Source organism: Phyllobates terribilis, unplaced genomic scaffold, assembly GCF_046119375.1.
Source record: "Phyllobates terribilis strain yellow unplaced genomic scaffold, ASM4611937v1 Scaffold_7__3_contigs__length_470593459, whole genome shotgun sequence".
Classification (NCBI taxonomy): domain Eukaryota; kingdom Metazoa; phylum Chordata; class Amphibia; order Anura; family Dendrobatidae; genus Phyllobates; species Phyllobates terribilis.
This window is the reverse complement of record NW_027362767.1, coordinates 361,007,737-361,565,185: the sequence shown is the minus strand read 5'-3', so window position 1 is coordinate 361,565,185 and position 557,449 is coordinate 361,007,737. Positions and strand designations below refer to the sequence as shown.

Here is a 557,449-nt window from a genome sequence, read left to right as displayed (position 1 = left end):
TCGGCGACCATCAAACTTAACTGAACTGGAATTGTTTTGTAAAGAGGAATGGTCAAAAATACCTTCATCCAGGATCCAGGAACTCATTAAAAGCTACAGGAAGCGACTAGAGGCTGTTATTTTTGCAAAAGGAGGATCTACTAAATATTAATGTCACTTTTCTGGTGAGGTGCCCATACTTATGCACCTGTCAAATTTTGTTTGAATGCAGATTGCACATTTTCTGTTAGTACAATAAACCTCATTTCAAGGCAGAAACATTACTGTATCCAACAGTTATTACATATATCAAACTGAAATAGCTGTTGCAAAAACACCAATTTTTATAAAACATTAAGCTTAAGATTAATAGGGGTGCCCAAACTTTTTCATATGACTGTATGTAATGAGGGCCTCTGGTGGAGAAGTCCGTCCATGCACCCTATTGGGTCCTGTGGTACCTGTAATAGCAGGGTGCCACATCGCCCAACATAATTGTTTGTTGCACTGGAAATAAAACAAGATTTTCTTAATCAAGATCCTTGTCTGTGGCACTAATGCAAGTTACATCGATGCACCCTTTATTTTTTGACTATCACCCTAATATATATATACTAGATGGTGGCCCGATTCTAACGCATCGGGTATTCTAGAATAGGTATGCGGCCGACCGGGCTCAAGCAGCAGAGCGGTGTTTACATTTGGCGCCAAAATTGCTGATTGGTCGAGGCCGGCAACCGCGACCAATCAGCAAAGCGGTGTTAAAATTTGGCGCCTATATCGCAGATTGGTCACGGCTGGCGGTCGCGACTAATCAGCAGAGCGGGGTTTAAATTTGGCGCCAATAATGCTGATTGGTCACGGCCAGCGAACGCGACCCATCAGCAGAGCGGGGTTTAAATTTGGCGGCAATAATGCTGATTGTTTGCGGCCGGCGGACGTGACCAATCAGCAGAGCGGTATTTAAATTTGGCGCCAATTATGGTGATTGGTCACGGCCGCGACCAATCAGCAGAGCGGTGTTTAAATTTGTCGCCAATAATGTTGGTTATTCGTGACCGGTAACCGCAACCAATGAGCAGAGCGGTGTTTAAATATGGCGCCAATATCGCTGATTGGTCGCGGCCGGCCACCGCGACCAATCAGCGAAGCGGTGTTTAAATTTGGCGCCAATATCGCTGATTGGTCACGGCCGGTGGTTGCGACTAATCAGCAGAGCGAGGTTTAAATTTGGCGCCAATACTGCTGATTGGTCGCGGTCGGAGACCGCAACTAATCAGCAGAGCGGTGTTTAAATTTGGCGCCAATACTGCTGATTGGTCGCGGCCGGCGACCACGACCAATCAGCAGAGCGTTGTTTAAATTTGGCACCAAAATTGCTGATTGGTCGTGGCCGGCCACCGCGACCAATCAGCAGAGCGGGGTTTACATTTGGCGCCAAAATCGCTGATTGGTCACGCCCGACGGTCGTGACCAATCAGCAGAGCGGGGTTTAAATTTTGCGCCAATACTGCTGATTGTTCGCGTCCGGCGACCGCGACCAATTAGCAGAGCATTGTTTAAATTTGGCGCCAATCTCGCTGATTGGTCGCGTCTGCCGTCCGCGACTAATCAGCAGAGCGCTGTTTAAATTTGGCGCTAATCTCGCTGATTGGACGCGGCTGGCGTCCGTGACCAATCAGCAGAGCGTTGTTTAAATTTTGCGTCAAAATCGCTGATTGGTCGCGGCTGGCGGTAGCGACCAATCAGCAGAGCGGTGTTTCAATTTGCCACCAAAATCGCTGAGTGGTCGGGGCCGGCCACCGCGACCAATCAGCAGAGCGGGGTTTAAATTTGCCGCCCATATCGCTGATTGGTCGCGGCCGGCGGCCGCAACCAATCAGCGTCGTATTAGTGAGGACCGGGGAGCGGCGCTGCCTGTGTGGGTACTTCCGCTGCGAGCAGCTGGGAGATGAGCGGCTGCTCGCAGCAGAAGCATCCCGACCGGCGGCGCCGCTCCTCGGTCCTCCATTCACACTTGCCGTCGGGAGATCATAGCGCTGTTTAAATTAGGCGCCAATATCGCTGATTGGTCACGGCCGGTGGTTGCGACTAATCAGCAGAGCGAGGTTTAAATTTGGCGCCAATACTGCTGATTGGTCGCGGTCGGAGACCGCAACTAATCAGCAGAGCGGTGTTTAAATTTGGCGCCAATACTGCTGATTGGTCGCGGCCGGCGACCACGACCAATCAGCAGAGCGTTGTTTAAATTTGGCACCAAAATTGCTGATTGGTCGTGGCCGGCCACCGCGACCAATCAGCAGAGCGGGGTTTACATTTGGCGCCAAAATCGCTGATTGGTCACGCCCGACGGTCGTGACCAATCAGCAGAGCGGGGTTTAAATTTTGCGCCAATACTGCTGATTGTTCGCGTCCGGCGACCGCGACCAATTAGCAGAGCATTGTTTAAATTTGGCGCCAATCTCGCTGATTGGTCGCGTCTGCCGTCCGCGACTAATCAGCAGAGCGCTGTTTAAATTTGGCGCTAATCTCGCTGATTGGACGCGGCTGGCGTCCGTGACCAATCAGCAGAGCGTTGTTTAAATTTTGCGTCAAAATCGCTGATTGGTCGCGGCTGGCGGTAGCGACCAATCAGCAGAGCGGTGTTTCAATTTGCCACCAAAATCGCTGAGTGGTCGGGGCCGGCCACCGCGACCAATCAGCAGAGCGGGGTTTAAATTTGCCGCCCATATCGCTGATTGGTCGCGGCCGGCGGCCGCAACCAATCAGCGTCGTATTAGTGAGGACCGGGGAGCGGCGCTGCCTGTGTGGGTACTTCCGCTGCGAGCAGCTGGGAGATGAGCGGCTGCTCGCAGCAGAAGCATCCCGACCGGCGGCGCCGCTCCTCGGTCCTCCATTCACACTTGCCGTCGGGAGATCATAGCGCTGTTTAAATTAGGCGCCAATCTCGCTGATTGGTCACGGTCGGCTGGCGGCCGCAACCAATCAGCAGAGGGTTGTTTAAATTTGGCGCCAATCTCGCTGATTGGTCGCGGCTGGCGCCCGCGACCAATCAATAGAGTGTTGTTTAAATTTTGCGCTAATCTCGCTGATTGGTCGCGGTAGGCTGTCATCCGCGACCAATCAGCAGAGCGTTGTTTAAATTTGGCACCAATCTCGCTGATTGGTCGCGTCTGGCGTCCGCGGCCAATCAGCAGAGCGTTGTTTAAATTTTGCGCCAATCTCGCTGATTGGTCGCGGCTGGCAACCGCGACAAATCAGCAGAGCACTGTTTAAATTTGGCGCCAATCTCGCTGATTGGTCGCGGCTGGAGTCCGCGACCAATCAGCAGAGCGTTGTTTAAATTTGGCGCCAATCTCGCTGATTGGTCGCGTCTGGCGTCCGCGACCAATCAGCAGAGCGTTGTTTAAATTTGGCGCCAAGCTCGCTGATTGGTCGCGGCTGGCGTCCGCGACCAATCAGCACAGCAGTGTTTAAATGTGGCGGCAAGATCGGTGATTGGTCGCGGCCGCTATTTAAATGTGGCGCCCAAATCGGTGATTGGTCGCGGGCAGCGGGCAGCGGCCGCGACCAATCAGCAGAGCGGTGTTTAACTTTAGCGCCAAGATCACTGATTGGTCGCGGGCGGAGAGCGCGACCAATCAGTGAATCGTATTGGTGAGGACCGGGGAGCGCCGCTGCCTGTGCGGATACTTCCGCTGCGAGAAGTCGGGACATGAGCGACTGCTCGCAGCAGAAGTATCCCGACCCGCAGCGCCGCTCCCCGGTCCTCCCTTGACACGCTAGCTGCTGATGTCCCCACAGTATCCGCATGGTGTTACAAAGGTCCGGACATTTGTGTTAAAAATCGCTGATTGGTCTCTGGCGCTGCCCGCGACCAATCACCGATTTGGGCGCCAAATTTAAATATTGGCCGCAACCAATCACCGATTTTGGCGCCACATTTAAATAGCGTCCGCGACCAATCAGCACAGCGGTGTTTAAATGTGGAGCCAAGATCGGTGATTGGTCGCGGCCGATATTTAAATGTGGCGCCCAAATCGGTGATTGGTCGCGGGCAGCGTCCGCGACCAATCAGCACAGCGGTGTTTAACTTTTGGGGTAAGATCAGTAATTGGTCGGGTCCGAAGACCGCGACCAATCATCGAATCGTCTTGGTGAGGACCGGGGAGCGGCGCTGCCTGTGCGGGTACTTCCGCTGCGAGAACCCGGGACATGAGCGGGCGCTCGCAGCAGAAGTATCCCGACTCGCAGCGCCGCTCCCCAGTCCTCCCTTCCACAAGGAGGTCAGCGGCGCCGCCGGTCCTTCCGCTGCTACCGGCCGGGAGATGAGCGCCTCGCGCCGCTCATCTCCCGGCTGCATCTCCGTCCCGCAGATGGGTCCGGCGGTCGAGGTCCTTCTGCTGGTACCGGCCGGGAGATGAGCGCCTCGCGCCGGTCATCTCCCGGCTGCATCGCCGCTGAGCTCCGTCCCGCAGATGAGCCGCTAACGGCCGCCATCTTTTTTCAGAAATCCCGCGGCGCTGATTGGCCGCTGCCGGACCAATGAGCGACGCGGGATTTCCAGGACAGACAGACAGACAGACGGGATAAGACGATTATATATATAGATATATATTACTGATATTTAAAATTCTAAAATTCAGATTGGGGTGAATTTAGTTTTTTCATGACTGTATAACCATCCATATGTTCTAGTACAGTATATATAGGGGTGCAGCAGGTAGGACAACTCCATGTAGCTCCATTTTTCAGTACCTTGGTGGAGAAATAAAGCATTTTCCTAACATAAATCTAACTGCAAAATGCTACAATTCTGTGTTGTCAGCTCTTTTGTTCCTGTTAGATCAAGGAGAGACTTGGAACTTGCAGATTATTGTGATCAGCAAATGCAGTATGGAGTCCTGTGTTTTCCTTTAACCCTCCGTCACATACAATATCGGTTCTAACGAGTTCACATACAATGTGACAGTCAGGCGCAGGCTAGAAAAATACCTATAATATCTAATGTTTGCAATTTCAGTGCTCTAAAAGTGATCAGTGACCTTCATAGGGATGTAATAAAAGAAACTACACATAATCAGGTGCAAAAAAAAACCATTTACTTAACATAAAACTAATAACTCTGAAATACAAACATTTCAAAACTCCCGCCAAATAGTCCCCAGTTCGACTCTGTCAAAAAACTCTACAAAGAAAATTTATGGAAACAAACTTAATTTTAAGGTACCTTAAGTACTATTAAACACATATTCAATTAGAATTAGATCCTGAACTTTCCCCAGAAAAATTACACTTGCAGAGCAAAGAGCAAGAATTACACATCATTTTTGCATGTGTCAGGCAGATTGCATTATGACATTTGTGACATTCATAATTAGAAAGCCTTCTGATTCTGCTTTCCGTGGTGCAGGTGGTGCATCTCCTTCTTTTGGGAGGTGGTGCAGGTGGTGAATTTTCACTATCATCTTCTGGGCGGAATCTTTTGAGCTGAACTTGAAGGCGAGAGGGGATACCGATTGTTTTCATACTTCTAAGTTTGTCCCCTTTTATGCCCATAGCAGTCAGAGATGCAGATGTGTTATGTGCAGCATGAGACGGGGCATTATCATGCATGAAAATGATCTTGCTGCGGAATGCACGGTTCTTCTTCTTGAACCATGGAAGGAAGTGCTGTTTGAGAAACTCAACATACATTATGGAGTTCATCTTTACCCCTTCAGGGATCCTAAAAGGGCCGACAATCTCTCTCCCCATGATTCCAGCCCAAAACATTACTCGACCTCCTCCTTGTTGGCGCTATAGCCGTGTTTGCATGGGGTGTCCATCAACCAGCCATCCTCCACTCCATCCATCTGGACCATCGAGATCATTTCATGCATGATAATGCCCCATCTCATGCTGCACATAACACATCTTCATCTCTGGCTGCTATGGGCATAAAAGGGGACAAACTTATGGTGCGGCACCCATGCTCCCCTGACCTCAACCCCATTGAGAACCTCTGGAGCATCATGAAAAGGACTGTCTATGATGGCGGGAGGCAGTTCACATCTAAGCAACAGCTCTGGGAGGGTATTCTGTCCTCATGCAAAACAATTAAAGCAGAAACCATCCAAAACCTGACAAATTCAATGGACGAGAGAGTTCAGAAGCTCCTTTCGAACAAGGGGTCCTATGTGCAAATGTAACATCACCTACAATAAAGTTTTGAGTTGAAAACTGTTTGATTTCAGTTTGTAATAACCTGCTAATGCTTATAATTTAAAAAATGACCATTTTTTTTTTCTTTATTAAAATGAAAAGGTTGAAAACTCTGCTGTGCATAATAATTTGGAACATGCATTTTGAGCGCAGTTTGAGTTTTTTATTTTTTAAAAAATATACTGTTATCATAGGTCGTTTGTACAAAAACCTTTCAATTGTACTCTAATAGTTATTTGACTGGAAAATTACAATGACTGCAATTCATATAGGTAATTTGGGAAAATCTGAGAAAATATTATTTGCATAATAATTTGGAACACAGTGTATTAGGACCTTATAGTGCAGCATATAAAGTAGGTGTGCATGCATGTGCCTGTGTGTGTGAGTGTGTGTGTGTGACCCCAGCAATAAAGGTGTGTGTGTCTGTGACCCCAGCAATAAATGGCTGTGTGTCTGTGTGACCCCAGCAATAAAGGTGTGTGTGTGTCTGTGACCCCAGCAATAAATGTCTGTGTGTGTGTGACCCCAGCAATAAAGGGATGTGCCTGACCTCACCAAAAAGTGTGTGTGTGACCCTAGCAATAAAGGGATGTGTGTGCGTGTGACCCCAGCAATAAAGGTATGTGTGTGACCCCAGCAATAAATGTGTGTGTGTGACCCCAGCAATAAATGTGTGTGTGTGACCCCAGCAATAAAGGGTTGTGTGTGTGTGATCACAGCAATAAAAGGATGTGTGTGTGTATGTGACCCCATCAATAAAGGGATGTGTGTGTGACCCCAGCAATAAAGGTGTGTAACCCCAGCAAAAAAGGGATGTGTGTGTGACCCCAGCAATAAAGTGATGTGTGTGTGTGACCCCATCAATAAAGGGATGTGTGTGTGACCCCAGGAAATAAATGTGTGTGTGTGACCCCAGCAATGAAGGGATGTGGGTGTGTGACCCCAGCAATAAAGGTGTGTGTGTGTGTGTGTGTGTGACGTCTGTAATAAAGGTGTGTGTGACCCCAGCAATAAAGGGATGTGGGTGTGTGTGACCCCAGCAATAAACGTGTGCGTGTGATCCTAGCAATAAAGGTGCGTGTGACCCCAGCAATAAAGGTGTGTGTGTGACCCCAGAAATAAAGGTGTTTGTGTGACCCCATCAATAACGGATGTGTGTGTGTGTGAGTGACAAAAGAAATAAAGGTGTGTGTGTGACCCCAGCAATAAAGGGACGTGTGTGTGCCCGCAGCAATAAATGTGTGTGTGTGTGACCCCAGCAATAAATGTGTGTGTGACCCCAGCAATAAAGTGGTGTATGTGTGTGACCCCAGCAATAAACGTGTGCGTGTGACCCCAGCAATAAAGGTATGTGTGACTCCAGAAATAAAGGTGTTTGTGTGAACCCATCACTAACGGATGTGTGTGTGTAAGTGACCCCAGAAATGAAGGTGTGTGTGTGTGACCCCAGCAATAAAGTGATGTCTGTGTGTGTGACCCCATCAATAAAGGGATGTGTGTGTGACCCCAGCAATAAAGGTGTGTGTGTGACCCCAGCAATGAAGGGATGTGGGTGTGTGACCCCAGCAATAAAGGTGTGTGTGTGTGTGTGACGTCTGTAATAAAGGTGTGTGTGACCCCAGCAATAAAGGGATGTGGGTGTGTGTGACCCCAGCAATAAACGTGTGCGTGTGATCCTAGCAATAAAGGTGTGTGTGACCCCAGCAATAAAGGTGTGTGTGTGACCCCAGAAATAAAGGTGTTTGTGTGACCCCATCAATAACGGATGTGTGTGTGTGTGAGTGACAAAAGAAATAAAGGTGTGTGTGTGTGACCCCAGCAATAAAGGGACGTGTGTGTGCCCGCAGCAATAAATGTGTGTGTGTGTGACCCCAGCAATAAATGTGTGTGTGACCCCAGCAATAAAGTGATGTGTATGTGTCTGAGCCCAGCAATAAACATGTGCGTGTGACCCCAGCAATAAAGGTATGTGTGACCCCAGAAATAAAGGTGTTTGTGTGAACCCATCACTAACGGATGTGTGTGTGTAAGTGACCCCAGAAATGAAGGTGTGTGTGTGTGACCCCAGCAATAAAGGGATGTGTGTGTGTGTGCGTGTCTGTGACCGCAGCAATAAATGTGTGAGTGTTAACCCAGCAATAAAGGTGTGTGTGTGTGCGTGACCCCACCAATAAGTGTGTGTGCGTGTGAACCCAGAAATAAACGTGACACCAGCAGTAAAGTTATTTGTATGTGAACCCCAGCAATAAATGTGTGTGTGGCCCCAGCAATAAATGTTTGTGTGACCCCAGAAATAAAGGTGTTTGTGAGACTCCAGCAATATAGGGATGTGTGTGTGTGAGCCCGGCAATAATTGTGTGTGTATGTGACCCCAGCAATAAAGTGATGTGTGTGTGACCCCAGCAATAAATGTGTGTGTGTGACCCCAGCAATAAAGTGATGTGTGTGTGTGACCCCAGCAATAAATGTGTGTGTGTGACCCCAGCAATAAAGTGATGTGTGTGTGACCCCAGCAATAAAGGTGTGTGTGACCCCAGCAATAAAGGGATGTGTGTATGACCCCAGCAATAAATGTGTGCGTGTTACCCCAGCAATAAAGATGGGTGTGTAACCCCAGAAATAAAGGGATGTGGGTGTGTGTGACCCCAGCAATAAAGGGATGTGTGACCCCAGAAATAAAGGTGTGTGTGTGACCCCAGCAATAAAGGTGTGTGTGTGACCCCAGCAATGAAGACGTGTGTGTGACCCCAGAAATAAAGGGATGTGGGTGTGTGTGACCCCAGCAATAAAGGTGTGTGTGACCCCAGTATTAAAGGAATGTGTGTTACTCCAGCAATAAACGTGTGCGTGTGACCACAACAATAAAGGGATGTGTATGCGTGTGTGTGACCGCAGCAATAAAAGTATGTGTGTGTGACCCCAGCAATGAAGGCGTGTGTGTGACCCCAGAAATAAAGGGATGTGGGTGTGTGTGACCCCAGCAATAAAAGTGTATGTATGTGACCCCTGTAATAAAGGTGTGTGTGACCCCAGCAATAAACGTGTGTGTGTGACCCCATCAATAAGGGATGTGTGTGTGACCCCAGAAATAAAGGTGTGTGTGTGACCCCAGCAATAAAGGGATGTGTTTGTGTGTGACCCCAGCAATAAATGTATGTGTGTGTTTGTGTGTGTGTGACCACAGCAATAGATGTGTGTGTGTTTTACCCCAGCAATAAAGGTGTGTGTGATCCTAGAAATTAAGGGATGTGTGTGTGTATGACCCCAGAAATAAAGGTGTGTGTGTGACTCCAGCAATAAATGTGTGTGTTACCCCAGCAATAAATGTGTGTGTGACCCCAGAAATAAAGGTGTATGTGACCCCTGTAATAAAGGTGTGTGTGATCTCAGCAATAAATGGATGTGGGTCGGTGTGAACTCAGCAATAAAGGTGTGTGTGTGACCCCAGCAATAAACGTGTGTGTGTGTGACGGTGTGACCCCATCAATAACGGATGTGTGTGTGACCCCAGAAATAAAGGTGTGTGTGTGACCCCAGCAATAAAGGGATGTGTTTGTGTGTGACCCCAGCAATAAATGTATGTGTGTGTGTTTGTGTGTGTGTGACCACAGCAATAGATGTGTGTGTTTTACCCCAGCAATAAAGGTGTGTGTGATCCTAGAAATTAAGGGATGTGTGTGTGTATGACCCCAGAAATAAAGGTGTGTGTGTGACTCCAGCAATAAATGTGTGTGTGACCCCAGAAATAAAGGTGTATGTGACCCCAGCAATAAATGTGTGTGTGACCCCAGAAATAAATGACCCCAGCAATAAATGTGTGTGTGACCCCAGCAATGAAGGCGTGTGTGTGACCCCAAAAATAAAGGGATGTGGGTGTGTGTGACCCCAGCAATAGAGGTGTGTGTTTGTGTGACCCCAGCAGTAAAGGTGCGTGTAACTCCAGAAATAAAGATATGTGTGTGACCCCTGTAGAAAAGGTGTGTGTGACCTCAGCAATAAAGGGATGTGGGTGTGTGTAACTCCATCAATAAAGCTGTGTGTGAACCCAGCAATAAAGGTGTGTGTGACCCCAGAAATTAAGAGATGTGGGTGTGTGTGTGTGTGCGTGTGACCCCAGCAATAAACATGTGTGTGACCCCAGAAATAAAGGTGTGTGTGTGACCCCTGCAATAAATGTGTGTGCTACCCCAGAAATAAAGGTGTATGTGACCCCAGCAATAAAAGTGTGTGTGACCCCAGAAATAAAGGTGTGTGTGACCCCAGCAATAAATGTGTGTGTGACCCCAGCAATAAAGGGATGTGTTTGTGTGTGAACCCAGCAATAAATGTATGTGTGTGACCCTAGCAATAAATGTGGGTGTGACCCCAGCAATAAAGGTGTGTGTGTGACCCCAGAAGTAAAGATGTGTGTGACCCCAACAATAAAGGGATGTGTTTGTGTGTGACCCCAGCAATAAAGGGATGCATGTGTGTGCGACCGTAGCAATAAATGTATGTGTGTGTGTGACCCCAGAAGTAAAGGGATGTGTGTGTGTGACCCCAGCAGTAAATGTGTGTGTGACCCCAGCAATAAAGGGATGTGTGTGTGATCCCAGCAGTAAAGGGATGTGTGTGTGACCCCAGCAGTAAATGTGTGTGTGTGACCCCAGCAATAAAGGGATGTGGGTGTGTGTGACCCAGGACCGGACTGGGACTAAAAAAACCAGCCCTGCCACAAAAACCCCACCAGCCCACATACTATAAGGCTATGTGCCCACGATGCAGAAATGAAGCAGAAAACTTCCGCTTCATTTCTGCATGTCCTTGCCCGGAAAAACGCATGCGGAATTTGACGCGCGTTTTTTGCGCGTTTTTGAAGCGTTTTGCACATGCGGAATTGCCTTGCGTTTTCTAATGCATTGTAGAAGGCAATTCCGCATGCGTAAACGCACAAATAATGGACCTGCTGGGGATTTTTCCACACATCAAAAACGCTGCGGAAAATTCTGCAGCATGGGCATTGAAATTGCGGAATTTCATTGGGGACCATGGGGGAAGGATTACCAAGCGTTTACGCAGCAAAAATTCCGCAGCATAAATGCTTGAAAAATGCATCGTGGGCACGGACCCTAACACTCATTACCCCCAATCATTAAATTTGGCTATATTTTGTCGTGCCCCTCATCACTCCATTTAATGGCGCAGCAGTATGTATGATCCACCATAGCCCTACTTACACGGTGCTCTTCAGAGCTCTGGATCTCGGGATCATGGGGGTCCCAGTGGTCGGACCCTCAGTGATTGGATAGTTCTCAGGTGATGGAATTACTTGGGATGATCCATTTAAATGGGTTTTCCAATATTTATTCTTATTTTCCCATAGGAATATTAAAAAAATAAACCAATATTAACCCTCCCAAAGTCTAATGTCGCCTCTCCGACAACAGGACACAAGAAGTGGTACTGTGCAGTGTATATATACCGGATACAAGAAGTGGTACTGTGCAGTGTATATATACAGGACAGGAGAAGTGGTACTATGAAGTGTATATATACAGGACAGGAGAAGTGGTATTGTACAGTGTGTATATACAGGACACAAGAAGTGGTACTGTGCAGTGTATATATACAGGACAGGAGAAGTGGTGTTGTGCAGTGTGTATATACAGGACAAGAGAAGTAGTACTGTGCAGTGTATATATACAGGACAGGAGGAGTGGTACTGTGCAGTGTATATACAGGACACAAGAAGTGGTACTGTGCAGTGTATATATACAGGACAGGAGAAGTGGTGTTGTGCAGTGTGTATATACAGGACAAGAGAAGTAGTACTGTGCAGTGTATATATACAGGACAGGAGAAGTGGTACTGTGCAATATATATACAGTGCATTGTGAAAGTATTTGGCCCCCTTGAACTTTTCTACCTTTTGCCACATTTCTGGCTTCAAACATAAAGATATAAAATTCAAATTTTTGGGGGAAGAATCAACAACAAGTGGAACACAATCGTGAAGTGGAACAAAATTTATTGGATATTTTAAACTTTTTTAACAAATTAAAAACTGAAAAGTGTGGCGTGCAATATTATTCAGCCCCTTTCTTTCAGTGCAGCAGAAGTTCAGTGAGGATCTCTGAATGATCCAATGTTGTCCTAAATGACTGGTAATGATAAATTGAATCCACCTATGTGTAATCAAGTCTCCGTATAAATGCACCTGCTCTGTGATAGTCTCAGGGTTCTGCTTCAAGTGCAGAGAGCATCATGAAGACCAAGGAACACACCAGGCAGGTCCGAGATACTGTTGTGGCAAAGTTTAAAGCCGGATTTGGATACAAAAAGATTTCCCAAGTTTTAAATATCTCAAGGAGCACTGTGCAAGCGATCAAATTGAAATGGAAGGAGTATCAGACCACTGCAAATCTACCAAGACCCTGCCGTCCCTCTAAACTTTCATCTCGAACAAGGAGAAGACTGATCAGAGATGCCGCCAAAAGGCCCATGATCACTCTGGATGAACTGCAGAGATCTACAGCTGAGGTGGGAGAGTCTGTCCATAGGACAACAATCAGTCGTACACTGCACAAATCTGGCCTTTATGGAAGAGTGGCAAGAAGAAAGCTATTTCTCAAAGATATCCATAAAAAGTCTCGTTTGAAGTTTGTCACAAGCCACCTGGGAGACACACCAAACATGTGGAATAAGGTGCTCTGGTCTGGTGAAACCAAAATCGAACTTTTTGGCCACAATGCAAAACGATATGTTTGGCGTAAAAGCAACACAGCTCATCACCCTCAAAACACCATCCCCACTGTCAAACATGGTGGTGGCAGCATCATGGTTTGGGCCTGCTTTTCTTCAGCAGCGACAGGGAAGATGATTAAAATTGATGGGAAGATGGACGGAGCATGGAATGGTTCAAAAATAAACATATCCAGGTGTTAGAATGGCCAAGTCAAAGTCCAGACCTGAATCCAATCGAGAATCTGTGGAAAGAGCTGAAAACTGCTGTTCACAAATGCCCTCCATCCAACCTCAATGAGCTTGAGCTGTTTTGCAAGAAAGAATGGGCAAGAATTTCAGCCTCTCGATGTGCAAAACTGATAGAGACATACCCCAAGCGACTTGCAGCTGTAATCGCAGCAAAAGGTGGCGCTACAAAGTATTAACTCAAGGGGGCCGAATAATATTGCACGTCCCACTTTTCAGTTTTTAATTTGTTAAAAAAGTTTAAAATATCCAATAAATTTCGTTCCACTTCACGATTGTGTCCCACTTGTTGTTGATTCTTCCCCCAAAAATTTTTATTTTATATCTTTATGTTTGAAGCCAGAAATGTGGCAAAAGGTAGAAAAGTTCGAGGGGGTCAAATACTTTCACAATGCACTGTATATACAGGAGGAGTGGTACAGTGCAGTGTATATATACAGGACAGGAGGAGTGGTACCATGCAGTGTATACATACAAGACAGGAGAAGTGGTACCGTGCAGTGTGTATATACAGGACAGGAGAAGTGGTACCGTGCAGTGTGTATATACAGGACCGGAGAAGTGGTACTGTGCAGTGTATGTATACAGGAGAAGTGGTACTGTGCAGTGTATCTATACAGGAGAAGTGGTACTGTGCAGTGTGTTTATACAGGGCAGGAGAAGTGGTACTGTGCTGTGTGTATTGTATATACAGGACAGTAGAAGTGGTGCTGGGCAGTGTGTATATACAGGACAGGAGAAGTGGTGCTGTGCAGTGTGTATATACAGGACAGGAGAAGAGGTGCTGTGCAGTGTATATATACAGGACAGGAGGAGTGGTACTGTGCAGTGTGTATATACAGGACAGAAAAAGTGGTGCTGTGCAGGGTATACACACAGGACAGGAGGAGTGGTACTGACGCGCCCCCAGGGCCGTGGGGTACTCGGCAGCCGGGCCTATGGATGCCGGTCTGGGGGAATATCATGGTGGCTGTTTTGGCAGCAGGGGTGGTGTGGCTCTCCACAGGTAGAGCTTAGCTCCAGGGCAGTATAAGGTAAATGGTGGTTGTGCTGAGCGCTGTGGTGCAGAGAGGGAATGTTGGCGCGGATGAAATAATTGGACAGAGGCGGTGCGGTGCAGTCATCCGTGTCTTTACTCACAGTTCCTTAGTTCCACAGGGTGCACTATCAGCTTACAGCCTCCCGCGTCGCGTTGCGTTCACCCTGCAGGGGTTCAGTTCTTCCTCAGGTGATTTGGGAATGCCTGGCAGAACCCCACTTTCCTGTGTTCCTCACTAGACCGACTTCACACTGGGTCTTTCTCCATCCTGCTCTGCGCTGCCCACTCTCAATCCCACTCGGGTGCTCTGAAGTCCTTCCTGTACGTCGGATCCCGGACCTGCTTGACCCTCCTGGGGATTAGAATGCGGCTTACAATCCCTCTGTCTTCTGACAGATGCGGGGCGTACGGGTGCCGTCCTGCACTCGCCGTACCCCCTAGGATCACTTCTTAGAACAGAGCCTACTCCCTGCTCCCCTCCTGGGCCTCCAGACTTGGCCCTACTTGTGGAGCAGAGCTCCTAGTGAGACTCTGCTCCCAGACTGTTCTTCTGAACTGTCCCGAGCTGTTCTTCTGAACTGCTCTCCTCTACTAACCCTTCTGTTCTGCCACCCTAAGATGACTTCCCTTTTTATATCTCCTACCAAAGTGCTTCCTCTAACTACTTCCTCCACCCACACCCACTACTGGTTCCCCCTACCTTTGGTTCCCCCCACTCCAGCCAGGGTCAGGGAACAGCAGAAAACATACATTGCGTCTTGCCCCTCCAGCCGGCCTGGAGCAGTATAGTGTTGGATGCAGGTGTTTGGGGTTCCGGGTAGCACTCCCTCCTTACCTGAGAGAAGAGAGACACCACACCTCTGGGTGAGGTGCAGTACCTCTGTAGCAACCGAACCCTCAGGGGCGCCACATTCCCCCCTGGTAAAACACAGCACGTTATGGGAGGCACATCACTTTAACGTTACAGGGTTATATGTATCAAAACTTTATAAAACATTTTTCATATTATTCTTGCGACAGGTTACAGTTCATGCTGTAACCGGGTGTCCATTTTACTTTAAACTGGTGGAACAAGTAGCAGCATGAGGGACCCGTCCGCAAACCCTCAACGTAGGCCCTGGGCGTGGCTGCAGGGCATAGGCGATCCTTGAGTTGGATCACGGCTTCCGCCACGCCAAACGGGTTTTTGTTCTGTGATCATGGCTGTTAATATAAAACCAATAGGGTGCACTTTAAGAAGTGCTGAACTATTTACAACATCCATGTCTGGCTGTTCACAGTCCCCAGCCTCTATACCCTGACGGGTAATGCTAGACACACACTGCAAGGCAAACATTATTTTCAAACGTTCAACTACTGCACCCTTACGGGTGACTATGTACACAATCAGTCCCAGTGGCTGGACTAATAGTGGGGACTCCGCCTGGGGTATTTCTGATTCTTCCCTGACCCAGTCGGGTCATGAGGAATGTCCTGCAGGGGTGTGTCCTCACTGACATGATACAAGTGCAGGGCGTACCACCCACGTTCCCTGTGGTGGCGTGTGTACATGACGCGGTCCCCCGGATACAGATTCCGGTCTGGATGGCCCTCCTCCAGCTCGGGCTCCACATCCCGCCGGTTCACAAATATGTCCCTTTCAAAGTCGGGACTGCGGATAAAGCCCCACCCAGCCAGCAGGTTAAACTTTACAACGAGGCCTTCCTCGCGGGGGCTGGGGTGGGCCGACTCCGCCTGACGGACCTGAGCCTTTGCGGCCTTGTTCCTGGCCTCCAGACGTTCACAGCGCGCCTGGCCTGACGCGCGCCGCTCCTTCTCCAGCTGCCGGAGCTCCCGCCTGCGAAACTCCTTCCTTTGCAGGGCTTCGGCCTGGGTCTCCTGCGGGAACCCCATCAGGTCCCCCCCCTGGTTGTCCCAGCAAAACTCCTCTCCTGCTGAGTAGGCAACCAGGGGCGCTGGTGTAGGGAGTAGCGGGCACGGCTGCTGGTCCTCGAACCGGGCTGACCAATCGAAGACCGGGGCGCCGTACACCCACTCAGGTGCCAGAGGTGGGGGCGCCGGGCGGGCATCCAGCAGCAGGCCCGTGGCTTCAGCGCTCGGGAGTGGAGGCTCTGGGAAGGTGCTAGATGGCAGATCCTCGGGGTCAGCGCCCGGGAGTGGAGGCTCCTGGCTGAGTAGCTGCTCCAGGGAGGGCATGGCGGCATACGGGGAGTGCTGGGAAAAGAGGCCCAGGAGCAAGTCGGCGCCGGCAGAGCTCAGGATAGGGGATTCTTTCCTACCTGCTCCTGTACTCCATACGGCCTCCTGGTTCTCCGCGAGCTCCGCCGGGGCTGGGGTGCCGCTGCTGGCATCCGGTGTCGCTTTCCGCCGTGCTGCCAAATTTTCCAGCAGCTCGCTTTTCCACCTTGCGACCGCTGCTTGCTGGGCTTGCTCCACTTGTTGGCCCAGCTCGAGGACCTCGCTCTCGAGGAACTGCACGTCCTCCGGGGACAATTTTTCAATTTTTCCCTCCGGGGTGAGGGGGGTCACTTGACGCTGTGGCAGGCCAGAGGCGAAGGCTGCACTTTTGCTTCCTTCCATTCTGGCTGCCGGGTGCGGTCTGTCTAGACTGGTTAAGACCACACCCTGTCTCCATTCCTTTTCTCCTCCTCCTCTCTTCTTTCGGGGGCGGTCCCATGGCAATCTGCTGTCGGTCACTCCCTGTGACGGCCTCCCTGCCTTGACGGACACATCTATGCAGACAGTCACTGTTGCAAGGGGCAGGGTATGCTTTTGGCGCCATTCTGGGACCCGGCCCACGATGGGAGGTTCTGACGCGCCCCCTGGGCCTGTGCTGTGCAGGGGAATACCCGGAGCCGGATCGCTGGGGGGATGCTGGGGGTTGTAGTCTCCGTGTGGCGGCGACCCGGTCCGTGCCCAGGGTGGTCAAACCAGTGGCAGTCTATTGGTGTTATAATAAGTGTCCGACTACGCCACCCGTGGATTGCGGTCAGTGGGGACCGCCGCTGCGCTGCAGACCGCTAAGGCTGATGTAGTTTGCGCAGCCGAGTATGGGATAACTCCCCACGGGAGAAGTATTGCCTCAGGGCAGCTAGTGTGGATGATGGGAGTGATGGTGTGAGCGTCCCAGTACTAATGGTACTGGTGCGGCGATGAAACACAGAGACGTGTGGTTGCAGTTTCCAATGCTTTACTCACAGCTCTTTACTGGTCCTAGTCACCTTGGTACCGGCGGTGACTGCCCAAGCCGTGCTGCATCCACCAGGCAAGGGGCTCGACCAACTCCCAGGCAATTCCAGAGCGTGGCACAGGGCTCCCTTCTCTTCCTTTCTCTGGCCGTCCCCACCAGTGACTCTACGTTTGTCCGGCTGCCTCGGGCCTTCTCTGGGCACGCTGATCTCTGCGTCCCTGACCCTATATGGTGTGCCTTCCTGGTAGGTGTAGTGAGGGGTCGCACCGAGATATAGTCACGACCGCAGGTCTTTGGCTGAGGATTAGTCGCCTCCACCAATTTGGGATCCGGTACCCTGTTCTGCCAACCCGTCACCCGCAATCTCCTGGGTCCTTAAGGTTCCTTCTGCCTTCGTGTCTCTGGGCCTCTCTTGGTGTTCTGTTCCTTTCTTCCTTTCCTTTCTGTTCCTGTCTTTTCTGCTGGCTCTGGCCTCACAGGCTAGGCCCGCCTCCGGAGCAGAGCTCCACAGAGGCCCTGCTCTGTCACTTCCTCTCTCAGACTGAACACTGTTCTAAGATGGTGCCCACCTTATATACCTCCCTCTATGTGTGAGCCCTGGTGACTAGCAACCAATGGGCTCCTACCTTTGCCCAGAGACCCACCCCTATCTGCTCCTACACCACTGGGTATTCCACAGCCGGCCCACTCCAGCCAGGGACAGATGCTGTCGTGCCTGCACTTCTGTCTAGTGGGAGCACCGTTGACCTGTCCCTCAGAAATGGGGTGTGTGTGGTGCATGCAGCTTACTGAGCCCTAGTCCACACTCCATCCTTACCCGGGAGTGGAATACCACACCTCTGGTTTGAGGTGCAATACCCCTGTAGCAGCCGAGCCCTCGGGGTGCTACAGTTCCATATTGTTGTCCTTTAGTACGCACATAATGGCGCCCGTTCTTCTGGGGTGGGCGCCACATTCAGTAACATAACACAGTTCTTTAGGCACACTACACCCGCTGATAATGGGCTGGTCACGTATCCTGTTCGTGATGCCAAACTTGACACGCCCCCAGGGTCGTGGGGTACTTGGCAGCCGGGCCTATGGATGCCGGTCTGGGGGAATATCAAGGTGGCTGGCCCGGTCCATGACCTAGGGCGGTCAGTGCAAAAAGGGGGATATCTATTTATATGGGGTTTTTGGAAAGTTCGTGACGCTACCTGTGGAATGCGGCAAAAGGGGTGCCGCCGCTGCAGAGCAGTCCTCTGGAGCTGGTGTTATGGCAGCAGGGGTGGTGTGGCTCTCCACAGGTAGAGCTTAGCTCCAGGGCAGTGTAAGGTAAATGGTGGTTGTGCTGAGCGCTGTGGTGCAGAGAGGGAATGTTGGCGCGGATGAAATAATTGGACAGAGGCGATGCGGTGCAGTCATCCGTGTCTTTACTCACAGTTCCTTAGTTCCATAGGGTGCACTATTAGCTTACATCAAGTCAGCAGGGACAAGGAGCAGAATGGCAGATGTGACAACCTACATGGTGAGCTGCAACATGTGCTACATGTTCACAGATCGACCAGAAGCTGAAACCAACTTCACCTGCCAGAAGTGTAGACTACTGGCTCTTTTAGAAGAAAAGGTGCGGGGACTGGAAGAAAGAATTGCGACATTAAAACTCATCAAGGAAAATGAAGACTTCCTGGACAGAACAGAAGCGTCACTACTGGTCACGGAAAGTCAAGGAAGCATCAGAGAACCTCCAGAGGCAGACAAGTGGAGGCAAGTGACCAAAAGAAGCAAGAAGACCATGGAGACACCACCAACCACACAACTGAGAAACAGATTCCAAGGACTTGTGGAGGACGAAGATGGCACACCTAAGGATGAGGAACTACCAGCAAGCAAAAAAGAAAAGAGCACCCAGAAACACCCAGAAGCGACAAGAAAAAGGACAGCCAAGAAGGGAAGAAGAGTGGTGGTGGTGGGAGACTCACTACTGAGAGGAACAGAAGCAGCTATCTGCAGACCGGACATAACCGCAAGAGAAGTATGCTGCCTCCCAGGGGCGAAGATCAAGGATGTTACCGATAGGATACCGAAGCTCATCAGTTCCAAGGATGTCCACCCATTTCTTCTGATACATGTTGGCACCAATGACACGGCAAAGAAGGACCTACCGACAATCTGCAAGGACTTTGAAGCATTGGGGAAGAAAGTAAAAGAACTGGATGCGCAGGTAGTTTTTTCTTCTATCCTTCCAGTAAACGGGCATGGCGTCAGGAGATGGAACAGGATCCTTGATGTGAACAACTGGCTGAGACGATGGTGCAGACAACAAGGATTTGGATTCCTGGACCACGGTGTGAATTACCTCTATGACGGACTCCTTGCCAGAGACGGACTACACCTCAACAAACTCGGGAAACACACATTCGCCAGGAGACTCGCAACACTCATCAGGAGGGCGTTAAACTAGAAGAAGAGGGGATGGGAAGAAAAACGCCGGACACGAACATGCAACCAGAGAACATACTAATGAAAGATATGAAGTGCGACAAAGAAGGTCCAAGACAAGATACTTGGAAGGGAGGTAAGACAATTTCTAATACAATCCACAGGGAGAAGATTGGAACAAAACAAAATCGTGTAAACTGCGTGCTAGCAAATGCCAGGAGCCTGACAAACAAGATGGATGAACTGGAAGCAGAAATATCTACAGGTAACACTGACATAGTGGGAATAACCGAGACATGGTTAGATGAAAGCTATGACTGGGCAGTTAACTTACAGGGTTACAGTCTGTTTAGAAGGGATCGAAGAATTCGGAAAGGGGGTGGAGTCTGTCTATATGTAAAGATGTGTCTAAAGCCTTCAATACGGGAGGATGTATGGGAGGGACATGAGGAGGTCGAGTCCTTATGGGTGGAGATACATGGGGCAAAAAACAATAATAAAATTATCATAGGAGTCTGTTATAAACCACCAAATATAGCAGAAGCCACGGAAAGTCTATTAATGAGACAAATAGATGAAGTAGCAAAAAATAACAAGGTGATTATTATGGGGAACTTCAACTACCCCGATATAGACTGGGAAACCGAAAGCTGTAGATCTCAGAAAGGAAACAGGCTTCTGTCAATTATCAAAGACAATTATTTGTCACAACTTGTGCAGGAACCAACTAGAGGGACGGCCCTTTTAGACTTAATATTAACTAACAGGCCAGATAGAATAACTGAGGTGCAGGTCGGGGGGCACCTGGGAAATAGTGACCACAACATTATACAATTTCACATGTGCTTCAGTAGGGTGCCCAGCAAGGGAGTCACAAAAACACTGAACTTCAGGAGGGCAAAGTTTGATCAGCTAAGAGATGCCCTTCACCTTATAGACTGGGATAGTATCTTCAGTAATAGGAGCACGGATAGAAAATGGGAAATTTTCAAAACAGTCCTACATAGTCACTGTAGAAGGTACGTACCTTATGGGAATAAAAGGGCTAGGAATAGGAGGAAGCCAATGTGGCTAAATAAGGAAGTCAAGAGGGCAATGAAAAACAAAAAAAGGGCTTTCGGTAAACTTAAACAAGAAGGCAGCGAGGAAGCGCTAATATCTTATAGGGAAAAAAACTAAATCTGTAAGAAACAAATAAGAATAGCAAAAGAGGAGACAGAGAGACTAATTGCCAAGGAAAGTAAAACGAATCCCAAACTGTTCTTTAACTATGTAAACAGTAAAAGGATTAAAACTGATGGCGTTGGCCCATTGAAAAATAACCTGGGTAAAATCATAGAGGGCGATGAGGGTAAAGCAAACCTACTCAATAGCTTCTCCTCCACTGTTTTCACAAAAGAAAACAATTTATCGGAGGAAATGCAGAGTGATAAAGTAAACCCTCCGCTAAATATCACCCACCTAACTCAGGAGGAAGTTCAGAAACACCTAAATAATATCAAAATAGACAAGTCACCAGGCCCAGATGGCATACACCCCCGGGTACTAAAAGAATTAAGTAATGTGATAGACAGGCCGCTGTATCTTATATTCAAGCACTCTTTATGGACAGGGACTGTCCCACTAGACTGGCGCCAAGCAAATGTGGTACCAATATTCAAAAAGGGGTCTAAAAGTGACCCTGGGAACTATAGACCAGTCAGCTTAACGTCTGTTGTGGGTAAATTGTTTGAAGGATTTCTTAGAGATGCTATTGTAGAATATCTTAATGATAATAACTGTCTAACTCCATATCAACATGGATTCATGAGGGATCGCTCCTGCCAAACAAACCTGATCGCCTTCTACGAGGAGGTGAGCTCACAGCTGGACCGGGGAGAGTCAGTGGATGTTGTATACCTTGACTTCTCCAAAGCGTTTGATACCGTGCCACACAAAAGGTTGGTATATAAAATGAGAATGCTTGGTCTGGGGGATAATGTGTGCAAGTGGGTAAATAGCTGGCTGAGTGATAGGGGGAGGAGTCCTGAGGAGATAATTTGCATATTCCCACTGCATTTTGGGGTAAGTGAAGAGTCTCCGCGAGCTCAAAGAACACTGGATTTTGGCTGTTGGAGCTGAAAAGAGGACATCGGTAAACCGCGCGCCTGCCGGCACGCGCATTTTGAAGCTTTTTTTTAAGCTTTTTTCATTGTTTTCAGAACATTAACAATAAGAACATGGAAGACTCCAGGAGCCATTTGGTGAACTGCATATCCTGCTACATGTTCACAGACTTGCCAGTGGAAAAGCCAAACTTCACATGCCAGAAATGCAAGCTTGTGTCCCTGTTGGAGGAAAAGTTGCGAAATCTAGAAGAGAGGTTAACTACCTTGAAAATCATTAAGGAAGGTGAAGAGTTCTTAGACAGAGCAGAATTATCTCTTCATGATTCAGAAAGAGAAGAAATTCGAACTGCACCTGAGGAAACAGAGGAATGGAAGCATGTGACCCACAGAAGCAGGAGGATCGAGAGGCAGTCAGCACCCATACTGCTCAGGAACCAGTACCAGGCTCTCACGCAGGAGAACCATGAAGAAATACAGCAAAATAAGACTTTGCCAGCAATGAATAACCTTGTAAGCCCTCAGAATCCTCCTGGATGGAGAAAGAAGAATGTTGTGAAGAAAAAACGGAGAGTGGTGGTCATGGGGGATTCCCTGTTAAGAGGAACAGAGGCCGCTATCTGCAGACCAGACATAACCTCAAGAGAAATGTGCTGTCTTCCAGGAGCAAAAATTAAAGATGTGTCTGACAGGATATCAAGACTCTTCAGACCTACAGATCACTACCCATTCCTGCTAATACATGTGGGGACAAATGACACCGCAAGAAAGGACCTGGAAACCATCTGCAGTGACTTTGAAGACTTAGGCAAGAAAGTGAAAGAATTTGGAGCGCAGGTGGTCTTCTCATCCATCCTCCCAGTGGATGGCCATGGAACAATGAGGTGGAATAAGATTCTACAGGTGAACAACTGGCTACGTCGATGGTGCCGTCAACAAGGATTTGGATTTCTGGATCACGGAATGAATTACCTATACGATGGACTACTTGCTAGAGATGGGGTGCACCTTACGAAGACTGGAAAACATGTATTTGGAAGTCGCCTTGCTACACTCATCAGAAGAGCTTTAAACTAGAACAATGTGGGAAGGGAAGCAAAAGGCCAGAAAAAGCCATACAGCTGACAAATACTATTGAGATCTCTGCTACTGGAAGTGGAAAGGAAGAACAAAGACAAAACAATTTAAATAATAAAAATATGGGAGGAAGAGAAACCAATCACAAACTAAAATGTTTTTATACAAATGCACAAAGCATGGGCAACAAACAAGGAGAATTGGAACTACTAATGCAGGAAAAGGAATATGATGTCATTGGAATCACTGAAACTTGGTGGGACGATACACATGATTGGAATAAAAGGCTAAAAGGATACAACTTATTTGCAAGAAACAGACTTGATAAACGAGGAGGAGGTGTTGCATTGTATGTTAGAAAAGCGTATATCTGCACAGAGATTGAAGCTTCAGAGACTGGGAGTTCTGTGGAAACTGTTTGGGTAAGAATACAAGGAGGGAACAACGGAAAGGACACCAGGCATTAGATTCTCAAAGCACAATCGTTAACAATCCCGAAAAGTAGGAAGAATGGGAAGCATTTAAGGAAACCAGGATGGATGAACACAGAACTTAAGCACATGCTAAAAAGAAAGAAAGAAATGTTTATTAAATGGAAAGAGGGAGGCATATCTAAAGAAGATTATAATGCAGTCTGCAGATCCTGCAGGGCACGTATCAGGTTAGCTAAAGCTGACAATGAATTAAGGCTTGCAAGAGATGTCAAAAGCAATAAAAAAGGATTTTGGGGGTATGTCAAAAGTAAAAGAAAAGTCAAAGATGCTATAGGATTTTTACAGGATGAAAATGGAGAAATGGTAAGAGAGGATGTTGAGAAGGCCGAACTTTTTAATTCCTATTTTGCATCTGTTTTCTCTCAGAAACAAAATGTAACATCAACTGATCTTCACTGTCCTTTTAAAGGAATAGAGGAATCCAAGTTATCTGTAAACAGAAAGATTGTGAGGGAATATTTAGCTAACATAAATGAGTTCAAGTCTCCAGGTCCAGATGAATTACACCCCAGAGTACTGAAGGAGATCGTAGAAGAAATTTTAGAACCACTCTCCATAATCTTTGAAAATTCTTGGAGAACAGGAGAAGTCCCAGAAGACTGGAGAAGAGCAAATGTTGTTCCTATCTTCAAAAAGGGGAAGAAGGTGGACCCAGGGAACTATAGGCCGGTGAGTCTGACTTCTATACCAGGAAAGATCTTTGAACAAATTATTAAACAACATGTATGTAAGTACATGGATAAGAATGAAGTGATTAACCAGAGTCAGCATGGGTTTGTAACTAACAAGTCATGTCAGACTAACTTAATTTCCTTCTATGACAGAATCACTGACTGGGTGGATCAGGGAAATGCTGTAGATATAGTATATCTTGACTTCAGCAAAGCATTTGACAAAGTATCTCACACCATCCTTATTGAAAAAATGACCAAGTATGCAATGGACCAGGCAACTGTTAGGTGGATTCATAACTGGCTTAGTGATCGGACTCAAAGGGTGGTTGTAAATGGCTTCACATCCAGCTGGATGAATGTCTCAAGTGGGGTACCACAGGGCTCCGTCCTGGGACCTGTATTGTTCAACATCTTTATCAATGATTTAGATGAAGGAATTGAGGGTAAACTGATTAAATTTGCTGATGACACAAAGCTAGGAGGGATAGCTAATACTAGAGAAGAGAGAGAGAGGATTCAAAAAGACCTAAATAAACTGGAGCAGTGGGCAGCAACCAACAGAATGGTTTTTAACAGGGAAAAATGCAAAGTACTACATCTGGGCAATAAAAATGAAAAAAGCATATACAGAATGGGAGGAATAGAGCTAAGCAACAGTACATGTGAAAAAGACTTAGGTATACTAATAGATCATAGACTGAACATGAGTCAACAGTGTGATGCAGCAGCAAAAAAGGCAAATACAATTCTGGGATGTATTAACAGAAGCATACAGTCTAGATCACGTGAAGTCATTATCGGTCTTTACTCCTCTTTGGTCAGACCTCATCTGGAATACTGTGTACAGTTTTGGGCACCACATTTTAAAAAAGACATAGACAAACTGGAGCAAGTTCAGAGAAGAGCGACCAGAATGGTGACTGGTCTGCAAACCATGTCCTATGAGGAACGGTTGCAGGATTTGGGAATGTTTAGCTTGCAAAAAAGAAGACTGAGAGGAGACTTAATAGCTGTCTACAAATATGTCAAGGGCTGTCACATTGTAGAAGGATCATCTTTATTCTCATTTGCACAAGGAAAGACTAGAAGCAATGGGATGAAACTAAATGGGAGGAGACACAGATTAGATATTAGAAAAAACTTTTTGACAGTTAGGGTGATTAATGAGTGGAACAGGCTGCCACGAGAGGTGGTGAGTTCCCCTTCAATGGACGTCTTCAAACAGAGGCTGGACAGACATCTGTCTGAGATGATCTAGTGAATCCTGCTTTGAGCAGGGGGTTGGACCAGATGACCCAGGAGGTCCCTTCCAACTCTACCATTCTATGATTCTATGATTCTATAGAAAGCAGAGGGTGGTTATCAATGGAGTAAGCTCAGGGTGTGTCAGGGTTACTAGCGGGGTGCCTCAAGGGTCTGTCTTGGGCCCTATATTATTTAATATATTTATTAATGATCTAGTGGAAGGGTTGCATAGTAAAATAGCAATATTTGGAGATAATACTAAACTTTGTAAAGTAGTTAATACAGATGAGGATAGGGCACAGCTACAGGAGGATTTAGATAAATTGGGGAGTTGGGCCAAAAAATGGCAAATGGGGTTCAATGCCGATAAATGTAAGGTCATGCACATGGGAAAGAAAAACAGCAGTCACCCATACATATTAAATGGGAAACCGTTGGGGAAATCTGACATGGAGAAGGACCTGGGCGTCTTGGTTAATAGCAAATTAAATTGGAGTGCCCAGTGTCAGGCAGCAGCTGCGAAGGCAAATAGAGTCATGGCATGCATCAGAAGAGGAATAGGGGCATATGATGAGAACATTGTTCTTCCTCTGTATAAAGCGCTGGTAAGGCCGCACTTAGAATATTGTGCACAGTTCTGGGCTCCGGTGCTCAGGAAAGACATATTGGAGCTAGAGAGGGTACAAAGGAGGGCGACTAAGGTAATAAAGGGAATGGAGGGACTAGAATACCCAGAGAGGTTGTCAAAATTAGGCCTATTTACATTGGAAAAGAGAAGGCTTAGGGGAGACCTCATAAACATGTATAAATACATCAGGGGGCAGTACAGAGATCTCTCCCATGACCTGTTTATACCAAGGAAGGTGACAAAGACGAGGGGGCACACTATGCGTCTGGAGGAAAGGAGGTTCCTGCACCAGCATAGAAGGGGATTCTTTATGGTCAGAGCCGTGAGACTCTGGAACTCTCTGGGAGAGGAAGTGGTGATGTCCAACTCACTTAAAGAGTTCAAGAGAGGCCTGGACGCCTTTCTTGAGAACAATAAAATTACATCTTATGCTTAGTTAATTAATCCAGGGATTTAATCTGACTGCCAGATTGGTGTCGGGAAGTGAATTTTTCCTCAATGATGTAAATTGGCCTATACCGCATGGTATAGGAATAGCGGAATAGCTGCAGTGCACAAGAAATAGGCTGAACTGGATGGACGCTTGTCTTTTTTCGGCCTTATAAACTATGTAACTATGTAACAGCCTCCCGAGTTGCGTTGCGTTCACGCGGCAGGGGTTCAGTTCTTCCTCAGGTGATTTGGGAATGCCTGGCAGAACCCCACTTCCCTGTGTTCCTCACTAGACCGACTTCACGCTGGGTCTTTCTCCCTCCTGCTCTGCGCTGCCCACTCTCAATCCCGCTCGGGTGCTCTGAAGTCCTTCCTGTACATCGGATCCCGGACCTGCTTGACCCTCCTGGGGATTAGAATGCGGCTTACGATCCCTCTGTCTTCTGACAGATGCGGGGCGTACGGGTGCCGTCCTGCACTCGCCGTACCCCCTAGGATCACTTCTTAGAACGGAGCCTACTCCCTGCTCCCCTCCTAGGCCTCCAGACTTGGCCCTACTTGTGGAGCAGTGCTCCTAGTGAGACTCTTCTCCCGGACTGTTCTTCTGAACTGTCCCGAGCTGTTCTTCTGAACTGCTGTCCTCTACTAACCCTTCTGCTCTGCCACCCTAAGATGGCTTCCCTTTTTATATCACCTACCAAAGTGCTTCCTCTAACTACTTCCTCCACCCACACCCACTACTGGTTCCCCCTACCTTTGGTTCCCCCCACTCCAGCCAGGGTCAGGGCTCAGCAGAAAACATACATTGCGTCTTGCCCCTCCAGCCGGTCTGGAGCAGTGTAGTGTTGGATGCAGGTGTTTGGGGTTCCGGGCAGCACTCCCTCCTTACCTGAGAGAAGAGAGACACCACACCTCTGGGTGAGGTGCAGTACCTCTGTGGCTACCGAACCTTAAGGGGCGCCACAGTACTGTGCAGTGTATATATGCAGGACAAGAGAAGTGATACTGTGCAGTGTAGCTATACAGGACAGGAGAAGTGGTACTGTGCAGTGTGTATATAGAGGACAGGAGAAGTGGTGCTGTGCAGTGTATATATACAGGACAGGAGAAATAGTACCGTGCAGTGTATATATAAATGGCAGGAGGAGTGGTACTGTGCAGTGCATATATACAGGACAGGAGAAGTGGTACCGTGCAGTGTGTATATACAGGACAGGAGAAGTGGTACCGTGCAGTGTGTATATACAGGACAGGAGAAATGGTACTGTGTAGTGTGTATATACTGGACAGGAGAAGTGGTACTGTGCAGTGTATATATACAGGAGAAGTGGTACTGTGCAATGTATATATACAGGACAGGAGGAGTGGTACTGTGCAGTGCCTATATACAGGACAGGAGAAGTGGTACTGTGCAGTGTGTATATACAGGGCAGGACAAGTGGTACTGTGCAGTGTGTATATCCAGGACAGGAGAAGTGGTACTGTGCAGTGTACATATACAGGACTGGAGAAGTGGTACCGCACAGTGTATATATACAGGACAGGAGGAGTGGTACTGTGCAGTGTATATATACAGGACAGGAGAAGTGGTGCTGGGCAGTGTATATACAGGACAGGAGAAGTGGTACTGTGCAGTGTGTATATACAGGACAGGAGAAGTGATGCTGTGCAGTGTATATATACAGGACAGGTGGAGTGGTACTGTGCAGTGTATATATACAGGACAGGAGAAGTGGTACTGTGCAGTGTATATATACAGGACAGGAGAAGTGGTCCTGTGCAGTGTATCTATACAGGACAGGAGAAGTGGTACTGTGCAGTGTGTATATACAGGACAGGAGAAGTGGTGCTGTGCAGTGTATATATACAGGACAGGAGAAGTGGTGCTGTGCAGTGTGTATATACAGGACAGGAGACGTGATACTGTGCAGTGTAGCTATACAGGACAGGAGAAGTGGTACTGTGCAGTGTGTATATACAGGACAGGAGAGGTGGTGCTGTGCAGTGTGTATATACAGGACAGGAGAAGTGGTACTGTGCAGTGTATATATACAGGACAGGAGAAGTGGTGCTGTGCAGTGTATATATACAGGACAGGAGAAGTGGTGCTGTGCAGTGTGTATATACAGGACAGGAGAAGTGGTGCTATGCAGTGTATATACACAGGACAGGAGGAGTGGTACTGTGCTGTGTATATATACAGGACAGGAGAAGTGATAATGTGCAGTGTATTGTAAGGCAGCGCTAGTCATCATGCTGGGGGACACTCGCTGCACCGGGTCAATTAAAGCACACCAGCCACATTTTCCAATATTTCACAATCCAGCAGTTTATTACACTTCATAACTGCTTATCTCACAGTCCATCTCAGTGGCTCACCAGCATGTTTATACACATAACAACCAAGACCCTTTCAAGTGGCAGACAGGCCCACTTGGCTCCAGTTACAGCCTTCAGCAAAGTAACTCTATCAATGTCCATCTAACGCAGCGGTTTTTACCTTTGCCGGGTCGTAGCTGCTTACATCAGATTTGTTCTGCCACAGCTGTGTCTTTACGGCTTCCCAGGTGGGGGTCTCCAGCCCTTGTACCTTCAAAGGCTACTGGTATGTTTTCACACCTAACATCCAGCCTCGGCCTTCCAGGACTCTTGTCTTTCAAGCCTCTTGCCCTCCAAGGCTACTGGCATCGCTTACACATAAGGATCCAGCCTCTGCCTTTCAGGCTTCACCAGGCTTCACTAGGCCTCACTAGGCCTCACAATCTAACGGTGTCCCACACGGGGAACAAGCCTCATGCCTTTCACACCCTGTCTCAAAACTACCAGGGTTTATATATCTTCCAGTGCACACAGGACCTGTGCTAATGTCACAGTCATGTGATCAGATCTTCTGTGTGCACGGGACCTATGCTGATGTCACAGTCATGTGATCAGTCACCTGAGGGGGAGGTACATGGTCAGCCAAAACACACCCTGGACCATTACAGTAATGCCACAAGCCGCTGCATTACATATCTGTTCAAACTTGTGGGGTTGAACACATAATATACACAATCACATTATAACCCCCAGTTCACACAGAGACCATGTACTTGACAATTGCGCTGCTCAACCCCTGGAACATTAGCCCATTCCTTAGGGACCTACCATTTGTCATTGTCACTGACTTCGTCAAGTCACATTTCCAGGTCGTAACCTTGTCAGACCTCCCCCGCTCCCAGCGGTCAGTCGTAACCTTGTCAGACCTCCCCCGCTCCCAGCGGTCAGTCGTAACCTTGTCAGTCCTCCCCCGCTCCCAGCGGTCAATACAGCAGTGTGACTCACATGCCCTGGTATCTAAGGTCCGGTTCGACTCTGTACTGTCCCGTACTCTATTGTGTCATTTGTATGGGCCACTCAGACCTGAGTTACTGGAGGTCTCACTACCTCTAAACCCACGCCCACTACTCTCAGGACATTTTGAAAGGTCCCTAACTTCAGCTGTAGCTGTTCTGTTATTTGAAGGGCCCTTTCTCTGTCTGGTCTCACAATTTCTAGACGGCTGCCATCTTCTGCTGCTCAGACGATGCTGTCTTTCCACTCGCAGTCTAGTGAGATTCAACTGTTCTACCTCTCGCAGGTCGGTCACTCGGTACTCCATCAGCATGCGTATATATGCAAGACTTTCTTCCGTTCCTACAGCGGAGAATGAAACCATGCCGTCTTCATCTGGTATCCAGTCCTGACGATCACGTGGACTGCTTACTTTCATCACACCAGACTTCTTTACCATCATCTGCATGGCTCGGCCATTTCTCCCAATAAGCTTTCTTACCAGAGCCTGAGGCACCCGGATGACCTCTTCCTGCAGACTTTGAGCTTTTCTCTTAAGCTCCAGTTGTCTAACGGCTTGTTCCGTCTTCAACCGGAGAAACCGCTTCGTACGAATACATCGCCAGTGCATGTCACTTAGGATAGCCACCCTCTTTACTGTGACTTCGGTTGTGGACAGGACCAGCAGCTGTTTAGCTTCTGAGGTCGAGTACACCTTACAGGCTCCCACGGCCTTCTTAAACTCTTCATGCACGGACTAACTGGTGCATTCTTCTCTCAAATCCTCGGGTACATCTATGAGGCACTTGTACCGAGAGGTTTCTGTCTCACCAGTGGTCTCCAAACGATCATCTAGCTCAGGTTTCAGGGGCAACTGACTTTCAGCTTCTTCACCCTGTATGCTTCCCCTGGGCTGACTCACAGCTACAAATTCAAGACTTTTCATCTTGACCACTTCCATTTCATATTTATCTTCTGTTAACACTCTCTTAGCTCTCTTCAGGTCCATCTTCTCATGGTATAAAGGAGTAAGTGTAAGGTGCCCCAGCGAGGTAGTCGTGGGCGAGCTGTAGCCCCCTCTCGCTATGGCACCCTACAGACAATACATGTCCTCCCTCTAAAGTGTGGCTGTGTATGTAGTGCTCTTCACTTACTTCAAGCCATCCGATCGCGGCTGTCTCCTGGCATTTCTCTTCTGGGACCAGGGCAGCATTAAGTTCAGAGGACACGAGGTTCTTAACCAGAACTTGGACTTTAATTGGGGAACAGGAATATGTACAATATTTACAGGCAGATATAATGGATAAGGCCCGACAGGTTATCATCTCTCTCACAGGCGCTGGTAACTCCTTCAGCCCTGGTTCCCTCTTTAAGTGAAGCATCTCTGTGACTCTAATCTCTGGCCCAAGAGACTCTTCTGTAACACTGACAGTGACCTGGATCCGATCTCTCCCCCACGTCTTAGCTTGGAGTCCTATTTGTCTTCCTCTGCTTCCTGCAGACTAGAAGTGCCCCGGGTTCTCACTACCTTTGATGAGTTTCTCCGGCCGGCTAACAGGACTCGTGCTTTTGCGTAAGGAGACTGTAGCACTAGTGATCCCACTGTCTGAGGGTATGGAGCTCCCGTCTACCCTAGCAGCCACTATAGTCAGGCTGCCTGAACGATTTACTGTCCAATCTCTTACTGAGTGACTCCTCCTGCTTTCTGGAAACTTAAGCAGGAATCTTCCTAAAGTGCTCACCCTCGGTGAGCTGTCATCACATAGTATTAACTCCTCACTGTCTGTAACCCTGCTAGCAGACTCAACCTGACATCTGCACCCAGAACAGTGGCATCTTGTGGCTGTTTACTGGCACTGCAGCCCACAAGGAATTATGCCAGGAACAAGCTCTATGTTACTCAAGGCTTGATCAGGCACTAAGTTCCCCCTCTACTCTACTAACTGGACCACTAAAGCTAACCCCCTTAGCTTGGTCTACCACAGTTAGAGAGGTCTGACTTCAGGAACACTTCCTTTAACTATCTCAGTACCAAGGGAAGGCTACGCCCTTCCCCACTATTACATAAGTGCAACTTGTTTTCCCTTTTCCTTCTCCAAGGAGGCCTCGTTCACTGAGTGATAATTTGCCAGCCGACCTTTGAGCACGAAAACTTCTTCCTCTACCTCAGCTACCCGCCTCTCAGCAGCCCATCTCTGAAGCTCTTCCTGCTTCAACTGCTCCTTTAACAGTAGAGTTCTCTCAGACCTCTCTGTCTCCAATGTGCCCACTCGGCTCTCAACAGCCAGTCTCTCAAGCTTCTCTTGCTTCAAATGGGCTTGTAGCAGCTCCTTGAGCTCCTTGATCTCGGCTTTTACATCCACCAAGTCACCCAAGCTCGCATTATTCAGAGGCATTTGCTTCATACCTCCCTTCTCCGATAGACTCCTTCATCCTGCAGAAACTTTTCTGAAGGCACGTCTCTGCCCTCTGAAGATCATCACAGAACATCTGCAGCTCCTTCACCTGAGCTTCCAGACCTAGGGTCATTCTGCGGAGATCATCATTTTCATCACGGGTGTCCTGCAGAGTGGTCTCAACCACTTGGCGCATGGGCTCTGCATCCGCCTTATCATCCTCTAGTTTTTCTTTAACCCTGAGGAGATCCTCATAGTCTCTCTTAATTTGTTGCAGTTCCCCACTGCGTTCACCATATTCCTTCTTGGATTCACACAGCTTCCGGCTGAACTGTTCGCGCAGTCGATCTAGGTTTTGTTCACGCCCAGAAACTTCATCCTGCAGCGCCTCCTTCTCAAGCTTCAACTGCAAAACCTCCTCCTTGGTTTTGCGGCGGTCCTCCTTAATTTCCTGGAACATTTCCTTCCATTGGTTAATTTCCTCGTTGCTTCCCTCCAGGTCTCGCTGTAAGTTCCTCACAAACTGGTATATTTTCTGCCATTCAGACTCCAGGCTCCGCTGGTCTGAGGACACGTTCTCCAGGTTTTCCCATAGTTGCTGCACGTCACTCTGACACTGCTGCCTGGTAGGCTCCAGCTCTTGGTCATGACTGGCCACCTTCTCTTTCAGGGCTGTCAGATCCTGATCCTTCTGTCTCAGTACTGTACCGGAGGTTGCTACTGGCAACGTCACCTCCTCTTCTGCCTTTAAAGGAGGATCCACACTTGAAACAAAGGGACACAGTACTACATTTTCTTTATTTTCACTTGCAGCAAAGACTACAGGAGCAACCTTTTTGTGGCCCTTGCGCCGTCGACGACGAGAGGGGGACTCTCTCCCCTAGTCTAGCCCCTCCTGACTGAACTCTCTTTCTACTTTCATAGTGTCACCGTCAGCTACGGGGTCTGTGTCACTCCCCATGGTTTTGTGGACTAATAGGTCACCTCCCACTTTTACGTCAACCCCTTCTACTGGAGCTACCCAGTTATCAACGGTCAAATTGTCGTTCTTAGGCGGTACCAACCCACAACCAGTAACAAATTTTGGTTTTCTATACTCCATGTTCTTTTGAAAATCCGCCCCCTTTTGAGACTCCACCCCCTTTTGGACACCCACACCTGTAGGGGGAATTTTACAAAAAAAATCAACAATAGTCTTAGGACCCAGTTCACAACATCTCTTACCACTTCCCCGGGCACTCTGGGACAATACTGGTGCCCCCGGAGAGTTCACAGAATGGTCCACTGCCGCCATTCTATACTGTGCCCACAGCTCCTGCCGTTCCTGCACCATGTCCTCTAGATGTTTCTCAAATACCTGCTGCGGTTTTAACCGGCACTTTAATCGCTCAATAGCTTCATTTTCTTTTGCTGCTCCGTTCACAGCCATCGCGGTACACTATTCACACTAGACCCTTCATACCGCTCTCCCCGGAAAATTTTTGTGGCCCCACCGAGCCACAGCAAACCAGGTTTGAGTGCGAGGACAATTTTCGTAACCCCGCCGAGTTACAGCAAACCAGGTTTGAGTGCGAGGACAATTTTCGTAAACCCGCCGAATTACAGCCAAATGCTTTAATTTTCGTGACCCCGCCGAGCCACAACAAACCAGGTTTGAGTGCGAAGACAATTTTCGTAACCCCGCCGGGTTACAGCAAGATGCTTTAATCTTTGTGACCTCGCCGAGCCACAGCAGATGCTTGCATCCACACTCGTCGTCCTGTGCCGTTACCCCTAGCAACCAGGCTGCAGTTGCCCCTAGCAACCGGGCTGTAGTTGCCCCTAGCAACCGGGCTGCAGTTGCCCACATTCTCCAACCACATGTAAGGCAGCGCTAGTCATCATGCTGGGGGACAATCGCTGCACCGGGTCAATTAAAGCACACCAGCCACGTTTTCCAATATTTCACAATCCAGCAGTTTATTACACTTCATAACTGCTTATCTCACAGTCCATCTCAGTGGCTCACCAGCATGTTTATACACATAACAACCAAGAGCCTTTCAAGTGGCAGACAGGCCCACTTGGCTCCAGTTACAGCCTTCAGCAAAGTAACTCTATCAATATTCATCTAACGCAGCGGTTTTTACCTTTGCCGGGTCGTAGCTGCTTACATCAGATTTGTTCTGCCATAGCTGTGGCTTTACGGCTTCCCAGGTGGGGGTCTCCAGCCCTCGTACCTTCAAAGGCTACTGGTATGTTTTCACACCTAACATCCAGCCTCGGCCGTCCAGGACTCCTGTCTTTCAAGCCTATTGCCCTCCAAGGCTACTGGCATTGTTTACACATAAGGATCCAGCCTCTGCCTTCCAGGCTTCACCAGGCTTCACTAGGCCTCACTAGGCCTCACTAGGCCTCACACTCTAACGGTGTCCCACACGGGGAACAGGCCTCACGCCTTTCACACCCTGTCTCAAAACTACCAGGGTTTATATATCTTCCAGTGCACACAGGACCTGTGCTGATGTCACAGTGATCAGTCACCTGAGGGGGAGGTACATGGTCAGCCAAAACACACCCTGGACCATTACAGTAATGCCGCAAGCCGCTGCATTACAGTATCTATACAGGACAGGAGAAGTGGTCTGTGCAGTGTGTATATACAGTACAGGAGAAGTGGTGCTGTGCAGTGTATATATACAGGACAGGAAAAGTGGTGCTGTGCAGTGTATATATACAGGACAGGAGAAGTGGTGCTGTGCAGTGTATATACACAGGACAGGAGAAGTGGTGCTGTGCAGTGTATATACACAGGACAGGAGGAGTGGTACTGTGCAGTGTAAATACAGGACAGGAGACGTGATACTGTGCAGTGTATCTATACAGGACAGGAGAAGTGGTATTGTGCAGTGTGTATATACAGGACAGGAGAAGTGGTGCTGTGCAGTGTATATATACAGGACAGGAGAAGTGGTGCTGTGCAGTGTATATATACAGGACAGGAGAAGTGGTGCTGTGCAGTGTATATACACAGGACAGGAGGAGTGGTACTGTGCAGTGTATATATATAGAGGACAGGAGGAGTGGTGCTTTGCAGTGTGCAAGTGATACTGTGCAGTGTATCTATACAGGACAGGAGAAGTGGTATTGTGCAGTGTGTATATACAGGACAGGAGAAGTGGTGCTGTGCAGTGTATATACACAGGACAGGAGAAGTGGTGCTGTGCAGTGTGTATATACAGGACAGGAGAAGTGGTGCTGTGCAGTGTGAATTTACATTTGTACCCCACAGAAGCCAGCCCATGTGACGACATTTCGGTTTCATATCAGAAATGTTCTGTTATGAATTTGAAACATTACCATATGCCATATGGGCAATAAAGACTCCTCCACTTTTTTGACAATTAATCGGAGTGCTGAGATACATATATTATGCATATATATAGATTTATATACACTGTGTTCCAAATTATTATGCAAATAATATTTTCTCAGATTTTCCCAAATTACCTATATGAATTGCAGTCATTGTAATTTTCCAGTCAGATAACTATTAGAGTACAATTGAAAGGTTTTTGTACAAACTGCCTATGCTAACAGTATATTTTTAAAAAAATGAAAAACTCAAACTGCACTCAAAATGCATGTTCCAAATTATTATGCACAGCAGAGTTTTCAACCTTTTCATTTTAATAAAGAACAAAAAATGGTCATTTTTGAAATTATAAGCATTAGCAGGTTATTACAAACTGAAATCAAACAGTTTTCAACTCAAAACTTTATTCTAGGTGATGTTACATTTGCACATAGGACCGCTTGTTCGAAAGGAGCTTCTGAACTCTCTCGTCCATTGAATTTGTCAGGTTTTGGATGGTTTCTGCTTCAATTGTTTTGCATGAGGACAGAATACCCTCCCAGAGCTGTTGCTTAGATGTGAACTGCCTCCCGCCATCATAGACACTCCTTTTGATGATGCTCCAGAGGTTCTCAATGGGGTTGAGGTCAGGGGAGCATGGGGGTCACACCATAAGTTTGTCCCCTTTTATGCCCATAGCAGCCAGAGATGCAGATGTGTTATGTGCAGCATGAGACGGTGCATTATCATGCATGAAAATGATCTTGCTGCAGAATACACGGTTCTTCTTCTTGAACCATGGCAGGAAGTGCTGTTTGAGAAACTCAACATACATTATGGAGTTCAGCTTTACCCCTTCAGGGATCCTAAAGGGGCCGACCATCTCTCTCCCCATGATTCCAGCCCAAAACATTACTCCACCTCCTCCTTGTTGGCGCTGTAGCCGTGTTTGCATGGGGTGTCCATCAAACAGCCATCCTCCACTCCATCCATCTGGACCATCGAGAGTTGCACGGCACTCATCGGTGAACAAAACAGTTTTGAAGTCAGTCTTCATGTATTGTTTGGCCCACTGGAGCCGTTTCTGCTTGTGTACAGTGGATAGAGGAGGTTGACAGGATGGCTTACGCACAGCTGCAAACCTCTGAAGGACCCTGCATCTTGTTGTTCGGGGGACGTTGGAGGCACCAGCAGCTTCAAAAACTTGTCTGCTGCTATGACAAGGCTTTTTTGCCGCTGTTCTTTTAACCTGACGTAATTACCTGTAGGAAAGAGTCCTCAATTTTCCCTTATCAGCACGCACACGTGTGTACTGTGAATCAGCTACATACTTCTTGATTGTGCGATGATCAGGATGAAGTGTCTTGGCAATGTTGATTGTAGTCATGCCTTGACCTAAACACTCCACAATTTGTTGCTTCTCAGCAGCCGACACATCCTTTTTCTTTCCCATTTTGGCAGAAAATGTAGGCTGCTTAATAATGTGGGACAACCTTCTTAAGTAGTCTTGCCTTTCATTGGACACACCTGCCAAACTAATTAGCACAGGTGTCTGCAATTGCTTACAGTGATATAAAGAGCCCTGACACACATCACCATCAATGAGTTTAACTGACAAACAAAAAAATTCTTACGTTATCACTCCAAAACACTTTTTGCATAATAATTTGGAACACAGTGTACATGTGCTTTTCCACAAAACACCAGTGGTTCACGTAGTGAATCTTACAGTTCTAACTTGCCAACCGTGGTCTGTATGGAGTTGTTCAATAAAGGGCTCAAAATTAAGATAACATAGACGGGAGAGGTCTCTATGAATACGAATTCCTAAGTATTTGATACCCTGTGAGGGCCAGGCAAAGGGAAAGTTGGACTGGATGGAATCCTGTATGGATTTGGGGAGGGAGACATCGAGGGCCTCAGACTTCTCTGCATTGATTTTAAAATTTGACCATGTAACAAAGTGATCTATTTCAGCCAGGGGTGGGCACAGACTGTAGTGGGCCCCTGTGCAAGAATTTTTTGGGGCGCCCCCCCCGTGCATCTCTCACCCCCCCATGCATCTCTTATTCCCCCCACTCCTAGTTAATTAATTGTATTTAAAAAAAATAAAACTTGTTATACTTATCTCCAGGGCCGGCTCCAGGCTTTTGTGGGCCCTGGGCGACAGAGTTTCAGTGGGCCCCTTTAACACATACTATGACACATACCATGATTCATGATGCACAGATACCACAGAGAAATATATACATATAGTACAAGGCCAAGAATTTCACTTACTACATTACATGAGCGATATCCTCAGCGCACAGTGCAGACCGGACAGTATAGTCCTCCATACAGTATTATGGGCACCATATATTGCTCCATACAGGATACTGGTCCCCATATAACGCTCCATACAGGATACTGGTCCCCATATAACACTGTATACAGAATACTGTCCCCCATATAACGCTCCATACAGAATACTGACCCCCATATAACGCTCCATACAGAATATTGGCCCCCATATAACGCTCCATGCAGGCTGTTCCCCCCTTATAATGCCCCATTACACAATCGATATCTATTGTAAATTCTACAATAGCTCAGAAACCGGCGAATCCTCACAGCGCACAGTGCAGACCGGACAGTATAGTCCTCCATACAGTATTATGGGCACCTTATAATGCTCCATACAGGATACTAACCCCCTTATAATGCTCCATACAGGATACTGACCCCCTTATAATGCTCCATACAGGATATTGGTCCCCATATAATGCTCCATACAGGATACTGGTCCCCATATAATGCTCCATACAGGATACTGGTCCCCATATAACACTGCATACCGGATACTGGGTCCCATAAAATGCTCCATACAGAATACTGACCCCCATATAATGCTCCATACAGAATACTGACCCCCATATAACGCTCCATACAGAATACTGGCCCCCATATAACGCTCCATACAGAATACTGGCCCCCATATAACGCTCCATACAGAATACTGGCCCCCATATAACGCTCCATACAGAATACTGACCCCCATATAACGCTCCATACAGAATATTGGCCCCCATGTAACGCTCCATGCAGGCTGTTCCCCCCTTATAATGCCCCATGCAGTATGTCAGACCACCCCCGCCCTTATAATGCCCTATGCCGTAGGTCACACACCCCCCCTCCTTATAATGCCCCATGCAGTATGTCAATTCCCCCCTCCCCCTCTTATAATGCCCCATGCAGGATGTCACTCCCCCCCCTTATAATGCCCCATGCAGGATGTCACCCCCCCTCCCTTGTAATGCCCCATGCAGGATGTCACTTCCCCCCTTCCCCTCTTATAATGCCCCATGCAGGATGTCACTTACCCCCTTCCCCTCTTATAATGCCCCATGCAGGAAGTCACACTCCCCCCACCCCGATATAATGCCCCATGCAGGATGTCACACTCCCCACCACCCCCATATAATGCCCCATGCAGGATGTCAATTCCCCCCTCCCCCTCTTATAATGCCCCATGCAGGATGTCACACCCCCCTCCCTTATAATGCCCCATGCAGGATGTCACTTCCCCCCTTCCCCTCTTATAATGCCCCATGCAGGATGTCACAACCCCCCACCCCCATATAATGCCCCCATGCAGGATGTCAATTTCCCCCTCCCCCTCCCCAATATAATACCCCAGGCAGGATGTCAATTCCCCCCTCCCCCATTTAGTGCCCCATGCAGGATGTCAATTCCCCCCTCCCCCTCTTATAATGCCCCATGCAGGATGTCACACCCCCTCCCTTATAATGCCCCATGCAGGATGTCACTTCCCCCCTTCCCCTCTCATAATGCCCCATGCAGGATGTCACCCCCCTCATATAATGCCCCATGCAGGATGTCACACCCCCCTCCCTTATAATGCCCCATGCAGGATGTCGCACCCACTCTCCCCCCACCATATAATGCCCCATGCCCCCATACATGAAAAAAATAAAAAAATCCAATACTCACCTCACTTCTTACCTGCTGCTGTCGCTGCTCCGGACTCCAGCGTCTTCCTGCTCTGCACTGTGACAGGTCAGGAGAGAGCGCGCACGGTGTAAAGACATCACCGCGCCCTCTGACCTGAGACGTCACAGTCAGAGGACGCGGAAGACGCTGCGGAGGCAAGGGGAGGGGTAAGTATTGTGCCGGCACCGTCACATGACCGGAGATGTCCCTGTGCTCAGCATGGGGCCGGGGGCCCATGCTGAGCGCAGGGACATCTCCGGTCATGTGACGGCGCGGGGTCCTGCGGGGGGGGCCATGAGGAGACGCACAAGAGGGGGGCCCCTCGGGGGCCCCGACCGGCCGGGCCCCATGCTGGAGTCAGGGCAGTCATGCCCTGATGGCGGCCCTGCTGGAGGCGGGAGGGGCACCCTCTCCCTCGGGGTCCCCCGTTCATGAACCGGCTGCACGGGCAGTAGGTCCGCCCCTGATTTCAGCCATAACAGCAGGGATGGATATATGTGATTGAGTGATATATACTAAGACATCATTAGCAAATGCAGAGCACTTGTACTCGGTGCCTCCCACCTCAATCCACCTAATATTGGCGAATTGATGAGAGCAGGTGCTCCGTCACTAGGATGTATAAGAGAGGGGACAGAGGACATCCCTGCCTTGTCCCATTGGTGATTATGAAAGGTGATGAAAATGTTCCATTTATCTTCAGCCTAGGTGACGTATTGCGATACAGGGTCGTGATTTTGCCTATAAAAGGGTCCCCTAGACTCCTACCCCAAGCTTTTTAAGAGAATAAATTATGGCGTGCCAGGAGACTCTATGGAATGCTTTCTCAGCATCCAACGAGAGTATCTAATTACAAATTTTTAACTGTATCTAGCCCAGGAAATACTTTGTGCCTAGTAGCAGTGTCTGCTAGTCAGCAGATTATCCCAGCTGTTAAGCAAGCTACACCACCTGTAGTTTGGACACTTAATTTTTTCAAAGGAAATGGTTTCGGCCCCCGGGACACTCAGTGAAGAGCATCGGAGAGGCACCCCAAGGCACAGGGGCTGGGACTGGCGGTAGGACGCCTTGCGGTTGACCGCCAAGCTCGATCCTTATAAAAGCTTTTTAACTGCAGCAGCTTTAGTGGACGCTACTGGAGCTAGAATTACCGCGGCTGCTGGCATGAGACTTGCCCTTCAATAGATCCTTGTAAAAGGATTTAAAGTGTATTCATTCAAATTAGAGGGACAATTTAAATTAAAAAGATTAGACCTGCCTCCACCGCAGGGGGGCTCGCTCGACCCACCAGCGGACAGGCACCAGTATTGGGAGAGGGGGGCTGGCCGTCAGGGTCCACCGTGGCTCTCGCACAAACCTGGCGACACGGAGGTCGCACGGGCAGGAACGGACTGGCCGTGTCGGCTTCGCACTTTTTTGGTTTTAGAAGGGCATGACATGCCTATAGCTGTGTCTCCCCCTCCTTTTACTCCTCCACCTCTTTTCTTTTCGCATGACTATATGTACTTGTCACTTTTCCATGTGTTAGTTGTGTCTTCTGAGCAGTTTGTCATCTTTTGGACACCTTTGAAGTGTTTTCTATGTGTTTTCTACGTGTTTCTATGTGTTTTTGTTTGCCTGCCATTGGTTTTAACGATGTTCGACGGTGTTCGACGAACAGTTCGACGAACAGTTTGGCGAACATACGGGTGTTCGACGAACCGAACCGAACTCGAACACTACGGGGGTGGCTCAACACTAGGTGCCATGCATACCAGGATGAGGGGTACCATACATACCAGGATAGGGATGAGGGGTACCATACATACCAGGATGAGGGATGGGGTGCCATGCATACCAGGATTGGGGGATGAGTGGTGCCATGCATACAGGATGAGGGATTGGGTACCATACATACCAGGATTGGGGGATGAAGGGTGCCATACATACCAAGTTGGGATGAGGGGTGCCATGTATACCAAATTTGTGATGAGGGGGCCATGCATACCAGGATGAGTGATGGGGTGCCATGCATACCAGGATGGGGATGAGGGGTGCCATGCATACCAGATTTGGAATGAGGGGTGCCATGCCTACCAGGATTGGGGATGAGGGGTGCCATGCATACCAGCATTGGGTATGAGGGGTGCCATGCATACCAGGATTAAGCCCCCAGCCCCAGAGGTCAGCCCCCAGCCCCATAAATAAGCCCCCAGCCACAGAGGTCAGCCCCCAGACCCATAAGTAAGCCCCCAGACCCAAAGGTCAGCCCCATAAGTAAGCCCCCAGCCCCATAAGTAAGCCCCCAGCCCCAGAGGTCAGCCCCAGAGGTCAGCCCCCAGCCCCATAAGTAAGCCCCCAGCCCCATAAGTAAGCCCCCAGCCCCAAAGGTCAGCCCCATAAGTAAGCCCCCAGCCCCATAAGTAAGGCACCAGCCCTAGAGGTCAGCACCCAGCCTCAGAGGTCAGCCCCCAGCCCCATAAGTAAGCCCCCAGACCCATAAGTAAGCCCCCAGCTCCATACTAAGCCCCCTACCCCACCCCCCCAAGCCAGTTCTGCACTAGGGAAGGCTTAGGGAATCATTAAATATTTAAAAAGAAACAAGTTTTTCACATTAGCCAGCAGCACTGAACTCAGCACTTACCGGGCCTGGCGGGCAGTTAGGAGCAGAGCGGAGAACTCCGACTCCGCTCCCTGATTCATTAGGTCACCACGCTGCACCAACAGCTGCACCCGCCGGCGTTGCAAAGGCGGGAGAGAGGAGTGTGCTCTCTCCTCTGACAGAGAACGCTGACGTGAAAACATCAGTATTCTGTTATGTGCAACGCACGCAGCAGTTCAAATATTGAAACCTGCGTGCGTGCGAAGCTCGTCCCTAATCCCGGCTGTACCTCTAGAATTAAGGGGCCAACGGACGGAAAAATGGTCCAGCAGCCGTATGAGTGGGCCCCGCAGCCCACTATACAGCACACATCCGGGGCCCAGCGGGAAAATACCCGGTGGGGCATATTATCAGTCCGGGCCTGGTGTGACTCCAACAATAAAGGACTGTGTGTGTGTGACCCCAGCAATATAGGGGTGGCTGTGTGATGGATTGTGTGTCCCTGCACTAATGGGGTGTGTGTTTGTGTGCATAGCACTGCAGCACTGAAGGAGTGTATGCGCATGTGACGCACCCCTGGGCCTTCGTCGCGCGGCATCGCACGCACGGGAGCTTACCCGGAGCCGGATCTGTTGAGGGTTGTAGTCTCGTGGCGGTGACCCGGTCCGTGCCCAGGGAGTCAAACTAAGTGGCGAGTCTATTAGCAGTAGATGTTGGATGACTACGCCACCCGTTGAATGCAGCTTTGGAGCTGCCACTGCAGGGCAGACCGCTGAGGCCGGTGGAAGGATGGTGCAGCGGGGATGGTATAACCCCCAACGGGAGGGGTATGGCCTCAGGGCAGCCGAAGTGGATGATGGGGGTAGCAGGAACCACTCAGAGACGATGCGTGTAGTTCAGGGTCTTTACTGGTGACAAAGATAGACCCTCCCGGAGTACTTGCTAGAGATCGGGGCCTGGTCAGTCCTTGAGCAGATGGGATCTCCCCTGGCCAGGCGGAGTTGTAGGCCTTCCCAGCTAACTGTACTCTTCTGGCTACCTTGCTAGAGGCGGGTAAAAGTAGCCCACGTCCCTGAGTGTACCGTGTGGTGCTCACCCGTATGGCCGGTGACTCGGGGCCTTCTAATGGCTTCCGCTCCACGATGGCGGTGCTGGTCCCACGCGTGTGACCGTGCCTTCGGGTTTCTGGGCCAGAGGACCTGCAATCCCCTGCCGGTCGGTTTCTGCTGCTGGGTAAGGATTAGTCCCCACAGCCTCGGACTCCGGGTCCGGTGATAACTTCTCAGTCAGGGCGAGCTCTGCAGCTGCCAGCCCCTGACTCCTTGTAGCACTGCTCCCACAGAGCTCCTGTTGTTTCTTCCTATGCTGCTTCTCTTCTCTACTCCTGGCATGGCCCAGGAGCTGGGCCCAGCCGGAGCCACAGCTCCCTGTCAGCCCTCCTAGCTGAACTCTCCCTCTGAACTCTCTAACCCTGCCTCAGCCCCAGGTTTATATAGGGGAAGTTCTTCCTCTCCCAGGACTGGGCAGGAGGTGTGGCATGCATAGGATTCCTGACCAAGAGACCTCCCACCTGCTCTCAGACATAACACTGCCGTTACTGTGGAAACCAGACCCCTGGGGTGCCACATTCCCCCCTAGTGAAATTTAGTACTCCGGGACGAAACATATTTTTTTAGAAAGACATAACAGGGTATAACAATAATAATACAATAAGAAAAACACATAAAGGTGGTCACGGCATGTCTGCAACCGGGTGCAGTCTTTGAAGGAAACAAAGGTGTCCATTTCACCAAAACAGGGAGACGTAACCAGGTAGGGGTCTGTCCTGCCCCGAGTCCTTAACAGTCTTTTAGTCCATCCTGGGTTACGCTCCACTAACTGTACAAAGGATTCCCGGTAAATCCACCAAGGACTCCTATAAATTACTAGAAACACATAATTATTTACAGGATATGGCCGCTCTCAGTCCTCAGCCTGGTAAGGGATAGGGGATGGCTGCTCACAGTCCTCAGCCTGGTAAGGGATAGGGACACACGGGGAACAATTCACTAATCCCAACGGGGACCATATTTTAATTAGCAGCAGTCCTTGTACCCTAACGGGTAACTATGTACAGCTCTTTATTCACGCTACTTCCCTTCAGTAGCTATGTCCTCTTTGTGCTCCCTCCTGAGGGTAGTCCTCAGACCCGTCCGGGTCCTCTTGGCTTTCCTCGTATTGGTAGTACTGCAGCTCCTCCTCGGTTAGCTGGGTTAGTATCTCTGCGACAGTCATCCTCCCAGGTGGCCAGGACTTTACCTCCCTTTGGGCTGCCCCGGTTAATTGGGCCACCAGGATGCTCACTTTTTGCTCCTCTGTGAGGGGGTACACCTGGAAGAGGCTATCCAGCTTTTCTCTAAAGTCATGCAGGGTAGGTGACTCCCCTGAGTACTGGGGTAGCCAGGCTGCCCCCGGGATATAGGGCATGGTGAAAGGCATGACCGCAACAGCGGTGGCGCTGGCGGGGGTTGAAGCGGTGAAGCTCTCCTCCGTATCCGACATCCTTCTCCCCCCTAGTGGACCGTGGCCTACCTTGCGGTGATCCTCTTCCGTAGGCCGCGGCTCCGCAGTGGATCGTCAGGGTTGAGGACCTTCCGTCGCGCTCCTGTGACGTCGGCGTCTGCTGGGCTCCTTCCAGGACCTTACGCAACGTCCGGACGTGAGGCGGGGCTTCAGTTCTCGCGCGCTTTCGGAGTCCACGCCCCTCTTCTTCCCGCGCGGCGTCCTCAAGATGGCGTCCAACGGCGGGAAAACTCCACGGAAGGCGGGAAGAAGGCTGAAAATGGCGCTGGATGGCGGGAATCTTCACCGATGGCGGGAAGAAGGCTGAAGATGGCGTCGGATGGCGGGAATCTTCACCACTGGTAAGTTTGAACAGTCTTTTTCAGGCACGCAGTACCCGGTGGTTGCGGGCACGAAATCCTGCCGACTACGCCAAAAGTTGACGCACCCCTGGGCCTTCGTCGCGCGGCATCGCGCGCACGGGAGCTTACCCGGAGCCGGATCTGTTGAGGGTTGTAGTCTCGTGGCGGTGACCCGGTCCGTGCCCAGGGAGTCAAACTAAGTGGCGAGTCTATTAGCAGTAGATGTTGGATGACTACGCCACCCGTTGAATGCAGCTTTGGAGCTGCCGCTGCAGGGCAGACCGCTGAGGCCGGTGGAAGGATGGTGCAGCGGGGATGGTATAACCCCCAACGGGAGGGGTATGGCCTCAGGGCAGCCGAAGTGGATGATGGGGGTAGCAGGAACCACTCAGAGACGATGCGTGTAGTTCAGGGTCTTTACTGGTGACAAAGATAGACCCTCCCGGAGTACTTGCTAGCGATCGGGGCCTGGTCAGTCCTTGAGCAGATGGGATCTCCCCTGGCCAGGCGGAGTTGTAGGCCTTCCCAGCTAACTGTACTCTTCTGGCTACCTTGCTAGAGGCGGGTAAAAGTAGCCCACGTCCCTGAGTGTACCGTGTGGTGCTCACCCGTATGGCCGGTGACTCGGGGCCTTCTAATGGCTTCCGCTCCACGATGGCGGTGCTGGTCCCACGCGTGTGACCGTGCCTTCGGGTTTCTGGGCCAGAGGACCTGCAATCCCCTGCCGGTCGGTTTCTGCTGCTGGGTAAGGATTAGTCCCCACAGCCTCGGACTCCGGGTCCGGTGATAACTTCTCAGTCAGGGCGAGCTCTGCAGCTGCCAGCCCCTGACTCCTTGTAGCACTGCTCCCACAGAGCTCCTGTTGTTTCTTCCTATGCTGCTTCTCTTCTCTACTCCTGGCATGGCCCAGGAGCTGGGCCCAGCCGGAGCCACAGCTCCCTGTCAGCCCTCCTAGCTGAACTCTCCCTCTGAACTCTCTAACCCTGCCTCAGCCCCAGGTTTATATATGGGAAGTTCTTCCCCTCCCAGGACTGGGCAGGAGGTGTGGCATGCATAGGATTCCTGACCAAGAGACCTCCCACCTGCTCTCAGACATAACACTGCCGTTACTGTGGAAACCAGACCCCTGGGGTGCCACACATGTGTTTATGTGTGTGTGTGTGTGTTGAGGTGAGTGTGCATGAGTGAGAGTTTGTGTACATGTGTGTGAGCGTTTATGTGGGTGTGTGTCTGTGTGTGTGGTGAGGTGAGGTATGTATGTGTGTGTTTAGATGAGTGTGTATGTATGTGTGTACGTGTGTGTTCATGTATGTATTAAAGGTAACCTGTCACTTTATTTCAGGCCCCTAACCTACCACCATTATGGAATAATGCATCTTAATTCCCTAATGACTTATGAAGGACTATGTCCGTCATAAGTCAACTTCCTGCCCTTTATGTGTGCTCGCACGCCGAGCCCGTAACCTTCTCGACAGATGATGGCTGTGTTATTCAGCCATCATCTATCTCTAACAGCCGCGGGTGGAGCTGAGCCCACGGCTGTTAACCTGTTAAATACCACTGTCAATCTGTGACAGCGGCATTTAAGCAGCTCTAGCAGGGGCGGGGGGCGCCGTTCTATCCCCTCATCAGCGCTCCGGCTACTCAGTCACTGAAGACCCCTGTGTCTGTCATCACTGTACTCCTGTGAAAGTGGCTATCATTCACAGGAAAACATTATTTCTGCTATATACAGCAATGCCACAGCACAAGTGATCAGATGATCGCAGGTTCAAATCCACTAAAGGGACTAGCTAATACAGTGAAAAGTAAAAAAAAAAGTTTTAAAAATTCTGAAAATAAAAAAAATATATAAAGTTTTAAATCACCTGTTTTCCCTTATTAAAAATTAAGAAATAAAAAATACATATATATTTGGTATCACTGCACTCATAAAGAGAAAAAATTCCAAATACCAGAATTGCAGTTTTTCAGCCATTGCAACAACAGAAAAAAAAATGTTATAACAGGCGATCAAACCATATATATTCTCAAAAATTATATCGATAGAATCATTGGTTCAGGGTGAAAAAAGCAAGCCCTCACACAGCCCCACATCTCAAAAAATTTAACACGTTATGGCTCTCGTAAAGTGGCAATACAAGCAAAAAAAATTTTGCCAAATTTTTTTATTGAATTTTTTTTCACTTTTTAAATAAAACAAAAGCTATGAATGTGTGGAGTCTGTGTAATCATATTGACCTGGAGAATCATTTTGCCAGGTCAGTTTTACCGTAAAATCAATACTGTAAATACATTTAAAAAAAAAAACAATTGCAAAATTGCCCTTTTTTCCTATTTTGCCACACTTTGAATTTTTTTCAAGCTTTCCAGTACATCATATGGTAAAATAAATGGTGTCTTTCAAAAGAACAACTCATCCCGACCGAAAATTATAAAAGTTATGGCCTTTGGAATACGGGGAGGAAAAAAACGAAAACGCGAAAACGGAAAATCGCCCGGTCCTTAAAGAAACACTCCCACTATTTATGCAGTACATGGGTGTACATGCATGTTATGTAATGTGAGTGAGTGTATTAATATACTCACCTACCGCCACTTTCTCCGGTGTCCAGCACCGTTCTGTTGACTTCTCCGTGACGTCTCCCGCCAATGTTAGTGGGAGTTCTTCTTTAAGGAGTTAAAGGGGTTTTCCTGTAATATGTGAACATAACAAGTGAAGCTTTACTACATCCTGGGGCTCCCGTTCCGGCTCTTCACTGCTCCCTCTGATCTTTAATCATTGGCTTCAGGGGTGACATCATGACTGCTGTTCTGCAGCCAATCACTTGCTGGCAAAGCTTCTAAGCTCAGTGATTGGCTGCAGCAATGGTGTGTGCTGTAGTTGAGCCTACACCGCTGCAGCTTGTCAAAAAGATCCAGTGCTGGAGCGGCAGAGAGAAAGTAAAGCTCTGGGTGTTTATTTTCAACCAATGGTAACCCCATTTACAGTTAAAAAAACATTCCGGTAAAACACTTAACCTGACTCTATAGAAAATGTCAACATCTGAGTACTGTCCTCCCCTGATGAATCGCAACATATGCCAAGTGTGAAGCTCGCCCCACAAGGGTTCACCAATCTGGACAACTCCTTTCCCCAAATGAGGACTTCCTGGCAATCAGTCGATAGTCGTGGGTCTGGCAGTGAACAGTGCACCCTTAGCAATCAGCTGGGGGTTTCTTGCCGGAGGAAATAGCGGCCTCTCCAGGACACATGTGGTATTACATGGTGCTCTTTCAATAGAATGGATTGCCATACCAGCCATTGTTTCCTTTATGGAAAACAAAAACAGTAGGAGCACCAACAGTGAAAAGCCTGAGGTTTGGGGGGGGGGGGGGGAATGAAAGGGGAGATGTAGTGACCACTCACCTGGTCCTGTTGTGCAAAGGAGCCCCGCACAACAAGGGAAAACGCTTCCAGGTGGGAGTCTGTAAGATGATCACAACTTGGCAGGAACTGTTGTAGGGAGCTTCTGTCTGCTTCAGCGGTCACATGACCAGGACCGTGTGACCGAAGTGGGCATTCCACAATGACATCATGGCAGGTCCTGTAGTAGGCTAGTTGTAAACAGAGCAGCTTCCACCGCTCTCCACAGGGGAGATTAGCAATCAAGAAAGAAGGAATTCTGCAGTGTTAGTGAAGCGCTAGAACAACTAGACAGTGGATTAGGTTATAACACACAAACCTTTTATTGTTTAGTACGCTCTCTAACGCGATAACGAGATACAGGGAAATATCCGATCGCCAGCAATGGGGTCAGGAAGGAATTTTTTTCCCCTTGAAGCAGAACTCTCCAAGGGGTTTCTTCATCTTCCTCTGGATCTTTGGGTCTCAGTAGCTCTTAGATGGTCCTCAATGACCGCTGCTCATTCTGTGGTCTCCACTGGGGCCAATCTTAGGGTCACTGTGACTATAGTTAAATTTTTTAAAGGGCCAGTAATATTTTCATTACAATGTTGCTTGCTGCTATTCAAATAAAAAATATATATCTATATATTGTGTTGTGTGGTTTTTGCCTGGACATCACCTTACACTTTGACAATGATGGGAGTGAATATTCCACAACTAGACCTGGAAGTCTATGGGGCTTCATACCCAGAGAGCAGATGTCATGATGTCAACTCTGGTACCAAATTACATTACAATTGTTATAGGATTCAGTCTGTGGTGGGGGCACTAACATTGTGCACAGTACGTCCTACACAACATATCATCAGAAAGAAGACTGAAGACCGGGACACAAAGCTGCAGAACACAGGAGACATAGGGTCTTGTATAAAAGTAAAAAAAAACAGAGTAAAGGTGTTCATCAAGTAATCGGGGGGCTCCAGGACACAACCTGGAGAGAGGTCTCACTCATCAATCGTCACTATTCATACGAAAAGGCCCACATTTACAAAGTAGCAAACCTTACCTTATGCATCATATGTCAATCTGGAGTGATTTGTGCCAAATGTATTAAAACTTGAAGGCCTCGCAACAAAAAGTTAAAAACTTAAAAATTGTACCATCCATGTCTGAACTGCACCACACTGATGTCGTCTTATGAGCTGATGGTCTTCTACTGATAGTCCTACATTTATAGTCTATGGGATCAATTGGCCACAAGTAACTCTGCACTTATACAGTTGAAACCAGAAGTTTACATCCACTATATAAAAAGACACATCTGCATATTTTTCTCAATATCTGACATGAAATCAGAATAAACCTTTCCCATTTTAGGTCAATTAGGATTACCATCATTTTTAATATTTGCCTAATGGCAGAATAATGAGAGAGAGAGAGAATGTTTTAAGGCATTTTTATTACTTACTGCAAAGTCAAAAGTTTACATACAATTCATTAGTATTTGGTACCATTGCCCTTAAGCTGAATGACTTGGGTCAAACGTTTGGGATATCCTTCCACAAGCTTCTCACAATAGTTGATTGGAAGTTGGTCCCATTCCTCCTGACAAAACTGGTGTAACTGATCCAGGTTTGAGGTCGCCTTGCTTGCACCTGCCTTTTCAGCTTTGCCCATAAATTTTCAATAGGATTGAGATCAGGGCTTTGTGATGGCCACTCCAAAACATTGACTTTGTTATCCTTAAGCCACTTCGTTACCATTTTGGCAGTATGCTTTGGGTCATTGTCCTTTGGAAGACCCATTTCCGCCCAAGCTTTAACTTGCTAGCTGATGTCTTGAGATGTTGCTTCAGTATTGCCACATAATCTTCCTTTCTCATGATGTCATCTATTTTGTAAAGTGCACCAGTCCCTCCTGCAGTGAAACAACCCCACAACATGATTCTGCCACCCCCGTGTTTCATAGTTGGGATGGTGTTTTCAGGCTTCCAAGCTTCTCCCTTTTTCCTCCATACGTAACGATGGTCATTATGGCCAAAAAGTTACATTTTAGTTTCATGAGACCACAGGACATGTCTCCAAAAATAAAGGTCTTTGTTCCTGTGTGCATTTTCAAACACAACAGGCGCAAAGAGAGAGACAAAGATAGACACACATAGACATATGCTGCTGTTCTCTAGTAAGTGTTTTATCTTACTATAGAGCTTAACTCACAGCTACAATGCTTTGTACTACTGTATAATGTCCTCCATTCTGTTGCAGCTTTTAAACATGTGCTAAATAGAGTCAGGAGAGCAGAAATCCATTATGTCCTTGTGTGATGTGACATCAAAGCAACTATTCTGACTCCATAACTAGGCTGCAAGTGTGGAGCACTTGAGACACCGTTTCTAGGCTGTTTCTATGTACCATTACTCACATGAAGAGACTTCATCAGATAGCTTGACTTGACTGCAGAGGCCCGTATGAAGATTCCAAAACAAGGTTTATTTTTAAGCTGAATTCTTGTAGTTATGCACAATTACAGGAGCAGAAGGTGTAACAGCTGCAGTAGGTAAAAAAGAATATTCTGAACCAGAGCTGATAGACATATGATGGCTGACACAGAATGAGGATGAAAAAGAGGGGGGGGGGGGTTTGTTGACATCAGATCTAGGGAGGCAGACAGAGAGCGAGGGAGGACAAACTTCTGAAAGGCAAACCTTATTGCATAACAACATAGCAGCAGCAATACAATACAACCCAAGTCGTGGGACATAACAGCAACAGGTCTCCACCCACTAGCTCAGAGACAATTAAAAATTGAAGATAGTGTATGCAGAGGGGAAAAGTTTGTGAAAAAGTAAGATATTGTTCAGAAATAGTGTTATTCCTCATGCACACACATGTGACAACTTATTATGAGCAGTCAGATAAAATGATAGATATGCTTTATGACTATAATAGGGTCCTTCAAGTTTCCGTCATGGTGTCTGCTGTTTTGCCATGATTGTACGCTGCGCTCTCCCATCCAGTTGTATGACAGCGTCTCCAGCGCAGATGTAACAAAGCTTTACAATGCTTATCACACCATTCACCAAAGACATAGAACATATTAACGTTAATTATATGTTATTGTATATTTTTATCATATTTATAAAGTAACGACTAGTCACCTCCGCGGAGAGATTCACATGTTAATTTAATTAGAAATACAAGGTAGTAATGAATACAGAAGAGACTAGTGTTATGCTGCTAGTCTGTGATAGATAACAACAATTCAGATGGAAGAAAAACACGGAGTAGGCGGGATGATTTGCCCGTTACTCTAAAATACAGAAAGCGACATTTGCAGTCAGCAGAGACATCGACCGGCTAATGAATGTTTGATTCAGAGATACAAAGCATTGTGCTAAAGGTCGTGTTTATACCAAAAATGATTAATATGTTTGTTGTATTGATTTCTGTAAATGTCATTATTAAATAGCGCAAAAAGAATTCTGCCATCCTCAAAATAAAAGCTTGTGTGACGTCTGCTCATTCCACAGATTATTCCTTACATTCATTTTAGAGACTCGAACACCATTGAAAATCATTATGAGGCTCATAAAACAGTAAAAAAAATGAAAGATCTGCTCCATTAGCAAATATGGAGTAAGAGATTATCTGACAATGATTATACAAAAGGGTTGACTGGAATAGGAGCCTTGTGTTATCATCTCTTCTACAACAGGCACATGTATGGAGTATAAGGGGCTGCCATGCGCCATTGGACTTGAGGAGAAGACGATTGCATCTTACAGAGTTATTAAACTTTCATTTTTTTAAATAATTTTGCCCAGCATGGAAAGTTATGAAACTTTGCAAATCACTTTATTAAGGGATTTGTCTTTATTCCTGTAAAAAAAAATTTAGTTAAGTGGACTCCAATCTCCTGGTTTTCCTCAGTCTACAGGTGCATCTCACTAAATTAGAATATCATCAAAAAGTTAATTTATTTCAGTTCTTCACTACAAAAAGTGAAACGCATATATTGTATAGAGTCATTACAAACAGAGTGATATATTTCAAGTGTTTATTTCTGTTAATGTTGATGATTATGGCTTACAGCCAATGAAAACACAAAAGTCATCTCAGTAAATTAAAATGATTAACAAAAAACACCTGCAAAGGCTTCCTAAGCATTTAAAAAGGTCCCTCTGACTGTTTCAGTAGGCTCCACAATCATGGGGAAGACTGTGGACTTGACAGATGTCCAGAAAGCAGTCACTGACACACTCCACAAGGTCCCAGAGTCTGGAGGAAGAGTGGAGAGGTCACAATCCAAGCTGCCTGAGGTCTAGTGTGAAGTTTCCACAATCAGTGATGGTTTGGGAAGCCATGTCATCTGCTGGTGTAGGTCCACTGTGTTTTATCAAGACCAAAGTCAGTGCAGCCGTCTACCAGGAAATTTTAGGGCACTTCATGCTTCCCTCTGCCGACAAGTTTTTTGGAGATGGAAATGTCATTCTCCAGCAGGACTTGGCACCTGTCCACACTGCCACAAGTACCAATACCTGGTTTACAAACAACATTATCACTGTGCTTGATTGGCAGCAAACTCAACTGACCTTAACCCCATAGAGAATCTATGGGGTATTGTCAAGAGGAGGATGAGAGACACCAGACCCAACAATGCAGATGAGCTGAAGGCTGCTATCAAAGCAACCTGGGCTTCCATAACACCTCAGCAGTGCCACAGGCTGATCGCCTCCATGCCACGCCGCATTGATGCAGTAATTGATACAAGAGGAGCCTCGACCAAGTATTGAGGGCATTTACTGAGCATACATTTCAGTAGGACAACATTTCGGATTTTAAAAACATTTTTCAAGCTGTTGTTATAAAGTATTCTAATTTACTGAGATAATGACTTTTGTGTTTTCATTGGCTGTAAGCCATAATAATCAACATTAACAGAAATAAACCCTTGATATAGATCACTCTATATAATACACTGCTCAAAAAATAAAGGGAACACTCAAATAACACATCCTAGATCTGAATGAATGAAACATTCTCATTGAATACTTTGTTCTGTACAAAGTTGAATGTGCTGACAACAAAATCACACAAAAATCATGAATGAAAATCAATTTTATTAACCAATGGAGGCCTGGATTTGGAGTCACCCCCAAAATTAAAGTGGAAAAACACACTACAGGCTGATCCAACTTTGATGTAATGTCCTTAAAACAAGTCAAAATGAGGCTCAGTATTGTGTGTGGCCTCCACGTGCCTGTATGACCTCCCTACAACGCCTGGGCATGCTCCTGATGAGGTTGCGGATGGTCTCCTGTGGGATCTCCTCCCAGACCTGGACTAAAGCATCTGCCAACTCCTGGACAGTGTGTGGTGCAACGTGACGTTGGTGGATGGAGCGAGACATGATGTCTCAGATGTGCTCAATCGGATTCAGGTCTGGGGAACGGGCGGGACAGTCCATAGCTTCAATGCCTTTATCTTGCAGGAACTGCTGACACACTCCAGCCACATGAGGTCTGGCATTGTCCTGCATTAGGAGGAACCCAGGCCCAACCGCACCAGCATATGGTCTCACTAGGGGTCTGAGGATCTCATCTCGGTACCTAATGGCAGTCAGGCTACCTCTGGCGAGCACATGGAGGGCTGTGCGGCCCTCCAAAGAAATGCCACCCCACACCATTACTGACCCACTGCCAAACCGGTCATGCTGAAGGATGTTGCAGGCAGCAGATCGCTCTCCACGGCGTCTCCAGACTCTGTCACGTCTGTCACATGTGCTCAGTGTGAACCTGCTTTCATCTGTGAAGAGCACAGGGCGTCAGTGGTGACTTTGCCAATCCTGGTGTTCTGTGGCAAATGCCAAGCGTCCTGCACGGTGTTGAGCTGTGAGCACAACCCCCATCTGTGGACCTCAGGCCCTCATACCACCCTCATGGAGTCGGTTTCTAACCGTTTGTGCAGACATATGCACATTTGTGGCCTGCTGGAGGTCATTTTGCAGGGCTCTGGCAGTGCGCCTCCTGTTCCTCCTTGCACAAAGGCTCAGGTAGCGGTCCTGCTGCTGGGTTGTTGCCCTCCTACGGCCCCCTCCACGTCTCCTGGTGTACTGGCCGGTCTCCTGGTAGCGCCTCCAGCCTCTGGACACTACGCTGACAGACACAGCAAACCTTCTTGCCACAGCTCGCATTGATGTGCCATCCTGGATGAGCTGCACTACCTGAGCAACTTCTGTGGGTTGTAGAGTCCGCCTCATGCTACCACGAGTGTGAAAGCACAACCAACATTCAAAAGTGACCAAAACATCAGCCAGAAAGCATTGGTACTGAGATGTGGTCTGTGGTCCCCACCTGCAGAACCACTCCTTTATTGAGGGTGTCTTGATAATTGCCAATAATTTCCATCTATTGTCTATTCCATTTGCACAACAGCATGTGAAATTGATTGTTAATCATTGTTGCTTCCTAAGTGGACAGTTTGATTTCACAGAAGTTTGATTTACTTGGAGTTATATTCTGCTGTTTAAGTGTTCCCTTTATTTTTTTGAGCAGTGTATATGAGTTTCACTTTTTGTATTGAGGAACTGAAATAAATTAACTTTTTGATGATATTCTAATTTATTGAGATGCATCTGTTTGTTTAAAAAAGTACATTAAAATTATAAAGAAGAATGTTATTAGGTTTTAAGGCTGAGAAAATTCCCTCATACCAGTAATTGAACCCTAAGGCTCAGTACTAGTGTACCTAGCTTTCAATAGGTCCTAGATTTGAGTCCCGGCTTTGTTAAGTCTGGGAATGTTATTTTCTTTTTTCTTTTTTGGTCTCTTTCATTTTTGAATTTAGGAGCTTCATTGGTAATCTCTTCCACTGATACATCACTGACAAAGTCTTCAATATCTTTTCCAATACTTGTACTTTGGCAGTCCGTTAGAGGATATTTAGACTGGACCATCTAAAAGTGCACTAAATTTATCAACAGCATGAGCCAGTTTAATAAATTTTGCACTGTCTAAAAGTTAAAAACTTTTAGTAAATCTCCCCCAAGGCCTGACTATATAAATTGCCTTTGCCCTGAAAAGCTTTGCACCGCTGCTGTCATGGGTTTACTGTGACAGAAAGGGCCCAGAAGATCGCGGTGTCTGGTTTCACGTACTCCTGCACTGATTAGAAGCACTTCACCATCATACTAAACAGTGCAGGTTTCTGCTAGCAGTGCAGGAGTTAATATGTACATTTGAGAGCTCCTTGCGCTTTCCTGCTTTAATGGTCTTAGCTGTTCAGTGTTGGCCACTCCCCTCTTCTATATATACTCACCTCTAGGATTGCTAGTGTTAGTTCATACTGCCTTCCTTAACTCCCTGGCATTTCACTCTGTTGCTTGTGAGTGCATTTTTGTCTGATTGGTATTTTCATTTATCCCTTCTACTCCCCACTTCCCTGGAAGGGGGAGGGGAAAGATAAAGGTTGATACAGGAGCACTGCAAGGCATGTGGCCCCGGCATCTTCACCATCAGAAGTAATCCAGAGAGCAGGGATTGTCTAGGGTGCCCTCTAGCCTGAGGGAAAGGGAAGGAGCCCCTGGTCCCAGGATACCCTGCAACAGTGCCGTGACATGTGCCTAAAGTTTTATTGCCAAAATGAAATTACCAGTACTAGAAGTTCCGGAGAATATTACCATGTCTCAAAGCCTGCAAAATCAGTGAGAAGATGATGAGAAAGAGTCTAAAAGGCACTGTTAAAAATTGAAAAGGTGAATAGGCGCTGCGCTCTGTAAATATTTATCTTCTTCAACATCCAATATGGATGTCGATCTAGTGCTTAGAAAAGATAATTGCAGAGTGCTCTGTCCCCCTGTGATATAATACATGCTTAGTGTACAGCAAATGTTTAAAGGAGGGGAAAGCACTATGGGATATAAAGAAATGTATTTCTTCTCACCTGGTTCTTTCAAAAGCTACATAACAGAAGTGGAAAAACTAAGAAATTAAAGGTGCATCCCAGCCAAAAGTTCAGAAATAGATATCTTCTAAATAAAATACTTGCTCTTGGGAAATGTATTAAATATAAATGTCAACATCCTATTCCTGCATTAACGTCAATCAGTGGGAAAGAACAAATGTGATTCCCTAGGACATCCCCTCCAGGTATTGTCTCCATGAATGAAAAATGAACGTCAATGTAAATATTCTCTTCCACGTCCTACTGTAATAAGACATAGATGATCATCATGTCAAGTAGTAACCGTTCTCATTATCCCAATATGTCAAAACCCATCTGATTATAAAATATTGACTAGTGTTTCCAGCGTCTATGCTCTATAGTGGATATCACCACAGGCATTGCGGATAGGGGATCCTGGAGGAATGATGAGTGGCATGTAACTGTGTCTATACTATATACTGTTTTTTAAATCCTCTTGAAATATAACTCAACTTAAATGGTCACTTTTGTTTCATCAAAGGTTGCATAAATTAATAGTACAAGTGAATCTAAGAAGCTTTGTAATAAATCTTATCAAATAAATATGCTCCTTTCTCCACTTCTTCTTTTCCCTGGTTCTATGAACTCATCACTTACTGACCAAAACAGGACTCAGTGTCAGCTTACTAAGGTAACAAATAACTGCTGTCAGTTGAAGTGTATAGAGAGGGGACAGGAAGGAGAAAAGAGGTGCAAAGTAAAAGAGAGAGGTAGACACATACACAGACAGTGCTGCTGCATTCTATTAAGTGTTTTTTTCTCAGTGTAGTGCTGGATTCACAGCCACACTGTTCAGTAGTTCTGTATACTTTCCTCTATGCTTCTGCATATGTGCTACGTAGAGAGAGGTGGAGCAGGAGCCTGTAACTCCTGTGTATAAATGGGAGGCCTGGTTCAAATCAGTGGGCTCAGCCAACTTTCTCTCTTGTATGTGACTATGATCTTTGTGAGAAAGGGCCAGTTTACACAGTTACATAGTTATATAGGTTGAAAAAATATATAGGTCAAGATCAACCTTTCTCCACCAGTTATACATTCTCTATTGCTAGATTATTTATAATCCACATTTTTTGTGAGAAAATTATCCAGCCCTTTTTAATTGCTGTTATAGTGTGTGAAATTAACACCTCTTGTGGTCGGCATTCCACAGTCTGACTGCTCTAACTGTAAAGAACCCTTTCTTATTTAGCTACTGGAATATCCTTCCCTCCATATGTAACGAGTGCCCCGCAGTCCTTCGTAAAATATTTGGAATGTATAAGTCATGTGATAGTCCTTTGTACTCACCACAAATGTATTTATACATAGAAAGAAGATGCTTCAGAGGTGATCTCAAGTTATTACCTAAATAAACCAAATTTTTCCAGCCTCTCATCATATGAGAGGCCTTCCATCTCTTTTCATAATCTAGTTGTCGCCTTTGCTTTGACTCTAAGCCTATGTTCACACACGTCATGTTTTGCAGCGTATTTTGCTGCAGATTTTTATGCAAATTTGCAACTGCGTTTTGCAGTACCAGCAAAGTCTGTGAGAAACCAGAATTCTCTGTTCACACATCTTGCAGTTTTTTTTGCTGGGTATTTTGTGCCTTGGTTGTGTTCTTGGAAAATAGAGCATGTCACTTCTTTCAATGTTTTTGCAGCGTTTTTTCAGTAATGGGTGGTGAAAAAAACGCTGAAAAAAATGCACCAAAAAACGCAGGTAAATTTTTTCAGTGTTTTTGATGGCAAAATAGAATGGGGTTCTTTTTTTTCCCAGAACTTTATGTACATGCATAAAAAGACAAAGAAGGACAGTGAAAAAAACGCATCAAAAAACGCAGCAATACCTGCAGATTTGACTCAGCTGTTTTCCTGCCAGAAATCAGTTTTGCTGCAGATTTCTGACTGAAAAAAAAAACACAACGTGTGGGAACATAGCTAGCTTACGAATATCCTTTTTAAAATGTGGAGCCCAAAGCTGGATCCCATATTCCAGATGTGGCCTCACTAGTGATTTATAAAGGGTTAATAATACGTTGTGATCACGGGATTTTATTTCTCTTTTTATACATCCTACAATCTTGTTTGCTTTCGCGGCTGCTGCTTGACATTGAGTACTGCTGCTCAGCTTACTTGTAACCAGAATCCCCCATCCTTCTCCTGTTCTGTAGTCCCGAGTATACTCCCATTTAATGTGTATGCAGAAATAAGATTACTCCGTCCTAGGTGCATTACTCTACATTTATCTACGTTAAACCTCATCTGCCAAGTGTTTGCTCATTCAGACATCTTATCCAGATCATTCTGTAATATTATAGTATCAAGCTCAGATTTTACTATCCTACATAGTTTTGTGCCATAAGCAAAGACTGACTCTTATTAATGTCCTTGTGGATGGGATTGAGAGTAAAGAGATTAAAAAGAATTGGTCTTAACACAGCTCCTTATGGTCTTAGTGCTCCCAGGACGGATCCTTGTGGTCCCCACTGCTAACTTTATCCAATTTAGAGACTGTTCCATTTACAACAACTCTTTGTTTTCTGTCCCGTATCCAGTTTTTTACCCATCTGCATGTGGCGCCCCCTAGTTTCTGAAGCTTCAGTACAAGGCTGTTTGCAAAGTCCATGATGTGATAGATCACATCAGTCGCATGTCCAGTATCCGGATTTGCACTTAACCTCCTCATAAAAACCCAGCAATTAACTTTTTTTTTCTTATATGAAATGGACCAACTTACTTGAGTAAACTGGTATTACCAGTACATGAAAATGATTATTGAGACAATTACCTATAGATTGCTTCTCATTGCAGACTTACCCTGCAGGTCCTCCTTAAATGAAGTGTTTCATTAAACAGGATTGATAGTGATTTGCTGGTGGCCTGACTTCAGGAATTGTAATGTGATTCTTTAGTTCTGTCATTTTTTTTGTATTAATGTGGAAAATGAAATATTACAGAGATTTTTGTAACGGGCACGGCTAATTCACCTGGGGTGTGGATGGAATAGGACTCCGTGCTGTTAGTATAATGAGCGGGATAGTTTAACGATCTATCAGCATGAAGTACAATTAGGTTTCGTAGATGGGGGATAACCGATAATTGCCTTTTGATGCATTTTTCCAAAGCCTTTTGAGTTAAATGTGAAGAAATGCAAAAGTAATCCTGAGACTCAGGGCTCATTCAGACTTCAGTTTTTCTTGCGTGTTTTTCATAGGTGGCCCATGTAGATATGATAAGCGAATGTCCGATTTTTCCTTTGAACTGAGTGAGCCGCACAATAGACAAAGGCACCGGCGTCCTTCCCACAATGTTAGCACTTCCACTACAAAAACTAGGTGTGAACAGGTGCTTACTAAGAGCAGCTACCTCCATATATAATGAACAAATAAAGTAGCACACTGTAACACTGAGTATATAGATGTGAAATATGAAATATGAATAGCATAGCTATTTTACAGCAGTTATGCTATTCATATTTCATATTTCACATCTATATACTCAGTGTTACAGTGTGCTACTTTATTTGTTCTTCCCACAATGTTGGCACCATGCAATATATTTTTTCTTCATTACAATGCAAGACAATTGGCAACGTATTGTATACCAGTGTATGGCTATTCAGTGCTATATGATCCAGTTTTATATCAAAAGAATACAGGAAAACATTGGAAAAATGTAATGTGAATATAGAATTTCCCTAATGTTTGTAATCCTCTGTAAGAATAAGTTCTGCCTTTGGTGTTTTTGCTGAGGGAATATCTATAAAAATGGGGAAAGTGTTCATGGAAATGTGTTGGGAATGTAGCACATCCCCCAGGCATGGTAATCATTGGTCACAATCCACCTTTACTAGCCATGTGTCACGCTAGGTATGAGGAGAATCCAGTGTATAATGACAGGAAAAGCGAATGGTGCCCTACAAGTGGGGAAAGGGGGAGTGGAAACGACAAACCTTGACTCCCCTATGGACCCTATATAGGTTCTGCACCTATCGCCGAGTAGGAAACCTGGTCCTAGCTGACCCTAAAGCTATGTCCTAGGTAGGGAGGGGAAGGGGTGAGCACTAGTCAGCCCCACTGCAAACCAAAGTACACACAAGGGAAACAAACATGGGAATACACTTTGCGTAAAGATTACACCAGGGAAACCAAGGCATCAATCCACAAAGGACCTCCAAGAAAATTTTAGCCGACTAATAGAATTCCAAGCCTGAATAGATAAGAACACTCTATCATCAGCAACTCTCTGGAGAAACTGAGTGTATATAAGGATAGAGCAAGGGTGTGGTAATTAGCAGCAGAAGGTGAGGATCACCGCTGGGTCCTAAAGGTATAATCCCCAAGCAAGGTGAGGATCACCGCTGGGTCCTAGAGAGAGGGATCATGAAAGGATCAGGAAGATGTTTGCAAGGCCAAACATAGTGACCTTCTACAGCCGGATCCTGTCTGTCAAACCTGACACACCCATGACACCATGGCACAGAAATTCTTATACTACCATTGAAATCAACCACCCAGTTTGCAGGGATTGATTAAAGTATACCTTTAAAGTGGCCACTTTTTGTCCTTATTTTATTCCCGCTGATCCCCTGAGTGTGCCATTTTTTATTTTTCTTAAATCCACCTTGCGGCTCCAGAGATGTGGGCCTATCTATTTGTATGGTCTTTACAAAGGGACGTGGTGCACAGGATTTTCTGAAGGCGTCTCTGCATTATTACCCTGTGAGCCATGTCTGCTGATTGGTAGCAGTAGATAGAGGGAAGAATAAACTTGTTATCAGATTTCCGGACGTCGGTTGGTCCTGGCAGAACAGCTCCTGATCTTAATGGTTCTGGGTGCAGGTTACTGATGGGCTAACCATTACCCATCTGAGCATACACTATATGGACAAAGTATTAGGTAACCCACATATTACACCTACACGAGCTTTTATGGCATCCCATTCTAAATCCATAGGCATTAACATGGGCTTGGTTCACTCAATGCTTACTCTCTCATTCTTAGTTAAAAAAGGACAAGTAAGTCTGGTCCACAAACTCCATTCTATTTCATCCCAAAGGTGTTGGATGGGGTTGGGTTCGGGGCTCTTGAGTGCAGTCAGGCAGGCTCTTCCACACCAAACTCCCCCAACCACGTCTTTTTGGACCGTGTTTTGTACACTGAGACACAGTCATGCTGGAACAGAAAAGGACGTTCCTCAAACTGTTTGCCCAAAGCTGGAAGCTACAATTGTCCAAAATGTCTTGTATGCTAAAGCATTAAGATTTCTCTTCACTGAAATTGAGGGACTTAGGCTGACCCCCGATAAACAGCCCCATAGCATTAACCCTCCTCCACTTTATCCGATGCTTGGCATTGTGCTTGGTGATGCAAGATTTGCATGCAGCTGCTTGATCATGGAAACCCATGTTATGAAGCTCCTTGTGTACATCTATTGTGCTGGCGTTAATACCAGAGGAGGTCTGGACTCTGCAGTTTTGGACTCAGAAGAGCTTTGGTGACTCTGCTCCTCAGCACTCGGCCCCCCGCTCTGTAACTTTACGTGGTCTCCACTTCATGGCTGAGTTGCTGCGGTTCCTTCTACTTCTCAATAATATCACTCACAGGTGATGGAGGAAGATTCAGGAGGAAGAAATGTCATGGACGGACTTGTTACCCCGGTGGCTCCTCTATATGACCGCACTGGTATCAGTGAGCTCTGCACCATCAGCCATTCTGCCACATGTTAGTAAAGGCAGATGGCATGGCGGGGGCCCGGAGGTTATACACAAGGGGCCAAAGCCGGATGCTATACAGTAGGGGCAATGGGACTAATGAAAAACCCAAATTCAATAATTTAGACGAGTGTCCCAAGACTTTTGCCCATAAAGTGTAAATGCTAATCAAGAACAATGGAACAGCATGTCAATACTGCTTGAAATGACTTTATTCAGATGCACAAACACACTGCCAGTGAATTATTGCACAAGTCAAGCAATCTCTGAGGTCCTTTACACCCTTCGTCAAGAAATAGTTGTGATTTCCTGGTGAATCTCTAGAATCTTGATGACTCGGTCAAACTTCCCTGTGATCAGCTTTCTTTTCTAGAAACATATACCACGTAGCCAAGCCACAATAACGCTGATGATCTCATTCATCAGGACAACGTTCCTAACTGGAACATGATTGTGAACAAGCCACAGAGCATAATTTACTTCCCGGAATGTGTGACTGTGTGATCGCACCGCTAGAAATCTCCCAGACTTTACATTCATTGTTAATCACTGGCGAGTGGTTGTCACAATTCATAGGTGAAATAGCTATTACTGCATTGGGACTGGTGTCCACAGACAGGGAATTTTATAGACTTCTCAAGCTTATTTTAAGAGCCGATCCAAAGACATAGTCAGGGGTTGAAGTCAATCAAATGAAAGTTACAAGCTGGACGAGGAATCAGAATCATAGACCAAGGAAAGCGATAAATATCAGGATACAGAGAGTAACCCATCAAAGGACTCTAGTCAGAACATATACCACGACTCAGGGTAGAAATGCCAGATTTGAGTGAACCCAGCGTTGGTAATCTTGGCAATAAGGAGGGCACAGAGGTAACGCAAGAGCAGGGAGAAGTGATTGCCAGGCTCGCCAATTACTTATCAAAAGTGATGAAAAGTAACACCCAACTGCCCTATCCAACAAGTGTCATTAGATAGATGGGTAGTTTAGCAAGTTCTATACCTAAATACCAATGTAGCAAAGGTTATCATGACTCACAATGCACCATCTTAAAAACTTGTCACAGATGAGCAAGATAAACTCATAAAAGATAGGTCGTGTCACTGTCTAACCAACATGTTGGGATTCTATGAGGAGGGAAGTGCAAATCTGGATGTTGGCAATGTGGCGGATGTGATTTATCTGGACTTTGCAGAGGCATTTGATACTGTACCATATAACAACCTTATACTGAAGCTACAAAAGCAGGGACTAGGGGAAACTATATGTAGATGGGTAAGGAATTGTCTAAATGATAGGAAACAAAGGGTCGTCATAAATGGTGCGTTCTCTAAATGGGACATAGTCAGCAGTGGGGGCCACAGGGATCTGTGCTAGGACCAATTCTCTTTAACCTCTTTATTAATGACCTGGGGGATGGGATTGAGAGTAAAGTGTCAGTTTTTGCTGACGACACCAAAATTTGTAGGATATTAAAATCTGATCTTGACATTACGATATTGTAGAATTATCTGGATAAGATGACTGAATGGGCAAACACTTGGCAGATGAGGTTTAACGTAGATAAATGTAGAGTAATGCACCTAGGACGGAGTGATCCTATTGCTGCATATACATGGGAGTATACTCGGGACTATAAAGCAGGAGAAGGACTTGGGTATTCTGGTTACAAGTAAGCTGAGCTGCAGTACTCAATGTCAAGCAGCAACCGCAAAAGCAAACAAGATTTTAGGATGTATAAAATGAGAAATAAAATCTAGTGATCCCAACATCTTGTTATCCCTTTGTAAATCACTTGTGAGGCCACATCTGGAATATGGGATCCAGTTTTGAGCCCCACATTTTAAAAAGGATATTCAGAAGTTAGAGTCAGTACAAAGGTGGCAACTAGATTATTACAAGGGATTGAGGCCTCTCATATAGTGACAGGTTGAAAAAGTGGAGCTTGTTTAGCTTAGAAAAAAGACGTCTCAGGGATCTCATTTACATGTATAAATATATGTGTGGTCAGTACAAAGGTCTAGCACATAACTTATTCCTTCCAAAGACGACACTAAGGACCAGGGGGCACTCATTACGAGAGGAAGATTGGAGATTCCGGCACCTAAACAGAAAAGGGTTCTTTACAGTCAGAGCAGTCAGACTGTGGAATGCCGACCACAAGAGATAGTAATGGCCAACACTATAACAGCTTTTATACAAGGGCTGGATGATTTCCTTAGTACATATAACATTGTGGGTTATAGATAATTTAGTGACAAAATGTACAATTGGGAGAGAAAGGTTGAACTTGATGGATCTGCGTCTTTATTCAACCTATGTAACTAATATTGCACGATAATTTGACTGATGTCAGGTCCGGTGTTGAATTACACTTTTTTGCTCTGTGATATCCCAGTGTTGTGTTATTTGAATCAAGGTAAAATTTGCTAAATCTGTAATGTCTTCATATATTGACTTCATGTTTTAAAGGGAATGTCCAAGCTTGGGATAAAAGTCTGAAGTCCCTGTATGTGATGGCAGCCCTCTGAATACTGACAGCATGCAGTGCGCACACTGTCAGGATTGTTGCCGGTGAGAGCGAGCAGTCATGTGACCGCATGTATGCGATTTTCACACTTTCGGCCACAATCTGACTACACATGCTCGGCCTTGTCAATGCACCTCTATTGAGAGAGGACAAGCACCTCTAGCTGGCATGTGACCGCAAGTATGCAAATCGTATACATGCAGTCATGTGACTGCTCCTCTCACCGGCAACACTGGAGAATCCTGACAGCATGCACACCGCACACTGTCAGGATCCAGAAGTCTACAGTCACAGTGACTGCAAACTTCTGAGAGCTTAACCCTGTACTCAATTATATCAGTCCTACAGTCAGTGTGTGGAGCAGTGGTGCACTTGCTTGACCACCAAATGTGGAACATCTGACCCCATTCTTGTGATCAATGGGGTGCTCAACAGTCATACATTAAAGTGGTTTTCCAGTTTTGGAAAACCCGTCCCCCGGACGCAGTTTGTTTTATTAAAGCAAAGTGAGCTTTACTCACCCTTTCCCGGTCCAGCGCTGAGTCTCCACCACTGCTCCCAGTATCAGTTATGATCTACAGGGCTGACGTCAAGTCAACAGCAATGCAACCTACCACTGAGCTCAGGGGGTCTGAGCAATTTGTGCCGTCAACTCGGGCAGAGCGGCTGACCTCAGTTACTGCAATGCTGTCAATGCAACATCAGCGCTGCAGACAATAATAGACACCACAGCAGCGGCAGACACTCAGTGCTGGACCTGGGGAGGGCAAGTAAAGCACTGCGTGTGGGGGATACGTTTTTTCCAAAGTTGGAAAACCCCTTTAATTACCTATCCTGTTGACATGAGATAATTATTGTCCATAGGTCAACTTCTTTAATCTATTCCCCAATTTAATGCAGGTTAAAATACAGCACAGAAATGTTGTCTTTGTACATGCCGTGGAAAGTGGAAAAAGTGGAAAATATAATCAAGACATGAAAACGAGTTTGTGCACCAGGGTGTGGTGGTTAATACTGTTAAGTAGAACTTCAGGTCTTCCATCCTCATGTCCCCTCCTGGCTAAGCCCCGGACATGGACAACATCAGAGGAATTAAGGTTAGACACCTCCATCCCAATATCTAAAGCTGGCTCCATACTATGGCCACATTTTGTACATCTTTAATAAAATGCATGGATTTTTTGTAAATTAATGTGTGTGTATATCCCTATAAAGGAGACTTGTCATCAGGTCAAAGGTGGCGAGTTTTTGCTGTTACAGGTGCATCTCACTAAATTAGAATATCATCAAAAAGTTAATTTATTTCAGTTCTTCAATACAAAAAGTGAAACTCATATTATATAGGAGTCATTACAAACAGAGTGATCTATTTCAAGTGTTTATTTCTGTTAATGTTGATGATTATGGCTTACAGCCAATGAAAACACAGAAGTCATTATCTCAGTAAATTAGAATACTTTATAACAGCTTGAAAAATGTTTTTAAATTCTGAAATGTTGTCCTACTGAAATGTATGTTCAGTAAATGCCCTCAATACTTGGTCGGGGCTCCTTTTGCATCAATTACTGCATCAATGCGGCAATGTGGCATGGAGGCGATCAGCCTGTGGCACTGCTGAGGTGTTATGGAAGCCCAGGTTGCTTTGATAGCAGCCTTCAGCTCGTCTGCATTGTTGGGTCTGGTGTCTCTCATCTTCCTCTTGACAATATCCCATAGATTCTCTATGGGGTTAAGGTCAGGCGAGTTTGCTGCCAATCAAGCACAGTGATACTGTTGTGTGTAAACCAGGTATTGGTACTTGTGGCAGTGTGGACAGGGGCCAAGTCCTGCTGGAGATTGACATTTCCATCTCCAAAAAGCTTGTCGGCAGAGGGAAGCATGAAGTGCTCTAAAATGTCCTGGTAGACGGCTGCGCTGACTTTGGTCTTGATAAAACACAGTGGACCTACACTAGCAGATGACAAGGCCCCCAAACCATCACTGATTGTGGAAACTTCACACTAGACCTCAAGCAGCTTGGATTGTGGCCTCTACACTCTTCCTCCAGACTCTGAGACCTTGTGGAGTGTGTCAGTGACTGCTTTCTGGACATCTGTCAAGTCCACAGTCTTCCCCATGATTGTGGAGCCTACTGAAACAGACTAAGGGGCCTTTTTAAACCCTTAGGAAGCCTTTGCACGTGTTTTTTGTAAATTATTCTAATTTACTGAGATGACTTTTGTGTTTTCATTGGCTGTAAGCCATAATCATCAACATTAACAGAAATAAACACTTGAAATAGATCACTCTGTTTGTAATGACTCTATATAATATAGGAGTTTCACTTTTTGTATTGAAGAACTGAAGTAAATTAACTTTTTGATGATATTCTAATTTAGTGAGATGCACCTGTATTTTATCTTCACTGCTCCCCTGAGTGTTCCGCTTTTTTCATTTTTTTAGACTCACCATAAAGTAGCAGAGATATGGGTATATGTTCATTTAGTAACAGAATAATACAGAACAGCCTAAAGTCACGCCCCGAGGATCCTGCGAGCCACACCCTTTTGGAAAAGATCATAAAGATGAGCCTATTTCTCTGAAACCATATGGTGGATTTAAAAAATAAATAAGTAAATAAAAAAACTGATTTCAGAAGGGGAACCGCAGGAATAAAACAGGAGCAAAACTATCTGTTTGACAACTCCATAATTCTTCTTGTAAGACGTAACTCGGCCCGCCTGTAGCATTATATCAGATTTCTGCTTTTGTCACTGTAACAAAACCTTTGGAGACATTTAAAAAAATAAATAAATCTTAAAAGGCAAAAATACATCATAAGAAACAAATGAAGAATTTTTTTTTTTTTTATTTCAATGCACATTATTGACAATTCCAGTCCAGCAGTAGAGAACATAATTGTATGGAGTTTCACTGTATTGTTGCTGTCCGCTTGCTCCTTTGTGTGTCTGTGATTCGGTCTGACACTCACAGCTTCTTTGACACGTCCTTCAGTAAGACGCATTTACCGCGCACCATAAATTCCTATTTACATTATGGCCCTGTTGATAAGTAATTTACAATGTACACATTCTTCCGTAGCAATTACTTCCACTATATCTTACACAGTAAAGCATAAACGTCAACCTCAACCGTGCAGGCAGAAGTAGACAGAACAAGTTTTTACAAGAATTCAGAAACTGACGAGATTCCTGAGACACGAGGCACCCTGTGTCTTATGCCTCAGAAGTTTCATTCTTTTATTACATTCTCTGGTAGAAAAAAAATTACCATAAAATGGCTTTCATCATGTCATCGGTGGATGCTACTTATCATTTTTAGTCTGAATTTGATGATTATTGTCGGGAGACTGAATTACAAGCACAAAATGCATTATGACGAAGTGTAATTGTTTAAAGGATATGGACACTTTTCGGGACATTTGTTTTCTCTTAAATGCATCTATTTTGGGTTAACAATCATTTTTTTTGTTCTGTATTGCACTGACTAATACTACAGAGCGAGTTTTCTGAGAATTAGTAAGTGAGCTTGTTGTCCTTGAGAGATTCTAACTCTTTTATCTGTCCTTTTCGGAACTCCTCTCAGCTAATTTACGGAATTTAGCTCAACTTTGATGTGGTCTGTGATCATCAAGCAGCTGAGAGAAGCTCAGAAACACAGATAAAAGAGTTACAAACTCTCCCACCAGAAAGGACTTACTGATGGATTCTCAGTTATCTCATTTTGCAGCCATCAATTGATTGCTTTCTATAGCCTTTGTGTTGCACAAACAGTGCAAACGTTTCAATGAAACACAAATGCAAAAATACATTTTACCACCCAAAAATATGAATTTAAGTAAAAGTGTCATTTTATTCATCTTGAAAGTAAATTTTCTTCCTTGGACACTTATTTTTTATCTAAATAGGTTCACAATTCTGTGCTGGTTAATTTCTTGATATATCTTTATAGCAATCTAAGCTTTATTTTTCTGATATGGGCTGCATGGACTTAGATTTAGAACATATTTTATCTACCTGAAGTCACCACTAGAGGGAGATCACTGCATACTGTTTATACCTTGGATTCAATACTAACACAGTATACAGTAAACTCCTGAGCTCCCTCTAGTCAGACCCCCCATATTGATTGGTGGGGGTCTGATTGCTGGGACCTGTACCGATCGTCAGAACAGGGAACTTTTAACCCCGCAATGCGTATGCTCGACCGCTGCTGCATTCATTCCCTATGGGGATTCGCTCTTCCCATTAGCCCCATAGAGAATGACTGGAGCAGCAGTTGTGCATCCGATCAGTTGCTCCATATAGGGTGAAAGTGCTACTGTTAGGGCTAGAAGTGCCCTGTTCTGCCGCTCAATGCGCGTCCCAGCAGACAGCCCTCCACCAATCAGTAAGTTATCACCTAACCTATGGATACAGTGTCGGACTGGATTGGCCAAGGCCCACTAGTAATATTGATTTTTGAAGCCCACCGTTCAGCTACATGTAAAATTAACCTGACCCTAGTACACAAATTTACTTTTGCCTTTGTGTAATATTAAAGGGGTTGTCCCGTCCAAACCGATAAGTCGGCAGTCACTCTGTGTTACTGCAGACTTATGAATCCCCCCAGCGCATGCACTGTGTGCTGCGGGGATTCGCTAGGACCGGAGGGTATGTATGAGTTATACATACTCCCGGCCAGAGCCGTCCAGTGGGCACAGCTTCACTCCCATACACTTGTATGGAGCAAGGCCGTGCCCTATAGTCGGCCACACCCACTGGATGGCCTCATCACCAGTCGGGGCGTGGCCTCACTCCATACAAGTGTATGGAGCGAGGCCACGCCCACCGGACAGGCTCTGGCCAGGAGTATGTATAACTCATACTTACCCTCCGGTCCCGGCTCAGAAACTGTCAAATCACCGCAGCGCACAGTGCGTGTGCTGGGGGGATTCATAAGTCTGCAGTTACACAGTGTGACTGCAGACTTATTGATTTGGACTGGACAACCCCTTTAACTTGGCTAGCTTATTTAATGAATGATTAGATTATATCTTTTTCTGCAAATTGTGAATCAAGTGTAATAGCACTACTCATTAGTACTCCTTCAAAGGGGCGGCCTACCGGAGGATTCTCCTGTGGGCCAGTCTGAGCCTGTATTGATAGGTGATACCTGTTTTCATCGGAAAACCCCTTTAAGTGTACTGCCAAGCACAAAGGAATCATCAAGGCCTTTATACTAATAGTAGACTCTCAATACCCATTTTTTGTGGGACATAAAGAGTCAATTACTCAACCAACTATCCACAATTTATTACCCTTATCCTTCAATCGTTACATCTCTGGACGACATTCTACATCCCATTATTTATCTGGAAAAATAAAAATCTTCCTTAGGAAAAAAAAAGAACATATTTGGAAATAAAAAAGTAATCTAATATAGAAACCACTGATCTAACCAGATCCGTGATAAAATAATTCTACTATCATTACTTATAGAAGTAGAATATAATCATCAGGAACCCATTCCTTACTAGAACAATGAACTGGATATAGTCCTTTAAAATCCATTGTCTATTTAGTCATAGAATTTCACATCCAGAACCCATCACTTATCTGGATGTATCATAATCGGTCAACTAGAATTTGCCATGCAGTCTTCTAGAAACACCCACCTCTCTGGATGCTCCATAGATGGCCATGTAGAACTAATCATTCAGTCAACCAGAATTTCTGGCCACATCATAAATATCTTTGTACTATGTTAGCCAGTAGATAAAAAATATTTAGATTTGAGCATCCTCAGTGGTTTGTTTATACCTTTCAATGGCTAACTAAAAAGATGTTAACAAATTGCAAGCTTTCGAGACTATTCAGGTCTCTTCATCAGGCAAATATACACAACAAGACACAGAAATAATGCAGTAGATGAGACAAGTGAAGTGAAGTAGAGCTATCATTATGGGAGAGGGATAAACATTTGTGGCCATAAATATTGGAGCAGTTCATAGATAAGGAGTGTGAAAATTTTATTGTTCTGTGATTGAAGTCTGGTCCATGGTTGTGATGCCCCCCACAAGGTCTAAGGAGCACATTCCTCCTTTGACACACTCAGTGCAGGAAAGAATGTGTCGCATGGATTTATGACTTTCTATATCAACTAAGGAATGGGCTCCTCAGACCTTGTGGGGGCATCACAACCATGGACCAGACTTCAATAACAGGACAATAAAACTTTCACACTCCTTATCTATGAACTGCTCCAATATTTATGGCCACAAATGTTTATCCCTCTCCCATAATGATAGTTCTGCTTCATGTCACTTGTCTCATCTATTGCATTATTTCTGTGTCTTGCTGTGTATAAATATGTGGCTCTTTAGATTTTGTGTTATACTAGCCTGATGAAGAGAGCTGAGTAGTCTCGAAAGCTTGCAATTTGTTACCATCTTTTCAGTTAGCCATTAAAAGGTATCAACCACTGAGGACTCCCAAATCCAATTATTTTTCTGGCTACATCATATTGAGCCATCCTTAAACCTGTGCCTATATACTGTATACACAAGATAATCTGGAATATGGCACCCGCTGCTTATCTGGGCACAGCACTACCAGCCTTCAAGGAATCTTTATTTTCTTTAACACATAGTTGCCATACTGCTATTAAATTATGAATTACTTTGTAGAATCGCACAAGTCCTGTATATTATCCTACTGATGATGAATTTCTTATGATTAAACAAAAAGAGAAAAGATTTCCCAAACTTCGAGGCATTGTAGGTCATTATGGTTGGGTTTGTAGATAATCCTGTACATCATGAAAACATAAATTACAACATATTGTACATTATTTGTCTCAAAATGTTTGCAACAAGTCTTATAAACAAAATTCCCTTCTGAGGCCGGACAGATATAAAGTTTTGATAGATACAGTACACATACAATGCTGGAAATAGGTACTGAATTTCTACCCCAGGATAGTTTTCGGCATTCTAAATACCAACTGGATTCTTTATTACTAGTCTAGAAAAAGTTGGCGCCTCAACTAGTACACATCAAGGTTAATCTATCCCCATGTACAATAATTACAATGAATACAAAGGCATCTGCAAAGGCAACTAATAAACTTTGTTGGCTTCAAGTGTATACGAAGCTTGAAATCTTTTGGAATAAATTTTCCCCTAATTTTTTTTTTATGTTTTTTTTTTTTTTTTTTACATTTTTCATGATATTATATTGTACAGTTCTGCTAGTTTTCTACGACTGTAAAACCTACTACCGCCATTTTTCCACATTTCCTATGTAATCGGAGGATGAGTTGTCCATCTCCATTTTATGATTAGCGTGTTTGGCCCGTAAGATTTTACGTTGCTCCTGGCGCTTCCGTCGCGCTTCCTGGTGTTCTTTCTGTCTCATAAATTGGTATCTTTGTAAGAAAAGGTCTTTTGCATATTCGTATAATTCCATATCTAGAAAATTCAAGGTCTCTATGCGTTTTTGTGTCTGATCGTCTATTTCGACACTTGAAGCTCTCGTGCTGTTGAACTGAGTGAAGGGAGAAATGAAATTCATGTTGAAAGTCTTTTCAAACAGATACTGCGTCTTCCTCTGGAACTCCGTCAGACCAAAGAAAGCCATGCGCTTAAGGTTTTCCTTGGCGCTGTCGAGGAGAACTTTGTTCCGTTGATCCTCAGGCATCACAGATAGGTTATAACATCCAACCAAGCTCAGATCTGCCAACATGCGGACTTGTCTGTTATTGGCCAAGTTGTAAGGGCAATCCATGAACTCCTTCAAAGAGCAGCCTGACCAGTCGTCACCAGTGTAGCAGCTGGGCAGCTCATCGGTTGTTGGAGATCGTCCATCGCACACATGTAGAGAGGCTTTCCAGGTAGCTCCTCTCTGGACATGTCTCCATTCACTTAGGTATCGGGAAACAGGATCGCGCAGGATAGTTATGTAGTAGAAGTTCCTGAAAAAAAAACATAGAAGAAAAAACACATTTTTAGAGAAAAAAAATAAACTAGATGTTATAATAATACTCATCAATGAGGAAATCAAATTAATAGATATTTAAAGGGAATCTGTCAGCAAGTTTTTTCTATGTAATTTCACAGCAGCATGATGTAGGGGCAGAGACTGATTCCAGTGATGCATCACTTACTTTACTGGGTGTAGAAGTTGTGAAAAAAATCACAGTTTTCTCTGCTGCACATCTAGCAGAGCTCTGAATGCTGAACCCTGTATAACCCCGCCCACACCACTGATTGGCAGCTTTCTGTGTACACTGTATATTGCCAGAAAGCTGCTAATCAGTGGTGGTAGCAGTGTTGGACCAAGAAGCACAAGACACCTAGTCCTCTTGTGATAATCTCTGATTCTGTTTAAATAGCAAAACACAGCCCAGTAAGTGACACATCACTGGAATCAGGATCTCTTCCCTTACGTCATGGTGCTCTCAAATAATATAGCAAAAACCTGGTGACAGATTCCCTTTAAGGAACGGATAGTACAATTATTTTATTAATAGGGTTAGTTATTGTTGCCTTCTCGTGATTCTGGAACTCCAGCTTCTGCCATGGGTAAAGGAGGACGTCTGAAGTTTCAAAAATCAGAAATATTTTTCACCTAAATATGTGTAAAGTCAGATTAGTTGTAAAGATACTACCTGGAATCAGATCAAAATATTTGATCGTATCCCTGTCCACCTCGTGTCCCATACGTCCTGAAGCCTACCAGTACCCAACAAGATTGCCTTCAGCTGTCCGAATGACCGGGTTTCTAGATTCTGGCTTCAATTGTTGTCTGTAGCAGAAACTAGTCGGGGCAGTCCATACTTTTTGCACTGCTTAAAGATGATCATCTCCCATCATTACATAAGCTTGATATGATTCATTCCAAAAATGTGATTTTTCTGTGCTAGTTTTATAGCAAAAAAAACATATATTTATATTAGTGTGATCATCACTACAATGTGATCGAGCGTTATTTTGCAGTTTGTGTTTAGATGCTAGCATGTTTAGGCGTTTTAGTAGCAGTTCTACTGTGTTCACATTGGGCAGAATAACACATCAGCACTGCATGTACATACAATCAATCACATGTTGTGCTGCTTGGAACACATGTATAGTTTATAAGTATACAAAAGAAAAAAGAAAAAAGCGCAGCGGCACTCAATAAGGGTAAAAATATATGAAAACACTGGAAACATTAAATTTAGACTCTATGGTCACTCAATGAAATATACTTACAAAAATGAAGGTTCTTAGGGCATAAATTGGCCAATTCATGCATGCCCATCAACCACGGCAAGGTGACCTCCTTCTGATGAGTCCTATCTTACCTATCCTCCCATTAACCTGTAGGTGACTTTAATCAGTTCTACTTGCCCTCAAGTTATAGGCTCATAGCCCAGGAGAGATATGTTTGCCCATTTAACTGTAGGCTCATAGTCCAAGAGTGGCATATATAGTAGGATAGGACCAATCAGAGAGAGGTCACTTTGCTGTGGTTGATGGGCATACATGAATTGGCCAATTTATGTGCTAAGAACCTTTATTTTTGTAAGTACATTTCATTGAATGACAATACAGTCTAGATTTAATGTTTCCAATGTTTTCATATATTTTTACCCTTATTGAGTGCTGCAGCGCTTTTTTCTTTTGTATACTACGTAGTCAATGAAGCTGGCATATGTTCACACTAAAGATGTTCTGGTCAGATTTTTGCTATGGTTTATAAGTAGGGATGAGTGGACTCGTGGAAGTTCAGGTTCTGGTACATGACCCGAACTTTATTCCAAAGTTTGGTTTCGTTACTAGAACTGTACTTGAACTTGAACCAGAACCTGAACCCCATTGAAAACAATAAGGACCTGAATTTTTGAACTGGAAAGTTTTTCTCTCTCTCCTCCCCCTGGAACTCCGAACATTACAACGGACTTCTGGGAGAAGTTCGTGTTCGGCATTTAGCACCGGACACTAACTGTCCGGTACGCACCCTGAATGTTTAAGTTCAGGTTCGCTTATCTCTATTTATAAGCTGTTGCCATCTGAGGTCAATCTGTCATCAGATCAGAGATCAGAGATGATTGAATCGATTTACTGGACCCTGGTCCAGCATCCATGTCAGTCCCAAAGGACTGATGACCGGAAATGAGTGATTCAACACCGGGCCCTGGTCCAGCAACCCCATCAGTCTCAAAGGACTTAGGACCCAAGATTCAATTCACCGGACCCTGGTCCAGCAACCACATCAGTCTCAAAGGACTTAGGACCAGAGATTCAATTCACCGGACCCTGGTCCAGCAACCACATCAGTCTCAAAGGACTTAGGACCAGAGATTCAATTCACCGGACCCTGGTCCAGCAACCACATCAGTGTTCCTGGGCTGCCAAATGTGAGCCCTGCAAACTGTCTCTACCTCCTGAAATCCCCAGCATCTCTTCTGATTATCAGCCCACAAATCAGCAGAGGCTCCAGGGATTCCTGAAGGTAGGAGACGGTTTGCAGGGTTTCCATCAAGCCTCCACGGACCACTGATATGGTTGCTGGACCGGGGTGTGGTGAATTGATTCACTCATCTGTAGTCATCAGTCCTTTGGTTGTTCCATTTTTCGTTTTGGCAGGAATGGCATGGCATACTGCACAATTCTTGCCATCAGAAAGAAAAAAACAAGAAAGCTTGAAGTGTAAACAGAGTCTTAGCCATTTTCACAACTGGTTTCTTCCTCCTAATAAGCTCATCTTTCATTATAGCAAGCTAAGCAGAAAGCACTCTGGTGTTTCCTAATGATTATTTTGTGGCGTCTACAAACCGCATTTCCCTGTTCATATCTTGGAAGCACTTACTTCTAATCAGGGTGTTTATACATGCCCATAACAATAATTAGCTATATTAGAATTTATGTCCACGCTGCCAAAATATCCTTTAGCATAATTCAGCATACGTCTCAGCCTATACCACAGTCGGAGCAATGAATAATTAAAAGTGACAGCACAAATAGACAAGGTGGCTAAACGGCACAGTATTCATGTCTCATAATCTATTTTTATAGATTGCTAGACTGACGTGATTTCAAAGCAAATTAAAATTCATGGCCTTATTTTCAGAGCTTATTATAGATTTAGGTAGCAATGGGGTTTAATAATCAGTGTAATATAGTTATCTGCAGAACATACAGAGAAAATCAATTTTTTTTTCCCTAAAGAAAAATGTAATATTGTGACTGGAGTTTAATTATAGTAATGTCCTGTATATTACAGCATGTGTTGTCAGAAGTGAATTTCATCTAACAAAGGGAGATAATTGGGTTTGCCAGGAAAAAAAAAAAAAATGGGAGAACGCATTTCACATTTTTGACCACTAGATGTCCCCAGTCTACTCTGAATTAATTTCCCATTTTCCAGCCGTTCACCTATGCAGCACAATATTGAGTGGCGCTTTGTGCACAATAAGCACATTCAGTTTTTATTAGGAATGCTAGATAGGTTTAGCAAGATATAACTGGAACACCACACCATGCAATGTCTAACAGCATTAGTGAGATTCCTCGCATCATTAATCTTTAACAACGCAACCCTACCCCAAAGCATCCAACCTACACATACCATAAAAAGGCATTATCTATTAGAAGGGATACTAAGGGGGTATAAATCTCTGACCGAAACAACCCTTGTACAATCTTAATTGCAGCATTATCAAACCAAGGGAGATTCCATGCCAAATGGTTATCTGATGCTTTTATGACCATTAATGGACATTTATCTGCATTAACCAAGTTACATTTAAACCCCCCCTACTATCCCCGCGCCCACCGCCTTGATTATTCTGTAGTGTGTACAGTTTAAATGAAAATGCAATAGCAACTCAAAATGCAATGATTCTGCATCATGTCACTATGATTCAACCTTAGTATTCATTAGGCACTTCTTGCTCCACCTGGCATTTGCCACAGAACACCAGGATTGGCAAAGTCGCTACTGGCGCCCTGTGCTCTTCACAGATGAAAGCAGGTTCACACTGAGCTCATGTGACAGACGTGACAGAGTATGGAGACGCCATGGACAGCGATCTGCTGCCTGCAACATCCTTCAGCATGACCAGTTTGGCAGTGGGTCAGTAATGGTGTGGGGTGGCATTTCTTTGGAGGGCCGCACAGCCCTCCATGTGCTCGCCAGAGATAGCCTGACTGCCATTAGGCACCGAGATGAGATCCTCAGACCCCTTGTAAGACCATATGCTGGTGCAGTTGGCCCTGGGTTCCTCCTAATGCAGGACAATGCCTGACCTCATGTGGCTGGAGTGTGTCAGCAGTTCCTGCAAGATGAAGGCATTGAAGCTATGGACTGGCCCGCCCGTTCCCCAGACCTGAATCCGACTGAGCACATATGGGACATCATGTCTCGCTCCATCCACCAACGTCATGTTGCACCACAGACTGTCCAGGAGTTGGCGGATGCTTTAGTCCAGGTCTGGGAGGAGATCCCACAGGAGACCATCCACAACCTCATCAGGAGCATGCCCAGGCGATGTAGGGAGGTCATACAGGCACGTGGAGGCCACACACAATACTGAGCCTCATTTTGACTTGTTTTACGGACATTACATCAAAGTTGGATCAGCCTGTAGTGTGTTTTTCCACTTTAATTTTGGGGGTGACTCCAAATCCAGGCCTCCATTGGTTAATAAATTTGATTTCCATTGATGATTTTTGTGTGATTTTGTTGTGAGCACATTCAACTTTGTACAGAACAAAGTATTCAATGAGAATATTTCATTCATTCAGATCTAGGATGTGTTATTTGAGTGTTCCCTTTATTTTGTTGAGCAGTGTATATATATAAAAAAAAAAAAAATAATAATAATAATAAATATATATATATATATATATATATATATATATATATATATATATATATATATACAGTGCTGGCCAAAAGTATTGGCACCCCTGCAATTCTGTCAGATAATACTCAGTTTCTTCCTGAAAATGATTGCAATCACAAATTCTTTGGTATTATTCTCTTCATTTAATTTGTCTTCAATGAAAAAAAACACAAAAAGAATTGTCCTAAAGCCAAATTGGATATAATTCCACACCAAACCTTAAAAAGGGGGTGGACAAAAGTATTGGCACCGTTTGATGTGATGCTTCTCTAATTCGTATAATTAACAGCACCTGTAACTTACCTGTGGCACCTAACAGGTGTTGGCAATAACTAAATCACACTTGCAGCCAGTTAACATGGATTAAAGTTGACTCAACCTCTGTCCTGTGTCCTTGTGTGTACCACATTGAGCATGGAGAAAAGAAAGAAGACCAAAGAACTGTCTGAGGACTTGAGAAACCAATTGTGAGGAAGCATGAGCAATCTCAAGGCTACAAGTCCATCTCCAAAGACCTGAATGTTCCTGTGTCTTCCGTGCGCAGTGTCATCAAGAAGTTTAAAGCCCATGGCACTGTGGCTAACCTCCCTAGATGTGGACGGAAAAGAAAAATTGACGAGAGATTTCAACGCAAGATTGTGCGGATGGTGGATAAAGAACCTCGACTAACATCCAAACAAGTTCAAGCTGCCCCGCAGTCCGAGGGTACAACAATGTCAACCCGTACTATCCGTCGGCGTCTGAATGAAAAGGGACTGTATGGTAGGATACCCAGGAAGACCCCACTTCTTACCCCGAGACATAAAAAAGCCAGGCTGGAGTTTGCCAAAACTTACCTGAGAAAGCCTAAAACGTTTTGGAAGAATGTTCTCTGGTCAGATGAGACAAAAGTAGAGCTTTTTGGGAAAAAACATCAACATAGAGTGTACAGGAAAAAAATGAGGCATTCAAAGAAAAGAACACGGTCCCTACAGTCAAACATGGCGGAGGTTCCCTGATGTTTTGGGGTTGCTTTGCTGCCTCTGGCACTGGACTGCTTGACCGTGTGCATGGCATTATGAAGTCTGAAGACTACCAACAAATTTTGCAGCATAATGTAGGGCCCAGTGTGAGAAAGCTGGGTTTCCCTCAGAGGTCATGGGTCTTCCAGTATGACAATGACTCAAAACACACTTCCAAAAGCACTATAAAATGGTTTGAGAGAAAGCACTGGAGACTTCTAAGGTGGCCAGCAATGAATCCAGACCTGAATCCCATAGAACACCTGTGGAGAGATCTCAAAATGGCAGTTTGGAGAAGGCACCCTTCAAATATCAGGGACGTGGAGCAGTTTGCCAAAGAAGAATAGTCTACAATTCCAGCAGAGCATTGTAAGAAACTCATTGATGGTTACCGGAAGCGGTTGTTCGCAGTTATTTTGGCTAAAGGCTGTGCAACCAAGTATTAGGCTGAGGGTGCCAATACTTTTGTCCGGCCCTTTTTTGGAGTTTTGTGTGAAATGATCAATGATTTGATTTTTGCTTCATTCTCTTTTGTGTTTTTTCCTTGCAAGCAAATTAAATGAAGAGAATAATACCAAAGAATTTGTGATTGCAATCATTTTCAGGAAGAAACTGAGTATTATCTGACAGAATTGCAGGGGTGGCAATACTTTTGGCCAGCACTGTATATATATATGTACAGTACAGACCAAAAGTTTGGACACACCTTCTCATTTAAAGATTTTTCTGTATTTTCATGACTATGAAAATTGTACATTCACACTGAAGGCATCAAAACTATGAATTAACACATGTGGAATTATATACTTAACAAAAAAGTGTGAAACAACTGAAAATATGTCTTATATTCTAGGTTCTTCAAAGTAGCCACCTTTTGCTTTGATGACTGCTTTGCACACTCTTGGCATTCTCTTGATGAGCTTCAAGAGCTAGTCACCGGAAATGGTCTTCCAACAATCTTGAAAGAGTTCCCAGAGATGCTTAGCACTTGTTGGCCCTTTTGCCTTCACTCTGCGGTCCAGCTCACCCCAAACCATCTCGATTGGGTTCAGGTCTGGTGACTGTGGAGGCCAGGTCATCTGGCGTAGCACCCCATCATCTCCTTCTTCGTCAAATAGTCCTTACACAGCCTGGAGGTGTGTTTGGGGTCATTGTCCTTTTGAAAAATAAATGATGGTCCAACTAAACGCAAACCGGATGGAATAGCATGCCCCTGCAAGATGCTGTGGTAGCCATGCTGGTTCAGTATGCCTTCAATTTTGAATAAGTCCCCAACAGTGTCACCAGCAAAGCACCCCCACACCATCACACCTCCTCCTCCATGCTTCACGGTGGGAGCCAGGAATGTTGAGTCCATCCGTTCACCTTTTCTGCGTCGCACAAAGACACGGTGGTTGGAACCAAAGATGTCAAATTTGGACTCATCAGACCAAAGCAAAGATTTCCACTGGTCTAATGTCCATTCCTTGTGTTCTTTAGCCCAAACAGGCTTGTTGCCTGTCCTTAGCAGTGGTTTCCTAGCAGCTATTTTACCATGAAGGCCTGCTGCACAAAGTCTCCTCTTAACAGTTGTTGAAGAGATGTGTCTGCTGCTAGAACTCTGTGTGGCATTGACCTGGTCTCTAATCTGAGCTGCTGTTAACCTGCGATTTCTGAGGCTGGTGACTCGGTTAAACTTATACTCAGAAGCGGAGGTAAATCTTGGTCTTCCTTTCCTGGGGCGGTCCTCATGTGAGCCAGTTTCTTTGTAGCGCTTGATGGTTTTTATAACTGCACTTGGGGACACTTTCAAAGTTTTCCCAATTTTTCGCACTGACTGACCTTCATTTCTTAAAGTAATGATGGCCACTCGTTTTTCTTTACTTGCTTTTTTCTTGCCATAATACAAATTCTAACAGTCTATTCAGTAGGACTATCAGCTGTGTATCCACCTGTCTTCTGCACAACACAACTGATGATCCCAACCCCATTTATAAGGCAAGAAATCCCACTTATTAAACCTGACAGGGCACACCTGTGAAGTGAAAACCACTTCCGGTGACTACCTCTTGAAGCTCATCAAGAGAATGCCAAGAGTGTGCAAAGCAGTCATCAAAGCAAAAGGTGGCTACTTTGAAGAACCTAGAATATAAGACATATTTTCAGTTGTTTCACACTTTTTTGTTAAGTATATAATTTCACATGTGTTAATTCATAGTTTTGATGCCTTCAGTGTGAATGTACAATTTTCATAGTCATGAAAATACAGAAAAATCTTAAAATGAGAAGGTGTGTCCAAACTTCTGGTCTGTACTGTATATATATATATATATATATATATATATATATATATATATATATTGGCTGCAGTGAAGGAGGTTATATTGAGCTATTCTTGATTCAAATACCTTAGGTGGGAGTTATCCCATATATATGGGTGGGGAGCATGTAAAGGAATTTTGTAAAACACATTTAGCATTATATAAACAGATATTCCAGAGAATGTCATAGATATAGGTGTTATGACTGAGCCTTAACACTTGCATGGGGATGAACAAACCTGAGGAGATGTTAAACCTGCACACCATAGGTTCCTAAACAGACTAGGCAATACCTAACCCGACCCTGATTTGTCCCTGCCTGACCGCAGAGGTTGGCACCCTAAAATTACACAATGATGCCCCCACTCAAAGTCAGCAAAGTCCTTAACTTCACCCTCAACTATACACAGAGTGTAACCCAAAATAACAACAGAACGTAGTGCACACAGACGAAGGGTGAGACATAGGGCTAAGGACATGTTCACACGGTCATACATGAAAGACAGCCGAAAAACAAAGGAACCCAAAAAGACCTTCAGTATACAGACCCTAAATGTAATAAAATGGGAAGAGCGCTGGGAAGGAGAACATACAAACAAACAGCAGGAGGAGCAATAGAGAAAACCTTAGCAAGGTAATCCTTGACTGGGGAGCTGGGACTCCAAACATCCATTTGACTTGGAATATAGCCAGCAATGACTGCATGCGCCAGGAGAGTATAAATAGTCCCTCCCAATATGTGATAGGACAAACCAAACAAAGGAGTGAAAACACCTGCACAGAAGCAACACAGCAAAGCAAAGACAGAAGTATTATCAGCAGTTGGACAGAGACAACACAAACTGTGGTCCAACAGAGAGGGAAACTGACCACACAGCCAGAGGTCACCGGATCAAGCCCCAGAGTCAAGCCATAGGGAAACCTGATAGAAAGTGGTACCATTTTTATTTTGGATATTGTAACTTCCCTTCACACAGGAGAGCTGAATCATCGTCCAGGCTGTAGTGCCTTACAGATTGCCGTGCATTATAAAACTTACAGATCCATATAATGTTTCACACTGTAGGATCATAATTATATTTCTCCATTAAAAAATACAAGAGTTTTCCTCATGTGATCTAAAGCCTATCATCCCTTCTGTAATTGCGGAAACTAATACTAATAATTCTTAACCCATTGGGCTTGAAACCCTAGAGATCTGCTGCATTCTGCAATAATAATGATTTCTTAGTGCTCAAATCCCATCTATCTTCCTAAAATCCCCACTAGATGTCACATCACCGCTGTGAATCAAGTACAAATGAACCCATTATATTAATTTTTTGCAATATAATGTTTGCTCGTCAGCCTTCCCGGCACTGCTGCTCGCACAGTATATGATCTATTATCCTAAGGCACAAACACATTATAGCAAGGGCAGTGAGAATATGGAGTCTCATTATGGCAGATGATATAATACTTTTCATACCCAACGTTGATTTGTGCACATGTATACAGCGCAGAACGAGTCATGTGAATTGATAGGTACAGAATATATGATCCCATAGAGTCTATAATCAATAGGAAAATAGAAAAAAAAATCTGAACTGGCCATGAGCAGGGACCTTGACTATACACAATGGGTCTGGTTGTTGTGTTCACTTCTATAATTTTGTGTGAATCATATTATTGTTTCTGTGCTTCCATTGTATGTGGGAATGAATGTCTTCATTGTGATTCCTAAAGGAGAATAAAAAAATAACATTTGATATTCTCTCACAGACTGATATCCTCATCTTGTATGATTCAGATGGAACAGTCAGGACCGTTACACTGTTATATAGTCGGGATCTGTACATATGGTGCAGGCTTGGTAATAACACTTCATCGAAAAGTCCAGTTATACAGTTAAAATTGGCTATATTCATGTTTAATTAAACTTTATGAATACTCTTCCTCACTCTGGTAGGTCACATGGAGAGGATGAATAGAGGACTTAAAGGAGTATTCCCATCTCCAAAATCCTATCCCAATATGTAATAGATGTAATAATAATATTATTATCAAATACCTCCAATTAGAAACATAGTATAGTTCTTCTGATTCACATTGCAGTAGCTTAGGTATACATGGTTACAACCACTAACAGCTAACTGACTGTCCCTTTATGAGTAGTGGTAACCATGGATACCTAATATACTGCAATGCCCTGCACATGGGGTAAGCGGCATAGCGAATCAAAAGAACTACACTAAATTTCTAAATGGAGATATTTGCTGATTTTATTATTATTACACCTACTACATATTGAGATAGGATCTTGGAGTTGATAATACCCCTTTAAAGTGGACTTATCAATTTTGAGAAAAACATAAAAAGTGACAGTAGATGACATTCTGAGACTTTTGTAAAATAAATGTCATTAGAAAATCATATAATTTCCCTCAGTATTACATGTAGTGTTACTTTCACTGAGCTCAAAATCTGGTGAGGTTGTCTTCTCTGAGAGGGGTGGGGAGGTGTATCAATACAGAATCTGAATGGCAAATGATGATATGTTCTCAGTTATGTCAGGATTTAGCCTGTTTGGCCTTGGTCCATAGAATACAATGGAAGAGTCAATTGACCTATTTTTCTAATAGATTTACCAAAAGAATATCACAAATATGGTGACTTAATAGACCAGTTCATCCCAATGAGCATTGAGTTATTTAAATGCAAATCAGGTGAAAATTTACCTACCCTCCATCCAGAAGCCTGGATTTTACTATATACCAAATATTACTGATCAGCCATACAATAAGATGTAGTTGTGTATTATACAGCCCTGATAAAGATGGACATAGCTGCCTCTAAATAATGAATATGTATGAGGACACTGCTGCTTGTAAAGGGTTAATCGGGGAAAAAAAGGAATCAACTACCTATAAAGGGTTAATCAAAGGCTCTCACTACATACTGTACACAGACAGAAAGCCAAAACCAAAACACACTGAGGAGAAAGAAGTGTCAAGATTAGTGTTGAGCGAGTATGTTCTGTTAACCCTTTCGCCGAGTATGCTCGGGCCGAGCTCCGAGTATTTATAGCTGCTCGGTGATATGGTTGAATCGCTCCCGTGTGCATGATTTGCAACTGTTTGACAGCTTTATTACATGTGAGGAATGTGTAAGAAATAGACATGCGAAAGGGTTAATAGAACATACTCGCTCAACACTAGTCAAGATATATCTTAGCTGCTGTTTCTTGCCTCTTATATCTCTTCTTTCATAACTACATCCAGCATGAAGAAATCAGCATAGATCTCCCCTGTACATCTATAATAGTCACTACCAGTCTCCCCCTCATATGTGGGATTCCAGAAGCAGGAAGTCTCACACAACTGTCAAAATAGTGATACAACAGAGAGCCCCAGCTTCAACCAACATGTGCCCTTCTTTATTAAAGGATCAGAGCTTTTATCACTAAATTAGACAAGTCTTCTGTAGTTTTCCTAATAATTCATTACGTTTTCCAGAAGGTTATAGGTCCTATTTAAGACTTTAGTTTTAGTAATCAGTGGGGTTATATATGTGTGATAAATATTTATTTTATGGAAAATCTCAATTACATTTATTAGATGAAGTCCCTGATATGCTGACAATAGCATTAAGAAGCAGAGTACGGATTCAACAGAAAGTCTATGCTCCGCTCTATGCGCACTCAGGCAGGATATGTGCACACCTCTCTCCTGTTCTGCGCACTTCTCAGGGGTCTTTTGAGTGATCGGGGAGGATCTTTGGACCCAGACCCCCACCAATCTGCAGACAATTAAAGGGACAAAAAATATAAAAAATGTTGTTGCAAATGATCAGTTACTCTTTAAAAAAAGTAACTTATCCAACAAAAATCAAGCTTTCAAATGATGACATTGAAGCAAAAATAATGAATGGCTTTTGAAATCTAAAATGAAAAACATTTCTGTAAGATTCAGCGCAAAACGAGGTTATGTTCTTTTGAACGTCAGATGCTAATAGCAGCCATATAGAAAGCCCTATCACCACAAATTATAATGTTAGTGGTCTCCGTGTCCCCATTGACTATTATCACTAAGAATCATCATTTTTTCTTTTCTTTCTGCTGTTGGTTAACAATATCTCTGTCTCTATGGCTTCGACTGTTGAAATCCATAAAAACAAGAAGACGTTTATTGAAAAGGACTGGAAAGAATATACCAGCTTCCTAAAATAAAAATGACTTCAGTTACCAATATAGGAACAGGGTGACATGATCCCTTCAGTAATCGATCTTCTGTAAAGCAGCATTGAGTGCTTTGGAATATAGATATTTAAACCTGAAATAGCAATTTGGATTAGAAATGCTCTCAGTGAAGAAGAAGCACACAGGCCTCGCAGAATATTTACTTACAACCTCATAGAATATAACTATCAGTTGCATTTCAGGAATCAATAAGGGGAGTTTCTGTGCAGAGCGAAGCATCACTTACTGCACTCCGATAAATGAAAAGTCACACTAAACACATGATTCTCCACGAGCAGCAGTAATAGTAATGTCAAATATTTAACAGGTGTCCATATGTACTGCACTGCCTGCTGGGACAAATCTCTCACATTGAAATCACAGAAAATTTCTCAAATTCAAATAATGCAAAAATTGGCCTTTAAAAGGCAAGTGTCACGCAAGTTGTGGGAAAGACTTAGTGCAACACAAAGGGAAGAGGGAAAGGGAGCCCAGACTCTAGGGAAAGGGGGGGAAGTGGAGACCTCCTAGGTTGATCTAGCATCAACCAGTCTCCCCTAACGTCCCAGTATTGGCTTTTCACCAATCGCCGCACGCATACCTATCCCTGTCTTTCCCTGGCGTTTGGCTCAGGTTAGGGAACGGAGGAGATGAGCACCACTAAACACTATAGACAACAAGGAAGGACAAACAGGGGGACATAGCTTAACTTTAGACGGCTGCAGACAAATGAGCATGCGTCCTCAAGCTCCAGAGAGGAGAAAGTACTGCTCTTGCTAAAGCCTTCACAGGTAGTAATGAATATCACCGGCACCTCCCTCTAGAACACACCAGGAATTTATACACCCAGGCCAGGGAGTTAATTAGCCAGAGGGAAGTAGCCGCTGGGTCTTAGAGACAGTCAGCCTCTAAGAAGATGTCTGTAATGCCAAACGTAGAGATCTCCTGCAACCAACTGCAGGGCGACTTCTGTCACTTCTGACACACCCGTGACAGAAAGTTTCAACTATAAGCAACCTGTCATTCAAGTCATACTGCCCAAACCAAGGCGATCATAAATCAGATTATGGCTGTACAATAGCAGCAAGGTATGTTTTCTCTGAAATGTTCCAGCCAGCGAAAACAGTTTGAACATCCGAATGAGGACCATAGATAGAGACAAGACCAATGGCCCACTCTAGGTGACTGACAGGTGTTTTCCATAGAAAGCAGAGAAGCTGGCCGGGGACGGCGCCAGGCTAGTCTCATCTCTGCCTCTGGTCACAGTTCGACTCTTCAAAACTTTTTTCTCTGAAACAGTGGTATGTATCATTGAAAAACATACCTGGTCTTACAACCAGGAACCTCACTTATCAAGAATCTGAAATGTGGACTACAATATGTCAGCATTCTTTTAAAGTTTAGGTACACTTCAAATAACTGGATGTAAATTGTAAAGAGGTGAAGATTCTTGGTACATAGAGAGATCAAAAAGACAAGGAAATCCAGCATAGAAAAAAATTCATAAAAGTTTTAATTTTAATGGCAAATGTTAAAATCTTGAACATTGAGAGACAAAGGATAAATATAAGAGCCGGTCAGGCTAATAGAGAGATCAAGGTTGATGCCACCAATTGAGCAAAACACTGTGTGCGGGCTTTTATTATATTTTTAGCTGGGAAATTTCCACAATTATGTATGAACCCACAAAATTCATTAATGTGATGAAGATTGTGCATACAGTAATTACATATTATTTCTCATGCTATACATAATGGCGTATGATGACTAAAGTTGTAGCCTTCATAATGAAGACAGAAAGTGATCAAGCCAAGAATAAACCTTTGTCAAAGAACCTGCAGCTTCATCCCCCTCCTCCCTCTCTTTCCTATTCTCAATTTTCAATTTTACACTAAATTGGTTATTTTTCTGTTACAGAGGAGGTTTGTGAATATTACAGAGAGGCTGAGGGCAGGAAAAAGCGAGATATGTGCTATTACTGGAAGGTCCAAAAAGATTAATACTTTCCCCTAATAAGATATAACACAAAAGTTTCATACATGCAAATCAAATATCTTATTAAGGGAGGAAGAAGACTGGAACTCTAGTGCCACCAACTGAATGTAGCAATCCTAAAAGTCAATAATGACCCTTTAACGAGCTTTATCACATGACTTAGGATAAGAAGCCAAACCAGAAACTCCAGACACGTTTCACGGTTTTTGCCCTCATCAGCGCATTGCTCATGATAGGTTTTACTAGACTTCCAGTCTTTTTCCTCTCTGAAAGAGCTATTTTTATATTTAAATAACCAGAGTAGAATTACATGACCTATAAGTCTCCCTACGCCAACTTAGCACTCTACACATTGAGAAACTATGCCCCCTAAAGATTTGGAGGTCCAATAAAGAATGAATACAGGGACGGCACGTCTGCCATTCCTATACTCTCAGGAGTCACTGAGGTGGATAGGTGATAACATTAATGTCGGGAATGACCCTTTAATATACCGAGGAAATGTAATCTTTCTTCTTCTTAGGTTCCACACCTCCTCACATTGGAAAGAAATATTAGACCAGTACATGGTAGCAACCAACTTCAGCCATTACTACATTCATCTTATTCATAATTCAAGTACGTTTCTTTTGTCTTTCACAATGTTGCCATCGCATGAAATTAATTACGATGCTATTGTTATTGCTTGAGGATATATAATGGGTCAGAAAAGGAAAAAAAACACATTAATGGCGCTGATCACGGCATTGTTAATGGAAGTCGCCTTCCTACATTACTTTGTCAAGGAAAATATTCCACGTCCTTGACCTCGGCTTTCCCATTCTTTTAATTGATTTTGCTTTGCTTGTTTGTATTGCCTGATTAGCATTTATTAAGCTACCTGCTCGCTATTATTAGAGATTTGTGAAAAGCAATTTGTGCCCTTCTTGCAACATAACGGAAGTGATAGGGGTATTTGCTTGTTTCTTGCGCTTCTGTCTACATGTAGGTTTTTTTTTTATGCCTCAATTTTCAGGTTGTAGATGTGTTAATTACCCACAGCCATCTACTTGTAAACTGCTGACGCTTTTCTAGCGAGGATTATAATCATTCAGCTGAAAAGAACTAATGACTTCTAGGTTAATAATTACTTACTTGATGCCATTTATTCCACCGAATGGCAGATAAATCAATCAGGTACCGGTGCTGAAGATTAATATGCAAGCACATTGTGGTCACAGGACCAGTGACATTAAGACTTATAATGTTATATGATAGTGACATTGACGTATGAAATAAGCGGTAAACGGTTTACGTCCCACATTATTTGGCAAGCATAATAGTAGACACAGGAACAGAATAATAGTCATGTTATTAATGTAAGCAATAGGTTACAATCAGAATATACTATGGATATGTATTAATTGTGGAACAAAAAAGAAAATTAGACCTCCTTCTACTGGAGTTATCCTCGCCGTGGGGGTCCGGCGGCTGCTCAGTGTGAGCGCAGCACTGAAGGTCACAGGTTTAATCTACTTGTATAGTATGTTTTATTTATTCGCTTGCCTGAATGGGCGATGGACTGAGCTCACAACAGCTATTCTGACAACCACTAATGACCTTACAAACAGAAATGACCAACGAGCAATGGAGAACCATCAGCACTGACAGCACTGAACCACCTGTGGTGCTACTACTATTCCAGATAAGAGGTTGGAGGTTAAAAGGATTGGCACTATTGTTAAGGAACTATGGTTGAAACTGTTATGGGGCATTAGGCTTGGCATTGATAAAGGGGTTGTCCACTTCTCTGACAGCCCCTCTCAATCCTCATGTTTCCACCTTGTAAAATAACACTTATAATCACCTCCAGTGCAGGAGTCGTTCCAGCAGTGTTGGCTCTCCCAGGGTTTGAGTGACATTTTTGTGTCATGCGATCTCTGCGGCCAGTCAGTGTTGGCTTCACTCTCCCCGCCTTTGGACAAATCACATACACCTGGAGGAAGTGAGAGCTCATTTTCTCCTTATTTTACAAGAATGCATACCTGAATTGAATATATTTTTAACGAGAGCAATTTTTTTATTAGTAGTAATGATACTAATACTATTATTAGTACTTTTATTCAATGTTAAAAAAAAAAAAAAAAACAGCGCTTCATGAATTTCACTTAAATATATTTATTATAGACTCATTTAAAGGGAAGCTATTATCAGAAAATGATCCACTGGTTAAATCAGGTTTTTGAGTTAAATGTATATTTTTTTGGTCATTTATTTATATACAGTACAGACCAAAAGTTTGGACACACCTTCTCATTTAAAGATTTTTCTGTATTTTCATAACTATGAAAATTGTACATTCACTCTGAAGGCATCAAAACTATGAATTAACACATGTGGAATTATATACATAACAAAAAAGTGTGAAACAACTGAAAATATGTCTTATATTCTAGGTTCTTCAAAGTAGCCACCTTTTGCTTTGATGACTGCTTTGCACACTCTTGGCATTCTCTTGATGAGCTTCAAGAGGTAGTCACCGGAAATGGTCTTCCAACAATCTTAAAGGAGTTCCCAGAGATGCTTAGCACTTGTTGGCCCTTTTGCCTTCACTCTGCGGTCCAGCTCACCCCAAACCATCTCGATTGGGTTCAGGTCTGGTGACTGTGGAGGCCAGGTCATCTGGCGTAGCACCCCATCACTCTCCTTCTTCGTCAAATAGCCCTTACACAGCCTGGAGGTGTGTTTGGGGTCATTGTCCTGTTGAAAAATAAATGATGGTCCAACTAAACGCAAACCGGATGGAATAGCATGCCGCTGCAAGATGCTGTGGTAGCCATGCTGGTTCAGTATGCCTTCAATTTTGAATAAATCCCCAACAGTGTCACCAGCAAAGCACCACCACACCATCACACCTCCTCCTCCATGCTTCACGGTGGGAACCAGGCATGTAGAGTCCATCCGTTCACCTTTTCTGCGTCGCACAAAGACACGGTGATTGGAACCAAAGATCTCAAATTTGGACTCATCAGACCAAAGCACAGATTTCCACTGGTCTAATGTCCATTCCTTGTGTTCTTTAGCCCAAACAAGTCTCTTCTGCTTGTTGCCTGTCCTTAGCAGTGGTTTCCTAGCAGCTATTTTACCATGAAGGCCTGCTGCACAAAGTCTCCTCTTAACAGTTGTTGAAGAGATGTGTCTGCTGCTAGAACTCTGTGTGGCATTGACCTGGTCTCTAATCTGAGCTGCTGTTAACCTGTGATTTCTGAGGTTGGTGACTCGGATAAAGTTATCCTCAGAAGCAGAGGTGACTCTTGGTCTTCCTTTCCTGGGGCGATCCTCATGTGAGCCAGTTTCTTTGTAGCGCTTGATGGTTTTTGCAACTGCACTTGGGGACACTTTCAAAGTTTTCCCAATTTTTCGGACTGACTGACCTTCATTTCTTAAAGTAATGATGGCCACTCGTTTTTCTTTACTTAGCTGCTTTTTTCTTGCCATAATACAAATTCTAACAGTCCAGTTAGTAGGACAATGAGCTGTGTATCCACCAGACTTCTGCACAACACAACTGATGGTCCCAACCCCATTTATAAGGCAAGAAATCCCACTTATTAAACCTGACAGGGCACACCTGTGAAGTGAAAACCATTTCGGGTGACTACCTCTTGAAGCTCATCAAGAGAATGCCAAGAGTGTGCAAAGCAGTCATCAAAGCAAAAGGTGGCTACTTTGAAGAACCTAGAATATAAGACATATTTTCAGTTGTTTCACACTTTTTTGTTAAGTATATAATTCCACATGTGTTAATTCATAGTTTTGATGCCTTCAGTGTGAATGTACAATTTTAACACTAGAACTACTGATGGAGTCATTTTGACTCCTTTCGTTTTTTATTTCTCTTCTGTGACTACATTTTTCAGAATTCCGGCTTGAAACTCGGTGACTTTTCCTCAAATATGATGTGAAAAAAGATTTTGTGAGAATAAATAATTTTGGTGAAAAATTTGCGTGTTTTTTTCAAAATTTACCAAGAACTACTGAAGGGAGTCATTTTGACTCCCTACTATATTTTGAGGTCCTTTTGTCACTAAATGTTGCTATAAAGTTTTGTGCATAATTTTTTCACTCTGTCTTATTTACCCTGATGTTCATATAGATGTAGTTCAATTTACATGTCAACTTTTCACATTTTCCTTGTGTTTTACCTGCTTGTATTACTGTGTAATGCTGAACAAAATAGCTTGTTTACTCTAGGCTCTTATCTTATGCTAATGAAGGGTGGTGTTTTTCTAAGGTCCTAGCAGGAGACAGTATTCTGGATAGTAACTTTACTTTCAGTTCAGCTGAAGAGACAAAGAGAACAGACGCAGACATACGAGCTCTGAAGACTCATACAGGTATGAATTGTTATGAAATAGTTTAGCTGTCTGTCAACTGATTCAGCCCACCTACTTTTGAAGGTGGCAGAACAGTTATTATTTCTTTTAGTTTTCATTTCATTTCTATTTTTCAGCAGGGAACTATATAGAATTATGGAATTTGTGAGGAATATGGAGAGAAGACGTTTGATAAAGCCTCAGGATATTCTGGCTACTTTGCAATCCATACCGGAGGATGAATCGGAATCCGAATTGCAGGAACATGTATTTGATTCTGACAGTGATGAAGATTTCATTCCTCAGAACATATCAAGTGAATCTGAAGACTCAGAAGGAACAAATCCAGAAGGTAAGTAGTTATGTGTATTTATTTGTTCTTCCACACACTGAGTTAGGGCCTATGCACACTAGCAGAATTCTGGCTGAATAGCCATCTGGATATTCTTGCCGCAATACAGGCCGTACCTGCCCGCTCATGCCTGAAGCTCCGCTCCGAACCCCGGGCTGGAGCCGCTGTCAGGGACAGAGCAGCGCTTGCTTACGCGCGAGCACGGCTCCGTCCCAGACAGCGGCTCCAGCCCGGGGTTCGGAGCGGAGCTTCAGGTATGAAACTCCGCTCTGTACCTGAGCGGGCAGGTACGGGCCGGATTGTGGTGAGAATATCCGGTCGGATATTCCGCTGCTAATCCAGCCAGTGTGCACGGACCCTTACAAAACAAAAATTCTAAATATTCATCAACTTTTTTACAGATATTCCAAGCACATCAACTGGGGATCGGGCTCATGCAGTTATGTTGCCTCGTGACCATCCTCCTGGTCGTGGACAGAAAAAATCAGCAAAACGTCCCAGAAATGAAAGAACAACAGATAACGATGGCGGCGAAGGTAATGCAACAACAAACACCAGAGAAGGCGAATCTGAAGGAATACTAGTTTCAGCGGATGGTATTCAATGGAAACCTGTTGAAATTGGAGAACACTTGCCTGGTAGGCGTGACAGCCAAAATATTCTTCGAGAAGCACCTGGCCCTACACGATACGCCAGAAGAAATATCATTATCGATAGTCCTTTGAGCGCATGGCGTTTATTTTTTGATTCATATATATTGACACATATAAAGAACTGTACGCTTGCAGAAGCATGCAGGAACAATAATTTACAGTTTACTCTATCTGATGAGGAGCTAGATGCATTCATTGCGATATTCTATGCTCGTGGAATATCTGGCACGAACCGTCACTCGATTAGCAGTATTTGGTGTAATGACTGGGGAATACCGTTTTGCAAAGCGACAATGTTTAGGGACCGCTTTGTTGAAATTATGAGGTTTCTCAGATTTGATGAGAAATCTACTCGATCGGAGAGACTGCAAACGGACAAGTTTGCTCTATTTTCTATTGTGTGGGACAGGTTTATTGAAAATTGTATTGCGTGTTACAAACCTGGCCCATACATAACGGTGGATGAGCAACTTTTCCCAAGCAAAACTAGGTGTCCATTCACGCAGTACATGCCTTCCAAACCAGATAAATATGGCCACAAATATTGGCTAGCTGTTGATAAGAGGAGCAAATATCTGGCAAATGGCTTCCCTTATCTAGGCAAAGATGACACACGCCGTGCTGAGGACCGTTTAGCTGACCATGTGGTAATGAAGTTATTGGACCCGTTTTTGAAAAAAGGTCGCAATGTTACAACCGATAATTATTTTACTTCAGTAAAATTAGCTAAACAGCTAAAAAGCAAAGGAACAACCATTGTGGGAACACTGAACAAGATAAGGCGAGAAGTGCCTAAAGAAATAAAATCCATGAAAGAGGAATTGTACAACACTAAAGTGTTTAGAAATGAAGACAATTTTACACTTACAGTATATCAAGGAAAGCCCAACAAAAATGTTGTCATTTTGAGTTCCGTCCATCCAGATGTTGTTGTTGCGTCTGATTCCGCTAAAAAAACTCCAGAAACGGTAAAGTTTTACAATGAAACAAAATATGGAGTAGATGTAGTGGATCAGATGGCACGAAAATATACCACACGAACATGCACAAGGGGATGGCCTGTTCATGCATTTGAAAATGCCTTAGACTTTGCGGGTATAAATGCATGGATAATATTCAAGGAGATTACCCACCAAAAAATGTCACGCAAGGCATTTTTGCAAACGCTTGTGAGAGAGTTGAGTGGTCCTTATGTCACAGATAGGGAAAAGGGTTCCACGTCCCAAGTTTCTACATGCTCAGAAGTGATGGTTCAAACAAAATTTTGCCAGATCAAAGAAAAGTGCAAGAAAAATAGATCTGTCGGAAATTGTAAGACTTGTGGTAAGTCTTTGTGTGGGCAATGTACTGCCATAAATCAAAGGCAATGCCTAAAATGCGAAACACCAAATGTTTAGAAGGTGAATTCTGCGCCATATTTTCATTTTTATGCTCCTCCACCTACATTTTCTCTGCTTTTTGTTCTTCAGTTGTTGTTTATATGTGTGCACTTGAATAAAAAAAAATGTTTGAAAAACGTCTATTATAATTATTGTTATTTTCTGTAGAAAAATAAGAAAAGCAGAAAAAAAACAATCAAAAGCATTACTGTTGGATCTCACAATAATACATTACAAAAAATATAATTATTAATAAATAACCACAAATGAAACTCTAAAAATAAACGAAAACAAGCAAGGAGTAAAAATGACTCCTTTCAGTAGTTCTAGGCGGGGTCACGAGTCCAGTAGTCCTAGTGTTAATAGTCATGAAAATACATAAAAATCTTTAAATGAGAAGGTGTGTCCAAACTTTTGGGCTGTACTGTATATGTTTCAATCTATGAAAAATAAAATATGGTAATTTTGCAATTTTCACACTGACCACTGGGGCTTTTTAGATAGAAACTCCCAATTGTGTCAAGAAACAACACATGTACATAGCCCCGATGGTCAGACCCTGACCTAATTTTTTGTATTAAAGCATCTAATGGTGATGTGAGGGGGAGGAGTAGGGGCAGCTGTGACATCATCGATTGTGATTGGTGGATCCTGTGTTACCAGCACTATACTCCTGATAAAAAAAAAACTGTTGTAAACTCTTCCTGAAAGGACAGGAACTTAGAGTGTAAAAAAAGCTCCAGTGGCCAGTGTGAAAATTGCAAGATTACTAATTTTATTTTTTAATAAAGATCACGATATGAAAAAAAAGAACATTGCCATTTTTTTGTCTAAAATATATATAACACAAAATCCTGATTTAAACAGTCATTTTCTGATTAAAACTTCCCTTTACAATACTGCTGTATATTAACAGATGTGTAGATGTAAAAAAATATCTACCATTTACTGTATTAGAATACAAATATACAACACAATAGACTTTTAAAAGCTCCCTTCTTTATCAGTATCCCTATAACGAGCCACGTATGTTCTAAATATGTAATGTACATAAAAGTAGAAATACACATAAATTGCTTGTGGCGGCATGTTTCCAATGTCTCTGTATTTGTGTGGGACCTGCAATTAATGTAATTAAAGAAGCAATATATTCTATTATTTTTTCTACTCAGATCAGTTAACTTGGATGTTTATCCTTTACCTTTTTAATCACTTGATATACAATATTAGTAAAATGTAATAAATAGATTTTCATCACAGCCTCAAGGATTTAAGGGTATAACAATGTCAGCTTAAAGTGGGCTTCCACAGTCAGATTTAGGAGGGTATATAACCCCTATAATGGATTCTGGATTTTAGAGCAGGATCTCTTAGGTTGCATCTGCAGAGAAGCTGCTGACTAGTAGGGCGAGGTGAGGAAAAAAACATTAAGCAAGCTGAGGCAGGACAAGAAACAAGTCAGGGACAAGGACCAAGCTAGATCCAAATGTGTAGTCAGAGGTGTCTGGCTCAGAGTCCAGTGGGGTAAGCAGAAATAAAGGTACAGAGGAGTCAGTCCACAGGTCAAACCAGAGAGGGCATTCAGAAGAATCAGAAGAATGGTCAGAATAACAATACAAAAGTGGACCAGGTCAGGTAACAGGGCTCAGGAGATAGAGCGCTAGGAGAGCTATATGGCCACCAAACCTGAGAATTGATAGGTCCGCTAACCAGTTTCTGTGATTGTCTGGATAGCCAGATAACATGATTGGCCCCTAGAAAATTGTAATCGTTCTGTCTGTGGGGCTCTTGCACCTCCCAACGACTATCAGCAAGAGACAGAGTAGATCATAACTTGGGACGGGGTCAGGTAGGTTCTTGACACAGAGCATTAGATTCTGCTGTTCTGGGGGTATAAACTATATTTTAGGAGGCAGGGCATACATCATAATATTTTTTATCTAAAAGTATAACAATGATGTGGACATTGGTGAAGATTTTCGACAAATAGAAAACAATGCTGAGACACTGGCGCAAACATATGGAAGAGCTGTCATCGGGAGACGGTCTAAAGCCGGCCAAACGCATTAGATAGCTGTCGAATGAATAATGCTTTGCACTCTCTCCTATACACAGGAAAACAATGCAAGCATTCTCTACGAGAAAGCTGCCCACAGACATCTCTGCCGGAGTCTGGTCTCAGTGATCAGCAGTCCGAAATCAGACATGCACAATTGGCACATAACCCAAAGATCAATGGTTGAACCTGTCGATATTGGTGGGTTCGGCTGACATTAGTCTAATGGGTATGGGGTCCCTTAAATAGGTAGGTGCCACTTTTTTCACTTATAACATGTGATGAAAAACTTCAGGAAAGCATTATGCAAGTTTTAGTTATTGCTTTCAGATTCCCATAGCCAATGTTTAGTTATTTCATGAAATCTTGTCTATTATGACACAATGACACTTTTGTTATTTTCTGCAAGGTATCTATCAAATTCCAGCCTAACCATACTCCGCTGCCTCCATAATCCTGACTCCTGGCTGTCTTCACCATTATAGAGCCAAACAACCTTTAACACAATTGATCTTAGCATTCATAGACATTAGAAAGACGACAAAACTGAATGCTGCATTATTATTTATAAAGAAAGCCAACAAGTAGCCCACAAGTGATATTTATGGACTACGGGTTACAAGAGACATCTGAGCAGAAAGAAACATGATCTGACCAGGACGTGCCCTTTACCCTCCTACCCATTACTAAATGTCAAACAGGAGTCTTTGCTTTTAGCCAAAATTTATGGCGTTCTCAATAAAAATGATCTCAGTGTCAGACACCAAATGTTATGCAGACGATAGAGCAGGTGGAATATGGCTTTTAACGTGATTGCAAGGAGACTTGTGGTGTAGAGATAAGAAATCATTTTCTGTGCAGACTGATCTCTATGGCCACTATAAAACCTTGTCAATAACCATGGAGCACTTCAATTCTATTCTGATTGTTTTTTGTATCTGTTGAACCAAGATGTAAAGTTTTTTTTAATGTATTTATGTCAATAATTGAAAAGTTCTACAATTTGCTAATTCAATTGGTCTTATGTATGTTCTCACCATTTACTTGCCAAATCCTGCACTCAGATGAGAAATTACAATGAGATTGTATCCAGTGTAGACAAAGGGGGCAATCCATCAAAGCTTTATTGCCAGATTTCTGCTGAAAAAAAACTGTGAAAAGATGCAGGTTGTGCAAAAAAATGCAACTTCTGGTGTTTTCACGCCATTTTCACCCCAGCTGCAACAAAGATGGCACAGCTGGATGACGATGGTTTGCTCCACCATAACTCCTACTCCAACAGAGGCTTTTAATGAATCAGTAGTGTCCTCTCCAAGAAAATCACCAGTCTCAATGAATTGTCCCCAATGTTCTTTATGTTCCAGACTGATGCATTACAGCAAATTAATAGGCCGGTTTCACATATCCAACATTGGTGGTTCAAATATAGACCCCAATGTCTGGACCACCCATTGGTCTCCTGACCCAATCGCAACTTACTGAGAGGCGTATATGAGGCTATTTTGAGTCAGGAGGCCAGTAGCCGGTCTGAACATTGTGGTTCGTAATTAGACCATGAATGTTGGAAGTGTGAAATTGGCCTTAGCACACGTTCAGAAGAGCGCATAAATGGGTCTGTATGCTATCTGAGTGCTCCACAGACCACGCATGGCTGAATGACCAATTTTATATGCAGATCGGTGGTCTAAAAACCCACAGCATGCACTACTTTGGTCCATTTTACAGACTCTTATAATGCATTCAATATAAAGGCAGCTCCGACACCATGGAGCTGTACATGGAGCCTTGAGATATGTGCAGCTGCTCCTGATGGTGTAGCTTACAGTGCATTTCCGAGGCTATACACAATTGTACCCGTGTCTCGGCTGGACATGGGTACAATCATGCTAGTTTGCATAATTTAGACACAAAAGGGCACTTACTATTCAAAAGGAGACAAAATTCTTACCCCGATGCCGAGTACCAATAGAGATTGTGACTTGGACAATTTTTCTGCCTCTCTCCAAAAAGGGTGAGGTTTAATGGAAAAGGAGGGGGTGTCTTTACATGCGTCAAAATGCACCATTTTGTAAAAAAAAGTGGCCTACGGTAAGTCAAATAGGTGGTGGAAAGTTAAACGAGACGGCCTTAAAATGCGGCAAATTCATCATCTAGCATGAACCCTTGTAATGAATTTGGTGCATTCAGTCTAATTCCAAGTTGTCAAAATTCAAAGTATAATTAATAAATCTGCTCTAAAATATATAGAAAACTTTTAATTTATGATTTTCGTCGCCACAAAATAGGTAATTAATGTATGATCACTGTGGTGCCCCATTAATCCTGAGAACGGGGAGGGGGGGTTCAAAGTCCCCTGTGTGAATGGAGAGGTGTCAGTTAAGCTCAACCACAGCTCAATTCACTTTGATAGGCATATCAGAACTGCTGTTTTAGTCAGTCCTATAGGGATGAATGGAGCAGTGGTTGAGCATTCAAAAAATTGGCACAGTGAACAGTGAGGGTCCCAGACATCATATATTTTTCACTAGTTAGGAGCAAGTCCGCCAAAATTTGAATTCTCTTGTTCACTCCAATTTGCCTAGGAAATTCGATTTGCATCAAAGTTATTCGATGTGAAGCCAATGTGCCTTATTATGCTCCAGAACCCCAAGTATAATAAACGTAGGGTGAAAAAAATGAAAGAAATAACATCACCACTTCGCCGCCCACCTGTCCCGCTGCCATAGCCCCCTGTCTGGTTCTCTGGGCAGCTCCCTCCGGACTCTACTTTACTTGCCCATCACAAGCAGCGTTCTCTTCCACCAACCTTCTGGCACAGAGTAGGCCTCTGATGTCCCGACTAGTGATGAGCGAACCTGAACTGTAAAGTCCGGGGTTTGTACCAGATACCTAGTGTCTCCGAATACGGACTTTACCCGGAAGTCCGTATTGGAGTTTGGATGCAGAGAAAAACACTTTTGCAGCCCCCTAGCCCTTACTGCAATCATTTTACAGCACCAAAGTTAGAGTCCCCATTGACTTCAATGTGGTTCGGGTTCAAGTTTGGGTAGGGCTCTGGTACCTGAACCGAACTTTGGACTAAAGATCGCTTGAACCCAACAAACTCAAACATCCACGGATCCGCTCTTCCCAAGTCACGATACAGATCATGGTGTCACCACGTCCAGACGTGACAATTTTACAATTTCCTGACGTGCACCACCCAACTAGGCCTCAGGATTTTGTGGAGAAACAGGACATTGCATGACAAGGAAAAGAAGCCAGAAAAGGCTGCGCAGAGCACTGGAAAGGGGGCTGAAATGGCAAAACAGAAGAGCGGTGAGATGTGCGTAATTTTTTTCTTTCCACCCCGGCCGGCCATCATTTTGTTGAATTCTCATGAATCAAATCACAAAAAAATATATATTCAGAATACAAAAAAAATTGTTAAATTCAAGCTGAGTTCCATTCGCTTCGAACAGATCCGCTCATCTCTATTTATTACTTATTCCGTTGATAAATGCTGTTTATTGGAAAGCCCCTGAACTGTTTTTTTATGATTTAACTTAATTTGAGTAAAACAGGGACGTCCCATTAAGCCTTTTCCTCTCAAAGACAAGTATAGTCTGTTGATATAAATATATGCAATTTCCACAAAGAGCATTAGAATCCGCATATATATATAGATATGCTAATGCACTTTAAGAACTGTCCTTGTTTCCTCCTAAGAAATGATAGATTTTATATGTAAATTATTCTTGCAATCCAAGAAATTATTCGGCTTTCAAATAGGAACATATTTCCTAGTTCAGATACTATAATTACAGGTTTTCTCCCCTTTTCAGTATGAATCTATTTCTGATATATAATATAAAATACAATGAAGTCAGTATAGACGACACTTCCACCAAGAACACAAACAAGCTCACAGGAATCCCTAATTTCTTTCCCATAGTTGTAGTTAGGATTGATTTTACCCCCGGGCAAAGAGTTAGTTTGCTGCCCAAGTCTTATACTGAATCAACCATGGCCAATCTTTTTACATTCTTAGAGCTAATGGTTCTCATTAAAGGGAATCTGTCACTAGATTTTTGCTGTCCCATCTAAAAGCAGCATGATGTAGAGGCAGAGACCCTGATTCCAGTGATGTGTCATTTACTAGGCTGCTTGCTGCAGTTTTGATAAAATCCCTGTTTTCTCTGCTGCAGGTCTGCCAGTTCTCTGAATGCTGAGCTGTGTATAACCCCGCCCACATCACTGATTGGCAGCTTAATGTGTACACTGTGCATTGTCAGCAAGCTGCCAACCAGTGGTAAGGGGCGGGGTTACACAGATTAGCTGGACTGTCTGGCAAGGAACACCTAGTCCTGCAGTGATAATCTCCTGCTAATAAAACACTGATTGTATTGAAACTACAATACACAGCCTAACAAGTGACACATTACAGGAATCAAGGTCTCTGCCCCTACAGTATGCTGATCTCAGATGAAATAGCAAAAAGCTGCTGACATATTCCATTTAAGGGGATTGTCGCATGAACACATCCCTAATGGGTATTGATAGTTCTTAAAGGGCTACTCTCTAGTTAGTTTGGAAGTTAGCCCCTATCAATGGGATAGGGGATAACTTCCCGATCGCTGGTGGTCTAACCTTTGGGACACCCACCCATCTCAAGAACCAGAGCTCTTAAGAGCCTCATGTGAATGGACCTAAGGTCGATCATGTACACTGTTGCCCTATTTATTCTTAATGGAATTGCTGGAGATAAAATGAATGTAGCGGCAGTGCACATGATCGACCAATGGTCCATTCACACCCCGCTCTTCAAAGCCCTGGTTCTCAGGATCTGTGGTGGAAGGGGGGCGCAGCAGTAGCCTCCCAGCAATCGGGATGTTTTCTCCTATCCTAATGATAGGAGACAAATTTCAAACTTGAAAATCGCCCTTTAAGACTTCTCTGCCTTGATGATATCCTTAAAGGGATCCTGTCATATAAAAAATGCTATTAACCTGCAGATATGGGGTCAATCTGGAGGTAAATAGCATTCTGTAGCTGCCCAGTGCTGGCACTGAGAGCCCCACTGCCAGAAAGAAATTAACTTTATTCCTCCCAGCAGCCTCAGGCTTTCAGTCATAGAGGTGGGCCGGCGCTTCAGTCACTGCTCATTGTATAATGAACAGCAGCTGTAACCGAACCCCCGGCAACGACTGACAGCCGACTCAGCATTAGCACCCCTATGGCTGGGAGCCCGAGGCTGCCGGGAGGAATAAAGTTCATTTTCTCCCGGCAGTGGGGCTCTCAGTGCGAGCGCCGGACAGCTTCAGAATGCTATTAACCCCATATCTGCATCGTAATAGCATTTTTTACATTACAGGTTCCCTTTAAGGGATGTTGATGAGATAATCCCTTTAAAGAAAACCTTCTAAATTTGAGAATACCCCTTTAATGCTCTTGATACTGATGTAGAGGGTATGGGTTTATTGTTTTCATAGAAAATTGATACTTATACAGTGAGGGTAGACACTACACATCGCAAAAAATTAGATCCTACAAAGCTATGACATGTCTGCTGAAAACTGAAAAAGTCATTTATTTCAGCACATCCATTAGGAAGAATATACTTCACCTCTTCAAGCCCATTACATATAATCTGCTTCGCAGAGTTTCCAGTAGTTCATTAAATGCCACAGAAAGGATACTACATAGGGAGCCATGCCAAATCCCCCCCGCTGCATGGTCAAGGCCAACAAAACCGTACATTCTAAGGTCAAAACACCAATCAATATAGAGTTAATGTAAAAAGGGAAACAAACCCTTTGCCAAAATCAATACCGCATATATTTTATCACAGGCTGCCGGAGTATTTAAACTTTTTCACTGCTGATGATAAAGGAAATCGGATAAATGGAGTTCAGAGCTGCTCTGCCCACTCAGGACTGGAATCAGTCAAAGAACTCACAGACGGGAATTAACTGCAGCAATATCCTTCATTGAGATTCATCTGCTCAGAAGTACGAGGTCCATGATGAAACGGAAAATACATTCATGTGGTCTAGAATGCCAGATTGTATTATTTGGGGGAATATATATTATAGTACTGAAAGTTAGGCCATCTCTTATAGTGCTCCCTGGGCAATGTTAAGCACTATGTGAACACTAAATGCAAAGTCGTGGGCGGCCTGTATTAAGCACTCGGCCAGGTACCGTATGTTTGGCTCTGAAACGCTGTGGTGTTTCCGAGAAATACATACTTTAAAAGCCGCCATGGACCGAGACCGCACTATAAACTAATCGGACAGGTGGGTCTCCGGCGGCCTCTCCCCGCCCGCTGGCCAGGATTGCCTATAAGCCCACGTAAGAGAAGGAGGTAGGGAAGAGGGGGAAGGTTAGGCCACGGCCCCACTATCAGTATTCGGTCAGTATTTTTTCTCAGGAGTGGGAGCCAAAACCAGGAGTGGGTGATAAATGCAGAAATGATGCACTTGTTTCTATTATACCTTTTCTCTGATTATAATCAGAGAAAAGGTATAATAGAAACAAGTCACCAATTCTGCATTTATCACCCACTCCTGGTTTTCGCTCCCACTCCTGAGAAAAAAATACTGACCAAATACTGATAGCGGGGCCACTGGTTTCTAAATGCTGTAATTAGAAACGAGTGGGTGCCATACCTGCTGGTGACTGCAGCTGACAGACAGAAAAACGACAGTAGTTTCCGGCACAACCGACTGGATAAAATATGAAAATTTATTGAATCAAGTTAAAAGTCTTTTAAAAGTTAAAATTCTCAACACAGCTGTTAATGCTTTTAACTTTTAATGGACTTTTAACTTGATTCAATAAACTTACATTTTTTATCCAGTCGGTTGTGCCGGAATCTACCGTCGTTTTTCTCTCTATAAGCACACGTAGTCAAAGAGCTGTCAATCCAGGGCAAGGAGAAGCCACAGAGAAACCGCCTGTCCGACTAGTCTACAGCGAGGTCTCGGTCCCCGGCAGCTTTTAGGGTATGTTTTTCTCTGACACCGCAGCATTTCACAATCAAACATACCCGGCTGAGCTCGTACGGCCACTGCCTGATACATACGGCGCATGGATTGGGCAGCATGTTTCAGTTTTCCAGCTCATTTTAAGTATTATCTAATTTGTATATGATTAAATCCTAAAAATATTAAATCCTAAAAATATTTAACGTTCCATTCAATTCAGTGATTCCCGAAGGAAGAACACCAAAAGGCTTTCAAGGACAAAGTTGGGTGTTAGTCGTCATTTTTTCCTTTTATTTTTAAATTATTTTTATTTGACTTTTTAAAAGGATCAAAAATAAAGCAATGGAAGATTTTTATATTTAATTCTATCCAAGTAGATTATACTTTCATTGCATTTCCTTCCAAAACTTATATAACCATTTTGTAGCAAAAGTTGAGTGCTAGCTTAAGTAGGTTGCTGCCTTAGGAAACAACCGAGAGTATAATTCTGGGCCCAAGGTTATTACTGAATATCATTATCTTTCAATTCTTAATGTAAGAGTAACTGAAATATCCATTCAATATGATATTTGTAAAGTATATACTGCTTATCCATAACGTTATTAATTGAATTAATTTAAGGGGAACTTCTCCTGCTGATAATGGTACTTGATTTGCAGGCAGGATGTTTTGAGCAGGATCAGTTGATCAGGATGATAAACTTTTTTTATTGGAACAGATTCAGTAAACTTGCATTTTATTCATTGATTTCCCTGGGGTTTATATGCATGTGAGTCCAGTGGGCGGTACTATTCATTGACTGACAGTCGTCTCTGTATGACTGTGAATGCAGAGAGAGCTGTCAATCACTATTGGGATCAACTACTGAACTCATCTTCAAACACCAGGGATTTCAACGAATAAAATATAAATTTTACATAATCTTTTCCAATAAAACTATATATCATTCTGCTCAGCTTCTCTTCCTCTAAACCATACTGTCCAAAGTACTGCCCCTGATCCGGCTTCGTATTTTGAACCTGAGCTGCCCGCCCCGATCTCGGACTTTCTGACCACATCTCTGTCTTCACCATCTCTACCTTGTGTTCTTCTGCAGTTCCGGGGACTGCCCTAGAGTGGCACCTAGTGACTACCCTAACGGCCCAAGCCTATCCTCACCATCGGAGGGACTAGTGAAGATCAGGTAGTCACTTAGTTACACCCCTCTAGGGTAAGCCCGGCCAGTAGCACAGTGGGTCCACACCCATTGCAGTCACACCATATATAGTGCCAAATCTACTTGGCATGTGCAAGTAATGAAAAGCGCAGTCCTATGAATATGCCATAAATGTATGAGATGAGACAACTCCTTTAAAAGGAATCATTCAATAATGTTTTGCTATGCAATCTGAGAACTCTATGAGTTAGGGGCTGAGACACAGATTTCAGTGATGTGTCACTTATTAGGCTGTGTGCTTTTGTTTCACTACAAACAATGTTTTATCAGCAGGAGATTGTCACTGCCAGACTAGCGGCCCATGTGCCTCCTGTTCCAACAACGCCCCCACCACTGATTTGCAGCTGTCAATATACAATGTACACAGAAAACTGCTAATCAGTGGTGTGGGTGGGGTTAGCTTTCTGAGCTCTGCTACATCTAAAAACTCTGATTGTATCACAACTACTTAACCCAGTAAACTAAGTGAGACATCTCTGAAATCAGGATCTCTTTCCCTACATTATGCAGCTCTCAGATGAGGGCGCAAAAATCTGGTGGCAGATTCCCTTTAAACATACACATTATAAAGAAACACAGTGTTGCCTTTGTCATTGTTATTTTTTATATTCTTTGAACCCATATTGCTGAGGTTCCATCTACTTGATCATTTGCCAAAACTTGTCTGTTAATCTAGCAAAAAAAGCAAATACAAGCCTAAAGGCAAAGTTTGTCAATTTATCTGGCACAAAGAAATGTACTAATGGTGTAAACTTACAGGTTTTGCTAAGTGTTAATTAAATACGAAATATATTTTTAAATCTTTCCCAAACTGTTGAAACTTGATTACTGGATAAATGCTTCTTTCTTCACTCCTCTCCATCCCTCCTCCTGCCTCATGCCCTGATTATGCTCTCTCAAGTCAATGGAAAAGTCCATAAACAGAAGAAAAGGGAAAAACATTTATAGCTTTGCTACGAAATCAGATTACACCTGCAACCTGTAGAAGTGTAAAGAAGGGGGAAGGAGGTGAAGGAAGGAGCAGCTGTAGAGACAGGGGAGCCGGATCACATATTTTCTCTGGATGCAATGTATCAGCAGCATCAGCAGGTCCACAGAAAGTTGAAGCATAATTCAGCAGTACTGAGCAGTTTTGCGATAAATCCAGCACTGGAGTGAGAGAGAACACTTCCAAGAACATGCAGCAGTGTCTTGTGTGTCTCTCTGCCTCTCTTTCTCTCCCTGTAGCTACTCCTCCCTCTTCCTGCCTTTTTTGTAAACTTCTATGAGAAGCCTGATCCATCAGTGAGGCCAAAAATCTGTCTTCGCCGAGGCTCCTGTGTACAGAAATCACAAATGAATTAGTAGCAAGAGTCAGGGAATAGGATGAGTGGTGAAAGACGCAATTTTTTGCAAAGTTTGTTATTATTTTCCCTTTTACTATTGAATTGTTGAAAAGTTCAGCAACTTTCTGATACGCTTTTTATTTCATAGGCATGACTTCTCTTTTGCTTGCTGTCAATGAATGATAATATCCTTATTCACAAACAAGGGGCTGAAAATCGTTAGTCTTAAAAAATATGTTGAGAATGAGGAAAACGTGTCTGTACGCTTTTTATTGGTATGACCATGCTGCATCATTTATGCATTAAGGCTTGATATTGATGGAGTTAGTCTAGGACCAAGAGTTAGCTTATAAATTTCTACATCTGTACAATTGTATCCACGCTAGATAATTCTCTGACTTGAACTACAGAATAATATGCAAAACTGATAGTACACAGAACGTTCTTACTCACGGATCAACTGCTTGGATCCATATTCTCACCCATTATAAGTTAATGGGTGTTTTTAAAAAACATCATCTATGGGTTGCCATCCATACATCATGCATTTTTCTCTGATATATTACAATTTAAAGATAGGAAACTGGATTTGTCCTTTATTTTTTTTAATTATTCATGTAAAAATGGATGTCATACGGACTTAAAAAACTGACACACAGATAATATCACAACGATGTTGGGACTACCGGCGCTAACCAGGTCCCTAGAACTAGGGGCACCCTAGTCTATCCCCGTTCCCCGGATTACTCCTGAAGGTGGAGACACCAGGTTCACGTTCCTTGCTATGCTCCTATATCAACCCTTATCAGTCCCCTCCCTCACCCAGGGTAGTGTTATGCTGAAGTCTATAGGAACACACTAACCAGACAAACAAGGGAAGACAGAGAGGGATAAATGAAAATACCAACCATACAAAATTCACACAGCAAACAACAGAGTGGGACAAAGGGGAGTTTCAGGAAAGAGAAACCAAATAGGAGATGATGAGGATGTACACGCAGACAAAACTCCAAGCAACAATCTCCTGTATAATTTCCAAATGCCAACTTCAACCAAGAACTACATCTCCAACTCCAGAACCAGGCAGTAATAACTAATACTGGCAAACCCTAAGTGCCAGAGGTGAGCATATATATGGGAGAGGGGAGTGGCCAACACTGAACAGCTGAGACAATCCAGGTAGGAAAGCTCAAGGAGCTTCAACTGAGCAGACTAACCGTTGTACTGCTAGTAAGTAAAAAAACTGCACTGTTTAATAAGATGGTGACATACTTCTAACCAGTGCAGGAGTTCGTGAAACCAGACACCGCGGTCTTCCGGCCCCTCTCTGTCAGAGTATCCATGTGACAGATAGCATATGGATATATAGTGATTTTAGACGTAAAATGGATGATTTTACATGCGTTTGTGTGAACCCAGCTATAAGCTGCCTCTAGAGGAGCTTGACAGCAGCTTTCTCATAGAAAACACAGGAAAGCTTGTCCGCGCAGACTGTCCCTGTGTGTAGATAGCTGTCATCCAAAAGATAGTTTGGCCAGCCGCTATCTAATGTGTATGGAGGGGTGGGGGTTAAGTGTAACAAAAAAAAATACTATATACACCACGGCTGGAGCTTCCATGGCTTCATTGCCTGATCCCCTGCTGGTCTCTGCTGCGTCATCCCTGACATCTCATCCCAAGTGTCGTAGCCACTCACAGGTGGGGGATTTTTAATTTTTTAATTTTACACATTCCATTGATTTCCTCAGATTAGTGATTATCTGCACTATTTGTTGTGGATTTACAACAGCAGATTTCTCTGTGAATATTTGCAGATTTGTTATCAAAATCTACTGTATGTGGATGAATCTTTAGGCTAAATTCACACGTGTATTTGGGTAGGATAAGCCACATGAATTTGCGTGAAGTAAATCTACAGAATAATACAATACCAGCTAAGTAGACGAGATTTCATTAAATTTCATCTACGCGTTGCGGGTATTTTCTGTTCGTAAATTGACCTGCGTTGCGGATCTCTAAATCGAAAGTATGTGAATCCTTTTTTGTGGATTTGATGTGGATTTCACCCTTTGCAATGGAATGAGTGAGATCTGCAACAAATCTGCAGGAAAATCAACACAGAGATGTTCTGCAGTTACGCTGCGGAATAATCTGCACAAATTATGCAATGTGTGAATTTAGATAAGTGTATTTTTGATTTGCGTGCTGGCCGTGTGCCTATTCACGTGGTTAATTTCGGGAAAAAATATGGCAATTTGCAGTATTTTGGACTATTTTACAGACTAGAATAATGTATGCAATAGAAGGCAGCACTGGCCCCCTGCCAACAATGGAAATTAGAACACAATACAGCTGTCTGAACCCAACCTAAAAATGCAGTAAATCTCCCATACATAGTGGATAGCTGTTGCTCGAATGATCATTCTGACGCGCCCCCTGGGACATATTCCTTTTTGAGGGGAATACCCGGCACCGGATCAGATGGGGGGTTGTAGTCTCCGAGCGGCTGTGACCCGGCCCCGTGCCCAGGGCGTCAAGCTCAGTGTTATGTGGCAGTCCTACAGATGTTGTTAAGAGTTCTTTTGTGTCGACTACGCCACCCGTTGTGATGCGGTCACTGTGGCCGCCGCTGCAGCAGGGTCCGCTGAGGCTGATGGTGGGTGCGCAGCTTGGTGGGATAACCCCCAACGGGAGGGGTATAGCCTCAGGGGGGACAGGTGCAGAGGATAGGGGTTGTGGTGGTGCAGTGCAGACGGCAATGAAGACAGAGTCGGGTAGTGCAGTTAAGGGTGTTTACTTACTGCAGATGTTGTACTGGTCACTCCAGCTGCTAGTGACCACCCGAGCCGTGCTGCGTCCACCAGGTCCTGGATCCAGCCAACCCCCAAACAAGTCCGGAGCGTGGCCCTGAGCTCTCCTTCTGTCCCGTTCTCTGGCCGTCCCCACCAGTGATCCACCTAGGTCCAGCTCCCTCGGGCCTTCTGTTGGGACACCCTTGGCCTTGGGTTCCCTGACCCTTCATGTGGTGTGCCTTCGGGGTGGATGTGATGGGTGACCGTGACAAACGCTGCCCACGGTCTCCGGTCTCTGGCTGGGGTGTGTTTTCTGCCCCCACCAGCTTGGGTTCCGGTACCCTGTGCCGACTCCTCACCCGGTGCTTTAATTTGGGTTCTTGGGTCCTCTCTGTTTTCCCCTCTGGGTACTCCTTCTTTGCTCCTCTCTCACTCAGGGTCTCTCTCTTGCTGCAGGCTGACTTCCTCTCTGCTTGCTGTCTGCTCCTCTGCAGCTGTCTTGCTGTCTGCTCCTCTGCAGCTGTCTTGTGCTCTGCATCTGACTTGTTCTCTGCATCTGACCCTGATCTTAGTTGGTGCCCACCTTATATACACCCTCTATGTGTGAGCTCAGGTGACCAGCACCCAATGAGCTCCTATCTTTACCCAGGCTGCTCCCCCTATCTGCCCCTACACTACATGGGATGTACCACCCCCTCCCACTCCAGCCAGGAACAGACTCGGTCGTACCTGCACATTTCTAAGTGGGAGTACCGTCGGCCTGTTCCTCGGAAATGGGATGTGTGTAGTGCATGCAGCCTACCGAGCTCAGTTCCACACTCCATCCTTACCCGCGAGTGGAATATCACACCTCTGGGTTGAGGTGCAATACCCCTGTAGCAGCCGAATCCTCAGGGTGCTACATTCCCCCCTGGTAAATCACAGCACGTCCTCGGGCTGTAAGACATAAGACACCAAACATACATTTTTTTTTTTTTTCATAAACATAAACATATAAAACATCATATAAAACTTTTCATATAAACATTCTCGTAGTCGTTTCTTGTTTCAGGTTCCTCCTCCGGACACTGTGCAACGTGTGTCCGGGAAAAGTACGACAGTCTCTTAGAAAAACTGGTTTTCCTATAAAACCGGTAGGGGGCGCTTTAGGAAGCGCAACTATATACAGGGGAAGTTGGCCGCTCTCAGTCCTCGGCCAGGTAGAGGGAAGGGAATGGCTGCTCACAGTCCTCAGCCTGTGGGATTAAGGGGTTAACGGGTAAACAGTTCACACTTGCTGGTCCCAACGGGGACTATATATATATGTATCAACAGTTTCTTTGGTACCCGGTCGGGTAACTATTTACATCACTTGCTCTGCCGCACTCAACGGCGTCTTCCTCCTGCTCTTTGAACTTCAGACCCGTCCGGGTCCTCTTGCTCCTCCTCCTCGCACCGCAACTCCTCCTCCGTCAGGCGGTGTACGTGGAGGGCGTAAGGCCCTTTGGCACACTTGTGCCGGGTGAAGGTGACCTCGTCTCCGATGTAGAGGTCACGACCTCTGTGCCCCTCCGGCAGATGGGACTCCACGTCTCTGCGCGTGACAAAGACGTCGCCGAGGGTGTTGTTGTCTCTGATAAAGCCCCACCCGTGCTGCTGGTTAAACTTGATTACAGTCCCGGTGGTACGGGGACTGTGCGCTGCACGGGGGTCCCTCCTGGTCCGGCTCTTTTGCTCGGCGCTCCTTATTTGGGCCTGTTGTTCCCGGACCCGCCTCTCTCTCCGCTCCCTCGCGAACTCTTCGAGCTGCTGTCGGCAACACTCAGCGCGCTCTGCTGCAGCTGCCCTAGTTTCCTGAGTGAACCCCATTAGATCTTCTCCGGTGGGGTCCCACTCAAACTGTGCTTCCGCTAGCGGGGGCGAGATCCGTGCCACGGGCTTCGGAGCCGGAATCAGGGGTTCATCCAGGGGTCTTAGTTTCTGCTGCCGTTCCAGCTCATGGTATCCTTCGGGCCAGATGAAGGGCCGCCCGTCCGGCCATGTGAGCTGGCTGAACAAGTCCTTCCCCAGGTGTGGCACCCTTGGTTTTACGGGCGCGGGCGCGGTGGTGGTGGCGCCCGGGTTGCCCAGGCCTTGCGGCCAGGCCTGGGGCACCTGGAAGGTGAAGGGCACCGTTAGGACGGCGGCACCCTGGGCTACCTGGCCTTGCGGCCAGGCCGGAGGCTCCGCGGAGGTAGGGGGCGCTGTTGGTGATGCGGCGCCCGGGGGTACTAGGCCTTGCGACCAGGCTGGTGGTATTTCCTGCTTTGTCACGCTCCGGGTCGAGGCGCGTGACGTCACAGGGGTCGCTGCGGCGGCTTCCGGTCGGGGCCTAGTCCATAGCGGTGACATGGCGGCTACGGGCACAGCAGGGGGACTTTCGGGCTCTGCGACGGGGAGCTGGGGCAGGTGGGCGGTTTCTCGGCTTGGGGTATAGGCGTCCCCTTTACCTGCCTCCATGCGTTCGGCTCCCTTCTCGGCGCCGTCTCCGGCCTTGGGTCCTCCCGCGCCATCCTCAGAGGCGGTCTGCTTCCTCTTCCAGGGTAGCGTGCTCCGTTGACTGGTCTCTGCTTGCTGGGTCATCTCCCGGCTCCACTCCGCCAGTATCTCGCGCTGTACCCGGGCCATCCTCCGTGCGAGGCCCTCCAGGGCAGTCTGTGCACACTCCCGGTCTCGGGGGAGCTGTGCAAGGACCTCCACTAGGCCTAGTGGGGTCGTGGTGTCCAGCAGGCTCCTGACCAACGGGTCGGTGCTGCTCTGCTCTTCTTCCAGCAGGCTCCTGGCCAGCGGGCCGGTACTGCTCTGCTCTCCTTCCAGCAGGCTCCTGGCCAGCGGGCCGGTGCTGCTCTGCTTTCTCTCCATATCCGGGTAAGCTTCTCCGCTACTCCTCGTTAGACTTCTTGCCTCCGGGTGCGCTCGCTCCAGACTGCTCCAGGCGGCACCCATCTTCGTTCTTTTCTTTCGTCTCCTCCCACTTCGAGGGCGGTCCCGGGGCAACTCGGTGACTGTCAGCTCCAGGGGTAGTTCTTTCACGCTGACCGACACCTCCAGCATCACAGTCTCTGTTGGTGGGGGCGGTTTCCACTTTTGGCGCCATTTTCTGTCCTGGCCCACGATGGGAGGTGGCCTCTTGCCCTCCTTTGGCACGCCCATAATGGCGTCCGCTGCTCTTCCAAGGCGGGAAATCTGCGGTTTTGGCGGGAAGCGTCGCCCAGTGGCGGGAAACTCTGCAGATGGCGGGAACAAGTTGGAAATGGCGGACAATCGGCGGGAAACGACTGGTGATGGAGTCCGATGGCGTGGACCCTCCGGAACCGGCGGGAGACTTCTTTCTGAGGTAAACTTGCACTTTTCTTCAGGCACGCAGTACCCGGGTGTTGCGGGCACGTGATCCTGCCGACTACGCCAAAGTTGACGCGCCCCCTGGGACATATTCCTTTTTGAGGGGAATACCCGGCACCGGATCAGATGGGGGGTTGTAGTCTCCGAGCGGCTGTGACCCGGCCCCGTGCCCAGGGCGTCAAGCTCAGTGTTATGTGGCAGTCCTACAGATGTTGTTAAGAGTTCTTTTGTGTCGACTACGCCACCCGTTGTGATGCGGTCACTGTGGCCGCCGCTGCAGCAGGGTCCGCTGAGGCTGATGGTGGGTGCGCAGCTTGGTGGGATAACCCCCAACGGGAGGGGTATAGCCTCAGGGGGGACAGGTGCAGAGGATGGGGGTTGTGGTGGTGCAGTGCAGACGGCAATGAAGACAGAGTCGGGTAGTGCAGTTAAGGGTGTTTACTTACTGCAGATGTTGTACTGGTCACTCCAGCTGCTAGTGACCACCCGAGCCGTGCTGCGTCCACCAGGTCCTGGATCCAGCCAACCCCCAAACAAGTCCGGAGCGTGGCCCTGAGCTCTCCTTCTGTCCCGTTCTCTGGCCGTCCCCACCAGTGATCCACCTAGGTCCAGCTCCCTCGGGCCTTCTGTTGGGACACCCTTGGCCTTGGGTTCCCTGACCCTTCATGTGGTGTGCCTTCGGGGTGGATGTGATGGGTGACCGTGACAAACGCTGCCCACGGTCTCCGGTCTCTGGCTGGGGTGTGTTTTCTGCCCCCACCAGCTTGGGTTCCGGTACCCTGTGCCGACTCCTCACCCGGTGCTTTAATTTGGGTTCTTGGGTCCTCTCTGTTTTCCCCTCTGGGTACTCCTTCTTTGCTCCTCTCTCACTCAGGGTCTCTCTCTTGCTGCAGGCTGACTTCCTCTCTGCTTGCTGTCTGCTCCTCTGCAGCTGTCTTGCTGTCTGCTCCTCTGCAGCTGTCTTGTTCTCTGCATCTGACCCTGATCTTAGTTGGTGCCCACCTTATATACACCCTCTATGTGTGAGCTCAGGTGACCAGCACCCAATGAGCTCCTATCTTTACCCAGGCTGCTCCCCCTATCTGCCCCTACACTACATGGGATGTACCACCCCCCTCCCACTCCAGCCAGGAACAGACTCGGTCGTACCTGCACATTTCTAAGTGGGAGTACCGTCGGCCTGTTCCTCGGAAATGGGATGTGTGTAGTGCATGCAGCCTACCGAGCTCAGTTCCACACTCCATCCTTACCCGGGAGTGGAATATCACACCTCTGGGTTGAGGTGCAATACCCCTGTAGCAGCCGAATCCTCAGGGTGCTACAATTCCACTGGCAGCTATCCCTTCTGACTCTGCCCTACACAGCAGTGCTTGCTTGGCAGAGAGCTCCTTTGTTCTCCATGAAGCAGTCGCTGCCAGACATCTCTGGCGGTGGCTTAAAGGGGTGGTCCGACATTCAAAGTAATTTTGCTACTCAATCCCTTTCTATTTAGTGCCATAATATAAACTATTTTCTAATATATTTGAATTAAAAATTCCCTATCCTTCCCTCACTACACTATCTAACTGCTTTTTTATTTTTTTCCCTACCTTTTTTTTTTTATGAGGTTTTCGTTTGAGAATCTCAGTGCATGCTGGGATACTCAACCAAAGCGTTATCAGGTAGTAACCGCAGCCTTTGCCCCCTTCCTCAAACTAAGCGCCATCTGTGATGCTCGTTTCAGGGGCTGGGCTAGTCCCTGTGTGATGTGCACAATGACAGCGTGCTCTCTGTTGCTGGCTCACATCAGCAGTAACGAGCCGACAACAAAGCGCGTTGTCAGAATACACAGCATGAAGATACCAGCGCTGCCTCCGCAAGTGACGTCACTGGTCTCTGGACGCTGAGTATTCTGACAACGTGCTCAGTTGCTGGCTCGTTACTGCTGACCTGAGTCGGCAACAGAGAGCGCTCTGTCATTGTGCACATCATGCAGGGACTAGCACGACCACTGAAATGAGTGTCACTGATGATGCTCAGGGAGGAACAGACGCTGTAGCAGTGACCCAGCCTCTGCCCCCTAATGACACTTCGTTTGAGTATCCCAGCATGCTCTGGGATTCTCAAATGAAGCGTCATCAAAAAAGAAGTACAGTGGGTACAGAAAGTATTCAGATCCCTTTAAACTTTTCACTCTGTTTCATTGCAGCCATTTTCATTTTTTTTCTCATTAATGTACACTCTGCACCCCATCTTGACTGAAAAAAACAGAAATGTAGAAATTTTTGCAAATTTATTAAAAAAGAAAAATTTAAATATCACATGGTCATAAGTATTCAGACCCTTTGCTCAGTATTGAGTAGAATCACCCTTTGGAGCTAGTACAGCCATAAGTCTTCTTGGGAATGATGCAACAAGTTTTTCACACCTGGATTTGGGGATCCTCTGCCATTCTTCCTTGCAGATCCTCTCCGTCCGTCAGGTTGGAATGTGAATGTTGGTGGACAGCCATTTTCAGGTCTCTCCAGAGATGCTCAATTGGGTTTAGGTCAGGGATCTGGCTGGGCCAGTCAAGAATGGTCACAGAGTTGTTCTGAAACCACTCCTTTGTTATTTTAGCTGTGTGCTTAGGGTCATTGTCTTGTTGGAAGGTGAAACTTCGGCCAAGTCTGAGGTCCAGAGCACTCTGGAAGAGGTTTTCATCCAGGTTATCTCTGTACTTGGCCGCATTCATGTTTCCTTCAATTGCAACCAGTCATCCTGTCCCTGCAGCTGAAAAACACCCCCATAGCATGATGCTGCCACACCAACTTTCACTGTTGGGATTGTATTGGGCAGGTGATGAGCAGTGACTAGTTTTCTCCATACATACTGCTTAGAATTATCACCAAAAAGTTCTATCTTCGTCTCATCAGACCAGAGAATCTTATTTCTCATAGTCTGGGAGTCCTTCATGTGTTTTTGAGCAAACTCTATGCGAGCTTTCATATGTCTTGCGCTGAGGAGAGGCTTCCGTCGGACCACTCTGCCATAAAGGCCCGACTTGTGGAGGGCTGCAGTGATAGTTGACTGTGGAACTTTCTCCCATCTCCCTAGTGCATCTCTGGAGCTTAGCCACAGTGATCTTGGGGTTCTTCTTTACCTCTCTCATCAAGGCTCTTCTCCCACGATTGCTCAGTTTGGCTGGACGGCCAGGTCTAGGAAGACTTCTGGTGGCCCCAAACTTCTTCCATTTAAGGATTATGGAGGCCACCGTGCTCTTAGGAACCTTGAATAATTCAGAAATTCTTTTATAACCTTGGCCAGATCTATGCCTTGACACAATTCTGTCTCTGAGCTCCTTGGGCAGTTCCTCTGAGCTCATGATTCTCATTTGGTCTGACATTTGCTGTGAGCTGTGGGGTCTGATATAGACAGGTGTGTGCCTTTCCAAATCAAGTCCTATCAGTTTAATTAAACACAGCTGGACTCCAATGAAGGAGTAGAACCAACTCAAGGAGGATCACAAGGAAATGGACAGCATGTGACTTAAATATAAGTGTCTGAGCAAAGGGTCTGAATACTTATGAGCATGTGATATTTCGGTTTTTCTTTTTTAATAAATTTGAAAAAAATTCTACATTTCTGTTTTTTTCAGTCAAGATGGGGTGTAGAGTGTGCTTTAATGAGAATTTACCAAATGGCTGCAAAGAAACAAGGAGTGAAAAATTTAAAGGGGTCTGAATACTTTCCGTACCCACTGTAGGTGAAAAAAATAGAATAGCGGTGAGATAGTGTAGTTAGGGAACGATGGGGAATTTTTAATTCAAGTATACTAGAAAATAGTTTACATTATGGGACTAAATAGATAGGTGTTTAGGAGGAAAATTACTTTGGACATCGAATCACCGCTTTAATAATAGGATTTGCAGTCCAAAAACATACACGTCAGATCCTTATATCCCCCAACAATCATCCCTTACACATTAAGACTCGGCTGAAACCTTTCATATCGGCCGGTTTGGCTGACGATTGTTTAATGTGTATGGGAACCTTAAGACACTGTAATTCTGCAATTTTACATGGGCTCATAGGTGACTGTGTGAAAACCATCTAAAGTAGGATCTACATTCAAGGGGATTGAATGGCATATGTGACAACCAGTCTAGTCCATTCTTTCTACAATATTGCAGCTTGGGTTTGTCTTTGTTGCTCACAGTACATTAAATACATAGGAAATTATATGTTGCTGTAGTTGCACAAGTGTTAAAAACCCTTGCCAACACCATTAAATACACAGTATAGCAAACTTAAATTAACCATAAAATCCAGGATATAAATGGCACCACAAAGCTAATAATACACAAAAAATACAGTTCCAGGATGGCAGCAGATTCCGTGTAATGAAGACCGGTATTAATAAATTCAATATTTATCTCCAAGCTTGTGAGCCGCCTAGGACTCTATGAGCTGTCCTTGGTTCTAGGTGATATCAGCCTTCATTATTTCAGCAGTATACAGTCGTGCCATTCTGCAAACCTAACACAGTAATTCATCCAGAAAGTGCTGAGTGGATATTGTATTCTGTCTTCTAAACTTGTGTTAAAATAAACCCTGGAGTTATGTTAAGGCAATGTAAAACTGCTTTGCTGTTTAGTAACAAGTTATGAAAAATATCACATTTCCAAAGGTGTTACCATTGTAATTTAATTGTGATCTGTGCGCAAAGAGCCATAAGCTGTGAAAAGTTTGTAATTAGTAGTTATTAGTAAGAATAGGTAAACAGATTATTTTATTATCTGTTATTAATTTATTATCTAAAATCTCCTTTTTTTTCTTCTAAAAACAGCGCCACAACTGTCCACAGGTTGTAAGCGGTATTGCAGCTCAGTCCTATTCATTTAAGGGAAGTTGACCTACAATCTTAGACATGACCCATGACATGGACTAATTTGTGGGAAAAAAAAGTAGCCATGTTTTATTGTGAATTGACCATTTTTATTTTTTTTTTCTAAAGGGGTGTAAAATACCAAAAGAACGCCAAGTTTGGATTGTTTCAAAATACAATTGGAACAGAAAAAAAGGAATATTTATGTCCTGAGGATGGGAATTGTTTAACAAATCACAGCTTAGATATTAAAGGGAATCTGCTTGATGTTATGTAATCTGAGAGCAGCAGAATGTAGGGGCAGAGACCTTGATTCTATCGATGTGTCACTTACTGGGCTGCTTGTTCAGTTTCAATATAATCAGCGTTTAACCAGCAGGAGATTATCACTACAGGACTAGGTGTCACGTGCCTTGTAGTCCTCTTGCTCAGGGTAACCCCACCCCCATCACTGATTGGCAGGTTTCTGCCAATGTACAGTGTACACAGAAAGCTGGGAATCAGGGGTGTGGGGGGGGGGGTTAAACAGGACTTATCATTCAGAGAACTGCTAGATCTGCAGCAGATAAAACAGGGATTTTATCAAAAGGCACCAAGTAGGGATTTTATCACTTGATGTCCAAAGGAAATGGAACAAGTTGATCCCTTTAATTACAACCAAATAGGAAGAAATATCGTGATAAGTGCTGGTCCTTTCATCCAAATATAGAAGAGTCCTTCTTAAAGGGAATTCATTATGTATTTAATATTTGTTTTTGTAATTAGAAGCAAATATGTCAATGAGAATTAATGGGGCAGATTTATTAATAATGTCTTAATTATAGACAGCGGAACAATATTCGAGAGGCAGAAGATTCACCAACGTTATCACTGTGTTACATGCTGTATGATAGACACTTTACTCTTTCTTATGCCATCTATTGGTTGGTTTACTTTATACCATTATTTTCTGTTATAGGAATTGCACACGGGATTAATAAATCGGACACATCCTATGAACCCACTTAGACAAATCCTATTTTTATAAAAATTTACAAAACTGTCTATTGTCATGTGTCACGTAATAATTGTGGCGCATGGCAGCATGTGTACCAGTTTTTTTTGTTCAGCTTGCGCCAGAATTCTGCTGCATTTTAATTATTTTTAAATCTCCAAAAGAGTGCTCACTATTATTTAAATTGTGTAGCTATTAATTTTTCATTTTCAGAACTTTCCTGGCTTGGCCATAGAGAAGGCACCCACTTACAGGTGCGTCTCACTAAATTAGAATGTCCTCAAAAATTTAATTTATTTTAGTTCTTCAATACAAAAAGTGAAGCTCGTATATTATATAGAGTCATTATAAGCAGAGTGATCTATTTCATGTGTTTATTTCTGTTAATGTTGATGATTACGGCTTACAGCCAATGAAAACACAAAAGTCATTATCTCAGTAAATTAGAATACTTTATAACAGCTTGAAAAATGATTTTAAAATCCGAAATGTTCCCCTACTGAAATGTATGTTCAGTAAATGCCCTCAATACTTGGTCGGGGCTCCTTTTGCATCAATTGCTGCATCAATGCGGCGTGGCATGGAGGCGATCAGCCTGTGGCACTGCTGAGGTGTTATGGAAGCCCAGGTTGCTTTGATAGCAGCCTTCAGCTCGTCTGCATTGTTGGGTCTGGTGTCTCTCATCTTCCTCTTGACAATACCCCATAGATTCTCTATGGGGTTAAGGTCAGATGAGTTTGCTGCCAATCAAGCACAGTGATACTGTTGTTTGTAAACCAGGTATTGGTACTTTTGGCAGTGTAGACAGGTGCCAAGTCCTGCTGGAGAATGACATTTCCATCTCCAAAAAGCTTGTCGGCAGAGGGAAGCATGAAGTGCTCTAAAATTTCCTGGTAGACGGCTGCGCTGACTTTGGTCTTGATAAAACACAGTGGACCTACACCAGCAGATGACATGGCCCCCCAAACCATCACTGATTGTGGAAACTTCACACTAGACCTCCAGCAGCTTGGATTGTGGCCTCTCCACTCTTCCTCCAGACTCTGGGACCTTCATTTCCAAATGAAATGCAAAATTTACTTTCATTACATAGCAAAAATCTGCTGACAGATTCCCTTTAAATATGGGCTAACCCCTTCATATTCCACATGAAACCACAGGAACTGCCACTTTGGATGCCACCATAAAATTTGTGAAACAAACACATCCTTAAAGGGGTTGTCTCAATTTCCTAAAGGGGTAAAATATCAAATGGATTTGACTCGCCCCCTGGGCCATGGGGCACTCGGGACCGGGCTTCAGGGCAATGCTGGGAGTAGTAGTGGCGACCCGGTCCCGTGGCTCAGGGTGGTCAGACCAATGGCAGCCTTTTATATGTTTTAGGTAATGTCCGACTACGCCACCCGTGGATTGCGGTCAGGGAGGACCGCCGCTGCAAGGCAGACCGCTGAGGCTGGTGTTGGGGACGCAGCAGGGAATAGTACAACTCCCCACGGGAGGAGTGTAGCCTCAGGGCAGTGTAATAGGATACTGGGGGTGATGGTGCAGGCGCAGCAGTAACCACACAGAGTCCAATAATGCAGTCCAGGGTCTTTTACTGCAGATCTTATCACAGACCCACCAGGAGTACAGGGTAGGAATGGACCTGGGTGTCCGAGGGCATTCGGGCGAGCTCCGCTGGTCAGGGTGAGTGGGTAGGCCTACCGTTCTCTCTCTGCCCTTGCTGACTATCTCCCCCTTTAGTGGTATGATAGCCCACGTCCCTGAGCTTGCCGTGTACTACGCCTGTATGGCTTGCGACTCGGGCCTTAGGTACCTGTAGCTTCTCCGTGCTGTACCGGTCCCTCTGTGTGGCGGAGCATCCAGGCTTCTTGGCCAAGGGACCTGAAATCCCTTGCGGGTTGGTTATCTGCTGCAGGGCTTGCAACCCTGACAGCCTCGGACCCCAGTGTCCGGTTGTGTGGTCTCTCTCTGCCAGGACCGGCTCTCGTCGCCTCTGTCCCTGGCTTTCTGTTCCTCCTTTGCCTCCTTGACTCCTCAGCTGCGGCTGACCTGTCCCTCTCTTCTGTTAACCCTTCTGGATGCTTCAGAAGTGGGTCCTGGTCTCTCTAACCCTGCCCTCAGTACCAGTTTTTAGAGGGGCAGCCTGCTCCCCCTACTGGCCTGGGACAGGAGGTGCTGCATGCAAATGGTCCATGACCAGAGAACCTCCCTCCTGCTCTCAGACACAGCCTTACAAGTTTGTGGCATCCAGGCCTGGGGTGACACAGATTATAAAAACAAGCAACTCTACAATCTGCCGCATATTAAAAATCATCTTCATTTTTGGGAGGGATTTTTAGTTTTATAGTGTGCAACCTGCTGCCCAGTTTACTAGCCACCCTGCAGTCCCACCGTGGCCAGTCATGGCATGAGCAAGTTCTAGGCTTTACAGGATGCTCTTGCCATTGTGAAGACGGCTGAAACGCTGGATCCGAGCAGCCTCAGTTCCCCTGAGCTTCTCTCATGCTGCAGAGGCAAAGCTACCTGTGCTAGTAGCTTGAGAGAGAGCACAGTTCAGACCAGCAGTAGGACCATGACTCCGGTCTGTGCTGTCAATCTTTAGGAGGAAGCCGGGAGGCAGAGGAGCGGCGCGCTCCTGAAGATTCATCTCTGGACAAACCCTGAAATAATATTTTGTGAAATATAATGCATTTAACCTGAAAAGAGCATCTGGCTGAAATTGCCTGCTGAAATTTCCAAAACACTCTGCGGCTGCTGTTCGACAGACTATGGCTGTAGCGATGTTTTCCGCAGCTACTTACATTGTTGTAGAAGGTAATTTATTCACAACGTGTCATGCGGCAATAACAGTGTGTTTCTTGTTTTCCAAAGGTGGTAGTTTTGCACTATTTTGACAGCGGCTAATGCACAGCTATGGTTCCTATGACAGTTGCATCTTTCGGGCGGCTCTGAAGCAGAATACCTGCAGTGAATGCACCATGGGTAGGCTGGATAAAATACATCCAACTTGACATGATTTTAGATAAGTCTACAGGGCGGTTAAAGCAGTTCATTTAGATATCAGCATCAATTAGAGCTATGACCGATTCGTGATGATCTTTGCCAACGTGTAAGGGGAGAAGACTCGATGGGTCCCGTCTGTAAATTAGACAATCTCCATTCTCATAAGCCATTTCTTTTTTTTCCAGTTTAGCTGCTAAAGGATTCGGTCATATACTCTGAGCACTTGCGGCATTCTCACAACATACCTGCTCTAGTGTGACAGGACCCCGGTGTTTGCAGTTTCAGCGATGTTCATGCATGCTGAGAGTATAATTGCATCCATACTCGAGGTTCAAAAAGCAATGACATAGAAACGAAGCTCAAAACTATCTGGAAATGTTTATTGTAAAGAGTAATAAAATGTCAGGTCTTGACTATTGCCTCTTTTGGATGTATCCATCATTTTTTTTTCTCTCTAAGTCAGCAAGACAGAACATAAGGGAACACAGATGGCTTTTTCAAAATATGGGGGAGTCATGGTCTGTAAGGACAGAATCGAGTTTACCTAGACCTCATTTAATCTTCTATTTTAATGGTATATAGAAGAAGTGTCTGTGTATGGCCCTCCATGCTGAGGTCTATGGGAGTTAAATGACTTATCCAGGACCATAATGTTATTACCCTGCATTCCCACCAATGAGCTGTTTTCAGCTGTGGCAGCAGGATGTAAACTATGTATGTAGCTGGAACAGCAGAGCTCTGTATACTGTGTAGTAGCCTGGATTTAGCAGCTCAGCTCTTGTAGAAGATAATGGGATCCGAGCTACAGTACCTAGGAATGGTCACTATATAATGTACAGAAGAATACTGGCAGTCTGGCTCCGTAGGAGCTAATTACAGCTGACCAGATGTGGTACCAGGTGTCGGAAAGCATACACCTGATATTGATGACGAATTAATGGATAGCTCAATAACAGAGATGAGCGAACCTGAACTTAAAAGTTTGGGGTTCATACCAGACAGTTAGTGTCCGGTCCTAAACGCTGAACACGGAATTCTCCCGGAAGTCCGTTGCAATGTTCAGAGTTTCCAGGAAAGTCTGTTGCAGAGAGAGAGACAAATTTTCCAGCTCAAAAGTTCAGGTCCCCATTGTTTTCAATGGGGTTCGAGTTCTGGTTCAACTTCCATGGGTCCGCTCATCCCTACTCATTAACAGAGGTGATTCAAATTATTCCAAACTGATCGATTTTGCTATGAATTTCATAAAAAAATCAAATTGTGCCAAATTAGAGATTTTGGGGATTTGGGTCAGGAAACGGTTGACATAATAAAAATACCTTTGTATTCACATTTCATCACCAGTTGCTTCTGTTCTTCAACCTTCAGTTCTTCTGGCCTTCAGATTTTTCTCCATTTTGGTGCATGAGATCAATTTGAGGCCTACGATTGCCTTCACGCGCCAGCATAGAGAAAGGAGAAAAGGTCATAAGAAAAGAAGACCGGTGGAGAGAACCAGCAAGCTTTGGAGATGGTATATGAACAGGTGAGAAAAGGTTAGTATATTTTTCTTTAATTTATTTTAAGCCCCCATCATAACCTCCTTCAATTTGGACCAAATTTATTCGGACTGAGTCAAATCTGACGGCTGAATTATCTTGTTATCAATATACATGTCATGAGCAACCCCTTTAAAAGAAAACAGTTGATTTAGTGACTCCTTAACTCCAAATGAAAAAGCCACATGCATCTCCATTTTCTCAAAGATAGGGTTTCCAAATGACCATCAGATTAGCCTCGTTACCTGTCAGGTGGAAGTCCCAGAGGTGAGCATGGTATATACTACTGTTAGGACCATAACTACAACATGCTGCCCTCATACACAACTTTTCAAAAAGGTGAGCCTCTTTAAATTTTGCAAACGCCATTCATTCCTCAGTTTGGACACCCCTGGTCAAAATTACTGTTATTGTGAACAGTAAAGCAAGATGAAGATGAAATGTTCTCTAAAAAGGGCTAAAGTTAAAAATGGCCTTTGTATTTTAGGCAAAAAAAAAATATTGTCATTTTTTAAATTTTAAAAATTACAAAAAGGAAAATGGGCTGATGCAAAAGTTTTAGCACCCTTGGAGATCCGTGGGCTCAGATAACTTTGACCAAGGTTTCAGACCTTAATTCGTCTATTAGAGTTATGGCTTGTTCACTATCATCGTTAGGAAAGGCCAGGTGATGCAAATTTCCCAGTTTTATTAAAACCCAACCTCCTCTAACTTTGTGCCAAAAAACAGCAGCCATGGGTTCTTCTAAGCAGCTGCCTAGCACTCTGAAAATGAAGGCGCACAAAGCAGGAGAAGGCCATAAGAAGATAGAAAAGCGTTTTCAAGTTGCCTTTTCCTCAATTTGAAATGTAATTAAGAAATGGCAGTTAACAGGAACAGTGGAGATCAAGAAAAGGTCTGGAAGACCAAGCAAAATTTCAGTGAGAGTAGCTTGTAGGATTGCTAGAGAGGCAAATCAGAGGCCCCGCTTGACTGCAAAAGACCTTCAGAAAGATTTAGCAGACTCTGGAGCTGTGGTACATTGTTCTACTGTTCAGAGACACCTGCACAAATATGGCCTTCATGGAAGAGTCATCAAAAGAAAACCTTTCCTGCATCCTCACCATAAAATTCAGCGTCAGAAGTATGCAAAAGAACATCTAAACAATCCTGATGCATTTTGGAAACAAGTCCTGTGGACCGATGAGGTTAAAATAGAACTCTATGGCCACAATGATCAAAGATATGTGTGGAGAAAAAAGGACACAGAATTTCAGGAGAGAACATCTTGCCAACCATTAAGCTTGGGGGTGGATCAATCATGCTTTGGGGTTGTGTTGCAGCCAATGACACGGGAACATTTCATGAGTAGAGGGAAGAATGGAGTCAATGAAATTTCAACAAATTCTTGATGCAAACATAACACAATCTGTAAAATAGCTGAAGTTGAAAAGAGGATGGCGTCTACAAATGGATAATGATCCTAAACACAAGTCAAAATCCACAATAGATGACCTCAAAAGGCACAAGATTTTATAATGACCCTCACAGTCCCCTGATCTGAACATCATTGAAAATCTGTGGCTTGACCTCAAAATATCACTGCATGCAAGACGACCCAGGAATCTCACAGAACTGGAAGAATTTTCCAAGGAAGAATGGATGAAAATCCCTCAAACAAGAATCGAAAGACTCTTGGCAGGCTGCAAAAAGCGTTTACAAGCTGTGATACTTGCAAAAGGGAGTGCTACTTGGTACTAACCATGCAGGATGCCCAAACTTTTACACCGGCCCATTTTCCTTTTTGTAATTTTTAAAATGTTAAAAATGACAATATATTTTTTTTCCCTAAAATACAAAGAAAATGTGTCATCTTTAACTTTAGGCCTTTTATAGATAATTTCATCTTTGATTTGCTTAACTGTTCACAATAACAGTCATTTTGAACTGGGGTGCCGAAACTTTTACATGCCACTGTAGGTCCCTAGAACAAATATGGATATTATGGATCTGGAAAATGAATGACAGAAATGATAGATATGAGATAGATATACAAGTACAGTGGATGGTGGAGACCCCAGGGTAGACCCCTGGGTAGAGCATCCTTCCCTTTATTTCAGCCCTGGTGTTATCACTACCAAGTAGAATTGGAGTCATAAACTGAACTATGAGCAAGTAGCTTGGAAGTTCTTACTGTGTGTACATATGCTGCTTATGTATACTGCAGTTTTATCACATTAAAGGTACTAATTCTACTTGGTTCTTCACTTTTCCATGTCAAACATAGGTAGCTGCTTGGTAAATCAATGTCCAATATTTTAAAGAGCCTTGAAACTTGACTTAAAGCATCAGCCACATCTGAGACAACACTTTTTTGTAACTGTGGGTTTGATTGCTTCACTAATACATCAATTCACCAGCCCCACCACTAATTCTATTTGACTCTTGACTTTTTCATGTCACACATAGGTAGTTACTAATTATGGTAAAACTGCAACATCTGCAAAACTACAGGTGGGGTTCACCTCTACTTTAGGTCAGACTGAATAAAATATGCAAAACAGCTCTCCTCCAGAATCAAGAAACCAGGGTCAGAGGTTGTCAGTTCGTCAATTTTTCCTCCTCAGATCCACCACATAGCTTGGCTTTCCTTCACAAGGGGCAAAGCTTAAATTCTTCAACCCATAATTCGAAGTGTGGCCAAGGCAGAGTGACTTGTTACCTCTCCATAAAAAAAGGATCTACATTACATACTGGGTAACAATTTCCCATATCATCTCTTGGTTGCACTGATATGAGAAACCTAAACAGCAATTTGTGAACCCCAAAGCAATATGTGAAACAAGGTCCCATCATAATGTTCCATTTATCCTACTTGTGTCTTACTCTGTGGTAGATGGGTGGACTACCACATATGCATTCCCTAGAGTTACGTCCATGACCCTCAAAAATTCTTCCCAGCGATTATAGACCAATGTATCCAGTTGGCTCCATCATTTTGGCTTTATTGATTCTACAGTACAAGGTACCTTTGACCAAAAAAAAAGCAATGGTATTGTAATGAGATTGCCCAAATTGTGTGCCTCGGATAAAGGAAAGTTTTCTTTAACAAAATAAAAAACGGTTCCTTTCCATGGTAGAAAGCTGATTCTGTGTGACTCAGCCATAACAATAGCAATAGGGAGCTATAAATACCTTTGTCCTTTCAGAACGGACTCGCTAAGCATTTTTGGATCACTTTAACAAAGGATCTAGCTTTCCATGAACTAATACTGTGAACAACAGGGGCTCGCTCTACAAGAACCCGCAATGTAGGACGTATTTTATGGACTGGCGAAGATTTTTGAGCCATCCAGCTCCATAAACAATTCCAACCCACCATGTTACCCACCCAAGGAATTTCTGAAGAGCTGTTTGGATTTTCACGGGGAGGCAGACGACAATCTTTAAATGTTTGTATGAGTAAAAGTCTTGGCAGTGAACTGCTGGCAGCAGATGAAGGGGATAGCGGAGGCATTGGTAGCGTGAAGCAAATGGACCTTTTAAGATGGACAGCTGTTTCATTAAAGACCAAATTAATTATTTTGTGGTGTTCTCCATCAGTGACTTGTGGAAGTAAAGGAGAGGAAAAAAAAACATTTTAACCTCTTCTTCTCAATCAAACAGATGATCGGAGATTGCAGCCATGGGATTTTAGTGTGCAATGTGTAGCTAAAATAAGTGATGATGCTGCAGGGACAGAGTAAGAGAGCTGGGTCACCATCTGGCTGTCTCAAAAAATGGGGGATTTTGGCTAGAAATCCCTGAGCAAATTGCAACTGATACAGACGATCTATCACTATGTTTTAAAAGTTTGGTAGCGATGCAAATTTCTGACTCACAAACAAGCAAAGAACAAGAACTTTAATTAGCGATATCAAAGGAATAATATTTTAATTGCTGATTATCTCATGTTAGTAATGTCAGGGTTCCCTAAAATTTTCCTTATAATTTTTTTTCTTAAGACTTCATCTAGTTTTCGTCATGGTACATATCGGCGAGCAGGTTTCTCAATTTAGTACAGCTGCCATTTTGCTCCATTCCCTCCTCCCTAATCCCCTTATCTCTTGAGAGAATACGCCTGTTAGTCTATGGTCATTTTTATAATCCTCTCATACTATAATAGTTTAGGGTGAGATAGTATGTAATATCATTTAGGACTGGTTATGACACCACTGGGCATATGTCCAACTTAAAAAATACACAGTGTGAGCAATAAAAATACAGTCAACTGAAATAATCTCTAAAATTGTGATGGAAGTCAACAAACCTGTTACTTAACTTGGAGCCACTAATCCACCAGCATTTCATAATGCAATGGGGATTAGACTTCCATATAGTGTTGAGGAAAACAAGGAATCAAAGAACTGAGGGATCACTTTAGGAAAATATAATAATTTTATTACAAAATATACATATACAAACAAAAAATCCTAACGGGAGAGGTGAGGAGGACTACCAGTGGAACTATGGGAGAAGATGGAAAACTTTACCATAGTTAAAAGAGTGACACAAGGTCCCAGGCAGTAGCAAATAATCTCGAATCCCAAACGACAGCACATACATATAGATCTCAGATATAGCAAGGCTTAAGTCCTATCAAGGCAAAAGTAGGAACCATAGTTCAATCTTAAATGGATAGTATAAATTGATGCATAGCTAGCAGGTATTAGAAGAGATATATATACATCAAATATATCGTTACAAAGAGATATTATGAAATAACCGCATATCGCTATGCATCAAAATCTAGTGCTCAGAACAGTGTGGAACACTGAGATTACCTTGCGACATGCTGTCTGTGGTGAGGGATACGCTCGGGGACCATGCGGTGGCCTCGACGCGCGTTTCACCTACGGGCTTCGTCAGGAGGCGTCCAAACGTGTCCATGTTCCAGCAATTGGTGATTAAAGGAATTATATTATCCCCCGAGATAAGTCTATATGCAGCAATTTCATGCAGATGAAGCTGGGGACAATAAACTTTGCTTCAACTTGGTCTACTGTCCTCAACTTAATTTTGGTAATAACCATGAAGCCTCTCTAGACTTGTTCTTTCCTATGTATAACATAAACAAGTGGTTATGACCTGGGCAGGTTTTCTTTAATAAATAGTTAATCGGGCACCAAAAAAATCTCTTAGACCTTTGTTTTACCCACCAAGGAGCTTTACTTTAGGGGCTAAAGAACTTGCAGATGTACCTGTGCCCAGGTGATTCTGAGTAGTAGCAAATTATTGGTTAAAGTACCTTGCAATGGAAAATGAATATCATTAAGTTGTATTTTCAACAAAGATAGATTATATTCCAGAAGTTAGCGCAACAATATATCAAGTTTGTATATGGAACCTCCTTAATCCATGGTCATGTTAGAGAATCTTTCTAAGGGTCCAGGTTCTGACATGATAAGTGGCTAAAATACCCTAGAAGAAGACAACCTATTTTGAGCTGACTTTTGAACCAATCACTTACAACAGGGGTCTATTTCACATGGGTTGATTGCAAAATTATCCATTACAACTAGAGAAGAGTGAATGGATTTGATGTGAATTGAATTTGTGTCAAATTCTGCGGTATTTGTTGAACCTGGCGTATTTGAACAAATTGGCGTTTTGATTGATGCAAAATGCTGTTGCCATTTTACACATTGCAGAATATTACACCATTCAAAGACAGCTCACATGAACCCATGTGCCTTGATAATACCTTGCAGCTATCACATCACATAGTTTAGAACAGCAAACAAGAATTTACTCTCATAGTCAGTATGAAAGTAGAGGCAGGAAATACAGCTGCCACTTCATGGTGAAGCTGAATAGTGAGGGGACGTCACAGCTCACAGCTTAGTGATATAGATAGGGATAGAAAGCCATAAAACACTAAAGAAACTGTAGAGATTGTGTGACATGCTCTGTATAAAATGTAGTCACCTACTGTATATTTTATAGTTCTAGAAGAAGCTCGTATATCTGATCTTGTGATCAGAAGATGGAAAAGGTTAAGAGATCTTATCAGATATATTCACCCACTAAATAGGTAAATGTCTAGATATGTTGGCACCATATGGTTGATTTAGTACATCCAATATAAACGTACACATATCAACCTTGAAGACTATGACTTTCAGGCAAAGGTTAATAAGGCTGGACAACCTCAATAATAAAGGTTACGTTTTTATAACTTTATTATATTAAAGTTCTCAATTGTACGAACATGACGAAGACAAATGGAAATCACTTGCTTTGTTCCCCTGCGTTATTTTTTCTGAGTTCAACCTTAAATAAAATATTGCCTTGGAAACTTGACCCACTTCAATTAAACCCTTCAGACTCCCTTCGGAGAACACACTTTCTGTAAGGTTATAAATCAAGATTCTAAGATGTGCACCTCGAGACATTAAACTTGTGATGATCATGTTGTGTGCCCAGAGATTTCTGCACAGAAACTCCTTACCTTTCCATTTTTCTCTTTCATCATGCTCCTGCATGGCGCACATCCTCATGCGGTGGGCAGAGAGATGCAGCCATTTTTTTTTTTTGTACAAAAGCATAATTTTACTGTTGCATTAATTTCAGCTTAGTAAAATGACTCTGTCCAGCTTAAACTGTTTGAAGCTTAATGTGAATCTACAGAGAATACATGAAGAAACAGATCTGGAAACATCAGCTAAGGCTGTTCTCTACAGAGCTTCAGTATCTCATAATTAATACACTCCTGCCTAATAACACCATTTGTTAATATGCCCAGAGGAAATTTTCAGTGTCAGGATGATCTTCATCACTTCACAAATGTTTTTGCAAGGTCAAGCAGCCATTAAAGCAAGAACGAGATGTGCACAAACATAACTACATTGTATTCGCTGTGCCAGTTATACATTTCTACAGAATACACAACTCAAGAATGTGTGATATCATGAAAGGGCGGAGTCTATTCACTAAGTATATGTATGTGCACAGCTCAGAAATGTGTGATGTCATGTAAGGGCGGAGTCTATTTACTAAGTATATGTATGTGCACAGCTCAGAAATGTGTGATGTCATGTAAGGGGTGGGGCCTATTTACTAAGTATATGTATATGCACTGCTCAGAAATGTGTGATGTCATGTAAGGGCGGAGTCTATTCACTAAGTATATGTATGTGCACAGCTCAGAAATGTGTGATGTCATGTAAGGGCGGAGTCTATTCACTAAGTATATGTATGTGCACAGCTCAGAAATGTGTGATGTCATGTAAGGGCGGAGTCTATTCACTAAGTATATGTATGTGCACAGCTCAGAAATGTGTGATGTCATGTAAGGGCGGAGTCTATTTACTAAGTATATGTATGTGCACAGCTCAGAAATGTGTGATGTCATGTAAGGGGTGGGGCCTATTTACTAAGTATATGTATATGCACTGCTCAGAAATGTGTGATGTCATGTAAGGGCGGAGTTTATTTACTAAGTATATGTATATACACAGCTCAGAGATGGGTGATGTCATGTAAGTCGCGGAGTCTATTTACAAAGTATATGTATGGGCACAGCTCAGAAATGTGTGATGTCATGTAAGGGCGGAGTCTATTTACTAAGTATATGTATGTGCACAGCTCAGAAACGTGTGATGTCATGTAAGGGCGGAGTTTATTTACTAAGTATATGTATGTGCACAGCTCAGAAACGTGTGATGTCATGTAAGGGCGGAGTTTATTTACTAAGTATATGTATGTGCACTGCTCAGAAACGTGTGATGTCATGTAAGGGCGGAGTTTATTTACTTAGTATATGTATGTGCACAGCTCAGAAATGTGTGATGTCATGTAAGGGCGGAGTCTATTTACTAAGTATATGTATATACACAGCTCAGAAATGTGTGATGTCATGTAAGGGGTGGGGCGTATTTACTAAGTATATGTATATACACAGCTCAGAGATGTGTGATGTCATGTAAGGGCGGCGTCTATTTACTAAGTATATGTATATACTCAGCTCACAAATGTGTGATGTCATGTAAGGGGTGGGGCCTATTTACTAAGTATATGTATATACACAGCTCAGAGATGGGTGATGTCATGTAAGGGGCGGAGTCTATTTACTAAGTATATATATATATATACACAGCTCAGAGATGGGTAATGTCATGTAAGGGGCGGAGTCTATTTACAAAGTATATGTATGTGCACAGCTCAGAAATGTGTGATGTCATGTAAGGGCGGAGTCTATTTACTAAGTATATGTATGTGCACAGCTAAGAAATGTGTGATGTCATGTAAGGGGTGGGGCCTATTTACTAAGTATATGTATATGCACTGCTCAGAAATGTGTGATGTCATGTAAGGGCGGCGTCTATTTACTAAGTATATGTATGTGTACAGCTCAGAAATGTGTGATGTCATGTAAGGGGTGGAGCCTATTTACTAAGTATATGTATATACACAGCTCAGAAATGGGTGATGTCATGTAAGGGCGGAGTCTATTTACTAAGTATATGTATGTGCACAGCTCAGAAATGTGTGATGTCATGTAAGGGGTGGAGCCTATTTACTAAGTATATGTAGATACACAGCTCAGAAATGTGTGATGTCATGTAAGGGCGGAGTCTATTTACTAAGCATAGGTATGTGCACAGCTCAGAAATGTGTGATGTCATGTAAGGGCGGAGTCTATTTACTAAGTATATGTATGTGCACAGCTCAGAAATGTGTGATGTCATGTAAGGGCGGAGTTTATTTACTAAGTATATGTATGTGCACAGCTCAGAAATGTGTGATGTCATGTAAGGGCGGAGTCTATTTACTAAGTATATGTATATACACAGCTCAGAAATGTGTGATGTCATGTAAGGGGTGGGGCCTATTTACTAAGTATATGTATATACACAGCTCAGAGATGTGTGATGTCATGTAAGGGCGGCGTCTATTTACTAAGTATATGTATATACTCAGCTCACAAATGTGTGATGTCATGTAAGGGGTGGGGCCTATTTACTAAGTATATGTATATACACAGCTCAGAGATGGGTGATGTCATGTAAGGGGCGGAGTCTATTTACTAAGTATATGTATATACACTGCTCAGAGTTGGGTGATATCATGTAAGGGGCGGAGTCCATTTACAAAGTATATGTATGTGCACAGCTCAGAAATGTGTGATGTCATGTAAGGGCGGAGTCTATTTACTAAGTATATGTATGTGCACAGCTCAGAAATGTGTGATGTCATGTAAGGGCGGAGTCTATTTACTAAGTATATGTATGTGCACAGCTCAGAAATGTGTGATGTCATGTAAGGGTGGAGTCTATTTACTAAGTATAACAGCTCAGAATTGGATGATGTCATGTAAGGGGTGGAGTCTATTCGTTAAGTATTTGTTTGTATTGCTGAACCATATTGTTTCCATATATGCAGTCAAATGTGCCCTTAAAAGTCAACTGCAAATAAACACTTATGTAACTCTTTCATCCAACTGGATACAAGGCTGAAAATATTGTTACTAGGAGAGAACAGCCCAAATATGGACTCTTTCCTCAGTGGAAGATAAAAGCTTCCTAAAAAACATTGCACTAATAAAACACAGCCAATACTGTAAAACTAATCACAACCAATACAAGAGTGAATCTCCTACTACCTGTCAGCATAAGCGACGCCTCTTCTGATAAGCAAGTCTTGTAACGTTATTACATTGTAGTGTGATGCACACATGATGTCATTCTGAACTACTTAAATAAACACTCCTCCTCCTCCTCCTCCTCCCATCAAAGTTTGTATTCTCTTAATATATTGCAGTCATCATACTATATAGCGCTGTGTACTTACAATTGCTCATTTTGCCTTTCAACCCAGCTAATTCTTCTCTTTTCCATTAGGCCTATGACATCAAGCAATTAAACATGGAGTAGCTGAATCCTTCTAAGCTCTATGTAGAAACAGGAGGTCAATTTTCCCTGCATGAATCATCACTACAGGAGTAGCTGGCAGGGGGAGGAGGGAGCAGCTGGGTTGGGAGAAGAAGAGGGGGATGACTCATGCAGGGACAAGAGACTTTGTGTTTCTACATAGAACAGAGAAAAGAGAGAAGAATTAGCTGGGTAGAAAAGGCAAGATGAGCAATTGTAAGTACACCGTGCTATATAATAGGATAACTGAAATATATTAAGAGGATAAAAAACTTTGATGAGAGGAGGGGGAGTGCTTCTTTAACAGAAGAGGTGCCAGCAGGCAGTTCACAGAACTCTGGTTCAGATTCTATGGACTACCAATATGGACCTGGACTAAGATTCTGAAAATCTTTTTGCTCAACGCTAATTGATACCATATAACATGTTTTGGCTTAATCAATGCTAAATCTAGAATATACAGTATATAGTGTAAACTGTAGTACTGCAATTTCAGTCTAAAAAGAGATCAAGCAGAACTTGGACCTCAATGCAAAATCTGTAACAAGACCGCTCATCTACTATGCCAGGTGCTTTTCAAGTAAAGCATCTTCAATATGATTATTTTAAAAAAAAAGTCCATAAAAATATGTGCCCCCCGATGAGTATTTTATCTTCCATCTTACACATTTTTTAAACTTTTTCTAGTACTAAGACCCTCAGAACATATTCCGATATACAGGTGTGAATGGTATTGGTGACTTTTTAGAAGACACACTTTTATGAGCTTTTTACTATAAGTTCATTGCCTCTTTAACAGCACGTAAAATTTGTATGTATGTTGTTCAAGAATGGCACGAGCGGTGATTAAAGAAAAAGCAAGAGAGTAAATGAATGCAAAATGCAGACACTATCTCCCTCATTATTGTCACATCCACTAAACCAATTCTCTAAATAACTGAATTTCAGCTTCTAGTGTAATGCAGTAAGAAACATCTGCATTATTCATTTCCATAAACATCCCTCAGTTACTACGATCAAGACAGTGAACAGCAGTGACGTTCCCGGCTGATTTATGTAGATACTTATATCACTGCAGCATGTTATAGCAAGCTTGGCGCCTCCATGTCACAGACAAGCTGCGCATTCAGAGACCGTCCTCTATAAGGGTCTACAGAGGTGGAACTATGGCAGTTTTTCATTTTCTAAAGTCCACTCACCCTGTTCTAGAAATCTTAATGCCTCATTGACTCATAATACAGTACATGAGATTTCATTTTTCTGCACACTGTGATAGATTATGCGGACAATGCATTTTGTCACAGAAGAAAAAAACTTTGCCAAGCAAAAAATAAATAAGTAAAAGTCTTGACGTTTTGACATTTAGAGAACTAAAACCATCTGTAAAGAACATGGAATATGCCAAGACAAACATTTTTATGTTACAGTTCCGGGTTTATGCCAAAAGAACAAGTGTTCCTTAAGAAAGAGCAACATTTTCAGCAGGTATTTCTATCTTTGAGTAGATATGTGGGTTATGAAGAACATATCTGAACTTATAAGTTACTCACTTGGATCTCTCCTCATTTTTTTCTGCAGCTATATGTAGGAAAAATGTAAACAACTGGAAGAACAAATTAGTTGACAATGTATAGAATACAAACTTTCCAATTTCTAGGCACCTTAGCCATGCCCTCTTTTTCAAGAAATGCCCCTCGGTGCTTCTTCAAAGCCCACTCATAATGTCTTCTATGCCTCCCCCAAAGGAGAAACCTTTTGGAGAAACAGTTTCTTGGGAAACTCGACATGCGGCGGGAGATTTGCCAACTCTTCCTCAAGTCCATCACGTCTATCCATTCTGTTAGCTAGAATGAATATAACTCATACTACAATGGTATAGAGATGAGCAAAAAAATTCAAGGCACCGAATTCCCACCTTTGGTTCAATCCGGATACAACAGAAGACCGGACCATAGGTTGGAAACGAGTACTGGAATTTTTTTAGTCATCTTCAAAATGTATAGAACATTTAACGTTTCAGATACATTTTAAGAAAACCGATTTCTCCCAAGCAGTCAAGCTGACAGGGCCTCTATTGGCTTGACTTGATGTCCTAAAAGGCAGGTAAACCATGACAAACCAACTCCAGTGCTTGTACAGTGCCCAGATAAGGCAAATAAAGGAGCACCACTCTCCAATGTGCACTGGACGCCATTGAAGATGGCTTGTGGTGGTGTTTCCAGCCTGTGGGACGCCAATCAAGCCAGAAAGCTCATGGCCAAATTGACTGCGACAGCTTCTCCATCCTTGTTTTCTTAGCATGCATTCAGTTATCAGTGAATTATCTAGTATGCAAAAAACAATGTATGTGTCATCCAGTTTTTTGACCAGATTGTCATCAAATTTTTTGATCAGATAGTCATCAGAGTTTGGTCAGTGTCAGTTTTTATTATCAGAGCTTCACCAATATTTCTCATATAAAGAAAATGTTGGAAATTTCTCAGGTTTCTCCTATCAAACAGTCTGTGAAAAAACAGAAAACACACAAATGGCTTTATTTTGCTTTCTAATTTTTTCACGGACCCATAGACTTGCATTGGAGAGATTGATCCGAAAATCGGAGCAAAATTGGACATGTGTGTGGACTACTCTGTCTGCAAAAAATACAGACATATGGACAGCTCCATAGATTATAACTGGCAGACATTTTATCCATGAAAAAAACGAATAGAACTCTTATGCGAATAAATGATGTCTGAATGTACCCTTACTGTTTCATTACAGCGATCAAAGTTAATATAGTCCTTCTGAGTCTTCCAGAAGAAAGAAGATCATCATTATAAACCTGTTATTGTCCTGGGTAACTGGTTGGTAGCTGTTGGGTTATTATATAGCATTCTGTTGTGAAGATAATAGGTGAACAAATAAATTCAAGTGGAACTGAATTTGACTCAAATTTTTCAAACATCCACATTTGCCAAATTGTGGATTTTTTTGTAATTCACTTCTGTTTAGCTATACAAAAATGGCGGCCAATGGACACTATTTTTCTGAACTATAAAGGGCCATCAAAGGTTAAACATTAAAAAAATCCTTATACTCACCGCTCACTTTTACATACTATGTTTACTATGCTCTGGGGTAAATTTGTCTAGAATAATTTCTCTGCAAATTGAATTTCCTGGGAAAATATGCATAAACAGGTAAATCTGAATTTTGTCTGATCTGCTCATCTCTACTGAAGATCAGTCTTAGATCCCACATACCATACACCACAAAGTCCCAGACTACATTTTTTATTAGGGCTATTTTTTGTCCATGCCAAAGTGTTGGAATATCCAGACAAAAGAGTGGAATAGCAAGACAAGAAAGTAAAGAGAGAAGCTTAAAGTCAAGACCACCATTTCCACCTTGACTCATTCATGGACAAACCAAAGATGAGATACTTTCTGAGCTTTCAATGTTCATACATTTCCTATAATTGAAGAAGTCAAAGATTTATGAAACTACTTGTGAATAGGTAAGAAGTTGTATGTGCCTGAAGTGTGGGTCCCATGGCATATCTTTCCATTTGTATTTTTGTTGGTTGTCATGGTTCCAAATTCCCACAAATCCAGGTTTTTAATAACCTTTTTATGTATTTTCCATCATATCTTAAACAAAAGTAGCGTAAAATAAATATGTTCCTATCAGATACTCTTAGAATAAATCTTATTGCACTCTTCTTCCTGTCTCACGTATTATAATAGAATTTTCTAGACATCTCTGGACACACAATACTCCATTGATCTTTCCCCTCAGATCTGGGACCCAGTCTGTAATAATTAACATTAGTCACACGTGTCCTTTACTGAATTAGTCTATCACAAGGCGATATCTATTGCTTCTTCACAGGATCGGCTCCAGAGACATGTACCGTAATGCTTTGGAAAATAATTCATCAAGAAAGTCCACTTGTTCCTAAACTAGCGAATAGTCAATTAGATTTTAATAATAAATGAATGCAGACACTTCAGCGCCACTTAAAAAGAGAAACAACTGGGTCTGATGGCTTTTATTAAAAATATAGGAATATGCCACACAGGTCACTTATGGATGCAACCTTTTGACCAAGAAAATATTATTTTACACATTGCAATATGAGAATTATTATTATAGTAGAGTAGGAATAACACAAATATAACGCGAAGGAAGAGTCTGAAAGCAAAGAAAAGCCAAATAACCTTTTCTCCGGGCACCTCCTGGGCAGGAATCTATCACCTAATTATGTGCCCCAAAATCAGACTGTAAAGGCCCCCATACAGATTAGACAAAGTCTGATGAACCCGACAATTTCTGCCGCAACCCGCTAACAATCTAATGTGCATGGGCAGCTTAAAAGCACAACTTATAGGAAACATTATTAAACTTTGCATCTCTCTTTTTGCTGTACTTTATGGCAATGCTCAACTCACTCTTTATAGAAAGAGACAGATAGATAGACGATTACAGGGGTTGTTCCTTGTTTCAATTCAGCAAATTATCAACCACCTCGTGGCTGGCTCTTAATTTGCTAATTGATGGGGTTAAATGCTGGGATTCCAACCAACATAGAAAATGGGGCTCCAAAATGCCATTGGATTTTGCCACTCAATTTATTATTTATGGGGCTGCTGGAGATAGCCAAATGCTCTACTTGGCATCAGTGGGGGGCTCTTGGGTCAGACCTAGAGATGAGCAAACCTGAACTTAAAAGTTCGGGGTTCATACCATACTGTTAGTGTCCAGTGCTAAATGCCGAGCACGGACTTCTCCCGGAAGTCCGTTGCAATGTTCGAAGTTCCAGGGAGAGAGAGAGATTTTCTGGCTCCAAAGTTCGGGCAGTTATTGTTTTCAATGGGATTCAGGTTTTGGAGCAAGTTTGGGTACAGTTCTGGTAACTGAACCAAACTTTAAACTAAAGTTTGGGTCAGGTACCATAACCTGAACTTCCACGGATCCGCTCATCCCTAGTCAGACCCCAGCAATGAGCAAGTTATCACTTATCCTGTGGATCAATGATCCAAGACCTTTAAGAAATATAGATACATAGATATGAGATTGATAGCTAGATAGAGAGTATAATTTGGAAGACAAGGGCACATCTATGGAAGTAAGGAGCAACTGGGTCTTGTGCCCTGAGTCCTGAGTGTCTGGACATGTGGAGAGTCAACAAGCCACTCTAAGGCTATGTGCCCACGATGCAGAAATGCTCTGGATTTTTCCTGAGTGTTTCTGCATCTCCCTGGCAGAAAAAACGCATGCGGATAGTACATGCGGATTGTACATGCGGATTTTACATGCGTTTTTCCTGCCAGGGACAAGCGTAAGTGAAGTGTTCTTCACATGCATTTCCACATGCGGGTTGTCAAGTGCTTTTAGCATCACTTGGAAAGTGCTTGACAACTTGGTCACAATATATAAATCCATGCAACCAGCATATATAGTGTGACCAAGTATAGTTGAAAAAAAGATTAAAAATGGTAAAAAAAAAACAAAACAAAACATTATACTTACCTTCTGATGGCCCCCGGTCTTTTCTCTGCTGTGTCTGGTCTTCCCGGTGTCTCGCGGTGGTGTGAAAGGACCTTCCATGAAGTCATTTAGCCGACATCAGCAGTCGCGTGACCCGTCACATGACTAAATGACATCATGGCAGGTCCTTTTAGACCATCGCGAGCCGTACAAGAGACCGGACGCAGCGGAAAAAAGATTGGGGGCCATCAGAAGGTAAGCATAATGTATTTTTTTATTTTAATTCTTTTTTTTTTACAGCTACCATGGTACCCGGGTCTGGAGGAGAGTCATGCAGATATTAAGCAATTCAATGCAAGTCAATGGCGGCGAAAACGCCGCCATTATGCAAAATAATTGGTAGTGTTGCGGATTTTTCCGCAATGATAATCCGCAGTGGAAATTTCCGCAGCATGTGCACAGCACATGCGGATTATCATTGGGGAACATAGCAGACCTTCTATCAAGCGTTTTTTAAGCGTTTCTGCAGCGGAATTGCCGCTGCGGAAACGCTTTAAAAATGCATAGTGGGCACACAGCCTAACCCGGACTATGATATTCAGGGAAAAAACTCGGGGCAGTAAATTGAACTTTTGCCTAGATGTAAGAAAGCCTGACTGTGTGGAAGTAAACTATTATCTAATATTTATTTCATATCGTATCTAGTCTATCTATTATCCAAAAAATGCCAGGACTTCTCCAATAGGTAAAAAAAATATTAAGGAGCCTTTATCAGTGTATATCCTATAGCAACATTTAATTTCCTCCACCTTGAAAAAGGTCCCAAGAGGAAATGAAACGTTGGTAGATAGATAAATATAGATAGATAGATAGATAGATAGATAGATAGATAGATAGATATGAAGTAGCTATGCACAATTTACAGTAGCTGTAATAGCTAATAGTAGGTAAAAAACACTATTCTGAACCAGAGCTGCAAGACATGTAGCGTCATAAGATGGCTACCAAACTCACAAAGAGGAAGAAGGGGGCAGCTGACATCAGAGCTAGGGAGGCAGACGGAGAGAGAGGGAAGACAAACTTCTAAAAAGCAAATTTGCTGTATTGCAACATAATAGCAACAATACAATACAACACTGTATGATTCTCAAATCATGGGACATGACAGATTAATACCTCAATTTTAATTGTATAGTCTATATGGCAGTAATGCAGTTTACTAGTATTATACTTACCAGCCGTCGTCTTCTACTCTTCCCGGCCCCGCTCCGCAATCTTGTAACCGCAACTTCTAACTGATAAGAAGTCAGAGGTAATGGTCACAAGCTCTCAATGCAAGTCTATCACCTTGTCTTGGCTCTCATAGACTTACAGCTTCTACCTGTTCACATTTGATTCATTCCATTAGTAGGTCCTAGTCAGATGTGTTTTTTTCTTGAAGTATCTACTTATCTACCTATCTATCCACTGTATCTATCATCTATCTATCTATCTATCCATCTACTGTATCTATCATCTATCTATCTATCTACTGTATCTATCTATCCATCTACTGTATCTATCTATCTATCTACTGTATCTATCCATCTACTGTATCTATCTATCTATCTACTGTATCTATCTATCTATATCTATCTATCTATATATCTATCTATCTCTCTATCTATCTACTGTATCTATCAATATATCTATCTATCTATCTATCTATCTATCCATCTATCTAAGCAATTTCCATTATTATAATAAAACTGTATATTTGCCTTTTGGGTTTTCAGTAGAGGAGATAATAGTGTGCCGCACATAGCCTTCCTAATCTCACATCTCTTTTCATGTGTACCCATGACAAATGTGCACTTCTCTAGAGCAAACACAGTTACTGGAAGCACAATGTAGGATTTAATGAATGGTAATAAAGTTTAGTAATAGAAATTCTAAAATGTTGACTTTCTACTCTCAATTGACTCAGTTAAAGGAAAAAAAAAAGATAATCATCTATGCGGAATAACAGAGACCTGCACCTCATGTAAATGGAGGAGCGGGGAAAAAAGAAAAATACTTGTTTCATTTTCTTTCGCCGCTTTTCTGCCAAAACTAAATCTTAACTTCACATTTCTGTGGATGCTCTCGTCTCCATAACACCAAGAAATAATTATTTTTCTGAAAACAAATGTTATTTAATGAAGAAATTTCCATAACAATATGCGGCAGAAATCACATCTACATAAGAGGCTTTTTGCAGAAGAATATATGTTCTGCCTGTTTCCTGGCCTCGGCCGCTGACTTTTCTTGTTCACATTTCTGCCTGTTTCCTGGCCTTGGCCGCTGACTTGTCTTGTTCACATTTCTACTTATTAATTCTTTATTGAATAAAAGATGGACATCTGGTTGGAGAATGAACACTATATTGTCTTCATGCTGGGCACAGGATGCTGACAGTACGACGGGCACAGTCCTTACGTACAAGCATGTGATAACAGGAGGCACTTAAAAGCTACAATATGTTCTCCTACTGCCGGCACGCACAATCATTCTTCACCCAATCATTCTTTGTATCATGGGTGGTCCATGAAAAATAAAGTCATTAAGGTCTCGTCTCTGTAACCTGTAGGAAAGTCCATAAGGTGTTCAATTTTTTATCGACGAGATGAGCAGGCATCCCTGGATAGTTTATCAAAAACTCACGGACAGACAATATTTTTTACAGACACATAGGAAAACCATAATAAACTATTTTGATTATAAGTGATCCATGTCTACAGCCCATAATTCTAATATGAGACATCAGCAGCGTTCACTGTAAAATTATGATAATTATCGTCAAAATAATCTGTATAAGTTTCTTCAATTTAAAAAAAAATCACAGACAGCTCAAATTTTCTTATGTATAGGGCAAAGAGGTGCCCTATTTTTACGGACTGTCCTGGAATTTCTGGACAGTTGACAACCCAGATTCCTAGGGCTGTCCGAGAATTGATGTAGCTGCTCAGTTTTGAGTATGTATTATACTTTCTAAATTAATATATCCAGCAATGAATATGAGATTTGGAATTAAAGGGGTATTCCAATCTCCAAGATCCTATCCCAATATGTAGTAGGTGTAATAATAATAATACTAGCAAATACTTCCAATTAGAAATGTAGTATAGTTTTTCAGATTAGCTATGTCTTTCCTCATGTACAGGTATTGCAGGAGCTTAGATATCCATGGTTACGACTACTGATATAGTGACAGTTAGCTAGTTGCTAGTGGTCGTAACCATGTAAACCTAAGGTCCTGCAATATCTGCACATGAGGAAAGAGACATAGCGAATCAGAAAAAGTATACCACATTTCTATTTGGAGGTATTTGCTAATATTATTATTATTACACCTACTACATATTGGGACAGGATCTTGGAGATGGGAATACACCTTTAAGGTATCTGAGCATAGTCATAGAGGGTTACACTTGGACCCTAAGGGCCAGGACCCTGTTACAGATTTTGCAGTGGGGCCTTAGAGGTTCAAGATACGTTATTGAGAGTAAGGCCTCCTTCACATGTCCATGTTACCAGTACGTGTGGTATCCGTTTTTTTCACAGATACATGTACCCATTATAACCTATGGTGCTATGCACCTGTATGTTTTTTTACAAGTACTGTGTGTTCGTGAAAAACACACAAAGACATGTCCTTTTTTTTCCGGCAGCACGAATGACAAAGGCCAATACAACTCTATGGATCCGTGAAAAACACGTACGTGTTTAATACTGCAGAGTATAGGAGAAGCTTTATATTTTCTTTCTCTCTTTATCCATACTGGAAAAACACTGGTAACACTGATGGTAAAAACGGACACAAGGATAACGCATGGATAACGCACTGATGACACCGGTACTGGTTTTTCACATACGTTTGTTATATACAGGGTCGGACTGGGGTGCCTAGGGCCCACCAGGGGAACTGACTCTAGGGGCCCACACTACAGCCCACCATAAACGGTTTTATTACTTGTTATGCTTTTCTATAATGTACTATAATTACATGATTGGCAGCGCTGTGGAGCACCAAGCGGCAGGACTTTGTTCGAACAGTCATTCCGTACTGCCAGAGTCCCTTTAATGGTAACTTGTCACCTTGAAAAACGCTATTTATCTGCAGATATAGGGGTAATCTGCAGGTAAATAGGGTTTAAAGCCTGGTTAGACGGCTTAATGGAAAAGCGTTGGCTACACGGAGAAAATTACGTTTTATTCTCCCTGCTGCCACTCGCTTCCTGTTATAAGGTCGGTGCAAGGAGGGAGACATTACAGTCACCGCGAACTACAAAGTGAGCGTGCTGCAATAACGTCCGGCACCTTGATTGTGACACTTCCATGGAGCCCAACCTCAGGCTGAGCTTCATTGAACGACTAACATGGCAGCCGTACCTGGCAACTAGTGCTGAGCAAGAGTGGTCGGATAAGGTGTGATCCCAGCATGCTCGGGTGTTATCTGAGTATCTTGTAGTGCTCTGCTAATATGCTCGAGTCCCCAGGGTAGCATGTTTTGTGGCGGTAGACAGACGCAACACATGCAGGAATTGCCTGTTTGTTAGGTAATCCCTGCATGTGTTGCTTCTGTCTACCGCCGCAAAACATGTTACCGCAGGGACTCGAGCATATTAGCAGAGCACTACAAGATACCTGGATAACACCCGAGCATGCTGGGATCACACCTTGTCCGACCACGCTCACTCAGCACTACTGGCAACCCATCAGCAACCTGCACCTGCGTCACAGGGGGCTGAAGGGAGCAGGTGACTGCATGCACTGGCCATCGTGCTATCTAAATGCCGCTGTCAGTGATTGACAAGGGCACTTAAATACTCAAAACAGCAGCAATCAAGGCGAGCTCTGATCACTGCTGTTACTGGCAGACGCCGGCTATGTAACACAGCCGACATCTGCCTGGTATGGAGCAGGCTCAGCTCCTGAACCTGCTCCATACAAGTACAACCCTATGGTTATGACAAGGTTAGCAAATTTCACTTGTCTGTTCCTAAATGTGGAAAGACAAATGGAATTCCCTAACAGATGTGAGCAAGTCCTAATAGATTTAGTAAAGGTGCGCCGAGCATATGAATGTTATTACACACCACAATGGACTCTTACATACACGCATCTTACAAAATACATATTATTCCAGATACGTAGACGCGCACAAACACATCAGTACATGGAAACATCATCTGAACCACCATCATTTGTAATGTCAGGTCAGCCCCATATATCTTTCTATCACATAAACCTACAACTCCCAGTATGTAATTAACAATAGAGATACTGGGAGTTGTTATCAGTCATCATCAGACTGCGGACCACACAGGAACCACAGTACTGATGAGACACAGGCAGGATCACAAATGAACATTTACATCCAGGTATCTTACCTGAGAAGGCTTCTCTGATTAGAGTCGTTCTTTCTTTTCTTCCTCTTGTCCAGACTCCATGATGAGTTTTCTCATCCACAGCTCGTCTCTGCAGACTTCCATCTTCTCCGGTATTCTGCAGCTCATCCCCACACGATGCCCTTAAAGATAGCAGTGTCATTATAATGCTCCTGAATAAAAATATCTACACTGAGCCCCTGAATAAACCTAACTCTTACAATGCTCCCTGCACAAAATATGACATACACTCTACCCCTCTTATGGTACCTGCTCTCCACACTGTCCTCTCCTTACCATACTGGGCCCCCTGTTCACATTGTCCTCTCACACTGTGTCCCCCCTATACTGCCCAGTCTCATACTGTGCCCCTTCATCACACTCCCCCCCTCCTCGGCATACTGTTCCCTCCTTGCTGTGCCCTCACACTGTTCCCCCCATACTACCGCATCTCTATACCGTCCCCCACACTACCTAGTCTCTGTGCTGTGTCACCTCACACTTTTCTCCCTCCATACTGTCTCCTCACACTATTCCCCCACTCTCCATACTGTTTCCTCATACATCTCCCTTCCCCATTCTGCTCCTGCACCCATTCCCACCCCTCCCCTAGTTCACCATACTGTTTCTACACACATCTCCCCATTATGTCTCCTAAAATTTCTCTCCCATCTCTCTCCAAATATAATAAATCTTCGGAAGAGCACACAGACATGCAGAAGCGCTCTTACACACACGAACACAAGCGCACACAGACACATACTAAGGGCTCTTTCACACGTCAGTACATGCGGTGACCGTTTCCACACGTACCAGAGACACTGACACACGTAGACCCATTCACATGAATGCGTATGTGCACATGTCAGTGTGTTTCCACTTTCAACAGACCATGTGATGTCCGTGGGCAAAACACGCTGACATGTCTGTTTTTTACCTGCTGTCCAGACCGCAAAAAGTCCCGCACACTGATGACAGTTAGCACCCAGTGCTTGGGAAGAGCGCTGAGCGCTGCCCTCATCATAGATCCCTGCAGGCGCTGCGATCAGCACCAGCAGGGTCAATGATGAGAGTAATAGTCTATACAAGCTGTGTCCAACTGTAAAAAGAATAAAATAAAAAAATCCTTATACTAACCTCTACTAAGTGTCACCCGCTGTAATCCGTGCGAGCGCTCACGCCGAGGAGAATGTCTCCTGCAGCGAGTGGGCTCCGGAGCTGCGCTCAACAAGCGGTGCCCTGTCATTCACTAAGCACAGCTCTGGAGCAAGCTCGCTGCAGAAGTCATTCTCCTCGGCGTGAGTGCTCGCACGGATTACAGAGGTGAGTATAAGGATTTTTTTATTTTATTCTTATTTTTACAGTTGGACACGGACACGGTGGGAGTAGACTACTACTCTCATCATTGACCCCGCTGCTGCTGATCACAGCGCCTGCAGGGATCTATGATGAGGGCAGCGCTCAGCACCCGGCTCTTGGGAACAGCGCTAACTGTATACTGATTCCCAAGCGCCAGTATGTGTCACTTGGATGACACACAGGTGGACACGGATACCTCCAGTCCCGTAAATATCAGGACATGTGAAAGAGCCCTAATATACACACGCAGATACACATACTCACAGAAATGGGGACACGTACACACACAGGCAAGCACACACAGAAATGCACAGACACACTCAGACAATCACACACACAAAAATGCAGACACGCAGGGAAGCGCACAGACACACACACACGTGTGAAGACACATAAACACACAGGCATACACAATGGACACACACAGGCATTTACACACACACACACACACACACACACAGGCATTTACACACACACATATAGGCATATACACACACAGGCATATACACACACACACATATAGGCATATACACACATACAGGCATATACACACACACACACAGGCATATATACACACACAGGCATATAAACACACACACAAGCATATAAACACACTGTACACACACACACGCTGGCATATACACACACACAGTCATACACACACAGGCATATACACACACACTGTACACACACACACACAGGCACATACACACACTGTATACACACACACAGGCATATACACACACTGTACACACATAGGCATACACACACACAGGCATACACACAGGCATACACACACACAGGCATACACACACACACACACAGGCACATACACACACAGGCATATACACACACTGTACACACACAGGCATACACACACAGGCATACACACACACAGGCATACACACACTGTACACACAGACATATACACACACTGTACACACAGGCATATACACACACACAGGCACATACACAGGCATATACACACACTGTACACACACAGGCATATACACACACTGTACACACACACAGGCATATACACACACTGTACACACACAGGCATATACACACACTGTACACACACACTGTACACACAGGCATATACACACACTGTACACACAGGCATATACACACACTGTACACACAGGCATATTCACACACTGTACACACACAGGCATATACACACACTGTACACACACAGGCATATACACACACACTGTACACACACACACACACACACAGGCACATACACAAACTGTATACACACACACACAGGCATATACACACACTGTACACACACAGGCATATACACACACTGTACACACACACACACTGTACACACACAGGCATACACACACACAGGCACATACACACACTGTATACACACACAGGCATATAGACACACTGTACACACACAGGCATATACACACACTGTACACACACAGGCATACACACACAGGCATACACACACTGTACACACAGACATATACACACACTGTACACACAGGCATATACACACACACAGGCACATACACACACTGTACACACACACAGGCATATACACACAGGCATATACACACACTGTACACACAGGCATATACACACTGTACACACAGGCATATACACACACTGTACACACACACAGGCATATACACACACTGTACACACACAGGCATATACACACACACTGTACACACACAGGCATATACACACACTGTACACACAGGCATATACACACACTGTACACACAGGCATATTCACACACTGTACACACACAGGCATATACACACACTGTACACACACAGGCATATACACACACATGCAGGCAGCATATACATAAAAATCCATACAAACACACAAATATTACAGTACCTTGGCTTGTCTCCAGCCCATACAGTGTACAGACACGCTCCTAATGTGGGAGACTGCAGTGCAGGGCGCGCTGTGACGTCACTTTTAGCAGACGTGCGGCCCTGTCTGCTGAGTGTGACGCTGCAGTGAATCCCCTTGCTCTCCTGCTCCCAGGCCCCTCCCGCTACTGTCCTGGGCATCGCGTCGGTAAAAGTGCGTGCGCGCGCCCTTAAAGGGCCCACAACCACTTTTTTTTTTTTTTTAAATTCTCCTGTTCCCTCTGCAAGGGGCGCGGGGCCCACCGGGAAATTTCCCGGAGCCCCGCCAGGCCAGACCGAGCCTGGTTATATAGACGTATGAAGGAGGCCTAAGAAAAAGTTTTGGAACATGTATGCAAATCTACATTCATACACAGTGTATGTGTAAGTACATACTGATCCTGTGTATACAGCAGAGACAAAGTAACCCCAGCCACTATCACCGAACCATCAATGAACCCAGAGTAAGGCTTCATTCAGACATCAGTTATTTTTCTTGTATGAAAAAAAATGGTTTTACTTTTATCCTTTTAAGGGCTCACTCACACTGGGGTATAACATGTATAACAAAGACTATAATGGGTATGTAAGGGGCCCCAGCGAGGTAGTCATGGGCAAGTTGTGGCCCCTGCTCGCTTTGGCACCTTACAGACAATTCATGTCCTTCCTCTGATGTGTGGCTGTGCATGTGACATTCTTCACTTACTTCACACCATCCGGTTGCGGCTGTCTCCAGACATTTCTCTTCTGGGACCAGGGCAGTAATAATTTCAGATGACACAAAGTTATTAACCATAACGGGGGTTTTACTTGGGGAAAAAGGAGTAATTACAATATTTACAGTCTGGTAGATTGGATAAGGCCCAACAGGTTCTCGTCTCCCATACAGGTGCTAAAATCATCTGCAGCCCTGGTGCCCTCTTTAGGTGAAGCATTTCTCCGTTTCTATTCCTTAGCCTAAGAGATGATTCCTCACCAGCGGCAGTGTGCACAGATCCTTTATCTCCCTCACGGCTTATCCTGGAGTCCTATTTTCCTCTGCTACCTGCAGACTAGAAGTGCCCCGGGTCCTCAATACCTCCGTTGAGTTTCTCCGGCCGGCTAATGGGACTCCTGCATGAGGAGATATTCACACTACGGATTCACTGTCTGAGGGTAGAGAGCCCCCGTTTACCCTAGCAGTCAATTTCCCTGACTGTCCGTACGTAAGAGTTCCTGTCACGTCCCTGACAGGGCTTCAACTCACTCAAAAATAACGGCTGCAGCTATTTTTAGCACACCCAGAGGCTCCACCCACTAAGCCATCTGCTTAGCAACCGCCTTGCCTCTCACAGACAACTGTGCCCAGCAGTGGCATCTTGTGGCTGATAAAAAGTACTGCAGCCCCACAAGGAATTATATCTAACCTCTAGACATGCCCAATGTCTATCCCTGTCACTACGTTTCCCCCTTACTCCACTGACTGCGCCACTGAAATTAACCCTGTAACTTGACCTAATAGCAGTTCAGAGAGTGCCTAACTATGGGGATATGTAATTCTAACTGCTTCAGGCCCAGGGGAAGGTTACACCCTTCCTCACTATTACAGGTATGTGTTCTATCTGTGAAAAACCGACATCTGAATGAGGTTCTAAGGCTGTGGTCATATGTTTAGCATTTGGAGCAGATTTTTCAGCTGCAAAAACCAGAGTGTCGGCAGGAAAATCACTGCGTAAAATACGCACATTTTTGAGTGTGTTTCTGGTGCATTTTTTACTTGTGTTCTGAAGGTTCAAATCTGCAAGGAAATAATAAGCAACTAGTTAATGAGATTTCAGAAATCTCTTTGCTGGTACTGTAAATGCTGCAATTTTTCCGCAGCAAAAACGCAATGTGTGAACACGCCCTAATACAGGGAAAAAAATCTTACTTCTGCAGGATCTCACAAGTTCTTGCCATGTTTTTGCCGTCTCCCTGCCAATCTAAGACAGTGGGCATGTATGCCACGACATTTCAGTTAATTTCAAAAGAGTTCACCAGAAAAGACTCACAAAATTACAGTTCCCTCATCTAAGGTCCGTGGTCCTTTCCTTGATATGACTATATATACAGTAAGGCACAATGGTCAAAACCATTGAGCCAGAACAATGGAGTCGTTTCTTGAATCAAATTGTAGCTTGCACTAAACCTAGGTATGAAAGATACAAATAAAAAGATAATTTTACCCTCACTGACTGTCAGTCTGTCGTTAACAATGACTTTTTTTGTATTTTTTTTATATAATATTCAATTTGCGCCTTTTTTAAGTTAACTTTACTTGGTTTTCTCTGTGTTTTTTGCTTTGTTGTCCAGCATGATTTTGGCCATCCAGATGTTGTAAACTAATTCAACATTTGCAACTTTTCAAAATTCTACAGAATTTTTGCATAATTGCACTCGTGTACCCTAGCAGACTACAAAGTCTTATTTTCTTTTTTTTGAGCAGTTGACTAACGTGCGAGATTTCAAAATTTTGTGAAAAAAAATTGCAACTCTTTACTTTAAAAAGGCTAACAAATCAAGAGACAAAAAAAGGCATTGACCAATGTTACTCAATAGGGCTGTTCAGATGACAGTCTTTTTCACACAGAATGAGTGTGCATGTAAAAAAAATATACTAGCATGCACTATTATCAAATATCATTTAAGACTGACACACTCAAGGCTGTGACTATGCAAAAAAATTGGATCTCATATGGACCATCTGTATAGCATACAATTTTTACAGATACAGTAAAACCATTATTACCAAGAAAACTGTCTTTGATCATGTAGATTTTAAAATGTTGATGTATAAATACGGACGTCACACAGATGCAAAATACTGACAGATGACAAAATGGATAAAAATCATCTACAGTTTCCAAGATAAAAATCGGACAATTTTTCATACTGTTGTCTGACTCCAGCATTAGCACCAATTAATCAAATGTAGTCTGTCCACTTAGATGAATTTCGTGCAAAATTACGCCAGCGGAAAAATAACGACAGGTCATTATATGACTTAAAGGTGTTGTCCAGCCTTAGGGACAAAGGGACAAGTCTACAGTCAATCTATGTGACTGCAGACTTATAAATCCTCACAGCGCACACACTGCTTGTTGCCAGGATTCTCCGATGCTGGAGCCAGGAGCGGGCAGTCACGTGACCACAAGTATGCAATTTGCATACTTCCGGGCACATACCAACTAGACGTGTCCAGCCTAGATCAATGAATCTGCATTTACCAAAGCTGCGCATGTCTAGTTGGCAAGTGACTGCATGTATGCAAACTGCATACTTGTGGTCACGTGCCCACCGCTCCTGGCATTAGCACTAAAGAATCTTCAGAGCTTGCAGTGCCCGCAATGTTAGGATTCACAGGTCTGCAGTCACATAAATTGACTGTAGACTTGTCCATAAGACCGAACTACCCCTTTTAAAGTGCACCTGTCAGTAGGATTGTGCTCAGTAAATCACATACACTATCAGTTGGGCGACATTACACTGATTAAAATGATACCTTCGTTGATGAAATCTGTCCTGTGTTTCTTGTGTAATCTTTACTTTCAGTTTCGAGCTAATGATATGCTCGTGCTCCGGTGTGGCCTGTAGGGGTGCTCTATCTGGTGCTCTGCTTACATATTCATCTATATGCTCTTATGACAGCTCACTGTGCCTTCACTGACCAGCCTCCTATTTTACATAACGCATCTAGTCGTGCGGGGCTAGGTAAAATAGGAGGCAGGTCAGTGAACGATCAGTGAGCTGTAATAAGAGTAAACAGATGAATATGTAAGCAGAGCACCAGATAGAGCGCCCTCCACAGGCCGCCCCGGAGCACGAGCATATCATAATCTCCAAATTGAAAATAAAGATTACACAAGAACCACAGGACGGATTTCATCAACCAAGGTATCATTTTAATCAGTGTAATGTTGTCCACCTGACAGTATATGTGGTTTACTCAGCACAATCCTGCTGACAGGTGCGCTTTAAGTGCAAATGATGAATTACGCCATAATATTTTTCTTTATCAGAGTAGAGGGGGGAGGCCCCTACTGCAGACAGTAATGTTATAGTCACCCACTGAATAGAGAGAAAGAAAAATGTTTGATTCACATTAAGATTTCTTTACAAATTTCTCACTTTTAATTGTAATATGAGACAAATTAAGATCAAAGAAAAAGAGTAGATGAAGGAAGGAGTTTCTGGGATTTAGTGTACCTTTACAAAAGGACTCCAGGAAAATGAGGTGTGAATCCTACCGAGGGCAGAGTCTCAAAGGAAATTGAATGGTTCCCCCTGTTTGCGTTGGTTTCCTACTTATCAGCAATGGGAAATAAATTCTCTCCTTGTTTTGTACTTTTAGCCATTAAAAACATGCTTCTGATTCATTAGGAAAAAAAGACTATGGAAATCACATTTTCTCACCTCAGGCAGAATAATAATTTCAGCTCAGGCTTATTGTATTTAATTTGGTAGGATAATATAATCACAGAAGCGGTCTCCAATGAACATTGTACCGCACGTCTTGCTCAGTGGAGCACACAGATCCTAACTAAATAATGAAAAGGGGATTCCAATTTAATTGAACTGGATATGCAACATATATTAGCAAAAGAAAGTTAATCAGGACAATAAAATTGAAATGGAGCACTTTGACATATCAAATTAATTTAGACACATGGAAGTATTCAATAATTGTCAGAAGATTTACAGGCTTACTTCAAGTGTAACTCTCACCTGTGCACACAGTAAGTAGTCATTTTATGGGCAGAACCAATAAGCAATGAATAAAGTAAAACTTATTAAATTTACTAAGAAAATATTTGCCCATGGGGTTCATAATGTTCATGAGCCATCATAGCTGAATAGTGATATGCTCTTCTTTAATAACTTCCTAACCATTTGTTATATTAAGATTATGTAGGTCCAAAGTTTTGAGCCATGTAGGAAAATAATAAAATTCTCTTTTGGCTAAGGGCACCACTAGAGGGAGCACAAAACACATTAGAGACCACTTATAATAAATCAGTGTACTCCCCAAGTGGTGGCTGCAGGTAAATCTATTAGATTGCTCTTCTATTTGCCTCTGCATAATCTAGGGAATTAGGGAGTCTAATCAATAAGCCATACATAACAAATAAACTTGTTAGGACCAACCAATATTTCTATAACCAAAAGTATCTGCCTGAATTAGAAAGATGCACCTTAATATCACAAGATAAACCAAAAGAAAAAGAAAAATTGTGCTACAAAATATATTACACAAATATATCAACTTTATTATATCTAAAATATAATAACTGATTTTGTTAAAAAACAGAGTAGCTCAATGGAGAGCTAACAACAAACCTACCAAGGCTATAAGCAGTATATACTTAGTATGCCCACATATCTATTGTTGTACATTCCTTAGTGATCAACATTATACTGTATGTCAAGTAGAAGAGTATAGGAGGTAAACTGTACATGAATAAGCCAAAATCCTTCTGGGAAAGCATCTTGTGGGCAGATGAGACCAAGATAGAGCTTTTTGGTAAAGCACTTCATTCTACTGTTTACCAAAAACGGAATGAGACCTACAAAGAAAAAAACACAGTACATACAGTCAAATATAGTGGAGGTTCAAATATATTTTGGAGTTGTTTTGCTGTCTCTGGTACTGGGTGCCTTTACTGTGTGCAAGGTATCATGAAATCTGAAGATTAGCAAAGGATTTAGGGTCACAATGTAGTGCAGTGTGAGAAAGCTGGTTTTGCCACCTAGGTTCATGGGTTTTCCAGCAGGAAAATGACCCCAAACATATTTCAAGAAGCCCCCAGAAATGGATGGAAACAAAGCGCTGGAGAGTTCTGAAGTGGCAGCAATGAGTCAGGATCTAAATCCCATTGATCACCTGTGGAGAGATCTTAAAATTGCTGTTGGGAGAAGCCACCTTTTAAATATGACAGACCTGGAGCAGTATGCAAAAGAAGACTGGTCCAAAATTCCAGTTGAGAGGTGTAAGAAGCTTCTTGATGGTTATAGGAAGAGACTGATTGCAGTTTTTTATTCCAAAGGGTGTGCAACTAAATATTAAGTTGAGGGTGCCAACAATTTTGTCCGGACCATTTTAGGGGTTTTGTGTGAAATTATGTCCAATTTGACTTTTTTCTCAGTTTTTTCGTCTTGTTCCAATACACAAAGGAAATAAACGTGTATAACAAAACATGTCTAATGGCAATAATTTTCTGGAAGAAATACTTCATTTTCTGGAACAATTTCAAGGGTGCCAACACTTTCGGTCTTGACTGTAGACCCAAAATAGTGCACACTGTCTCTGTTCCAACAACATAGAGGTCTATAGACAAGCAGATCTTTAGGGACACTTATGATACATTCATTTCTTCCCTTTAAAAAATCTATTCTATGCAGAATTATGAGGCCCAAAGAGACACTGGGTAAGAGGACGTCGCCCAAAGCTTTTATATATTCAATATTAATAATAATGTTCGTAAAAAAAAAAAAAGTATTTTCATTGTGGGCACTGCTAAGCCCAGCGCAGTACAAAGAAGAAAAACTGCTTATCTACTTTCTAAAGAAAGGGTAATAATGCAGAGCAGTCTTAAGCCAAGCCCCCAGACAATCCACGCCCCCTTGGCAAAGACCATGAAAATGAGCACTTAACAAAAATGGCCAAATCTCTGGAACTGTATGGTGGATTTAAAAAAAAAAAATCTATATACTCAGGGGAGCAGCAGGAATAGACTAAAATAAAATAAAACTGTTCACTTCTGACCTGACAACAGGTCCTCTTTTCAGCGACTATATATATCATATATCAATATACATATATAATTAACTTTGTGAAACTAAAGGAGGCTGACATTTGAAATATCATTACATTTATCTTTTGATATCTAGATATTTGGAAAGATGATGTCAGTAGGAGGTCAATAATGCTCAATGAGTGTAAAAAAAAATTGTTGAAAGGGTTCCAGCACTCGAATATATGCGAAAAATTGAAGTTGAATTCCCCCTTAAGGAACCATAATGGATGCTTCCAGTTGCATGTGGACCCTGGGGGTCCTAAAAGTTTTTTAGCCCACATGAGAAAACTAATACCGTTATAGTTGAGGGTCCTCTTGGAAATTTTACATTGGGGTCCATGTCATGTCACTGAAATAACCAGTAAGTATTGTACCGGGTGGCTCAGTGGTTAGCACTGATTAAAGACAATGAGGATTGTATGTTCACCCTGCATTTATATCAGTTTCCCCCAATTCCTTCTTCATTCCAAAAAAACATACTGAGAGTTGCATTGACTTTCTATAAAAACGTTCATAAGGTATCTGTATCTTAGATCGGAACATTAGATTGTGAGCTCCATAGGTGCAAGGGATATTATGTACTTCCATGTCATACACAGAACATCATATAATATGGAGTCATAATAACTTACAAATGGGTGAACAGCCTGGGACTTGTAGTTCATACACATTCTAATCCTCTACTGGGAAACAGATTTAGCTCCGGTCTCCGCTGCTCTGCTAAATTAAAAAAAATCTCTCGCCCTCTCCTGTGACCTTGAATGGGATTTTCACAATATAATACAATGCTGACTGTAAGCGCGATGGGGATATAAGCAATATCTCACAGACACTGAGGTCCCGGCATAAAAACTAATAAGTGCATCTCCAATACATGAGGGCAATAAAGGAAGCGACATAATTTGCTCATGTCTGATTATCTTTAGAATGTAAACAACTCTGATCCAATCTTTACTAGGAAGGATTATTCCGGTTAAAAATGTGCATGACATTTTAATTATCACATAGAAGTCTTGCTGCAAGCGTCGAGACAGATGGTGTCCTGAATTTTATAGCCTTGCCAGCATTTCCCAGGCTAAATTTACTGTTTACTCATCAGTAGGCTTTCAGGTCTCACTTTTTAATCCCCCCCTTTACCCCCCTCCCCGGCACATACACAGATATTTACCTCTGATATAAGACCAAATCTATTAAATAACATTACTTATGTTCTGCAGGAAAGCATCTGATTCTGCCGGAACCGTTAAGTATACATCTTGATGCGCTAAATGACACGTTATAAAAAGTGACAGCGTTAAGATTTAAACCATCTTTCACAGATCAGCACCATGGCTCATATCACTGCGAATGGAACTATTGCTACATGGCTGCTCAATCCAAACCATGATAACATTCTCCGGGTTCCATATCTACCAAGTGACATATTTAATGAGATTGTCAAGATACAGCCCGTCAGTCAGAGTTCTCCACATTCTGCTTCTGCAATGAGCAACATATGCTTTAAAGGGGGCGCTCGCTCTTCAATATTCAATAGGCACTCTTACAAAAAAAAAATAGATCAATATTGAAAGTTGAGGAACTTTCTAAATACATTACTCACATCGAGCATTACCTCCTGTATTAGTGCACATCCATGCCGTATTGACACAATACAGACTTTCCATCAGGGACTTTTCTTTGGGTGTCTGTTTGGTGACTATGCCCACTTGGATAACAAGACTACATTTTATATACAGGGAAGAGGGGGCCATATCTCAGGAATAGGGAGGCGCAGTAAAAAATAGAGAAAAAAACACCGGATTCAGGAGAACAGCGGCAAGCAGACCAGATTTTAAAAAATGCATTTATGGCAAGTAATAGGTCCTATTTAAATTCCTAAAATTAAGATATTTGGGCCTTAACCTCGGGAATTATTATGAATGTGATGTGCTGCATCCTGCTGGGACTTATGGTGCGTCGGAGATCAGAAGATCACAGAGATTAGCTGATCACAAGTCCTCTTTGGAGTCTATGTGGCCATTCACATGTGTGGTGCAGGTTTATTGATTTTTTATGGTACAGAAGGGGTTAAGAGTTCCTGGTTTAAATCTGCTGAAATTCCCTTTTGGCGTTTGTCTCAGCTGCTGATCATTGGGACCACTCCTCCATTATTTAAACCCATTCATGGCTTCCTCTCTTGGCAGCAATAGAGTTTCTATCCTGAGCCTGACTTCTCGGGAGAATGTGTACCTTGGAGAATCTGGTGTGTCTTCCATTAAAGCCATGGAGTTCCATTTGGTTGTGTGTTTCCCCTGCTTTTCTCCTTCCCTGTGTTGTCTTGTGGTACTAGTAAGACCAACATCTTGCTGCCCATCTCATTAGCCAGGGCAATGCCCAGGGTCAGCCAGGGCTTAGGCACGTGATGGCGCAAGGGGGAAAGGACCAGTCTAGGGCGATAGGGAGCAAAGAATTCAGCATTAGGTGAGTGTTGAGGGGTCACCATCGCCCCCTCTCCCTATCGTCAGGGCCTTCCATTTCCTGTTTCCCCCTCTCCCTTTGCTCTGCTTGCCAGGCATCTCCCTGCTATGGCGTGACGGGAATGCCCCAAAACAACCATTTTTTTCAGGAATTTGCATTATCCCTGATTAACTCCATAAAACCAGAAATTCACAACTAAGGTGCAATAAACTTTATTTATTTTACTTGCTAATATAGCACCACAGCACTTTTTACAGACATCATCACTGTCCCCATTGGAGCTCACAATCTGATCCCCTATGTATACATTTTTGGAATGTGGGAGGAAACCGGGGTAGCCACGCAACCACGGAGAAAACATACAAACACTTTTCAGATGATGTCATTGGTAGGATTTGAGCCCAGGACTCTGAGGCTACCATGCTGCTCATATAGATCCAGTATTGCTTTGGATCCTAGATATAAAAAATTCTTGAGTAAAAAAGCAAAATAGTTATGGCAAATGACCATTTTAAAGAGTACCTATCTCCAGGGTTGCCCTATTTATTTAAGAAAACAGTTTTGTGACCTTTCTAAATTTAATTTATTGTTGAAAGTGATCATAAGGGTCAAAACACAACACCACAACAACTGCAGATCTCGATTCGGTCACCCCCTTCACACATACCAAAGCTCACACAATCAATAGGCAACCCTGGCACACCAACCTGACTAAAGAACTGAGACGGGTTTCCAGGGTTGCTGAGCGGAGATGGAAAAGGTCCTACTCCAACGAACACTTCATCACATTCAAACAGTCCCTCACTATTTTCAAGTCCACACTTACTGCAGCAAAACAAACCTACTTCTCATCTCCTCTGTCTCACAACCCTAAACAGCTATTCAACACCTTCAATTCTCTCCTCCGTCAGCCAGCGCCTCCTCCCTCTCCTCTAATCTCAGCTGAAGACTTTGCCTCATTCTTCAGGCAGAAGATTGACACCATCACAGAAAGCTTGTGCCTACAGTCCCCACAGCCCCTCCTCATATCTACTCAACCTTCCTCCTCCAAAACCAGCTTCTCCATCATAACAGAAGATCAAATTTCCTCTTTACTCTCCAAATCACACCTCACCACCTGTGAACTTGACCAAATCCCATCCCATCTCATCCCTAACCTTATCACAGTCTTCATTCCAACCCTAAGCCACCTCTTCAACCTGTCCCTAACAACTGGTGTCTTCCCCTCATGTTTCAAACATGCCTCAATCACACCCATCCTCAAAAAGCCCTTCCTCGACCCATCCTCTGTGTCCAGCTATCATCCCATATCACTTCTCCCATATGCCTCAAAACTACTGGAACAACATGTTCACTTTGAACTGTCCTCCCACCTCTCCTCCTGCTCCATCTTTGACTGCTTAGAATCTGGCTTCACTCCACTGAAACTGCCCCGACTAAAGTCACCAACGACCTACTAACTGCCAAATCCAAGCGACACTACTTTGTCCTCTTCCTCCTGGACCTGTCATCTGCCTTCGACACAGTAGACCATTCCTCTTACTACAGACTCTCTCATCTCTTGGAATCTCAGACTTGGCCCTATCTTGGATCTCTTCATACCTACAGACCAGACATTCAGTGTCTCCCACTCTCACACCACCTCCTCTTCTCGCCTCCTATCTGTCGGTGTCCTGCAAGGTTCAGTTCTCGGACCCATGCTTTTCTCCATCTATACCTTCGACCTGGAACAGTTCTTCAAAGAGTCTCACGGCTTTCAGCATCACCTCTATGCTGATGACATACAGATCTACCTCTCTGGACCTGATATTACCTCCTTACTAGCTAGAATCCCACAATGTGTCTGCCATTTCATTCTTTTCACTGCTAGATTTCTAAAACTTAACATGGACAAAACAGAATTCATCATCTTTCCCCCATCTCACTCAAACCCCCATCTGACCTATCCATCAATTTCAATGGCTGCCCACTCTCTCCAATCCCACAAGCTCGCTGCTTTGGGGTAACCCTGGACTCTGATCTCTTCTTCAAACCACATATCCAAGCCCTTTCCACTTCCTGCCGACTCCAACTCAAAAATATCTCCCGGATCTGTATATTCCTCAACTTAGAATCTGCAAAAACATTAATGCACGCCCTCATCATCTCCTGCCTTGACTACTGCAACCTCTGTTCTGCGGCCTCCCCTCTAACACTCTTGCACCCCTCCAATCTATCTTAAACTCTGCTGCCCAACTAATCCACCTGTACCCCTGCTATTCCCCAGCATCTCCTCTCTGTCAATCCCTTCACTGGCTCCCCATCGCCCAGAGACTCCAGTTGAAAACCTTAAACTTGGCATACAAAGCCATCCACAACCTGTCTCCTCCATATATCTGTGACCTAGTCTCCCGGTACTTACCTGCATGCAACCTCCGATCCTCACAAGATCTCCTTCTCTAATCTCCTCTTATTTCCTCTTCCCACAGTCGCATACAAGATTTCTTCCGTACATCCCCCTTACTCTGGAACTCTCTACCCCAACATATCAGACTCTTGCCTACCGTGGAAATCTTCAAAAGGAACTTGAAGAACCACCGCTTCCAACAAGCCTACAACCTGCAGTAACCCTCGGTCCACCACCGCTGCACGAACCACTCTACCCTCACCTACTGTGTATCCTCACCCATCCCTTGTAGATTGTGAGCCCTCGTGGTAAGGGTCCTCTCTCCTCCTATACCAGTCGCTGACTTGTATTGTTCTAGATTATTGTATGTATACCCCATTTTTCACATGTAAAGCTCCATGGAATAAATGGCGCTATTATAATAAATTATAATAATAATAATAAGAGTCCCTAATGCGCCTCTCCACTCCATTCTAGCGGAAGGTGGGTCTGAACTTCTGGATTGTGGGATTCCGGCATGAGGAGGAGGATCCCACATCCCCTCTGCAGCCCCTCTCGTTGTGAATTTATGAAATGCTGCATGTTTTAATGCGATTTTGAACTTTGAGCTAACTCAGCGTTGCCACATCCTTCACAAATCTGTTACTGAATGGCACCCGCTCTAAGGATAGTACCGTTCCGTAACCACTTAGGTATGGATGCAGCAGGTCTGGCTTAGTGCAAAAAGTGAGATTTCACAAATTCACTGTGAGACAGGTCACAGAGGGTTGTGTGATTCTGCTCTGAATGACGGGATCCCATAACTCGGAAATTTGCCACTAAGTCATACCTTTTAGGGTTAGGGGTACACTGGGGTGCCTTCTGTGCACTTTTAACTATCACTTATATTTAATAAAATCACAAGTCTGAGGTTATCAAATAAAAAGGGTAGCCCCAGATTGATGACTCTTTAATTATCCAATACCAATTGTAGACGAGGACGTTAAGCGTCACCCACCAGCTATAGTAAAGTTATTGGATTATTGTGATCACCCTGAAAATTTAGTATTATTCTAAGGGCTTGCTTACATGAGCGTATTACCCGATGTTTTATCGGATAGCACCCAGAACAATGTTATACTGTGGGGCAGTGCAGATCTGCGATTTTTTTCAACAGACCAAATCGGTATGTGAAAAAAATTTCAACATGCGAGTGGCTCCGGAATTCAAGTCTGTGGGTTCGTGTGAAACATCGGAATGCACTCAGATGACATCTGAGTGCAGTCCGACATCTGCAGACAATGGAGAAGATGGAGAAATTAAGTTCTCCATCTTCTCCACCCCTGTGTTCCGATTCTAGCATGCGAGAGAATCGGATCACAGTAAGATGACACTCAGCTCAAACTCTGATAAGAGTTTGAGCCGAGTGTCATCTTACTTTGATCCGATTGTCATTAGCATAATTGATCCAATTCTCTCGCATGAGAGTATCTACGATTGTGTGAGTGAGCCCTAAGGCATAAAAAGTGACAGGTGCTCTGCGACCCACCATTGCGATTTTAATGTCGTTTGCATGCAAAGTCTTGCTGCACCCAGTTTTGGCATTATTTTTGCGAAAGTGCATATAACAGCCCTATCAATGGTACACATGCATGACGACAGCAGTGTACGCTCACAATCACATCTGACAAATGCACGTTCTCTGTTCGGCTCGTTTTCCTACAATACAACCAGAATAACTGCAATGCAGCTGCACAGACATGGAAGAGCTAATAAAAAAAGTAATAGTCAGGTAGCGCTAAATTACAGAACATAGCAGGAAATCCAGTTAACTCTCTCACTACATCTGTACCAATTTACACCTCATCTTGCCACAAAGCGTCTCCTAAATAGATGTTTATGCAAATTTCAGTGCAACAATTAAGCTCCGAGTTTGTGTAATAGTTAACGAGTATTGTCATGTTATGACATTCCCGAGCCTGGTAGGTGCTAATATTTCATATTCATCGGCTTGTTTCATCACAGGCGTGTCTATAAAACCATTTATGTGGGTCAGGGAAGTGCCTTTTATCAAATTATGTAGCTCCAATGTTTCAAGGATGGCATTAAAGGTGATGATGGGTACGGTAATGTTGGAGGGGGTGGGGGAATCGCGTGTACCGGTGCTTCGCGCACAGAAACAAATTATACAATGAAGACATTTAAGTTGAACAGAACATTGAACTGTATGAAAACCCGTCCTTCACTCTCTCGGAAAGATTTCGCATGAATACAAATGGCCTTCATAAGGTATTGTGCACGAAAATAAAAGACTCCGTGATTGTATGAGGTTGATTTACAATGAAACAAAAGCTAATGGAGGAATTAACCTCTTCTGTGCCAAAAGGTAGCCAAGTCGTTTTTACAGTGTTACCAAATTTCGTCATTCTGCCTATGTAGTAAAAAAAACAAAACAAACTAAAGATAGTACTGAGCAAACAGATTTGCAGGACCTTGGTCGGCTATCTATGGCCGAACCAAGGTCTCGCAAATCTTTTTGCTCAACTTTACCTATAATCTACAGGACATACAGTATACTATGACTCCAGATGCCCATAAATCTTTGATATTTGTCATATTCCTCCCAATCTCCCCCATACATGCCCATCCTGCCGCAATCAACGTTTTTAATAGGGAGTGGGGAACAGGGGTCTTGAAGCAACTCATCGCCCTTAATACCTTAGCGCAAAATAATGTACATGTACATCAGCACTAGGGTCACCATGTGTAAAGGGGGCTCAGGTTCTAAGCTCTTCAACAAGCATTAGTGGAGGATTCTGCCTCGAAGGCCACGTGCACACGTTCAGTATTTGGTCAGTATTTTACATCAGTAGTCGTGAGCCAAAACCAGGAGTGGGTGATAAATACAGAAGTGGTGACGTTTTTCTATTATACTTTTCCTCTGATTGTTCCACTCCTGGTTTTGAGTTACACATACTGATGTAAAATACTGACCAAATACTGATAGTGTGATAGTGGCCTAACAGCAGTGGCCAGAGGTGAGCTCAAATTGAGGCTGTTAACCGCTTAGATGCCTCTGTCAATCTCTGAGAGTGGCATTTAAAGGGGATAACCGGGACTAAAAATGTGCCTAAGAACTAATAGGAAGGTAGTTGCTACCTACCTATCTACCTGTCTGTTGTGCCCGGCTCTGTTCTCTGCCGGCACAGACTTCCGCTGATGTCACGTCAACAGAGCAGCGGTTTCTCTTGCTGTTGATGACGCACCCCTGGGCCTGTGTCGCACAGCGTTGCGCATGCAGGAGCTTACCCGGAGCCGGATCTGTTGAGGGTTGTAGTCTCGTGGCGGTGACCCGGTCCGTGCCCAGGGAGTCAGACTAAGTGGCGCTGTATTAGCGGTAGATGTTGTACGACTACGCCACCCGTTGAATGCAGCTATGGAGCTGCTGCTGCAGGACAGTCCGCTGAGGCCGGTGGATGGATGGTGCAGCGTAGATGGTATAACCCCCAACGGGAGGGGTATGGCCTCAGGGCAGCAGATGTGGATGATGGGGGTAGCAGGAACCACTCAGAGACGATGCGGTGTAGTTCAGGGTCTTTACTGGTGACAAAGATAGACCCTCCCGGAGTACTGGCTAGCGGTTGGGGCCTGGTCAGTCCTGGAGCAGATGGGATCTCCCCTGGCCAGGCGGAGTTGTAGGCCTCCCAAACTGACTGTACTCTTCTGGCTACCTTGCTAGAAGCGAGTATAAGTAGCCCATGTCCCTGAGTGTACCGTGTGGTGCTCACCCGTATGGCCGGTGACTCGGGGCCTTCTAGTAGCTTCCGCTCCACGACGGCGGTGCTGGTCCCATGCGTGTGACCGTGCCTTCGGGTTTCTTGGCCAGAGGACCTGAAATCCCCTGCCTGACGGATTCTGCTGCTGGGTAGGAGTTAGTCCCCACAGCCTCGGACTCCGGGTCCGGTAAGAAATCTTCTCAGTCAGGGCGAGCTCTGCAGCTGCCAGCCCCTGACTCTTTGTAGCACTGCTCCCACAGAGCTCCTGATGTTCTTTTCCTATATCTGCTTCTCTGTCTCTACTTCTTCTCTACTCCTGGCATGGCCCAGGAGCTGGGCCCAGCCGGAGCCACAGCTCCCTGTCAGCCCTCCTGGCTGAACTCTCCCTCTCAACTCTCTAACCCTGCCTCAGCCCCAGGTTTATATAGGGGAAGTCCTTCCCCTCCCAGGACTGGGCAGGAGGTGTGGCATGCATAGGATTCCTGACCAAGAGACCTCCCACCTGCTCTCAGACATAACATTGCTGTTACTGTGGAAACCAGATCCCTGGTGGGACTACTGGTGTCATGCTAATTGACAGCCGGCTCTCTGCTGCCTAATTGGGGGAATCTGGCTGTCAATCAGCATGACACCAGCAGTCCCACCCTGTCAACAGGAAGAGAAACCACTGCTCTGTTGACAGGAAGCAGCTGAATCTCTGGCAGGAGTGGTCAATGACTGGTCCGGGTACAACAGGCAGGCAGTTACCTCTATTAGCAACTACATGCCTATTAGTGCTTAAGTCCCGAATATCCCCTTAGAATGGAGTAGTCACTGGCTTCCATCGACCCCCAAATTGAGGCTGTTAACCCCTTAGATGCCTCTGTCAATCTGTGAGAGTGGCATTTCAAGGTGATAACCGGGACTAAAAATGTGCCTAAGAACTAATAGGCAGGTAGTTGCTACCTACCTATCTACCTGCCTGTTGTGCCTGGCTCTGTTCTCTGCCGGCACAGACTTCCGCTGATGTCACGTCAACAGAGCAACTATTAGCAACTACATGCCTGTTAGTGCTTAAGTCCCGAATATCCCCTTTAAATGGAGTAGTCACTGGCTTCCATCGGCCCTCAAATTGAGGCTGTTAACCGCTTAGATGCTCCCGATGCTGTTCACATGTAGTTTCTCTTTCATAGAGAAGAGGTGTGGTGTGTAACATCAGAGCAGGGACAGGCCACTAAAAGCATGCTAGGTAACTATTTTTGGGTGTCTTAGATATTATAAGAATGAGGTGCCGTGACCCCTGTTTGGCACTGCAGAAAGAGCTATATAAGTTAAAGATGGCCGTCTAGGCCTCAGCACAACACCCATATGAGGCTTCATTTATCAAAAAGGCCTAAAACAAGAACTGTTTTTGTTGCCCATAGTAACCAATCAGTGCTCTGCTTTCATTTTTTAAACTACTCTGGAAAACGGTGCATTAATTGGTTGCTAGGGGCAACAAAGACAGTTTTTTTTCACACATTTGGTAACCAGACCTCCTGCCTGAGGTGCTGGTTGGGGGAGAAGGGGACTCCATTTCCCCTTGTTAGACCTTTATGGCAAATAATTTTGACAAAGTAATGCCCTGTTTAGAATTATTTGTGTTTTATTTTTCTTTCAACATAACAATATGAGTAGGGATGAGCGGATCCGTGGAAGTTGGAATTCTGGTACCCGATGCCAACCTTATTCAAAATTTCGGTTCGAGGACCAGAACTGTACCCGAATTTGAACCAGAACCCAAACCGCATTAAAAACAATAGGGACCCGGACTTTTGAACAGGAACATTCTCTTTCTCTTCCCCCAGAACTCCGAACATTGCAACGGACTTCCGGGCAAAGTCTGTGTTCAGAGTTTAGCACCAGACAGTTACTGTCCAGTATGAATGTCAAACTTTAAAGTTTGGATCCGCTTGTCCCTACATATGAGGCCTTGTTATTTTCTGGTAAACTTTTGAATGACACCATTTATTTTTCCATATGATGAATTGGAAAACATGAAAAAAACAAACATACTAAGTAGGGTGATTATGAAAGAAAAAAATCTTTGTCTTTTAGGTTTCGTTTTTACAAAGTAGTTCACTTTGTGATAAAAAATAACCTGGTAACTTTGTCCTAAGGGTCAGTATGGTTATAGTGATACCCAATTTTATAGATATTTTTCTACTATTTAAAAAAAAAAATAAAACTTGTAAAAAGAAATTGGCTTCAGTCATCATTAGTGATGATCGCGCATACTCGCAAGTACTCGGTACTCGCCCGGGCATCTCAGTACTCAAGATGCTCGGAGCTCGCCGAGTACTTGCGAGATGCTCGGGCAGATGCTCGGGTCCCCTCCCTGCATGTTTGGCACTCTTTAGAGCCCCAATCAACATGCAGGGATTGCCTGCCACTCACTGCAATGCCGCAGCCAGGTTGTGGCATTACAGTGACTGACTGGCCGCACAGCGTCATCAGGTCTATATCAGACCTGGCACCGCTGTGCTCGTCAGTCTACTCCGCAATCAGGCAGTGTAGGGAGAGGTGCTGCTGAGCTAGGGAGAGATTTGGTTGTGTATTAGGTAGTGTAGGGAGAAAACAAGAAAATTACACATATCCATCTCAACAAACAGTCCTTCTGAGGACTAATCCATCTGCACAGATATCAGGCAGGCAGTGTATATAGCAGACTGCAGTGCATATAGCACAAGAGGCTCCATTCCAGTTCTGCCTTCTGCTGCTGTTAGATATTTCTAGACAAAGGCTCAGGTCTCAGGGGCCAGGAATAATTTTTTGGGATCTTAATCCTCATTATTTGCTTAAAAAGTAATCCAGAGAACACCGTTTTTCTGCGCCATTTTCTTGTTGGCACTGCAGAATACAGTCAGGTCCTTTCCATATTACAGAGCTAAATATCCAGCTGTTTAAAACTGTGATTTGTCCGTCACACGGATCACATATAATTGCGCTGAAAATACTGCCATTTTTGGCCTCCATTCAAATTTTTTTTCAGTGTGTCAGCAAAGTTTTTGGCACTGGTTTGCTGTTCAAAATAGTTACTTACAGGCCAGGTATTTAAAATTGTGGTTTGTCCGTCACACGGATCATATATATGTTTTCTGAAAATTCTGCCCTTTCTGGCCTCCATTCTAATTTTTTTTCAGTGTGTCAGCAAAGTTTTTGGCACCGGTTTGCTGTTCAAATTAGTTACCTATAAGGCCAGGTATTTAAAACTGTGGTTTCTCCATCACACGGATTACATATAACTTCGCTCCAAATTCAGCCATTTGTAGTGAGCGTGGAAGATATTGTCCTCCATTTAAAATGGGCAAGGCGCGTGGCAAGGGACGAGTAACTGGACGTGATGGTGCATGCAGAGGGCAAGGCCGAGGCCGTGGGCAAGCTGAAATTGTGCCACAACAAACACCCACATCTTCTCGCCCGACCTTCCTTTCCCAATTCCTAGGGAACCGCAGCACACCACGATTGAACCCAGAGCAGTGTCAAAAGGCTGTTGGTTGGATAGCGGATAATGCTTCCAGTCACTTAGCCACCACCACCACCACCCTGTCTTCCACACGGTTAAGTCTCAGTAGCTGTGAGTCTGGACAGCATATTCCTCACCTTTATCCTCCTTCCTCCCACCATGCCGAGTACCCAGAGACAACTGATCCCACACTTGGACATTTTGAAGAGCTGTTCACTTTTCCATTTATAGATTCGGGCCTCTCACCCGGTCCACTTGAAGCGGGGCAAGAGTACATCGCATGTAGCGATGCCCAAGTATTTGAGCAGCCACGGTCACGCAAAGGCGACGGTGGGAAAGTGGCACAAGAGGTGAATGAAGATGAGACACAATTGCCAGAAAGTCAGGAGGAGGACCCGAGTGCGGAAGTGGAAGACGAGGTGGTGGATGATATAGTAACTGACCCAATTTGGCAGGAGGACATGCAGAGCGAGGACAGCAGCACACAGGGGGAGGGAGTCAGAGCACCCCAACAGGCAGGAAGAAGCAGTGTGGTGGCCGCAGACAGAAGGCAGGCAACCATTCCCCATAACATCAACATGAAGGAAGTTGCCAGTACAACTCTTAGGTCTTCCCGAGTCTGGTTGTTTGTTAAAGATTCTGCTGATAACCCCAAAAAGGCCATTTGCACCACTTGCCAGGCCAGCATCAGCAGAGGTGGCAAAACGACCAGCCTGACCACCACCAACATGGTAAGGCACATGGCAGCAAAGCACCCGACTTTGTGGGCTGAACCCCAGGGTCCAGGAACAGTGTCTGCGGGTGGCACCATTGCTTCTTCAGCTGTTGTGCATGCAAGCCAATCTCCTGTCCATGGTGCATGCGAAGATGCCTCCTGCCTTGTACCTGTCGTTGCACACTCTCAAGTAGAAGCATCAGGAAGCACGTCCACGTCCTTCTCCCAGCGCAGCGTTCAGTTGTCCATACCCCAGTCCTTAGAACGCAAGCGCAAATACGCAGCCAACGCCCCACAGGCTACACTACTAAATTCACACATTTCACGACTGCTTGCGCTCGATATGTTGCCTTTTAGGCTCGTGGAGACGGAAGCATTTCGCAACCTGATAGCGGCGGCCATCCCTCGGTACTCGGGCCCCAGCCGCCACTATTTCTCCCGGTGTGCCGTCCCGGCATTACATAAGCACATGTCCCAAAACATTAGCCGTGCCCTCAACAACGCAGTTACCGGGAAATTCCGTGGACAAGTGCTTGTGGGCAAGGACGGTACATCTCGCTGACGGCACACTAGGTTAACATAGTGGAAGGCGGGACCCAGTCGGACCTAGGGACGGAACACGTCCTTCCGACGCCAAGGATTGCGGGCCCTAGGTCAATCAGGGTTGCCCCCACAGTCTACAGCTCCTGCACCTCATCCTCCTCCTCTTCAGCCTCCATCTCTGAAATTACCACATCAGTAACCAGCTGGAAGCACTGCAGCACTGCCTCGGCCAAGCGGCAACAGGCTGTGCTGAAGCTAATATGCTTAGGTGAAAAACCACACAATGCTGAAGAGTTGTGGACAGCTCTGAAAGAGCAGGCAGATCTGTGGCTCACACCGCTGAACCTACCAGCCAGGCATGGTCGTATGTGACAATGGCCGGAACCTGGTGGCGGCTCTGAGGCGAGCTCATGCATGTACCGTACCTGGCCCATGTGCTTAACCTCGAGGTTCAGTGGTTTCTCAAATCCTACCCGGAGCTGCCGGATCTGCTTGTTAAAGTATGCCGCCTGTGTGCCCATTTTAGAAAGTCACCTACAGGTACTGCCGCCCTTGCCGTGTTTCAGCAGCGTTTGCAGCTTCCAGCTCACAGACTGGTGTGTGATGTCCCCACGCGTTGGAACTCTACACTGCAGATGTTGGGAAGGATTTGTGAGCAGAAGAGGGCAGTTGTTGAGTACCAGCATCAACAAGGCCGTCGGTATTCAGTTCAGACTCCACACATAAGACCTCAGGAGTGGACATGGATGTCAAACATATGTACCATCCTACAAAAGTTTGAGGACTCCTCCAAGATGGTGAGCGGCGATGACGCCATAATTAGCGTCACCATCCCGCTTCTCCGTCTTCTGAAATGCTCTCTGCTCACAATCAAAGAGGATGCATTGCAGGCAGAGCACAATGAGATGGAGCAAGGAACCACACAGGGTGATTACACACAGCCCAGCCTCATCTCATCCCAACGTGGATTGGGTGATAATGAGGAAGAAGAGGAGGAGGAAGAACAGGAGCTAGTTTCATGCGCTATAGACGGTACTACCTGCACAGCTGTCATACCGTCTATTCAGCGTGGATGGCCAGAGGACAGAGAGGAGGAGAGCATGGTCAGTCATCCTCTTGGTGAGGACACGGAAGTCTTGCCTGTTAGTAGTCTGGCAAGCATGGCTGAGTTTATGTTACGCTGCCTTTCCCATGACCCTCGCATTCTCAAAATTTTGGGTGACAGTCATTACTGGTTGGTGACACTTCTAGACCCACGCTACAAGGAGAACTTTATATCTCTTATTCCTGAGGTGGACAGGTCTACAAAAATGGGACTGTACCAGAAGGCCCTTGCTGCGGAACTATCAAAAAAATTCCCATCTGAAAACGCTGGCGGCAGAGGTCACAGTTCGTTGGACAACCAAGGAGTACAGGCGAGAGAGACACAACTTCAATCCAGCAGAGGCAGGGGAACACTGTCAAAGTTCTGGGAGAATTTTCTTAGCCCCTCCCATCGCACAAGCCCTGAGGTGTAGGGTACTCTCACAAGGAGTGCAAAGTTTGGGAACATGCTGAGGAAGTACCTTGCCAACCGTACCAACATCCTCCATGATTCCTCAGTGCCTTATTATTGGGTATCCAAGCTGGATACGTGGAATGAACTGGCTCTCTATGTCTTGGAGGTCCTGGCCTGCCCTGCCGCCAGCGTTTTATCAGAGCGGGTTTTTAGTGCCGCTGGTGGAATTATAACTGATAAGCGCACCCGCCTGTCAACTGAAAATGCTGACAGGCTGACTCTTATAAAAATGAATAAGGGCTGGATTGGGCCAGACTTCTCAACACTACCGAATGATAGCAGCGTAAGAAACTCAAATCCAGTGTCTTTTTTTGGGAGGTGTATTCCCATGCACCTCTTCATACCCACACATGGGTATAGGCTTCTTGATTTTGGCTATTTGCTCTTGTCCTCCTCCTCCTCCTCATCCTCCACCACCATATCACCAGGGTGACCGTGGTCCGTGATGCAACACCCACATATTTTTTTTTAAAGGGTGTTTATGATGCCCGTAAAAAATTTTTTTCATACAGTATGTTCATGTATACCCCCCAGGGGTAAATGTTTGTCAGCCCATACACTTAGAGTATGGACATTACAAGTATAGGAGACACACTCCTTTCTAATGGGAACATTTTTTTATGAGGCCCTCCTCCATGTCTTTTCCAAGAGTCATTGGAGTGCCTCCCAATTTTTGGCAGCCCTTGCATTCACTGCATAGGCAAACACAATAGGAGACCCACTTCCTAATAATGGGAACATTGTTTTCAGGAGGCCCTCTGACCTCCACGTCTCATCCAAGGGGCATTGGAGTGCCTCCAAATTTTTGGCAACCCTTGCATTCACTGTATAGGCAAACATAATGGGAATCCCACTTCCTAATAATGGGAACATTGTTTTCAGGAGGCCCTCTGACCTCCATGTCTCTTCCAAGGGGCATTGGAGTGCCTCCAAATTTTTGGCAACCCTTGCATTCACTGCATAGACAAACACAATGGGAGACCCACTTCCTAATATTTTGAACATTGTTTTCATGATGCCCTCTGACCTCCACATCTCTTCCAAGGGGCATTAGAGTGCCTCCAAATTTTTGGCAACCCTTGCAATCACTGCATAGGCAAACACAATGGGAGACCTACTTCCTAATAAGAGGAACATTGTTTTCAGGAGGCCCTCCTCTAAGTCTCTTCAAAAGGGTATTGGGGTGCATCCAAATTTTGGGCTGCCCTGCCACTCACTGCATACGCAATAACAGTATAGGAGACACACTCTTTAGTAATGGGAACAAAAAAACATAGCCGGCTGATGGCTCTTTAAGAATAGTGAGGGCCGACTGCTGACCCTTTAAGAATAGTAAAGACCACCTGATGGCCCTATAAAAATAGGCTTTGTAACTTTCAGAGTCTCTCCTTCATAAATGAAACACGATGTGTCTGATGATATCTCACACACCACATGGCCAGATAAGGTTGTAAGGTTGTAAAATGTTAAAATGACATTTCCTGGTGAATGCATTTGTCACGGTTGAAAGCAATGGAAAAGTGAAAAAACACATCAAAAACGCTACATGTGAACATAGCACAAGGTGTGGAGGAGCATTTTTGTTTTTGGTTATTTATTTTGCTTTATATATAAGTCATTACCCTGGAAAGGATGTCCTTAATATATTTCCCAAGAAAATCCATTTTGGTTTCGTTTTTGTATGTTTTATTGTGAGTCCGTAAAAGTGGCGTAATACTCTGACATCGTTGTTGACAGAAGTGACGTGGAAGTCAGAAATGCTTCCAGGGGTCTTCCCCATGCTGTCCCCATGTCATTTGAGCACAGTTCCCATCGATTTGGGCAATTTTTAGGCCCTCTGCAGACCACCAGGGGGAGCCGCCTGAAAAATGCTCGAGTTTCCCATAGACTTACATTGGGCTCGTTGTCGAGAACCCGAGTATTCCAATGTGCTCGACCTGAGTATCGAGCTCCCGGGCATTTTAGTGCTCGCCCATCACTAGTCACCATATGGGCTTAATTTCATTTTTCTTTATTTTTTTTGCAGTGCCCCGAAATTCCTAACTTATAAAATCTCACTGTTATATTTGATTGCATCTAAGAAATTGATCGGTTGCAGTCGGAACAAGCAGAAGTTATTCTTGGGTTACCGGGCAGTGTGGCCTATAATCGCAATGGCGTGTGGTGGGTATAGGGCTTCTTGCACTTATGCAAACTATAGAGAGCGCTATTGCAGGGGGGGGGGTTGCCCCTTATTTGAGGTCAGGTTAGATTTTTTATAATACTCAGCACTGGTGGACACAGACAGAAAAGAACCCCGTACAAGAACAACATATGGACCCTTTACAGTCCAAAAGGTCATAATAATGCACAATTCCATCTACTTTGGAGGTAGAAATGGACTCCATACCTCTTGAACCCCTGTGTGGCCACACAGGTTGCACCATTGATATATCCGCCTCTGATTCTTAAGTCTTTGCGACGGATGTCAAATTATGTGGTTGTTGTAACCCACTATATTGATTTACTGATTGATTTTCATTGGCTTAATGTCATTTACAATTGACCACACTGCCTGCTCTTTTTATTTGGGTTTTATGGATGTTTTTAATTATCTTTTTCTTCATTGTTAGTGTATTTATTAATAAATAAAATGTGTATATATTTATGGATATTGTTTTTTTTGGCATTTATTTGTACTGTTTTTTTTGGGGTGAGGTACTGTAATTGTATGTTTAATTCAATGTTTTTTTTGTACCTCCAAAACGAAGCTTTATTAATGGAAGTTATTTTGAGTATGGGTCTGGTTTTCTAGTTTTGGTTATTAGCAGTTACTCTTGGGGGTAGGCTCTTGAGCCTGCTCTATATCATGGTGGATCACTTCTACTGTACATGTCGCCACACAACTACATAAAAAGAAAAGATCAAGTCAAGACAGAATCATGGGTCATGACTAGTGTTGAGCGATACCTTCTGATATCGGGAAATATCGGATCGGATTGGATCGGACGGATACCCAAAAAATATCGGATATCGCCGATTCTGATACAGGAAACCAATGCAAGTCAATGAGACACAAATATCGGAATAAAAATAAATCCTTTCTTTCCTTGTAGGTTAATTCTACATGAAGGAAAACAACTAAGAATAATGTAGAATGTATTACATGAAAAGCCGGCAATTCAGCAGCGGCATACACCGGTACCCGACAATTTAGAATAGAAAGAATAGAGCATCACACACAGATTAGATAAATAGAAACATGTCAGTAACATATATAAGAAGAACAGTGACAGTGTTGCTTACTGTACTTGTCATTTAGTGTTAAAGGATTTATTTAAAAAAATAATAGTGTTTTCATGCACCGTCTCTTTAAAAAAGCCGGCCGGCAATTCAGCAGCGGCATACACCGGTACCCGACAATTTAGAATAGAAAGAATAGAGAATCACACATAGATTAGATAGATAGAAACATCTCAGTCATATATATAAGAAGTACAGTGATAGTGTTGATTACTGTACTTGTCATTTAGTGTTAAAATAAAGGATTTATTAAAAAAAAAATTGGCGTGGGGTTCTCTGTAATTTTAGTCTCTAGTGGAGGTTAAGCAGATGGCTGGGGCAGATGTTTGAAGCCTGGGAAGGGGGTAATACACACGGAGCTTCCTAGGCTACTAATATCAGCCCCCAGCTGAATACCTAGCCTTTACTAGCTATTAAAATGGGGGACCCCCCAAAAAATGATGTGGGGTCCCCCCTATTTTAATAGCTAGTAAAGGCTAGGCAGGCAGCTGGGGGCTGATATTAATAGCCCAGGAAGGGTGCCATGAATATTGGCCCCCTCCCAGGCTAGAAACACCAGCCGTCAGCCGCCCCAGAAATGGTGCATCCATAGGATGCGCCAATTCTGGCACTTAGCCTCGCTCTTCCCACTGCCCTGTAGCGGTGGCAGTGTGGTAATAGGGCTGGGGTTGATGTCAGCTTATATTGCCAGCTGACATCAAGCCCAGGTTAGTAATGGAGAGGCGTCTATAAGACACCCCCATTACTAACCCCATAGTCAAAGTTAAAAAAACAACAACACAAACACCCAGAATAAAGTCCTTTAATTGAAATAAACACACAATTCTTTATTGTTCTAAATTAAACCATACTTACCATCACGCCCATTCCAGCTGAAGCCAACGATCTCCTGCAATAAATGGAAAATAATAAAGCAACCTCATCCTTACCTTTCCATGGTTCCCACGACGGCTCCAGCTCTGCTACATTCACATGACAGGCTGGATCGCAGCTGAAAGCTGCCATCCAGCTTGCCATGCCGCAGACACTGAGAAGCGCAGGCATGCTTGCGCTCCTCAGTGTCTGGCTGTGACGGCATAAAGATGAGCCGAGGTCATGTCCAATGAACTCAGCTCACCTCATGCACGTCACTGACAGCGTAGGAGAATTCTCCTGCGCTCAGCGCTTCAGCAGGAGAATTCTCCCACGCTAGGATGGCATTGAGATGACAGGCTGGATCGCAGCTGAGCGCTGGCATGCTTGCGCTCTGGAGTGTCTCTGAAGGATGGCATGCTGGATGGCAGTACTCAGCTGTGATCCAGCCTGTCATCTCAATGCCATCCCAGCATGGGAGAATTCTCCTGCTGAAGCGCTGAGCGCAGGAGAATTGTCCCACGCTGTCAGTGACGTGCATGAGGTGAGCTGAGTTCATTGGACATGACCTCGGCCCATCTTTATGCCGTCACAGCGAGACACTGAGGAGCGCAAGGATGCCTGCGCTTCTCAGTGTCTGCGGCATGGCAAGCTGGATGGCAGCTTTCGGCTGCGATCCAGCCTGTCATGTGAATGTAGCAGAGCTGGAGCCGTCGTGGGAACCATGGAAAGGTAAGGATGAGGTTGCTTTATTATTTTACTTTTATTGCAGGAGATCGTTGGCTTCAGCTGGAATGGGCGTGACGGTAAGTATGGTTTAATTTAGAGCATTAAAGAATTGTGTGTTTATTTCAATTAAAGGACTTTATTCTGGGTGTTTGTGGGTTTTTTTTAATTTTACCTAGGGGTTTAGTAATGGGGGTGTCTTATAGACGCCTCTCCATTACTAACCTGGGCTTGATGTCAGCTGGCATTATAAGCTGACATCAACCCCAGCCCTATTACCCCACTGCCACCACTACAGGGCAGTGGGAAGAGCGAGGCTAAGTGCCAGAATTGGCACATCCTAAGGATGCGCCATTTCTGGGGCAGCTGACGGCTGGTGTTTCTAGCCTGGGAGGGGGCCAATATTCATGGCACCCTTACTGGGCTATTAATATCAGCTTCCAGCTGTCTGCCTAGCCTTTGCTAGCTATTAAAATAGGGGGGACCCCACGTCATGTTTTTGGGGGTTCCCCATTTTAATAGCTAGTAAAGGCTAGGTATTCAGCTGGGGGCTGATATTAGTAGCCTGGGAAGCTCCGTGGGTATTACCCCCTTCCCAGGCTTCAAACATCTGCCCCAGCCGTCTGCTTAACCTCCGCTAGAGACTAAAATTACGGGGAACCCCACGACAATTTTTTTTTTAATAAATCCTTTATTTTAACACTAAATGACAAGTACAGTAATCAACACTATCACTGTACTTCATATATATGTGACTGAGATGTGTCTATATATCTAATCTATGTGTGATGCTCTATTCTTTCTGTTATAAATTGTCGGGTACCAATGCTGAATTGCCGGCAGGCTTTTTTAGAGAGACGGTGCATGAAAACACTATTATTTTTTTTAATAAATCCTTTAACACTAAATGACAAGTACAGTAAGCTGAGCGCTGCCATCCAGCTTGTCATCCTTCAGAGACACTGCAGAGCGCAGGCATTATGGGAACTTCCGATTCCGGTATTCGATATTCTAAAAGTATCGGAACTCAGTATCGGAACTCCGATACCGCGAATATCGGTCGATACCCGATATTTCAGTATCGGAATGCTCAACACTAGTCATGACGGCTCCTTATACTCGAAACTTATCACAGCATACAGTAGTAAATCACTTTTGCCCAAAGTATTTCTTTCGAGTAGACTGATATAATAGTCACACACAGCCTTAGGTTAAATAACCATGATGAGTTTTTGATTCTGTGCACAAAAAAACGCAGCAAATTACCGTTCCGGCTAAGTGGATGGGATTTATAGGAATCTCATGCCCACTGTCTTTTTTTACGCAACGTAAATTGACCTCCAGTGCGTATATGAAATTCGCAACATGACATACCAAAAAAAAGACAAAAACTGCGATAAAACACATGTGAAAAACGCATGTAACCTAATTTAGCTAATTGGTGCAGAGAATTGCAACTTGAAAAACCCACCAAAAACTCATCTTGGGAACGCAGGTTTGGAGCACCGGCTTTTCGGGCAGATGTTGTAAGCCACAGTTGAGGGTCTCTGCTTGGTGCTTGCAGACTGAATGTGACTGTTCTGTAGGTCACAGCTTTCTTTAGCCCAAGTTACTCGTCTTCATGACTTGTGATATCAAATTTACCCTAATAACAAAATTCAGCATTCATGTACATTCTATGGAGTAGCACATTTAATAGAATTATCACAACCTGTTACAAATTCCCACTTCACACGACTAGCAATGCACTAATTGCTAATTGTGTTAAAAATGCTGAAACAGCCAACATCATTAAATCCTTCTTCTATCTTTACATTGTCGTTTTGCATCTCGGTATATATTGTGTATCCACCACATTCCCCTTCTCCTCTTACCTCTAGAATGTGAATTATTAGAGTCGATGTAAAAGTTTAATCATCTAAACCAGTTACAATCGGCGATAAGCCATAATCTGCAGCGATCATCACACTTTTATATTGCCATAAATATCTGAAACCACGCAGTAAATGAAGGCTGATAACAGCGGTTGAGAAAAGCATATACATGTCATTTATGGAAATATATAACGGAACATACTTTAATGGCCACATTTTCAGTGATATTCCGAGCACATAAAATGAAGATGAAAAAAAAAAAAGGGCAAGCAAATACAGTTATGAAGCAATATACTGTACATTTCATTGTTTGGTTTCCATCTGTTTACAACAGCAGCTAAAAAATACTAACGAGAGCAATCCTTAAGGCTGTGTTCTCACGATGAGTATTTGGTGAGTTTTTGATGTTGCAGATTTTCTGCACCTATTAACTGAAATGGATTACTTGCTGGTTTTTTTTTCATTGCTTTTTTGAGTGCGCTTTTTACATGCGTATTTATTGCATTTTTGATACAGCTATTTTTACTTTTTTAGTATGTCGTGCTATAAATAAAGCAGCTTTGTTTTTGATACTTTCTGATATTTAGCTTTGACAAAAAATTATTGATGTAGTCATATGCGGATAACATGCATTTTTTTTTTTTACCTGCGGATTTGGTGCATCTAATGCAATTCTATGGGGAAAAACTCAGCGTACCCGCAAGAAAGATTGACATGTCGCAGATTTCAAAAATGCACTGTAGCTCAGTTGAGGAAGCGTTAGAAAAAAATAAAGTGGCCATGAGATTTCTATAAGTCCCGTCCACCTTGCTGGAACTGTAAGAGGCTGCATTTTTTTGTGCAGTGAAAAATATGCAGCGTTAAAAACTCATCGAGGGAACTTAATTTTAGAGCTCATATGGACGAGCGCATAAGTTGGTACTATCAAATTTTTCATCGGATAGCACACTGATTCATAGCATTCAATAGTGCTGTTCAGATGAATGATTTTTTTCTGAGTCCGAGTGTCCAGGTTTCATCCAGAATACAAAAAAAAACCCAAAATAGTGTCTACTGCATAGCATCCATAAGCAAACCAGTCCACGTCAATAGGTGCATGGAAATTCCCTAGCTTGCAGAATAGGAAATACAATTATGCATTTCCTCTGCCAGAATATGTGCACCAGTAAATCAATCAGGTGAGATTTTGGATGTTTTTACACCTTATTATTTGCATACAGTATGCGGAAAAAAAAATGAACCTTTTTCCATTAGTGCTTTGAATCCCATTTTCATAAATTTTTGGTCTTTGTGTCTATGTTTACCATCAGCATTGTAAGAATTCCAAAACTATTCCATAAAAGTTCCAAGCTTTAAAAAGATATAACAGACAGCAGCCATGCATTATCCATGTTTCTCATGAACTGAATAGGAAATTTTGATCTGTGCCTCAGTTCAAAAATGCACATGTGAACAGACACATAGACTATAATGGGTACAAGTTTTTTTTTCCAGAAAAAACACAAAAGGATATCTGAATGAGGCCTTACTATGAACTAAAAGCTAAGTTTTAGCTTTTGCCCAAAATATCACTTAAAGGGAAGCTGTCACCAGGTTTTTGCTACCTCATCTGAGAGCAGCATAATGTAAGAAAAGAGACCATGAATCCATGACTTAGTTTACTGGGTGCAGCAGTTGTGACACAATCAGAGCTGTTAGATGTAGGATGAAGAAGACCTGAAAAGCTGCACACCAGGCTCACTAAGTACATTGTCTATTGACAGTGAGCTGCTTATCACGGGAGGGGGGGGGGGCGGAGTTGGTCTAGCAAGCGAGTGAGACCTAGTCCGGGCAGTGAGTGATAATCTCCTGGTGATAAAACAAACCTTTATTGTAAGTAAACTAGAGCACAAAGCCTAATAAGTGACACATCGCTGAAATCTGTGTTTCACTCCCTATCTCCTGCTGTCTTCAGATTACATAGCAAAAACCTGCTGACAGATTCCCTTTACAAGAGGATGTTATTTGCATAATTATATGCCCGAATCTATTGGAAAATAATTATAAAGCCAAATAGATGACGTGGATATATACTTTATGAATATTAGTAGGAATTAATTAAATCAAATGGGCATGATGAAAGCCATAATGTAAATGATTCTTGGGCTTTAGAAAGGCTGTATAAGAGCAATCAACGTTATAAGCATTCTGGGGGTAAATTGAAATCAAGTGATTGGCCATAAACATGCATAGCTGGTTGTGTTAATGGTAGCATGCCAAACTGCAAAGTCAGTGTCCAACTTGGCCTCCATTCAGCTTATTGCGCTTGCTGAACACTGAAGAAAATCTAAGTCTAGGAATTCATCCATAGGACATGACTGGAGTTCTACAGATCTCTGCTATTTATTGAAAAAAAACGCTGAGAATTTGGCCTTTTTTGTGTCTGGTGTCATTCATTTGACTGATAGAACAATAGACACCCTAATCTCAACGTTTCCATTTAAGGCTAAAAGTGGCTTAAAACAATGGTCTCCAACTTGTGGGTCCAAAGGTGCTGAAAAAATTGGAAACATACAACTTCCAACAAGTCAGGTAGGAGACCACTGCGTTAGGTGCCATAGGTACAATGAATATGCCGAGATGAGAGTTATACTTTGGATACCACTGCCTAGGACTTACGTGTTAAGAAATGAAACCAAAGATTTTCAAGCTAACGATTTGAAAGACTTTCCCCATGAAAGTTTTTGTTTTGACCTCAATTGTCTTATCATCAAACTTCTGTTGACTGTCTTTAATCAGTTGGTCATACATGGTAGACTAAAGGTAATCAAAATGGATTAAATCAACTATAACAAACATTCATCGAGTGACATTTAATAATTGACAGATATCTTAGCCAACTGATGGCATACTGTGATCATCTGGAATAAAGTTGCCCATGTTTGAAATGTTCAGACACTACAGTAGACGGATGATAGGCTTTCATTCATGAACAATCTTTCATGGAAAGAAAATTCCCGGAAAGATTGCCTATTCCAGAACATATATTGGCTGGTTTGAACGACTGTACCGGCCAATATGGACTAAAATGTTTATGGCTGATTCAGAGAAAGAATTAAGTTGATGGTTAAACAATTCTATCTAATATGTATGGCCACATTGAGTTTTGATTACCCTGGGATTATTGACTTTCTATACCCAAAGCTTTGACAGAATCTCAATGGATCCTATTATTACTCACGACTATATTCTGTTATAAATGATTGGAGTCCATTTGAAGATGGAATGAACAAAAGGCACAATGCTTGTGTGACCAAAGCCTAACCTGCCAATATGAGGTGCAATGTCAAGATGTAGCTCTCTTCCTCACCTCAGGAAATATGTAGGGGGCTTTCCTTTGAGAAGACTTGTCTTAAAGAAGGTCTCATAAATACCCAAGTGAACAAAACCTCCTCGATGTTTTGTATCAGCACAAGACAAATTCATGTCACATATTGCAAAAACTATTCTTCTTAAACAATTCTTCAGTAAAATATTCTGACAATACGCTATCATTTGTATTGTTGAAGAATAAATCCCCTACAATTCCTTCCTACGACAGCATATGAAACCCTGATTGTGGCCTCTGCAGGAGATGAAACCAGCCAATTCCGCTCCTTTCAGCTTGCAGAATCACAGTTCTGAGACAGGTCATGCTCTCTATCAGAATTGTGCAACCACACAGTAATACTGCCACATGTCCTATTACGGTTTTGTCTTCGGAGATTGGCTACGTGGTCTGTGCTGCAAGCACCTCCTAATGGAATTACATAATAGCAGGTATGTCATCTAAATCTGAACAAATTGGATTCACTTGTCAAATGCCATGGAGTCAAAATGAACAGAATATCAAATGTGTTATCAATGGTAAACTACAAAATGGCCTTGTAAGCGTTTTCTGAGATGGGCCACGTTCTCCTACTGTTCGGGACAAGTTGCCGGAAAAATTTCACATTCACTGGTAACGTTGTTGAATTGTGTTTGAAGCTACTGAAGACATAATCTGTATATTCTGAAAGCCAGTCGATAATGTCCTCATGACTTTCCGTTTCAGGCCAATAAGCCGAGTTCCTGTTCACAGCACACACTGGAATATAGTACATATTTTTGAAGATATTCTGCTTCTTCAACTCCAGCAGTAATATATAGGAGACTATTCTCTTTTCCTCACATACTAAGCTCATCACTGCTGTACTGTACGCACACTTTGTAGGAGAACCCCAAAGCTTTTGCTCCAACTTTCAAAAATTGCAGCAAAATAATGCATGTATGCTGCAATTGTGGCAACAAAACAGTAGTACAGCCAAAACATATGAACATAGTTTTACAGTTTCAAAGTTCAATGTTCTATGGCTTTCTCTCCTTATCTCTATGGCTCAGTTGTAAGCTGTGACGTCCTCTCACTATCCAGATTCATCTTAAAATGGCTGCTGCATTCCCTGCCTCTGTTTTTAAACATGATATAATAGTTTCTTCAGATTAGCTGTCCTATCCCATGAAATGTGATAGTTACAAGGCATTGTGGGGAAGACGAGGTCATGTCAGCCTTCTCTAGATGATGCAATCTTCTCCATGTAAAATGGTCAGTTTGGTGAGTTGCTTGAAGCAAATCAAAGATTTTTTTTTTATATACTTTTTTCTCTACTGTATCAATGAAACCCACATTTTTTAATACCACTGGATGCCTTAACAAAATTTATGCAGCTCCATCTAGGTTCTTTCCTGTTTGGCTTTGGTCTTTATGATTGGAATTTACTTGGGAGAGTTAGAGAACTTGCGGGAACATGGACCGCCTTCACGGAACTTGCCAGCTCATGTAGTTGAACAAATTTGAAATTTTTTTTACAAGACAATTTGGAGCTACACAAGTATATTTGAACATGTATTAAAGGGAACCTGTCACATCCAAAAACTCTATTTAACTGCAAATATAGATGCAATTTGCAGGTAAATAGTGTTTAAATTATATCTGGCAAGCTTACTGGAGCAGCGGCTACAGGAAAAAAATGGAGTTATATTCTACCTGCAGCCGCTCACTTCTAGTCATCAGATGGTGCAGACAGCTTCTACAGTAACCATTCACTAGACTATGGACAAGCTTTAACCATTCCTGCCATAGTGATTGACAGCCTGGTCTGCAGTTTATGTGTGTGTAAAGCAGACTGTCAGTGTGCAAGGAGAGTTATTACAACACATTCAATGAACAGAGATCGATGGCTGTAACTGCTCCCTGCAACGCTCCAATGACTGTAAGTGAGTGATTGTAGTGAGGATATAACTTCCTTCTCCCCCTGTAGCCGCTGATCCAGTAAGGGAGGCAGGCATGATTTAAACATTATGTATCTGCAAATTACCACGATATCTGCAAGTAAATATCGTTTCTGCAGCGGACAGATTCCCTTTAACCCCTTTACGACCTTGGATAGGTACATCCAATGTTGCCTCCCTCCCTTTCCCGGCACATGACAGATCAGCTGCCATGTGCCGGGAAAGATGCAGGCTCAGCACCGGAGCCAGCATGTTTCCGGAACATGACAGCTGATCTGATCATCAGTGGGTGGAATGCGATCCAACCATGGCTGTTAACATGTTAAATGCTGCTGTCAAACTCCAACAGTGGCATTTAAAATGGCTGCGCCAGAAGTGCGTCATAAGACCCACCCATCGGTGAGCCTGTCACATGATCGCAGGCCGCCGATGGGTTGGCATGACAACCCGGGGCTGCAGACCCCTGTGGTTGTCATAGCCGATCTGCTATGAGCGCCGCCCAGTGGCCGGCGTTCATAGCAGATGAGTATTTTTGTTACATGTAGTCCGTAAAGAAAAAATCCGGCACTCATTGAGTTGCAGAAAAAAATATGATTTATTAGTAAAGCAATCCAAACACAGTGATTTTTTGAAAGGATCCAGTGCAAATCCTATGGGCATTAAACCCCTATTCTCCACAGTGCTTTTTCATGAAGTGAACCATATGCAATCTGTCTGAAGAAGGTCCTTTAAACCAAAACGTCACTGTTTTTGGATTGCTTTACTAATAAATCAGATTTTTTTCTGCAACTCTATGAGTGGCGGATTTTTTCTTCATGGAGTATATGGAGTGGTATCCTATCCTGGCACCATATTTTTATAGAGCGTGATGTACATCCTAACTACACTTTGTTACATATAGCAGGGCTTTAGCCCTGGTATGTGTAGCACATGTGATCAGAAGATCGCAGCTTCTAGTGTCCCATGGAATCTATTGAAGTAAGTAAAAAGTAAAAAAAATAATGTAAAAAAATATAAAAGTTCAAATCACCCCCCTTTTGCCCCATTCAAAATAAAACAATAAAAAAAAAATAAAAAGTACACATATTTGGTATCACCACATTCAAAATTGTCCGATCTAGCAAAACATAAAAGAATTAATCCGATTGGTAAATAACGTAACGAGAAAACGCTGCGGAATAGCTGCAGTGCACAAGAAATAGGCTGAACTGGATGGACGCTTGTCTTTTTTCGGCCTTATAAACTATGTAACTATGTAACTATGTAAAACAAATCTAAACGCTAGAAATACGTTTTTTTTAGTCACCTCAGCATTGCAATAAAATGCAATAATGAGTGATCAAAACATTATATCTTGGCGTGCAAAAAACATAAGTCCTCACCCGGTCCCAAATACCGAAAAATGGAGACGCTTCAGGTCTCAGAAAATGACGCCTTTTTTTTTACAAACAACCTATACATTTTTGGTATCTACAAACTCGTAATGACCTGGAGAATCATATTGGAACGTCAGTTTTAGCATTTAGTGAACACATGGTAAAAAAAAAAAAAAAAATTGTGGAATTGCACTTTTTTTTGCAATTTCACCGCACTTGGATTTTTTTTCCCATTTTCCAGTACATGATATGGTAAAACCAATGGTGTCGCTGAAAAGTACATCTCATCCAGCAAAAAACAGACCCTCACACGGCCATATTGACAGAAAAATAAAAAAGTTATGGCTCTGGGAAGAAGAGGAGCAAAAAAAGAAAATGTAAAAACCCAAAGTGGTAAAGGTGTTAAACTCACCTGTTTAAATTGTTTCGTAAGCATGAGCCATCTAATAGATTCCCTTTAAAATGATAAAAATCTTTATTGCATGCGTCACCTGAAACAACGTCATACCGGCAGAGTCTTTCAATGTCAAAATGAACACTATTGTTCTGCAACCTACAACACCATGGTGTGGACAATTCAATGATGTGGAAAAAATGAACTGAAAATCCTTTAAGCCGTAATGAGTGAGTGTGTGAGCAGAACAATAAAGACGTATCAGATCCCTATCTAAGAGGAAATCATCAGTCTTCAGATGGACAAAGTGTCTAGTACTTACCAGAGGAGACGTGCAGGGATGGATGAGATTCTCTAACATAAAAATGGCCAGGTCACTTCTAATAAGGCATGGTGACGCTGATTGTTCTATCTGCCTCAGTAGTTGGTCCAGATGTTCCTATTACCGGGACCAGGTAGACTTCTCACTATTTAGCCTTCTCTGATCTATGGTGAGTGTACATAGATCACTGGCCCCATACTGAACTTGCTTGTTTTTATGGATAATAAACATACCGTAATGTGTGCTTAGCACTTGTTGGCCCTTTTGCCTTCACTCTGCGGTCCAGCTCACCCCAAACCATCTCGATTGGGTTCAGGTCTGGTGACTGTGGAGGCCAGGTCATCTGGCGTAGCACCCCATCACTCTCCCTCTTGGTCAAATAGCCCTTACACAGCCTGAGGTGTGTTTGGGGTCATTGTCCTGTTGAAAAATAAATGATGGTCCAACTAAACGCAAACCGGATGGAATAGCATGCCGCTGCAAGATGCTGTGGTAGCCATGCTGGTTCAGTAAGCCTTCAATTTTGAATAAATCCCTAACAGTGTCACCAGCAAAGCACCCCCACACCATCACACTTCCTCCTCCATGCTTCACGGTGGGAACCAGGCATGTAGAGTCCATTCGTTCACCTTTTCTGCGTCGCGCAAAGACACGGTGGTTGGAACCAAAGATCTCAAATTTGGACTCATCAGACCAAAGCACAGATTTCCACTGGTCTAATGTCCATTCCTTGTGTTATTTAGCCCAAACAAGTCTCTTCTGCTTGTTGCCTGTCCTTAGCAGTGGTTTCCTAGGAGCTATTTTACCATGAAGGCCTGCTGCACAAAGTCTCTTCTTAACAGTTGTTGAAGAGATGTGTCTGCTGCTAGAACTCTGTGTGTCATTGACCTGGTCTCTAATCTGAGCTGCTGTTAACCTGTGATTTCTGAGGCTGGTGACTTGGATAAGTTTATCCTCAGAAGCAGAGGTGACTCTTGGTCTTCCTTTCCTGGAGCGGTCCTCATGTGAGCCAGTTTCTTTGTAGCGCTTGATAGTTTTTGCAACTGCACTTGGGGACACTTTCAAAGTTTTCCAAATTTTTTGCACTGACTGACCTTCATTTCTTAAAGTAATGATGGCCACTCATTTTTCTTTATTTAGAATTTGTATTATGGCAAGAAAAAAGCAGCTAACAGTCTATTCAGTAGGACTATCAGCTGTGTATCCACCTGACTTCTGCACAACACAACTGATGGTCCCAACCTCATTTATAAGGCAAGAAATCCCACTTATTAAACCTGACAGGGCACACCTGTGAAGTGAAAACCATTTCCGGTGACTACCTCTTGAAGCTCATCAAGAGAATGCCAAGAGTGTGCAAAGCAGTCATCAAAGCAAAAGGTGGCTACTTTGAAGAACCTAGAATATAAGACATATTTTCAGTTGTTTCACACTTTTTTGTTAAGTATATAATTCCACATGTGTTAATTCATAGTTTTGATGCCTTCAGTGTGAATGTACAATTTTCATAGTCATGAAAATACAGAAAAATCTTTAAATGAGAAGGGGTGTCCAAACTTTTGGTCTGTACTGTATATATATATATATATATATATATATATATACACTGCTCAAAAAAATAAAGGGAACACTTTAACAACACAATGTAACTCCAAATCAATAACATTTCTGTGAAATCTACATGTCCAGTTATGAAGCAACACTGATTGTGAATCCATTTCTCCTGCTGTTGTGCAAATGGAACAGACAACTGGTAGAAATGATCGGCAATTAGCAAGATACCCCCTATAAAGGAGTGATTCTGCAGGTGGTGACCACAGACCATTTCTCTGTTCTCATCCATTTTGGCTTTTGTTTTGGTCACTTTTTCATTTTGCCATTGCTCTCACCCCTAGAGCTACAGTAGCATGAGACGGACTCTACAACCCACAGATGTTGCTCAGGTAGTGCAGTTCATCCAGGATGGCACATTAATGCGAGCTGTGGCAAGAAGGGTAGCTGTTTCTGTCAGCACAGTGTCCTGAGCATGAAGCAGATACCAGGAGATGTGGAGGGAGCCATAGGAGGGCAACAACCCATCAGCAGGACCATTACCTCCTCCTTTGTGCAAGGAGGAACAGGAGGAGCACTGCCAGAGCCCTGCAAAATGACCTCCAGCAGGCCACAAATGTGCATGTGTCTTCACAAACGGTTAGAAACCGACTCCATGAGGGTGGCATGAGGGCCCGACGTCCACAGATGGGGGTTGTGCTCACAGCCCAACACCGTGCAGGACGCTTGGCATTTGCCACAGAACACCAGGATTGGCAAAGTCGCCACTGGTGCCCTGTGCTCTTCACAGATGAAAGCAGGTTCACACTGAGCACATGTGACAGACGTGACAGAGTCTGGAGACACCATGGAGAGCGATCTGCTGCCTGCAACATCCTTCAGCATGACCGGTTTGGCAGTGGGTCAGTAATGGTGTGGGGTGGCATTTCTTTGGAGGGCCGCACAGCCCTCCATGTGCTCATCAGAGGTAGCCTGACTGCCATTAGGTACCGAGATGAGATCCTCAGACCCCTTGTGAGACCATATGCTGGTGCTGTTGGCCCTGGGTTCCTCCTAATGCAGGACAATGCCAGACCTCATGTGGCTGGAGTGTGTCAGCAGTTCCTGCAAGATGAAGGCATTGAAGCTATGGACTGGCCCGCCCGTTCCCCAGACCTGAATCCGACTGAGCACATCTGGGACATCATGTCTCGCTCCATCCACCAACGTCACGTTGCACCACAGACTGTCCACGAGTTGGCGGATGCTTTAGTCCAGGTCGGGGAGGAGATCCCACAGGAGACCATCCGCAACCTCATCAGGAGCATGCCCAGGCATTGTAGGGAGGTCATACAGGCATGTGGAGGCCACACACAATACTGAGACTCATTTTGACTTGTTTTAAGAACATTACATCAAAGTTGGATCAGCCTGTAGTGTGTTTTTCCACTTTAATTTTGACGGTGACTCCAAATCCAGGCCTCCATTGGTTAATAAATGTGATTTCCATTGATGATTTTTGTGTGATTTTGTTGTCAGCACATTCAACTTTGTACAGAACAAAGTATTCAATGAGAATATTTCCTTCATTCAGATCTAGGATATTTATTTCAGTGTTCCCTTTATTTTTTTGAGCAGTGTATATACTGTACATATACAGTACAGACCAAAAGTTTGGACACACCTTCTCATTTAAAGATTTTTCTGTATTTTCATGACTTTGAAAATTGTACATTCACACTGAAGGCATCACAACTATGAATTAACACATGTGGAATTATATACTTAACAAAAAAATGTGAAACAACTGAAAATATGTCTTATATTCTAGGTTCTTCAAAGTAGCCACCTTTTGCTTTGATGACTGCTTTGCACACTCTTGGCATTCTCTTGATGAGCTTCAATAGGGAGTCACCGGAAATGGTTTTCACTTCACAGGTGTGCCTTGTCAGGTTTAATAAGTGGGATTTCTTGCCTTATAAATGGGGTTGGGTCCATCAGTTGTGTTGTGCAGAAGTCAGGTGGATACACAGCTGATAGTCCTACTGAATAGACTGTTAGAATTTGTATTATGGCAAGAAAAAAGCAGCTAAGTAAAGAAAAACGAGTGGCCATCATTACTTTAAGAAATGAAGGTCAGTCAGTCCGAAAAATTGGGCAAACTTTGAAAGTGTCCCCAAGTGCAGTTGCAAAAACCATCAAGCACTACAAAGAAACTGGCTCACATGAGGACCGCTCCAGGAAAGGAAGACCAAGAGTCACCTCTACTTCTGAGGATGTTTATCCTAGTCACCAGCCTCAGAAATCGCAGGTTAACAGCAGCTCAGATTAGAGACCAGGTCAATGCCACACAGAGTTCTAGCAGCAGACACATCTCTACAACAACTGTTAAGAGGAGACATTGTGCAGCAGGCCTTCATGGTAAAATAGCAGCTAGGAAACCACTGCTAAGGATAGGCAACAAGCAGTAGAGACTTGTTTGGGCTAAAGAACACAAGGAAAGGACATTAGACCAGTGGAAATCTGTGCTTTGGTCTGATGAGTCCAAATTTGAGATCTTTGGTTCCAACCACCGTGTCTTTGTGCGACGCAGAAAAGGTGAACGGATGGACTCTACATGCCTGGTTCCCACCGTGAAGCATGGAGGAGCAGGCATGATGGTGTGGGAGTGCTTTGCTGGTGACACTGTTGGGGATTTATTCAAAATTGAAGGCATACTGAACCAGCATGGCTACCACAGCATCTTGCAGCGGCATGCTATTCCATCCGGTTTGCGTTTAGTTGGACCATCATTTATTTTTCAACAGGACAATGACCCCAAACACACCTCCTGGCTGTGTAAGGGCTATTTGACCAAGAAGGAGAGTGATGGGGTGTTACACCAGATGACCTGGCCTCCACAGTCACCAGACCTGAACCCAATCAAGATGGTTTGGGGTGAGCTGTACCGCAGAGTGAAGGCAAAATGGCCAACAAGTGCTAAGCATCTCTGGGAACTCCTTCAAGATTGTTGGAAGACCATTTCCAGTGACTACCTCTTGAAGCTCATCAAGAGAATGCCAAGAGTGTGCAAAGCAGTCATCAAAGCAAAAGGTGGCTACTTTGAAGAACCTAGAATATAAGACATATTTTCAGTTGTTTCACACTTTTTTGTTAAGTATATAATTCCACATGTGTTAATTCATAGTTTTGATGCCTTCAGTGTGAATGTACAATTTTCATAGTCATGAAAATACAGAAAAATCTTAAAATGAGAAGGTGTGTCCAAACTTTTGGTCCGTTCTGTGCACACACATGTATACTGTATATGCACATTTATATACAAACTGGAGATATATTCCTTGATTCATATTTCTTGATTTACTTGATACAACTTTCTAGAGTGAATTACAGTACCCTGTCATAAAAGAAAAGCTAAGCCCCTGGGTATAAGCAGTCTCTTACAGTAGACGGTGCACAATGTCACTGTTTTCCACTAGAAAATGCTGTTAATTATAGTCGGAGAGACGTGGCACCCCTATCTCCAGTTCACTGGCATTTCTCTTGAAATCCATTGTCCTCCATCCATCTGCCCCTTTCAATTACAGCGACAGCTGACTTTTTCTAAATAGTGACAATGCCAAGTGACCTTTAAAAGCCTTTGGGAGATATCATCAGCATTATTATTGTTTTGTACGCATATGATTAGCACGGGAAGGCCACACTTCCAAAAGAGACTTTCTGTGACAGCACAAAAGCTCCTTATGTAATTTAATGTCATCTCTGTGAAAGTCAGCAAGCCAGCAACATCTTAATTCACAATGCACAGCAAGTCTCTCCGCTGTCTCTTGGAATGTCATCTCCACGGACTTTAACGGGAGAAGACTGTTCCAGCACTTAGTTATTATACCTGACAAGTCACTCCATTCTCCAACTTTTTATTAAACACATTCAATGGCTGGCTGCAATTATGCTCATACCAATTTATACTAAAAAAAGGCAACTTATTTTAGTATTGGCAATAACAAAAAATAAAATAATCCTTCTTTCGACAGAGATGGGACCACTGTTGTGAAATAAAAAAAAAGATGTTTTCATGGGATTGATTGTGGACCTGGTGCTAGGGGCATGGCTGCAGGGGAAATATGGAGGTCTGGCAGAAGCCAACAAATCATCCTCCCATGCATAGATATTTAGAGACAGGACTTGGTCACACATTGTTTTTGGTGAAGAACATTCTAGCTACAACAACCAATCAATTGTTTTTGGTGAAGAACATTCTAGCTACAACAACCAATCAATTTTTAACTTTCTTTCTTATGAGGCTTAGTTTAAAATGAAAAGTGATCTGACCAACCATTTTTAAAACAGTTTTCATACATACAGTGTTATTTATTTAAAAATGGCCATGTGTGGGTGCTGTATGTGCAGCCGATGTAGTTGAATAAGGGTCTTGCAGTCAATGGAGCCCACTGCTTGTTAAAAAGAACAATGGTCCCTACATATAAGATGCTTTGATCCTTCTCATCCATGTCACAATTATTGGTACATTGTTATTAGTAATATGCAAATTGCCTCTTCAGCTAGAGTGAGGACTTGAACTCTATAGCGCCACCTATTAGAGGCAGAAATCCTACAAGTCACAATCTATCCTTTAATGAGTCTTGCAATATGACAGGATAAAAGCCAAGTCAGAATCTCAATTTGCAGATACGGTGTTTCGGGCTGTTGGCCCTCATCAGTGCAAAGTATGAGAACTGGTTTGGCTAGATGAAAGGCTCTGGACTGAGGTCTAAGGGGTAATGTTTCGCCTTGTGGATAGTGACATAGACCTCAGTCCAGAGCCTCTCATCTAGCCAAACCAGTTCTCATACTTTGCACTGATGACTGCCAATAGCTTGAAACACCGTGTCTGCAAATTGAGATTCTGATTTGGCTTTTATCCTTAGTCATATTGCACGACTCGTTAAAGGGTCGATTGTGACTTGTAGGATTGCTGCTTCCAATATGTGGCACTATAGATTACAAGTCCTCTGTCTAGCTGAAGAGGCAATTTGCATATTAAATTTCCCAGAGGAGCATTGCAAGGGGAATAAGCCTCCTTAACTTGGCATGCCAGACTTGGTATTACTAAGTGATTTTTCCTGAAAACCATAAAAGAGGTGGAGTTGGAAACCAAGAAGTCCACATACAGTCCATCAAAGTAGCCTTCATTGATTGTGACTGATCTTATGGCTTGGGCTACAATAAGATTTCCAAAAGCACAGCCTCAATGTTTCCCTTCTGAAATATAGTTGCAATTGACCTTGTAACAATTGTAAAGGAATGCAATAGTTGTTGTAAAATTGTCGGACGACTGTTACCATCCTGAGACTTTTCTGACTTCCTATAGAAAAGTTAATAGTTGGAAATGACTGGTGGTTGTAAGATTGCTTGAGACTTTTCTACAAAGAAATATTGCAGTAGCCTTGAAGTTTTCTTCCAATTTTTTTACCAATTGTAGACGGCATAAATATGTCAAGGAGCCTTAAGGTCAGTTTTTCTTAGTTACACCAGTACCGTCCATTCTGTACAGTGGGAAACATTATAAGCCTATAGGTCAATGAAAATACTTTTATGCCCAAAAATAACAAAAGTATTCTAGAGTGACACCTTTAGCCTATAGGTCCAAATACATAACAGTGCAGGGCTATGGTAAATCCCAGCTTTTGTAAATGCAGCATTGGATCACAGAAGTATATTTCCTCTGTCCTGGGAACTAATTTAACGATATACGGCCACGTTCACAGTATTTGGTCAGTATTTTACATCAGTATTTTTAAGTCAAAACCAGGAGTGGAAAAAATCTGAGGAAAAGTATAATAGAAACACGTCACCACTTCTGTATTTATCACCCACTCCTGGTTTTGGTTTACAAATACTGATGTAAAATACTGACCAAATACTGAACGTGTGAACGTGGCCTAACCTTGAGTCTACAGCATGGTATACAAAATTACATATGCAAAGCAAAGCTGGTTTGATAGTAAAACTTCAAACTGTTTTGGAAGGCATAAATCTTAGGGTCATAATTTATGAAAGGTTTCCTTTCTGCCTAGAATATTGTCTCCTGGTGAGGAGTAAAAAGGCAATATATCATCACAGGTTCCAAAACAAGAAACATCAATATATTTTGCTATGATCTGAGTGTCATTTTACTTTTATTTTTTTTACAGATCAAACCACGAGTATTACAGTACTGTGCTCTGCCCTCGGCAAGGCAGACAGAGGTACGACTGTGCAGAATTTGGTGAACGGTGTGGTTGACATAGGACGCGTCATCCACAGGAAGCAAGGAAGAAGGACGGCGATTGAAGGAAGAGAGGAGGCGCTGGATCAAGACCAGAGATGCCCATCGGACCAGACCACACCGTTTGTGAGAATAATAAAAAGGTTTTTTTTATGATCTGCAGAGGGGATTGGGGACTTTTTTACAGCATTCTAGTATGCTTTAAAAGAGGCCCTAATAGTGGTGGCTGTACTTTATATGGGGAAAAAATGGTGACAGGCTCCCTTTAATAATTGATTTGCAATCCTAGAGTTTGGTAACAACCACTATAAAAGATTGCCTAACAAATGCAAATTTGAATAAAAATACTCTGAGCATGTTTCTCTGTGCTGGGAAAAAAAGCCTGTGGCTTTAGATTCTCAGCATTAGTGTAAGTCCTAGCGGTCACAATCCTGCCAATCATTTTCTTAATGATATGAGATTACTTAATGGGATTGGAATAGCCCTTTAAGACTGTATTAACTTTGACAAAATATTTACACAACCAGTGGGATTACTGGAAGTTAATGGGCCCTCATGCAAAATTTCCAACAGGATTCCTCGACTATCATGGGTCTTTAATGGCTTTGGTTTCTTAAATGTGTCAAAGGCACCTTTCAGGGCCCCATGGATTCCAGGACCTGGGTGTGACTGCAACCAAAGCACCCACTGCAGTTACACCCATGTATCCAAATTGCCTCTTCAGGGAGGAACAGGACTTGTACTCTAGTGCCACCTATTGGAAACAGCAATCCTACAAGTCAATATCGACCCTTTAATGAGTATTGCAATACGACTTAGGATAAATCATATAGCAAGGCTCATTAAAGGGTCAATATTGACTTGTAAAATTGCTACTTCCAATAGGTGGCACAAGAGTTCAAGTCCTCTTCCTCTCTGAAGAGACAATTTGTATATTTAATTTCCCAGAGGAGCACGCAAGGCATTTAATTCTCCTCATACTGGCGTGCCAGAACTGGCATGTCACTCTCCATAAGGTGAAAATGTACCCCTTAAAACCATGTAACCAACACAGAGAAATCCCTGGCTCTACTATTTACGACTATATTTGCAAATGGCTGTGATAAACTGGCTGTGATGGATCCTGTACATGTTATGGCTGAGCCATGGTGGCCACATATGGACTACCACAAATTGCTACACTGTCTCTGTATTTTTGGTTACAAGTTCAGATGCAGCAGTAATCCCAGGGCTCATTCACACAGTGTACGAACATCCAATAACGTAAGTGTGTTCTTTTTTAAGAAATACTTTGTGTACGAGTCTTCCGATACAACTGTCTGAATCTATAGACCCCTGAAGAGGGTTTATGCAGCATGTTTGGCTAACTCAAGTTAAACAACTGAACACAGAAAGTCGTCCCTTGATAAGTCACTACTTTCCATCAAACGATCTGAACAATGTCTGATTGCTGTCAATTACTTCCCTGACTGAGCTTTTGATTCATTAGGTGTAATTACTGTAAAGCATAACAATCGTTAATCTTTCAGCTGTCAGTAATTGAGCAGAACAATATGATATATTTTCTGGCAAACTTGAGAAATGCATTTTTGAGAAAAAATACAAATTCTTCAAATGATATTGGTATTTTTGCAAAATTGAAAAGTTATTTCAGTCATTGAAAATCTACAAATAAATTGTCTAATACAATAGCGGATAATCTCTAGAGCAATAGTGCTTGACCAGCAACTACCAGTTTACTGGCCTGTACAGATGAGCTTGTAGCTTCCAGGCGAATTAAATTAGCCTCAAATTTCACAAAACATTTAGATTTGCCAGAATTTGATTTTTTTTTAAGATTCACGAGAATCTGGTAAGATTCCAAAATGGCAATGAACTGATAAAAAATGTCTTCTTCAGTCTGGGCACAACATGTGGTCTTCATTGGGCTTTCTTTGAGGTCTTTTGGAGCTTGGCATCTCCAGTGCTATCAAGGCCATGATGTGATGACATAATGTTGATGCCTAATCAGCGCAAAATACGGCAAAAACACCAAGGATGGCTCAGTAAAGACTGCACTGGCGATGGGACTCAAGCAGATGAATGTTCTGAAACGGGGACACGTGAGGGTCGGTGAGTGCAATTTTTTTTATATTTGTATATTGTGCTCTGGGAGTTTGGAGAGACCTCAGAAAACAATAATGTGTGTTCGATTTGCATCACATGAATTAAATCCAAGTAGAATTTCCTCCACAAATTCTATCGATCTGACGAATTTGGATTTCGGCAGATTCTCTCAACCCTACTGGCCCCACATGCACAGCTATTCCAGATGCACAGAGACATATGGTTGTGCATAAATTGCACTATATGCCTACAATACGGAATCGTAACACCTCAAGAAGCAATGTTCCACAGAAGAAGAGTATTCCCATAATTTGAGAGTCCAGAGGAAACTTTTGTACAAACTCTGGGCAAAAGACATGAGCCCTAAATCTGGATTAATCGGATGTCTCCAAAGGTTAGAATCAACATTCACAAAATGAAAATTCTTGATGATTATCTATTACTATTGTGTGATTAATATAATCATTCTTCACGTGGCAAAACATGTTTTCATTTACCGTATCAGTGAATTCTAATAGAAGAGAGAAGATAAGATCCGGCTTGTTAAAATGCATCTTCTGTAGATGAGTAAAACAACTCGGAATAATAAGGCTGTGTGCCCACGATGCGTTTTTGGTGCGTAAACGCTTCAGAAACGCATTGCATACCTTATCCCATGACTTCCTATGACATTCTGCAAGTTCTGTGCACATGGTCAGGATTTTTTCTGCGCAGATTTTACTCGCAGAAAAAATACGGACATGACCAATTCTTGTGCGTTTCTGCATGCGTATTTGCCTATACAATGCATTGGAAAAACGCATGGCAAATACGCATGCAAAAACGCGTCAAAAACGCATGTAAAAACCGCATGCGTTTTTCTGCCAAGGAGATGCAGAAATGCTCAGGAAAATTTCTGCTTCATTTCTGCATCGTGGGCACATAGCCTAAATCAAACAAGTGTTAAAAGTTGCAACGCATTCCAGAGCCAGGTCCTTAATAATTGCAATCATTAAGGGCCTGGCTCTGAAACACATTTGCAACTTTTAACTGTTGTATAAATTATTTTGAGTTGTTTTACTGCCAAAGTGGGAGGGACGTGGCATGCCAAGGAAATTTTTTCAAAATTGACATTACTTCAGTGGTGTAAATTGCTCATAAATGTATTCTATAGTAACATTTGTGGCGGAGGTGCAAACCACTTGTAAGATGTACCTAATTCATTAAGACTGATGTTGTACATGTTTCTTAAAGGCAATCTGTCAACAGGTTTATTCTATGTAAACCAAGAGCAGCCTAATATAGGGCAAGAAAGACTGATTCCAGTAATGTGTCACTTACCGGGCTGCTTGGTGCAGTTTAGACAGAATCCCTGTTTTCTCTGTTGTAGATATTGCAGTGGTCAGAATGCTGAGCTCTTTATAACCCCGTCCTCACCCCTGATTGACTGCTTCCTGTGCAAAGTGTACAGTGTCAGCAAGCTGCCAATCAGTGATGGGGACGGGGTTACACAGATTAGGTGGACTGCTGTGCATGTGAAACCTAGTCCTGCAGCAAACATCTCTTGCTGATAAAACACTGATTGTATTGAAACTACAACACACAGCCTAGTAAATGACACATCACCGTAATCAGGTTCTCTTGCTCTATATTATGCTGCTCTCAGATTAAATAGCAAAAACCTGCTGGCAGATTTCCTTTAATGAATCTGTCTTTTGTGTTTGCCAAGTAGAGATTGCGCAAAGCAGAAAGCCACCAGTTTCAGCTCTGAAGGACATACTGCTGCCCTAACAGGATAATTACTGTGCAGAATAAAATATAAGTAATATGTAAATTTTTAGTATTTGGGCACCCAGGATGGTTTTATACAAATTGCTGCATTTTTTTTTCTTTTTGAAAGGAGATTGTAAGTATTGTAATCACATCAAAAAGACATGTCCTTCCATCAGACACAGGAGCGGGTTTATAAAGCTACTAAAGTATTCTGTAAAGTATTAGGCAGGTCATTCAGTGTTTGCCTTAGCTGTGAGCCGCATAGATGTTTCCTTTTTATTCCTGGTCCCGGTTTGTGATGCGGGAAAACCCTACTGTGAACTGTTCATTCCTCCTAATGCTGCCTTTTCATACCTTTATATTCCCATTTCAAGGTCACTTATAAAAGCCTCTGTGAAGGTGGCTATTTGATCAGTTAGAAGCATGGGTGTTCCCTTAGGATGGCTACAAATTGGCGAGCCATTTACAACCTTTCAACTTGCATGAATTCCTGTTCAAGCTCTGTAAACAAGAGAATATGGGGACATGGGTACCGAGTGAGGAATTCAGCGCCAATAGCCAATGAATTCATTTCGAGCTACAAAATTGCTTTCATTTTTAACTCTTCGCAATCCTGAGAAATGGATCTCGGGGGCTTTCGTTGATTTTTTTTGTTTCTTAAAGCATTTGTAATTGGAGATCCACAAAGAATTGGAAATTAAGCCCGAGCCTTGTGCTATTTACAGTATGTGAATGAAATCACTAGAAGGACACGATAGGTACGGGAGACTCTTCTAAGAGGTATTTACATTTGATCTTGCAGATGTCCTTTCAGATGTGCAGCACCGACAGGATTTGCAATTAAAGTATAATGCTTGTTTTGCTCTTTTGGTCAAATATACATTTGTTCCTATACATGCCAAGAGATTTTTTATTTTGTAACCTTTTCCATCCTTAAATGTTCTCCAGGGGCTATCGAAATCAACCTTTCGTATAAAGAATTTTTTGATTGACGAGTGATAAATAAATGTGGAGATCCACTTTTTTGGCTTCTAGACACCTAGTACCACTTGGCTTCTAGACACCCTATGACCAAATGAAGTAACTACTTATCATCATGAGTGCATATGTACACAAAATCCTTTATTCCAACACCCAATAAACCAATATCCAGGTCAAACTGCAAAATAATTCCTTTCATCCACAATTCTACAGGAGTAGAAACATAAGATTTTGGTTGCATAAGGTAGAATTTTTCAAGCAAGGTGCAGTGGTTTGCAATTTTCCTGAGTCCAGGACTGCCAAAAGGCCAGGACAGGTGGCAGTGCTGTAAATTTCCCATGAAAATTAGGCGACAAGCCCACCTGTGGACAGCCACCCACAAGCCACTGGACTTATACAATGAATGAGCTCGACTAGAATGAGCAATCCTGGTTCTTAATATGGTGGCCTTTTTGAGAGACTCAATGGTGTTTCCTGGAGGGGGGTGGCTGGAGTGGAGGACTACCTGGGCGCAATATTCCTTAAGGGTGCAACATTTAAAAAAAGGTTTTAAAAAAAGTAGCAGTGGTATTGCTAGCACTAAAGATCCACATGCCTTGGACTTCTGGTGTATATCTCCAGTCAAGCTATTAGGCTGATATTCTTGGATCCTGGGGTAAAGTAATGCTCCCTTGTCCACCATTCTCCATCCTGTAGGCCACAGGCTGCTTAAGACCTGCAACCTAGAAGATGTCAGTGCCAAGGCACAGACAGTACAGAAGGGTCACTAGACTGCTCTGTATGTGTTGACACGTTCTGTGTTTAGGGGAGAAGAGCAGAGATGAGCGAACCCAATCTGTAAAGTTCGGGGTTCGTACCCTGGATTTCTCCAGGAAGTCCGTTTTACAGTTCGGGAGTCCGATGAGGAGAGAGAGAGATATTTTCAAGCTCCAAAGTTCGGGGTCCCCATTGTTTTCAATAGAGTTTGGGTTGAGGTTCAAGTTCGGGTAGAGTTCTGGTACCCGAACTGAACTTTGGACTAAAGTTTGGTCGGGTACCAGAACCCGAACTTCCATGGGTCCGCTCATCTCTAGAAAAGATAACTTGGATTAGGTGAATATAAACTAAATTTTGTTGTGGGGGGTTGAAACAAAGATTGTTTGGGACTGGTCATCATTGATTTATGTGGGCACTAAAGGGACATTAATATTTTCCAAAGGGGGTACCCAAGGTGTATTATTTGTTTAAAGGAGACAATTCAGAGAGGCATTACTTGGTTCAAGGAGGCACTTAGACTGACAGGGCACACCTGTGAAGTGAAAACCATTTCCGGTGACTACCTCTTGAAGCTCATCAAGAGAATGCCAAGAGTGTGCAAAGCAGTCATCAAAGCAAAAGGTGTCTACTTTGAAGAACCTAGAATATAAGACATATTTTCAGTTGTTTCACACTTTTTTGTTAAGTATATGATTCCACATGTGTTAATTCATAGTTTTGATGCCTTCAGTGTGAATGTACAATTTTCATAGTCATGAAAATACAGAAAAATCTTTAAATGAGAAGGTGTGTCCAAACTTTTGGTCTGTACTGTATATAATACACAAAGTTTAAAAATAATAATAACACATTTTGCATTGTCAAAAGTATTTTTTTTGCTGCTTAAAATCTACCTGGTTCCTCACATTAACGATTGAATTGAAATTTATATAAATATAACCCAAGGAATGGAATAATCAATCTGCCAAGTGACTGAAATTTCTTTCGCTCCTCTCCATCCCTACACACATTCATCATCACAATTTTCTTGCGAAAATACTTTTGGACAGTCGTATGTTTCATTTTTTTCCTCCACGTCCTAATTTCAGAAGGATTAAGTATTCCTATTACTCTGCAAGAGACAGGCCAGGAGAAAGGGAAATGTGGCAGCCATTCATCTTTCACAAGACTCATCATCCTGTGGATTTGGCAATTACTGCAAACAACACAGAATGGAGCTCAATAGCAGGTGAGTGAAAAATTGGATCTGACAGCACTAATTGAGCCCAGAGTCCCATTTACTGAAAATGATCTGGCATAATTAAAAATTCACAACTGGGGACTAGTTGTGGTGAACACTATACGTTATGGGTTCCCTGAAATACTCCGGCAAGAGACTTTCTGAATTTCGAGCTTGCAGACAAAACATCTCGCTCTTGAATGACAGTCTGACTCCTCTTTTAGTCGCTCAGGCCGAGAAGCTTTTCTCCAGCTCGTATTGACTTTTACACCGTTTGGATAACTGAATGCATCTATTCTATTTTAAAACACGCAGAGTCTACAACAATGGGACCTTTCATCCTTCAATAGACTTGTAAGAGGTGACCTATAATTAACTAGCCTACAACACGTCACATTTTAATATAAGTCTTGGCATCCATTACACTTCTATTTACATGTGCAATCATCTGCATGTGAAAACTATATGGTGATGAACGATCATTACTATGATCATTGGTCTCCGTATAGTTTACATATTCTCGTCCACACAGCTCCTGTTTACGTAAGGGAATGCGTTGCTGTCCAGTGATAATTTTTAGACCCGCACTAAAGATGGTTCATTTGCCATCTGATTGTTGTCACAAGGGGTCATGATTGGGAATGACTATAGTCACAGCTTTACTTAGTATGGCTATGTGAACTGGGTCATACTATGTCTTCTTTAGTCCTAATCATGCATAATTAAAATGGCTTACTAATGATTGGATTAATTGGTTATCTGTATAACCCAGTACTGACGAAAGGACCTTCCATGATCTTGGAAACCAGGGATCTTTACATCATGGTTATAGGTGGAAGGAGATGAACATCTGGGGTTACGAAGATGAGAAATAGGCTGTAGTAAATGATGAACAAAGATGAGAATTGTATTGGTACAATAAATAATTAAATGGCTAGGGATAAATTAGGAGTTGCATGGGGTCTGATACACATAATTTGCAATGTCAAAAAGTTGCTTGCATCTCATGACTTATTTTAGGCAAGAATGTCTCTCAATGTAAATGGTGTCAATATTAGCTTGCAGGGATATTTTATCCGCTAAGACATCCATGAGTCAATTAAAAAGATAGCACTAGTTGTGTCACAAAGTATAATTAACCTGACAGCTGATACATGCTGCCCAATTAGTGGGCAATATGTATCAGGCGCTGGCTGTATGAACTCAGCTAGTTAGGCGTTTCAAAGAAAAACGTACTCTAAAAGCTGAAGGTGACTGAGAGGCGCTGTAGACTAGTTGGACAGGCGGGCCCCTGGCGGCTTCTCCCTGTCCTGGATTGACAGGTCTCTGCCTAATAGTGTATGTTGGTTGAAACCTGTCAGCCTAAGGCAGCGTGCAAGGAGAAACCACCGGTGACCCGCCTGTCCAACTAGTCTACAGCACAGCTTGGTCCCCATGAGCTTTTTTTCTCTGAAACCCCGCAGTGTTTCAGAGTCAAACGTGCCTGGCTGAGTACATACAGCCAGTGTCCGATACATACTGCCCACAGATTGAGCTGCATGTATCAGTAGAGAGGTTCACTTTACGCCATCTGTTTTGTGACATGGATGAACCGAGTATTCGACTAAGTCTTAAGACTACCGAATTTGATCTGAGGACTCCCTCTCTTTCCACAATCAATGCATACTAACCAACAATTAAAGTGCCAAATCAGAACAATTAAAGGATATGGACAACTTTATGGGAATTTTTTTTTGTTTTAATTGCATGTATTTTTTTGACTGAAAGTAATTTCTACAATCGAGTTTCAGTAAAAATTTTGCACCATGTCTACAGCTTTTGTGTTGCTTCTATTGCAGAATGATTTTACTAAAAATCCAACAGTGAGATGATTCTGGTAGAAATGTTTATTACTCGTATATTCCTTCCTCTGAGCTCCTCTCACAGGACAGTTGAGCTGAACTTTGTGGTCATAAATTAGAGAAGCTCAGAAGAACAAGTTAGGAGCTATAAAATCTCTCATAAGAATAAATTCACTAACAAATTCTCAATTAACTCATTCTGCAATCAACAATAGTGTGACACAGAGGTTGTAGAAAGCAAACTTTGCAAAATTTTAAAGGGAAAAAGTAATACGATTCATGCTAAACAAACCATGGGCAACATAAACCGCTGCTTGGCTGCACAATTGCAACCAGGTATATTATTCTCTAAAATGCTCGAGGGTTTCAGAGAGAGTATACTTTGAAGACCCGGCTGGGTACCATAACTAGAGAGGAGACTAGCCCAGTTCTGATCATAGGTTACAGGTCTCTCCCTACATTCAAGGGATAGACCTGTCAATCACTTCCAGCAGCTCCTAGAAGAGCCGCCTTTTCATATTATGGTCCTCATCTGGATCTTCAAAGTGTATTTTCTCTGAAACTACAAACTGCTTTGGGAAGCATGAATCACCTGACAGATTCCCTTTGATGAAATCCAATTTTAAGAATTGTTTTCTTTTACAACAACTCAAGAATTTGTCTAACAGAAAAAACTTGCCCTCTGAAGGTTTCGATATCTTTTAATCCCTTATCCTGGAACTCTAAAGAAAACTTTTCACAAAACTTTCCCTGCAAATTCAAACTTTTAACAAGTATGTGAACATGTGCATGTCCTCTTCTAATTTTCGTTATAGGTCTGCTGTTCTTTGGGGTCCATTATTGTGTCACAGCCAGAGCCTGATCTTCAGGCAGTCTAGAGGGCTGGATAGACTGTGTCTGATCCACTTCAGTTTTTACTGAAATTTTTCCCATTAAAGTAATTTTTATGCCATTGAACAATCTTCTCTTCAAGTGTAGGTGGTTGTACATTACCAGATAGACAGATCAGGTATGTGGATGGATTGGACTATTACACTAACAACGATACTTAAAATAAGATGTGTGAATATCACCTCTACCAGACAAGCCAAAATATCAAGGTACATATAAAATTGTTATGTGCATTGGAGGTCTTGGGAACAAAAGGTTAAAAGGAAATAGAGAATTCCGTCTTTGATCTGTTCAGGAAGCTTTGTGCTATTTCTATATTGGAAAGATTCAGCTTTTGCATAGTGGCAGATTTACTAGGCTGAGTTGTTTTCATGCGTGTCGGAGCTATAATTCTCATCTGAAGGATGCTGCTCTGCTCTACAGCTCTGCCGAGTTAGCGTTCTGGCGATTTAATGCACCATCGACATTGAGCGGTCCGCCATGTTCCAGTTCACACAGAACACAGTCTTTGAGGGGCAAAGATAAGATTCTGGTCTGTTACTATCTCTTGACTATTGAACCAGTGTACTTGATATGTGTGGATGAGACTAGTGAGGCACTTACTGTAGAACAACCAAGATGTGGTTTCATAGATAAATGCTGCAAAGAACATTCTGCGGTTTGGTCTTGAGGCTATAGGCATGCAGTAAAATGCTTCTAAGCCGCTCACGGGATCCATATTCTGCAGTGCAGGCATTCAAGCTTTCTATGCTTAAGCTCCTACATATCTGGACCCAAATGATTCAATATAATGATAGAAATACTCGTTCCAAGACATTTAGCACTGTTGGGGCTGGATGACTTCTGAAAAGAGATACTGTTTTCTTTTATCACTATTGGTCAGTTTACTTTAACTTGGTTGTTGTCCATAATCTGATGCTTTCCATTCTGCGAACACATATCTGTATATGTTTATATCTTACCTGACAAGTTTTGAAGGCACGTATCCAGGAAGACTCATGAAGGGCAGGAGAAGCATAGCCACCCCATATTCTGTAGTCACACCTATCTCTACACCCATTACTCTTCTTTTCAAGACTGACTAAATGAAAAAATCCCCCTAGAATTACTGGCTTCAGGGAGGTTTCGGGGAGAATCGGTGGGGTCGTCTGACTGTTCCAGGAGTCTGGAAGCATCCTGGACGTTCCAGAAGAGATGACAAGTATGGTTCATGTGCTATTTGTTACATACTTATAACATTCTACAGATAATGCACCACACTTCTCCCTACACCTACTAGGTCTAATTTCCATACCTAATATTCGCTCACTCTTATGTATTGTGTAGAACTCAAGAGTGAAGTCGGGAGGACAACATACACATTAGATGGTCAGCCAGTCTTTCCAAATTTACAAAGTTCTAATATGTATGGGGGCCAATAAAACTTCGCAAAATTCAATAGTACAAACGAATAAAAGAAACTTTTAATATGTCTTATCAGAGAATTTTTTTTTTCTCCATTCATGACTCCATGCATGAGCCACTTCTTCCCCAACCCCAGCTTCCTGAATTCATTCTTTACTGTGAAAAAAAACCCCAGCTCAAATCCATCTTGCTCAAGACAAGAAGGACTGCTGGCACAGTGAGGTTTAAGGACTTATTGAAGTCTAAGGATAAGAAAGGAGGAAGGAAGAAAGAAGAGCATACTTAAAGGCAAAGAAACAGATTGTGCAGATTTTACCTAACTTATTCCAGTGCTGGATTCACATCTACACTGCTCAGTATTGCTGTATAACATGCCTCATCTGATTCTTTCTTTATAATATAATACAAGGGGGAGAACACCAAGGATACCTCTTTCTGTGTGTTTACAGTATAAATATATCTTTTCATTGTGTTAGCCAGTAGAAAGAAAAAATAATAAAAATTCAGAGTCCTCCACTGCGGATACCTTTTAATGTCTAACTGAAGAGATGATTACAAATAACAAGCTTTTGAGAATATTTGGGTTACTTCACTACTCATTGTGCCTGATGAGGAGACCTATGTAGTTTTGAAAGCTTGTTATTTGTAATCACTAGTGATGATCGAGCACTGAAATGCTTGAGCGCTTGGTACTCGAATCGAGCAGGTCGGACGCTTGGATGTGCACGACTCGAGAGGCGAGTATAATGGAAGTGAATGGGAAACGAGCATTTTTCCAGAGGACCCTAGCTGCAGAATGGGAATCAATCTCTCTTTCACTCCCTCTGACTCCCTCTTTCTCTCTCGTCCGCGAGCTACGGTTCTCCGGAGTTCTATAGCTCACAAAGAGTATGGCTGACAGATGAGTCCCTGCACTTCCAGCAGGGGAATACCCGGCTTCCATGTGGCTCGCAGCTCTGATGATTCAAATGAGCTTTATACTGGGTCCCGAGCACTCGAGCACCATGCAAAACTCAGCACTGCTCGATACTCGATTGAGCACCCCGATGCTCGATTGAGTATTAAGCAGTGCCGAGGACACTCGCCCGTTGCTAGTAATCTTCTTTTCAGTTAGCCATTAACCCCTTACTGACATCTGACGTACTAATACGCGTCTGTGCCCTGGGACTTAATACCCAGACCCGTATTAGTACGTCATGGCGATCGCGCGCGCACACAGGCTGTGCGGGCGCGATCGCCGCCGGGTGTCAGCTGATTGTCACAGCTGACACCCGGTACTATGTGCAGGGAGCGGTCCTGCACCGCTCCCAGCACATTAACCCCCGCGATGCTGCGATCGAAGTCGATCGAAGTCGATCGCGGCATTGCGGGGGCAAGGAGAGGTGATCGGCGATACTCACCTCCTCTTCCGGCTTCCAGCGCAGTCTGCAAAGGCTTCCCGGGTGTTGCCATGACGACCCGATGTCGTCATGACAACATCCGGGTCACCAGAGAGCAGGAAGATTGCTTGGACATGCGCAGTGCATCTCCAAGCAATCTTCACACTGTGCACTTCTGACAGCCTTCATGGCATAGGGATGGTGCTCCATTCCTGTGCCATGCAGGCGATCAGAAAAAAAAAAGTGAAAGTCCCAGAGTGGGACAAAGTAATAAAGTGTATAAACTGTGTGAAAGTGGAAAAAAAAAAAAAAAAATGTGCAAAAATATTATAAAAAAATAAAAAAAATAATACACCAAAAATAAAAATATAATGTACCCATCAATAAATATTATTATAAAAAAAATTAAAAAAAAACAATAAAAGTACACATATTTGGTATCGCCGCGTCCGGAACAACCTGACCTATAAAACTGTCCCACTAGTTAACCCCTTCAGTGAACACGGTAAAAAAAAAAAAAAAAACGAAGCAAAAAACAATGCTTTATCACCATACCGCCAAACAAAAAGTGGAATAACACGCGATCAAAATGACGCATATAAATAAAAATGCTACCGCTGAAAACGTCATCTCGTCCCGCAAAAAACAAGCCATGATACAGCTCCATCAGCCGAAAAATAAAAAAGTTATAGCTCTCAGAATAAAGCGATACTAAAAAATATTTTTTTCTATAAAATAGCTTTTATTGTGTATAAGCGCCAAAACATAGAAAAATGATACAAATGTGGTACCGCTGTAAATGTACTGACCTGAAGAATAAAGCTACCTCATCAATTTTACCACACGCGGAACAGAATAAAAAAAAAAAAAAAAACAATTCCTGAATTGTTGGTTTTTGTTTATTCTGCCTCCCAAAAATCGGAATAGAAAGCGATCAAAAAATGTCACGTGCCTGAAAATGGCACCAATAACAACGTCAAGTCATCCCACAAAAAACGAGCCATCACATGACTGTCTGCCAAAATCTTGAAAAATTATAGCTCTCAAAATATGGCGATGCAAAAATTAGATTTTACAAAAAATGCGTCTTTTAGTGTGTGACAGCTGTCAGTCATAAAAACCCCATATGATTCTGGCATTGCTGTAATCACACCGACCCGAAGAATAAAGTCGTCTAATCACTTATACCAAACAAGGAACGGCGTCAAAAATAAACTCTTGGGTTAGGATTGGGCTAGGGTTAGGGCTGGGTTTGGGGCTAGGGTTGTGCTGGGGCTAGGGTTGTGCTGGGGCTAGGGTTGTGCTGGGGCTAGGGTTGTGCTAGGGTTAGGGCTGGGGTTGGGATTTTTTTCAAAAGTAAGAAAAAAAGATGACGATATGGCGATATGGTGTTTTTTTTTTCACTTTTTCATTATTACGAATCAATTTGTGAAGCACCTGGGGGTTCCAAGTGCTCACTATGCATCTAGAAAGGTGCCTTGGGGGGTCTAGTTTCCAAAATGGGGTCACTTGTGGGGGAGCTCCAAAGTTTGGGCACAGAGGGGCTCTCCAAATGCAATGTGGTGTCCGCTAACAATTTGAGCCGATTTTTCATTCAATTTGTTAGCGGATACCATGTTGCATTTAGAGAGTCCCTGTGTGCCCAAACATTGGAGCTCCCCCACAAGTGACCCCATTTTGGAAACTAGACCCCCCAAGGCACCTATCTAGATGCATAGTGAGCAGTTGGAACCCCCAGGTGCTTCACAAATTGATTCATAAAAATGAAAAAGTGTTTTTTTTTCACTTTTTCATTGTTACGAATCAATTTGTGAAGCACCTGGGGGTTCCAAGTGCTCACGATGCATCTAGATAGGTGCCTTGGGGGGTCTAGTTTCCAAAATGGGGTCACTTGTGGGGGAGCTCCAATGTTTGGGCACACAGCGGCTCTCCAAACGCAACATGGTGTCGCTAACAATTTGAGCCAATTTTGCGTTAAATTTGTTAGCGGACACCATGTTGCATTTAGAGAGCCGCTGTGTGCCCAAATATTGGAGCTCCCCCACAAGTGACCCTATTTTGGAAACTAGACCACCCAAAGCACCTATCTAGATGCATAGTGAGCACTTGGAACCCTCAGGTGCTTCACAAATTGATTCATAAAAATGAAAAAGTGTTTTTTTTTTCACTTTTTCATTGTTACGAATCAATTTGTGAAGCACCTGGGGGTTCCAAGTGCTCACTATGCATCTAGATAGGTGCCTTGGGGGGTCTAGTTTCCAAAATGGGGTCACTTGTGGGGGAGCTCCAATGTTTGGGCACACAGGGACTCTCTAAATGCAACATGGTGTCCTCTAACAAATTTAACGGAAAATCGGCTCAAATTGTTAGTGACACCATGTTGCGTTTGGAGAGCCGCTGTGTGCCCAAACATTGGAGCTCCCCCACAAGTGACCCCATTTTGGAAACTAGACCCCCCAAGGCACCTATCTAAATGCATTGTGAGCACTTGGAACCCTCAGGTGCTTCACAAATTGATTCATAAAAATGAAAAAGTGTTGTTTTTTTTTTTCACTTTTTCATTGTTACAAATCAATTTGTGAAGCACCTGGGGGTTCCAAGTGCTCACTATGCATCTAGAAAGGTGCCTTGGGGGGTCTAGTTTCCAAAATGGGGTCACTTGTGGGGGAGCTCCAAAGTTTGGGCACACATGGGCTCTCCAAACACAACATGGCGTCCGCTAATTATTCAAGCAAATTTTACAATCAAAAAGTCAAATGGCGCTCCTTCCCTTCCGAGCCCTGCCGTGCGCCTAAACAGTGTTTTTTCCCCAAATATTGGGTATCTGCGTGCCCAGGGGAAATTGCTCAACAAATTTTGGGGTCCATTTTTTCTTGTTACCCCTGTGAAAATAAAAAAAATTGGGTCTAAAGTAACATTTTTGTGAAAAAAGTTAAATGTTCATTTTTTTCTTCCACATTCAAAAAATTCCTGTGAAGCACCTGAAGGGTTAATAAAGTTCTTGAATGTGATTTTGAGCACCTTGAGGGGTGCAGTTTTTAGAATGGTGTCACTTTTGGGTATTTTCTGTCATACAGACCTCTCAAAGTGACTTCAAATGTGATGTGGTCCCTAAAAAAATGGTTTTGTAAATTTTGTTGGAAAAATGAGAAATCGCTGGTCAACTTTTAACCCTTATAGCTCCCTAACAAAAAAAAATTTTGGTTCCAAAATTGTGCTGATGTAAAGTAGACATGTGGGAAATGTTATTTATTAACACTTTTGTGTGATATATCGCTCTGATTTCAGGGCTTAAAAATTCAAATTCTGAAAATTGCAAAATTTTCAAAATTTTCGCCAAATTTCCGTTTTTTTCACAAATAAACGCAAGTGATATCAAATAAATTTTTCCACAATCATGAAGTACAATATGTCACGAAAAAACAATCTCAGAATCAGGGGGATCCGTTGAAGCGTTCCAGAGTAATTACCTCATAAAGTGACAGTGGTCAGAATTGTAAAAATTGGCCCGGTCATTAACGTGCAAACCACCCGCGGGGCTTAAGGGGTTAAAAAGAAATCAACTATTGAGGACTCTCAATTATTATTTTCTTTTCCTTTTACAGTATGGGTGACATTATAACAGCAGGGTTTTTCTTTGCAAATAAGACAGAGTCTGCAGAGGGGAAACCTGCAGGATGCAAGTTATATCATAGCCAGAAATAGAGCTAATCCTCATGTTGACACACATGACTGCATATTCAGAAAGTATCCCTCCAGCATGATGCTGCCACCACCATGTTTGACAATGGGTATGGTGTTTTCAGAGTAATGTACAGTGTTAGTTTTCTGCCACACATAGCGTTTTGCATTTAGCCCAAAAAGTTCTACTTTGGTCTTATCTGACCAGAGCACCATCTTCCACATGCTAGCTGTGTCATCTACAATGCATGTGAAGAAGGTGCTTTGGTCAGATGAGATCAGAGTAGAACTTTTTGGGCTAAATGCAAAACGCTATGTGTAGCAGAAACCTAACACTGCACATGACCCTAACAACACCATCCCCACCGTCAAACATAGTGGTGGCAGCATCATGCTGTGGTGATACTTTTCTTCAACTGGGAAATGGAAGATGGTCACAGTTGATGGGAAGATGGATGGAGGTAAATCCAGAGTAATGTTAGAGACTGCAAAAGACTTGAGATTGGGGCATAGGTTCACATTCTAGCAGGATAAGACTTGCAGCAGTTATTGCACTGAAAGGTGTTCCTACAAAGTACTGACTCAAGGGTGCTGAATACAAATGCACATCACAATTTTCAAATTTATATTTTTTAAATATTTAGAAAACCATGTATCATTTCTGTTACACTTCACAAATACTTGCTATTTTGTGTTGATATATTACATAAAATCCCAATAAACTACATTTAAGTATGTGGGTGTAACATTAAAAAACGTGGAAAAGTTCATGAGGCATGAATGCTTTTTTCAAGGCACTGTATGTACATTGTTTACTGGCCGCTGCCAAGTATTGCACTTTATCTGCCTTTCACTTGAAACTGCTTATATCTGACCACCACCCCTAACTATCTTACTGGACCCTTAACTATCTTACATTGATGACCTATCCCGTGACCTTTAGGCATGCATTATAGAAGGTATACACGTTAAACCTTGATTAAATAAGGCCTGTTCTTACTGACTACAGACATAAATGGAGCTAATTACAATAAACCACATGAAGATATTTCTTATAACTTTGATTGTTAGAGAAAACACTGCATCTATTGAACTGCATACAATGAAAATCAATGCTGCTATTAACCCTTTTATCTCAGTTAATTTCTGTAGCCCCTTTTCAGTAGCAGGCAAGGTTGTAATGTAATGATTGTATCTATAACCTTCCGGCAATTAATATCTTTACGCAACTCTTTACGCAACCTTGCAATGTTGAGTCCTTCAAAATATTCATATTTCAATATTTACTAATAGAGAAATGGCAGTGACAGAAAGAAAAGCAGCTTCAGCCTCTCGAATTGTGAAAATGAGGAGAACCTCGCATCCGTCGTGAGGGTTAAACAGCATAAAATTAGCAAAAAGCAACATCATTAATTGGTGTACAAGTGTGTACATATGCAAAATACGAATCACACCACTTATCAGATACAAAGAATTTCCCTTTTGTGCTGCGAGTACAACTTCCAAATTGATCAAGTACATAATAATTCTTGAGTTGGCTATCTCCCAACATTTTCCTAGACTTTTTTTGTGTTAATTAACGACTTATCAGAGGCACAGGATAAAAGCTTTGCGAATAACAACACCAGGGATAACAGCTAATGAGTTCTAAAGATGAAATATGAAGGTAAAATTGCCTGCCAAACTTCAAACCAACAGGAGATCTAAGCTTAACTCTCACATCACCATGAGGGACAGCAAAGGTGACCATCTGAAGTAACTAGCGGCATGCAGTGTCATCAGTAGGGGGCTCACTATTTACTACTTGTTATATAGTAGGTGATGGACGGTAAGATACCCGACAAACAGATACACTGTGGTAGACACATCTGCTAGGCAGGCAGAGCAGCAAAACAAGGGCGCATCACCGAGAGAGATGATACAGTCATATGCTACTTGTTGCACAAAATGGATAAGTAATTTCCCACTTTAGCAAAAACATTACATAATTATTGAAAAGCAATAGAGAAAATTTGTGTAAATTTTAGCTCCTCGGGGCCCAATGTCAAATCTGTAACAGGACTCTGGCTTATCATGAAAATCCCCTTACTGCCACGTTCACAATTTCAGTATTTGGTCAGTATTTACCCTACAGTTCAAATGTTTGGGGTCATTTAGAAATGTCATTATCTTTGAAAGAAAAGCACATTTTTTTTCAATGAAGCTAACATTAAATGAATCAGAAATACACTCTATACATTGTTAATGTGGTAAATGACTATTCTAGCTGCAAACGTCTTGTTTTTATTGCAATATCTACATAGGTGTATAGAGGCCCATTTCCAACAACCACCACTCCAGTGTTTTAATGGTACATTGTGTTTGCTAACTGTGTAAGAAGGCTAATGGATGTTTAGAAAACCCTAGAAAACCCTTGCACAAGTATGTTTGCCCAGCTGAAAACGGTTTGGCTGATTTGAGAAGCTATAAAATTGACCTTCCTTTGAGCTAGTTGAGAATCTGGAGCATTACATTTGTTTGTTGTATGAAAATCTCAAAATGGCCAGAAAAAGAGAACTTTCATGTGAAACTCGACAGTCTATTCTTGTTCTTAGAAATGAAGGCTATTCTATGCGAGAAATTGCCAAGAAACTGAAGATTTCCTACAACGGTGTGTACTACTCCCTCCAGAGGAGAGCACAAACAGGCTCTAACCAGAGTAGAAAGAGAAGAGGGAGGCCCCACTGCACAACTGAGCAACCAGACAAGTACATTAGAGTCTCTAGTGTGAGAAATCGATGCCTCACAGATCCTCAACTGGCAGCTTCATTAAATAGTACACGCAAAACGCCAATGTCAACATCTACAATGAAGAGGCAACTCCAGGATGCTGACCTTCAGGGCAAAGTGGCAAATAAAAAGCCATATCTGAGACTGGATAATAAAAGGAAAACATTAACATGGGCAAAAGAACACAGACATTGGACAGAGGAAGATTGGAAAAAAGTTTTATGGACAGACGAATCAAAGTTTGAGGTGTTTCGATCACACAGAAGAACATTTGTGAGATGCAGAACAACTGAAAAAATGCTGGAAGAGTGCCTGACGCCATCTGTCAAGCATGGTGGAGGTAATGTGATGGTCTGGGGTTGCTTTGGCGCTGGTAATGTCGGAGATTTGTACAAGGTAAATGGGATTTTGAATAAGGAAGGCTACCACTCCATTTTGCAACGCCATGCCATACCCTGTGGACAGCGCTTGATTGGAGCCAATTTCATCCTACAACAGGACAATGACCCAAAGCACACCTCCAAATTATGCATGAACTATTTAGGGAAGAAGCAGGCAGCTGGTATTCTATCTGTAATGGAGTGACCAGCGCAGTCACCAGATCTCAACCCCATTGAGCTGTTGTGGGAGCAGCTTGACCGTATGGTACGCAAAAAGTGCCCATCAAGCCACTCCAACTTATGGGAGGGGCTTCAGGAAGCATGGGGGAAATCTCTCAAGATTACCTCAGCAAATTAACAGCTAGAATGCCAAAGGTCTGCAATACTGGAATTGCTGCAAAGGGAGCATTCACTGAGGAAAGCAAAGTTTGAAGGAGAAAATTATTCTTTCTAATAAAAAACATTATTTCTAACCTTGTCAATGTCTGGACTATATTTTCTATTCATTTTGCAACTCATTTGATAAATAAAAGTATGAGTTTTCATGGAAAACACAAAATTGTCTGGGTGACCCCAAACTTTTGAACAGTAGTGTACATCACTTATTTGTAATCCAAAACCAGGAGTGGAAGAATCAGAGGAAAAGTACAATAGAAACATATCACCACTTCTGCACTTCTCACCCACTCCTGATTTTGGCATTGAAATACTGATGAAAATTACAGACCGAATACTGAACGTGTGAACATGGTCTACCCGTTATAATAATGGTGTCTCCATACATGGTGCAAATGCTACCCCCTTATCTTTGCCCTTGAACCTCCTATAAAAGTTTAATCATAAAGTGGCTCAGGTTGTAGCTCAGATTGTGTTAGGACTGTACACATTTACTAATGTACAATATCTACATCAAAGTAGTTTTCACAAAGAGTTTTGAAGAAAATATGGATGAATTCTAAGGAAATTCGCACAATTACTAAACAAAAAGATTCAGAAGCACATTGGAATTTCCATTTTGTCTGTAGTGTTAAATACTTGCTGTCATTTGATCAAACTTTGCATAAATCAAGAGAACTTTGTAATGTATCTTATCAAATACATACAGTACAGACCAAAAGTTTGGACACACCTTCTCATTTAAAGATTTTTCTGTATTTTCATGACTATGAAAATTGTACATTCACACTGAAGGCATCAAAACTATGAATTAACACATGTGGAATTATATACTTAACAAAAAAGTGTGAAACAACTGAAAATATGTCTTATATTCTAGGTTCTTCAAAGTAGCCACCTTTTGCTTTGATGACTGCTTTGCACACTCTTGGCATTCTCTTGATGAGCTTCAAGAGGTAGTCACCGGAAATGGTTTTCACTTCACAGGTGTGCCCTGTCAGGTTTAATAAGTGGGATTTCTTGCCTTATAAATGGGGTTGGGACCATCAGTTGTGTTGTGCAGAAGTCAGGTGGATACACAGCTGACAGTTCTACTGAATAGACTGTTAGAATTTGTATTATGGCAAGAAAAAAGCAGCTAAGTAAAGAAAAACGAGTGGCCATCATTACTTTAAGAAAAATTGGGCAAACTTTCAAAGTGTCCCCAAGTGCAGTTGCAAAAACCATCAAGCGCTACAAAGAAACTGGCTCACATGAGGACCACCCCAGGAAAGGAAGACCAAGAGTCACCTCTGCTTCTGAGGATAAGTTTATCCAAGTCACCAGCCTCAGAAATTGCAGGTTAACAGCAGCTCAGATTAGAGACCAGGTCAATGCCACACAGAGTTCTAGCAGCAGACACATCTCTACAACAACTGTTAAGAGGAGACTTTGTGCAGCAGGCCTTCATGGTAAAATAGCTGCTAAGAAACCACTGCTAAGGACAGGCAAGAAGCAGAAGAGACTTGTTTGGACTAAAGAACACAAGGAATGGACATTAGACCAGTGACAATCGGTGCTTTGGTCTGATGAGTCCAAATTTGAGATCTTTGGTTCTAACCGACGCAGAAAAGGTGAACGGATGGACTCTATATGCCTGGTTCCCACCGTGAAGCATGAAGGAGGAGGTGTAATGGTGTGGGGGTGCTTTGCTGGTGACACTGTTGGGGATTTATTCAAAATTGAAGGCATACTGAACCAGCATGGCTACCACAGCATCTTGCAGCGGCATGCTATTCAATCCGGTTTGCGTTTAGTTGGACCATCATTTATTTTCAACAGGACAATGACCCCAAACACACCTCCAGGCTGTGTAAGGGTTATTTGACCAAGAAGGAGAGTGATGGGGTGCTATGCCAGATGACCTGGCCTCCACAGTCACCAGACCTGAACCCAATCGAGATGGTTTGGGGTGAGCTGGACCGCAGAATGAAGGCAAAAGGGCCAACAAGTGCTAAGCATCTCTGGGAACTCCTTCAAGATTGTTGGAAGACCATTTCCGGTGACTACCTCTTGAAGCTCATCAAGAGAATGCCAAGAGTGTGCAAAGCAGTCATCAAAGCAAAAGGTGGCTACTTTGAAGAACCTAGAATATAAGACATATTTTCTATTGTTTCACACTTTTTTGTAAAGTATATAATTCCACATGTGTTAATTCATAGTTTTGATGCCTTCAGTGTGAATGTACAATTTTCATAGTCATGAAAATACAGAAAAATCTTTAAATGAGAAGGTGTGTCCAAACTTTTGGTCTGTACTGTGTACTTCTTTCTCCACTTATGAGCCCCTTCTTTCTTCACCCCTGCTTCCCGAATTCATCATTCACACTGAAAAACAGTTAAAATCCATCTTGGTCAAAGAAACTGATAGCCAGCTCAGTGAGGTGTCGGGTTATAGAGCATAGTAAAAGCTATAGAGAGGGGAGGATGGAGGAAGTGTGAGGAGCACTCAGCAAACTTAGAGACCAGGCAGACACAATCATATCAAGCTTCAGTTTCTAGTAAATGTATTTCACTCCAGTGCTGGATTCGCAGCCACACAGCTCAGTACCGAAGTACATTGTCCTCTAATGTCTCCTATGTGATGCATATACACTAGTCCCAGTGTCTCCTATGTGATGTATATGCTCCAGCCCAGTGTCTCCTATATGATGTATATTCATTGGCCCCAGTGTCTCATATGTAACATATGCAGCAGTCGTGGTGTCTCCTATATGATGTATATACACCAGTCCCAGTGTGTCCTATGTGATGTATATACACTAGTCCCATGGTCTCCTATGTGATGTATATACACCAGCCCCAGTGTCTCCTACGTTACATATACAGCAGTCGTGGTTTCTTCTATGTGATGTATTTACACCAGCCACAGTGTCTCCTATATGATGTATATACACCAGTCCCAGTGTGTCCTATGTGATGTATATACGCTAGTCCCAAGGTCTCCTATGTGATGTATATACACCAGCCCCAGTGTCTCCTACGTGACATATACAGCAGTTGTGGTTTCTTCTATGTGATGTATTTACACCAGCCACAGTGTCTCCTATATGATGTATATACACCAGCCCCAGTGTCTCCTACGTGACATATGCAGCAGTCGTGGTGTCTCCTGTGTGATGTATATACACCAGTCCCAGTGACTCCTATATGATGTATATACACCAGTCCCAGTGTGTCCTATGTGATGTATATACACTAGTCCCATAGTCTCCTATGTTGTGTATAATCTGCAGATCTCCCACTGCTTGAGTTCTATAAACATTTTATGAGCAGTGATGAGTTTCCCACTGTGAGGAGACCTTCAGAGTAACATACATCTGTGTTCGGCACGACTTACTGCTGCAATCAGTTCTTTACAAAACTTATCACAAAGAGTCAACGGCACTCCAGACCAATGCAAATCTGGAAAAGCAATATCATCCATACCACCTAACATCACACGTCAAACCAAAAAGAAGCAATGCCAGATATTGCATTAGGGGTGAGTAAATAAAAAGTTTGACCAAATATCGCAAGATAATTTCTAAGTTGATACGATAATTCTGCACGGCCCACGAATGGGGGTGTAATATTCAAATGGCCCACGGCAAAAAAAAAAAAAAGGTTCCCCACTTCCGATCTACAGTCATAGACCCCTGTTTAGTTTTTTCAGAGGTCATATGAAGACAGAAAATACTGTCAGTCTATTGAAATTCCTGTATAATTTCATTAGTGCCAGTGATGACAGGGACAGTAACTTTCCTGAAAGAAAACTGGATATGGAAATGGAAGAAAATCTGTAATCCTTTCAACTAAAATATCAAACACTGACAGCGGTGTTTCTAAAAGCTCAATTTCTTAGCTACAGAAGAGCAAATAATTATGGCACTTCACCAATGTTGCTAAGAAAGGAAGAAAAATAAGGAAGGTTGTATCCACTTATATTTCATGGAAATTTCTATTTATAAACCTTTTCATCTTCTCCGGGTCGAGTATCTACATTTGCTGTAATGGAAGGGGAACACGGTGTGAGGAAGAAAAGAAGAAATGTTCTCGTTAGCAACTTTATGGCATTGTGAGGTGGAGAGCATACTGGTGGCATTAACCCTCAGAGAGCGTGCCCCCCACGCCCCGCTCCGCTGAAGTCACCCGCAGCCGGGGAATGCTCCCCCGGTGTGCTAGTTAGGAGATTCCCATACTTGCATTGTTCAAATGCCTGAATGACAATGTAACACACTGATAGACTAAGATAACAATCATACGCTTATTATTCGTAACCATTCTTATTTCTTGACCTTCCCAACGCAAGGGAGATTTCTTGACATTTTGGAAAAAGACATCAAAGTCTTATTATAATTAATGTCATAATGATCAATTTATTGTGTAGCTATAATACAATGAAAAGTCATTGTGAAACAGTAAAGTCAGCTTTCTGGGATCTGTAATTATTTTTTGTCCAATATGATCAATAACGAGCCATTCTGATGGTGATCAATGTGTCCATGGTAACCAATCGATATAAGACCATTTTATTTCTATCCGTTATATGACTTGTATCCTGCATTTTTCAACAGTTTTCCCCTCTGCTTGATCTATGTCTAATTTTCAGTTCTCTCTGATTAAGTGGGTGGAGAGTACTTGCTATGATGCCTCCTATACAGAGCTTAGGACACACAGATAGATGGATTACTACATCTTTGACTGTTTATCAGAAGTAGAAACATCTGCATTGAAATTATCATACATCAGTACTGAGCAGAGTGGATGTGAATCCAGCTCTGACATAAGCTAAATCGCTCACTAACTTCTGCATGATCATCCTGTTTTGTCTGCCTCTGCTAATATTCTAACCCTGCTCCTCACCCTTTCCTATCCATAGAGTATAAAGAAGGTGTAACCTGACACCTCACTGTGCTGGCAGTCAGTCTTGCTTTGACCAAGACAGATTTCAGCAGTTTTTCAGAGTGAACAATGGCAGGGGGAATGGGAAGACGTGGCTCATATGTGAAGAAAGAAGCATATTTCTCCAATCCAAAGTTTCTTATACATTGGTCCTTAAAAGTTTATAAACTCTTCAGAATCGTCTGTATAATGCGTGATTTTAATCCGTGACTTGGATCAAAATTGGACATGTCTCCAGGATTTTTATGTGGACACAAAAAAACTTACAGATTTGTGAACAGCTGCATAGACTATAATAGTTATGTGTTATATCGATGAAAAACAAGATAGAAAACACCCGTGCAAAACAGAAGTCTGAATGAGGCCTTATACTACATACAGGTTCAAGGCCAGCAAACTATAGGACAATGGTTTTAGTGCAAAGCATGCAAAGATGATCCAGGACATAAGGTGCTGGCAGAATGCTGGTAAAGACGAACCACCCACTTGAAAAGAATGATTGGCAAATTACAAAACATGAAAATCAAGACAGTTTTTGGACAGTTTTTGGTATGTATAGCTTTTAACTTGTGGGGTGGGGGGGGGGCAGCAAGACCATACTTTTCTAAAGGTTTTGCGTTAAAAGACTGGTAGTCAATAATTTTGATTCTGGCTCCCTTTATTAGTAGTTCTTATAGTTGTAGTGTGTACATGTGACATCATTTCCACCATGGACATGTCTTTAAAATCAATGTTCAGATAACAGAGTATCTGAAACCCCCTATAATTTCCCTGCAGCAGCCTGATAAATGGTACTCACTAAAAAGGGGCTTTCCTTTCTTAGGCTGTGTTCACACATTGCTTTTTTTTTCTGGAGGCAAAACCTGCTCTCTTGGCAGTAAAGAAGCTGCTTACAAAAAGCAGGTTTTGCTGTGTATTTGCTGCGTTTTTGTCAGGTACATTTGTCTCTTGTACATGCTGATAAAGTTTAGTGCATAAAAAAAAACCCTGATTCAACTTCTTCAGGTTTTTGCAGCAAAACCTGATACCTGCGTTTTTTGCTGCATTTTTGCACTTACCCATTGCTTTTTACGGGTGCAAAAATTTGATTTGCATAAAGAAAAAAACGCAAAAAAAAGGAGCAAAAACGCATTGTGTGAACATAGACTTATTGGTTCCCACTCCTTAAAGATAAAGTAAGATCCTGCATACAGAACCCTAATTGATAATTTTCATTTGTCCTAATTGAATTTATGAACTAGATCTGCCATTATTAACACCCTCCAACATCAACTTAAAAAATTGCAATGACATTCCAATGCATTTATTTCATATGAACACAAACAAAGAGAACATGAACCTAGTTATATGCAGACAAAGTCCATATTTTGTGGCCTCAAAGCTGTAATTTATCAGGACTATGTCCAGCAAGGCGCCTACAATTTAGCATGTCAGAGTCCATGGATCCGGCAGAAGCTGCTTGATTTAAATATGAAGGTTGGAGCTCACAATCTTCATCTGTAGGAAGCGTTATCACTGCAGAGCACCCCTGACTCAATAAAGCGCTCGGGCCGTACAGATAGGACTCACATTTCTTTAATCATTCCTATTTTTGATGATTGTTATCTCCAGGATTGGATGCAGATTACTATTTTTTTTTATCTAAGCGTTAGCGAATCTATTTCTTTTCCAAAACAGTTTTTTTTCTTTAAATAGTGTAATGGTGCTCATACGCCTCTCTACTTGATAAAAATCCAATTAGTAATTAGCATAATTAATACGCAAAGCTTTCCTACCCCCACTATTAATTTCACATCAGATCTAAAACATCACATAGTTTTTCATTTTTCCTTTTTTCGTATATTGTTGTGTACAGTAGGTCAAACGGGAGAGCTCTGAACATTATTCTCGGAAGATGGGAAATTAAGAAATATTGGAAAACAAGGGGAGAACAATTGTCAGATCTTCAGGGTTATTTTAGGTAAAAAGCGTTCATCTGTTGCATTTTTGGATCTAGAGTTTAGATAACTTTACAGGAAGGAAAACTCAAGTTATAAGATTTTATTATTATACTAGGTACAAATGCCCTTACATAAGACAATGCCCTAAACCGAGGTTCTCCCACATAAATTATTTATTTATGACTTTATTGTTACTTATGAATTATTTAAATAAAAATATCATTAATGTATATAATCATTCTGTCCCTCTGTTTTTCAGTCCTTTCTGGCAGATCCATGACTTATAGTGTTTGGCCATTTGGTTATTGATTAAGCTCCAATCAGTGGCATAACTTGAAGCTTGTGGGCCCCAATACAAAATCTCCAATGGGCCCCCCAACTAACAGTGGTCTTTAATAGCTATATTATTTTTATATGGCGCAAAGAGATTTTTGGGGCCTCCCTAGTCTCCAGGGTGTGTTTTCAACCCTTGCACCCATTATAGTTACGCCGCTGGCTCTAATAATTGAGGGGCCTTATAATAATACTGTATGTACAGGAGGCATTTTTTTAGGTTCATACAGTATACATTATAGAGGACCTTTCGCCAGTTTAACCATGTGTGCACGGTGCTGCTTTATTTTAATTGTTTGTGTTGTAAGTTTTTAAATTGTGTATTTGGTGTTCTGATTCAATAATAAAATTTATATCTTTTCATCTAACATTTGATTATGGTTCTTGAACAGTTTTTTGGTTCTATCCTGAATCAGCGACCCTGCTGAGAGGATGGGGGCCGCAGCATCGCCCAACTCCTGCCGCAGTCGCCGCCAACCTCCTGTATCTGTGACCCCTCTCCATCAACACCGCCCCCAGGTAAAATACCATACCTTTGCATTATAAGATGTACCCCCTTTTCCTACCAAATTTGGGGGAAAAAAGTGCGTCTTTTAATCGAAAAAATACGGTAAGTATTTGATACAATAGAAAAACAAAATTTAATATTTGGTACAGAAACCTTTGTTTGTAATTACAGAGGTCAGATGTTTCCTGTAGTTCTTGACCACGTTTGTGTAAGGAGCCCCGGCGAGGTAGTCATGGGCGAGCTGCAGCCCCTGCTCGCTCTGGCCCCCTACAGACAATACGTGTCCTCCCTCTGATGTGTGGCTGTGTATGTGGTGCTCTCCACTTACTTCCAACCATCCGATCACGGCTGTCTCCAGGCATTTCTCTTCTGGGACCAGGGCAGCAATATATTCAGAAGACATGAGGTTCTTAACCAGAACTTGGACTTTACTTGGGGAAGAGGAATATGTACAATATTTACAGGCAGATATAATGGATAAGGCCCGACAGGTTATTATCTCCCTCACAGGCGCTGGTAACATCTTCAGCCTTGGTTCCCTCTTTAGGTGAAGCATCTCTGTGACTCTAATCTCTAGCCCAAGAGACTCTTCTGCAATACCAGCAGTGTTCCGGATCCAATATCTCCCCCATGTCTTAGCCTGGAGTCCTATTTATCTTCCTCTGCTACCTGCAGACTAGAAGTGCCCTGGGTTCTCAATACCTCCATTGAGCTTCTCCGGCCGGCTAACAGAACTCTTGCGCAGGGATATCTTTACACTGATGATCCCACTATCTGAGGGTATGGAGCTCCCGTCTAGCCTAGCAGCCACAATATACTCAGGCTGCCCATATGGTTCACTGTCCTAACTCTTATTATCATCACTTCCTGCTTCTGGAAACTAAGCAGAGATTTTCCTAATGTGCCCAGCCTCTGTGGGCTGTCATCACACAGCATTAACCCCATCACTGTCTGTAACGCTGCTGGCAGACTCAACCTGACATCTGCACCCGGGACAGTGGCATCTTGTGGCTGGTTACAAGTACTGCAGCCCACAAGGAATTATGCCAGGAACAAACTCTATAAACACTCAAGGCTTGATCAGGGCACTAAGTTCCCCCTCTACTCTACTGACTGGACCACTGAAGCTAACCCCTCAGCTTGGCCTTCTGACAGTCCAGAGAGGTTTAACTATGGGAGCACTTTTTTTAACTACTTCAGTGCCAAAGGAAGGCTACGTCCTTCCCCACTATTACATTCCCCCACACTTTAATATTGGTCGTCCCCGACCACACTAAACAATCAATACAGATCAGCATTTATGACATCATATCACATTACTACATCACTTAAACATTTTAGTACAAGACTGGTCCTGAAGTCTTTTCCTTCAGTAGGAGACCGGCCCTTCTCGGTTAAGGGCCCCGGAACTGCAATTCAGGACAGTCCATTGCCATAACATTTGACTCTGCTCAACAATACCGGTCCTTCTTGGTAAAGACCCTGGAAACACAATGTCCATGTCCATATTTTTAAGACAGGTCACACACCAATAGCCCTCAATCTCCTTTGAAGGCTGCATTCTGAGGCACGCGGTCACAGGGAACACCCCGTGAGTCTCTTTCTTCTTGGCCCTAGCGGGGGTCACCGGTTCTTCCCGCTAGGCTGCAAGTCTCTTAGGTTTAGAGGACAGTCATCCTCACAGTGTGCCTCAGTGTTACAAATTCCAGCAGAAAAAGGCGCAACAGGCGCAACAAAAATAAAAATAAAAGTAAAAAATAAAAAGAGCAGCTCACATGAGCATTCAACTTGGTGCTGCTTGAGGCCTCCTTGGCCTGGGAGGTAGGGGAAACAGTCCTCCGATTCTCTCTTCTTTCAACTCTTCTTAACCGAAATCAACATGGGGCACTCCGCCCCCATTGGGAAACAGTCCCAGAAACAGACTCACAGCTGGTGGACCCTAATGCAGGAAGAAATGACAAGGTCAACGGACCTTTTAACAGACCAGCTCACTTCTTCCGGGCCTCCCTCCGCTCCTTCATGAAGGTGGCCCATGCTGCAGATGAAGGTGGCTTCTTACACCTCCAAGGCTGATCAGGGTACCTGCTGGGCCCAGGGTCCTCATCCGAGGATGTAGCACTGCCGCAGCAAACCTGGGTAGGGCCGTAGCTGGTAACCGTGAAGTTGTGGACTATATTGCTGGCACCAGCCTGTGATTCTCCAACAGTTCCTTAACCAGCTGCTTCAGCCCCTCCTGGGTGTTTTGCCGGTGAGTCGACATCATGCGCCTCACTAGGAGAATCAGCTTCCCCCCAGCTTGCGAAGCCTTCCTCCTCTTCGCTCTTGATTTCTCCCCATTGCCTTTTTCTTTGTTCCTCCTCTTGAGTGACACCGGCCTTAGGGGGGGGCAGAAATCCCTTAGGGGCTTCCCTAGCCCAACGCTGCAGAGCCTCTCTCTTGGCCCTCTGCCTGAAGACCTCCTCATCCTTCTCAAGGACATTTTCCCACTCATAGTGTCGGGTGAGTGCAGCCGCGTACCACCCTCTGGAACACTCGCACTTCACGAAGTGCACTACGTCTTCCACACGTAAATTATGGAGACGATCGGGCAGATAGTCTCGCTTAATCACCTCGCGAGTAACGAACACCTCGTGCAAGGTCCACTCTTCTTCAAGGAATCCGTACCCCTCTCGGATGTGGAATTCTATGACCCGCCTCCGGGTCTGGGAAGCCTCCACCAACCCCCTCCGCGCCGCGTCAGACCCTTCCAGCCAGCCTCTTAAGAAGGTATCGGTCCACAGCCGCTGCTCCCGTGGCTTCATTGGGGGGTTGCGTGTAGTCAGCCTCAGGCTACCAAGCTCAGAGTAGCGCTTTGCTGAGGGAGTATTTAGGGCCTCCATCGCCATCTGCCACCAATTTATTCGGGTGGCCTTTCTTCTTGGAGGCCTCGCCTCCGTGACAACTTCTCCAGGCCTAGGAGCCTCTGCCGCAACCCCGGGAGTTATCACTATGGCCTCCGCGAGCGGAACCAGCCACCAGGGTATAGGCCACTCACCTTCATCAGGCCGTGCTGTAGTTGCTGCTTCGGCCCCACCGGGATGTTCTTCGCCCTCCGCCGAAGAGGAAGCATCTTCTGGCATCCGGCTCCAGCACCACACACGTAGCTCGTGAACGAGCAGACCCACCTCAGGTTCAGGCCTAGTAGGCCACTGGACGGCCACTGGTGGTAATGGCGAAGGCTCACGGGCAGCGCCCGCAGGTGAGTGGCTTCCGGCTGCGGCCCCTGGGGTGGTGATCTTCAGGATTTCCTCCTCACTGCTCATTTCCATCGCGTCGTCGGATCCTCCGGCTGCCATCCTTCTGGAGCATCCACTGAGACACCTCCTTCTCCTCGTGCGACGGACAGAAAATGGCGCTGGTCGCTTACCGATGACGCGCGTCCTGCGCGTCCAACTCCTCCTCTTTCTGGGCCGGTCTTCTGACGCGACCGTCGCATCCCACATCACTCTCGGCAGCCCCGCCTTCAGCCGCGCCCCTTCTCTGGTCGCGCTGGTACTCACTGAGCCGGACTTCGCTTTGCGCCGCGCCCTCCTCTGCACTGGACGTCCCATCCTGGGACGCATCTTCACTGCTGGGCCCATCCCTCTCTGGGCCGGAACTCGTAAGGGCTGGAAATCTTTTTGCGCTCTCCAGCACCGCCCACTCCCACGATAGGCGGTTCTTCTCCTATACTTTACCGCCGTTTTCGCCATCTTGGAATCCATGCTTTGGGCCGCCATCTTCGGCCGCATGCCTTCCAACACTTTCTTTTCAGTGTTCTGCGTCGGCTCTTCCTCGTTTTCTTCATGCGAGGAGCTCGCATTCTGCCGACTACGCCAAATGTAAGGTGCCTCAGCGAGGTAGTCGTGGGCGAGCTGCAGTCCCTGCTCGCTCTGGCACCCTACAGACAATACGTGTCCTCCCTCTGATGTGTGGCTGTGTATGTGGTGCTCTCCACTTACTTCCAACCATCCGATCACAGCTGTCTCCAGGCATTTCTCTTCTGGGACGAGGGCAGCAATAAATTCAGAGGACACGAGGTTCTTAACCAGAACTTGGACTTTACTTGGGGAAGAGGAATATGTACAATATTTACAGGCAGATATAATGGATAAGGCCCGACAGGTTATTATCTCCCTCATAGGCGCTGGCAACATCTTCAGCCCTGGTTCCCTCTTTAGGTGAAGCATCTCTGTGACTCTAATCTCTAGCCCAAGAGACTCCTCTGCAATACCAGCAGTGTTCCGGATCCAATATCTCCCCCACGTCTTAGCCTGGAGTCCTATTTATCTTCCTCTGCTACCTGCAGACTAGAAGTACCCCGGGTTCTCAATACCTCCGTTGAGCTTCTCCGGCCGGCTAACAGGACTCTTGCGCAGGGAGATCTTTACATTGATGATCCCACTATCTGAGGGTACGGAGCTCCAGTCTACTCAGCAGCCGCCATATACTCAGGCTGCCCGTATGGTTCACTGTCTTAACTCTTATTATCATCACTTCCTGCTTCTGGAAACTAAGCAAAGATTTTCCTAATGTGCCCACCCTCTGTGGGCTGTCATCACACTGCATTAACCCCATCACTGTTTGTAACACTGCTGGCAGTCTCAACCTGACATCTGCACCCGGGACAGTGGCATCTTGTGGCTGGTTACAAGTACTGCAGCCCACAAGGAATTATGCCAGGAACAAGCTCTATAAACACTCAAGGCTTGATCAGGGCACTAAGTTCCCCCTCTACTCTACTGACTGGACCACTGAAGCTAACCCCTTAGCTTGCCTTCCGACAGTCCAGAGAGGTTTAACTACGGGAACACTTTCTTTAACTACTTCAGTGCCAAAGGAAGGCTACATCCTTCCCCACTATTACATTTGCACACACTGCAGCAGGGATTTTGGCCCACTCCTCCATACAGATCTTTTCCAGATCTTTCAGGTTTCGGGGCTGTCGCTGGGCAACATTGAGTTTCAGCTCCCTCCCAAGATTTTCTATTGTGTTCAGTTCTGGAGTCTGACTAGGCCACTCCAGGACCTTAAAATGCTTCTTACTGAGCCAGTCCTTAAGTTGCCCTAGCTGTGTGTTTGGGTCATTGTCATGCTGGAAGACCCAGCCCGACCCATCTTCAATGCTCTTACTGAGGGAAGGAGCTTGTTGGCCAAAATCTCTCGATACATGACCTCATCCATCCTCCCTTAAATACGGTGCAGTCATCCTGTCCCCTTTGCAGAAAAGCACCCCAAAGTATGATGTTTCCCCCATCATGCTTCACGGTTAGGATAGTGTTCTTGGGGTTGTATTCATTCTTCTTAATCCAAACACGGTGAATGGAGTTGATACCGAAAAGTTCTACTTTGGTCTCATCTGACCACATGACCTTCTCCCATGCCTCCTCTAGATTATCCAGATGGTCACTGGAAAAACTTCAAACGGGCCTGGACATGTGTTGGCATGAGCAGGGGGACCTTGCGTGCCCTGCATGATTTTAATCCAAGACGACATAGTGTGTTACGATCGGTAATGTTTGAGGCTGTGGTCCTAGCTCTCTTCAGGTCTTTGACCAGATCATCCCATGTAGTTTTGGGCTGATTCTTGACCTTTCGCAGAATCATCCTTACCCCACACGGTGAGATCTTGAATGGAGCCCCAGATCGAGGAAGATTGACAGTTATCTTGTGTTTCTTCCATTTTCTAATAATTGTGCCAACAGTTGTTGCCTTCTCACCAACCTGCTTGTCTGTTGTCCTGTAGCCCATCCCAGCCTTGTGCAGGTCTATAATTTTTTCCCTGGTGTCCTTAGACAGCTCTTTGGTCTTGGCCATGGTGGAGAGGTTGGAGTGTGATTCATTGAGTCTGTGGACAGGTGTCTTTTATACATGTAACAAGTTCAAACAGGTGCAATAAATACAGGTAATGAGTGCAGAGTAGGAGGAATTCTTAACAAAAACTAACAGGTCTGTGAGAGCCAGAATTCTTGCTGGTTGGTAGATGATCAAATACTTATTTCATGCAATAAAATGCAATTTAATTATTTAAGAATCATACAATGTGATTTCCTGGTTTTTATTTTTAGATTTTGTCTCTCACAGGTGAAGTGTACCTACGATAAAAATTACAGACCTCTCCATTCTTTGTAGGTGGGAAAACTTGCAAAATTGGCAGTGTATCAAATACTTATTTCCCCCACTGTATATGCTTTAATATGACACAAATCTGTGTCACTGTACAGACAAAAAGTGTAATTGCATATTCTGAACATATTCAGATACTACAAGGTTGCTATAATTACAAAAGCAGCCGCACCATTTAAATTATAATCAAGAATACTGCATCTGATCATTTTTCCGGTTACTCAGAATGTCCCTTCAATCATGATGTAGAAGAGTTCCTTTAACAAAAGCTTTTCTCAAGCAGAGTTCATAAATCTGTTTTTTTTTCCCAGTGTGCAATTATGTGGTAAAAGACAAGCTTAATCAAGAACTTGTATCAACTCCGATGGAAAATAATTAAAACTAAAAATATCAAAGTGTGGGCGTCTGAATGTATTTTTCAAAGGAAATTGTTAAAAAAGTTACATTTCAAGAAGAATGGGTCTTCAACTTAAGTGCAACAATCAAAGGGGGTATATACTGTAAGCTATACGCTGCTACTTTATTGGGTAATGCAAGAAAGCTGTTTTGGAGCCCATTGATTCAATGTGACAATTCATTTAGATACCCAAATACTGTATATCTATCAGGGCTATCTTCCCTCCAACATATACAGCGGTGCTCACCTCTAAAAATGTCCAGGCAATACAGTTTCTCCTTGTGGAAACTGACAGCTCCATGAGAAAAAGTGTAGAAATCAGCTTTCCTCCAGTAGTAAGAAAGCTGGGTGACTATTGCCACCTAGTAGATCTAAGGTCTATGACCTCACATGATTAAAAACAGACTAGCTGAATCCTTCTAAGCTCTATGTAGAAACAGGAGGTCAATTTTCCCTGTACGAGTCATAAATCACTGCAAAAGTCCATGGCTGGAGGCGTGGTGGAAGAGTGGGTGGCGCATGTGCAAATTAGGAACTTAAGCGATAACTTGGAGATGCGACTGCGCATGCGCCCCCGCCGCTATTTTGTTGGACACAATTTTTTTTTAGAGACCACAGCAATTGCTGTGGCAGCACCGATATTTAAAATATGAGGCAGATCACTGATGGATCAAACAGGAGGATAAGGGACCAGAGCACCGAAAAGAAACCCTGCCCCTAGTGCCGCCTCGGATTTCTTCACCGCAGATATCGTTTTAATAAGCATCACAGCGCCAATATGGCTATATGTGTACTTTGCAAAATCTTGCTCACAGGTTCTCTTTAAGGTTATAGATTAGGTTAGACTTAGAGGAAGAGTTAGGTTTAGTGACATATTTAGGGTTAAAGAGGTTGTCCACTACGTTTACATTGATGGCCTATCCTGAGGATAGGTCATCAATGTCTGATCGGCTGGGGTCCGACGCCCGGCACCCCCACTGATCAGCTGTTATCAATTTCAGAATTACTCACTCACGGAGCTGCTCCACCTACTTGTAGTGGCCGGGGCTTGGTACTGCACACCCGTCTCCTATACAAATCAATAGGAGGCAGAAGAGGCGGATGTGTAGTACCCTGCGGCGGCCACTACAAGTATTTGGCAGCTCCACAAGTGAGTACTTCCGGCCTGAGGCCGCAGCTTCCGATAGCAGCTGGTTGGTTGGTGTCGGACCCCGGCTGATTAGACATTGATGACCTGTCATAAGGATAGGTCATCAATGTAAACGTAGTGGTTAACCTCTTTAAGAGTAGAGCTAGAGGAATAAAACTCTTACATAAAAAAGTGTTAGCAAAAAAAAATGACAATCTATAACTTTATTTTTAAAACTTTAGAAAAAAAAAAGCAGAAAAAACTAGGAGGTGAAAGCATAAACTATAATAATTAGATCAGTATTTTCCTCAGATTACAATACGTGTGATTGGGGTATAAGGGATTTAATGCTAGACTAATGAAAGGGACTCTTAAGAGTTGATATTTCATAGAGAATACGAATATTTGCTAAAACAATCCGCCGAGTCACATCACAGTGACACAATCCATCTTGATGCTAAAATGTTTGATCCAAATAAACATAATCCAAATGGACATTTTAGCTCCTCTGCTCTCTGTATCTTCAATGTGTAAACCGTACAGTCTGTGATTCACATTGCAATGAAATTAGCAAACTGCTAATACCGGATCATATTTCCATCAGTAAAATCATTAATCCATAAAAATCCTGCAGAAAGTTGATTATTTATGAGTAATTAAGACGTGAACTTTTGACCGGCTTGGAAACTTAATTTGTTAATATGTTCTACATATTTTTTTTTTTTACTTACTAGATTGCTGACTAATTCATAAAGGCTTTGCCTTCAGCAAATCAATACCAACTGGGTTATTAAACAGCATGCAAAGCGAAAATTGCTCGCTCCTCCACTGAAGCCTGGGTGTACTCCAGGTCACTCCAAAGGGCACATAATTGAATCCTGCACCTAATTACATTTAAATCTATAGCGCTATATCTGAAATTATGACTGGCTTCTGACAGCCTCATGCTGTGATAATGCATGGTGAACACCGCATATTATTGTGAACCTGCTGGAATATCTTCGTTTTATAATCCATTGCCACAACTGAGACTCACAATGATTTGATTTTGTAAATGAAATTACGTATTATGTGTATTATGTGTAATATATGTGGAACACATTTTGTAAAGCTAGAATGATCATAAAGCAACAATCCTTGGCATAGAAAAAAACTGAATGATAAAAAAATATGGCTGCTTACAACTGCCACTAGAGGGAGCTCATTACATATTGTTTTAGTATTGAGCCTAATGTATGAACAGTAGACAATAAGCTATAAAAGTATAAAAACACAGGAACCACTTCTGCATTTTTTACCCACTCCTGGCTTTGGTTTTCAAATACTAAGGTTAAAGGGAATCTGTCAGTAGGATTGTCCCTCCTAAGCCATCTATATGGGCATGCAGGTCATAGGCAGCTGAATAAAATGATAACAGGATATTTGTGATCCGATGGTTTATTCCAGAGAAATCCATGTTTTTCTTATATGTAAATGAGCTGTTAAGATCTATGGGTGGGACATAGATCTCCCTGAGAATCTGCCTCCAGAGATTATTTTACATGAAGCGGGAGTTACCAGTGTGATGTGTAATGGCTGCTCTCTTTTTTCCTGATCTCCCTGCAGAGCTGTGTGTGATTATACCTGACACATCTGCAGGCTCCTCTCACTGCAGAGCTGTGTGTGATTATACCTGACATCTGCAGGCTCCTCTCCCTGCAGAGCTGTGTGTGATTATACCTGACACATCTGCAGGCTCCTCTCAGCTTCCATATCACAGGCAGAGAAGGCGGCAATATTATTGCAACACAACAGAGCTCAGAGAGCTGCAAAAAATGTGTTTGTTGTGATACAAGGTTCAGTTCTCCTGTTCTGTGTTAGTTACTTGTCTCACACTGGTAACTCTCCCTTCTATTTACAAGATCTCTGGAGGCAGATTCTCAGGGAGGTCTATGTCCGGCCCATAGATCTTAACAACTCATTTACATATGAAGAAAAACATAGAATTCTCTGGAATAAGACATCAGATCGCAAATATTAAGTTATCATTTCATTCAGCTTCCTCTGACCTACATGCCCATATAGACAGCTAAGGAGGGGTGATCTTACTGACAGATTCCCTTTAAAAACAAATAAAATACTCAACATGTGCAAGTGGCCTAAGGCAAATTTTAAAAGAAAACAATAAAAAAATCAATACTCAGGGAAACAACAGGAATAGAGCAAAAACTGAAAACTTTTGACCTGATGACAAGGCTTCTTTAACTACTTCAAACTTTTATGCTGAAAAAATTAGATTTGTAAGAAAATCTGCTAAAGAATCAGAAGACTTGGATTTCTTCTGCAGATTTGTACAGCCTCAAATTTGCACGCTGATTGGCCCCAGTTAATGCTACCTAGTGATGTTTGTATATTTTTTACTAAATACTAGTCAATCAGTCAAGAAGTCAGAGGAGAGCATACCATTTGTAAAAAACTGTGCAGCTGCATAGGGGACCAATAGATAAGGGGGTCCTAATTCCACCATAAAAGCAGCAGATTCCTATTGTCTCTGTGATTGTTTGTACGGATTAACCCCTTAAAGCAGTGTTCTCAATTTGTCTCTTGAGCAGCTCAGAGCTACGCTGTCTGCTTACAATCACCAAAATTTACAAACTTTCTGCTGTTTATAGTACTCCAATTAAAACAATTAAACAAAAGCAATGTAAAGGGAGTCTGTCACCCCCAAAGTGCATTTTAAATGATATATAAAGTTATATAGAGTACTTAGCCCGCATAAAAATCATACTAGCCCTGTACCTGTTAGTTGTACAGCGCCTGAAAATAACTTAATTTGTTGAAAATGAGGAGGCTTGTATGCACCCTTGGCGTGGCCAAGACTTTGGTGCATCGTTATGTCTCCTCATTTGCATATTGGGGACCTTCCCCTGCTTATGATTAATACTGCTCACTTCCCAGAGCCAGCAATGTGTGAATGCTGCCACATGTGTGAACTTTTCTGCCTGTGCTCAGCCGTGTGCGCACAAAGTGTGTCAGGACTCGAACCCAGCAGGTCTAGTACACCAGGCGGCAGCTCTTCCCTCTGAGCTATTCTGCTTGCTGGACAGTTCCTGGCTAACTAGACTCTAGTACCTATGTTGTTACTGAGTGGCTCCACCCTATGTTGCTCCTGATTGGCTTAATTCTGTGAGTTCCTGATTGTGTAAGGTGTGACAGGGGCTGTCAAATGCCTCTCCCTCTTTAAACAGTCTTTGTGCCAAGTATATGTTTTTTTTTGTATTTTTGTGACTGTATTGGTGTGTGAGTCTGCATATAGTTTCAAAGGTACAAATGTATGCGGTTAATGCAATGTATTGTGATTAATGTTTAATGATGTTCATGTATAGTGTATAGGGAAAGCATAGGATATAGTTTAGTATTTAGTTAGTGATAGATAGGAACATTAGGGCAAATAGGCAGTAGTGGGCCTATTAGTGTATAAGATTTAAGGCATAGTTTAGGACTTGGGGATTGGGTTGGAAGGAGGGAAGATTTAGTTGGGAGAAGCTTAGATATAGAAGATTTAGTGACTGCAGTAGGGTGGCAACGGGGAAGTTTTGCCCAGCAACTGAAGAAGAGTTGGTGATTGATCCAGTCAAAAGAGGGAGGAGTTTTGGCCAGAGAAGAGCAACGTTTTTTCTTTTTTCAGTTAGACAGTCAGTCAGAGATTTAGTTTTTGGTTGAAACGTTGAAGTATGTGCAGGAGGGAAAACTGAGAGGAGTGGAGAAGTTCGGGGCCAGTGGGCTGAAGGTCGACAGTGATGCAGCAAGAGACAGAGGAAGAGAGGAGCAGCACTATGGAAAAAGGAGTGCTAAACTGCAAGGAAACTTTCCTAAACGTCCGGGGTCTATGGCCCGGAGAAGACGTGAAGGAGCCAGCCTTACTCACTTCCCAAGAGGGTGAAATGGATGGGGACCTCCCTATAGAAAGCAGAACCGGGTTGCAGTATCGGGTGGATCAAACCTGGGGAACAAAGAGTTAGGAGTGAAAGGGGTATTGAAGAAAGCTGAAACTGTGTCTGTTGTACCCCAATGTGCTGTAACTGAGACCAAAACTGAACTGAACTTTGACAGTAAAATGATTTAGTTAAAAAAGAAACAAGAGACTGTGATTGATTATTTGTTTAGGTTAGATTAGGTTTGATTATTTGCTTAGGTTGGAGTCCCGGAGCAGATGGAACCCTCAAGGAAAACTGTGAGTGTTATCCAATACACACAAACTGCACGAAAATCAGGACTTTATTTTTTATTTGTGGGGAGCCAGGGTGTGAGAGAAGAACAGCAACCCCTCGCCATGACTACCATCCTGTGCCCCTCACAATTGCACACCCTATTTAAACCTGGCCTGGCATATCCTCCTTGCGAGATTGTTGAGCTCCTAGCCTCTAGTCAAGCTCTCCCTCCTCCTGCTGCTTCATACAAACATTAGATTGCTTTCCTGGGTACTGATTCCTGGCTTCTCCTGACTACGCTACCTGTCAGTGCTGCCTCTAGTGGTTGCAATACCACTACTCGAACCAGGTCAGTTCCTAACACAGTTTCTCACCACATGCAGCGCATTCTCCTCCCTGTCTTCTTACTGCTGATGCCGATGGCTGCACTATTGTACCCGGAAGTGTAGCGAGCAGCTCCTGGGGGGAGGAGCGTTTACTGCATCACAGAATAGATGAATATTCCCACTACCACCAATGATAACACACTACTAGGGATGAGTAGATCAATTTGCGGAGGATTGAGTTCATGTCAAATTTAATGAAATTCATGGCTTCATACATTTGGAGATTCGATTCACGGTTCACAAAAAATGAAAAACTTCCCCGACACCATTTCCCAAACTTCTAAAGCATCAGCGAGCTGGCAAACATCATTTTGTGTGGTCGTGCGGACTTCCCCATAATGCCCTGCAGCTATGACATCTAGGGAATTAGAAAAAATCCAATGGGCATAATTAGTTATTCAAAATTAGATCATTATAGATTATTAGTGGATATAACAGGTATTCAAATACTCCTTAAGAAATGTATATTGACAGGAGGAACAGCAGGAGTAGTTGAAAAATATCAACTTTATTAAATGCAGTTTAAAACCAGAAAAAAATGGACAGGAGATAGACTACATGGTAACATGAAAAATCCCAGGTACAGACCAAAAATCCCAATCAATATAATTAAATGGTAATCACTCAAAATTATATAATTATGGGGCGGGTAAAAGAGCGCAAGCATAAATATTTCATCAATTTTGCCCTGTATTCCCAGGATAGTAATTACACCCAAATTTACCACAACAAGTTTCAATAGGAGTGTTACTTACTAGTGTTGAGTGAGTATGTTCTGTTAACCCTTTCGCCGAGTATGCTCGGGCTGAGCTCCGAGTATTTACAGCTGCTCGGTGATATGCTTGAATCGCTCATGGGTGCATGATTTGCGACTGTTTGACAGCTTTATTACATGGGAGGAATGTCTATTTCTTACACATTCCTCACATGTAATAAAGCTGTCAAACAGTTGCAAATCATGCACACGGGAGCGATTCAACCATATCACCGAGCAGCTATAAATACTCGGAGCTCGGCCAGAGCATACTCGGAACAGAACATGCTCGCTCAACACTATTCCTTACCCATAGTGGCAGGGAGAGTCTGACCCAAGATGTGGAGGCTGAAACTGCTGCGCCCCTACGCATGTTTTGCGTGCCAATTGCACACTTTCTCAAGGGGAAGGTAGGGAGGAATGCTACCTGCAGGACCTTAATACCATGTGATCAAATCACATGGTTACTGACTCACCAATGAGAGCGGCTGAGTGGCGCATGCGCCGATCACCGCACCCGTGGCACACCCACCCCCGTCCATCAAGCCAATCACGGCAGGCTGGAAGTACTGATGACACCCACATATGCCGGGACCAACATAGAGACGCCGTGGAGCGGCGCACTCATGAAGCAGGGAAAGGGGCACATGCACACCGATCCCATTGTGAGTTTAGGTGAATATAACATTTAGAAAAAGATTGGTTGTCACTCAATGAAATATTAGGAGATCAAGACATTACTCACTATCAAAAATAAAAAATAATGAAAAACGAGAGAGGATGACAAAAAGCAGAATGATAACAACAACAATTAATGGAGCATCAACCTCCTGTGGCTATAAATAATAAAAAATAAATAAATAATTAAATATGCCCATTTACACAATGGAAAAATACATAGTCAATATAAAATGCCATCCGATGTCCGTCCCAGAAATCATCTGTGTATCTTCCATATAGATGTCAAATTATATGTCTATGAATCCTCAATTCAATATAGATGTCAATTGTATATATATGATTCCTCAATTCACCAGAAAATTTGCATACGGAGACCAGGCACAGATTATGAACATGAGATAATGGAACAAGCTGCAGATAGATTCACAAGAAAAAAGTGATGAGTAATTAAAACAAAAATAAAACCAAAATGTTAAAAACAAAAATGAAATAGCATGCAAGCAACAAAACCAGATGGTAGTGGTGGCTAGTGTATCAATCATAGAAAGGATGACAAACTAATTACTTTGTTTAAACCTGATGGAGTCATTGTCCCCAGGGTGACGATCCAACTGGTCTCATGTTGGCCAAGACGCTTACCCATATCTCCTCTTCGTATACCAGTGTGAACAAGGTAGATTCCTCGCACCTGGAAGCATTTGGGGTTACAGTCATGGTGCATCTTTAAGTGACGGGGGATAGTTTTTAATTCTGTGGTGTCAGTCGCCGTCCGGGCAGCAGCAATGTCCCTCACACGCTCCCGCACACGCACTCGTAATTCCCGGGTCGTAAGTCCAAGGTAAATTTTAGAACATCCGCAAGTTGCGTAATAAACAACCTTTGTACTAGTGCAAGTGATATGATGTTTAATAATAAAATGGCGGAGTCCATCGGCCGAGGAGAATGAGGAGCTGCGGAGTACATTGCTGCAGGCCAGACACCGATCGCATGGAAAGAACTCCAAAATAGGACCTCTGCTGCCAAATAGATTTGTCATGGGAGGTGTGTAGTGGCTTTTGACTTTCAGATTTTTACACCGTCTTGATGTCATCAGAGGTGTAATGGGAAGACTCGACTGTAAAGATGACTCTGTTTTGAGAATGGACCAATGTTTTTCTAATATTTTTCTCATATTATGCCATTCATGATTACAAGTCGAGATAAACCGAATCCTCCCATCACACTCCTGCCGTCTTATAGATGGATAGAGAAGCAAATTACGTGTGGCATTCTTGGCCCGCCTGTAACCCGCCTTGATGCACCTCTGACTGTAACCCCGGTCCTCAAAACGAGATCTCAGGTGCCTCACCTGCTCCTCGAACTTTGCATTGGACGAGCAAATCCACCTCACCCTGAGGAACTGGCCTACCGGGACAGCACGAATCGTCACCGCACAATATGCAGATGACGCATGTATTAGCGCGTTGACAGAGGTAGAAGATGAGTAGATCAATCAGCGGAGGATCGAGTTCATGTCGAATTTAATGAAATTCATGGCTTCATACATTTGGAGATTCGATTCACGGTTCACAAAAAATGAAAAAACTTCCCCGACACCATTTCCCGTACTTCTGAAGCATCAGAGAGCTGGCAAACATCATTTTGTGTGGTCGTACGGACTTCCCCATAATGCCTTGCAGCTATGACATGTAGCAGATTTGTACAGTGGTGGTCGGTATCTGGGCTATCACAGATCAGCGGTTTCAAGTTGAGCACAGTTTATACGACAGAGTTTTTTTCATCTCCAGAGTCACAGGTTAAGTCTCTCTCTCCTGTAGATTGTAAGCTCTGTCAGCAGTGTCCTCTCTATTTTGCCGTAAAATGGAGGTTTTTATGGACAGTGAGGTCTCTCTCTCCTCTACCCCATGTGTAATTTTTTACAAGCAATTACCAGCTTTTAAGTATTGAAATTCATGCAAATTTATTCGTCATGAATCATATTTTTGGGGAAAATTTGGCAAAGTCAGTGAATTTTAATTTAAAAAAAATTTGCTCATCTCTATACTATACCCTATACACTGTATTCATTGCCGACAGTGGGGATAATCTCCTATTCATTGATGGAGCAAACTCAGCATTTGCTCTCAACCTTCTCCTCTTCTCTGAAGCCGCTTGCCAAACTTTCGAGTGTAATAGTGTAGTGAGTGGCGTTAGCAGAAATGAGACAGGGAGGAGAACCTGCGTAGCCAGGCACCTGCATTGTCAGTGCACACACGCTGGCAGTTCAGACAGTGCTCGCTCCGGGAATCAAACACTGTGAATCAGAAGTGCAAATGAGGAGGTGTCTCACGGAACTCTTAGCTATGGCAAGGTGCACCGAAGCCTCCTCATTTGCATATTAAATAAAATGTACTTTTTCAGCAAAAGATACAATGCTAGAGTGAAGCATGGTGGTGGATAGGTGATGACTAGAGTGAGTCATGGCTGTAGCTCAGTGATGCCTATAGTAAAGCATGAAGGTGGCTCAGTGATGCCTAGAGTGAAGCATGGTGGTGGTTATCTGCATGACAGCGTGGCAAATCAGGGACGTTCGTGGGCGGAGCCGATTTTTTGGCGCAAACAAGCCGGAACCCCGAACATAAATTTGAAATGCCGAACAAATTCATTCATCTCTAGTCATAAGAGCGAAAGGTGCGCTACTACATACTAAAGAATTATTAACAGAAATCCCAGATACATAATGGCTGGAGGCACATCAACACCCATAAGCAAGAGTGTGCCACAGCAGCAACATCACTCCAAAAAGCATGTAAAAACAAGAGACATTTGGAGTTTTTGGATGTAATTAGAATGGAAAAATCTTTATTAAATACATATTTTACATATAAAAAACATGTGAAATGCACTAAAATACAATATGCGAAGGACAGAACAAACACCCAAAGGAGTAACCAGCCAAGGATAGTAAGGATATAAACCTATTAAGGTACAAAGCAGTATTTAAATTCATGAATACACAAGCCCAAATATATAAAAGACAGGCACAGGGAAAACCTTTCAATTATATAGTCTGTTAAAAGGGGCAGACAGTGCTGCTATAATACCCAACAGTTGGCCAGAAGAAAAAGAGCAGGACTAGTGGCTTTAATGGAATATTGTACCAGGGGAAGGTTCCCGTGAAAAAGCAACGCACGGTCAACGCAAAACGCGCGTTGGGAAGCTGCAACAGCACCTTTTCTATCCTCAAACTGCAGGGACGTTATGAAGGCTTACCAAACCGCAGGGAGACTATAAAGGCCTAACAGACCGCGGGGCACTGTAAAGACCTACCAAACCGCAGGGGGTCTCCAACCTCTGGGTAAGTGATTTCTCATATGGCCATACTTGATACCCCTATTGATACCGCTATTATTGTGCGGAGCTATTTACATTGTTCTTGTTTGATTGTTTTTATGGCAAAAAGCAGAAAGTTTGAAAATGTTGCCAATAAACCTAATTTGCAATGCGGGATGAATAATTTTGATTGCATCTGTTTGTGTGTAATGGAAGGTAAATACAGTATATAGACTGGTTTGGGGTCTGAATTCCGTTGTTATTTAGGGGTCTTTTATATAAGACACACACACATCAAAAAAGCCACTTTTGGCCATGCCCCGCTGCTCTGGTATTACCCTGCGAAGAGCTCTGCCAGGTTGACATTGGTGCCTCTTCTCTGAGTGCTGCATTATACCACAAATCATCATCTAGATCACATAATGAAAAAGTATAGTATGTGTAGCCCTCTGTAACAAGAGCAGCTGTGAACATGGCTTACATAAGGATCTGTATCCTCGCTATGCAATGATAATGAAGTTCTTCAGCCGTGCTTCTTGGTAAAGGATTGCATTACATTAGAATGCTAACATGGGCTGTTCTGTAAGAATCATTTATTTAAAGCTTTCAGTGATGGCTATCAGAGGAAGATTTATAATCCTGCTGCTTCTTTGCATGCTCGACTGCGCTGTGAGAGCTGAGACAGCAGATATGTGTCTTGGTGCAGGTGAGTTCTGACTCATCTTTGTACGGATCTCTTTCCCAGCAGGCTCTACAGCAGAGGCAAAAAGCGGGATGGAAAAAGGATCCAAGATAAGACAGGCTTACTTCACTGAGCAATAACACTGTAAAGGCCTAACAAACAGCAGGGAAGCTGTAAAGACCTACCAACCCGCAGGGAAACTATAAAGACCTACAAAACGCAGGGACGCTAAAAAGGCCCACCAAACCGCAGGGAAGCTGTAAAGACCTACCAAACCGCAGAGACACTATAAAGACCTACCAAACCGCAGGGACACTATAAAGACCTACCAAACCGCAGGGACACTATAAAGACCGACCAAACCGCAGGGACACTGTAAAGACCTACCAAACCGCAGGGAAGCTGTAAAGACCTACCAAACCGCAGGGAAACTATAAAGACCTACAAAACGCAGGGACGCTAAAAAGGCCCACCAAACCGCAGGGAAGCTGTAAAGACCTACCAAACCGCAGAGACACTATAAAGACCTACCAAACCGCAGGGACACTATAAAGACCTACCAAACCGCAGGGACACTATAAAGACCGACCAAACCGCAGGGACACTGTAAAGACCTACCAAACCGCAGGGAAGCTGTAAAGACCTACCAAACCGCAGGGAAGCTGTAAAGACCTACCAAACCGCAGGGAAACTATAAAGACCTACAAAACGCAGGGACGCTATAAAGGCCCACCAAACCGCAGGGAAGCTGTAAAGACCTACCAAACCGCAGAGACACTATAAAGACCTACCAAACCGCAGGGACACTGTAAAGATCTACCAAACTGCAGGGACACTATAAAGACCTACCAAACCGCAGAGACGCTATAAAGACCTACCAAACCGCAGGGACAGTATAAAGACCTACCAAACCGCAGAGACACTATAAAGACCTATCAAACCGCAGGGACACTATAAAGACCTACCAAACCGCAGGGACACTATAAAGACCTACCAAACCGCAGGGACACTGTAAAGACCTACCAAACCGCAGGGACACTATAAAGGCCTACCAAACCACAGAGACACTATAAAGGCCTACAAAATCACAGGGACACTATAAAGACCTACCAAACCGCAGGGACACTGTAAAGACCTACCAAAAGGAAGGGACACTATAAAGGCCTACCAAACCACAGGGACACTATAAAGACGTACCAAACCGCAGGGACACTGTAAATGTGTCACCCTGGCCTGGATGCCACAAAATGTAATAAAGCTGTGTCTGAGAGCAAGGGGGAGGTTCTCTAGTCAGGGGAACATTAGCATGCAGTACCTCCTGTCTCAGGCCAGTAGGGGGAGCAGGCTGCCCCTATAAAAGCTGGTGCTGGGGGCAGGGTTAGAGAGAACTGGATGGCCTGACTCAGCACTGAGACTTGTTCCGGAGCAGAGCAGGGACAGAAAGTTGTATTGCACCTAAGAGGAAGTGTGGCAGGAGGAGAGCCACAAGCCAGAGACAAGAGGCGAAGTGAGCCTGTCTTGGCAGATAGAGGACTTAATCTACCAGACTTTGGTGTCTGAGGCTGAGAGGATTCCACATCCTACAGCAGATAACCAGTCCGCAGGGGACTGTATATTCCTTGGCCTAAGAAGCCTGGAGGCCCTGCCACAACAGAAGGGACCAGCAAAGCCGTACAAGGCTGGGAGCAGAAAGGAACCCACGTCGCAGGCCATACAGGCGAGAATACACGGAAAGCTCGTAACGAGGAGATAGCCAGAAGGAGCGCAGAAAGCATGGTAGGCCTACACCCTCACCCTGACCAGGGCCAATTTCCCCGTTGCTCTCAGACATCCAGGTCCCCTCCTAGCTGGGACTGTTTGTGGGTCAATTTACCTGTTTTAGTAAAGACCCTGGACTGCAACCTGTTGTCTGCGTGCTCCTTGCTCCTCCAGCACTATCAGCACTGGGACTCTCACTACCATCACTCCCAACATCCACTACACTGCCCTGGGGCCGCACTCTTCCCGTGGGGAGTCACACCATCCCATACATCATTAGCCCCAGCGGTCTGCCTTGCAGCGGCGGGTCCTAATGACCGCAAATCTACGGGTGGCGTAGTCGGACATAATCATCAGTATATAACGGACTACCACTGGCCTGACCACCCTGAGCCACGGAACCGGGTTGCCACTACTACTCCCACCGTTTCCCTATTGCCCGGATCCGAGTGCCCCACGGCCCAGGGGGCGAGTCATAAAGACCTACCAAACCGCAGGGACACTATAAAGACCTACCAACCGCGGGGACATTATAAAGGCCTACCAAACCGAAGGGACACTGTAAAGACCTACCAAACCGCAAGGACACTATAAAGGCCTACCAAACTGAGGGACACTATGAAGGCCTACCAAACCACAGGGAAACTATAAAGACCTACCAAACCAGAGGGACATTATAAAGACCTACCAAACAACAGAGACAGTATAAAGATCTACCAAACCACAGGGACACTATAAAGACCTACCAAATCGCAGGGAATCTGTAAAGACCTACCAAACTGCAGGGACATTATGAAGGCTTACCAAACCGCAGGGACACTATAAAGGCCTACCAAACTGAGGACACTATGAAGGCCTACCAAACCACAGGGAAACTATAAAGACCTACCAAACCAGAGGGACATTATAAAGACCTACCAAACCACAGAGAAATTATAAAGATCTACCAAACCACAGGGACACTATAAAGACCTACCAAACTGCAGAGACACTATAAAGATCTACCAAACCACGGGGACACTATAAAGACCTACCAAACCACAGGGAAGCTGTAAAGACCTACCAAACTGCAGGCACACTATGAAGGCCTACCAAACCGCAGGGAAACTATAAAGGCCTAACAGACTGCAGGGGCACTGTAAAGACCTACCAAACCGCAGGGATACTATAAAGACTTACCAAACTGCAGAGACACTATAAAGATCTACCAAACCACGGGGACACTATAAAGACTTACCAAACCGCAGGGACACTGTAAAGATCTACCAAACCGCAGGGACACTATAAAGATCTACCAAACCACAGGGACACTATAAAGACCTACCAAACCGCAGGGATACTATAAAGACCTACCAAACCGCAGGGACACTGTAAAGATCTACCAAACCGCAGGGACACTATAAAGATCTACCAAACCACAGGGACACTATAAAGGCCTACCAAACCGAAGAGACACTATAAAGGCCTACCAAACCGCAGGGAAACTATAAAGGCCTACCAAACCGCAGGGACACTATAAAAACCTACCAAACCACAGGGACACTATAAAGAACTACCAAACTGCAGAGACACTATAAAGACCTACCTAACCACAGGGACACTATGAAGACCTATCAAACCGGAGACATTATAAATGCTAACTAAACCGCAGAGACACTATGAAGGCCTACCAAACCAGTAGATCACTAAAAAGGCCTACCAAACCACAGAGACACTATAGAAGCCTTCCAAACAGAAGGGGTAATGGAAAGACCTTCAAAACCATTGTGACAATAAAATGGCCTTTAAAACAATTGGGACAATATAAAGACCTATCAAACTACAGGGGCACTATAAAGACCTACTATTCCTAGGGACGCTATAAAGGCCTACCAAATAATAAGGACACTGTTAAAACCTACCAAACCACTAGGATATTGTAAAGTCCTACCTAACCACAAGGACACTATAACGATCTACCAAACCACTAGGACATTATGAAGGCCTACCTAACCACAAGGACACTATAAAACCTACCAAACCACAAGATACTATAAATGCCTACTAAACTACTAGGTCAGTGGCTCTAACTGTGTAGATGGAATGTCCCACAGAGCCACTGAGCTCAGTCGTGTTGTCGACATGATGCAAATACTACAGTTAATATTAGATACTGAGAGCAGTAGGGGGGACTCAGTGGTGGACCTGGGGGTGGTGAGAAAAGCTCACTTTGTTTATTTTACAATGGTGACAACCTCTTTAAGTCCTTTTTCTTATTGCTTATGTCCATAATCTGCTCTGTAGTAAGTCAGGAGAGTCTATAGAAGTCATATGCAGAAAATTGAAAAACAGATTTATTTATATTTCCTATTATTATATTACCTTACTTCATACCTGATGAGGCTGGTTTACTTACTTTAAAAATCCACATCAGAATGGCCGTATATTACTTTTTTTTTAAACTTTACCTCTCAGTTATTAATTTTCAGGATTATACAACCATTCTAATAGGGATTTTCAAAGAAAGTACACCAGCTTCATCTGGTCAATTTAATGATGTATTCAATTTGTATTATAAAATCAAGGAAAAATAGGATTTACTAACACATATTTATGTAGCGCCCCGAGGGTTCGGCCGCTACAGGGGTATTGCACCTCTGCCAGAGGTGTGATATTCCACTCACGGGTAAGGATGGAGTATGGACCAGGGCTCAGTTAACTGCATGCATCACACACACCCCATTTCCGGGGGACAGCTCAACGGTGCTCCCATTTATATAGTAATGCAGGCACGACAGACTATGTCCCTGGCTGGAGTGGGGAGGGGGGAGGAAAACCCAGTGATGCAGGAGCAGAAGGGGACGGTTTCTGAGCATAGGTAGGAGCTCATTGGTTGCTGGTCACCTGAGCTCACACACTAGGGAAGGGTATATAAGGTAGGCACCATCTTAGTTCTGGGTTGAGTTCAGTGAGAGAAGGAGTTCAGCCAGAGAGGGCTGACAGGGAGCTGTGGCTCAGCCTGGGCCCAGCTCCACTTGGCAGGCCTAGGGTGAAGGCCGGAGCCAGAGAGGAGAGGAGAACAGGAACAGAAAGGAACAGAAACAGAAAGGAACAGGAAAGGAAGAGAAGTACCCAAAGTGTAGAAGGGCTCAGGAACAAGAAGGCAAAAGGGACCCTAAGGACCCAGGAAATTACGGGTGACTGGTCAGGCGAGAAAAGGGTACCGGATCCCAAATTGGTGGAGGAGATACTATCCTCAGCCAAGAACCGGAGGTCATGATCATTACTTGGTGCGAACCCCTACTAAACCTTGCTAGGAAGGCACCATATAGGATAGCGGGAAACGGGGCCCAGGTTTACCCGCATAGATCCGCGGCAGCTGGACAAAAGCTTGGTCACTGGTGGGGCAAGAGCCAGAGGAAGGATAGAAGGGAGTCCTGTGCCATACTCCGGAATTGCCTGGGGGTTGACCGAGCCCCTCACCTGGTGGACACGGCACGGCTCGGGCAATCACTACCTGTGCAGAAGTGGCTTGGAGTATGCGAACTGTGAGTAAAAGACCCTGGACTGCAACATGTTGTCTTGGTGCTTCTTACTTCGCCAGCACTAACGGTACTGGGACTCCCTGCACCATCACCCCCACCATCTACTACATTGCCCCGAGGCTACACTCCTCCCGTGGGGAGTTATACTAACTCAGCTGCACACACCATCAGCCTCAGGGGACCGCCTTGCAGCGGCGGTTCATGATAGCCGCAATCCACGGGTGGCGTAGTCGGACATTACCTAAAGCACATAGTAGACTACCACTGGTCTGACGACCCTGAGCCACGGGACCGGGTCGCCACTACTACTCCCAGCATTGCCCTGAAGCCCGGTCCCAAGTGCCCCACGGCCCAGGGGGCGAGTCAGTTTTGGCGTAGTCGGCAGGATCGTGACCAACCCGCCACAGACGGGTATTGCGTGCCTGAAAAGAGACTGTTTTACTGTGTTAAAGATGGCGCCCACCCCAGAAGAACGAGCGCCATAATGATCGCGCCAAAAGACCACAAGAAGCCACCTCCCATCGTGGGCCAGGTACCAGAATGGCGCCAAAGAAGGGGCCCACCCCCAACAGCCATGAGTGCGGCTGTGGAGATGTCCATCAAGGTGGGGGGCTGCCCCTGAAGGTGATTGTCAGCAGATTGCCCCAAGACCACCCCCAATGGGGGCGGAAAGAGAAGAAAACTGTGGGGCAGGGTGCGGTCTGGATCAGTCTGTACGGACCGCACCCGGGAATGGAAGTAGAGAGCAGCACCAGTACCCTGGCGCGTGGCCTGCTGCAGGCCGAGCCACACTGCAGCTTCGCAGAGCTGCTAGCACAGCTCCCCAAGGACCCGGAGCGTGCGCAAGCTACGCTAGAAGAACTGGACCGGAGGATGGTACGGGCGCAGCGGGATGTGATCGCCGGGTGGAAGGAGGAGTTGGCCCGGCAAGCCGTGGCCCGACCGCAGGAGGCGCTACCACCGCCCAGCAGCACGCCTGCCCCCGAGGACGGTGAAGGAGGATCGGAGTCCGGGGACGACGCCGCGGAGGAGGCTGCAACGACCGAGGCAGGTAACGGGGACGTCACCACCCCCAGCCCTGAAGCCGCGAGCCTGCCTCAGCCTCCCGTCGCGAGGCCCGAAGCCCCGGGAACCGTGCATGTCAACACGCCTCCGCCGCTACCAGCTAGGCCTCAGGCTGCAAGCGCTGCGGTTATGCCCCGCCCCGCGCCGTGCCCTTTAACCCCGGGAGCGATTAAGAAACAGATGCCACAGGCCGGGACGCAAGGCCTAACACTTCTGGGCGCCGCTACCTCGCCAGCGCCCCTGGCCTCGGCTGTGCCACTCACGGGCATGACCGGCAGACGACCATCGGCCTGGTCGCAAGACCGAGTGCCCCTGGGCACCGCTCCCCCACTGGTGCCCCCTGCCATACAGCCCCTGGGCGCGGACTTGTTCGCCCAGCACACCGGTCCGGACGGGCAGCCCTTCACCTGGCCGCCCGAGTATGTCAACCCCCGCCTCCAGAGAAGCCTGTCTGCGGAGGCTGGAGCCGCACCTGAACCCCTAATACCGGTTCCAGAGCCCATGGACGTTGCCCAGCCCCTGCTCGAAGACGCTCAGTTCGAATGGGACCCCACTGGAGAAAATCTGATGGGGTTCACCCAAGAAACCCGGGCGGACGCAGCCCGTCGACGAAAGTCCTGCCGTCAGCAGTTGGCGATGTTTGAGAGAGAGCAGCGGGAGAGGCGTGCCCGGCAAGAGCGGCTCCAGGTGCAAAGTGCGGAGCAGAAAAGGCGAGCCCGACAGAACCCCTGAGCCGCCAGCGGTCCCAGAGTCACCGGGACCGTGGTGAAATTTCAAATGGAGCACGGCTGGGGCTTCATCAAAGATCCTGGGACCATCAGCGATGTCTTTGTGACCTGGAGGGACGTCGAGAGTCACCTGCCAGAGGGACATCGAGGACGAGGCCTGTACCCGGGTGACGTGGTGACCTACACCCGGCATAAAGGTGTAAAAGGCTGGTACGCCCTCCACGTCCACCGGCTAACAGAGGAAGAGCTGCAGTACCACTCGGACCCCGAGTACCAAGAGGGCCCGGACGGGCCTAAAGACGACCAGGAGGAGCAAGGAGCATCAGGAGGACACCGCTACCAGTAAACGGTAGAGTGTGACTTTATATAGTTACCCGTCAGGGTAAAAGGAACTGTTATGGGACTGTTTCCACTGAGAGTGTGGTCCCCGTTGGGACTGATATAGAACTGATAAAAAGTTGCCCCACCCCCTAAGTTACCTGGCTGAGGACTGAGAACAGCCATCCCTTTTCCCTAACCTGGCTGAGGACTGAGAGCAGCCATTCCCCTTCCCAAAACTGGCCGAGGACTGAGAGCAGCCATCCTTGTACATAGTTGCGCTTTCTAAAGCGCCCCCTACTGGATTTATAAAAAGACTGCAACGTCTACCTCAGGACAAATTTGCTGGACTGTTGCATCTTTAAGAAGAATGAACACCAGGTCGCAAGTTGCACCGCGGCCAGTACCCAAGAATATGTTTTACTTAAAAATGTTTTATATGAAGAATTTTATATGCTGCTATATGATAATGAGAATGTTTTATGTGACAAAAGAGCTCCGGTAGCATTAACAATGACAAAGAAAAGTGTCTCCAATAAAGGGAATTGAACAATGTCGTCCGTTTTCTAATGTAGAGAGTTTTGAAAAAGTTGTGCATGTCTTATAATCAAATGTCTTTGCTCTTTTCCAGCTCGAGGACGTGCTGTGATTTACCAGGGGGGAATGTAGCGCCCCGAGGGTTCGGCTGCTATAGGGGTATTGCACCTCTGCCAGAGGTGTGATATTCCACTCCCGGGTAAGGATGGAGTATGGACCAGGGCTCAGTTAGCTGCATGCAGCACACACACCCCATTTCCGGGGGACAGCTCAACGGTGCTCCCATTTATATAGTAATGCAGGCACGACAGACTATGTCCCTGGCTGGAGTGGGGAGGGGGGAGGAAAACCCAGTGATGTAGGAGCAGAAGGGGACGGTTTCGGAGCATAGGTAGGAGCTCATTGGTTGCTGGTCACCTGAGCTCACATACTAGGGCAGGATATATAAGGTGGGCACCATCTAAGTTCTGGGTTGAGTTCAGTGAGAGAAGGAGTTCAGCCAGAGAGGGCTGACAGGGAGCTGTGGCTCAGTCTGGGCCCAGCTCCACTTGGCAGGCCTAGGGTGAAGGCCGGAGCCAGAGAGGAGAGGAGAACAGGAACAGAAAGGAACAGAAACAGAAAGGAACAGGAAAGGAAGAGAAGTACCCAAAGTGTAGAAGGGCTCAGGAACAAGAAGGCAGAAGGGACCATAAGGACCCAGGAAATTACAGGTGACGGGTCAGGCGAGAAAAGGGTACCGGATCCCCAATTGGTGGAGGAGAAACTACCCTCAGCCAAGAACCGGAGGTCGTGATCATTACTTGGTGCGACCCCCTACTAAACCTTGCTAGGAAGGCACCATATAGGATAGCGGGAAACGGGGCCCACGTTTACCCGCATAGATCCGCGGCAGCTGGACAAAGCTTGGTCACTGGTGGGGCACGAGCCAGAGGAAGGATAGAAGGGAGTCCTGTGCCATACTCCGGAATTGCCTGGGGGTTGACCGAGCCCCTCACCTGGTGGACACGGCACGGCTCAGGCAGTCACTACCTGTGCAGAAGTGGCTTGGAGTATACGAACTGTGAGTAAAAGACCCTGGACTGCAACATGTTGTCTTGGTGCTTCTTACTTCGCCAGCACTAACGGTACTGGGACTCCCTGCACCATCACCCCCACCATCTACTACATTGCCCCGAGGCTACACTCCTCCCGTGGGGAGTTATACTAACTCAGCTGCACACACCATCAGCCTCAGGGGACTGCCTTGCAGCGGCGGTTCATGATAGCCGCAATCCACGGGTGGCGTAGTCGGACATTACCTAAAGCACATAGTAGACTACCACTGGTCTGACCACCCTGAGCCATGGGACTAGGTCGCCACTACTACTCCCAGCATTGCCCTGAAGCCCGGTCCCGAGTGCCCCACGGCCCAGGGGGGCGAGTCATTTACATTTTGTAACTATATACTCACTGATTGCTAAAACTAAATGGTCGCAGGATCCCTTAGTTTCCTCTAATATCTATTGAGAAGCAAAGAACCAAAATATCCTACATCCTTCAAAGATATCAATATCTAGCTTCAACTTTAAAAAGATGTCCAAAGTGGACAATATTTGTGGCATTGGAAGTTTCTCTACATGCAATGGTCAATTCAATTTATGGATTTATTTGGCCATTCTGGTCAGTTGGATATAATTTTGTTGCATTTGTGACTCTTTGTCATTTTTCAGCACAACATATATTCCTTAATGAATAATCTCAATGGCACATAAAGGGTTACAGAAATGCCTTTAGATTCATATAAATGGAGATGGGTTTATAAATGGCTCTCAGCACTGAGACATTATAATTGCCAACAATTATTCACTGAGTGAAGTATTAAAATGGATGATGTTACTGTCAGTTTTCGGCTTGAGTCTGCCATAAAGAATGAGCTCATACCTTTAATTTATTTGTATTAATCATCTTAATTCTGCTGCAGTGTTGCAGCAGTCACCCAGTGTTATAAATGTGTTAAAAATGAACTTTTATGCTACTCTTTACTGCTTGGAGATTATTTTTTTTTCATGTTGCCCCCGTAAAACCTGATTTATTGAATGTTCAACAACATTAAACAAACTTAGAAACCAAATGTCTCTAGGGAGCAAATCAGTCTAGCTTCAGATCGATGCAATTTTTCACTGGCAAGTAAAAAATAGTTTTCTAATGATTGTTTCAAGTCTATAGGAAGAGTGGTTTTTAGTCCATCTTTAAAGAAAGAATAGAACATAAACTTTATAATGCTTGTTACTTGAATATAACATATGATGCAAATATTAATGGGGTTGTCAAGTTGCAAAAACTTATCTAATAGAAAAAAAATGAAAAAAAACCCCATAAATTACCAATGTGTTAAAGGTGTTCCCAACTTCAGATGTTAGTGTGGACTCTGCAGCTCCACTCAGGTTGGTGCTCAACATAGAAGAATATTTCCTGCAGTGGTCATGCCATCATAAAATTATATGAAGGGGTTGGCTGATTGTTCATTTCAATAGTAAAGCCAGCCCCCTTCTCTTTTTAAGCCAATGCATAGAAAAAGTAGGTATTGAAATGAGCCAGTCCGTTAGCACCCTTCATACACTGCACTGATAACGTGCTCCTGGTCCAAATTCCAAATTAATTGTCACACTAAATCTGTATCTATCTAGTGCCATAATCTAAACTATTTTCTAATATACTTGAATTAAAAATTCCCTGTCCTTCTCTAATTACACTGTCTAACTGCTTTTCTTTTTTTTTCCACTTCCTTTTTGGTGACGCTCATTTCAGGGGCGGTGCTGGTCCCTGCTCTGACCCTATTTGCTGTGTACTGTGGGATGCGCACAATGACAGCGCGCTCTGTTACCGGCTCTTATCAGTAGCAATGAAACAGCATCAGAGCGCGTTGTCAGAATACCAGACATGCAGAGATCAGTGACGTCACTTGTGGGGGCAGCGCTGGTCTCTGCATGCCGGGTATTCTGACACTGCTCTGTTGCCGGTTCATTACTACTGATCTGAGCAGGAAACAGAGAGCGCGCTGTCATTGTGCACATCTCATAGTGCACATCAAGCAGGAACCAGTCCAGGCCCTGAAACAAGAGTCACTGATGACTCTTCATTTCGGGAGGGGGCAGAGCCTGTGGCAGTGATCGCAGTCTCTGCCCCCTGATGCTTCTTGCACTGGGATTCTCAAATGAAACGTCACCAAAATGGAAGTGCAAAAAAAAAGAAAAGAAAAGCAGATAGTGTGGATAGGGAACGGTAGAGAATTTTAATTCAGGTATGGTATATTAGAAAATATTTTAGATTATGGCATTAAGTAGATAGGGATTTAGGAGAAAAATTACTTTGGACCACCCCTTTAAGCTACCACTGACTGCACTGACATGGGAAGATCAGGGCGCCTTTGATAATGCAAGTTCTAATTTTTCTTCTATGATGAACACACTCAACCATATTTTTTTTCACTTGATCAACCCCTTTAACTTCTGCAGCCACATATCACTAGTCCGGAAAACTAAAAACTAGAGTTCCAATTCATCATTCGTGTTTTTTAAGTCATCTTTTCACTTGCCTTTCTCTTTGTGCTGGCATACTTTGCACTAAAATCATCAAAATAATGCACAATTTAAGATGATTTTGGTGCAAATTGAAAAATGCTTTTTTTCTTTTTGCTCTTTTGCTTTGCTTGCGCCCTTTTGATTAAAATGTTTAGTGACTGTTTCAATAAGCTTCAAAATGTCGCATGGTAGTCATCAACTGAGCAAATAACAGTAGACAGATTTTACACTCCACCAGAGGACTGGAGTGGAGCACCTACATTGTCAAGCAATACCACAAAAGATTACAAGGAATGAAAAAAACTGGCATAAATATGGCACAAATCCATAATTTAGAGCAAAGAAACACTTAAAAATGCAGCTGATCCCAGACTTCCTCTTCATGTTCATTTCGACAGGAGGAGGGGACAGTGATGCTAGTGTAGCGCCCCGAGGGCTCGGTCGCTACAGAGGTATTGCACCTCTGCCAGAGGTGTGATATTCCACTCCCGGGTAAGGATGGAGTATGGACCAGGGCTCAGGTAGCTGCATGCAGCACACACACCCCATTTCCGGGGGACAGCTCAACGGTGCTCCCATTTAAATAGTAATGCAGGCACGACAGACTATGTCCCTGGCTGGAGTGGGGAGGGGGGAGGAAAACCCTGTGATGTAGGAGCAGAAGGGGACATTTCCTGAGCGTAGGTAGGAGCCCATTGGTTGCTGGTCACCTGGGCTCAAGTTCTAGAGGGAAGTATAAAAGGTGGGCACCATCTTAGATCGGGGTGAAGTACAGAGAGAATAGAAGACAGGGAGCAGAGGCTCTGTAGGAGCTCTGCTCAGAGGCAGGCCTAGAGAAAAGGCCGGGGCCAGAGAAGAGAAGGAACAGAGGAGAAGAGAAGGAACAGGAGAAGGGAAAGAAGTGGCCAAGAAACAGAAGGGCTCAGGAACAAGAAGGTGGAAGGGACCCTAAGGACCAACGTGAATCGGGTGACGGGTCAGGCAAGAAGAGGGTACCGGATCCCAATTTGGTGGAAGCTAATAATCTTCAGCCAAGAACCGGAGGTCGCGACCATCACTTGGTGCGACCCCTTGCTAAACCTTGCTAGAAAGGCATACCATATAGGGTAGCGTGAAACGGGGCCCACGTTTGCTCGCATAGACCCGCGGGAGCTGGACAAAAGCTTGGTCACTGGCGGGGCATGAGCCGAAGGAAGGATAGGAAGGAGCTCTGAACCATACTCCTGAAGTGCCTGGGGGTTGACCGAGTCCCTTACCTGGTGGACACCGCACGGCTTGGGTGGTCACTGCTTGCGCTGAAGTGACCCGGAGCATATGAACTGTGAGTAAAAGCCATTGGACTGCAGTAAGTTGTCTGTGTACTCCTTGCTCCTCCAGCACTAACGGCACTGGGACTCTCTGCACCATCACCCCCACCATCCTCTACACTGCCCTGGGGCTGCACTCTTCCCGTGGGGAGTTACACTATCTCAGCTGCACACACCATCAGCCTCAGTGGACTGCCTTGCAGCGGCGGTTCATAATAGCCGCAATCCACGGGTGGCGTAGTCGGACATTACCTACAGCACATCATAGACTACCACTGGTCTGACCACCCTGAGCCACGGGACCGGGTCGCCACTGCTACCCCCATCGTCTCCCTATTGCCCGGCTCCGAGTGCCCTACGGCCCAGGGGGCGAGTCACTAGCGCTGATTGGGCGCTGGGCACCACGTGTCATTCCACCGCATCACAGCCCTGGGACCGCGAGTGCCGACACTGCTAGAAAGGCACCAGCACCCGAGGTGAGTATAGTTTTGTTTATTTATCGGGGACGAACATTTAGTTTAAGATGGGTTTGTCTTAGTAGCGGATAAACCCTTTAACCTACTTATGACAGCAGTAGTCATTGATATCTCAGCTTTTGGGCTCATTCACACGTCAGCTTTTCTCATACAAGTGATATCCGAGGTTTTCATGGATAGCACTCATACCTGGGATGTGCTATGGGGCTGTACACATGTTCGGTATTTTCCTCAGACCGAGTGGTCCGCGTAAAATATCAGAGGCATATCCAATTTTGATTCACCAGTCTGATCAAAATCGGCAATGCAGGGCTTATGGGTCTGTGAAAAAGAAATGGACCACTCTAGGATGACATCCGAGTGTGGTCCAATTTTCATGGACTGTCAGAAAAGAGATGATGGAGAAACTTTTTTTTCTCTCCACATACGAAGAAAAACTGATGACACTTGGACCACACTCTGATCAAACTCTGTTCAAAGTCTGTTCAGAATAATTGGTCTGTTTTTCTCATACATGGAAAATACTAATGTCTGAATGAGCCCTTACTGCATTTTTGAAGGACAGCTCAACAACGTGATGAGAGAACCCTTCCTATGAGTTGTAGGCTCCTATTAGGATGAGAGAGTAGAAGTCCAAAGAGCCTACACCTAGACATGACCAGAAGACAAAGCTGACTGCCAATGACCCAATTTTCCAAAACTATATATCAACTGTCATGAACTAATGTTGGATTTTGATGTCTATTGCCACAATGGGTGCATGACTATGTCTTGTCAATCTATCCTTGGCTCAGAAGATGATGAACTACAAAAAAAAAAAAACTAACAATGAAAGATCTTTCAGATCCTTGATCCTCAAGAAGAGAGTCAGATCACTCTGTGGTTATAGCATTAAATCAGAGACTTACACATAATAGATGAGCTGGCATCACTAATCGTGAAAATTTATACCACTCACCCTAGAGCAGGGGTCCCCAATCTGTGGCTTTGGAGCCACATGTGGCTCGCAGGTCTGAGATGTGTGGCTCGCGGCTGTCTGCTAGCTTGGCGCTTTAGCTCCTGATCTAGCATCTAGATATGAAAATACGGTCTTCAGATGGTGACATTTATGAGTAGCCCAAAAAAGAAGAGCAGATCTGGATGTGCATATACTTGAAGGGGGAGAGAAATAAATATAGTGAACTGAAGACAGGATGATACTGTTAGATAGATAGGGGGGCTTGAAGTTGGATGTGACAGTGTGGAGGGTGTGCTTGATAAAAGAATACCACATGAGGTTGAAGCTACGTAGAACCCTTGGATGTAATGACTCTGCCTATATGGGTACATAGTTTACATAGTTTACATAGTTTATAAGGCCGAAAAAAGACAAGCGTCCATCCAGTTCAGCCTATTTCTTCTGCACTGCAGCTATTCCGCTATTCCTATACCATGCGGTATAGGCCAATTTACATCATTGAGGAAAAATTCACTTCCCGACACCAATCTGGCAGTCAGATTAAATCCCTGGATTAATTAACTAAGCATAAGATGTAATTTTATTGTTCTCAAGAAAGGCGTCCAGGCCTCTCTTGAACTCTTTAAGTGAGTTGGACATCACCACTTCCTCTCCCAGAGAGTTCCAGAGTCTCACGGCTCTGACCGTAAAGAATCCCCTTCTATGCTGGTGCAGGAACCTCCTTTCCTCCAGACGCATAGTGTGCCCCCTCGTCTTTGTCACCATCCTTGGTATAAACAGGTCATGGGAGAGATCTCTGTACTGCCCCCTGATGTATTTATACATGTTTATGAGGTCTCCCCTAAGCCTTCTCTTTTCCAACGTAAATAGGCCTAATTTTGACAACCTCTCTGGGTATTCTAGTCCCTCCATTCCCTTTATTACCTTAGTCGCCCTCCTTTGTACCGTCTCTAGCTCCAATATGTCTTTCCTGAGCACCGGAGCCCAGAACTGTGCACAATATTCTAAGTGCGGCCTTACCAGTGCTTTATACAGAGGAAGAACAATGTTCTCATCATATGCCCCTATTCCTCTTCTGATGCATGCCATGACTCTATTTGCCTTCGCAGCTGCTGCCTGATACTGGGCACTCCAATTTAATTGGTTATTAACCAAGACGCCCAGGTCCTTCTCCATGTCAGATTTCCCCAACGGTTTCCCATTTAATATGTATGGGTGACTGCTGTTTTTCTTTCCCATGTGCATGACCTTACATTTATCGGCATTGAACCCCATTTGCCATTTTTTGGCCCAACTCCCCAATTTATCTAAATCCTCCTGTAGCTGTGCCCTATCCTCATCTGTATTAACTACTTTACAAAGTTTAGTATCATCTGCAAATATTGCTATTTTACTATGCAACCCTTCCACTAGATCATTAATAAATATATTAAATAATATAGGGCCCAAGACAGACCCTTGAGGCACCCCGCTAGTAACCCTGACACACCCTGAGCTTACTCCATTGATTACCACCCTCTGCTTTCTATCACTCAGCCAGCTATTTACCCACTTGCACACATTATCCCCCAAACCAAGCATTCTCATTTTATATACCAACCTTTTGTGTGGCACGGTATCAAACGCTTTGGAGAAGTCAAGGTATACAACATCCACTGACTCTCCCCGGTCCAGCTGTGAGCTCACCTCCTCGTAGAAGGCCATCAGGTTTGTTTGGCAGGAGCGATCCCTCATGAATCCATGTTGATATTGAGTTAGACAGTTATTATCATTAAGATATTCTACAATAGCATCTCTAAGAAATCCTTCAAACAATTTACCCACAACAGACGTTAAGCTGACTGGTCTATAGTTCCCAGGGTCACTTTTAGACCCCTTTTTGAATATTGGTACCACATTTGCTTGGCGCCAGTCTAGTGGGACAGTCCCTGTCCATAAAGAGTGCTTGAATATAAGATACAGCGGCCTGTCTATCACATTACTTAATTCTTTTAGTACCCGGGGGTGTATGTCATCTGGGCCTGGTGACTTGTCTATTTTGATATTATTTAGGCGTTTCTGAACTTCCTCCTGGGTTAGGTGGGTGATATTTAGCGGAGGGTTTACTTTATCACTCTGCATTTCCTCCGATAAATTGTTTTCTTTTGTGAAAACAGTGGAGAAGAAGCTATTGAGTAGGTTTGCTTTACCCTCATCGCCCTCTATGATTTTACCCAGGTTATTTTTCAATGGGCCAACGCCATCAGTTTTAATCCTTTTACTGTTTATATAGTTAAAGAACAGTTTGGGATTCATTTTACTTTCCTTGGCAATTAGTCTCTCTGTCTCCTCTTTTGCTATTCTTATTTGTTTCTTACAGATTTTGTTTTTTTCCCTATAAGATATTAGCGCTTCCTCGCTGCCTTCTTGTTTAAGTTTACCGAAAGCCCTTTTTTTGTTTTTCATTGCCCTCTTGACTTCCTTATTTAGCCACATTGGCTTCCTCCTATTCCTAGCCCTTTTATTCCCATAAGGTATGTACCTTCTACAGTGACTATGTAGGACTGTTTTGAAAATTTCCCATTTTCTATCCGTGCTCCTATTACTGAAGATACTATCCCAGTCTATAAGGTGAAGGGCATCTCTTAGCTGATCAAACTTTGCCCTCCTGAAGTTCAGTGTTTTTGTGACTCCCTTGCTGGGCACCCTAGTGAAGCACATGTGAAATTGTATAATGTTGTGGTCACTATTTCCCAGGTGCCCCCCGACCTGCACCTCAGTTATTCTGTCTGGCCTGTTAGTTAATATTAAGTCTAAAAGGGCCGTCCCTCTAGTTGGTTCCTGCACAAGTTGTGACAAATAACTGTCTTTGATAATTGACAGAAACCTGTTTCCTTTCTGAGATCTACAGCTTTTGGTTTCCCAGTCTATATCGGGGTAGTTGAAGTCCCCCATAATAATCACCTCGTTATTTTTTGCTACTTCGTCTATTTGTCTCATTAATAGACTTTCCGTGGCTTCTGCTATATTTGGTGGTTTATAACAGACTCCTATGATAATTTTATTATTGTTTTTTGCCCCATGTATCTCCACCCATAAGGACTCGACCTCCTCATTTCCCTCCCATACATCCTCCCGTATTGTAGGCTTTAGACACGTCTTTACATATAGACAGACTCCACCCCCTTTCCGACTTCTTCGATCCCTTCTAAACAGACTGTAACCCTGTAAGTTAACTGCCCAGTCATAGCTTTCATCTAACCATGTCTCGGTTATTCCCACTATGTCAGTGTTACCTGTAGATATTTCTGCTTCCAGTTCATCCATCTTGTTTGTCAGGCTCCTGGCATTTGCTAGCATGCAGTTTACACGATTTTGTTTTGTCCCAATCTTCTCCCTGTGGATTGTATTAGAATTTTTTTTACCTCCCTTCCAAGCATCTTGTCTTGGACCTTCTTTGTCGCACTTCATATCTTTCATTAGTATGTTCTCTGGTTGCATGTTCGTGTCCGGCGTTTTTCTTCCCATCCTCTCTTCTTCTAGTTTAACGCCCTCCTGATGAGTGTTGCGAGTCTCCTGGCGAATGTGTGTTTCCCGGGTTTGTTGAGGTGTAGTCCGTCTCTGGCAAGGAGTCCGTCATAGAGGTAATTCACACCGTGGTCCAGGAATCCAAATCCTTGTTGTCTGCACCATCGTCTCAGCCAGCTGTTCACATCAAGGATCCTGTTCCATCTCCGGACGCCATGCCCGTCTACTGGAAGGATAGAAGAAAAAACTACCTGCGCATCCAGTTCTTTTACTTTGTTCCCCAATGCTTCAAAGTCCTTGCAGATTGTCGGTAGGTCCTTCTTTGCCGTGTCATTGGTGCCAACATGTATCAGAAGAAATGGGTGGACATCCTTGGAACTGATGAGCTTCGGTATCCTATCGGTAACATCCTTGATCTTTGCCCCTGGGAGGCAGCATGCTTCTCTTGCGGTTATGTCCGGTCTGCAGATAGCTGCTTCTGTTCCTCTCAGTAGTGAGTCTCCCACCACCACCACTCTTCTTTCCTTCTTGGCTGTCCTTTTTCTTGTCGCTTCTGGGTGTTTCTGGGTGCTCTTTTCTTTTTTGCTTGCTGGTAGTTCCTCATCCTTAGGTGTGCCATCTTCGTCCTCCACAAGTCCTTGGAATCTGTTTCTCAGTTGTGTGGTTGGTGGTGTCTCCATGGTCTTCTTGCTTCTTTTGGTCACTTGCCTCCACTTGTCTGCCTCTGGAGGTTCTCTGATGCTTCCTTGACTTTCCGTGACCAGTAGTGACGCTTCTGTTCTGTCCAGGAAGTCTTCATTTTCCTTGATGAGTTTTAATGTCGCAATTCTTTCTTCCAGTCCCCGCACCTTTTCTTCTAAAAGAGCCAGTAGTCTACACTTCTGGCAGGTGAAGTTGGTCTCAGCTTCTGGTCGATCTGTGAACATGTAGCACATGTTGCAGCTCACCATGTAGGTTGTCACATCTGCCATGCTGCTCCTTGTCCCTGCTGACTTGATGTCTGTCTTCTTTCTTTTGAAACCCTAGGATAAACAAATTAAACAAATTCATTGTTTCCAAGCAGCTGGTCCCGGCTGTACCCAACGATCTTGTAGCTGAAGGAGACTCTTCGCTTTTCCCAGAAGGCACCTGGAATATGCAAATTGTCCTCTTCAAGCTTCAATCCCTGGTTTGGCGATGCTTTCCAAGCAGCTGGTCCCGGCTGTACCCAACGATCTTCTAGCTGAAGGAGACTCTTCGCTTTTCCCAGAAGGCACCTAGAATATGCAAATTGTCCTCTTCAAGCTTCAATCCCTGGTTTGGAGATGCTTTCCAAGCAGCTGGTCCCGGCTGTACCCAACGATCTTGTAGCTGAAGGAGACTCTTCGCTTTTCCCAGAAGGCACCTGGAATATGCAAATTGTCCTCTTCAAGCTTCAATCCCTGGTTTGGCGATGCTTTCCAAGCAGCTGGTCCCGGCTGTACCCAACGATCTTCTAGCTGAAGGAGACTCTTCGCTTTTCCCAGAAGGCACCTGGAATATGCAAATTGTCCTCTTCAAGCTTCAATCCCTGGTTTGGCGATGCTTTCCAAGCAGCTGGTCCCGGCTGTACCCAACGATCTTCTAGCTGAAGGAGACTCTTCGCTTTTCCCAGAAGGCACCTGGAATATGCAAATTGTCCTCTTCAAGCTTCAATCCCTGGTTTGGCGATGCTTTCCAAACAGCTGGTCCCGGCTGTACCCAACGATCTTCTAGCTGAAGGAGACTCCGCTTTTCCCAGAAATCACCTGGAATATGCAAATTGTCCTCTTCGAGCTTCAATCCCTGGTACAAGGTCTCTATGTGCTTTATGTGGGGAAGCTTTCACTGTCGTCATATCGGTAATGGTGGCTCTGAGTGTCTACTGTGAGGGGGCCTGAACGTGGCTCTGACCTTCTCTCAGAGTTGAATGCAGCTCTCAAAGTTAGAAAGGCTGGGAACCGCTGCCCTAGAACAAAAGGAAATAGGAGAACTCACGAGAGGTGGTGAGTTCTCCTTCAATGGAAGTCTTCAAACAGAGGCTGGACAGACATCTGTCTGAGATGGTTTAGTGAATCCTGCATTGATCAGGGGGTTGGACCAGATAACCCTGGAGGTCCCTTCCAACTCTACCCTTCTATGTTTCTATGAAATAATGCTTGTTGCCAATGTGGCACCCCAGGGGTCTGGTTTCCACAGTAATGTAATGTTATGTCTGAGAGCAGGTGGGAGGTCCTTTGGTCAGGGATCCTGTGCATGCCACACCTCCTGCCCAGTCTTGGGAGGGGAAGAACTTCCCCTATATAAACCCGGGGCTGAGGCAGGGTTAGTCAGTCAAGGAGAGTAGAGACGAGAAACAGTCATAGGAGGAAACAGCAGAAGCTCAGTGGGAGCAATACTACTACGAGTCAGGGGCTGGCAGCTGCAGAGCTCGCCCTGACTGAGAAGATTTCTTACCGGACCCGGGGTCCGAGGCTGTGGGGACTAACTCCTATCCAACAGCAGAAACCGACCGGCAGGGGATTGCAGGTCCTCTGGCCCAGAAACCCGAAGGCATGGTCACACGCGGGGGACCAGCACCGCCATCGTGGAGCGGAAGCCATTAGAAGGCCCCGAGTCACCGGCCATACGGGTGAGCACCACACGGTACACTCAGGGACGTGGGCTACTTTTACCCGCCGCTAGCAAGGTAGCCAGAAGAGTACAGTTAGTTGGGAAGGCCTACAACTCCGCCTGGCCAGGGGAGATCCCATCTGCTCAAGGACTGACCAGGCCCCGATTGCTAGCAAGTACTCCGGGAGGGTCTATCTTTGTCACCAGTAAAGACCCTGAACTACACCGCATCGTCTCTGAGTGGTTCCTGCTACCCCCATCATCCACGTCGGCTGCCCTGAGGCCATACCCCTCCCGTTGGGGGTTATACCATCCCCGCTGCACCATCCTTCCACCGGCCTCAGCGGCCTGCCCCGCAGCGGCAGCTCCATAGCTGTATTCAACGGGTGGCGTAGTCATCCCACCATCTACCGTTAACAGACTGCCAGTGAGTTTGACACCCTGGGCACGGACCGGGTCGCCGCCACTCGGAGACTACGACCCCCATCTGATCCGGTTCCGGGTATCCCCAAACAGCACTGGCCCAGGGGGCGCGTCAACTTTGGCGTAGTCGGCAGGATCTCGTGCCCGCAACCACCGGGTACTGCGTGCCTGAAAAAGAGACTTTTCAAACTTACCTGTGGTGAAGATTCCCGCCATCCGGCGCCATCTTCAGCCTTCTTCCCGCCATCGGTGAAGTTTCCCGCCATCCGGCGCCATCTTCTGCCTTCTTCCCGCCATCCGTGGAGTTTTCCCGCCATTGGACGCCATCTTGAGGACGCCGCGCGGGAAGAAGAGGGGCGTGGACTCCGAAAGCGCGCGAGAACTGAAGCCCCGCCTCACGTCCGGACGTTGCGTAAGGTCCTGGAAGGAGCCCAGCAGACGCCGACGTCACAGGAGCGTGACGGAAGGTCCTCAACCATCCACTGCGGAGCCGCGGCCTACGGAAGAGGATCATCGCAAGGTAGGCCACGGTCCACTAGGGGGGAGGAAGATGTCGGATACGGAGGAGAGCTTCACTGCCTCAACCCCCGCCAGCGCTACCGCTGCTGCAGTTATGCCCTTCACCATGCCCTATATCCCGGGAGCAGCTTGGCTACCCCAGTACTCAGGGGAGTCACATACCCTGCATGACTTTAGAGAAAAGCTGGATAGCCTCTTCCAGGTGTACCCCCTCACAGAAGAGCAAAAAGTGAGCATCCTGGTGGCCCAACTAACCGGGGCAGCCAAAAGGGAAGTAAAATCCTGGCCACCTGGGAGGAAGACTGTCGCAGGGATACTAACCCGGCTGAAGGACACCTTTGATACCCGCACCTCAGCCGAGATTAAGCTTAGGTTCTACGGGTGCAAGCAGCGAGCGCATGAGAGTATAAGGGACTATGCACTAAACCTACAAGAGGCCCTGAGGGCCATTAAGCAGACCGACCCTGATGGAGTGGGAAACGAGGACAGGCTGTTGACCGAACAGTTTATAGAGGGACTATATTGTAATACCCACCGAACCCAGTTGCGGGCAATGGCCTTACAGGATCCCCATCTGGGCTTTGCACAGTTCAAGGACAGAGCCATCCGGGTGCTCCGAGAACCGGCACCGGGTGGCGTTGTGACCCACAGGCGCCCTGCTATCACTTACCACCAGGAGGCGGCGCCTTTGTCGGCAGGGCCTGTGGGAGCTGATGCGCAGGCTTTGGACAATGACCCGGCTCCAGACCTACACCATCAGGTCCAAGAGCTAGCTAAGAGCGTTGCTGCGCTAACCCGAACTGTGCAGTCTTTACAGGCTTCCACCCCAGGGAAGATCCAGCTGGCATCCGGACCGGAGGACATCCCGTGGCATCGACCAAGGAGGACCCCACCGGCCAGAGGAAGACCCAGTGACCGATACAGCGAGGACGGACGACCCATCTGCCGCCGCTGCAATCAACCCGAACATATGGCAAGGTACTGCTCTTTAAACGGGCACAACCTGGGGTAGAGGGCCAACCCCCAGGAAAAAGATCACCAGGCCCATCGAACTGGCGCGACAGATATGTGGGAGGACGTCCAGTCTTGCCTGTGGTACTGGATGGCATTCCCATGAGTGCCCTACTGGACACCGGGTCACAGGTCACCACCATCCCGTACGTGCTCTTTAAGCAGTACTGGAATGACTCGGATATTACCCGCTACCCTGACGACGACTTGAGTATCATCGCCAGCAATGGCCAGCCCGTGCCACAGATTGGATTTAAAGAGGTGACCATCAAAATCGGTAGAGTCGAACTGGCAGCACAGGGACTGATCATTGTAGATATTGACAAACATGAGAGTCACCCAAAAATAACTCTAGGAACTAATGTAATTGAAAATTGTCTTGCAGAGGTGATTTTCCTTCTACAGCAGGTTGCCAAGAACGCCAGCTCCGGCGAGCAGCGGGTGCTCCAGAAAGAGATCCGGGCACTGATGCGACGGCAACAGGTGGAACTCTCCGGCGGTGAGATTGGTAGCGTAAGAATGTGTGACCCTTTTCGTATTGCCATGCCCCCAAAAAGTGAAATGATGATTTGGTGCCGAGCAGATATTGGTCTGAGAGGTAGGGATTACCAGGCAATGGTAGAACCAGTTTACTCAGACAGTAGGCCCACCATTTTGACAGCACGGGGGGTGGTTGATGTACGCCATGGGAGGGTGCCCGTTCGCATAATAAATATCGGGGAGAGGGAAGTGTACCTGCCCCGGTATGCCACGCTAGCCAAATTATATTCCATTAACCAAAATTCTATACAATCTGTGGAACCCTTGCCTCCATCTCACCCGGAGGAAGGTAACGGCTCTAAGAAAAACATGGAGGACTGGTGTCAGCAACTACATCTAGGTACTGACTCCACTCCCTCACACCAGAAACAAGGAGTCTATCGGGTGGTTCAAGAGTACGAGAGAGTGTTCAGTAAACACCCGTTAGACTTCGGGCGAGTCAAGGGGGTAGAACACCACATCCCCACGGGAGACCATCCTCCTATAAAAGAGAGGTATCGGCCCGTACCCCCTGCCCACTACCAACACGCTAAGGGGATGCTTAGAGACATGAAGGAGGCTGGGGTGATCAGGGATAGCTGTAGCCCCTGGGCAGCTCCACTAGTCTTAGTCCGAAAGAAAGACAACACCATGAGGATGTGTGTAGATTACCGGAAAATCAACCGTATCACACACAAGGATGCGTACCCCTTACCAAGGATAGAGGAGTCATTGGCTGCTTTAAGATCTGCTAACTTCTTCTCTACCTTGGATCTCACTAGCGGGTACTGGCAGGTTCCTGTAGCAGAGGCGGACCGGGAGAAGACTGCATTCACCACCCCGATGGGACTTAGCGAGTTCACCTGCATGCCGTTCGGACTCTGCAACGCACCAGGAACCTTCCAACGATTAATGGAGTGCTGTCTGGGCCACAGAAACTTCGAGACGGTCCTGTTGTACCTGGACGATGTCATCGTATATTCCAAGACTTATGAGGACCACTTGAAACACCTGGCGGAGGTGTTCGAAGCTCTGGCGAGTTACGGCCTAAAGGTGAAACCCTCCAAGTGTCACCTCCTGAAACCAAAGGTGCAGAACCTGGGACACGTGGTGAGCGCTGACGGAGTGGCTCCCGACCCTGATAAGATCACCGCAATTAAGGAATGGCCAAGCCCCTCCAGCGTAAAAGAAGTGCGGCAGTTCCTCGGGTTGGTAGGCTACTACCGAAGGTTTATTCCCGGTTTCACCAGAAAGGCAGCACCTATGCAGGACCTCCTGAAAGGCCAGTCCCGGAAGGCCAAGAACCAGAAGCCGCCCTTCAAATGGGAGGAGCTGGAAGAAGAGTCCTTCCGCCAGCTGAAGATGGCCCTCACGGGGGATGAAATCCTGGCGTACCCGGATTATAGCCAGCCCTTTATCCTCTACACCGACGCCAGTAACATCGGGCTAGGAGCCGTACTGTCCCAGATTCAGCAAGGGAAAGAACGAGTAATCGCCTACGCCAGTCGAAAACTGCGACCCACCGAAAGGAACCCCGAGAATTACAGCTCATTTAAGCTAGAGTTCCTGGCCGTGGTATGGGCAGTCACCGAGCGCTTTAAGCATTACCTCGCTTCTTCCCGGTTCACCGTGTACACGGATAACAACCCGTTGACACACCTGGACACGGCAAGACTCGGTGCCCTGGAGCAGAGGTGGATGGCCCGTCTGTCCAACTACGAGTTCACAATCAAATACCGGGCAGGACGCTCCAATACCAACGCGGACGCCCTGTCCAGGATGCCCAACCTGCCGGACGGAGGAGAAGATCCGGAGGGACTGGAAGAAGTTGAACTCCCTGCGTTCCACTGTCATGGGACTATCCAGTATTCCCACCGGGTAAGGAGTAAGCAGGCTGCTACGTTGAACCCCTTACCCCACTACAACTGGGCGGAAACGCAAGACAGCGACCCTGCCGTCCGACTGGTGAAGGAGATGCTGACTCGGCCGGAGGCTCGCCTTGACCCAGACGCTCCGGAGGAAGCCAAGCAACTGTGGGCTGAGAAGAGTCGACTGTTCCCTTACAAAGGGAAGTTGTGCCGCAGAATGGTTAACTCCCGGACGCATGAATTACTCTGGCAAGTAGTGGTGCCACGAAGGGACGCAGCCATGGTGATGGAGGCATACCACGACGGAGCTGGACACTTCGGGTGGAAGAAGCTGGAGCTCCTGCTGCGCGAGCGGTTCCACTGGGTAGGCATGAGGGGAACCATCGAGAAGTGGTGCAGAGACTGTGGCCCGTGCAACCTGAGAAGGAAGGACCGTGCCAGCCAGAAGACTCCCCTGCAGTCCATCGTCACCCGGCAACCGTTGGAACTGGTAGCCTTGGATCATGTAAAACTGACCCCAAGCAGAAGTGGCTACGTCTACGCGTTAACCATCGTGGATCATTACTCCCGGTTCTTGGTTGTCGTCCCCGTCAAGGACTTAATGGCTCAAACGGCAGCTAGAGCCTTCCAGCAGCACTTCTGCCGTCCACACGGGTACCCGGACCAAGTGCTGACGGACCAGGGACCTGCCTTTGAAGCGGAGGTCTTCCAAGAATTTTGCAATCTGTATGGCTGCCGGAAGATAAGGACGACACCCTACCATCCGCAAACTAATGGACTTTGTGAAAAAATGAACCAGGTGGTAATGGATCTTCTAAAAACGTTGCCCCTGGAAGAACGCAGTCTGTGGCCTGAGAAGTTGCCCGATCTGGTGGACCTATACAATCACATCCCGGTAGGTTCCACCAACTGTACCCCGGCTTACCTAATGAGGGCGAGACCTGGTAAGTTACCTGTTGACCTGGAAATGGGAGTCCTGACACCCGAGGACACTTCACCAGAAGCAGACTGGGACACAGAGAGGCAGCAACAGTACCGGAAAGTACAGGAGAGCGTGGAGCGAAGTCTCTGTCAGGCTAGGGAAAGACAAGAGAAAACTTACAACCAGTACGCTCCCGCCGTTCCCCTGGTACCCGGAGAGCAGGTCTTAAAGAGGAAAAGACGGCTCCACAAGTTGGACGACCAGTGGGAGAAGGACCCGTACACCGTACTGCCCTCAAGCCACGAGAACCCGAAGGTCTGCACCATCAGTAAGGACGGAGGGGAAACCACAGCCATTGTATCCCGGGACCACCTGAAGAAGTGTCCCGAACAACTGAGGAACCCTGAAGAGGAACAAGAAGACCATCGACCCGTAGAGGAAAGGGAAGATATGGTTAGTACTGTGCTCGGGGACTTCCCTCGGTCTTGGACTCAAGTCAATGGTGCAGTTGTGGTGCCCGTACTCACCTTCCTCCAACCATCATCCCAAGCACCTACGGAGCAACGGGTAGAGCTGGAAGAACAGCCGGTCCAGGAGGCAGAAGACCCCACACCCGCAGACCAGGAGGATCAATCCTCTGCTTGCAGTGAGCCTGCCATATCCCTAGTGAGCCAGGGAACTCGTAGACAGCTGCCCAGTTTACCCTTGACAGCTCCTACACCCTGTAGTTCGGGGCCAGACAGTCAGCTCCGTAGGTCCACTAGAGCCACTAGAGGCCAGTTACCCGCACGCTGGAGGATTTAAAGTGTATAAATTGTTTTATTTATGTTTACCTGTGTATTGTTGCTTGTGTATAATTTTGTGTTTCTAGTTATTTTTAGGAATCCTTGGTGGATCTACCGGGAATCCTTGTACAATTAGTAGGAGCGTAACCCAGGATGGACTAGAGACTGTTAAGGACTCGGGGTAGGACAGACCCCTACCTGGTTACGTCTCCCTGTTTTGGTGAAATGGACACCTTGCTTCCCCTCAAAGACTGCACCCGGTTGCGGACACGCCGTGACCATTGTTATGTGTCTCTTTATTATAATGTTTTGGTTGTACTCTGTTATGTTTACAAAAATGTGTTTAGTCCCGGAGTACTAAATTTTACTAGGGGGGAATGTGGCACCCCAGGGGTCTGGTTTCCACAGTAATGTAATGTTATGTCTGAGAGCAGGTGGGAGGTCCTTTGGTCAGGGATCCTGTGCATGCCACACCTCCTGCCCAGTCTTGGGAGGGGAAGAACTTCCCCTATATAAACCCGGGGCTGAGGCAGGGTTAGTCAGTCAAGGAGAGTAGAGACGAGAAACAGTCATAGGAGGAAACAGCAGAAGCTCAGTGGGAGCAATACTACTACGAGTCAGGGGCTGGCAGCTGCAGAGCTCGCCCTGACTGAGAAGATTTCTTACCGGACCCGGGGTCCGAGGCTGTGGGGACTAACTCCTATCCAACAGCAGAAACCGACCGGCAGGGGATTGCAGGTCCTCTGGCCCAGAAACCCGAAGGCACGGTCACACGCGTGGGACCAGCACCGCCATCGTGGAGCGGAAGCCATTAGAAGGCCCCGAGTCACCGGCCATACGGGTGAGCACCACACGGTACACTCAGGGACGTGGGCTACTTTTACCCGCCGCTAGCAAGGTAGCCAGAAGAGTACAGTTAGTTGGGAAGGCCTACAACTCCGCCTGGCCAGGGGAGATCCCATCTGCTCAAGGACTGACCAGGCCCCGATTGCTAGCAAGTACTCCGGGAGGGTCTATCTTTGTCACCAGTAAAGACCCTGAACTACACCGCATCGTCTCTGAGTGGTTCCTGCTACCCCCATCATCCACGTCGGCTGCCCTGAGGCCATACCCCTCCCGTTGGGGGTTATACCATCCCCGCTGCACCATCCTTCCACCGGCCTCAGCGGCCTGCCCCGCAGCGGCAGCTCCATAGCTGTATTCAACGGGTGGCGTAGTCATCCCACCATCTACCGTTAACAGACTGCCACTGAGTTTGACACCCTGGGCACGGACCGGGTCGCCGCCACTCGGAGACTACGACCCCCATCTGATCCGGTTCCGGGTATCCCCAAACAGCACTGGCCCAGGGGGCGCGTCACCAACCCATCCTCTATCAATTGCTCATAGGCGAGAGGTGCGCTGTTCCTTTTTAGATGTTTCCCCTTTATGTGTTTGCTAACGTGCATTAGAGAATCAAAGCTAACTGGTTGGGAAGGGGCATAATACCAACCTAAGCAGTGCCCCTTTTATTGGTACCTACAGCAGCCTCAGTTATTGCCTCAATAGTAAAGCTGGATTACTAGAAGAATAGAAAATATAACACATTTTAATTGTGATTTTAATATATCTATTTGTGAAAATTCCAAATATCAAACATGTGACAAATATAAGTCTTCTACGATTCTATCCTATTCCTATCCGCACCGTCCTCACTCACCAACGATGTACTCTGCAATGAAGATGTAGAATTCCTCCTATTTTGTAAGTTCTTGGTTGTGTTAATTAATTATACAGCATGTGCTTAAATTACAAGATAATGAATGTTTGCCATACAGCTTCTCCAGGATGTCAAATCACTTTTAGACAGACATCAAACAAGCATATTGTCTGGGATTCCCATGACATCAGGGCAGAAATGCAACACATGAGCATAGCCGCTCAAGCTTGAAATTATTATTTTAATGGGTTGTGAATGTACAGGAGTTCATGCACAAACAAATGGGTGGAAAAGGATTTGTAGGCTGTTGTTTGCCTCTCTTCTCAGAAAGTCCTTGAAAGATAACCCACAATTACTCTAAATAATTGTCTTTCTCTTCTTCTTCTTGGCGTTATTGGTTCAAATGACCTTTACTTTATTAGAATCTCATTTCTATATAAGACAGACTTGAATTACTAATAATGAATGCATCACAATATATGCACACGTTTACTTCTTTTTATTTACACCACAAAAATGTAACTTTGTAATAAATCTACATAAAATTTACTGAACTGAGTGTGTATAAGACTTTAATGCTATGTTTCATTTTCGGTATATTGGTCACTAACGGGCTGGATCCAGGTGAAGTACACTAGTCCTTCTCTGGGTGTCACAATCAGTATTTAGCTGCTATATAGCCCCTCATAGTGTATTTTAATCCTTATAAACATATTCTGTATCACTGAATATATATGGTATGTAGATGACCAACTTAGGCTAGGTTCACATTGTCGTTTTAAGTTTAGTTTTTCTCTTCCGTTGTAGGAACTTCTGCAAAAAAATAATCCGGACCATGACAGGTGCAAATGGCACCGGATGGACCACAATGCACATCATTATTATAATTAGCTAACATAGCGCCATTAATTCCACAGCACTTTACAGACGTTATCATCTCTGTCCCCATTGGGGCTCACAATCTAGATTCCCTATCAGTATGTCTTTGGAGTGTGGGAGGAAACCCATGCAAACACAGGGAGAACATACAAACTCTTCGCAGATGTTGTCCTTGGTGGGATTTGAACCCAGGACCCCAGTGCTGTAAAGCAACAGTGCCAACCAGTGAGCCACCGTGCTGCATAACTTGGGCTGTGGAAATTGAAACTATGTATCTGCCAATATTTCTAATATAATTAATCCATTTAAGAATTTAGAGCAGTATATACTGTATTTGCAGCTCTTTTAGCTACATTTGTATAAAACTATACAAAAGTTGAAAGGAACCCGTTGGCACTCCTGACATTTACATTTTAGCAAATATTCATGTTCTGAATAATATAATTCTGAAGCATCTTTCCTTAAAAAGTTGTGTTGTTCCTTTCCTCTTATTCCTTCTAGAACTTATGACAAAATTGACAACTGGGTGTTACCTGTAGGGGGTGTGTCCTTATACAGTCTGACACTGTCCAATCAGTGTTGACAGTTCCAAAATGAATAGGGACACGTCCCCTATGATAAGGGGAATAGGGCAGTTCAGGTGACAATTTTTTCATAACTATTCAAGAGGCAAAACAGAAGCCGCACAGTGCAGAGTTGTGAAAAAATGTTCCAGAATTGTGATGGGAAATACTAAGGCACATACTTGCAACATGTCTAAGAATTGCTGTCTTGTACCCAAAGTTCTGGTGGATCCTCAGCCCAAGGGAAGAGTCAGACGGCCACATAACTCGGACGGGAATCACAACACAATGCTTGGACTTGTCGGTGGCTCTCCCGACTCAAGCGTGACAACTGCACAGAAATATATGCTGTCACGCTCGGGTCGGTAGAGCCGACAACCAGTTTGAGCATTGCGTTGCGATCCTCGTCTGAGTTATACGGCCGTCTAACTCTTCCCTTCAGGAGCGATATGTCCTATTTAAAGAGAACTCAATACCTTGGAAATAGCTATTTACCTGCAGATATAAGATTAATCTGGAGGTAAATACTGGTACACTACTGTCCTGCAGCCTTACAGAAAGCACAGCTACCGGGAGAATATAAACTTGTTTACTTCTGGAAGCCGCCGGTTTTCAGTCAAGGGGCATGCACAACGTGGGTGCAGTCATCACTCACAGCACAGCTCACTGTACTGTAAGCACGTCCTAGCACTTTGAGCTACAGTGGGCTCTGCACAGATGTGCTGTACCACAAGCTGTCAATCAAAGTGTCTGAGGATACTTACAGCCGCCTCCCACAGTATACTAAGCGGTGCTGTGAGTGGTGACTTTATCCGCTCCGTGCACCGCCCCTATGACTGAAAGCCATGGCTCCTGGGAGGAAATAAGGTCATTTTCTCTAGTAACCGCACTTTCAGTAGGGCAGGCAGGCAGCATTGTACTGCTATATCACCTGCAGATTAACCCTATATCTGGAGATAAATAGCATTTTATGAGGTGCCAGGATCCCTATGAAATATCAACTAAAGGAAAAGAGGATATATATGCATGTCAAACCAGCATTTAGTGGTAGATACCATACCCACAGCAATGGTCAATGAGACAACTGCTGAACCACCATGTAGAGGGATGATTCCTTTCCATTCATATTGCAATATTGGGAAATGCTAAAAGTGCTTCATTTTACCCCATTGAGTGAATTACAGTATGAAAACATCACAAATAACAATGCATAAAACATATCATGTCCAACGACTTGGGAATCATACAATATTGTATTTTTGCTGTTGCATTGCTAATGCTTTGCAATAAGGTTTGTCCTCCCTCTCCCCCTGTCTGCCTCCCTAGCTCTGATGTCCGTGACCTCTCTCTTCTTCCTGATTCTGTGTAGGTCAGCCAAGTTAAGAAGCTCATGTCTTTGCATCTCTAGTTCAGAATAGTATTTTTCTACCTACAGTAACTGTGCATAACTACAAGAATTCAACTTGAAAATAAACCTTCTTCAGGAATCTTCATACGTGCCTCTGCAGTCGAGTCAAGCTATCTGATGAAATCTCTTTGTGTGAGTAATGGTACATAGAAACAGCCTAGAAACAGTGTCTCAAGAGCTCCCACACTCGCAGCCTAGTCATGATGTCAGAATAAAACATATAAAGCATATATTGTAATTTGGTAATAAATGTTGACTTAGGAGGAAGTTACTTTATATAGTACTGAATCCGTAGACTTAAATGAGGTCTAATACATCATAACATGCTCTACAGACCCCCCTGGAAGCATTGCATGGGGCCTGAAGCAGGACACTGGTGACCTCATATGCTTTCATATACTACCTACATGTAAAGACATATAGAATAATATCAGCTTTCTGATTGATTTTACTGATAAAACAGACTTCCCAATTATCTCATCTTTTCTTATCCTAAGGTGCTGGCTATTCCCAAAGTCTATTAGAAATCTAGTCTATCTGCTTATTATGTTTGGAAAAGTAGCCCAGTAGTCCCTTTTAGATAACAGCTTCTAAGCCCAAAAGATGCATTCAGCTCTTGTAAACTAATAAGGTTAAGAAATGAATGGTATTTTTTGGCAATGTGTTGAACGTCATGCTGAGATGAGACACTAGCTTATGAGGCTCATTATGATCAGACTGCAGTAGTGACCTTCAGCGTGCTGTAAAAGAAATGCACAATTTAGAGCTCCCGTCAACAGTGTAATGAAACAACTCAGGGGAAGGCCAATCTTATCTGCAACTTTTACCCAGTTTTTGGAAGCTCACAGACCAAGACTAAAGAAGTAGCTGGAAGCTTAGACTCCAGGCTTGTAATGTCTCATTAGCGAGAACTAAGGGTATAAACTAGAAACAATCCGGAAAGCCAGCGGACGACACATAAGGCAAAGAGATGGGTTTCTTGATCTAATGATGTGGATAAACCTCTTGCAGCAATATCGTCCCTTAGATCAGTTTACCGAAATGTCAAATCCAAAAAAAACTAGACTGATACTTTGATTGAAGCTATGTATGAAAGAAATTAACTCCACATGTTAAGTAAAAATTGGGTATATAATATATAAATATTTTTTTATTTTTTGGACAATCCTATTTTGATCATGATGTGTCCAAGTAATCAATTGTGACCTTCTAATAAGCTTGAAGGCAAGTATACAATTTCCCTGCAGTGCCACCGAAAGGAGTAATGAAGGATTACACAGTTCCCTTTGGAATCAATGGAACTTTGGTTTTACATGGACATATTTGGTCCTCCAAAGGAAGGGAAACTCTTTATAGCTGCTATCCATGGAGGAGGGGCTGTTCAAATTTCTCTAAAAGGCTATTTTAACTTTGATTTTGACACAGAACATCCATTCTGAGTAAAATATAATGTTTGGTCCCTGAATGTAGGTTATCAAGGTAGATAGTTTTGGAAAAGACCTAATAGTAGCCAATTCACATCAATTTTGAATTGCACGACTATGAACTAAATAAAAACCACCTTGTTGGGAATGAATAGATCGTAAAGAGAAAAGAGAGTGTACTGCCTGTATATACTACAGGGGACATTCACTCTAAATAAAGACCCAACCGGTCTCCTATTCTACAAAATATTACTAGGAATCAACTGACATATGGATTCCAGGTAATCTCCTGCTCTTATCACTATGGACTTGTTCAACTGTATAAAAACAAACTTCTACTACTGGGACATCACAAGATGTAGAAGAGAGAGCACATCTCTATACATACAACTGGGCAGGTCATGAGAATTGCATTCAGGTCAGGAGAACATGTGAAGCACAAAACCCCAGATTAGATTTTTAGGGTTGAATATCAACCCCAATTGGTGAAATAAATGACTAATTTTTGCCAATGCATCAAAAATTAATTCTCATTTCACTATTCAGAAAACCGGTGATCGAAGATGAGGGGGATGTGTAGAACAAAGATAAAAATTGGCCTTGCCTTTAGTTTCCCCCTCGATTCCCTTCCCGTGACACTAAGGCCTCGTTCAGACGTCAATGATTTTTTTCACAAACGCAAAAAACGGTTCGATTTTCATTAGTGTTTTGGGTCAGAGTTTCTTCAATTTTTGGTCAGTGTGTCAGTTTTCCTATTAGTACTTCATCAGTGGAAAAATAAATTGTTTATGAAACTTCTATTTACTACAATGTTAATCACGGGCAGCACTGAGATTGCACACAGATGCCATCCCTATGCTGTCTGTGATTTTGACAAACCCATAGACTTGAATGGGTAATTTTGATCTGGGACATGGTTCAAAATCGAAAAAATTTTTCATGATTTTTCTGCGGACACTCAGACTGAAAAAAAACATGGCTATGTGAAAAGATTCATAGACAGAACATATAAGTGAAAAATGGACCTCTATATGAGGACTTAGGACAATTTCTTACCTCTCGTTTGCTATTAGAGAAATTATTCGGGAAGGGACTGGACTCACTGCCACTTCGCAAACAAAATTAGATTCAGCAGGTCTGGGCACCCTTTTTAAAAGACCCTATATTATGTACACCAAACCTCAGCCTAAATGGATTTTGCCATATTTCTGCAAGGCTTTATTCTATTAAAATATTCTCATCTAAAAGCTGTAGAGCAATGTTGTGTTCTTACTGCAGGTATCTGCAAAAACATAGCTCTTGGCATTTTTACTTATTGGAAAATTCTACTGCTCAGGAGTTAAACGGGTCAGCACATTAGTTTATGCTTCTATAGTTCACCATGTGACACAGCAAACAGAACACGTTATTAATCTATAGACGTGGAAAACATGAAACGTAAGAGCTTGGTTTAAATAATTTGTGTTGTTTGTGTTAGTTACAAAATGGATGAAATAAAAACACTACAATCTGTTTATCAACAGATGGCCGCTTCCCCGAGGTATCCACAGCCCAATATCACCGCAAAAGAAAAAAGGTCGGCAATTATGACAATTATTGTTTTAATATAAACAAAAAAAATAAAAAAAAATAATCACAATGGATAATTCTAACCTTTTTACTAATCATAAATCTAATTGCGACAACATTAACGAGCACTTACTGAAAGCTCCATTAACTATGTGCAGGTCCCATGTGAATGGTAGAATGGATAACAAAGAAATGGTATCCTGAGTATCTTCCGCAGGATTTCTACATTCTAATCACTTCTATCTACAATTATATTATAATGTTCAGTGTACATTATAAATACAGTGGATATAAAAAGTCTACATACCCCTGTTAAAATGCCAGATTTTTGTCATGTAATAAAATCATACCAAGAAGAATCATTTCAGAACTTTTTCCAAACTTTTAATGTCACCCATAAACGGTACAAATCCATTGAGAAAAAAAAATCATTTTGAGGGGGAATATAAAAATAACAAAACTAAAATAATGTGGCTGCATAAGTGTAAGCACCGTCTCATAACAGGGGATGTTGTGTTAAGAATTAGTCAATCACATGTACAATTGTGTTAAATAGTAATCAGCACACAGCTGCCATCATTTACAGTGATTCTGATTAACCCCATATAAAGGTTAGCTGCTTTAGTAGGATTTTCTTGACATTTTCTTAGGCCATGGCCTCACCATCAGTATTTGGTCAGTATTCGGCCAGTATTTTTTCTCAAGAGGCTGTCAAGAGGCCTACAGCAACATTAAAGTGGCTGCAGAAATTTCTGACAAGTACAAGTTGTGTACTTCATGTGACAACAATCTCCCATACTCGTCATATTCCTTGCCTGTTGGGTGGGGTGGCAAGATGAAAGCCTTTTCTTACAAAGAAAAACAACAAGCTTGGCTATGTTTTACCAAAACCTACATCAAGTTTGCCAAGATTAAAGAGACCAAGATTGAACTTTTTAGCCATAATTCCAATAGGTATGTTTACCACAAAGTAACAGTGAAGCATGGTGGAAGCAACATTATGCTTTGGGGATGTTTTCTAGCAGCTGGAACTGGGGCTTCAGCCAAGCTGGAGAGAATTACAAACAGTTCCAAATATCAGTCAATTTTACAAGAAAACTCTAAGCCTCTGCTAAAAAGCTGAAGACGAATTTCACCTTTCAGCATGATAACAACCCTAAGCACACCCCAAATCAACAAAAGAATGGCTATGCCATGTACAATCCAAACAGTTCATTAACATATAAGAAAAATGTGGATTTCTCAGAAATAGGACATCAGATCACAGATGTCAAGGTTAGTGTTGAGCGAATTTGTTCAGCGAATGTTCGAAAGTTTCAAATTCGACACGAATATGGCACATTCGGATTCGTGATCACAAAGGCGAGCAAATTTTCTTAAAATCGGTAAAGTTTGATGAATTTGCATGGGACCGCGAATACAGGGCAACCACAGCGTTTTGAACAGTTTTGTTAGCATAGTGCAAGTGTATGATGAGCGATGACATGTGCCAGGTGAGTGTGAGGGCTGTGGAGAGCTTAGAACAGGTCAGATCAGCGGTGTACTGTTTTTTTTCCGGTGGGCGGTAACTTTAACTGAGGAAAGCACGGCCAGCCAATCATAGCGCAGGAAGCATCTACACTGTCCAAGTACTGAGACTCTGACAGAAACAGAGGGCCCATGCCATACAATAGTGCTGTGCACCGCTGGTATAGAGCTCCATGTCTCTATACCTTGAATCTTTTTTTGCACTTGCTAATGTGAACAAGCAAGCGCAGTGCACCTTTTCATTTAGTGGGCTTGAAATTGTGCTGTGCACAGTCTGCAGAGCTTCTTATTGCAGAGCACAAAATGTGTTGTTATTTTTTTTCTGTTGCTATTGTGATATTGAAAGCTGTGTGCACTAAAGTCTTTTTTACTGTCAGATACTATTTTAGTGGAGTTGAGCTTCATGTGATTTTAGAGTAAAAAAATAAATTTTTTCTCTTGCTATGCCCAGTCCAAAAAATATTTTTTCCTGTGCCAAAAGTCATACAGTGCTATAAGCCAGCTACTACGTCAGTGGCGGTCAAAGTCAACTGGACGCAGAGCTTATGCAGAGTAACCCAAAAATGTTTTTTGCTCTGAGTAACGTGATACAGCTGGCTAGATCCGAGTTTGAAATATTTTGGAGCATATATTCTATGTCATACTGGCCTCATCCACATTCAAAAAAAATAATTTCTTCTGTTCCTAAAGTAATACAGCAGGGGACATCTCAGTTTGAAATTGTTTGGAGAATATCTCGTAGGTTTTATCGGCCTCATGCACACTAACAAATTTCTTTTGTCTGTTAGTAAAGTTATACGGCAGGCCATATCTTACCTTGTCATTTAGTGTCTCTGAAATTCAGGTGTGTGCTGAGCTTGAGCTATTGCACAGGAAAAAAACATATTTTTCTTTAGTTAATTGCATGCTCCTACCACTGTATCTGACCAACATGAGTGGGAAAAAGAGAGGTCGTGGTGGAAGGGGGAATAGGCTTGGTGTTCAAGGTGTACGTGGGGTATGTGGTATTGTTAGTGAAAGCACTAGTGAACCAACACAACTTATGTTACTGGACAGCCTACTGCACTCCCTTCCTTTGGCAGCCGCACAGTGGTACGCCTTGTTGATAAGGCCCAGAAAGAGCAGGTGCTCCAGTGGATGGCAAGCTCTGCTTCCAGTGGCCTCTCCTCTTCTTCCTCCACCTCAACATCACACGCAGTGCAGTCCACAGAGGTGGCACCCCAATTACCCATGCTTCTCCCCGCGTCACAACTGGCCAACTGCCGAACTGACTGTAGCTAACCACAGATGGGTGAGTCTACACCATGGGCATCAGAAGTGTACTCCAAACAGTCACAGAGTCAAGGGGAGGAAATCATCTGCACCGATGCCCAAATTTTTTTAGCTTGGATTCAGGGCAGGACGAAGTAGGGTCCGAGCAGGTTCCTGACCCTCGTCACCAGATGTTAACCGCAGGGGAGGGAGGTGATCCCAATGAGACTCAGATACCTGAGGCTCATGCGGACAGTACTGTGTTGTCAGGGCAACAAGAGGAGAGGGGTCACTCTGAGGGCAAGGAATGGGATAACACATTGGATGATGACGAGGTTGAAGATCCTACTTGGTGTGAACCCAGAGTCACGCAGCCGAGTAGGTCATCTGAGGAGGTGGAGGAGGAAGACGAGGAGGTTACATTTCACCCTACGGCGCAGACATGGGGTGATGCAAGTGTAGCACCCCAAGGGCTCGGCTGCTACAGGGGTATTGCACCTCAAACCAGAGGTGTGATATTCCACTCCCGGGTAAGGATGGAGTGTGGACCAGGACTCGTTTAGCTGCATGCACCACACACACCCCATTTCCGAGGGACAGGTCAACGGTGCTCCCACTAGACAGAAGTGCAGGCACGACAGCATCTGTCCCTGGCTGGAGTGGGGCGGGGGGTGGAATACCCAATGGTGTAGGAGCAGATAGGGGTGGGTCTCTGGGCATAGGTAGGAGCCCATTGGTTGCTAGTCACCTGGGCTCACACATAGAGGGAGGTATATAAGGTGGGCACCATCTTAGAGTGAGAGAGAGTCCAGTTCAGTTCAGAGAGGAGTTCAGCCCGAGAGGGCTGGCAGGGAGCTGTGGCTCAGTCTGGGCCCAGCTCCAGAGGCAGGCCTGGAGTGGAGGCCAGAAACAGCAGAAAGAGAGAGAGGAGAAGGAACGGAAAGGAAAGTAAGAAAGGAACTGGAACAGAGGAGAAAGGAAGCAAGGAACACAGAGAAAGGCCCAGAGACGCGAGTAAAGAAGGAACCCCATATGCCCAGGAGATACAGGGTGAAGGGTTGGCAGAGCAGGGTACCGGAACCCAAATTGGTGGAGGCAACAGATTCCTCAGCCAAAGACCGGAGGTCGTCACCACATCTTGGTGCGACCCCCCACTACATCCACCAGGAAAGCATACCGCATAGGGTCAGGGAAACCGGAGATAGGTTTCGCCAACAGAAGGCCCGAGGGAGCTGCACAAAGGTGGGTCACTGGTGGGGACGGCCAGAGAAAGGAAGAGAAGGGAGCCCTGTGCCACGCTCTGGAATTGCCTGGGAGTTGGTCAAGCCCCTTGCCTGGTGAACGCAGCACGGCTCAGGCGGTCCTTCATGTGCACAAGTGACCTGGATGAAAACTGTGAGTAAAGCATTGGAAACTGCACCACAAGTCTCTGTTTCATCGCCGCACCAGCACCATCAGTACTTGGACGCTCACACCATCACTCCCAGCATCCACACTAGCTGCCCTGAGGCAATACTTCTCCCGTGGGGAGTTATTCCATACTCGGCTGCGCAAACTACATCAGCCTCAGCGGTCTGCAGCGCAGCGGCGGTCCCCACTGACCGCAATCAACGGGTGGCGTAGTCGGACATTGTTATTACCTAAGACTGCCACTGGTTTGACCACCCTGGGCACGGACCGGGTCGCCGCCATACGGAGACTACAACCCCCAGCATCTTACAGAAGGCCCGGCCCCGGGTATCCCCTGCACAGCACAGGCCCAGGGGGCGCGTCACAAGCACGAGGAGCACTGCATCCTTAGCCACAACCATGGCTATGGCCAGCAGCTGTCATGGGTCTGCAGCTCGCAGACGCAGCAAGGGTTACCTAGCATGGGTCTTTTTTGTCACTGCAAAGGATGAGCCACCTCACGTTATCTGCAATCTTTGCGATAGAAAACTCAGTAGAGGGAAAAACTGCAATAATTTGACTACTACATGCATGAACGTTCACATGATCAAACAACATTCTTTACGCTGGGAATCTTACCGCACTGAAATGCGGACCAGCGCACCTGGACAACCATCAGCTGCCCCATCAAACGCATCCACTGCTTCTTCCTCCTCCTCTGTTACCGTGCCAAGTATTGTCATGCAGGTCTCCCATCGCAGAAACTCCGGTTCTTTACCCGCTCCAGTCAAGCTGAGTGAAAGCCCGTAAGCTGTAACGGAAGCGGACACGCCTGCTGTGTTTGTTTCATCGAGCACACGGCATGTTTCTCAATCCACCGTAACATATGCACCTCACTCACGCTCCACCAGTTTTTCCGGTTCACCATACTCTGCCCTCTCTCAGCACCTTAGCCAGCCCTCGGTCCTGCAGTTGTGGTCACGTAAAAGATTGTTTCATCCTACGCATGACAAACCTAAGAGGTTGAACTCCACCATCTCCAATCTGTCAGCCACGGAAATGGTGGTCTTAGGCCCTATTTTTTTAAATGTAAACACTTCTGATTGAGTCTGCAACTCCTGGGTTGGCTGTAGTGGGACAGGTAAGGGTCTGCGTTAAACTACTTTTAGTCTGATGACATTGATGCCACTTTCGGTGGTGTTAGGCCCTCATTTAGGGCAATGTGAACACTCCTGGTTAGGTCTCCATCTCCTGGGTTGGCTGTACTGGAAGAGGTGTGGGTCTTATTTACACTATTTGTACAGTAGTGAAATTGATGCCACTTTGCTGGTGTCTGCCACTAATTACTTTAAATGTGGGGAATCCTGATTGGGTCTCCATCTATTGGGTTAGCTGTAGTGGAACCTTCCTGTTCTGCAGTCTAAGTTGTGTAAGGTTGCATATCAGTCCTTGCTGCACTCTGATACAGACTCTGCCTGCTGCACTCCTGATACAGACTCAGCCTGCTGCACTCCTGATACAGACTCAGCCTGCTGCACTCCTGATACAGACTCAGCCTGCTGCACTCTGATACAGACTGTGCCTGCTGCACTCCTGATACAGACTCTGCCTGCTGCACTCTGATACAGACTCTGCCTGCTACACTCCTGATTCAAACTCTGCCTGCTGCACTCTGATACAGACTCTGCCTGCTGCACTCTGATACAGACTCTGCCTGCTGCACTCCTGATACAGATTCTGCCTGCTGCACTCCTGATACAGACTCGGCCTGCTGTACTCCTGATACAGACTCGGCCTGCTGTACTCTGATACAGACTCTGCCTGCTGCACTCCTGATACAGACTATGCCAGCTTCACTCTGATACAGACTCTGCCTGCTGCACTCTGATACAGACTCTGCCTGCTGCACTCTGATACAGACTCTGCCTGCTGCACTCTGATACAGACTCTGCCTGCTGCACTCTGATACAGACTCTGCCTGCTGCACTCTGATACAGACTCTGCCTGCTGCACTCTGATACAGACTCTGCCTGCTGCACTCCTGATACAGACTATGCCAGCTTCACTCTGATACAGACTCTGCCTGCTGCACTCTGATACAGACTCTGCCTGCTGCACTCTGATACAGACTCTGCCTGCTGCACTCTGATACAGACTCTTGCTGCTGCACCATCTAGTCTGTCCTACTGGGTCCAGCTGCTGCGTGTCCGTTGGTCTGTCCTGGAGTGGCACCTGGCGTTCATCAGGAGCCAAGTCTAACCTCACCATCAGAGGCTCTAGTGAACAGTCCGGTGCTCGCTTAGTCACGCCCCTTCAGGCTCTCCGGGGTCCGTGGCACAGTGGTTCGACAAACCACGTCCGTGACAGTGCGCCCTCGCAGGCAGGGTCCTCTCTCCTGTTGTACAAGTCGGTGACCCCTTTTGACATGTAAAAAGCGCAACTGAATAAATGTCGCTGTCACAGTAATAATAATTATAGTACTTGTACTCTGGGTCAATTGATGGCACTTCCCTGGTGTCTACACCTAATTTGATGTGTTTTGGCAGCTTTTGGTCCCGTTTCTAGGTGTTGTATATGCATTTTTTTGGTCCCCCCATTGACTCCTATGGGATTCGGAAAAGTTCGACGAACATTCGGCGAATAAATTTGGCGAATATCAATTGAACTTTTCCGAATCGAATACTGAAATGTTCGCTCATGCCTAGTCAAGGTATCATTTTATTTAACTTTCTAGTACCTGCATGTCCATATAGGCAGTTTAGAAGGGTTGATCCTACTGACAGATTCCATTCAAAGATAAAAAAGTTCTAAAATAATTCTTCTTTGTATGATTTTTTACATGGCAAAAACCTGTCATTTTAGCAAGGGTGTTTAGCATAGAAACTGGATTTTCATGAAGACAGCTATATAATAATAAGACTCTCTGCCAAGAATGTGCTAATGGTTAATCCTGTAACTGAACTGAAATGAGCCTGGCCGCTTTTATAGAAAAAATAATTCCAATGACAGATCGCTCTGAAACAAGTAATTGATTCAAGTCTGAATGAATATTTTCCCTTAATTCGTCACTGCCTCACACGCTTTTGTTTTGGCTTCTAATTGATCAATACATCAGAAAAACAGTACATTGACTTTGATTGACGTATATTTCTTTCAACCATCAGCTGTATGGAGTCGATAGTCTTTGAGACCACAGAATTGCATGGAGGCCCCATACTGCGGTGCCTGGAGTGTCTATGGCTCCATAATACATGATGTGTGACTTTCTGCAATAAAAAAGAAAAATACTTACTTTTCTTACTTATATAGCTCCATCATATTCCACAGCCCTTTACAGATATCATCATCACTGTCACCATTGGGCTTCACAATCTAAATTCCCTATCACTATGTCTTTGGAGTGTGGAAAGAAACCAGAGTCCCCCGAGAAAATCCATGAAAAAACACAGGGAGAACAAACTCCTTGCAGATGTTTTTGGTGAGATTTGAACCCAGGGCCCCAGTGCTGCAAAGTAACAGTGCTAACCACAGAGCCACCGTGTTGTTTGTGACTCCACCTTGGAGAGAATGTATCACTTACAGTAATTTTAAAGAATCAAAACCATTTTTTTAATCTATTTTTATTTTGTGATTGGATATTTTTTTGTATTTTACTTTCTATACACGATTAAGAGGACTATCATTTTGCCTAAACTTCTGCTAACAACATTCAGAGATATGCTTTACAGCCGCCAACCAGACTGCGATAGAAAGGACTTAATTCATTGACTTCTATAAGTCTCTCATCTGTGTGTAGGTCACAGTGCAGGGAGGGGGAGGAAGTGACCTGTGACAATTACTTAATGAGACTGATGGATCCTGTATTATCTGCTGTATACACATGTTTTTTTTGTCATTGTACAAGAGAGTGAGGTGGGGATATGGGACATCAGCTACTGCGAATAATGGATCCTGTGCTATCTACTGTACATAGATGAGTCATCTTTCATTGTCATAATGTCTGTGATGATAATGAGACTGGTGAAAAGTCTTCTGTACGGAACGGTAAATATAAATATATTACAAAGCCCCCTTACCCATTAAATAAAAATATATCACACTACCTGAGCTCCTCAGTCTCAGGTAGAAGAAACAAATGCCTTATTAAAATTTAAAATATAGAATTTATATTTGGGCATTAATTAAAAATCATAAAATATGCAGGGATTACCCAAATGGAGTAAGCATTAATGGTGCAGACCAATGCACAGATAAATTGTGGAAATTTTGTACAAACATAAGCATAGATGATAAAGTGCTAATGCAAATTTAAATCAGGACTGTTTGCACAGTCAGTCTAAAGCCCCCGTCTCACATAGCGAGATCGCTAGCGAGATCGCTGCTGTGTCACGGTTTTGATGACGCAACAGCGACCTCACCAGCGATGTCGCTATGTGTGACACTTTGCAGCGATCAGGCCCCTGCTGTGAGGTCGCTGATCGCTGCAAAGTGTCCTGGACCATTTTTTGGTCGTTGTCCTCCTGCTGGTCAGCACACATCGCTGTGTGTGACCAGCGGGAGCAGCGATCAGGCTGGTAACCATGGTAAACATCGGGTTACTAGGGGCACAAGCGCACCTAGTAACCCGTTGTTTATCATGGTTACGAGCCTGCTAAAGTGAGCGGTAACCTCCCGCTCACTGTAGCAGAGTGGTAACCATGATAAACAACAGGTTACTAGGTGCGCGTGTGCCCCTAGTAACCCGATGTTTACCATGGTTACCAGCCTGCTCCTGCTTCAGCAGCAGGCTGGTAACCAGGAGCAGGACATCGTGGAATGATTCTTTCCACGACGTCGCTGCTCCCCTGATCGTTGGTGATCCTGCCTGTTTGACAGCTCACCAGCGACCACATAGCGACGCAGCAACGATCCCTGACTGGTCGTATCGCTGTTGGGATCGTTGCAACGTCGCTAAGTGTGACAGGGCCTTAAACCTAATCCTGCATATACATGGATAAGATCAATTAGGTTAAAGTGCTAGTGCTGGGGTTATTTTCACCTAAAGCTAAGTGTGCTTAGAGATCACCATGTACATGATTAAGCTTAGGAATTGAAGGCTTTGAGTGGATGTTTACTTACAGCTATAGAGGAAAGGGATCTGCACCACCAGTTGCTCCCACCCTGACGACGCAGTTTCGCCACACTTCTTCCAGGGGGCATTAAATATAAATCTGACAGAACAAGCAGTTGATCTAATGTGCATGGGGGACTCTAACTTAACGGATGACATAGAAGAAGGATCAAGTGGTTTGAAATTATTTACCAGCCAAGCCTAACAATGGCTTAGTCCACTCTCCCGTTCGGCTGAACCGAGCATCCATATGTATGGGGAAGGCAGGAGAGTTAATGTTCAGCTAACAGTTATCTAAGCCGTATGGATGCCTTAGATTTTTTAATATAAAGAGAAATATGTAAAATAAAAAATGGCAAAAATCTATAAATAAAATAAAATACTTCAAACATAAAATAGATATAAAAAACAAGATATAAATAAGATATAAACAATAGGTCATTTTCGGATGTCGCATTTCCTTCAATATCAATTCAACCTTCGAACAAACTTATAAGGAGATTTCTCTCAATACTATATTGTCAATGCAATTAATTTATGGGGTTATATGTTCACGCTGGCTCTGTAAAATATGTAAACCTAGGAGCATCCATACTGCAGTCTTACAGCTCGGCAAACGTGATTTTTACTATAAGCAGTTCAACTATTTTTACTTTTCACACTAATGGAGTTTATTAATAACAATGGACGCTTGATGTTTGAACCATAAGATTTTTCATCATTTTAATTAGCATTCTTCTTTTTTTTCTTACACCCAGGATCTTTATGCTGAACCCTATTTAAAGCTCTATGGATACTTTCCATATAATATTTTTCCAATTCCAAAAATAATTACGCTTTCACAATGAAATGTTTATTCATTGCTAATTAGAGCTGCAAAACAAGAGAAGCAGGAGAGAAGAATTTTAACAAAACGCACCTCCTGTGGCTAAAACCAATCCGAGTATGAAGGAAAGGGAAGAAAGAGAGGCATTAAATAATGCACTGGCTTAGTTATCCTGAATGGGGACTGCGGCAACAGAAGCTTATCAAACACAAGCACTTTGATGTACACCCAGAAATTAATTTTGTAGCCAAAATTTTTACAGGATAGCAATGCTTTTCTTTTTTCCTGCAAGGTGCTTTTTAGTAGAATTTGCCTGAAGCTGTAAAGCAAAAATACATGAATATTTTTTATAGCAGAAGGATTTTCTGTGAGTGCACATTTTACAAGCCTTCCCTGCAGTGACTTACACCCGGCATCCCATCGAAGCGGACAATTTATCGTTTGCACTCAACTCGTAATAAATGGGAATTGGATTTTAAAAAAAGCCTTAATAGTTCATGTTTTATAAGGACTGTGGCAATGTCTTTTTAATACTACCATAAAATACGTAAATTATGTTTATGCAGCTCTGGTTTCTGACCATTAAAAATGAGATTTTGTGTTTGCTAAACTTTAAAATGATCTTATCCATTTGGACTAATTTTTTTAAATGTACTAGACTAATAAGATCGACATATATAAGACGTCTTAGGCTGTAATAGGGCTATGACAGATGCTTTCTGCAAGTTGTGTATAAAGGGAACCTTTATAAAAGGCAATGTGTGAACAGAAAATTACCTATCGTTTAAATCAGGTGTTAATGTTAAATGTATTAAAAAACTGATACAGTGGGTACGGAAAGTATTCAGACCCCTTTAAATTTTTCACTCTGTTTCATTGCAGCCATTTGGTAAATTCTAAAAAGTTCATTTTTTTTCTCATTAAAGTACACTCTGCACCCCATCTTGACTGAAAAAAACAGAAATGTAGAAATTTTTGCAAATTTATTAAAAGAGAAAAACTGAAATATCACATGGTCATAAGTATTCAGACCCTTTGCCCAGTATTGAGTAGAAGCCCCCTTTTGAGCTAGTGCAGCCATGAGTCTTCTTGGGAATGATGCAACAAGTTTTTCACACCTGGATTTGGGGATCCTCTGCCATTCTTCCTTGCTGATCCTCTTCAGTTCCATCAGGTTGGATGGTGAACGTTGGTGGACAGCCATGTTTAGGTCTCTCCAGAGATGCTCAATTTGGTTTAGTTCAGGGCTCTGGCTGGGCCAGTCAAGAATGGTCACAGAGTTGTTCTGAAGCCACTCCTTTGCTATTTTAGCTGTGTGCTTAGGGTCATTGTCTTGTTGGAAGGTGAACCTTTAGCCAAGTCTGAGGTCCAGAGCACTCTGAAAGAGGTTTTCATCCAGGATATCTCTGCACTTGGCCGCATTCATGTTTCCTTCAATTGCAACCAGTTGTCCTGTCCCTGCAGCTGAAAACACCCCCATAGCATGATGCTGCCACCACCATGTTTCATTGTTGGGATTGTATTGGGCAGGTGATGAGCAGTGCCTGGTTTTCTCCACACATACTGCTTAGAATTATCACCAAAAAGTTCTATCTTCGTCTCATCAGACCAGAGAATCTTATTTCTCATAGTCTGGGAGTCCTTCATGTGTTTTTGAGCAAACTATGTGTTCTTGTGCTGAGGAGAGGCTGCCGTGGGGCCACTCTGCCATAAAGGCCCGACTGGTGGAGGGCTGCAGTGATAGTTGCCTTTGTGGAACTTCCTCCCATCTCCCTACTGCATCTCTGGAGCTCAGTCACAGCGATCTGGGGATTATTGGTTACCTCTCTCACCAAGGCTTTTCTCCCAGGTCAAGGAAGACTTCTGGTGGTCCCAAACTTCTTCCATTTAAGGATTATGGAGGCCACTGTGCTCTTAGGAACCTTGAATAATGCAGAAATTCTTTTATAACCTTGGCCAGATCTGTGCCTTGCCACAATTCTGTCTCTGAGCTCCTTGGGCAGTTCCTTTGAGCTCATGATTCTCATTTGGTCTGACATGCACTGTGAGCTGTGAGGTCTTATATAGACAGGTGTGTGCCTTTCCAAATCAAGTCCTATCAGTTTAATTAAACACAGCTGGACTCCAATGAAGGAGTAGAACCATCTCAAGGAGGATCACAAGGAAATGGACAGCATGTGACTTAAATATGAGTGCAAAGGGTCTGAATACTTATGACCATGTGATATTTCAGTTTTTTTTTAATAAATTTGCAAAAATTTCTACATTTCTGTTTTTTTTCAGTCAAGATGGGGAGCAGAGTGTACTTTAATGAGAAAAAAAATTAACTTTTTAGAATTTACCAAATGGCTGCAATGAACCAAAGAGTGAAAAATTTAAAGGGGTCTGAATACTTTCCGTATTATATAATATATATATATATATACACAGTACAGACCAAAAGTTTGGACACACCTTCTCATTTAAAGATGTTTTCTGTATTTTCTTGACTATGAAAATTGTACATTCACACTGAAGGCATCAAAACTATGAATTAACACATGTGGAATTATATACTTAACAAAAAAGTGTGAAACAACTAAAAATATGTCTTATATTCTAGGTAGTAGCCACCTTTTGCTTTGATGACTGCTTTGCACACTCTTGGCATTCTCTTGATGAGCTTCAAGAGGTAGTCACCGGGAATGGTCTTCCAACAATCTTGAAGGAGTTCCCAGAGATGCTTAGCACTTGTTGGCCCTTTTGCCTTCACTCTGCGGTCCAGCTCATCCCAAACCATCTCGATTGGGTTCAGGTCTGGTAACTGTGGAGGCCAGGTCATCTGGCGTAGCACCCCATCACTCTCCTTCTTGGTCAATAGCCCTTACACAGCCTGGAGGTGTGTTTGGGGTCATTGTACTGTTGAAAAATAAATGATGGTCCAACAAAACGCAAACCGGATGGAATAGCATGCCGCTGCAAGATGCTGTGGTAGCCATGCTGGTTCAGTATGCCTTCAATTTTGAATAAATCCCCAACAGTGCCACAAGCAAAGCACCCCCACACCATCACACCTCCTCCTCCATGCTTCACGGTGGGAACCAGGCATGTAGAGTCCATCCGTTCACCTTTTCTGCGTCGCACAAAGACACGGTGGTTGGAACCAATGATCTCAAATTTGGACTCATCAGACCAAAGCACAGATTTCCACTGGTTTAATGTCCATTGCTTGTGTTCTTTAGCCCAAACTAGTCTCTTCTGCTTGTTGCCTGTCCTTAGCAGTGGTTTCCTAGCAGCTATTTTACCATGAAGGCCTGCTGCACAAAGTCTCCTCTTAACAGTTGTTGTAGAGATGTGTCTGCTGCTAGAACTCTGTGTGGCATTGACCTGGTCTCTAATCTGAGCCGCTGTTAACCTGCGATTTCTGAGGCTGGTGACTCAGATAAACTTATCCTCAGAAGCAGAGGTGACTCTTGGTCTTCCTTTCCTGGGGCGGTCCTCATGTGAGCCAGTTTCTTTGTAGCGCTTCATGGTTTTTACAACTGCACTTGGGGACACTTTCAAAGTTTTCCCAATTTTTCGGACTGACTGACCTTCATTTCTTAAAGTAATGATGGCCACTCATTTTTCTTTACTTAGCTGCTTTTTTCTTGCCATAATACAAATTCTAACAGTCTATTCAGTGGGACTATCAGCTGTGTATCCACCAGACTTCTGCACAACACAACTGATGGTCCCAAAAGGGCCAACAAGTGCTAAGCATCTCTTGGAACTCCTTCAAGATTGTTGGAAAACCATTTCCGGTGACTACCTCTTGAAGCTCATCAAGAGAATGCCAAGAGTGTGCAAAGCAGTCATCAAAGCAAAAGGTGGCTACTTTGAAGAACCTAGAATATAAGACATATTTTCAGTTGTTTCACACTTTTTTGTTGAGTATATAATTCCACATGTGTTAATTCATAGTTTTGATGCCTTCAGAGTGAATGTACAATTTTCATAGTCATGAAAATACAGAAAAATCTTTAAATGAGAAGGTGTATCCACATACATAGTGCATGTATCAGAAATCTTGAAATTTTCTCACTGCCTGGTAAGCCTACTACCAGGATTGTAGTTGCTGTGCTTTTCAGGCAGCAAATAACTGGCTCTTAGTGTCCATCTGTCTCATTGACTTGTACAGAAGTATTTTCTAGGTATGCTTTAATGGTCAGTATGATGGGATGGGGAGGAAGGGAACTGCAATATCACCTACTGTGAATGATGGGTCCTTTCATTATATTTCTGTCAGTGATGATAATGTGACTGCTGGAAAGTGATCTCCACATAACAGGATGCATGAGTCCAGTATTAGGCTTAGTGGCTAATGTGATTTTTTTAAAATACATATATACAGTGGGGGAAATAAGTATTTGATCCCTTGCTGTTTTTGTAAGTTTGCCCACTGACAAAGACATGAACAGTCTATAATTTAAAGGGTATCAAATTGTATAAATAAGATATCTTTTTACATTTTGCAGTGAGAAATAAGTATTGATCCCTCTGGCAAACAACATTTAATACTTGGTGGTAAAACACTTTGTAACATACCTGGCGGCGTCCTTGCATAGTGGTCCATCTCCCACTGTGCAAGAGCGCGCACTTGATCTCCTGTCCAGAATGTCTCTCTGGCTTCCCTCCATGCTGTCTGTTTGTGTCTGTTTCTGCTGCTTAAGGGCGGCGCCCGATCACTTCCTGCTTTTTGTACCTGCTGTGGGTCACACCTCTTGTGCGTCCTCAGCCTATTGCTGTCTGTCACCTGGTATATAGCTCAGCTGCTCCCATCTATTCCTGCCTGAGCATAGTGTTTCTTTCAGTGTGTGCTTGCACTCTGAAGGTGCCAGGTCCCGTTCTGTGTTCTCTTGTCTGCCTATCCTGGAGGCTGTATTTCCAGGCCTGTCTGAACACGCTCCTAGCCTGTTCCTCCTGCCTTCTAGGGGCCGATTACCTAGACCTGTTCCTGTATCTTGTCTGACCTGTCTGAACACGCTCCTAGCCTGTTCCTCTCGCCTTCTAGGGGCTGATTACCTAGACCTGCTCCTGTATCTTGTCTGTCCTGTCTGAACACGCTCCTTGCCTGTTCGTCCTGCCTCTCTGGGGGCCGTATTCCCAGACCCGCTCCTGTATCCCGCTGCAGTGTCGGTCTCCTCCGTACACTCAGTTCCAGTCTGAACTCTCTCCTATCCTTTACCTGTTTTGCCTCTATGTCCGTTCCCTTCCTTTTTCTGCAGAGTCTGAACTCGTACCTAACTCCTGCTTGTTGTCTCTGTACTCCCGTTTGTGAGTTTGTGGTCCACTCGCTACTTCACTGCAAGTACCCTGTGGGTGTCTGGCTCTGCCTTTCCCTTCCTGTCTGTTCTGTGTGAACAGAGCCCTGTCCCCCCTACTCAGCCTAGCCTGCTCTGACTCCTTTGCTCACCGCTCCGGCGGTTCTAGCCTGCTCTGACTCCTTTGCTCACCGCTCCGGCGGTTCTAGTCTGCTCTGACTCCTTTGCTTACCGCTCCGGCGGTTCTAGCCTGCTCCGACTCCTTGCCCACTGCTCCGGCAGTCCTGTCCTGCCCTGCTTCTGCCCGCTGCTCCGGCAGTCCTGTCCTGCCCTGCTTCTGCCCGCTGCTCCGGCAGTCCTGTCCTGCCCTGCTTCTGCCCGCTGCTCCGGCAGTCCTGTCCTGCCCTGCTTCTGCCCGCTGCTCCGGCAGTCCTGTCCTGCCCTGCTTCTGCCCGCTGCTCCGGCAGTCCTGTCCTGCCCTGCTTCTGCCCGCTGCTCCGGCAGTCCTGTCCTGCCCTGCTTCTGCCCGCTGCTCCGGCAGTCCTGTCCTGCCCTGCTTCTGCCCGCTGCTCCGGCAGTCCTGTCCTGCCCTGCTTCTGCCCGCTGCTCCGGCAGTCCTGTCCTGCCCTGCTTCTGCCCGCTGCTCCGGCAGTCCTGTCCTGCCCTGCTTCTGCCCGCTGCTCCGGCAGTCCTGTCCTGCCCTGCTTCTGCCCGCTGCTCCGGCAGTCCTGTCCTGCCCTGCTTCTGCCCGCTGCTCCGGCAGTCCTGTCCTGCCCTGCTTCTGCCCGCTGCTCCGGCAGTCCTGTCCTGCCCTGCTTGTGCTCGCTGCTCCTGCAGCCCCGTCCTGCTCTGTTCTTGCCCACCGCTTCGGGCGTTCCCTCTCTGCTGTGGTTGTCTACCGCATCTGCGGTTCTGTGACCCAGTCTGTACTGGGTCTTAACCTTTCTGTGCTCCAGCCCGTCCTTTCGGCCAGTACCTCCCTGCCTGCATACTCGCCTGTATCCACCCATCTGCATACCTGCCGTGTTTGCCTATACCCTCCAGTCTGTGCGCCAGCCTAACCAGCCTGATCCAGTAATCCCTGTGTGGGTCAACCCCCGTGTCCGGAGTTTGACCTGGAGTAGCACCTGGTCCCTCTGCCCGGTTTCTCCCTGGTGCACTGGCGTCGTATGCCGTCGTGCCATCTTGGTCGGATCGGCCAGATACTTAGTCACGCCCCTCCAGGCACTCTCCGGTTCATGGTCCAGTGGAATCACTACAATCACACGCACACGCCGCTCAGCCCGGGCGTGTGCATAACAGCATGCTCAGGCCATGGTTCCCGTTGAGCCCCACGGCCTTCGCTCTCTGAGAAGTTTTCCAGCGAATACATGCATTAAAATAAATAAATAAATATTTTTTTTTTCCTTTAGCTGAGTTCCAGGCGAATTACGCACCCGTCCAGATGGATCTATCTGCTCTCGTTCCCGCGGATCCGCTACGTTATTATGGGGATCCTAGACAAAGTCGTGCATTTGTGGAGCAATGCATGCTACACTTCAAGTTCTACCCTCTATGTTTTCTCACCGATCGGGTTAAGGTGGCATTCATTATGTCTTACCTGGCGGGTGATGCCTTGGAATGGATCAACCCCCTATATGAAACACAGGATCCGATCCTCCTGGACCTAATGGCCTTCCTGGTGGCCTTTCTAATGGTCTTCGATGATCCTAACCCGGAGGCTCCTGCTGAAGCTTCACTTCCCAATATCCCGGAGCAGCCCCAATGGGTAATGTGTGTGGGTAGCGCAATAGTCCTCCAGCCCAATGAGACTACTGCCCACCCAGAATCCTCACAGGGTGACTACGCTTTCCGGAATACTTCTCCCAACCTCAAGAGGCAGTCCAGACGTGCTAGACGTAGAGGCAAGCCGTCACGCCAGGGTCTGTCCTCCCTGAGACCTCCTGACCCCAACCTTGAAGTCCCTACTGAAGCTTCATCTCCCTGTATCCCGGAGAAGCCCCAACGGGTAATGTGCGTGGGTAGTGCACCAGTTCTCCTGCCCGAAGAGACTTCTGCCCATCCAGACTCCACACAGGAGAACTTCCTGCACCCGGCATCAGATGCTTCACCCACTTTAACCGGTGTGCATGTCCAAGGATGCTCCAAAGCTGTGGTTACCTCAGAGTCTGTGCACCTCTACTACCTGGCGGAGGACCCCCTGTTGCCTCCTGAATCCTCCGGGATACCACTCGATGACAAATGGAGAGAGAATTCTCTACACCCGGTACTCGATACTTTGTCCGCTTCGTCCTGTGAGCCTGACAATGGGTACCCCAAAGTGGTAGTTACCCCCGAGTCTCTACACCCCTCCGACCAGGCGGAGGACCTCCAGTTGTCTCCTGAACCCTTCGGGGTGCTACCTGGTAGCGAAAGGACAGAGACTCTCCTATACTCTGTACCTGATACCTCGCTTGCTTCGTCCAGTGAGTCCAACCTAGTGTACTCCGAAGCAGAGGTTACTCCCGAGTCTCTACACCCCTCCGACCAGGCGGAGGACCTCCAGTTGTCTCCTGAACCCTTCGGGGTGCTACCTGGTAGCGAAAGGACAGAGACTCTCCTATACTCTGTACCTGATACCTCGCTCGCTTCGTCCAGTGAGTCCAACCTAGTGTACTCTGAAGCAGTGGTTACTCCCGAGTCTCTACACTCCTCTGACCAGGCGGAGGACCTCCAGTTGTCTCCAGAACCCTTCGGGGTGCCACCTGGTGGTAAATGGACAGAGACTTTCCTATATCCTGGATCTGATACCTCGCTTGCTTCGTCCAGTGAGTCCGACCTAGTGTACTCTGAAGCAGAGGTTACCCGTGAGTCTCTACACCCCTCTGACCAGGCGGAGGACTGCCAGTTGTCTCCAGAACCCTTCGGGGTGCCACCTGGTGGAGAATGGACAGAGACTTTCCTATACTCGGTACCCGATACCTCGCCTGCTTCGTCCAGTGAGTCCGACCTAGTGTACTCTGAAGCAGATGTTTTCTCTGAGCCTCTGCACTCTTCTGACCCGGCGGAGGACCTCCAGTTGTTTCCTGAATCCTCCGGGGTACCACCAGAAAACAAAGAGACAGTGACTTTTCCTCATTATGTACCTGATAACCCGTCTATTTCTTCCTGTGAGCTTGACAAGATGTACCTCGAAGCAGAGATTACCCCCAAGTCTCTGTCCCCCTCCAACCCGGTGGAGGACTTCCAGTTGTCTCCTGTACCCTCTGGGGTGCCACCTGAAAATATGTGGAGAGAGACTTCCTTGTGTGCTGTTCCTGGTACTCCACCCGTTTCGTCTGTTGCTAAGGGTGGCTGGATGGGAGGTAGCATCCTAGCTACCCAGAGGAGACCAGTTTTTCCGGTGGACAGTGGAAGTGATCTCTTCGAAGTGAAGAATTGGCCCTCGAATTCCCTGCGGAAGATTCTGGCAGGCCTGAAGAAGAGGGGGCGTAAGGGGGGGGGTACTGTAACATACCTGGCGGCGTCCTTGCATAGTGGTCCATCTCCCACTGTGCAAGAGCGCGCACTTGATCTCCTGTCCAGAATGTCTCTCTGGCTTCCCTCCATGCTGTCTGTTTGTGTCTGTTTCTGCTGCTTAAGGGCGGCGCCCGATCACTTCCTGCTTTTTGTACCTGCTGTGGGTCACACCTCTTGTGCGTCCTCAGCCTATTGCTGTCTGTCACCTGGTATATAGCTCAGCTGCTCCCATCTATTCCTGCCTGAGCATAGTGTTTCTTTCAGTGTGTGCTTGCACTCTGAAGGTGCCAGGTCCCGTTCTGTGTTCTCTTGTCTGCCTATCCTGGAGGCTGTATTTCCAGGCCTGTCTGAACACGCTCCTAGCCTGTTCCTCCTGCCTTCTAGGGGCCGATTACCTAGACCTGTTCCTGTATCTTGTCTGACCTGTCTGAACACGCTCCTAGCCTGTTCCTCTCGCCTTCTAGGGGCTGATTACCTAGACCCGCTCCTGTATCTTGTCTGTCCTGTCTGAACACGCTCCTTGCCTGTTCGTCCTGCCTCTCTGGGGGCCGTATTCCCAGACCCGCTCCTGTATCCCGCTGCAGTGTCGGTCTCCTCCGTACACTCAGTTCCAGTCTGAACTCTCTCCTATCCTTTACCTGTTTTGCCTCTATGTCCGTTCCCTTCCTTTTTCTGCAGAGTCTGAACTCGTACCTAACTCCTGCTTGTTGTCTCTGTACTCCCGTTTGTGAGTTTGTGGTCCACTCGCTACTTCACTGCAAGTACCCTGTGGGTGTCTGGCTCTGCCTTTCCCTTCCTGTCTGTTCTGTGTGAACAGAGCCCTGTCCCCCCTACTCAGCCTAGCCTGCTCTGACTCCTTTGCTCACCGCTCCGGCGGTTCTAGCCTGCTCTGACTCCTTTGCTCACCGCTCCGGCGGTTCTAGTCTGCTCTGACTCCTTTGCTTACCGCTCCGGCGGTTCTAGCCTGCTCCGACTCCTTGCCCACTGCTCCGGCAGTCCTGTCCTGCCCTGCTTCTGCCCGCTGCTCCGGCAGTCCTGTCCTGCCCTGCTTCTGCCCGCTGCTCCGGCAGTCCTGTCCTGCCCTGCTTCTGCCCGCTGCTCCGGCAGTCCTGTCCTGCCCTGCTTCTGCCCGCTGCTCCGGCAGTCCTGTCCTGCCCTGCTTCTGCCCGCTGCTCCGGCAGTCCTGTCCTGCCCTGCTTCTGCCCGCTGCTCCGGCAGTCCTGTCCTGCCCTGCTTCTGCCCGCTGCTCCGGCAGTCCTGTCCTGCCCTGCTTCTGCCCGCTGCTCCGGCAGTCCTGTCCTGCCCTGCTTCTGCCCGCTGCTCCGGCAGTCCTGTCCTGCCCTGCTTCTGCCCGCTGCTCCGGCAGTCCTGTCCTGCCCTGCTTCTGCCCGCTGCTCCGGCAGTCCTGTCCTGCCCTGCTTCTGCCCGCTGCTCCGGCAGTCCTGTCCTGCCCTGCTTCTGCCCGCTGCTCCGGCAGTCCTGTCCTGCCCTGCTTCTGCCCGCTGCTCCGGCAGTCCTGTCCTGCCCTGCTTGTGCTCGCTGCTCCTGCAGCCCCGTCCTGCTCTGTTCTTGCCCACCGCTTCGGGCGTTCCCTCTCTGCTGTGGTTGTCTACCGCATCTGCGGTTCTGTGACCCAGTCTGTACTGGGTCTTAACCTTTCTGTGCTCCAGCCCGTCCTTTCGGCCAGTACCTCCCTGCCTGCATACTCGCCTGTATCCACCCATCTGCATACCTGCCGTGTTTGCCTATACCCTCCAGTCTGTGCGCCAGCCTAACCAGCCTGATCCAGTAATCCCTGTGTGGGTCAACCCCCGTGTCCGGAGTTTGACCTGGAGTAGCACCTGGTCCCTCTGCCCGGTTTCTCCCTGGTGCACTGGCGTCGTATGCCGTCGTGCCATCTTGGTCGGATCGGCCAGATACTTAGTCACGCCCCTCCAGGCACTCTCCGGTTCATGGTCCAGTGGAATCACTACAATCACACTCACACGCCGCTCAGCCCGGGCGTGTGCATAACACACTTGTTGGCAAGCACAGCAGTCAGGTTTTTGTAGTTGATGGTGAGGGTTGTGCACATGTCAGGAGGAATTTCGGTCCACTCTTCTTTGCAGATCATCTCTAAATCATTAAGATTTTGAACCTGTCGCTTGGCAACTAGGAGCAACTCCCTTCATAAGTTTTCTATGGATTAAGGTCTGGAGACTGGCTAGGCCACTCCATGACCTTACTGTGCTTCTTTTTGAGCCACTCTTTTGTTGCCTTGGCTGTATGTTTTGGGTCACTGTCTTGCTGGAAGACCCAGCCACGACCCATCTTCAATGCTCTTACTAAGGGAAGGAGGTTGTTGGCCAAAATCTCGCAATACATGACCCCATCCATCTTCCCTTCAGTACGGTGCAGTCGTCATGTCCCTTTTGCAGAAGAGCACACACAAAGTATAATGTTTCCCCCACCATGCTTCACGGTTGGGAGGTTGTTCTTAGGATTGTACTCATCCTTCTTCTTCCTCCAAACACGGCGAGTTGAGTTAATGCCAAAGAGCTCAATTTTTGTCTCATCTGACCACAGCACCTTCTCCCAATAACTCACAGAATCATCCAAGTGTTCATCATTGGCAAACTTCAGAGGGGCATGCACAAGTGCCTTCTTGAGCAAGGAGACCTTGTGGGCACTGCAGGATTTTAAACCTTTAAGGCGTAATGTGTTACCAATGGTTTTCTTGGTGACTGTGGTCCCAGCTGCCTTGAGATCATTAACAAGTTCCCCCTGTGTAGTTATAGGCTGATCTCTCACCTTCCTCATGATCAAGGATACCCCACGAGGTGAGATTTTGCATGGTGCCCCAGATCAATGTCAATTGACTATCATTTTGTATTTCTTCCATTTTCTTACTATTGCACCAACAGTTGTCTCCTTCTCACCCAGCGTCTTGGTTATGGTTTTGTAGCCAATTCCAGCTTTTTGCAGGTCTATGATCTTGTCTCTGACATCCTTAGAAAGCTCTTTGGTCTTGCCCATGTTGTAGAGGTTAGAGCCTGACTGATTGAGTCTGTGGACAGGAGTCTTTTATACAGGTGACTATGTAAGACAGCTGTCTTTAATGCGTTTAACAAGTTGATTAGGAGCATCTAACTGGTCTGTAGGAGCCAGAACTCATAATGGCTTGTAGGAGATGATCAAATACTTATTACTCTTACAAAAACAGCAAGGGATCAAATACTTATCTCCTTCACTGTATATATGTATATATATCTATACACACATTATATATATATATTTATATGTATATATATATATATATATATATATATATATATATATATATATATATATAAATATATAAGTAAACATCAAAAATAGGTCATTTTATGATGCCTCTTTGCCATTAAGGGTATTGTTACGAGGCAGATTAGTTGCAGAAATCAGTTCTGTTTATGTAAGTGGAGTCATTTCTGCACATAGATTCAGATAAATTGTAGAACTGCAGAAATTTCTGCAACAAATGTTCCACTGGATGCACATGAAATCATTCTCTCTTAAAAATGCTGACCCTTAAGGAGTAAAATATAGTTACATTTGGTTCTATTGAAGGAACCATACAGGTGCAAAAAAGTGCCTGTGGCCCAAAAGTACAAGAACAAAACCTAAGGGTTCTCAACAATAACCTGGTTATATCTGCACAAAAACATGATAATTTTTAGTAAAAAAATACATATTTGCAAAAAATAAAGCTGTAGACCATATTCATCCACATGCACTCCAAGACTGCAGGAGAGGAGACCATTACAACTAGATAAATTATTCTGCAGCAAAACATGCAAATTCTTGTAAATTTTAGGACAACAGCTGTCTTTGCAGACCCAGGAGCTCTTCTGTCTGCACAGACACATGCTCGGCGTTTAGGCACTACAGATTTAGGACCGAATGCCATCTGCCGTTTAAATCCACTGAATGGACAGTCACTCATTAATGGATTAGTCAGCTAGTTGTAGTAAAACTACCTTTTCATAGTAATATCAGTAATATCGCTTTCAGGATAAAAGAAGGGGCAAAATTCCAATTTTTTTGTTCCTTTAAATATAGAATATCACACAAAATCCCTCACATAATTGGCTCGAACGGAATTGTCAAAATTAATGTAAGAACTCAACAAAAATCATGTTTACGAACAAGCCTACAAGCTATAACAAGCAAACCAACACAGTGCCTACAGAAGTATAGGCAACATATTCTCATCACTTCTGGGGAGAACAGCAAAATATTGTGTCTAAAGAGACCGGGTATAGTGTACGTTGTGAGTATGAAGCCTAATAAACAGTAGAAGGGGCTGTACAATTCAATAAATATTTTATTGTGTGTGCGTTCATCTTCTCAAGTGCACAATAGAAATAGATCAGAAATGTAATTCTATGGTATCTATTCTTCAAAGTCACCACCATCCTTTATCTGACCATCCATCTGTCTCATTCACAGGTATGTAGTTTCCTGAATTGAATATTCCTCACACTCAATGATCACAATTCACACCTGTCTGTCTATTTTTGGTATGTCTGCTGCTTCCCTGCTGTGTATTTAGCAAAGTTTGTATTGATCACCACTCCATTTGCACGAACCCTTGTCTGGATCTGTTTGGGTCTCAGCGGACCCAGAGATCACATGGATAGAGGTTTACTTCCAAACTTGAGCATACCCCTATAATGCATAATTTACCACATTATTATGTACATATTAATGGAAGACAGAAATCTTTAGAAAAGACAAGCAACAAGATGTTTGAAAGAGTAAAATGACAATCAACAATAATATTTCCGGACGCCACATGACACTGTGAAGACTGAATATACAAACAGAAGAAGGAACAATCTGGACGAACAATAGTCACATGTTCATCAGTTGTTAAAGGGCTTGTCCAGGGCTATTACATTTTTTTTTACTATAGGCCTAAAAGCTAACAGGCAGGTAGTTGCTGACGAAGGCAACTATCTGCATGTTCTTCCCAGCGCCAGCTCAGAGTGGTCACCAATAGTGTTGAGCCACCCCCGTAGTGTTCGAGTTCGGTTCGGTTCGTCGAACACCCGTGTGTTCGCCGAACTGTTCGTCGAACTGTTCGTCGAACACCTTCGAACACCGTTAAAACCAATGGCAGGCAAACAAAAACACATAGAAACACATAGACAACACCTTCAAAGGTGTCCAAAAGCTGACAAACTGCTCAGAAGACACAACTAACACATGGAAAAGTGACAAGTACATATAGTCATGCGAAAAGAAAAGAGGTGGAGGAGTAAAAGGAGGGGGAGACACAGATATAGGCATGTCATGCCCTTCTAAAATCCAAAAAGTGAGAAGCCGAGACGGCCAGTCCGCTCCTGCCCGTGCCACCTCCGTGTCGCCGGGTTTGTGCCAGAGCCGCGGTGAACCCTGACGGCCAGCCCCCCTCTCCCAATACTGGTGCCTGACCGCTGGTGGGTCGAGAGAGCCCCCCTGTGGTGGAGGCAGCTCTAAGCTTTTTAATTTAAATTGTCCCTCTAATTTGAATGAATACACTTTAAATCCATTTACAAGGATCTATTGGAGGGCAAGTCTCATGCCAGCAGCCGCGTAATTCCAGCTCCAGTAGCGTCCACTAAAGCTGCTGCAGTTAAAAAGCTTTTATAAGGATCGAGCTCGGCTGTCCACCGCAAGGCATCCTAGTGCCAGTCCCAGCCCCTATGCCTTGGGGTGCCTCCTGATGCTCTTCACTAAGTATCCCGTGGTCCCGAAGCATTTCCTTTGAACAAATTAAGTGTCCAAACTACAGGTGGTGTAGCTTGCTTAACAGCCGGGATAATCCGCTGACTAGCAGACACTGCTACTAGGCACAAAGTATTTCCTGGGCTAGATGCAGTTAAAAATTTGTAAGTAGATACTCTCGTTGGATGCTGAGAAAGCATTCCATAGAGTCTCCTGGCACGCCATATATGATTCTCTTAAAAAGCTTGGGGTAGGGGTCTAGGGGACCCTTTTATAGCCAAAATCACGGCCCTGTATCACAATACGTCACCTAGGCTGAAGATAAATGGAACTGTAGCACCGAGGGCTCGGTTGCTACAGACGTATTGCACCTCACCCAGAGGTGTGATATCTCACTCTCAGATAAGGATGGAGTGTGGATCAGGACCCGACACCTGCATGCATTACACCACATTGCCGTGGGGCAGGGCGACCAATATGCCCCTGAGATGGGCACGACAGTCCCTGTCCCTGGCTGGAGTGGGGGGAGGGAACACTGAGGAAGGGGAACCCTGCAGTGCAGGAGCAGGGAGGAAGCAGTTCCTGGGTGCATTGAGAAGGGAGTATAAAAGGTGGGCACCATCTTAGTTCAGTGCAGAGAAGTCTGAGCAGAAGTGGCAGGGAGCAGGGGCTCTGCATGAGCTCTGCTCCGGAGGCGGGCCTAGTAACAGAGGCCCAGGCCTGCAAGAGGGAGAAGGAAGGAAGAGGAGCGGAGAAGGCTCCAGGAACGAGGAATGAAGGGATCCCAGGGGTGCGGACGGGCGAGTCGCCACCGCACGCCCGAATCCACCTGCGTGGAGGGGTCAGGCCAAAGGGGGAGACCGGTCCCCGAACTAGTGGAGGCAGGAAACGACCCTCAGCTAGAAACCGGAGGCTCTGACATTTTATGTGGCGCAGCCCCTTGCTCCACCCGCTAGGAAGGCACCACATAGGGTCAGGGAAACTGGCGCCAAGTTTACCAAGAGGAGGCCCGAGGCAGCCGGACAGAAGTGTTGGTAAGAAAGGCCAGACAAAGGACACACAAAGGGGGTCCTGTGAAGCGCTCCAAAGTTATCTGGGAGTTGTCTGAGCCCCTCACCTGGTGAGCACAGTACGACGTGGGCAGCCGTTACCTGCAGACGTGGTCTGGATAATAAGAACTGTGAGTAAAGGCCCTGAACTACATCACTGACTCCGTGTCGTTACTGCTGCTGCCCTGCACCATCACCCCCATCCTCCGCATACACTGCCCTGAGGCTATACTCCTCCCGTGGGGAGTTATGCTACGCTCTGCTGCACCCACAACACCAGCCTCAGCGGTCTGCCCTGTAGCGGCGGTTCACTCTGACCGCAATCCACGGGTGGCGTAGTCGGACATTTAAACATCAAAACCACATAAATAGTTCCGCCACTGGTTTGACCGCCCTGAGCCACGGAACCGGATCGCCGCCACGAAGACTACAACCACCAGCATCCACCAAAAAGGGTCCGGCTCCGGGTGTCCCAAGGCCCAGGGGGTGCGTCAGAACATTTTCATCACCTTTCACAATCACCAATGGGACAAGGCAGGGATGTCCTCTGTCCCCTCTCTTATACATCCTAGTGACGGAGCACCTGCTCTCATCAATTCGCCATAACCCCAATATTAGGTGGATTGAGGTGGGAGGCACCGAGTACAAGTGCTCTCTATTTGCTGATGATGTCCTAGTATATATCACTCAATCACATATATCCATCCCTGCTGTTATGGCTGAAATAGATCACTTTGTTACATGGTAAAATTTTAAAATCAATGCAGCGAAGTCTGAGGCCCTCGATGTCTCCCTCCCCAAATCCATATAGGATTCCATCCAGTCCAACTTTCCCTTTGCCTGGCCCTCACAGGGTATCAAATACTTAGGAATTCCTATTCATAGAGACCTCTCCCATCTATGTTATCTTAATTTTGGGCCCTTTATTGAACAATTCCATACAGACCACGGTTGGCAAGTTAGAACTGTAAGATTCACTACGTGAACCACTGGTGTTTTGTGGAAAAGCACATGTACACCGCGTTCCAAATTATTATGCAAAAAGTGTTTAGGAGTGATAAGGGAAGAATTTGTTTGTTTGTCAGTTAAACTCATTGATGGTGATGTGTGTCAGGGCTCTTTATATCACTGTAAGCAATTGCAGACACCTGTGCTAATTAGTTTGGCAGGTGTGTCCAATGAAAGGCAAGACTACTTAAGAAGGCTCTCTCACATTATTAAGCAGCCTACATTTTCTGCCAAAATGGGAAAGAAAAAGGATGTGTCGGCTGCTGAGAAGCAACAAATTGTGGAGTGTTTAGGTCAAGGCATGACTACAATCAACATTGTGCGATGATCAGGATGAAGTGTCTTGGCAATCAAGAAGTATGTAGCTGATTCACAGTACACACGTGTGCGTGCTGATAAGGGCAAATTGAGGACTCTTTCCTACAGGCAATTACGTCAGGTTGAAAGAGCAGCGGCAAAAAAGCCTTGTCATAGCAGCAGACAAGTTTTTGAAGCTGCTTGTGCCTCCAACGTCCCCCGAACAACAAGATGCAGGGTCCTTCAGAGGTTTGCAGCTGTGCATACGCCATCCTGTCGACCTCCTCTATCCACTTCACACAAGCAGAAACGGCTCCAGTGGGCCAAACATTACATGAAGACTGATTTCAAAACTGTTTTGTTCACGGATGAGTGCCGTGCAGCGCTCGATGGTCCAGATGAATGGAGTGGAGGATGGCTGGTTGATGGACACCCCACGCAAACACGGCTACAGCGCCAACAAGGAGGAGGTGGAGTAATGTTTTGGGCTGGAATCATGGGGAGAGAGATTGTCGGCCCCTTTAGGATCCCTGAAGGCGCTAAAGATGAACTCCATAATGTATGTGGATTTTCTCAAACAGCACTTCCTGCCATGGTTCAAGAAGAAGAACCGTGTATTTCACAGCAAGATCATTTTTCTGCATGATAATGCACCATCTCATGCTGCACATAAAACATCTGCATCTCTGGCTGATATGGGCATAAAAGGGGACAAACTTATGGTGTGACCCCCATGCTCCCCTGACCTCTACCCCATTCAGAACCTTTGGAGCATCATTAAAAGGAGTGTCTATGATGGCGGGAGGCAGTTCACATCTAAGCAACAGCTCTGGGAGGGTATTCTGTCCTCATGCAAAACAATTGAAGCAGAAACCATCCAAAACCTGACAAATTCAATGGACGAGAGAGTTCAGAAGCTCCTTTCGAACAAGGGGTCCTATGTGAAAATGTAACATCACCTAGAATAAAGTTTTGAGTTGAAAACTGTTTGATTTCAGTTTCTAACAACCTGCTAATGCTTATAATTTCAAAAATGACCATTTTTTTGGTCTTTATTAAAATGAAAAGGTTGATCGAAAAGTTTGGGGGATCTAAGAGTGTGGCAACCCAGTAGTCATGATTACTTCGAATTCTGACAATATGAGGGTCATGCTGCAGGTAGTGCAGCAAGAAGGCACTTATGTGTCTTGCGCATCTCGGAGCCCCAAAATTATTTTCCGGGCTAGATGCAGCTAAAAATTATTTTTAATTTTAAATCTGGTGAAGCTTATTATAGATGGCCTAATAGGATCAGTGCTGCACACTGCTACAAAGCCCAAATTATTTTCCAGTCAAGATACAGATAAACATGATTAGTAATTTGAAAGCTTAAAACGGTTGGTAGGGTGATTTTAACCAATCATCAAGCTTTTACTCTCCCCAGGATGACACAGGGGTAGAAAAGTCGTTTCGGATCCATGATTTGTTCATCTTTATGAACGTGAGTCTGTCTACATTATCAGTGGAGAGCCGCGTGCGCTTATCTGTCAGCACACCACCAGCAGCGCTGAACACACGTTCAGACAGAACGCTGGCTGCGGGGCATGACAAGATCTCCAAGGCGTAAGTGGCTAGCTCCGGCCATTTATCCAGATTGGAAGCCCAAAAAGAGCAAGGGTCCAGTGACACAGTCGTGGCTTCAATGTTTACTTGGAGATACTCCTGTACCATCGTCTCTAGGCGTTGACTATGTGTCAGACTTCTTGTCTCCTGTGGCCTTGCAAAGGATGGGCTAAAAAAGTGGTGAAATGATTCCGCAAAATTGATGTTACCAGCAGATACTGTGGTTCTGTTACGGTTTGAGTGCTGAACACTTGACGGTCCCACGGTTGGCAAGTTGGAACTGTGAGATTCACTACGTGCACCACTGGTATTTTGTGGAAAAGCACATGTAAGATTCTGCAACAGTCTCTGCTGATACTCCTGCATGCGTGCATCCCTTTCTATGGCAGGAATAATTTCTGCAAATTTACTTTTGTACCGGGGATCTAACAGTGTGGCAACCCAGTAGTCAGGATTATTTCTAATTCTCACAATTCGAGGGTCATGTTGCAGGTAGTGCAGCAAGAAGGCACTCATGTGTGTTGCGCATCCAGGAGCACCAAGTCCCTGTTGTGTTGGTGGCGAGGTAACAATCATGCTTCCTTCCTCTGTCCTCTCCCCCCAACCTCGCACAACAGAAATGTGATCAAGGTCTCCCTCATCTGATGAGTCTTCCATCAGTTCGTCCTCCACTTCTTCCTGGGCTCCTGCACCTTCCTCACTAGTTTGGCTGCTACCATGCGCCCTGGTAAAATCATCTCCCCCACCCTCACATGCCTGCCGCCCTGGTGCTGCCGACCGTCTGGACCTTGCAGATGTTAGCCCTTCCGCATACAACTCCTCCTCCTCTACTTCCTCCACCTCCTCTTGTGCAACCACCTGACTCCGAATTCTGTTTAACATGTGCTCCAGCATGTAAATCACCGGAATAGTCATGCTGATAATGGCATCGTCAGCACTAAACATCTTCGTCGCCATTTCAAAACTGTGCAGAAGGGTGCATAAGTCCCTGATCTGAGACCACTCCTCCAGCGTGATTTGCCCCACCTCTGAATCTCGTTGGCCCAGGCTATACGTCAGAACGTATTGCACCAGGGCTTGTCGGTGCTGCCACAGTCGCTGCAACATGTGCAGAGTTGAATTCCACCGGGTAGGCACATCGCATTTTAGCCGGTGAAGTGGCAGGCCCAACGACTTCTGTAGAGATGTAAGTCGCTGAGCTGCGGGATGCGAACGGTGGAAGTGAGCACACAGCGACCGTGCCCTCTGCAGAAGGCCATCTAGTCTGGGATAGTGGGCTAAAAATTGCTGGACAACCAGGTTCAACACGTGAGCCATACAAGGCACGTGTGTGACATTGCCCCGGCGAAGGGCCGCACCCAGGTTTGCAGCATTGTCGCACACGGCCTTCCCTGGTTTCAGGTCCAGTGGAGACAACCATTCATGAAATTGGTTCTCCAGAGCTGACCACAACTCCTCAGCTGTGTGACTCACATTTCCCAGACATTTCAATGTAAAAACCGCCTGATGACGTTGAGCCCTACTGCCAGCATAGTAAGGAGGTGTGCAGGATCCCTTCTGCGCAGTTAGAAAGCTTGTGGCATGACCAGACAGGCTTTGGGTGCAGGTGGAAGACCGAGAGAAGGTTGAGGAGGCAGAAGCAGTGGAGGAAAAATTACATAAAGAGGATTGACGCACAACTCGTGGGGACGGCAAGACTTGGACAGCAGCCCCTTGTCCTGCTGTCACCATAGTTACCCAGTGCCCAGTCAGCGACATGTAACGCCCCTGTCCATGCCTACTCGTCCAAGTGTCTGTGGTGAAATGCACCCTGTCACACACAGAGTTTCTCAAAGAAGCGGTGATGTTGTGTGCGACATGCTGGTGGAGCGCAGGCACACCTTTCTTTGAGAAGTAGTGCCGACTGGGCATCTGGTACTGGGGCACTGCGACGGACATAAGGTCTCGAAAATCCTCTGTGTCCACCAGGCGGAAAGGCAGCATTTCTGTAGCCAAGAGCTTGCAGATGGTGAAATTCAACCTCTTAGCTTTCTCATGGCTAGGAGGAAATGGTCTTTTACTTGTCCACATCTGAGGGACCGAGGGCTGGCTATTGTGCTTAGACGGGGTTGATAAGGGTGTCCCCGGCAAACTGCCGGTCTGTGAGGAAGATGCAGGCGGACATGTTAGGTTGCCTTGATCCAAAGGTGGTGCTATCGATGTCGGACAGCGCTCAAGACCAGCTGGTGTTACCACCTCCAAAGAAAATGATGACCTGCCAATCACGCTGGCTGTTGCGGGTAAAGAGGTGGCAGGTCTGCGCCCCAAAACAGGTGTGACTGCTGTCCCCCCAGTCACAGAGGATGAAGAGGCCGCGGATGCACAAGATATGGCAGACGGTGGTTGGCCCGGCCGGCTAGACCGCATTGTAGCACACTGAGCTTCCCACTGCAACTTATGCTTCATGTCCATGTGCCGGTTCATGCATGAAGTACTCAAACTATGTATTTTTTGGCCTCTACTTAGCTTTTGCTGACAAATGTTACAGATAACACGAGTTGGGTCATCTTTATCGATCTGAAAAAATGCCCAGGCTATGCAAGGCTTAGCACCCATGCGACCTGAAGAGCCACCACGACTTGTGGTGAGAGGCAGAGTTGTGTTTGAGGATGCAGTTGTTGACGTGCTTCCAGTACTACGTCTCTGTCCAGGAAGGCGCAACCTGACCTCGTCGTCACTAGCATCTTCCTCCACCTCCTCTGCTGACCTCATCTCTTGGCTGACTGTGGGTTGACAGTAAGTGGGATCTCCGACCTCATCATCATCACCCTGTGCGTTATCACACCCGTCGTCCTCAGAGCCAACCTGTTCCTGCCCTGACAAAAAACTAAAGTTGTCGCTCCAATCAGGTATTTGAGTCTTATCATCGTCTTCCTCATTGTCTCCACCAACAGGAGTTACAGTTTGGGAATGAGGGTCTACATTATGGTCAGAACCTTCTGCGTCTGGTCCTGGATCCGACTCATAAAGATTCTGGGCATCAGTGCAGATCATTTCCTCGTCTGGATTCACAGAAGCGCTGGAGTCGACCTCTGATTCCCAGGCTATAGTATGAGTAAACAGCTCTGCAGACTCAACCATCTGTTCTACCTCATACTCAGACGGGCAGCTGGAGATTTGGGAGCTGTGAGGAAGCAAGTGCGATTTGGGTGACACCTTTGAGGACTGGAGTATTTGTGATGTTGAAGTTGATGTGGAGGAGAGCCCACTTAAAGGAGCACTTGATATCCGTTGAAGCACCTGCTGTTTTTGTGCCTCATCTGGAATTTGTAGCGATTGGCGTGGCCGTAAGAAAGGGATCTTATCACATTGTCCGCTAAAAGAAGTAGACATTTTAGTTTGGCTGGAAGATGGTCTTTCTTCTGCACCTACCCCACGGACACAACCTTTTTTCCCCTTCCCAACACGCCTATTCCCCTTTCCACCAGCAGCAGGCCTTTTTCCACTCATTTTGGTGGTTAACTAATTCACAACTCTGGAGTTGTTTGCACAAAAAAACAATGGATGGTAACCGAGCAGAGCTGAGTGGCCAAACTGTGGTATTAGGCCAAAACTATTGGCTGGGTTAGATGCAGAAAAAAATTATTTTTAATTTGCAACCTGATGGAGGTCAGTATAGATGGACTAATAGACCAAGTCCCACACACCGCTAGAAGCCCAAATATTTTTTCAGAGCTAGATGCAGAAAAAAAATATTTTTAATTTGCAACCTGATGGAGGTCAGTATAGATGGACTAATAGACCAAGTCCCACACACCGCTAGAAGCCCAAATATTTTTTCAGAGCTAGATGCAGAAAAAAATTATATTCAATTTGCAACCTGCTGGACGTCAGTATAGAAGGACTAATAGAACAAGTCCCACACACTGCTAGAAGCCCAAATATTTTTTCAGAGCTAAATGAAGAAAAAAATTATTTTTAATTTGCAACCTGATGGAGGTCAGTATAGATGGACTAATAGACCAAGTCCCACACACTGCTAGAAGCCCAAATATTTTTTCAGAGCTAGATGCAGAAAAAAATTATTTTTAATTTGCAACCTGATGGAGGTCAGTATAGATGGACTAATAGACCAAGTCCCACACACCGCTAGAAGCCCAAATATTTTTTCAGAGCTAGATGCAGAAAATTTTTTTATTCAATTTGCAACCTGATGGAGGTCAGTATAGATGGACTAATAGACCAAGTCCCACACACTGCTAGAAGCCCAAATTTTTTTTCAGAGCTAGATGCAGAAAAAAATTATTTTTAATTTGCAACCTGATGGAGGTCAGTATAGATGGACTAATAGAACAAGTCCCACACGCTGCTAGAAGCCCAAATATTTTTTCAGAGATAAATGAAGAAAAAAATTATTTTTAATTTGCAACCTGATGGAGGTCAGTATAGATGGACTAATAGACCAAGTCCCACACACTGCTAGAAGCCCAAATATTTTTTCAGAGCTAGATGCAGAAAAAAATTATTTTTAATTTGCAACCTGATGGAGGTCAGTATAGATGGACTAATAGACCAAGTCCCACACACCGCTAGAAGCCCAAATATTTTTTCAGAGCTAGATGCAGAAAAAAATTATATTCAATTTGCAACCTGCTGGAGGTCAGTATAGAAGGACTAATAGAACAAGTCCCACACACTGCTAGAAGCCCAAATATTTTTTCAGAGCTAAATGAAGAAAAAAATTATTTTTAATTTGCAACCTGATGGAGGTCAGTATAGATGGACTAATAGACCAAGTCCCACACACTGCTAGAAGCCCAAATATTTTTTCAGAGCTAGATGCAGAAAAAAATTATATTCAGTTTGCAACCTGATGGAGGTCAGTATAGATGGACTAATAGAATGATGCTATGCCCAAAAGATTTTACTTCACTAGGTGCAGTAAAAAAATTGGTATTCTATACACAGGTGGTATATCTTGCAACACAGATAGGCTACTCCACTGACTAACACACTCTGCAATAGGCCAAAAAGGATTAGCTTTGCTAGATTCAGCCAAATGCTGTGAAAAAAACTTGCACAGCACTGGCACAGACCTGCCTGGCAAAAACTGATAGGAACTGATGTAACCTAGTCCTGAAAAGGACTCCAATTACAATTAGTCTTTACTCCCACAATCTATCTATTTAAGAGCACAGACCTGCCTGATAAAAGTCGTAGGAAATGCTGTAACCTAGTCCTTAAAAGGACTGCAATCACAACTATTCCCTACTCCCAAGCTATCTGTATATTTGTGCGAAAATTGGCTTGAAATTAACAAGGTACAGCGCACACAGCAACAGCGGTGCCGTCTAACACGCAGCTGCAGCAGTGAGAAAATGGTGGCAACGGGGAAAATGGCTTGGTCTTATAGGGCAAGGACATGTGACATACACTGCCAATCACACATGCCCTTGCTTGTGTGAAAAAAAGCACTTCGCTCCGTGTGTGCGCTGCTGATAGGCTGACAGATTGCACCTCCCCACTGCAAATGCGGGAAAGAGAAAAAAAAATGGAGATCTTCATTGTTCCTGCAGAGATCCATCCCCTGCCCCTCCCCCCGCCCCGCTGTACACTCAAACTGCGTATTAACATTAATTTTCATCATTACTGAGAAAAAATCCAGTTATGATTTTGGTGCACGAACAGTTATCGAACATAACCTCGAACAGCCGAATTTTTCTCAAATTGTTCGTGTTCGCCGACCGGCTCGAACACCGCCCAAAACAGCTCGAATTTGAGATTGGCGAACAGTTCGAGTAGAACAACGCTCATCTCTAGTCACCAATCACTCCTGAAAGCAATTCAGCTGCTTTGTTGACTACCTGCCTGTTATGCCAGACTCTGACGTCACAGAGCAAGTCACAGATCGCTCGAGCCGGTGATTCAACGGCTTCCGGCAATAGAGCAGCTCTTCTTCTTCTGGGCTGCTCTGTAGTTGAGGCATGACTGCCGAAGTCATGCGAACTGACAGCTGTCTCCCTGCAGTTAGGTAGCAGGGAGCTGGTTGTCAATCAGCATGACGGCAGCAGTCACACCCTGTCAATAGAGCAAAGCGGATGAGAAGCCGTTGCTCTGTCTACAAGACGCTAGATCGCCGGCAGGAGTGGCCTGTGACGTCTTTATTTTGTCTTCTTGATTGAAAAATATATAAAGTAAAATATAAAAATATAATTAAATAATTTTTTTAAGTAACCTCATATTGGTAAATATTATAACTTCAAATGGGAATAATCTCATCTAATAGCAAAGTGTGCACAGGTCATACTCTAGAGTATGCATCTGCAACACATCGATGTCCCATGTTATCAGTTATGAACTGGGACCTACACCATTTCTCAGGTCAACAGTTATGAACTGGGACCTACACCATTTCTCAGGTCAACAGTTATGAACTGGGACCTACACCATTTCTCAGGTCAACAGTTATGAACTGGGACTTACACCATTTCTCAGGTCAACAGTTATGAACTGGGACCTACACCATTTCTTAGGTCAACAGTTATGAACTGGGACCTACACCATTTCTCAGGTCAACAGTTATGAACTGGGACCTACACCATTTCTCAGGTCAACAGTTATGAACTGTGACCTATACCATTTCTCAGGTCAACAGTTATGAACTGGGACCTACACCATTTCTCAGATCAACAGTTATGAACTGGGACCTACATTATGTCTCAGGTAAACAGTTATGAACTGGGACCTACACCATTTCTTAGGTCAACAGTTATGAACTGGGACCTACACCATTTCTCAGGTCAACAATTATGAACTGGGACCTACACCATTTCTCAGGTCAACAGTTATGAACTGGGACCTACACCATTTGTCAGGTCAACAGCTATGAACTGGGACCTACATCATTTCTCAGGTCAACAGTTATGAACTGGGACCTATACCATTTCTTAGGTCAACAGTTATGAACTGGGACCTACACCATTTCTCAGGTCAACAGTTATGAACTGGGACCAACATTATTTCTCAGGTCAACAGTTATGAACTGGGACCTACACCATTTCTCAGGTCAAGAGTTATGAACTGGGAGCTACACCATTTCTCAGGTCAACAGTTATGAACTGGGACCTACATTATTTCTCAGGTCAACAGTTATGAACTGGGACCTACACCATTTCTCAGGTCAACAGTTATGAACAGGGAGCTACACCATTTCTCAGGTCAACAGTTATGAACTGGGACCTACAACATTTCTCAGGTCAACAGTTATGAACTGGGACCAACATTATTTCTCAGGTCAACAGTTATGAACTGGGACCTACACCATTTCTCAGGTCAACAGTTATGAACTGGGAGCTACACCATTTCTCAGGTCAACAGTTATGAACTGGGACCTACATTATTTCTCAGGTCAACAGTTATGAACTGGGACCTACACCATTTCTCAGGTCAACAGTTATGAACTAGGACTTACACCATTTCTCAGGTCAACAGTTATGAACTGGGATCTACGCCAGATTTAGAAAATATACCACTCTTCAGTTTTCCAGCTCTATTTGTATACATGTCAATTCAACTGATGATAAAAAAATGGCAGCCCTACTGCGAATGTTAGGAAAGCTATTCTGTCTTCATTGGGTACAATCAATATTAACCTCAAGGAATCACTCCTATTTCTCTCCTGCTGTTTGACTGTGTTAATGGCCATTTGAAGAAGTCAATTAGGCTTAGCCACTGTAATTATTCACTAGAGCCGATAACTTTACAGATCTCCAGCTTTTCAGTGGGTCAATGACATACTGTTACTTTATTAAGATATCTGCAGGTAAGAGACCAAAAAGTACTTAATATATCAGTTTACTTACTAGAAGGTATCAAAATGCACTTATCAACTAACCACAAAGGAAGCAGCCATTTAGTGGGATTAGCAAACACTCAAGAAAATATGACCTATCAATATACGAGGATCCAATGAAATTATTCAGACATTATGTCAATATAAAGGAAATCCTATAGGATCAATGATATCTGAAGAAGAGCTAACTGGGCACTTATTAATTTTTCCACTTTAAAGGATTAGTCCAAATTTCTTACCCAGCAGAAACAATGTGGTTAGAATATAATCCCCTTTCAATCTTACAGAATTCCTGCAATCAGAGACTAAAACTGGAAATGCACCAAAGAAATATTGTTTAGCGACCTCTAGGTGTCCATATACCAAAACATTTGTAAAACTTCGAAGTCCATGTAGAGAAATCTATTTTTTGAATGGTCAGACATTGGATCGTCAAAAGGAAAAAACTCAAAAAAGAATGCAGACAACAAGTAAAGTTTATGCAGATGTAGCCATGGTTAGTGCTATGAAAGGAACATTTCTGTAAAAAAAATGTACTACATATCTTCAACTGCAGGGCTTGTAGGAGCAGTGCATGAAAAACAATGTGAGGCATTATTCACTAACCCTTCGGGAGCTGCCCAACAGTATATCAGTTTTGCCTAAAGTGTTCCTTTATCCTCTAGTTATTGCAAAGTTATACATTTTTGTAATATACTTTATTATCTTATTTTTCTCCTTATCTCCCAAAAAACATGCTGCAGTTTATGCTCCTTTAGAATCTCCTTTCATCTGCTGCTCAACAAGATCTTTACACAGCAGTCAAATGGTCTTTTCACAGGACTTTTCTTCTCTGAGCCTCTTTGTGCCGTTCCCCTCGGAAAGGGGAATTTTCATACTCTGAATGAATATAATGTACCGATCTTGCTGAGCAGCACTTAAAAGAGCTTCTAAAGGAGCATAAACTGGGCACTGAAGCAGCACTGCAGCATAGTGTTTGGGATATAACAAATCCAAATAAGGATTGAGCTACATGGCAACATGTGTCACGAGACAGCAGTTCTCAGACAAGTTGCACTACCATAAACGTGTGAAACTTGTTTGCAACTTGGTGTCTTGCGACTATTTTAGAGCTGTAATTTTGTTGTAAAAAATGGACATATTGCAGACAAGTCACATGAAAGTTACACTGAAGTCTATGGCGTACAACATGTGACCAACAACACAAAATTCAACACTCTTATAAAAATTTATAGTAGGTTGCAGGTTGCAGTGCAACACCATAAGGAATCATTAGATGCGATGTTGCAATGTGATACCATGATAAAAAGTCGCATGACATGTCGCCTTGTAGCTGTAGCCTATGGTAATGAAGTTTATTAAAAAAAAAATCATAACTTTGCAATTCCTGGAGATTCATTAAATTAAAGCACCACTGCACATTTTTTTTAAATTATTTCATACGCATTATTCATGTCCCTATTATCACCTTCATGGCTCGCCGATTCACTTTATTTTTCCAAATTGCACTGAATGATATAGTTATATAGTTGATTCGGTTTAAAAAGACACAGGTCCATCAACTCCAGCCTATAACGCTACTGTGTTGATCCACAGAAAGGCAAAAAACGCTATTATCGAGGTTCCATATTAGGGTAAAAACTCCTTCCTGACAGCAAATGTTATAACAATAATTCCCTTATAAACGTCCCATAACAAGAAATCTAGTATCCATAACTTATCATTTTTTATTTTTTTAAGAAAGATATCAACAACCTTATGGGACTTCAATGAATCAAGCATCACAAGGTCGAGTGTATTACCTTTTGGGGTGCGGTGATTTCCCTTGCGTTGGTCTCTAAAGTTCTATTATAATTGTCTACAGATCCATACAGCAATGCAGATCAGGTCTCCATCAATTGTGATTTTGATACACTTAACAATTAATAATTAACTAAAGTAAAGGAAAGTCCAGCATCACATTTTGCAATGTGGAAGAATCTTGATTGATTACAAAAGTGCAACGGATATACGAACATTTTCAATTGCATTCCAAAAGGCCATAAATTTATTTTTCCAAGACATAATGACTAATTAGCTAAGAACATTTTATTTGGTTGACCACATTTTCAGCAGTAAGTTAAAATGAATGAAACCTTCCCAAGAACATACAATTAATAGATGTTGCTAAGGAATTAGAAAGCGATGGCCAACAATGAGAAACAAATGCTTCAACGAAAGCCCTTTAACATATTACACAAAGGTAGATTCATTTATATCTCGAAGCGTAGACTCACAATACTCCTTTAAATCATCACTTGACACAGATCTGTCGTTAAGGAGACTAAAAAAATGCATGCTGCTTGAAATTGGCACATCCAAGTCCATTACTGAATTCCTGCCCTTGATGGCAAGGTTACAGCTACAGGTGCCCGGTTCGTTCTGCTGACATTTTCTTCTTTTCTAAAGTTGGCCTTTTTTTTCTATTTAGACTTCAGCTGACTCTAATCAGATATGAACTCTGTAAAAGATAAAAGCCTCCGACGTCTTTCATATCTAGTGTTCGGTAATGACTAGTACAACGCAGTGAAACATGCGGTAACGTGCAAACAAAAGCGTTCCTATTTGTGCAATGAGTCATGTCACTCACTGGACCTTTTCCTTATTTTATTTTTTTTATTTCTTCCAGACCTTAAGATGATCAAACTATTTTTAGAAGCCTACGGGGAAAATTTTCTCACTGTTGAATCCCTTGCTCGACAAAAGCAGCAAATTGTCCAGTAACCTTTTTCTGTGTTGAAATGAGAATATGAAAGTGGGTCATTTAAAGATCATTGTGTTGTCAAAGGACTAAGCGGAATAAAGCATTGCAGGTACTCATGGTTCACTAAACTGTTTAATAGCAGGTCGATGGAGCAACTCTGGCTTGAACTTTCTCTCGGAAAAGGGTCTTGACGTGAACCTAAAATGTTGACCTGTCATTTAATATTTTTCAGGAGAATGAGCCCTGGTAATACTTTTTTTTACCTTGAGCTATCTTGGCTAGCAGCCATCCTACGGAGCAGCTTAAATGATCATTCTCTGAAGTGTCTTCTGAAAACAGTGCCAGAAGGGAAAGAAAAGGCTGATAGTTGAAGGAAACTAATAGAAGTTGGTGAGAACATTGCCTATCAAACCAATCATCGGGCAGGACTTACAGAAATCTCCGACTCTAACATAGGAAAGTCAATCAGAGTGACGGCATCAAATTATCTTGCCGATTAATGGTACCCTGGGGATTGATTGAAGAGCTAGAGTATTAGGAAATGCTGCGGTAACTGAAGACTGTAGCAGTGGGGAATCCTAATAAATGTGGCTGTTTAATGCCAAAATGTATCACTATCTTATTGTGTAAGTGTCACATATTCATTAGGATGTCCTTTTGTTTTCAGTGGTTGACGCTGTCCTACGGGGTTTCTCCACCCAATGGCTAATCTGCTCCTAGTTCAGTATAAGTCAAGATGCTTTAAATATTGCACAAAATAGGAACAATATCAATCTCCGCAGGCTATACTTCCAACAAAACAATCCAGTTACAGATGAGTTCACATCTCAGCCATTTATAGCCTATCCATAGATACACATCTGCCTTCTAGAGCCTCCTCCAGTCAAGAGAAAAGTGGTCCTGGGATCCCTATTTTGTGACATGGAAGGGTAAGGCTGCAGCTACAGACTGAATGGAAAGGAGGCTACTCAAAATATCTCTTTGTTAAGTCTATTGGAGTTATTAAAAAAGATGAGTAAGCTTGTCAGGAGATCCCCATTCTCGCAATCCTACTGTGGTTATGCCATAAATGTCTAAGAAGAGAATCCCCCTTTAAGTCAAGGCTGCCAAGTCTGTGTGTACTTTTACCTGTCAATAAATTTCTTTTAAGGGGTTGTCCGGTCTTAAACTACAAGTTTGCAGTCATTCTACATGACTACAGACCTGTGAATCCTCACATTGAGTGCACTTTATTATGTGAGGATTCTTCGATGCTGGGAACACCGGTCATGTGACCGCAAGTAAATACGATATGCATACTCCCGGCCACATTCCGACTAGAAGGGCATTTGCACAGTGCGAAGCTGGAAACAGTCTAGTTGTAATGTGGCCGGGAGTATGCCTGTCGCATACTTGCGATAACATGACCGTCGTTCTCGGCACTGAAGAACCCTCACAGAGTACTGTTATCAGCTGTAAATAGAGGTGTTACCTATCATTTTAATCCCGCCGCTGCCGATGAGGAGCCCCCTGAAAACTCTTTCTGAAAGGACAGGAAGAATGAGTCTTAGAAAGCCTAAGTGGCCAATGTGAAAATGTCAAGTTTATTAATTTTGTTTTTTAATAAAATTTGTGATATGACAAGAAAAAAAGGGCCTGGGTCAAAATAATACTAGGAAATAGCTCATACAGTAGCTGACGTATTATTTTTATTTTAGGTGTAAATTACTTTCAGTAGTATACCAAGAAGACCTCATACCCACCGGTAAAAAAGGTTATAATGGAAATGCTCCTGCAGCTAATGTGAGCATTTTATGTAATAATATTACATGAGGAAATTGCTATAGATGCAATTTCCCAATATAACCAAACCTGGCTCAAAAAACACAACCTGACTGCAATATCCCTCGTCTTATCTCTAAGTACTGTTACAGCCTGCGAAAAAAAGTCCAATAAAAAAAGACTTCGGATGTAATGTGACACTGTCTCCTAAGTAATGGGAAGGGCTCTAGATGGGCCACGGACTGGAAATGATGGATGCTGCTCACTCGAACTGTAATTAAATCTCCTTTCACAAGAAGGACGACAATCTGTGTTCAGATGAAAAAAATGCTGTATCATGGAAATAGAAAAAAAGGCTGATTGAAAGAAGAAAGGAGGATGCAGAGGAATTTCTCAGCTGCAAAACTAGGCTGAGAAAACTATGCAGAACCAGCTACTTCTAATAATGGCAAGGTGACACCAAGAACAATTATTGTTCTCGTAGTATTATCAGCCCAGCTTTTGCATTGTGAAGAATAACTTTATGGATGTCCTTTACCTTCACTTCTTAGAAATCTCTGGAACTTTTCAAGACAGAAACGCATATTATGGTCCCACAGGTCCTAAAAGAGTCACACCTTAAAAGAGTGGTATATGGGACATATTTCCACATATCATAACTATAACGATTTCCATTCCGATTCTGGGATGTAGCCAAGTAGAAGGGAAATTCAGTAGAAAGGAGCCAAAATTCATGATTAGAGATGAGCGAACCCTGAACTTAAAAGTTCAGGGTTCGCACCGGACAGTCAGTGTCCAGTGCTAAACGCCGAAGACAGACTTCTCCCAGACGTCCGTTGCAAAGTTCAGAGTTCCGGTGGAAGGAGAGAGAAAAAAAAATTTCCAGCTCAAACATTCAGGTTCCGATTGTTTCCAATGGGTTTCTGGATCAAGTTGGGGTACAGTTCTGGTCCCCGAACCGAACTTTGGAATAAAGTTCGGGTTGAGTACCAGAACCCAAACTTCCACAGGTCCGCTCATCCCTATTCTTAAATAATTATTCCAAAGTTCAGTTTGGGTACCAGAACTGTAGATGAGCTTGAACCAGAACCCGAACCCCAAGGAAAATATTCTCTCTCTCTGCAACGGACTTCCACCAGAACTCCGAACATTGCAACGGACTTCCGGGGAAAGTCCGTGTTCGGGGTTTGGCAACAGACAGCAACTATCCAGTACGAACACCAAACTTTCAACTTCAGGTCCGCTCATCCCTATTCATGACCAAACCACACTGGCAAACTGTATGAACAGCTAACACAGAAATCCTAAAAATTGCAACAAAATAATTTTGAGAACCAAATTTCTAAAATGGTAACGTTATTAAGGACTGTAATTATAATTCTTCAAACAGTTGTATTCAGTATATCAGCAGAAAGATCAGATTGTGCTACAGTTGTATGGAGCGGCAGCGCGTATGTTTGGTTTTCTTTTTACTCCATACTCTCTTCCTCAAAGACTGCAGTCCAAATATGGAGAGGTAAAAGATTACGGGTCTACGACTTAGTTTATCAGTGGCATCCAAACAGTTGGATCCTTACCAATCGAACATTTATCACCCCTGTCCCATGTATACATGATACATGGTGACAATTGCTCTACTCCTTTAACATGGCAACATCATCAATGAAACTTTTCATTTAGCTAGGGCACAAAAGGATGGCAAATTCAGTAGCTTGTTCTCCACATATTCAATGCCTTGTGACCTCTGCAGCCAATCACTGTGCTCAGTATTCACATGCCATATTTGCAAGCATTATCATTGAGGTCAATGATTGGCTGCAGTAGTCACAATGACATAATGTCACCTCTCCATGACCAGAAGGAGACGCTGAGGCGGTGGCGACTGGATAAGTGTGGAATGGCTATTTTGACATTTTAACACATTTTGCTTTTAGTTCAATCTGTAAAAATTTTGGACAACTTTTTTTTTTTGAATCCCCATTTAAGGGCTAATCTTCACTTAAATCCAGTATGTATTCAATTTCCAACCCCCACATCGTTAACTATCAGTGAATATTGCAGAGTTGGTAATTAATTTCGGCACAGACACAGGAAGAAATCACAAAAATCATTTTCACATTCTAGCTGCAGTGGAGAATACCAGAGGATACGGCAACTTTGACTTTTTCTGCATTAGAAGACCCACCATTAAGGAAATATTGGGGACTGTGGAATCACTAAAAACTCTAAAAAAAACAATTATTTTACATCAATATTTATAAGCTAAAAGCAGAAGAGAAAAATGAACAGAGAAATCAATAATTGTAACATTTTCACCCCCTTCAGATTTTGGACCCACTCCTGGTTAGGGTTTACTGATGCAAAATCCTGTTGGAAATGCAGCCATGTGGAAGCGGCTTAAGGTTAGTCTTTTTGAGAAATTTTACTGAAATTTTATATAATAATTAAAGGGAACCTGTCCTATCCCCAAACTTAATCTGGAGGTTAATAGCGTTCTAAAGCCATACAGCCACCACATTGAAACTCTGGCAGCTGCGAGGAAATCACCTTTATTCCTTCCAGGGGCCACCATCTTTCATTCATAGAAGAACGGCTATGGCGGCTCTAGTCACTGCTCAGTATATAGTGAGCGGCAGCTGTAAGCACGCCCTGGCACTGAGTGACAGCCGGCTCAGTAGTGCATCAGTGCAGATCTGGCTGTCAGTCAGTGCCGGGGTGTGGCTAGAGCCACCGCTCACTATGTACTGGGCAGTAACTGGAGCCATGCCGGCCGTGCCGCTATAACTGAAAGCCAGAGGCTGCCAGGAGGAGTAAAGTTAATTTTCTCCAGGTAACTGCACTTACAGTACAGCAGCCGAACAGTTTTTAGCCTGTAGAATAACCCCATATTTGCAAGTTATTGGCATTCAGGGACAAGACAGGTTCTTTTTAATTTAGAGAAGCCGAGCCACCAAAACCACAGGTTCTTGATAAATACTTGATCTTTATTCCATATTTGTTAAAACAGGAAGACAAAGCAGGCAACGTTTCGGCCATAACTGGAGAGCTGTATTTTTTTAGACATGAGAAAGGCCAATTATGGCCGGAACGTTGCCCGCTTTGTCTTCCTGTTTTAACTAATATGGAATAAAGATCAAGTATTTATCAAGAACTAATATGGAATAAAGATCAAGTATTTATCAAGAACTAATATGGAATAAAGATCAAGTTTTTATCAAGAACGTACATTTTGGTGCCTTGGCTTCTCTGAATTTTCTACGCTGTTTTTGATCCTGGTTGGAGGCCTTGCTGAGCTAAGCACAAGTTTGGTCAATGGTGCATAGGAATCTACTATTGGACTGAGTAGGTTCTCTTTAAATGTTATTTTTTTGCATTGATCATAATGGAAATACAATTCTTACAACAGCATACTGTATACCTAAAAAAAAATAACAAAAGGCATTTACCTTTATCGCCAAAAATGTTGTTATTGGTATAAGGAGGGATCCAATTTGTTGATGAGTCAAGATGTTGACATGGAAAGAAAAATAAACATCCGTTAGTTACTAAATTAGACATTTTTCTACCGTACCATACACTACACAATATGGACATTATATACTCTACTGCCCCTCACTAAAACCTATATATTTAAAAATATTTGTTAAATACGACTAACAACAACCCCATGGTCTCTGTATTTATGGCAGGATTTATTTCCAGGAATATTTGCCTATAGGATATTGTTTGCTGATATACTGTATATACTTTTTCCTTTTTTGGCGGGCATACCATCACCCGAACTGTGGTGAAAAGAAACTTGGCTCCAGTTTCTAGCATAGGGTACAATTCATACATAGGAAACATTTACCCAATTGTTCCATAGATCTGCATGAGGTTGTTTCTGTACATGGATTTCTTCAAGCACCATTTTAGATAAATGTAACAAATCTATTTACCCTAAAGAGGTTTTGTAAGATTTTCTACATATGGGTCTTTCATCTCATCTATGAAATTGCATTATGGAGCGGATATGTCATTATAGATTTAGACTATGTGCATATAGAGCAGATATATTGCTAGATAGGGATAAAAGGATATGAAAATGAACAATATTTTATCAGCTCATCTTTGTCATCACTTATATTACAGTAACAACACCAATTGCTACATTTACTTCTTCTAAACACATACATAAACATACAATTATCCCTTGTGAATGACTCGTTCATTACATATATGCAGCTAAATATACATCCCAGGCTTGACACAGTGACAGAACGGGATGAGGTGATATGTTGTAAGCACAATCTTGAGAAAAGTGACAGAATTACTCTGCTGTGATTTTTCTCAAGAAGTTGTCTGCAATAAATCACCCAACACGTTTATAGTAACAAAAAATCTGAGCAGCCGAAAGCCTTTCCTTCAAGCACAACAAAGAAAAGTGGAAATTAATTCCATACTTATCTGTGCAAAAATGATTTTGTATCCTCAGCCACATTTAGGCTTGTTTGGGTACGGATCATTACTGCGAAAAAACCTTGGTTTCCAAAAAAACTAGCAAAATCTATAGCAGCCAAACTGGGACACCTAGGTGCCATGGGGCAAAAAGCTACAATTTATGGATGTTTATAGATCAGAGAACCAAAGGATTGGCCCGGGACTAGAGCTGGTGCAAAGTGGCCATTGGCCCGGGACTAGAGCTGGTGCAAAGAAGTGGCCAACGTTCCTGCAATGAAGAGACAAGGTAAGGGAATAAGGACAATGGGGAGTAAGTATTATAAATAAATAATTTTAAAATTATTAAATTGTTTTAGTTAGTTAGACATCATGAAAATAAACTAGTTTGTAACTGACCTGCTTTTTCTATCGGCTATCATTTTCCTGCAATTAGAGAATATTATCTTCCATAGTGTATAGCTGGTTTCTGTTGAGCTTGGCTACTGGTGCTTGCTCTGACTGTTGTTCAGAGTGTGAAGCAGCTACATTTGAGGAAAGGTTTTAGATCCTAATATCTTGGCCACTAGTGATGAGCGAGCGTGCTCGTTTAACCCTTTCGCTGATTACGTTCGGGTGCTTTCCGAGTATCTTCGGCGTGCTCGTATATTAAGTTCCAGTCCCTGCATCTGCATGATTTATAACTGTTAGTCAGCCTCCACACATGTGAGGATTCCCTAACAAACAGGCAATCCCTGCATGTGTTGAGGCTGACTAACAGCCATAAATCATGCAGATGCAGGGACTCGACCTTAATATACGATCACGCCAAAGATACTCGGAAAGCACACGAGAGTGCTCGGCGAAAGGGTTAAGCAAGCATGCTCGCTCATCACTATTAGCCGCTTCTTTCTTGCCCATTTATATCAGTATAGCAGTTAGCTGATAACTTCCCTTCTCTTCCCTCTCAGCTCCTGACAAGCTGCTGTTATGAATCTTGCAAAATCACAAAACCTCACCATCGGCTGCTTTAAGAGTAGGTCTCCCAATCACAACCCTTACTGTCTGTAGATGTGTGCTTATTTAACTGCCCTGTTATCTCTATGTAAAAATACAGTGATAGCTGTGACACCTTAGTAGGTGCCTGCCCATCCTGTCTCTGCTTCTATCGCCAGGTGCCGATGCTCTTTTGTAGTTCTGTCCGTACTGGCAGATCAGGATTTAATTTTTCAGTGTTTGTTTCTTCTTTGTGGCCTGGGCTGGCTGCAGACTGTTTGGCTATGTGCCCACGATGCAGAAATGCTCCGGATTTTTCCTGAGCGTTTCTGCATCTCTCCTGGCAGAAAAAAATGCATGCGGATTGTACATGTGGATTGTACATGCGGATTGTACATGCGTTTTTCCTGCCAGGGACATGCGGATGTGAAGCTTTCTTCACATGCATTTCTGCATGCGGGTTGACAAGCGCTTTCCAAGCGATTTTAGCATCACTTGGAAAGTGCTTGTCAACTTGGTCACACTATATAAATCCATGCAAAAGGCATGGATTTATATAGTGTGACCCCAAATAAATGTTAAAAATAAAAAAAATAAATCTATACTTACCTTCCGATGGCCCCAGGTGTCTTGCTTCACCGTCCTGGCTGCCGGCAGATCGCGGTACACTGAAGGACCTGCCGACGTCAGCATCGCGTGACCCGTCACATGACTATGACGTCAGCGCAGGTCCTTCAGAGCTGCTGGCAAGGGAGGACGAGCGCACCGGGGGCCATCAGAAGGTAAATATAACATTTATTTTTTATTTTATTCTTTTTTTTACAGGTACTATGGTACCCGGGTCCGGAGGAGAGTCTCCTCTCCTCCACACCCGGGTACCATCCGCACATTGGAATGCATGGAATGCGCATCTACATATGCAGTGATGCGGATTCCATGCAAGTCAATGGCGGCGAAAACGCAGCGCTTCCGCAAAATAATTGGTAGTGCTGCATTTTTTTCCGCAATGATAATCCGCAGCGGAAATTTCCGCAGCATGTGCACAGCACATGCGGATTATCATTGGGGAACATAGCAGACCTTCTACCATGCGTTTTTTAAGCGTTTCTGCAGCGTTTTTGCCGCTGTGGAAACGCTTAAAAAAACGCATCGTGGGCACACAGCCTAAAGGTCACTTGCATGCATTCAGTATTTGGTGAGTTTTTTCCTCAGTATTTGTAAGCCTAAACCAGGAGTGCAACAATCAGAAGAAAAGTATAATAGAAACACGTCACCACTTCTGCATTTTTTCCCCACTTCTGGTTTTCGCTTACAAATATTGAGGTAAAAAACTGACCAAATACTCAATGTGTGCATGTGGCCTTAAGTTCTTCTGCAAGTTATAATTTGACTTTGTCCTAGAGAACTTCTCAGGATCCTACTTTACTCCCCGTAGACATTCCTGATTTTTGACCGCGGCTCATTTTTTGACTACTCTCCTGCCTTGTGATTTTGTCCCTGTACTGACCTCCTAGTTTTGACCCTGCTACCATACTGTCCTGCTTACCAGCTGGCACCACCGATCGGCAGCTAACTCCCTGGCCCCAGCCTAGGGGTCCTGTTAAGTCCAGATCCCTGTATAGGGGTTAAAGGGTAAAAGTCAGGGCAACCCCAGGGATCTGGAAAATGGAGTTGCTAGTGATAAGTCTGTTTGTGGTAGCCCTCTTTAGTGACCACGTACAGTACTCCCTTTATAACAGCAGTGTACACTCTAGAAAAAACATTGATAGCTGAATGTGTTACAGCAGAACTTGTGCTGAGCTTTAAACTTCCACTAATTATAATACATCTCTGCTACTCACCAGAACTGCCACAAAAAGAGGAAAGCTCCCCCTGCTAGAAACCAAGAAGCTAAGGAGACTGGAAAGCTATGTGCTGCTCAAGAGACAACTGAAGAGTAACCCTTTAAGGATTGGTGGGGAAGGGGGTAAAAAGAGCAAAAATAAATTTCAGGTAGCAATGATGGAAAACATATGGGGGTATTTTGGCCTGAAAAACATAAGCAATTCAACCGCATTTCCTCTGCTTTACTTTGGATGCAAATTTTCAGCAGGAAGTAATTATAATGGTCATTCATGCGCTCTTATGCCTAATTCTACATGTACAGCATTAAAGATATGAAGTCGAGAACAGCACCTGAGCAACCGTTCCTTGTGATTTTCTTGTGGCCATGAAAGGGGAGTACGGGACACAAGTCCCATATTTTGGCTATCAGTGGGAGTCCAAGTTTGTGGAAATATAAAAATTTATGTAGATGGGAACAACTGTTTCTTGGCATGGCTCTATATATACTGTGAAGGGGACGTGCGCTTTTGATACTGACCATTATGTGAGTTAGTAGGTGAACAGGAAATGGCTACTTAACAGCTTTGTATAAGTTTCTTATAAGAAGTAATACTGTAAATGGCTTATTAAGTGTTTGGTGCATGATACATGGAATATTTTTAGAAGCGAAGATAATATTTTAATTTATTAGCGAGAAATGGAATTATTCTTCACTCACACTATACTGTTACAGATGTGGATCTTTCAGAAGAACAGTTTATGAACATTGCACACTTTATGAATGCCTCTTAAAATCTAACACATTCACACAAGGGTTAACATTTACACAAATTATAGATTAGCAGACAATGGAAGGGCTGGTCTACCAGTCTTATTATCCCCGTAGGGTTACTTCACCTGTAAATCTAATAGTAAGGAGAATCTGATATACAGTAATATCAATAACTTAACATCTTCCTAAATGAGAAACCAAGTATCCCTTCTATGTCCCATCGGACATAGATAATTAACAAGTGTAACGATGGCTGACAGAGAGGCACCGAGCTCCAATATCTCATCCATTTCACACCTCATACACAACATTGAACATGGTGAGGACAAACAAGACGAGAGCAACATGAAAGTGGAAATATCGAATAATTTCCTGTGCTATATTCGCCGTATTATTTCACCGATGGGAAAACAGACATTTGTGTTCTATGTGGGATCCAATCCTGGACATGAAGTTAATTCCTATTTACTGCATCAGAGGATGGTGAAGCCTCCCTATGTACAGGTATTTGGATTATTAATGCATTTTCTGATTATGACTACAAATGAGTCATTCTTTGGAGTCAATGTTGCATAATTATTCCTGAAGAAAATCACTAATTTCCTAGGATCTGCTACTTGTGCCTTATAAGGACCCTGTCAACAGGTTTTTCCTCCCCCATCTGAGAGCAGCATGATATAGGGGCAGAGACCCTGATTCCAGCAATGTGTCACTTATTGGGCTGCTTGCTGTAGTTTTGTTAAAGTCACTGTTCTATCTGCTGCAGATCTTACCAGTTCTCTGAATGCTGAGCTCTGTATAACCCCGCCCACATCACTGATTGGCAGCTTTCTGTGTACACTGTGCATAGGCAGAAAGCTGCCAAGCCATGGTGGGGACGGGTAATACAGAGCTCATGAATGTGGAGGACTACATGGCAGCAGGTTTACTAGTCCTCTACTGATAATCTCCTGCTGATAAAACAGTGATTTTATCAAAACTACACTAAGCAGCTCAGTAAGTAATACATTACTGGAATCATGGTCTCTGTCTGAACTGGTCACATAATTTTTTTTCTTTTTTTAACAGCCTCGATCAAGGGCCATGGCGACTAGATGGATAAACGCTCTGTAGGAAGATCGATCTTGTGCAAGCCTAGATAGGTCCACCAGGGTCTTCTCTGCCGTTATCTTGATATTGTCAAGCCATCGGGTTGCTGGTCTTCCTCTTCGCTTAGTTCCTTTTATTCTTCCGACCATGATGTCCTTCTCCAGTGATTGCTCTCTTCATATGACAGTCATAGCTTGGTGATCCTTGCTTTGATAGACATGTCTGGCTTGAACTGTTACAAAATTGATTTATTTGTTCTTCTTGCCACCATGGTATTGATAACATCCTTCTCCAGCACAACATTTTTGAGGCCGTTGATTCTTCTGTCTTTTTTCTTTACCGCCCAGGTTTCGCATCCACATGTTACCACAGAAAAGACCAGACTATGTACGACATCAAGAAATAATACATTTGGGTACTAAACTAAAAGCTATATTAACACAGTGAGTTATCACTGCACTCTATGAACAGAACAGGTCAATCACAAATTCACCATTGCACTGTTGTGGGTTCACAACCAATCAGACAAAGGTGACGATAACTAAAAATCTTTCCAAAGGGAATCTTATAAATTTGGGTGCTAAACTAAAAGCTATCTATGCACCGCCTGATCTATATTAACCCAGTGAGTTATCACTGCACTCTATGAACAGGCCAATCACAAATTCACCATTGCACCGTTGTGGGTTCACAACCAATTAGACAAAGGTGACGATAACTAAAAATCTTTCCAACAGGAATCTTAAAATACATTTCTTGCATTGTTCCCCTCAATGACCAGCTGATTGGTGGAATTTGACCTAAGATGTAAAGATAAACTTGCCTCCTCTACACTGTAATGCAGGGGTGAGGAGCCTCAGTCCAGAGGGCCATTTATGGCCCAAGATGACTTCTTTTCTCGTCCTCTGGCAGATTCCTGGGGACCACAGTGCTTGGGCAGGCAGCTGTATTTTGATGGCCACTGGCATTTTAATATCTTCTTGCTCCGTGAGCACGGGCACACAGCGTTCACTACTGAATGCTGAGGTACGTGCAATGAAAGATTATGTCCTGACACCAGTGCCAGAGTCAGGACGTACTTTGTAGTTGGACAATTTGTCAGACCCCAAAGAATTGTTTAAATATCCAAATGGCCCGTCACAGAAAAGATGTTCCCCACCCCTGCTGTAAGGAAAAGTAGTGGAAGTGCTTACTGCCGCAGAGAGCTACCTCCCAGATACAGAAAAGAAAGTCTAATCTCTTCTTGAAAACTCACAGAAAGGAGGGAAGAAAATGTTGATGCCTCTTGGGCAACGTCCTATATAGATATTGTTTTTTCTATACTTTTTTTTATTGTTTTTTTTGCTTGCTTTCTGAGATGCTTGCTGCCATTGAAAGCTACCTCTCAGCTAAGGAAAATTCAGTTTAATCTATTCTTGAACAATCACGGAAGGAAGGAAGTGTTGATGCCTTCTGAAGGACATTCAGATATTCTTCTTTTTTTACTTCTTTTTTGGTTGTTTGTTTGCTTTCTGTGATGGGTAATACATCTTAAATTCCAAGTGATGTTACACAATTGGTTTGTGCTTATCATCTCAGATAAATAAATGAAGGTGCATTTTCCAGGTAATGCAATGAAATCCAAACTGTGCTATTCTCATAGTCTCCAGACACCAATAAAATCCTGCAGTCATTTTAGTTAAATGAGGAAAGGCTGGAATTATTATATTTGTTCTCATAAAACATTAGAAATGAATAAATGGCATTACCCTACTCATATTATTTTCTTTTAAATTTATTAAAATGAACCCACAGAGATTAAACAACTCCGATCTCTGATTTGATTAAAACCAAAGAATATACCTACATACAGATATAGCTGAGGAGACGAAAAAAAATGTTTAAACTTTTAAAGCCACATATATCAAATAGAGAAATAGATAAATCATTATAGATGGGATAGGCAGCTCGGTAAATTGGTGGTCTCCGCTGGTCTTTGTTCACTTCCCCCGCAGCGATGAAGACGCTAATATCAACATGATGGCCAATCACTGGCCTCAAGGGGTCTCTTGCTGTAAATTTTAGCCTCACCAAGGCCTGTGATTGGCTGCAACTATCATATGAATGTACAGTATGATATCGCTGCAGGGAAGGAAAAAAAGACCAGCGGGGACAGCCGCAGCCTATGTAGTGCCCCAAAGTTGTATGTGTATGCCCCTTTAAGATGTAGCAGAGTCAGCAGCTACCTCATTATGTCTGCACAATGGTCATATTCCCTTTGCAGATAATATACAGGATAGTTTATATATGCAGAAAGTATTGGGTTCTGCTACCAGATTACCAAGAGTTAATGATTTAGCCCTGCTTTCCATATATGGCAACAAGGTCACATGGTTAGAGACATGACAAGTGCTGAGCTTAGGTCAGTGTAAGCTCAGGGAGAAGAAGAGAGGAGGAGACATTGTGTGGTGTCTGGTCTGGCCTGTCATGAGCTGAGGAGCAGGTATGGAAGCTCAGATCTCTGGTGTATGAGCGACCACAGTCCCAGCTGCAATCAGCTCTGTGATAAGGACTGTACAGATAAGCAGAAGCTAGGACTCAGGAATCACTGCACCATTAGTTGTGTGATAAGGACTGTACAGATAAGCAGAAGCTAGGACTCAGGAATCACTGCACCATTAGGTGTGTGATAAGGACTGTACAGATAAGCAGAAGCTAGGACTCAGGAATCACTGCACCATTAGTTGTGTGATAAGGACTGTACAGATAAGCAGAAGCTAGGACTCAGGAATCACTGCATCATTAGTTGTGTGATAAGGACTGTACAGATAAGCAGAAGCTAGGACTCAGGAATCACTGCACCATTAGGTGTGTGATAAGGACTGTACAGATAAGCAGAAGCTAGGACTCAGGAATCTCTGCACCATTAGTTGTGTGATAAGGACTGTACAGATAAGCAGAAGCTAGGACTCAGGAATCACTGCACCATTAGTTGTGTGATAAGGACTGTACAGATAAGCAGAAGCTAGGACTCAGGAATCACTGCACCATTAGCTGTGTGATAAGGACTGTACAGATAAGCAGAAGCTAGGACTCAGGAATCACTGCATCATTAGCTGTGTGATAAGGACTGTACAGATAAGCAGAAGCTAGGACTCAGGAATCACTGCACCATTAGCTGTGTGATAAGGACTGTACAGATAAGCAGAAGCTAGGACTCAGGAATCTCTGCACCATTAGTTGTGTGATAAGGACTGTACAGATAAGCAGAAGCTAGGACTCAGGAATCACTGCACCATTAGCTGTGTGATAAGGACTGTACAGATAAGCAGAAGCTAGGACTCAGGAATCACTGCACCATTAGCTGTGTGATAAGGACTGTACAGATAAGCAGAAGCTAGGACTCAGGAATCTCTGCACCATTAGCTGTGTGATAAGGACTGTACAGATAAGCAGAAGCTAGGACTCAGGAATCACTGCACCATTAGCTGTGTGATAAGGACTGTACAGATAAGCAGAAGCTAGGACTCAGGAATCTCTGCACCATTAGTTGTGTGATAAGGACTGTACAGATAAGCAGAAGCTAGGACTCAGGAATCACTGCACCATTAGTTGTGTGATAAGGACTGTACAGATAAGCAGAAGCTAGGACTCAGGAATCACTGCACCATTAGCTGTGTGATAAGGACTGTACAGATAAGCAGAAGCTAGGACTCAGGAATCTCTGCACCATTAGTTGTGTGATAAGGACTGTACAGATAAGCAGAAGCTAGGACTCAGGAATCACTGCACCATTAGCTGTGTGATAAGGACTGTACAGATAAGCAGAAGCTAGGACTCAGGAATCACTGCACCATTAGCTGTGTGATAAGGACTGTACAGATAAGCAGAAGCTAGGACTCAGGAATCTCTGCACCATTAGCTGTGTGATAAGGACTGTACAGATAAGCAGAAGCTAGGACTCAGGAATCACTGCACCATTAGCTGTGTGATAAGGACTGTACAGATAAGCAGAAGCTAGGACTCAGGAATCACTGCACCATTAGCTGTGTGATAAGGACTGTACAGATAAGCAGAAGCTAGGACTCAGGAATCACTGCACCATTAGTTGTGTGATAAGGACTGTACAGATAAGCAGAAGCTAGGACTCAGGAATCACTGCACCATTAGCTGTGTGATAAGGACTGTACAGATAAGCAGAAGCTAGGACTCAGGAATCTCTGCACCATTAGCTGTGTGATAAGGACTGTACAGATAAGCAGAAGCTAGGACTCAGGAATCACTGCACCATTAGTTGTGTGATAAGGACTGTACAGATAAGCAGAAGCTAGGACTCAGGAATCACTGCACCATTAGCTGTGTGATAAGGACTGTACAGATAAGCAGAAGCTAGGACTCAGGAATCTCTGCACCATTAGTTGTGTGATAAGGACTGTACAGATAAGCAGAAGCTAGGACTCAGGAATCACTGCACCATTAGCTGTGTGATAAGGACTGTACAGATAAGCAGAAGCTAGGACTCAGGAATCACTGCACCATTAGCTGTGTGATAAGGACTGTACAGATAAGCAGAAGCTAGGACTCAGGAATCTCTGCACCATTAGCTGTGTGATAAGGACTGTACAGATAAGCAGAAGCTAGGACTCAGGAATCACTGCACCATTAGTTGTGTGATAAGGACTGTACAGATAAGCAGAAGCTAGGACTCAGGAATCACTGCACCATTAGCTGTGTGATAAGGACTGTACAGATAAGCAGAAGCTAGGACTCAGGAATCACTGCATCATTAGCTGTGTGATAAGGACTGTACAGATAAGCAGAAGCTAGGACTCAGGAATCACTGCACCATTAGCTGTGTGATAAGGACTGTACAGATAAGCAGAAGCTAGGACTCAGGAATCTCTGCACCATTAGTTGTGTGATAAGGACTGTACAGATAAGCAGAAGCTAGGACTCAGGAATCACTGCATCATTAGTTGTGTGATAAGGACTGTACAGATAAGCAGAAGCTAGGACTCAGGAATCACTGCACCATTAGCTGTGTGATAAGGACTGTACAGATAAGCAGAAGCTAGGACTCAGGAATCTCTGCACCATTAGTTGTGTGATAAGGACTGTACAGATAAGCAGAAGCTAGGACTCAGGAATCACTGCACCATTAGTTGTGTGATAAGGACTGTACAGATAAGCAGAAGCTAGGACTCAGGAATCACTGCACCATTAGCTGTGTGATAAGGACTGTACAGATAAGCAGAAGCTAGGACTCAGGAATCTCTGCACCATTAGTTGTGTGATAAGGACTGTACAGATAAGCAGAAGCTAGGACTCAGGAATCACTGCACCATTAGCTGTGTGATAAGGACTGTACAGATAAGCAGAAGCTAGGACTCAGGAATCACTGCACCATTAGCTGTGTGATAAGGACTGTACAGATAAGCAGAAGCTAGGACTCAGGAATCTCTGCACCATTAGCTGTGTGATAAGGACTGTACAGATAAGCAGAAGCTAGGACTTAGGAATCACTGCACCATTAGCTGTGTGATAAGGACTGTACAGATAAGCAGAAGCTAGGACTCAGGAATCTCTGCACCATTAGTTGTGTGATAAGGACTGTACAGATAAGCAGAAGCTAGGACTCAGGTATCACTGCATCATTAGCTGTGTGATAAGGACTGTACAGATAAGCAGAAGCTAGGACTCAGGAATCACTGCACCATTAGTTGTGTGATAAGGACTGTACAGATAAGCAGAAGCTAGGACTCAGGAATCACTGCACCATTAGCTGTGTGATAAGGACTGTACAGATAAGCAGAAGCTAGGACTCAGGAATCACTGCACCATTAGTTGTGTGATAAGGACTGTACAGATAAGCAGAAGCTAGGACTCCGGAATCTCTGCACCATTAGTTGTGTGATAAGGACTGTACAGATAAGCAGAAGCTAGGACTCAGGAATCACTGCACCATTAGCTGTGTGATAAGGACTGTACAGATAAGTAGAAGCTAGGACTCAGGAATCACTGCACCATTAGTTGTGTGATAAGGACTGTACAGATAAGCAGAAGCTAGGACTCAGGAATCACTGCACCATTAGTTGTGTGATAAGGACTGTACAGATAAGCAGAAGCTAGGACTCAGGAATCACTGCACCATTAGCTGTGTGATAAGGACTGTACAGATAAGCAGAAGCTAGGACTCAGGAATCTCTGCACCATTAGTTGTGTGATACGGACTGTACAGATAAGCAGAAGCTAGGACTCAGGAATCACTGCACCATTAGCTGTGTGATAAGGACTGTACAGATAAGCAGAAGCTAGGACTCAGGAATCACTGCACCATTAGCTGTGTGATAAGGACTGTACAGATAAGCAGAAGCTAGGACTCAGGAATCACTGCACCATTAGTTGTGTGATAAGGACTGTACAGATAAGCAGAAGCTAGGACTCAGGAATCACTGCATCATTAGTTGTGTGATAAGGACTGTACAGATAAGCAGAAGCTAGGACTCAGGAATCTCTGCACCATTAGTTGTGTGATACGGACTGTACAGATAAGCAGAAGCTAGGACTCAGGAATCTCTGCACCATTAGTTGTGTGATAAGGACTGTACAGATAAGCAGAAGCTAGGACTCAGGAATCACTGCACCATTAGCTGTGTGATAAGGACTGTACAGATAAGTAGAAGCTAGGACTCAGGAATCACTGCACCATTAGTTGTGTGATAAGGACTGTACAGATAAGCAGAAGCTAGGACTCAGGAATCACTGCACCATTAGCTGTGTGATAAGGACTGTACAGATAAGCAGAAGCTAGGACTCAGGAATCACTGCACCATTAGTTGTGTGATAAGGACTGTACAGATAAGCAGAAGCTAGGACTCAGGAATCACTGCACCATTAGTTGTGTGATAAGGACTGTACAGATAAGCAGAAGCTAGGACTCAGGAATCACTGCACCATTAGTTGTGTGATAAGGACTGTACAGATAAGCAGAAGCTAGGACTCAGGAATCTCTGCATCATTAGTTGTGTGATAAGGACTGTACAGATAAGCAGAAGCTAGGACTCAGGAATCACTGCACCATTAGTTGTGTGATAAGGACTGTACAGATAAGCAGAAGCTAGGACTCAGGAATCTCTGCACCATTAGTTGTGTGATAAGGACTGTACAGATAAGCAGAAGCTAGGACTCAGGAATCACTGCACCATTAGTTGTGTGATAAGGACTGTACAGATAAGCAGAAGCTAGGACTCAGGAATCACTGCACCATTAGTTGTGTGATAAGGACTGTACAGATAAGCAGAAGCTAGGACTCAGGAATCTCTGCACCATTAGTTGTGTGATAAGGACTGTACAGATAAGCAGAAGCTAGGACTCAGGAATCACTGCACCATTAGTTGTGTGATAAGGACTGTACAGATAAGCAGAAGCTAGGACTCAGGAATCACTGCACCATTAGCTGTGTGATAAGGACTGTACAGATAAGCAGAAGCTAGGACTCAGGAATCACTGCACCATTAGTTGTGTGATAAGGACTGTACAGATAAGCAGAAGCTAGGACTCAGGAATCACTGCACCATTAGTTGTGTGATAAGGACTGTACAGATAAGCAGAAGCTAGGACTCAGGAATCACTGCACCATTAGCTGTGTGATAAGGACTGTACAGATAAGCAGAAGCTAGGACTCAGGAATCACTGCACCATTAGTTGTGTGATAAGGACTGTACAGATAAGCAGAAGCTAGGACTCAGGAATCACTGCACCATTAGCTGTGTGATAAGGACTGTACAGATAAGCAGAAGCTAGGACTCAGGAATCACTGCACCATTAGTTGTGTGATAAGGACTGTACAGATAAGCAGAAGCTAGGACTCAGGAATCACTGCACCATTAGCTGTGTGATAAGGACTGTACAGATAAGCAGAAGCTAGGACTCAGGAATCACTGCATCATTAGCTGTGTGATAAGGACTGTACAGATAAGCAGAAGCTAGGACTCAGGAATCACTGCACCATTAGTTGTGTGATAAGGACTGTACAGATAAGCAGAAGCTAGGACTCAGGAATCACTGCACCATTAGCTGTGTGATAAGGACTGTACAGATAAGCAGAAGCTAGGACTCAGGAATCTCTGCACCATTAGTTGTGTGATAAGGACTGTACAGATAAGCAGAAGCTAGGACTCAGGAATCACTGCACCATTAGTTGTGTGATAAGGACTGTACAGATAAGCAGAAGCTAGGACTCAGGAATCACTGCACCATTAGCTGTGTGATAAGGACTGTACAGATAAGCAGAAGCTAGGACTCAGGAATCACTGCACCATTAGCTGTGTGATAAGGACTGTACAGATAAGCAGAAGCTAGGACTCAGGAATCTCTGCATCATTAGTTGTGTGATAAGGACTGTACAGATAAGCAGAAGCTAGGACTCAGGAATCACTGCATCATTAGTTGTGTGATAAGGACTGTACAGATAAGCAGAAGCTAGGACTCAGGAATCTCTGCACCATTAGTTGTGTGATAAGGACTGTACAGATAAGCAGAAGCTAGGACTCAGGAATCACTGCATCATTAGCTGTGTGATAAGGACTGTACAGATAAGCAGAAGCTAGGACTCAGGAATCTCTGCACCATTAGTTGTGTGATAAGGACTGTACAGATAAGCAGAAGCTAGGACTCAGGAATCACTGCACCATTAGTTGTGTGATAAGGACTGTACAGATAAGCAGAAGCTAGGACTCAGGAATCTCTGCACCATTAGTTGTGTGATAAGGACTGTACAGATAAGCAGAAGCTAGGACTCAGGAATCTCTGCACCATTAGTTGTGTGATAAGGACTGTACAGATAAGCAGAAGCTAGGACTCAGGAATCACTGCACCATTAGCTGTGTGATAAGGACTGTACAGATAAGCAGAAGCTAGGACTCAGGAATCACTGCACCATTAGTTGTGTGATAAGGACTGTACAGATAAGCAGAAGCTAGGACTCAGGAATCACTGCACCATTAGCTGTGTGATAAGGACTGTACAGATAAGCAGAAGCTAGGACTCAGGAATCACTGCACCATTAGCTGTGTGATAAGGACTGTACAGATAAGCAGAAGCTAGGACTCAGGAATCACTGCACCATTAGTTGTGTGATAAGGACTGTACAGATAAGCAGAAGCTAGGACTCAGGAATCACTGCACCATTAGCTGTGTGATAAGGACTGTACAGATAAGCAGAAGCTAGGACTCAGGAATCACTGCACCATTAGTTGTGTGATAAGGACTGTACAGATAAGCAGAAGCTAGGACTCAGGAATCACTGCACCATTAGCTGTGTGATAAGGACTGTACAGATAAGCAGAAGCTAGGACTCAGGAATCACTGCACCATTAGTTGTGTGATAAGGACTGTACAGATAAGCAGAAGCTAGGACTCAGGAATCTCTGCACCATTAGTTGTGTGATAAGGACTGTACAGATAAGCAGAAGCTAGGACTCAGGAATCACTGCACCATTAGTTGTGTGATAAGGACTGTACAGATAAGCAGAAGCTAGGACTCAGGAATCACTGCACCATTAGTTGTGTGATAAGGACTGTACAGATAAGCAGAAGCTAGGACTCAGGAATCTCTGCACCATTAGTTGTGTGATAAGGACTGTACAGATAAGCAGAAGCTAGGACTCAGGAATCACTGCACCATTAGCTGTGTGATAAGGACTGTACAGATAAGCAGAAGCTAGGACTCAGGAATCACTGCATCATTAGCTGTGTGATAAGGACTGCACAGATCAGCAGAAGCTAGGACTCAGGAATCACTGCACCATTAGCTGTGTGATAAGGACTGTACAGATAAGCAGAAGCTAGGACTCAGGAATCACTGCACCATTAGTTGTGTGATAAGGACTGTACAGATAAGCAGAAGCTAGGACTCAGGAATCACTGCACCATTAGCTGTGTGATAAGGACTGTACAGATAAGCAGAAGCTAGGACTCAGGAATCACTGCACCATTAGTTGTGTGATAAGGACTGTACAGATAAGCAGAAGCTAGGACTCAGGAATCACTGCACCATTAGTTGTGTGATAAGGACTGTACAGATAAGCAGAAGCTAGGACTCAGGAATCACTGCACCATTAGCTGTGTGATAAGGACTGTACAGATAAGCAGAAGCTAGGACTCAGGAATCACTGCATCATTAGCTGTGTGATAAGGACTGTACAGATAAGCAGAAGCTAGGACTCAGGAATCACTGCACCATTAGTTGTGTGATAAGGACTGTACAGATAAGCAGAAGCTAGGACTCAGGAATCTCTGCACCATTAGTTGTGTGATAAGGACTGTACAGATAAGCAGAACCTAGGACTCAGGAATCACTGCACCATTAGTTGTGTGATAAGGACTGTACAGATAAGCAGAAGCTAGGACTCAGGAATCACTGCACCATTAGTTGTGTGATAAGGACTGTACAGATAAGCAGAAGCTAGGACTCAGGAATCACTGCACCATTAGCTGTGTGATAAGGACTGTACAGATAAGCAGAAGCTAGGACTCAGGAATCACTGCACCATTAGCTGTGTGATAAGGACTGTACAGATAAGCAGAAGCTAGGACTCAGGAATCACTGCACCATTAGTTGTGTGATAAGGACTGTACAGATAAGCAGAAGCTAGGACTCAGGAATCACTGCACCATTAGCTGTGTGATAAGGACTGTACAGATAAGCAGAAGCTAGGACTCAGGAATCACTGCACCATTAGCAGTGTGATAAGGACTGTACAGATAAGCAGAAGCTAGGACTCAGGAATCACTGCACCATTAGTTGTGTGATAAGGACTGTACAGATAAGCAGAAGCTAGGACTCAGGAATCACTGCACCATTAGCTGTGTGATAAGGACTGTACAGATAAGCAGAAGCTAGGACTCAGGAATCTCTGCACCATTAGTTGTGTGATAAGGACTGTACAGATAAGCAGAAGCTAGGACTCAGGAATCACTGCACCATTAGTTGTGTGATAAGGACTGTACAGATAAGCAGAATCTAGGACTCAGGAATCACTGCACCATTAGCTGTGTGATAAGGACTGTACAGATAAGCAGAAGCTAGGACTCAGGAATCACTGCACCATTAGCTGTGTGATAAGGACTGTACAGATAAGCAGAAGCTAGGACTCAGGAATCACTGCACCATTAGCTGTGTGATAAGGACTGTACAGATAAGCAGAAGCTAGGACTCAGGAATCACTGCACCATTAGCTGTGTGATAAGGACTGTACAGATAAGCAGAAGCTAGGACTCAGGAATCTCTGCACCATTAGTTGTGTGATAAGGACTGTACAGATAAGCAGAAGCTAGGACTCAGGAATCACTGCACCATTAGCTGTGTGATAAGGACTGTACAGATAAGCAGAAGCTAGGACTCAGGAATCACTGCATCATTAGCTGTGTGATAAGGACTGTACAGATAAGCAGAAGCTAGGACTCAGGAATCACTGCATCATTAGCTGTGTGATAAGGACTGTACAGATAAGCAGAAGCTAGGACTCAGGAATCACTGCACCATTAGCTGTGTGATAAGGACTGTACAGATAAGCAGAAGCTAGGACTCAGGAATCACTGCACCATTAGTAGTGTGATAAGGACTGTACAGATAAGCAGAAGCTAGGACTCAGGAATCACTGCACCATTAGCTGTGTGATAAGGACTGTACAGATAAGCAGAAGCTAGGACTCAGGAATCACTGCACCATTAGCTGTGTGATAAGGACTGTACAGATAAGCAGAAGCTAGGACTCAGGAATCACTGCACCATTAGCTGTGTGATAAGGACTGTACAGATAAGCAGAAGCTAGGACTCAGGAATCACTGCACCATTAGTTGTGTGATAAGGACTGTACAGATAAGCAGAAGCTAGGACTCAGGAATCACTGCACCATTAGCTGTGTGATAAGGACTGTACAGATAAGCAGAAGCTAGGACTCAGGAATCACTGCACCATTAGCAGTGTGATAAGGACTGTACAGATAAGCAGAAGCTAGGACTCAGGAATCACTGCACCATTAGTTGTGTGATAAGGACTGTACAGATAAGCAGAAGCTAGGACTCAGGAATCACTGCACCATTAGCTGTGTGATAAGGACTGTACAGATAAGCAGAAGCTAGGACTCAGGAATCTCTGCACCATTAGTTGTGTGATAAGGACTGTACAGATAAGCAGAAGCTAGGACTCAGGAATCACTGCACCATTAGTTGTGTGATAAGGACTGTACAGATAAGCAGAATCTAGGACTCAGGAATCACTGCACCATTAGCTGTGTGATAAGGACTGTACAGATAAGCAGAAGGTAGGACTCAGGAATCACTGCACCATTAGCTGTGTGATAAGGACTGTACAGATAAGCAGAAGCTAGGACTCAGGAATCACTGCATCATTAGCTGTGTGATAAGGACTGTACAGATAAGCAGAAGCTAGGACTCAGGAATCACTGCACCATTAGCTGTGTGATAAGGACTGTACAGATAAGCAGAAGCTAGGACTCAGGAATCACTGCACCATTAGTTGTGTGATAAGGACTGTACAGATAAGCAGAAGCTAGGACTCAGGAATCACTGCACCATTAGCTGTGTGATAAGGACTGTACAGATAAGCAGAAGCTAGGACTCAGGAATCACTGCACCATTAGCTGTGTGATAAGGACTGTACAGATAAGCAGAAGCTAGGACTCAGGAATCACTGCACCATTAGCTGTGTGCTAAGGAGTGTACAGATAAGCAGAAGCTAGGACTCAGGAATCACTGCATCATTAGCTGTGTGATAAGGACTGTACAGATAAGCAGAAGCTAGGACTCAGGAATCACTGCACCATTAGTTGTGTGATAAGGACTGTACAGATAAGCAGAAGCTAGGACTCAGGAATCACTGCACCATTAGCTGTGTGATAAGGACTGTACAGATAAGCAGAAGCTAGGACTCAGGAATCACTGCACCATTAGCTGTGTGATAAGGACTGTACAGATAAGCAGAAGCTAGGACTCAGGAATCACTGCATCATTAGCTGTGTGATAAGGACTGTACAGATAAGCAGAAGCTAGGACTCAGGAATCTCTGCACCATTAGTTGTGTGAAAAGGACTGTACAGATAAGCAGAAGCTAGGACTCAGGAATCACTGCACCATTAGCTGTGTGATAAGGACTGTACAGATAAGCAGAAGCTAGGACTCAGGAATCACTGCACCATTAGTTGTGTGATAAGGACTGTACAGATAAGCAGAAGCTAGGACTCAGGAATCACTGCACCATTAGCTGTGTGATAAGGACTGTACAGATAAGCAGAAGCTAGGACTCAGGAATCTCTGCACCATTAGTTGTGTGATAAGGACTGTACAGATAAGCAGAAGCTAGGACTCAGGAATCACTGCACCATTAGCTGTGTGATAAGGACTGTACAGATAAGCAGAAGCTAGGACTCAGGAATCACTGCATCATTAGCTGTGTGAAAAGGACTGTACAGATAAGCAGAAGCTAGGACTCAGGAATCACTGCACCATTAGTTGTGTGATAAGGACTGTACAGATAAGCAGAAGCTAGGACTCAGGAATCACTGCATCATTAGCTGTGTGAAAAGGACTGTACAGATAAGCAGAAGCTAGGACTCAGGAATCACTGCATCATTAGTTGTGTGATAAGGACTGTACAGATAAGCAGAAGCTAGGACTCAGGAATCACTGCACCATTAGCTGTGTGATAAGGACTGTACAGATAAGCAGAAGCTAGGACTCAGGAATCACTGCATCATTAGCTGTTTGAAAAGGACTGTACAGATAAGCAGAAGCTAGGACTCAGGAATCACTGCATCATTAGTTGTGTGATAAGGACTGTACAGACAAGCAGAAGCTAGGACTCAGGAATCACTGCACCATTAGTTGTGTGATAAGGACTGTACAGATAAGCAGAAGCTAGGACTCAGGAATCACTGCACCATTAGCTGTGTGATAAGGACTGTACAGATAAGTAGAAGCTAGGACTCAGGAATCACTGCATCATTAGTTGTGTGATAAGGACTGTACAGATAAGCAGAAGCTAGGACTCAGGAATCACTGCACCATTAGTTGTGTGATAAGGACTGTACAGATAAGCAGAAGCTAGGACTCAGGAATCACTGCACCATTAGCTGTGTGATAAGGACTGTACAGATAAGCAGAAGCTAGGACTCAGGAATCACTGCATCATTAGCTGTGTGATAAGGACTGTACAGATAAGCAGAAGCTAGGACTCAGGAATCACTGCACCATTAGTTGTGTTATAAGGACTGTACAGATAAGCAGAAGCTAGGACTCAGGAATCACTGCATCATTAGCTGTGTGATAAGGACTGTACAGATAAGCAGAAGCTAGGACTCAGGAATCACTGCACCATTAGCTGTGTGATAAGGACTGTACAGATAAGCAGAAGCTAGGACTCAGGAATCACTGCACCATTAGTTGTGTTATAAGGACTGTACAGATAAGCAGAAGCTAGGACTCAAGAATCACTGCACCATTAGCTGTGTGATAAGGACTGTACAGATAAGCAGAAGCTAGGACTCAGGAATCACTGCACCATTAGCTGTGTGATAAGGACTGTACAGATAAGCAGAAGCTAGGACTCAGGAATCACTGCATCATTAGCTGTGTGATAAGGACTGTACAGATAAGCAGAAGCTAGGACTCAGGAATCACTGCACCATTAGTTGTGTGATAAGGACTGTACAGATAAGCAGAAGCTAGGACTCAGGAATCACTGCATCATTAGTTGTGTGATAAGGACTGTACAGATAAGCAGAAGCTAGGACTCAGGAATCACTGCATCATTAGCTGTGTGATAAGGACTGTACAGATAAGCAGAAGCTAGGACTCAGGAATCACTGCATCATTAGCTGTGTGATAAGGACTGTACAGATAAGCAGAAGCTAGGACTCAGGAATCACTGCACCATTAGCTGTGTGATAAGGACTGTACAGATAAGCAGAAGCTAGGACTCAGGAATCTCTGCACCATTTATATATCTGCATTATCATACTGGAAAGTAGCTGTGCTTGCTGCATTGAAATAGAAACTCTGCTGAATCGTCTGGATTTATCTGTATTTGTTTGCAAGAAGTAAAGTTTACCAATAGCCTATCTATGTCTCTGTTTTTCTGGACTATCGGGTGTACAACATACCATCACACCAGGAAACAAAAGTTAATACAGTGCACACTGGCATCACCAACTACATTTTCTTTTAATTGTATTCCTGCCTTAGTGAAGTGATAATACTAGAACACCACCTGTGTGTGACCTATGGCAGAGTAATGCATCACTGGCATTACACCTAGACAGCAGAGATACTCTATGATTGTGTTCACTATTGGTATGGATGATGAAAAGAGAACTATGTTTTCAAGGAAACATTATGTTGCCATTTGCCATCTATTAAGAATGGGTATTGCTCTGTTCTGCATTTTAAGGTAGTCAGAGGCATCGGAAACAATTTTCAGATAAAGGAAATAAAGGAGAAAAAGGTTTATTTTTTTGATTAACAAATCCTAGTAGTCAATGTCGGTGAGGATGCTAAATCTCAAAATAATTAGGATATAACAAGACAACTCTGAGCTGATTAGAGAAATTAAGAAGTAAATGGATTTTCCTGGAAATAAAATGTCTTCCCTTTTTTTCCTCACTGCACAACAGCAGTGAAGAAGAGTTAAAGGGAATCTGTCACCCCCTGGGAGATAGACCTCTAATATGGGCATACAGGTTATAGAAAAGTCGCAGGTGCCGGGGAGTCACTGTGACTTCTGCTCCAGTGACTCCCAGCACATAACAAGAAGGTTTTCTGCGGCACTGTGTTCATACCAACCCGGCTGGGAGGAAACAATATAAGAGCCGCGCTTTGTGCATGCGCCGGGAGGTGAGGAAAGAAAGCACACATCACAGCGCTCTATGACGTGCAAGGGAGGGAGGGAAAATGGTAAGTAGGCTGATAGGTGGCGATTTAGGGGAATAATAATCAGATAAGCGGCCATTGCTTGGGGTCCCCTGGATGCCAAGCCTGTTGAAAACCGAAAAGATAAAACTACTTTTCTCTGCATTCATACCTCTACTATGGGCCATACAGGTATGTATAGGCTTACTTTTCTATAACCTGTATGCCCATAGTAGAGGTCTGATAACTCCCAGGGGGGGGGGGGGTGACAGATTCCCTTTAAAATGGAGTCTGTCAGCACAAAATGACTGTTCAAACCAAGCACAGGTACTCGGTGCACCCTTGATGTGGTAGAGCAGTCCAGTGCACCTTTCCACCTACTTGTTTTCCATCACTGAGCTGCTCAGTCACGCCAAGGGTGCACCAAGCACCTGTGCTTGGTTTGAACAGTCATTTTGTGCTGACAGATTCCGTGTTCCATGTCAGTGCTGATCAACCATGCACACTGCTGCATTATTTAAATGTAAAGAGCTGATGGAAAATACACAAGTCCCTCTGTTAGTCACCAGTGGTGGCCTCCATCATACCTTTATCACCTATCTTGTCAATAGGTGATAAATATTATTTCTGGGCAAAAACATACAAGCAAGATTCACAGTCTATTGCAGCACATTTGGCTGTTAAGAGTATTTTTTTAGAACACTGCTGGATGTCGCTTTAAATTCTATGGCACATCATAGACAAGTTTACAAGTAAAGCATTTCTGTTTTTCACCTTTTTTTTCCATAACCGAGCACAGCGTTTTCCTGTCATTTCTTCCCTTAGAAATCTTTGTAGGAAAGAAAAAGGAACGTTACAAATGTAATATTTTTAAAGGGAACCTGAAAGCAATCCGACAAATGCAATCCGATCCACGGGCATCATGTATCAAACGCAGGCTGCACAACTTCAGCCATGTAAGACTGATTCTGAAACGCTGCGGCGTTGCAGAGAGAGATATATTTTAAAAGCTGCCGGGGACTGAGCTGCAGGGGAGATTAGTTAGATAAAAGGGTCCTCAGCAGCTTCTCCCCACCTGCTCACCTGGAGTGACAGGTCTCTCCCTCCATGTGTGTATAGAGACACATCTGTCAGTCACTGTCAGTGGGAGGGAAGAAGTGGAGGTCTGAGACCGCGCAATAGACTAGTCAGACAGGCTGGTCCACGGCGGCTTCTTCCTGCTACTTTTAAAGTATGCCATGTGGCTTTTAAAGTATTTTATTCTCTGAAACACCATCTGTGTTTTATAGTCCGATGAGTCGGTCAAGTTCTGGTCAGGAGACCCGCAGCAGGTCTGACCACAAAACATGGATGTGTAAAACCAGTCTTAAATAATATTAAAAATCTGTGCGTAGATGCCCAAAATGCTGTGAAAGCAAGCTTTGGAGTAAGGATTTGTAAACTTTTGCACATGATACATTTTATATTTCATTTTTCAACTGTGACAACAGAGCTTTTCTTCTTAATTATGCCAGACATCAATTCTGTAGGCCCAGAATGATTGAGTATTGAATTTATATGTTTCTTTCTAAGGTTGGTCAAGACACTTGGACTTTTGTCATCGGTCTGAATGTTGACCCTTCTTGTAGGTTGAGTTGATGTTTGTTAATTGATGAATAGCTGTTATTTACATCTTATCTTACATCAACTCCTACAGTTTATTGTACTCTTATCTTCGCAAGCCAGGGATACAGGGTCACTGAACAATGGTGTTTGCTAATATGTTAATTATGCATTATACCAGGCTATGCAGTTTGTTGACTTGCAATGTTGGGGAATTTATAGTTTGCAAGTCAACATTGGGGGATGAGCTGTGGATACTCGGGCACTGTGAGTTAATATCATCATCCCTGACACTTGACCTGTGGATGATGGCTTGAAAGGACAATTTTGAACTATAAAAAGGGGTCTTCGCCTCTGTTCTGTCTGACTCTACATTATGTCAGCTTAGGGGACCACAGCTCCAGCTGGAGGAATACAGATCTGCTCCACTGACCATTGCTTAACTCTCAGAGACGTTTTGAAGAACCCAGGTTTGGACAATGAGGTCACCTGACCACGTACCTCCATGGAGTGTTAGCTTCTTAAGCTTGTCGTTACCTCCTCTCTAAAGTGGGGTGCCACTGGTGGGAGTAGTCGGCCCTGGAAGCCCCAGAGTCATAGCGGCTTTAATCCCGGCGAGCCAGGGGAAGGGTGAGACTCTGTAATTTGCATCATCTTGTGTATTTGCTGGGACTGTTCTATATGTTTATTGTCTGTTTGGTGGATTCAATTAAGTATTGCCACACTGTTTTACCATCACCCTGTGTTGTCTGCGTAGTGTTCTGCCCACAGGAGACCCCGTGTCTCCACATCAACTTTTATTTAAATTGGTTTTGTTTATTTTAATTTATTCTTAATTACAAAAACACCCTGTAAGGTGAAAGGCTGCTACTAGTTTTGCGAAGCACTATACATATATAAATATATATATATATATATATATATATATACAGACACACACGCTGTACATATATATGTACAGTATGTATATACTGTATACAGATATATATATATATGTATATCTATATAAACATATATAATTTTATATATATATAAATATGTACATACCTCTATTTAATTTGCTTGCGAGTATGACAGATGCTAAAGACGTTAGGCGGAATAGAAATGTCGCAAGCTATTACATGTAATGAGCACAACACAATGATCCCACGCTAGCTCCAGGCTAAAAGTGCGTATTTTAGGAAAAATAATGGAATATTTAACAATGCTTAGCTCTCAGAATATTCTGTAAAAAAAAGACAAATAATGCCATATAGTGCGCGTTTTCTTTGCAAGCACAGCAATTAAAATATGCACACGCACCCTCATCCACAATCCGGTAGACTTTCTATGGTTCCCTCTGCTAACATTCAGCACAGGAATCTGTCTCTTGTACAATTACAAAGACAAAACACAAGCCGCTCCTTTGTCATTGTGAAGAACTGCAAGCCTTAAATATGCTCCGAGGATTGCGCTACGTCTTGGATAACTGCATAATTTGTGCACGGTTCTTATAGGCCTATTAAAACCCTGCGTACGGATATGTTTATTGCACGCTTGTCTCCATGCATTGCTTTGGGAAAGAATTACTATAATTGCAAGCTACTAATATTACGACATGGCGTAAGACAGAGAAACGTATTTCAGCATTAATAAATGATGCTATATGGAACGTAGACCTAAAGTGTAAATCTAAGGCTTGAGGAGACTAAGTATAGGTAATACTTTATATACGAGGCGGCAGAGGAGAGAGAGCGAGAATAACTCTTCCAGGGAGAAATCTAATATAAATTGTAGAAGAAAAGCAGAAATTAGCATTTCAGACAGGTGCAAACATCTGTCACAGATAGGAAAGCACTTGGTGGGTTATTTATGAAAATGACATTGTGTTTGAGGCAAAGCCTTGGATTTGGCTTCTTAATCTTAATTGATTGTGCATCATTAAAATGTATAATATAAACACAAAAACCTTGTGCATTAATAATATCACATAATGCTGAGTTATGCTCCAGTTACTTTCCTCCGAAACCTGACGGGGAGATCTCCAGCCCTGTTTTCCTGGATCATGACCATCTATGAGCCTGTTTGCTGGATCGGTAAATCTGTACCGGTTCTTAGTTATTCATCATTTAGTGGAAGCAGAAGTGTAAAAATCCCTGCACATTCCTCATAAATAGAAGTCATATCTATTATAGTCCATGGGGCTGCTCACATGTCCATGGACCGAGTGATCTGCAGAAAAAATAGAGACATGTCCAACTTTGACCCAAGTCTCGTACCAGTCTCACCAATGCAAGACTATGGGTATGAGAAAAAATTGGATGTGTGTCGACTGTTTGATAAAAGAATTTTTAGAAACCTTGGTCAGTTTTTTTTGTCTTCGGGAAATACTGATATAACTCGGACCAAATTCGGATGGTAAAACTGACAAATAGACGAAACTCTGATGATACTATAATCAAAACCAGTGATAGAACTCTGACTGATTTTCTCGTAGAACGAAATCACTAACATCTCAATGAGCCCTAAGGAGGACATTTTGCACTTTGATGGTACGTGCTCCCTTGTCTCCTCTACAGTCGTTGAGAGGAGACAAAGATGAACAACCATAAAGACAGTCCATGCAGGAGCTTTAAGTCCCCTGGAGAGAGGGGACCAGACCAGGTTGGCTATATGCCTTATCAGAATATTTTGTGAGTACCTGGGTAGGGATACTTCTCCACAGGCAAAAGCAGGTATGGGGAATAAACCTGAGGATCCTGGAGAGAAGATGAAGCAAATGAAGGCAACGTCCATCCTGCCCACAAGTATGGTGCGTCTCCAATTTAAGCTTTGTTGTGCAAACCGGATAAACGTTTAGCTGACGAGACAACTCCGTTTACCTTAACCAATAAAAAGATTTATATAACTGGCCTTGTAAACCAGTACATTCCCATTTACAGATAACGGAGACGAACATCACAAGGGGATTTCAACACGGGAGAACGAGCCTTATAAATTGTCAGCAGTTTTGTATTGCCTATCCCTTCTCCTTATTATAAATAACTTTGGTATATATTGTCATACCCAGTAAGCATCATTTATGGCAGGAATTCCCACAACACATAATATAACAAAGATTTTGAGGACAAAGTGATGTCAAACTCTTCTTTAAAGGCATAAATCACCTAGGCTTAAATGGCTTCATTATGTTATTGCCGCCAGTTCGGTTTGTGCCTATGTGGCACTATGCCTTTAATGGTGACAAGCACAATTTAAGAAGATTAATGGGCTTTTTAATAGAAGATGTGCCTTATTTGGTGGGAATGCTAGTCAGCTTCTGCAAATTTACCCTGGTCTCTGAGGGACATAATATGATTAGTGCAGGAATATAGCAAAGATGAAGCACGGAGGAGGAAACAAAAGATAGGAAAATCAAGCTCCTCTTCTGTAAATTGTCACCACATTACACTGACACAAAGACAATCAAAATGTAAATATTCTAGATATTAAAATGCTGTATTTTCTAGACTAACATTTATCTTTTAATTTGAATGTGTCTCTGTGGTAAATCAGATGACAGACCGTTCCTATAGTCACGTACTTCACTTTCCAATCTAGTAATTTTCTAAATCTAGATATATTTATGTACGACAGGCTGAAAGTCATAGTCGCGCTGAATAACGTCCTCAACTATATAATACTTAGAAAAAGTTACACGTTTCCTACACCCAACACGTATCAGGGGCCACTAAAACTTTCATGCATTTGAAAATCTTTTCTTTGTCTCTTATACAATATAAATAAGCAGATCAGGCAAAATTTGAATTTTCAAGGGAAATTCGATGTCCCTTAGTATGCTCTGGGGTCTCTACAGACCCCAGAGCATAGTAAACCTGATATGCAAAAAAACATAAGGAATCCTTATACTCACCTCATTGCTCATCTCTCCTGCCCCTTTGCGGCTCATCGTCACCAGGCCAGTTCTCATTGCATCTTCTGATCCCAGCTGTTTCCTCTGGAATCCCTGGAAGTCCCGACTTTGCTGAGGTCCGGGTGAGTTCTGTGCAAATGTCATGTCATGAAATCACAATATGTGTGGTAACATGGCACATGTATAAGTGTCCTGGGCCTCAACAGAGCCGGAAGACCCAGTTCAGTGTGAGACGTCCTGGGAATTTGAGCACAAGTGGCAGGATTACAAGATGTGACTAGAACCGGACGGGTGGTGGTGAGCAATGGAGGGCCTGGAGAGGTGAGCAGGAAGGTGAGTACAAGCATTTTTAAAATCTTTTTTAACCTCTTTATAACCCTTTATAGTTCAGAAAAATGGTGGCCTAAGTAAGCGAATGGCAGAAAATCTGCAGTTTGAAGAATGCGGATTTTTGTAAAATTTGAGTAGAAACGGAATCAATTAAACTTATTCGCTTGTCTCTACCCAACACAAATCAAGGACCACTAAAAGCTTCATGCATTTGAAAAACTTTTCTTTGCCTTATATACATCCAAGATTGAGGATTGATGGAAATATCTCAAAATAGAAAGACTGAATATGTGATAGACGCATCGCCAACCTAAAAGTGATGTAAAACTTGTGGATTCCTTTTGGGACAATATCTTTCTATCTATCTATTGAAGACAAGCAGCTGGCAGAGTCCTGAATAAGAGGCGTTCAGAGGATTACTAAAACCAATATATGGATCCAGGATTGTTAGGAATGATTAGATGAGATTAGATGAGGTGGGCACAACTAGTAATTCCCACCCTCCAATGCAGGAGGTGCAGCTGAGCTGTTCATTCCTTGTCTGTGTGTAGAGGTGGAAACATCTCAGAGACCTGGTCTCTGTGGGAGCTGAAGAGACCTCCTACTTCTGGTCAGACTGTGCGGTGAGAATCTGGACAATATTATGGAGGGGTGAGCCTTGTACAACTACTGTATGGACTATTTTGTTTTGCCTTATGCCAAATGGCCATTTATCTGTTTTGCTGGAAAAGATTTATGAACTTTCTATTTTGATCAGGGTCTAAAAATAATTTTTGGAATTTAATTGAATTAAAAATTTTCACCATTTGGCTTTTCCATCCTCTTTGTTACTCTGCACATTGATGGCTGCTGAATGAGTTAAAAGGAACCTGTCATCAGAATAATGCTGCCTGAACCACGGGAGCATGAATCAGAGCCTGGCGAATGTACTGTAGAAGGATAAGTGTGGCGCCCCTGCGGGTTCAGTTGCCACAGAGGTACTGCATCTCACCCAGAGGTGTGGTATCTCACTCTCAGGTAAGAAGGGAGTACTACCCGTGACCCACCCACCTTCATCCAACACTACACCATTCCAGACCAGCAGGAGGGGCAAGATGCACTGATCCACTGCTGAGCCCTGTCCCTGGTTGGAAGGGGGGGAACCAAGAGAGGGGGAACCATGTAGTGGGTGTGGGTGGAGGAAGTAGATCAGGGGAGCACCGTCAGGAAGAGGATAAGAAGAAAGGGAACCGTCTTGAAGCAGGCAGTTGCGAGGAGATAGTACAGAGGAGAGAGAGAGAGGAGTGGGGCCTAGTCTAGAGGTCCAGGAGAGAGATTGAGAGAGGACGGGAGCAGAAGGAAGGCTCTAGAGATAGAGGGGATCCCAGGGGCACGGTGAGTGCAGGAAGCCACCCGTGCGCCCGAATCTACACGGACGTGGACGGATCAGGCCGCAGAGGGGACTGGCCCCTAAACTAGTGGAGAACAATCAGGCTCAGCTAGATAACCGGAGGCTGCTGTACTTGCAAGGTGCAGCTGCCAACCACCACAATTACATCACCGAAAAGGTGGCCGCATAGGGTCCAGGGGATTGCAAGTCGCCCGACAAGACCCGAGGCTACCTGCTTGGAACACTGATTGTGAGGCGAAGGGCAGGAGGGCGAGAGCCCGAGCAGGGAAGACAACCGAGAAAGGAACACCAAAACAGGGTCCCGTTTAAGTACTCCTGAGAGACTTGAGAGTTGCTGAACCCCTTCCCTGGTGAACACAGGACGACGTGGGAGGTTACACACTGGCCTTAGTAACCTGGAGTCTTGAACAACTGTGAGTAAACCTTGAAGACTGCACCCCACTGTTTCCTGGAATTATTGCTGCGCCATCACCAGCCCTGCACTACACAGCACCAGCAACATCTACCTCATAGCATCACTATTTCCTGCCCTGGAGCTAAGCTCTGCCTGTGGAGAGCTGAACCAACTCTGCTGCGTCACCATCAGCTCCAGGCTCCATATAGCCGCATACCACAGGTGGTGTCACGAACATTATCTCTAAAAACTTTATTCCCCTTTTACTTTTCCCCTTTAATTGACCGCCCTGGGTCAAGAACTGGGTGACTGCCACCGTGACATCCCCCAGCACCGACCAGCCCGGCTACCGAGTACCCCACGGCCCAGGGGGCGCATCATACTTATGACTGCAGCATTTCAGAGAAACATTGGACCTGATTTATGAAGACCGGCATTGCATTGCGCACTCCAACCTTAATGAACGAGACAGCTGGAGTAAGATGCTCCTTAATTAAGAGGGGCACGTCACTTTCATGAATTAGACCTATCTTACAGCTGCTGTGCACCAGAAATGTTATTCCAATCACCAAGGACTGGAGTACATTTCTGGCAAAATTTATACCACCAAGGTGTCGTAAATTTTGATGAATTGGATGACCTGGCTTAGACTTGGACCTTTGTTGGTGATATATTACACTTTTACCTGTGACCCCACAGGACTTGTCGCCGTGTCAAAATTGGCCACGTTTTGCCCTTTTTTTTTCTTCCCGCTGTTCCCTGAGTATTTAGCTTTTTCTTTGTATGTTTTATAAAATCTGCCATAAGGTTCCCCAGTTATGAGTCTTTTTAATAAGTGCTAACTTTTATGGTCTTTACCAAGGGGTGTTTTTTATAGTGTAATTATGCAAAGCAGTCTAAAGACACGCCCCAGAGGATCCTGTGAAAACCGCCCCCTAAAGATCATAAAAATCTCCATGAAATAAAAATGTTTATATGGTATATTTTGAACCATATGGCAAATTAATAAAAAAATAAAATGGAAAACTAAGGAGAACTGCCAGAATAAAGTAAGTGCACGAACTGGACACTTTTTGCCTGGTGACAGGTCCTCTAGGGTTTGTGCTGTGCACTGATTGTCACAGGGGGGAGAAGTTAGACCTGCAGCAATCAGCTGTTATCTCTGGGAGAAGCAGAAGTGTTAATTAAGGCACAAAAAGTCAGTTAAAATTAATTTAAAAAAAATAAAAATGAAATACAACAATAAAGAAAGAAACAAAAACCATACAAAAGTAACACAATAAATGGCTCCTTTCTCAACCACCTTGATCTTTGGGGATCTTTGAGGATTTGGGATAGTATTGAAGATATTGCAATTTTTGCAACAAGGGAAAAATCTGATAGAAAACTAGCAGACTAGTTTCCCTTCACTTGAAATATACTTGTTCCTCTATCACTTCCAGTGGCTAATTTTCCTATAGTCTACCGGCCAATGGGGGACATTCTCACTTTCATTTGTGTCAATATGTTCTGCTTTAGTTAACTAATCAGTTTAATTTCTTAGATGTCCTCCTGAAGTGCTATTTATCTTTATTCTCTCCACACTGTACCTCCAGGTCATTTCAGATACAGCAGCTGTAATTCAATTAAAAGTGCATTTAAGTAAATTAAATTAAATACACGTGCCACTGCAAAATCAAGATAGTGTTGTGTTATCAGTGCATCTGCAGCCCAGGGATCTGGTGGCACTGACTACTCACAATGCATGCTTAATGGTCACGATGCGGAGACATTTCACATTCATAGTTATTATGCTTGCTTTTAAAGGTGGTCCGAAACTAATACTGATTTTAATCTCAAATGTCTCTCTATTTATTGTAATAATCTAATTGCTTTTCTAATATATTTTAATTAAAAAGCCCCTACTATTCCCTCGCTACTTTATCTAACTGCTTTTTTTTCACTTATTTCCATTTTGATGACATTTTGTTTGAGAATCCCTAGTGCATGCTGGGATACTCAGTTGGGACGTCACTGCCACAGCCTCTGCCCCCACCCTGAATTAAAGCTTCATCAGTGACACCCATTTCAGGGGCTGGGCTAGTCCCTGCTCTACTGTGCAACATCAGTTGTCAATGCTCAGTATGAGCTCCTTGCTCACTCTGCAATAGTCTTTTCAATATACAGTGACAGTGCTCTCCCTCGCTAGCTCTAATGTGGAGTGACAAGCCGACAACAGAGCGCACTGTCAGAATTGTATGGAGAACAGTGACCGGCCCTGCCACCCGGAAAAGAGGACACCCTGTAGTAGATAGACACAGACTGGTGACGTCATTCACTGGAGTTTGTTCACCCACGCCAAACCACAATGTTCTAAACATCTACAAATTAAATCATCAGCTACTTCTATAAACCAGTTTTTTTTATAATTTGGAACTGTTTGTTGCAAAGTTATATATAACTCTTTAAAAGTCCCATTGTACTACTTTTAAGGACATTTCAGAAAGTCTCATGTTTAATAGAGATGAGCAAATAAATTTGAGTGGAATTTACTATTTAGTTTTGCTCGAATTTTACAAAAACTTGCATTCACCAAATGTGTTTTTTTTGTAACTAGCTTCCACGTGGATTCAGCAAAAAGATGGTTGACATTTTTTCTGAATCGTAAAGGGCCTTCAAAAGGCAAAATATTTTACCGCTCACCTCTCCAGCCCCTCCACTCCTTTCCATCACCCATCCATCATATCTCTTATTTCCTGCCACTCTCAATGAAATCTCTAGGCCTCTTACATTGAACTAGGACTGCTAGCTCTGATTAGGCCCAGGGTGGTTCTGTAAATGCACGTGCAAGGTCACGGTGCGCACACATCATGATCTTTCGAATGCTTGCACAGATTCCTCCCAGGCCTCATCAGAGATGTATATCCCGGCTCAGTGTGAATTTAGCCAGAGTGGCGGGATCAGAAGTTGCGACGAGGATGGATGGGTGACAGTAAAGAACAGAGGGGCTGGAGAGGTGGGACGGAGGGTGAGCATAAGGATTTTTTTTTATTCTTCACATATATTTATTATGCTTTGGTGTCTGTAGAGACCCAGAGCATAATAAATGACATTAAATTTGTGGAGAATAACTTGACTAATCTACTTATCTCTAATGTTCATTATTGGTCAGCAGGCTATTTAAAGTCATGTCATGAGTCAATAATTAGGCAGTATGTGGAGGAAACTGGGCAGGGGCAGGACCTTAATGAATATTCATAAGCAGCTATTCTGAGTTAAACAAAAAGGGTGTTGATCCGCTGAGCTTACTACTAGGACAGAGTGTGGGGCATTGGAGTGATGCACATTCTGTGGTGGTGACCCACCCATCCTATGGCCACCCATCTCATGTAGTCACCCATCATATGGTCACCCCAGTATCCCCGGTCTGTGCTAATACTGACACCTCATGTTATCTGTTAGTTGAAAACCTGTCTAACGGCCATGGCAATAGGCATGGCAGGACCAACTAGCACTGTGGCTCGCTAGTCCAGCAACACAGGACCAAAAGTGTGCACTCAACACATAATACAGCCTCATATGTACACAGTATACCAAACACCTTATATTCACACAGCATATACGAGGCAAAAACAAATAAACAGTTTAATAGTATTTTTGAAACAGCTGAACAATCACTGAGACAATGAAATAGTGTTCCATAAATGAACATGTAGTGTCTTTACTTTAAAGGAGGTAATGTATATTTATCCCCTATACAAATATGATTTTCATTCTAGAAAGAAATTTGATGTGCAAATCTCTGGGGAGAAAGTCGTATTGGTATATATAATAATTGGATAAATTCTAATTTAAAAAAATGGCAACACCTTAACTATGAAACACACCGGGGGGTCTCGAATTCATGTGTATTCATGCACGGCAAAGGCTAAGTCACCTTTTCCTAAGAAGACTGCTTTTATTAACCTTATTTTAATAGACTGGAGACCAATTGGGAATACATACCTTTGGTTAGGCTATATTTCAGCTGGGTGACTTGTTAAAGAACAGAGATACTATACAAAGGAATTATTCCTTTCGCTCTAAAATTCCTCTAGTTGGCGCTATGACATTTCTAGGTAGTACAGTAATTCTATTTAATGGAAGCAATACTTACAAGTGACATGTTGAAAACTTAAGCTAAATCGGAAAAAAACTAAATCTGCATGCAAAAAAAGAAAGTGGTGTTTTCCTTCTAAAAATACATTGAAATCACATAATATAATTAGAGCTTATGCTTTGATGCCAATTCCACTTTAACACTTTATTAAGAGTGCAAGTTACAGCCCTGACTTAGAAGAAAAATAATTACTAAAATTAAAAATAAAATTCATACGGTACTCCATTTACCATTCATTTATATGACTTGTGTTTAGCAAATCTTACATGGGACTTGATATTTTTCGAATTTTTTTTGTAACATACATTTATACGTATTTGTTGTGGTTGGTGTATTCCAGGTTACATCCTATTTGTACAAACTGAGTAATTTGCCACCATGCACTTTGTAGCTGCTTAGAATATTCTATAAAACCTCATGCAAGTGACCATATTCAACTATTGTGATCATATTTAAATATGGTGTCCATAAAATTCCCCTACTGTTGCATAAGAACACAGAGAGGATTTATTTTCTTAAATGGGTTCTGTGGTGGAGTTTCCTTCCACATTGGGAGATGGGAAAAATCGATGATGTCACATCTACAGATACCTACCGAGACGTATGCACAATCAGCAGGTATTGTGCACCTGTCCTAGATACCTGCCAGGATCCATGTATGATCGAACGGTATTAATAGAATAATAGGACTGGTACACGACACCTGCCAACTGTGCATGCTTCTTGGTAGGTTTATGTAGTTGTGATGTCCCTTCAAACTCTACCTTTCTATATTCTATAGATATTAGAGAAAAACTTTTTGACAGTGAGAGTGATCAATGAGTGGAACAGGCTGTCACGAGAGGTGGTGAGTTCTCCTTCAATGGAAGTATTCAAACAGAGGCTGGACAATCATCTGTCTGAGATGGTTTAGTGAATCCTGCATTGAGCTGGGCGTTGGACACAATGACTCTGGAGGTCCCTTCCAACTCTAAGTTTTTATGATTCTATAGATATTAGAGAAAAATATTTTGACAGTGAGGGTGATCAATGAGTGGAACAGGCGGTCACAAGAGGTGGTGAGTTCTCCTTCAATGGAAGTCTTCAAACAGAGGCTGGACAGACATCTGTCTGAGATGGTTTAGTGAATCCTGCATTGAGCAGGGGGTTGGACATGATGACCCTGGAGGTCCTTTCCAACTCTACCTTTCTATGATTCATTGGCACTGCTCACTTCCATAACATTTTTATTATGATTCATTGCATACTGCATTACAGAAGTATTTTCCCACAACACTTCTGTATTGCTATAGTGCCTCACATAGACAGCAGTGCCACATGAAGGGGTCCAAACAGAATGCTGTCTAGTGCCATTTCACATGATGGGAATACAACTGCACTTTAGGGTCTGTTTTCAATTAATCTAAGTTTGGCTCAGTAAAACCATTCAGTGTTGTATTCGCAATTTGGACCCTAACAGTTGACCTTCGTTGGACTGGAGGAAACCAGTTCAAGTCAGCAAATAAGACTCTTAAAAATTGTGACGGTAGCACAAATTGTCCCAACATTTATTAGGATGGGAAACAGCCTGGTAAACTCGTCACAACTTGCTAGACATGTTACCTGCCATAAAGAAGGAACTCATTTTTAATAAATATGGTCCATTTATGACTCCTTTTATCACACCATTTTTAGACACTTTAAAACCATTGAGCTAGATGTTAAAAGAGTCTAAAAATAAGTTTTGGTGTATGACGGAGAATAGAGGAGCTGTGCTTTTTAAATAAACCTGATACACCTCATTAAAGTCAGTGGAGTCTTTCAAGATTCATCGGTAGCTCTCCGGAAATAGATACGACGTAGCTGTCATGGGTCCGTTATAAATAAAAGGCCATCATGCTAGTGTGAACAGAGCTGTGGAGCAGTAGCCAAAGTGGCTGACAATATAAAATTACACCTTTTTCTGTTCTTTCATCTGAAGATTGATTTTTTTTTAAGGCAATTTTCCTTACTGTACAGCTTGTACATATAAAGATCAGCGCTGGAGCTTGATTTGGCACGTTCCACAATGTGATCCTGTTTTATCAAATACACATGTCCAATAAAAATGACATCTGAGGTTGCAGTAATTCACCGGGCTCAATAAACAGCGCTGAGAACAGGAAGCTTTGAGCTTTTTCCAGGGCAGTATAAAACACACACTCAGAACTGGTCTGAGATTACAGCGTCCCTAAAGAAAGCTGCTGTGGATTTCAGATTGACCATAATGTTTGATTCATGTTCTCCCAGCTTTAATAGTGGCTTAGCGGAACATCACAATGCATATCTAGACAGCCTCTCCTCGCTGCCATAAATAAGACCATTTACACTGAGGTCCATAGACTTGGTTGATATAGGTATACACATCGCTACTAAACCAAGTATGCCAGATTAACCATGCCCCACAGGAAAAACTAATAAGGCCCTGGGTCAGGCTGTTAGATACTAACTAAGGCAACCATGCAGTTAGTAGGTTTACATGACGGCAACTTTTATCTCTGTAAACCCGTCTATTTTGATACTTCAAGTTGAATATGGTGAGCCAAAGATAGCAATAATAGGGCAGTTTAATAAATGAAGATAGTACATAATAGTAGCTTCTTTTTCAATCCCATACCTCTCAACCTTGAAAGATACTGTGGCTCGTGTAGCATGGCAGTGTAATTTTTATTTTATCTTAAAACAGTATCTTAACTTCACCCAGTTCTAATCTTTATATGTGCACACATAAAAATATTCTCCCAGTGAAGCCCATTAGTGTTCCCACATTCCAACTAGACATGCTCGGCCTCGCTCAATTCACTTGTATTGAGCAAGGCTGAGCACGTCTAGTCGAAATGTGCCTGGTAATGCGGGAGAATTCTGACAGATTGCACTACACATGCTTTAAGTATTCAGAAGTCTGCAGAGTGTGTTAGGAGGGCGGTTGCAAACAACTTTATTATAATGGAACGCAACCGACCCCGGGGTCCGCGATGCAGCCTGATGGACTGCTGCCGAACACTTTCCGGGTGAAAAGGAAAGCAACCAACTTAAATGATAAACCCTTCCGTGTTACTGCACACGGGAACGGGTATAGCAATTCGCACAATCTCCGATAGCAGGACGAGAGATGTGCGGTGAAAAACTATTTGTAGACCTGTTACTGCACAGGGACTACACTGGCGGCGCAAGGATGCGTGTGTGACTACGCCGACGGGTACACGTGCCTCCAGCCGGCGTGCTACTGGACTGAAGGGTACTACTCCATGTGGCTGACAGGCGATAGCCGTGGATAGGACGTCTGCAGGCTGCTCGGGGTGTTAGGCGACACCTTTGGCAGAGCCAGACTGCAAGACGAAGCTACCTGCCTATTTCCACTAGCCAGCCTATTTCCACTACACCGGCCTATGGAAACTACACGTGGAACAGAGTCGTCCACACAACAGCATCACATGCTCTATGATCAGAGAGCACCGCCATGTTTGTGGACGGGCCTTTTAAAGACTAAGCCCTGCCCACCGTCGCACCATTGGTGACGCCACCCGTGGACCAATCAGGCGGTGCCAGTTCATCGGGTCAGGTGGTTGCCAAACCACCAATCACGGTCCGCCAGGTCACGGGCATGCTCAGTGCGGCGAATCCTTGACTTAGACTCCAAGTGCCCTGTCTCTCTCCGCAACCTATGCTTAACATTGCTAGGCACAAATACCTGAGAGACAATCTGTGCATCTTGTGGACCAGGTAGACGTTGAGGCCGCTGACAATGCTGAGCAGCATCATCCCTGGCTGGACTGGAATGGGAGACCACAGAAGGCTCTGGACCCATTTTGAATCCAGCAACAGCCCGACGCCTAATAGAGTGACTGCAGACTTTTATCAGAAGAACAGACAACAGATAACATTAACGTTTTCAAGGACATGTTTCAGTAGAGAAGACGACCTTATGGCTAAAAGCATACTGCTATGCTCAGCTGGGTGTACTGACATTTAAAAAAAAGGAACTGACAATACTTTTCTATCAAGTTGGGGTTGCAGGACCATAAAGTATAATGGTCAAACATTAGCTACAATGACAGTTGCTTGGCATAAATGTGCTTATTAACCTATATTGGCTAGAGATAAGCTAAATAATTGGAGGATCCTGATCCATTGGGCAGATCAGTATACTGCTAGATGGAGCCCTGTCACCTGCTGCCTATCTGCAGGCTTCCCAGACTCCTCTTTTGATTAGCTGGCCTTGTGGGACATTGCGTATACATCATGCCACAATAATGAGGTCTTGCCGGGTCGGCTAATAAAAAGAAGAGCCACGGATGATGGTAGGTAGGATGTGAATCACAGAGCTCAATCTTACTGACCTGGCCAGGGTCCTACAAATTGATTTACTCATCTCTACTAGGACATGGTTATATATATATATATATATATATATATATATATATATATATATATATATATATATATATATATATACATATACACACAAATATATACATATATATATACGCATTATATATGATATGCTATAAAGCTAACAAGTTAGGCCCTATAGCGACAATGAACTACAATAAAAACACTATGAGAAGTCCACCCCCTTATCCAGGCCAGGTTTTTCATGTCAGATTTTCAGTTTCACTATATATTATAAATTCTTTAGGCAGGTGCAGACTACCGTAGATTCTGTCGTCCAAGAGAATAAGGTTTGATTGAACTTATGACACTGATCAAATCTTGATCAGAGTTTGATCAGAGTATGATCATAGTGTTCTCCGATTCTGTCGGATGAGGAGAAGGTGGAGAAAAAAATTCTCCAACTTCTCCATTCTGTGAGGCCACATAAATCAGACTGCACTCAGATGTCATCCGAGTCCAGTCCGATGTTTCCCATGGACTTATTAACTTGCATGGCAAAGTGCGATCCAAATATTAGATCAAACTTGAGCATGCAGCGATTTTTTTCCTCGGACAGCCACCGTCTGAGGAAAAAACTGAACAATTGCCCAGCCCCATAGAATAACATTGGTCCGAGTGCAATCCGATGTTTTGCTGGATTGCACTCAAACCAAAAATACACTCGTCTGCACCTGCCCTTTAAGAGACCATTTACCAGAAATATCACTTTTCAAAGCAATTATCAGTTGTCATCTCAATATGATTTTTGTTGATTATAATGGAGATTTTTGACAACAGTTTTGAGTTTGAAAAAATATAAAAATGTTTAAAATTTACCAGACATCTGAAATCCTTACAACAAGCAAGCTTACTAAATTCTACAAGGCCACACTAAATACAACTTTTCTAACGAGTACCGCTCTATCCTGACAGAACAGGACCTATAGTCATTTTTGGGGCACAAGCACTATTCGTTTTTCCATATAAGAGACGGGTCACACAAAGCCAGAGAACAGTACGGCTATACGCTTGCACCACTCTTGGCTCCATAAAACATAATTGGAAAACATCACTTGCCTCCTCCCTGCACCGATAAGTGTTCAATGTAATTGCACAGTAATTGTAATGATTTAATTTGATCCGTTTTTCTTCCTGGTGCTTTAACTCTTTTAACCCTTCGCAGCACAAAAGCAATACTGTATCCAATGTGTTATCCTCAGCGTCTTCTACTGCAGTTACAGGAAGGTTAAGGGATTCCAATCAGTAAAAAAAAAATCAATTCTAAAACCTATACCCACTTACATATACCTCATTGTGGTTAAAGTGTTCTTTGATTTTTTTTTTCGCTGGCTTGATTGCTTTCTAAAGTCAATTGTAAGCACTTTTACAGCATCTGGAACTGAAATGATTTTTAGTTCTTAAAGAGAGGCGCTTTGTTCGGTGAATACTTCTCTGAGTAAAGCGCGTTATTAAATTGTTAAGCTTCTACACATTAGATTTAAACACTTGCATGGAGGGGGAAAAAGTAGCACACACACAGCTTAAATAATATCTCCAGAAGAGATCTGTCCTTCTTCTTCACTGCATCTCGCTAACTTGCATAAGTGTAAGACGTTCAGGTTTTTATGAAGGCTATTGTTATCTTGTCTTACCTGCAGAAATTGATGACCCACTCTCTTCTTTTGGCTAACATTAATATTCAAGCTCAACCCTCTCTGGGTTTTCAGCAGTTTTAAGCTTGATGTCAAATATAGTTAAAGCAGAAGATCCTCCTTTTAAAGATTTTATAGCACATGTTATAGATAGTAATGATGAGCGACTGCAGAAGTTCGAAAACTGGCAATTCTCTCGAATTTGGCTATGAAATTCAATTGGCATCAAATTTTTCCAAGTGTGAATCGAATGTGCCTTAATAACCTCTGGTGTGACTCCAGACCCAATAAACATAGGGGTTAAAAAATAAAAAAAATGTATATTAACCACGTCATTAAAAAAATAAAAAAATGTATATTAACCACGTCATTAACCTGTTTCGCAGCCCCAGTTCCCGTCCCTTGCTCCCTCCGGCTCAGGTATCTTCTGGTCTTTTTACAGTCATGGCTGAAAGTGTTGGCACTCTTGAAATTGTTCCATAAAATGAAGTATTTCTCCCAAAAAATTATTGCAATCACACATATTTTGTTATACACGTGTTTATTTCCTTTGTGGTATTGGAACAACACAAAAAAAACAGAGAAATAGATGCATCGATCAGCTGTTATCGGTGGCAATGGTTGCCAGTCAGAAGTACTCATTTGCGGAGCTGGCCTTTTTCTGATAGTGGCCGCAGCAGCAAACTACACATCCACCTCCTATTCAAATCAGTAGGAGGCGGATGTGCAGTACCCTGCGGAGTCCACTATCAGAAGACTGCTAACTCCGCAAGTGAGTACTTCTGGCCGGCAGCCGCTGCTGCAGGCATCAATATGAGAGGGGGTGCTGGGTGTTGGACCCTGACCGATCAGACATTGATGACCTATCCTCAGTAGAGATCATCAAGGAAACAGTAGTGGACAACCTCTTTAAAATCCCTATTGGAAGAAGACGCCTTCAAATATGAGAGACCTGGAGCAGTTAGCAAAACTAGAGTGGTCCAAAATTCCTGTTGAGGTGTAAGAAGCTCGTTGATGGTTATAGGAAGCGATCGCAGTTATTTATTCCAAAGGGTGAGCAATCAAATATTAAGTTGAGGGTGCCATTGCAATAATTTTCTGGGAGAAATACTTCACTTTCTAGAATAATTTCAAATGTGTCAACACTTTCGGTCATGACTGTGGTAGGTGACTTCCTCTTATGCGTCTTCCTTCATCCTGCGCTGGCACATCTTGCTCTTGGTGGGGCTCGGTTGATGCACACTGTGACATCCTGACGTGGGGAAGTCACGATGACCAGAAGAGATCGAAGCTAGAAGGATCCGGAGGATCAGGCAGGGAGCTGCAGAAGCACGGGTGAATGGCAAGTAGAGTACAATACCTTTATTAACCCCTTTTCCGACTCTACAATCAAGGGAAATCGAGGCTGGCTCTAGTTTTGCATGAATCAGAAAATATTAGGATTCAGTAAATCTATTTTTTATATAATTTGAGACTAATTGAATTTGCACCAAAAAAAACAGCATAAAATGCACCAAAAATATGTATTTTTTATGAGATTTTCTGGCCATAGCCTGCAAACAAAACGCATAGAAAGCTATGTGTGAACATATTTTAATTTTAGTCCTGCCTATGGTCACAGTGAGATGACTGCTGAGATAAGAGTATCTTTTGAAATTCAAATTTGTCGAATGTTCCCCAAAAATTTGATTTGCAGAAAATAAATCTGTGCAGATATCAATACTGGAAAGATTGTAATTGCTCATAAAATACACGTGGAAGAGAGGGGACCTTACTGACCATCAGAACTTCTACTTTACAGGCAAGAAAGAGACAATTATCCAGTGACTCTGCAAATGGAAAAAGACTCTGTCGTACAAATTGTGTTCCGATGAGAACAGTTTATCTGTGATGGCCCAGGTACTGACCACCACGGTGCAAGGCATGAGCCGTACGATGTCATGGCTGCAGGGCACTATGGGGAAGCCTATATGGCAATGCAAAATTACTTTAGCCTGGTCTCTGATGTTTCAACAGTGTGGGAGATGGTGCTGGGCAAGTTTTTCCATTTTTTTAGCTAACCGCAAATCAAACTTCAAACAGTTTGCATTGTCATGAATTTGCGAATTTCAGGAAATCCGACTCAAACTTAATCTTCTGCAAATCAATTTGCGGGTCTCTATTGCTGAGAAGAGATCTCTACATTACAGTGTAGTAGTGCCAGCCGATTATGAAGCTCAGTTGTCACAGTGAAAACTGAAAGATTTAAAAAAAAAATTAAAGGTCTAAACAAAAAAAAAAAGAACATCACCAAAACAATATAGTAAAAGTAATTTATTATAAAATCTTAATCAAAATAACAAGTAACTTCCTGACAGTTCATTCCCTTTACATCTATTTCTATGTAATGTATTTGTTGATCTCTACCACAAAAATTGATTAATTTGGAAATGAACAAAAACATAATTTTTGATCTTAAAAAACGTAATAAAAAAAGGAGAAAGTACAACACAAAAAAAAACAAAATCCTTCAGGTGGAATAAAATAACAAATCTGAAGGTGGAATAAAATAACAAATCTGAATGCTCTAGACTTGTCCTAATTCAAAAAGATAGAAATTATCTAAAAATCTAAAAATAAAACGAAAGATAATGTAAAATTACAAACATAAATGTACCATTTATCATCTCTCCCACGAGCAGCATATGGTCTGAAATAAATAAATAACACAACAAAACACCTGTCAAGTCCTAATGTTGAGATAAATCGAGAAATCCACACTGCCTCCTCCGATATTCATAGGAGAATATTAAGATGGATTTCTGGCTAGATTTTCATTTACCATTCAAGACTAAATAAAGTCTACCAAGGAGATCAAACTGTCTGTTCAATGGATATGAGAGCAGCTCTCTCTCCGAGCCCTATTGACACCTGAGGAACCCACAGAGCCATTATCACTCTTGTCTCTCATCAGCGAGCCTTTCATGTCCTCAAGTCTATTATTGATGTTCATTTATTTCTAGAACCTTCCCTTAGCCATTTGTTTTAACTGGACAGTTTTTGAGATAAAAAAAAGAAGAAGAAGAAAGTGAACTTTGAAGAATACGGCAATCAGGAAAGCTTTTTGTGGTTAAATGTTCTAATTAGATAATTATTGACCTTCACATTGACATTCTCATTTGTACACTACCAGTGATAATTGCAATGCTAGTAATAGGAAATGGCTTTTTTTTAATCTTTCTCAGCATTACCTGCACTACATAATGATAAATTATATCCATGGCTACAATTTATGTATAGAAAATTGACCTATTGTATTGTGATTGTACAAACGAAGTTGTATGTAGAAAAAAAAAAGACGTAACGTGGAAACCTCATTATAACATCTATCCTCTGTAAGATGCATTACATGTGTTCTGCTAACAGCTTCGGGTAATTAAATTCTTAAAAGTTTTCTCAATATTATACTTCTGTAAATATGTGCAGCTAGGGTATGTAGGCATCATTGATGGAGGTTGTCCTCACAGGACCACCTAATCCCAAGCAGAGCAAAGAGATGCCCACAAGGAGTGGCTCCTACTTTTTCTTATTCAGTCCAGCTATCAGATCTGCAGACATGGCTACAAGGAAAGTATTTAGATATCTCTAAAGCTAGCGGTGATCAGGCAGAATCACATCACTGACAATACAGATGTATCTACCCCTTCTTATCTAAAATTTCTACTAAAACCTTCCATGGCTCAGGATCACAGATGAGCAATTTAGTTTGAGGCGAATTTGAGAAAAAATGTGGATGTTCTTGAATCACAATTTTTGTGTGATTTTCTTCAAGCAAAATCCAGCAAAATGGTGACCAGGACATTTGGAGAATACTGGGAAAGTGGAAAACTACTCACCTTGCCAGTCACCTCTCCTGCCACTGCAACCACAGTATGGTCCTCCATACAGCTCTATCCAACCTGTTCTTTCCTTTTAGGCGTCATGCGCAACATTTATTTTTACTCCTCCAGCATCTTCACTCTGCCCTGGGACTTCCGACACCAAATAGGCATTTTAGGACATAATGGATGTTGCGACCTTCCGAGGTGCTGACTGACTAGACTTTGGGCGACACACTGTAAGATGTCCAATGTGCATCATGACACCAGAAGCCACAGCGTAGAGTGAAGATGTCGGAAAAGCCGAAGAGATTATTGCTCACAATGTTAAAGGAAAGAAGAGGCCAGAGGGAGCCAGCTGAGGATCGGGTGGAGAGATGCGTTATCTAATTGTTAAAAAAAAAAATTAGCTGAAGCTGACGGAATTGAATTTCAAAAAAATGTGCATATCTCTGGTGAACAAACATGATTTCCACCGCTTTTAGTGCTGCCTCAGTTTCCATATCTGTTATACTGAGGGACCCAGAGGTCTTAAAAGGAATCTGTCACCAGGTTATTTCTATCCCATTTGAGACCTGCATGATCTAGGGACATAGACCCTGCCTCCACCAATGTTTCACTTACTGGACTGCTTGCTGCAGTTTTGATAAAATCACTGTATTATGTGAAGCAGATTATTTCTCTGAATGCTGAGCTCTGTATAACCCCAACCACACCACTGATTGGCAGCTTTCTGTGTACACTGGGCATAGGCAGAAAACTGCCAATCAGTGGTGTGGTTGGGGTTGGACTTACTAGTGTTTACTATTCCTCTAGTGACAATCTCCTGCTGATAAAACTGTGATATTATCAAAACCATAGCAAGCAGTCCAGTTTTTGACCCAGCACTGGAAAGTATTTGCCCCTACATTATGCTGCTCTCAGATGAGGTGGCAAAAACCTACTGACAGATTCCCTTTAAGAGGTGTTCACCATACCCCAGCACTGCTGACTTTTCTTCATTGGACTTTTACAGAACAAGTAGTGTTTTGACGGAGTATGTTCTAACTTATCTGACCCAATGAAGGTCTTTGCCAGTGACTGTTGCATTACATTATTTTAGAAACCAAAAGTAGAACAATACACCGTGAACGGAAAACATGGTAGAAAACGCATATCCTACATGAAAACACAATCATTCATTGGACAGAATCATTTACATAAGCTAGTTAAAGAAGCACTCCCATCAAAGTTTTTTCCTCTTAATATCCTCTTAATACCGTGTTTCCCAATCTCCAGTCTTCACGGCGCCTAACACGTCATGTTTTCAGGATCTCCTTAGTATTGCATAGGTGATGGTAGTATCATCAAGGCATCAGGAATTCTCTCACCTGTGCGACATTATAGAAATCCTGAAAATATGGCCTGTGGCGGCGTGAGGACTGGAGTTTGGTAAACACTGTCTTAATATATTGCAGTCATCATATTATATAGCACTGTGTACTTACAATTGCTCATTTTGCATTTCTACCCAGCTAATTCTTCTCTTTTCTCTGTTCTATGTGGAAACACAAAGTCTCTTTTCCCTGCATGAGTCATCCCCCTCCTCACCTCCTGACCCAGCTGCTCCCTCCTCCCCCTGCCAGGGATTTTGAAGTAATGACTCATGCAGGTAAAATTGACCTCCTGTTTCTACATAGAGCTTAGAAGGATCCAGCAGGTCAGTTTTTAATCATGTGATGTCATAGACCTAATGGAAAAGAGAAGAATTAGCTATGTAGAAAGGCAAAATGTGCAATTGTAAGTACAAAGTGCTATATAGTATGATAACTGCAATATATTAAGAGGATAAAAATTTTGTTGGGAGGAGGAGGAGGAGGAGTGCTTCTTTAACAAGTTTAGTGTTAATAACTATATGTGAACACCACCTGTCTTCTTCTAAGTAATATCAGAGGAGTAAAAGGTAAAAAACTGTCTCCGAGCTTTGCCCAGGTTCTCTAACAGCTCTGATTTCTGAAGCACGAAGAAAGCAGCTCAGGGAGTGCAAGAATGTGAAAAGCGATCTGGTTTGATGCCAAGACACCGCTTTTTACACAAGGTTATCTCAGGTATAATAGCAAGCACAGAATTATACCTATTGGCAGGAGTCTCCTGTATAATGCATAGCCGTCTCTTTCTTATTCATGGCTAGAGGAGCTTGTGATGCTCTAAGGGAAATATATTCCTGACTCAACCAGGTGCAAGAAAAGATATGAAAAACTTGACCACAACAATCATATCCAATGACAATATGTTCAAAACCAAGGAGAACAAAAAGGTATACTGCCCTGCGTCAAGTCGAGTTCACAATATTACACAATACCCCGGAGCATGCTGTCCTCTGAAATACGTGATACCATTAATCAATGTCCTCTTCAGATAACAGGTGTATAACAAAAGGTTACAATGCTGTGTAACTAAAGAATGGTGGCACTGCTGGGAACCTGGAGCGAATCCGAGAACAGTGGAACAAGATACCCAGGTTCACTCCTCCACACATGAACATTGTATTTTTACTAGCTCTAAACTTTCCCTTTTACCTTGTCATACAATACATTGCATCTACTTTCACATTGACTTAATATTTAAAACGTTTTGTTTTTTACTCTAAACTTAAATCCATTTAATAGAAATGAACAAAAAAAAAATGTATATTGAAGAATTTTTACAGCATACTTCTTATAAATCAATTACATTTGCAATGATTTTTTTTCTCCAAAATTTTAATAATCATATTATCACCAAGTAATAAGTTGGTTTTGGAAATCATTCAACTAGATATTAAATGGATAAATGTGCAATAATTACTTTTATAATGTATTTTCTTTAATATAAATTTATTTTAGGTTTATTTTGAAAGTACATTTTGCATAAGAGAGTGTTGTTCAGAATTTGATTATTGCTTGGTAGGGCCCAAAATAGCTGGTACTTTGTGTCAAAGGGCTCCTAAGGGATAAAATCTGATACCAAATATCAATTAAAATATTACGATTTAAAAATGTAATTTACCTTTGCTGATTTTGTTTACTGAATTAAAATTCTGAATATTTATATGTAAAAACTAAATAAATCTATACATGAAAAAGAGAGGTAACCATTTTAATTCTCGTTTTAATTAAAATGCAAATATCTAATATACGACCATAACATTAAATATTCTAAGATTTATATTTTATATTACATACATTAATAAAATAATCTAAATTATTTGTTGATTTTCTTTTATTAGAAATTGTAAAATAAACTAATTTGACTACGCTAAATTTTATTTTCTTTGTTAATTACAATTTCACTTTTTCTCATTTCTATTTTATTTATTTTTATAACATATCATTTTATCAACAACCATTTCAGGTTGATAATGTTTATTATTTTTGCTTAGATTTTGTATTATTGTTATTATTATTATTTTAGTTACAGTATGTTATTTCAAATGTTAAAGCTGTGTACATGGAGTATGAATGGTGACATATAAGATTCTGTATTACAGATCTGTAAGTGGTCAATGTGCCGTCATATACAACTCCGGTATGGCTCATTATTTTCCCCAACATTGCTTCCATGGAAGAACACCTCCATTGTAAAGTTATGTCTACAGATGATTGAATCTACCAAGATTTAAATTTGCCAAATTTTGCTGATTTTACCAATAAAGTAGCAGCAAATGTATTTTCTGCTAATTGAATTCCCCATACTAGGTTTGAGAGAAAATGTGGGTGCATCTTATAATCTGAATGTAGCTTACCGGGGGGCTTCTGCAGTGGAGCGGGGTCATAGGAGGTAGGGTCTTTGCTGCAGGAGGCCGACAGTGGCAGGAGTGGGGTGATGTTGCGGGCCCTGGGCTGTCAGAAAATGTCGGTGTTGAGCAGAGTCCCCGCACTTTCCCACTGATTTCCCTACGGTGGGCTTTGGGGAAATGGCCGTTGGAGGCGGCGCTTGTGCAGATTGAGATCTTGGCTCCCGATCTCGAAGCAGAAATCTCAATGTGCACATGCGCTGACTCTGGCGGCCATTTTCCCAAAGCCCACTGAAGGGAGATCAATGGGAAAGTGCAGGGACACCGCTCAATGCCTTTATTTTCTAACAGCCCAAGACCCGCAGCCTTGCAGCGCCAGGACACCTCCTCCTAGCCCAGGGCCTGAAGCATTGCCCCACTCTAGCCGCCATCGGCCTCCTGCAGCAGCGACCCTGCCTCCTGCAACCCTGCTCCACCGCAGCCGCCCCCACGGTAAGTTACCATAAAATCGGACTATAAGACACATCAACATTTTATTTAACAACATGTATTTTTCCTATTGTGCTTCCCAAAATATGGGGTGCATCTATGGTCTGGTGAGTCTTATAGTCCGCAAAATATGGCAATACTCATTGCTCTCTGGCCGCGCAACTGGTCCTCCATTTCTTAACACCACCAGGCGTTGAAGCTTTGGACTTCTTTACACTAGGCTGGGACCTAGATGGGGAACATCTAGCAGTGGGGATGGCCAGAGAATTGAACAGTGAGAAATAATTTATTTTTGGCCTTTTTGCTAAATTTGCATGGAACGAATTACAAAGAATCAGCTTTCTGTAGAATACGTATTTTTGTAAAAGTTTAGTAGAATTTAATTCTACTCGAATAAATGTTCCCATCTCTAGTCATGACTAACTAATCCAGGTGGTCATTGCTCAGGCGCCACCGCCAATGTCTTTGTGCATGTACTGTTGGATGATTATAGTTGATCTACACATCTTGAGTCATGAAGATATCAGCAATGCATTGCACACTGTTTTACACCACACAAGCTGAAAGGATAACTATTAGCCTGTTACTGCTAATTGCTGGGAAGAGAGGAGAAGAGTGGGTTCGGTACAGAAAGCTGCTGCACCTGAGTGTAATTTCCACACAAATGGGAGATTATGTTACACTGCAAATTGTCATCCATCAGAAACAAGAAAGAGAGCTCACCCAAAGGATTAAAATCAATATCTATTCACTTTAATAGCAGCAGATACATTTTCTCCCAAACAGGTCTTAATCGGGATGTACACTGCAGTATTGTGTTTATATGCAATGGGAATCTTAGCGAGGCTTTGTGTTATCTGAAATGTCAAATTTAATTTTGCAGAGGAAAAAAAAATATCCAAAGATAAAAAACGTATTAAAGCTGTTTATATAGCACACGGAATTAAATTACTTTCACGTTCCACCATAATATTTAATAAGTAAGAGTAAAACACCAGAAAGCAGGAAGCTGCGGTGTTAATTGATCTTTGGCCAAACCCTGAACTCAATCCTTAGCACCTAAAGAAAAATCCAGAAAAAAATTGTGATTAATGTAGAGATGAAAAAAAAATAGATAATAAAGGTTAAATATATAATATTCTTTTATTAAATAAGCAGCTAAAATGTCATACATTATAGATGGAATTTTAGATCTACCTTTTAGATAATCTATGAATCATATATTTTACACAACAGTGGAATTAGATATTTCCATTTCAGAACAAATATATATATTTTTTAAGTACAGAATTAATTTTTATTTCATTCCAACAGCTACATTTTAAAGAACATTTCAAGCATGGTATTTTAAAAAAAATTCGATCAGAGATTAATATCAACAAAGTAAACTTTAAATTAGAAAAGCAGTGTACATTCAATTTACCTCACTTTTAATTACATTTTAGTTTATCATTTTGAGATTAGTCATCTGAATTAAAAAAAAAAGCAACTCAGCAATAGTATATAATCAACAATAATATATGGCACTCCAAAAAATATGAGAAGGTGCCCAAGTAGGGTTCCAATCCTTAATGGTAGGTAGAAGTAAATCACAGTACTCAAGGAGGCTATGAAGAACAGAAGAATTTTATACAAATAACCCAAAACATCCAGAATAATTATTAACGTTTCAGCCTTATATCTGGACCTTCATCAGAGGAAATTGGATTGTATATGAATGGTAGTAGTGCTGTAGCGGTTGCGATGTCCATCTCTGTTGTAGTGCACTCCTCATATTCTTCTTCGCATCCTCCTTGAGTGCCGAGTTTTACATCTACCTATCAGGAATAGTATAATCATAAGGCATAAACCCATATAAACACCCTGAAAAATTGATTTAATGTATAAATGCAAATATAAAGGAATTTCCCTAACACAGATAACAGCATGAAAAAGTGTTACCTGCCTTACAAAAAACATTATGATGGGGAATTTAGATTGTGAGCCCTAATGGTGACAGCGATGATCATGTCTATAAAAGCGCTATGGAAATTAATGGCGCTATATAAGTGAGTAAATAAAATAAATAAATTGAACCTAATTATTTTAGGAATTTTCAATGCTATATCTAAAGTAGAATTTACATTTATTGAGTTATATTCCGTGCGCCACTCCACAGTTCGTGCTAACTTGGTACAACCTTCCACAAGGTTGTAAAACTGCAGTCAATTCCAAAAATCCAAGGCACCGAAGATCCTGCTTGACAAAAAATGTTATTGACCCCAGTGTACACATAAGAGAAAAATCATGCAGAAAAAACATGCGAAGTTTCGGCCACACAGGGCCTTTATCAAGCTATGTACACCTTTTTAATGGCTTGATAAAGGCCCTGCGTGGCCAAAACGTTGCATATTTTTTCTACATGATTTTTTTCTCTTATGTGTACACTGGGGTCAATAATGTTTTTTTGTCGAGGAGTATCTTTGGAATTGACTAAACTAAAATTTATTTCTTACTATTTCTTACTATTGATTCCAAAGTTTGGTCAAATAAATTAAACACACAGAAATAAAATAAATAATAATAATTATTACTACTATTTTTATTTTAAAACATGAGTTACATCAATGCAAACTTTAGGATTTCAGATTTAAACACAATGTGAAATATTGAAATCTAAACTTTTATTGAAGCAATGTATTTTTAATAGAAAAAAATGTTAACATGATATAAAAAGGGGCTACCATGTTGCTCCTGCAAGACTTAGTCTTAGAAATCCAACAGAATAATAGACTTCCCATGGAAGTCTCTTAGGTCTACAATACACAATTAGTAATAGCTTGATGAGGGTGACAGCTAGAGACAATATACTCACTGAATTTTTTAATTTTCTGTTTATTTTTCACAATTTTTGAAAAATAAACTACAAAGAGTAAAATCAGTACAATATATATATATATTTTTTTTCTTTAAGAAAGACATAATGAGACATACATTTTACATTTAGAATCTAATTCTTAACGATTTTCTTCAGAAGGAGTACATGGTATTTACCGAGTTAATAAATGGGAATAATTTACACAGAAGACATGAACAGGTGCACCTGAAACTCCATCTGATCCCCTTAAGACCTTATGTACGTCACTTGGCACGTAACTCAGGGATTAAGAGGTGAATAAACAGAAAATGAAATCAAGGAGAGCTAGTGCAACAGCGGTTTTGATTTACATCTAAATATCGACCTCCTCTGTCAGATTACTTCTACTCAAGTGCTTCAGGACCAAAAATCCCAACAGCAGTAGGTTGGACCAAAGAGAACTTTCATGTCTATGGCTAAGATGGAAAAATCTAAGTTTGCTCTCCCAATTTCTTCTGATCTATTGCTGCGGCATCCTAAACCCAATGGGATTCTTCATTCTTAGAAAGATCTTAGTGTAATCTTCATATATCACTACATATATTTTTGCTTATGGCTGTCTCTTGTGCTATTTTAGTAATGATATGAAGTAAGCTTGACTAATCAATACAATAATAAATCCACCCAATATGGAAAGCGTCCTTAAAAATGTTTTATATACCTTGAAATCTTTTTTGGAGATTTATCTGAGATGAGGTACTCTCAAAGAAGAGAAATGATTAACTTTTAATATAAGGGAATTGAAAATCTTTAAAAAAAGAAAACGACCTGATCTGGGTATTGGGTGGTCCTCTCTACGAGTTATTTGGAGAAGTTTTACTATTCTTTGCTAACAAAGTAGACTGCCAGTCTTCATAAAGGTGCCTGTGTCCCCTCCATGACATTATTTTGAATTAAGTAGTAAAAAGGTTCCACTTTTTAGGACAAATTATCTACCATGCTGTATTCTTTCATAAGCTTAGCATTGGTAAGAAATAATTCAAAATGTACATGTCAATTCAGGAATCTCTTAGTTAGGAATAGGGTGTTGTCATGCAAAGTAGTGCAACATGAAGGGATGAGGGGAAGGGAGCCCAGACACTAGGGAAAGGTGGAGTTGAGACCTCTAGGCTGATCTAATATTTCCCTGTCTCCCCTACCGTCCCTATATTGGTTTCTCATCAATAGCCAAACAGGAAACCTAAGCCCTGTAAATCCCTAGAGCTAGGCCCTGGATAGGGTAGGGGGGGGGGGGTGAGCACTGGTCAGTCGCCACTATAAACTAAAGACAACAAGGGAGACAAACACAGGGGGAAGAAATTTGGTTTGAACAGACTTCAGAGAGTTTTCACCAAACGTCCTCCAAAACACAAGAGAGGAAGTAAGCCGACTGCAATTGCTCCAAGCCTTCACAAGGGAACATGTGAATATCACCAGCCCCTCCCTGCAACAAACTGAAAGTATTTAAATACCCAGGCAAGGGTGTCAATCAGAGCAGGAGGGAGGTAGTCGCTGGGTCCTAAATTAAGACAGATTTAATGAGGCGTCTGTAATGCCAAACAAAGTGATCTTCTGCAGCCAGCTGCAGAGCTACTGTCTGTTACATCTGACACACCCATGACAGCTGTTTGTGTGTATATAAGGAATAAAACAGTTTCTGACCATTATATATACTGGTAGACTGCGTTTTCACCCATTTTTACCTCTGCAGGCCCCATCCCTAATTTTAGTGATCTCTGAGCTGGTGGGTAAAGATTGTTGCTATGATGTCTACTATACACAGTACACATACATTCTTGTTATTTCTTTGTAGCATATGAGAAAAACGCAGAAGCATGCAAGTCATTATCCAGCAGTACTGAGCTGTGTGACTGTGAATCCAGTACTGGAGTTATCTAAAACAGTTGCTTGAAGCTGCATCTCGAAATGCATGTTTCTGCTAGTCTCTGATTGTGCTGAGCGCTCCTCACTCCTCCTCTCCCTCACTTCTCCATAGAGCAGCTGTAACCTGTAACTTCACTGTGCTGCCAGACCATCGTGCTTTGACCATTTTCACACAAGCAGGTCTTTTTTTTTCAGAGTGGATAGCGAGCTCAGGAGGCAAGTGGCTCATAAATGGAGAAAAAAAGCATAATTCTTCGACTAGAGATATTGCAAAGTTTCTTATATTTGCTTGTACAAATGATTTACCCAAAGGACTATTTTTTTTTTATTTTTTACTATGGGCCTAAAAGCTAACAGACCACTCATCCCGGAAATTCAGTTGCTCCTGCTGCTCTGTTGACCGGGCGAGACTGCCGACATCATGCTGTTTGACATCTGGCTTCCAGCTGCCTAACCGTGGAAAGCTGGCTATCAATCAGCATGACGTCAGCAATCATGCCCCATCAATAGAGCAGCCTGCAAGAAAAAGAGCTGCTCGATTGACGTTGAGTATCTGAATTACTGGCAGGAGCAGTCAATGACCGCTCTGTGCCGGCGCCAGGTAGGATGGACAGGTAGTTAACAGCTGCACCATTTAAGAATAAACATGTGAGAGAGTTGATGTATCCTCTAAGTGTCTTCAACAGGTTCCTGGTCTACTTAATGAGATTGTCATGCCAAGTGCCTTACAAAAATCCAGTGATAGTGTGTTTTACATCAGATTAAGGGCACATAGACCATAGAAGCAACTATATGGCTGCTATACAGTCTGATGACTGCAAGCTCAGCTAAGGTTGGTCCCATAAGTCTTTGCAGGCGAATAAGCCTCCTTACCTTGACATGCCAGAGCTGGTGTGTCACTCTCCATAAGGAGAAACGCTACCCCTTAGACCTCTGTCCAGAGCCTCTCATCTAGCCAAATCAGATCTCATACTTTGCCCTGATGAGGGCCAGCAGCCTGAAACACCGTGTCTGCAAATTGAGATTCTGATTTGGCTTTTATCCTAAGTCATATTGCACGACTGGTTAAAGGATCTATTGTGACTTGTAGGATCGCTACTTCCAATAGGTGGCGATATAGAGTACAAGTCCTCTTTTTCTCCGAAGAGGCAATTTGCATAGGACATCAGAAGAACTTCAGAATTAGGGGAAGGGTATTGGTTCCAGGGTCACAGTAAAGTTGGGAAGAGGAAAAAGCAAACACCTAGTCTTGGGTGGCACAACCCAAAAATAGGCTTAGGAAATCATGTGATTGATAAAATGTATAACAATAAGTAATGAGCATATTTCGATGTAGTAGTTGATCTGTTTGTTCTAGAAACTATCAGTCTTTTCCTCACATTAATAAAAATAAAAGTTGTCTGAGCTCTGTCCTCAGGCACTTTATCAGACTGAATAAGTAAACAATGGGGGATATTATAGCAACTATCAACAGAAATGTAAAAGCAAGATGTGGTAATATTAAAATGTAACTTTTATTTGATATGCATTAAAATAGATCAAAGTGAGTATCTACTCAAATCACAAATTAAACACACAAGGTTCTCATGACCCCAAATCCAGAGACAAGTGCATGTACTGATATAAAATTCTACAGCAGAAAATTTTACTAAGTTTATATATCAACCACTAAAATGAGTATAACTTTAGCCAAAGTTTATACCCATACAGATTCAATGTATACCCAGAAGATATAGCAGTAAGTTAGGTTAAATATAATAGAGTTATACACCTACCTAAGAAACTAGGCAAATGGTGACCAGGTGTACGCAAATTGCACTTAGGAACACTGATAATTTAGAGTCCGACATAAGTATAATAAAAGGTGCTACTGTGCTGCACACCTATCCTTTAGATAACAAACATACAGGACAAACATCTAAATACACAAATCACCACAGAAAACACATAGTGCAATAACACAAACTATCCAGGACTTGGTAAGACTGTTTCAGTTTTTTCTACAGTAGGAGTCCTTTGCACTCTTTGAGAGGTTTGTTCTGACTTATGACAGACAGAGTTTGTCTTATTGCACTATGTGTTTTCTGTGGTGACTTGTGTATTTAGATGTTTGTCCTGTATGTTTGTTATCTAAAGGATAGGTGTGCAGCACAGTAGCAGCTTTTATTATACTTATGTCGGACTCTAAATTATCAGTGTTCCTAAGTGCAATTTGCATACACCTGGTCACCATTTGCCTAGTTTCTTAGGTAGGTGTATAACTCTATTATCTTTAACCTACCTTACTGCAATATCTTCTGGGTATGCATTGAATCTGTATGGGTATAGACTTTGGCTAAAGTTATACTCATTTTAGTGGTTGATATATAAACTTAGTAAAATTTTCTGCTGTAGAATTTTATATCCGTACATGCACTTGTCTCTGGATTTGGGGTCATGAGGACCTTGTGTGTTTAATTTGTGATTTGAGTAGATACTCACTTTCATCTATTTTATTGCATATTAAATAAAAGTTACATTTTAATATTACCACATCTTGCTTTTACTTTATCAGACTGGCATACAAATCCTAAAGGGTTTACACAGTCAGTATAGAATGCTTAATGGGGACAATGGTAATGGCAGGTTCACTGTCACATCCAGGATACATCCTGTGAACACTTTAAATAAGAACTGACCTATTATTAGGAGGTCAGATTATGATATGCAACATATCGACAATTTGCAAAGTGTTGGTGAATCTCTATGTGCCGTCCTAATGAATGCACTTGATCTCATCACTCTAAATTATTACAATTACAAAGTGTTTGTAAAAATAAGGACAGAGGGAGATGTCATTTGTGGACTGCTTGTTGCATTGGTTACCGGCTAACGCTGCAGCGTATCAGCTGTAGCTGATCTCTTTATGCAAGCTTACAAGCTCTTTGCTATACAGTTGGTAAGCGCTGCTCTGAGGCAGTCTGGATAGCTACTCTGGTGCTCCAGAGGCAAAGCTTCTGGCTAGTGGTGCAACAATCTTGTAAGGAGGGCACTGCCCACCAGCAAAGCAGGAAGCAAGCCAGGAGGCAGCAAAATAGTGTACTCTTCAAAAAAAATCATGCAAACTACCCTCTTATAGGTTTTGTCTTTTCGACTGCATCTTTTCATCTATATACCATTTTATGGGTATCTATAAAACACCCAATTGGACTGGAGTAAAGAAGAGTATGATTGGCAATGATACAGGTGCATCTTACAAAATTAGAATATAATCAAAAAGTTAATTTATTTCAGTTCTTCAATACAAAAAGTGAAACTCATATATTATACAGAGTCATTACAAACAGAGTGATCTATTTCAAGCGTTTATTTCTGTTAATGTTGATGATAATGGCTTACAGCCAATGAAAACACAAAAGTAATTATCTCAGTAAATTAGAATACTTTAGAACAACAGCTTGAAAAATGTTTTTAAAATCCGAAATGTTGGCCTACTGAAATGTATGTTCAGTAAATTCACTCAATACTTGGTCGGGGCTCTTTTTGCATCAATTACTGCAGCAATGCGGCGTGGCATGGAGGCGATCAGCCTGTGGCACTGCTGAGGTGTTATGTAAGCCCAGGTGGCTTTGATAGCAGCCTTCAGCTCGTCTGCATTGTTGGGTCTGGTGTCTCTCATCTTCCTCTTGACAATACCCCATAGATTCTCTATGGGGTTAAGGTCAGGCGAGTTTGCCGGCCAATCAAGCACAGTGATACTGTTGTTTGTAAACCAGGTATTGGTACTTTTGGCAGTGTGGACAGGTGCCAAGTCCTGCTGGAGAATGAAATTTCCATATCTAAAAAGCTTGTCGGGAGAGGGAAGCATGAAATGCTCTAAAATTTCCAGGTAGACGGCTGCACTGACTTTGGTCTTGATAAAACACAGTGGACCTACAGCAGCAGATGACATGGCTCCCAAACCATCACTGATTATGGAAACTTCACACTAGACCTCAAACAGCTTGGATTGTGGCCTCTCCACTCTTCCTCCAGACTCTGGGACCTTGATTTCCAAATTAAAATTGGAACTCTGGGACCTTGTGGAGTGTGTCAATGACTGCCTTCTGGACATCTGTCAAGTCAGCAGTCTTCCCCATGATTGTGGAGCCTACTGAAACAGACTAAGGGACCTTTTTAACAGCTTAGGAAGCCTTTGCAGGTGTTTTTTGTTAATCATTTTAATTTACTGAGATAATGACTTTTGTATTTTAATTGGCTGTAAGCCATAATCATCAACATTAACTGAAATAATCACTTGAAGTAGATCACTCTGTGTGTAATGACTCTATATAATATATGAGTTTGAGTTTTTGTATTGAAGAACTGACATAAATTAACTTTTTGATGATATTCTAATTTAGTGAGATGCACCTGTATGTGCTACCCTCATACAGATGCATCAATGCTGACATACCCTATATGCAATTTTGCTATAAAATGCCAAATGTCTATTAATATTTCCAAACTTACATCAATGTCCATGTTCTATTACATGAGAGGTATAAGAAAAGAACTTGTCCATCATTCAGCAGTGGTGTACAGCTACAGGAACCATACAAAAACCTCACAAACTGAAATTGTTTGCCGTATCTGATGTTCATTGACAATAGTGTGCACCTGCAACAAAGGTTTTGCTTTTGAGAAAAGATATTACTTTGTGTATTGAACCTCAGAAAAAATGTTGTTATTGCAAGCTAGATCAGATCGTCCACACCTCTCTTCTTTGTGTTCCGACAAACAGAAGACTGTATAGGATGTATTTTCTAGCTGCACGTTGAAGTTCAACCTTTGACTAATATTGGTTATATTGTCATTAAATGTAAACTATGAACTCTTTGAAATACAGCTCTATTATTATTGGTTGTCTTAACTTTCTCTTTGGCAAATTAAGAAACGAGAAAAAAATGGGTTGTTAACTGGAAACCAGCAACTATTTTTAGAAATGAATGTAGATGGAAGTCTGTACTGCTAGTTGGACTAAAAAAATATTCATCCATCAATCTGTTGTGTTGATATATAACTTTACATACAGACTGGAAATTGCATCACACATCTTTCTCCAGTCGATATACATGGTCTGATGCTCATGGTGTGATAACCTTCACTTTGAAAACAATAGTATTGTGCTGCTGGCTAATTAGGTCCCTGTAGAACTTATGGTGTGTTTTCTACAGGGACCCTGCACTCAACTTTACGGACTCAAAAAACATCCTGTAAACATCCGCAGTGACAAAACCACCAGGGACTAAATGACTGCAATGTGAAATTTGATACAAACATTGTAAGGGCCAAAACAGCTGGTAGTGATGATAACCCTTTGGGGTAACACCTTGGTCATACATCATTATAGGGCACTTATTAAGTCTCTAACCTGGAATGAGGCAATCTAGACTCTATCTTTAGATTTGAATAACTTAAAAAGTATTACACTTAACAACTTTTGCATTGACAATCGGAAAAATGTAAATGTAAGATGGAAAAATGTAATGAATGTCTAAAAGTATAATTCAGGCAATGTTCCCTCAACCTGACGTTGAAATCCCAGCCAGTTTACGAAATCTGTGAGAATCTATTCTCCAACCGTTCCCGCTTTAACCGCTGCGAGCAAGGTCCTGCCTAAATACTGTGGCTGAAAATGCATGCTGCTGGTTCATTCCACAACCCTCACTGCTGTTCCACCAATTTAGCGAGGAAAGGAGAAAGCAAAGTGTGCAACTAGGCTGTGTTCTCTTCCTCCTAATCTGTGGTCGCCAATTGAAAAACCAGTCAGTAGAAATTTAGATCTAAATCCTACTCTTTTTTAAAGTTTATTTCAATGATTAAAGGGCTTGTTCTGTCCATGATGTCGTCTTCATTGGACAAGAACTGCTCCTTATTCATCACAGTCTTCTTTACTGCCCATACAGCACTATCTGAAACATGGCTGCTGATGGAGAAGCACATGACAAGATCTGTCCATCAGCAGTCTACATTTACAGTTTATTACAGTGCACAATGCACCGAGCATGTGCTATTTTTCAAAAGTGCATTCAATGGCAGTGAAATGGACAGATCGAGGCACATTTTTACATTTTTTTCAAGTAAAATATCTACGGCAGACTTGGTCTGGTGATTTATTACATGGTGCCCATTTAAATATATGAATCAACCATATATTATTACATGTCACAACATTTGTTTTTACAGTAAAAGATTTGGTTTGCCACAACTGCCACCAGCAATGGCAGCCTATGCCTTGGTTTTCAAGAAGCTGGTAGGGCAACAATCGGCTGAGCTGATCAGCTTCACCCGGTGTTTTGAGCTTGATGAGATAATCCATTCACGGTAACATTCGTACAATTGGAGGCTCATAAAGAAAGCAGACAGACACCATGAGTAGAGCACAGGATAAATACTTGGATATTAGCATGTTCTAACTATTAAATTTTATTTTGTAAATGGTTATCAGTATTCATACAGTCAAAATATATCATGCAACTAATGCAACATTATTATAACATTGTTTAGAAAATATCACTACCCTGCTATACACCAAAAATACAGATTATCTCCCTTTCATCGAAATTATAATCTGCACGTGTTTGTGTGTAATTTGCACAAAGAAAAATTATTGAGACGGGTTCTGTGAATTAATCTATAGTTTCATATTACATAAATGACTAAAATGTTAATAGCAAATAATTATATAGAAGAAAAGGAGAAAATATAAGATGTAAAAGTGGAAATAAAAGAAAAAATAGTACATAAATGTGCACTATAAAACAAATGTAAAAGTGGATGTGAAAGTGAAAAGTATGGAAATGTGAAAAGTAAACATATTAATATAAATTTGGATGTAAACGTAAAAAGCATGTAAATGTCAAAAAGGACGTGAATGTGAAAAGTATGTATATGTTAAAAGTTAAACTTATAAATGTAAAAGTGGATGTGAAAGTGAAAAGTACCGAAATGTGAAAAGCAAAACATAAATGTCAATTTAGACGTAAAAGTAAAAAGTATGTAAATGGTACAGTATTAATGTAAAACTGGATGTGAAAATGAAAAGCATGTAAATATAAAAAATAAATACATTTAAAAGTGAATATGAAAGGGAAATGTAAATGTGAAAAATAAACAAATGATAAAACTGGATGTAAATACGAAAATTCTATCAATGTGAAAAGTAAAACCCAAATGTAAAAGTGGATGTAAAACTGAAAAGAATGTATAGTAAATGTAAAAATTAAATCAAATAAATGTAAAGTTAGAAGTGAAAGTGAAAAGCGTTTAAAAGTAAATAGTAAAACATATAAATGTAAAAGGGGATGTGAAAGTATGTAAATGTGAAACTAAAACATAAATGTAAAAGTTTATTTGAAAGTGAAAAGTATGTAAATGTAAAAAAATCATATAAATGTAAACGTGCATGTGAAAGTGAAAAGTTTATAAGTGTGAAAAACAAAACTTAAATTTATAATGATGAATTATAGTCTATAAACAGGATAGAACATAAAATACTAATTAGTACACAAGAATAGAATGCTTGTGCTTCTTACTTAACTTTCAGTAATTTCAAATTTGCGAGATGCCATATTTGCGTCCTTTTTTTTTTTTTAACGAATAGGACATAATTCATCTCATTATAAAGACTGTTAAGAGTCACAGAGATCTGACCCTCTGATCAACTTTAATGACGCATTCAAGTCTTAGGCCACAAAATATGGTGGTGTATATTGATATTTTCAATTAATATTCAGAACAGCTTATCTTAACATATTTTTTAGTGGATGACAGCATATGATCAAGTTCTCTTAATATCTTTTGATTTTGATTAATTATTAAAGGGAAACTGTCAATTGATTCATGCTGCCCAAAATCATGAGCAGCTTGAATCAAAGACTGCCCGCACGATTTCAGCTAGGTATATTGTAGTCTGAAACACTCAGGTGTCTAAGAGAAAATATAGCTGAGAGATATGGCCAGGGACCAAAGAAAGAGATGAGACTGGTCTGGTGCCACCCTGAGTTGGCTTCTCCCCGTGCTGTCTAGGTTATTGATAGATGTCTCTCTACCTGATGCAGTGCTGGAAGTAGCCGACCGGGGCAGAGCCGGTCTAGTCTTGTGTCTGGCAACAGTCCCTGGCCAGACCTTCTAACTATATTTTCTCTAAAACACCGGAGCATTTTAGAGAAAAATATACCTAGCTACAATTGTTGAACACATACTGTATTTTTATATACATGATATATAGATAAAAAACATCTCTGAATGTATTTAGAATACTCTTAGACAACCAAAGGAAGTGTAATATATTTATATTGTTCTTTAGATCTCTGTCATGGCTCTACGTGAAACCCCCACATTTCCCTCTGAGCTTCAATATCAAATCTTGGCTAAAGGTACATAGACAATAATAATGTCACAGGCTCTGGCCGTGCAAATGCCTCAGAAGTATAGTTGTTGCACACCAAGGGACTGAGAGGTGTTTTATAAACACAAGTTATTATTATGGTCCCTTGCTGGACCTCTGGTGTTTAGATGATGAAACTGGAAAGAGGCGATGAAGCATGAAATTGGTTGGAAATGATGAAGTGAAGATCTGCTTTTTTGCAAGATTGAATCTATTCAGAAAACTCTGACAGCAGGTCTATAAAATGTCTATGAAAGCTGATAGTATTGTAATTTCAATGTTGCCTTATATAACACTAGTTAACATCAGAGATGCACACCCCTATTCTTGTTATACCGGCACTGCAGCTCTCATCTGATAATAAACTCTATGATCTACAGATTTCTTTCACAAAAAAACAATTTTCACATTGCCAGGATCAGAGGACGAGAATCGTTCAGTTATAGCCAAGGCGGGAATGACTATCGGAAATGCAAAGTCAAAGTTTCCTAACTGGCAGACTAGACTTGTCTATCTATGGAGTTTATAATAAAGAACATACATCCATAAACAGGAATCATCATCACCATAGGGAATGGAATAGCAATGCAAGAGACCGTAAATGATTGAAACCTCACACTACAGCTATTACTCTGAAAAAAACATCATGATCATATTACTAAATGTTGTTGCTTCAAACTTTAGATCCATCGAAAACAATCTACTATGAAACTGAATGCACTGGTCTCTGTCATAGAGAAAAACCATATAATCCATAAAGACATCTCCGGAGAGGGGACACATCACCCTCACATTGAACATATGGTATTAGTTATATCTGGGGAAGTGGAAAAAGCTGACACTTTCACCTCCACTGAAGTAGGACCTTCTGTCGTGAACAGGCAATTACAGCAGAGATCTAATGAGAGCCAGTCACCAAGGGTAGGATTCATATACTCAGAGGCGGAGCAATACACTTCCAAGGCAAGAGCTTCCTCTGTTCAAAGGAATTATCTCAGACACACTGGAGCCAGTGGTCAGTGATGAATATTCGGGTTTGCATTGATCCGATATATATGGGAGATATATTTTCGGCAGCATAGCGAAGTGACAAACATAAAACATTCACTCACATCACCATAAGGCTGGCCTAACACCTCCAACTTGAAATCGGCCAGATAAATGATGCTATCCATGCCATGTTTCATCTCTATAGAAAAGTAAAATCGTGATAGGAAACATGAAAACAATATCTCCCACCTGGGAACTCCAGGGGCAAAGATTTCCCAAGAGTTGGGGATCTCATAACCTTTTAAAGACCTATCACATCCCATGACCAGCCCCCCATATGAGTGCACAAAGGGGAGGTATGTGCATATAACCTTGATCTAATAAAAATCAGAGTTTGGGTTTTTGTCATTCGTCAGTTCTGGAAGACACAGTGTTCTGTGGTCTTGTCTGTTGCTCTAAGTACTGCTTGCCTCTGCTAAGTTCTGAGCAATTTCCGTGACACAGGCTTAGTACTTTTCTTTTGTTATCCCTTTTATTCCACATGATTGTACATAAAGTATTGCTTTTTCACATTTTGTAATATATTTGTATATTTTTTAGAAACACTGCCTACTTTTCCAGATTAAATATATAAAATGTAATAGTTCTGTTCCTCTTGCTCTGTAAACTGCACCCATGAAGCCATACACTACCTGTAATCGGTTCCAAATTGGGCTATGTAAATGATTGGTGGTGGCAGCTACTTCCTTTTGCAATTGTGGAGTTGGCAGTGACCATACTGGGCTATATATATATATATATGCCATGCATTTGAATCAGAGGTACAGTTGTGCTCAAAAGTTTACATACCCCGGCAAAATTTTTGCTTTCTTGGCCTTGTTTCAGAGAATATGAATGATAACAAAAAAACTTTTTCTCCACTCATGGTTATTGGTTGGATGAAGCCATTTATTTGTCAAACTACTGTGTTTTCTCTTTTTAAATCTTAATGACAACCAAAAACATCCAAATGATCCCGATCAAAAGTTCACATACCCTGGTGATTTTAGCCTGATAACCTGCACAGAATTTGACACAAATGGGTTTGAATGTCTACTAAAGGTAACATCCTCACCTGTGACCTGTTTGCTTGTAATCAGTGTGTGTGCATAAAAGCTGAGTGAGTTTCTGGGATCCAGACAGACTCTTGCATCTTTCATCCAGCCACTGATGTTTCTGGATTGTGAGTCGTGAGGAAAGCAAAAGAATTGTCAACGGATCTACGGGAAAAGGTAGTTGAACTGTAAAACACAGGAAAGGGATACAAAAAATATCCAAGGAATTGATAATGCCAGTCAGCAGTGTTCAAACTGTGATTAACAAATGGAAAATCAGGGGAACCAAACCAACATCAGGTAGGCCAACAGAAATTTCGGCCACAACTGCCAGGAAAATTTTTCGAGATGCAAAGAAAAACCCACAAATAACATCAGCTGAAATTCAGGACTCTCTGAAAACTAGCGGTGTGGCTGTTTCAAGATGCACAATAAGGAGGCACTTGAAGAAAAATGGGCTGCATGGTCAAGTCGCCAGAAGAAAGCCATTACTGCGCAAATGCCACTAAGTATCTCGCCTATAATACGCCAAACAGCACAGAGACAAGCCTCAAAACTTCAGGAACAAGGTAATTTGGAGTGATGAGACCAAATTGGCCACAACCATAAACGTTACATTTGGAGAGAGGTCAACAAGGCCTATGATGAAAGGAACACCATTCCTACAGTAAAGCACGGAAGTGTATCGCTGATGTTTTGGGGATGTGTGAGCTACAAAGGCACAGGAAACTTGGTAAGGGTTAAAGGAAAGATGAACGCAGCACGTCATCAGCAAATACTGGAAGCAAATTTGCACTCATCAGCCCAGAAGCTGCGCATGGGACATACTTGGACGTTCCAACGTGACAACGATCCAAAACACAAAGCCAAATTGACCTGTCATTGGCTACTGCAGAACAAAGTGAAGGTTCTGGAGTGGCCATCTCAGTCTCATGACCTCAATATCATTGAGCCACTCTGGGGAGATCTCAAGCGTGCATTTCATGCTAGACAGCCCAGGAATTTACAGGAACTGGAGGCTTTTTGCCAAGAAGAATGAGCAGCTTTACCATCTGAGAAAATAAAGAACCTCATCCACAACTACCACAAAAGACTTCAAGCTGTCACTGATGTTAGAGGGGGCAATATATGGTATTAAGAACTGGGGTATGTGAACTTTTGATCAGGGTCATTTGGATGTTTTTGGTTGTCATTAAGATTTAAAAAGAGAAAACACAGTGGTTTGACAATAAATGGCTTCACCCAACCAATAACCATGATAGGAGAAAGTTTTTTTATCATTCATATTCTCTGAAACAAGGCCAAGAAAGGAAAAATTCTGCCGGGGTATGTCAACTTTTGAGCACAACTGTATATATACTGTGACGCCTCATTCTCGAAAGAGCCCCTTTTTTGAGTTTACCCTGGGTGATGGGGGACTCGGTGTCGGGTCCTGAGACGAAGAGATGGAGTGCAGTCGTGGCCCGGACCCGACCCGTGCTCAGGGCCGTCACATGAAAAGGAAGATGTTGTGGGCTCATCCGGGTTGAGTGGCTTATTTAACGACTACGCCACCTGTGATGCCTGGTGAAGGGTCACCAGCGCCGCTGGAGTCCACCGAAGCCTGGTGTCATGTCAGCCTAAGTTCTCACTGCTCCCCACAGGCGGAGCAAGGCCTCAGGGCAGAGGGACAGGAGGATGGGGGAAGCAGTAGAGGAAGAACGGATGCCGCGTCGTGCAGTGTGGCGCAGAAATAACAGTCCGGAGGCCATAGGGGTGAACGTCCAAGGCTTTACTCACATAGCTGGCAAAGGAAGGCGACTCCCTGCTCCCCGCGGAAAGTCCTGCGGTCACCAGGGACGGGGGTCAGACAACATCCGCGTAAGTCCAGCATTCAGTCGGGACCCTACCCCAGAGTGTTCCTGAACTACAGACCGAATCCTTTCCTGTCCGTGTGTGTGTGAATAGGCCGGGTCTCCCTCTGAGCTCCTCTCAGAACAAGGGCACGGGTGGCAGCTCTGCTCCGTCCGATACCCGGTGGGATCCTCAGGGCCTACCAGGCTTTCCCGTCCAGGACGTAGAGTAGCAAGGTCGGGTGTCGGGGGCCGGTACCCCTCTTGCAGCCGGAGTCCCTCTGAATATATCAGCATGGCGAGGACAGGTGGCGTACACCGCTCCGTCTGCATCCTGCCTGGGATCCACTTGCTATGAAGCCACACTCTTAAGCTCCGGGCCTTCTTGGTCCTGGTCCTTGGCCGGCTTGAGACATTCCTGGTCTACAACCTGCCCTTCGTCCCAAGGCCAGGGTACGAGGGCTCTGTCCCTTTGCCGGTGCAGGCCCACACAGGATCTGCGCTCCCGGAGGGAGGTCACATTACACACAGTATCTGACAGCAAAGAAGAACCAAGACCAAAGATGGCTTTTTATTAAATATGAAATCTAAAGTGTAACTAACTTGTAAGTCCTCCACCCTCACCCACTAACAGGTTCCTACCACTTTGTGTTCCCCAGTCTCCCTGTAACCAGGGGAGCAGCACCTAGTGCATACTAGCTCCCTCTGGTGGAGAAATGTGGTGTTGGATGCAAAAGGTTGGGTCCCGACTATCACACTGTCCTTACCTCAGAGGAGGAACACCACACTCCATTAGAGAAGTGCAGCATCCCTGTGGCGATCGAACCCTCAGGGGCGCCACAATACCATATGCTCACAGTGAGTTCCTCAGTAACTGACCTAGTAGGGAAAACAGCCGCAGCCTTGTCCATCACACACCAGTCAACTGCATCATTGTCTTGACGATTGGAGGCAGTAGAGAAGGGTCACCTGACAATCTCCTTCTGTGCCATTAGGTAAATTGGTACTTAGGACTTATTTTCACATCAGATTCTAGACTATGAGATGATCCTGTATTAAAATTGCATATACAATTTCCTATATTGGAGACCCTATTTGAAAATGCAATTGGAGCAGATTACTATCCGTTTCAAGGAAAGCCTTTGATGTTCAGCCATGCAAAATGGTTTGTCATGTCACCTTAAGATAGTTGCAAAAATAAACCATAATTTTATTTAGCTCAGCTTATTTCAATGCTAAGGAAAGTAAAAACTCTCATTATGAAAAAGCAAATTGTCCTCATCCTAGAGAAAAAAATGGAGAATAAATGTCCTGAACAATAACCCATCGCTGATGATCCAGTAACTTTAACCTGTAATATTATGAGACTCAACAAAGTCATCCAGGCCTCTTTTGAAGTATTTTTGTAAATTCCCCAAGACAAGTTTCTCTGGCACAGACTTCGATAGTCTCAGTGCTCTTACAGTAAAGAATTCTCATCTATGTTGAAGGTACAGTAGGCCACCTAATCTATTTATTACTTTACCTGCCCACCATTGAAGCCACTTTGAGTTATTCTTTGTCTTTCTTGAGTAGAGGGTAACCCCAAACTGTTCACAATTTACAATGTTCAGTCTGGTAAAGAAAAAGGTCTAAAAATATTTAAGAATAATAAAAACTGGAAAACAAATAACAGTAAAAAACATTTTTCTCTTTGTGATACAGCTGAGATGTCTTCAATGTCCTGAAAAAAGGTAAGGAAGAAAACCTAGGTATCAAAGTTACTTGATTTTGTTTGAATGTCTGGTTTGTTAAAGAAACTGGGGTCTATTGTTCTGAAGAGTTGAAGAAAGGGAAAAGGAGGAAGATATAAAATGGGTGAGCTCTGTAAAATATACGAAAAAAAACCCATATAGGACTTCATTTACAACCATGACTTCATTTCTAACCTCATACCATCAGTCCACCAGACCATTCATATTACCTACTAAACCTGAAAGCGAAACATACTATGGCAGTAAAAAAGACACCAGTATGTCAAAAGATATTTAGTCACTCGAAAACAAGTTCTGTGTAATTAATTTAGATCTTGTTAATATTTATATTTTGTTTAATGAAAAACAAAAAAATATCAAAAGACATAAGACGATAAGAAAAAAAAAAATAGCTCTTTTTAATTAATTGTCATGTCAAGAGAAACTAATTGAGAGTCTCCTAGTATGGAGCCTGAAGCGTAATACTGTCATATTAAAGTCTATTGGTTTTGCAATTATCTTATTAATCTAAACGAAGGCCTTCCTTATTTATACTGTAAATGTAAAAATCTTATAGGAAAATTAAATTTCATTTACAGATCTTCACATGATTCGTACATTATACAGAACAGCTACAATACAAGTCCCGATAGTATAATTGACTGAAAAACAAAACAAACACTATATCATGGAATTCTGTTTATAATACTTGAACTGATCAGATATTTTTTTCAAAATTAAGCAAAAATGTGTAAGGTAGGTTGACACATAGATTTTATTAATTTTCATGTGCTACCAAGCTTAGTTGTCATTTGGTACCATGAAACAAAGTATTTTTCAGTAGAAGGAATGCTTTAATGGGATATCAGAGTAATGTGGCATAAAATGAAACATACCATGATGTATTCACACTATGGAAAAAAAATGTCAGACACATACATACAGCATGGACACACACCATGGTATGGGACAGCACAGATCAGTATATGGCCATATACATAAGACATTGCGTCGACGGATGGCAAACCGAGATTGGGTGCAAAATTGGGAAAATTAATCTGCACTTTCAAAGATTTTCATAACAATATTCACATAGCTTCTATGATCTATTACTTCAGATATATCCTTCATTAACAGCGTTGTTCAGACATCTAATACTAACCTATCCCAAGGGTAAGTGATCAATATAAGATGAGGAATATTCAGTTTTTTTCCAAGACTGTTTTTGTTTGTTCAAGACTTTTCAAAAATCTATTATTACAGATGTTATAGATAACTGTTTATTTTCATTTTTATTATTACCGTATTCTTAGACTTTATATGGAATATTGTGTACAGTATAGGGCACTAGGGCACAAGTAAGGATGGGAAGTTAATATTAGATGCCTGGAAAATCCTTTTAAAGAAGCACTCCTCCTCCTCCCATCAAAGTTTTTATAGTCCTAATATATTGCAATCATCATATTGTGTAGCACTGCCTACTTACAATTGCTCATCTTGCCTTTCTACCCAGCTAATTCTTCTCTTTTTTCTGCTCCATGTAGACACAGGAAGTCTCTTGTCCCTTCATTTATCATTCCCTTTAACTCCTGACCCAGCTGCTCCTTCCTCCCCCTGTCATTAACTCATGACTCATACAGGGAAAATTGACCTCCTGTTTCTATATAGAGCTTAGAAGAATTCAGATAGTCAGTTTTTAATCATGTGATGTCATAGAACTGATGGAAAAAAGAATTAGCTGTGTAGAAGGGCAAAATGAGCAATTGTAAGTACACAGTGCTATATAATATGATGACTGCAATACATTAAGAGGAGAAAAACTTTGATGGGAGGAGGAGGAGTGCTTCTTTAACGTAATGGAAAACCAAACATATACCAGGATGTATGTTGCAAAACGATGAACAAAGAAGTTAAAAATGAATTTCTCCAATGGATGCCATCCATAGAATCATTAGGCATACCATTTTTCCACTGAATGGTTGTGATGGATTCCACTGATAGACGCTTTCATGTTAAAATGTATATTTTGAAACTATAACTTTTTTACTGGACAATTATGAAAAGATGAGTTTGATCGAAGCTATCCATTGGCTTTCCATCCGACTTTCATGGTAAACAACCCTATACTTTTAATGTATGTGTTTTTTTTATTGTTTGTAGCATGATATTATGGAGTTTGTATCATTACAAATGTGTAACTTAAAGGGGTTATCCGGAATTAGTATATTAATGACCCATCCATAAGTACCGAATATCAATATGGGATCAGTGGGAATCAGCCGACTCCCCCACTAATCAGCTTATATCTGTTTCGCAGACAGAAGAGGCCCCTGTGCAAGAACAATATATGGGCCCTTTGAAGTCCAATAGCTTATTACAATGTACAATTCCACCTGCTTTGGAGGTGGATGTGGCCCCCTTACCTCTTGGGCACCAGGTTGCACCAATGGTAAGTACTTCATGCTTAGCGTATATCAAGGGGGTCATCAGACTAATATGTTCAGATCATAAAAACTATACAGTAGTGCAGGGATGGTGACAAATGAGCTACAAATCATGGCACATTTTTCCATTTTGCTGCCGAATTGTAGTCATTTTACCACTTTCACGTTAGGATCGGTTTATGTTACCATCATGACTTCTATAGATTTAAATATATCTCCTCTGATCTGAATGCAACCTAATGATGTGAGTGCGTCAGTGTTTCAATTTTTGATACCAGAAAAGGAATACAAATTCATGTAATTTATACCCTATGCTATTTCGAGTCACTATAGTGCTGGCAAAAGCTTTTCAATTCAACCATTGTTTAGATGCTAAAGACACAAGGTGACATAATCCATGTTGTTGTCTTGATGCCAAGATATCAAGCACACTCCTATATACAATTCTTATTCCTTTTGGTTATTATTATCCCCTTTTATTAGCTCTTTGGAACAAACAGTTAAAAAAATTCAAAAAATGACACATTTGCCTTGTGATTATTTTTATTTAATTTTTTTAACTTTATGAGAGCAAATCGTGTTTCTGCCGAGATCTGCATATTTGTTTTCCTTGGCAATGCAGCATGTGTTCCTTTTGTTAATTCCTATTTTAGTTTAGCTTTCACATTGATCGCCCTCCGGAGGTAGGCACAAAAGCAAAGCAGAATTTCTGCCTGGCTGCTCCATGCAGGATTGAAATATATTTGTATGGTTGCCTTGTTACCTTTCATCAGCCTGCTATTAAATGCCATTAAATGAGTCTATTTTCTCAGTGCTATATATACAAACACTTTAATTAGATACGTGTAGGTGTAATTGACACAATAAACCTGATTCTGTTATGTTGAAACCTAAGATGTGATTTGCTGTGGGGGCAGTAGATGTCTACCTCTTCTAATGTGACACCTAGTGAAGACCATTTACAGGTGGTAATAGAAAACAGGCAGTGAAATTAGTTACGTACTTTGATGAAGCATTTTATAGGTCAACATTTATAGGAGTAGACTTTCGATTTTGGGGCAGAGATGAACAAATTCATTCAAGACAGTTCCAAAAAATAACCCTTGAATTGAGGTTCTCTTTACTCTTCAGACTTCTTCACTCTTTGGGGCCTCAAGATTTGTTATGACGTCATGGAACAATCTACGTCATGACGCCGCATGAGGACTAGTGAGGACCGATGGTGCCAAGGAGTTAATTAGACTGGAGACAGAAGAGAGGACTAGAAACGAAGGGAGTAAGCGAGACAAAGGAGGATCGAGAGCTTTGGTACCTGTCTTCACGGAATACAGATTTTACCTATGAATTGAGAGTAAAAGTTCAATCCAAGGGGTGTAAGAAGTAATTTTCACTGATAATATATACTGCAAAGTTGCTTATTTTAATGTGCACTATTGATTTCTGAAATAAAAAGTAAAATGACTGTTACACTTTAACTGATTACTGACCAGTCTGATATCGGAATGTTTTTCTTTAGGTATTTCTTCTCATTATACATGATAGATCCAAATCAATAGGTCATCATCACCTGAGGGCTAAAGTATCCCTATTTAATGTACTATACATTGGACATAAAATAAACTTTTACACAACTGTATACAGTAATTTCTAAGGCTGATCATGGTAAAAAGGAGCAAATATTTTTATAGATGGTCAAAGCCATCCACAACCTGTCTCCTCCATACATCTGTGACCTAGTCTCCCAGTACATACCTGTACGCAACCTCAGATCCTCACAAGATCTCCTGCTCTACTGCCCTCTTATCTCCTCCTTCCACTATCGTATACAAGATTTCTCCCGTACACCACCCCCCTACTCGGAACTCTCTACCCCAACATATCGGACTCTCACCTACCGTGGAAATCTTCAAAAGGAACCTGAAGACCCACCTCTTCCGACAAGCCTACAGCCTGCAGTAACCCTCACTCCACCATACCGCAGCACGACCAGCTCTGCCCTCACCTACTGTGTCCTCACCCATCCCCTGTGGACTGTGAGCCCTTGTGGGCAGGGTACTCTCTCCTCCTGTACCAGTCGCTGACTTGTATTGTTGATGATTACTGTACTTGTTTGTTTTTTTCCCTTTCACACGCAAAGCGCCATGGAATAAATAGCGCTATAATAACAAATAATAATAATAACAACTCTCAAAGCCATTGAGCCTATTTCATTTCTCAAGCAGCAGCTTCTACAGGAGAAATGTGGTATTGCATTGCGCCTATTAAAATAAATAAATGACCTGATGATTAATAATTATTACTTTTCATGTAGAGTAAATGATACTCAAATATTTCAATGTATAATAAATAAAAAAGCCCTTCCAGAAACACCATTATTTCATCTAAGTCATGTAAGACATTAAATATTCTATGCAACAAATTCATTAGCATTTCACATATGTCTTCTGCTGCGAAATCCAAGAAGTAGAAAAAGCTATAACATGTCTATGGTAACACATCTCATATCATAAATTATTCTTATTTATTTTACATGACGAGATGTTGCAGGGTTCCTGAGAAGCGGCTGATTAACAATGAGAAGGAATTGCCATCATTCACACACAAGTTTTCGCACTGAATTACAATTAGCTAACATTAAACTTCCATGTATGTTATATCTATGCAAAGACTTTTAATTGAATCCATAATTCAGAATATTTCTGGATTAACAGAGAGATGATAATTACAATGAGAGATTATGAAGGCACCCATAGGATTTAATGGACTATGGCATTAGACAGTAAGGTATGGATTTAATAATGGATCACAGGAGTAGTTAATTAACTGGCCTGGAGCAATGTCAAAATCATGGGGGATATACCGGGGAGGGGGAGCCAATTTGGAGTAAATTGTGTCGTAAAACAGAAAACATTTGCATTAAATATTTTAGTAAAAAATCATCATTACATAACGACTGTTCAAATGAATTATGCTACCTCCATCAAAGTCCATAATATTCTATAAATATATTTATTCTTCATTAAAGGGGTTTTCTGGCAATAGAAAAAAAACTAAATAACTAAAGGAAATGTCATTATAAATAAATTCCTGAATACATTTAATTAGCAAATCACAATCGTTTTGTGTAGAGAGGTAATTACAGTATAATTAAAATACCCGCCTTGTTTCACTGATAGAAAACTGCCCTAGAATGTAAGGGCAGGTGATTGTGAGCATGTGCAGTGGGAAGCCCCGCCCTTCTTCTTCTGCAGGAAGATGTCTTCCCCTATTACTACTTGAGATGCCAGAGGTGCTGAGGTAAGAAGAGGCCGCTCACACTTCTTTGTGTCCTGTCGGTCTGAATAGCTCCTGTCCTACTGAACGTGCTCACAGACTCCTGTCCTACTGCACATGCTCACAGGCTCCTTGTCCTACTGCACGTGCTCACAGGCTCCTTGTCCTACTGCACATGCTCACAGGCTCCTTGTCCTACTGCACATGCTCACAGGCTCCTTGTCCTACTGCACATGCTCACAGGCTCCTTGTCCTACTGCATGTGCTCACAGGCTCCTATCTTACTGCACGTGCTCACAGGCTCCTGTCTTACTGCACGTGCTCACAGGCTCCTTGTCCTACTGCACGTGCTCACAGGCTCCTTGTCCTACTGCACGTGCTCACAGGCTCCTTGTCCTAATGCACGTGCTCACAGGCTCCTTGTCCTACTGCACGTGCTCACAGGCTCCTGTCTTACTGCACGTGCTCACAGGCTCCAGTCTTATTGCACATGCTCACAGGCTCCTGTCTTACTGCACGTGCTCACAGGCTCCTGTCTTATTGCACGTTCTCACAGGCTCCTGTCTTACTGCACGTGCTCACAGGCTCCTGTCTTATTGCACATGCTCACGGGCTCCTGTCTTACTGCACGTGCTCACAGGCTCCTATCTTACTGCACATGCTCACAGGCTCCTGTCTTGCTGCACGTGCTCATAGGCTCCTGTCTTACTGCATGTGCTCACAGGCTCCTGTCTTACTGCACATGCTCACAGGCTCCTGTCTTATTGCACATGCTCACAGGCTCCTGTCTTATTGCACATGCTCACAGGCTCCTGTCTTATTGCACATGCTCACAGGCTCCTGTCTTACTGCACATGCTCACAGGCTCCTGTCTTATTGCACATGCTCACAGGGTCCTGTCTTAATGCACATGCTCACAGGCTCCTGTCTTATTGCACATGCTCACAGGCTCCTGTCTTACTGCACATGCTCACGGGCTCCTATCTTACAGCACGTGCTCACAGGCTCCTGTCTTACTGCACATGCTCACAGGCTCCCGTCTTACTGCACATGCTCACAGGCTCCTGTCTTACTGCATGTGCTCACAGGCTCCTTGTCTTACTGCACATGCTCACAGGCTCCTGTCTTATTGCACATGCTCACAGGCTCCTGTCTTACTGCACATGCTCACAGGCTCCTGTCTTATTGCACATGCTCACAGGGTCCTGTCTTAATGCACATGCTCATAGGCTCCTGTCCTACTGCACGTGTTCACAGGCCCCTGTCTTACTGCACATGCTCACAGGCCCCTGTCTTACTGCACATGCTCACAGGCTCCTGTCTTAATGCACATGCTCATAGGCATCCATCCTAACATTCTAGGACCGGCTCCTGTCAGTGTTACAAGGTGGAAGCCATTTTAGTTCCACAGTGATTACCTCCCTAGACAAAACAATTGTGATTTGCTAATTAAATGTATTTCGTAATTTATTTATAACATGGCACTGAAAGGGTTAATATATATGCAATATACACTATTAGGACAAAATAATTGGCACACACCTCTTAAGCATTGAATTCAGGTTTTTCATTCAGCTCCATTGCCTCAGGTATATAACACTCGGTCCCCCGCCATGTTGTCTGCCTTTACTAACATTAGTAAAAGAATGACTGGTGGTGCAGAGCTCACTGATACCAGAGTGGTCCTGTAATAGGAGCCACTGGTGTAGCAAGTCAGTTCATGAATGTGAAAGCACAATAACTGCAGAATCCAAACCTCCTCTAGCATTAACATCAGCACAAACACTGTGCGCTGAGAGCTTCATGACATGGGTGTCCATGGCCAAGCAGCTATGGGAGCGGTATAGTCACTTTCATTTCCACCATGTAAGCATAAGAAGACACTCACTTGCTATGGGGGAAAGAGATCCAATGTTTCCCCCACCTCACGGTCAGCTTTATCCCAATAGGCTCATTGATCCTGTCTAAAGGTTTGTGTCACCAACACCAGTCATCTTTAATGTCATAACAAATGAAATAGCCCAGCCGTTTGGATATAAAAAATCACCATTATATTAATACAGCTTAAAAGGTTCCAGACACATTAAAAATATTGCATCAAGGCAAAAACCGACACGTTTTGGATATATCATGGTAGCCATTATACTATCCATGATTAAGGACCGCTCTTTGTCCGAAACACATCATTTTTTGTCTAAATGCAGGATTTTTAATGTACCTGTAACCTTTTAAACTGTACTAATAATTTTTTGAATTTTATATTTATATGGCTGAACACCTTCATTTGCTTCGTCTGCATCTCAAGCCAAGAAGGGGCTTTCACTTTCCTTGCTAAGGGTCTTCGCAGCCATTCTACGGGAGCTGGAGAACTTTGTACTTTGTGCTTATCTTTGATCTCATACAATCATTTACTAATAATGCTCAAGTATAAATATATAAAAAACACTATATAAATTGAAGCATTTTGGGGACAACCTCCCCTGCATCAGGACTAAACATGAGACATAACTGTCCATACCTATATTCCAAGATTTAAAATCAATGCCCTATCAACCAGAAGAACATTGGCAATACTGGAAGTGAGATTTTTTGGTGGAGTTCTTCTTTTCAAAATATCTTTGTCCGTTTATTTCAACACTACATCAGTTGCACGCAAGGTGTGAATGACTACCTGCTGCAACTTATTAAGTATTTTGCTGGGCAGCGACAGAAGTTCAATTAATGAGAAATAGGTATGATTGACTGATGAAACACCAGTAAGCAGGCTGTGTATACGCCACAGAGTGCGGAAAGGAATGAACGGCTCTATTAAAATACAGGCTCTAATGCTCGGCTGCACAGGCGGTGAAAAGACATCGCTCGTTCTGCATAAATATTGATGGGCATGGAATGATTCACCGAGAAATTAAGCCAGCTCCCATGGATGGAGCTACATCACCACAGACAGCTCGAGAACAAGTACGTAATATGTCCTTCTTTTAAGAATAATAATACATATTAGCAATTTAGATAAAATACAAGTTAGAAGTAATAAAAGAAAATCTCATTACTAAATTGAAATAGGTAGCGGTTGTCTTAGGAATTTATATCTTGAGGAGGGCAATTACTCACTCACGGGTCTTCAGCAAGCCCCGACAAGGTTGCCAGATGTCATAAAATGTTCTTAGCTTTCTTCAAACTTTACACATTAACTATTCCTCCCGGAATCAAGATACTAAATCAGACTGCTAACCTCGTGCAATCAGAAGACTATCGTCTTACCAAAGTACAAGAAAAGAGGCTGAGCACTTAAAACTTATATTAACTAAGTAAAACATCTTTATAATGATCCATCATCCTCAGTAATAGAGGTTTCATTTTTCTGGCTACTCCACTTTTGTGGATTTAATAGCAATCCGGACAGCCAGAAGAGAAAGGAAGGAAAAGAAAAGGAGACTTTGTCGTAACCACATGGAGACAGTAATGGGTGGAACAAGAGGATATGTAAAAAAAAAAATAGGACTCATATTGCCAAGTGGAAGGGGGAAGATTCATTGATGGACCAAGGTGTATCCTTCAAAAGTCATTGATGGATGCAGTGATACTCAATGGGTGCTACATATATTTATACATATATCACAATGATTTACGGAAATCAGAATTTAGCTAAAGACATAAGGAGAATAAAAAAGAAAAGACAGGTGCAATGATCAACCTCTAAATGGAAAGTATTTAGGCTTTGTGTAAAATTGGTGCCAATTTGTTTCTGAAGCTGAGAAATTACATAAAAGTTTTTTCAATTTTCTCACTTTTTTGTATGTTGACATTACTGAAAATGATTTAGCTGTTACACTTTGTACATCTACAATGCAGTTTTGATCTTAAACACGACAAATAAAGACGAGTGAATATCCCCAACCAGATTAGTTGCGGGCAGATTTGCTTGATGTGGCCAACAGGTTTGACACAATTCTAATCAAATTGTTCTCAATTAATAAGCGACCCGATGGCCATCAAAAAATGTTTATTATGCTCTGAGGTCTCTCCATACCCAAAAAGCATGATTAACAGTGGGGAGAGAAGGGGTTATGAAATAAAAATAAAACGACATTATACTAACCTGTTGTAGGCACACACTTGACACCTTAAAGAGGTTGTTCACTACTTTAACATTGATGACCTATCCTTACGATAGGCCATCAATGTCTGATCGCTGGGGCTGCGACACCCGGCACCCCCACCGATAGGCTGTTCTCAATGTTGGCAGAGGATGGAACTGCTCAGTTATGGACCTGCACAGTTCGGGCTGGGCAGTTCCGGCTGCCGCCGGCGCCAAGAATAGCTTATCTTCCGGGTTCCGAATGTTGCACCCCCATGATCACATATTGAACCAATCCTAAGGATTAGCAAACAAGGTTAAAATAGTGGAGAATCGCTTTAGGCAATTCCACCATCCTCCACATGGTTCTTTTGTCATGTATTGGGTGAAATACGTCATTGACATCAACGATGTGCTTCATCAACCACCTCATCGGCAGAAGAACTGGAGACCCACACCAAAAACTAGAGTGCTGCGACAGAGATTTTATAATGAGTGAAATGAGGAACAGTGTAATATGTTTATTTTTAACCCTTTCCCGCTCTTGAAAAGAATCCAGCAAAATGTCTACTGTGTGTTGAATCCCCAAAAATGTTGGATACAACATAAAAACTGAATTTAGGGACCATTCATAATATATTCATAATAAATTCATTAGTTGTTCATCTCTAATGACAAAACTATAATTCCCAGCATATATACAGCTGGAGGAGGTTGAAGATCAAAACAGACCAATTACCTCATTGGGCAACAAACTGTACATTAAAGAACTTTTTTTCTTTCCTGAACCTTTGCATCGTGTTCATGTCATTCGTTTTAGGTCACTTTATGTATTATATGCCAAATAAGTATGCTAGGTGAATTTTGCTCTGACAGGTACGCATGATGTGTGTAAATCCACACTTGTTAAACTTAATAGAACATTTGATAGCTTTGCATGTCAGAGCTGCCAAATTGCGAATATGGCGCATGAATGATAAAACCTGCAACACATTTGCCGACACGAATCTGGCAGCAAAGCAATACTTTCTACAAATGTGTCTCAATAAAAATCAGCCCAAGATAAATGAAATACGGCATAGCTACTGAACAATTTATGTAAATTTTAATGTAAATTACTCTCAAAGGAAGTGGAATATTATTTAAGTAAGGTTTTATATGACTATCTATATAAAAATGAAATAGCTCAGGCCATTCCACAAAACATACTGCAGCTATATTTCCTGCTTTCTCTTTCTCACTTTTCAGCTTTTCTGTGTAGACTTTGACAGAGTCATCAGAGTCATCTCGTTAGCTGTAGAGGACAGAGGATTTAACAATAGGAGTCAGCTCTATTGTCTCTGCTTCTGCCATGTCACTCCCTGGTCTCTGGGTGAGGGGTTGTGTTCTATTACTTTTTTTTCTTGTCTATTGATACTTTTCAGACCATTAAATCCCATTCATCACATCTGCCTCACAGCACATCTCATGCTGTCTACACATACAATACAAGAAGGTCATGGTCACCTTATGCAAGTTTAATAAAAAATAAAATAAAATCTAGAAAATTACAAAAAATGAGCACACTGTTTCTAAGCTGTATAATTTTAAATAGTCAAAAATTATCTATATATACAGTATAATATGGGATGTTCCCTTTAAACAGTTTGTTCTGCTAACTACAGCCAACAAACACTTGACTTCCAAAAATAAAAAAAACAAATTCTTCCAGGTAAACAACCTCATAATACCTCCAGTAAATGAAGCCTCAGAGTATTAGACATTCATGCGGCTGGTGTGAAAAATAAATTGGGTAAACACGGGTTTCAAGGCTGCAGTGCAAATTGATCATGAATTTCAGTAATGCAAAGCCAGCATGTGCGGCACACCTTCATTTTAGCGATTAGAGTGTAAAATGAAATCTGAAGTAATTCCCCAAATATCAAATTAGAGCTCAGAGAATTCACAATGATAGCAGAACATATAACAATTCAGACAATTAATACAAAAATAAACCATCTTAAATAGTTATGAATGTAGTAAATGAAATTTAAAGCTCATCAAAAGTGCAAATAATTTAATGTATATGCCGATAAATATTCCTGAAGATTTTACTTGCAAGAAAACCCAAGGAGCAGTAAGCTTCTATTTTTTTCTGTGAAAAGTTGAAACCACAGACTGTTGTTTAGAATGATATATAGCCCTGCATTTGGGTGTCTCAACACATGTTGTAATTATACAAAAACACTTTAAAGGGCTTATCCAGGAATTTTATCGATTTATTTTTTTTAAAAACGCTCAGAATGAGATAAAGTAATAGAAGAATTCATATTCACCTTTATGATTCCTCAATGCTCCTGTTCAAACACTTCCTGGCTACTTTGTGAATCGTACTATTCCTGCTGCGCCAACATGAACATGTGACTGTTATGGCCATTCAACTGTCAGTCAGCAGGACAATCCCCTTAACGCTTTCTTCTTCTTTCCAACAACCTTTCCTCTTCACATCTATAAATCTTGTGAGATATATACAGTACAGACCAAAAGTTTGGACACACCTTCTCATTTAAAGATTTTTCTGTATTTTCATTACTATAAAAATTGTACATTCACACTGAAGGCATCAAAACTATGAATTAACACATGTGGAATTATATACTTAACAAAAAAGTGTGAAACAACTGAAAATATGTCTTATATTCTAGGTTCTTCAAAGTAGCCACCTTTTGCTTTGATGACTTCTTTGCACACTCTTGGCATTCTCTTGATGAGCTTCAAGAGGTAGTCACCGGAAATGGTTTTCACTTCACAGGTGTACCCTGTCAGGTTTAATAAGTGGGATTTCTTGCCTTATAAATGGGGTTGGGACCATCAGTTGTGTTCTGCAGAAGTCTGGTGGATACACAGCTGATAGTCCTACTGAAAAGACTGTTGTTATGATCTGCTACAGGGACTAAGGAAAGACAGGAGAACTGTCCCTACAATAGAACTAAACTAGATCCCTACGATGTAACGGGGAACCTGATCCTGCGATCAGACCCGCTAAAGTCCTCGGCTAGTCTGTACGAAGACCTATAGATGTGAGGGAGGGATCCCTACAAGAACTAGGGACTGGGATAAGTTGGACACCTCCTAGCAGAAATAGTAGCAGTCAAAGACAAACACACAACGAAAAGCATAGAGGTCAGAAGACCTAGCAAAACTAACAGAGAACGGCAACAGAGCACCAAGCTAGCTCAAGAGTAGTAAATACAATGAAGTCCAGCAAGACCAGGAGGGCGGAGCCGGATTAAATAGGCAAAAATGGTCATGTGACCAGCAAACTAAAAAAAACCTAACAGGAGAGTTCTAACAGTACCCCCTCTTCTAAGAGGATCCTCCGGATCCCCTAGGCCCAGGCTTACCAGGAAACCTCCTGTGAAACGCTCTGACAAGTCTGGAAGCAGAAACATCATCCGCCCTCACCCATGAGTTATCCTCAGGTCCGAAACCCTTCCAAGCGAAGAGATACTGCAAACTCCCTCTATACCGTCTAGAATTTAGGATGCGGGAAATTTCATATTCCCCGTCCTCCACCACCGGAGGAACAGTGGCAGAGGCGTCACCATCCGACACATCAGCTTTTTTCAACAGAGAAACATGAAACACCGGGTTAATCTTCCAGGACGTAGGAACCTCCAACCTAACAGCAGATTGGTTAACTATCTGAAGCACCTTAAAGGGCCCTACGAACTTGGGACCCAATTTTTTAGAAGGAATCCTCAATCGCAGATTCTTAGAAGACAACCAAACCATGTCACCAACAGCAAACAAAACCTCTTGCCGTTTCCTATCAAAGTACCTCTTAGATTTTTTGTTAGCCTCCTGAAGATTACCACGCACATCCGTCCAAACTCTCTCCAAATCACCGGAAAAACTCTCCTCCTCAGGCACAGCCGAAACCAATTTGGAGAATGACCCAAAAGACGGATGTCTCCCAGAACAACAAAAAAAAGGCGAACACCCAGCAGAAGAGGATGTATGGTTGTTAAGAGCAAATTCACCAAGTGGCAGAAACTCAGACCACCCCTCTTGATTGTCTGCCACAAAACAACACAAGAACTGCTCAACATCCTGGTTCTTCCTTTCTGTCTGGCCATTAGACTCAGGATGATATCCAGATGAAAACGACAAATGAACTCCCAACCTGTCACAAAAGGCACGCCAAAAACGAGCCACGAACTGAGGTCCCCTATCAGAAACAATGTCAGTAGGAACACCATGTAGTCTGACAATTTCCTTGACAAAGGCCTTAGCGAGTGTCTTAGCGCAAGGCAGTTTGATGAAGGGAACCAAGTGACACATCTTGCTAAAACGGTCCACGACCACCCAGATGACCGTGAAACCTTCAGAGGGGGGAAGGTCAGTAATAAAGTCCATAGCCAGATGTGTCCAAGGTGCACTAGGAACCTCCAGAGGGCAAAGCAACCCCGCAGCAGGAGCATGCGAAGACTTGGATCTAGCACACACAGTACATTGGCGCACCCACTTAATGACTTCCTTCTGCCATCCAGGCCACCAAAAACTGCGACCCACAAGTCTCTTGGTCTCAGAAATTCCTGGATGACCTGCCAACCGAGACTCATGACACTCAACAAACAAATCTCTCCTAAAGGTCCTAGGCACAAACAACCTCCCATGGGGAGTGTTAGATGGGGCATTCTCCTGAGCTTTAAGAATCTCATCCTCCAAAACGGAGTCCAAAGCAGCAATCACAACACCTTCTTGTAAAATGCTCTCCTCTTACTCCACAACACCGACCATGGGAGAAAAGCTGCGAGACAAAGCATCCGCTTTAACATTCTTGGTACCCGGGATGTAAGTAACGGAAAAATTAAACCGCGAGAAAAAAAGTGCCCACCTAGCCTGACGGGCATTCAAGCGCTTGGCAGCATCAAGATAGATCAGATTTTTATGATCAGTGAAAACCTGAATGGGAAATTCAGTACCTTCCAAGAGGTGACGCCAGTGTTCAAATGCGAGTTTAATCGCCAGCAATTCCCGATTACCAATACCGTAATTAAGTTCAGTCTCAGAAAATTTTTTTGAAAAAAAGGCACAGGGATGTACTCCATCCTTGTTTTCCTGAGACAACACCGCACCGACCCCCACCGAAGAAGCATCAACCTCAACTAAAAACGGCTTAGTCACATCAGGCTGCATAAGGATGGGAGCAGAGGTGAACCTCTCCTTTAGAAACACAAAAGCTTCAATGGCCTCAGAAGTCCACTGAATCGCATTAGCACCTTTCCTGGTGAGATCGGTCAGCGGTTTGACAATAATAGAAATTTTTTTTATGAATTTTCTGTAATAATTGGCGAAACCCAAAAACCTCTGTATCGATTTCAAACCAATAGGCCTAGTCCATTCCTGCACAGCTTGAACTTTAACCGGGTCCATCTCAAAGCCCTCGCTGGAGATAATGTAGCCCAAAAAACTAATTCTCTGTACAGCGAACTCACATTTCTCCAGTTTAGCAAAAAGCAAATTGTCCATTAATAACTGTAATACCTCACGTACGCTCCGCCAATGAGACTCCAGATCAGGCGAATAAATCAGAATGTCATCCAAATACACAACCACATTTTTTGCCGATTAAAGGTCTAAGGATGTCATTAATAAGATTCTGAAAAAATGCTGGAGCATTGGTAAGACCAAAAGGCATAACCAGATTCTCAAAATGACCCACAGGAGTGTTAAAAGCAGTCTTCCATTCATCACCCTCCTTCATGCGCAACAAATTGTATGCCCCCCGGAGATCAATTTTAGAGAACCACTTGGCCCCCACTAACTGGTTAAATAAATCAGGAATCAATGGCAGTGGGTAAGGATTGCGTACAGTAATTTTATTAATCTCACGAAAGTCCAGACAAGGACGTAAACCGCCATCTTTTTTTTTTACAAAAAAAAATCCAACAGCCACAGGAGACTTGGAAGGCCTAATGTGACCGGCGGCCAAGCTTGTCTGTATGTATTCCTCCAAAGCCTTTCTCTCAGGAATAGTAAGATTAAATAAACGACTTTTAGGAAGAGTCGCTCCAGGGACAAATTCAATGGTACAATCATAGTCTCTATGGGGAGGCAAAATTTGTGACTCCTCCTCAGAAAAAACTCTCCAAAAATCCTGAATAGGTACAGGCAATTCCCCTTTATCCACAGCAGCAATACGTCCGTTACAACACTTGTCATAACACTTAGGGCTCCAGGACTTAATTTCATTGGTAGACCAATCCAGTACAGGATTGTGCAATTTTAACCAGGGTAACCCCAATATTACTGGAGAAGGCAAATTATCCAATACCACCAAATCCAAATTTTCTTGGTGAATACCATTAATAGTGAGGGGAAATTCACAGACCTTATGAGTAACACTCTTCAAGGGAGAGCCATCAACAGAAACCACAGCAATAGGGGATGACAAAGTTTTAGGTTCTAATCTAAGTTTTTCCAAGAATCCCCCATCAATCACATTCAGAGTAGAACCACAATCCACAAATACCCGAAATTCAATTAATTCATCCTGAGCAGCAGTAGTGGCAGATAGGAATACTCCCTTAGAATTTAAACAGGCAATACGGGCATAACTGACCATTTTTTTTTCTTTCTTCATACGAAGCACACAGTTCTTAATAAAATGACCAGAATTTCCGCAATAGAAGCACAAGCCTTCAGAAAGCCTGCGGTCTTTTTCCTGAGAGCGGGGTGCCATCGCCCCAATCTCCATCGGCTCTCCATTGTCAGCACAGACCCTCTCAGGACTCGGAGCTGACATAGCAGAGGATTTGCTCTCATTAACCCTTGCACGCAGTCTCCTGTCCACCCGTATAGCTAATTGCATTGCCTCCTGCAAGTTTCCAGGTGTGGGATAAGCAATCAGCAAATCCTTAACCCTTTCACCTAGCCCCGCAAGAAACAAGCTTTTCAAAGCTGAATCGTTCCACCCCACCTGGGCAGACCACCGACGCAAGTGAGAACAATATTTTTCCACATTACCTGATCCCTGCCTCAAACGTCTCAATTCAGTCTCAGCTGATGAGACACGATCAGGATCATCATACAACAAACCCAAAGCAGAAAGTGACATTATGAACCCTATGCGCTGTGATTCATCACCAGAGGATCCGGGTCTCAAACGAAAATACAATAAACAAGCATTTTTAAAAGAAAAAAAATCTTGTTGTTCGCCAAAAAATAGATCAGGCAGAGACGTACCTTTGGTTCCACAAAATGCGCTCCAGAACAGCTACTCACGTGTTGTTGGAGCTCGGCCACCTCCAGAGAGAGTCCCTGCAAGCGTTGAGCCAAATCTTGAACCGAGACCATGATGGAAAACTGGAGGTCTTTCCTTAGAGAAAATTTTTTTTTTCTTTTAGGGCTGGACTTACTGTTATGATCTGCTACAGGGACTAAGGAAAGACAGGAGAACTGTCCCTACAATAGAACTAAACTAGATCCCTACGATGTAACGGGGAACCTGATCCTGTGATCAGACCCGCTAAAGTCCTCGGCTAGTCTGTATGAAGACCTATAGATGTGAGGGAGGGATCCCTACAAGAACTAGGGACTGGGATAAGTTGGACACATCCTAGCAGAAATAGTAGCAGTCAAAGACAAACACACAACAAAAAGCATAGAGGTCAGAAGACCTAGCAAAACTAACAGAGAACGGCAACAGAGCACCAAGCTAGCTCAAGAGTAGTAAATACAATGAAGTCCAGCAAGACCAGGAGGGCGGAGCCGGATTAAATAGGCAAAAATGGTCATGTGACCAGCAAACTAAAAAAAAACTAACAGGAGAGTTCTAACAACTGTTAGAATTTAGAATTTGTATTATGGCAAGAAAAAAGCAGCTAAGTAAAGAAAAACGAGTGGCCATCATTACTTTAAGAAATGAAGGTCAGTCAGTCTGAAAAATTGGGAAAACTTTGAAAGTGTCCCCAAGTGCAGTTACAAAAACCATCAAGCGCTACAAAGAAACTGGCTCACATGAGGACCGCCCCAGGAAAGGAAGACCAAGAGTCACCTCTGCTTCTGAGGATAAGTTTATCCGAGTCACCAGCCTCAGAAATCGCAGGTTAACAGCAGCTCAGATTAGAGACCAGGTCAATGCCACACAGAGTTCTAGCAGCAGACACATCTCTACAACAACTGTTAAGAGGAGACTTTGTGCAGCAAGCCTTCATGGTAAAATAGCTCCTAGGAAACCACTGCTAAGGACAGGCAACAAGCAGAAGAGACTTGTTTGGGCTAAAGAACACAAGGAATGGACATTGGACCAGTGGAAATATGTGCTTTGGTCTGATGAGTCCAAATTTGAGATCTTTGGTTCCAACCACCGTGTCGTTGTGCGACGCAGAAAAGGTTAACGGATGGACTCTACATGCCTGGTTCCCACCGTGAAGCATGGAGGAGGAGGTGTGATGGTGTGGGGGTGCTTTGCTGGTGACACTGTTGGGGATTTATTCAAAATTGAAGGCATACTGAACCAGCATGGCTACCACAGCATCTTGCAGCGGCATGCTATTCCATGCGGTTTGCATTTAGTTGAACTATCATTTATTTTTCAACAGGACAATGACCCCAAACACACCTCCAGGCTGTGTAAGGGCTATTTGACCAAGAGGGAGAGTGATGGGGTGCTACGCCAGATAACCTGGCCTCCACAGTCACCAGACCTGAACCCAATCGAGTTGGTTTGGGGTGAGCTGGACCGCAGAGTGAAGGCAAAAGGGCCAACAAGTGCTAAGCATCTCTGGGAACTCCTTCAAGATTGTTGGAAGACCATTTCCGGTGACTACCTCTTGAAGCTCATCAAGAGAATGCCAAGAGTGTGCAAAGAAGTCATCAAAGCAAAAGGTGGCTACTTTGAAGAACCTAGAATATAAGACATATTTTCAGTTGTTTCACACTTTTTTCTTAAGTATATAATTCCACATATGTTAATTCATAGTTTGAATGCCTTCAGTGTGAATGTACAATTTTCATAGTCATGAAAATACAGAAAAATCTTTAAATGAGAAGGTGTGTCCAAACTTTTGGTCTGTACTGTATATTACAGTTGTGCTGAAAATTTTACATACCCTGGCAGAATTTTTCCTTTCTTGGTCTTTTTTCAGGGAATATGAATGATAACAAAAAAACCTTTTTCTCCACTCATGGTTATTGGTTGGGTGAAGCCATTTATTGTCAAACTACTGTGTTTTCTCTTAATGACAACCAAAAACATCCAAATGACCCTGATCAAAAGTTCACATACCCTGGTGATTTGGGCCTCATAACATGCACAGAATTTGACACAAATGGGTTTTAATGGCTACTAAAGGTAACATCCTCACCTGTGATCTGCTTGCTTGTAATCAGTGTGTGTGCATAAAAGCTGAGTGAGTTTCTGGGATCCAGACAGACTCTTGCATCTTGTACAGTGATGATCAGTACCTTGGTCATCACAGATCAGCAGTTCCCAGTGGAGCATAGTTTGTATGGCAGAGTCTTTTTACATCTACAGAATCACTGGGTAAGTCTCTCTCTCTTGTAAAGTGTAAGCTCTTATGGTAAGCATGGTTCTATCTCTCTCCTGTAGAGGGTAAGTGTCACAACCGTCTCAGGCCACGGGCTCAAAAAGGCTGCTTCTGACAGGCTAGGCACAAGCCACTCTGACAGATTCCAGAGGTACCCCAACCTTCACCCTTTAGCCCCTGTACAGGGATATGATCTTACAACAGGGTTCATGGAAAGGCTGCTGTCCAAAGGTGCAAACCAGAGGCAGGAGGGGTCAGAGCCAAGATGTGACATCAGTAACAGAATCGTAACACAAGAGGAATTCATGCCGAAGTTAGAAAATGGGAGGAATCAGTAAACTAGCAGAAGCAAGGACTATAGTACAAGTCAAGTAGCAAAACTAATTAACTGGCAGAGGAAGTCAGAGACCGAGGGGTTTAAATAGCAGGCAGCCCCATCCAGGGCTCTTAGAAAGGAGCAATCAAAACCAGACAACCACATAGTTCTCTGATATAGCAGCACCAAAATGCCCCAGGACATATGCTGACATGCATCACCCGCAACGAAGGCGCGGCAACGTGTAGTGGCAGAAGCAGGCTCAAAATGGACAGGAACCGGCATAGATGTTACAGTAAGCACTTATGGTCATCATGATTCTCTTTTTCTCTCTCCTCTTTCTCATGTGTGTTTTCTGAGTATTTACAAGCTTTCCAGTATTGAGAATCATGTGAATTTATTCGCCACAAATCAAATTTTAGGGGAGAATTCAGCGAACTCATCAAATTTGAATTTCAAAAGATCCACTCATAAATAACTGACTAATGTGTCAAATCAATGGGAGCTTTGCTGTCTATAATGCTGGTGCATGTTCTATCCACAGAAGTACTAAATATAAAGTGCCTAGAGCCCCATAACAATAAGGAGGTTACTACATCCTCTTACACCAAAAGAAACACAAACATCCACCCATCGTACCCAGGAGCAATAAGTAGATAATATATTACAGTTATTCATTATATCGCGGTTCCTGCCTCAATGGATACCACCCATGAGGAAACCATCTATCCAATGAAAAAACAGATGTCATTACTATCTATCATTTTAATTATTCCACCTTCTTTCAATCATATTCTGGCCAGCAGAGGTCTCAGCTAACAGCAGCTAGCCTGTCTATGTAGTCATACATCAATTATTACACATGTAGGGCAAGCGTTTCACAGTGTTCATTACAGTGAGGAGTGGATATGCTGTACCACAGCTTCCTATTAAGAAAAAAAAATTAGACCATTACAGCCATTATGCCCTTCATCTCCTTCACCTGCCGGAATGATTCCCACAAAACCGTCCTCTCTCCCTTAACAGCAGGTACAGACAAACAAAGTGTCAGAGCTCACAGATTTTTGCAGACCTCAAACTTTGAGCGGCTCTTGCTAAGAGCTGTACTTTTCCATTACAAAGCTATTTTGCGGTTAGTAACTGGCAATTATCACCAATTCAGGTCCTTTGAATTTGACACAGGACTGCCGTTCGCTCTACAAAGCAGACACGCCGTGTCCCTGGGACGTGAGCTCACAATCTTATATTTAATAACTCAGGCACAAAAGGGACCAGCTGTCTCACCCAAGGTCACATCTTTGTGATCCCCGGATGAGCTTGCACTGAATTATAGAATTGAAGCCGCCATCCCATCTACCTATGTCGTGTTATGTGCGACATATGAAAAATACAGTATTACTATTTGAGAGAAATTATAGGATGCAAAATTGCTCGGAAAGTCCATCAAATCCATCCATCAAAGTAAATTCGTTCATTATGGATGATGAAAATAAACATAGAATAGAAGAATTTATCCGAGATGAGTTTGATAAAGTATGTCACTTTTTTAACTCACTGCATAGTAACAATGAAACTATTGTTAAAGATGAATTCTCAAGTTCTATAATGGTTAAAATGTAAAATTTTTGTAAAAACAAGCAACTTTGCAAATGACTTGTTTTTAAGACTTCTCTCCGTTCTCAAGAACGGATTAATTTTTTAATTTTATTTTTTACTGCTCATTCCTAAGATTACCAGCAGCTGCTGCAGTCCATTAGAGGTGGCCAGTCTTCTAGCAAGGAGCGCAGTGCTTACAATCTTTTTTTTAATAGAATTTGTAAGCGCCGCTCTGAATCATTGGCGCGCACTGTTATCTCCTCATTTTTGTATTTGTTTGCAACATTGCAAAGAGCACAGCTCGGGCCAACAACACGACCATGCAGCATGTCCTAAATGTCAAAAAATCAGGAGCACACTACTCCCCAGCAAACTGGAGACTGAGAGGCAGGGGAGCAGTGCGCTACTGAGTGAGAGCAAGAGACAGCTCTCCCCCTTTCCACAGATTTTAAAGTAATTGACACTAAAGTCCAAAAAAGATACGGTTAAACATGTAAAGTTCCATAACCAAGGAGCCAAATGACTTTGTGAAGCATGGTGGCTTACAGTTAGGGTCGGAATATAGGAAGGACAACCGTACATAATATGGGACGTCCAGCCACTTAGAGCCTTCAACACCCTCCTAAGAATGATTCTCAGCACTGTCTTCTGAGCAGTTTGTGATGGTAAGCACTGTGTACTCAGTGAGTTAAGCAGTCTTATTTGGGCACTATATTGCATTACTATTTATACGTTATAAGGCCGGTATTTAGGCACGGCTGTTACGCTATTTGCTGATATAATTGTGCATGTGCCATTGATTTGGAGTGGTGTACAGTAGTTGAATCATTTTTTTTCTTGTTTCTTTCTGAATTAGTCTAACCCAAAAAAGGAGGGGACCCCACAAAGTTTTGCTCAGTAGCCCCACAGACCTTGATGAAGCCCTGCGTACAACACCAGTGTCCTTAGCTCAAATCTGGCCATACGAACAGTCTGTATGGATGGAGTTTTTTTTGTGGTCTCCCCAATTTTACCAGGGTTCCCTCCCTAACCTGACATAATGATGGGTTGATTGGCTTTCCTATAAAATGTCCTTACCTAATGACACTTTGTACAATAAACTCGAAATATAAATAAATAAATATATATAGAGAGAGACAAAAAATGTAACATATATAGGGGTTATAGAGGCATGATGTTATGATCTGCTACAAGCACTAAGGAAAGAAAGGAGATCTGTCCCTACAATAGAACTAAGCTAGATCCCTACGATGTAACGGGGAACCTGATCCTGCGATCAGACCCGCTAAAGTCCTCGGCTAGTCTGTACGAAGACCTATAGATGCAAGGGAGGAATCCCTACAAGAACTAGGGACTGGGATAAAGTTGGACACCTCCTAGCAGAAATTGTAGCAGTAAAAGACAAACACACAACATAGAACATAAAGGTCCGAAGACCTAGCTAAACTGACTGAGAAAGGTAACTAAGCACCAGGCTAGCTTAAGAGTAGAAATTACAATGAAGTCCAGCAAGGCCAGGAGGGCGGAGCAGGATTAAATAGGCAAAAAAGGTCATGTGACCAGCAAGATAGAAAAAACCTAACAGGAGAGTTCTAACAGTACCCCCTCTTCTATAAGGATTCTCCGGATCCCCTAGGCCCAGGCTTATCAGGAAACCTCTTGTGAAACGCTCTGACAAGTCTGGAAGCAGAAACATCATCCACCCTCACCCATGAGTTATCCTCGGGTCCAAAACCCTTCCAAGCGGCGAGATACTGCAAACTCCCTCTATACCATCTAGAATTTAGGATGCGGGAAATTTCATATTCCCCGTCCTCCACCACCGGAGGAACAGTGGCAGAGGCGTCACCATCCGACACATCAGCTTTTTTCAACAGAGAAACATGAAACACCGGGTTAATCAGATTGGTTAACTACCTGAAGCACCTTAAAGGGCCCTACAAACTTGGGACCCAATTTTTTAGAAGGAATCCTCAACCGCAGATTCTTAGAGGACAACCAAACCATGTTACCAATAGCAAACAAAACCTCTTGCCGTTTCCTATCAAAGTACCTCTTAGATTTTTTGTTAGCCTCCTGAAGATTACCACGCACATCCGTCCAAACTCTCTCCAAATCACCGGAAAAACTCTCCTCCTCAGGCACAGCCGATACTAATTTGGAGAATGACCCAAAAGACGGATGTCTCCCAGAACAACAAAAAAAAGGCGAACAACCAGCAGAAGAGGATGTATGGTTGTTAAGAGCAAACTCAGCAAGTGGCAGAAACTCAGACCACCCCTCCTGATTGTCTGCCACAAAACAACGCAAGAACTGCTCAACATCCTGATTCTTCCTTTCTGTCTGGCCATTAGACTCAGGATGATATCCGGATGAAAACGACAAATGAACTCCCAACCTGTCACAAAAAGCACGCCAAAAACGAGCCACGAACTGAGGTCCCCTATCCGAAACAATGTCAGTAGGAACGCCATGTAGTCTGACAATTTCCTTGACAAAGGCCTTAGCGAGTGTTTTAGCGCAGGGCAGTTTGATGAAAGGAACCAAGTGACACATCTTGCTAAAACAGTCCACGACCACCCAGATGACTGTGAAACCCTCAGAGGGGGGAAGGTCAGTAATAAAGTCCATAGCCAGATGTGTCCAAGGTGCACTAGGAACCTCCAGAGGGCAAAGCAACCCCGCTGCAGGAGTATGTGAAGACTTAGATCTAGCACACACCGTACATTGACGCACCCACTTAATGACTTCCTTTTGCCATCCAGGCCACCAAAAACTGCGACCCACAAGTCTCTTGGTCTCAGAAATTCCTGGATGACCTGCCAACCGAGACTCATGACACTCAACAAACAAATCTCTCCTAAAGGTCCCAGGCACAAACAACCTCCCATGGGGAGTGTTAGATGGGGCATTCTCCTGTGCTTTAAGAATCTCATCTTCCAAAACGGAGTCCAATGCAGCAATCACAACACCTTCTTGTAAAATGCTCCCCTCCTCCTCATCACCGACCATGGGAGAAAAGCTGCGGGACAAAGCATCAGCTTTAACATTCTTGGTACCCGGGATGTAAGTAACGGAAAAATTAAACCGCGAGAAAAAAAGTGCCCACCTAGCCTGACGGGCATTCAAGCGCTTGGCAGCATCAAGATAGAACAGATTTTTATGATCAGTGAAAACCTGAATGGGAAATTCAGCACGTTCCAAGAGATGACGCCGGTGTTCAAATGCGAGTTTAATAGCCAGCAATTCCCGATTACCAATATCGTAATTAAGTTCAGTCTCAGAAAATTTTTTTGAAAAAAAAGCACAGGGATGTACTCCATCCTTGTTTTTCTGAGACAACACCGCACCGACCTCCACCGAAGAAGCATCAACCTCAACCAAAAACGGCTTAGTCACATCAGGCTGCATAAGGATGGGAGCAGAGCTGAACCTCTCCTTTAGAAACACAAAAGCTTCAATGGCCTCAGTAGTCCACTGAACCGCATTAGCACCTTTCCTGGTGAGATCGGTCAGCGGTTTGACAATAATAGAAAATTTTTTAATGAATTTTCTGTAATAATTGGCGAAACCCAAAAACCTCTGTATCGATTTCAAACCAATAGGCCTAGGCCATTCCTGCACAGCTTGAACTTTCACCGGGTCCATCTCAAAGCCCTCGCTGGAGATAATGTAGCCCAAAAAACTAATTCTCTGTACAGCGAACTCACATTTCTCCAGCTTAGCAAAAAGTGAATTGTCAATTAATAACTGTAATACCTCACGTACGCTCCGCCAATGAGACTCCAGATCCGGTGAATAAATCAAAATGTCATCCAAATACACAACCACATTTTTGCCGATCAAAGGTCTAAGGATGTCATTAATAAGATTCTGAAAAAATGCTGGAGCATTGGTAAGACCAAAAGGCATAACCAGATTCTCAAAATGATCCACAGGAGTGTTAAAAGCAGTCTTCCATTCATCACCCTCCTTCATGCGCAACAAATTGTATGCCCCCCGGAGATCAATTTTAGAGAACCACTTGGCCCCCACTAACTGGTTAAACAAATCAGGAATCAATGGAAGTGGGTAAGGATTGCGTACAGTAATTTTATTAATCTCACGAAAATCCAGACAAGGACGTAAACCGCCGTCCTTTTTTTTAACAAAAAAAAATCCAACAGCCACAGGAGACTTGGAAGGCCTAATGTGACCGGCGGCCAAGCTTGTCTGTATGTATTCCTCCAAAGCCTTTCTCTCAGGAATAGTAAGATTAAATAAACGACTTTTAGGAAGAGTCGCTCCAGGGACAAATTCAATGGTACAATCATAGTCTCTATGGGGAGGCAAAATTTATGACTCCTCCTCAGAAAAAACTCTCCAAAAATCCTGAATAGGTACAGGTAATTCCCCTTTTTCCACCGCAGCAATACGTCCGTTACAACACTTGTCATAACACTTAGGGCTCCAGGACTTAATTTCATTGGTAGACCAATCCAGTACAGGATTGTGCAATTTTAACCAGGGTAACCCCAAAACTACTGGAGAAGGCAAATTATTTAATACTACCAAATCCAAATTTTCTTGGTGAATACCATTAATAGTGAGGGGAAATTCACAGACCTTGTGAGTAACACTCTTCAAGGGGGAGCCATCGACAGAAACCACAGCAATAGGGGATGACAAAGTTTTGGGTTTTAATTTAAGTTTTTCCAAGAATCCCCCCATCAATCACATTCAGAGTAGAACCACAATCCACAAATACCCGAAATTCAATTAATTCTTCCTGAGCAGCAGTAGTAGCAGAAAGAAATACCCCCTTAGTATTTAAACAGGCTATACGGGCGTAACTGACCTTTTTTTTTCTTTGTTCATACGAAGCACACAGTTCTTAATAAAATGGTCAGATTTCCTGCAATAAAAGCACAAACCTTCAGAAGACCTGCGGTCTTTTTCCTGAGAGTGGGGTGCCATCGCCCCAATCTCCATCGGCTCTCCAATGTCAGTACAGACCCTCTCAAGACTCGGAGCTGACATGGCAGAGGATTTACTCTCATTAACCCTTGCACGCAGTCTCCTGTCCACCCGTATAGCTAATTGCATTGCCTCCTGCAAGTTTCCAGGTGTGGGATAAGCAATCAGCAAATCCTTAACCCTTTCACCTAGCCCCACAAGAAACAAACTTTTCAAAGCTGAATCATTCCACCCCACCTGGGCAGACCACCGACGGAAGTGAGAACAATATTTTTCCACATTACCTGATCCCTGCCTCAAACGTCTCAATTCAGTCTCAGCTGATGAGACACGATCAGGATCATCATACAACAAACCCAAAGCAGAAAAAAAACTATCCACTGATCTAAAGCATGGATCACTAGGTTGGAGAGAAAAGGCCCATCCCTGAGGTTCTTTGCGCAAAAGTGACATTATGAACCCTATGCGCTGTGATTCATCACCAAAGGATCTGGGTCTCAAACGAAAATACAACAAATAAGCATTTTTAAAGGAAAAAAATTCTTGTTGATCACCAAAAAATAAATCAGGCAAAAGTACCTTTGGCTCCACAAAATGTGCTCCAGAACAGCTACTCACGTGTTGTTGGAGCTCGGCCACCTCCAGAGAGAGTCCCTGCAGGCGTTGAGCCAAATCCTGAACCGACACCATGATGGAAACTGGAGGTCTTTCCTTAGAGATATTTGTGGGCTGGACTTACTGTTATGATCTGCTACAAGCACTAAGGAAAGAAAGGAGATCTGTCCCTACAATAGAACTAAGCTAGATCCCTACGATGTAACGGGGAACCTGATCCTGCGATCAGACCCGCTAAAGTCCTCGGCTAGTCTGTACGAAGACCTATAGATGCAAGGGAGGGATCCCTACAAGAACTAGGGACTGGGATAAAGTTGGACACCTCCTAGCAGAAATTGTAGCAGTAAAAGACAAACACACAACATAGAACATAAAGGTCCAAAGACCTAGCTAAACTGACTGAGATAGGTAACTAAGCACCAAGCTAGCTTAAGAGTAGAAATTACAATGAAGTCCAGCAAGGCCAGGAGGGCGGAGCAGGATTAAATAGGCAAAAAAGGTCATGTGACCAGCAAGATAGAAAAAAACTAACAGGAGAGTTCTAACACATGAATGTCTGGAATTAATCATAATAAGTAGCGATGGGAGCATACGCATTATTCTATGTGCTTGTTTTGTCAACTAGAGCTGTCCTGTTCTGTCCCTCCTTCTCCCGCTTGTGGTTCTTTGTCACCTCCATTACAGATGGTAAGATCACAGTCTGATTGCACACACAAATCTGAATGGTTAAATCACTAAATAAAATACACATTGCATAGTAGGATCTTGATTGACACGAAAACGCAAAGCAGGAGTAATTTTTTCACTTCCCATTTTAAAATTGTTCTCATTGACTCTGAAAGTAAAATTCCTCCCAGGTGGCCGAGACATTTCAAAAATATATAAAATTGACATGGCATTTATAACGTAGCATTTTACACAGTGTTTCCATCATCCATCTGTCAGAAACTGACAAGTGTGAACAACTATTTTTGAAAGACTCTTGAGGCAGCCCGCTGGACTCAACGAGATCGAGGAAACAAGCCAGAGACGTATCCATACAGCGCCAGAAATGTATGGGGTTCTCTACAGATCATGAATAAGACAGATGAGACTGGGTATATTACATACAGCAGAGTTCAAGACTTAGCTAGAAAGAGTCAAAAAATTAGAAAATGATCTTTTCACTTGGACTTGAGTAAAAAAAATACTTTAACTAGAGGAAACAATATACAAAGTATAAGCACATAAGGATATACTAAAAGAGAGTTAAAAATCCTGGCCCTTCAGGGTCCGGTTAAGGACTGAACATTTGTAAAGAAATGGCAACAATGGTCTCCAAGATCAGTACTTGGATATTAAACATTTAGAAGGGTTGTCCTCTCAGGTCCAAACTTTTTCAGATCAAAGCCTCCCTGGCAGGAAATGAGTTCTGTTAAATTATGTCCGTACACCATAGCCAAATGCTTGTTTGACCATCCTCCTGACTTCCCCATATACATGTATACAAAGTATCAGGCATCTTGAAATTCAACTCAACCATTCCCTCCCCAGATGTCTTTTGTAGAAACGTGAAAGCACCACTCCAGCATTTTTTCTTATTGCACGGCTGGAGTGGTGCTTTAAATGTAATTCTCCAGCCCCGTCTCATACTCACCTGCCGCCGCCTTCATCCGTTTCCAGCGTCGCCCCGGTCGGTCTCTAGCGACAAGTGACCTGCCGGCATCTCCAGTGTTTCATGGAGCGGCGCGGAGGTCACCTTTTAATACAAGTCTATGAGAACCTCGTTCTGGCCTCCTTCTGTCTCTCAAAGACTAATATTGAAAGCTTGTGATGTAACTTCTGACTTCCAGACAGTCAGAAGCTACTGTCACAAGATGGTGCATGGGGACCAGAGCGGCACCGAAAAAACTGTAAACACCAGAGGGTGACAGGGGGCTTCGATTTAAAGAGCCACTCCAACACTGAAAAAAACAAAACAAAACACTGGAGTGGTGCTTTAATAGACTCCCATATACATAGGATAATGTGAAATTGAACCAAACCCTTCCTTGCCCAGACATGATTTGTTGGAAAGTTAAAAGACTACCAAATATATAGGATAATCTGCCTGTCATGATGACCTCGGCAGGTTTGGACACCTTTTCTTTTCTGTACATGGGGTTCTTAAGACCACTACTAATTAATAAAATGAAACATTTTATTAGGGCAAAATTTTCCATAACTATTTTTGGGCAAGTCCACCAAGAACAACTTCTCATGATGTGCAGCAGGACTAGGCAGGGATGTAATTTCCTGAAGGGCCTGTCCAAAGTAAGTGTTCACTTCTCAGGGCCGTCCTGAATTTTATGCAGAAGAGAACTCTTTGAAAGTGCCGCTTCTGTTTTGTCAGAATTGCCACAGTCCTTTGTCACCACGCCCATCAAGGTTTTAGCCCATGAACCGAAAAGGAATCACCAGCATATTGGACAAGCAATGTAACTAAAGTAGGAGTGTGGAAGTAATAAATTTGGCTGAACTGGGATAAACGGCATGAAGAAGCCAAAAGTCAAAACTATTGATGCACAAAAAATGTTCCAACCTTTGACATTTCCATGCTAGTTTCTCTACGATCGACCAAATTGGGTAGTGCTGGGGATGGCGGCATGGAGGGTGGTGAAGCCACAGTTTGTCCAATTCATGTTGAGCTATGGCGCTACTTAAGCCAGAAATCTTACTCCAGTCCAGTCAACCACTGGAATAGAATTTCTGGCATGGCACTTCTTATTGAATCAGGAGTGTCTGACTCCTACATGTCCCCTCATCAAGACCTGTGAAAAAATTGCCGGTCTTGATGAATCGAGACCTTGTGCTCCATTTTGAAGAACCTTTGGAAGCAGTTAGTTTGCTTTCTGCGCATAGAAGTTTACGGTGAAGCAAAACTGCTCGAGCATGGAGCGATTGAATTACACATTTTGCTCATTTTGAGCATGAGAGGAGCATTTAGGGGTGATTTTTAACTCACCTCTAATGTTTTGTTTCTACAGGGATGCTGCCTTCATCCATGTATAAATCTATTTCCCATGGAAATACTCTATAAGGTGTTTCCCTGAGTCCCAGTTGCAGATAATCAGACAAGATAAAGCACATAATTATGCAATTTTGTCAAGTAGAACCCTAATGAATCCGCTGACGCCATGGCTGCTGCTAAAAGATTCTTTTGTGCCATATGGGTAAAAACAAAGTGACTTAGTACACGCAACAATAACTGCAAGCAAAGCAAGTCCAAAAGTGATCCGCATCTACAAATATGACTTTGAAGAATAGATCACTGGTACTTATGCTAAAGAAAAAAAAAATTTTCCCTATCCCGATTCTCAAGGTGTTAACGGTAACTCAAGATGATCTAGAAGCCATAAATCATAGATATAAATATTTCAGAAGGATTGCGCTCCACAGAGCCTCCAGAAACATTTCTTTTTCCAGGGAAAATATTTTCTGCAATTTAGAACCAAGCACTTCTTGTCATTTACTGTAGAAAGCCTTAATATACAATGCCTTCGTAGAATCATCGGTTTGATCAGAGGATTATTGTCATTTATTTTGTTCCTTAGCAACAGATTTTTTTGTTATATTTATTTACATCCCCAATGGAAACATTTTTTTTTTCTAGAGAAAACTCCGTTAAGCATCTCCCAGTCCCTTCTCTGACAATGCCTGCTCACAATAAGTAATTAAGATAGAAAGAACCTTCCAACCGCGGGCCACAGAATTGAGAACCGGCAGGGGGTAACTCCTCCTTTTACTTGCAGGCTGTGAATCAAAGTCCCTGCCCTGCAACACTCCGAGAATAAGAATGCCAAGAAGAGTCTTAAAAGAAAAGCAAAATGCATTATTTATTGACTGGAGCTTTAGAAATGCTTAAGAGTGGGGTTTTTTTTTTAGGCTTTCATTATTTTTGCTATCATCTTCATACCTCCAAGTCATAACAACTCTATACTTTGTTGACTATTCGGGTGGAACATAATGAGATGGCCTTTGTTTTCTTAACCCTTTGGAGACATGGGTTTTTTTTTTACTTGATTTCTAAGAGCCATAACTAACCAAACTGGTGCAAGGTTCATAAAAAGGTGGAACAAAAAAACAGATCTTTTTGTCCTAGGTGGCAAAATCCAGCAGCAAAAGCATGGCCCATTTTGATCTTTTTCTATAAGGCCCCATCTCTCTTGTGTAGGCCACTGTGGAGAAGATACCGGGCATAGTTTCGAACTCCCTAGGGACATTGTGCCAACATCAGCTGAGAAATGTTAGAAATGAGGATAGCTCAACTACTGCTGGTACTTATAGGTGCTATATGGGTATTTCTTTATATATATTGCACTGCACAGCTCCATCCAATGTGTGGTAGCCACTGCTGGATACTACTGAACAGCTCCTATTCAAGAGAACATCTCATTCACGAAAATAAGGGCCATTCTGCAGTACCTGGTAGCAACCATGACACAATAAATGGAGCTTCGCTTTGTAGCTCCGTTCAATGTATGTACATGCTGCCGTCAGAGCTTGTAACTACTGATCAGTATGGGGGAGGTTTCAGATATTCACCAATCTGACATGCCAAGGTAAGGACAATAGTTGGAGACAAAGGGGTGCTAATGGGTGAAACCTGGTGATTCAGTGGGGTAGGTAAAATTTTATAGTGTCTGCTCATCTTACCGGGTTGTGCAACCCTGCACAACCTCAGGAGAAGCCTGGATGTCCAGATGGACCGGAGGTCGCCGGGAGAAGGAGCTAAACGGTCACGTGTCCAACATGTGACGTATCCATAAGTCCTCAAAGAAGCTTAAGCTTCCGATTACTAGGCTGCTCCTGCTGCAGACTAGTGTTGAGCCACCCCCGTAGTGTTCGAGTTCGGTTCGGTTCGTCGAACACCCGTGTGTTCGCCGAACTGTTCGTCGAACTGTTCGTCGAACACCTTCGAACACCGTTAAAACCAATGGCAGGCAAACAAAAACACATAGAAACACATAGAAAACACCTTCAAAGGTGTCCAAAAGCTGACAAACTGCTCAGAAGACACAACTAACACATGGAAAAGTGACAAGTACATATAGTCATGCGAAAAGAAAAGAGGTGGAGGAGTAAAAGGAGGGGGAGACACAGATATAGGCATGTCATGCCCTTCTAAAATCCAAAAAGTGAGAAGCCGAGACGGCCAGTCCGCTCCTGCCCGTGCCACCTCCGTGTCGCCGGGTTTGTGCCAGAGCCGCGGTGAACCCTGACGGCCAGCCCCCCTCTCCCAATACTGGTGCCTGTCCGCTGGTGGGTCGAGAGAGCCCCCCTGTGGTGGAGGCAGCTCTAAGCTTTTTAATTTAAATTGTCCCTCTAATTTGAATGAATACACTTTAAATCCATTTACAAGGATCTATTGGAGGGCAAGTCTCATGCCAGCAGCCGCGTAATTCCAGCTCCAGTAGCGTCCACTAAAGCTGCTGCAGTTAAAAAGCTTTTATAAGGATCGAGCTCGGCTGTCCACCGCAAGGCATCCTAGTGCCAGTCCCAGCCCCTATGCCTTGGGGTGCCTCCTGATGCTCTTCACTAAGTATCCCGTGGTCCCGAAGCATTTCCTTTGAAAAAATTAAGTGTCCAAACTACAGGTGGTGTAGCTTGCTTAACAGCCGGGATAATCCGCTGACTAGCAGACACTGCTACTAGGCACAAAGTATTTCCTGGGCTAGATGCAGTTAAAAATTTGTAAGTAGATACTCTCGTTGGATGCTGAGAAAGCATTCCATAGAGTCTCCTGGCACGCCATATATGATTCTCTTAAAAAGCTTGGGGTAGGGGTCTAGGGGACCCTTTTATAGCCAAAATCACGGCCCTGTATCACAATACGTCACCTAGGCTGAAGATAAATGGAACTGTAGCACCGAGGGCTCGGTTGCTACAGACGTATTGCACCTCACCCAGAGGTGTGATATCTCACTCTCAGATAAGGATGGAGTGTGGATCAGGACCCGACACCTGCATGCATTACACCACATTGCCGTGGGGCAGGGCGACCAATATGCCCCTGAGATGGGCACGACAGTCCCTGTCCCTGGCTGGAGTGGGGGGAGGGAACACTGAGGAAGGGGAACCCTGCAGTGCAGGAGCAGGGAGGAAGCAGTTCCTGGGTGCATTGAGAAGGGAGTATAAAAGGTGGGCACCATCTTAGTTCAGTGCAGAGAAGTCTGAGCAGAAGTGGCAGGGAGCAGGGGCTCTGCATGAGCTCTGCTCCGGAGGCGGGCCTAGTAACAGAGGCCCAGTCCTGCAAGAGGGAGAAGGAAGGAAGAGGAGCGGAGAAGGCTCCAGGAACGAGGAATGAAGGGATCCCAGGGGTGCGGACGGGCGAGTCGCCACCGCACGCCCGAATCCACCTGCGTGGAGGGGTCAGGCCAAAGGGGGAGACCGGTCCCCGAACTAGTGGAGGCAGGAAACGACCCTCAGCTAGAAACCGGAGGCTCTGACATTTTATGTGGCGCAGCCCCTTGCTCCACCCGCTAGGAAGGCACCACATAGGGTCAGGGAAACTGGCGCCAAGTTTACCAAGAGGAGGCCCGAGGCAGCCGGACAGAAGTGTTGGTAAGAAAGGCCAGACAAAGGACACACAAAGGGGGTCCTGTGAAGCGCTCCAAAGTTATCTGGGAGTTGTCTGAGCCCCTCACCTGGTGAGCACAGTACGACGTGGGCAGCCGTTACCTGCAGACGTGGTCTGGATAATAAGAACTGTGAGTAAAGGCCCTGAACTGCATCACTGACTCCGTGTCGTTACTGCTGCTGCCCTGCACCATCACCCCCATCCTCCGCATACACTGCCCTGAGGCTATACTCCTCCCGTGGGGAGTTATGCTACGCTCTGCTGCACCCACAACACCAGCCTTAGCGGTCTGCCCTGTAGCGGCGGTTCACTCTGACCGCAATCCACGGGTGGCGTAGTCGGACATTTAAACATCAAAACCACATAAATAGTTCCGCCACTGGTTTGACCGCCCTGAGCCACGGAACCGGATCGCCGCCACGAAGACTACAACCACCAGCATCCACCAAAAAGGGTCCGGCTCCGGGTGTCCCAAGGCCCAGGGGGTGCGTCAGAACATTTTCATCACCTTTCACAATCACCAATGGGACAAGGCAGGGATGTCCTCTGTCCCCTCTCTTATACATCCTAGTGACGGAGCACCTGCTCTCATCAATTCGCCATAACCCCAATATTAGGTGGATTGAGGTGGGAGGCACCGAGTACAAGTGCTCTCTATTTGCTGATGATGTCCTAGTATAAATCACTCAATCACATATATCCATCCCTGCTGTTATGGCTGAAATAGATCACTTTGTTACATGGTAAAATTTTAAAATCAATGCAGCGAAGTCTGAGGCCCTCGATGTCTCCCTCCCTAAATCCATATAGGATTCCATCCAGTCCAACTTTCCCTTTGCCTGGCCCTCACAGGGTATCAAATACTTAGGAATTCCTATTCATAGAGACCTCTCCCATCTATGTTATCTTAATTTTGGGCCCTTTATTGAACAATTCCATACAGACCACGGTTGGCAAGTTAGAACTGTAAGATTCACTACGTGAACCACTGGTGTTTTGTGGAAAAGCACATGTACACCGCGTTCCAAATTATTATGCAAAAAGTGTTTAGGAGTGATAAGGGAAGAATTTGTTTGTTTGTCAGTTAAACTCATTGATGGTGATGTGTGTCAGGGCTCTTTATATCACTGTAAGCAATTGCAGACACCTGTGCTAATTAGTTTGGCAGGTGTGTCCAATGAAAGGCAAGACTACTTAAGAAGGCTCTCTCACATTATTAAGCAGCCTACATTTTCTGCCAAAATGGGAAAGAAAAAGGATGTGTCGGCTGCTGAGAAGCAACAAATTGTGGAGTGTTTAGGTCAAGGCATGACTACAATCAACATTGTGCGATGATCAGGATGAAGTGTCTTGGCAATCAAGAAGTATGTAGCTGATTCACAGTACACACGTGTGCGTGCTGATAAGGGCAAATTGAGGACTCTTTCCTACAGGCAATTACGTCAGGTTGAAACAGCAGCGGCAAAAAAGCCTTGTCATAGCAGCAGACAAGTTTTTGAAGCTGCTTGTGCCTCCAACGTCCCCCGAACAACAAGATGCAGGGTCCTTCAGAGGTTTGCAGCTGTGCATATGCCGTCCTGTCGACCTCCTCTATCCACTTCACACAAGCAGAAACGGCTCCAGTGGGCCAAACATTACATGAAGACTGATTTCAAAACTGTTTTGTTCACGGATGAGTGCCGTGCAGCGCTCGATGGTCCAGATGAATGGAGTGGAGGATGGCTGGTTGATGGACACCCCACGCAAACACGGCTACAGCGCCAACAAGGAGGAGGTGGAGTAATGTTTTGGGCTGGAATCATGGGGAGAGAGATTGTCGGCCCCTTTAGGATCCCTGAAGGCGCTAAAGATGAACTCCATAATGTATGTGGATTTTCTCAAACAGCACTTCTTGCCATGGTTCAAGAAGAAGAACCGTGTATTTCACAGCAAGATCATTTTTCTGCATGATAATGCACCATCTCATGCTGCACATAAAACATCTGCATCTCTGGCTGATATGGGCATAAAAGGGGACAAACTTATGGTGTGACCCCCATGCTCCCCTGACCTCTACCCCATTCAGAACCTTTGGAGCATCATTAAAAGGAGTGTCTATGATGGCGGGAGGCAGTTCACATCTAAGCAACAGCTCTGGGAGGGTATTCTGTCCTCATGCAAAACAATTGAAGCAGAAACCATCCAAAACCTGACAAATTCAATGGACGAGAGAGTTCAGAAGCTCCTTTCGAACAAGGGGTCCTATGTGAAAATGTAACATCACCTAGAATAAAGTTTTGAGTTGAAAACTGTTTGATTTCAGTTTCTAACAACCTGCTAATGCTTATAATTTCAAAAATGACCATTTTTTTGGTCTTTATTAAAATGAAAAGGTTGATCGAAAAGTTTGGGGGATCTAAGAGTGTGGCAACCCAGTAGTCATGATTACTTCGAATTCTGACAATATGAGGGTCATGCTGCAGGTAGTGCAGCAAGAAGGCACTTATGTGTCTTGCGCATCTCGGAGCCCCAAAATTATTTTCCGGGCTAGATGCAGCTAAAAATTATTTTTAATTTTAAATCTGGTGAAGCTTATTATAGATGGCCTAATAGGATCAGTGCTGCACACTGCTACAAAGCCCAAATTATTTTCCAGTCAAGATACAGATAAACATGATTAGTAATTTGAAAGCTTAAAATGGTTGGTAGGGTGATTTTAACCAATCATCAAGCTTTTACTCTCCCCAGGATGACACAGGGGTAGAAAAGTCGTTTCGGATCCATGATTTGTTCATCTTTATGAACGTGAGTCTGTCTACATTATCAGTGGAGAGCCACGTGCGCTTATCTGTCAGCACACCACCAGCAGCGCTGAACACACGTTCAGACAGAACGCTGGCTGCGGGGCATGACAAGATCTCCAAGGCGTAAGTGGCTAGCTCCGGCCATTTATCCAGATTGGAAGCCCAAAAAGAGCAAGGGTCCAGTGACACAGTCGTGGCTTCAATGTTTACTTGGAGATACTCCTGTACCATCGTCTCTAGGCGTTGACTATGTGTCAGACTTCTTGTCTCCTGTGGCCTTGCAAAGGATGGGCTAAAAAAGTGGTGAAATGATTCCGCAAAATTGATGTTACCAGCAGATACTGTGGTTCTGTTACGGTTTGAGTGCTGAACACTTGACGGTCCCACGGTTGGCAAGTTGGAACTGTGAGATTCACTACGTGCACCACTGGTATTTTGTGGAAAAGCACATGTAAGATTCTGCAACAGTCTCTGCTGATACTCCTGCATGCGTGCATCCCTTTCTATGGCAGGAATAATTTCTGCAAATTTACTTTTGTACCGGGGATCTAACAGTGTGGCAACCCAGTAGTCAGGATTATTTCTAATTCTCACAATTCGAGGGTCATGTTGCAGGTAGTGCAGCAAGAAGGCACTCATGTGTGTTGCGCATCCAGGAGCACCAAGTCCCTGTTGTGTTGGTGGCGAGGTAGCAATCATGCTTCCTTCCTCTGTCCTCTCCCCCCAACCTCGCACAACAGAAATGTGATCAAGGTCTCCCTCATCTGATGAGTCTTCCATCAGTTCGTCCTCCACTTCTTCCTGGGCTCCTGCACCTTCCTCACTAGTTTGGCTGCTACCATGCGCCCTGGTAAAATCATCTCCCCCACCCTCACATGCCTGCCGCCTTGGTGCTGCCGACCGTCTGGACCTTGCAGATGTTAGCCCTTCCGCATACAACTCCTCCTCCTCTACTTCCTCCACCTCCTCTTGTGCCACCACCTGACTCCGAATTCTGTTTAACATGTGCTCCAGCATGTAAATCACCGGAATAGTCATGCTGATAATGGCATCGTCAGCACTAAACATCTTCGTCGCCATTTCAAAACTGTGCAGAAGGGTGCATAGGTCCCTGATCTGAGACCACTCCTCCAGCGTGATTTGCCCCACCTCTGAATCTCGTTGGCCCAGGCTATACGTCAGAACGTATTGCACCAGGGCTTGTCGGTGCTGCCACAGTCGCTGCAACATGTGCAGAGTTGAATTCCACCGGGTAGGCACATCGCATTTTAGCCGGTGAAGTGGCAGGCCCAATGACTTCTGTAGAGATGTAAGTCGCTGAGCTGCGGGATGCGAACGGCGGAAGTGAGCACACAGCGACCGTGTCCTCTGCAGAAGGCCATCTAGTCTGGGATAGTGGGCTAAAAATTGCTGGACAACCAGGTTCAACACGTGAGCCATACAAGGCACGTGTGTGACATTGCCCCGGCGAAGGGCCGCACCCAGGTTTGCAGCATTGTCGCACACGGCCTTCCCTGGTTTCAGGTCCAGTGGAGACAACCATTCATGAAATTGGTTCTCCAGAGCTGACCACAACTCCTCAGCTGTGTGACTCACATTTCCCAGACATTTCAATGTAAAAACCGCCTGATGACGTTGAGCCCTACTGCCAGCATAGTAAGGAGGTGTGCAGGATCCCTTCTGCGCAGTTAGAAAGCTTGTGGCATGACCAGACAGCCTTTGGGTGCAGGTGGAAGACCGAGAGGAGGTTGAGGAGGCAGAAGCAGTGGAGGAAAAATGACATAAAGAGGATTGACGCACAACTCGTGGGGACGGCAAGACTTGGACAGCAGCCCCTTGTCCTGCTGTCACCATAGTTACCCAGTGCCCAGTCAGCGACATGTAACGCCCCTGTCCATGCCTACTCGTCCAAGTGTCTGTGGTGAAATGCACCCTGTCACACACAGAGTTTCTCAAAGAAGCGGTGATGTTGTGTGCGACATGCTGGTGGAGCGCAGGCACACCTTTCTTTGAGAAGTAGTGCCGACTGGGCATCTGGTACTGGGGCACTGCGACGGACATAAGGTCTCGAAAATCCTCTGTGTCCACCAGGCGGAAAGGCAGCATTTCTGTAGCCAAGAGCTTGCAGATGGTGAAATTCAACCTCTTAGCTTTCTCATGGCTAGGAGGAAATGGTCTTTTACTTGTCCACATCTTAGGGACCGAGGGCTGGCTATTGTGCTTAGACGGGGTTGATAAGGGTGTCCCCGGCAAACTGCCGGTCTGTGAGGAAGATGCAGGCGGACATGTTAGGTTGCCTTGATCCAAAGGTGGTGCTATCGATGTCGGACAGCGCTCAAGACCAGCTGGTGCTACCACCTCCAAAGAAAATGATGACCTGCCAATCACGCTGGCTGTTGCGGGTAAAGAGGTGGCAGGTCTGCGCCCCAAAACAGGTGTGACTGCTGTCCCCCCAGTCACAGAGGATGAAGAGGCCGCGGATGCACAAGATATGGCAGACGGTGGTTGGCCCGGCCGGCTAGGCCGCATTGTAGCACACTGAGCTTCCCACTGCAACTTATGCTTCATGTCCATGTGCCGGTTCATGCATGAAGTACTCAAACTATGTATTTTTTGGCCTCTACTTAGCTTTTGCTGACAAATGTTACAGATAACACGAGTTGGGTCATCTTTATCGATCTGAAAAAATGCCCAGGCTATGCAAGGCTTAGCACCCATGCGACCTGAAGACCCACCACGACTTGTGGTGAGAGGCAGAGTTGTGTTTGAGGATGCAGTTGTTGACGTGCTTCCAGTACTACGTCTCTGTCCAGGAAGGCGCAACCTGACCTCGTCGTCACTAGCATCTTCCTCCACCTCCTCTGCTGACCTCATCTCTTGGCTGACTGTGGGTTGACAGTAAGTGGGATCTCCGACCTCATCATCATCACCCTGTGCGTTATCACACCCGTCATCCTCAGAGCCAACCTGTTCCTGCCCTGACAAAAAACTAAAGTTGTCGCTCCAATCAGGTATTTGAGTCTTATCATCGTCTTCCTCATTGTCTCCACCAACAGGAGTTACAGTTTGGGAATGAGGGTCTACATTATGGTCAGAACCTTCTGCGTCTGGTCCTGGATCCGACTCAAAGATTCTGGGCATCAGTGCAGATCATTTCCTCGTCTGGATTCACAGAAGCGCTGGAGTCGACCTCTGATTCCCAGGCTATAGTATGAGTAAACAGCTCTGCAGACTCAACCATCTGTTCTACCTCATACTCAGACGGGCAGCTGGAGATTTGGGAGCTGTGAGGAAGCAAGTGCGATTTGGGTGACACCTTTGAGGACTGGAGTATTTGTGATGTTGAAGTTGATGTGGAGGAGAGCCCACTTAAAGGAGCACTTGATATCCGTTGAAGCACCTGCTGTTTTTGTGCCTCATCTGGAATTTGTAGCGATTGGCGTGGCCGTAAGAAAGGGATCTTATCACATTGTCCGCTAAAAGAAGTAGACATTTTAGTTTGGCTGGAAGATGGTCCCACACACTGCTAGAAGCCCAAATATTTTTTCAGAGCTAAATGAAGAAAAAAATTATTTTTAATTTGCAACCTGATGGAGGTCAGTATAGATGGACTAATAGACCAAGTCCCACACACTGCTAGAAGCCCAAATATTTTTTCTGAGCTAGATGCAGAAAAAAATTATTTTTAATTTGCAACCTGATGGAGGTCAGTATAGATGGACTAATAGACCAAGTCCCACACACTGCTAGAAGCCCAAATATTTTTTCAGAGCTAGATGCAGAAAAAAATTATATTCAGTTTGCAACCTGATGGAGGTCAGTATAGATGGACTAATAGAATGATGCTATGCCCAAAAGATTTTACTTCACTAGGTGCAGTAAAAAAATTGGTATTCTATACACAGGTGGTATATCTTGCAACACAGATAGGCTACTCCACTGACTAACACACTCTGCAATAGGCCAAAAAGGATTAGCTTTGCTAGATTCAGCCAAATGCTGTGAAAAAAACTTGCACAGCACTGGCACAGACCTGCCTGGCAAAAACTGATAGGAACTGATGTAACCTAGTCCTGAAAAGGACTCCAATTACAATTAGTCTTTACTCCCACAATCTATCTATTTAAGAGCACAGACCTGCCTGATAAAAGTCGTAGGAAATGCTGTAACCTAGTCCTTAAAAGGACTGCAATCACAACTATTCCCTACTCCCAAGCTATCTGTATATTTGTACGAAAATTGGCTTGAAATTAACAAGGTATAGCGCACACAGCAACAGCGGTGCCGTCTAACACGCAGCTGCAGCAGTGGGAAAATGGTGGCGACGGGGAAAATGGCTTGGTCTTATAGGGCAAGGACATGTGACATACACTGCCAATCACACATGCCCTTGCTTGTGTGAAAAAAAGCACTTCGCTCCGTGTGTGCGCTGCTGATAGGCTGACAGATTGCACCTCCCCACTGCAAATGCGGGAAAGAGAAAAAAAAATGGAGATCTTCATTGTTCCTGCAGAGATCCATCCCCTGCCCCTCCCCCCGCCCCGCTGTACACTCAAACTGCGTATTAACATTAATTTTCATCATTACTGAGAAAAAATCCAGTTATGATTTTGGTGCACGAACAGTTATCGAACATAACCTCGAACAGCCGAATTTTTCTCAAATTGTTCGTGTTCGCTGACCGGCTCGAACACCGCCCAAAACAGCTCGAATTTGAGATTGGCGAACAGTTCGAGTAGAACAACGCTCATCTCTACTGCAGACCCTCAAAGAGGGATAAAGGCAAGGAGACAGGGAATAGTGCGGTCTATGGAGTGCCGGGCGATCAGAATAGAGGCATTTAGATCTTTAGATTTTGATCACCTGAAGAAGGCAGTAATCCACTGCCGAAACGCAGTGTGACTAATATTCCTAATAAAGGTTCTGTCTAGAAGGATACCTCTTTCCTAAATTCCTCTATTCTGATCACCCGACGCTCCATAGACTGCACTATCCCCAGTCTCCATGCCAGAGTAAGGAAGGCTATAAGCCTCTTTACCCTGGGATGTCAGCTATGTCACTCTACATAAAGAGAAACGTTACCCCTTAGACCCCAGTCAGAGGCCTCTCATACAGCCAAATCAGATCTAATGCTTTGCACTGAGGAACGGCAACACACTGAAACATGTGTCTGCAAATTGAGATTCTGGTTTGGCTTTTATCCTAGGTCATGTGGCAAGTCCTTTTCCTTTGTCCCCGTAGACTACGGCAAATATTTTTTTTAATATATACTATTTTTCATTTACCTGAATTCATGGCAGCCCTTCTAAAACAGGAATTTACTGAACTCCACCCTAAACTGAATGAGACAATTTCCCATTTATTATAGCTGTTACGATATTCCCTTCCAGAGGTTATCTCACGTCCAACATTTATCCATCCCCAAGGTAGGTGATAAATTTCTGATTTCTAGGGGGTCTGCCACTGTGTCCCCTCTACCTGATTACAATATTCATGTGATGTGAATATCATGAGTGCACGAGCAACCGCTTCCCCTTTTACTTTTTATGGGAGTGAAGGGCATGCATGCGCACTACCATTGTTCTAATGGGTGGACCTCTTGCAAAAATTTCCACAATAATTTTCCCAACAATAAACAATTTTTCCAAAGGACGCAGGACCAAACATCTTATACTGCTTAGTTTTCTAGGAGTACTACAGCTATATTCCTGACGTTTGGGGGTTAAACCAACCTCAAGACACCCACTGAGACTATCTCCTAATAGTATCTTCTCTTATATGGAATCTCGTCAGATGAAAAATTTTGCAAAAAGGACACATTAAATATCTAAAAAAAACTATACATTTATCAGTGGATAAAGAAAATGTATTTTTATTAAAAATGAAATAAAATAATATTTCGACTGTCAAAAATTTGAGAAACAGCCATAGGGAAACATTAGGATTTATGATAAAGTTGCATCTCACAAATAATGCTAAATATTTAATGCATCTATAGCGCAGCAGAAGACCCATAAAACATTTTTTGTCCGATTTTTTTTTCTTCTATCATGATTTATTCATCAACTTTCAGAATTCAGGATTCTCTTTCACGTCATTTGCAATTTTTAATTGGTGCCAAGAAAAATTAATGTTGATGAATTTGTGAGCAGTCCACTGTTCTGTGCAAAAAGAAGAAGGACAGATAAATCCTACATCTGAAAAGCAAATGCAGAATTTTGTTGACTGAAATTACTTCTCTGGCAGTTGGGTTAATTCATAATTCAGGAGATCTGTTATTTACAATGCAATATAGATTGGTAAATAATTCACTGTCTACGCACGCAACATTCTCTACTTGTAGAGAGAATATCTAATCAGACGTGTAAGGGGCGATAGTCAATGTAGTACGGTGGAAAGTAGTGTGCGAAATATTGTCCATTGGATCCAAACATTATCTGATGTACTGTACATAAAAGTTTTCCCAGATCAAACACTATAAAAATCACAATTTATCTAAACCCCAATAAAGTTAATTGATGATAAACAACAGGTAGCGCTCCAAGGTTTAAGGCCATGTTCACACTTGCAAAAATGCTGCATTTCCTCTACTGATTTTTTTTCTGCAGGTGTCTCCACCAAAATGCAGAAAAGCAATTTACTCGATTATTGTGTTTTTGACGCTTTTTCACCTTTATAAAGGGAACTTTTCACCATGAAAATGCAGTCCAATCTACATGCACCATGTTATAGAGCAGGGGGAGTTGAGTAGGTTGATATACAGTGTTGTGCAGTGGCTTAACTTGAAGCTCATGGGCCCCAATGCAAAAGCTCCAAAGGGGGCCCCAATTATTGCAAGTCTTTAATAGTATTGGTCTTTTCGGATAGGCCAAATGGACTTTTTGGGCCTCTTAGGTTGCAGGGTCCGGGTACGATTGAGACCCCTGCACCTATTGTAATTATGCCTCTGAATTTGTGAAAAAAGAGCCAGTATAACTTGTGTTTTATGATTTAAGCTTCTGCTTTTTCTGGGATTTTGGGTCCAGTGGGCAGTCTGATCAGTGACTGACAGGTTTTTTTTAATATAAGTCTGGCACCCCAGGGGTCTGGTTTCCACAGTAACAGCAATGTTATGTCTGAGAGCAGGTGGGAGGTCTCTTGGTCAGGAATCCTATGCATGCCACACCTCCTGCCCAGTCCTGGGAGGGGAAGAACTTCCCCTATATAAACCTGGGGCTGAGGCAGGGTTAGGAAGTTCAGAGGGAGAGTTCAGCCAGGAGGGCTGACAGGGAGCTGTGGCTCCGGCTGGGCCAAGCTCCTGGGCCATGCCAGAAGTAGAGACAGAGAAGAGAAGCAGCATAGGAAGAAACAGCAGAAGCTCAGTGGGAGCAATACTACTACGAGTCAGGGGCTGGCAGCTGCAGAGCTCGCCCTGACTGAGAAGCTTTCTTACCGGACCCGGCGTCCGAGGCTGTGGGGACTAACTCTTACCCAGCAGCAGAAGCCGACCGGCAGGGGATTTCAGGTCCTCAGGCCCAGAAACCCGAAGGCACGGTCACACGCGTGGGACCAGCACCGCCATCGTGGAGCGGAAGCCATAGAAGGCCCCGAGTCACCGGCCATACGGGTGAGCACCACACGGTACCTCAGGGACGTGGGCTACTTATATCCGCTTCTAGCAAGGTAGCCAGAGAGTACAGTCAGTTTGGGAGGCCTACAACTCCGCCTGGCCAGGGGAGATCCCATCTGCTCAAGGACTGACCAGGCCCCGTTCGCTAGCAAGTACTCCGGGAGGGTCTATCGTTGTTACCAGTAAAGACCCTGAATTACACCGCACCGTCTCTGAGTGGTTCCTGCTACCCCCATCTTCCATGTCGGCTGCCCTGAGGCCATACCCCTCCCGTTGGGGGTTATACTATCACGCTGCACAATTCTACACCGGCCTCAGCGGTCTGCCCTGCAGCGGCAGCTCCATAGCTGCAAATCAACGGGTGGCGTAGTCGACACTCAAATAACATCTATCAAGACTGCCACACACTGAGTTTGACTCCCTGGGCACGGACCGGGTCCCCGCCACTCGGAGACTACAACCCTCATCTGGTCCGGTTCCGGGTAAGCCCCGTGCGCGAGGCGCTGCGCGACACAGCAGGCCCAGGGGCGCGTCATAAGTGTGTATACAGAGGTAGTCACTGGATGTACATTGGGATTCCGCTCCCTTTTCACTAGTACCTCAAAGAAACTTTGTGTGTGCCCCCCGAATATACTCTACAGGCACGGTGAGTGCCAGCCTGCCTGCAGCATGTGTGTACAGAGTGAGCTGTCACTTAAAGTGCCTGGGCGTGATTACAGCCCCGCTCACAGTATACTGACGTACTCACTCCCCTGCACCACCCAGTGACTCCGAGAGAGACGTTACATGGAGATTACACAGTGATTGATGCCACGTTCACACGTTCAGTATTTGGTCAGTATTTTACCTCAGTATTTGTAAGCCAAAACCAGGAGTGGAAGAATCAGAGGAAAAGTATAATAGAAACACGTCACCACTTCTGTATTTATCACCCACTCCTGGTTTTGGCTTACAAATACTGATGTAAAATACTGACCAAATACTGACACTTCATTTTCTCTGCGTAGCCGCACTTCAACTCATCCAGCTACATTGGCTTTTAAAACTATTTACCTGCAAAATGATTCTATATCTGCAGGTAAAAAGCATTTGAAGGTGAAACAATTTGAGTCTTTCTTCACTCAAGATGTATGCCTTTACTTTTTTTTTTTTTTTTGGAGGACTTTTTGCACGTGCATTTTCTGACTGTGAAAAAAGAAAGACAGAAAAAAGGAAGGATAGATAGATAGATAGATAGATAGATAAGATGAAATCAAAGAAAGAAAATCAGAAAGAAAACTAGAAAAGAAGGAAGGAAGGACAGAATGAGGGAAGGAAGGTAAAAAGGAAAAAGGAAGGAAGAAAGGACAGAATGGGGGAAGGAAGGCAGAAAGGAAAAAAAGGAAGGAAGAAAGGACAGAAGGAGGGAAGGAAGGAAGGAAGGAAGAAAGGACAGAATGAGGGAAGGAAGGCAAAAGGTAAGGAAGAAAGGACAGAATGAGGGAAGAAAGGCAAAAAGGAAGGAAGAAAGGATAGAAGGAGGGAAGGAAGGAAAAAAGGACAGAATGAGGGCAGGAAGGACGGAAGGAAGGAGAGAATGAAGGTAGGACAGAAGGAAGGAAGAAAGGACAGAAGGAAGGAAGGAATGGGAGTAAGATTAAATAAAAAGCAAGCAATAAAGAAAGACAGATGATAGAGAGAAAAAAAGGAAGGAAGGAAAAACGGATGGAAGGAATAGGAGAAAGATTCTATAAAATAGCAAAAAAGATAGATGATAGAAAGAAGGAAGGAAATAAGGAAAGAAGGGGGGAATGATTTGATTAAAAAGCAAGAAAGAAAGACAGGAGGGAGGGAAGGAAAAGAGTGGAGAATGATTACATAGATTGAGACAGATGAGCAGACTTGTGTTGGCAGCTTGTAAGGAGATACGCTTTAGTATAAATTCTAATGTAATTTTGTATATATTGCACTATTATCTCAGCAGATATCTCACTTACGAGGTAAATTCAACAAAATGTGTGTTTGATGTGAGTAAATAAATGCTGTCATACAACTGCTTGGTCACCAGAGATCAGGCCCTTTCTTAAACTTGCTAGACGCCATTGTTATTACATTGATCTCCTGGCCCACAGCTGAGTAATGAATAAAGACAAGTAGTGACTGAAGCCACAGCGGCCATGTGTAAGCCACTGGTAATGGGGCTGTATGAGGAACCAGGAACTGGGATCTCTGTGCTCATGGTCAAAGGGAACCTGTAACCAGGATTGTCCCATGTTTGGTAGGACCATCACCTTTCAGCCCTGATATCCAGCATTCTATAATGTAGTATATAAGCCCCCGATCTGACCTGCAGCAAAAGGAAAACATATTTTATAATGCTCGCCTGCAGGGCGGTCGGGTCTGAGGGGCGTCACTGTCTGGGTCCGGCGCCTCCCTTCTTCTTGCTTCATGTGAATGACGCGTCCTACGTCATCCACAGTCTCCTCGACATCGCTCTCCTGCGCAGGTGTACTTTTCTCTTCTAACCAGGGCAAAGTACTGCGGTGCGCATGCGCTGGGGCTCTTTGACCTTTCCCGGTGCATGCGCACTACAGTACTTTGTTCTGCAGGAGCACAATGCCGTGAACACTGTGTGGATGACGTAGGACGCCTCATCCACACGAAGCAAGAAGGAGGACGGCATCGCAAGAAGAGGGGAGGCGCCGGACCAAGACAGCGATGCCCATCAGATCGGACCCCCGTGTAGGTGAGTATAATAAAAGCTCTTCTTCTTGTCTTGCGGGCCTGATCAGGGGCTTATATAATATACAGCACTATAGAATGCTGTATATCAGGGCTGAAGGGTGGTGGTCTTTAGAGATGAGCGGTGTTCGACTAGAACTGTTCGCCAATCTCAAATTCGAGCTGTTTTGGGCGGTGTTCGAGTTGTTCGACGAACCCGAACGATTTGCAAAAAATTCGGCTGTTCGAGGTTATGTTCGATAACTGTTCGTGCACCAAAAGCGTGTCCTGCATGTCTGGCGCTATTTAGAGCACCAATCATGCAGGGATTGTCTGCCACTCACTGTAATGCCACAGCCATGGTGGTTGTGGCATTACAGTGATTGCCCAAATCGATGGGAACAGTGCCAACAGTGAAACATGAAAAGCCGGCAATTCAGCAGCGGCATACACCTGTACCCGACAATTTAGAACCGAAAGAATAGAGCTTCACACATAGATTAGATAGATATAAACATGTCAGCCACATATATACGAAGTACAGTGAAAGTGCTGCTTACTGTACTTGTCATTTAGCGTAAAGGATTTATCAAAAAAAATAATAGTGTTTTCATGCACCGTCTCTTTAAAAAAGCCGGCCGGCAATTCAGCAGCGGTACCCGACAATTTAGAATAGAAAGAATAGAGAATCACACATAGATTAGATAGATAGAAACATGTCAGTCACATATATATGAAGTACAGTGACAGTGCTGCTTACTGTACTTGTCATTTAGCGTAAAGGATTTATCAAAAAAAATAATAGTGTTTTCATGCACCGTCTCTTTAAAAAAGCCGGCCGGCAATTCAGCAGCGGTACCCGACAATTTATAACAGACAGAATAGAGCTTCACACATAGATTAGATAGATAGAAACATGTCAGTCACATATATATGAAGTACAGTGATAGTGTTGGTTACTGTACTTGTCATTTAGTATTAAAATAAAGGATTTATTATTAAAAAAATTGGCGTGGGGTTCCCCTTAATTTTAGGCTCTAGCGGAGGTTAAGCAGACGGCTGGGGCAGATGTTTGAAGCCTGGGAAGGGGGTAATACCCACGGAGCTTCCCAGGCTACTAATATCAGCCCCCAGCTGAATACATAGCCTTTACTAGCTATTAAAATGGGGGACCCCCCAAAAAAAATGACGTGGGGTCCCCCCTAATTTAATAGCTAGCAAAGGCTAGGCAGACAGCTGGGGGCTGATATTAATAGCCCAGGAAGGGAGCCATGAATATTGGCCCCCTCCCAGGCTAGAAACACCAGCCGTCAGCCGCCCCAGAAATGGCGCATTCATAGGATGCGCCAATTCTGGCACTTAGCCTCGCTCTTCCACGCTGCCCTGGTGCGGTGGAGGGGGTAATAGGGTTGGGGTTGATGTCAGCTTATAATGCCAGCTGACATCAAGCCCAGGTTAGTAATGGAGAGGCGTCTATAAGACACCCCCATTACTAACCCCATAGTCAAAGTTAAAAAAAACACAAACACCCAGAATAAAGTCCTTTAATTGAAATAAAGACACAATCCTTTATTGTTCTAAATTAAACCATACTTACCGTCACGCCCATTCCAGCTGAAGCCAACGATCTCCTGCAATAAAAGAAAAATAATAAACCAACCTCATCCTTACCTTTCCATGGTTCCCACGACAGCTTCAGCTCTGCTACATCGAGATGACTGGCTGGACCGCAGCAGAACGCTGCCATCCAGTCTGTCATCCCGCAGACACTGAGAAGCGCAGGCATGCTTGCGCTCATCACTGTCTCGCTGTGACGGCATCCAGATGAGCCGAGGTCATGTCCAATGAACTCGGCTCACCTCATGCACGTCACTGACAGCGTGGGAAAATTCTCACGCTGAAGTGCTGAGTGCAGGAGAATTCTCCCACGCTGTCAGTGATGTGCATGAGGTGAGCTCATGTCCAATGAACTCAGCTCACCTCCTGCACGTCACTGACAGCGTGGGAAAATTCTCCTGCACTCAGCGCTTCAGCGTGGGAGAATTCTCACGCTGAAGCGCTGAGTGCAGGAGAATTCTCCCACGCTGTCAGTGACGTGCAGGAGGTGAGCTGAGTTCATTGGACATGAGCTCACCTTATGCACGTCACTGACAGCGTGGGAGAATTCTCCTGCACTCACCGCTTCAGCGTGAGAATTTTCCCACGCTGTCAGTGACGTGCATGAGGTGAGCCGAGTTCATTGGACATGAACTCGGCTCATCTGGATGTCGTCACAGAGAGACGCTGAGCAGCGCAAGCAAGCCTGCGCTTCTCAGTGTCTGCGGGATGAGAGGCTAGATGGCAGCGTTCTGCTGCGGTCCAGCCTGTCATCTCGATGTAGCAGAGCTGAAGCTGTCGTGGGAACCATGGAAAGGTAAGGATGAGGTTGCTTTATTATTTTTCTTTTATTGCAGGAGATCGTTGGCTTCAGCTGGAATGGGCGTGATGGTAAGTATGGTTTAATTTAGAACAATAAAGGATTGTGTCTTTATTTCAATTAAAGGACTTTATTCTGGGTGTTTGTGTTTTTTTTAACTTTGACTATGGGGTTAGTAATGGGGGTGTCTTATAGACGCCTCTCCATTACTAACCTGGGCTTGATGTCAGCTGGCATTATAAGCTGACATCAACCCCAACCCTATTACCCCCTGCCACCGCACCAGGGCAGCGTGGAAGAGCGAGGCTAAGTGCCAGAATTGGCGCATCCTATGAATGCGCCATTTCTGGGGCGGCTGACGGCTGGTGTTTCTGGCCTGGGAGGGGGCCAATATTCATGGCTCCCTTCCTGGGCTATTAATATCAGCCCCCAGCTGTCTGCCTAGCCTTTGCTAGCTATTAAATTAGGGGGGACCCCACGTCATTTTTTTTGGGGGGTCCCCCATTTTAATAGCTAGTAAAGGCTATGTATTCAGCTGGGGGCTGATATTAGTAGCCTGGGAAGCTCCGTGGGTATTACCCCCTTCCCAGGCTTCAAACATCTGCCCCAGCCGTCTGCTTAACCTCCGCTAGAGCCTAAAATTAAGGGGAACCCCACGCCAATTTTTTTAATAATAAATCCTTTATTTTAATACTAAATGACAAGTACAGTAACCAACACTATCACTATACTTCATATATATGTGACTGACATGTTTCTATCTATCTAATCTATGTGTGATGCTCTATCTTTCTGTTCTAAATTGTCGGGTACCGCTGCTGAATTGCCGGCCGGCTTTTTTAAAGAGACAGTGCATGAAAACACTATTATTTTTTTAAATAAATCCTTTACACTAAATGACAAGTACAGTAAGCAACACTATCACTGTACTTATTATATATGTGACTGACATGTTTCTATCTATCTAATCTATGTGTGAAGCTCTATTCTTTCTGTTCTAAATTGTCGGGTACAGATGCTGAATTGCCGGCCGGCTTTTTTAAAGAGACGGTGCATGAAAACACTAATATTTTTTTTAATAAATCCTTTACACTAAATGACAAGTGCAGTAACCAACACTGTCACTGTGCTTCTTATATGTGTGACTGACATGTTTCTATCTATCTAATCTATGTGTGATGCTCTATTCCTTCTTGTCTAAATTGTCGGGTACCGGTGTATGCCGCTGCTGAATTTGCCGGCCGGCTTTTTTAAAGAGAGTGTCTTCTGAGCAGTTTGTCAGCTTTTGGACACCTTTGCAGGTGTTTTCTATGTGTTTCTATGTGTTTTTGTTTGCCTGCCATTGGTTTTAACGGTGTTCGACGGTGTTCTAAGGTGTTCGACGAACAGTTCGACGAACAGTTCCTCGAACATCCCGGTGTTCGACGAACCGAACCGAACCCGAACACTACGGGGGTGGCTCAACACTAGTGGTCTTATCTCATATGGAACAAACCTGGTGACAGGTTCCCTTTAATTGGGTCAGAACTCTAACATTTCGCACCTATCATAAATGTATAATATATATATATTTTTTCTATTGACTATCACCTTTGTGTTTATGGATTTCCTTTCCTGATTATAACAATGCTTTGTGAGCATCGGTACGTAAGGCTCCATGGTACTGGAGTATTCACCAGCCTCCTCCGTCTGTATTGATTCTTGTCATGAATGGCTGTCAATGTAACATAACATATTATAGAGAGTCTATAGCTGAGAGCTAAGCTGTCACCGACATAAAAGCCAGCCGTTACCTAAGGTAGGATGTGTCTCGTCACAATGAGATCACCCACCTGCCATGCAACGCCTAAAGAAACCTAATGAATGTGAAACATCCACACCAGGCACCAAAGAAAACTAGGCCAGCTGCTGGCGGATCTAGAGCTGCCCACGGAGAAGAGTCTGAGTGACGATAAATACCTGGAAATGGAAGAGAACAATCAGCTCGTCCCTGATGTTATTGTAGAACTTTCTGAAACAGATGGCGAATTCAAATCCACAGACGTAAGAAAACAATTCTGTGTGTATACATATATACTCACGTAGCAGAGCTCATTTCTTGATGCCACTAACCCGCAATATAAATCGTGGGCAGAAGTCTTTCCATAAGGCCACGACCACATGTTCAGTATTTGGTCAGTTTTTTTACATGAGTATTTGTAAGCCAAAACCAGGAGTGGGTGATAAATGCAGAAGTGTTGATGTGTTTCTATTATACTTTTCCTCTGATTGTTCCACTCCTGGTTTTGGATTTCAAATACTGATGTGAAATACTGACCAAATACTGAACGTGTGAACGTGGCCTATGTAGGAATGGTTTTCTTATTTTATTTTCTTATCCCATAAGCTATCAGCGCGCAAAAACTGGTAGAACAAATCCAGCTCCGCTACACGTGCACCAAAAATTATTAACACAAACAACTGTGACATCTTAACTCCTTAGGGCTTGTTCACACATTGAGTATTTGCAGCATTTTTCCCGTGAGCAGCGTTTTACAATCTCAACATAATGAATGTAATTTCCAAAATGTTATCCACGTGCTGCGTGGTTATTCCTCGTGATTTTAAACCATCAATACGTTTTTCAAACCTGCAGCAATTCTTTCAGTATTCTTGCAGCGTTTCCACTATTTCAAATGAAGGCCTAAAAAAAGGCAACTAAAAATGCATAAGAAAGCCTTAAACGTGCGTCATATACAAAGCGTTTTTCATGTCAACACCTGCATTTTTTCATGCGGGGAAAAAAGAAAACACCATAGTGTGAACATACCTTTAACACTTGTCAACATTTAAAGTTCTCATCTATCCACAAAATAGGTAATCTATCCGAATATTCGGAGATAGCCGAGTATATCGCTCTGCCATCTCCAGAAGTCTCAAAGTGGATGAAACTTCTCTAGAGCCCTATGGGGCATTTCAAAGCCCAATTATTGGGCTCAATGAGGGTAGAGGCGGACATATCAATGGTGCAATCTGTGCAGCTGCACAGGTGCTCCATGAGGTAAGGGGGCCACTATCACTTCTAAAACAGGGGGCCATTATCACTTCTAAAACAGCTGGAATTGTGCATTATGATGAGCTATTGGGCTGCAAAAGGTCCATATATTGTTCTTGCACAGGAGCCCTATGCTGTCTGTGTCCATCAGTGGGTGAGGGTCTCAGTGGTAGACCCCCACCAATCCACAAGTTATAATAGAACTCATAGGCAATATAGGGGGTAGAAGATTGGGCGATTGCCCTGCTTCCCAATGTTAGAATCGGTAGAGATCTCGCCAGTCAGACCCCCACTAACCCATAAGTTATAATAGAACTCATTCGCATTTTAGGAGCCAGAAGATTGGGCAATGGCCATGCGTCCCATAATTAGAATCAGTAAAGATCTCACCAGTCAGACCCCCTTCCCAATCAACAAGTTATAATAAAACTCATTGGCATTTTAAGCGGTAGAAGACTGGGCAACTTCCATGTGTCCCATTATTAGAATTGGTAAAGATCTCACCAGTCAGACCCCCACCAGTCCACAAGTTATTACAAGCTTTAAACAGAAGATATAGACATTTTAGGGGTTGAGACACTAGGAAATGGCCCACTGCCCCCATTTGATAGGGAAGTTTGCATAATGGGACCTTTAGCAGATAGCTTAGTTAAGTGGTCAAAAATTCCACATAGGATGGCGCACTTGTGGGCAATAACTGGCAGTGGTATGTAAGCACTATTAGCAGCAGTAGAAGCAGTATTATTTGGGAAGCATTATTCTAGGTTCTGTGGCTGTGCTCAGGTGCTGTGCACTTCTGGCTAGTTTTGATTTCGAGCATTTCTGTACCAGGAAAAGAAATAGAAAACAAAAAGAAGAAAGCACGTAACTAAAAAAAACACAAAACAGGCAGCTCCAGCTTCAGGTTAAACACATACAAGAGGCACTAAGAAGAGCAGAAAATGATGCGCCATTCTGTGCTGAGAGGGAGGCTTCCAGTAGATATAATATCGCTAAAGCAGATCGAGTACTCTCAGGGAATGCAAATGGAGGAGATGCTGATTGACAAACCTTTCCTCCAGATGCTCCACTTGTACATCCTTTATAGAAGGACTTAAGAAGCGGTATAAAGCACTGAACTGCGGATCAGGGGTTAGCAAAGTTTAACCCTGTATGTGCAACATTTAGAGCATCACTGCTTAACAACAGCTTTAAAGAGGTCCTATCATTTGCCATAAATATGTTTTGTTTGTTTTTTTAACCTGGTGTAAATGACGCCATTTTCATGAAACCAATGTTGTTTTTCTTTTGTTCCTGCGCCTTTCTGTTCCTGAGATATGGCCCCCTCTTCCCTGCATGTAAATCTAGTCTTGTTATCTAAGTGGGCGTGGTCATCAACTTTTCTCTTTGGGAGTCTCTTTGAGTATCATGCCCAGTTGGCTAAAAAGATTAGCTTTATAATGATGAGGAGGCAACATCTCAGGAACGCAGAGGTGCAGGAATAAAATAAAAACAGCGCCTGATTCAGGAGAACAGTGGCAATTACACCAGGTAATATACATACATATATATATATACAGTGCCTACAAGTAGTATTCAACCCCCTGCAGATTTTGCTGGTTGACACATGCGGAATTAACTTGGCATTGTGACATTTGTACTGTAGATCAGCCTGGAAGTGGGAAATGCACTGCAGCAACTTTTTTTTTTTTTTTAAAACGTTAAAAGTTAATTCAGAGTGTCATTTATTATTCAACCCCTCAAACCACAAGAATTCTGTTTGGTCCCCCTAAAGTATTAAGAAGTAGTTCAGGCACCAAGAATAATGAGCTTCACATGTGTGGATTAAAGATCTCTTTTGCCAGCCTTTTCTGACTATTTAAGACCCTCCCCAAACTTGTGAACAGCACTCAGACATGGTCAACATGGGAAAGACAAAGGAGCATTCCAAGGCCATCAGAGACAAGATCGTGGAGGGTCACAGGCTGGCAAGGGGTACAAAACCCTTTCCAAGGAGTTGGGCCTACCTGTCTCCACTGTTGGGAGCATCATCCGTAAGTGGAAGGCTTATGGAACTACTGTTAGCCTTCCACGGCCTGGACAGCCTTTGAAAGTGTCCTCCCGTGCCGAGGCCAGGCTTGTCCGAAGAGTCAAGGCTAACCCAAGGACAACAAGGAAGGAGCTCCGGGAAGATCTCATGGCAGTGGGGACATTGGTTTCAGTCAATACCATAAGTAATGTACTCCACCGCAATGGTCTCCGTTCCAGACGAGCCCGTAAGGTACCTTTACTTTCAAAGCATCATGTCAAGGCTCGTCTACAGTTTGCTCATGATCACTTGGAGGACTCTGAGACAGACTGGTTCAAGGTTCTATGGTCTAATGAGACCAAGATCGAGATCCTTGGTGCCAATCACACACGTGACGTTTGGAGACTGGATGGCACTGCATACGACCCCAAGAATACCATCCCTACAGTCAAGCATGGTGGTGGCAGCATCATGCTGTGGGGCTGTTTCTCAGCCAAGGGGCCTGGCCATCTGGTCCGCATCCATGGGAAGATGGATAGCACGGCCTACCTGGAGATTTTGGCCAAGAACCTCCGCTCCTCCATCAAGGATCTTAAGATGGGTCGTAATTTCATCTTCCAACAAGACAATGACCCAAAGCACACAGCCAAGAAAACTAAGGCCTGGTTCAAGAGGGAAAAAGTCAAGGTGTTGGAGTGGCCTAGTCAGTCTCCTGACCTTAACCCAATTGAAAACTTGTGGAAGGAGCTCAAGAATAAAGTCCACATGAGACACCCAAAGAACCTAGATAACTTGGAGAAGATCTGCATGGAGGAGTGGGCCAAGATAACTCCACAGACCTGTGCTGGCCTGATCAGGTCTTATAAAAGACGATTATTAGCTGTAATTGCAAACAAGGGTTATTCCACAAAATATTAAACATAGGGGTTGAATAATAATTGACCCACACTTTTATGTTTAAAATTTAATAAAATTCAACTGAGCAACATAACTTTTTGGTTTGTAAGATTTATGCTTCTGTTCATAAAACCTACTCTCGTTTGCAGTTTGAAGGCTCTAACTTATTTGCATCTTATCAAACCAGCTAAATCTGCAGGGGGTTGAATACTACTTGTAGGCACTGTACATTGGCAAGTGACAGGTCCCCTTTCAAGCTTAATCACTTTATGGTGTAAAGTTTCACAACTTTCTCGGTTAATTTTTCACCATTTTCAATTTTTTTTTGTTGCTCCCAGTGAATGGTATTTTTGAGGTGTGAGGAGCACATTTTCAGGACTTGTATTCATACTATCATTCACTGATTTCTTTAAACAATCATTTTATCTATAAGAATATTCTGGATCAATAAATATGGCATGTAAAATGGTTATTAACGCATCAGATGTCACAAGGATATCTCTGATGACGATCTCTGTCCTAGAACCTCATTATACACCATCGTTCTTCCATGACTACTTGCATGGTGCAGAGATGGGCGATCTTTGTCACCTAGCCTGGGATTACTATGGTGATGGGAATCAGTCATTTTCCAGGCTTGTATTATATGAAAATTGCAATTTACACCCTCTGCGGTACGCTGTATGAAAATAGAGAATAGGTGGATATTACATGTGACTAAAAAGCAGACATAATAATATATAATTTATGGGTTATCATAGAAAACAATATTACCCTTACGACCTTTTATGCTAGTTAGCTCTTATAGTGGATGGTAAGATGAAGCTGTCTTATCACAGGTATAATATATTATAGTCTCTGTACTTTTCGTAACCTCCCAAGTTTCTGAAGAGAAAGGAGAAGAAATAGCAATAATTTGCACATTTTTACGACTTTGGTTCTACTCCAGGTAAATCACATTTGTGGTCCCAAAACTATTTGCAACCGGCAAATTAAACAATTTGTAACTGGTGTAAAACAGTTTGAATTATAGCAACATTTTTGCCACAATTTGTAGATGTGCAAACATTTTTCCACTTTTAGTTTTTGGAGCATATTTTTAACGCCAGCCCACGGCAGCAGAATGCTGCACCAGATTTATTAAGAGGTCCATATAATTTGGCACATCTTACTCAGGCAGACCCATTATCAAGACCTGGTTTTTGATTATCTCTGACCTATATGAACAGCCTATTGACCACAATGTGGTACCCAAACAAGACAAAGTGTAAAAACTGCTGGGTGAGTTCAAATGCAGAGCCACTGAAAAAAGTAATATGCACATATTGTCAAAAATTTACTAATGCTGTCTGTTAAGAAGACAACACAAACTTGGATCTGGCTTGTACATGCGCCAAATTTGTCAAGGTGATAAAAACTTGTATAAAGTTTTGCACTTTCATTTCCTTACTCTAACTCTTTGTTGAGTTTTATTGGGTATCCTCATCTCTAAGATCCTATTTCAATATACAGTAGGTGTAATAATAATATTAGCAAATACCTCCAATTAGAAATGTAGTATAGTTCTTCTGATTCGCTGTCACTTACCCCATGTGCAGGGCATTGCAATAGCTTAAAAGGGTATTCCCATCGCCAAGATCCTATCCTAATATGTAGTAGGTGTAATAATAATATTAGCAAATACCTCCAAATAGAAATGTAGTATAGTATTTTTGATTCGCCACTTACCTCATGTGCAGGCATTGCAGGACCTTAGGTATCCACGGTTACGGCCACTAGCAGCTAGCTAACTAACTGTCACTTTATCAGTGGACATAACCATGGATACCTAAGGTCCTGCGATGTTTGCACATGAGGAAAGAGACATGGCGAATCAAAAATACTATACTACATTTCTAATTGTAGGTATTTGCTAATATTACTAGTATTACACCGGCTACATATTAGGATAGGATCATGGAGATAGGAATACCCCTTTAAGTATCCATGGTTACGACCATTAACATCAAACTGTCAACATAGGAGTGGTTGTTACCATGGATACCTAAGCAACTGCAATGTTCTGCAAATGGAGAAAGTGACATAGTGAATCTGAAGAACTATACTACATTTCTAATTGGACGTGTTTATTAATATTATTACATCTACTACATATTGGGATAGGATCTTCGAGATGGGAACACACCTTTAAGGCATACTTTAAGCCAATAATTTGGTGTATGCCAATAATAAATCTGATGAATTATGTGCAGCATTTTTAGATTCTTAATAGCCACACACTCTTTTGATACTTAAAAAATATTTAATTAAGAGCAAAACAATAATTAATTTGTCGAAATCTGTTTTTGCCTTGTAAGGTGCAACTTACTCCAGATTAGAAATTGTGTATGGATTTCCCTGTCAGCCCCATAAAATTACTCAAACTCCCATGCTAAGCTCAGAAAAAGTGCTACCAGAAAACCAAATATTACCCACAAGACACCCAAACAGAACTAAACATCATCATACTTTGTCAATGACATTACATATTGTGTCCAGAAAGACTGCCAACTAAGCACAGGGCTCTGGATCGGAGTCGGAGTCGTGGAGTCGGTGTCCATTTTGGTGGAGTCGGAATCGTGGAGAATTTGGGAAAGTTATGAAATGTCCTATAAATGTCTGTTCTGTCCCTGATCTAAGGATTTAGTTGAGATGAATCTGTGCTGCACTTTATGTACACGCTCAGTAGTGAGGCAGGGCTGTGGAGACAGAGTCGGTGGTTTGGCTTACCGACTCCACAGCCCTGCTAAGCAGAAAGCATATTGGGGGGGTCTACCTACCAGGTAGTGGAGACACAGCGAAGCAGCTTATTACTCATGCAGCAACTCAAACATTGTAATGTTAACTAAATCCAGATTGTGTTGGATCCACTCGTCCAGAAGGACAACGCTTTGACCTTGTCATACATCAAGTGTCAACGTGCCTACAGGGGCTTAATCTCCTATGACTCCATGTATCCAGAACAACAACATGACAAACAGTGTTCCGCAATGCGGTTGACAGGTAGGGTAACTTGTGCACGGGTTATATGGTCTTTGCGGCCAAAACACACCACAAAACCTTTAAGAAACAGTGACATCACGTAGGATCAGAGATGAAATCCACTTACTAAAATATACCTCTAGAAAGTTGACCCGCAAAAGGTCAGAAGAACGCCATATGCCAGACGTCATCAAACAAAATCTGTGATATTTAAAAATGACCCCAGAGTTCCTGAGCTTGTCCATCTCTCCGGAGTAAAGGAGAAAGGGCTGCTACTCGCTATGGAGGACAGATTTAACTCTTAAGCGTGAATGTTCCCGTATCCTTGTCAGTCACCGGCTAACCTTGTCACGAGGAAAAGAATACAGGAAAGTGATCGTTTTGACGTCCTGTCGGATGCCCGGTGCTCAGCCTCCCTCTCATCTGATTACTATCAAACACTAAACCCCTGTTTCTCCACACAGGACTGTAACTGGACGCCAACCAACCTCAGCCAGAAGAGACAGCAAATTAGTTTTAATGTCAAGCAGCTTGTTCACTTTCTCCCATGCACGTTATAGAATCATTTTAACCCCTGCGGCAATTTTATCTGATGTTAAGAAATGACTGCGTGTGGTGAACGCTCAAGGTAAAAAAACAGACGCAACACAAATAAATATTTAGGTGACGTAGACAACGAACAAAGACTATGCTCAAAATATGGCGCGTAACTATAGAGGGTGCAAAGGTAACAATCCTAACCGGGCACCAGAAAAGGACAAAAAGCCCTTCTGCTACGTAAGAAGACGCCAGTATTATAAATGGCACAAGGAAGGTTGGCGCTTTTACTAGATATCGTATTTTGGCCCAGGATCACTAAACTCAAAGTTTATTAGTAGTATTTTTTTAATTCATAACCAGCAGCTCTTTTATGATCGATAGTACTGATACTTCCTCTGTTATACACACATTTATGATAAAAGAGATTGTCCAGCCCAAAAAAAAATAACCAGGGTCTTAGATCTGTAGAAAATGACAAACTACTTGATACGCACTTACTGGCAGCTACTTGGCTCTGTGCAGCGATGGCACAGAAATTAAAGGATATGTCTGATCACCATCATCTGTACCGCTGCAGCCTGTGATTGGCTGCAAACATCAGGTGACAAAGCAGTTTTGTCAGTCTACTGCTGGTGGAATAGTAAAGTCTCCTCTACCTTTGCCGGCACATACCGAACCAAATTTTGGATTAAACTTTGGGTTGGGTACCAGAACCCGAACTTTCACGGGTCCGCTCATCCCTAGTAGTAATGGCTGCAGAGCGGAATAAAATGTTCTTTTGTTTTTTTTTAGAATTTCGCATCTCCGTTTAGGAGTTATTGGCAATCAAAGTATTTGGCACCTAATAAGTTAAAGAGGTTGCCCACTATTTTAACATTGATGGACTAGCCTTAGGATAGGTCATCAATGTCTGATAGTTGGTGGTGCGACACCTGATGCCTCCGCTGATCAACTGTTCCCAGTGTCGTTGGTGGCCGGAACTGCTCAGTATTGGAGCTGCACAGCACAGCTCCGTCTACTGTATAGTGCCGAGTACTGAATATCCACCTCCTATTAATTTGAGTTCAAATGTGCAGTACCCGGCAGGGCTGTGGAGTCGGTAAGCCAAACCTCCGACTCCGACTCCTCAATTTCCATGACACCGACTCCAACTCCGGCTCCCTCATACATGGCTCATGTTTAAGTGATAAATTTACTGTAGCACAGATTCATCTCAGCTAAAAGTCTAGACCCTTAGATCAGGACTAGGACAGACATTTATAGGACATTTCATAACTTTCCCAAATTCTCATGAAAAAATATTCCTCACAAACTACATCGAACTACTGTACCCAATTTATAATATATTTTAGGAGTTGGAATCGGTCCATTTTATACCGATTCCGACTCCACCAAAATGGACACCGACTCCACGACTCCAACTCCACAGCCCTGGTACCTGTCCGCGGCCACTATACAGTAGACGGAGCTGTGCTGTGCAGCTTCAATACTGAGCAGTACTGGCCACCAACGACACTGGGAACAGCTGATCAGCGGTGGCGTCAGGTGTCACACCCCCAACAATCAGACATTGATGACCTATCCTAAGGATAGACCATCATTGTTAAAGTAGCGGACAACTTCTTTAAGTCCAAATGGGTGTTATTAGATACTTTTCCCTTGGCACTTGCACGTCTTCTCCCTGTATGACTTGCTATCTGATAACACCCACTTGGACTTCACAAAAGTTAACTTATTAGGTGCCAAATACTTTGATTGCTAATATCTCAATATTTCCACAACGGAAAGGCAAAATAATAAAAGAAAAAAAAAAGTTTTATTCTGCTCTGTAGCCACTATTGCATCATGAGTCTAGCTCATCAAGAAAAATTTGGTGAAAGGTCCATTTATAACAACATGTGTAGCACTTGGAATTTCACTTCAGTTTCTTATTATATATCTCCAGGCTTATATTTGCAACATTTCACAGACTAATCCAATTGGAGTAAATACTAAAAATTAACCTTTATTAATTATTCATAAAATAAAAATAGTATACAAAACTATAAAACGACCATTAATTCAATGTTCTCAAATCCAATGTTCAGCTAGAGCGTAGATCTTTGGGAGTATATATCTTTCGAAATATCGATACTGGAAAACCAATGGATTGATCCTTGATGATTTTATCATGGTTGTCCTGATGAAGCTATATGCTTTGAAACGCATTGACGATTAAACCATTTACAATTAGATTGGCAGTAGTGATGAGCGAGCATGCTTGCTACTCGAGATTTACGAGCATGCTCGGGTGTTTCCAGAGTATCTTCAGCGTGCTCGGGTGTTATGTTTGAGTCATGCCATGCCCATGATTTGCGACTGTTTGACAACTTTAATACATGTGAGGAATGCCTGTTTCTTAGGCATTCCTCACATGTATTGAAGCTGTCAAAAAGTTGCAAATCATGGACACAGCGCGACTCAAACATAACACCCGAGCACGCTGAAGATACTTGGCGAGCACCCGAGCATGCTCGCCAAAAGGGTTAACAGAACATACTCGCTTATCACTAATTGGATCTGTCATTCTTTTTCCTGCGGCAGCGCAGGATCAACCCATTTATTTTCCAGTATCGATGATTTTATCTCCTCGTGGGTCTGCAGCAGCCTTAAGCGTTTTTCAGTGGTTGTGTGTACACAACCCAAACCAGGTGCGCGCAATTGTGCTATCTCTTCCATAACTATTTCCCAGATAAGTCCCTATTTGCGCTTTGTCTCCTTCCAGTTTCTTTTCTCTTGGATCTTTCGAAATATGGGACTCTAAATTCCTAGGATATCGATCTCAAGATATTCAGGTGGGTAGATAGTTAGTCTCACATCTATATCTAACTACGGCACAAAAAATTTATGAGAGCGTCACTTGGAATTTCACTTGGATTTGGTAAATAGTCCAATATTAGGAGATGAATGTGCTGGGAGGAAGCAAACAATTCACTGCAGTGTGTGCTCCATGTAAAGTAGAGATTAATATATGCCCATTCCTGGTTTTGAATGAGTTAATGATATTAAGACAGAAAGCTTAAAATACACATGTATTATTCAGAATATTCTAAATGCTACAGGTGAAAAGGTTTTTTTTTAAATTAAAGGTTAACTAAGCTGTTAAGCATTTTTCATACGGGAGCATGAGTGGGGGAGTGTATGGACCGGCATTGAGTATTCTTCATACTTACCAGTATTAATGCTGTAATCACTCCAGCTGCATCTTGATACAGCCTCCTCTATAGCATGTGTGGATGTCATGGAGCTATTTCAGAAATCTCTGTTTATAGTGCAACTGAGCGTCACAGTGTGCTCTCACCTCTCCCTTCCAGATGCTGCTAATCACAGCTCAGCAGCTAGTCTAGAAGTCTTGGCTGCCCAGCTGTGATTGGCAGTGTCTTGGAAGGAGGGGTGAGAGCACACACCCCAGTGAAGACTGAAGAAACACCCAGTTGAACTACAAGCAGAGATTTCACATAATGAGCGCTTCTTGAAAAAGAACGCCGAAACGCGCGTCGGGGGCGCACTGCTAGGGACTCCCCGTTGGGGTCGTGGGCTTCTCCTATATCGTTGGTTTGTGGTGAGTTCATATGCGGATGTGCCATAGGGACGACTTACCTGACTAATACTCCCTTCTCTCAGTGCTAGGATATCTATATATAGAGAGAGCATCATGTTTAGGCGTCCCTGTATATTATGCTGCATCAATTCTGTTTTATATTGGACATTACTTGCTTTATGCCATATGTATTAATCATGAGTCACCGCAACTCATATTGGTTATATAGATAAATTGACCATCCTATACTGCCCATTTCCCCACGGTACTCCCCAGCTTTGGGCACCTTGCACCTTACCCCCCCCCCTGCTATTTAAACTTTTATATGTTTTTTACATACTTGGAATGTTGAATTTAATTAAAATTGTACTCATTGTCTGCCACAATACTCAAGCGTCCTCCTATCTTTACATGAAGTTATCTGAGTAAGGCATTACGGACTTGGAGCCTGACACTAGGTCTTGGTACCATGGTCTGTTTAGCATGTATCATTTGGCCTGTTTTCTTCTCACATGTGTGGATGTCATGGAGCTATTTCAGAAATCTCTGTTTATAGTGCAACTGAGCGTCACAGTGCGCTCTCACCTCTCCCTTCCAGACGCTACCAATCACAGCTCAGCAGCTAGTTTAGAAGTCTTGGCTGCCCAGCTATGATTGGCAGCGTCTTGGAAGGAGGGGTGAGAGCACACACCCCAGTGAAGACTGAAGAAACACCCAGTTGAACTACAAGCAGAGATTTCACATAATGAGCTCCAAAATCAACAAAGGTGAATATCTCTGAAATAGAGTAACATAGCACAAAACAGAAAAAAAGCACCAGAATCCGAGCAGCTCAGAGATTTTTACTAGGTATTTAACACATTTTTATTAACATGTGACAGGTCCTTTTTTAAAGAAGCACTCCTCCTCCTCCTCCCATCATTTTTTTTCCTCTTAATATATTGCAGTCATCATATTATATGGCACTGTGTACTTACAATTGCTCATTTTGCCATTCTACCCAGTAAATTCTTTTTTTTTTATTAGGTCTATGACATCAAGTGATTAAAACCTGACTAGCTGAATCCTTCTAAGCTCTATGTAGAAACAGGAAATCTCTTTTTCATGCATGAGTCATCATTAGAGCTACAAATATACATCACTGAAAAGTCCCAGGTAGGAGGAGAAGCAGAGCAGCTGTTTCAGGAGTTGAGAAAGAGTTGGAGCTGGGCTAGCTACCAGGGACTTTTCAGTTATGTAGAATTGTACATCTGATGATGACTCATGCAGTGAAAAGACACTTTCTGTTTCTTCATAGAGATTAGAAGGATTCAGCTATTCTGCTTTTAATCACGTGATGTCATAGACCTAATGGAAAAGAGAGGAATTAACTGGGTAGAAGGGTAAAATGAGCAATTGTAAGTACACAGTGCTATATAATATGATGACTGCAATATATTAAGAGGATAAAACCTTTGATGGGAGGAGGAGGAGTGCTTCTTTAACTAATGCAAAAGCCTTACTCTAAAGGAAAATACCCATAAAGCGTACCCTCACTCCTTGCTAAATCTCTACACAGTGATCACGACGTACAAACATATGAATCAATGTCTTTGCCACCTGGATGTGTCTGTCATTAGCGGAGTCTGGTAGATCTATAAAACATTACCTGCCGCTTATCCTTATCCTGTTGAGGCCGCTGTACTTAGTTTGAATATCCATATCAGAATAGCTGCATAATTCTTGATACCATCCATGAGCATTTTATCAAGCCAGCTAGAACTGCACTTATAACTTGCTCGTTTTGAAATCAAGCAGGAAAACTTTCAAAAAAGATTACATAACCCTTGTTGCATGACTTTTCAAAGTAAGCACACTAGCCTCATCAGGTCTAAGAAATCTATGTTAAAAGGTATGACGTCTGTATTGTGAAACTCTGGTTGTATAAAACGTTCCCTTTTTGCAGTGAGTTTGTAGGATTGTTCCGCCACAATTGGGACTGATGGGGAGTATGCTACAGTATAGCCTTATTGTAAAGAACAGACCACTTAATGGGCTAGGCTTTAAAAGTAGCTGCATTGCAGTAATTGCACACATTTTTCCACCTAGACAATAAAAGAAGAATCTTGCATTGGTGAAGAAGAGCGATACTCCCACAATGGCCGACAACTCCTTGGTTTCCTGATTATTTAGGCTGTAAATTTGTTGGTGACAAAAGCAATCATTTTGGTTTTGGTGGATTGTTACATAATATAATGTGGCAGATTTTATAGAACTGTGTAAGATCTAGACAACACAAACTTTGGGGGGTCGATTTATCAAAGCTTTTATGCCACACCAGCTTTACAAAGTTGCAAAATTTTTGCAAATTGCAAAGTTGAACAAAAATTTTAGGACTTTTAGCATTTTTGCACCACGTTGCATCAGCTCTGCCAAAATGGGCAGGACAAAGGAGGAGCTGGGTGGGACTGGCCGCGATCACACCCACTCTTCCGATTCATGAAAAGTGTCAGCATTTTTTACGCCAGAAATGCTACTCCAGCCCCCGGCATTTTTACTGAGCTAAAGGACATGAGGCGCTCCCTGTGTAACACCGTGGGCAACAGATGGAGGCGAGATGGAGAGTTAGTCGCTCACCTGAACAGGTTGTGCACTGGACAACTCCGCGTAAGACTGATACATAATCCAAACGTGGCTGCTGTTCCGGCCACTGTACTCGCACTGATTGGAAAGGGGACATGGAACATGAAGGAGAAAAAAAGTGTGGTGGCTCCAGGGTGCTGCCGGTATAAAAAGTATAAAAAACTTCCAATTTATTGCAAGGCAGTTTGGAGTAGCATTCTTGGCCCGGTGCACAGAGGTGCACACTATTCAGAAGATTTGCCAAATTCATTAAGTATGAATTTGACGCCTCTTCTACTCCATCAAGACTGGTGCTGCCGAAGCAATCTTAAAATTTGCCAAATGTAGTGCCTCATGTTACTTGATAAATTAGGTTTACAGTTTACACCAATTATTATTCGACTTACTTTATATCAAAATTCTAATTTTTGCCTAATAAATGTGTCAAAAACAATACCAGTACACAAATAAAATCAATATAGCCGCTACCACTTTTGAACAGGAAAAGCAAAAGTGTTGAGGTTGTCAAATTTATCCACTCATTTTACCACATATCAATATTAAGGTGATGCAAAGTTTGTGTTCCGAAAATGTGGTGCAATTTACAGTTAGAATCTGACGCAAATGCAATGGTGCAAGCCCCCAAATCTTGCACCCAGTTAGATTGGTAGATTGGGCCTCTTACAATGTTGCCTTAACATCACGAGAGGCTACACAAGTTCCTTCTTGCCCTAACAACGAAAAGGAACAAAAACTAAGATAATGTTTATAAAAGAGGAGATAATAAGCTATTACAAGTGACTCATTATCTCACATTGCTGCTGTAAGTACAAAGATGCCCTTTTGTTGCAGAAAAAGAGAATTCCCTCTTCTGTCATACGTGCTGAAATTTTAAATGCTTGGGATGAACCTGTACTTGAGAAAGACTTTTTATACTGATAATAAATACAGACTGAAATGGCCACCTAAGGACAGTGCAAATTATATAGTAAACCGCTCCGCTATGTTAGATCACAGTTTCCATGCAAACCCAGGTATGACTGTATTAGGAAATCACTTTATTTCACATAGGCGTCCAATTAGACAGTCAAAGCTGGAGCTGTCAAAATAAAACGATTAACCGAGCCAATGTAGCCAAACTACTGGACATCTCACCGTCTGTTGTGCCTTTTACGTGTGCCCAGTAATTGTGATTTATTATTTCAATTAGCGAAGTCCGTCTTAGCTCAACCTACTGTCCTATGTGCATAACCTTTTCATTTACTCAGACAAGAAGCTTTTAGGATCAGCGGAGGCTTTAAGTGGGTGTTGGACGCAGACATATCAACACATATATTGGATTTTTGCAATGAAGTATCGTCTCGCGATGAACAAATAAGGAGTCAGTGGCTGAGTTGAAGGCCACGAAGAGGAAGGTCTTTCTTGGAGGCTATCCCTCATCTTACCTGAATGTGCAACTGAGCCCCCAACTTAAGCAAGGTAACAAACGTAAGGAATGTAAGGGTCCGCATTGTTATGGATCCGGGTGGTGGAACCTCTGTGCTGTGATACAAGGAGGGACCAGAGGTGCGTAACTAAGTGCCTACCAGGAACTACTCTGGCCACACGGCGGCTTAGTCGACTCCGTGAACCTAGGAGGGACCAGGAATGTGAACCAGGTGCCACTGTGGGACCGACCTTGTGTGAGAGCAGGCGACTCCCACGGGACTGATGGCCGAGGCCGACAGGCACAGCAGATGAGCATGGCTGGCAGACAGGCAGGTGATGCGGGTAGGCAAGCAGTCGGGCAAAGCAGGTAGACAGGTAGGCGGGCACCGCTGATAGACAGGCAGGCGGGCACGGCTGATAGACAGGCAGGCGGGCACGGCTGATAGGCAGGCGGGCACGGCTGATAGGCAGGCGGGGACTGGAACCTGAGGGCTGAGGAGAGTGTTAGCACACAAACAACAACCTTGCACAGGCACCTCCATTTTGGAGGAGGTGCTTTATATAGGAGCAGTCCTCCGTCCATTAGCCGGGGACTCTTTAGGACGGTGCGCGCAGCCCCTTTAAGAGGGAGGAAGCGCACGCATGCGCGCCCTAAGTACAGTGCCTGGGGAACTGCACGTGGTGCACACACCCCGGGCAGATGCAGCAGGGGAGCCGGAGGACGCCGGACAGGGACCGTAGCGGTGAGGGGATCGGCGTCTCTGCCCGGCAGGAGGCAGAGACGCCGACGCTACACGCATACATATTAGAAAGCTGTAAGCTGAACCATCATTGGTTTGGTCGAAATAGAAATGCTGGGCCGAGCGCTCCGGTGCTCCCTTGTCTGGCTGCGGTTTATCTCAATGTGAAATAAAATGATCGGCTGGTAAAATTCAACAGGGCAGATCCTTCTCTCCCCCAGCATTATCTATCAAAGAGCCAGGAAGCCTCCAACCTCATTATAGTAGATGGTTGGTCGACATCTCCAAAATAGACGGGTTGGGTTTCTCTTATCTAATGTGTATGGAGTCTCAAGGACTGGCTAAAGAGTTACTCTGCTCTTCTCTCCAGGCATATATGCTACATGGACCTTCTGCCTCGTCTACAATCCACATGCCAACCACTCTGAATTTGGATGTGGCAAGAAAACTTAGATGCATCAAACTTTAAAGCAATTTTCCAGAACTTTAATGATGATGGCCTATCCTTGTGACAAGTCATCAATATTGGATTGGTATTGAGACCCATCTCCAATCAGTATTTACAGCTCCTGCAGCCGTAAGTGTATACACTATAAAGAGCTAGAAAAGCAGAGATCTGTACACTATCTAGTGTCTGTTTTTGTATTCTCCAGCTCGGATCCTATTAAAATTAATGGGTGCCAAGTATCGGACCTTCACCAAACTGATCTGATATCAAAGTCTTGGACAACCCCTTTAATTACTTTCTGATAATTATATAATGAGCGTTATTCCCTATCAGACTCAATGATTTTATTAGTGGGAACACTCTACTACTTGTAGGGCAGTGGACAAATGTCTAACTTCATTATACGTCAGCCATTGGAAAGTGAAATGCCCTGCAGGGTTAGGCCAGTAGATTGGTCAGTAGATACTTAAATATACTATTCAACCATGGAATAACAGCATGAGAAAGGGAGCAAAAGGGTCACTTTCCCCAAGTTGTGGATAAAATCTCGTGCATATGTGGCACCCCAGGGGTCAGGTTACCACAGTAATAGAAATATTATGTCTGGGAGCAAGTGGGAGGTTCTCTGGTCAGGAGCCCTTAAGCATGCAACACCTCCTGCCCAGTCCTGGGAGGGGAGGAATCTGCCCTTATAAACTGGGTCTGGGCGGGGTTAGGTTAGAAAGTCAGAGCCTGGAGTTAGTTCCAGACACAGGGAGATTAACAGCTAGGAGCACTGTAGGAGCAGGAGCTGAAGACCAGGGGCTGGAGCTGAGCAGAGCTCGCCCTGGCAAAAGAATCTAAGAACCGGACACCGGAGTCCGAGGCTGCAAGGATCTTTAAGTCCAGCAGCAGAAACCAGCCGGCAGGGGATTCCAGGCCCTCTGGCTATAGAAGCCTGGAGGCTCAGTCACAAGCAAGGGACCAGCACCGCCATCAAGGAGCGGAGGCTATCAGAAGGCCCCAAGTCACCAGCCATACGGGTGAGCACTACACGGTACACTCAGCGATGTGGGCTACTTCCACTCGCTTACAGAAAGATAGCCAGGAAGAGTGCAGAGAGACGGGGAGGCCTACAACTCCACCAGGCCAGGGGAACTCCTATCTGCTAACAGACTGACCAGGCCTCTTATGCTAGCCAGTACTCCCGGGAGGGTCAGCCTTATTATCATCAGTAAAGACCCTGAACTGCACTGCAAAGACTCTGAGTCATTCCTGCTGCGCTCGTGCACCATCACTCCCATCATCCACACTCACTGCCCTGAGGCTATACTCCTCCCGTGGGGAGTCATCCCATTCTCTGCTGCGCATACAACACCAGCCTCAGCGGTCTGCCTCGCAGCGGCGGTACACCCTGATCGCAATCCACGGGTGGCGTAGTCGGACAATTAACCTAAAACCTATAAAAGACTTCCACTGGTTTGACCACCCTGAGCCACGGGACCGGGTCGCCGCCACGGAGACTACAACCCCCAGAGACCCGGCTCCGGGTATCCCACACACGTGCACACACGGCCCAGGAGGCGCGTCATATACAGGTAGGACAAGGGCACAAGGAGACCATGCTTGTCCACAGTCAGGATCTGTGGCTTTTCCTTGTGCCACCATGAGATGCATGGAGACTTCTGCACTTGTCTACATGGTTGTATAAATGTAAGTAATTTATAGGAGTTTGTCAAGTGATTTAATTAAAGTGACAGTTTAATTGCCATAAATACAGAGATTATGAATTAAATATTTAAAATAGACTTAAACGGATATCGATCTATTTCCTTTACACGCTGTGGTGGTAATAAATTCAGTAGAACATTCTCCAGGTTTGAAAAGGTTACAATGGCCTTTAAAAATACCAGACTTGGTGAAATGTAGAGCGGTGTTAATATCTTTTAGGATACACTAAGGTTTCCCACTACAGCTTAACCTTTAAAAAAATAGAAGAGATTTTGCCCTTCTTTGTCTTGCTGTAATAAGCAGTTTGTTCACCTTCTGTAATTTGTGTCTTACAAAGGGCATTCTGCTGGTAAACATATAGCGCCCATAACCCCTTGTTTAATCCTAGTGTTTATGGGTCAAGGGTTTGGGAAAGTAATATTTCTTTCTCATACTTAAACTTGAGGGGTTTATTATAAGATACAAGGTGTGGATAGTGTAGGATATATTTATTTTGCTTTGGTTGGTGGCGTCAACTCCATTTATACAGAAGAGTTGGTGCCAATTGATTTGCACCACCTGGTCTATCAGCGAGGTCACTGGATGGGATCCTTGAGAACCGTCTGTTATCTAACGACATCAGCAGCTCGTTAGACAGACTGGCACAATGTTATCATTGCAGAATGGACCACAAGTAATGTCTCACCAGGCTGACTAATAAAAAAAAAGAGCCATGGACATCATCAGGTAAGAGGCGGCTCTCATCAACTCCCGTCTGGTAGCCAGAGATTACGGTCATTGCAGATGGATCGTGTCCGTCAAATTTATTCACATCAAATCTATTATATAGTAATTAGAACCAGCGAGGTGCAACCATTTCAGCTTTAAGCCAGTTACCTGCAGAGCACTTAAAGGTTTTTGTCTGAGTTCCCTATGTAGGTAGCACATACAAGCTTTATTCTACAGTATAGAGCTTGCAAGTGCTGCTTTGCAGCTAGCTGGATCTGGTGTTTGGTTCACTTGAGTGCATCTACAGGTCTCCGATGTTGTAGAGGCAAAACTGCCTCTGCTTCCAGCATCAGAGAGTGCACAGTCCAGGCTAGCGGTTTACCCATGCCGTTGGTATGAAGAATATGGTTGAGTTTATCTTCTATTATTGTCCTCTTCTTTATGCAGGCAGGTGGCTGCAGCCTACAATGCGAATCTCACGCATGCTATGGTATGAAATGTCATTAGAAAGGATATCATCGACTGGCCATACACATTATAATTATAGAAGGATCAATGGCAAATTGATTTTAATAGGTTCTGTCTGCTTCCCCTGGTAGCAACAGCTGATTGTGGTGGGATAATGATTATCTTATTATTCTGTGATGAGATCTGTGAAGTGGTAAGGGTTATTCACAATGATAACACTTTAAAAATACTTGGGTCAATAAACAACAAAACCGCTGATATCGACAGTTTATAATGTATATGGAGGCATCTAACAGATGAGCCAAGTGAGATAAGGATCTGGCATGTCTAATTTCGGACTGCTGATCTTGTTGTCCTCTAAGAGATAATCCACCGCCAGAGAAGTCTGGTAGTGGCTTTATAATAGAGTAATTGGCGGAGTGAGAGCGCCTGTGGATGGGAGACGAGCTGCTGGTTGAGCCATCTTTTTCCCGACAGCTATCTAAAGTACAGTACAGACCAAAAGTTTGGACACACCTTATCATTTAAAGATTTTTCTGTATTTTCATGACTATGAAAATTGTACATTCACACCGAAGGCATCAAAACTATGAATTAACACATGTGGAATCATATACTTAACAAAAAAGTGTGAAACAACTGAAAATATGTCTTATATTCTAGGTTCTTTAAAGTAGCCACCTTTTGCTTTGATGACTGCTTTGCACACTCTTGGCATTCTCTTGATGAGCTTCAAGAAGTAGTCACCGGAAATGGTCTTCCAACAATCTTGAAGGAGTTCCCAGAGATGCTTAGCACTTGTTGGCCCTTTTGCCTTCACTCTGCGGTCCAGCTCACCCCAAACCATCTCGATTGGGTTCAGGTCTGGTGACTGTGGAGGCCAGGTTATCTGGCGTAGCACACCATCACTCTCCCTCTTGGTCAAATAGCCCTTACACAGCCTGGAGGTGTGTTTGGGGTCATTGTCCTTTTGAAAAATAAATGATGGTCCAACTAAACGCAAACCGGATGGAATAGCATGCCGCTGCAAGATGCTGTGGTAGCCATGCTGGTTCAGTATGCCTTCAATTTTGAATAAATCCCCAACAGTGTCACCAGCAAAGCACCCCCACACCATCACACGTCCTCCATGCTTCAGGGTGGGTACCAGGCATGTAGAGTCCATCCGTTCACCTTTTCTGCGTCGCACAAAGACACGGTGGTTGAAACCAAAGATCTCAAATTTGGACTCATCAGACCAAAGCACAGATTTCCACTGGTCTAATGTCCATTCCTTGTGTTCTTTAGCCCAAACAAGTCTCTTCTGCTTGTTGCCTGTCCTTAGCAGTGGTTTCCTAGCAGCTATTTTACCATGAAGGTCTGCTGCACAAAGTCTCCTCTTAACAGTTGTTGTAGAGATGTGTCTGCTGCTAGAACTCTTTGTGGCATTGACCTGGTCTCTAATCTGAGCTGCTGTTAACCTGCAATTTCTGAGGCTGGTGACTTGGATAAACTTATCCTCAGAAGCAGAGGTGACCCTTGGTCTTCCTTTCCTGGGGCGCTCCTCATGTGAGACAGTTTCTTTGTAGTGCTTGATGGTTTTTGCAACTGCACTTGGGGACACTTTCAAATTTTTCCCAATTTTTCGGACTGACTGACCTTCATTTCTTAAAGTAATGATGGCCACTCGTTTTTCTTTACTTAGCTGCTTTTTTCTTGCCATAATACAAATTCTAACAGTCTATTCAGTAGGACTATCAGCTGTGTATCCACCAGACTTCTGCACAACACAACTGATGGTCCCAACCCCATTTATAAGGCAAGAAATCCCACTTATTAAACCTGACAGGACACACCTGTGAAGTGAAAACCATTTCCGGTGACTACCTCTTGAAGCTCATCAAGAGAATGCCAAGAGTGTGAAAAGCAGTCATCAAAGCAAAAGGTGGCTACTTTGAAGAACCTAGAATATAAGACATATTTTCAGTTGTTTCACACTTTTTTGTTAAGTATATAATTCCACATGTGTTAATTCATAGTTTTGATGCCTTCAGTGTGAATGTACAATTTTCATAGTCATGAAAATACAAAAAAAATCTTTAAATGAGGGGTGTCCAAACTTTTGGTCTGTACTGTATATGGGGGGCTTTAGGCTTGACTGAAGATCTTATCTACTTTAGCAAGTCTGACACTGTAGAGTTGCCCTCAAGACCATACATTATATGCAGGTTAGCCATTGGTTCCAAAAGATACAAAAAATAGGAAAAGCGTCAATTCAGCTCACCACTCCTGCATTAAAGATTATTATCTTAGGAAACTTCCAGAGTAGACAGTCTGTCGTCTGGGTGTGGTGCACAGAGTATGCACTTGTGTGGTTTCCAGGTCAAATAGCTCTTAATATTATAACGTTGGTAGGTTTTGACCCACTGTGACACAGCAGCGCTTACCCTGGAGAGGCGTAACTAAGTGACTACTAGAGCCTCTGATAGTGAGGATACGCTTTGCCACCGGTAGTCACCAGGTACCACTCCAGGGCAGTCACCGCGTCTGCAGCAGCTGACGATAGGTTCAGAGACACCGGTACGAGGTACAAGAGGACAGAGGCAAAGACGTGGTCAGACAATCAGGGGTCAGAGCAGGTAGCACAGGTTCAGTAAACGTAGCCGAGGTCAAAAGCAGAGAGGTCAGGATATACGGAAAACAAGCCGGGTCAACAGCAGGAGAGTCAAATCAAACATGCACCAAAGCGGAAACCTAGAGATTGACTGCAACTAGGAACCTATGATCGAAAAGGAATGGTGGGAGGAGCTGCCTAATAAACCCACTACTGTCTAAGGATAGGCTGGGGAAGGCAAACCCTGGAGGACACATCAGGGTTAAATTCCTGTAGGATGTGGCCGCGCCTCCCTATAGCCAGGTGGGGAGATACTGTAAGAGCAGAGCTGGCAGTTAGCACAAGGTAGCACAGGAAGTTGGTCTGATGCTGGGGAAGCAAAGTGGTGAATGCAGTGAGTAGGGCGGCGCTGTGAAGGTGTGTGAGACGCCGCTGTGACAAATGTCAAGGATTAAGGGTTTTTCTACCCAAAACGCGTAAGCATTATGTTTTTTTTTAATATGTGCACATTATGCCATTTTTTTTTATCTTATATGATTAAAACCTAAGTTTTAACTGTTTTTTTGGGGTGCTGGAGAGCATCCCCATTGGACCATTGGTTCCAATGCTAGTAATCAAACTTACTAAAAAGGTTGTCCACTGTTAGAAAAACATATCCACAGACACAATCCACACTTGTTGTCTAGCAGCATTATTGCTCAGGCCTCATTCACTGAGCTGAGCACCGCTATGAGATGAACAATCTAGAGACATTTAGTGCTGTCCAAGACCTGCGCAAGCTCAGAGACAAGCGCATGCACGGTTAGTTTTATTGGAGTTTTGCAAACAGAAATCTATTATCATATGTCTGTTCGATCTGTGGCCATATGTCACGGACTAATGGAGAAGTAGGCTATGCAAATCAGGGGTCATAGTTACATAGAGAGCAAGAACAATACTGAACTTCAAAGAAGAATTTATTAGTAAATTGCTTTAATATTTAAAACACATTTAGAAACGTGGTTGACTGCTCCATGCTGGGCACTACAGTAATCAACCTTTTGTTCAAGGTATATAAAGTACTTCTTTATTTTTTTATGACTCTTGCAACACTGTAAAATAAATCTTTGCCATATATAATTCCTATGTCTTACAGAATGTTTTAATATGTTTTCTTATTCGGGGAACGAGATCTTAATGCTCCTTTGTTTCTATTCTTTAAGCTTTTGTGTTCTTCGACCATCATCTTCAATGCTACAAAAGGTATTAGTTCCTTATAAATCAACGGCGAGTAAAGAATAATTATAAGTTTCGATAAACCTATGAAAGGGGATTTTTCAAATGCAAATATTGTTTTCAGTTTACCAATTCTTCCATTTTTGGTTTTGTTACAAAGTAAACAGTGGATTCTCAGTATGGAGAAATCGATAGGAAACCTACTGTGATTAATGTGGTTTGACAATTTTTAGATTAATCACATTTCCATGCGCTCAACAATGCAAACTGCTAAATCTATACTCATAAATGCAAAACAGGTAACATTCTTTTAGTTTAACACAGGACTTGAATGCTGCACAGCATGGGCACAATTTTAGCACAAAACGCTATTAATGCTATTATATAACATAATCTCTAAAGATACATTTACATCCGCTTAAAGTAAAAGTTCACCTTTAAAGGTTATATTGTTTACTAAACAGTTTATAAATTATATTTTCATTTATTAATATAACTTTAAGCTATCGGAGCATTGTCTTTCTCCTGCACAACTCCAAATCACCTGCACAGTCCTAGGCTTAATTGGTCACCATACCTTCAGACAACCTGATAAAGTGATTTGTAGATTTCCTATTTAGTACTTTATTAACCAAAGCATGTACACCCCCCCCCACTTCAAAAAATAATAAATTCCAAGTACGCTGCCAGTAGGTGGCTACCTTCTGTCTAAATTGCTGTCCACTGCCTGTTGTCAAGTGCAATCCATCTCTAGAAGCAGATACACCAAGGATTACAGAACGTGAGGGCATGTTCTCTGCTCCTGCTCTCCTGTCTGACTGCATACAGACATATCAGCGTGGTTGGTTTCAGTTCAGGACAGGCATGCCATTGGATTATGGTAAGAGCAAAGCATGCTGGGAAGTGAGGGAAAAAAAACAGTTTCAGCTCATACAGTGCTGACAGAATGCTGATGAAGAAGAAGCTCCTACTCAAAAAGAGTGGGTGGCAAATTTCAGAGCATGAAAATCAGGACAGATCCTGATCCTACAGAACTGATATGTGCATCAAAAGCAGTTCTGACAAGTATTGGGGCATGAGGAAACAGGATTTAAGATCTATTCAGTGTAAAAAGGTGAACATTTACCTTAAAATCGCCTACTAAAAAATGTTTCTTGTGTAAGAAAAACATATTCACAAACTGCATACAGGCATAACAAAGGGGTGGGCTTTCAGCTCAGGGCAGGAAAGCCAATGGACAATGGAAGGACAAATACTTGCTGGAAAGTGAGGGAAAGAAAGTTCTAGTTCATACATTGCTCGCAGAATGCTGATGAAGAGGAAGCTTCTACTCAAAAAGAGTGGGTGGCAAGTTACAGAACGTGAGAATTGGGACACTTCCTGGTCATGTAAGACCGGTATGTGCCCCAAAGGAATTATATTTTATTGTGGGGGATAAGGGTTCAAAATTTAGGGTCAGTTTCACATGTGAACATTTACTTGAAAAACACATTTTTATATGATATGTAGACAAAAAACAGCAGTCATATAACACATGACACAAGTAAACACTGCACACCTTCTAGAGAATACAGCTCACCAGCAGCGAAACCCACCCCCAAAATGCCAATACCCTCCAAGTATGTGACCATGCATTAACAGTGAAAATATAAGAGACCGTCCTTCCACTCTATACAATACACAAATGTAAAAATGATGCTTATTCCATGTGTGCTTGTTATTTTCTGGCAGAATTTTCAATGCGCCTTTACTTGGCGTCACCAGGTCTAATAACCGGCCTATTGTACGTTTCTAAACTATTGTCAGGCTGTGATGCTGAATCGGAGACCTGTCTGAAGTCCCTATAACGCTCTTTCACCAATCAGCAGCAGCAGCAGATGAGTATTGTTTGGGGCCAATTTATTATTTATAAGGGTGCATCTGATAAATTCGCTGGGAATCGGTGAGAGCTGACACCCTCATTTATTCTTCATATCAATGCATTTAATATTCTTTCTTTCCATGTCCAAAATGGAATTCTGCTTCAACGACCAAAGATGACAAAAAGTCGATATGTCCTCTAGTACGGACAACAGTGAGTGATTTATTAGGACAAGGGGAAGGGGGTCTTCAGAAGACCTTACAAAAACATCAATCATAAATTAGAATGATATGATGGTGCCAGCACATTAGATCCTACATTTACATAAAAGTGCAAACAAAAAGGAACTTTAGAATTATAAAAGATGGTTACAGTGTACAGTTTTGCTAGAAACAAATAAACAGACTAATGTCAACGGGTTTTGTTGAGACTCTATAATGTGTATGGGGGCCCTAGAGAATTGATTGTCGGAGGAGATTAGGATCCGTCATGTCCAGTTTTGGATTTCCAATCCATGTGGCCCCTTGGAGATAAGCCACTGCAGCCGATCACAGGGCCAAAGCTGGTAAACCCAGTGATTGGGAGCATACATTAGTCATGTGCGCTTTACTCATGACCGCCAATGCATCATATAAAAATTCACAGAAAAATGGTGACGTCACAGCACTGGACCTGGGAAGGGTGAATAACACCTAAGTTTATTATTTTAACCTAACGGAAAGCTATGGGAAGGGAAAAACGTTTCAGAGTCAACCATTCATGGCTCATGCAGCCAGTGTCTGATACATGCTGTCTGCTGATCGGGCAGAGTTTAACAGCTGCCAGGTTCCCTTTAAACTCAATAACAACAATGTATGCAGTAAGCTCCCTCTAGTGGTGACTTTAGATAGAATTTATTATTTCATTCTACATCAATTATATAAATGGGAACCTATAAGATTGTACATCAAGCATTTTGCTGTGGCCACATGTTGTACAGAGGGATTAACTATTCAGATTGAGTTATTTTGGGTGGAAATTATTCAGCATCAACCCTTGTTTTGTTTTTATTAAATTCCTGTTTTAAATTACAATTGAAGCCAAATTCAGATGTCATTATACTGTATCATGGAATGATCGCCATGATTTCTGAACTGATAGTGGGTCTCCCGACCCAAACTCAACAGGCTCATAAATATAAATAAGGCTGCTGAGTTTAATCCAGGAGACCCGCGGTCAATGTTGAAGTGGCTGATGATTTAGGGACGAATAAATTGTAATACATTTTTTTCTATAAAACTATTTTATAATTCACTCAGCACCGCCTGCTCAATAACATATTGTGATCAGATCAGACTACCGTACATATTCAATAGTACAGGTCCCCTTTACTTATGCAGAATATTAAGAGATGTTTTTAAGAAAAAAATAAAGCACCAACCACATATAAGGAAATTAATCAGCACGGTTTAAAGGGAATCTGTCAGCATGTTTTTGTTATGTAATTTGAGGACAGCATGAGGTAGGGGTTAAAACACTGAATTCAATGATGTGCTACATGTCAGGCTGTGTGGTGTTATTTAATTTCACTAAAGGTTTTATCACCTGCTGATAATCATAGTCAGGACTACAGCAGCACCGGCGTGCTAGTCTGACTCCGCCCCCTCCTCTGATAAGCAGCTCACTGTCTATAGACAATGTACACACAGAGCCTGGTGTGGCCGGGGTTAGATTTCTCAGCTCTGCTACATGCTGCTTCTAAAAACTCTGATTGTGTCACATCTGCTGCACCCAGTAAACTAAGTGATACATCGTTGGATTCAGTGTCTCTTTGCCTACATTATGCTGCTCTCAGATGAGGTAGCAAAAACCTGCTGACAGATTCCCTTTAACAACCTACTAAGGTAACAGCAATCAATATCATGTTAAAAGTGGACAATCCCTTTAAGTCACTATTAGCATTGTTTTACTGCAATTCTGGACCATTTCACAAGAAGTCCATTCCAGACATCTACAACCACAGATGTTAAATGATTTATGAATATTTTCCGATGAGAAAAATTTGATGTATTATTTTTTACCCTGATAAGAAACTTAAGATGAGATTAGTATTGGATAACAGCAAAACAAATTGATTGTGATAAGTTATTTTCCATTTTCATTTTTTCGCTTTCTTCTTCATTAAAAACCTGCTGGTAAGACACAGCAAGGCACCACATCAAACGAGGAAACAAAAGGAACTCAGAGAAATCTCCTCTACATGCATTCCTTTCAAACCGTAATGTGTAGTACATTTCATATAGAGATTTATGATTGCGAAAGAAGAAAGAAGGAAAAAAGATTTGAATTATATTCCCTTAGGCAAAGAAGCGTATCAGTCCTTCTCTAAATGCATTAGCTATGAAAGGACATTATAGAAATCCTGCTTACAAAGAAAACAAAGAATTTTTTTTACTACAAAAGCTCTTCTCTGAGAGAGAATCCAAGAGCTACATGAATGAATTTATGTTATTCTGCATAATTTCCGCAGTCACTATGATTTGCAAATGTCGGTATGGCAATACTGGCAAATTAAGCGCATTTAGAGAATAATTGCTGCTTGCTTTTAGTTGCTTTTAATGTCCAGACAGTTCGGTATCTTACATTTTGCCAACTGCTCTGTCTATATCTCTTTGTATCCTTTTGTGCCCCCCATTGTACGTAGCCATCGCTTTGTGCCAATGTCTTTCCGACGGTGGATGCATTGATGGGCAGCTTTCTGTCAACTTTTTCTTTTTCTAGCATTTTTTTTTTTGCCTTTTAATATTTGTTCTTTTTCTATTATCTTTTAGGGTTGGAATTTTTATTTAAAACCAAATTTGCAAATGAATAGATGTTTTCTTTTTTTTATCTTTCCTTTCTTCTTGGCTTGACTTATTCCAAGATGCGGCGGTGTGCTATGACCATTCTTGGAAAAGAAAAAAAGGATTGTGGAATACTCAGTTGGGAATTGTTTGTGCTAAATGTGTCTATATGTGGCCATTCAGTCGTTGTGTTGTGAATTGCAAACTATCAAGAATGTTGCTCGCATGTCACCATAATTTATTTAATTTGTATCGTAAGTAATTAGGTGTCCTTAGCCAACCCGTCAGAAAGTGAGGGTGGACGTATCTGTACGACGGTAAAACCAATGAAAATCATATTGATCACACCCAATTGTTCTGAAATGTCTTTTTTCAGAATAAACAAAATGATACATGGTTTTAAAAAGAACTTGTCATGTTGAAAATAGTATCTGATCTGCAGGCAAGATATAGAAGATCTGATCAGATTGTTATATATCTTTGGGGAAAAGTTTTAATAAAACTTGCATTCTATTCATTGAAATCCCTGGTGTTTGTATGTGCGAGTCCAGTGGGCGGTCCTACAAAGTGATTGACAGTCTTCCCTGTATCACTGCAATGAAAATATAACTGTCAATCACTAGTAGGATCACCCACTGGATGCCTATACATTCAAATACCAGGAATTTTATTGAACATAATGCAAGTTTTGCAAAAAACTTTTCCAACAAACCAGTAAATCATTCTGCTCATTTTCTCCTTATCTGTGTGTGTAACACTCGGAGGTCTCCTAAGACTCTCTTGAACACTTTTCAATCACTGTAATACAAAGATAGCCTTAATAATGTCCAAGTAACCTCAACACATATGGCTATGTATCACCAGATGGCAGCTGTTCTTCTTTGCTGTGCTTTCACACACTATAATATATATTTAGTGTTTTAAAGGTTTCTCTGCCTATCTCTATTGTTAAACTGTGAGATGTAACGTTCTCTCACTATCCAGATTCATCACAAAGTGGCTGCTGCATTCCCTGTCTCTGCTTTTATACAGGCTGTGACATTTCCTCCTGATTGACTGTGCTATATCATATAATATGAAAGCTGCAAGACATTATGTGAAAGCTCAAGAGGCCATGCTTGAGGTCAAGTGAGTCTTCTCTTGCTTATGCAATCTTCTACTTTGTGTAAAATAGGCATTGTTTTGGTGATTCACACAGAATCAAATTGTTAAAATTTGCCGGGTGCAGCTAATTTCCTAAAATTGGACACAAACACACTTGTCAAATTGATTCACTCATCTGTAGCGTATACCTCTCATTGTTAAAATGTTTTTTTTTGTCTCTTTTATTCAATATTAATTTGCCAAAATCCATTCTGGCATGAAGTTAGATAAAGGTGGAGGCTACTTTATCATTGAATAAGCACTCCTCCTCCCACCAATATTTTTATCCTCTTAATATATTGCAGTTATCATATATACTTACAATTGATTGTTTTGCCTTTCTACCCAGTTAATTCTTCCACATCTTGTCACCTGCATCTTAAAAACAACTCCAGAATCCGACCTTTTCTCACCTTTGAAACAGCTAAAACTCTTACTGTCGCTCTTACTCACTCTCATCTGGACTACTGCAACTCTCTTCTGATTGGTCTCCCTCTTACTAAGGTTTCTCCTCTCCTATCCTTCCCGAATGTGGCAGCCAGGGTCGTATTTCTGTCCAGCTGTTTCACCGATGCCTCAATCTTGTGCCTATCATTACACTGGTTACCCATTCGCGACAAGGTCCAATATAAATGAATTGCTCTCATCCACAAAGCTCTGCACCGCCTTATATCTCCTCTTTGCCTATCGCCCTACACGTGCCCTCCGTTCTTCAAATGACCTAAAACTAACATCCCCCATAATCCGAACCTCACACTTCCATCTCCAAGACTTCTCTCGTGCTGCACCAGTTCTCTGGAATGCTCTACCCCAGACGATCCGACTGATGCCTAGCCCCCACATCTTCATGCGCGCTTTAAAAACCCATCTCTTTAAACAAGCCTACCACCTCAACTCAGTGAACTAGCTTTCCCCTGTTCCTCCTAAATATTATTCAGAATCTGCTCCCTACTGTCCATCTGTCTCCACACCCTCCATGCACACGATAACTGCACTCGATACTTGATTATTGCACTTAAGCATACGGGCTGATGACCGGATCATGCAGCCTTATATGAAAATCCCTACTTATTATAATTGCCAGACCTGAAATAACAAGCACTTTTCACCTATTGTGTCCCCCCATTTCCTTGTAGAATGTAAGCTTGCGAGCAGGGACCTCACTCCTAATGTAACTGTTTAAACTGTCCTTAAATTGTATTGAATTTATTGTCTGTACATATCTCCGCTTAATTGTAAAGAGCTGCGGAATTTGTTGGCGCTATATAAATAAAAATAATTATTATTTATTTTTTTCCATTAGGTCTATGACATGTGATTAACAACGGACTAGCTGATTCCTTCTAAGCTCTATGTAGTCTCTTTTTCCTGAATGAGTCATCATTGCAAAATTCCTTGCAGGGGGAGGAGGGAGCAGATCAGGAGGTGAAGAGGGGAATGACTCATGCAGGGACAAGAGACTTCCTGTTTCTACATAGAGCAGAGAAAAGAGAAGAATTAGCTGGGTAGAAAGGCAAAATGAGCAATTGTAAGTACACAGCGCTATATAATATGATGACTGCAATATATTAAGAGGATAAAAACTTTGATAGGAGGAGGAGGAGGAGAAGTGCTTCTTTAACTGGTGTTACACTACAAAGAATTATACTTAATTTGCATTATTTTCTTAATACTATTGTTTTCTCTCCTTAAAACGCCATGAAACAGATGCATAGAATGGATGTATTGCTTTTTTTCTTTAATGCGATTTAAAACCCAGTCAGCAATTAAAACTACTTTCGTCCTAAGGCCACAAATCTAGTTAACCTTGTCTCTGCTGAAAGGTTTCATCCACCCTCAAGCCCGGGTTCTCTCTGATGTGAATTAAGTTAATGACAAGTCAGCAATTGACATCACACCTTTGCCAGCAATGACCTTGTCCTTAGTACCCTGTTTATTACTTATTGACCATTTTAGAAAATTAGAGCACTTAATTATATGACCACAGAAAGCAGCGACACCTTTGAAAATGAAGCCAGTGTAGCATTGTAATTTGCAGTTGACATCAATAACATAGCCCATGCAGTAAATTGATAATATATAGTACTCTAGATTAATAAATTGGCTAGGACATTAGCAATGGTCTGAAATATACATGTCACCAGACAGACTAACAAATTTAATTATGAGGCAGGATAACAGCAGAACTACATACTGAGCTTTTCTAATCAGCAATTTGCTCCAATCTCTATTATTTAACTCATGTCGTCGCTTCTTTCACAGTGTGAGACAATAAAATACATACTGTAAATGTGATGGGTGTAGGAATTAGCATCTTTATTAAAGAGAACGTGTCACTTGTTCAAAAAAATTGAATTAAATACAGTTATATGAAAAAGTTTGGGCACCCCTATTAATCTTAAGCTTAATGTTTTATAAAAATTGGTGTTTTTGCAACAGCTATTTCAGTTTGATATATGTAATAACTGTTGGACACAGTAATGTTTCTGCCTTGAAATGAGGTTTATTGTACTAACAGAAAATGTGCAATCTGCATTCAAACAAAATTTGACAGGTGCATAAGTATGGGCACCTCACCAGAAAAGTGACATTAATATTTAGTAGATCCTCCTTTTGCAAAAATAACAGCCTCTAGTCGCTTCCTGTAGCTTTTAATGAGTTCCTGGATCCTGGATGAAGGTATTTTTGACCATTCCTCTTTTACAAAACAATTCCAGTTCAGTTAAGTTTGATGGTCGCCGAGCATGGACAGCCCTCTTCAAATGATCCCACAGATGTTCAATGATATTCAGGTCTGGGGACTGGGATGGCCATTCCAGAACATTGTAATTGTTCCTCTGCATGAATGCTTGAGTAGATTTGGTAGCGGTGTTTTGGATCATTGTCTTGCTGAAAGATCCATCCCCTGCGTAACTTCAACTTTGTCACTGATTCTTGAACATTATTGTCAAGAATCTGCTGATACTGAGTGGAATCCATGCGTCCCTCAACTTTAACAAGATTCCCGGTGCCGGTATTGGCCACACAGCCCCAAAGCAGGATGGAACCTCCACCAAATTTTACTGTGGGTAGCAAGTGTTTTTCTTGGAATGCTGTGTTTTTTTCCCGCCATGCATAACGCCTTTTTGTATGACCAAACAACTCAATCTTGGTTTCATCAGTCCACAGGACCTTCTTCCAAAAAGAAATTGGCTTCTCCAAATGTGCTTTTGCATACCTCAGCCGACTCTGTTTGTGGCGTGCTTGCAGAAACGGCTTCTTTCGCATCACTCTCCCATACAGCTTCTCCTTGTGCAAAGTGCGTTGTATAGTTGACCGATGCACAGTGACACCATCTGCAGCAAGTTGATGCTGCAGCTCTCTGGAGGTGGTCTGATGATTGTCCTTGACTGATCTCACCATTCTTCTTCTCTGCCTTTCTGATGTTTTTCTTGGCCTGCCACTTCTGGCCTTAACAAGAACTGTCCCTGTGTTCTTCCATTTCCTTACTATGTTCCTCACAGTGGAAACTGACAGGTTAAATCTCTGAGACAGCTTTTTGTATCCTTCCCCTGAACAACTATGTTGAATAATCTTTGTTTTCAGATCATTTGACAGTTGTTTTGAGGAACCCATGATGCCACTCTTCAGAGGAGATTCAAACAGGAGAACAACTTGCAAGTGGCCACTTTAAGTAGCTTTTCTCATGATTGCATACACCTCGCTATGAAGTTCAAAGCTCAATGAGGTTACAAAACCAAAAAAAGGGCTTTAGTAAGTCAGTAAAAAGTAGGTAGGAGTATTTAAAACAAGAAAATGATAAGGGTGCCCATACTTATGCACCTGTCAAATTTTGTTTGAATGCAGATTGCACATTTTCTGTTAGTACAATAAACCTCACTTCAAGGCAGAAACATTACTGTGTCCAACAGTTATTACATATATCAAACTGAAATAGCTGTTGCAAAAACACTAATTTTTATAAAACATTAAGCTTAAGATTAATAGGGGTGCCCAAACTTTTTCATACAACTGTACCTTGTAATACTCCCTTGGTATCCCTGACTCTGCCACTCTTTTCCTTTTTTTGCTGCATCGCTCCATTGCAGAGATATTCACATTTGTTTCTTTTGGAGCGCAGTATGTGAAATCTATGCTTGCAGTCCTTGTGGGCGTTTCTTCAGAGTCTTCTCTGGGGGGCGTGCGCTTTCACAACTCCCTCTCAGATGCTGCCAATCATAGCTCAGCATCTGAAATACTAGATCAGCTGCTGAGCTATGATTGGCATGGTCTGTGAGGGAGGAGTGAAAGCGCACGCCCCCCAGAGAAGACTCTGAAGAAACGCCCCGTTGAACTACAAGCAGAGATTTCACATACATAAAGCAACAAATGTGAATATCTCAGCAATGGAGCGACGCAGCACAAAAAGGAAAAGAGCAGTAGAATCAGGGGACCGTGGAGATTTTTACAAGGTATCTAACTATTTTTTTTAGCACATGACAGATCCTAAGTGGATTACAGTAGAAAACACCATGAAACTTCTTTTGAGATGACAAATCTAAACAGCATTGAAACCAATTTCCTAATACAATTGTCTTCTCTGAGAAGATAATTTGTATGCATTACATATGGTAGTACTGAAAATCTGCCATAGAAAATCTGGTCTGGATAAGAAAGTAATCTTTTCAAAAAATGTTTTACTGTAAATAAATCCCAAAAACCTACGTGTGAAATAAGTCTTCAAGGAATATGGACACTTTGGGGGTAATTTTCTTACTTCAATGCATATATTTTGTCTCTAAAGCATTTAGGGTTTCTGTTTAGCTTCTATAGCCTCTATGCGTTACAGTATGTAGCAGGCTGAGGAATGAGTTAACAGTGAATCTATCAGTGAGCATGTCTGATGGGGAGGGCGTTTCTGGTATTATGGCAAATACCTTAATAAAGCACTTTAAAAAATGCCTATGTTGTTTGCATATGAATATTCAGGTGTCCGCTGGATGTATCCAGACCAAAAAGCTGGGTTATATTTTTCAGGTAACTGTCTATCTGGTCTTAGGGGGGCTGGTATAAGTTAACCCTACAGTGGAGGGTTCAGACTCCAGTTTTCCATGTGACTTTCCATGTGGCCTTTTTCCAGTTTTGTTTTGTTCATATGTCACATCTGGCAGAGCTATTGATCTTCAATGCATAACTTAGTTTATAGTACCACTGGCAACGGCATACAGTGTTTCTTGGAAAATATTTAACAAAAATGATAATGCTTAAAAAAAATTATTTTAATTGTATTTTTTACAGTTTTTTAAAAAATATATATATTTTTTTTATAATAAATGTTTTTTTTAATAATGATTACTAAAATCTATGGTTGAGAATGTCACTTTAACAAAAAGGTCCCAGTATTACGACAAACTGTCTTAAAAATTCCCAAGTAATATTAATCTGAGAACTGGGACTAAATTAAGAATTTAAATTATGGGATTGCTGAAAAATATAGATCATCAGAGGTGGAAATATCATTGGTAGAACGTGTGAAGCTCCACGGGGGCCCAAGAGGGTAAGGGTGACCACATCCACCTCCAAAGCAGCAAGCAGGTCCTGTTACAGACACAAAAAGGAGCCCAAATGCTGTTCTTGCACAAAGGCCCTCTTCGATCCATGTCTGCCACTGTCCAGCATTGTGGGTCCACAGTCTCTTTGATGGACCAAAAATGAGGGTAAATGGTTACAGGAGCTCAAAAAAATACTAAATATGGGGATTTGACCCTGGAACCTTCTTGATTACCAGATCAATGTTTTTGTTTTTCAAGCACAAGGAGACATTTGGCTGTGTCTGGTACAGCAGCTGAACCTCATATAATGAACACATTGATGGACCATCCTATGATGAATCCACCAAATTACATTCCTGGAAAAACCTTGTTTGCAGGGTTGGACTGGCCCACAAGAGAACCGGAGAATCCTCTGGTGGGCCCTGGCTTCTCCTTCAGGAGAGTTTATAGTGCAAACCTTGCAGCTGCTATATGGGTCTTGAGTGGGGGAGAAAGGTGGGCCCTCAGAATCAAATCCTCTGGGGGTCCCAATGTTCTTCAGTCTGACACTGCTTGCCTACACCAGAGGTTTCTCGCAGTTAATAGCTACAAAGGAAGACATTACTAGAACATAGGTTTGGTATGATATCACCCCAATGCAAGTATAAACCGAGCTTTAGGACTGGTTCACATTTTACAACTGCTGGAAATATTTACAGATACAAAACGCATTTGTAAGGTTTACCTGCCATTTTTAATTTGGAGAAAAAACATCATGAACAGGAATATCACTGGGACAAGTGCACGTTAGACGCCTTAAGGAAAAGTTATCATCAGAACATTACCTATTGTTTAAATCAGGTTTTTCTGTTATAGGTATTTATAAAAAAATGCACTTTTTTCTTTCTTTTTTTTTTATCACAATTTGCATTAAAAATAAAAAATAGAAATCTTGCAATTTTCACACTGGCGACTGGGGCATTTTTAGACTCATACTTCCTGTTGTTTCAGGAAACAACACATGTATATGGTCAAGTCCCGACCCTATCTTTTGTATTTAGGCATCAAATGAGCGTGTGCAATACTCGTCGTGAAGGAAGGGGGAGCAGGGTCAGCTGTGACATCATCAACTGTGATTGGGGGATCCTGTGTTATCGACATGTTTCCTGTCATTGTAATCCTGCCTCTGCTGATAATGTGACTCCTGAAAACTCTTCCTGAAAAGACAGAAAGCATGAGACTGAAAAAAAAGCCCCAGTGGCCAGTGTGAAAAGTGCAATTTTTTTATTTATTAATATCATTATATAAAAATAAATAAAAATTGTCATTTTTTTCTAAAAATACATGTAACATTAAAGCATGTTTTAAACAATAGGTCGTATTCCGATGATATATTTCCTTTAAGTATTTATCAAAATGGGATCCAGATTCTTCTTATGTTGGTTCTGACTTTACTACTGATGACTTAGCTGATTATATGGAAATGTTTTGTTCCACACATTGGGAATTTAGCTCCACTTAAATTAGCTGTCAAAGTTTATTTCAATAAATGCATGAATGTTACATTAGTGCTACGACAATTACCAAAGTGTATCTTCTATTCCTCAGAACAACTACCTTCCATCCTCAGTAATAAACATGGACAACATCCAGCTGCAGAATTACTTTTCCAGTCATCGTCTGGTATCTAATGCACCTTGAGAGCAGCTGCAAAATTAGCCCTTTTAATTTCGCTAGAATAATTATTGACCTATGTAGGCTGAAAACCCAGAAAATGAGCCCTTGTTTGTTCAGCCAAAGTGCCTCTTCTAATTAGTTTTTAAAAATGAATAAATAGAAAATTAGTTAAATTATAATCATATCAGCAACCATGTTTACATCAAGACTCCGAAATGTGCAGCGATTCTGACGGAGCCGACAAGGAAAGTGCGGTCACCGGGTCAGGCCTGAAATAACTGACAATAAGAAAAATTTCATTTGCTGTTTTGAACATAAAAGACGCTCCACAAAGAATCTGTCATAAAATTGTAATTTGTAATAAAAAAAAATGTAACATTGTACAATAATTTATTGTTTTATTGTTTGTCCATTACAAAATCAAAATGGGCCAGCATCTAAATTCTGTACTGCAATTTTTAGAAACTCAGAAAGCATAAATGTGTACAGTCTAGTGATTGTAACTATAAATAAAATACATAAATATTACTCTCATTTTTGGAGGGAATTTGATTTAATCTTAGAAAATTGCTCAGATCTGAATTTTTTTTTTAGCAGGAGCATGATACAAAACTAGCTAGGGAAATTCAAGTTCTCCCCAGTTACAGTACCTTCAATCTGTAACACATATCATATATACTATAAATATTGCACTATGTGCACTAAAGAGCAACTTACAGTATCACAAGGAAGAAAGTTTAAGAAATTGACGTCCCTAAGGACTATGCCAAGGATATAGCAAAGCAAAGACTATGTCTAAAACAAATTTCTCAAATCTCTGCGAAGTGGAAGATACTTTTTTATACTTACTCCTGATTAAAAAACACAAAGGAGTTCATACCAACATCTAAATGGGATCCTGTTCTTCTACACCAGTGTTCCTCAACTCCAGTCCTGAAGAGCCACCAATCACGTTTTTAGGATTTTCTTAGTATTACCCAGGTGATGGAATTATCAGCTGTACAATACTAAGGAAATTCTGAAAACATGATCGGTTGGTGGCTCTTATGCACTAAAGGTGGAGATTGGAGAACACTGCTTGACAAATAAGTGCAAAGTGTGGAGTGACCCTGGGGCCAGTTCCCTTCTACGTTCTTAGCTTTTATTGCAGTAATAGTGAAGTATAAAGCCATATGTAGTTAAAAATTACCCTAAAAGGATGATGGCTAAAGAAAGTAGAAAGGCAGGAAGAAAGCAAAAAGGAAGGAATGCAAAATAAAAGGAGGAAGGAAAGAAAGGAAAGTAGCTAAGAAAGAAATAAGGAAGGGAGAAGGAGGGAGGAATAAGAAATAAAGGGACTTAAAAAAAAAAGAGAGGAAGGAAATTAGGAAGGGAGGGAGACAATGGAAGGAAGTCAAAGCGAGGAATTAAAGAGGAAAGAAGAAATGAGTAAAGAAAGAAAAGGGAGAAAGAAATAGAAAAAAGTAAGGAGTGAGAGAAAAAAATGAGGAAAAGGTGAAGCGAGAAGGAAGAATGGACAAAAGAAAGTAAAAGAGGCAGGAAAATAAAAAAGAAAGTAAAAGTGGAAGAAAAGAAAAGAAAGAAAGAAAGAAGAAAGATAGAAGTAACCAAAGAGAAAAAATAAGAAAGAAAAAAAAAAGAAAGAAAAAAAAGAAAGAAAAAAAGAGAAAAATAAAAATAGAGGATGAAACAAAGGAAAAATGGTGGAAAAATGTAAAAAGCAAGGAAGGAATCAAGAAAGGAATGGAGGGAAGAAAAGAACCAAGGGAAGAAGAAAGGGAAGGAAGACTGAAAGAAAATGAGGGAGGGAAAGAAGACATTTTATGGTATTTTTAAATATTTGATTTTTCATATACCCATCAAACCTAAAAAAAGAATCAGTATTCATGATATAACTACAAAGTAACAAGTGGAATACTAATTTAGAAAAAAGAAAAAACAGTCTGTAAACCAATTCTATGGAATTGATAAGTGATCTGGGGACAGCCTTGGCTTAGTACAGTGGTTCCTACTGACATCTGTAACTTTTTGAACAAATAGCAGAAGTGCTGAGCAGCGGCCCCGCAGAGCTTACCGCTTACCCACATTGATATTTGTTAACAATAAACAACAACAAGAGGAGTCTCCTGTTGCTCAGCACCAAGTCAATAAAAGATTAGCATGTTCTTCAAGAACATCAATGAGAAAGGTTTTAATATCAGAGAGCAGCCAAGCTTCCTCTGGCTGAATACTAACAGCGCACACGTGCAAACCTCACCGCCACCTTAGGGAAATCAAATGTTGAAAATAGCATTAAGTTTTACAAGGTAGAAGAGAGCATCTGTTTGAAATGTCATCCAAAGGATAACGTACTGAGCTTGTCACATACTGGGCAGGTAAAGATGGAAACTGTCCATTTATCCTGACGTGAAACGCAAACTGCTGGACTCGTAACAGATAGGTAATGTCTTTCATGTACTCAGGCATCTACAACTGTGCAGCTAAGCATTAAAACAGGCAAATGGTGGATTGTCTTTGTCACAATAGGGCTATCAATATAATAAAATATACAGCATTATGCCAAGTAATGATGATGCAAACAAAAAGTAGCCTTTGTAATTTTTAGGCAAAACTGATAATGCTCAACTAAGGTAAAAGTTAATTATGGGATGGGACTATAGCTATAGCTATAGTCATCTTTCTAGCTATAGTCCCATCCCCTGATGACACCGCATCTGCGGTGAAACATTTTGGGGGGACATGTGCTCCAGTAATAACGGTCCTATATACCTTATAATGTTGACACCCCAGGGTGTCACTAAGTGATATTTTGGCAATCTACACTATATTAATATCGTTTTGGCAACATAAGGACATAATATTTCACGTTTAGTATCACCCGACTAGTTTAATTCACAATAAAAGTTAAGTTTTGAGGACTTGTTAGTGAGGGTCCTTGTTGAGTTATCCCAAATTGTAAATAATTGTTATGTAGAACCCTCCCAAGCCCTTACAAGATCTCCACATGGAATAACAGTATTTCTGGCTATTCTATGACATGTATCCTGAAATTTCTCCTCTGCATGCTCCATCTCTATGAACTAGTGGGTGGAGACTAGAAAAAACACACATAAACATGAGAAATTCCTACTCTACTGTCTGTAGCACATATTAAGAAGGAGCAGCAACATGGAGAACATTATATAGCAGTACTAAGCAGGGTAGATGTGAATCCAGCTTTGGGGTGAGATAAAGACTAGAAAGTAGCAGTATGATCTTTGTGTCTGTGCCTCTCTGTGCCTTATTTCCCATTGTGCTCCTCCTCCTTATTCTCCAGAGACAGTCCATCTTGTCTTGAGCAGGTTGGATTTTAGCTGGTTTTCTGAGTGAATTATGATTTTAGTAGGAAGGGCATAAGGAATAAGAAATGGCTTACAAGTGCAGAAAGAAGCTGTCACGTCTGTAAAAGGCCAAAGACTCAAAAACGCTACCTCGGACAGACTTGGCACAAGCCACTCCATCTGGCAGATTCCAGAGGAACCCTAAAATTCACCCTTTAACCCCTATACAGGGATCTGGTCTTACAACTGCGTTCAGTGGATTGCATCCATGAAAGGAGGAGCGAACTAGAGGCAGAAAGGGTCGCTAAGAAGGGTCAGAGCCAAGAGGTCACATCAGGAACAGAATCATAAGACAAGAGGATGGTCAAAACTCAGGAAACCAGCAAAAGCAAGAACTACAGCACAAGTAAGGTAGCAAAATGAATTGAATGGCAGTGGAAGTCAGAGACCCAGGGGTTTAAATAGCAGGCAGCCCCGTCCAGGGCTCTCAGAAAGGAGTAATAAAAAGAAACACACAATAGCTCCCTGATCTAGCAGCACCAAGAGTCCCAGGAATTAACAGGACCAATGTTGTCGCGTTTCACTCGCAACAAAGGTGCGGCGCCACCTAGCGACCGAAGCAGGAACAAAAGGGGCAGGAACAAAAGGGACAGGAACTGGCACAGATGTTATAGAAGCATATTTATGTTATAAGATATTGCAAAGTTTCTTATATTGGCTTGTTCTATTAATTTTTTTTATAAAGCTTGTTGAAAAAACAGTGATCAAGTGGATAAATAGCCTGGAGAAACAACTGTAGCCACAATACTGGTTAATTTTGACAGTCAAAGCCCACGGAAGATTTCAAACCGTGCCACCTCAGTATAAAAAAAAGACTTTACATGGTGCCAATTGAAGTCTAACCAAGCTGAGTCCTCTAGAACAAGATAAGTTTCTTTGCAGCCAAATAGATGGTCTCTGAAAAAGCGAGATCTGAAAACACATTCCCAAAAAGTCTACAAATAAATATTATGAAAAAAACAATTTTCATAAGAAGTGGTTCACTCATCTAAGGTAAAGGAGATGGATCAATTTATTTATTTCCAGCCCTGCTTTAGAGAAATGAATGTACTGCCAGGCGACCGGGTTCTTCACTTTTACGAAGAGTTGTGTAGATGCCAATTTACAGCACTCGCTGATGTTAATGTTAAAAAAAAACAAAACATCAGAACATTTACTGCTAATTAAAGTTGCAATGAAGTTAGACAAAAGGTGTAAATAAGTTATGCTACAGCAGTAATTTATGGAAGCAACTTGGACTGCGAATCAATTTTCACTGGCACGAAACGCGTGAAAATGTAGTTTGATTGTTTAGACAAAGCTTTATTTTCCATCCCTGATGAAATGCCAATCTATAGTATGAGGGTGTTTTTATTTTAATTTTATAGTTATTGCTTTCATTTGTGATGATGATTTGTAAACTTCCGCTCTTATGCTGGTACCTGCAGTAAACCAGTTTTGAAGAATTATACAATACCTCTCTAAAGAGTAAACAGTAATTGGATTGCATCATTATGCCACAGTATCAATAGTACGAGAAAAACATAAAAATAATTATTCTGTTTTGTTTTTTTTCCACTCATTTCCTAGAGACAGCCAGTTTTGCATTAACTATACACAATGAAAACTGGAGAATTTAATCAATTATACTCCGTTTAGGAGGCGAATATCTATGATTGTGGAATAAACTGCGGAAGCACAGTGGAGATATCTTTTGGTCTGTATAATCGGAATGGATGGTTCAGCTATGCATGAGTAAAAGATGAGCACAATCATTGTCCCTTCCTTCTAATCCCAATACGTAAACATTAAAAAAAATGTCTTATAAATGTTAATAAACAATTACCTTGGTCATTCAGCCAAGATATGTTGTCGTAAGAGATGTCTTCAAGTAAATGACCTAGTAATCCTGTAACTCCTTGTCTTTCACACCGCGGGAAAGTTAAAGGGAACCTGTCACCTGCTCCTATCCCTCCTAAACTCTCACTATATCTGTATTTTATTCTTTTCTTCCATTCTAATAAGTCCCTTTTTGTGGCTTATAAGTCCCTTTTTGTGGCTTATAAGTCCCTTTTTGTGGCTTAGTGATTGGTGAATAACGTCAACTTTAAAGGGAACCTGCCCGGTGCCAGCACTTAGACCCATCCTGCTGGGAGGAAATTAACTTTATTCCTCCCGGTAGCGTTCGGCTTACAGTCATAACCCTTATGCTACCGGGAGGAATAAAGTTAATTTCCTCCCAGCAGCAGCGCTATAAGTGCGGGAGCTGCACAGGTTCAGAGCGCTATTAACCTGCAGATTAACCCCATATCTGCAGGTTAATAGCGTTTTTTTTCACGTGACCAGTTCCCTTTAACCCCACACTTGCTCCATTCAAATAAGTGGGTGACTAGTCAGTGGGGTGTTGATTTCCCCAGACTAATCCTCCCTCTAACCATGTAAGTACATCCATGTGGGTGTGAATGACTTGATTAGCAAAAGAGACGTCACCGCTGGCTCTCTGCAAATCTTGCACATGCGCGCGATGCTCTGCATACTGGAGGAAGCCGGGGAGAGTACATCCAGATTCATTACGCGTTGCAATGAAGCCAATTGTGCAGTTCCGGCTCCATCGAGGTTCTGTAAATTCCCAGAGAGGCAAAACATTGCACACATGCGCAAGATATGCAGAGAGCCGGCAGTGACATCACTCTCGCTAATCATGTCATTCGAGTACATGATTAGGGCTCATGCACATGGCTGTATATTGGGTCCAAGTGTGATCTGACAAAACTTAAGATCGCACTCGGACCAATGTTAGTCTATGGGGCCATGTTACAGTCTGAAACGCGTAGGTAATTCTCCTCATACTTGGTTTGTACCTGAAGATGTCATCTTTTTTCGTTGGAAAAAAATTCAATAATGGATTGCACTCGGGCCATGTAAGTCAATGAGTTTGTGGAAACATTGGACTGCACTTGGATGACATCTGAGTACAGTCCAATTTCCGTGCATTGACAGAATGGAGAAGATGGAGAAATTTTTTTTCTTCATCCTCTCCTCATCAGAGAGAATCATATTATCACACTCTGACAGAGTGTGATCAGAGTGTGATTTGCATAATCGACCCGATTTTCTTGGATGAGAGAATTTACGCTTGTGTGACCCCGGTCTTAGAGGAAGGATTAATCCTGTGAATCAATGCTCCACTAACATGTCACTCACTGGTTTGCATAGCGTAAGCGCAAGTTTAAAATTAATTTTATAGTTTACCACAAATCGCTAAGCCACAAAAAGGGGCTTATTAGAAAGTAGGAAAAGATTAAAATACAGACATGGTGGCAGCTTAGGAGGGCTAGGGCAGAAGACAGGTTCCCTTTAAAAGTGTTTTCCATAATTTTGGAAAAGTTTAAACATGGTTGAGATTCATAAAAAAGATCTTCTTACTGCTGTAATGCTACACAGCTACAGAACTGCTAGACCACCAGTCACCGCTGCAGTTAATCAGTGGTCAGATGACTGGTGGTTCAGATGTCATCACTTCCAGTCCTGACAGAGACCAATGTTACAGCAGCAATGGAGCGGTGGGAGATTCCAGTGGTAAATATGGTTTCTTTCTTTTATAAGGATCTCTTGGCTCTTTAAACTTTTCCAAAGTAGTGGAAAACCCCTTTATTGGGCTAAAAGGGGCCATACACATCGAAGAAGTAAAAACTGAAAACTTATTGGGTTGAAAGCCAACTTTCCCAACCTGCCGAACGGAGCAAAGTGTCTAAGTGTTGTTTATAGGGAGAGGGGAGTAAGCCGCTGCCGCTGCCTCTGGCTGTGATTTATCTCCCTGGATAACAGAAGGATCGGGCACTGAAATTCAAACTGAACCCACAATGTCGGGAGAGAGTCATGAAGTCCTGATTAAGTAGTTGGCCAATCCCACTAAACGCATCACGTCTCATCGACTTTACAACAAAGAGTGTGGGACCATAAAACAGTTTTCCGCTTTCAGGAAAGTGGACCGAAATTGTTCTAAAATATCTAGAATAACAAACAAAGCTGCTCCGGTCTCAATGTTTTAGAAGCAGTGGTAACGGTAGGCAATCACTGAGCTTGGTGGCTCATGCCATGACAGCGATATGGGCTGTCGATGTGACTGTTAAAAGGCTCGGATGCCGCACACAGCACGGAGAGTGTATGGCAGAGGTTTAATTCAAGATTTGGTTTCTCCACGCAGGGAGTGTAAATTTAAGTAACACAACAATAAAACAGTAAAATCGGACAATAAACGATTGTGGTTTAACTATAACAGGGAAAGGATGAACAATACGGCGCAGTCCCAAAAGTTCAGCCTGAATAAGAGAAGGTAGATTACTGGAGGCTTGCACTTATCTGTCCTTTAGCGATAACTACGTCCATCTTCAGACACTCACTCCGGAGGGTGTCCATCTTCTGGCGGCAGTGGGCGGTCTCGGGTCTCACCCACTGGGCCACCAGTCCTTTTGACCACACGACAGCGATCACGACTCCTTTAAGAGCCGTAGCAAGCTCCTCCGGTGTACAACAAACTGCGTTAGGATCACTAATCCCGGGTGCGTCCTCACCCGTAGGTCACCGTCAGATGTCTGGAAAACTGTGGTGATGCAGGTAACTGAACGATCACTTTCTGTAGGCCCGGTACAGACCGCACACCCCTTGTTTTGCGGCAAGCTGTGTCACCAGTTCGTCCGTCACCGCAGACAGGTCAGCACGTCCCTATTTCACCAAGGACAGGGCAGCACGTCTCTTTCTCGTTGTCGGCAGGACAGACCGTTTCTCCCCAACTGCCGGTCTGCTCTCCACAACCAACTGTCACTTTCATGCGAGCTCAGACACCTGACTTCCTCTCTTCCGTCCCTCTCCTCTGTCCCCCAGCACTGTCCAGGAAGTCCCCCGTGCACTCTTAATCCCATCCCCTGGCAACACTGGGCTGGACCCTGGCAGTTCTGGCGCCGGAGCTCCGCACCTGTCCCTAGGCAAGTCTTCCTTCTTACATGACGTCACTCCTATTGCCAAAACAATGAGACCCGATCAGCGTGTTTTAGAGAGGGTATAGGGTCCACTTTCCTGTCTTTCAACTGCAATACAAAGCACCATCTGTGGACAGGTGAAGCACTGATTTGCAAGATAGCAGCCATGTTTTTCTAATGGAGGACAATTCATTTAATGTAGAGGTCATCGCTCCTGTGCAAGATTAAAACGAAACTTGCTCACCCCTGCTAAGATCACTGTTATCCTCATTACGAAAGGAAGCTACTCCTGCTAGAAATGGCGCTGCACAGATCCAATGGAGAAACTCCTATTAAAAAGAGGACATCCACAGGTTCCAACCAAGTATAGAGCGAATTTCCTACTCGTTTCAGACTGTAATGAATAAGGACAGAGTTACAGTCCGAAACGCGTTGTAAACTCGAATTATACTTGGTTTGTACATGAAGATGTCATCTTGTAAACTCATTGGAAAAAAATCATTTTTTACCTGGAATAATGGCTAGAGGAGTTTCTCTATCACTCTTGTTCACAGCCTTCTCAACTGAAGTATACTGGAGATACATGAAGAGGAGAGCTGCTTCTTGTGCACACACTAGAAATGGCTAATGTCTGGGATGAGCGGACCCTTGGAAGTTCGGGTTCTGGTACCCGATCCCGATCTTTATTTCAAAGTTCGGTTCGGGTAGCAGAACTGTACCCGAACTTGAACCAGAATCCGAACCTTAACGAAAACAATGAGGACCCAAACTCTTGAGCTGGAAAAAATCTTTCTCTCTGCAACGGATTTTCCCAGGAATTTCGAACAATGCAACGGATTTCCAGGAGAAGTCCATGTTTAATGTTTAGCACCGGAAACTAACTGTCCAGTACGAACCCTGAACTTTTACATTTAGGTTTGCTCATCTCTACTGGTAACCTCTCCAAATGTATTAGAGCTCTCCATAGTAACGAGCCATGGACAGGAATTAGTTGAGAATTATTCGGGAAACTTTTTAGCCTTTGGATATAATTAAGACTGCTTCTATATAATGATAGAAGTTACAAATCTGGGATGAAAAAATATACGAGAGTTGTAAAACAATTTTCGAAGTACTGTAGTCATTGGCTTTGGACAAAGTTTTACCATAGAAAGCTGATCATAGGGTGCCCTGGTGCTTGGATTCCCAGTTTGTAGCAACAATCTATGGGATAACAAAGCAGCAAGTGTTTAATTTCCCTGCTGCTCCATAAGAGAGGAAATGAAGCATTACACAATTACCATTAAAGTCAATAGTCTACCCATATAATGCACAGACAAGCCGGGTCCTCCAGAGATTCACTTTGTAGCCACTTTCTGCTCCTTACAATGAGGGACCTCAACACGGCCTCCACTAATAAAACTAAAATTGCCTAATAAGGTATTTGAAAATGGACTTTTTTTTAAATCAGAAAACCTCTTTAAATGCCATAAAAATGGCCATAAAGTTATATTAGGACTGAACATAACTATAAAAGGATTAAAATGCAGAAAAGTAAAAGAGAAAACAAACACATGGCAACTATATCTAAACTGCAACACTAAACCTGTCCCAGAAATATAAACGGGACCAATTAAGTTACCATGTTGCTTACAGCGTAGCATCTGCTGGGTGCCCTGTGACCCGCGGGTAACGGCATTATGGTGCCAGGGGCTGCAGCTTAACTGGAATCAAAAGGGCAAAAGAGTAAAATCACCGGGGTCAATTCTGAGAAATATTGCAAGATCCAGAGATTATTTTCTTACAGTAAAAAGTAATACATCGTCACATACAACCCCTGGCAAAAATTATGGAATCACCGGGCTCGGAGGATGTTCATTCAGTTGTTTAATGTTGTTGAAAAAAAGCAGATCACAGACATGGCACAAAACTAAAGTCATTTCAAATGGCAACTTTATGGCTTTAAGAAACACTAAAAGAAATCAAGAAAAAAAAAGTGGTATACTCAGTAAGGGTAATTGTTTTCAGACCAAGCAGAGGGAACAAATTATGGAATCACTCAATTCTGAGGATAAAAACATGGAATCACCCTGTAAATTTTCATTTCCAAAACTAACACCTGCATCAAATTAGATCTGCTCGTTAGTCTGCATCTAAAAAGGAGTGATCACATCTTGGAGAGCTGTTGCACCAAGTGGACTGACATGAATCATGGCTCCAACACAAGAGATGTCAATTGAAACAAAGGAGAGGATTATCAAACTCTTAAAAGAAGGTAAATCATCACGCAATGTTGCAAAAGATGTTGGATGTTCACAGTCAGCTGTGTCTAAAATCTGGACCAAATACAAACAACATGGGAAGGTTGTTAAAGGCAAACATACTGGTAGACCAAGGAAGACATCAAAGAGTCAAGACCGGAAACTTAAAGCAATATGTCTCCAAAACAGGAAATGCACAACAAAACAAATGAGGAACGAATGGGAGGAAACTGGAGTCAATGTCTGTGACCGAACTGTAAGAAACCGCCTAAAGGAAATGGGATTTACATACAGAAAAGCTAGACATAAGCCATCATTAACACCTAAACAGAAAAAAACAAGGTTACAATGGGCTAAGGAAAAGCAATTGTGGACTGTGGATGACTGGATGAAAGTCCTATTCAGTGATGAATCGCGAATCTGCATTGGGCAAGGTGATGATGCTGGAACTTTTGTTTGGTGCCGTTCCAATGAGATTTATAAAGATGACTGCATGAAGAGAACATGCAAATTTCCACAGTCATTGATGATATGGGGCTGCACGTCAGGTAAAGGCACTGGGGAGATGGCTGTCATTACATCTACAATAAATGCCCAAGTTTACATTGATATTTTGGCCAGTTTTCTTATCCCATCAATTGAAAGGATGTTTGGGGATGATGACATCATTTTTCAAGATGATAATGCATCCTGCCATAGAGCAAAAACTGTGAAAACATTCCTTGAAAGAAGACACATAAGGTCAATGTCATGGCCTGCAAATAGTCCGGATCTCAATCCAATTAAAAATCTTTGGTGGAAGTTGAAGAAAATGGTCCATGACAAGGCTCCAACCTGCAAAGCTGATCTGGCAACAGCAATCAGAGAAAGTTGGAGCCAGATTGAAGAAGAGTACTGCTTGTCACTCATTAAGTCCATGCCTCAGAGACTGCAAGCTGTTATTAAAGCCAGAGGTGGTGCAACAAAATACTAGTGATGTATTGGAGTGTTCTTTTGTGTGCTTGTTTTTCATGATTCCATATTTTTTTCCTCAGAATTGAGTGATTCCATCATTTTTTCCCTCTGCTTGGTCTGATAAAAATTACCCTTACTGAGTACCACATTTTTTATCTTGATTTCTTTTAGTGTTTCTTAAAGACCTAAAGTTGCCATTTGAAATGACTTTAGTTTTGTGCCATGTCTGTGATCTACTATTTTTTCAACAACATTAAACAACTGAATGAACATCCTCCGAGCCCGGTGATTCCATAATTTTTGCCAGGGGTTGTATATGTCAGACGCGGAGCATTCCCTCACATCTACCTATAATCCGGCTTGAATAAATATGTGTATGGTAATTCTGTGGATTACAAGTGAATGAAGCAGAAATGTTTATCCTAAGTGAACTCTGTCTACTGAAACAGTAACTGCGGATTAGAGAGGAATATTATATCCGTAATGATCTTTCGGGACCCCAGGGAATTAGAATTCTGTTATATTCATCTACATTTTACTTCCCAGCATCAGAAATCTCAGAGCAAAACATTCTGCATTTCTTAGTTTAACATGACTAAGTCTATGTGCCCACGTTGCGGAAATGAAGCATATTTTTTCTGCTTCTCCCTGGCAGGAAAAACGCATGCGGATTTTACATGCGTTTGTGAGGCGTCTTTGCAGCGTCTTTCCATGCATTTCTGCATGCGGGTTATCAAGCGCTTTTCCAAGTGATTTTAGCATCACTTGGGAAAGTGCTTGACACCGGACGGAGCAGACAAAACACCGGGAAGACATCGGAAGGTGAGTATAAACTTTATTTTTTATTTTAAATTCTTTTTTTTACAGTTTCTATGGTACCCAGGTCTGGATGAGAGTCTTCTCTCCTCCAGACTTGGGTACCATCCGCACATTGAACCGTGTGATATCCGCATGTGCAAATGCAGTAATGCGGATGTCACGCGGTCCAATGCAAGTCAACGGCGGCGATTACGCTGCGTGTCCGCAAAATTAATGGACATGCTGCGGATTTTTGAGTGCAGCATAAACGCTGCGGAAAAATCCGCAACATGGGCATTGAAAGTGCGGCTTGTCATTGGGGACCATGGGGGGCAGATTACCAAGCGTTTCCCAAGCGTTTATGCTGCGGAAATTCCGCAGCATATACGCTTGTAAAACGCTACGTGGGCACACAGCCTTATTATTAAAATTACAAATAGGGTAGGTGTTTTGGGTGAACCTACATAAAATAGATACATATGTCTGCCTTTATGATGGAGTAGTGAATGTAGGTGGGAGTATATGATGTTTCTAAAAAATATATTAAGTAGGATCCCATGAAACGGAGCAGTGATTAGTGGGTTAGCAATTGATAGGAGCATACTTGCCAACAATCGCAATTTTATGATGATCTTGGTAACTGCCAAAAAGTGGCTACTTGAGGGTCTTCCAGAGTGGAACTTAACGGGGAGATCCAATTTTTTATCTATTGTACCATAGCATCTAATGTGAAAAATGAAGTACATTTACAATAGGGTGTGAACAAAAATGACCTACAATTTTGTCCCTACAGCTCCTATCTTGTCAATGATAACAGGCAGCAGCCAAATTCTGAGTATTTTGTTCCCTTCAATATTCATTAGCCAGCAAAAATATGTTGGCATAAGGCAAAAAAATGGAAGAAAATCTGACTGCGAAATCTGAATATATAGTGTTTGTTTGTGACCATAGAGACAAATTGACCCCTGATGAAGCTTGATGCGAAACGTGCTTCGGATCCATTTGCTTTGATAGGTAAAGTGTTTTTCATGCCACTATGCATTATTAACATTATTTGAACTTTCATTTGACATCACTTTCTCCCAGTTTATTTGTATGTACGTTTAAGGGCCTTTACTTACACAATATTTGCTGTTTTGGCTTTTCCTTTTGACTGTCCATCTTCAATACTGTGATTGAACACAACATACCTCTGTATTGATTTGTAGAATACACACAAGGGAATTTTTTTCTTAGCACTTACCTACCTTTAGTATTTTATATGTCAGACTATTGTATGACTGTTTTTGTTTTTAACTATTATGTTATACAATAAAGAGTATATATTTTTATTGATTTTCAGCCTTGCACATCTCTAGATAAGTATCATAGAGACACAAAGGAGCTGCAGGAACAAAACATTAGGTAATTCATAATCACGCTGTACTGCGAAGTTGCTTCATTTTTCATTTGGAACAGTAGATATTCCCTTTAAATGTCTCAATTTGGTCCACTGAAATATTGGTTAAGCATGTATGAGTATTAAGGTTTTGTTAGGTTTATTTTTCTGGCCCCATGCTATAAGTACTCCCCGTAATACCAACTATAGGACATTGGTCATTGTGTCTATTCTAAGGCAGTGTGCCCACTATGCGTTTTTTAAGCGTTTCCGCAGTGGCAATTCCACCGCAGAAACGCTTGGTAGAAGGTCTGCAATGTCCCCCAATGATAATCTGCATGTGCTGTGCACATGCTGCAGAAATTTCCACTGCGGATTATCATTGCGGAAAAAAAAGCAGCACTACCAATTATTTTGCGTAATCGCAGCGTTTTCGCCGCCATTGACTTGCACTGAATCGCTTAATATCTGCATCACTACATGTGCACATGCGGATATTAAGCGATTCAATGTGCAGATGGTACCCGGGTATGGAGAAGAGGAGACTCTCCTCCAGACCCGGGTACCATGGTGCCTGTAAAAAAAAAAAATTAAAATAAAAAAATACATTATACTTACCTTCTGATGGCCCTCGGTCTCCTTAGTGATGCGTCCTGGCTCTCCGGCAGCTCGCGATGGTCTAAAAGGACCTGCCATGACGTCATTTAGTCATGTGACGGGTCACGAGACTAACGTCGGCGGTCGCGTGACCTGTCACATGACTAATTGACGTCATGGAAGGTAATTTTACACAACCGCGAGACACCGGGAAGACCAGACGCATCGGATAAGGAGACCGGGGGCCATCGGAAGGTGAATATAATGGGCTTTTTTTATTTTTTACCATTTTTATCTTTTTTTTTAACTAACTTGGTCACACTATATAAAATCCATGCCGGTTGCATGGATTTATATAGTGTGACCAAGTTGTCAAGCACTTTCCAAATGATGCTAAAATCGCTTGGAAAGTGCTTGACAACCCGCATGCGGAAATACATGTGAAGAACGCTTCACATCCGCATGTCCCTGGCAGGAAAAACGCATGTACAATCCGCATGTACAATCCACATGTACAATCCGCATGTACAATCCACATGTACAATCCACATGTACAATCCACATGTACAATCCGCATGCATTTTTTCTGCCAGGGGAGATGCAGAAACGCTCAGGAAAAATCCGGAGCATTTCTGCATCGTGGGCACATAGCCTTAAGGAAAATCACATTACGATGATTATTGGTTGGTGGATTCTCTATGACACAAACCTCCATATGTTATAGACAAGAATAGATCAATGCACTATACATGATTCATTGGCCTGCACTGACCTAGCGCACCCTATGGGCATCACACAAGGCATGGGTCTGCTTTGTTGAAAAAAAAAAAACAGCAAAAAGTCAAATTTGCTGACATTTCTTACAGATATGTCACACCAAGAGTGTACACAGAAACCATATTCAGTACCCGGTCCTGCTCGGACCTTTTTCACATTGAAGTCACTTTGACATGTGGTAAGGTTTTAATACTAGAGGTTAGGACCATCCCGATTTAGGTACATCTTAACACTGGTGGGATGGCTTCAACGCTTTTTTTAATAAAAAATAGTATTTACTAAGTACCCAATGTTATTTATATGCATTATAGCTTTTACTTATTTACTTACAGCAGAGTATTTGTTCACTTTGTTTCTGTCTTAGGTTTTGACAGAAACCATATGTGCAACATCTGTGCCTGCCCTTTTTGTTTCCACTTTGGCCACTAGGCGGCAGAGCGCTTTTGTTGCAGGTGATGTGTAACAGCAACAGTCCTGTTTTTTTCCTGAGGACTTCTTTCTGAGAGCCCTGGGGGAGGCTTCCTGCTATTTAAACCCCTGGGTCTCTGACTTCACTACCAGCCATTTAGTTTTGCTACCTGACTTGTGCTCCAATCGTTCCTTGAATTGTTTTTCTGATTCCTCCTCTTTTATGACCTGAGTGAATTTTGACTATCCTCTTGTTTTACGATTTTATCCCTGATGTGACCTCTTGACTTTGACCCTGTTTGATGACCCTTCCTGACTCTAGTTTGGTCCTCCAGACCCCCTGTACAGGGGTTAAAGGGTGGAGGTCAGGGTTCCTCTGGAATCTGCCACACGGAGTGGTTTGTGCCAAGTCTGCCCGAGGTAGCCTTTTTAAACCAGTGCCTCTGACAGATGTGACAATATGGCTCCATTCCAAAACTCAAAATTAAACCCATTTCACACCATCTATTAAAAGGAGTTTCCCACAAGGGACATTTCACATCAAGGTCAATTTATCTGCATTGAGGTTGGGTAAAACAAGGGGAGGTTTTAATACTAGAGACAAGATAGGACCATCCCGATGGGGTACACCTTGTCGTGGTAGCATGGCTTTTACGCCCCTTATGTTATTTACATGTATTATTACTATTTACTTATTTACTTACTATAGTGTATTTGCTCATTTTGTTTTTTTCTTCGGTTTAGTAGCCTTAGATTGGCATCAGAGCCAACTTTTCCAGGTGGCATGTAACATAACTTTAAGACAGGCCAACATAACACCCTTGAAATAGAGCGTACTGCTGGAGAATAATAAAAATATGGGGAAAAAACACATTGTTATTTAAACAGTTCCAGTAACACTATCCAAACTCAATAGGCAAGGGACAATTTACATATCCCCTACAAGTGGAGGACGTCTAAGATGTTGGATCTCAACTGATACTACATAGGAATAGAAACATTGCTGCTGATTTCATCCTTGTATGTTGTATCAAAGGTCTATGTTTAACTTCAGTTTTCAGCCTAATGACACACTCAGCCCAGAAACTCAAGAAGAGAAGATTTTTATTATATCAGCGCGCTTTCTGACCATCTACTACCAGGAGATACAAGCAACTTAATAACTGAGACAGTTTCAATAAGTGAGGCAGGTTTTCCTGGCTTGTTGAGGATGACAGAGCTTCACCCATGCGCCAATTAAAGAGAATCAGTGTAAATCATAGATCACATTCTCCTGAGTGGTGATTAATAACTGGAGACAAGGAAAAAAGGAAAAGTAACTGGAGGAGCATTCTGCTTAAGTGAGGTCTTCACAGAGAACGTGGGGGCAAAGCATCAAACGCACAGCTCATTTAGCGGTGCGCTGGAAAGTCATCGACTGCAACAAAGGTGGCGTTTAGTCCTAAGAATTAACAGTTTTGAGTTTCTAAAATATCCTTAAAAATCTGCAAAGGTTTCTTTAAAAACGATACATTAAAGCTGGCCATTCAGATTAGATAGTTATTGATCGTCTGGCCAACAGCTACAGTGGGAAAAATAAGTATTTGATACACTGCCGATTTTGCGTGTTTTCCCACCTACAAAGAATGGAGAGGTCTATAATTTTTATCGTAGGTACACTTCAGCTGTGAGAGACAGAATCTAAAAAGAAAAAACAGAAAATCACATTGTATATTTAAATAATTAAATAGCATTTTATTGCATGAAATGAGTATTTGATCACCTACCAACCAGCAAGAATTCTGGCTCTCACAAACCTGTTAGTTTTTTTTCCAGAAGCCCTCCTACTCTGCACTCATTACCTGTATTAACTGCACCTGTTTGAACTCGTTACCTACATAAAAGACACCTGTCTGCACACTCAATTAATCACACTCCAATGTCTCCACCATGGCCAAATGGCCAAGACCAAAGAGCGGTCTAAGGACATCAGGGACAAAATTGTAGACCTGCACAAGGCTGGGATGGGCTATAGGACAATATGCAAGCAGCTTGATGAGAAGGCAACAACTGTTGGCACAATTATTAGAAAATAGAAGAAACACAAGATGACAGTCAATCTTCCTCGGTCGGGGGCTCCATGCAAGATCTCGCCTCATGGGGTAAGAATAATTGTGAGAAAGGTCAGGAATCAGCTCAAAACTACACAGGAGGACATGGTCAATGACCTGAAGAGAGCTGGACCACAGTCTCAAGCATTACTGTTAGTAACACACTATGCCGTCATGGATTAAAATCCTGCAGGGCACGCAAGGTCCCCCTGCTCACGTCAGCACATGTCCAGGCCCATTTGAAGTTCGCCAATGACCATCTGGATGATTCAAAGGAGGCATGGGAGAAGGTTATGTGGTCAGATGAGACCAAAATATAACTTTTTGGAATCAACTCCACTGGAGGAAGAAGAGCGAGTACAGCCCCAAGAACACTGTCCCAACTGTGAAGCATTGTGAGGGAAACATCATACTTCGGAGTGCTTTTCTGCAAAGGGGTCAGGACGACGTCACCGTATTGAAGGGAGGATGGATGGGGTCATGTATTGTGAGATTTTGGCCAGCAGCCTCCTTCACTCAGTAAGAGCATTGAAGATGGGTTGTGGTTGGGTCTTCCACCATGACAATGACCCAAAACACACAGCCAGGGCAGCTAAGGAGTGGCTCCGTAAGAAGCATTTCAAGGTCCTAGAGTTGCCTAACCAGTCTCCAGACCAGAACCCAATAGAAAATCTTTGGAGGGAGCAGAAACTCAATGTTGCCCAGCGACAGCCCCGAAACCTGAAAGATCAGGAGAAGATCTGTATGGAGGAGAGGGCCAAAATCCCTGCTGCGGTGTGTGCAAACCTGGTCAAGAACTACAGGAAACGTCTGACCTCTGTAATTGCAAATAAAGGTTTCTGTACCAAATATTAAATTCTGTTTTTCTATTGTATCAAATACTTATTTCATGCAATAAAATGCAAATGAATTATGTAAAAATCATACAATGTGATTTGCTGGATTTTTTTTTTAAGATTCTGTCTCTCACAGTTGAAGTGTATCTGCGATAAAAATTACAGACCTCTCCATTCTTTGTAGGTGGGACAACTTGCAAAATCCGTTTCTCTCCTGACTTTCCCCATACACTACAAAGCTTGGACAAGTGCTCTTGTGTTCTGCAAGACTCCTCTGGTAACGGCTTATCTGTGCACCAAACAAAAGAATTGGCAGTGGAAATTCAACATGTCAGATCTGTCTCTCCTCCGATATCATGTTAGGCCACGGCCCCACTATCAGTATTCGGTCAGTATTTTTTCTCAGGAGTGGGAGCCAAAACCAGGTGAGGAACAATCAGAGAAAAGGTATAATAGAAACAAGTCACCAATTCTGCATTTATCACCCACTCCTGGTTTTGGCTCCCACTCCTGAGAAAAAATACTGACCGAATACTGATAGTGGGGCTGTGGCCTTAGGGGAGTGCCAGGGGCGCGTATTATTAGATGGGCTGTCAATCCCATTAAAGCACCACTTCAGCATTTTTTATTACACTGCTGGAGTGGTGCTTTAAATGTTATTCCTTGGCCCCCTGTTTCATACTCACCTGTCGCCGCCTTCATCCTTTTCCAGAGTTGCTCCTGTCGGTCTCCGGCGAATAATGACCTAAGCGCAGCTCCAGTGTTTCATGGAGCGGTCCGGAGGTCACTTTTCAGACTTACACTGAGCTCTTGTGACGTAGCTTCTGACTTCCGGCCAGTCACGGGCACAAGATGGCGCCGTGGGACCAGAGCGGCGTTGGTAAATAGTGAAGCCACAGAAAAGTGAGCATAAGAACGGGGGCTGGAGGCTTACATTCAAAGCACCACTCCAGCGCTGAAAAAAAACAACCCGATGGAGTGGTGCTTTAAAATCTGAGGGTTTCGCTGACTTTTATCTAATACGTATGTGAGGGTTTTACATATATAGTTTAATTAATCTTTTCTACCATTGTCTCTTCACAACTAAACAGTGACTACCATCACAGTATCAGTCACTAAAAGTATTCTAGCACTCTACAGATGTACAGCTAGTCTTAAAGGGAATCCGTCACCAGGTTTTTGCTACCCATCTGAGAGCTCCATGATGTAGGTGCAGAGACCCTGATTCCAGCGATATGTCATTTACTGGGCTGCTTGCTGTTATTTTGATTAAAAAAATCACTGTTTTATCTTCTGCAGATCTACCAGTTCTCTGAATATTGAGCTTTGTACAATCCTGTCCACACCACTGATTGGCAGCTTGCTGCCTATGCCCAGTGCACACAGAAAGCAGCCAATCAGTGGTCAGGGCAGGGTTATAAAGAACTCATGAATATGGATGACTACATGGCAGCAGACTTACTAGTCTCTAGTGATAATCTCCTGCTGATAATACACTGATTTTATCAAAACTACAGCAAGCAGCCCAGTAAGTGACACATCGCTGAAATCAGGGTCTCTGCTCTCAGATCAGGTGGCAAAAACCTGGTGACCGATTCCCTTTAAATGGATTGTCATTTCTGAACAAACCTTCTTTAAATAAGGCCCCGGTAGCTGAGACCCTTTTTAAAGAGGTTGCCCACCTCTGGTGACAATATTTTTTTATCCTTTACATAAATGTATGTATTTGAGGCTAAAAATATTTTTTTGCAATTTGGGTCTCATTAAAAATGTTGCACCGTTTGTCTCTTGCTGTCTCTTTGTTTCCCTACTCATTTAACTTTCATGTGGTCTGTGGTCATTAATCATCTGGAAAGAACTCTGAAAAAGTCAGATAAATAAATTACTCGCCAGACCATCACAGCGAGCTGACTGGTGGATGCACAGTTAACTCATTTTGCAGGGAGGAACAGACAGTACAGCACAGAGATTCTAGAAGGCAAACGGTACAAAATTATTAATGAAACCCAATTGCAAAAATTCTTTTCAGCCCCAATTACAACTATTCAAGTAAAAAAAAAAATGTCCCCAAAGGTGGACAACAGCTTTAGTCATCTGGTGTCTGGGAGGAAGCTGCAACATTTTCCCGCAACAGCCATTTCATGAGAAATTTGGTATTACTTGATACTACTTAATTGAATGGACGCTATAAGATTTGGTCACATTAGGTATCAAGATCTGGAACAATTTATTGCCCTTGAGGCATATTGAGTATGACATAAATATGCCCAATCCTTATTTGTTATCGGCCTTTCTTCAAGGCATCTTTTATAGGTGAAGCCCAAAATAAAGTTGACTCTGTATTTGGAACGTATTGAATTCCAAAATTTTAAAGGAATTTCTAATATTACCTAATCAACCGGGTTTATTCACCAATATATCACCAAGGAAGCAGCACATCTATTTTGCTTGATATTCTTTGTAATTATTTTGTTTAAACATAAACTGTTTAGCTAAATATCTGGAGGCTAAAAAGTGATATTGTAACATGAATTGTTATATTTCCAAATATTATTTTTAAATCGCTTCTATCCTAGCATCTAAGCAATAAGCATTTCTAATCTTAATGAATCAGGGGGGAAAAAAGAGACAGCTACAGTCGCTCAATAATTGCAATTATCTTTCCCGAATGCCAAATATCGTTGATTTGCAGATGATAAAAGAAACACACAGTACAATTTATTTCTTTGAAGTAACAGGCGTCCACACTCCTTGCAAGATCATAAATTAGGAGATCATAAATTTAACTGAAAAACTGGAGATTAAGTTAGTGCTCAAGTAAAACCTGTTAGCCATATTGATTCAGGCATTGATCAAAAGAGCAGGCAAAATAATAGAACAACCTCATCGCAGCCTAGGGCAAGACATCCAAATGCACCTTCTCTGATTTAATATGTGGAAAGTATACGAGTTACATATAATCTACAGAGATGGTTAATATAAAGTGAATGTTGATCCAATGCAAATAAATTAATAAAAGGAGATAGGAAGCAAAGAAGGAAAGAAGAAAAAAAAAGAAGAGTGGAAGGAAGGAGGGAAGGAAGAAAGGAAGGCAAGAGGGAAAAAAAGGACAAAAAAAGAAGGAAGGAAGGGGTGGAAGGAAAAAGTGAGGAAGGAAGCAGAAATGAAGTGATTAGGATGAAAGAAAAAGAGTAAAGGAAAGGTAGGATGGTAAAATGGAGCAGAGAAGAAGGAAGAAAGGAGGAAAGGAAGGAAGGAGGCAAAAAAGGAAGGAAGAAAAATGAGACAAAAAGAAAAGCAAGAAAAAAAAGTGCCTAGGCAAGAAGAAAGTGATAAAACAAAAAGAAAAGACAGAAGGAAAAAGGAAGGAAGCAAGAAAAACAGGGAATTATTAAGATTAAAGAAAGGAAGGCATAAAAGAAGGAGTAAAAAAGAAGATAGATAAGGAAGGAAGTGCTTAGTAGAAGATGGGAAGAAGTAAAGGAAGAAGAAAGGAGTATAGAAAAAAGACAGGAAAGAAGTTAAAAAGGAAGAAAGATGGAAGGAAAAAAATAGGATGGATGGAAATGAAGAAGGTTGTAGAAAAGGAAGGAAGGAAAAAGGAGGGAAAGAAAGAAAAAAGAAATAAAGGAAAAAGAGAAAAAAAAATATTTATATGTAGATTAAAGAATGATGAAGACAGCGGTCCTTCAACGTAATGGTGATTTATTAGCTGAAAAAAAAGAGCTCTAGCAACGTTTCACACCTGGTGCTGAGATGTTGCTAGAGCTCTTTTTTTTTTAGCTAAGAAATCACCATTACCTTGAAGGACCGCAGTCTTCATCATTCTTTAATCAATATAGAAGGCTTGGTACATGCCTGGAGGACGGGCACCCTGCATCTTTTGTTTTTGCTTGCAAGTGCTGCTTGACATCTCTTTTTTATATACTTACTAGATGGTGGCCCGATTCTAACGCATCGGGTATTCTAGAATAGGTATGCGGCCGACCGGGAGATAGATAAATACTGTCGATTGGAGATATGATACATAACAATAAATTCTTTGTCTGTTGGGCTTCTTAATACAGTTATCTAAATGTTGTCTTTCAGTTTTTGAAAGGGGTAATTTATATTTACATTTCTTTTACCACTATAATAAAACGTATGGTTCATGACTTCCCAAAAAGTTCCACAAGTTTGTACTCAATGATAATATCTGATACAGCACTTAAATGAAAAGGACATTAATTTTAATAGGAAGGTATTACTCCATTCACACAGTGCCAGGGTTCACAGTTTATGAACCCCAACAGTGGAGCTCCGAGTTGATACACTTCACAGATCTAGTAGATCATTAAGATGCTTGAAACGACAACTACACTTGATCCCCTGTATGCGATGAAACGATATTCTGGGGTAAAAGCTATAGCGAGTGCAGAAAGGTAAAGATTTTGCATTGGGTTCTTCTTTACAGAATGCAGAAATCTTCATGATTCACCAAAGACATCAACTTCTGAAACTTCTACACAAACAGCAGACTAACATTGCTGCTAAACAAAAAGACATTCTTAATTGTATTTTAATTGTTCTGAATTGACTAGAGTTAAATAATTCAGTGTAAAGCGCTGCGCCTGTTAGCATTCATAGAGAACAGCGCCGCCACACTATGTGTAAATTGTTTCGAGATCACTCTCTACAGAAACAAAGTAGCATCAGAAATACAAATGCGCTGAAAACAAATGTAGCAAGTAAATGATATTATGTGGTTTCTGGGCTAAAAGTTGAATAGAATAAGCTGCATGTTCTTACAGTGAGAGCGCGCGTCTTTCAAGGACGACCATAGACATTGCTCATGTGGTTGATGGAAGCTTTTGGAGTAGTTATCGGTGCATCAGCAGGAAGAATTAATTCCAACCCAAGGAAATCTGTTACACTGGAAATGAAAACATTACTTTAACCGGAGTCAGACTCCTAATCTCATATCTATAAAGTAGTTGTAGAAGATGAAACCAAATTTCTTAGTTTATTTATTTATTTTTATTGGACAGTATTATATCAGCACTATAAGGAAAGGCATCAACGAAGGGTAATGCACAAAGCAACAACCAGCTGTGCTCATGTGAATGTGTGTACAAAGACATGATGGGGTCCTCATCGAACATTAGAGCTCATTAGAGCTGTCACTCAGAGTAGAGGGGCCGGGGATCATTCATAGCAGAGACCCTTGGGCAATAGACACGTTCTGTTGATGACAGCTTCAAGTGCATTAAAACATGAATTTCTTGGTTATGCAACCAACATAAGCATCACCCTTAAAGGGATTGTCCAGGCTTGAGATTAAAGTCTGTAGTCACTCTGTGTGCGCTCACCAGCCGCACGGCGTGCTGTGAGTATTCTCCAGTGCCGGGAGAGGGCAGTCACTTGACCGCTAGTATGCCATTTGCATACTTCCAGCCACATCCGACTAGACTTACCCAGCCTTGCTCAATTCACCTATATTGAGCAAAGCTACACAAGTCTAGTCGACATGTATGAACATTGCACTGGAATCCCACAGCGTGTGGTGCGAAGGGTGCGAGCTGTGAGGATTCAAAAGTCTGCAGTCACATGCAGACCTCAAGTCTGGACAACCCTTTAATACACATATATATATAATATATATAATATAATACAAATATATATATTATGGCTTGAGAAAGGCTCATACATGGGTGAATAGACCACAGTTTCTTCCCTAATTCATGCCTAAAGTGCTGCCATTTTTCCTATATATATTTTCATACATGTAAACTACTGTCAGTAGTTTTAAAGGGTCAAGACAGCTAACAGCCTTCCTTCAATGATGTGTGAAATTGGGCATAGGTGTAAATTGTGTAATCGCTGTGTCTAATTAACATACTGTTATGTCTCAGGCTTCTCAAAAAGATATTATGGAAAATTAAAAATTACTCTTTATAGGAGAAAAACTCAATCACACTGATTTGTTTTTCATATTATTCTTTTGCTTCCTAAATGCAAAATTAAGCAACTTTCAAAATAGTCTGCATTAAAACTGCTGCAGCAGAGATCCTGTAAAGCCACGTTCACACATTCAGTATTTGGTCAGTTTTTTACATCAGTATTTGTAAACCAAAACCAGGAGTGGGTGATAAATACAGAAGTGATGACGTGTTTCTATTATATTTTTCCCCTGATTGTTCCACTCCTGGTTTTGGCTTACACATACTGAGGTAAAATACTGACCAAATACTGCATGTGTGAACATGGCCCAAGTCCTTTAGCTAGCTGAGTACTTTTTCAAAATAGATCTTTTAGAGATCCTATTCAGTTCTGACAATATTCTCTCCCTTATCTCAGTGTTAGGGCACCTGCACACAACCGAAATTATTGGAAGAGTGTTATCCACTATTTTAATGGATAGCACACATTCTCATGTTATTCTATGGGACCGTGCACATGTCTGATTTTTCCTCGGAACGAGTTGGTCCAAGGAAATAAATCACAGCATGCACGAGCTGCATCATATTCAGATCACACTTGGCCATTCATATCTATGAGTCCATGGAAAAAAATCTGACTGCACTCAGATGACATCCGAGTGCAGTCCGTTTTTCACAGATTGACAAAATGGAGAAGATGTAGAACTTTTTTTTCTTCTCCACATTCGAGAAAATCGTATCACACACTGATTAAACTCTGATCAGACTGTGATTAGCATAATCAGCCAGATTCTCTAGGGTGAGAGAAAAAACGGTCGTGTGACCCCGGCCTTAGAAATAGCAGCAGGGAAGGAAGGGATTTTACTCGTGATATCAAGAGTTGAGACAGATGAAAAGCAGAGAAAACAGGCTCTACATAAGATAGAAAGCACATGGAGAGGAAATAGGGTCAAGATGAAAGCTGTGCTGATATATGAGTAGTGGAAACAGCAGCAACCGGGCTACTCACATCCAGCCTATATTACTGGGAGAGACTCTCCCACAATATCAAAATCTGAAACTTAAATCAGGTTGAAACTTACATATCAGAAAATGAATCAAGGAATGAAGATTGCAGACTGAAACTAACAGATGTAAAAATAATTTATCCCAAGTGAAAGGTGTCCATAGCCTTTAAAGGGAATCTGTCACCAGGTAACCTTAGAGCACCATAACGTAGTAGTAGAGACCCTGATTACAGTGATGTGTCACTTACTGGGCTGTGATTTGCTGTTTCAATACAATCAGAATTTTACAAGCAGGAGATTATCATTGCAGGACAACTTAGCACGTGCAGGATAGTCCAGCCCTTTCCCCAGCACGGATTAGCAGCTCTCTGTCACTGTACATTGTACACAGAAAGCTATGATGTAGGCGGGGTTATACACAGCTCAACAACTGACCTCTGCTAGATCTGCAACAGAGAAAAACTATGACTCTATCATAACTGTTGCACCCAGTAAACTAGGCGATACATCACTGGAATCTGGGTCTCTATCCCTACCTCATCGTGCAGTCAGTTTACATAGCAAAAACCTGCTGACAGATTCCCTGAAATGGTTTAAGTCATGTAGCTCAAACCAGAGGCAGACTAACACAACAGGCAACCCCTGCACAAAACTATATGTGGACTCCTTGTTCTCCACTAGCAAGTGTTCATTGTTTATCAACACTTTATCAACACTTTCTTTAAAATCCTCATCATTTCATTGAAGAGTCAAGTGATCCATAAGTATAATTAGACAAGTGCATTTTTACCTGGAAACCTGTGGGGAGTGCTTTAATTTGTATTTTTTAATGGTGGGCTTCCTTGCTTACAGAGACCCTGTGCAGCTGCACAGCCTGCACATATAATATGTCCATCCTTGGATTTAAACCAATTGGACACATGGTTTATGTGTCAATATTTTTAATAGTTCAATATTTGTTTTTATTTTTTAAGCAAACATCCTAAAAAAATCTACATAGTGATATTAGATATTCCAGTAGTCAATAACTATTAAGCTCAGGAGGTTCCTCATTTCTACTAGCATTTTCTCATACATAGATAGGTCCCTGAAGAAGGAGATTTTTTTTTTCCGAGCTCTTAAGTGGCAGAAATTCACAATGTAGTCCTCCTGGCTTTCCAAGGGAAATAGGTTGTATGTCTCAAAATCTCAGGAGACTAAATAATTGCTAGTTGGGATCTACTGATACTTCCACATCTGCATGATACAGAAGCAGCAGGAAGGTTTTATCGTTACAGTTGGGAAAAAACGTAGCAACATAACATCCATGGTGGCACATAATAATGGGGAATAAATGGAAATGGTGCCGGTAGAAACCTCTGACATATATGCATCATTTATAATAAGCGCCTAAATCCTTAAGATGTAGCAGCTGTCATGTAAAACTATGACTTTTTAGTCTCAGCAGGAGGTCATTATTATTCCCACCTCCCACTAACATATTAATAGATCAGGTGTTTGCTAGAAATGAAATGGTGAACAGATGCTTTGTGCAGAATGAAATATGGATTATTGCATAAAGAAACACAAGTGAGCTGTCTCTTAAAGGAAATGTAGCATCAGAAAATAACCTATTGTTTCAATAAGGTTTTTGTGTTACATGTATTTTTTTTTTCAATTTTTGCCAATGATTTTTTATACACTGCTCAAAAAAATAAAGGGAACACTCAAATAACACATCCTAGATCTGAATGAATGAATGAAATATTCTCATTGAATACTTTGTTCTGTACAAAGTTGAATGTGCTGACAACAAAATCACACAAAAATCATCAATGGAAATCAAATTTATTAACCAATGGAGGCCTGGATTTGGAGTCACCCCCAAAATTAAAGAGGAAAAACACACTACAGGCTGATCCAACTTTGATGTAATGTCCTTAAAACAAGTCAAAATGAGGCTCAGTATTGTGTGTGGCCTCCACGTGCCTGTATGACCTCCCTACAACGCCTGGGCATGCTCCTGGTGAGGTTGCAGATGGTCTCCTGTGGGATCTCCTCCCAGACCTGGACTAAAGCATCCGCCAACTCCTGGACAGTCTGTGGTGCACCGTGACGTTGGTGGATGGAGCGAGACATGATGTTCCAGATGTGCTCAATCGGATTCAGGTCTGGGGAACGGGCGGGCCAGTCCATAGCTGAAATGCCTTCATCTTGCAGGAACTGCTGACACACTCCAGCCACATGAGGTCTGGCATTGTCCTGCATTAGGAGGAACCCAGGGCCAACAGCACCAGCATATGGTCTCACAAGGGGTCTGAGGATCTCATCTCGGTACCTAATGGCAGTCAGGCTACCTCTGGCGAGCACATGGAGGGCTGTGCGGCCCTCCAAAGAAATGCCACCCCACACCATTACTGACCCACTGCCAAACCGGTCATGCTGAAGGATGTTGTAGGCAGCAGATCACTCTCCATGGTGTCTCCAGACTCTGTCACGTCTGTCACATGTGCTCAGTGTGAACCTGCTTTCATCTGTGAAGAGCACAGGGCGCCAGTGGCGACTTTGCCAATCCTGGTGTTCTGTGGCAAATGCCAAGCGTCCTGCACAGTGTTGGGCTGTGAGCACAACCCCCATCTGTGGACGTCGGGCCCTCATACCACCCTCATGGAGTCTGTTTCTAACCATTTGTGCAGACACATGCACATTTGTGGCCTGCTGGAGGTCATTTTGCAGGGCTCTGGCAGTGCTCCTCCTGTTCCTCCTGGCACAAAGGAGAAGGTAACGGTCCTGCTGCTGGGTTGTTGTCCTCCTATGGCTCCCTCCACATCTCCTGGTATCTGCTCCATGCTCTGGACACTGTGCTGACAGACACAGCTACCCTTCTTGCCACAGCTCGCACTGATGTGCCATCCTGGACGAACTGCACTACCTGAGCAACTTCTGTGGGTTGTACTGTAGACACGGCCTCATGCTACTGTACCTCTAGGGGTTAGAGCAATGGCAAAATGAAAAAGTGACCAAAACAACAGCCAAAAGGATGAGAACAGAGAAATGGTCTGTGGTCACCACCTGCAGAACCACTCCTTTATAGGGGGTGTCTTGCTAATTGTCTATCATTTCTACCAGCGGTCTGTTCCATTTGCACAACAGCAGGAGAAATTGATTCACAATCAGTGTTGCTTCATAACTGGATAGGTAGATTTCACAGAAGTGTTATTGACTTGTGTAACGGGTCTGGGAGGCGGAACCTCTGAGCAACTATACAAGGGGGCGGTCCTTGTAAGGAAGCGGGTGGCGCCCAGGGAAGATGGGCAGGTAGTCACAGTAAGTGACCGGGGCAGTCTCTGGGTAAACGGGCAGGAGGTCACGGCAAGTGACCGGGACAGTCTCTGGGTAACGGGCAGGTGGTCACGGCAAGTGACCGGGACAGTCTCTGGGTAGAGGGCAGGTGGTCACGGCAAGTGACCGGGACAGTCTCTGGATAACGGGCAGGTGGTCACGGCAAGTGACCGGGACAGTCTCTGGGTAACGGGCAGGTGGTCACGGCAAGTGACCGGGACAGTCTCTGGAAAAAGGGCAGGTACGACCTGTGACGGCTGAGCCTCCAGGTAGGCTAGCAGGCGAGTAGCAGATGTGTGCTCCCAGGTGAGCAGGCGAGAGTCTCTGGACAGGCAGGTGGTCACAGCACGTGATGGCGGAGCCTCCAGGTAGGCTAGCAGGCGAGTAGCAGATGTGTGCTCCCAGGTGAGCAGGCGAGAGTCTCTGGACAGGCAGGTGGTCACAGCACGTGACGGCGGAGCCTCCAGGTAGCCTAGCAGGCAAGTAGCAGATGTGTGCTCCCAGATGAGCAGGCGAGAGTCTCTGGACAGGCAGGTGGTCACAGCACGTGACGGCGGAGCCTCCAGGTAGGCTAGTAGATGAGTGCTCCCAGGTGAGCGGGCAAGAGTCTCTGGACTGGCAGGTGGTCACAGCACGTGACGACGGAGCCTCCAGGTAGGCTAACAGGCAGGTAGCAGATGAGCGCTCCCAGGTGAGCGGGCAAGCTGGTCCATAGACAGACTGACTGGTGTCGGAAGGCAGACCGTCGGACCTCAGGCTAGCAAGCAGGTAAGCGGATAACAGGCAGGAATCAGACAGCAAACTGGCAGGAAACTGGCAGGTAACTGGAAACGGGACCTGAGGGCTGAAGCAGAGTAGTGAACAGTGCAACAACATTGCTCGGGCACCTCCATTTTGGAGGAGGTGCCTTATATATGGAGGGATCCTCCGGCCATTGGCCGGGGACTCCTTAGGGCGGCGCGCGCGGCCCCTTCAAGAGAGGGGGAGCGCGCGTGCCCTAAGCACAGTGACCGAGGGAGAGCGCGCGCTGCAAGCAGAGCGGGAGGAAGCCGCCAGGCACGGAGCAGAGAGGTGAGGGGAACAGCGTCCCTGCCTAGCAGGAGGCAGGGACGCCGACGCTACAGTACCCCCCCCTTTAGGCCCCCCTTTTTTAGGCCAGACAGAAATTTACCAAGGATGAGAGGGGCATGGATGTTCTCCCGGGGCTCCCATGTTCTCTCCTCAGGACCAAACCCCTTCCAATCCACTAGAAAAAAGGTCTTTCCTCTTACCCTTTTGGTGGCCAGAATGTTCTCTACCTCAAACTCGTCTTCAGCAGAAACCGGAGCAGGGGGCGTACCTGTAGACTTGGAAAAGGAGTTAAGTACCACGGGTTTGAGAAGAGATACATGGAAGGAGTTAGGGATCTGTAAGTTGGCCGGGAGTTTCAATTTATAGGCCACCGGGTTGATCTGTTTGATAACCTCCAGTGGGCCGATGAACCGAGGCCCTAACTTATAGGAAGGAATCTTGAGCCGGACATATTTGGATGAGAGCCAGACTTTATCTCCGGGACGAAATTGTGGGGAATCCAGGCGTTTTTTGTCGTCGTGTCTCTTCCGCTCGGACGACTGAAGGAGTGCGGATCGGGTACTCTCCCAAATGGAGGAAAATTTGCTAACGAGAGATTCCGCAGCCGGGTTGTCCACAGAGGTGGAGACAGGAAAAGGGATCCGAGGATGCTGACCGAAGACTACAAAAAACGGGGATTTAGAGGAAGATTCGCTCTCGTGATTGTTGTAAGAGAACTCGGCCCATGGTAGGAGATCCACCCAGTCAGAATGGTGGGCATTAACGAAGTGCCGGAGGTAACTGGTCAGATTCTGATTGATCCGCTCCACTTGACCATTGGACTGTGGGTGGTAAGCGGAGGAGAAGTCCAGGGTGACGTCGAGCAGTTTACATGTGGCTCTCCAGAAGCGTGAGGTGAACTGAACCCCACGATCCGACACGATGTGGAGAGGCAGACCATGGAGACGGAAGATGTGGCGGATAAATTCTTTAGCTAGCTCAGGTGCAGACGGGAGGCCTGGCAGGGGAATGAAATGAGCCATTTTGGAAAAGCGGTCAGCGACCACCCAAATGACCGTACAACCGGCAGAGACGGGGAGATCTGTTATGAAGTCCATAGCTATATGCTGCCACGGGGCAGCAGGTACTGGCAGAGGGAGAAGGCGGCCGGCAGGCAGGTGTCTCGGAACTTTGTTCCGGGCGCAGGACACACAGGCAGAAACAAAGTCTATTACGTCCTTTTGCAGGGTAGGCCACCAGTAGTGCCGGGTAATAAGCTGGAGGGTCTTTCTCTGACCGGCGTGCCCAGCTAGCTTAGACAAGTGACCCCAGTGTAGAATCTTCTCCCAATCGGACACCGTTACGAACGTCTTACCGGGAGGGAGACGATTTAGACTCACGGGGGCTACCTGCATTACTCTGGCGGGATCGATGATGTGTTTAGGCTCCTCCTCAAGATCAGACACCAGAAACGATCGGGACAGGGCGTCAGCTTTGATGTTTTTGTCAGCCGGGCGAAAATGAAGAATGAAATCAAAGCGGGCAAAAAACAAGGACCACCGGGCTTGGCGCGGGTTAAGTCTCTGGGCGCTCTGGAGATATGCCAAGTTCTTGTGGTCATTGTAAATTATTACCGGGTGAAGAGCCCCCTCGAGCAGGTAACGCCACTCCTCCAGTGCCATCTTAATGGCCAACAATTCTCGGTCTCCTATAGAATAGTTGCGCTCAGAAGAGGAGAAAAGTTTGGAGAAAAAGCCGCAGGTTACCTTTCTTCCGGAAGATGACTTTTGGGTAAGTACCGCCCCAGCTCCGGAGGAGGAGGCGTCAACTTCTAGGAAGAATTGTTTGTTGCCGTCCGGACGATGCAGCACCGAGGCGGAGGAGAAGGCCTGTTTTAAGGAAAGAAAGGCCTCCTCTGCTTCGGGCGGCCATTCTCTGGGATTCGTACCTTTACGGGTGAGCGCAGAGATAGGGGCGGTCCGGGAAGAGAAGTGCGGTATGAACAGGCGGTAATAGTTGGCGAAGCCCAGGAACCGCTGAATAGCCTTCAACCCCTCTGGTCGGGGCCACTTCTGGATGGCAGACAGTTTCTCAGGATCCATTTGTAGACCTGTCTGAGAGATTATGTAGCCCAGAAATGGAAGAGAGGTCTGCTCAAAGATGCACTTCTCATAAGAGGTGGTTCTGCCTGAGCCTGAGCAGGACCTGACGAACGTCCCTCCGGTGAGTAGGAAGATCCGGAGAGAAGACCAAGATGTCGTCCAGGTACACCACCACGCAGGAGTAGAGAAGATCACGGAAGATGTCATTGACCAACTCTTGAAAGACGGCAGGAGCGTTACAGAGACCGAAGGGCATCACAAGGTACTCATAGTGGCCGTCCTGGGTGTTGAATGCCGTCTTCCACTCATCCCCCTGACGGATAAGGACCAGGTTATACGCCCCACGGAGATCCAGTTTGGTGAAGATTCTAGCCCCCCTCAGACGGTCAAATAATTCAGGAATGAGCGGAAGGGGGTATTTATTCTTCACAGTAATCTGGTTTAGGCCTCTATAGTCTATATATGGACGGAGTGAGCCGTCCTTCTTTTTGACAAAGAAGAAGCCTGCTCCCGCCGGGGAGGTAGATTTCCGGATAAATCCCCGGGCCAGGTTCTCCTCAATATATTCAGACATGGACCGGGTCTCTGCAGCGGACAAAGGGTAGATTCGCCCACGGGGAGGAGTAGAGCCGGGCATCAGGTCGATTGGGCAGTCGTATGGTCTATGAGGAGGTAAAGTCTCTGCCTCTTTTTTATTGAAGACATCCGCATAAGACCAATAGGGAACCGAAAGACCGGGCAGATTGGCTGGGGTAGGAGAAGGACGGGCAGGACGAACGGGAACTAGACAAGTCTTATGGCAGTCCTGTCCCCAGCGAAGGACTTCTCCGGTCTGCCAGTCAAGCAGGGGTGCATGTTTCTGGAGCCAAGGCAGGCCAAGCAATAGTGCGTGAGAGAGTCCAGGCAGAACATGAAAGGAGATGCTCTCAGAATGCAGCATTCCCACCTGTAGAGTCAGAGATTCGGTGATGAGTTGGATGGGATGTGGTAAGAGGCCCCCATCCACGGCGGCGACAGATAAGGGTCCAGCCAGAGGTTTGGTGGGAATGCGGTATTTTTCTACCAGGGATTGAGAGATGAGATTTCCAGCAGCTCCTGAGTCAAGTTGAGCCAGTTCAAAATAGCGGTTCTCCCCGCAGAAGATAGAGACAGACAGCATCAGGGATGGAGAGGGTTTACTTTTGTCTAGGGCGACCTCTCTGAGCGATCCTAGACACAGGCGTTTCCCGACCTCTCTGGGCAGGAACGGATCCGGTGCTCCTTACTGCCACAGTAGAAACAGCTCCCCTCGGCACGGCGTAAGTCTTGACGGGTCTTGACCAAGGTCGACCTGCATAGGCTCAGGTGAGTGTGCCTGGGGAGTAACAGAGGGAGTGACGGGTCTCTGGAAGGTAGGGGCTAGACGTGGAAACCTCCTCTCACGGGTGACCTCCTTGGCGCGCTCCTGGAACCGGATGTCAATCTGGGTGGCAAGTGTAATTAAGTCGTCGAGAGTGGTAGGAATGTCCCGACCGGCGAGTTCATCTTTAATACGGCCGGACAGACCCTCCCAGAAGACGGACACCAGGGCGTCGTTATCCCAGGCCAGCTCCGAAGCAAGGGTACGGAACCGTATGGCATATTGGCCCACGGTGAGACTCCCTTGGCGGAGGCGTAGCAGAGATGAGGCGGATGAGGTCTTCCGTCCGGGTTCGTTGAAGACCTTCCGGAAAGCCGTGAGAAAGGCTGGCAGGTCGGACACCAGGGGATCTCCTCTCTCCCATAGAGGATTTAGCCAAGCCAGTGCCTCCCCCGTGAGATGGGACATGATGAAGGCTACCTTGGCCCAGTCGGAATTAAACTAGTGGGACAGGAGTTCAAAGTGCAGGGTGCACTGGTTTATGAAGCCCCAAGCTTGAGCGGAGTCGCCTCCGAAGCGAGGAGGTGCAGAAAGCCGGGTTCCGGAGCAGGATACCATGGTATTGGTGGACAGCGGAGCAGCCGGGCTGCGAGTCATGACACTAGCGGTGGTTGCTGGCGGAGCAGTCAAAGTGTCCAGGCGAGAATTGACACTCCGCAGGTGACCCAGGATGGACTCCTGTTGGGACCTCTGTCGGGACAGTTCATGACAAAGGTCCGAGAGCGAGGGAGCTTGGGTGCCACCGGGTTCCATGGCCTGAGCAAACTGTAACGGGTCTGGGAGGCGGAACCTCTGAGCAACTATACAAGGGGGCGGTCCTTGTAAGGAAGCGGGTGGCGCCCAGGGAAGATGGGCAGGTAGTCACAGCAAGTGACCGGGGCAGTCTCTGGGTAAACGGGCAGGAAGTCACGGCAAGTGACCGGGACAGTCTCTGGGTAACGGGCAGGTGGTCACGGCAAGTGACCGGGACAGTCTCTGGGTAACGGGCAGGTGGTCACGGCAAGTGACCGGGACAGTCTCTGGATAACTGGCAGGTGGTCACGGCAAGTGACCGGGACAGTCTCTGGGTAACGGGCAGGTGGTCACAGCAAGTGACCGGGGCAGTCTCTGGGTAAAGGGCAGGTACGACCTGTGACGGCTGAGCCTCCAGGTAGGCTAGCAGGCGAGTAGCAGATGTGTGCTCCCAGGTGAGCAGGCGAGAGTCTCTGGACAGGCAAGTGGTCACAGCACGTGACGGCGGAGCCTCCAGGTAGGCTAGCAGGTGAGTAGCAGATGTGTGCTCCCAGGTGAGCAGGCGAGAGTCTCTGGACAGGCAGGTGGTCACAGCACGTGACGGCGGAGCCTCCAGGTAGGCTAGTAGATGAGCGCTCCCAGGTGAGCGGGCAAGAGTCTCTGGACTGGCAGGTGGTCACAGCACGTGACGACGGAGCCTCCAGGGAGGCTAACAGGCAGGTAGCAGATGAGCGCTCCCAGGTGAGCGGGCAAGCTGGTCCATAGACAGACTGACTGGTGTCGGAAGGCAGACAGTCGGACCTCAGGCTAGCAAGCAGGTAAGCGGATAACAGGCAGGAATCAGACAGCAAACTGGCAGGAAATTGGCAGGTAACTGGAAACGGGACCTGAGGGCTGAAGCAGAGTAGTGAACAGTGCAACAACATTGCTCGGGCACCTCCATTTTGGAGGAGGTGCCTTATATATGGAGGGATCCTCCGGCCATTGGCCAGGGACTCCTTAGGGCGGCGCGCGCGGCCCCTTTAAGAGAGGGGGAGCGCACGCGCGCGCGCCCTAAGCACAGTGACCGGGGGAGAGCGCACGCTGCAAGCAGAGCGGGAGGAAGCCGCCGGGCACGGAGCAGAGAGGTGAGGGGAACAGCGTCCCTGCCTAGCAGGAGGCAGGGACGCCGACGCTACAACTTGGAGTTACATTGTGTTGTTTAAGTGTTCCCTTTATTTTCTTTTGAGCAGTGTATCATGATCTACATAAAAAATAATAATCTTGCAATTTTTACACTGGTTCAACATACTGACAACTGCTCTGTTCTAGTCTTATACTTCCTGATCTTTCAGGAAGAGTTCTCTGCATTTATTTTTATCACCAGAGAAAGTATAATCATAAATGACAAGTGTGGTAGATCAACTCACTCGGCTGCTTAAAGAGGTAGTCACAGGAACACGTTCCGTTTAAGCTTTCAACTGGTTTATTAAAACTGTACAGCATAAACCAGTCTAAAATTAGGTAAACAAACACATATTAGCAGGAAAAACAAAATAGCACACAGTACAGTCTGTGTGGCTTCGAGGATCCGCCTGCTCAGGGGAACAAAAAACAGGTCCAGTTCTCTTTTAACACGAGCACAGTTCTGGAGCTCTCATCTCCAGACACACCTAACACTGAATGAATCCAAAGGCTCCATATTTACCTTCTGGATCATACCCTGGTGTGAGATTTGGTGAACAGCCTCCCACACACTCTTCAGCTGTTCACAAAAACCTAGCCCTTAATATGGCCGATTAAACCCTCTCAGCACTTAGCATCCTTAGTGACACATATCTCCCCTCCTGTATTTTACCAGTGACCTTCTCACACAAGTGACACCTCTATACACAGCTGATAACCCAGGATCCACTAATCGTAATGCAGCTCCTTGAAAATGGTCCTCCATAGGTCTTTAAAATGGTCTTTTTGGCACGTTTCATAGTATATACTTAAAAGTGGGTATTTGATAAACCTGATATAGATCTTCCAGAACAAACTCAAATTTGATCATATGTAACAATGTATGATACACATACCTGGTGCCCTACTTATGAAACTGTTGCAATTTCTTTTTTGGAGCCCTATGTCTATCTAGAAAATGACCGCATCACGTCAGACTAGCCTATTCAGAATATGCCCGGCAACCCATCTATTCTGTGTCTTTCCTGGTCTATTTGAGGGCATAGGGACAGGGTGTGTATCAGACTTCCTAAAAACTCTGTGCATAGAGCAAGGCCACTATGTAGAAAGGCAAACAGGACTTTACAAGTTTATAAGTTTATGTACTATACAATTACGATTGGACTGTAAAGTTGCTTAAACTTGCATAAGAAGAACAAACTTATCACTGAGTGTTATGCCCTCGAAGGCAAGTCTGTGTCCATTGTGTGATTGGTGCTCTGGATTCTTCGCTGGCTCCGAGTCAAATCATATAATGTTTTCAGAAAATTTGTCACTCCATAAAATCAATTTGTGGGAATAAATTAAAAATAGGTACATGTCATACACGTAATCATAGACCATGGGTCATTGGTCTTTGATTAGGTGGGTAACGCTCAAAACGCATACGACATGAACGTATTTTAATCGTTTCAAACAAAGAAATTGATTTTATGGAGTGCTGGATTTTCTGAAAACGTTATTGCTTTAACTTGTCATAACTCTTAAAAAGTGCAAGGATTTTGTTTAAATCTAGACAGAATCAGGAGGAATGTATCCATACACCCTACATTGCAGCTTTACATGTAAATTAGCATGTTTATTGTTTACTGCTTTAGCTTCCATATAAAAGTGTACGCTTCTTCAGGCTTTGAGTGAGCCAGAGGGGAAGCCTGTATTCATGCGAAACAGCTGTTGCTCATTTCACTGATGTCTCTGTCTGCAATCCTGTGACCAAAATAAAGTGCATTTTACTGAAATTGCCAGTGGTGCGTGCCACTTCTCTTGATCTACTCTGTATTTTCTTGATCTTTTACAAGTATGAAGCTGAGAACTGCAAGACATGGCTATTATAATCTGGGTATTTTTTGTTTAATCCTATTTTTTCCGTGTAACTGGGTGTTGTGGTAATGCCAGCATTTTTGTTTTCTTGGGTCCTTCTATATAAAAGCATCTTGGTCCTTGGAGCCAATAGTGATATTTAAGACAAGCTGTTTAGCAAGTAAATGTCTATGATAAAAAAAAAAGCAAATTACAAATGCAAAAATTTCTAATAAAAAAAAACTTGATATACAACAAGTGCCCACAACTTAAAAAGTTGAATTTATCGCAAGGATTAAATAATTGTAAAACTCGTCACCGAGCTGCAATATTGCCGGAGCAAAGCCCATGTGTAATAATAAACACAACGCCATGGGCTGTGAGCACAGCAGCCTGTGGGGAGGAACGAGAGATGTGAGAAAGCAAGAATAGAGGCAGTTAGTAGTCGCCCCGCAGAACATCAACATCCAGAGCTTTTAATATAAGCAAAGTGGCTGAGTGAAGACGCATCTGGGATAAAAGGCACAAAGGACACCCCAATCATTGCTCACATCCTCCCACTTCTCCACTTACTCGTCCCAAGAACATTAGGTGCTTCTACAAGATTTGATTCCCTTCTTGTGAAAAAAAAAAAAAAGAAAATATCCAATTATTTTAGAGATGCCGCAATGATCCACAAGAGTTAATTTGGGCAGAAGTGCCGTCTTCATTATTACAGTTGCAGCAGAAAGTAAATTAATGCAGGGGATTGCACACCGAGGTCTAATCCATTTGATGTAAATCAATGCATTGCACATTTAAATTGCTCTGCTTTCCTTCAGAAAAGTATATTGAAGTGATTCATTAGCCACTGAACTGCTCACGAGAAATAGACCAATCTCCAAGGCACACCACTGCATCTCTGCTAGACAAACTTAAACAGCAATCAGATCTACTAATAAGTCCTTTTTGCTGGCATTTACATCAGCGCAGAACATGATTCTTGACAATTCCGATTAAATTAATGAGGGTCAAATTCTTCTGGGGTAAGATACTCTAGAAGTAATGCATGAGTTGGGAGATAAACCTCTGCCATTGCCCTGACCTATTAGTGAAGCACTTAGTAGGTATCTGATGAGGATCTAGCCTCAGAAGAGCAAAGGTGCTTCACTCAAACATATAAAGCCGCTGGCACAGAATAAAAACCGTAACAATGTGACTTTCAGAAATTCTAATATGGGTTTTACTCAGAACAAATATTATATTAAGGATACAACTTGTCACATGTGGTTGACACAGTTCAAGTTATTAAAGGAGAAAAAATACTTGTGGGTCATTTTGGTGTTTCCAGTTGTGGTCAACATTTTATTGGCAACCTTGAAGATTACGTACACCACGAAAAATATCTCCTGAAATAGTGTTTAGTAAAACTGCTTGAATTTTTTGTTTTGTAAACTTTTATAAATTAATTTATATAAACTTGTATATTTGATACAAAAAAAAGAAAAAAAGACACAGAAATAACAAAATAAAAATTGGGGAATCAAAAAGATTCAAAAGACACAATTGAAAGTAACGGCAAGAATAATGAATAATGGCTTTCTCCAGTTTTAAACAAAATCTAAAATCAGACAAACCCATGATTAATTAAAAATTAGACTCACCCATCCCTACCTTAACAGTGTTCTCATGACTTTCATTAGAATACAAATTGTGGCTTTGGTAATGGAAAAACTTGGATTTATTCATTTTTCATTGTTCACAATGGCAAAGAGAAGGGAGATGCTAACAGGATGCTATTATCACCAAGCACAAGCAGTCTCAAGGGTACATATTCCTTGCCTGTCCAGCTTTAACAGTCTAAAATGTTATCAAATTTTTTTTCTACTTATGAAACAGTTAGGAACCTTCCAGGGGGTGGAGGAAAGAGGGAATCTGATGAGAAAACCCTACAAAAGCAGGTTAGAAATGTGGTAAAGAAACCACGTGCAACATCCAAATATCTTCAGGTTGAGCTAGAGACATAACTGGAATCATGGTTTCAACCTCTACCATATAGCGCACACTGAACATAAAGGTCTGTATGATGAAGGTCAAGGAGGATGGCATTGATTAAAGGAAGGCATAAAAAAAGAGCAAACTTTGACAAAAATTATATAGATAAACCACAATCCTTCTGGGAAAATATTCTATGGAAAGATGAAACCAAAGTAGAACTCTCCGGTAACGCAAACAGCTCTAGCTTCGTAAACTATTCTGGAAGAGCTTCCTATAGTTTTAATTTGTGAGTCATATTGATGAGCCACCGTAAGGGAATGTGCACACGATGCGGATTTGAAGCAGAAACTTCCTGAGCGTTTTTGCCTTTCCCTGGCAGAAAAAAAACGCATGCGGATTTACATGCGTTTTTGATGCATTTTTACATGCGTTTTTTGAAGCGGTTTTTGAGCATCAATGAATGATTTTTGGAGCTAAATAAAGTTATTTGATGGGACATTGCTTAAGCCCTTGGATTACCATAGACCTGGGGTGAGTATATTGGTTTATTTAAATGATTAAATGAGTCAGCTATATTTCAAATAAAGTGTTTACACTGTGTCTGTGTGTTTCTTTACTTTATTTGGTCATGAAAAGGTCTGATTGACACCTTGAAATCACCAAACAAAAGAGCTGGGTGTCAGCTAATCCCATTCACCCAGTCTTCATTAGCATTTCTATTCATGTCATTTATGCGGCTGCTGTGAGTGGGGGTTTTTTTTGGTCTGGGAAGGTGCCATTAGGCAAACATTTTCCCTGGCCATAATTAACATCTCACAGCTGGATCGTTAGCCGCTATGTTCCCCGATCAGCACTCAGCAGCGATTTGGACACAACGTATTTATGTTGCGTCCAAAACACGGTGTACTAATGCCGCACTTTTGTTGTCGGAAAATATGAATCCACTGCATATAATGACACTTCAATTGGTCAAAATCTGCAGCGGAGACTAGCGTGTCCGCTACAGAAAGTGGAAAACAAAAACAGTAGGAGCGCCAATGGTGCAGAGCCTGAGGTTTGGGGGGGGGGGAAATGAAGGGGGAGATGTTGTGACCACTCACCTGGTCCTGTTGTGCAAAGGAGCCCCGCACAACAAGGGAAAACGCTTCCAGGTGGGAGTCTGTAAGATGATCACAACTTAGCAGGAACTGTTGTAGGGAGCTTCTGTCTGCTTCAGCGGTCACATGACCAGGACCGTGTGACCGAAGTGGGCATTCCACAATGACATCACGGCAGGTCCTGTAGTAGGCTAGTTGTAAACAGAGCAGCTTCCACCGCTCTCCACAAGGGAGATTAGCAATCAAGAAAGAAGGAATTCCTCTCCTACCTGAGGAAGATAGCGTCTGCTATCGAAACGCGTCGTGGCGTTAGAGAGCGTACTAAACAATAAAAGGTTTGTGTGTTATAACCTAATCCACTGTCTAGTTGTTCTAGCGCTTCACTAACACCGCAGAATTCCTTCTTTCTTGATCGCTACAGAAAGTGACACGCTGCGGGTGAGTTTGGATATGTGGCCACGATCAGGAGCCGATGCATGTTTGATGCTGCGTGTTTATACAACGTCAAACCCACAGAGTCCAGATGTTACAGCATAGTGGATGGGATCTCTAGAAATCCCATATCCACTATGCATGCATCAGAGGCTGCAAATCACCCGTGGACACTCACATGCAGCGCGTCTTTCAGGACTGCAGCATGTCAATTTCTCTTGCAGAGTCTCTAGTCTCCGCAACATAAATTTGGCCACTAGAATGAATTGAATGCGGTAAATCCACATGGTTTAGTGAACACATGTGGGTTTACCTGCATTCAATAGAATGCAACATTTTGGACACAGCAAAAGTTTGCGTCCAAGGAGCTGCTACGTCTGAATTATGGGCACAGAGCCTAAAATGTAAAAAAAAAAAAAACGGCGTGGGCTCCCGCGTCATTTTTATAACCAGCAGAGGGAAAGCCGACTGCTGGGGGCTGATATTAGTAGTCGCGGAAGGGGCCATTAGCCAAGAATGTTCCCTGGCTATTAATATCAGCCCACAGCTGTTTGTTTAGCCTTTACTGACTAGATTACAGGGGGACCCAAGAAAAAAATTGACGTGGGGTCCCCCTATAAAATCTAACCAGCAAAGGCTAAACTCGACAGCTGCGGGCTGATATTAATAGCCAGGGAAGGGGCCATGGATACTAGCCCCCTCAACGGCTATTAATATCACCCCTCAGCAGTCCCAGAAATGGCGCATCCATAAGATGCGCCAAATCTGGCACTTAGCCTCCACTCTTCCACACTGCCCTGTAGCGGTGGCGAGTGGGGTAATGGGGCTGGGGATCATGTCAGCCTTGTATTGGTGGCTGACGTGAAGCCCAGGTTAGTAATGGGGGGCGTCTATAAGACGCCCCCCATTACTAACTGCGTGGTAAAATGGTCGCCGCTTTTTCAATAAAAGGCACGGCCAGAATAAAGTATATTAATGAAATAAAAAGCACACTGTTCTACAATTTTTTTTATTTATTTATTTTTATCCGTGAAGCCCTTGATCTTCTGAAAAAAAAGGAAAAAAAACAAACAACAATATCCCTCACCTGTCCGCCGTCAGCGATGCAATTCACGTACCGCCAAGGTCCCACAACTATCTGTGTCACTTCTACAGCTGTGACATCAGAAATCACTGATGTCACAGCTATAGAATACAACACTGTATACTGACAGGGGTGTAAAATCATTCCCTGTCAGTATACAGTGCTGCAGGGGGTCACTGGGCTGAAGATCAGCTGATGAGCCCCAGTGAGTTAGAGACCGTGGGAACATTCTTGTGAATGTCCCCACGGTCAGCAGATAGGTCATGCGGCTACTGCTCTTCTCCCATCCACGCTGCCCTCGCTGTTATCAGCCAGTTAAACTAATGGATTAAGAAGATCCCAATCCATAAGTGTAGAGTCAAGCTTCAGTGAATGAATCTGTGAAACTGTTGGAGCCATATATACCACGCACACTATAAATACTTATTGCTCCTCATGCTTTGCTATGTCTAATGCTGAGGACACTCTACAGAACCTAGGACCAGCTTCCAATAATGCCACTTTAACTTTCATGTTTTAGGCAATGTGTAATGCCTGATGACAGTAGTGACAAAATGGGGAAATCTTAGCAATCTTCGTTTTTGAACCTGTGTCTTGATAATATGCACTTCTAGATAAAAATCTAACACGATAATTGTAAACAAAGGGGAAGATTCATCTTCAGGGGAATTTTTTAAGACAGTTCTGCTTGTGGCTGTGTTGGCTATATTTGCGCCAAATTTAGTGATGATCTTTTTTGGGATATCTTTAGATACAATATAGTTCTGTCCAGAGCTACTAGAGCGAGAATTATGACTTTTTGTGACTTTTGTAACCTGTTTGTTAGCCATGACCACTTTACCAAAAACCTTCCAAAAATGCCAATAGTGGTGCAAAAACAATGTGCCAAAATCTATGAGTATTTGATGCTAGAAAACAGGAGCAAAAGCCTTGATGAATCCCCCATCAATGATTCTGTGTTATCAAATTAGGGCAATAAGACTCGCTATGTATGATTCGAAGATGCCATACAGAAGAACATTAAAGGAATAGGTGATAACTTGTTGATCGATGGGGGCCGGCTGCTGGGAACTTTTATCCCATTAAAAGGGAAAAACAGTGCATGTGCTCAACCGCAGCTCCATTCAACCCCTATGTGTCTGCCGGGCGCTAGACTTGTTTTTTATCCTGCAGCAACATGAAGAATGAATGGAGCAACGGTTGGGCGTCCGATCTCCCACTTCCCCCAACCTTCCAAAAGTGGCAATAGTGGTGCAAAAATTATGTGCCAAAATCTGTGACTTTTTGATGCTAGAAAACAGGAGCGAAAGCCTTGATGAATCTTCCTCCCAAATTGTCAACGATTTTGTGTTATCAAATTAGGGCACTAAGCCTCGCTATGTATGATTCTATGGAGCCATGCATTAGAGTATTAAAGGGAACCTGTCACCAGATTTTTCCGATATAACCTATGGCCACCACCTTTCAGCCCCATGTGACAGTATTCTATAAATCTGCACATATGACTCCAATTGGCCCTGCAATGCAAAAAAAATTACCTTTTATTATAGTCACCTATGGGGCGGTCCGCTCTGATGGGCTTCGCTGTTCTTGGTCTGGTGCCTCCTCCTTTCTTCTTGAGATTCTGTCCTCCTTTTGTGCATGATGTGTCCTACGTCATCCACACCGTGTTCCCCTTTGTGCTTCTGCACATGCGTACTTCTCTCTGCCCTGCAACGTACTGCAGTGCACATGTGCAGGAAAGGTCAAAAGAGCACCAAGAGGAGAGAGAAGGCACCAGCGACGTCCATTGGGCTCGGCCACCCCATAGGTGAGTATAATAAAAGGGGTTTTCTTTTGCCTTGCAGGGCAAATTTGATTCATATGTGCAGCATTACAGAATACTGTCACAGGGGACTGAAAGGTGGTGGCCGTAGGTTATAACGAAAAAAAAAACTGGTGAAAGGTTCCCCATAAGGGATAGGTGATGACTTAATCGATAGTGGGTTGGCCGCTGGAAATTTTTATCCCCATTAGATGGGAGCAACAGTGCACATGCCCAACTGCTGCTCAATTCATCCCCTATGGTCCTGCCGAGCGCCGCGCTTGTCTTTTATCCATCAGCCCAAGAAAAATTAATGGAGTGACTGTTGGAGGTCGCTCTCCCACTCCATATAGTTACATGTAAAAGTTCCCTGTCGGGGATAAAATTTCACCGATCTGCTAATCAGTGTTGTACCAGTAGTTGGGCATCTGCCGAAAAGTAAAAGTTTTCATTCGACTACTCCTTTAAGTATATGTTCCTCCTAGGATAAAAAAACAAACCTATACTCCATCTTTCACAGTCCCTGATAAGCGTTACATTTGTGCATAAATTCTGAAAATGTTGTATTCTTGTGATTTAATGTGTGATGCCTGCCAGGTGTTACTTTATAACAGTTTTGTAACTTAATGTTTAAATGTAGTTCTTTATCCTTTAGAAGAGCATATCACATACCACATGACAGTTTCTTAAAAGCATAATCTACCTTAAGAGTCTAAGGAAGTTGTTTTTTTTGTGAATTTTTCTATAATGCAAGATACATACGACGCTGTGAGAAATATATTTCTTTACATATTTGCATTTTAACAGAGTTCAATGCAGCAGTGCCAACAGTGTCCAGACTAATATCTGAAAATGATAGTGATTACATGGCTGTGCCAATCAATAACTGCTGAATGGGGCATCTGTCGGGCACAAGACGGCCGTTCGCTCTGCAGCGTTTCCTCTACAAAGCATATGCCTAATGAATAAAGTGTCAATCCAAATCACGTACAAGCAGGAGCTACGTGAAAACAGTGGAAGCGATCTAGGAAAAATAGATCTCTAAAGTAAAGTTATTATGATAATGAAGGACCATTTCATGTGACTGTATTGTTAATTACACATACAATTATATGATTGTGATATTTAATTTTGGAGTTTCGAAGCATTAAAGGCTATGTACAACTTGGGACAGAATTTTTCTCTATTGGTCATTTGCATCCATATAGCAAAGTTTAGCCCCATTTAGATGGGTCAATAATTGGAGAGCAAACGTTCCAATGAAATCCTGTTCTCGACTATTGGTAGGTCCAAACAGCGCATCACTGAGCAACATGCTCGTTTATTGGGTGCAATGATTTTTAGGCCGTATAACATGCACGACGATCGCATCGCAATGCTTGGACTTACCGGCGGCTCTCCTGACCTGAGCGTGATAGCTGCATAGAAATAGACGCTGTCATGGTCAGGTCAGGAGAGCCGCCGGTCAGTCCGAACATTGCAATCGTCGTCCATATTTCACGGCCGTCTGACTGCAGCCGTAAGGTCACAGAATGATTGTATTAAAGGGGTTGTCCACCTTTAAGGACATTTTTTTTCTTATTTAAACATAAAAATAATTTTCATAATCTAGTCCAATTAAAAAAGATGTACTATTTGTCTTCGTATTACCCTTGCTGTTGAACTGGTTATATAAGAAGCCATCAGTGAGCTCATTCTGACTCATATCTGTCTTTTGTTAGCTACTCTTAGCTGATTTATGACCTAAGACCACAACAAAGTTGACTATGTAGGAAAACAAAGAGCCTGCATTTTATTATGCTCAGCTTATATAGCACCATCATATTCCACAGCGCTTTACAGACATTATGGGCATTGTCCCCATTGAGGCTCACAATCTACATTCCCCATCAGTATGTCTGTGGAGTGTCGGACAAAACCCAAGCAAACACGGGGAGAACATACAAACTCCTTGCAGATGTCCTTAGTGGGATTTGAACCCAGGACCCCAGTGCTGCAAGGCAGCAGTGCTAACCACTGAGCCACCGTGCTGCCCTAAAAGCAAAATGGTGCAACATTTTTATTTAAACAGAATTGCAAAAATGATTTTTAGCCCCAAATACATGTCCTCAAAAATGGACAACCCTTAAAAATTGTTCTGTACATTTTGTGTGTTCCTCCACAGATCTTCTGTGGATACCAGCTTGCGCAAATCCTTCAGTCTCTTCATGTAATCATCCCTTCCAGGGCTGTCTCTGACACTGGCTGTATGTTTGGGGTTGTTGTTCTGTTGTAGAATAAATTTAGAGCCAATCAGATGCCTCAATTAATTTTTAAATAAAAAATGAACTTTTCTACACTCTTTTGGTGTGTTGCCTCCAGTTTTTCTGATGGCATTTCCCCTTGAAAAAGCTTAGGCAAAACACGTTTCGGGGCAGCGTGGGGCATACCATGTTTAAGTCTCAATAGATCACTGTCTTTACTTTTTCCCTTCTTACATTTGGGAGCTTTTATGGGCAGTGTATGAGTCATACCATATGTCTGTCTCCTCTTCTCCCTATATATTTTCTTGGTGAGATCAAATTGGATTGACAGGTCATGCTGAGACAATATAAGATTGGTTATAACTATATGGTTGGCCACTATCTCATAATGTAGAAAATGTTCTGTATATTGTATTTATTTGTACCAACTTATTGTACTTTATTATTCCTTTTCCCATGGGATATACATTATATAGATAAGTATCCCCTCATCATTCCCCCTGTATGAGTCCTCCTGTATTTTTTTTAATGTAATGCTATTAGTAAAACTAGTCTGCTTTTATTCTATCTGGTGGTTTATGGCTACTCCATGGTTTTGTATAATTACACACACACACGTGTGTATATGTATATATGTGTGTGTGTGCATATGTACAGTGCTGGCCAAAAGTATTGGCACCCCTGCAATTCTGTCAGATAATACTCAGTTTCTTCCTGAAAATGATTGCAATCACACATTCTTTGGTATTATTCTCTTCATTTAATTTGTCTTCAATGAAAAAACACAAAAAGAATTGTCCTAAAGCCAAATTGGATATAATTCCACAGCAAACCTAAAAAAGGGGGTGGACAAAAGTATTGACACCCTTTGAAAAATCATGTGATGCTTCTCTAATTCGTGTAATTAACAGCACCTGTAACTTACCTGTGGCACCTAACAGGTGTTGGCAATAACTAAATCACACTTGCAGCCAGTTAACATGGATTAAAGTTGACTCAACTTCTGTCCTGTGTGCTTGTGTGTACCACATTGAGCATGGAGAAAAGAAAGAAGACCAAAGAACTGTCTGAGGACTTGAGAAACCAAATTGTGAGGAAGCATGAGCAATTCCAAGGCTACAAGTCCATCTCCAAAGACCTGAATGCTCCTGTGTCTTCCGTGCGCAGTGTCATCAAGAAGTTTAAAGCCCATGGCACTGTGGCTAACCTCCCTAGATGTGGACGGAAAAGAAAAAGTGACGAGAGATTTCAACGCAAGATTGTGCGGATGGTGGATAAAGAACCTCGACTAACACCCAAACAAGTTCAAGCTGCCCTGCAGTCAGAGGGTACAACAGTGTCAACCCGTACTACCCATCGGCGTCTCAATGAAAAGGGACTGTATGGTAGGATACCCAGGAAGACCCCACTTCTTACCCCGAGACATAAAAAAGTCAGGCTGGAGTTTGCCAAAACTTACCTGAGAAAGCCTAAAACGTTCTCTGGTCAGATGAGACAAAAGTAGAGCTTTTTGGGAAAAAGCATCAACATAGAGTGTACAGGAAAAAAAAGAGGCATTCAAAGAAAAGAACACGGTCCCTACAGTCAAACATGGCAGAGGTTCCCTGATGTTTTGGGGTTGCTTTGCTGCCTCTGGCACTGGACTGCATGGCATTATGAAGTCTGAAGACTACCAACAAATTTTGCAGCATAATGTAGGGCCCAGTGTGAAAAAGCTGGGTCTCCCTCAGAGGTCATGGGTCTTCTAGCAGGACAATTGTAGCGCCGGCGTCCCTGCCCTCTGCTAGGCAGGGACGCTGTTCCCCTCACCTCCCTGCTCCGTGCCCGGCGTCCTCCTCCCGCTCTGCTGGCAGCGCACGCTCCTTCCCGGCCACTGTGCTTAGGGCGCGCGCTCTCCCTCCCTCTTAAAGGGGCCGCGCGCGCCGTCCTAAGGAGTCCCTGGCCAATGGCCGGAGGACTTCACCATATATAAGGCACCTCCTCCAAAATGGAGGTGCCCGAGCAATGTTGTTGCACTGTTCACTACTCTGCTTCAGCCCTCAGGTCCTGTTGCCAGTTACCTGCCAGTTACCTGCCAGTTACCTGCCAGATTCCTGCCTGATTATCTGCTACCTGCCTGCTAGTCTGAGGTCCGACGGTCTGCCTTGCTACTCCTGTCAGTCTGTCTGGGGACCAGTCTGCCCGCTCACCTGGGAGCGCACATCAGCCACCTGCCTGCTTGCCCGAGGTCCGACGGTCTGCCTTCCAACTCCTGTCAGTCTGTCTATGGACCAGCTTGCCCGCTCACCTGGGAGCACACACCTGCTACCTGCCTGCTAGTCTACCTGGAGGCTCCGCCGTCACGTGCTGTGACCACCTGCCTGTCCAGTGACTCCTGCTCGCTCACCTGGGAGCGCTCATCTGCTGCCTGTCTGCTAGCCTACCTGGAGGCTCTGCCGTCATGTGCTGTGACCACCCGCCTGTCCAGAGTCCTCTGCCCGCTCACCTGGGAGCGCTCATCTGCCGCCTGTCTGTTGGTCTTCCTGGAGGCTCCGCCGTCACATGCCGTGACCACCCGTTCATCCAGAGACTCTCGCCTGCTCACCTGGGAGCTCACGTCTATCATCAGCCGCCACAGGTCGTACCAACCCTTTACCTAGAGACTGCCCCGGTCACTTGCCGTGACCATCAGCCCGTTCATCCAGAGACTGCCCCGGTCACTTGCCGTGACCATCAGCCCGTTCATCCAGAGACTGCCCCGGTCACTTGCCGTGACCTCCAGCCCGTTCACTCAGAGACTGTCCCGGTCACCTGCTGTGACCTCCTGCCCATCTTCCCTGGTCGCCACCCGCTCCCTTACAAGGACTGCCCCCTTGTATAGTAGCTCAGAGGTTCCGCCTCCCAGACCCGTTACAACAATGACCCAAAACACACTTCCAAAAGCACTATAAAATGGTTTGAGAGAAAGCACTGGAGACTTCTAAGGTGGCCAGCAATGAGTCCAGACCTGAATCCCATAGAACACCTGTGGAGAGATCTCAAAATGGCAGTTTGGAGAAGGCATCCTTCAAATATCAGGGACCTGGAGCAGTTTGCCAAAGAAGAATGGTCTACAATTCCAGCAGAGCATTGTAAGAAACTCATTGATGGTTACCGGAAGCGGTTGTTCGCAGTTATTTTGGTTAAAGGTTGTGCAACCAAGTATTAGGCTGAGGGTGCCAATACTTTTGTCTGGCCCATTTTTGGAGTTTTGTGTGAAATGATCAATGATTTGATTTTTGCTTCATTCTCTTTTGTGTTTTTTCCTTGCAAGCAAATTAAATGAAGATAATAATACCAAAGAATTTGTGATTGCAATCATTTTCAGGAAGAAACTGAGTATTATCTGACAGAATTGCAGGGGTGCCAATACTTTTGGCCACCGCTGTATATATACAGTATATATACAGTACAGACCAAAAGATTGGAAACACCTTCTCATTTAAAGATTTTTCTGTATTTTCATGACTATGATAATTGTACATTCACACTAAAGGCATCAAAACTATGAATTAACACATGTGGAATTATATACTTAACATAAAAGTGTGAAACAACTGAAAATATGTCTTATATTCTAGGTTCTTCAAAGTAGCCACCTTTTGCTTTGATGACTGCTTTGCACACTCTTGGTATTATCTTGATGAGTTTCAAGAGGTAGTCACCGGAAATGGTTTTCACTTCACAGGTGTGCCCTGTCAGGTTTAATAAGTGGGATTTCTTGCCTTATAAATGGGGTTGGGACCATCAGTTGTGTTGTGCAGAAGTCAGGTGGATACACAGCTGATAGTCCTACTGAATAGACTGTTAGAATTTGTATTATGGCAAGAAAAAAGCAGCTAAGTAAAGAAAAACGAGTGGCCATCATTACTTTATGAAATGAAGGTCAGTCAGTGCGAAAAATTGGGCAAACTTTGAAAGTGTCCCCAAGTGCAGTTGCAAAAACCATCAAGCGCTACAAAGAAACTGGCTCACATGAGGACCGCCCCAGGAAAGGAAGACCAAGAGTCACCTCTGCTTCTGAGGATAAGTTTATCCGAGTCACCAGCCTCAGAAATTCGCAGGTTAACAGCAGCTCAGATTAGAGACCAGGTCAATGCCACACAGAGTTCTAGCAGCAGACACATCTCTACAACAACTGTTAAGAGGAGACTTTGTGCAGCAGGCCTTCATGGTAAAATAGTTGCTAGGAAACCACTGCTAAGGACAGGCAACAAGCAGAAGAGACTTGTTTGGGCTAAAGAACACAAGGAATGGTCATTAGACCAGTGGAAATCTGTGCTTTGGTCTGATGAGTCCAAATTTGAGATCTTTGGTTCCAACCACCGTGTCTTTGTGCGACGCAGAAAACGTGAACGGATGGACTCTACATGCCTGGTTCCCACCGTGAAGCATGGAGGAGGAGGTGTGATGGTGTGGGGGTGCTTTGCTGGTGACACTGTTGGGAATTTATTCAAAATTGAAGGCATACTGAACCAGCATGGCTACCACAGCATCTTGCAGCGGCATGCTATTCCATCCGGTTTGCGTTTAGTTGGACCATCATTTATTTTTCAACAGGACAATGACCCCAAACACACCTCCAGGTTGTGTAAGGGCTATTTGACCAAGAACGAGAGTGATGGGGTGCTACGCCAGATGACCTGGCCTCCACAGTCACCAGACCTGAACCCAATAGAGATGGTTTGGGGTGAGCTGGACCGCAGAGTGAAGGCAAAAGGGCCAACAAGTGCTAAGCATCTCTGGGAACTCCTTCAAGATTGTTGGAAGACCATTTCCGGTAACTACCTCTTGAAGCTCATCAAGAGAATGCCAAGAGTGTGCAAAGCAGTCATCAAAGCAAAAGGTGGCTACTTTGAAGAACCTAGAATATAAGACATATTTTCAGTTGTTTCACACTTTTTTGTTAAGTATATAATTCCACATGTGTTAATTCATAGTTTTGATGCCTTCAGTGTAAATGTACAATTTTCATAGTCATGAAAATACAGAAAAATCTTTAAATGAGAAGGTGTGTCCAAACTTTTGGTCTGTACTGTATATGTATATACATATGTGTATATATATATATATATATATATATATATATATATATATATATATATATACCGTATATAAAATGTTCTCTGTTCCGCTTCTTGCACCAATTTGATGATACCATAACAGGCAAACATCTCCAAATATAACTGGCAAATATTTCCATCTATATAAATAACCCTACATTATACAGTTTGATGTAAACCAACACCCAGCACTCCACTCCGCTGCCTGCACTGCATCGTGGGAGTTGCTGCAACAACTCTCATAAAAACTAGTGAAGGCGCTTGCATGCTTTTGAGCTCGCGTGGGTCTAATTAGCTTGTAAAGCAGCGTCAGATTGTTAGATTATCTGCCAGTGTGCTTAGATTGTAAGCTCCTCTGGGGCACAGACTTACATACCACAATAAAGTTCTCTAATTGGACAGGGCTGCGGAATATGTCAGTAGTATAAATTGCAATTATAATGAACTTATATTTTCCAGATTCCCAAAAAAAATAAAAATAAAAAACAACAAAAAACAAGCTGTACAATAAATGATCCCGGCCTCCTGTAGCTAAGTGTGCTAATATTTCAAAGACTTAGAGCACAGGATAGAGAGACTAGAGAACTCTGCTTACAAAGGCAACCGCCTGAACATGGTTAATGACAGGTAGACAGCACTCCGCAGAACAGCGATGTCTGCTCTCCACGCATCACCTGGTGCTTCTCTACATCAGTCCCATTTTCTTCGCCAGTGATGTTTGTGTAATTAGGCCACAGTGTCATTCCAAGCGGCCCGCAGAGTATGCCAGTCACGTACTGCACTCAACGCGCAGCACTGATTCTCCTGCAAAGTCTTTGCTAAGTGCAGAAAAATGGAGCTACTTAATTACAAATAAAAAAAAAAACATCTTACAAATGACATCCACAAAGTTATGAAAACCAAGACAAAATTCACGAGATTGCAATACAGAATTTCTTGCCCTTGCGTATACCAGAACAAAATATTACATGGACGCTATAGGGTTAAAGAGAAAACTTTGAACAGTGAATTCTATATTTTTCAGGCACTTTATTTGTCTGCAGATCAGTGGACGTCCGGTTACGGAGACCCCCACCAACCCATAAAAAGACTACTGTAAAGTACACAGCAAACACATTTCTTAGTGGTGGTACTTAGCATTGCGCGGGTAGAGTGGTCATAGAATTATGCTAAAGGTTCGTTCACACTGGCATATAATACAGAGGAGTACAATGAGAGAGAACGTCGCATTGCACTATGACCAATGTTAGTAAATGAGTCAGTGCTCATCTGCGAGGGGAAAAAATTACAGCATGTTGCAATTGGATTTGAGAATCGGATCACACTAGCCAATGCAAGTCAATGGGTGCGAGAAAAAAATTGCACTGCACACGGACCATGTGCGTGGCGTCCAATTTTTACATCCACATCTCAAAGGAAACTCAACATTTCATCAGCTAAGTACAATAAATTCACAGCCCGAACCATTAGAATACAATAGAAAATATAGGATAGATGATAGATAGATATAATATATAGATGTCATGTAGAAATTTAATATCACAAGCCCCCTACATATAATGAACTATCACCCTTTAGTGCCTTTCATATGGCACTAAAGGGTGTTTAGCCTAATTAAACTTATTAAATAAATACATTATTTATAAAAATCCATATTTTTAATAACCAACCAAGGGAAAGCAGACAGCTGTGGGCTTATATTATCAGATGAGAAGGGCTCAATAACCATGGAGCTTCCCAGCCGATTAATATCAGCTCACAGCTGTCTACTTAGCCTTTACTGGTTACTAAAAAGGGGGGACTCTAAAAAAATGATGTGGTTTAATAACCAGTAAAGGTTAAGCAGAAAGGTGCGGGCTGATATTAATAGGCTGGGAAGGTACACAGATATTGGCCCCTTCCCAATCTAAGAAGACCAGCCACCCAAGAAATGGTGCATCCATTAGATGCGCCAATTCTGGTGCTTAGCCTCGGCTCTTCCTGATTATCCTGGTGCACTGGTTTGTGGGGTTGATGTCAGCAGCTGTTGATGAGCGATAAAGCTACACTGGATGAAGAAGACAGGGATTGTTGTGAGACCTCAATTTTTTGGATTATATTTTTTTAATAAATGGGTGAAAGGCTATATGCCCACGATGCAGAAATGCTGCATATTTTTTCCGCTTCTCCCTGGCAGGAAAAACGCATGCGGTTTTTACATGCGTTTTTCCCACCAGGTAGAAGCGTTTGTAAAGCGTCTTTGCATGCATTTCTGCATGCGGGTTATCAAGCGCTTTTCCAAGCGATTTTAGCATCACTTGGAAAAGTGCTTGACAACTTGTTCACACTATATAAATCCATGCAACCGGCATGGATTTGTAGTAGTGTGACCAAGTTAGTTAAAAAAAAAAAGAATAAGAATGGTAAAAAATAAAAAAATAAAAAGATTATACTCACCTTCTGATGTACTCCCGGTGTTTTCTCCGCTGCGTCCGGTGTCTTGGGTGGCTCGCGGTGGTGTGAAGGACTTGCGGTGACGTCACTGAGTCATATGACAGGTCACATGACTCAGTGACGTCACGGCAGGTCCTTCACAACACCGCGACCCATACTGCAGACCAGACGGAGGGGAGAAAACACCGGGAGGACATCGGAAGGTAAGTATAATCTTTATTTTTTATTTAAAATTCTTTTTTTTATAGGTTCTATGGTAACCAGGTCTGGATGAGAGTCTCTTCTTCTCCAGACCTGGGTACCATCCGCACATTGAACCGTGTGATATCCGCTTGTGCAGATGCAGTGATGCGCATGTCACGCGGTCCAATGCAAGTCAATGGCGGCGATTACGCTGCGTGTCCTCAATATTAATGGACATGCTGCGTATTTTTCCGCAATGATAATCTGCAGCGGAAATTTCCGCAGCATGTGCATAACACATGTGGATTATCATTGGTGACCATGAGGCACGTATTACCAAGCGTTTTTTAAGCGTTTTCGCTGCGGAAATTCCGTGGCAAAAATGCTTGAAAAATGCATAGTGGGCATGCAGCCAAAGAGTGAAATTGTAGGCCAGTGATTATTACAAATAAAGAAATTTTTTCTATGTGTGTTTATTTCTTTTGTCTACAGAGTTAGTAATTGGGGTGTCTGACAGACACCTCTCCATTACTAACCCTAGAGTTTGAAGTCAGCGCCAGCTGCTGACATCAAACCCATTACCCCGATTACCAACGCACCGGGGCAATCGGGAAGAGCTGAGGCCAAGTGCCAGAATTGGTGCATCTAACTGATGCACCATTTTTGGGGCGGCTGAGGGCTGGTCTTATTAAGCAAATATATTTATGGACCTTCCCAACCTATTAATATCAGCCCACAGTTGTCCGCTTAGCCTTTGTTGGTTATTAAAAATAAGGGTGACCCCACGTCATTTTTTTCATTCATTTGCTAAATAAATGTACAGTAAACTACACGTGCACTGCACCAATTATGTATCTCACAGACATCTATCTATCTATTGTATTTATTTATTCTATGTATCTGTATATAAGATTTGTTTGAAAACTAGCTTTAAATTCCATAGAGAATTACAGTATGCATCAGAGGAACATTTGGATATGTTAGAATCTGGATGGTCACAACACTTTCATTAATCTCTGAAAATTCCCTGCTTCCTGTTACCCCGTTTTGCCTGCTACAACTTACAACCTGAAACTTTTTTCAAGTCTTTTGACAAGGACAGATTTCTGCCCACAAAAAGTGCCAACTAACAATATAACAAGCTGATTGCACTTGTTTAAAGAAGCACTCCTCCTCCTCCCATCAAAGTTTTTATCCTCTTACTATATTGCAATCATATTATATATCACTGTGTACTTACAATTGTTCATTTTGCCTTTTTTACTTAGATAATTCTTCTCTTTTCTCTGCTCTATGTAGACACAGGAAGTTGCTTGTCCCTGCATTTATCTTTCCCCTCTTCAACTCCTGACCCAACTGCTCCCTCCTCCCCCTGCCATAGACTTTTGCAGTGACTTATGACTTGTGAAGAAAAAATGTACATCCTGTTTCTACATAGAGCTTAGAAGGATTCAGCTAGTCAGTTATTAATCACGTGATGTCATAGACCTAATGGAAAAGAGAAGAATTAGCTGGGTAGAAAGGCAAAATGAGCAATTGTAAGTACACAGTGCTGTATAATATGACGACTGCAATATATTAAGAGGATAAAAACTTTGATGGGAGGAGGAGTGCTTCTTTAAAGGGAAACTGTCACCCACTGGGAGATATCAGACCTCTACTATGGGCATACAGGTTATAGAAAAGTAAATCTATACATACCTGTATGGCCCATAGTAGAGTTTTGATTGCAGAGAAAAGTGTTTTTATCCCCTTTGTTTTCCACAGAAATCCAAGCCTAACTGTTTATTATTCCCCGAAATCCCCGCCTATCTGCTTGGTTACCATATTCTCCCCACACCCCCATAGCAGAGGTCTGATTGCAGAGAAATGTGTTTTTATCACCTCTGTTATCCAAATCCCCGCATAACTGTTTATTATTCCCCGAAATCCCCGCAGGCACTTTGACGTGGACTGTGCTCCCTGACTTCCCGGGCATGTGCATATGGAGCGCGCTTTGCTTCCTCTCGGCCCCGTCTCTCTGCGCACTGTGCAGCAGGTTTCTATTTCGCAGGCGCCGGGAAGTGACAGTGACTCCCCGGCGCCTGCGCAATAGATTCTTGCGGCGCAGTGCATGGAGAGACGGGGCCGGGAGGAAGCAAAGCGCGCTCCATGTGACATGCCCGGGAAGTCAGGGAGCACAGTGCACGTCAAAGGGCCTGTGGGGATTTCGGGGAATAATAAACAGTTATGTGGGGATTTGGAAAACAGAGGTGATAAAAACACATTTCTCTGCAATCAGACCTCTACTATGGGCCATACATGTAAGTATAGATTTACTTTTATATCACCTGTATGGCCATAGTAGAGGTCTGATATCTCCCAGGGGGTCACAGATTCCCTTTAAAGGCCTTGTTACATGACCCAATGCAAACTTAATGGGGACGAACAATCATTAATACAATTGTCAGGTCCCCGTAGACTTTGAATATTATGGTGAGCACATGCCCTGTTACACAGGGAGATCATTTGCAAACAAGGATTATTCTTTAGGCAAAATATAAAATTAGATCAGCCAAAAAACAAGTGATTGCTCATTTGTTTATTGATTGCTGCCACTTTTACAGAGATCATTCATCAGGAACAAGCATTCTAACAAAAGCTCAATCAGCCAATTATTGACTATGTAAAAGGGGCTTAAAAGAAGCGCTCCTCCTCCTCTCATCATAATTGTACCCTCTCAATATATTGCAGTCATCATATTATATAGCACTGTGTATTTAAAATTGCTCATTTTGCCTTTCTACTCATCTAATTCTTCTCTTTTCCATTAGGTCTATGACATCACATGATTTAAAACTGACTAGCTGAATCCTTCTAAGCTCTATGTAGAAACAGGAGATCATCATCTACAACTCATGACTAGTGTTGAGCGATACCTTCCGATATCAGGAAATATCGGATCGGATTGGATCGGGCCGATACCCAAAAAGTATCGGATATCGCCGATTCCGATACCGGAAACCAATGCAAGTCAATGGGACACAAATATCGGAATGAAAATAAACCCTTTCTTGCCTTGTAGGTTAATTCTACATGAAGGAAAACAACTAACAATAATGTAGAATGTATTGGGGGAGGTGGTTGCCCAAATCGATGGGAACAGTGCTCACAGTGAAACATGAAAAGCCGGCAATTCAGCAGCGGCATACACCGGTACCCGACAATTTAGAACAGAAAGAATAGAGCTTCACACATAGATTAGATAGATAGAAACATGTCAGTCACATATATAAGAAGTACAGTGACAGTGTTGGTTACTGTATTTGTCATTTAGTGTAAAGGATTTATTTAAAAAAATATTAGTGTTTTCATGCACTGTCTCTTTAAAAAAGCCGGCCGGCAATTCAGCAGCGGTACCCGACAATTTACAACAGAAAGAATAGAGCATCACACATAGATTAGATAGATAGAAACATGTCAGTCACATATATAATAAGTACAGTGATAGTGTTGGTTACTGTACTTGTCATTTTGTGTTAAAATAAAGGATTTATTAAAAAAAAAATTGGCGTGGGGTTCACCGTAATTTTAGTCTCTAGCGGAGGTTAAGCAGACAGCTGGGGCAGATGTTTGAAGCCTGGGAAGAGGGTAATACCCACAGAGCTTCCCAGGCTACTAATATCAGTCCCCAGCTGAATACCTAGCCTTTATTAGCTATTAAAATGGGGGACCCCCCCAAAAAAATGACGTGGGGTCCCCCCTATTTTAATAGCTAGCAAAGGCTAGGCAGACAGCTGGGGGCTGATATTAATAGCCCAGGAAGGGAACCATGAATATTGGCCCCCTCCCAGGCTAGAAACACCAGCCGTCAGCCGCCCCAGAAATGGCGCATCCATAGGATGCGCCAATTCTGGCACTTAGCCTCGCTCTTCCCACTGCCCTGTAGCGGTGGCAGTGGGGTAATAGGGCTGGGGTTGATGTCAGCTTATAATGCCAGCTGACATCAAGCCCAGGTTAGTAATGGAGAGGCGTCTATAAGACACCCCCATAACTAACCCCATAGTCAAAGTTACAAAAAAACACAAACACCCAGAATACAGTCCTTTAATTGAAATAAACACACAATTCTTTATTGTTCTAAGTTAAACCATACTTACCATCACGCCCATTCCAGCTGAAGCCAACGATCTCCTGCAATAAAAGAAAAATAATAAAGCAACATCATCCTTACCTTTCGATGGTTCCCAGGACAGCTCCAGATCTGCTATATCAAGATGACAGGCTGGATCGCAGCCGAAAGCTGCCATCCAGCCTGTCATCCCGCGGACACTGAGAAGAGCAGGCATGCTTGCGCTCCTCAGTGTCTGGCTGTGACGGCATCCAGATGAGCCGACAATGAACTCAGCTCACCTCATGCACATCACTGACAGCGTGGGAGAATTCTCCTGCGCATGCGGTGAGCGTGAGAGACTCGGCTCATCTGGATGCCGTCACAGCCTGACTCTGAGGAGCGCAAGCATGCCTGCGCTTCTCAGTGTCCGCGGGAAGACAGGCTGGATGGCAGCTTTCGGCTGCGATCCAGCCTGTCATCTCCATGTAGCAGAGCTGGAGCTGTCCTGGGAACCATCGAAAGGTAAAGATGATGTTGCTTTATTATTTTTCTTTTATTGCAGGAGATCGTTGGCTTCAGCTGGAATGGGCGTGATTGTAAGTATGGTTTAATTTAGAACAATAAAGAATTGTGTCTTTATTTCAATTAAAGGACTTTATTCTGGGTGTTGTGTTTTTTTTAAATACTTTACTAGAAATTCATGGCGGTCATGTCTAATATTGGCGTGACCCCATGAATTTCGGGCTTAGGGCCAGCGGATAATACAAAGTTGGCCCTAACCCCTTTATTACCCAGTGAGCCACCGCACCAGGGCCCTGGATGAGCTGGATACAGCGCCAGAAGATGGCGCTTCTATGAACGCAACATTTTCTGGGGTGGCTGCGGACTGCAGTTCGCAGCAGGGGGGGCCCACAAAGTTTGGGCCACCCTACGCTGTGGATTCCAGCCCCCAGCTGCTTAGTTGTACCTGGCTGGACACAAAAATAGGGCGAAGCCCAACGTAATTTTTTGGGTTTAAACTTATTTTTATGAAATTCATGAAATAATAAAAAAAAAGGGCTTCCCTATATTGTTGTGTCTGGCCAGGTACAAATAGGCAGCTGGGAGTTGGGGGCAGCCCGTTCCTGGATGCTGTACCTGGCTGGCATACAAAAATATGGCAAAGCCCACGTCAAAATTTTGGGGAAAAATTAATTAAAAAATAAATAATAATTTAGGGACTGCATCTTTATTAACCCCTCAAGTGTCATTTAGTGTTAAAATAAAGGATTTATTAAAAAAAAAATTGGCGTGGAATCCCCCATAATTTTAGTCTCTAGCGGAGGTTAAGCAGACAGTTGGGGCAGACGTTTGAAGCCTGGGAAGGGGGTAATACCCACGGAGCTTCCCAGGCTACTAATATCAGCCCCCAGCTGAATATCTAGCCTTTACTAGCTCTTAAAATGGGAGACCCCCCCAAAAAAATGACGTGGGGTCCCCCCTATTTTAATAGCTAGCAAAGGCTAGGCAGACAGCTGGGGGCTGATATTAATAGCCCAGGAAGGGTGCCATGAATATTGGCCCCCTCCCAGGTTAGAAACACCAGCCGTCAGCCGCCCCAGAAATGGCGCATCCATAGGATGCGCCAATTCTGGCACTTACCCTTGCTCTTCCACGCTGCCCTGGTGCGGTCGCAGGGGGTAATAGGGTTGGGGTTCATGTCAGCGCCAGCTACCATGAAGCCCAGGTTAGTAATGATGGGCGTCTATAAGACACCCCCATTACTAACCTACAAAGTGTTAAAAAGAAAAAACACACACTACACCCAGAAAAAAATAATTTATTTGAAATAAAACACACCATTTTATTTAATTCTTAGTTTACTAAAAAAAATAGTTACCTGTCCACGTTCCTGCGCTGATCTCCCATGCACAGCTGTCACATCTGGAGATGGTGACAGCTGTGCATGGCTGCTGTAAGCTCACGCTGCCGGGAACACGTACGCTCCCGGCAGCGGGAGCCACTGACTGAGGTCACCGGAGTGTATTCAGTCAGCGCAGCTACGGAGACCTCCTTTACGGCACTGCTGTAACGTGGGAATTTCTCACGGTACAGCAGGGCCGTAAAGGAGCTGACCGGAGCAGCGCTGCCTGAACTCCGGCGAACCTGCTTATGCAATGATGGGGCTGCTTTACGGCCCCGTCATTCTAGCGGCGGCAGCGGTTCAGAGCGGTCACATTCTATGTGGCTGCTCTAAACTGGAGATCTTCGTGGGACACTCGTGGACTACTACGGAGGGGTAAGGATAAGGTTGTGGTTTATTATTTTATATTTTATTACAGGAGATCGATGGCTTCGGGGAATTAGGTGTCTAGGTGAGTATAGGTGTAGTTTTTTATTTTTTACTTTATTTTAGGTGGCGATCGGCAGGGACAGGTAATGTATAAACTAATTTATTTTAGGTAACCACTGGCCACCAACGAAATGTATTTAAAATTTATTGGGGACCAAAAACAAAAAAAAATATGGGGGCCTAAAAAACACGTATAGGGGCAAAAATAACACATGGGGCAGTTTAAACAGCAGGATCAGGCTGATGGGAACTACTGCTCCCATCAAGCTGATCCTGCTGGCACGAGTGGACGGGGGACAGACATAGGCCGATGGGAGTAGTAGTGTCACATCGGCCTATGTCTGCCTGCACGCGCACACCCGCAGACATCGCACAAACACCCGCACACACCAATCATGACGGGTCTGATGGTCTGCGAGGTGTGGCTGACCTGTGCGGCCGTGGGAAAGTTCATGTGAGTTCATGCAATGCAGTCAAGCATGAACTCACATGAACCCTCTGAGGGCACCGCAGCGACTTCAAATGAACAGCTGATCAGCATCATCTGATACCTCAGCTGTTCATTTGAAATAACCGGCGGGAAAGCGCAGCACAGAACGGGAAAGCCGGCGGTGAAGTCTTTTCACTGCCGGCTTCCCCGCCCGGGTCCTTCGCTCCCCGCTCCTTGGTGCTGTGCTCCCCGGTCCTAACTTACGATCGGGATGTGAGGTGGCGGGGGGAGCGCAGGATCGGGGTGGGAGGCTGCGGGGAAGCAGTATGGGGCTGTGTGATTGTTTAAAAGCCGGCGGCTTTTTACCGCCCGCCGGCTTTTAAACAATCAGGAGAATTCTGGGATGGCATTCTGATGACAGGCTGGATCGCAGCTGAGCGCTGCCATCCAGCTTGTCATCCTTCAGAGACACTGCAGAGCGCAGGCATTATGGGAACTTCCCATTCCGGTATTCGATATTGTTAAAATATCGGAACTCAGTATTGGAACTCCGATACCGCGAATATCGGCCGATACCCGATATTACAGTATCGGAATGCTCAACACTACTCATGACCGCTCCTCCCCCTGCCAGGGATTTTGCAGTGATGTCAAATTGTAGTTCCAATGATGACTCATGTAGGGAAAAGAGACTTCATGTTTCTACATAGAGCTTAGAAAAATGCAGCTAGTCAGTTTTTACTCACACAATGCAATCTTTAGGCATATCAACCAACGCAACTTCTTGAGGCAGAAAGTTTTCTAGCTTCCATTTATCTACAATAAGGCTAAATTCACACATGATTTTTTGAGTTGTGTTTTTAGGAGTTTTTGGAGTGGATCGGACCAAAATCCTAATTAAAACCTGCTTCAAAAATACCTGGAAAACTTTTTCTACTCATTTCTATGGCAAATCAGTTTGCATTTCATACAAGGAGTTTTTTAGGCACTTTATTTTTCCAGAAGAGGTTTTGAAAAACACCAGGTAGAAAAAAAGGTGGATGTCACTTCTGATGTAATAAGATCTCAATTAGGCACTGTCTAATGAAAAAAAAAATGATTCAGGGAAAAAAAAAGACTCTTCAAAACCGTTTTAGAAAATGCTTCAGGAAAGAAAAACTCCTTCAAAAACTTAAAAAAAAAGTGTTTTGCACTTTTAGAAATTATCATATTTGTCTGCCTCAAAATGTCTGTGTGAACAAAGCCTACAAATTCTCTCTATGCTGCTAGTAAAACCTTCCCTCCTCTATACGCTGCAGACGACCTCTTTTCATTCTTATGGATATACACAATTGCGATGCGCATGTGTACAGTATATATCATGTGCATTACATATATATTTGCACTATATAATATATATAATATTGATTCTAATGGAAATTATCATTTCATTATAAAACATAAAGGGATGGATACCATAAGCTCCTATGGCATTGTGATGCATGACATTTCGCCACGGTTGGTCACCGATGTTGGGTAACGCTGCATGCTGAGCGATTACATTTATGTCATTTTCCTATTACAGGATCATTAAGGATTTAATTTCTCAATCCATTTGAAATCTGACTTTAATATAAAAAAAGATGAATATAAAATTAGGAGCACTTCATTTTTTATTGAATCTAATTTGAACTGTTGTGTAAGAAAAAGCTCAGTGTGAACCGGGCCGATCGCTCTTCAATGTGCGGAGTGCAGCGTGCCCACACAAGCAACACATTTGTTACAATGTCATTGTTCTTCGCCGGAGCCGAATACACAGGTGATCTTTTAGGAGCCAGATGCAAGGTGTTGTGTGCGACAGAATTATAGGACTGTATCCGGTATAACAAATGTGTTCTGCTGAGGTGTTACTAATAAATACACCCAGGAATAGGATATATTACACAACCTTGCGTCTGAGAGAAGGGTAAATATTATATATAATCCTCACACTAAATACATTGGAAAAGTTGTTGCAAATAAAAAATGGTGTAAAGGTTGATGCTTTAATAATCCAAAGAGTAACTGAAAACTGATTGGTTGTCACGAGCAACAATTTTGATACATCTCGCTCATTTGAGTTACAAAACAAATACAACATATTTTTAACCCAGAGCTGTATTCAGAATTCTGCTGGTTGACTTTAGCGCCATGTTGTCAGGTTGTTGACGGATGGCTCAGTGGTTAGCATTTATGCTTTGCAGCGCTGGGGTCGAAGGAAACATAAGGAAAAATTTCAGCTCCTAAAATTACAATATCTATTTAAAAAAATGAAAATCATGAATCTACAGTGCGTTTCGAACCCACGTCAGTATTCTTTATCAAAGCTTTGATAATGAACGCCTGCGTGCGTTCGAAAAGCACTGTGGATTTATGTTTTTCATTTTTTTAAATAGATATTGGAATTTTAGGAGCTGAAATTTTTCCTTATTTTTCCTATTTGCACACATGTGGTCACACGGTTTCCCTACTCCTGCACACCTAGGACCGAGTAGGTGAGCTGGTTTCCGAATCCTTTTTTTTTTCATGTCCAAGGGTCAAATCCCACCAAGGACAACATCTGCAAGGAGTATGTATGTTGTGTGCGTTATGTGGCACAAGAGAAGACAGAAGTGGTATTACACTGCTTCTGTCTTCTCCACAAAATCCATTCCCAGCAGTCACTGCAGGACTGTTAATGCAGCATAGAAAAAAAAGACATCGCTGCAAACTTGGTATCTGAACCGACCACTGTCAAAAGGCAGTTACAGAAAACTGTACAATAACCTGGCAATGGATTTAGTATACGCTTCTGAAGTCATGACAGGGTGGCCATCCCTGGACCAGAACTGCACTTCTAACTACAGACCGGTCTCTAATCTTCCCTTCATCTCTAACTTCCTGGAATGCTTGGTCCACTCCTGTCTAATCCGCTATCTCTCAGATAATGCTCTTCTTGACCCTTTACAATCTGGTTTCCGCTCTTTACACTCCACTGAAACTGCCCTCACTAAAGTCTCTAATGATCTACAAACAGCTAAATCTAATGGTCACTGCTCCCTGCTGATTCTCCTGGATCTCTCTGCCATATTTGACACTGTGGATCACCAGCTCCTCCTCACTATGCTCCGCACTATTGGCCTCAAGGACACTGTTCTCTCCTGGTTCTCCTCCTATCTCTCTGACTGCTCCTTCATGGTATCTTTTGCCGGCTCTTCTTCCTCTAATCTTCCCCTTATTATTGGGGTTCCACAAGGATCAGTCCTAGGCCCCCTCCTCTTCTCTTTGAATACTGCCCCTATTGGAGAAACCATCAGCAGATTCGGTTTTCAGTATAATCTCTATTCTGATGACACCCAATTATACACCTCTTCACCTGACCTCACCCCCACTCGAATACAAAATACCAGTGATTGTGTCTGCTGCCTCTAATGTCATGTCCTCCCTCTATCTGAAACTGAATCTCTCCAAAACTGAACTATTTGTTTTTTCTCCCTCTACTGACCCAACTCTACCTAACATTGAAATTACCTTGGAGGGTTCAACCATAACTCCCAAGCAGCATGCTCGCTGTCTTGGAGTCATATTTGACACACAACTTTCCTTTATTCCCCATATACAATCACTCACTCGCTCATGTCACCTGCACCTTAAAAACATCTCCAGAATCCGACTTTTTCTCACCTTTGATACTGCAAAAACTCTTACTGTCACTCTTATTCACTCTCGTCTGGACTACTGCAACTCTCTTCTAATTTGTCTCCCTCTAGACAAACTGTCTCCTCTCCAATCCATTCTGAATGCAGCAGCCAGGGTTGTATTTCTATCAAGCCGCTTCACCGACGCCTCTACCCTGTGCCAGTCATTGCACTGATTACCCTTTCACTACAAAATACAATACAAACTCATCTCTCTCACCCACAAAGCTCTCCACAGTTCTGCACCGCCCTATATCTCTTCCCTCATTTCTGTCTATCGCCCCTCCCATACCCTCCGTTCTGCAACTGATCTAAGACTGACATCCTCCTTAATCCAAACCTCACACCTTCGGCTCCAAGACTTCTCTCGTGCTGCGCCAGTTTTCTGGATTGCACTGCCCCAAACGATCCGACTGATATCTAGTCCACATGTCTTCAAATGCGCTTAAAAAACACATCTGTTTAGACAAGCCGATCACCTCAACTCACCAACCTAACTCTCCCCTGTTCCCTCCTAAATGTTAATCTTAATCTGTTACTGCCTATTCATCTGTCTCCACATCCTCCATGCACCAAATACCACATGGTAACTGCTCTTAGATACTGATACTGGCTGATGACCATGTTCTACCTATTGTGTCCCCCCATTTCCATATAGATTGTAAGCTTGTGAGCAGGGTCCTCAATCCTCCTGTAACTGTTGAAATGTGATACATTATATTGTTTATATTGTCTGTATATGTCCCCGCTTAATTGTAAAGCGCTGCAGAATATGTTGACGCTATATAAATAAAAATGATTATTATTATTATGGTGGTGGTTAGAATCGGTAGATATTATGGACGGGACAGAAGGCTGTGCAACACTTTTTCCATAACTCCCATAGAGGTGAACGAGAGTTACAGAAACAACATAACTGCACTTTCGCCTGTTTCTGCAATCCTGCCACCTCTGGCCAGCGTTTATAGACAGATATTCCGATCTCCACCATGAATGGCTTAGATGGGTGCTAGTGAACGGATGTTATTCTATAGGCATAACACACTGTAAGGGGTAAGCGGACAGGGCATTGATGCTTGTAGTATTACTCCCACCCACCAAAGACATACTGATAGGCAATTTACATTGTGGGGAAAGTGATGATGTTGTCTGTAAGGTGCTGCGGAATATGATGGCGCTATATAAGCAAGTAAAATAAATAATAACCCGAGTAGTTTAAACAAGCCACTATGAGTATAGAACAAATTTGAAGAAATCTGATAGGACGTAGATCAGCAGATTGCACTGACACGAGTCTGCACGAGGAGTGAGTGACAATGGGGCTAATTCTCTGCTGTTCCACGTAGAATCCAAGAAATTAAGTAGCATCCTACATCTAATTTTGCACCACATTTTTTTTTTCTGCACTAAGGGCAAAAATCTGCACGGAAATTTTCTGATGCATGTGAATGGGGTTGCTGATACCTTCGTCAACATGTTTCAGAAGTGGATTGTGGTTGATTTCATGTCATAAAAAGTGCTGAAGGTCACAAGCCCCTGTATTCTAGTATCAGGCGACTGATTTAATTTATTCACATCCATTGATATCTTGAACCCTGCGTCAATGACTACTAAGGTGTATAAAAGTGAACCTTCGTGAGATGCTCAAAATAAACTAATGAGCACAAAACCCTAAAACCAGGGTCATGAACATTAAATATTTAACATTAAAAAAATATAAGTATAAATCAGCTAATATATGTTTTATTACTTACAAATACCATTTTACGACATCACATTGCCATTCTTGGCGTCCTTGTCATTATTCTGTTTGCAAAAGTCTTTATAAATGTGTTTAAATGTTTATATTCAATCTGGGAATAATGTGCTGTACACAGATAGGAGACCCCCGACAATGTACACATAAGACAAACGTAACTTGCTTTTTACTAAGTTGTGAAACAATTAACATTCTTAACCAGCAAAGCAGAAATACCGGGACAAGACTTGGTTTTTCTACATACGTAAGGTTGTGTTCACACTTGCATTATTGGTTGCCATCAAGGTTTTGTTATGTCTGATGGTAAGAGAAACGCATTCTGTAGTGTTACATTTACTGTGAAAAATACTGGACCCAAAAAGACACTTATAGGGCCCAAATATAAGTTAATAAGGTCTTGTAGGGATTCAACCACTATACAGTATAATGGGCCCCACATAGTCCTCCATAGAGAATAATGGGCCCCACATTGTCCTCGATACAGAATAATGGGTCCCACATAGTCCTCCATACAGTATAATGGGCACCACATGGTCCTCCATACAGAATAATGGGCCCCGCATACAGTGCATTGTGAAAGTATTTGGCCCCCTTGAACTTTTCTTCCTTTTGTCACATTTCTGGCTTCAAACATAAAGATATAAAATTCTAATTTTTTGGGGAAGAATCAACAACAAGTGGGACACAGTCGTCAAGTGGAACGAAATTTATTGGATATTTTAAACTTTTTTAACAAATTAAAAACTGAAAAGTGGGGATTGCAATATTATTCGGCCCCTTTACTTTAAGGCTGTGTGCCCACGTAGCGTTCTTCAAGCGTATATGCTGCGGAATTTCCGCAGCATATACGCTTGTGAAACGCTAGGTAATCCGCACCCCATGGTCCCCATGGGGATTCCGCAAGTTCTATGCACATGCTGCGGATTTTTCCGCAGCGTTTATACTGCGTTCAAAAATCCGCAGCATGTCCATTAATTTTGCGTTTCCGCAAGCGGAATTACCTTGTGCAATGCATTAAAAAACGCAAGGCAATTCCGCATGTGGGAAACGCGCGATAAATGCACGAAAAACGCGCAATAAACGCGTGCGGAATTCCGCATGCGTTTTTCCGGGAGAGGACTTGCAGAAATGAAGCAGAAATTCTCTGCTTCATTTCTGCAACGTGGACACATAGCCTCAGTGCAGCAAACTCACTCCAGAAGTCCAGTGAGGATCTCTGAATGATCCAGTGTTGTCCTAAATGACTGGTAATGATAAATAGAATCCACCTGTGTGTAATCAAGTCTCCGTATAAATGCACCTGCTCTGTGATAGTCTCAGGGTTCTGCTTCAAGTGCAGAGAGCATCATGAAGACCAAGGAACACACCAGGCAGGTCCGAGATACTGTTGTGGCGAAGTTTAAAGCCGGATTTGGATACAAAAAGATTTCCCAAGTTTTAAACATCTCAAGGAGCACTGTGCAAGCGATCATATTGAAATGGAAGGAGTATCAGACCACTGCAAATCTACCAAGACCCAGCCGTCCCTCTAAACTTTCATCTCAAACAAGGAGAAGACTGATCAGAGATGCAGCCAAAAGGCCCAAGATCACTCTGGATGAACTGCAGAGATCTACAGCTGAGGTGGGAGAGTCTGTCCATAGGACAACAATTAGTCGTACACTGCACAAATCTGGCCTTTATGGAAGAGTGGCAAGAAGAAAGCCATTTCTCAAAGATATCCATAAAAAGTCTCGTTTGAAGTTTGCCACAAGCCACCTGGGAGACACACCAAACATGTGGAATAAGGTGCTCTGGTCAGATGAAACCAAAATCGAAATTTTTGGCCACAATGCAAAACGATGTTTGACGTAAAAGCAACACAGCTCATCACCCTCAAAACACCATCCCCACTGTCAAACATGGTGGTGGCAGCATCATGGTTTGGGCCTGCTTTTCTTCAGCAGGGACAGGGAAGATGGTCAAAATTGATGGGAAGATGGATGGAGCCAAATACAGGACCATTCTGGAAGAAAACTTGTTGGAGTCTGCAAGAGACCTGTGACAGGGACGGAGATTTATCTTCCAACAAGACAATGATCCCAAACAAAGAAAAATCTACAATGGAATGGTTCAAAAATAAACATATCCAGGTGTTAGAATGGCCAAGTCAAAGTACAGAACTGAATCCAAATCGAGAATCTGTGGAAAGAGCTGAAAACTGCTGTTCGCAAACGCCCTCCATCCAACCACAATGAGCTCAAGCTGTTTTGCAAGGAAGAATGGGCAAGAATTTCAGCCTCTCGATGTGCAAAACTGATAAAGACATACCCCAAGAGACTTGCAGCTGTAATCGCAGCAAAAGGTGGTGCTGTTAGAACCCTCCTGTTTGTTTTTTCCATCTTGTGTTTTGCTGTCACGTGACCATCTGCCTTTATATTTCAGCTCCGCCCTTTTGGCTGTGCTGGACTTCAGTGTTTGACTGTTTCTCTAGCCAGGTGCTTCTGTGCCTTTCTCTGTCAGTTTCTTGGTCCTTCTGGGACCTCAAGTACCTTTTTGTCTGTTGGTCTTTTTGTGTTCTGCAACAACTTCTCTGTTTAGGAGGTGTCCCATTTTTTTGTTCCAGTCCTTAGTTCTTTTAGGGACCCCTCCCCTTATGCTATAGGTCTTCGTTCAGACTAGCCGAGGACTAAGGCAGGTCTGTTCGCTAGGAACAGGCAGCCCGCTACATCGTAGGGATTCAGCTTAGTTTTACTGTAGGGACAGTGTTCACTTATCTTTCCTTAGTACATGTTGCAGATCATAACAAGCGCTACAAAGTATTAACTCAAGGGGGCCGAATAATATTGCACGCCCCACTTTTCAGTTTTTAATTTGTTAAAAAAGTTTAAAATATCCAATAAATTTCGTTCCACTTCACGACTGTGTCCCACTTGTTGTTGATTCTTCCCAAAAAAATTAGAATTTTATATATTTATGCTTGAAGCCAGAAATGTGGCAAAGGTAGAAAAGTTCAAGGGGGCCAAATACTTTCACAATGCACTGTAGTCCTCCATACAGTATAATGGGCTCCACATAGTCCTCCATACAATATAATGGGCCCTACATAGTCCTCCATACAGAATAATGGGCCCCACATAGTCCTCCATACAGAATAATGGGCCCCACATAGTCCTCCATACAATATAATGGGCCCCACATAGTCCTCCATACAGAATAATGGGCCCCACATAGTCCTCAATAAAGAATAATGGGCCCCACATAGTCCTCCATACAATATAATGGGCCCCACATAGTCCTACATACAATATAATGGGCCCCACATAGTCCTCCATACAATATAATGGGCCCCACATAGTCCTCCATACAGAATAATGGGCCCCACATAGTCCTCCATACAGAATAATGGGCCACACATAGTCCTCCATACAGTATAATGGGCCCCACATAGTCCTCCATACAGAATAATGGCCCCATATAGTCCTCCATACAGAATAATGGCCCCACATAGTCCTCCATACAGTATAATGGGCCCCACATAGTCCTCCATACAGAATAATGGGCCCCACATAGTCCTACATACAGAATAATGGGCCCCACATAGTCCTCCATACAGAATAATGGGCTACACATAGTCCTCCGTACAGAATAATGGGCTACACATAGTCCTCCGTACAGAATAATGGGCCCCACATAGTCCTCCATACAGTATAATGGGCCCCCATAGTCCTCCATACAGAATAATGGGCCACACATAGTCCTCCATACAGTATAATGGGCCCCACATAGTCCTCCATACAGAATAATGGCCCCATATAGTCCTCCATACAGAATAATGGCCCCACATAGTCCTCCATACAGTATAATGGGCCCCACATAGTCCTCCATACAGAATAATGGGCCCCACATAGTCCTACATACAGAATAATGGGCCCCACATAGTCCTCCATACAGAATAATGGGCTACACATAGTCCTCCGTACAGAATAATGGGCCCCACATAGTCCTCCATACAGTATAATGGGCCCCCATAGTCCTCCATACAGAATAATGGCTTCACATAGGGGTGGTTGTTCGGGTGTGAAGGGCCAAATAAAACCACCCTGCGGGCCAGAGTTTGACATGTGTGCTGTAGACTGTAAGGTGTCCTCTCCCCTCTGTATGGTAGCTCATTGGTTAGCACTGTAGCCTTGCAGCCCTGGGGTCAAATCCCACCGAGGACAACATCTGGAAGGATTTTTTATGTTCTCCACGTGTTTGTGTGGGTTTCCTCTCGGTTCTCTGATTTCCTCCCACACTTCAAAGACATACTGATAGGGAATGTAGATTGTGAGCCCCAATGGGGACAGAGCCCATAATGTCTGTAAAGAGCTGTGGAATATATGGTGCTATATAAGTGAGTAAAATATATATTTTGTGTGTAAAGGCTCTTCACATGTACATCACCATGGAATCAGATATGCAATGAAAATAAAGAATAATAATAAAAATAAATATGAGATAGACAGACAGATGATAAAATAGATATTAGATAGATGACAGACAGATAGATAATTAATGAATGGATAATAGATAGATATGAGATAGATAGATAGATAGATAGATAGATAGATAGATAAAATACTGAAAATGTATTTATTTTAATGTATCCCCGCAAAAAAAAGAAAAATACTTTAATATAACAGCCAGTTAAACTGGTAGCAGCAGCGTGATGGATTTGTGTTCTGTTAGAGATTGCACCTTACAGACCAGTAACAGCACTTATGGGAATTGTACCTTCAGGCCCGTATATAAATGAACACATACAGGTAGATTTATGGACGGTGAGGATGGGCATCCAATATAAAAGCTTTACTGACGCAGCTGCAACAGAATTGTCTTTTCTTTGAACACACTGCACTGTTGTATTTGGTAGATGACGTATATCGGAGATATCCAAGACTTTAAAAAAAACTAATTGTTTGAGAAAATAAATTGTGATAACATGAAAAAATAACCAATACTGAACTGTTTAATCCGGTGTCACTCCTGCACAATTTACTTCTGATGTGTCTTATGTCAATGCGACCACAGTGGTCTCATGTCATACGTACAGGCATCACTACTTATGCCAGTGATCGGCTGCAGCGCTCACGTGAAAATACAACACATGATTCCTCCAGCAAAGTAAACAAAGGCGGTGGTGGCACTCACTAAAGCGATAGAGGATTGAGCAGGGTATTGTTGGTTAACATATTTCCTGTTTTTATTCATTTTTTTTACATTCTGGAAATCCCCTTTAGATATATACACGGTGGCTCAGTGGTTAACACTGCCGCCTTGCAGCGCTGGGGTCCTGGGTTCAAATCCCACCAAGGACAACATCTGCAAGAAGTTTGTATGTTCTCCTCATGTTTGTGCGGGTTTCCTCCGGTTTCCTCCTACACCCCAAAGACAATCTGATAGGGAATGCAGATTGCGAGCCCCAATGGGGACAATGATGATGTCTATAAAGTGCTTTGGAACATGATGATGCTATATAAGAAATGGTTAATATTAATAATAAATAATAATATGTATATCGTGAAAAAAATGGATCCATAAGCTACATGCCTAAAAATAGAAGTATACAGTATTTATGGGGTCAAGTAAAAACCATATGTATACAATATATATATTTAAATATTAAGTATATCTATCTCTATCTATAGATATCTCAGTATTTTATATCACACATATGATACATTTAGTATTAGCTTATATTTTCACTATTTCTCGTAGAACCTACATATAACACGGCTCTAGAGGGTAAAGAAAATTACCCATAGAAAGTATTTTCTGAGTATCTTCCGCCTCCAGCCCTGCGCTGTCAGAATTAATTACCTGAATCCAGAGGAGCTGTCATTAAAACAGCAAGTAAACCGTACAATATAATATAACGGAATACTAGATAGGAGCGGGTTAATGAAGCACATTTATATAATTTATAAAATTAGGAAACTTTTTAGTTTTGGTGCCGAAATATCTCACTTGCGTTTATGGTGGTAGAAGAGTGAGAATGACCAGAGATCCATCACAGACGGTCATTCTCATTCTGTATTCACAATCTAATGAAATTACAGAGATTAAAATCACATTTTGCAGTTAACAAACGTCTATGGAATAATATAGTATCGCAATATGGTTACTGATCCTTATGTCACTGTTTTTATTTTTAGGCTGCGGATGTTTTTTGTGCATGTGCTAAATCTACAAATGTAGCAGAATTCCACATAAGGCTTTGAAGGTCCAAGGTTTTATATTCTGAGTTCTCATAATGCCGTAGATTTATATGCAGTCCTATATTTCATATTTCAAGCCACATGACATACTCAGCTCTGCTAAATCTGCATTGTACATATAATAAGTACTCTATACCTGCAGCTCACAGACGTTGCAGGTAGCCAGGTCTGGGTATAAGGATGCTGCTGGTACATTTCTATCTCACCTGCACCTCTGCACAGACTCCTGATAGCCAACTTGTCCTTAATCTGCAAAGCACGCTCCAGCAAATTTTAATATTCAGCGCACAGACAAATACATTTATGGCGGGAGATGAAATGTTTATTATTATTGGTGTTAATTAGCTCACCTCCAGATCACAGAGAGATACACAAACCGCTTCACAGGTTACTTCATGATGTTATCAATGTGCAGTAATCCTCATCTACATGCATGGGATTTCTACACCTGTATTTTACACACTGAAGGTACCAAATTAATATTTGGAGGAGCTCTGGGTATAAAGGCTGCAGATGTTCAATACAATAAGAAAGTAGATGTGTGTGGACAGAAAAAAAAAAATCAATAAAACGGATTGAAACTTGACTTTAACCCTTGTAGGCCCTGCTGGGCAGGATGAAACAGATGCTGGAATAGTGTGTTAATATACAATATTTTCCAGGACAATGAAGAATATTGAGATTTTTATGACAAGGTAAATTAAGAATAAAAAAATACCAAAAATAAAGAGCCACAATGGTGAAATTATTTCAGTCATGCATTATGTTTTATACTGAACAGAATTATCATTTTTTTAATGCGATTTTACACAATGCCACTGCGTCCAAACGTTATGAGACACAATGTAAAAAGCATGTAGTGCATAGACAGACAGATAGAATGATAGATATATATAGATGATAGATAGACAGTACATTTATCTATGTATCTATCATCTAGATTTATCTATTATCTATATCTATTTTTCTAATACATAAATAAAAAAGTGTATATATATATATATATATATATAAATATATATATATATATATATACACACACACACATACACCTATACATACATAAATATATATGGAAGAAAGATCATTTATAATGTGCAATAGATATAGATGATAGATAGGCAGATATTAGATAGATAATAGCTAGATAATTCTTTAAACAATTTATTATGGTGCTCACATACACATATAACATTCAATTCATAAAAATAATCTGTAGGAAAAACCTTAACAATTCACAAAATCTCTCCAGATTGTCAACCCTTGTGCTCCTTTGTTTAATGTGCTGTTTACAACCAAGTTTTCCATGTGTAAATATTTGCACAATGTGTCACAAATAACTAAAAACCAGCAAGATACAAGTAGACCGCACACCTCCCCAGTGGGCACAGCACCTTGCCAGTACACAGCAGCAGTGCCCAGAAGTTGCCCAGGACAATGCACACAGGCAATGTCAGGGTTCGGGTGCCTGCACTGGAACATGTGGAGTGAGGGATTCCCCCACCAGCACTGCACATAGCAGACACCTATGGATGTGCAGCAAAGTTTCCTACAGATCTGCTCACCCAGTACATTGTATCACAGGCAGAATGAGTCTAAGGATGGATTCCTTTGTGCTCAAGGTGTTAATTCCTAATTTGCAGGCTAGGGCTCTGGACAGGAGGGACTCACCTCAAAGGTCTCATCTTGATCTCCTTCTTGTTGTCCACCACCGCCGGGACACAGTTGGTCAGTTCTGTCCAGTCTGCATGCAGCCCACAGCTCCATCCAGTAGAGAACCTTGAGAAGAGCCAGGTCTCCTTCTTGCCTGGTCTGTGACAAGTGCACTTCTTCTGCCCAGCCTTACACTCACAAGGTTGCTCCAGACGTATGTTCCTGACCAGGTGGCGACCAAAGGTGGTGCCCCCAGTCTTCTGGATGTGCAGGAACACAATGAGATCGTCCCCATTGATGTTGAAGTCCACCTTCCTCAGCAGGTCGTCCACGGTGAAATTAAATTTGGGCACAAATTTGGCAGGGCTGTCATCTTCTGCCCAGTAGGGGTCCACCAGTGAAGAGCTGAAGGCTTGTAGCCGGAGCTGCTGGCACTCGGTGCCTGGGCAAACATACTGCAAGACGATCACAGCGAACAGAAAGACTATGACCAGGGCCAGGAGCAGCTTGTTGGACTTGTCATCCATGTTCTTGGTGCCGGTGAAGATCCAAGATCATTACGACAAAAGCTTTGTTACATGGGAGGCTGTGAAGATGTAAGAGGGGTCTGCTCCATGGATCCTCACACAGACTCAAGCCCTTTATCCTTTCTTCCCAGCAATCCAAGCGTTCAGTCCTCTGTGCAATAACACACAAGACTGGAGAGAGGCAGCCAAGTGCACACCCTCAGCCTCACACCTCTCCATGCACTGCCTTCTGCTCAGTCCTCCTCTACAGGAGAGCCCTGCCCCCAGCATCCAGACAGCCCCCTCATCAGCGTGGCCCCAGCCCCCTGTCTGCTCAGCCTGAGAGCTGGAGGGGGCAAGCTGGACTGCAGAACAGCTCCTAGGGGCTCTGGGCATAGTTTCCAATCTCCAGCCAGGGATAGACGGATAGATAGATCATAAATATAGATAGATAGATAGATAGATAGATAGATAGATAAATTCAAATAGGAAGCAGCAACACCTTTGCAAATAGTAACAGTTCAAATTACTTTTTATTCTCATAGTTTCCAATATGCAAAAACAGACAATATACGCTGGATAGAACGATAGGATGGATAGATGAATTCACAGTAGATAGATATATGAGCTAGATGAATGGACAGATGGATAGAAAGATAGGGGATAGATAAAGATCAATGGATTCAACTAGGAAGCAGCAATACATTTGCAAATAGTAGCAGGAACAAATTACTTTTCATTCTCATACTTTCCACTATGCAGATACATAAATCATAGATACTGTAGATAGCTATACAGACAGATAGATCATAGATAGACAAACAGATTAGATGAACAGATGGATGCATAGATAGAAATGGAGAGATAGATACATGATAGATATAGATAGATAGATGAAAGATAGAAAGCAGCAGCATCTTTGCAAATAGGAAATGCTCAAATTATTTTTTATTCTCATAGTTTCTAATATGAAAAAACAGGAACTGTATACTGTAAAAAGAAAGATAGGATGGATGGATAAATAGCTGAATTTATAGATGGATAGACAGATAGATAGAAATCTGATAGCTATAGAGAGATATTCCAATAGGAAGCAGCAACACATCTGCAAATAGTAACAGCTCAATTTACTTTCTATACTCATAGTTTCCAATATACAGATACAGTTAGGTCCATATATATTTGGACAGAGACAACATTTTTCTAATTTTGGTTCTAGACATTACCACAATGAATTTTAAACAAAACAATTCAGATACAGTTGAAGTTCAGACTTTCAGCTTTCATTTGAGGGTATCCACATTAAAATTGGATGAAGGGTTTAGGAGTTTCACCTCTTTAACATGTGCCACCCTGTTCTTAAAGGGACCAAAAGTAATTGGACAATTGACTCCAAGGCTATTTCATGGACAGGTGTGGGCAATCCCTTCGTTATGTCATTCTCAATTAAGCAGATAAAAGGCCTGGAGTTGATTTGAGGTGTGGTGCTTGCATTTGGAAGGTTTTGCTGTGAAGTAAACATGCGGTCAAAGGAGCTCTCCATGCAGGTGAAACAAGCAATCCTTAGGGTATGTGCACACGATGCAGAAATGCTCAGGATTTTTTCCTGAGCGTTTCTGCATCTCCCTGGCAGGAAAAAACGCATGCGGATTGTACATGCGGATTGTACATGCGGATTGTACATGTGTTTTCCTGCCAGGGACATGCGGATGTGAAGCGTTCTTCACTTTCATTTCCGCATGCGGGTTGACAAGCGCTTTCCAGGCGATTTTAGCATCACTTGGGAAGTGCTTGTCAACTTCACACTATATAAATCCATGCAACCGGCATGGATTTATATAGTGTGTGAATGTCAAAAAATAAAAAAATAAATATATACTTACCCTCCGATGGCCCCCGGTGTCCTGCTTCCCTCCGTCCCGGCTGCCGGCAGTGGTACACTGAAGACCTGTCGACGTCAGCGTCACGTGACTCGTCACATGACTCTGACGTCAGCGTAGGTCCTGCATTCAACGGCGAAGTGCCCAGGAAGCCAGGAGGACGCAGCGCGGGACGCCAGAAGGTAAGTATTATATATATTTTTTCTTTTTTTCTTTTTTTTTTTAATGGTACCTGGGTCTGAATGAGAGTCCTCTCATCCAGACCCGGGTACCATCCGCACATTAGAACGCATGGAATGCGCATCTACATATACAGTGATGCGGATTCCATGCGTTCTCATGCAAGTCAATGGCGGCGAAAAAGCAGCGTTTCCGCAAAATTAATGGACATGCTGCGGACTTTTGATCGTAGCGTTTACGCTGCGGAAAAATCTGCATCATGGGCACAGCACATGCGGATTTCCATTGGGGAACATTGCTGCCCTTCTACCATGCGTTTTTAATGCTTTTCCGCGGCGTTTCCACGGCTGCAAAAACGCAGCGGAAACGCATTAAAAACGCATCGTGTGCACACAGCCTTAAGCTGCAAAAACAGAAAAAAAACATCCGAGAAATTGCTACAATATTAGGAAAATCTACAGTTTGGTACATCCTGAGAAAGAAAGAAAGCACTGGTGAACTCATCAATGCAAAAAGACCTGGGTTCCCACGGAAGACAACAGTGGTGGATGATCGCAGAATCATCTCCATGGTGAAGAGAAACCCCTTCACAACAGCCAACCAAGTAAACAACACTCTCCAGGAGGTAGACGTATCAATATCCAAATCTACCATAAAGAGAAGACTGCATGAAAGTAAATACAGAGGGTTCACTGCACGGTGCAAGCCACTCATAAGCATCAAGAATAAAAAGTCTAGACTGAACTTTGCTAAAAAAAACATCTAAAAAAGCCAGCACAGTTCTGGAAGAACATTCTTTGGACAGATGAAACCAAGATCAACCTCTACCAGAATGATGGAAAGAGAAAAGTATGGCGAAGGCGTGGTACAGCTCATGATCCAAAGCATACCACATCATCTGTAAAACACGGCGGAGGCAGAGTGATGGCTTGGGCATGCATGGCTGCCAGTGACACTGGGTCACTAGTGTTTATTGATGATGTGACACAGGACAGAAGCAGCCGAATGAATTCTGATGTATTCAGAGCCATACTGTGTGCTCAGATCCAGCCACATGCAGCCAAACTGATTGGTTGTCGTTTCATACTACAGATGGACAATGACCCAAAACATAAAGCCAAAGCAACCCAGGAGTTTATTAAAGCAAAGAAATGGAATATTCTTGAATGGCCAAGTCAGTCACCTGATCTCAACCCAATTGAGCATGCATTTCACTTGTTAAAGACTAAACTTCAGACAGAAAGGCCCACAAACAAACAGCAACTGAAAACCACCACAGTGAAGGCCTGGCAGAGCATCAAAAAGGAGGAAACACAGCGTCTGGTGATGTCCATGAGTTCAAGACTTCAGGCAGTCATTGCCAACAAAGGGTTTTCAACCAAGTACTAGAAATGAATATTTTATTTACAATTATTTAATCTGTCCAATTACTTTTGGTCCCTTTAAAAACAGGGTTGCACATGTTAAGGAGCTGAAACTCCTAAACCCTTCGTCCAATTTTAATGTGGATACCCTCAAATGAAAGCTGAAAGTCTGAACTTCAACTGCATCTGGATTGTTTTGTTTAAAATTAATTGTGGTAATGTCTAGAACCAAAATTAGAAAAATGTTGTCTCTGTCCAAATATATATGGACCTAACTGTACGTAAACCATAGATACTGTAGATGGATATATAATAGATAAGTAGATAGATAGATAGACAGATAGATATATACATACAGATATTCAAGTTGGAAGCAGGAACACTGGCAAATAATAACAGCTAAAGGTGCCAGCCAGTTGATCTTGATCCAGGGTGTGAATACATAGAAGGAATTTCAGCCCTCCAGGAATACAAGAGTAAATAGGCGAATAAACCCAATAGATATAATTGTAATGTTATGTTAATTTATTTACGACTTCAGAATATTTTGCAGTTTACTTACAAGATAATGACATCATATCTCTCATATAATACATAGCATACCATTATCACTTGACATCTGTTTGCATTAGAAGCTTTTCTTGGCGTTAAACATTACTGTACTTTACCCTCTATGTAATTTCCACTGCTTTTAAGCCACAATTTCAGAAAGGAATTGTCAAAATAATTATAAAAGGGTCAGATATTGGCCAATATCTAGATAAATCCAAATCCCTAAATGCATCCAATTGCCTACTATCCATCTACCTAGCTAAATAGCTGGAGAATATACACAGATTTTATGGTAAAATTCTAACACAATTTAGGACCTGCCTGTTGTGTTGGGGACACAGAATACAAATAAAGCCGCATCAGCAGCCAGTCTCTGAGCCCACGCTGATGTAGTGGTGGACATATTTGTAATCATATCGAGCCTTGCATTACTCTTGGACTATGGTGACATGACATGGAACCGTATTAAAGAAATTAGTTTTCATTCTCACATTGCAGGAGACATAGTATTTTTTTTTCGACGTAGCTATAGTATTTACAAACATCCTCAGTTCGAGACTGCCCACTTTTTTAAAGAATAAAAAATGCAGCCCAAGATGGGTGGAAGGTACTGTTTAATGACCATGCCAAGGGGCCATATCTCAGAAATGAAGAGGTACAAAAATAAAAGAAAAACAACACCAAATTCAGGAGAACTGTGACATTTACACAAGGTAAAAAAGTACATATTTATGGCAAGTGACAGATCCTGTGGGCAGTGTCATAGCGTGGCATGGCAGCTCCCCAGTCAAGGCAAGTATTTTGCACCCTCTAGATTATCAAAATAAATATAAATCTATTGTAAACAAAGATTTACCAAATAATAATAGATTTATAATGCCATGAGAGATATATAGCGATATTGGAGAACCAGGGTGAGACCTGTTGCCTTGTATTTCCTGTCCTGCTCTCATGTCTTTATGAATTTTTAAATGGTTGAATAAAGATGGATTTTTATGAATAATTTCTACCAGAAGCTGGAACTTCTGTTTTTTTCCACGATTTTTCCGCTTGTCAGAGCACTGTTCCCTGCATACTGGACTACACATGTTACGGTGAGCTGGCTTTCCTCCATTCTGCCAGTCATGTACTTATCTGGTTACTAATGTATCCCCTTCATAGGGGAAAGTAGATTGTAATTAAAATTGATTTATTAATGACTGAATTTTCTTTAAAGAGAATGTATCAGAAAATGACTTGTTGTTTAAGAAGAAGCACTCCCATCAAAATGTTTATCCTTTTAATATACAGTATTGCAATCATCATATTATACAGCACTGTGTACTTACAATTGCTCATTTTGCCTTTCTACCCAGTTAATTCTTCTCTTTTCCATTAGGTCTATGACATCAAGTGATTAAAAACTGACTAGCTGAATCCTTCTAAGCTCTATGTAGAAACAGGAGGTCAGTTTTCCTTGTATGAGTCATCAGTAACTGCAAAAGTCAATGGCAAGAGAGAGAGGGGCGAGGCAGCTGGGTCAGGGGTTGAAGAAGGGAATGATTTTTGCTGGGAAGAGAGATTTCCTGTTTCTACACAGAGCAGAGAAAAGAGAAGAATTTGCTGGGTAGAAAGGCAAAATGAGCAATTGTAAGTACACAGCGCTATATAATATGATGACTGCAATATATTAAGAGGATAAAAACTTTGATGGGCGTGCTTCTTTAAATCAGGTTTTGTGCTTGAAAGTTTCTGACCCTTCAGAATTTCCCATATGTTGGCGTAAATTTGACCTAAAACGTTATCAGATTTCCACAGTAGTCCTAAAAGTAGATAAAGAGAACCAAATCAAACAAATGAGTCAAAATATTAGAATTTATGATTGTAAACGTTAGAAAAATGTCCAATATCACATGTCTGTGAGTAACAAAAGAAAGTGAACCTTTGCTTTCAGTATCTAGTGTGACTTACTTGTGCAGAAATAACTGCGTCTAAACATTTCCGATAAATGTTGATAAGTTCTGCATCAGCTTGAAGGAATTTTAGCCTATTCCTCCCTACAAAACAGCTTCAACTGTGTTATGTCAGTGGATTTCTTATATCAAATTCTCGCTTCAGGTCCTCCCACAACATTTCTATAGAATTAAATGCAAGACTTTGACTTCGTCAGTCCAAAACTTTAACTTTACTCTTTAACCATTCTTTTCTAGAACAACTTGTGTGCTTTGGGTCATTGTCTTGCTGCATGACCCATGTTCTCTTGAGATTCAGCTCAAGGAAAAATGTCCTTTAAAATTTGCTGATATTATTCGGAATTCATTGTTATATTAATAATGACAAACCATTCGAGCCCAGATGTAGCAAAACAGACCCAAACCATAGTTATACAACTACCACGATTCACAGATGGTATAAGGTTTTCATGCTATAATGCAATGTTTTCCTTTTCAAAACAAATTTCTCATTTAAACTAAAAAGCTCCATTTTTGTCTTATCCTTCCACAAAACATTGCTCCAATTTAGCAAACTGCAGATTGGTCATCAATGTTCTTTTTGGAGAGCAGTGTCTTTCTTCTTGCAATCCTGCTATGCACACCATTGTTGTTCAGTGTCTTCTTGATGGTGGACTCATGAACATTACCATTAGCTAATGAGAGAAAGGCCTTTATTTGCTTAGAGGTTTTCTTGGGTTCCTTTGGAACATCACAGACTATTATACACCTTAAATTTCCTCCATTTGTAGACAATCTGTCTGACTGTGGATTGGTGAAATTCAAACTATTTAGCGATGGTTTTATAACCTTTTCCAGCCTGATGAGCATCAATAACTCTTCTTCTGAAGTTCTCAGATATCTCCTTTGTGGAAGTGTATCCTGCACAAACAAACGTGTTATGAAGATCAGACTTTGATAGATCTCTGTTCTTTAAATAACACAGGTTGCCTACGCACACCTGATTGTCATCCCATTGATTGAAAACACCAGACTTTAATTTTCCCTTCAAATTTTCTTCTAATCCTAAAGGTTCATATGCTTTTGCCATGTGATCATGTGAAGTGATAAAAAAATTATAAAGTCTAATATTTTTCATGCAGCAGAGCTGGAACAGCGATGACTGATGTAGCAGAGCTGGAATATCAGTAGCAGTGGTGACTGATGTAGCAGAGCTGGAGCAACAATACGTGTGCTAGCAGTAGCGTTGAGCGAGCACTAAAATGCTCGGGTGCTCGAAGCTCAGGCCGAGCTCACCGTGATACTCGGGAGCTCGACCCGAGCAACGAGCCCAATGTTAGAGCATTTTTGCGGCGGCACCCCCGGCAGACTGTAGAAAGCCTAAAAAGTGCCCAAAACGATAGTGACAGTGCTGAAAAGACATGGGGACAGCATGGGCATCGCCCCAGGAAGCATTTCTGACCCCCAGGTCACTGCTGTCAACAGCGTGGGTCAGAGGTATTAAGCCACTTTAACGGGCTCACAATAAAATGTTCAAAAACAAAACTGAAACTGCTTTCCTGTGAAATATGTTAAGGAACTTCCTTTCCAGGGTAAAGACTTGTGTATAAGGTAAAATAAATAACCAAAACCAAAAATACTCCTCCACACATTGGACTATGTTCACAAGTAGCATTTTTTATGCGTTTTTGCACTTTTGTATTGCTTTCAACCGTGACAAATGCATTCACTGGGAAATGTCATTTTAACATTTTACAATCTTATCTGGCCATGTGCTGTGTGACACATGCATACAGTGCTGAAAAGACATGGGAACAGCATGGGGAAGAACCCTGGAAGCATCTCTGATACCCAGGTCACTGCCTAAAAGTGTGCCAATCAGAAGTGATCCTTTCCGCATCAGAAGATGCAGACTTGCAACTATCCCCGTGCAAGTCCTTGTCCCAGGGCAGTGTTCAATTGTACCTCCCCCATTCCTTGCAATGCAAGCGCAAGTATGCAGCCTGCCACCCACCCACCCCCAGGCTGCAAAACCATACTGCTTGCTTGCACTTGAAATGGGGCCTTTTAGCTTGGAGGAGGCCGAAGCTGGCCACTACCTCATGGCTGCTTCGGCAGCGAGGTATCCATACTCAGTCCCCAGCTGTCCGGTGGCCGGGTGTCCACGCTCAGTCCCCAGCCGCCAGGGGGCGGCCGGGTGTCCATACTCGGTCCCCAGCCGCTCCGCGGCCGGGTGTCCACACACGGTCCCCAGCCGCCTGGGGGCAGCCGGGTGTCCATAAACGGTCTCCAGCCGCCCCTATTTCTCCTTGGAAGTTGCCCCCCACTTTTCTTAGCCAGGCCTGCTTTAGGGCAGCATTGGACGAGCCCACAAGAGAACCAGACTCCTCCGTTGGGCCCTGGCTTCTCCATCAGGGGAGTTGAGAGTGCCAAGGTGGGGAGCATGATGATGATGATAGAAGTTATCGTCTGCTTTGTTTTCTTGGAATGCAAGCGCATGTATGTAGTAGCGGCTAGGCCTGAGGTGGTCAGCGTTTTGGCGCATATCCTACCTCCTCCGAGGATTGCTGGATGTTTTCCTGCTACTATCCCAGTTCTATGACTCCCATTAAAACAAAGCTTCAGGTGATGAATGATGGATGAGGTGGTGGCTAAGGAGAAAGAGCAGGAGGAACAGGGACCATTCACATCAATATCAGGCCAGTCAACCACACGTCTTGTTTCTGTACCAAAAGGATTAGTTCGGTTACACAGTTATAGGGCATGCAGTGAGTGCAATGCCTACCAAAAATTTCGAGGCACTCCAATGCCCCTTAGAAGTGACATGGAGGTCAGAGGTCCTTAACTAAACCGTTTTTTCCATTTATAGCAACTGGGTCTCCTGTGCACTGTTGGCCTAAGCAGTGAATGGAAGGCTTTCCAAAAATTATGAGGAACTGCAATGCCCCTTGAAACAGACGTGGATTACAGCATACTAAAAACCTTCTACCCATTATTGGGGAGTGGGTCTCCCTTAGTGTTCGCCTATGCATTGAAAAGCAAAAGCTGACTAAAATTAGGAGGAAATGCAATGCCCGTTGGAAGAATGGTGGAGGTCGCAGTGGAATAAAAAGACAATATCAATGCCCCTCGGAAAAGTGGTGGAGGTTGCAGTAGCTTAGCTAGACCATTTTAATGCCCCTTGGAAGAATGGTGGAGGTCGCAGTGGAATAAAAAGACAATATCAATGCCCCTTGAAAAAGTGGTGGAGGTCGCAGTAGCTTAGCAAGACGGTTTTATTGCCCCTTGGAAAAGTGGTGTAGGTCGCAGTAGCTTAACAAGACGGTTTTAATGTCCCTTGGAAAAGTGGTGGAGGTCGCAGTAGCTTAACAATACGGATTTAATACCCCTTGGAAGAGACGTGGAGGTCGCAGTAGCTTAAGAAGACGGTTTTAATGCCCCTTGGAGGTGACGTGGAGGTCGCAGTGGAATAAAAAGACAATATCAGTGCCCCTTGGAAAAGTGGTGGAGGTCCCAGTAGCTTAACAAGATGGTTTTAATGCCCCTTGGAAGAGACATGGAGGTCGCAGTAGCTTAACAAGACGGTTTTAATGCCCCTTGGAAGAGACGTGGAGGTCGCAGTAGCTTAACAAGATGGTTTTAATGCCCCTTGGAGGTGATGTGGAGATCGCAGTGGAATAAAAAGACAATATCAATGCCCCTGGGAAAAGTGGTGGAGGTCACAGTAGCTTAACAAGACGGTTTTAATGCCCCTTGGAAGAATGGTGGAGGTTGCAGTGGAATAAAAAGACAATATCAATGCCACTTGAAAAAGTAGTGGAGGTCGCAGTAGCTTAACAAGAAGGTTTTAATGCCCCTTGGAAAAGTGGTTGAGGTCGCAGTAGCTTAACAAGACGGTTTTAATGCCCATTGTAAGAGACGTGGGGGTCGCAGTAGCTTAACAAGATGGTTTTAATGCCCCTTGGAAGAGACGTGGGGGTCACAGTGGAATAAAAAGACAATATCACTGCCCCTCGGAAAAGTGATGGAGGTCACAGTAGCTTAACAAGACGGTTTTAATGCCCCTTGGAAGAATGGTGGAGGTCACAGTGGAATAAAAAGACAATATCATTGCCCCTTGGAAAAGTGGTGGAGGTCGCAGTAGCTTAACAAGACAGTTTTATTGCCCCTTGGAAGAGACGTGGAGGTCGCAGTAGCTTACCAAGATGGCTTTAATGCCCCTTGGAAGAATGGTGGAGGTTGCAGTGGAATAAAAAGACAATATCAATGCCCCTTGGAAAAGTGGTGGAGGTCGCAGTAGCTTAACAAGACGGTTTTAATGCCCCTTGGAAGAGACGTGGAGGTCACAGTAGCTTAACAAGACGGTTTTAATGCCCCTTGGAAGAGACGTGGAGGTCGCAGTGGAATAAGAAAACAATATCAATGCCCCTTGGAAAAGTGGTAGAGGTCGCAGTAGCTTAACAAGACGGTTTTAATGCCCATTGGAAGAGACGTGGAGGTCGCAGTGGAATAACAAGACAATATCAATGCCCCTTGGAAAAGTGGTGGAGGTCGCAGTAGCTTAACAAGACGGTTTTAATGCCCCTTGGAAGAGACGTGGAGGTCGCAGTGGAATTAAAAGACAATATCAATGCCCCTGGGAAAAGTGGTGGAGGTCGCAGTAGCTTAACAAGACAGTTTTAATGCCCCTTGGAAGAATGGTGGAGGTCGCAGTGGAATAAAAAGACAATATCAATGCCCCTTGAAAAAGTGGTGGAGATCGCAGTAGCACAACAAGACGGTTTTAATGCCCCTTGGAAAAGTGGTGGAGGTCGCAATAGCTTAACAAGACGGTTTTAATGCCCCTTGTAAGAGACATGGAGGTCGCAGTGGAATAAAAAGACAATATCAGTGCCCCTTGGAAAAGTGGTGGAGGTCGCAGTAGCTTATCAAGATGGTTTTCATGCCCCTTGGAAAAATGGTGGAGATCGCAGTGGAATAAAAAGACAATATCAATGCCCCTTGAAAAAGTGGTGGAGGTCGCAGTAGCTTAACAAGACGGTTTTAATGCCCCTTGGAAGAGACGTGGAGGTTGCAATAGCTTAGCAAGACGGTTTTAATACCCCTTGGAAGAGACGTGGAGGTCGCAGTGTAATAAAAAGACAATATCAATGCCCCTTGGAAAAGTGGTGGAGGTTGCAGTAGTTTAACAAGATGGTTTTCATTCCCCTTTCAAGAGCCATGCAGTACAGCATATTAAAAACATTATTCCCATTATTGGGGAGTGGGTCTCTCATAGTTTTTGCCTTTGCCTTCCAAGCAAAAGCTGCCAAAAATTAGGATGGAGGAACTTGCAATGCTGGCAACACAGACAACGGTCACCCTGGTGGTATAGAGGTGGTGGAGGCTGAGGATAAGGAGAAGAGCAAAATACAGCCGAAATGAGGAAGCGTATACCCATGTGTGGGTGTGAAGCGGTGCATGGGAATACACCTCCAGAAATAACACAGTGGATTTGACTTTATGTTACTCTGCTGTCATTTGGTGGTGATGAGAAGTCTGGCCCAATCCAGCCCTTGTTCATTTTGATAAGGATCAGCTTGTCAGCATTGTCAGTTGACCGGCGAGTGCGCTTATCAGTTATAATTTCCCCAGCGGCACTAAAAGCACGCTCCAATAACACGCTAGCGGCAGGGCAGGCCAGGACCTCCAAGACGTACAGAGTGAGTTCATTCTAAGTGTACAGCTTGGATACCCAATGATTAAAAGGCACAGAGGAATCATGGAGGACGCTGGTACGGTCGGCAAGGTACTCTCTCACCATCTTTTGAAACTTTCCACTCCTTGTGAGAGTACCCCGCGCCTCAGGGCCTGTAAGCTGGGCGGGTCTCAGAAAACTGTCCCAGAATGTTGACAGTGTTCCCCTGCCTCTGCTGGATTAGAGTTGCATCTCTCTCGCCTGTACGCCTTGGTTGGTCAACGAACTGTGACCTCTGCCGCTAGCGTGTTCAGATGGGAATTTTTTTAACAGTTCTGCAGCAAGGGCCTTCTGGTACTGCCCCATTTTTGTAGACCTCTCCACCTCAGGAATATGAGTGAAAGTTTTCCTTGTAGTGGGGGTCTAAAAGTGTCACCAACCAGTAATGACTGTCTCCCAACATTTTGACAACGCGAGGGTCACGGTTAAGGCAGCGTAACATAAAGTCAGCCATGCGTGCCAGACTGGTAAAGGGCAAGACTTCTGTGTCCTCACCAAGATGACGACTGACCATGCTCTCCTCCTCCTTCTCCTTCCCCCCCCTGTCCTCAGGCCACCCACACTGAACCAACTGTATGACAATTGTACAAGTACTACCGTCTACAGCGCATGATACCAGCTCCTGTTCTTCCTCCTCCTCCTCCTCTCCCTCATTGTCCCCCAATACACGTTGGGATGAGATGAAGCTGGGCTATGTGTAACCGCCCATTACTGGTTATTGATCCATCTCATCATACTCTGGCTGCAATGCCCCCTGTTTAATTCTCGGCAGAGAGCGTTGCAAAAGACAGACAAGTGGGATGCTGATGCTAATGATGGCGTCATCGCCACTCACCATCTTGGTGGACTCCTCAAAGTTTGTCAGGATGGTACATATGTCAGACATCCAGATCCACTCCTGAGGTCTTATGTGTGGAGCCTGACCTGAATATCGACGGCCTTGTTGCAGCTGGCACTCCACAACTGCTCTCTTCTGCTCACAAATCCTTTGCAACATGTGGAGGGTAGAGTTCCAATGTGTGGGGACATCACACACCAGTCGGTGTGCCGGAAGCTGCAAACGCTGCTGCAACACAGCAAGGGCGGCGGAAGCTGTAGCCGACTTCCGAAAATGAGCTGACAGGCGGCGTACTTTGACGAGCAGATCTGGCAACTCGGGGTACGATTTAAGAAACCGCTGAACCACGAGGTTAAGCACATGAGCCAGGCATGGTACGTGTGTGATCTCACCTCGCCTCAGAGCCGCCACCAGGTTACGGCCATTGTCACACACGACCATGCCTGGATGTAGGTTCAGCGGTCTCAGCCACAGATCTGCCTGCTCTTTCACAGCTGTCCACAACTCACAAGCAGTGTGAGGTTTATCACCTAAGCTTATGAGTTTCAGCACAGCCTGTTGCCGCTTGGCTGAGTCAGTACTGCAGTGCTTCCGGCTTGTAACTGATGTGGTGATATCTGAGATGGAGGCTGAACATGAGGAGGAGGACGAGGATGATGCGCAGGAGCTGTACACTGTGGGGGCAACTCTGACTGACATAGGGCCGCAATCCTCAGTGTGGGGAGGATGTGTTCCATCCCAAGGTCCGACTGGGTCCCGACTTCCACTATGTTTACCCAGCGTGCCGTCAGGGAGATGTACTGTCCCTGGCCACAAGCACTTGTCCACGTGTCCGTTGTCAGGTGGACTCTTCCAGTAACTGCGTTGTTGAGGGCACGGCAGATGTTTTGGGACATGTGCTTGTGTAGTGTGGGGATGGCACACCGGGCAAAATAGTGTCGGCTAGGGACCGAGTACCGAGGGATGGCCACCGTCATAAGGTTGCGGAAGGATTCCGTCTCCACCAGCCTAAAAGGCAGCATTTCCAACGCAAGCAGTCGAGAAATGTGCGAATTTAGGACTGTGGCCTGTGGGGCGTTGGCTGCGAATTTGCGCTTTCGTTCAAAGCTCAGGGATATGGACAATTGAACGCTGCGGTGGGACGTGGACGTTGATGCTGTTTCTTGAGAAACTGCCATAACAAGTGAAGACTGAGAGGAGGGGGCATCTTTGCATGCAGTATGGACAGGGGATTGCCTTGCACGCACAACAGGGGGTTCTATTACACGCACAACAGCGGAAGAAGCAGTGGTGACACCTGCTGACACTGGTCGTGGACCCTGGGGTTTGCCCCACAAAGTCAGGTGCTTTGCTGACATGTGCCTGATCATGCTGGTGGTGGTCAGGCTGGTAGTTTTGTCACTCCTGCTGATGCTGGCATGGCAGGTGGTACAAATGGCCTTTTTGGGGTTATCAGCAGAGTCTTTAAAAAATTCCAGACTCTGGAAGACCTACCGGTTGTACTGGCAACGTCCCTCGTGTTGGTGTTACGGGGAACTGTTGCCCGCCTTCTGTGTGCGGCCACCACACTGCTTCTTCCTGCCTGCTGGGGTACTTTGCCTCCCTCCCCCTGTGTTCTGCTGGCCTCACTCTGCGTGTCCTCCTGCCACATTGGGTCAGTTACTAGATCATCCACCACCTCCTCCTCTTCCACTTGCGCACCACAATCCTCCTCCTCACTTCGTGGCAATTGTGTTTCGTCATCGTCCACCTCTTGTGACAAATTGCCAGCGTCGACTTTCTGTGGCCGTGGCTGTTCAAATATTTGGGCATCGCTACATGGGATCTCCTCTTCCACCATTTCAAGTGGAGCAGGCGAGGGGCACAAATATGGAAATGGACCAGTGAACAGCTCTTCAGAGTGTCCAAGTGTGGGATCAGTTGCTGTCTGACGATACTTGGCATGGTGGGAGGAAGGAGCATCAGGGTGAGGAGGAGTATGCGGCCGAGACTAACGGCTACTAAAACTTGACCGTGTGGAAGACAGACCGGAGGTGGTGGTGCCCAGGTAACTGAAAGTATTATCTGCTATCCAATTAATAACCTGTTCACACTGATCAGTTCGCAATACTGGTGTTGTAGTGTGCTTCCCTAGTAATTCGGTCAAGAAGTGGGAGAGAGAAGATGTGGCTGTTGGTTGTGGCACATTTTCACCTTGGCCACGGCCCTGTCCTCTACACGCACCATCACCAGAACGTCCAGTTCCACGTCCCTTGCCACGCGCCTGGCCCATTGTAAATGAAGTAAAATAGCTTACACTCGCGCTATCAATGGAAAAAGGGTAATAATAAGGAGACTAGAACCGTGGAAGAGGAAAACCACAGTTCTATTTCTCTGGCTTACACCAGACTCTTTTAAACAGATATATTGGTGTCTGACCAGTCAGGGAGACACTATTACAGTTTTTTTTGACGGCAAAAAATGCCAAAAGCTGGATAATACAGAGATTTGACCCGTGGAACTGCAAAACCACAGTTCTATTTCTCTGGCCTACACCAGACTCTTTTAAACAGATATATTGGTGTCTGACCAGTCAGGGAGACACTATTACAGTTTTTTTTGATGGCAAAAAATGCCAAAAGCAGGATAATACAGAGATTTGATCCGTGGAACTGCAAAACCACAGTTCTATTTCTCTGGCCTACACCAGACTCTTTTAAACAGATATATTGGTGTCTGACCAGTCAGGGAGACACTATTACTGTTTTTTTTTACAGCAAAAAATGCCAAAAGCAGGATAATACAGAGATTTGACCCGTGGAACTGCAAAACCACAGTTCTATTTCTCTGGCCTACACCAGACTCTTTTAAACAGATATATTGGTGTCTGACCAGTCAGGGAGACAATATTACAGGTTTTTTTTACGGCAAAAAATGACAAAAGCAGGATTATACAGAGATTTGACCCGTGGAACTGAAAAACCACAGTTCTATTTTTCTGGCCTACACCTGACTCTTTTAAACAGATATATTGGTGTCTGAACAGTCACAGACACACTCAATTTTTTTTTTTTTGGGGGGGGGGGAATACCAAAAAGTTAATAAGACGCGTATTTGTACAGTCTGACTGAGGCAAAAAAAAAATACAGGATTTGGATGAAAAAAAAAAGGATTTTTCCTGGCCCCTGAGATCAGGGGATAAGTCTAGCAATTTGACCAACAGGAGCACACAGGACTGTAATGCAGCGTTTGCTGGTATAACCACTTCGTCTCCTATATAGCCTGCCTGCCTGCCTGATATCTGGGATGGATATTAGTCCTAAGAAGGACTGTTTGTTTGATTTGGCAGGCTTTAGAGACCCTACACTACCTATTTCACACTATATATCTCTCCCTAACTCAGCAGCACCCTCTCTACACTGTCTGATCCGGAGCGACTGTGTCCAAGATGGCAGCGCCCGGTTTTAAATACTCGAGGTGACGCTGTGCGGCCAGCCCATCACTGTAATGCCCACAACCAACATGGCTGCAGCATTACAGTGACTGGCTGGCAATCCCTGCATGTTCATTGGCTCTGTAAAGAGCGCCAAACGTGCAGGGCGGAGACCCGAGCTCCCGCCCGAGTAACCCGGAAATGCTCAGTGCTCGCCGAACATCCCGAGTAGTGAGATGCTCGGGCGAGTAACGAGCAGTGTCGAGCATGCTCGCTCAACACTAGCTAGCAGAGTTGTTGCATCGCTGGTTAGCAGTGCTGGTATAACAATGACAAGGCATAGTTGTAGCAGCAGTGGTTGAGGTAGCAGTGCTGGAATAATAATGACCAGAACAGCAGAGTTGTAACACCAGCAGCCGCTAAAGTAGTACTACCGGTCGGACAACGAAGTCCTTAAAGAAGTTGGCCACACTTTTTATTATGCCCCCAATGTATCCCCCCGGGGCCCATAAGTGTCTTTGTAAATACCTTCTGTTGCAAGTTCTGCCTGTTAGCGGCGCTATCACTGGCTGCTCACAGGCATCACGTGTCCCCGCGCTGACATCTCGACCAGTGAAGCGTGACTCAGCGCTGGGGTCTCCGCACGCTTTCCCGATTTATGAGGAGAGGGAGAGCGCGCGGTGGATGCCGGGTGTGACGCGGGGGGTAACTCTGCCCACAACCCAGCAGCCACCTGTGGAACGCAGAAGAGGGACCCTTGGGGGTCACGTGTTGCCTGTGAGCGGCCAGCGATAGTGCCACTCACAGGCAGAACCTGCAACAGAAGGTAATTACAAAAAACACTTATGGGCCCCGGGGGGGGGGGGGGGGGATATATTGGGGAGGGGATATTAAGTAGTGGACAACCCCTTTAATAGCAGAGTTGTAGCTGTGCTGACTTATGTAGAGGTGCTGGAACAAAGGAAATAGCAAGGTTAAAGCACAGAGGAGGTTCCCAGTACTAACAAGTTGCAGAACTTCACCTACCTGAATAAGTTATCTAGCGAGATGGCGTTATATGACTGTATCCCAACGCACAGGAGAGGAAGCTGAACCAATCAAGGAGAAGCAAAGCAGGACTCAGCGCTGGAAGCGGGAAGGGTGAGTAATGATCTCTTTCAGGATAGATTAATTAAGATTTTTCTATCATGTTGAATCTGCAGGTTAATATCGTTCTGATCTTGTCCGGCACTGTCACGGAGAACCCCGCTGCATGGAGGAAATTATCTTTATTCCTCCTGGTAGCGTTCGGGTTTCAGTCACAGGGGTGGCGTTGGCGAGGGTTCAGTAACCGCTCTGTGTATAGAGAGCAGCGGCTGTATCCGCACCCCGGCACTGACTGACAGCCGGCACTAATGCTGAGCTGCTGTCAGTCAGTGTCAGGGTTGCAGTTACAGATGCCACTTTCTATACATGGTGACTGAAACCGTCACCCCTGTGATTGAAACCCAAACACTTCTGGGAGGAATAAAGTTCATTTCCTGCCAGCAGTGTTGGTCTAAATACCAATGCAGGACAGGTTCAGAACGCCATTGACCTGCAGATTAACCCCATATTTGCAGGTTAATAGCGTTTTTTTCACGTAACAGGTTACCTTTAATATTGCAAGATGGGTTCTGTCTCTATACAAGGCTGATTAGATAAATTGGTGGATGGGGGGCAAAAAGTAGACCATGTGTGGCCACCT

The 557,449-nt window shown here is 43.4% G+C and overlaps 2 protein-coding genes across 2 annotated transcripts; one reads left to right on the top strand and one right to left on the bottom strand.

The window, feature by feature from the left end:
- Positions 1-70,884: 70,884 nt before the first annotated feature.
- HS6ST2 (heparan sulfate 6-O-sulfotransferase 2) lies at positions 70,885-540,116 on the bottom strand. Its single transcript, XM_073641321.1, has 2 exons — positions 539,342-540,116; positions 70,885-72,528 (listed from the first exon to the last, which is right to left on the bottom strand). The coding sequence occupies exons 1-2, from the start codon at positions 539,848-539,850 to the stop codon at positions 71,832-71,834; spliced, it is 1,206 nt and encodes a 401-aa protein (XP_073497422.1). The 5' UTR covers positions 539,851-540,116; the 3' UTR covers positions 70,885-71,831.
- Positions 90,858-190,755, top strand: LOC141153361 (uncharacterized). The gene is made up of 6 exons (XM_073638069.1): positions 90,858-91,333; positions 91,450-91,664; positions 92,066-93,708; positions 95,812-95,953; positions 189,359-189,558; positions 190,717-190,755. Exons 2-6 carry the CDS (start codon positions 91,469-91,471, stop codon positions 190,753-190,755), a joined length of 2,220 nt encoding a protein of 739 aa, XP_073494170.1. The 5' UTR covers positions 90,858-91,333; positions 91,450-91,468.
- Positions 540,117-557,449: the final 17,333 nt, after the last annotated feature.

Bases quoted from the DNA above. Each gene is read 5' to 3' on its own strand.
- LOC141153361 (XM_073638069.1), top strand. From the start codon at position 91,469: ATGGAATTTGTGAGGAATATGGAGAGAAGACGTTTGATAAAGCCTCAG. The intron at 93,709-95,811 runs GTTTAGAAGGTG...TCCTATACACAG, and splicing joins TAAAATGCGAAACACCAAAT to GAAAACAATGCAAGCATTCT. The intron at 95,954-189,358 runs GTGGGTTCGGCT...TTTTTTTTACAG, and splicing joins GGTTGAACCTGTCGATATTG to ATCAAACCACGAGTATTACA.
- HS6ST2 (XM_073641321.1), bottom strand. From the start codon at position 539,850: ATGGATGACAAGTCCAACAAGCTGCTCCTGGCCCTGGTCATAGTCTTT. The intron at 72,529-539,341 runs GTGAGTCCCTCC...TTTTTTTTTCAG, and splicing joins ATCAAGATGAGACCTTTGAG to GAACTTCTACTACATAACTA.